Here is a 490,175-nt window from a genome sequence, read left to right on the forward strand (position 1 = left end):
TGTCTGCTGCTTTCTCACATACCGTCTCTCTCTCGCTGACTCAACCTCTCCTCTGCCTCTCTCTTCCATTTAATTTCTACCCATCTCTTTTTCTCAGCCTCTCCTGCTTTCTACCACACTCACTCTCTTGTCTGCCTCCTTGACTTTTCTCTCCTCTCTCTTTCTTCCTGCCTCGCTCTCATTCCTACAACTCTCCAGAACACTTACATTGCAATACGCTCACCATCTCCAAGGGGAGGTGTTCAACTGGTACATTATGTCTCTTGAGTATTTCTCAGACTAATGGAAAACACTCAAAATGCCTTGGCATTCCATCATTCCACTGGTAAAAGGGAAACTCTCAGTCCACATATTGCCTCCGTAAGGGAAAGTTTCTTGCAACAAGCTGCAGCAGTGAATAGTTTTTCAGGAGGGCTGTGAGTACTTTTCAAGTTTATTTTCTCTATCAGGTGTTTGTGCTGCTTGTCAAGAGAGTATGTGTCGTACATCAACACAAAGAAATAATTAATACACTGATTTTAAGACATCTGTTTTTATCGCTGTCTACAAGGTACTTTAAATACACTGACAATGCTTTAGGACCCAAAGGACATTATTTTACTTTTAATATGTAAATGTGGAGTCACACTGAAGCTAAATTTCACCCTGCTTATTCAGAACTGTTTAAAATGTATTTGTGATGAATAAACCCAGAATACAACCAGCCAGTGTTCTGAATGTACGGGCTTTAGCTGTAATTATTATCTAGCACGCAACATACGCAGTGATCCTGTGTGATTTGTGTGACAGGGACAGTTGGACTTCGATCTGACAACTACAAGGGTTACTCTGCACGTTTGAGCCAAAGGGCTTCCTTAGCCAGGTATGCTTTGCATAATGGGATGCGCATGAGTGAAATCAAAAGTTGCTAGCAGCTAGTCACAGAATTAATCCAGGACCTGGACTAGCAACGAGGTATGTTGAGTTCTTGAAATCTGGGTAGATAGGGTCTTTTTCCTGTGTCTGCTCTCTCACCTCCGTTGCCAACACATCTAACCAATGAGCAGAGTTGGTGTGCAGTCTTGGTTTGCAAGAATTTCTTTGTGTGTGAAAAGAAAAAGAACGACGGGGGAAACGCAGCAAGCTAACAGCTCATCCACTGATTCAGACAAAAAAAAAATTATGCAAACAAACTATGGGTCTGAAAACAAACTGAGGCGCTCTAAAATGGCCACCCTACGAATCTTTTCAGTCAGTAGTTTACGCTTTATTCATTCAGGAAGTCTCATTGAGATCCAGATCTCTTTTACAAAAGAGACCTGAGAACAAATTCCGCACATACAACATCACAACAAAACCCGAGGCAGAGTAATAATATATTTAGATTTTTAGAATGAGATCCGTTAATGTAGATTTAGCTATGTTTTTCATGTTTGGCCTAAAGGGTCAGGGTATCGGCTGAGATCGTTCCTCTCTGCTGTCACCCATGTTTAAGATGTAATGCACTTCGGGTTCTGCAGAAAACATCGCTGCAAACACCACCAAATGGCACATGTTATGTTGTCGTCTGACTTGGTGTATACATGGCTTTCACATTACTGTATGTCAATCCTACACATACAACAGGGGACAGCTGGGGTGGAAGCCACACAGTTCAATGAGTACAAACAAGACATACTACAAGTGATGGAAGATGCAAGTGCCCTATTAAACCACCAGAATACTGTATCCCCTGCTGCCACGATTTCTCATATTAATTATGCTGTAATGCAGAACCCACAGTTACTGTATATAGGCCACCATCTCGCTCCTTCCCTATGGGGATCATTACAGTAAGTTTACACACGTATTAGTAATTTATATATGGAAGATATTCAAAAAGAAGGGAGTGTTTGAGCAGTGATTTATTTCTTTAAATTAAACATACATGCAAAATAAGGTAAAAACAAAACAGTGTGTAAGATTTTGACATTTTTCATAAACTGTAATCTCCTCCTCGATGGATTTTAGTCGCACTAACACATGCCAAGTTGTGGTTTCTTCAGTGCAATCATCTAGATTCACACAGGACATTTTAAGGATGTTATTTTTAAAATACTTTTCCAATTCTTGTTAGATTTTACCTAGATTTCAAACCACTACTTGGATCAATGCTTTGTTTTTATGTGTGTGTGTGTGTGTTTTCTGTCTTTATTTTATCACCCGCAGGAGAAAGATCAAAAAGACGTGAGAAGTAATTTGGGGTGGATGCCATGTGACAAAGGTCCTGTTTCAGATTCAAACAAAGGACAGGACTGGATACGCAACTTGCATCTCAGCCAAGTGAGCCACAAGGATGCCTCAGTGCATCCCTTTGAAGATTACGTTTGACTTGGAGACCATTTCTACAGGGGAAAATGGAGGCTGTTCATCAGAAAGATAAAAGCGATGCAATGGTTGAGACGTGCTTTGATAAATTAAATATGCACGTCTAAATGTTATCCAGATCAGGCATGTTGACAGATGTCACTTTTTGTATTTAATCGGTGGAGACAAAATTAGTTTTTGTTTGCACAGTGATAAAGTGGAGGTGAGTGTGTTTTTAGAAACTGACACTGCCACCGTTAAGATTCCTGGCATATTAAACTTCTTATTCCACAATCACCTATTTATTCTTTATTTAATAAATCTATTTGTTATTTTATTTTTTGATTATACTGCAGCTTTACAGCTTCAATCATAAAAGGTTTCACAAATAAATGATTCTGAACGTCTGAACTGCATGAGTGGGCAAAGGCGACTGTAAAAGCAAAATACTATATGACAGAACCTTGGTTCAAAAGTGCAGCACATTAAAAACCTATTTTTTTTAGTATATATAAGCTATACTTTGTGTATACTGTGTGTGCAAATTCCCCTGTCTCTGTTCTGATAATGCGTCCCAGTGTACACAATACATATGCAGTGTGCTCTCATGGTGATTGTGCTTGCATAAGCTTTCAGTTTCACCTGGTGATTCCTCCAAAATATTAATACAGCTAAAGAAGCCGAGGATGGGCAGAGAATCAGGCCAGTGCACTTTACTGCTAATGATCACTCTCAGCAAAATCACACACACACTTATTACCAGCATACACATATGTAGGCATGAGCATTAAAACACCCACATAAGCGCTGGCCCATAGACAAATAGCATTTGCACACAGAAATACTCAAGCGTACGTGCAGACAAATGCACACATGCATATACTGCTGATTAAAAGTAGGTAATACTTCTTTGTCACCGCCACGAGTGCATTAACATATCCTCCTCTAGCAGGGAAGCAGCAGTGGTGTGGACTCAGTTTTAGCTGTGTGTTAATGAGGGAGGGACTGGGTCTATGATTCAGGCCCGACAGAGCTGGTTCATCACAGCTCACTTTAAGAAATTGAATGCTCGACTGTGACAGAGCTCATTTATAACGTCAGCCTGTCACAAAATGTTTTCACAGCGGTTTCCAGTGGACAAGACACAACAACAGATGGGGGACAAAAATTAGGGTTGGACAACATGTCAGTGTATTATTATGAGACATTCTGTTTTTTGCCCCATTCTGTATCAATTAAACTGTGAGGGCTACTTCTTTAATGTTGTTGGTTGTACTGTTGAAGACCACTGTATGCATTGCTGAAAATCCCCACAATGCTTCCTTATGTCAATATATGATTTTTTTTTCTAATTCACAAACATCATTATCAATTGTTCCTTCCTGACAACAAGGCAAGAGAAAGAAAGATGCTCCCTCCATAAATACTAACACTACAAACTATAAACTAACTATACTATACTATAATCTAACACTACACAGCAAACATGGTAAGAGTAAGAGTCTCAGAGAGTGTTTAACAGCAGTTTCACTTTTGTACTTTTTTTTTTTTTTTTTTACACATGCAAACTTGTTAATGAATGAATGAAACAATTTGTTCAAACAGCCAAAGATGCAATTTTCTTTTTCACACTGAGATAAACAAACACCAACAGTGTGTTATTAAAATCTCTTGGCTTCCATCAGTTTGATTTTTAGCCACATGGCTCTTCGGATGGTGATGTCAACGTGCTGGTCTCACTCCACCATTTAGATCCAAGCTGAAATAACCAGTGAATGGATTGCCACAGTATTTTGAGCATGGTAAGCATAAACCTCAGCATGACAGAACTGGAAGCATATTAGCACGACGATGTTAGCGTTTAGCTCAAAAGCGCTGACGTCCCTAAGTGCAACTTCACAGCTGTAGAAGTTCTGATGTGGCCCGATAAATATGTGATTAAAACTAAACCACTGAAAATTGAAACTCAGTGTTTTATGTGTATAAGGTGACACATGCTGATCCCTGACAGCCAGCAGTTATTGGAGAGGCTCCAACCAGGAAAGATGAAATAAAACAAAACAAATTGAACTGAGAACAAACTGCAGCCACAACTGATGAGCTAATATGAACACAAGGGAAGGAAAACAGGGTCCACCATGCTGCAGGGAGCGGAATGAAATTTGTTTCGACCACTCCGCCACCACTGCCATAATCTCCATATAAGTTTTGTTCAGAAGCTTGAGTTCACTTGTTCCCTGTTAAAGACAAAAATGCCAAGAAAGTGTACTTTTCTGCTACGTTTGGAAAATGAGCTGTAGGTGCGATCGAACCCGAAACAGCTAAGATCAATTTCAGGCAATAAGACAAGATGTGCCTCTAATTACCCTGACAAAACACGGCTTGAGTAGTTAATAAATGTGCAGCACAGAAAAGTTGGCAATCAGAGGGCGTACTTACAGGCTTTCATGAGACAACAGCTGTGATCAACAAATAAAATGAGCTCTATAGGCAAAAACAATCGCTGCAATCAGAGACCAAGTGCGTCAGCCAGTAATGATGCATCACGGCAAGCAGAACGTGCACACTGACATGAAAGCCGATATGACAGCCATGTGTAACAGCGTCTGGCTTCCCTCTCGCTGCCTTCATGTTATTAGCGTCCTGACTACCACACACGGAGAACTGAAAAACGGAGCTTCAACAACGGGTCTTAGCGTGTCTTTTAATATGACAAGAGCAAAGACTTCATAAGAGCCATAGCTCCAAATGGCTTTATTCTACCTCTGTGACATTATATATCATTTTCAGCTCTGTTTTTATAACACAACATTTAATCTAAATGAACTGCATCTGTCACTCAAACACCATATAAGTAATAATAAAAAAATAAAATATATATATTTAGGATGCATATTTACTGTTACCACAAATATGAGATTCAGAAGCAGCTTAAAACAGATATAAACGGCAAGAATAAACATCTATTTCTAAAAGTTACTCATTAGACACTAGTGAAAGTGTGTAACCGGGTTAGAAATAGATGTTATAAATAGTGAGCACATACCGCCTGAGCCTACAATAAACCAGACCTGATGAGTTTCAGTAGGCATGTGCTTGCACAGCAGGGAGGCAACAAAGTCCGCAAAAAAACTTCAGTCCTCTCAGACTGTTCCAGTTAAATGGTAAGAAGAGAAAAGCCATCCACAGTTGGTGAGCGATAAATAAGGAAACCTTAATTACATGTTTCATTTAAAGTGGCCTTCATCAGAGTTGTTAAAGTATGTGCGCATTCTCAAGTGCTGAAGCCATCGAACCCCCCATCATCTGTATATCACACACACATATACTCATATATAGGTATATATAAAAAACGATGTTTATTATTATATAATGCAAGTGGAATACAAGGTCTGCCTTCACCTGAGTACACACTCCCATTTTTCCTCTGCACTCTAAACTGAGCAGATTTCTAATCCTGAGGCCAGGTCAGAAGATTGCAACATCAACATTACAAAGGCCAGGTCAATATGTACTATATGAGCACTCTTTTCATCCCCTCTCAAACACACAAACACTTCCTCTATGTCTTTCTGCCTCTCTCTCTCTCAGCCCTCTCATCATCGCCAGCCTCAGGCGTCCTTCCTTCACCACTCTGCACAGACACCTCAGCAGCCATATGCCATTAGAGAAGAGCCCACAGCAGCAATACTCATAAATATTGACTTGGTTTCAACATATCCCTCAGGAAGTGTTCGAAACAGCAGGTACTGCATTAGCACACCAACAGCAAACACAACCCACGGTCAATACGAGCTGCTGTGGCTAGGCTAACTCTCTCGCCATTCATTCTTGCAGAAAGAACACGAGGCTCTGCAGCAGGCCTGCGGGATGTGAGGCGTTGTTACGGAAAATATTTAATTAGCAGCTGCAATAAACGTCTCCCCGGTGAATGATCACAGTCAACAGTTAAGCATCTTGCAGGGTTCGTGGATTTCTTTAGAGGAACGGTGTTTTTTTTTGTCTTTACACCCAAGCTGGAAAATGAGTTGCTAACTGTAACACCTGGAGAAACTGGGCTCACAGAATCAGCTGTGCTTCTCCTCAGCTGTAGTGTAATGCTATCAAATGAAACACAACTGTTCATCACACCAGCACCTGAACACATCCAATTCAGTGGATTGTATTTTCTTCTCCCCCTATAGGTACGATTAATTAAAGAGGGACTGTGTTTGCTCATTGAGGACAAGGAGAGATTATATGTGGCCCTCTTTTAATCTGTCAGGGACGTCTCCTGGTTTAGGCTTGTTAATCAATCTTATTTGGGCGTTAACTAATTACATTCTCCCATTCCAGAAGATCCAGGAACAGTGAATTATTGGAGGCAAAGCTGATTTCCTGGAGGTTGAGAGAGCACTCAGGTGGAAGAATTAAGTCATTTACTAATGAGAGAAAATGTGATTTGTTATTTCCACCCTGGTTCATCGGCTCCTGCCGAGCCGCGGTGGACAATCGACCTCAACATGGGAATACAGGGTTGTCTTAGTGTCCGTCAATGATACTTTTTTTTTTTTTTTTATTTGTGTGTGTGTGCACATTAAATTGCTTTGTGGTAATGACCCATCCAAATGTAAACATCTTTTATATTTATATCATTTGTTTAGCCAAATACATTTTGAAGGAAACTTTACTGCAGCACAGATTATGTTCAATCAGCATTTGGTCAAGGAAAAGCTCACCACACAGAAACCATCAGCAACCGGCCCCGAACCAAACAGATCCCAGCAACGGGTCGTGTTGTACTAAGTTGGGGCTGTTTGTTGCACAAAGCTTCAGGCTAAGATTGGATTACTTTCAAATGCAACTGCACAAAGTTCTGGTCTGGATTATAAGTGTTCGGACTCTTCACTTCATCTGGAAAAGATGTAAGTTTAACAGCAAGTTCATCTGGCTTTAAATAAAGATCACCTCCGTTAACGTCAGAAAAAAACTGATACTAATTTACACTGACATCAAACATGTTAAATCAATAGTGAACACAACTGCTGCACATCGGTTGAACTCAGCTCAACTTCAAGTGTCACTAAAGATGCTTTCTCAGAGGAACTCCAGACAACGTGCGGAGAACCAGGTTTGATCAGGTCTAGAAAATCAGGGGCAGTGTCTGGGTGATACCAACCCGGCCACTGGCTCACTGTGAATTCTCCGGACAAGTGACTGCCTCTATTCTCAAATCAGCTCAGTCAGGCATTACAGGGACTTGGTACCAGGGAGCCAACAGGGTAAAGTCCCTTTCACATCCGGTTCAACTGATTCAGACATTTGCATTCACACATACAGCTCCTCTAAGTTCAGTGTGAAAGCAGTATATATATATATATCACTGATATCTCTCCACCGGCTGCCTCTTCACACTCTGTCACTCCTTGTATCCCTGCACTCATGAAATAAATAAGTGCCTGTCGCTTTATCTCTTGTTGTCACTAATGTTCAAAGTTTAAGATTCAACTCCTGAGATTTGGGGTAGTAGGTGTATCAAAAATACAGGGGTGGAAAAATGTGAAGCAGTGTTCAGTTAGTGTAGTCAGCAAATTAAAAAAAAAAAAAAAAAAAAAAAAAAAGAGGACTGCTTGATATGTCATGAAAATACATTAAATAAAAAAACATCTTTACCTGTCTAGACTTTGTCGTGGTGTGGCTTTAGGGAACCAGATTTTGACGGGTTAATTAAACCCCTGCCACTGACCATTGCAAAAGTATTAAACATTGAGTCACATAATAAATTCAGTCCAGACTTCTTTTTTTGTTTTTTAAATCCTTGAGACATTGTGACAGAAACCAAAAAAGAAGTGTTGTTGCAAAGCAGCCAACAGGAATGGCATTAAACCGACAGTTTAGCTATTAGTGTTTGTTCCACCCAGATGATTTAGGTGATATGAAGCAGGCTGGGCATTCCTTTCCACTATTCACTGGCTTCAGAAAGTATTCAGACCCCTTTGCTGTGTTGTAGATACACACCTGAATGGGACATTTTTTGCCCATCGGTCTACACTCAGTAACCCATAATGACGAAGTGAAAAGATGTTTTCAGAAATTTTCAAAACTCAAAAACTGAAATTTCTAAAAGTATTCTGACCATTTGCTGCGGCTCTCTAAAGACTCAAAGTTCTAACTGCTGCCAAAGGCGCTTCTGGAAAGTGCTGAATTCAGGGTCTGGGTACTTTTGAAAATGACAGATTTCAGTTTTTGATATTTTTAATATGTTTGCAAATATTTCTAAAAACACGTTTTCACACTGTCATTATGAGAGCAGATACATTTACAAATCAATCTACAACACAGTGACATATGCAAAACACAAAGGGGGCCGACTACTTTCTGAGGGCACTGGAAGTGACAATCTATGTCTATAATCTATTACGTAGATGACAAATCAAAAAAACATTTTAAAACCCTCATTCAAGGAAGAACTCCCTTAAAAAGCAGCCTATTAGAATTGTATGAATCTCCCTCTTTAATTAACTAAACTGCATATTTAATGATATTTCTGAATGTATTGTGACAGCTGGACTGTACAACGGCAGGCAGGGACACCACACCGATGTAGGAATGAATGGAAATAACAGGGACCATCATTTATTATTTTATTTTTATTTTATTTATAATTTAGGAAAGGTGATTTTAGTGTGTTACTGGTCTTGCAACAACAGCAGGATTTGGGTATGTTGTACATTTCTTCATTAATAAGTGATCCAAAGAGTAGTTGAGTATTGCCTATTAAACACTTGCCTCCTCTCTGTAGTGATATTCTAAGCACACACCACATGGTGCGGAGAAGAGCTTAGGGCCTTCAAGGATTCCCACTCCTTCAGAAACCAGTAAATAATACATCTTATTGGATTTGAGGGAAGAGAATCACACTTTGCAGAGGAAAATATCATAATTCAAATATATGTGATGCAACAGGCCATTGCAGGGACACAAAGGGATGAAATAAATGCTAAAAAATGGTATCAGTGGAGCGTCACGTTGTCATTACCAGCTGAGATAACTGTGCCGTCCTCTCAAGCCTAATACATAATGTCGTTGTTCCTCCTCTTCCTCTCTTGAACAGTTTCAGCAGCTGCATAATTGAATGTGAAAACTGTGTATTATTCTGTCTGTAGGGACAAAATTGAAAAACATCAGAAAACTGGAAGACGGAATAACATTTAAAAAAAAAAAAAAAAAAAAAAAGTCTGACCACATCACTGAGCAATTGTAACCCGGAGATTCAGAGGGCTGACTGCTGAAGCATGACGCCGTCCTCCGCTGTCTCTCCTATCCCGAGAACTGTCCTGATTTATTGTCATTCTCGTGATACGAGGATTCAAAGATGGGTATACACTTTTCACCCTCGGGGTGGGAGGTGATGAGGGGGAGACAGTATTGTTTGTGTCTGTGACTCCAAATATGGCCAAGAATGATTGTTTGCATCGGCTCAGACGTTATTTCATTATTTGATTGATTTTAGGATTGAGGAGTGGGAGAATGAGGCGGCGATGGGGGAGGACGGGACTGGTGAGACAAACCCTAAACTCACTGAACTCGTATATTTTCATTGGACAGGCTGGTCTGGTTGTCTCGACCGCACTGGCTCCAGTCATTGTGTCTTTTGATTTAATATCAAAAGCAATCCATAACACTGGGATCCTGTGAACTTTCCATGTGTGTGAAAGGCCTGCATCATCAAGGACTGTACCGGTTTTACAGCAAGATGAGAGCTACTGAGTTAATATACTAGACAGTTCATTCAAAGTGGACAAAAGCCTAATAAACTACTTCTGCTCAGTATGTTTTCCATGTATTGTGTTTTTATTTTACTCAGTAAAAAAACAGTGGTCCTAAAATAGTTTTTCAAATGTCACAGAATAGATTAGATAGATTAGAACAGATCAGACAGACAGACTGCACAAGGACACGTACATCTGAGTATGTTTAGAGCTGAATTGTCAACACTGAAGTGTGTTTATAATGAGATTAGAAGGAGCTGTTGTAAATTCTTTATAAATTTTGCCGGCCTGGAAGAACCCTGTATGTCCATGGACCTCGGTTAGTCTGAGAGCCGCAGAGGACTGCAGAAGTCCTCCATTCTGCTCTGATGAAGGTCCCCAACCGCAACGCCAGTGATTAAAAATTTCTGAGCCAGATGGTCATGAATTTTTTACTCTTCTCCTGGCAAAGATTAGTTTTTGACTTGAGTTATTAACATGGGAAAACACACATTAGGTATTTATATACAACAGCAAGTAACCAAAGATTTAGAAATGAAAATAACTAAAACATATGTACTGTGTTCTCTTCTTTTTTCTTTTTTTTTTTGTTACTTTTTGCAGTTTAATTTAAATTTGAGATATCCTGCGTGGGAAAGGCTGATATGACAATGAACCTTGTTGGCTGCAAGCTGAAACTGTAGCTCGTACAAAGGTTAAGCACATTACTGAAGTTAATTATATCATTTGTTAACAACATTATTTGCTCAGGGAGTCATTTGTGTTTGCTGAATATTAATTTCATTTCGCAAAGCAATATTTTTTCAACAGACCAGAAGCTTTTGGGATGTAACGTGACAGCTGACACAACAGAAACAAGACAGTGAAATAGACATAATCATTTCATGTCCCTGCTTTTGTCGAAGTGTTTGTACGTGTTTAAGAACTTAAAGAGAACTTGACTTCAAATGGACGTATTTTTGATTTTATCTGGAATTGCTGTAAAAGTGCTGCTGACTTTAGTTTAAGTTACGTACAACACTTCTTGGAGGCAGCGTTATACTGATCTAATTGGCTGAATTGAATCTCAATCACCAAAGAAAGTTTTTGGAAGTTCAGAAACTGGTAGGAAAACAAACAGCACAAACATTAAAAACAGCAGTGACTAAAACAAGCTATTCAAGATTCTTGTTTTCAAGGTCTTTAAGTGTCTGTGTGCTAATAATCTGGCTCACAAAGACAGTTAAACACTAGCATGGCTGGTTTTAATTTGGAACATCAGCTACACTAACCAACTAACCTAGTCAACATTTGTGAGGCTGTATTTCTGCAGGAAAAAACACCTTTACAGAAACTCTGCAATCCTAAAGCTGTTTGTGGAACTGAAAGTCCAGTTACACACAAACATCGACAGCAGATACAATACGACTCTGTGTACATGGAATAAACTGAAAAGTGGTTCAAAAGTTTTAGAGGGTGAATGAAAGGCTACAACACAACTCTGCTTTTTGATCGACAGAGCCACATTCATTATTCACAGCCCGACTTCTGCTTTAAATTAAAACACATTATATATTATAATTGAATTATGAAATTGCTCTGGAAATACATTACTTTAGACTCAGCGGGGGTGGGAGGGAGCTTTGTCTGCTGCTTACTTTTCACACTTCTTTTGTCCATTAACACATCCATGATTCACTGATGAACGCGTGATTTTTTTTTTTCCCTAACAAAGAACACTGAAACGGCTTGAGTCAAAAAATAAATAATCAAATTAAAAAAAAAAAAAAAAATCAGACATGACTTCACCTCAATTATTTTCAACAAAACTGAATGTATTGAGCTCAGGTTCCATCTATATATTTGGAGCACCACTTTCTGTGTGGATTTTGTAGAAGTTCAGACAACAGGATGTGTAACTGCCACATCCTGTTCAATCATACTTTTTTCTCACGTAAGTCTTTACTCAACAGATTGCATGTAAACTCTTTAATACCTCTCTATGCTCTCTGTAGGGCCATTAAAAAAAAAACAGCCAGCCACAGCAGCACTAACAAGCTTTTAAAAGAACATTATGAATTATAATTTGAGAACATTATGTGCTAATTTCTCCAGGGGTAACTCCACTAGCCGGATTATGCCGTGCTCTGTGTGCGGCTTTTTTCCATGGCTTCCCCTCCCCACACACAAAGTCACAACACAGTGAAACAATCAGCTTTCTCACTGTGGTGCTGCAGCCTATATTTTCACACTGTGGTGAGTGGGAGCCCAGCGGACCACGCTGGCAAGTCAGAATCATTTGAGTCATTTTTAGTCTTAAGCATTATTCCGACAAGGAAGACACTTATTACCACAGTAAGGCCGTTTCCACTCAGTCAGACCCCCAGACACCTGCCTGCCCTACAGGACATTACACATGAATGTGGCATTGAAGCAGCACACGCTCACACACACAGACCCAGTATACACACAGCCCGTGAGGTACACATACATACATGAACACACATCCAAATGCACACACTCACTCACTCACTCAAAGACACACATAAGCTCATATACACACATAAACTGAGCACCGCTACTGCAAAGCAATCCCCACCACAGCACGTCTCTCACAGCTCACCACGGGAGGGTGACGTATATGTTTATTGCCTTTAGAATGGATCAGTCATGGAGAAAAGCTGCACCGAGCACAGAGGCAGTAAAGCTACATTACTTCAAACAGTGCCGCTTTCACACTGCTGACCGCTTCTTCAACCACAGATGCTCCACATTCACTTGACACTTTTTTCCGAGTAGATTTACAGACTTAAAGCTGCGTTAAGCTCTATTTGACAACTGGAGGGCAAAAAGTAAATTCCACATCAACTTCATTATTAATACTTTTTTTTGATATTTTCAAAAAAATAACTCCCCCCAAAAACGAACTGTATTTTTTTTAAAAGGATCAGGATGATTTTAAAATGGTTTTCATTTGGATTTTATTGACCCATGCAGAGTTCGTTCGCTGTAGGGCTGCAACGTGCGTTTATTTTCATTTTCAATGAATCTGCCGGTTATGTTCTTGATTAATGGGTCAAGCACCAAAAACACACACAATCCTACATTTCCCATTATGCAACTTTATTTTATTTTTCTTTCGTTCTCCCTCCTCATTCTCCCAAACCCCATACCTCCAGTCTGTAATGCAGGTTTTTGCTAAAAACAAAATTAAGCTAGCATCATAGAAAGCTCTCTTTAGAGCCACAAAAGCTTTGTGACAACTCCTCGTGACATAAAAGTAAACCTGAGCTTCACGTGTAAAATCACTGGAGAGCCCCTTGATTACATTACATGCAGCCAGCTTATTCAGTGTTAATTTAAAAATATGTGAGAGCACAGTTCACCACAGTAAGAGCAGTGAGGTTATCTCTGCTTAAGTGCCCTTGAGCAAAACATAACCGTTTGCCTGGTGCCTGTAAAGGCACTCAGATTCCGCTGAACACCTGAGGTTCATTTATATTTCCATTTAGATTTTACTTTGAGCTTTAATTAAATGAATTAACCAATAAAATTATCCCTGCCTCCGAGAACCATTCGGCTCATGTTCAAATGAGTATCAAAATATGGTCCACACTGTAAACTTATGTCCATGTACCTTTTCTTTACAACATGTATTGCCTTAAATTCAAAGTTTCAATGTTAAACAAAAGCTATTTTTCTCACGTTTAGTTCTAGATGTCCTTTATATGGATAAGACAACACATAAAAAGAGCATCTTCAGTATCAAATATGTTTCCTGAGGCTCCAGCTGCACTGCATTAGGGGTAAAAATGTCCTTCCATCTTCTGAAGCTTTCATGGCATTTACACTTCAGGGCCACCCAGATGGCTTTTATTCTAGCTGCAATCACAGCTGACCCCTATCAGTAACCACACTGAACACGGCCTTCCGATTAAATGGCAGCTACCTCAGTACAAAGAGCACAGGAATTTGGTACTGTACACAATCTTTTATTAACTGAGCAGCAGGTAAAACACTCACCTTAAAAACTCTAAGTCTCTTTAATTCACTGTGAACATGATAAAATGAGCACGGTGTTTAGCTACTGTAAATGTGATTTTAAAAAAAGAAAAGCTTCTTCCTGCTAAACTACTCTACATATTCAATTCTGTGAATGCGCTCCTTTATCACAACTGTCCCAACAGGTTTTAGCGTGCACTGAATCAAAGGCTCATAAAGAATCAGTGCAATTAATTTCCTGGAGAGCATCATCCTTTAAATCCACAGTTGCTGGAAGCATAAAGCACAGATAACAGCAGAAGTTTGGTGCAGCTTTTAAGTGTCCTGGTTCTGGTGGCAGATTAAGAACTTGCACACTTGCATAAAGGGGGCTCGGTGGTTCAAGGAACTTTTTTTTGTTGTTTGTTTTTAAAACAAAAGACATTATCTGTGCTGAAGTCCCGCAGACAGTGATGACGGGATAACTGAGGAGGGTCAGACTTTAAAAACTTCAAGTGTAGGAGAGCTGCTAAAGACGAGCTAACGTAAACGGCCGTTGCAAAGTAATGGACTGCTGTAATTACTGTATTTCTGTGCAAGTTTCAAACCAAAGTTTATAAAATGTGATTCTCAGAGGGTGGATATTGCATTTAAATTCATCAGGTGTAAGTGTAAGTAGGCAATTGTTTGCTTAAAAAAAACAAAAAAAAAAATAAAAAACGCACAGTAATATTTCAGGCTGTGTCAATTATCTTTTATTTATTCTTCTAATCACCAAATGGCCAAAAGACAAAGAGAAATAAAAAAATACAGATATTGCAGAAATGTTTCGGAGAATCTGTCGTTATTCAGCATCAACGTTCTGTTTGGTGAGTGGATTGAAAATATAAAAAGCTGGACTGAAGTGAACCATATAAAACCTGTTATATAATATTTGCCAAAAAAAACACATTAAAGCATTTCCAAGAGTCTGCTCACTGCATTTCCTTTCTTTAGTTCCCTAAGATAATATTGGACTATGATAACCAAAGTGTTTGCAATAACAGCTGTCAGTTCCAAATCAAACTTTAATATCCTTCAGCTCCTGCTGAGAGCTCTGATCTAAATGTCACTGATCTGGGAATTCAATGCTAGTCATTGTCTGCAACTATGAAAGTTTTTCCTTTTTCCAAGAAACAAAGATTTTTTTTTTTCTTTTCAAGTGAACAAGAGAAGCTGCACAGTTTGCAGCAACACATAATGCAGCCTAATGCACACGGCTTTGGACTGATGATTGCCTGTCTGTCAGTGGGTTATCTGATGGATTTTCAAACTGATTCCTGTCGGCAGCACAGGGATGCGCTAGTTTTGAAACATATATCCCATGATGTGCGTTATACGCTGAGCGATGTTTGGTTCATCCTTATGTTTTTTTGATATGTTATAGAGTTTATACAGAGCCCCGTCCTCTCTCTTTTGTCACTGACCACAGTGAATACATAAAAAAAAAAATTCGGCCTTGTTTTATTTGTAATCGCTTGCTGCTTCTCGTCAAACCCTTCACCAGGAATCAAACAAAAAACAAAAAAGTTTTGAATACCATTTTTCTCCCCTTTTTTGCCGTGTTAAATCATTTCCATATTAAGGCGTTTTTTTTTTTACAATGCCCATGGGTTCCATTTGAACAGAGCCACTGAAGTGTGAGTTGAGGATTAGAATATAATCTCCGACTTCTTGCAACTTCTGTGCGGTGCTATCATTTCCAGCTGCACAGGAGAGGGGTTTTTTTCTGTTGGTGGTGGGCCAAATCCATTGCGTTTCCATTTTTCAACCTCTCCTGCTGCCCTTATCCAATTCAGGGCTTATGATTGTAATACTAAAACAGAGCGAGTTGTCAAAGCAGAAACAGCAATGATGAATGCCCCGCTGCTATGTGTGCTTGTTTGTTTTGGGGTGGCGTGGGGAGCAGAATTGAAGTTTATGCTTACTTGTTGAGGTGCATTTTCTTGACCGCGGCTGCACTGCTGTACTCTCGCAGGCAGCATTGATTAAATGGAATGGCTCCGTTATCTGGATAAAAAGAGGAGGAACATGAGGACGATAGTGGGCAAGGGAAAATAATGAGTTCTTTCATCTTGGCAGTGAGGGCGTCTGCGTCTTTCAGACTTCCCAGGGAGATGTACACAGCTTAAGGAAACGTTTAATTAGAAAATGTCAACCTTGTGTCTGCATGCTATGTGTGTGGAATAATAACATTTTTGATGTGAATATGACAGCACATTTCCTTTCAGCTGCTTTCAGACCAACTCAAAGACATGCAATCAATTGATTCTGAAGAGGGAGAAAAAATAATTACCCCGCCTACGTTACTGCCACTGCTCTGAGGAAGACAAGGAGCTGTTAATGATTCTATGGCACTGGATGTTTGCCATATTTCATCTCTTTCATCAGACTAAGCGATAGCTCCGCGCTCGAATTCTCCCCCGTCCATACGCATGTGGGTGCGACAGGTACCTGGTGTGAAAGTCGGAGGACATAAACAAAACCGGTCAGAAGCCATTAGTCATAATGAATCATGGTGATGATTATTGAAGTGCTGTGGTCTGCAAACTGCATACGCTTCAGAAATACGTTATTAGCTGACGTTCGTCATCCCACTTGTATGAAATGTAATCGACTGCTGATCAAATCTGTGACACGTCGCAATCGTGAAACCAAAAACTTCCACTGAAAACTCTGATAGAAACTAAGAAATATGAGTAAAATATAAATTAATATATAAGAGTAGGCCCCCCAGCACTCCCCCTCATTAAGGCTCAAATGGTTCAGTCTGCACCTGCACTATGGTTTGATCATAACCTAACGTGGCTAATTGTGCTGACTGCTGGCAGGGTGGATGCCTTTTCCTCAACATCAAAGCTAAATCTGGAGTCCCAGAAAAAGACAAAATGAAAGGGAAGAAATAAAAATCAAGGAAAACAACTCATGGCATATTTGTGTCAGGAGAAAGTCGAGTTTGCTAATGTTTTAAGGCTGCTACAAACTAATGCAGCCATTTGTGTGGTACACAGTAGGTACTTGCTTATGTATCTTGCAGTCTGAGTGGCTTAGCTTGCAGATACTTCAATGTATTTACATAACTGTACAGCACAAGGAATAAATGCAAATTATCAGTCCGTCTATTAGGACAGAAGAGCAGAGAGGGCAGAAGCTGCATTTAGATAAGCACAGCAACAACACAAATATTTATTCATAAAGTCATAAAGTGACACAAGAGATGATGTGTCAATTTATCAGCAAGCTAATAATAATTGAACAGCTGTAGAGAGAGGGAAGCAGCAGGTTTACCCTACATCTGATCATATTAATGTTTAAAAAAAAAAAAAAAAAAGGTGAGATGTCTGCGTGAATCCCAACAGTTTTAAGCCAAAAGAGTCCAGAGGTTTGTGATATGTCTTTTAACATCAAAATACATAATACAACTACTTCTTATGAGACTGGAAATGATTTTTTTTTTCTCCTTTCTGACCCTCCAGTCAGTGTGGTAACTATATTTGCCTTTCAGATCCATGAGGGCTTTAAGGTGGTCACACAGGTAAATGCTGCTTCCTTCATCTGCCTTGTTAATCCTTGCTAAAACACACACAGATCACAATTAATGGGTGTAGCCTCTGCCTTCTCTGAATCCCTTTTTCATCCACTTAGCTGCGGTGACTCCATAAGGACCTGTCCCTGTCAGAAACACTGTTTAAGTTTGTTTTAGCTCAGCTTAATCTAGTCCTCTACCAAGTTAAAGGCCTTCAAGGAACCCTTAGGGGTTCTTTAGACGGAGACCACAGGGGAGCTCCAGAAAGTTCCTTAAAGAATTCCTTCATTAATGATTCAACATATCTGTGGGGTTTTCTACAAATCTCTGACATGTGGAGGGATTAGAAAGAAGCAGGGCTGGACTTTTTCTCAGGGCTGGACAGTCAAAAATCATATTTTTCAAAACATTTGGAAAATATTCTTTTCTAAAGTCTGATGAGAAAATCAATACAAGGGCAGATTTAACCTTGCTTAGCATTTGTACAGAAACTATTGATAAATAAATTAGCTGGCTAATTCAAAGGAGAAGTATTTCGTTTGGTTCCATATGTTTTTCATAAACTTTAAAAACCTGAAACAAAAAAAAAAACAATGCTGATTGGTTGAAAAGATTCACTAGCCTAGCAATATTTAGGCAACAAACACCCACAATTCATCACTCCTGTCACACGTACTCTTGTTATCCAAAAGAATATCTGATGTAAAGAACGCATAATCAACGCATACTCATGCTCAAATTTAAGATGACAACTACTACTCTATCTAATTTCAAGAAAAATACTAATATATTTTGGTCACTATGGCATCATTTCAGGGCAGCACAGAACTCTCACCATAGTTTTCTCTGTTCATTCAACTGAGGAGCCACACCTTATTCTTTCAATGATAGTGAAAACCCTGTCATCCTCAGCTCTCTGAGGATCTCTGATGACCCCCCAATGAACCCCGGTTTTGTAAAGTGTGATGTTTCCAGACACAGCCTGCTCCACTGGCCTCTAAAACCAAGTTAAACATGGAAACAGGGTGAGGTTATTTATTGCCTCCATAAAAGCTGGTGAGTGCAAAAGGGAAGGAGGGCAGAAGATGGAGGACAGGGAGAGAGACGGAGCAGCTGCAGGCTCGGCTGTCTGAGAGGCTGTAGTTTGTTATCAACAAAGCAGGAAGCTACACAGGAGGGATAAATTCACCGACACGCACATAAAAACACAAAAAACAGTCACATGAAGGTGGTCGCCGAAAAGATTCCACTTGCGGATAAGCACATGATTGCAGACACACACCTACAGACAAACATGATGCAGACCCACATACGCAGTCAGTATGTGATTCATACTGTAATAACAATTTCACACTTCCTCATTATGCCTCATCCACAAGCACTCACACACGAATGCATTCATACACAACGGCACAGTCAAACAAACAAGCATGGATAACCCCCATACAGCACACGCATGTACACACAGAAACACAACCACCCACACAACACAACACCCCCTCTCATACAATTTCCCACTTACCACCCTGCCTCAGCCAATTTCGTAGCAAAAAAAAAAAAAAAATTCCCTGTTCAGCAGCTGATAGTGAGAGCATCAAGGCTTCCAACAGCCTGAAGATGAGAAAGTTCAGCTGAGGTTATTGGATTAGTCCCCCTTCTCTTTGTAGCATCGTATCCTTAACTTATTGGGCACAGTGCTGCATGGATCAGACTCTCCATAAAGAGAAGACATGGCGGCAGGTTAGCTTCGACGTAGAGTTTAACTTGTTATAGCCTGAATGCCCCTGGTTCATCTGTAGCATTGGCAGTGGGACAAAGGTTTTGTCACTTCAGCATGAACAGGAGGGCAGCTGGCGTTACATGTTTGGAGCGCTTATTAAGGCTCCATTCAGAACAACATTCGCACTCTGAAATGAATGAGACGGCCGCCGTTGTTCACGATGAGAACACGGTGTTGGCACAGAGGGAGGCTCCAACACAGGAGGCTGCAGCCAAAAAAATGCAGGGCTGTCCAGCTGAAGCCGGCGCCATGCAATGCAAAGTCACCTGGCAATGCACTGTGGCTGGTGATCAAATATTCTAACAGTTTATTGAGTGTGCAGTTAGAGCTGACCCTGTCAACAGTCTCACCGAGGCCCTTTTTATGAAGGCGACTTTTTGGGCTGCAGGAGATTTTGTTGTTACTGTAACGCAGTTGGCAACTGGGGGCAAACTGGCAGCAGGCCTGATTGCCAGTGTCATATCCATCTCCCTTACAACACCCACGGTGCAACCACATGTGCAAGTATATGGAGAGAGAGGAGTAAATAATTATAACCGTGCACAGTGTCCAGGGTTTGTAAAATCGTCTCATAATATTATAAATTCCTGTGTGTTTTTGCATCTGATAATTCCTAAATGTTTCAGCTAAACTTACAAACATGCCAAAATCCAGAAGTGGTTACGGTTTTTTGGGCTCTTCATTTGAAGCTTACTGATGGCTTTACACTGCTGCCACGCTAAAATCGAATCGAACATACAGGGTTAGGTGGGCGATAACGTGATGCGCTTTTAGCAGCCACAGGCGCCTTTTACTAATTGATTCCAATGAAGTGTTTCACGTGCTGCTTATGTGATTTGGGGATGTGGTATGAAAAATCTTCCCATCACCACAAACGTTTTTTCTGCTATTGAGTTAAAAGAGTAGAGAGACTGGTGTTTCTCACTGAACAGTCACCAAAGGAGTTTACTCATTATGGGTTTTTTTTTTTTTTTTTTTTTTTTTTAATATATTCACACATATGGTGGAGAAAACCCCATGTGTGTATGTTCACGTACCAAAATCAACAGTGTAATCCCAGCAGCATCACACTTCATTAACTGGTTAATTTTCCACGTTTTCCAGTGGCTGATTCAAACGGAAGACAAACAACCTTCCTCGAAGACTTCGCTATACATGCTGTCGTCTCGACATCGTTCCAGTTACATTTTGCAGCTGGAAAGGATGAAAACCCAATTATACTTTACAGTGTCACTGGTATCACACTATTTCTTGACCACAGGCCATAAAATATATTTCGGCAGTCAGAGGGACAGACAGACCAACTTTGAACTCACACAACCTAATGGACACTGCTCGGTCTAACTTATTTAACATTTACAGTTCGTAAACTCACTGTTACTTATAATTAATTTAGGCTAATGAGGCTACCAGGTAGAATACACTAGTACACTCGATGACGTTGGTAAAGACAATTTGATGATCCCATTCAGAAACGTAAAATAAAGTCGCTTAGTGCCAAAAGTCCAGACTCACACTTCGCCTCTGACTTTTAACTCGACAATTTGTCACAGCTCTTAACAGTTTTCAGTGAAGAGCAACAGTTCAAAAACAAGCAAGAAGAGTACTGAGAGAAACGCTGTATTGATTGGTGTGCTAATGATGTGCCTTTTGTTTACCGCATGACAGCCCCACATTCAAGAGCACACAACTTGGACACACACACACACACACACACAGACAGACACACACACACACAATCCTTAGATATTCACACAGAGATCCCTCTGTCAAATATCTGCTTGTTTCATTTTTAATGCCATATGCGCCTGGCTCGAGTTTTAACACTGTGACAGCGCTCATGTCACTTTGCCACTCCTGACAGCCGCACTGTCAGCTCATAAACAGCATCCTGTCACAAGGAGAACACTCAAACCTCCCGTATCTAAAATACAGTAGAACAGAATTAAACAGACACAAAAGTGATTATTCATTCTCTATTCCCGATATAACAAGAACAAACGACAACAGTTAGACAGTAGTTTACTCTATAGTGAACAGTAAAGTGAGATTTTGCACCCTTCATTTTGCTTCATCAGAGACGGGATCATATAATGACATTTCACACTTAAATAAAATGACAGGCTGTAAATTATATAAATAAGCAGTGAAAGTGAAACGTATATGTTGTTTCAATCAAAGAGGACATAGAGTGCCTCTGCACCGTTACCGATCAACAAAATCAACAAATAAAAAAGTCAATTTGATTTAGAGGAGTACAGGTTTTTGAAGTACGTCAACACCAAAACCCTTTAATGTTTATAAACAATCATTTCTATGACCAACACCCAAAATGATTATAAAGGAGTCTGTGTTTTCTTAAATCATTTACTTGGAAGGAAGGAAATACACAGAATTAACACAATTTTTTTTTTTAATAAATCCTGAATTTGAAAAAAAAAATAAACACTAAAAGTACATGCAGTTTAAAGAACTTTAATAACCTCAGCATCCTGTTTAATTACACTTATTCGTCAGCAGATGTGCTCTCACTTTGATCAATACCACAGTTGTGAATTACTATCCTGTGCAATGTAATCATGCCAAACATTTTTAAAAAAGTTCTGTAATGTCAGAGAAAGCCCCTCTCAGTCCCTTAAAATACGCATGACAAGCCTAAGGCAGCTCTCAACGAGCTTTATCTGTGCCTTAAAGTCCAGTGTTGTAGTACAAGTATAACTGTTATTTGCTTCTTCTTTCTTTCTTTTTTTTTTTAAATCTATTTAATTATTTTGAATGTGAGTCATGGCCTCCCAGGCAGCTGTCACACTGTGAACGTCGCCTCACCCCCGGCTGTATCTCATTAGCATGGCAGACGTCTCCTTTTAGATACATGGAGCAAGCCAGCCTAAACCTCTTCGCAGAGAACCAATCTCTCGCTCCTGTTTCGCCACAGTAGCCCATCACCTGCTGCCAGGAACCCTTTCAGGGGGATTTTTCCTGCTCCACTGATGCACGGCGAGGAGAACTTCCCCACGGGTTTGCCTGCCCACTTTTCATGGTGGAGGACATCTCCTTTACAGAAGAGCCTTCCTGCAGAAAGTGCCCGTCTTAACAAGAATACGCTTGAAACAGGAGAGTTTGCTTCGTAACGCTACGCATCCATTTGCAGGAAAGTATGTCTATTTTGACTTAGAATACCTGACAAAAATCAGAAAATCGCTTTCACAGTTTGGTACTGCAGTCCTTTGTGAGTATTTGAAAGAAGTGTTCAAATCCTTCACTTAAAGGCTTTGAAAACCTATTTTCTCAATCAGCTTCTTATAATGAGAGATGGTGGTTCTGGATCAACATAATTTTCTGCTGAAGTTAGAGCAGTTGCGGTTATTTCACATGAAAGAAATCTCATGTCTGCTGTTTTGTCTGGTCTCCTCTCACTGGTTTATAGTGGACTGGACAAAATGTGCTGACAGTTGGTGGGTTATGAGCTTATAAGTGTCAGACCACTGCCCCATTAAATATGATCAAATTACACCCACACAGTCATGATAAGCAAATAGCTGAGTTTTTGATAACTCAAATCCCAGACTTTAACTTTGTATTATTTAAAGATTATATAGAAACACTCAGGACATGAAACCAGGTTTTCAGGGGCTAATGAAGCATTAACATGTAGAACTTGATTCATCAATTATGAAAATTTAGATTTTCATTAGATTCTATGGGCCTTTACAGGCAGAGGGAGACCCCAAGTTAAAACATCATGGTCTCATCACGGCAAACAGAGAATACTCAGTGGCTGTTCACGAGAGAGGAACTCGTGTTTGGATAGAAAGAAATCAATGCATGAAGTTTTACTTCTGCTCATACTGGGCCACATCACTTTAAAAAATGATTTGTAAATTAATTAAACTTAATAAAATGACTAATTGAATGCGTTAGGGCAAGGTGACCCTGGCCTGAAAATGAATGTGATTCTTTCCTATAATTGAAAGTTTCAGATTAATTCAGATTAAGTTCTCTGAGCCACACATCTGGGCTTCAGGGGCATTTTTATTCCCTGGAAAGTAGTGACCTCCCCCTCTGAGGCTGCTAACAGCGCTCACATGAGCTTTTGTGATAATGTCAAAAAGCTGACAGCATCCCATACGTTTCAGTGAGACCTGGACGACATGGTGCACAAGCCATTCTGAAAACTGAATGAACAATAAATTACAGGACACCAAGTACAATATCCAACACCAATACAGAAATGTGTCTTGTTGACAGTGTTATGTACTTTCTGAGTTACAGCTGATGGTGATGACTAACACAGCACATGACACACACATATGGGATTACAGGACTCGTAAAAAAAAAAAAGTAGACATTAGGGAATACGCACGTCCCTGCCCACCGGGATTTAGACAGACAGGTGTGGAAAGACACATTAGAAGGCAGAGAACTGGTGCATAGCAACACTCTAAGCTTCATACATATGTGTGCGTGTGCGAGAGTGTGTGTGTGTGTGTGCTGTGAGTATATCTGCAGGATCAGTGTAGAGTGTGCGTCAGTGCATGTTCATGTGTGACTCACTCAAAAACCGGGACATGATCAAAGCCGGGACAGACTGAGACGGACAGATAGCTGAGGACAGAATGAGCCAGAGATGGATCCAGTCCAGTCCTCACATTAGATGCCTGTGTGTCAAGCAGGCAAATTATTGGGGAACAGCTGATGAGATGCAAACTAAAGCAGGACTGAAGTGCATTTAAATGCAATGACAAAAACACCTGCTCAGCCATATTTGAAAAAAAGAGGGCATGCGTTTCCCTCCTTTGCAAGCCTTTGAATGCCACGTGGGTTTGTCTGCGCCCTGATCATGCAGGTATGTATTGTTGTCTAATGCAGCCAGCAGGTTGCCAAGAGGTAGAGAGGCCGAATAATAACCAAACCATGTTTATTTAATTCTCAGCGCCAGCAGGAGGCTTTACCCAAGCTGTAAGCTGGTGAGTATTATGCCTTTATGCGAGTAGGCATGTGGAACCAGGCTGACTGGGCAGGTGCCCCAGTGTCTGTGCAGGGACTGGTTTATACAGTTAAATACAGGGGCAACACAGAGACCTCCCACTGAGAAAATGCTGCTCTTCTCTGATAGAACGTTTTATATAAGTTAGTGAAATCAAAGTTATTTGCAGGTGACAGATCAATAAATGTTTGACTGTAAATAAAGTAAACCAATGGTATAGTAATGCACACAGTGTCTGTGCACTTGGCATCAGACGTGTGTGGATGAGTGAGTGTGTGTGTTGGCCGATGGATGAATCTCAGTACTGAGGAGCCTCCACAGTGTGCTGACCCACAGACCTCTTCTGTTCTTAATCTTTGTTCCCCTTTATGTTGCCTGACAGTAATACCACGGTGCCCTGCAGGGGGCGCTGCCCCGCAGTGCAGAGGTGAAGCAGACACATTCCATCCATTTTCTACTGGTCTCCATCCTTTAAACATGTTTGCATTTCATGTGCAAATCATCCCATATGGCAGAGTGGGGCAGAGAGTTAGACTGGTGACGTTTGGCTGAGGTTCAAATCTCAGCAGGCATGTTCCTCCATGGAATTAATATTTATTGCTATGTTTTACATACATGTGAATTATTCACGTCGTCCCGCAGTGACAGTATTTTCATGCGAATCATAAGTAGATTGACGTGACTGTTTGACTCTGGCATGAAATATTTTCCATTCACTTTGGAATCTTCCGAATAAGGAAAAGGTGTGTGTGAGAGAGACAAAGGGGGAAAGTGAATCGTTGGCACTCACTGGAATAATATCATGAGTAGGTGAAAGGAAGTTACATAAACAGAAATGTTGAACTAATTTCCTCACTCTAAATATAGCTGCGAAAAGTAGCCAGCAGCCACCTTCAGTAGAGCACTACAGCTACTACAGCATTTAGCTAAATTTAAAGTCAAGCTTCAGTTTCACTTCTCTCCTATCCATACACAGGTCACACTGTGTGTGTGTGTGTGTGTGTTATTAAATGTAATAACCGAGTTGATCCTAGAGCACCTGCTATTAACTCGATGATGTAGTGTGTGATGAAATGTTTTTTTGATAGAAAGTTGGACAGTTTCAACAGTTAAGTGCAGGGAAACAGACTGAATTGCTGCTCTTCAGTTTTGGTCTAACTGTGCTCGGGTGCTTTTCAGATCACGTTTCGCTTTTTGAGCATTAATTTATTTCTTGCTGCAGTTTTTCACAGGTCAGTTTCAGATCAGATCCGAGACCTTCCCCTTCTTGCCACTGGCTCGCAATAGAAACCGTGCACCCGCAAAGCACTGGAAGGCATTTAATGCAAAACAGCTACAGTAAACGTTAACACAGTCGCCAAGGATTGTGATCCATTTCTCACTTCTTCTTCAATAAATATTTGAGAAGCATTTCAAGCACATTCTGTGCATCTGAAGCAGTTAGACCAAGCATTGCAGGCCTCAGGCTCTTAATGCATTTCCCATGCACAGAAACACAGTGTCATGCCAACATTACAAGTTGCAGGTACAGTATCGAGCCAGACGGAAATATGCTGTACATTCAGGATTTTTGTTGCCTCTGACTGAGGCACAAACCTACTGTTAAAAACTGTGACTGTGCCCAGTCATGACCTGGGTGACTCATGCACACTGTGTGGCTTAATCCTATTTAAATGTCACTGATAGACTACCCCATTAACTCCTTCTGTGGCACTTTGCATTGTTTAATTTAAATGTGCTGTGCATATCTGTACTTCATTGTTTGCGATTACGTATGATGTTGTTTGTCTTGCCAGAAGCCCAATTACCCATCAGAGACACTAAAGGCTTGATCTCTTAACTTCACTGCAGAGAAAGTCTGGTAATCTGTTTGCTTATCTGCTTCAAAACACCTACTAATCTGCTTAAAAACACCTTAGGAGTTAGACTGTGCAGTAAACCTCTTTATTGTGCTCCTTTTTGGGCTTTTTAGCAGACTGAAAGCACGGCCACCGCTCTCGTTATCTGCCCTTCACTTTTCTGAAGCACTTTGAGAGAATTTGTGTACGTGTTTGTGCGCCTCGGCCTGTCTTCCTGTTGTTCGTGCCGGTGAACTGTAATCTGAATGAATAATTAATTTGGCTGTGAACCAGTTATAAATGAGAGGTTTGGTTTTCCTTTTGCTGAACTACAAATGCGCTTTGATGTTTCGCACCGAGCCTGACTAAGAGCAAAAGGAATAAAAATAGAAGAGAGCTCCGTTACAGCAGGTTCAATGACTGCGCTCCCTACAGAGGATTTTATAGAGGGAGAGGATTTGAAGCTAATCCCACCAACAGAGTACAGTATGAATGAGGGCAATGGAGTGATCCCTGCCGCATCTCAGAAAAGTTGCTCAATGACACTGCTGTCAAAAGCTCTTAACTGATCAAACTGGCAAATTGGTATTTAAGGCCAGCTGTATTTATAGGAGCTCTGTGCCTGGTACAGATTGACAGAAACAAGCCTGCATGACAATGGACAGTGATTTTTTGCAAATCTTACATTAGTAACAGATCCCCACAAAAGGAGACAATGGATTTGAATACTGCTTTTGTCAGCTGAAATCCATATAACTCTATAATTCTGTTTAGATTAAAAAAAAAAAAAAAGATGTTTATCTTTCGCTCCCAGACGTGTCCAAGGCGTCAAACTTCACTGCTCATGTGAAAACCTACAATTTAAATGACTTTCAGCTGTTCACTTCAGTTTAAATAGGCTGCCCATATTCCTATGGATTTAGAAAAACCTTTAAAAACTCCAACAACTCCACAATTTTTTTTTAGCTGCTCAAAAGCTTTCACTGAAACACCGTCACCCTGAGAGAAACTTTTTGGTTTCATTAACTGCATTAAATCATGCCACAGTGTTTGGGTTCAACAAAGCCTCCTTCAGACAGATGACTGTTTCTGTACCATATGGAATTTCTCATTTATACAACTCAGGACTGATCATTATTAGGTCCACAGGACAAACCGAAACAGACGCTGGAGGATAATGAGACATGCAGTAATTGGCGACCTCACTTGGCCTCCGCCCACCGTTCATCAACATCTGTTTATAACAAAAGTCCATCCTGGGGCTTAATTGCAAATTAAATAGCTGCTGATTAGTTTATGCCCAGGGTGTCATATGTGGCATTAAACCATGTGTAGAACTTTCTATGTTTAAGTATCAGGCAATATTCAAAGTACTTTTTCAACTCACCAAGACTAAAGACGTATAAAAAGTCACATTTGAAAATGAGAACTTCGACAAAATGCATCACATTTTTCGCCAATGAATAAAAACTGAAAGACAAGATGTGTCTCGCTCAGAAAATGATTTAGCTGCTTGTTCTGTTCCACTACTATTAATCACAAACATCTTATAAAGTTATGTGTAACATTATCTGATGTTAAAAGTTCTTGGAAGAAACAGATTTATGGAATAAATTCATCTTCACTCCACTGACAATTAGACAAGAGACGGGAACAAAACAGCTGAGAAACTACGAAAACATGCAGGCAGCATGCAGACATTTACAAAAAGGTGAGCTGGTGTCACTATCAAGTGCTGTGGACGTGGAGATAACTAACTTTTATTCGGCCGTGTTTAGTGTTGCTATCAGAAAGGAGGGAGTAAATTCCAGGATTAATGTCAGTGCTGCATTTAAATCATCCTCTAGATGTTTACTAAGTTGCTGTCATAAGCTTCTCCTCTCAAACTAAACTCACAAAGTGAACAGAATTTGAGGGAAAACGTGAGTGAATGCAGCTTCTGAATGCCTCACCGATCTGCAGTGAACGGCTGCAGTGACGCCAGGTTAGCAGGAGCAGCTAAACTGGATTAGATCAGAGAGAGAGAGCGGCTCTGTTCAAACAGAGAGCTCGGGAATGCAACTGGATTCACTGAGGCGAGTGAGTCTGTGCTGCGGCAAAGAAGAGTGACGCGGACACCTTGCAAGAGACACCTGTAGCCATGGTAACTATACACAAAGGCGGCGACACCTGCAGACTCAAAATGCACTTAAGACTCCTCCCCATCAGCTTAAAATTTGAGGTTTAAAGTTTATTCTTGCCCTCGGAAGCAGCAGTTGAACTAGTTTACATGGACCTGTGGTGAGACCAGTTTCTATCTGCATATCTGCAAGAGGAGCATAAAACTACGCTGGGGCAATATTATTTTGTAGCTGTTGTGCAATTATAAAACAATGAAGCAGGTGGCCCAGTTTTCAGAGAGCCTGTCCTGTTAACGGTAGGGCCCAGGTTAAATTCACTCTCTGTTACAGCGAGTTTTGCATCCATCAGCTGCTACGTGTCCTGTCAAAGTGTCCTTGGGCAAAACCCTAAACTCACAGCTTGTAGTTCACTCTGGATGAAAGTGTAAAATTCACGCTTTAATTGTAGTAGACACAAAGGAGTATTAAAAATGACACATTCTCTTTAATAGTGTATGGATTCCACAGCTAAGCGATGCCCAGCTGTAGAGAAAGGCCATGATGAGCCACAGGCAGACTCAGTTATGATGAGGATACCATTACTGCTCTGGTCTCACAGCTCCTTCCTCTCAATGCTGCTTTAGCCCTTGACACCCTTCACCTTGAGTTGCTATCAAAGCCTGACACTGATGATACGTTCCCTGGGCGGGGGATCCTGAGAATAGACCTTATCCATCAACCCGCTCTCCTCCAATAAAATCCTTTGCCGGAAAACACAACAACACGGGGCACTGGACAAAAGAGATTTAACACCTAAGATTCAAGGATAACTAGCTCTCAGTAACCGTGTATGGAGCTAGGGGCATGCTGAAGTCATTAAAGGCCGAAAATCCCACAAAAACAGCAAAGAGAAAAAACGCTCCAGTTACATTGTCAGTACTGATCCCTGCAGGGAAACTCTCCTCCTCGCTCACAGGGAGAAGAGAGGAAAGTGTTAACTACAGAACATGGAACTGCTTTCACTCCGCTCAATGTGGGCTGCTTTAATGAAACATGCAGATGAACCCACTGCGCAAGTCTAAAAGTTTTACTGTGTGCTCACTGAACTGCACTTTTGATTAATTCTCAGAAGGAACCTTTTGAATCTTTGGGAAAACTTTTGAGAACTTGTGAGAAGCCAAATTACAAAGATATGCAAATGTGAGATGTTAGTTTTGTTTGGACATGAGTACATTTTGCTTTGCTAAATAAAGTTATAAGAGGAAGTCTAATATTTATATATTGTTGCAACCTGAAACACAAAAGTGTTGGACAAATTTTAGCCAGTGATGGTTTTGAGGAAATTCGAGCAGAGGTAAGACCATGGGGTCACTGAAATCAAAAGCATTTAACCTCTGAAAAGCATAAGCACTCAGGAAATTTCATGGCAGTTGGTATATACCCCATCCACATCCACCCATTTTTCTCAGCTTATTCTAGTCACAGTAGCAGCAGGCTAAACAAGGTAGCCCAGACATCTTTTTCCCTAGCCACCCCCTCTAGCTCCTCCTGGAGAATCCCAAGCCCAGGCCAGATGGGATATATAACCCCTCCAGCATGTTTTGCAAGTCCAAGAACAGGCTTCAGTGGATGTGAAATATACAGCTGCTCTTGTCAGAGCTCCTTCCAGATGTCTGAGCTCTTCACCTTATGTCTAAAGCCAAAATTATACAATTTTCCACATTCCGGTGGCAGAGAGAGACGGCAAATGTAAATATACCCATGTCTGCCTGGACCAGCTGCCTGCAGCCCCAACTTTACACACTGACCGTACATGCTGAGAAATATAAGCTGAAATATAAGCCAAAACTGAAAGCTACTGTTAGACTGAAAGTCTAACCTTCATACTCCCCTTAGAGAAGGAAAGGAAATGTGCATATACAGATTATGACATATGCATAATGTGCATGACTAAAAAAAAAACTTGTGTCCATCAGTTTAAATTATAGTGCCACCCAGGGTTTAGTATATTGCTTCATTATTATTGCTATAATTTAATCCTTTGATGAAATTGATGAATATTCACAGTGAATTTCAGAGGATCTGCTCATTCGTTTGTTAGATTCCTTATCAGTGATCAAGAAGTTGATTTTAGACTGATTGTGGGTCAGGTAGTATCACAGTCATCAGGAATCGATGCCAATCAATGACTGGTATTTCTATATCAATACCAATTTTGATAACCAACAGTCTCACCAGTGGATTTCATTGGATCACATCATTAGAAGGACACGCCAAGTGCCCAATCAACTGAGCACAAACACACAAACTCAGAAAGTGCCAGTTTTCAGGACTCAATCTGCTGTATTGGATTCGACTTATAAACTTAATAAACTTAGTATTTGTGTTCTCACATCAGGCCAGTGAGAGAATGAGGCCCATCTAGGGTTAAAATGAAAATTAGATGCTTTCCTAACAGCAGATTGAGAGGTGTGCTGCAATGCATTAGGGGTACATTCTTCCATTAGAAGTCACAAAAGATGTTTGAAAAAATCTTTTAATAATGATAACTGTGCATAATTGAGGACGCTGGGAGACAATGGCTCAAGTGTTAACACAGCCGTCTGAGCTGCATTTAAATGATGTACATGAAATGAGTATTTGAATCCTCGAAGGCCAAAGCACTGAACACGCAGGCCATTTCATGTTGTTAATTCTTTATAGACACATTTTCAAAGGCCTAAACATTGCAGAGAGTGAGCAATGGTACGTTTATGTCTGGCTGTTTCATCACAGATGACCTGATGAATGGATCTACAATGCGCAGGCTCAGGTACCCAAGGGGATCAAGCCTCCGTTTAAAGTGACTATTAACACATCTTATCGGAAAGTCGACAAAACGACCACAAAGAGACGCAAAATGACCACGAAGAGACGCAAAACATCCACAAAGAGACGCAAAATGGCAACAAAGAAAAACAAAACAACTAGAAAAGAGACACAAAACAACCAAAAAGGCTCATAATAAATACAAAGATGCACAAAACTACTGGGCAGCTACCAAGGGTGGAGCTTATATAACCAATATTGCACTGAGCAGTTTCTTATTTTTCTGATATTTGAAGAAAAATGCTTTACGAGTGCGTCAGCTTAAGCTTATTTTCGATTAGACGCTGTGTTTACACACATCAAGTATCTGGTATTTCTTGGTACTGCCACAGGACAGTTTTCACCACAGTTTAAGTTTACAGCTCAGGTTGTGCTTCCAATAACAGAAAAGTAAGGTGTAAAAGAGGAGATTATGTAGAGGAGGTGCTGATTAAGCTGCAAATCAGCCAGGGTCCCTGAAAGTAATTAAAAATTAGCAGTCAACAAACTGTGACACAAATAGCATTTCTTCAATCCAATTTTCACCTGAATTTCTTTGTTACTGATTTTTTTCAGCAACATTTAATCAGTTTAATAAAAAAAAATTAAATAAACTAAATAATAACAATAATTAGAATAAATCAATGAGCTCCAAAGATTTTTTTAAAAATGTGGAAACAAATAACATTATCCTAAGGTGATAAAGGCAAAAATTTATAATTAACAATATTAGATTTTAAAATAAATATATAAAATCTATATATAAAATGTGTGTAGATACTGATGCCAGTTAAACTGGGTTGGGGGTTAAAAGGACCAGTGTGTTAGTGGATATAGTGGCATCAATCATTGAGGTTGCAAACTGCAACCAGCTGAATAGTAATAAAAGATGAGAATGACTCACATGATATTGCAGCACGCATGCAGAATGTAAAAAAAAAAAAAAAACAGCATAAGATAATATATGTATGAACTGAAATGGCATACCATTATATATATATGTGTGTGTGCAATATGAAAATAACAAGCAGACTGACAATACCTCATTCCTTCATCACCACAACAGCCCAGTTTGTACAACAGAGGGAGCAAAGTACAGAACACACCTGAGACACGCTGACTCGTGCACTAAATACCAGCCACTACCTGTGCTGCCTGGAAGCCACAGTACAAGGATGGATCAGGATCAAAAGCCTTACTGCAAAATAAGTAAAATGTGCCCATGTTTCATGTTTTCAGACAGGAGGGCATTTCATTTCAGATGGATTCACTGTTGTAAGCCGTAGGTTACAGGAGAAGCCAGAAGTGTAATGGTGTTCTGGGTCTGACGCAGTTTGGTTCACGTTGGGCTCAGGCGCATTCAGTCTCCAGGGCTGATTACTGAAAACGCCGGCTCATTACAGCGTCACAAATGTGAGGATTTGCTGCTATTCTGTTTTAAATCATTTGCCATTTTTCGATATTTGTTGACATCCTGTAGATAAAACGATTAATCAAATCCGATGACCTAAAATATATATCAATAGATCAATTTATGTTGCAGCGCTTAGCGACAAAAAAAGAAAAACAGATTAATCATTTTAGTCCTTTTTCAAGCAAAAGCTGGCAAATAATCCTCTGATTTCAGCTTTCAGCTCCGATTCACTACTTCCTGTGAGGGACATGTCCACATCAAACATCAGAGTTTCATTTGGGCAAAAAATCTGAACGGGCTCTCAAACGTTAATAAGAGCAGTGATGCCAGCCACAGACTCACCACTCTCCATCTTTGTGCTTTTCGAAAATAGAGTGTGTTGTGTCTGGGGACTGTGGCGGTGATGCCCACTTTAGTTTCAGCACAGATGCACAGAAAACAGAAAACATCTCGGCAGAAGCACCGTCTTCTACCCACGCTGCCGTTTGTTTGAGCTAAATGAGTGAGAGGTTTGATCTCGGTGGGTGAGTTCACTGCTCCACGGGCCCTCGCACTCTGCTCTGAATCACTGCTGCTTGATTTTTTTTTTGAGATTCCAATCCATCTCTCTTCAGAGATGTAACCCATGTCTGCTCACATATTAAATGACAGCAGGGGAAAAAAAAAAACAAAAAAAAAACGTGTTTGTATAGCTGCCTACCACTCACCTGTCCCGTTTCATTCAGAATATTTCAAACATACTTCAGGTACAGTTCTGCTGAGTCATATTAAACATGACTGATTCAAGCTGCTGCCAGTGCCGATATTATGGGAAGGTAGTCAGGTGATAACCCTGTTCTCAAGTTGTCATGCCAACACTGATTATTCCAGTTTGAGTGTTTATATCCATGTGGGTTGTACTGTGTCCTGTGATGAAGCGATAGTTCAACATTTTGGACAACAGGCTTATTTTCTGTCTTTCCGAGAGTGAGATAAGACGATAGATGATACGTGGAGTACAGAACTGGACCCAGAACATGGTTAGCTTAGCATAAAGACTGGAGGTAGAGGGAAACAGTTAGCCTGGCTCTGGACCAAGAAAATAAAATGCTGACTAACAAGTGTCTCTAGTTTTATTAACCTCTACATAATATGAAAATATTAGGTTTTAAGGGGAGCTGGTGCTGGACCAAAACTATATATGGCAACATGCACAAGCCTGATAACAACAATGAAATCATTTCATTTATTTCACCTGACAATCTGTTTATGCTGAGCAAATTCTTGCTCAGAAGTGGGGTTTTCGGTTGTTTAACCTCAGCAGTTAACCTGATGTGTCGGTCAGCTTCTAACAATCTGTACAGCTGCATCTCATCCACCACTGCCAGAGCCATTTTTCTGTTGCTGCTTTTCAGGGAGGTAACTAGGTAGCTACAGTACTGTATGTAGGAAGATGCCATCCATATTCTCATGTCAGCATACTACGCTGAATGAACTATTGCTTCTCCAGCCTGAGGAAACAGCTGTCAATGGGCACAACATCAGACCTATTTGAATCCCTGAACAAATCGGGGATGTGGGCAGCGATTCAGGTCTGGAACCAGGCTAAACCCACACTGTAGCCAGAGGTACTGCACAGACATACTGAGCAGATGGATTACTCATCACACTGAACTAAAACCAAACTGTCATTTTTGTATTTTTGTTTCTGTTTTTGTACGTTACACAAATAGCTGCCTCTCTGTGCAACCCGCCTCTGCGCTAAACATGTCGCAAATGCAGCACAAATCCAAGACTGATATTGATCTTTACCTTGAAAAGAAAATGAATGAGTGCATTTCCCAAACATGCTGAACTACTTTGCTCTTGAATGAAATGCATCACTCCATTCATACACTGAGGGAAAAGGTTTAAATTGGGACACATTTAGGTGTAGTGTAAATATTGTCTGGTTCTCGCTTAAAGTTACATGAGAAGGAGAGGAAACCAATGAAAAATGAAATAACCAGCCATGATGATGAAATCTGCAGTGATCAGCGATTTTTAATATACAAACACCTCCGTTCAAAGATACTCTCTCTCCCTCCTCTCACTGATGTAGATGTAGTAGGAGAGAGAGGGGTGTTTCTATATCGATTTATTGCTGATCGTGGCCGAATTTACAGTGAGTGAACTTAATTGTATAAGAATTCATTATCAAGCTCAGTGAGTCAGACGCTGTTGGGATAATGTGAAAGTGACAGTTGTTACTGGGACCTTACCTCAAAGCATTCATCTCAGTGGGACCTGCGCTGCCAGCGATGTGATGTAATACAGAAAAAAATACCTGGGTAACATGCTGGAAAAACTGTAATAAAATGTGACCGCTTTGGTGCTAAATCGCCTCAGTCTGGATTAGAAGATGGGATTTCTATCATGGCACACCCGTGCAAATCATACAAATCTCTCCTGACATTACTCCTATGTTAAATTAAGGCTTTGGGTTGGGAAAAAATGGGGCCACGTTAACCTGACAGTCAGAGACAGAGAGATTCAGAATGAAAACTGAGGATGCGTTCCTTGAGAAAATGTTGTTTCCCACATTGAACATACTGCTGCATATTCTCCTAGTTTTTGCACCGTACTTCGAAATACTGTATGTTTGCACTGCAAAGAAAAACTGTGCACACAACTACACTGAGTACTGTAGTTACAAACTGAACCAGGACTATGGTCTGTTAACTGTGATGGATGTTTACAGCTCAATAATTTTACAGTTTGACCCATTTTTCTCCTCCGAATAAGTTTGGCTAAGCTGGGTGTTTGTTTACAACCTGCACTACTGTCTATGTTTCTTACTCCATTTAAATTCTTTTTAACTGACGCCATGTTCCCAGATCGCAGCAATTAACTTTGTAAGTAAAAGGTTATTATACAAAAAAAGGGAAAACTACAAAAACAGGACCCAAACTGCAAGAAACTGAACACAGCTGTGACAGAAGTTGGTTCAAAATTTCATCTGTTAACTCATTTACCTTCTCTCTTTCGTCACAGATGCCAGACTGAAATATAACTGCCACATGCCACAAACACTTGAGTGGAACTCAAAGTGATGCAGTGGTAGTCGGTCTCACACAATTCCCAGAGGCGTGTGTTGAAGTGGCACATGTGCAGCCATTCTTTGAAGTTACTAGACCGTTGAGCCTCCACTTCTATAGTGTGCTGGTTGAAGTTAAAGAACACCCATCAACACATTCATCACTAAACTGTCAGCTGTGCAGACGCCAAAGACCATGTAGCGACGGTGCTGCTGCATACGTTATAGAAGTATTTTTAGCAGCTGCAGTTACAGTAGATCAGCTCACACTATATAGAAACTTCCATCATACTAACGCAAACAAAATCTGAGTATCACACCCCTCAGCTGTGATGAAACCTGACACTTGGGTGCATTAGAATACATTAGAGATAATGAATTTCCCTCTCCCGTTTTTTCCCCCCCATCAAGCAGGGCTGGCCAACGAGTGAGGTGGCGGAGTGACAAGGCTTGCAGCTCTCTCCATTCATATTTAACTTTTCATGTGGGGAGTGATGCTGTCACGCTTGTGCCTCGCTGACAAATGAAAAATATAACACTGGTGACTACTTTTTCATTTGTTTCTCCGTACTTCCTCCTGTGATTTAGAGATGTCTATCCGGGACCCCGTGTTTGCTACCTGCTCATTATTATTGCTTCCCACATTTCTGGAAGATTACAGGTTTCTCATGCAAACAAGACAACAACACAATACAGACAGACAGACAAGCTAAAAGGAAGCTTGATGCTGTCATAAGCGAGTTTACCATCTAATTTGTCCCTTTTCTCCCTCTCACACACACTGACAGTCAGTCACAGCAGGTAAGCCATGCAGCTTTTGCTCCCAGCTTTTGTCCCAGCTTCACCTCTGCAAATACTGAATCAAATACTTCACCATCTCCCCTCCTGTGGCCTTGACCACCACAAAAAAACAAACAAACAAACAAAAACCCCACACAACAGCCATGTTTTGCCTAAAGTGATTTTCTGAGTTTGTCCATGTGCGTGTATTTGTTTTCTTCTCTCCATATTGCCATACTCTGGCACAGTGTGACCATGTGCAGACTTCCATGTACGTGCGTGTGTGTATCTGAGACAAGGCCATCCATCTCAGACAGTCCCATCTGCAAGCAACAGCCTTGTTTACTTATCCCTCAACCAGAGAGCAGCAGCAGCCTGTCCACAGGTAAGCAAGCAGCTAGCACACAGGCCGAGCTGGGAGGAGCAGGAGGAGGAGAGGGGGGTGGGCTTCCGTCTTCATCCGGGGATAAATCATTCTTTACACCGACACCAAACTTCCACACCTTTCTCTCCGCTCGCGCCGTCTACTCATTGCTCCGAAGTCATCCTTTCTCCTCTCCATTTTCCCACATCCCTCGCCACCTTCTCACTCCGGTTTAATTTACTCATCTTTCCAAACCAATCCCTTTCACCTCCCCTCAGCCTTCCTCTCCTCATTCTCTCTCCAAACCCCCACCTTTTCTCTCTCTACCCTCCTACACCTTTTTCTTTCCTCTGTCGCTGTCTAGTTATCTTTCCAAAGCAATCCTTTGCCCTGCCACAGTCTTTCCCTCTTTCCCACTCTCCACTTTCTGACCATCCACGGTCCCAAGTTGTCCTCATCTAGTCAAAGCATCTTTCAAACCCAAGCCCTCTCCTACCCTCATTCTGCTTCACTTCCTCATCGGCCCTCAGCTCTATTCTGTCCTTTCTGTCTCTATCGGAGGACAGGGAACAGCCGGCATGTAGCTGATGGGGTGACATAGCGCCCTATGATGAATATTCATCTCATCTCGCCAGCCGCCGTCCCCAGTCGCCATGTCGTCGAGCCCTCCAGCCCACACATGCCACCGTCTATTTGTCACAGGCGAGACGGGACCCAAAGGAAGGTTTCTTGCGCCAAGGCTGAGGATGGAACAACTGAGAGAGCCCCACCCACTTAGTCTGAACCAAACTCATACGTCTGAGCCACGTCAAACAAGTGTTAAAGACAGAGACAGAATGACAAGACTGTCCTTGACTATTTTCCCCGCTGCCCATCACATATATTGGTGCAACTAAAGCAACAGAGGACCGACAAAACACTGGATAAATTCCTGGTTTAAAGAAAAACTTTTAGTTTTTTTTAACAGCCTGGTAAAGGAAAAGGAGTCAATGAACAGCCAGAGAAAGATCAAGGAGGCAACTCACATCTGCTGCTACAGACTATCTTTGAACAGAGACAGGGATTACCCTGTCTGTCCCACCCAATATATGACCACCTGTTATCATAGGGCTTAAGTTCCATAGGACAAAGAAAAGAGACCTAGTTCATAAGAAAACTGAGTTTTCCTTCAGCACTGGTGTGAATAGGAAACATTTAACTAAGAGATTCTACTTCAGATGATTTCCTCTGAAGGCTCTCTGGACAGCGCGGAGTAGAAATAGTGCTAATGGATAAAAAGAGAGCAGGGTCAGATGGGGGGAAAACGCAGACATGATTGAGGTTCCTGCCCAATTAACTGGAGATCACTTAAATGGTTGGTGAGCTGAAGAGGTCATTATCCAGAAGAGCTCTGAAGAAACCCATTAGGGCTTTCCAAAGCTGGACCCATGACTCCTACACTTTGGTTTTTTTTTTTCCCTCCAATAAAAAAGACATATTGCTGATTCTGGTCCGTCGAGGCTGCTGGACTATTTGTTAAATGTTTTGCCTTCACTGAATCTGAGGAACATGTGCAGTCATGCATGTACGCGTGTCTCCGCGCTCAGTCATCCATACACACCATCATACATTCACTGCCCTCTAAAGTGCAGCACATGGTATAAGTGATGGAGAAACTTTATCCTTTAACACTGAGTTAAGCCAACAAAAAAAAAAAAAAAAAAAAGCAACAACCCCACCGAAGAACAAATCAATGTTTTCCACAAACTGAGCACTGCACACAAAACAAATCCAAGAAATATCGACTTTCACATTAGCCCTGCAAAAGAGATGGTAAACGAAACAATGTACAAATGTTTCCCTGAACAGCCAGAGAAACATGAATTACAACATCAATATATACAGCTGTAAAGGGACTGGGTCTCTTTCAACCGCATTCCACATACACAGTGTGCGGGTATCATCCATTCCTGTTCAGCAGCTCTCTACATAATCACGCTTCTCTGACCGCGAACATCATAGCAGCGTCTCCTATATTAGTCATGCTGCCCCACCAGCACGTTGAGCACAGAGCAGTCTCTCTCTCAGCCTTCCCCCAAATTCCCGTCATCATCATCCCTTCACCAGCATCCGAGTCAAATCTAAATTAATTTGTAAGGGCTTTTTACAAAATAGAGCCATTTCAGAGTGGTTTGAAGAGCAATACGGGGCATAAAATCAAGACAAAATGAGAGATGCGCATTAAGTATCTCAAATTTGAGGCCAGTGTGTGTTAGTGAATATTAGAGAGCTACTAATTTGTCACTCCAGAGACCATGCAAAGCAAAATCACCTACACCCAGTTTACAGTAGTTGTGTTAACTTATCTGGGTTACACAAAAGCATCACAGTGAAAACCTAAAATCATACATGTTGCAGGGACGACACTGAAAGATAAAACCTGAGGCCTAAGGAATGTGGTGCACTGATAAGTAACACAACAAGTCAGCAGCGGTGAGACGTAACAAAGACCGTGTACCTGAGAACTGCACCAAAGCACAGATTTGAAGTACTGGAACTTTACTTGAGTATCTCCATTTTATGCTAATTTGTACTTCTACTTATCAACATTTATCATAATGATCATGCTAAATATGGTGCATTGTTACAAATTTAACAAATTAAACTACCTTACAGTGTATAAAGTAATTATAATTAGCTCCACCACATCAAACCTAAGCTTAAATGATTAGTTGATTAATTGATCGACAGAAAAATAATTTGTTGTGAAATGTGCAAATGTAGAGAAGAGCGAGAAGAGTAAAATTAACTGAAATCAACTGTTCATGAGAATTAAATGACAATATAATTAAAAAGAGAGAGGAGGACTTCACATTTACTCATGTGTGAGCCTGTTTGTGGAGCTCCAGTGGCTCTGGGCACCACAGAGCTGCTGAATTCACCTATGCCTCATGCCAGGTGTGTAGCAAGGCTCTGGGTAGTGTTCACTCTGTTGGTGATGAAAAAGGGTCCTTTACAAGAAGATATTACTACTAATGAACTGTTCATTTGTAATGGTGGTGCATAATGGTGATGAGCAACAGGAGTTCATAGTTTGCCCACCTTTTTATTCCTAACCACATCTCTCGCAGCAGAGCCCCGGTAGAGACATTGCCATATGACCTAATTATCTCTCATTAGTGGCCTCAGTAATTACAGGCCCTTTTACAGCTCCATCTCCACTGTCTCACATAGGAGGGGATTTCAATTAGGCTTGCCTTGCAGCACTGCCTGCCTCGCTTTCACAGCTAAGCCACACTGTCACCTGTGTAGCCAAGCATAGCCAAGCGACAGGCAGCCCAGCACACATGGAAAGCTCCCAGAGAGGATATAAGTGCTTCTGCAGCTCAGTTTTATTCATTCCATATCATGCACCCATCAATGGGACATGATAACAAGACAGCCTGACGACGTATCTTCTTTCACCATAGAGAAAAATAACCTTTTATGCCATCTCCTGCAAGCAGCACATCATGAAAAATACATAAGAAACAACATATTGCAGCGCATCTTCCTGTCATAGGTAAATAGCATGTGATATGCAAAGTCTCAGACAGACAGAAAATGCCTCCATCAAGACAGATTCGCCAAACATAACTAAGAGAGGGGGGAAAAAAAAAAAATAGATTGAATCAGCGGCCCTTACATTATTCAGCTAAAAGCACATTCGGACTCATAAGGGGAAGAAACAGAGGAGGAGAGAAAGAGAGAAAAAGCAACAGAGGCAGCTTGAAAATTACTCCACAGTCCCCTCCACTCACGCTTATCATTTATCTCTCACTCCAATCCGGGTGCCAAATCAGTCACCCTAATTAACAGGCCAGCGAGAAACACCAATCAATACTGCAAAGGGATAATTAACCCCTTGTGTTCTCAATCGTCTCTACAAAGGTGAAATTGAAATTGATTGAGATTACCTTTTGTTGGCTAATTGTGGCCCTCAGTCGGATGAAGGAGGGTCGACTAATGGCATGTGTGCCGTTATCAGGAATCAGTGGGATTGATGTTTGGTGGAGAGGTGCAGCAATGAGGTGTTCTGATGCCTGTGGAATATTTCAGCTGAGGAAAGCTTTTATTCTGAAGCTGTGCTGGAAAACTGGGTACAACGGCAGCTCCAGACAGCAACATGGTATAAGAAAAGGATGACTTTCAATACTTGAATGTGTAACTTAACTCTGACTTGGGAGTAAGACCAGCATTCACAACACTTCTATACAGCTATCTTGTTTAACTTTCTTGCAAGACCAGTTCCTATTTAACCCACATGCTTACTGGGGACCTAAGTTTCAGAGAAAACAGATAGAGGTGAAGGGCTGCAGAGAAATTTAAACTAGTGTGGCTTCTTGTCTGCAGTGCAGGAAGTGGCACGACCTATTATTAAAGTAACACTACATTAAAACGTGGCTTCTGCTTAGCAGCTGAAAAACCGATCAACTGGTCAGTTTTTGGTCAACTTGCATGCGTCTCTGCCGGCAGCATAAAAGTGCAAGGTTGATTTAAAATATTAACCTAAGAGTTTTTAAAAACATAATACATTTGTTCAGTGATTTCCTGGAGGTTTAGGTTTCACACTTTATGTGTTATTTAAGTTTATGTTGCATTTTTTACCATTTACTTTTTACTTTCACGCATTGTGTGTACAGCATATGCATTTTTAATGCATCTTGTATTATTGATTTATGTTCTCACTGCTGAAACTGCCTTGCTGTGAAAGGAATTCACTCTTGAAGGGCAATAAAGGTTTGAACTGAAGGTGAGCAGGAAGAATGTCTTGGAAAAACAAAATAATCATAACCTTTGTAACCCGACAAATATCATTAGTAATTTGATGAATTTTAATGTGTTGTCCTTTAGTAAAATACAACTCACAGGTCTCAATACTCTGAATAATTATATAGATTACCTTGCACCACAACTCACTCCGCTCTGACTCGCATTGTCATGGCTTTACATCAAATCTAACATAGAAGACGAAAGATTCAACATACTTTATGGATCCGGAAGTGCAGATTACTCCCCTCTTGTTTTGGCGCCAATCCCTTTGTTAGCAAGTCTCCAACAGCCATCCAAGTTTAATCCACAGACAACGGTCCCTCTGCGGTGCAGGAACCTCGGCCATAAAAGTCAGGTTTCTCTCCCAGCGTTCACGACTCCAGTCCGGAATCATAATCCATCATTCCATTCCTAATCCAAAGAAGCCGTCTGTTGGCAGCCGATGTCAGTCCCCCGGCCTTTCAAAAGCAGGTGTTCCAATTAATCCATATCCGGGACAGGTGCGTCCCTCCACCTCCAGAACAGCATTTATATTCAAAAATCACCGCCAGACGTCGAAGACAAACACACATAGTGAAGAAATTCCTTCCGATCGCACAACAAATACACTTATCTTTCGATATACGTCGCTTTGCGTCGCAAACCTGTTCACAATGCACCTGTGAGAGCGCCCGCCAGGTAGTCGTTGTGACGTCACAACGACTCCACCTGCTCGATGGCGCCGCGCCTGCGCAACTAAGGTGTATGGAAAAAAAAAATATTGGGGGCGGGGGAGGGCTGGTGGTGGTGGTGCTGGGGGAGTTTTACCGGCGTTTTGCCTCCTACAACTGTAATAGCGAAAATCCCAATTTTTATTCCTGAAGGTGCACAGGTGTAGAGAGCTAAAACATACACTGTTATATATGTTAATATAGACCCCCCCCCCCCCCCACACACACACACACACACACACACATACATACACACACGCTTCTGTATTTTTTCGATATTTTTTAATCTACAATTGCCCAGTGGGACGTTGTCGTACTCTTCTGATGAAATGGAACTTTGAAATGAAAATGTTTAAATGCATTCAAGTTGTAAGATGCCAGTGGTCTGGGTGAACCCAAAATTTGAAGAGAGCGACAACAAACGAAGAAGAACCAGCAATAGTAAGCCTGAAAAACACTTCTAAATGGGAATTTGCCCATTACAGTCAATAACTGGAGTCATTAATATCACTGAAAGTGCCAGTGAGCTGAAAAAGTTGGAACTGTCAGAAAATTATATTTAGTGTGGCGGTCACCTGACGACTTTTTGTCTTTGAGAGTGAGTCAGCAAACAAAAAGCTCTGGTTTTAAAAAACATCAGACTTCAGGCAGGTGCAGCTTTGAAACCTGCTATAATGAGCTGTGACAGTTGGAAAGCTGTGGACAGAAATTTCTCTCATTAGAACTGAGAGTAAAGAGCCATGAGCTATTAAATATTGCTGTCTACACACGCCAGGAAAAGGTAATTTGGAGTTGATGAATACCACCCCCATTGTTAGCCCAAATTATAGATCCATCCCCATTGTTAGGAACAAATCTGTAGTGATTTTCTCAACAAAATTCAGAAAATCAGTTTTACATATACCTTTTCAACAAATTAGAGCCAGATCATGGCAGGTGAGGGAGACGCGATGAGGAGGGACAGGAGCTCTGTAATGCCAGGAACAGGATCAGGAGTAAAAGGGACAGATCGGGACGTGATGGCATCAGAAGTCATGAAACTAAAAACGATGGGAGGAAATTAATTTGAACCGTGAAGAAGGTGAAGAAAATTTCACTTTTGACTCACCGTCCTCTCCCCACTTGCCCAAACTGATAGAAGGAGGACACCTCTAAAACCTGAGTAAACCTAATGGATCCGGACAAGATTCAAAGAACTGGGATGACTGGATGAATTAAATTGTGCCCAGACAGGAAGGGAAGAGCTTTTTACTCCTGTTTCACGACTCTCCTCAGACCCAAACTGAAAGAGGACACTTTAAAATCTGAAACAGGATCCGGAGTAAAAGTGATGGATCGGGACATGATAAGCTTAAAAGTCATCAAACTAGGAATGGATGGGAAAAAAATCATTCAGGCGAAGGAGGAGGGGAAAAGTTTGTAATTCTGTGTCATCCTCCAATCCCCACAGAACCAAACTGATAGAAGGAGGACCACAGTAAAACCTGAAACAGGATCCGGAGTAAAAGTGATGAATTAGGACAAGATGGGGGAAAAAGTCAGAAACTGGGGAGGGACGGGAAAAAATAAAATGGGACCCAGCAGGAGGGGGAAAATGTTTTAAATCTGTGTCACCCCCGACTCCCAACAGATCCACACTGATAGAAGAAGGATCTCTGAGGTCCCATTTGTGGTTATTAAAGGTTAAAAATTATAAATACTGTTAGTGGAAGTTTCAAAACTTGCTGCTGCTGTTGTTTTGCCTGAGACTAAAACTGAAACGAGCAGGAGGAAAATCTGGTAATGTTTTGGATAAACATCCTTGTATTCTCTTAAAGATGTGGCCAATGATTCCTCAGTAAATAACATGGAGAAATTTGAGTTTTGGAAGGCACATACACACACATTGTGCCCAGATGTTTCTTATTTGTTGAATAATGGCGCTGTAGAAATTAAAGGAATATGAAGGAGGCTCCAGAGATTCTCCCTGGCAGAAATGATGGGCTCCATAACTCCTAGATGCACCCCTGCATCCATTCACCTTGTTGATTTGGAATAAATTGTATACTGAATCATAAAGGCCTGGACTCTGGTCAGCGCCGAAAAACGACATCAGTCAAACGTGTAACCTGTGATGTGTTCAAATAAGGCTGCAGCCTTTTTCAAAGATATTTTCAAAGCACTTACTGTCACATTGGTGGCAAAAATGCAGTAGCTCACACACACAGGTAATTATTAAGCTGCCGTAATGAATGAATGGGGAATCTTCTGTGTATCCTCAAATAGCAAAACATCACATTCATTACATACATGGAATTTAAAAAAAAAAAAGCAGTTTTAATATTCCTCTACCTCTCAACCTCTATGCATAGCATTTCAAAATGCTGCTCTGATGAGAATTCCTATCACATGTAAAGCCTGGGCAGAGCTCTAATCTCCTTAAATGTTTGCAGTCACTGGGCGTCATAATACACGACAGCTGTCATCCAACATATTGAAGGCTCTCACTGTGAAAGGTAATGGCCAGTAAGGAGGAAATTGGACAGGCTTGCTTTTAGAGTGGATTCAACCTGCCCAAACTGACACGACTGACACTGGGGGCCGCTCCTGAGTGACTGCAGCTTAGTGAGAGATGACATGACAAGCACATAGTGCTTTCTGCTGCACATCCCTGGTGTCACAAGTGACCCACTTTCCCATCTCTAATTGCAATTCCCTCTTTAAAACTGTATTACTATGCACAAAGGAGGATTCAATATGCAACGACAGTCTGCAGTGGATCACACGCAGTGCAAGGGGAATTAGTCTTTGTTGTCAAAGACCTGGTGTGTGTTTACTATGTAAAATACAAAAACATACACATTTACAGCGCCATTCACCTTACACACCCGTTGTGCTCATATATTTACATTGAGTGATACTGTAGCCCTGTACAAATTTTGTGGGCAGATTCTCTGAATAAACTGGCCCGCGAGGGGCCCTGAAGTCAGACCTGCTCCTTCTCCCACAAATGGGACCGTCTGACTCCAGAGCACAAAACTAATGGTGCATTCATGCACGTCCTGTCAAGCTGTGTAATCAAAATTTTCACATTATCATCAAGACGCGTAAAAACCAGTGGTAATCTGAGACAAGTTCCATAATACCCCGGTCTACAGAATGAGCTGTGACATTTAACCAGTGGTTTACAAATTGGACAATGACTTGTTCTGACACAGTGGATAAAGACCCTGAAACTGACTGGAAAAAGAAAACAAAAGCATGTGGACACAGGAAAGACGTTATTATCAGGTATGAAGGGTATGCATCTAATTTGAAAAGGCCTCCTGGACATCCTGTAATTTATGTGAGTGAATGCCGCATGCTTTCTCTTGGGTCCCAACTGCAGAACTCGGTGTATCAACCAACTGCTAAGTGGCTCGCAGAGAAAGAAAACCTCACACACTTCCTGTTTTCCTGCTGGGCCTCACTCGCAGGGGGATTCTCCACAAATGAATAATACATCTTCTCCATTTAATTTGGAAAGCAGCAGTAATGAAGCACTTTTGCACAGTATTTCCCCACTCTGGGCTCTCACGCGCCGTAAGCGCTGCGTGGTTGAATCTGAAGCTGTTAATGGACTGTGGTAAACTGGGGTAAGGGCAAAAAGCTAGAGACACACATAATATTCATATGTTAAGGGGGTGCAAATTGACTGATTTATTTACACAAATTAACTCGGAGCGGCAGCAGCCTGAAGATCAGAAAAGTGGTCTTGTGACTTAAAGATTGCAGGCTTGGATCCAAGAAATGGCAGGAAAATGTTTTTGGGGAGAGACTCTTCCCAAATCAGTATTCAAAAGCTTTTGATACGTGGTGCCGTGGGGACAACTCAGTTGGCACTCAGACATTTCTGTTGATTTTCAGCCCAGTGCAAGATTTCAAACAGTTTTACTGTTCTGAAGTATCTACTCAACTTGTTATTCAATTATTCAGTTAATTACTATTCAGTTATCACTGAATCAAATCACGTATGTGTAATAAGGAAGATGTCAATCAAGGTGACAAACTCAGGGATTTATTTATGTCTCCTAAACTCATCTTAATTTAAATTGTCATTTATTTCTACGAATCCTATTTATTTGTTTTTAACAACATTTAATTTGTCTTATTTTCTTGTCATCTAATCATAATAACTACTGTCATGGTTGATTGATTGTTTTTTTTTTCTGTTATTTGCTCCAGTGTACTTTTCCTGTAGTTAAATCAAAATAAATTAGAAAGTTTTTTTAATGTCTTAGTTTCTTATATTTGTTTTACTTTTTTAAAAGGAATTTCTGTTGTTTGTACACTCAGGTTTTTAGCCTTTCCCTGTACATTGTGCATGTTTTGTATTTGTTATGTATTATGTATTTATCTAATTTGTACTTAATTGAAAATTATTTGTAAATAAATAGACTAAATCAAAAAACTGTGCCGTATTAGCGAAGCAACTGTGTTAAACTTTGGATTCTGTCTTACATGAGACCTTCATTCTCTACATCCTGATATGTTTGGTTTAAACCTGCCTCAGGCTATTACACAGTTATTAATGATGCAAATAGTAGTGTGAGGAGCAGGGAAAAGTATTAAAGGAGTGTTCGTGTGATAAAGGGGTATGACCCATTAAACCCTCCAGGTCTGGGTGAAATACAGTGACACAAAGTCTCACTGTAATTTAGCCATAAAAGAGTCAGCCATTCTCAGATGTAAATTTATTGAGGAGGTCGTAACACTTTACAGCTGGTACTCTGCAAAGGATACGATCACATTTGCTCAGAGCTGCTGAGATTATGATCCTGGATGACGTGTTTTACCACAGACAAGCCATAACCTCTCTACGATTATTTTAATTACTGTTAAAATTACAATTAATTACCAATTGCAAGCAATAAAGAAGCAGAAGGTTTCGTGCACGACAAAGATATGAATATGTTTTACTAATGGGCTTGTAGTTAGAAATGGAAGTGAGTTACAAATAGCCATTGACAGTATTTTTGAGGGGAAGAAGAGTATGAAAGTTTCTGTCTTTCATTTTAATAATAGTGAAAAATAATAAGACTGCCTTCCGTGCAGAGGCAGATGGCATCCTGTTTGCTATATAATCCCCTCTGAGTCGCTCTCAGAGCATCAGGAGCATGTGGCCTTTTTCAGTCTAGACTAGTTTATCACTTAGCTTATTTACAGATCAACAGATCAATTTGTGGGAAAAAACAAAAAAGAACCAAAGGAAAAAAAAAACAGAAAATCGAAGATATGAAAGTCCTTGTTTTCATTTCTTTCTGTGAAGTTGTTTAGTTGAATGTTTCCCCGCAGACAGCGCTGCCTTTTCATTGATAATGAGCAACAACAGCAAACCTACAGAGGAATCGCACTGCAGAAGGAGCTTAATTAACGAATAATTGACTTATATTTTCAATTAATTGAGTTGTTTGAAGTGGTGCGATAGTCTCACACTGACAAGCTATACCTTTAGACAGCAGGCTCCTCGTGTAGATTGGTTGAAATGTGAAAAAGACATTTTTCAGCGGCTGGGGAAAAAAACATGAAACAAATGGCTTGAAATTGGAAATCTAACGCGATTTGAGATGCTAAGAGAGAACATCTCTCTTCTGATGCTTGATAGACTGGATGAGCCTGGGAGGGAAAATGCATTTCCCTCTCTGTATGTGTGTATATATATGTGTGTGTGTGTTTGTGTAGGTGTATGTGTGTGCTTGAGCAAGAAAAGGGGTGTGTTTTTAAGATAATTCCAGGTATGATCTGTAGAATTATGGCAAAGAACCAACATGAAGAAATTATGATTATTACATCCGAGCCATTAATTCAAGCTTAGCATGTCAACGCCTACATACTGTGCTCCAAACATATAATCTCCCTCCTACACAGGCGGTGAAGAATGCAGAAATTTACAGATTTCACAGATCCGTTGTGACACCTAATATGAGTGGCGTTTAGCTGTTATCATTGTGCATTCCTCAGCCTCCACTCCAATAGAAACTCCACTTAGCTTTTGCCTGTGAGCGGAATATTTGAAATTCTAGGGGTGTATGGATGAAAGGGAATAGAAATGATGCCTAATGTATATGAATGGGAGCCGTAGCGTTCAGGTATTTCACGTCGCACGCCCTGACAGAGGGTAAAGTGAATAAGTTGTCAACTCACATTGAAATTCATATTGTATCCCTGGCTGGAGCTGAGCCCATTTTCTCCACTGTGCTCTCGCCATGAGCCATACAATAGTCAGGGAGACATCTAATGAGGCAGGAGAAAAAAAATATTAAGAGGAAAATCCTTACACTCAAGAGTTGACATATTCAATGGCCAGTGTCTAAATTCAATGAGAAAATCTTCAGTTGGGGCTTCAGGCTGGTGGGTGGGAGACAACAAAACGCGGGAAGAAGAAAAGATCGAGCGAGTGACTGAGATGGGCTGTGACAATGTCAGCTTTGGTCTGGTCAGCGTGCACAGATGATGAGTGACTATGAGGGCAGCTAGGAGAAGACAGGCAGGACGAGGGGAGGGCTGAGGCACACCATCAGAGCAGGAGGAGGCTGGAGAAGATGGTTTACGGCCCTGAAGGTTGCCGGTTCACATCTTGATCGGGAAAATCTGTGCAGGACAACCTCTGCGCTCCCATACAATTTAAGTACCAGGTGCTCTGCAAGACCTTCTCACTTGACTCAGTGAGTCAGCGGTGCACTGCAGCTCATGTACAAAGCAGCTACCCAGATTTTGCCTTTGATCTACTGGCACTGCTGCCTCATGGAGTTTGACCTTTGGGTCCCCTCGAGAAACTCACCCCACTCTCCATCTGGTTAATTTTTTTCAACGTTCGGCTGCTAAAAACCAATTTGCAAAGTTGGTGAATGGTACAAGATTGTTTTTGCTATGAGAATTTTATGTACTTCAGTTAATGGCCTTCAATTTATTCCCTCTGTAAGTGCTATTGAAGCCCGAGAGTGTTCAGGTTTTCATTTCAACCACACATAAAGCAGCTGATTTCACTGACGAGCTTGTGCCTTGTGCTAATCAGGGAGTAATCACCTGCACTGTTTGGCTGGAATAAAAACTCGCAGATTCTTGGGCCTCAGCAGCACTTAGCTGAGAACCTCTTCATAACCCTGATCCATTTAATCTTTAACTTTAACCCCAGAATGGCCTCTTTTCAAAGTGAAGACAGCTAAAAATGCTCATTTTGTAGCATCACTGCATTTTCCAGCCTTGTGATTTTCTTGTTCAATTACACTGAGCAACTTTTTCCACCCCTCCGACTTCCCCTCTGTTTATTTGTACACTGTGATGTGTAACATGTCGTTATTGATAAATCTGCCGATAGACCAAGCTGTGCTGTAATGAAATGTGGGTAGACGGCACACTCACAGGGGATAAAAGAGGAGCACACACAAAATCTTCAGCAGATACTGTAATTTTAATCTCCACTTGACATTAAATCACACATTTTATCAAACAGCTGTTTCCAGGCAAAGATCAACCTCCTGTGCCTGTGCATCGCTAATTAGATGTAATTACGAACTATTTTCATACACACATCTCAGCGCTATTTGTTTGATGTCTACCAGCTCATTTTAAATTGTTTCAAAGCAGCAGCAGCGTTTGTGATTTTGAAGCTGGGTGGATTTCTGCTCAGGTGTCACTATTTGTCTCTTCTTCTCAGCAGCACAGACCAAAGGCCTCATCAAGTCCGTCTACATACTGCCCCCTGGTGGGGCAAACATTGGCTTGTCTGTCCTTGTGTTAAAATTTGCTGTGAAAGTTTAATACAGTGATGTTAATGAAGCCCAGTAACTGGATGTGCTGAGCTGAAAGAGCCATCTTAATAAAACTCAATGTTGTGTTTCAAGATTGTAAACACACACATTTTTCCAGAGTTAAGTACTGGAGGCGTTTACACAAACCATTTAAAGTATTTGGAGTTGACACATTTAAAAAAAAAAAAAAAAAAACAACTCCCATGTTAAAAGGAGTTTTATTATTTTTATTTTTTCTAAGTGCAGAAGCAATAACACAAGAACAGACAAACAAAATGAAACAAACAAACAACAGAAAGTACACAAAAAAGGAAAGTGCGAGAAAACAAAGAAACCGACAAACGGCCAAAAAAGAACAAAACCAACTGTTAATTACACAAATATGGTGAGAATATTGTTTGTTAGAGGGCAAAATACAAAAATGGAGATTAGTTTAATGTAGTGCTGTGCTGACTCGGTCGGTTTGTTTAAGGGTGTATGTAATAAATATCACTAACCAAATAAATATCACTTACCAAGTAAAAATCTGGATTTTTCATTTAAAATCTGAACGAGGATGTTTCCAAATTCAAAGTCTATTCCCAGGGAATGTGCACTAAAAGTTTCAAGTTTCCACGTCACACTTGTGATGGATATAAGCTGCATACTGAACCACGACCACGAGATATGACGCCGCAAAATTATCTCATACGTACTCGTCTTAAACTGAGATTTGAGCTGAACACAAACAATGTATGAACAAGCAGCAGTGGCAGCAGAAGCAGCAGGAAGTGAGAGCTTAGCTTTCAGGTGAGTGATGTTACAGCAGGTGTGCTGGGAAAGTGTGAGCAGAGTGCTGACAGCTCACCTCCCTAATGAAATGGGTCCAGTGGATGTATCTCACAGAGGGGAGAGTACGCCATGTGAGTGCAGCAGTGGACCTGAGCTGACTGCCTGAACTCGCTCGGAGGCTTTATGTTATTCTTAAGGTCGGTCACTGATGTTGGGTGATAAGGTCTGGCTCACAGCCGGCGTTCCAGTTCAACCCCAGGGGGCCGGATGGGGTTGAGGTCAGGGCTGTGAGCGGACCAGTCACGTTATTCCATGCTGAATTAGGAAAACCGTTTCTTTGTGGACCTGGTTTTGTCAGGTTGAACCAGGAAAGGGCCTTCACCACACTGTTGGCTAAGAGATCACTGCGTGCTGCGCCATTAAGACTTCCCTTCATTAAATCATTAACTTATATTCTGCTCTTGTGTTCCTGGGTTCATTGACTCTTAGAATAAGTACTCCCTCCTAAACTGGACACCCTCTGTTTGGGAGCCCTCCCTTCAGAAAATGTAGTAAGGTCTTCACTAAAAATTAATAGCAAATATCGCCAACTGCTGATTCTTGCACATTACATCTGTTCATCTCTAATTTTTTAATGTGGATTCATTTCATTTGAATTTTTTTAGAGTTTATTATTTATTTAAACTTATTTTTCCAACTGATTCAAATAATGCATTTTACATTTTGTTTGCATTTTACAAACATCCCAAAACGGAAAAAAACACGGAAAAGCAAACACAAACACTCTAACTTAAAGTTAGTAGGTTGGTTTCCTCCATAGTGTCCTTCATTGCACACTGAGGCTCCCAGGAGTAAGTGCGCCCTCTGCTGGTCTCACAGTGGCTCTTACTGGTTACCTGATGCTGTTATGTTATTCAGCTCACAGGTGTTTTTATCCAGCTGATGTTGAGTTTGTGTTTTTTTTTCCCCCATGAGAGATGCACAACCTGTAAATCCTCCTCTTGTGTGTTTTGTCATTTTTAATGTTCAATCCCCTGTGCCTTGTTTTGGGAAAAACGTGTTGTGTGTCCTTGATTGCATGAATTTCAAAGAATATGCCTTGGGTGATACTAGAAATTAGTTTTATTTTTGAATACAGAAAAAAGGAGAAGATCAAAGCAACTGATGTTGGCAACCAGACAGGTTTTTTTTTTCTCCCTAGAGATCACCGCTTTAGTTTTGGATTTAGTTGCCAACACAAAATCTGGGGGTTCAGAGGCTTTTCTGAGTGCAGCCGGAGGAGCAGGAGAGTCTGGGTTCACAGGGAGACACAGTCAGAGGTACAACAGATGTCCACAAAGACATGGGAATGCAGTTGTTATTTGTTGTGTCTGAATGTTTCCAGTTTTGTTCGGTATTCTGGATGCCAACATCTGCCTTCATTCATTGTAGTTTTATAATATTTCATGCAATCTCCTGCCTGTTTCATTGTCCGCAGTGTCTCATGAATTCTGACATTTTTGGTTCAAAATGACATTAAACATGTTTGACTTTGATTTTTCTTTGCTCCATTTGTTTTTACAATGAGATGAATCATCACCTTGAACTGCATTTTTTTTTTTAAATCCTGTTCTGGTTTCCTCCTACTCTTCAGGAACAAAAGCTCTGTTAGAAGTCACGATAATGCAATAACACACTTCATGATTCATTTACACTCAAAAGTCAAAAAAACAAAACAGAAACCAGGTGAAGTCTGGTTGCTCAAGGTCACACTGTGACATTTCAAGTATGGGGAATTAGATAAATAGCAGTCTTTGATGCTGATAAGTAGGTTTTAACTGGCCTCTTCAGCTGCACTCTTTAATCTGCCACATTTTCCTTTCCACTCTTCAATTTGACAAACAGGATTTGAACTGAAGCCTCCCACACAGTGAACAGTCAACAGTGAGCTGCAAGTGGCTGAGGGAGATACCACTCTGTGTGTTTACCACCTCATGCAATCTGAAACAGCAGCTGCCAGTAGTCCGTTCTTCGTCTGCCGCCGCAGAAATGTCACCAAAGGTAAACAAGAGTCGACTTGTTTGTTTGAAAGCTAGCAGAGACAGACTAGAAGTAACAGAGCTCAGACTGGAAGTCAGACTGCAGCGAGGTGACAGAGGTGACCTCAAAATGGCCGCCGTATACGCTTCACTTGGCCATGTAGGCCGCTACCTCCTTCTCCAGACTCTGGGCGAAGCGGTGGTTGAGGAAGAGGAGCTGCCCGTGAGGAAGCAGGCGGCTGAGCAGAGCATCGATACGGTTGCTCCTCAGCAGGACCTGGGGGGAAGGTCGCTGTCGTTAGTGACGACGCCGTGCAGACTCTTTAATGATGGCAGTTACAGAGGGTAATAAAATCTGTACAGCTGCGACCTTCTTTCAATCCTGCCACCTTGAGTTTTCCGTAACATGTAATGAGTTGCTACTGTTGAGAATTTGTCTAGCAATGCTCAGCGGTGATATATCTGTAAACTGATTTCAGTCTAATGAGGCCTTTAGACACTGTGCTACAAATACTGCAGGTTTTCTTACAGAATCATTAAAGACACAGGAAAAAAAAACTGTTGTGTTAAAATACACACATTTTATCAGACGACACCACTTGGGTTTTGATCATTTGTAGATGGGTTCAATATCTAAATCTAGTTTTAAGACCTTAATTAGTTTAATTTGAGAAAACAATCACAACCCAAGGTCCACTTACTTACACTTTCAGCCTTTATGGCACAGTCTCTTCAGCTTTTTTGAAATGCAAACTTGTTCACTGTTATGATTTCATTCCTAAAGTTTGGTTGTGGGGTAGTAGGGGGCCTAACGGCAAATTCTTGCCCTAGGGTCCCGTAATAAATTAGTCTATCGCTGAGCATGATGGTGCGTGTGGGATTCACACCAAATAAACTATGCTGTGGGTGTTCATGGTAACGTGGAAACATGTCACCAGTGCACCAGTGAGTCTTCCTGAAGTGTTTTTAACAGTTAACACTGGAGCTCTGTGACACAGAGGAATATGATGCATCAGGCAGTACTTGTTAGAACAGTGTTGGTTTTGATCTTTTCATGGGATTTGCTGAATATCACCAGATTAATCCTTTAAGACCAAAATAAAAATAGTCTCCCAAACAGCAGCGGTAGAGCAAAACTCTCCAATTACAAATCTTTTCCTCCTCTAATCCCTGCCTCACGGACCGGCCAACAAATCGACACAGCCTGACCGCCAGCTAGTTAAATCACGAGTACACTGGCTACAAATGAGAGGAGTGACAGTAGGCTGACCCCGTTCTTCAGCCAATACAGCAAAGCCACAGAGAATTTTTTTTTGTCTTATGATGGACATTTTAAGTACCGGCTAATCAAATGGCCGCCTGAAGGTCTGTAAAGGTCTCTAATGTGCCGATTTTCTCCATTTAACTTAATTTAACTAAGACTGACTATACCGACTCTTTTTCGTCTGGTCAGTGTTTCTGGAGTTCTTTTCAAACTCAACTGGCCCAAAACAATTCTCTGCTGTCAGAGCACTTAAAGTTGTGAAAGAGGTACTAACCTTCACTGTAACAGCCCCTGCATTGTTTCAACCCCCCCGTTAGATCTGAGAAAGCTTTACTCCATTTGTTAAAAAAAAAAAACAGTGGGGGAAAAAAGAACGATTTCAAAACTTTTTCTTCATTGTTACTGTATCTGCTTTTCCTCCGTTCAGATCACATCATACCAGGTCTACATGAGTTCTGGAAATTAACCTGTTACCAGGCAGATTTCTATGCACAAGTTACAGAGGCACAAACATGGTATGAATACAAGTTTTTATGCCCAGTCTATTTTTTGGCATTAAAAAGGGAAAATAAGGCCTGTAGCAGTAACCCCTGAGTGGAAAATACTTTGAAGTCACAGTCAAGTCTGATCCAATTCTGTGCCAACAGCTATAGCAGTGATGTGGGGATCCTAAAATGCTTTAGACAGACAGAATCAGGAAACTTAGAGCTTTCAAACACTGTATACTTTGTAAATTTTGTGTGAGGATTGAGTCTGGAAAAGACCAAAACACACCTAAAGTAGCACTACCATGGTCACAGCCTCTCACGTGTAGGATGGTTTATTTTGAAAGGTAACATATTACATAATATAGATTATTTTTAGATTTTAAAAACCTCCTCCTGGCTCCTTTAACAGTTTGGCGTCAACTATAAAAAGGTTGGGGGTGTACTCACCTCGCTCCCCTGCCCCAGCATGTGCAGATGCTCCAGGCAGTGTCGGGTCAGGTTGTGGAGGGTTCCCTCGGCCAGCAGCAGGTTCTCGTGGGGCTCACACACCAGCGTGAAGCCCAGACTCTGGACTCCCAGCCACAGAGCGCTCATCTCCTCGGTGAAGGGGTCTCCAGCTCTCAGGCGTACCACTCCGCTGTTCGCCTCCTGCAGGGCCAGAGCCTCCTCGCCCGGCACCGCCTCCACCAGCAGCCGGCCTGAAGCCTCCCGGGACAGACACACGGCGCTCTTCACCTGCCTGAGTCACAGAGGATCAATGGTACATTTAGAAATAACGAATAATAACAACACCTGAAGTGTTCAAATAACCAGAGCCTCAAGTGGTTTCTTGGATATTTTTTGTGAAAAAGTCAAAATATTGCAAAGATTTAAATAAAAAAAAAAAAAGAAAACAGTCCTATATGTTAAACTATAACTAACCCTCTTGGTTTCTTCACTTGACGAGCTATTGATTAGTCTGATGTGAAAACAGTTTTCTGCTGACTAACTAATCAATCAAGTGTTTCAGCACTAAGTTACATAGAAAAGTTTTCGCCAGAGCAGCCACACAGTCAGATGATGAAAGCGTACTGCCATTTAGCACAGAACAAAGGTTCCCTGTTTTCAGCATTTTACCATTTAATTGATAACATTAGCACAACAAAGGCCTTTTGTTCAATAATACTGGAAAACGAGAGCAGTTGATGAATGACTGTTTTCTGTTCGTGCATGAAAAATATACAAATAAAGCATCAAACTGTTGTCATTACTTGACATGTGGCAGGAGAGCGGTGTTGTCATTCTCCTCCACTGCACAGAGACTGAGCATTTTCTTCTGATGGTGATAATCAGTAGCTACAGTTTGTCATGTGGGAGGACAGGAAGCGGCACAAACACACTGTGAAAGGATTCCTCTGTCACTGAAAACAAATGAGACGAATGCAGAGAAGACTGGCAGCCTGTGCCGGCCTATGTGATCCATTCTGCATTGTGTGCCATCAGAAAATCAGCAGGATGCAGAGAGATGAGCGGATGCATTGCATTATAGCAGAACGCAAGAAGAGGATGCTGTTATTCTTACACAAGCAGAGCAGATGTTTTCAGAGTTTCTAGATAAAGCAAGTTATCATCTGCAAAGCCAAAAATATATGAAATACACATTAAGGAGGAAGACATGAATCTTCAGCATCCCAGTGTCCTGATCAGTGCTGCTGATCTGAATAAATGCGACATGTTCCAGTGGAGCATTAGATGAAAATTAAGCCCATTCTTCCTGCTCTTATGACCTGTGTGAACATTTAATATCAGAAATACGTTCAGAGTTTGACAGTAATTCCATGTCTGTAATTCTAATTTGTGACAATCTGGACAAGCCACTACTGTAATATAAATAAATGCTTTTTGGTCATATAGGCTGAAGTTCTCTGACGAAGCTACCGAACACAACCACGGCACAATCTCTGACTTCTGGTCGTTAACGGTGTCGTTCTTTATTGATTATAACAGCCTGTGGAGGATGATCATCCTGACTCACTGTCAGTGGAACAGCATGGTGGATCAGCAGCAACCAAGTCATCAGAACACAGCCACAAGACCATATCTACTAATGAGCTGTTTATTATTATGGTTGTGAAGCAACACATGTGGAACATCTGGCTGCATAAGTGTAGTCATTATAAGCATCACAACATATTTCAAGGCTTCACTAACTGTCGCTAACGCAGCTTTTCCCACTTCAGTAATGTCTGAGTAAGAAGGAGAAAATGGAAAATGGTTTGCTGAATTCATAGGCTCACTCCAGTATTTTTCACTCAGTATATTTCATTTTGTTTATTTCAGCAAAGAAGTATTCCGCATTTGTCCTGAGCAGTGTGGAGTGCACTCTGAAAACAGCTGTATTCACAGTAAACACACACTGAGCTGGCAGTTTATTAAGTGCACCTGATCTATCAGTGAGTGTAGGTTAAATAACATTATCACCTTCATAAGGACTGTTGTATGAGACTGAATTACAGCAGGACTGTTGGACTGTATTGCATTAGTTTTAACTAAGTGTTCCTAATAAACTGCCAACTGAGCGTAATTCCTTACAGTGGAAATTCTTCCGCCAATAATCATGAACAAACAAAAAAAACAAAACAAACTAACTGCTGGTGCTTAAATAAACACGTTTCCAGCACAAAAAGCAGAGAAAGAGACCGACTCACCTCGCCACCACCGCTGCCTTCTCCTTCTGCAGAAGTCGCCTCTCCTCCGGGCTGAGTTCCCGGTGCTGGTCGGTCAGGATTCCCTCATCTGGACCGAAAACCCGGGAGTAAAGGACCCTGCTCTCCCCAGCAGACAGAGCACTGACCGGACACACGGTGTGGATCAGGAAACACCGAACCATGTTGGCGCGTATGGACAAAAAACACCAAACAGACACTTATTTTTCACGAACAGAAGTAACTTAGCGTTGTTACGCTCCTACTCATTTCTCTCTTCCGCGTTGGTCAGCTGACCCCTCTCGGCTACCGTTGCTGTGCGTCGTTTGAACCAGCAGATGGCGCTCGCTCCATTTCATATTAACGATTGTTCAATGAGGAAATACAAATATTTATATTGCGTGTGAAACTTTAAGGACGATGGAGCTAATGGTCATTTTCGTTATGGATTAATGTTCTGATTACTTTTTTGATTAACCGATTAATCTAGAAAATGTCAAAATAAAATAGTGAAAAACAGACATTATAGCTCAAGATGGCGAATTAAAACGGAAATAAATTAAACTATTACTATCATATAAAGTGACAAATACAGCATATGTTTGCAGTTTAGAAACTTCTCTTTCCCTTAAGTTTTCTTCCACACACTACTCATATCAACTGATTTTTTTTGGGTAACTGCATAATTTCATCAAGAGAACCCCACTTTAGTTGTATTGTGCATAATTTCCCCAAACTTCAGCCTGATTTCTTTGCAGACATGTAATTCCATTAGATTTCAAAATAGGAATGGGATTATTCACATTAACTCTTACTTCAAAGCTGTGGCTTATTGTTTTTGTATTATATTTACTACTACTTCTACTTTTATTTATTTATTCATTTTTTGATTAATTCATCTGTTTATTTGATTTTTAAACAGCAATTTGCATTTTCAGCCAAATCAGATCGAGCTCAGGTGAACTGGGAGGAGCTGAAATACCAAGAGCAACAAAGATTCGAGGTAGTGAGGAGTCGCTGATGTAGAAGTGGATGAAAACAGGACTGAGAGACAGAAGGCGAATGCAGAGAGGTTGAGATCAGAGTGTTTCTGGGTCTCAGCAGACAAACAGAGGCAGCTGTTAATCCAGCAGCTGCTGCTGGTCACGCTTCTTTACTCTGAGAGGCCCTGTGCGTGTGTGTGTGTGCGTGTGTGTGTGTGTGAGTGAAGAAACTGCAGAAAGCTTTCACTTTGCTTTGTTAACACTCGCTCCACCGTCCCGTTAGCCTCTTTGCCCTCTGCTCTCCACAGGCCTGTTGAGGCTGAAAGATCCGAGGATGTGATGATTCTAGTTGTTCATCTTTTTGATGAAAACCTTTGACATTCCTGTACACAGTACATAAACAAACAAACAACCAATCCCCCGAACAAATAACAAGAAGATGCTTAAATGAAGACATTTCCAACGCAAAAAGAAAGAGAGAAACTGACTCATCAGCCGACTCACCTTGCTGCCACTGCAGCTACTAAATAGAACTTGTGGTGCAGAACAGAACTTGAATCTAGAGATTAATGTTGTCTGTTTTTCCACAGACTATGTTAAAGACAACAAAACAGCATCACCCAGACTTAAAAGCCTTTATGTTGCTGAAAGAAAAGCCTGAACCTCCTTGTGTCTGAGGTATGATCACGTTTTTTTTTGTTACTACATTCATTAATGTGTTAACCTCCTCAAAAAATTGTTCTTTTGGTGACCTGTTCCAGTTCACTGAGGACTAGTATGGGTGGTTGAAATTTAGTCAAAGATTCTATCATCAAGTTCATCCAGATTCCAGATCAGGACTGACAGCCCTCAGTTAAGGTTGAGTCCTGTTCTGATTTATGTGAGAAACCTCCCTAAATGTTCAGCCTAGTTATGTGAAGCTTTTTCACTCTGCGTGTAATGATTAGCCCCGGCTGGTTTACAGACATCACTCTTCAGTAATAAAGGAGTGAATGTGAGGAATCACTGCAGGTAATAATTAGCCAAAAGCAGCGTGAAGCCAGATTTCACTCATTTTCCTACGGAGGTTCACTGCAACAGTTGCATGAGGATGATCAAATTTCCAATACGGAGCTCCAACTTTCGAAGTAAAGGCAGTGTGAGGGATGCGCAGCCGCTTGTGTCGTGTTCACCACAAGAAAAGTCTGAACAGGTTTCGGTATTATTGCACCACGAGTCACAGTTCCCTCTGATGAAACAAACCAGCTGAATAAGAACAACAACAGGATGTGGGTGAAGGGAAGGGCGATCAGCCAGCAACACGGGCCAATGGTGGCGGGGCCTGTGAGTTTGAAATAAAGGAAGCTACAAACAACATGCGACAGGCAACCAGAATATCTTTGCACTGTCTGCAGGGGGAAGTGAAAACATCCTCAGGGTACGGTGAGATCATCTCAGTCTGCAGTGAAGACGTGCAGCAGGCAAAAACATAAACAAGAGAGAAGAAAAATCTAAATCGTGAGTTTCTGATCCTCAAAAACATTCAAAAAGGAGCTTCACCTCAATAAACTGGCACCTCCACCCATCCTCTGAAACCACAGTGTTACGCTCCGTGTTTCACCGCCCTCGTCAGAACCTTTACTGCCTGGTTTGTCAGTTTACTGTCAGTGTCAACAGGTCACAGCAAACAGTGCTTTAAAGGTGACACCCAAACTGGAGCTTTGTGTGAAGGCACCTTTGATCAGCACAGGGGTGTCAAACAAGACAGGCTGGGGTGAAGAGGTGTATTCAGGTGGGGTAGTTTTCAGAGCCACTCTGCAGGGTGCTGGCACGGTTTTTATGGACCTGCCTCAAAACTGATGCTTGTTTTTGATTTGTTTTCCATGCAATAAGCAGGACTACTTTACGGTAATAAAGTTTATGGTAATAAAGTAGTCCTGCTTGTGTCCGACATCTTGTGTCTGAAATCTTGTATCCGACTGTGTTCAACACAGTATTAATTTTGTGTCTCCAGCTCCTAATTGGACGGGTCCGGTTGTAAAACCTGGCTCGGTTTTCTTTTTGGGGACCTGCCAAGGACTCATCTGCATTTTAAAACCGACTGTTGAAGTGGAAAAGGAAGCTTGCATTGAAAGGCTGTTGTAAGTGTTGCATTATGTATGCCTCATCTAAAAGTGCGAGGCCCCTCAAGCCACGGCAACTGGTCGATTCACCGTCTTGTTCAGACAAAGGTGGCAGCTCGGTTATGAATGGTGGAGACCCATTGACAAGTACATGTAAAGATCACTGAGACAAAATGTGGTTTTCTGATTTTTTTTTCTCCTTTCTTTCTCAACTACACTCGATCTTCACTATTCTGCCAACTCTCAGGGTTTTAGGAAAGAATTAAAACATCTTCAGTTGAGTCTGAGTTGCACAAATCGACCAACAGACACTCGCTTCATGTGGAAACTGTTGGCTGTAAATCGGTCTTCAGACCTCAGTTGGTGGAATGCAAACAAAGGCTTGCCCTTTCTTTCCCAAAGCCACATGGCCGCTGGGAAACTGCCTGATTTCAAACTTTGGTGAAGTGCCAGAAGGGAGGGAGTTGTGCTTTTATGACCTCCTCTCCATCAGACTGGTCACGTGTTTACAGCACATGGTGGCTCTGATTCCCCCCTCCACCCTCCTGCAGCAGAACTGTTGTCCTCACATGTCATGACATGTAAGGCACCCAGGAGCCGCCTCCACAGAGCCACTGCTCACATATACAGGAATGTGTGTGTGTGTGTGGGCACGTGCTGCAGCTGAGAGGCCACTCCCATGGTCGGCAGCAGAGGGAGAATTTGAAAAAACAGGAACTGCTCTGTGTGCAGGAAAAACCTGTGTCCCCGCCATGCAGAGCTGAAGACCAAACAACACGGCAGACATGCTGTTCTCAGAGCTCAAACAAGGAAAGTTTGCTTTGACTGAGTCCTGCACATCAGGGGCCAGTTACCGGGTTATCACAGTGATCTGGACAACTCTGAATAAAACCTGGAAGTGTAAAATGTGGACTAATGTATAATGATTATTGCCATTATTGACTTATCTGTGTTAGTTCCCAAATCCCGAGGAGATGAAATTGAATGCTTCAACCATCAAATTGCTTTGTTGAACCAAAACGGCAAATCCTCACAGAGCAGAACCTGGAACCAGAGGATGTTTGGCACTTTTCCCTAATTAATTAAACTAAGCTAATTAAACTTTAATTAAACTGAAGATTATTAAAACTGTTGGCAAACAACTGACTGATCGTTTGGGCTCTGATAAGAAGACAAGCTTCAGGTTTGTGTCTGAGTTCACGCCCTCGTTCTACACGCCCCATATAAACAATGCTTTACTAAGGTGAGCATGTTAATACCATCCCATTACCTTTCAAGTACCTGTACAGAAATCCCCCAGTCCTCCCCAAGAATCCATCCATTCACAGAAATTCTGACAGTTAAAGACATAAAGATGCTGCACATCCCATTTGAACGCACATCGGATCTTTATTTCAGCAGCTCCCTCATGAGCCTGTACCAAAATATTCAAACCACCCCATTCATTATAATCTGACATCAATGGCTCTGTACAGGGGAAGACATTTTATCTCCGAACATTAAGGGATTCAAAGCAAAACAAAAGGTGTTTTTCTTAGATTAAAAATCCTCTCACACTCGCTGACCTGCAGCATCAGAAAAAAATCTCACTGCAAAGTTAACAGGTAGTTTGTTTGCTTTGGTTTCTTCTGACCGAGGAACAAAAAAAAAAAAAAAAAAAGAAAAAAAAGTGTTATTGCAACTGATCAGGAAGAAAAAAAAACCTCTGCATGTAACTATCAAACTTACACTTTTACAAGTTGTTATTAAAATATCCAATTCTCATTTTGGGATGCCTAGAAAAAGGCATGCTCAAGAAATCAGTGTCTAAATGGGGATCAACAAAATTCATTAAAAATTCTATTAAAAAAAAAAAACAAAACAGTATAAAAAAAAAAGCACCTCACCATTTCAGGTTTTTAAATTAAGTGCTTAAATATGCTGGAACATAACAAATGCAAAATAAAATAAAGAAATATCCAGTGAGGAGACTGAAAGACAAACGTCAGACATGGCAGTGTGGTTTGTCTGTTGTGTAGAAACCTGGCAGTGATTTGTGTTTGCTTATGGCAGCACAATGAAAAAAAAGGTAAAACGGGCAGTAGGTCCAAGTGGTTTTAAAAAAAAAAAAAAAAAAAAAAAAAACAATCACACTGCTTCAGATCATCTTCATGAAATCTGTTCACTGCACCTCGACAGCTTGGACCCTTTAGGTCAAGGGTTCGTCATTTCACGTCTTCCCCTCTTTAAATTTGCATAAATAACTAACTTTGTTATAGTTAAATGAAACATTAGGGACTTCAGAACATCCCGGATCTGTTGGTGCAATCCCAAAAACGCATTTCCTTGTTGGTGGGGTGAGGCCTCAGGCTCAGAGGAACTTGCACTCTGCAGTCTGTTCAGGGGCAGGCAGTGTGTTTTAGAGGCAGTCTGGGAGGACGTGGAGGCGCTCACAGCTTCTTCAGGCGGCTGTACATGTCTCTTTTGCTGCGCTCCCCGGCCCAGGTGCGACTCTTGAGGCGAAACTTCCTGAGGTCCTCCTTGAAGTCCTCGTGGTGCATGGGCCGGTAGGACTGAGGTTCACATTGTGACTGCGCAGGAAGATAATGAGACAAGTTCAGTGCACGGAACAGCCAACAACCCAGTTTCCTGGCTTCTGTTAAAACTGGCAGACAAAGTACCAGCTTCAGTGAAATCTAAAGGGAAACCAACCTGAAAATGAGGGAAGAAGTCTTTGTATCCGCCCTTGAGGATGTAGAGTTCAGGGTAGTGGAGTGCGGGGTAGTCGTTCATGGCGCGGTCTCGCTCCCTGACAAAGCGGCACATTCGGGGGCCGCGCTCCGACGAAAACTCGCAGTGGAAGATGATGACGATTCGTTTCTCTGGGCAGGACGGAACGATGGGGGTCCTGAGGAGGAACTCCTCCACCTGCTCCTCCAGGTGCAGGTTCAGGGCTCCCTGAGGTGACAAAGACAAAAGCAAACGCTTGAACACACTCAAAAATCTAAAACGCCACATTGTTTGGATTCCCATAACATATTCTCTGTTATATTTCATAGAACAAAAAATGCGGCTCTATTTGATTCTTTATAAACCGTAAAAGGCTCAGACTCACCTTGATATGTCCTCCCTCAAATTCGTAGGGGTAGCGGCAGTCGATGACAATAACTCGCTCAACTACGTGGTTAAACTGGCCCTTGAGAGCTTCCATCATCTGGAGACAACAGAGAAAACGCTTTTAATGTTTTATTTTGAAAATAATGCACAATTACAGCAGTAAAACGCTGAGAATTTGTTTTCAGGCAAATGAGAAAACAACCAAGAGCATCTACTCACCATGTCTGAGGTAATGTACTTGAGGTCTTGATGTTTTCCTTCCACTGTGGGCAACGCAAAAGGCTAAAAGGCAGGAATGGAGCTGGGATTAGATTTGGTTCATTTCACAAAATGAAGTTACCAGAAACACAGCTGAGGGTTCCTCAGTCTTCCTCACCTTGGTGAAATCTCCTATTAGCTCATTCGAAGCGCCCTCACCGTCCAGCAGCTTCTCGATCTCTGCCTGACAGAAGGACTTGGACCTCTGGAGAAACGAGCAGCCCTGGAAGGAGAAGAGGGACGGATTTAAGGAGGCGGTCGAGGACAAAATGAGATGACAATAGCCAGTCCGCCTGAGCAGCTGTTTCAGAAGCCATTCCTCCACTTGCACTATGTGACCATGTGACTGGCTCAAGAAAAACCATTTCTGACTCATGTCTGCCTCAAACATTAGACCTCTGTTAGACAGGTCCTTTTACAGCAAGTAGCTAGTGACTTTTACCTGATCAATACTGGATATGAAGCTCCAGCTACTGACGTTTCTTGCAGCTAAGTTTTGTCAAAATTATGACCAGTGAGTCCACACAGTTCTGTTGCCATTTCAACCCTGGTTTCACTCATTAAACCACATATAACCGGGACTGACGGGTGTATCAGGCAGCGAGGACTCACCATCCGAGGGGATTCAGGGTTTTGTTCCAGGGTGGTGACTTGTGTTCCTGCCAGGCTACGACGTCTCTTCACCCTGACTGGCGTGTTCTCATCTCCGGGGCAGTCGGGGCGCTTCGCACAGGGACGGGAGACTGGACTGGGCATGGAGGGCGAGCGGAACAGGTTTCGTGGCCGGCAGCGAATCACAGGCTGAAGGAGACCAAAAAAAAAAAAAAAAGTCAAGTTCAGCCTCTAAATTAATGTTATATGAAATGCAGCAAAGCCAACATTTATTTGTCCACATTGACCTCTAAAAGACACTCAAGCTATAACTATACAGACTACTACTATACAGATGCTTCTCCCTACATCTGCACTGGACTGCTGATAAGACAATAAAACAGATGTTTAATGCTGCTGAAGTTTAACAGCCTTGCTTCCATAATTCTTGTTTGTTAACTTACAGAGTCTTCTCCTGCTCTGTCAGACACCAGCGGGGCAGTGAGCAAGCTGGCCATTCCCATTGGCATGCTCGAGTCGCTCTGTAGGTGACAGAGAGGTGTTGTCAGACAAATATTTAGAGACCGTGTATTGTGAACATAATAGTGCAGATAGTAACACTGAAATCATGAGGTGATCTTCTGAATTCTCCCAAGGAAAGGAGAGATTTCAGATAAGTTACAGGGCCTCACCTCCATGTTGTCGTCCAGCACTTCCAAAAAGCCGTCGTCATCGTCGTCGTTTAGAGACGAGGTGAGGGAGGAACGTCTCAGGAACATGGGGCTGGAATCATGAAAGTCCAGCTGCTGGACTGGAGGAGGTGAGGAGAACTGGATAAAAGGGAAAAAAGATAAGGGGGTAATTTGCATCTTTCCAGAGCCAGGTCTTAACCTTGTCCACAAAGATGGATACCGAATCTTCAGATGTTCACATACCATGAGGGCTGGTGCTGAGCTGGGGCGGCAGGCGAACGCGTCCTTCGACTGTCCGCTGTTGAAGGAGCGCACACGACCCCGTGACACCGGATTGGTTGGTTTCTTGAATTCAAAGCCCTCCTGAAAATTCATATTTAAAAGTTCAGCAATCCTCAACACCTTTCAGAAAGCATTACAAACAACTAGCTGTCTCAATTTTACAGATAAAACCCCCAAAAATTAAACACCTTCCCCACTCAGTGGCTACTAACTTGTTGCTGAGCTACACACAATAAATAATGTACTGAGGTGAATCTTCTTATAAACACCTGATATCAACACCAGTGTTATTCTAAAAATAACTTCAAGTGAAATAAAATCCAAAACTTAATCACATTTTAAGCCAAATGATGCAATGCCTTTGCCGTGACAACAAATCAACTTTGAGTTTTACTAAAAGTTCTATATTTGCTTCTGTATCTAACCAGGAAAAGGTCTATTTGACAGCGTAGGCTCTGTTGTAGGTTTTCTTTTCTAACACCTTCTCACTGACGTGTTCCACCAAAGACAAACAGCACCACTGACCTCCGGCATGTTCTCTTTGTTGTCGTGTTGAGAGGAGGAGGCATTTAGTTGGGAGGGTTGCTGGCTGAATATTCCGTAGCGGGGAGAATCTGTTTCCTGTCCCTTCAGTGATGGACTGAAACCCAGGAGCTGCAGCTGAGGAAGGGGGGGGGGGGAGAAGAAGGACCAGGTCAGCAAAGACTCAACTGTGAAAAAGCTGTTCTGTTGTGGGTTTACACTGGAAGATGTTTGGCACTAAATAAATTAAAGGCCATTTCTTGCCACCTGACTCAACTGCAAGTTTGATGCTGTTATCACTTTATTTTGAGGCTTTCCCTCTTGCATAGTCCTCCATTCTCTTGTCCCCTGTGTGCTTTATGATCCATTTTATTTTAAACTGTTCTAAAGGAAATTCTTCAGGTGAAATTTTTAGTTATTTGGATGCTTGACATCCTTACAGCATCCGACAGCTCTGAATAACAGCCAGAGATTAAACCAATTCAAATAAAGCACACTGTAAGCAACAAACAACACAAGTCTGCTTACTGGCAATGAGTTGATCCTTCGAATTGGTATCCTCCTATAATTGAAGGAAGGGAGAGGAAGCAGTCAATACAAATCAAATCAACAAGCTGTTTCAGTTTGTGCAGTAAAATATTCCCTGAAGAGCAATGTTGTTCAAATAAGGAGAAGAACAACAGCCAAACACCAGCAAACGACTTTTAGAATATTGATTGAAAAGCAACTTACTCGTTGACAACTTGGCTTGACCGTTGAATAGCCTTTTCAAATCTGTAACAGAAAAATTAAAACTATTCAGAATTGGTGGGCAATGACTAAAATATGCAACAAATTTCAAGACAGTTCTGTACATAAAAGAGAAATAACAATAAAACATGCGATGGAAAGAGGCTGGAAAGCCTTAATTATCAGCTGAGACACTGTGGCCAAGGGGAACGGTTGGACAAGAGGAAGTTGGGTGAATGCACAGCAGCAAGAGGTGGTCTTTGCACTGGAGTAATGCCCACCTGTATGCTAAATAAGTTGAGTGGAGAGCCCACTGTGTAGCTCTGGGTCGGGGGGAGGTAGGGCAGGAGAAGGGATGCAGAGATCAGCTAATCTACCATATGCCTGCTAGAGCCAATGCCGCCAAACCCTTTTCTGCAAGGGCCCTTTGTTTGTCGAGGGGGGAGCGTGTCCCATTCAATGCAGACCAGAAGAAGGGAGGGCAGTTGTTCTCTGGGGGTGCCCTCATTTCAATAGCCCTAACGCAAAAAAAACCCTGCACCCTTTTTCCTATTGAAATAACAGTGCATAAGAAGAGTGTGCCAAAACCCAGAGGGGGTGGGCTATCATTAAACCCAAGCGTGGGGCATGTCCTCCCCCAGCCTGGAAAACTCCTAGCAACCCAACAGCTGTAAAGGAGGTGAATGAGGTCTTGAGCACCAAATGCTGCTGTAAAGGAACTCGCACGTTAGACAGCGGCAGATGTCTGCAGAGGCTCACCCAACTAAGAATTAAGCAGTGGGCCACCCAAGATTAGATAGCTGAGGATATCCTGACAAACTGGTAAAGATAACAATGCTGAGCACAACTAATGAATTTCTTTTTGATCAGCTACACAAAATGGGATGTTTGTCCCTTCCACTGACAACATAACCTATTAAAACAGTCTGTAACAAACTAACATTCCAGGCCACATTTTCTTTTCACTTATTAACTTGAAAAACACAGAAAGCTAAGCTGACATGCCTAATCTGCTTAGAAAAAAAATGAGTGAAGCCGTCATCTTAAAGCCAACGGTAAAAACAATAATCCTACAGCTGAGAAACGGTGCTGGGTTCAGCTGAGCCCAAGCACAGGGTGAGGGCGTAGGGGGTGGTGGTGGGGGTGAGCAGAGGGGCACAGCTCTCAGGCTGATTGATTAGAACAGACATGAGGAGGACAGTGCAACGTACGTGTCTTCCACTTCGCCAGGGTCCATGGGGCTCGGGGGATCCATGCCGAGGCCTGAAGGGAGAGATTTGTGTCACAGATTGATATATACGCACCAGGCGGCACAGCACAAGTGACAATTATTTTCATTATCAGTTTATCAAAGAATATGATTAAGTCTACAAAATGTCAGAAAATGATAAATGCCCAGCAAAATTCCCTGACCTTGTGATTTGTGAAGTTAGGAACAAGATAACTTCTAGCCCCTTTAAAAGGACAGTTGCAAAATAATGTACTGTTGAAAAATAAGCCTCGCAAAAACGTAGCCCTGACAAACCAGCCAACACTCCTCATCTCATGACCACATCTAAAGTTAAGGTGCATGACTATGACATCAGATGCACATTAGACCCTCAGGCTTCAGTTGTGATGGCATCAATTAACACAGACAATAGGTTTTTAGAGTAGCTCACCAGCATCAGATGAGACGTCAGAGGCAAAGGAGGGAACCTTTTCAAGGGGTGCATGCTTTCTCCTTTTCGGGGTATCACAATGGCTGTGTGGGAGAGAGATGAACAAGAAAAAACAACGATGTGAACACTAAGTATACTAGCGAGAGCACTGGAATCAACAGATGTTTGTACATGGCTCGCAAAAACAAGTCACAGAAATAATACATTAAACTTTACTAATGATGATGAAGATGATATTAATAATAATACCTTCCGAGTCCAGCTAAATTGTTCATGTCCAGAGCCAAATTGGTGACAGGAGACAGCACAGTCGCGGGTCCAGGGGAGAACAGATTCCTGCAGTGCGCGTTCTGTGAGCTCAGCTCGGGCAGAGAGAGCGAGGAAAGCCCGGGGATCCCGTCGGGCCTTCCTTTCGAAACAGGATTAACAGGACTGGTGCTGCCAAAACCATGAGCCGACTCCATCTTTAGCTGTCCAATTTGTTTAAATCCCGCGGTCGTTATTGCTCGGTGGAAGATTTGGTTTGAATTTCGGGTCGGAGAGTGCCAATTAGTTAGCAAGACGTTCCACACTTCGAGCTAACCAGGGAGCTAACCAGTCAGTTAGCAACAATTTAAGAAAACATTTCCAAAATAGGATCCGAAACACCGGCTGCAAGTGACTCGGTGATCCCTTGTGGAGTAAGAATTTGATCCAGCCTTGCTAAATTAGTAAAACCACATAGTTGTTGTCTGTGGCAGAGAGCTGCAGCACGGCGTACTCCCTCTCTGACAGCCCCTGGTTTCTGAGAAAAAGACACTGAAGCTGCTCGTATTTATGTTCAAAATAGAACTTCAGGAGCGGCAATTTTTCAGCCAATCAGCGCTGTTGTGCCGTCCTGCCGACCAATCAGAGCGCGGAACAGCTCTCCGCCGTTGTCCTGTCGCCGGATAGGGGAGAGGAAGGAGGATGTGACACAATCCTTTAAAATTTTCATCTTTCTTCTCACATATCTTTTGTTCTCAGTCTTTCAGCTCTGAACTGAAACCCTCAGCAATCAGTGCACAAAACATTAAACTTTGCTGCCACTTTCCTTTGGTTTAAATCTGTAAAGTAAAATCACTTGGTTTCTCATATAGATATTTTTAAAGATTTGATAAAAATGAACAGAACTCTGCACACTTACAAAATGTCTGCGCTTGCAAACCTGTTTACAAATCTACAAAGACACTTAATTTAACTCAAACTAAAGTCTAACTGACTCACACAATCAAAGACTATTGCATTTAGAACGTTAGAATTATGGTTGACTTCTGTTTTTTAACATAATTTGTGCCTTTGTGGTTTTAGCCATTGTTGGCCAGCCATGAACATGCTTTCTAATGTCTGTATATTTAGTATTTCTGTATTTGGTTTATTTGTTTTATATGCGTGGAAATGAACTGTCTGTGTACTTTTGCTTACAAAATCCCCTCTAATTGCCCATCGAGGGATGAAAAACATATTTGGAATTGAACTGAACAGAAGTAATTCCAGTGATGGTAGAAATATTCAGACACATGGCGATTGTGGTGAAACCTTTCAGGTCCTTTACTTCAGTAAAAGTTATCACACTAAAAATACTCCATGACAAGTAGAACCCCTGCAAATGTTGCTTAGGTAAAAGTATAATCAGCAAAATTTACATTAAGAATCAATAGTTAAAGTATTCAATGCAGAAAAATGTCTCCTATGACTTTTATTTATTTTATTAGATCATTTTACTGATGAGGCTGAGTTCTTTTTTTAAAAATCTGTTTTAAACAGGACTTTTCATTAAGAATGACTTTGCTGATTATTTTCTGAATTCAACTGTTTGATTTGTAAAAAATTCAGAAAATAGTGAGAAATGCCTTTGACAATTTCAAATCTCTTGGCACAGGTTACTAAAATTTAAACAAAAGAAAAGCATTTCAGCTCTATTTGTATATACTATTAGGCAGTTTAATCTCTAACAAAGCATCATATTTTATAAGCTCTTCATGTCTTGCATACAAATCTTAATTGTTGAAGTAACTCCAATTGTAAGATAAATATAGTGAAGTAAAAAGTACAATATTTCTCTCTGAATGTTGTGGAATACCAAGTACAAGTACCTCAAATTTGTACTTAAATACAGTACTTGAGTAAATTCACTTAGTTACTTTCCACCACTTCAGATACTCTATTTATGTAAAAGTGACAATAGACTACAACAGTGTAAAAGTACTACTCCATTATAAGTAAAAGCAAAAGTACACAAGTATTATATGCAAAATTAACCTCAAGTATAAAAAGTTAAAGAACAACCAGTGATGGAGGAAGTATTCAGATCCTTTACCTAAGTAAAAGTCCTGTCAGCGTCTCTCATCTTTGCAACACTTTGGTAAAGCACATTGTGACTCGACCGTGTAATGGCTGCCAAGCTCATTCACCTCCCACACAGAGTGACTCAGACCAAAGAAATCATCTTCATTGATGTAATAAATACTTCCCTCTTGCTCATTCTCTCCCTCTCTGTCCCCTCTGCTCACACACTCTTCTCCTGTGCTTTCTGAAATCATTTTGAAGGGAGAAAACAGTCAAATCTCCTGAGAGGTGTGTTGTTTCTGACTGTGTGCAGATTGGTATATGTGTGATTTGAATTTGTGGGTTGATGTGGGAGTGTGCACTTTTTAAAGTGGTTTTAGTAATGTTTTCCATCATCAAACACCACTTCCTGTCTCATACTTGGGTAAAACTTCAACTATGAGTTTCCGGAACCAGTTGATATAGAATTAAAACAATCTCACGCTTGTGTTTTTATTTAAAATATGAACTGTTTCCTTTTGTGTCCACTAAATAAAAGCATTTAACTATGGTCCTGTGAGGAAGTGATATTATGAACTGCATGGATTTTAAATAGTTTACTTTCACTGTTTGTTGAAGATGTTTTTAAATTGGGTCTGGTCCCTGCTGGGTTTGACACCAATCATCTCTCTTTTGATTATTTTTGGATCATACATTCTGGAAAACTTGAATTGTAATCTTAATAGTTTCAAATAGAAGGTTTAGTGGGTGAAACCATTGTTTCTGGCTGTGAGTGTCACCTGCAGGTCTCTTTATCAGGACTCCATTTTTAAGCACTAACATACTCAACTAACAGTAAAGTCAGATACAACATTGCTAACCAGCAGACACACACCATCCACCTTTAACTAGTTCAACCAGACAGCTGAGGCAGTCCAACCGACAAAACCAGACAGATGTTACCAGTAGAAACATCTCAGTATTTAGCCTCAGGTTCATGGGATGTTTGTATTGGTTTGTGGTTCTGCAACTTCTCCCACGACAGGAAGTCCAGGTATCTCATACACACTACTCACTGAATTGATGGTGCTGAATGTACAGTTATGTGTAAATCAGAGTCTCGTAAATTTATCAGGCAGCTCCCATTTTAGCACAACAACAGTGTTTTTGTATTCGTAGACCTTTCAGTATCATTTTTAGCAAACCTGAGCTTGTAAGCAGGGCGGTGTACTGACCTTTGGCTTGTGGAACAACCACCGTTCACCACTGTTCAGTCTTTGTTCAGTTAAAGTATCTGCATGATTGGCATCACAAATGTAAATAAGGTTTAATGAACTTCCCTGGAGAGGTACGAGCACAGGCCCGTGACTCCTGGCTCCACACCCCACATCTGAAAAGAAGAGACAAAAGCGGGGGAGAGAAATAGTGACTCACCCCGAATAAAACCTCCCGACACCTTCTGTTCCCACCAAACCTGCACTGACTCCCCACTGACAACTGGTTTTTCACAGAAGCTCACACCAGCACACGTCATTTGTAGTGACAAGGGGACAAGATTCACAATGTGATGAGGAGAAGACACTGTCCAAGAATCCAAGAACTTCGAAAAAGCAAAAAATGAACATGACATGAATACAGAGCTGAAACTACGAAGGATAAATCTGAACAATTTATAAAGAAACCTGGCAGAGACTGCGCAGATTGTCCTTTGGTTTGATGTGCACACACAAAACACACTGTACGCAGATCTCAAGCAAGTTTCAAGAGTTCACAACTTATCTTACAGAATTTAATGGAAAGCAAAGGCTGCCCATAACCACAAAAATATAGAATATAAAAACTGTATGGAATACTGCTACAGTTCAAGTACTGTACACATGATGCCCTCAGAGCTTTGATACAACCTAAGCTAATATAATAAAATCAACCTTTTAAACTCTTATGGGTGAAGTTTAGTAGTACAGTGTATTAGGATCTTATCTTTATTTATCTCACATTGTGACTCATTTACAGTGTGAGTAAATCTGTGGGCAGATTGTGGTGCTTAACTGTGGTAACCTGTGATCAGCACGCTCATTAATGATTCTACCCCACTGATGGCTTCAGTACTCAGTGGCCTGCACTGTTTTCAAACCCTTCATTTACAGTTGTAGGTAGGGGGTGTAGCTACAAGGGGGGAAGGGTTTTACACACACAAACAAACAAGCACACTAGTTGCTCAGTAGATTTTTGTAGCTGTGAAGCTCTTTTCTGAAGGTGACCTTTGTAAAAGACAAATGAAATTTGCCAACAGAAGCTGTAGATTTTTAAAAATTGTCTCTGCCTTTGACAAATCACTCCCCAAAAGTGGCAAAGATCCAGTGTCACGCTCTGCACTGAAACCAAAACAAATGAAATTCCACTCAGATAAGTCGATGGTATGTTAAGATAGAGACTTACATAGGTGCAAAGAGAATAAGATTTCATTTTAAGTTTTCCAGATGGAGTTTCTACCCCTCTGGTCAGGGAAGTATTCAGAACCCTTACTTCAGTAAAAGTAGCAGTAACACTGCTCAGTTACTTAATTACAACTAAAGTCCTGCATTGGAGTCTAAATTCTAGACTAGCATGAAATAGAAATACTCAGGTAAACAAGTACGAGTACCTCAAAGTTGTACTTAAGTACAGTATTTGAATAAATGTACTTTCCACCACAGGGTTAGAGAAGGATCTTCTTACCAACACTGGACATTTGACAGACAACCTAAAAGTCAATGCACTGAACTAGCGGTCGACGGCCAGTTGATTGGACACTTGGTTGAGCATTTGCATTTGTCTTATCTGGAAATGTATTGTTGCAGCAGCATTAACATTGACACTAGTTCAAACAGGTCATTAGCACAGCGGCGGCTTCATTACAGAGCACCCAGACTGTCACATGGACCGAGGAGACACCGCAAACTGAGGACACCGAGCTGCGGGTAATTAACGTCACAGACTGCTCACAAGAAAACTGCCTCAGAACTTCAACCTGCAGCAGGAAGCATAAAAGTTGTATTAATTTAAGCCCTTTGACCCTTCTGGCTTCACACGACAGTCATATACGATGAGTAAAAAGATATTGATCGATGAAAAAACCTTTCAAGCAGAGATAAGTGTTTCATGATCCTAACTATACACAATAATAATGCCTCATTAGATGCTGTCAGTGCTTTGCAGGCATGGCCTGAATCACCCTTCTAGTTTAATATAAATACACAAAACACAAGGGCAACAGAGCTGCATCAGCTTAGCTTGCAAATGCTTATCTGCACAAAGCTCTTATCTGAAAAGTCTTCTGGCAGGAAACCAGAAATCCAGTGATAGGAAAGTGAAACACTGGGGCCTTAAATGATGTTAAGGTAGTTTTTCTTTGTAGTAAATAGTTAAACATTTTGGGAAATACGCCTCAATAGCCAGGATATGTTAATCATAACACTATAAGCTAGAAGTACTCGAACGTGTATTCTTTAACTTAGAACAGAGCCGGGAGATGTTGGTACAGTACGTGCATGTTTTTAGTCAGGCTAGTTGTTTCTCCCTGTTTCTTTCTTTGTACTACGCTAAGCTAACATGCTGCTGGCTGTAGCTTCATATTTACTGTGCAAACATGAGAATGGTCTCAATCATCTCATCCAACTTTAGGCGAGAAAGTAAATAACTGCCTTTCCCAAAATGTGTGCAGCACCTCCCGCAGTGTTTTGCTCTCTTTTTAGCAGAAGTTCCTTGTCACAGGATTTCTGTTTTCCCTCCTTCTCAGTTCTCAGATAAGAGGGGTTTCCAGATAAGCATTTGCAAATTGATCCAGTGCAGATATGTTGTCAAAACATTTTGTTTCTTGTGTGTATAGTAAACTAAAGGAGGATTTGGGCCACCACTTCAAAGTAATGACACCACTGTAGGATTATCACCGGTCTTTTAAAAATTCCTTAAATTTGAAAACACATAGATGGTGACCACACATGATCATCTTCTCTAAAGGAGACAAGTCCTGGATATTTTGCTGTGATGAAGCTGCATCATGATCCGAAGGTCCTCTCAGTCCTTCACTCCACAGAGGAATGACCGGTATGTATGCATGGAGACGGTCAGTCAGCCACTGCTTCCCCCCTCCACCTCCCGGGTGTTCATCCACACCATTGTTCCCTCTTATTGTTTCTACTAGTGTCAATTCAGACTCTCCCCTTGGTATAGGTCATCCCTCCACTGGTCAACAGCCACCACCCCCCCACACACCTCCAGGCTCAGGTCGTGGAAGGAAGGGGTGAACATCTGCTCATAGAGGAGGCCCCGCAGCCGGCAGATGGACGACAACACAGAGGTAGAGAGCTCGAGTCTCCAGCCAGGAATTCTGGAGGGAAAGGGAGACAAAAGATGAGGAGGGGACGAAGACGGGAGGCTGCAGAGCGTGTAAAGAAAAGAAGGAGGAGGAGGAGGTTGATAGAGTTTCTTGAGACACATCCTGACAGGGATCTGAGTGAGGACAGATTCAGATGCTTTTAAGCAACTGTTAACTATTGACTGTTGCTGATAACTGCTGCTGTAGATTTTTTATGCAAAAATGTTATTGTTTTTTAACTGAGTTGAATTTAATTTTTTATTTCATCTTTTTCTTTTTAGATGCTTTCAACGTTTAGCTCTTATTTGATTTGTGTAGTCTTTTCTTTTTGAATTTGAAAAGCATTTGGAGGTGTATTTTGTTAATGGAAGGCGCTTTAAATTAAGTCTGTTATTATCACTTTTATTATTATTATATTATTATTATTAAATTATTATTATCACTTTAAAACTTTTCATAGTACAGTAGTATGAACAGATAACTTGCTGGTGAACAAAAAACAAAACAACAGCATAAAAGTGACAAACAAATACAGAGCTGGATGTTATGGTCAAATTCATCACTCGCTCTGTATATTAACAGCAGAATATACTCAAGACAACTCTTACTGTGCTTTGAGACCCACACATTATTTCAGGGGCTGAGCTGTTGGTGAGTGTCACTGTTTTAAAGACTTGAACATCTCATCTCTGTTCAAATGTACACGTGTGGTAAAATCTCCGCCCGGCTCACTGTGCTGTAAATCTGCACATGTGAGGCAGAGGTTTGGTGCATCTGTGTGGAGCAGCTTGTTAAGTGTCTGTCTGTTGATTCCAAACTGAAAAAAACAGCCTCAGTGTGAGAATTTGTGTTTGAATGCACTCAGCTGTTTAAAGCCTTTAATTAGCTGATCTTTATCTGCTCAGCCTGTTGCTGGAGGCTCAGACTCTGATCACCATCATCAGCTGCTATGATCGGGAATTCCTCAAAAAGTTTAAGTCAGAGACAAGAGGGGAGAATGGACTGCCCTTCAATGATTATATGTTTCTACATTATATGTGGATTTTTTTGTTTGTTTTTTACTATGTTTTCATTTGAGTTTTCAACACAATCTTAGGCAAAAACTCCCTTATATTATAACCTGCCATTTAGCATTTAGTATCTTCTCCTAATCTTTTCTTTGTTAATGCTAAAAGTACAAAAGCAGCAATTTAGCACGGCATCAAAGGAACAATAAAAGCAGAACAAAACACATAGAGACGTCAGAAATGATTCAAACAGATGCAAATAAAAAAAAAAGACAAGACAAACAGGAAGATTATCCTTACAACTACACAAAACAAATGTTATTATATGCACAGATACATTTGAATAAATCATAACACACCATAATAATGTAATAATAACACACTGTAATGTGATTATATGCAGATACAGGGATATTTTTAGTGTTTATTTAAAGGATGTCTGGAAATAATAAATATCTATAAATTCCTGTGAGACTGTGACTAAAGTTTTACTGAGCTAAAAATTAGACAGATTTCATGCTCTGATTCGTGTTGGCTCCTCAGCTGTGCAGCCATTCTGTCATAAAACAACCAAATACTCAAATATTCACCAAAAAACAAACGAAAATCCAGCAAGAGCATGGACACCCAGAAGCACAAAATTAAAGCACAACAAAAAACATAACACAGGATAAAAACACTAAAAGCTAAAATAACTTCTGTCCACAGAGGTGCTGACTTTGACAGGCTCTCACTCTGTTATACCTGCCTGGTTTTGTTATGTAAATGATTTTTGTGTCTCCATCTTGCTAATGAACTCATAGAAAAGAGTAATATCCTGTCTATAAATAAGCTGCTGTGGCAGTGAGACGGCCCCTTTGTCTCACTGCTAATGTGAGTGATGGGCACACGCGTGCGTGTGTGTGTGTGTGTGTCTGTGCGTATGCATGTGTGTTACATTCATCTTGAATATTGTATGGAAAGCAGTTGGCAGCAGTTGGGGTCGCCCATCTGTCGGAGGCCGTGCTGGGGCCCCGTTTCTAAAGGATCAGACAGAGAGTTATTAATCATGGATGAGGTCAGGGATTAAAAGTTAATAAGTTCAACAAGTATCAAAGGTAACGTTATTAAATGTTAATAAACTCAACAATTAGCATCACTTTTCTATAATGTCCCCAATGATTGATTCTTTATTAAGGGTGGACTAACAGGTTTAAATGTCATTATTCTCTGCAGGGGTTAAACTTCCTGTTCAGGTGACATACAGCTATAAATTTATACTTTTAGAGCTGAATATTAAGACTACAGTTACTGAGACAAATAACATCCTGTAACAAATCAAATGTTTGGTGTCTTTTCAGCTCAAAGACTGTATGTATGCAGCCATTAAACATTAATGTTTTGCATTGTTTTATGTGTTTAAGCATCAATGTCAAAATTAATTAACTTAAAATCAAAATCCTCCTCAAATATTTCTGAAGTCCTAAAAGAACACAGCAATGAAATAAGCATCATTAGCACATGTTTTCTACACTGAGCGGTTTTTCTTTACAGTGATTTTTATACTTGTGAGGCTCATTTCATGGAAAATTCTTGTATACTCATTAATGCTGATAATAACAGTAATTGTTTAAAATGACACATCAGTTCACAAATTTCCAGATATTATGGGTAACAGCTTTTGGAAACTTGGAAACAAAAAAAAAAACGTGGCGAATTTGCCAAACATCTATATTCACACAACAGTATGTGACAGCTGCTGCAACAGACAGCCTTGCTTCATCATTCACTTATAGTATGATGCCACCTGTTGGTCGTTTGTGGGACTGTAAGATGGGTACAACCGAAACCAGGACTACAACAAATTCTGGACTACAAAAATGGTGGCAGCTCCACAACTGATTTTTCTTAAAGACATAAGAACCCAAATATGTATATGTGTGTGTGTGTGTGTGTGTGTGTGTATACACCATACAATATAGCTACAACAAGCATGAGTGTTTATTAATGTATTTGCTGCTATTTGCTATAATGAATGACAATATAATAAAACAGTTGCAATAATATAGAGTATGTTGTTGACAAATACTGTACATTAAGAAACACGTGATTATATCTGCTTATCGACATCATAGTGTGTTGTTTGCACTATATTACATATTTAAATACTCATTATACAGGATAAATAAGGGGACTTATAATAATAATAATAACGTGCAGTGTACTAAGAAATAGTGTCATTATCCAAACAGGAAATATGTGTCCAGCTGGTTTTCCTGTTTTATTTCCTGTTATATTGACAGCAATGAGCAAGGCTGGCTTGTTATAATAATGATAATGATAATGATAATGGTTATTATTTTTATTATTATTATCAAACGAAAAGCATCAGAGCATCTCTGAATTAAGACATAATATGAACTGTACCTGTTCTCTTGGAGCTGTCTCTGCCTCTTTTGTCCACCAGATGTCACCAGATGTTCAGCAGATGCAGACCCTACCTGGCAGCCTGTGTGTGGTCCTGATTGAAGTGTTCAGTCTGCTCTTGTAAAAACACTGAATTAGCTACTGTGTTCCTCATTCTTCGCACAAGTTAAAAGACAGGGAAGTGAGGTGTAATGTGCCTTTAGCTGGGCTGTCTGCACTAATTACTGTTCCCAACACTCAGCCTCCACTCAGAGTCCATCACAGGCAGCATATCTGTCTTTGTTTGGCATTTCTCCAAGGAGACGGCCGCTTTGATCTGCTGTTGCAGGCTTTGATTGTCTTCTGCTCAGCTCAAAGTAACATGGACACACACAATAGTCCACGACCAAGGTGGGACCAAGGTGGGACGACTGTAAACCTCATGCAGAGAGGAGTGAACACTGAGACCAGGCCTCTGTTCCAGAGCCAATAACATTTATGACACTCTGTTTAATCCCAGCAACAAGTTTGGAACATGTATGCATTAATTTACCTTTTTGACTTTCACTGTTGATGCCTGAATATTTTCTCTCCACCTGCAGCTGACACCAGCAGGTGCCTTAACAGTGAACTCACAGTGACACAGAGATGGCTGCAACACACCAAGTATATGATCACTTCAACAATTTTTTAGCTTTGTCAACACAATCTTTGTTTCAAAACACATAATAAAGAATACAGGAGAGTTACATTCAAAGAAACCAGACTGAGGCTGAGAACAACAGTCAGGCTGAATATGCAGGTTTGTCATCATTTTCCTATAAAAGGCCTGAGGAGGTGAGTGTGGGGGGTCGAGGAAGTGTGGCAGTAATATAAGCAAACAGAGAATGTGAAGGGAGGAAATGGCCTGTCCTAATAATCACAGCCCAGGAGCAGCAGTGCATTCAGCTCGCAGCGCCGGGGTGCTCGGACGCTTTCTCTGTCTCCTTTCAATGCAGCAGAGCCCTGCAAGCAGCGCTTTATGGACAAGCCCTGACACCCACAGGAAGTGTAAACAGAGGTCAAGTGTTAAAGTCCAACCCGCCAATTCTCACCTCCATTAAAGGGGGAGGTGGAGGGGTTATCTCCGCAGAGCCCTCAGAGCACCTGGGAAGTGGCTCCTTTAAAACACTGCAATGATTGGTTTCATAAAGCAGCAAAGGTGTAAAATTTATACATGACATTTACATTTTTGTTATTAATTTTAAAAATCCACAGCTGTAATACCTGAACACTGGTTAAAGAAGTAAAAGTTTAACTTTAAAATATCACTTATTGTGTGAGAAAATATAAACTTACCCAATTCCGGATTTATCAGCTGACCTTTGACTTATTCTCACAACATTTCAACAGTTTTGAGTTTGACATACAGGATCTGATGTACAGCTCTTCAGTAACTTGAAGTTCCAGCGATACACTCCATCATCTGAGAGACAACATCTCAAACCTGCCAAATAAAACAAACTTTGTTAGACAAATGAGGTTGTATCTGTCCACGCTCACAGTTCTGTGATACAGGAAAACGCTGGAGGTATTTTTTGGACTGACAGACTGACATTGCCATACCTAAAGCCACACCGCTAACGTGATTTAAAAAAGTTACCCTGTCCAATTATTAAACTGTTCTCAGACAACACAGGACATAAAATGGGAAAACCAGGTAGACACCAGCAACGGACACTTCCACTTTTGTGCACAAGGCCAAAAAAAACGAGCTCTAAATTTAACCGCCGCAGAAACAAGTCGGAAACAAGTCTTTGCCAACAGCTCTTGCAGTGATATATCCCAAAATGCTTTGCACAGATGCAATCAGGAGGGTGACAGTGTTCATGTCTTCAAATGTCTTGGGTTTATTTTGACCAAAATGCCAAATATCTCAAAATATTTTGCTTTCACTGACACATGACAAAGAAAAGCAGGTAATCAATCAAATCATCAGGTGAAGTTGGATGTTGCTCTATGATCAGGCCCGTGTGCAGAGTCAGACAGGTCCAATACACACACGCTCCGTTCCCAGGACAAGTCAGTGCTGTAGAGTCAACAGATACTGTTCAGAGGGAAAGTTAATCCCTCATTAAGTTGTTAATGACATGGACGGTCATTTCTGTGAGTGGATGGAGGACTTTCTGTGGCTGAGTGGCCACTCTGAGCCCAGAGGAGAGCAGCTCGTACAGTAGCACTTCACAGCACTGGTGTCGATGCTAATGGACGCGTTGCTGGAGCAGCAGTGGCTGGAGGTCCTCCCTCCTGCCTCACATGTAAATGAAAAACACACAGAATCTGCATAGTGACTTGCAAAAGATGCAGTTTTCAGTGCTGGAATTAGTTCATTTCTCATTTCAACCATTTAGCTGAGAGCGTTAATTTAAGATTCAGATTCTGAGTTCTGTCTCTGTTTTCTGCCACAGTTCATGACACTGCAGTCACATCAGCTGCTGCACATTAATGAGGTGTTCAGTATTAACTGGCAGCTGAAGACTTGAGGCTTGAGCTGTGTCACAGTTCCACACAAAACACTAACAGTATGTAACTGTACTGTGTGCTAATGTTTACAGTTTTATTTACCACTGTGTTATTGTATCGTTTGCGACAAATAGTTCACCTGTAGTTAGTATCACACGTAATGCGTCTAAACCTAATGAATCTGTGAATTTACCACTGATTTTAGACTTATTCCTTAATTACTGTGTTAATCTTTGATAAGTGAAGGATCTGATCTTAATCTACAGCAGTGGCTTCAAACCTTTTCAGATTGTGGCCCTTAAGAGCAAAGTAATGTCTGTGGTGTCTGTGTCTGAGAACCACTTAAGTCCTCAACATTCATCTATGTTGAGGACTTAAGTGGTTCTCTTTTTTTTAACAAATAACTGAAAGTTTCCTGTAAATTTATCTTTCTTATAAAATGTGATTTTATTTCTTTTTTTACACTGTATGGTCACTTTCATTCCCAGAACTGCTAATAAATTGTCAGAAAAAGCTGAATGTCAGTTTACTAATTATGCACGACAAACATTTTATTTGAAGTTTACACCTGATTTATCTCTATCTGAACCAATCCTGTGTCTTTCTGTCATGTTGCAACTGATTGTACAGATGTGAAAACCTCTAGAGAAACAATATTCTGCTATTCAGCTGTAGACTCTGACAACTGTACTTCTTTTAAAATTTCATATCAATAACATCAGTGCAGGCAGATAAGAAAAAATGGCAGAGAAAAAAGTAAGGGGGGAAACTTTTGCAAATTCTTGAACAATATTTCAGAGTAGCTGGTCATCACACAACGTTTCAGAGACTGTTCAGAGACTTCAACACTGAAGAAAAAGAAACCTGAGTGTTTCAGTTGTGACTGAAGCTGCTGAGTAAAGACACAACCACACGTTTGAGCCCACAGCAGAGCCTGGATGTGTATTGGAGCCAGACGGAGCGTACCTGCCCTTTTACTGGACTCCAATTCATAGTCAAGGTGAGGGCCAAGGCACAACAGGTCCCAGTAATGACCCCTCAGTCCCAGCAGCAAGGTGACAGAGGCAGGCCGTTCTGGATCGTTCTGTAAATGGCTTCATAAACTCATTAGCGATGGATGTGCGTGGACAGGAAAGGCCGAGATTACAGTGCCTGTTAAATGTGTCGGGCAGGTGAGAAAACGATCCCCTTTCACCTCAATAATAATAATGATGACGGTGTTTCTCCATGCTTTTGTTTCATTCAATCATGTGTGAACTGAGCTACAAGGCGAGGCAGGACAGTTTCTCCTCTTATTTCTGTAGCTTTCACCTCTCTGTCATGTGCTGTATCTCCTGACATACAGGAACCTTATAAAATATGATATATATCATGATAGAATATACTCAGCAGTACATGTGGTTAAAATGAGTCCAACCTAATCCATCAAAAACACAGGGAATGAAATTACATCTGTTAAAGCTATTTTTCTCTTTTTGAGCTGAACATATATTGGTTAAGAAAAATGTAGGGACCTTAAAGCTTAAGTAGCTGTTTTACACACTAACACATGGATTTCTATACAGATATTTCTGTGTTCTCTAATAAAACATGTTTTTTTTTTTGTTTACACATTACAGTGTACAAAAACATCACATGTCGAGTGTGTAAAGGATGGATAGGCAAACATCTGATGTGATAAATACAGTGATACAGTGTAGTTCTGTTAATTTTCAAACTGCAGTTAGGTTCATGCAGAAAGTGGCTTTGGGAAAATCTGAACTGTTTCAGTGAAGGTGAAATCATCAGATGATTCCCAGCAGTGAAATAAATACCAAGAGGTGGCAAAAAAAAAAAAAAAAAAAAAGTGAGCTGCCATCTTGGTCTGAACATGTAACCAACCTACAGATACTGAATGAATTAGTGCTGATGAGGACTTTCAGGGTTTTGGTGAGAGGCTCATTTGGGAAGGATGGCCCATAGAGCCATTAGAGAGCAGCTCTTTCTCCTCTCAGGCCATGACTATGAAAAGAGGACTCTCTGGGACAATGGTCCGTGTATTCCTTGTCTGGCTCCAATACACAAGGAGGACATGCTGCCCTCTCTGCAGCAGCACAGCAGCTCTGACATTAGAGGACAGAGAGGTGCAGTTTTTGTAGATTTCACCCCTGGAAATGTAAAAATAGTATTAAAAGAAAAGTTGAGGTGATCCCACTCTTTTTGATTACTTTCACTTGTTCCAACAATTTTCTGACTTTGTCTGACATGATGTGACTGTTTCACCAAATCACACTTTCATGATTGGACCCAGAAACCTCAGAGATTTTTATAAGTCTTAATAAATATTTCAAGATTAACGTGGATTAAATGACTTGTCAGGACAGAGGTTTTCTGCAGTGGACGCCAGTAAACACCGGTCCTGGGGTGGGTGGTCCGGTCGTGGAGGCATCAGAAGAAGCATCCTCATTGTTCAGGCCTAGTCGACAAAGTCTGTGTTTGCCCTCTTCATTAGACATTCTAGTGTCAGCGAACGAGAATAAATAAAACGCGCGGAGGTCAAAGGGACCGAGCGGGTCGCTTCGGCGTTTAAATGTGTTTTAACAGTTACTTAAGGCTCTGGAGACGCTCTCTGCCACTTCCAAATGATGGAAATGAGCCTGGAAAGTTTGCAGAGCTGGCAATAATCCAAGTTGAAAGAGAAACGTCTTTGTCCTCGGGTGGTGTAAGAAAGCAAATCACTTCCTTTAAAGAAGCCGCGCAGCGCTTCATCTTCAAACCTCTGAGGAATCGATAAAAGAAAACTGTTCTGGGAAATTATTTCCTGTCCAAAAGCTATTTCATAACAAGGCTCTCTTTTCCAAGTTCAGCTTCAGTGTACAGCAGACCGTGGGTCGCCTAATGGCACTGCCTTCCATTTAATCACGGCACATTTTGTATTTAAGCACAATAAATAAATCCACCCTCAGATTTAAGGCTTTAGATCAACTTAGACTGTTTTAGGAATCAAAAAGACAACAAGCCTTTCCCAGTCAGAGCAGGCGCTTTCAAAGGATGGGATGGATCAACCTGTGGATTAACACACTGAGTGAGATTAGTGGAGTTGCAGTTTGGTAAAAACCAGCAGCACCACTCTGTCACCACACCCGACCCGCTGGATTTGACGCCTCAGTTACACAGGGCCGTTATTCAATTTTAAGAGCGACACCGCTGCTGTTAAAAGACACACGTTGGGAATAGAGGGCATTCATTTTATACAGGAAAAAGATTATGGACTGTTTACATACGGGAGTGACTCTCGACTTACAACTGCTTGAGACAAATACAAATTAAAACCATGAATAGCCGATTACAAAACTGAAAAAACGAGCCAACGTGTCCCTTTGGAATAAAAAGGGGAGTAAATCAAAGTAATTAAATCAAAACAGTGGATTCTCTGTAAGTTGTACAACTTTAAGTCGGCGTCCAATTGTGAAGCGACTTGTTACGCTGCTTAAAGCATCTGTCGGGCAGCCAGGACTTAAAAGGCTCCAAATAAGATGATTTGGAAACATCAAGGCTTTCCCAGCGGTAATGATTACATTTGGACTCAAGATCCATGCAAGAATTTGTAGCCCAGTAAATCTCTTGACTCCCCTGCCCCCACCCCTCTTCAAAAGCCTTGTCATTCAAAGGGTTAGGATGTTTGACAATCCCAGCTTGTACTACTCCACCAATTAATTGGATACGTTGTCGGGATGTTCGTTTCTCTCATCTGCTTCTTAGAAAGACAAAGGATCGATGGGGGGCTGTTGACACCTCTGTGTCCGGGTGGAGTATAAATGAGGAGCCTCTGCAGAGGAGCAGCATTCACTCCCTCGCTGCACTTGGAGCAACAACTTGTTTTCTACAGAGACCTTCGAGATCTTCTTTTTCCACACTTTAAAAAAAAAAAAACATCTGACAGAATGCAGGTGCCGAACAGACCAGTCGGAGCTTATGGATACTCTGTGCGTAATTACGCACCAGCATCGCTGTACCCACAGTACCAGGGGAGCCAGTGCGCGTCGTCAACCAAGCCTCCCAGTGGAAAATCCTTCACTATCGATGCTCTGCTCGCTAAGCCCGAGGACACGACCACCGGCCGGACAAGTCCTACTCAAAGCGGAGTGAAATATCAGCCAACAACTCCAGTTCTGCCTCTCACCGGACACGTAGGCTTACCCATAGCACCAGCACCGTACGTCTACTCACCAAACATGCTGCACTCAGCTGTTCACGCACAGCCTGGATATTCGATCTACTGCTGCCCGCCTTTCACCTACCAGTCAACGTGTCGTGGAGCATTTTACGCACAAGGTAAACTGAGCTACTGTCCTTTCTTACTGGAACCAGCAAAGTAAAACAGATCTATGTGTCAGAAATCATTTTCACGTGACAGTGTGATTTAATGTGTCATCTCTGCTTCACAGCTTCAATGTCCAAAGTCAACGCAGGCCTGCACTCTTTCAAAACCAAAGGTGGGAAGTCGAAACGGATGCGCACCAGCTTCACCAGCGAGCAGCTGTCCCGACTGGAGAAGGAGTTTGCACGGCAGCAGTACATGGTCGGATCGGAGAGGTTCCTCCTGGCCTCCGCTCTGCAGCTCACAGAGGCTCAGGTATGAAAACATTTACTGCATTTTAGGCATTTCAAGTGGATCTTCGGAGACATTGGCGTCCGTTTCATAAATACACCACAGTGTTTCTAATGTCCATCTCTTTTTCTGTCTCCAGGTCAAAGTCTGGTTCCAGAACCGACGCATCAAGTGGCGCAAACAGAGTCTGGAGCAGCAGCAGGCCAAGCTGGCCAAACTGGGCCTGGCTGCTCCGCCGAAAAGCCCCGGATCTCAAGGACACGGAGATGAAGGCGATGAGGATGAGGAGTTCTCCGACTCAGACGTGGACATTGACGTGTCTGATGACTCCACTGATCACTGTTAACCTACAACCACTGGACTTTTCACAAAGACTTCTTGTACATACTGCCGAGAAAGGAGCCTCCTGCCTCCAACTATGGATATTTAATAGATGTATAGTTCTATATTTAATTTTCTACATTTATTGCTCTTTGATGAGTTCACTTCACCTGTTGAGTGTTTTTATATTTGAATGAAATATTCAGAAATATATTTTATGACACTAATGGCAACCGTGTCCTGTTCATTCCTTCTTATTTAGTCACTGGGAGTTAGAAATATTTCAAAAGGTAAATGTGACATTTTCTGTCACTGGATCATTAGAGCTCCGCTTTTATTATTTACACATTTAACATGAAACATTTTAAAGGGCTATTTTCTGTTCAGCTAAGAGACGCAAACACACATTACCACACACCACTGTTATTAGGTTGAAGAGTTTGTGTGTCTGATTGGTCTCAGTGGTTTAAAGTGGATGAGGTTCAGGTGGCAAATCAGATCAGGTAAAAACATCCAGTCCTACATTACAGATCTACACTTCACAGATTTCATAAATAACTTTCATAAATGAAATAAATTTCACTGAGGCCTCAGCAGTTTTATGAACAGCCGAACAAAGTACAATGAAACTGCTCACTTAACAACCGGGTGAGACTTTTTCAACCTTGGTTAAACGTATAATGACTGAATGTTTGCCTGTTTATTAACATGAGCGTTTGCTAATCTGCACATTAGTTCCAGAAACTGATTTAGAAACTCTCCCTCCTCTCTTCTGTATCCCAGTAAAGTCATCATCGTGCCCCTTTGACCTCCGTTTATTGCTCCTCAGTCTGTGCCCAGTTTAAAGACGATGGAGACATTTCCTCCCAGGTTTGATCTAACATTAAGTCTGGGACAGACTCGGGTTCCCCTCTGATTTAAGCTAAGCAAATAAATAACCAGCTCGGGGATTATCTGGGATATCTGTAACCCGGGGTGGTAGGGGTCAGTCTGTCTCTGGGCCAGAGAGCTGGGTCTCACTGTTAATCTGTTTAAACGGTCAATACGCCTGTTCTCACTGCTCCTCAAAGGACGGGTCTCTCACATGCCCACCCACTGCCAGCAAGTGTCCTGTCTCTGCTCTATTGAAACGTGACGTCTTTCCTCCCAGGCGGAAAGGGACTCATGCTGTCCGCTGAAGCCCGCCTGGCAGACATGAGGGATAAAACAGGAGAGAAGACAGCGTGTAGAAAGGATTGGGATGTAGCAAATGAGTCCATCAGAGCAGCTAATTGGGGTGGTCAACCTGAAAGTCCTGTCCTGTGGAAGACTCGCTCATGTTAAACAAAGACAGCTGATGGGAAAACAGAGCGGTGGCTTCCATCTCTTTAATCCTAAAATCTTTTTGCAGTAGGTTATTGCATTAAAATTTTGTGTTAGTAAATACAGTGTTTCCTACTATTAGCTTACATCAAACAACTTAATTAGAGCAGGATTTAACCGAAGATAATCAAGGGGTACATGAGGATGTAATGCTAACTTTCTGTTAGCACTTTACTATATCTAATAAAATGTTATCAACAGGGCAGAGTTTAGTGTGCTGATGCCTTACCTCAGTCTACTCCCCCTAACCTTTTGCTGCTCATTATTTCCTGTGCAAAATGTATTTCAGAATAAGGGTCTTTTTTCTGTATGTCCAATGGTTTCATGACCAACAGGACGCTCAGCTCCACCACTCCACTCCACCAAAATAGTTAAACGAAATCAGATGAGAAACTGAGGAGAACGATGAAATGCAAACCACAGAGGGCAAAGTTATTTTGATCAGATCATCACAACTTTGACTTTTCCATTGTTAACTAACTGTGTGAATTCACTGTCTTCTTTCATTGCAGCCAAATTTAACTCAACTAAGTGTAAAAAAACAAAAAAAACTTTCAAAGCAGGGGGCAGCAGAGGTGCTGTCAGAGGGAGAAGACGGCTGGTAACAGTATCAAAGAGAGAAGTTTAATAAACAGTAACTGAGTTGATCTCTTTCTCTGTCTCTTGTCCGCCACCCCCCGCCTGCTCTCTCCTGGTGTCCCTGCTCGGCCTGATTAGGGCTGAAGCGTCGCTGAAGGAGCAGAATTTGTGTAAAAACCCCGGAGAGCCGTTTCTGATGTGATCAGCCGGGAATCAGAGCTCCCCCTCCTCTCCTCTCTCCACAGCCCAACGTAATCCCATTGAGGGACAGAAAGAAGCAGCCAGAGGCCTGGGAAAACCTGGAGAGTCCTGGGGAGGGTGGAGGTGGGGGTCACCGGGCTCATCGTCCCAATTAGCACAGGGCACCTTAACGGCTGGAAACATGCCAGTGCTGGCTGGGTTTCTTAAGACTCTCTTCAGCCTCTGAAATGAAGCTTCTTATGAAAAGCTACTGTTACATCTTCATTTGTTTCCTGACTTGAGGCTCTTAATGAATCTCATTCCTTTAGCATTTTACACAGTTTTTCTTGGTGGCAGAGATCACAGGCACTTTGTTTATCCACATTATCCATATGTTCTAGAGCTGAAACTATTTTCCAATTAGCCAAAAATTAATCAACAACAATTGTGACAACTCAATAAATCATTCAAGTCATTTTTCAAGGAGAAAAAACAACAACAACAACAAAAGAAATCTGGTTTTAGCTTCTCTAATGTGAGAGCTTCCCGCTTTTCTTTGTCTCTGATGATAGTAAACTTAATAAGTTTGGGATTAGAAGTGTTGTAGAACCCAATCATTTTTCACAATTCAGCAGCTTTTTATAAACCAAAAGATAAATCTTTTCACGGACAAAGTATTTTGGTCAGGGCCTCTTGAAAAAGACATACCCTGACCTGAGGAGACAGTCTGGGTAGAACAAAGGTCAGCTGGGTATAAAGAAAAAATGATATAGAAAATGAAACTCACCAGCTGCTGATGAGTAGTTGCTCACAAAGTCCCAGAGATGGAAGGGGCAGAACCCTAAACAACCAAAACATGGATATTAGGCATTGATTTTTTCAGAATTACAAAATATGCAACTGACAAGCAGCAAAACTGAGATAAATGAGATGAGAAGTAAAACAATTTTTAAATCTACTGATATTTGTCATAGTCTGTGCGAAGGCTGCAGCTAACCATATCTTTCATCATTGTTCATTTTTCCTTGATTAATCAGTTAATCTTTAGTGTATAAAATGCCAGAAATCCGTGAAATATTATAATTTCCCAGAAGCTGAGGTGACACATGCAAGATGTTAGTTCAATTTTATTATAAGGAAACAGACTTGAAATGATACTACTGAGAAGTAGTCATCACTCCTTGGTGATGAATAAGCAGATGTACATCACTGGATGCTGATAACTCTCAAAAATTAGTCTTCATGTTATTGTTATTATCACAAGACGATTCTTCAGAGCGTCTGTGTTTTTCTGTTCGATATCTACAAACAAACTTACTCCCTGAGTCTAAATACCTGACTGAGCTCAGATGAGCTTTTATGCGCCTTCACCATCAGATTGTAATTCAGCTCTGAGAAGGTGTGAAAGTTCTCATGGAGAGCAATAACCTCCAGCTCCAATGGGGAGAGTGCACTTCATTTGACCAACGCGCGTTTTAGGGTAGGACACGGTGAAATAAAATCCTCCTTTGCATTTTATTTGCAGAGGCGAAAGGCCCCGCTACTCCATCTAATAGTCATTAGCTTTCATTACAAGCGTTTGAAGTAGAAGCCGGCCTTTGTCTCGCCGTGAAAGGACCGCGTTTGAGATGCACAATGACTTCTGACACGGGCACTGACAAGAGGAGCTGTCCTGAACTGAAGCGGTCATTCTGAAATTTGGAGAACAGAGTCTTTTTCTCCCAGGAAGTAGCAGTTCCTGTTCACATCGTATTCAGAGAAAGAAAGAAAGAAAGAAAGAAAGAAAGAAAGAAAGAAAGAAAGAGAGAGAGAGAGAGAGGGAACACCACGAAGGATTTAAAAGCCAAATATAACGCAGTTTGTGAGGAATGGAAATGATTCAGGAAAAAGCTGGTTCACAAATGACGCAAAAGTCTCATCCAACGTGCGTATTTTACGCACCACATCCCACATCCACTCATATGGTACATTGCTGATGTACAGGCTCAGGTTTACGCCATTAAAGTTGTTAGAAACTGAATCTGATCACGCAGAACAGCAGATAAAGATTATGATAAACACCTTTTTCTGAGTATGAGCTCTTATTTTTTCTCCTGGTCCTGTTAAATGTGGGATGTTTGTTTATGCTGAAGAGGGAGGCCGGTGGAGGAGCGGGGCCCGGACAGGTGGCTGAACGACCCCACTTCTCATGCAGGTGGCACAAACGCAGCGACGTGCTACTTTTCCCATCTCGTTATAATGGGGTGAAATTTTCCAAGTATTTAAGTGGAATAGATTAGCTGAACACACAACGCTAATGCGAAACAAAATGGCCAATTAGTTTATTAATGAACGCAGGAGGTGCGAGAGAAATTGAGCTTTCAGCTGAGCCCTGCAGTCTGCGAGTCTGATGGTTTTAATCAACATCACGGAAACAGATCAGGCAGAACTGTAGAGAACGAGGTGTATTTTAATATGTATTTTAGTAAATGAAAATTTGACAACAATGTAGTGGTATAATTAAATGAAGGTTCATTTGAATTTATAGATCTGTTGCATAAAAATATGCACAAACAGCTTGTCTGTCTGTTAAAACCTGCTGTAATGGCCATTTAATTTTTACCATCAATTATTTTATCATATCACATGTTCAACGTTTTACATTTTTGTACTAAACTCTAATCAGAGAAATACCAACAATTTATCTCCCATCGCAACACAACTGGAACACAACTGGAACCAGTGAGGTCAAAAGTTTTCATTGACCTCTGCAGGAAACTGAAAATCCTCTGAACCTGCTCTGCTGCAGTTCAGCCACTGGATGGCAGCATTGGCCTGAAAACAATGTCCCCCAGTGAACTGGTGAACTGTAAACTGGTGAGTGTTACTCACACTGAAGGGATTAGCAGCAGGCCCCTACTGTTAGAACAGTGCTCATGAGTTTTAAGGCCACTAAGAACATTTCTGGTTTTAATATTCTAAAGGGTTCGGGTCTGTCAAGTCTACGCCATGAAATAAGGAACTTTTATGAATAAAACTTTAATACAAAACCTCCTGATGTGTTATAGTGATGTAAAGATCCCAGCAGAACATTAAGTCCCACTAAGTTTGTTAGTTGTAATTGAGTTCTGCAGACACCATGGACACTCGAAGAGCCTGTGTAAATATTATAGTTATACTAATGTTTTTTTAGTCATTAACATGAGCATGTACTAAAAACACATTTCTCTTATTTAACAATCAGTCAAGGGATCTCAATATGAACGCCTTGTTTAGACAGGGTCCACTAGAGGGCAGCACTTATCTTAGATTGTGCCTTCTGTCCTCATAGTGGTCTCTCTTTTGGACCAGTTCCCTGAGCCCCCAAAATAAACACTGAGGACATTTAAAACTGACAGTTAATTAGTAGAATGCCTCATGTCCTCACATGCTTACAATTTTTTTTTCTTTTGACAAAGATGTAGTTGAGCAGTTTGATTAGGTTATCCCCTATCACTAAAAACTCTACACGATCACGCTCATTTCCAACACTTACTTTACATTTTCACAAATTATTAGATACAAAAATGAGCAGAAATCTAATCTTTCAACAGTCTGTACTGACTTTTAATGGTCCTGCTGGTTACTTTTATATGTGTTTCCCTGGACTCCCTGTTGGGCGAGTGAAGGCTGGTGAAATAAAGTAATTTCTATAAATTATAGTCTTTTTTTTTTTTTTTTTTTTACATATATGTGCAAATATCCACAATATATCTTTGGTGAACATCCGTCAGCAGGCATCAGCTGTAAGCTTTGACTGTGTAATCTGTGCCAGTGTTTTCAGTCCTGTTTGATGCATTAAATTATCAGATGATGATTATTTCTCTGCTAAAAACAGTCGGTTTAAGGCTGAACATGAATATTTTTCTCTCTTTGATTGGTCAGTACATATTTTTTGGTTTGGTTGGAGTGGTTATTTCTGACTTTCTCCCAGAATTATATGAAAATCAAACACTTTGGGTGAGTTAAGATAATTAAAAACTTAAAAAAAAAAAGTTCACACGGAAAGAGTTGTTCCCATGCAGCTGTAACTGAAAACTCAAAATAAAAAAAAGGAATGTTTCCGGTCAAATCCTTAACTAAGTCCTGCTCTTCATAATGTTGCGTGTCAACTATTCTCGCTTTGAGTTTAGTTAATTGGACAATGTGTAACCTGTGAACCCATTCTTCCTTACTGTGGCAATCCCATAATAAATCTATAATCTGATGACTTCCTATCTGTGATGTGCAGTGTAAAACATATAGAGCACGACGCTATTATACAATTAAACATCATCTATTTTGTTTCTGTTTTACAGGAAAGTTCAGGGATATTAAACAACATCAAGGTCACAAGTCACCACTAAAAGTCCCTCAGAATATCTCAGTAATATTAAACTAGAATCAAACACAGAAGAATTTAACAATAAAGATATTTCCACTGAAGACTAACGCACTGCTCAGTTTCTCAGATGAATATCTCTCCGGTCAGACTCTGTTCCGCTGCCTCAGGGCAAAACCAACAGCAGGTACGGAACAACGGTGGACCGCTCTGCTTTGTTTTTGTTAATGCACAGCGATTTGATCATCTATTAACCAGCAGCGATCAGGGTCAGTGCGTAAAGGCCCACAGGGTTTCATCATTAAACTCAACAGCGTTTTCAGCCGTTTCCTGCTGCTGCAATGTGAAGTTTAAAAATAAAAAAAAGTCGATATTTAAACAGAAAATCCTGCAACAAAGAATAATGTGACCGAGTCGTGAACACTCTTTATTTTTCCCACAAAGACCTTAAATTGTTATTGACTTGTTCTTTATAATTTCCTGCATTATTCTCCAGTACTGTGTCCTTCATAATTTCATAGGTCACTACGACGGATTTATAGTGTTCTTATTTTAAAAAATAAACTTAATTCAGACAGAACATTTAGTTCAAATGAAAGAGTTTGTGTCCTGAAGCACAATAATCCGCAGAGCTGCATTCAACAGTTCATTTTTAGAAATCCTTTCAATTCGGAAATAATAATCGATAAAAACAGACATATTTAAAAGGACTGAAACGATTCACTGGCCTGTTAAATTCAGCAGGGGCTCTTATGAATCACGCAACAGAGGAAAAATATTTCCAGGTAAACTGTTCAAAGGAATTCAGTGCTCAGAGTCACCCCGGAAATAAATGTAAATATGTGTGTGTCCATACAGTCACAGCGATGACTGAGCTGAAACAAATTAAACTGGAGGAGAAAAAAAACATTTAGAGCTTCATTCACAGAACCTACTGCCGTCTTTAGGAGCCTTTAGCTCTAAACGCCTAATCAACAACTTGTTTTACCTCATAATTTCCATCGGTAATGATTTTCTAATGCAACCTCTAAACAAACGAGCGCATTAAGAGGTAAATTATTAACCTGGTTAGTGCACCGTGGAAGCTGAGCGCCGAGGGATAAGTCAGCAACCGAGCTCCAATGACAAACACGGGCTGACTCTTAACTGCTGCCTCCCACACGCTGCTGAACTGTTCTCACAGAGGACAAACTGAGCCTCACTGTCACCATCAGACGTGAGAAGGACTCAAATCGTTTTCTTGATGCTAGAGAAAAAAAAAATCAGACTCATTTAGTTTGTTTTCCAATATGATGCATATTTAAATCCTGAAACAATTTAAACTTCTCTGGAAAAAAAAAGTGAAATTACCTCCCAGAATTAACTTATAGCTCCATCTGTGGGGACAGAAACTACATTTTCTTAGACAAAACAATGACTAAATAACAGATCAGCGTGGACACAGTCCTCCAGTAAAAGAATGAATAATTAACACGATTTTTTTTAATTTCATCAGATCCCTTGTCACATTTTCCCATGTTAAACAATTATTACTATTATTATCCTCATTACTATCATTCTTATTATTGCTATAGCTGAAACAAATCTCGAGTGAAAATGAATCCAGTGCTGTTGTTGTTTATTTCCTTTCCCTTTAAACAGAACATTTACTGCACCAAGTGAAAAACATATTAAATCCACGAAATAAGAATTTATAATTTCCAGGTGCTGAAATAAAAGCTGTTTATGCTGCGGCGAGAAAAAGATTCAAACAAATTCTGCTGCAGTTTTACCTTCGTAAAAAGGGGATTCAGCAAAAACAACGAATTTCTAAAATATTTTTAACAACATGATTTTTTTTCACAATAAAAACATACACGTTAACTGCGAAATAAGGGTTGAAATAATCGAGCGGAGGGAAAAATTATTTGATCTTTACGTCTATCAGTCTTAAACTTGTGTTCCTGTTTGGCATTTTAACGCATATCACAGGTCGGTAAACTACAGAGCCTGTATTCTTTGCTTTCAGTGAAAGGTTTGGGTGAAAAGGGGCCTAACTGTTATTAAACCGCTTTAAAAAAAAACATCAGGCAGCCAGTTCAGGGTGATAAATCCCACTTGTCTCCAGGAGTCATTTTCATGGACGGGGTTTAATTTCTTGACATACAGGCTTCAAGCACTGACACCACTAAAGGAAACGACTGAACCTGCACTGAAACAAGAGGAACTTTCTCACCCCCACCGGCAGATTGTTTTCCCCTAAGAAAAACGAGATATTAAGGCTGAATAGGACACACAATGACCCATTAATTGGAGCACACATGTTTTCTCAGCGTGTCCCTGTAACTAAGCTGCCCGGTCTTGTGTGATCTATGAAGCAGGTACTTGAGGAGACCTATTGGCAGGTGCTCTGGTCCAATCAGCTCTCTCCCTGCGCAGCGTCAAGCTACATGCAAGCTTGGAGGCGCTTTACTTGGTGCGCACTTGTGCACAGAAACCCTCCCAGTGCGCACTGACTCCATGGATCAGGGCAATTTGCAGCACTGTTGAGTTTGCAGGCAAAACCCTCCGCACACCCTCCATCTTTGATCATCATGCGTTTCTGAGAGGGGGGTTATCTTTTTCCAGCAAGAGGAAGGAAAACGACTGATCACTTTGCTTTGATACTGGTTTCCATTTCTTTCACGAGATGATGTTTCCCACTGCAGGAAAGCGCTGCTTCACGATAGAGTCTCTGGTCGCCAAAGAGAACCCTCTAACAACCGAGGATCCCATCCGTCCGACGGCGTTAAGTTACTCCAACCCGACGACAGATGCCTTAATGAACGGTTACCAGGCTCCACCGGCCAGGTCCCTCTACCAGAGCCCGGACCTGGTGTTCCCAGAGACGGTAAACCACCCCTCCCTCACGGTGGCTCCTCACCAGCTCGGAAGCTCTCACCTACAGCATCCGCACTTCTTCGGGACGCAACACCGAGACCCGCTCAACTTCTACCCCTGGGTCCTACGGAACAGATTTTTCGGACACCGGTTTCAAGGTAAGCGTAGTGAAGATATACCGGCCGCAAAAGATTTTTAACAACTTGATTTATTCTGAATGTTCAGCCTAAAAAAATACCAGGATGTTCTGCACATCAAATGTTTAGATTTACGTTTATAGGTTTACTGTCTGGTGTGTTTACATATAATTCAGAAAGTATTAACACAATTTCACAGAGACCAAGATGAAAGTTAGAGCTACATATTCAGATGTTATCGGACATGACATTTCGAACACGCTGTGGCTGTCAACATTGGAGAAATTTCTTGGCTGAACAATAAACTGCAGGCACTGATAGTACGAACGACAGGACCACCGAGTCTCTTGCAGGCTGTCGGGCTGCTCTCATATTTCCACTCTCATTCGCCCTGCAGCTCCTCTCAGAAAGACACAGCCATGAGAAGATAAGCACTGATGGTGATTTTTTTTTTCCCATTCAAGAAAACTCGCCCTAGGTTAGGCTACAGAGTCACTGCAACTATCACGCAACATCCAGGCCACAGAGGCAACACAGATAAAATCCAGTATAAAACATTCAGTATAAAATTAATAAAATCCAATGTAGGTATTATAACAGCGAAGGATTTGAACACAGCCGACAGTGATTTATTCAGCACCATTGTTGCACCAACTATTACCCAGTAAATGCAGCTCTACGGCCGATTGTTGCAAGTTTTCATACTGCAGTTTATTGCATTCCTAAGGTGGGCAGAAAATGTATTTCTTAAAAAAAAAAAAAAAAAAAAAAAAAAAAAAAAGACAGAATGGTGCAAATTCATCAAATTCCCCTAAATTATTACAATAAACTATCAGCCTATATTTTCACACTGGCAGTCTGATGTAACCAAATAAAGGCTGATTAATTAATATCCCACAATGAGCTCTGGTGGATTTTGTGGTAGACTTTCTTATTGACTACGAGAAAATGAAAAATAATTAATATATAAGAATATTAATATAACGAAAAATAATTAATATATAAGAATAATATGTGTATGTATGAAATATGTGTAATTATGTATGTTAAAAATAGCTGAAAACCCTATTTCCAAAATCACAGTCGCTTACTTCAGTGTTTGCAGAAATAACAGCCTTCAGGAATATTTGACCCTAAAATAAACTTGTCGTTTTCAGCTTCACTTCTTCACCTTCCAGACAAAATGTGGTGAAATAGATCAGAGTGAAAATTAATTCGTTGTCAGCTAATTAACCATTATTCATGGTAAAAAAAAAATTAATAAATTATAAACATAATAGCTCATGCAACACACACACTTTATCAAACACTATCTTAATTTATTTGCTATATTTTCAAATAGTAGAATTTGACTGTTTATCCGACTATATTGTGGAGAATATTAGAAGCAGTTTGTTTAATAAATATCTGATGCCCGCTTTCTCCAAAACTAAAGCCGAGCTCTGTCATTTATGTTGGCTTAATATATTTGTCTAAACTCTTTTGAATCAGATTAAAAGTAACCGGTCAACGTCCAATAGTCATAAAGAAAATAAATTAATGTTTGGCCTGACAAATGTTGTTATTAGGCTTCTGCACCGTTATATTACAAAGAAACTATTGGTAAAGGTAGTCCTTCTCCATAATGACATGTTCAAATGGGCCTAATACAATAAGCCTTAAAGACAGGCAATTAAAAGGCACGGCATGGTTTAGCAGTAGTGAAGAAAAGCAAAGCAGTAGAAAAGGGGTTTTTGATGGAAACACGCTGGTCGCTGTTAATACTGCCGGCAGGGTGCCAGCTCAGGTATTAAAAAAGAAAAGAAAATCTGCGTCTATTAGGCTGCCATTTATCATTCAGTTTCTGATAAATTAGATTATTATTTACTAATATATTAGTTAGTTTACCTGCTACAAGTTGGCATAATAATAATAATGATAATAATGATAATAATAATAATAATAATAATAATAGTTTAATTTCACTTGACCTTTGCTCTCCAGTCCAAACCAGGTGTTATAATAATCATGTTACCTGTGCCGGTCCAGACTGACGCCTCTCCCCGTTTCTTTGAATGTGGTGCCAGGTAATGATGTGTCCCAGGACAGCCTGCTCCTCCACGGTCCTTTTGCCAGGAAACCCAAACGCATCCGGACGGCCTTCTCTCCCTCGCAGCTCCTCCGTCTGGAAAGGGCCTTCGAGAAGAACCACTATGTGGTGGGAGCCGAGAGGAAGCAGCTGGCGAACAGCTTGAGCTTATCTGAAACACAGGCAAGTTAGGCTAACGCTATGCTAGCATCCACGCACACTGGTTTCATGTTGCTAACTTTTCTCTTTCAGGGCTAATTCTCACTTAATAACCGTTTCAAAAATAACAAGTTGACCCTTATGGCACGAAAATGGACGATATTATCGACAATTTCTGCTTTTAACTTTACTGAGAGCAGCGTTTCCATGGTAACAACATTATATGTTGTTATCCGTTTTCGCTAAATGTCGCGATAACTCCCCCCAAAATTATCTGTAGGTAGGAATACATAATAGGAATATTAGCATTAGCTAAATAGGTTAAAGTAAAACAGAATTACGCCCCAAACAGCTAAAATATCCCTTGAGGGGCCATGAAAATAATAATAATAATAATAATAATAATAATAACAATAACAATAACAATAATAATAACAATAACAATAATAATAATAATAACAATAACAATCATAATAACAACAATAATAATAATGGAAACTATCCTCATGAATTCAATTAAAAAAAGTTAACAAGCTTAATTTAAGACAATTATTGTTTTTTATTTTGCTGTATGTTTTCAACTATTATTAGTACTGATAATATCTGCAGGGTCTTTTTACATTTCTGACTTATGTTATATATAAACTACAGCAGTTTTGAATTATAAGTTAGGTGTTATTTAAAAATAACAGGAATCAACAGTTTTCAGAACTGTTGCTAATACATGCCACTGCAGCAATGACAGACTGTTGTATTGTGCACTTTTAAAGAAATAATAAAAAAAATATAATAAAAATTCAAGACATAAAAATCTGGGCAATCCAATTTAAAGAATTCTATTCCTCCATCCACACAAAACATGGCAGCAGCTCAGTGAGTTAAAGAGTCTCTTAAAGTTGTTTAATGTTTAGTGTAAATATTATTGATGCTGACATTTAATGAGTCCACATTATGTGGGTGTCAATGAGGCCTAATAGGCATTGTAAAGAGAGGTTTTCCGAGTCAGCAATATGGATAAATGCTGCTTTCAAGTTCAGGTTTTGTGTCAGGTAATAGGGGGCTCGCAATTAAGCACCAATCGCATTATGCAAATTATAACAGTCTAATGGATGTTAATTAACTCACACAAAGTTTATTTGGTCCTGATTTAAAGTATGTACTGTAATAACAACACAAAAGAAATGTGTAGTAAATGTCAGAGATGACAGCTAAAGTTATTTAAGAGATAATGAGAGTTGATACTAATTTAGGAAAATTACAAATCTCACAAATCTGATGCAACTATCTCTCTTGGATTTTCAGTCTCGTTAGAGTGAGAACTAACAGATCCATTAGAAATATTTGTACCAATAGAATTTTAAAGTCAACAGGGTTATGAAATCGTCACCATCATTATAAAATGTCACCCACAGCAGGTAAAGAAAAAGTCAAAATGTGAGAAAAAAAAAAAGGATATCAATGTGAAATGCTGCACTAAAATGCAGTGGCTGATAATTGCTGTGAAACTGCATTGAAATGGTCATCAAGGTGGTAATCAAATACTGCTAAACCTGTGCTCATAAATTAGCCCACTCTAGCACTATGACAAGTAACTAGGCATCACTTTAGTCTCCACAGTCTTTTCTTGAAGTCACTTGTGGTGCCTCCAATGAAGACAAAAGTACTAGCATGCACCTCCTGAAGAAAGCATATCAGGGCCCTTTTAGAGTAAAACCCTGTTTTTGGCCCCGTGAAATGAGCCTGAGGCCTCGAGAAAGGCAGGAGAGGGGAGGAAGCCGATATTATAAAGCCCAGTGCTCCTGTTGCTATTTAAAAAATGCATCCTAACCGCATATAAGTTACTCAGCCAGGCTCATATTCCAAGGTCATACTATGAATGCCAGCCAGTCAGGAAGCTATTTAGCTGGTTGACCTTTCCTGTGCATTAATGCAACTTTGAGGCGTGAATGTAAAGAGAAGGTGCCATTTTAGATTGAAATAGCAGTTTGAGAGCATTTTGCTGAGGGTATGCTGGGGTGACACACGATGCAGGGGAAGAAAATTCAAAAGGATAAAGCAGCAGTGGATCAGTTAGAGAGAGAGAGAAGAGTAGTTTTGTAGAAGTTAAAAAGAAAAGATAACCACTAAAGCCTGCACTGGTTTCCAGGGTTACATATAATGGAAATTTGGAAGCACATGAGAATGATATACATTCTTTTTATTTTTTCTTATAAACTGTGGCTTGTGGCTTTGGAGACATCACCCTGGACTTCAGGAAATTAAATTAATTGTGAAAACTTGGATTAATTAATCACGAAAATAGTTGTCAGCCTCAATCACAGGCATTATTAAAAACATTAGTAAGGGCTCCATTATATTTAGTTGGCTAGCATGCACAACACAGGGGCAACTGAACAAAAACAAGGTCTACTGAATATTACAAACGGCATATTTATTGTTTATTTAACTCACTGAGATGAATTTGACCTGTTTCTCTGAAGTGACGCGACAGTCTGCTTAACAATGTGCGTCAGCGTCTTTAACCTGTTTATTTTTCTGTCCAGGTGAAGGTCTGGTTCCAGAACAGGCGGACCAAGTACAAGCGACAGAAGCTGGAGGAGGAGGGACCAGACAGCCAGCAGAAGAAGAAAGGAAACCACCACATCAACAGATGGCGCATCGCTACCAAGCAGGCCAGCTCCGAGGACATTGATGTGACCTCGGAGGACTAAAACCTTGGTCCAGCCTCCGATCATGCTGCCCTAAACCCCGCGTCCCCTTCTGACGCTTCAGAGGACCAACACTATTTATTATGTAATATTATTAAGTATAATTAGACACATTAGAGGAAGACACACACGGACTAAACATGTGATCACCACACATCTCTTCGAGGTGCTATACTCAGTGACACTGGAAAAAAAACCCATCTTATTTAATGACATCCATCCTGAGTGAGACTGGATGAGGAGAGATCCTTCCATTGTTTTTGATCTTTGGTGTGTGACAACCAAAGATGAAGGGAAACAACGTCAACCTCTATCACAGTGTTTTCTTTTTTTTTTTTTTTTATTGTACATAGGCCACTTATAAAGGTTGTTTTTGAAAGAGGCTATTTGTTTCATTAAAGCTGTTTTTACCACCTGCTTAAGTCATTAACACCTCACTGCTCACCCCACCCACTCTGCCTCCTGTGCACCATGTTAATTTAAATTTCTCCTCAATGAGAAAGTGTTGTCGCACACTTTTAATCCACCCAGTGAGTCGGAGAAGAGGCTGGTGACTGGCCAGAGGAACAAAACAGGAAATGAACCACGTGTCAAAGAAAAGATCCAAATCTGTCAGTCTCTGCATGATTTCAACTTTTGTGACTTGAGAGCCATTCCAGCGCTCTGTTATGGTTCCTAATGAAGATTCTCCACAGAGAGGCGATTCATGGTCAGCTGTGCATGACTCTGGGACAGATGAGAAGCTGCAGAGACCCCTGGTGTTAGGGGCTAGTTGTGCCACATAATAAAAGCAAGTTCACAGCTATGTGCTTTGTCTGCCATGCCACATTTGTCACTGACGGATGACATCTCCATTTGTTGAATGTCTGCAGATTTCATTAAGCGCAGTGTGTCGTATAAAACATATATGAGAACATACTTTTCAAGCAGAACATGTAATTACAAAAAGATGTTTTAGAAATAAAAACAAAAGCTATTTCTCTGATGGGAAATTCAGGTACGTTTTTTTTTTTAACAGCATGTCAACCAGACTCAACAGCCTGCAGGTTTTCATTCCAACCAGCCATTACAGCTGCAGGTTCCACTCATTAGTTCCTCCTCTCCGGCTGAAGTTGCTTGTGCAAATCAGTGTGAAACATGCTGCTGCAGTGTTTGATTGGAATGAAAACCTGCAGACATTCAGGCCTCCGTGGCACATGAAGTGGTCAACAGTTCAACCCAAGAAGGATTTTCCATTTTCAGGTTGTTTTATGCTGTAAACTGGAGCTGAAAAATGTCCCTCAATCCAAAAAACAGGAAAATTTGAATAGTATAAATTTGTTTTAGGACACCCCAAAAGTATGTAAAAAAAGAAACCCTTAGGAGGGTTCTGCTAGGTGTTAGGAATGTTGTAGGACAGTTGCACAGGTGTCAGGTGTGTTACTTATCAGCCGGTATTTCCTCTGAATTCCAGTAGGAGGGGGACACAGAGATAATTCCCATCCAAAGGATCCAACTTCTGGAAAAAAAAGAGGGAAAGTAGTTACTATTGTGCAGCACCCCTTTCACCAACCGCCTCAATAATCACCTGTCAAGAGAAACGGAAGGAATCTCCTCCTGTGACCCCGAGTCTTTAGAGACAAGGCCTGACGTCTGACCCTGATGTTTTGTAAGTTAAGAGGGAGAGAGACAGCAAAGAAAAGACGGGAGGCAGACAAGTAAAATATGCTGCAGCAGTCTCACCTTCTTACAAAGGCGCACAATACGTCAGACATCTGCAGTTGCTAAAGGGGCCACATGCCTTGTTTTGAGTTTCCAGGACATCCTATACTCACCGCAGGTGCAAATACATGGTAAAAGAGATTCAGCATTCCTTATTGTCCAAATAAACATAATCAAAGGTGCATTTTAACCAATACAGCAGCACAGGTAAAGCTCAAAAACCATCTTCTCAACAAGCAGGTGTGGTTAAGGCCAATCACATCTTGGTTAGGTAAAAGGTCAGCACGATTAACGCGAGCTGTGCCCCTCACTTGTCTGCTAGGAAAACAATTAATTGGAAAATCACGCCCGTCTCCCTAAATGCTGCGTCTCATGTCGCCTGAGTCAGCAGAGAGAAGAGTTCAAGATGAGAGCAGGAATCTGCTGTGAAAAACAAGCATCTCTCTAGAGGAGCAGAGTGCTGCGAGGTGGGGGAAGGAGCTGACAGATCCCTGCTGCTGCAAAGGTGTTGGAAAACTGAAGCGAAACACGACGGCTGGTTTCATCATTATTCTTTGATTGCTTGTTTTCTGCAGGATGACTGAAGCCTTTTTTTTTTTCAACTAACACCATAAATTACCTGTGTTTTATTGTTGGTTATAAAATTGCATGTTGAGTGATAAATCATGCGGTGTAGTCACAGTTGTCACATTGCATCAGTTTCAGTCGAGCGGCAGTAAACACAGTGAATTACAAATAACACAACCCAATTATTGAAAGACTCATTTTAACAGTCTTTTTTGGGAAATGAAAGTTCTGCTCATTACTGAAATTATCTAATTTGAGAGATTTGCATACAATTCTTTATATATTAACAGTTGAAATTCAGTGCGCTACAGATAAGATTTATTTTACCAAAATACAAAGTTGGATAGAAATTTAAAATGTCTTGAGTGTCATGTGTCGTTTTATACAAAATAATGCACAAATCATCTTTACAAAACGGGTCTTTTTTGGTATTAAAACTGAATTCATGTGGACTATTATTTGATTATGTGCTAAATTGCTGAAACATGGTTCTGGTTAATGGAAACCAGATAACAATTCCCTGAAACTAAGAGGATTATAGAGTGAAATCCTTCAGACATAATTCAATGTGATGCTCATAACTGATTGTGCAAGAAACCATAAAAATAATAAAATAAATATGTTTTTATTTGTCTCACCTGAATTATGTGCCACAACTTGCACTCAGCACCTTCCACTGATCCTGCATGTGGCTTCTTGTCGAATTGCGCTGCATTGCAGCCTACCATGCTGCGTTCCCCCAGCAACCGGGCAAACATGCTAATCATACAGATCATGACAAAAGATAATACTTGGAGACAGAGAGTTTATATAAATCAAGGACAGATACATACACAAAGACACAGCAGTATTTTTAAAATTGTACTTTCTCTGAACATTTCTAGGACAAAAATATAGGTTAAGACTTAAAAATATTTGTGTATTTGAGGTATTCAAAGTACAAAAGTAATTTTAAAGAGTAAATGCACTTTATCTGAGTTGGAAGCAAAAGTAAAAGATCTCTCATTTAGTTTTAACGAATTAATTGTATGAATTCAAAGCATCTGATCTGTTGTAAAACTTAACTCAGTTCCTAAATTCAAAGTTTGCTCCATAAACTTTAAATTATGCAACATGATAGTAAAGTGATACTTCACTAACTTATCTGATATCTTGCTAAAAATATTTTACAAAAACATCTTGGGTAGAATTTCTATTTCAGAATTTCTAAATCAGATTCAGGATTCAGGACTTTTTTCTTACTTTTCTTTCAACTTTACTTCTTCCTTGTGTAATACTGAAGTTTTACCCCCAGGAAGCGATCTGAGAGGTGAAAATCACTTTGATTGAACAGCTTACATGTTACATACAGAATGCAACCTATGACAAGGAGACTGTGTATTGCCTCATGTTCTGGGGTCAAGAGCAAGAAAGGTTAGGAATGTCTGAAATCTATAAAATAAAAATGAAAAACAAAACTCAACATTCATAAAAATACATTTCAGTCAATGATCCTGATTTCATTCACAGTAATTACTACAACCATTCAGAGGTGTCCTGCTCCTGTTTTAATCCACTGATTTCCGTCATGCTTATTAAAATTAATGTCTAGTCTCTAAGTGATTGTTCACTGTGAAAAAGGAAGAGAAAGAAAAAATGCGACAAACCAGACAAGCTCGTGGGTTAGCTCAGCTAACCATCCTGACCAGGCTGCTAAGGGTTAGGGTTAACCCTAACCCTACTCCTAACCCTCCCCCTGCTGATAACATAGCACACTCTAGATTCTCAGATCTGAGTGCCTCAGTTATTTGACATTATTTCCTTGGTAAGTGTCCATGTTAAAACCATGATAATGCTTCCTGAGGTGTCACGACGTGCGCTATCACAATATGTCATCATGTGTTACTTCTTAATTAACAACCAGCGTCTTGGTGTAAACAACATGTATTCCCAACATGAACTAGTGTCCTCTGTAAACGTATGCTAAATCCTCTGTGGCTAATGCAGCCAAATTTACCATAATTCATGCTCTGGCAGGGTGAACCCTGCCGAGCAGCAGGTCCTGTCTTCGTGTGTCGGACTGTAGAGATCACTCACAGGCCTTTATTGTATGTCACAGTCTTACAATCTGTTGCCATGGCGATCTCCGGCTCTAACTGATTCACGCTGATCTGTGGGAATCAAAGCAGAACAAAAAGGTCAACAGTGCAAGTGGAAATATTTGGCACAAGCTATCGGATATAACAAGTTTACATTCCGAACAATATGTGAACGCTGAACATGCGTCCGTGGTCATCTACATGAACCTGTACTTACAGATTTAAAACGGTTTCATTTGTAACTAAATAATTCTTAAAGGATTTAAATGTTCTGTATTTACTGTTAATGTGCAAAAAGAGCCAATTTGGCAGATTAAAGTCTAATTTGAGGTTTGTATCTCCTAATATTTGAACCAGAGACAGATGGCTGTTAGAGCTGGAGGCAGAATCCTAATCAGACATCTTGGTAGGTGTGAAATGGGGAAGTGGGACGAATTGAGTAGGCGGGGGGTCCAGGAGAGCGGGGCATTCATGTTGCTTTTTGGGGAGTTCTTTTTTTTTTTTTTTTTTTCATCTGCTATCCTTGCGAAAGTGCAAAAAGGACTTGTGAGAGAAAAACAGGCCCCACTGTGGAACGGGAGGCAGCTTTTCACAGGACTGTTGGCGGCACATATGTCTGAAGTTTTTTGCCATATGGCTGTCTGAGCTATTTCCAGTGGTAATTAAATCCTAAACATTTTAAAGCCAGAGCTGGTTGGCTTGTGTCAGCGTGTCATTTGGCAGACAGAAGACAAAGAGAGAGATGTAGTGAAAAACAACATCATGCCTTAGCCATTTAATGAGTAGAACGACACATACTGAGCCAATAAAGCTAAAGTTAGATCTCAGCCTGCTAGCCTGGACGGCATCGGTGACTGAAGGGAGACTCTGGGCAGATCATAACAGAGCAGGTTATGTCTCAGAGGGCTACGCCTCATTAGGAGAGAGCCTCTGTTAAGCTCAATGGGAAACGTTAAAGAGGTCAGGAGACTCCGGTCATCAACATCAGTCACTGAAACTGAGTCATGGCAGATCTGCGCTGAGCAGATATTCAGTACAGTCGGAATCTAAAGAGGCAAAAACAAAAATGAACAAAAGGAGCTTTTGCTATCAGTAGATATGATGTTGACCCTGGTATTTGCTAAGTTAAATCAGTTTTTATCTGACTGATCTTTCTCTGAGCATCACCATTGTAAGCCACGTGGGGCTTTGAAAGCAATTCATTGTGGTAATCCAAGACATTTGATATCACGTCTTTGTGCTGCTCTTATTTTAAAGCAACAGCCGGTTGTTTGTATTGTATCAAAGAACAAACTCCACAGCTAGCATGAGTAGGTGCAGACAGTAGAGCAGGACAAAAGAAGAAAAAAAGTGACACACAAAAGTGAAACTACTCAGATGAAAAAAAAAAATCAGAAATAGAAAATGCTGACATTTGTTTTACTGACATTAGATTCTATTATTATAGAGCAGAAGCACTGTCTGAAGCAAAGATCACTTGAGACCAAAAATGGAGACAAAAAAAAAACAATCTCACAGAGTAACTTCAGTGTTAGAAAGCACTGTTAAATGACTGGATTTAAGAGGAAAGACCTATTCCTCAGCACAGAAGAAAGTTTTTGGGGTGAAGTACCTCGGACATCTGTGGGAAGAGACTGATGGCGAGAGGCAGAGCCAGGCCAAAGGCAGCGAGACACACCAGACTGTGGATGGGCAGGACAAGCCTCCTCTGTCTCTGCAGGAGAGGGAGCCTGATTGGACACAGAGAAGGAAGCACTGTCACTTTATCCACCTTACAGTAAATGTACTGGACTGACAGGTGGTATGGTGAAGACATGTATGTGAATGTAAACAGTAAATTTATTCAACACGTTAGAAAAACAATATGATCTCAGACACAAAATATGTGAACAAATAAACCATCCATTCAAAAATACCTGTGCTCATTCAAGAGGTGGAGGAATTATAGCATTTAATGTAATTTTCTAGAGCAATCATCAATTAAAATTAAAGCCTTCGGGAGCTAAAGTAAAAAAAAAAAAAAAAAGTTCAAACACAAAATAATTATAAAGAGAGAAACCTGACAATTCAAGCAAAGCCAGTTTTAGGTTTTGGAAAATAAGGTTCTTGCTCATGGTCTGAAGTTAGGTAGACGAGGTCTTAGTTACGTTGTGGGAGTGACACATTCCTCGGATCCACAAGTGAACAGCTCTACATGGCTACTACATGACAGACTCAGCTATCAATGAAACACACCATTACACTGTAAAACCAAACTATATCTCCTCTCCTAAATATCACAGAGTTAGTTCGGTGTGCAAGAAAGTTTTTTACTCAGCAACATTTCACCTGAATCTGTTGCCCAGGATTTGACAACCATCTAAAATCCCATATTTTCTCAAATTCAAAACCACAAAGTTTAGAGTTAAATGTTTGCTTGAAGAGATTATAAAAGCAGTTTTGTTTTTATTTCCATTTATTTAGAATTTTATATTGTCATTTGGTAAAATAACTGTTTTTCTGTATAATCCCTTACAAACTCCCTTCAGAAACACACCAATTGCAAAAGCTATGTATTCTCTATCTGAAGAGACAGATTTTTTAAGGGCTTTTACATAGCTCTATCTCCAGAAATATATTTTCTCGTCTCAGTCTGTATTTCTCCTCCCTTGCTGCCCTCCGTAGGATAATCCCCTTCTTCAGTGTGTGGGACAGCGAACTCAGCAGGAGCTTGAGAAAGAGCCGCTCCATCGCTCCTCCACCAGTGACGCCTCTCCCCCTAACGAGGAGAGCTACTGCCTAATGAGGGAGCTCATTAACACATATGGCTGCCATGGTTTAATTAGGCTACACACACATTCATATACACACAAATGTGCAGATACACATTTTAGGGAACTGGATTACAAAGAGAGAAGTCAAGTTGTGAGGTATGTGAGATGCGAGTTATGAGGGAGGGAAGGTTTGGACACAAGCGTAAGTTTGAGAACCTTCAAATCAAGTGAAAAACTTGATTTTATCTCAAATCAATGACGCATTCACGTGCTCTCAATAACCTGGCGAGTGGCCATGTTCTGGCTGAGGTCTTACTCAGGTCTGTTTACATGAACCTCTGACTGTGTCTCTCTGTCGCCACGAACAAACCAATCAATAGAATATTCATGGTGACTTGTGTTGTGTCAAAGATAGAAAAAAACATGTCGCTGAATAATTATGAAAAAAAAAAAACATCATCATAATCCAATCCAATCATAATAGTAGTTTTAGTTCAGTTCTGTAGGCATAAAAAAAAAACTGAAAACAAATCAGTGTTTTCAATACACTCATGGGTCTGTAACCTGGACAGTACCTGCTGTCACTGTGCTAAATCTGCTCTCAGCAGTGTAATCCATCATTGAGGGGCCGCCCAGCGACTCATCTCTGTCCCCTTGTTCTCGCTCCATTGAGAGCCAGTGAAGGCGAGCTGACAGAGAGGATAGCTGAGCACTACTCACCTGCAACCGCTGTCAACCTCACAGCCCCTTTGCTCTCTCACACACTCTCCCTCTCTCTCCTCTCGCTCAGTCATTCCGCTGCCAGGAATCCCAAACACACCTGGGCAGCTGGCTCCGCTGTCTGAGCCCGCCTGCTCGGAGCAGTCGGGACAAGTGCTGTCAGGGATTTACAAAGATGGCTGCATTCCTCGGCACACCGCAGGCGCAGTCAGGCCATCGAACGCAGAGCGTCCATAGAAACACATTGCATCATTAAGACATCATTACAGTCATATCACACAACACTGAATCTCCGTGGTGGAATAGGTTCAATGACTGTGGGCTTATCAAACAATAGCAGCTCTGAGGACAAAGGAATCTGTGAAGTTGAGATTTTCATTTTTTGACAAAAATTTTAGACAGTTCTATTATTAATTTCTTACATGTCACTTAACTGGGGGTCATTTCCAGTTGTGACTTGACTTGTTTTATAGGAGAACACCAAAAATGGTAAATGGGTAAATGGATAAAAAGGCTGCCACCTACAGAAACATTTAACAAACAAACATTGCTTTTTAAAAGTATTAAGACCATTAAGAATAGAACCATTTAACTCGTTATTGCCAGCTGACATATACATCAACATCACCAATATAATAAGCTAATATCATACGATTTATTGGTTGAATCCTAATATTGTTTTTTGGTAAAGTCTCATTCAGTTTGCAGAAAAATAACTGATTATTGCCTGATTAAAATTAAGTGATAAAGAGTTTCTTACTTTTCCAGTACAGCCATGATCATGGGAGGGAGCACCAGGATTGGCATGGGTAGAACCACTCTGGTCAGGGCTGTCTCCAGAAGTGCCTGTCGTTTGTTTTTATTTTTTTTTTTGAGGAAAAAACTCAATAATTTCAGCTATGCTCATACTTAAAACATTATAACTTACACTGGTTCATTTAAAACATTAAAGTGCTTTTGAGGAACAATAAGAAAACAGTGCATGTTACCAGGTAATGCATTTTCAGAGAAAATCAACATACATGCCTGGCAGCTACTTTGGATGTTCCCACCACGATCCCGTTGTTGTCGAGCACACTGATGCCCTCCGACAGCTCAGAGTGTCTCATGAGCACCACGTTACAGACGTTTGCACTCGCTGTGGAGAGGTGAAAACATTTTTAAAGATGAAAGTGAAGTTGACATTTTTTATTATTTCTCAAATGAGCATATTGTCTTTTCACCCCTTTTCACCGTTGGGTGCAGGATAAGGCAGCTTGTACAGCACCACTGGGCCAGAAGTTGTTGTGTTTCTTGCTCAGGGGTACTGTGGTAGGTATTAAAAGGATGAGGGGGGTGATCTTGAATGGCTTAAATTGTAGCATCATCAGACTGATTGAATTTGGATTTTATGGAAGGACTGAGGATGCATAGGTCTTTTTGTCCCAGAGAATAATTTCAGAATTTCATGATCTTAACATCACAAGTTTCCCGTGATCATGAAATAATTATTCAAACATCACGACAAGATGTTCTGGCAATATACTGAGTTGGCAAAATAATTATTCCGTAACCGTGAGAAAATGGGTTTGACAGCTTAATTGTCATGCTGAAATCACAAAGTAATGTTGGTCTGATGGTTGGATGAATGGTCCACCTCTTGGGTCCAGGCTGAACTGTCTATTAAATGGTTTCCCATAAAGTTTTAGACGTTTGTTGTCCCCAGAGGATCAAGTCCTCTAACTCTGATCCCCTGACTTGTACCACCATGAGTTAGTAAGTTAACATGATGACGGTGTAATGAAAATCTCGCAGAGCTGATACCTACGACTGCCACTGAGCTACTGCTGCTTGCTTTACTCACTGAAAACGTCAAAATGTAGTACGTCACTATTGTGTGTCATGATCCACAAAACTAAATGCCACGCCCTCTGTGTGTGTGAGTTTGACTCAAGCAACAGTCGAATCAGCGACAGACAACGTAACCAAGGTGACTGATAGGTCAACAAACAGCAGTGTTGTTCCCCCGAGATTTATTCACGAGAGGCAAAATGAACACAAATGTATGTTAATGTAGATGATCCTTTCTCCTTGACTCTAATAGGAATAAGAAAAACTCATTTTAGAGAGTTTAGTGGTGGTGCCGCGAGCCTTTTTAATTTAAGACAACAGCGTTCAGGTTTATCTTTACTAAGGGCTGCAGGGCAGGCGGGTCGCTTTGTGAGGGGAATTCAATTGATAGAACAAATAGCTCTTTTTACCTACAAGGGATTTTTTTTTTTTGCAGACCAATTAACAGAGGGACAGATAGAGAGGATTTTGGAAAGGAATAACAAATAAAACAAACAGATCAAAATTTCAAAAACCTGTGTGTAATTAAATGGATAAAGGCGTCGAAGTAATTATAAAATTGAATTGATTATTGCAAAGTCTGTACAGCTAAATGCTAAAATATGAGGCTGTAATTTGCAATTATTTGAAATAATTACATTTATGTACATTCTAATTATCATCTAATAACTACTGGTACACTCATGGAAATGCATCCAAGAACTTTTTGCATAATTACTTCCTAAATATCACAAATAATGACAAATATTTTTAAAAGACAATAAATTAATTGTCCCCATAAATTTCTGGCAGCACAGCTTTCCCTCCAGTTAAGGTCTTCATAATCTAATTGAATGACAGGCCGCTGCTTGATTAGGTTATTACAAATAAATCTAGCCTTAAGTAAGCAAACAAAATCAAGCGGGTGAAAATTCAAACAGCACTTTGCTTTCGCTCGCTTCAATTAGCCATTTTAATTACCTTTTATATGGGGCTTCCAAAACAACAACAGCAACAACAATGAACGAACAGAAATCAGGTAAATGAGGCCTTGACATAGACGCCACTTTAGGGGTAATTATCCAATTTGTTTGCGGCAGCAGAGTTCTAACGAGCAGCCAATTACCAGGCAAAGGCTGCGCTGTAGAAACCTGTTGATTTAATTAGAAGAACCACCATGGTAAGGAAGGGGGGCAGACAAACAATTTAATTATGAGCCAGCAGCCTGGGGCATTCTGGGACACGGGTCTATACCCCTGGGTGTGACTGTGTGTTTGCGAGTGAGAGGCATGAAAATCAGCTTTGTGGCTCCACACATCACTGACAAAGCGAGGTCACAAAACGTCTCTAAGCCTGCAGAGAGGAGAACGGACGGTGACGACCAGCATGAGAGAAACCGCTCAGCTGTGCAGAGCACCTTGGAGGTTTATCTTGAATCTGCAGTAAATCTCGTCACCATATTCTGCTCAGTTAGTTCAAGGCCAGACAAACTCTACCACTCAAATTTAAACTAACATAGTTCAAAGGACGTGTTTCACAGAGCTTTTTGAACTCACCCACTGCTGGGAAGGGGATGAACCTCTGCACCAAAAGCCTGGTGGTTGGGCTGAAGCGGCTTGCTTTCTGGATTAACACATTCAACCCAACCTAAAATCCACATGATACAGACAAATCAGGCTCTGTTTTTAAAATGGATTAAAATGTAAAAAGTACCCTGTATTAGCTACAATGACAAAAACAGAATATTTAGAATAACTATTTTAATAAACTGATGGTTTAGAGGGCTATAAAACTGGGTTTCAGCACAGAAAGCAATGAAATAAAAAGCGAGCAAACTTTTTAAGAAATGGGAGAAAATTCCTGGCTCCGTGAATAAATTATAAAATAAGGGACTTCACTGTATTTGAACACACTAGAGGGCTGTAATCGAGGGGGTTATGCGCTCTTTGATAACACACCACCATGCCACTCCAGCCTCCGGCTCTCCCCAGCACGGCGGGGGGTCGTCACCAAAGCGGACGTTTAATTGGAGAGCTCCTGGCCCCCTCCCAGCCTGTCATTCCGCCCTCCACACACCCCAGGATTTTTTTTTTTTTTTTTGAGGTTGTTGCCGTTGTCAGGCCTGAGAGCAGCAGCCGGATGAGCGCCCAGCGGGACCAGTAATTGGCTCGGTTTGAGCCCCATGTCCACACTAAGGGTTGTGTCAGGCAGGTGTGTGAATGTGTATTATACTCTTTTGACATTTGAGTCTTTGATTACATAAAGGTAAGAAAAAAAACACTTAACTGATAAGTGTATTTTGAAGGCTTGTATTCAAAGGTATATGCTAATATTTAACTTCTTTAAATTTCCCCATTTGTCTGTCAAAATAATTGAAAACATTTGGTTTTTCACTGAAAAACATTCTTGTCAGGGCAGAAAAGTGTCGGAAACAACCATTAAACCTTTAAACTTTGTGCTGAATCCCAGAACCTTTGGCATATATGCAGGACAACCACACAAACTGACTACCCAGACAGATAGACAGGTATATAGAGATATGATATATTGGTCTGCCCCTGCTTTGAAAGACGTAACGTTGACGTAATGGATTAATAAGCGACTCAGTTATTGCTGGGCGATGACATCAAATCAGTGGAGTCACAGGGAACTCACCGCAATGGAGACTGCACTAGTCACTGCTCCGAGGTATCCCTGGACGAATTTGGAAACTGGAGCTGGCTAAAGTGAAAGTGAAGAAGAAGTGAGAAAACAATATGACAACAGTTCACGTAGCTCAGCAACTGACAACTGTTTACACATATGGTCTCTGTCCAAATGGGACTTTGTCACTTTATTAGAGATGCTGTTACCTTGGAGGCGTTGCGGTTACAGTAGTTGACGCAGGCATTGTGACTCTGGTTTAACCACTGTAATTCAAAAGAAGATGAGCTTGTTAGTAAACATGCTGATGAACCTGTCAGTGATGCATTACTCTGTGTGATTACAGGTGTTATATTTAGCATTTTCAGCATTGTTATGTCTTTGTCTGATTAAAGGTGATCCCTCTGCATAATTACTTTAACCAGAGGTTTATTCTTGATCTTGGGAAAACACATCTGTAATAAAACAGTGGAATATAATAAAAAGAACTCAAGGTTCACTTACTAGCTTTTATCCCACAGCCTTCCTCAGTGAATTAAACTACTGAAAGCTCCAGAAAAAGCTTGTAATTAAGCCTTCAGTTCAGTTTGGTTTGATATTTGAATCATAAATATCTAGACAACGGCAGACTTTATCTCACAGCGGATGTATTTCTATTATTTTCTTCCAATTAAAACCAGATTTTCCATGAACCTGACTGCTTGACAACTGATGATGTCCAAATTTTATTTAGAGGAAACTGCTAATAAGCCAAATATATGAAATAAAACCGCATTTAGCTAATGTGTTAAACATAAGACATTGTCAAGTGGATGAAACGTGGATGTCATTATTATATCATTGCATCAATGTTAATGAATTGCTTCTGCTTGTGGCACTAACTCCAAAATGCTAATTTTGTTGCTATTGTTGTCACTTTGGCGTGTTACTGTCATATGTTTGTATTTCTCAACCTGTCACTTCACTGGTTTTAGAGCTTCTTGCCAGGAGCACGGTTGAAAATTGGCTGGCTGGTGAATACTGGAACATTTACAGAAATGTTGAATAATGTGTTTTGTCTTTATAAATAAATAAATGAAATGAAAGTGAAGACATGTCTTCTTTGTATTGTGACAGCGTGAGTTTAACTTGTCAAGATGGAGGTATTCACCTGCCAGAAGACAGTTGACGCCAGTGTTTGATTCGGGAGAAGGAGGCCAACAACCTGCACAAAGACGAAACACACATATTTATGTAAGTGTACAATATAAACTTCTTTTTTATAAACTTTGGACAAGTTACAATAAATATGATGACTATATACTTATATGTATGCACAAAAAGCCTTACCACTGGTGTGCCAAATGGGATAAAACCTATTAAAAGACAGAGTAGGTATGATCACTGTTACCATCTTACACTCATGATTATCTGCTGTCAAAATTTGACCTAAAATTTCTATTATCTCCTCTTTTAACTGTTATAATTCCCCATATTTCTGATCTTTGTTGTATGTTGGTCCTAACATGTTAATCACTGCCATCTACTCCTCCATTTCTCCTCCCTCATTCATGCTCTCTCTCCCACCATCTCTCTTAACACTTCAAAGCCGCCTTATGAGAAAGGTGAGACTTTGAGACTGGACCAAAATACTTGTGTTTGCTTCTTCAGAGGCCTTGAGAACTTCTCCATCACCATGGGAGAGAGATTTTAATCAGCGCCCAGCTGAGTTTAACCTTTTCCAGGCCTGAGACAACCTGAAGAGCCCTGTTGAGCTGTGACAGTTCCCAGGGTGAACGACGCCTCCATGTTGGACCACATAACAAGCCCCTAGATCCCACTTCACCCAAGGCTTCCACACCAAGCTACTGTACCTGACATCCGAAAGGGCATGAGGATCTTCTCCCCCGTGTCAGGGTGGATGATGGCCTGTAATGAGAGCATAATGATTTGAATCAGACGATAATGAGTACAGAATGATTTGGGTTAGTTGAGTTCAAATGAATTTAGAGGAGAGTTTTGTTTCGAGGCTAAGAACTGACCGAAAGTCTTATGTGTTCTTGGAAGCTGATTAATATCATTTATGTAAAGTGAAACCACTGAAAACAAGGTGTCAGACACAGAAACGTTTGATCAAAGAGCCTTTGGAAAGTTGTGTTTTTATTTGGGGCAGTGTTTGCTGTGCTGACATAAGAGTCAACTCACTGTTGAGGTTTCATAACTTTATACTAAAGGATATTCTGAAAGCATTAGTTAATCAGATCAGTTACGCATGTTAGTGTGTTTAAACAAGATGCAGGATAATGCTAATGACAGTATGCCAACACGCGGCTATTTGGTCATAAATGTAAACGCTGATTAACCGTTATTCTTTTTTAACACCAATAGTAGTATTTTAAATATATCATCAAACATTTATATAGATTTTTGTTTGTGTAATCAAATGTCCAGAATCAACAGTATAAGCACAGATGAGTCTGAGGGGCTGAAGCCTCTGACACCGATGCATAACCTCACTCTTGCATGATGAATTAAACCTTCATGAGCTTTTCATCTTTACTTTTTCAGACTTTATTTTTTTTTTTTTTGAACATGTTTTCTTTTTTTGTGTGTGGGCAAGCTTTTCAAAGTCTCAGCATTCTGTTGGTGCAGTATCCTCTCTGCCATGAGATAAGACAGATGGAAATCTCTTTTGCCTTCTGCTTCTGTGGTGATGAGATCTGCTGATTGGAGAGGAACGGAAGGCATCCTGCTTCCTCCTGATGCTCAGCAGAGAGCCAGGCTTAAAATTGTGAAGTATCACGTATGAGGGCACTATCGTGTCTGAATATGGAAAGTTGGCCCCGTAGGGCATGGATAGTCCTGTAAAATGGTCCATAACAGGGAAGATCCACTAACATGTTTAACATTTTTTCATTTAATACAACCTAGAAACAAAATTTTAGAAAAGGATGAGGGGAAACTCATTACATGAACATATGTAAACTGTTGATCATTTTAAGAAAAGCTTAAAAGTACACAACTCCATTTCATATTCATAATTCATTACAGTAATTATGTTTTTTGGACATGTCATACACTCTAGCATTATAACACTCAAAAATATAGCTGTTGCTGTGGTGTTTCCATATTACTGAATAAAAGTTTCTGTCACTGTGACCGACTGCACCTGCAGTTCAGTGAGAGTCTCTGGCTTCTTTCAAAGTTGGCACTTGGTGCTAATTGGCACTGGAGTTAAACCACTCGCCTGCTTCAGTGTGTTGTTGTTTTTATTTTTATTCTGGTCTTTTCACCATTAAGGCCTTTTTTTTAAATGTTGTGTCTCCATGCGTCTGTTCACTTTGTCACACGCTTGTTGTATAAACAGGTAAACCTTGAGATGAAGCACCAAGACTAGTGTCAGTTTTGTTTGCTATTTCACTGACACCCTGACACAACAACCAGAGCTGGTAAAGATAATGATGGTACTTTGTGTGTGTGTGTGTGTGTCTCTATGTTTGTGATTAAGAGGGTAAGTGAATGAAAGATAAACACATACCTGCTTTATTTTCTGAGCCTGCCAAAGCTGTAGAGATTAAAAAAAACAACTTTGTAAGTATTAAACAGTCTAGAAAGTATTTCTACAAGTCAGTTGATGACTGTCTTTCATAAGGAAATAACGTAAAAATGCATGTACACAGCTGCCCTTGCTTTTTTAAGAATTGTGAACGTTTCACTGAGACCTGCTTCTTCCTCTCTTCTCTTAGCCAATCAACATGCTTCCACCACAAAGACTCACTCACTTGCTCTTAAATGAGTTTGACAACTCAGCTCAGGTTTTTGAGTCTTTACCTGAGCATCTGTCACTCCTGGAGGCAGAGTCCCTTGTTTGAAACGGTTGAGCAGCTCAATGCACTCCTGGAGCTGTTTCTGATTTGGAAAAAAAAAAAAAAAAAAGAAAAGAAAAGAAAAGAAAAGAAAAGAAAAGAAAAGAAAGATAAAGTTAAGTTGAAAAGTTAAGTCAGGACAGTTTCTCCTAGAGATTTTTAATCAGCAAAGAGATGTTTTTTTCCTCTTCCACGATTTAAGCCACACGGCTCAATGTGCAGTAATTGTGTTTCACTAAAACTTTCATGCTGATTTTCAGTTGACAAATGAGTTTGCTAAAAGGTAATGAGCAGCTTTCTGTGGTGTGATCCTTGTCTTAATGCTGAGCAAAATACGAGGTCATGTGGCCCAATTTGCTCTAATGAGCCTGCCATCTGTGTGTGTGCGCGCAGGTTCTTTTCTCTGCAGTTGTGTGCCATGCTAAGTGTGCATTTTGCCTGTGTGCACGTGAGGTCGTGTGTGTGCGATTGTACGTAAAATCACGTCCGTCCCTGTTCCACTCTCGTCATTAGGGGCAAGTTCAGGCTACGCCTGGCCCAGTAGGGTGCAAGGTGTGTGCGTGTGTGAGCGTACAGCTGCCCCACTTGTCCACACCTCGTCACATCCCAGGAGCTACTGCTGCTATTACTGTCACCAAAGAGCCCGCTAACAGCTTCATTACCCAGAGCACCAGAGCACTGATGACTCCATGAGCAAAATTACCACAACACAACCACGACCTGGGGAAATGTTACGATGGGCAGAGCGGTCCAGCATTCAGAGAGAGAAGGTCACAGATGTGTCCCAACACAGAGGATCTCTGAGTATGTTAATAAATTTGTCATATTAAACTATTTTAAAAACAAAGTCGAGGACATTTTAAATGACCGAGTGCCAATTCATTTCAGTTCAGTTCAATTATGCTTTCTTTGTTTCCGCTCTGTTCCTCCTTCAGTAAATGCTGGCTCTACGATGTTTCATGTAACATTACTGAGAAGCCACTTCGGATTAGATTCTTGTTAAAGGCTGCTAAAAACATAAATACTGCTAATACAAATACAAGCTAAACACAGATTAAAAGATGGTTCAGTTCAGTTTCCAGCAGACCAATAATAATGTAATAATTAAGTTTGTGTACCTCTGTCACAAAGAGGGTGCTGGGGTCAATCACATCCAGGAAGTGTCTGAACCGGCCAAAAAATGTGCTCTAAAAGAAAAAGACAATACAGAAATATTATCCTAAATGCCACATTAAATGAAAATAAAACATTAATTTTGTCCACATGGCCATTTATATCATTATCTGTCATCTAAACATTGTTACCAGCAAGAGCAAGTGCTATGAGAAGCATTATGTGGTCTTTAAAAGTTTGGCTTTTCAGTATGTAATCACTGCAACACCTGAGCTGGGATGAAAAAAGTTCAGAAAAATCCAACTTTTCCGTTTCTACACAGGTAAAATAAGTCTATTTTCTGCTCAAACACAGGCAGCCAAACCAGACCCTGGACTGTTTCTTCAAGCAGAGCGAGTCAGAGAGATTCCAGCTGTCACGCAGTAAACAGTGATATTACAGCGTGCCAGCTGTTTTAACACACCAGGTGGAGCCTCCTCATTAATACCTCTGACAAACTGTTTCTTATCTGCATCTTTTAGGGACCCGAATCCAGTCACACCATTTGCAATTAATTTCTATAATGACTGTACCAGAAATACCTTTCCATCATTTATTCATTACTGAGCATAAGGAATAATTAATAATAATTCGGAAATACAGCAGCCTTGAAAGCCACCCATCCCCATCTCTCCCCAACTTGAGTTTAATTACACTAACTGCTAATTTGGATGAGAATCTGGTATCTGACTCACTGCTGCGCCTTGTGATTTCCTGAACATATGGATGGTTGGTATAAACATGGATGGGCGAATAGTTCTCTAAATCTGTTAATTTCTATTATTCACCAGTGCCATCCCAACTTGACCAGTTGGAACGGATACTGGTTTACTCCAAGGCTAACAGCTGCTTTACTGAAGGCCTGATCTGGACCTGACACATATTCTACATCTACATACATACTACATTTTAAAAGTGATATTGATCATAACTTCACTGTCTGTGGTTTAAGTGCTGAATTTTATTTGTCACGTGCATTAGTTTTGGTCTCGCCTTCATTACTGATCAGTCCGTCCTGAATGTGTTTATTGTTCTGAACATGTGTTGTTTGGTTTCCATGTCAGCACCGTGAGTACGTCTAAACACTGCAGTATTATTAAGCTGATAATTATTTTGGCTAAATGCCACATTCATAAGAGTAGATTTAACAAAGAAGGTTTCACTTTAAAAAAAAAAAAAAAGAAAGAAACTATGTTTTAATGTTGTTTATTATCTAGTGATTTATGTAATTTATTTACTGTTTCTCTGTTATATTTTCTATTGGTTTTTTTTATTATTAAAGAAGATTTAGTTTACTGTTGCGAACGCACTTGTCATTTTTTGTTAATTTACGAATAATTTTAGCTGCACTTGTACTTAAACAGAACTTTTCTTACATGAGCTGATGGGTCGCAGATTTCTGTGTAATGAAGCCGTTAGCATCGGCGGAATCGTTGTTTGAGCCGCTGGTTTAAAACTAACTAAAGACAGGTGACCGAGTTTACCTCGTGCTGCGTTCACGGTTCCACGTAGTATTTGGATGCCATGCCATTCATATCAAACCTAAAAAGCTTAAACAGAGAGAAAAGCTAATTCAAAGTTTTAAATTAGTGTGATTCTGGGCCGTTACTGTCATTGGTCGGAGTTGATTTAAAATAATTTTAAAGAGAGAAAACTCTTAGGATTTTAACTCGCGCTGCGTTCACGGTTTCACGTATTTGCATTTTAATCCCGTTCGCCACTTTCGCCACTGTACTACCCCATCACGTCCAAACTGCCTACAAACAAAGAAAGGGCAAGTTTCCAAAGTCACTGTGTTAGTTTCATTTTAACAGTGAATATATTGCTCTGTGTGAGGCATGAATTTAACAAATCGCCCGTCGCGGGACACCACCGGCAGCCAGAAACATTAATATTAACGCTAACATGTTGACATGCTGAGTGTGGGCTGTTTGCAAGGTGCAGCAGATGCCAAACGTCACACTAAAATATGTAAAGGCCTGTTTATGTACCGATTAAACAAACTGCTGCCTGAACATGTGGAGCAGCAGAGTTCCTGTTACAGTCGAGTTAAAAAAAAAAAAAAAAAAAAGAAGAAGTTGGCTACCTGATCGAAACGAGACTTGCCATACTGGAAGGTCGGATATTCAGACATGCTGCTGCACACGTACACAAATCTGCACCAGAGCTCTCTGTGTCCACGTTTATAAGAAGTTTTGCACCAACACTTCGTGAGACTGCAGTTGCATGTCTGGCGGTCAACAGTCAGCTGTTCACCGGTCACGTTGCATTAAGGGTAATGTAGTTATTTCAGGCCGTGTTGCCAGGACATGATGTGGGAAACAGGACTACATATCCCAGAAGAACTTGCTTTGTTGTTCATTGTTTAAAAGGGGGTGATACCGTGTAACGTGTTATGTATGAACTTAGAGTAAAGAAATGATGAAGATACGAGACTTTTTGAGTCATCGTGTTGTTTGTTGAAGGTGGTTGTGTGGTTTTTTTTTTTAAGAGGATAACATAGCCCCCTAGTGGCGGCTTCCAATTAAAGTCTGCAAAAGTAACTTGTGCAGGGGTTTGACAAAAAACACCTCACATTATATTTTAATACAACACAAGCTACAGACACACACAAAAAAAGTCCACCTCTCTCAACAAAAACAGAGAATTAAAAATGTAAAATGGTTGTCATTCACTGCAAAGGAGTAGTGTTAGGTATTATTGTACATGAAGTCCATACAGTAGGTGTCTGTGTTACTGGTTACTTACTAAAAATGTCTGTAATTAAAGGATGCAGTATTTGGAACAAGTTATCAGAAACCATCCCTAAATGCAAACATGGAAACTTACCACAGTCAGTCACGTAGCAAAACACACACAAACACACCCCAAAGAAAGTTTTACAACCAAACGTACAGTGAGCAAGAAACACAAAATATTCTTTATTAAATATACAAAATTTGTGAAACAGAATTGCATCACGAATTGTAAACTTTCCAATCTTACATCCTACCTTAAGCACATTCCACCGGCTACACAATCAAGGACAAAGTACAATCAGTTGAAACTTAAATAAAAACTTTTAAAAATGGAAGACATTGAGGAGGATGTTTATTCTTGCGCTTCGTAAGTGCTGAGTCACATTTAATATGTCTCTACAGTCATCTATGCACTTGATATTGCGATCGCACAGCAGAACTGAGATGACAAGACAGTTTGGGATGTTTTTGTATGCTTCAAGCTCACTGGCTAGTCATTGTTGTGGTGTCAAAGTAGGCCAAGTGCTGAAATCACAGAGCGATTAGAAAGTGCAGTACGGTGTAAAGTAGACCTAACTATACCGACATCAGACAGACAGGTACAGTAGAGTTATGTTCTGATGATAAAGTAGTGCAAGAACATCCACGAATGCTGTTAACAGTGGCATCATATCAGAATACTTTATGGTGTATCAATCTGCTCCATAGATTAAGTTTCAAGGCTTTTTTTTTCTTTTTGGCATTTCACAGGAAATCACTGTTACTGCTCATTTTCTACTGGTATGCATACAATTTGTTTTTGTGCAGTGATCTAAACAATATCATAACAAAGCATCAGAAGAAAAAAAAAAAAACAAAAACAAAAAAACTTTCAGTGAACAGATGGCTTTTCTCTTTCAAAACCTGCCCCAAGCCCCGACAAGTAAAATGAAGTGCAAGATTTTTAATGAATGTCAAAACAAAAAAAAAAATAAGGCAGCATTTGGCATTTCAATACGGCATATCTGCTGTAAAATGCGGTATATATCCCTTTATATAACCTGAAAGCAGTAGCGCTATGCGTGCTTGAGCAGAAGCAGATGTGACACACAGACACTGAGGGAGTGGGAGTCAAGTACCAGCATGTCGCAGGCTTTTTCTCAGTGTGGTGGAGCCGTGTCGACAACGCACACATGGGAAGGCAGAAGCATGAGATCAGAGAAGCTGTGATGGCTGATCTTGATGCTGTTCGGATACTGAGTGATACTGTCTTCACCTGATAACGCCGTGACCCATACAACAATCAGTTAGCTTATGTGGCTGAGCATTATGGGTAATTTCAAAACATGCCCATAGAACAGAAAGAAGAGGAGAAAAGAAGAGGAAAAAGAGGAAGGAACAAGCAAAAGATAAACTGCACTTTTCCGTGCGTAGAAAACAAAACCTTTCACTTGCTGGCTAAGAACACTTTTGAACATTCATAAGCTACGTTCGGTTCCCAGTAATGTGCACGTGACGAGGCTGAAGTCTCACACCGCTCATTTGGTTTGTAGTTTCAAAAACTAGTCAGAGCACTCGACATTTATCAGGGAACGTTTGTAGAGTGTCAGTCCAAAACAACATATGCACCATCCAGAGAAAGTGACGCCAATCACAGGGGTGTACATCATTCCAGTTATCCACTATAAGGAAGATACTGACGGTTTTGCATGTTTCACTCATGAAATATAAATACTGTATAAATAATTAGACTTGCTTTTCTCTGTTTTATCATCATAAATCAGGTATCTCTGGATTTTGAACTGTTGGTTTTTTGACATTTCATCGACTAAATGTTTTAATTTCCTTCCTTTTGTGCAGCCACTAGTTTGAGTTCATTTCAGTGCAGCATGAAAAACCACTTGCAGACACTTTACTTGCACTGAACATATTGTAACTGTATTGTATACTGTAATAAACAGGAAATTAAATGTTTTTATAATCTATTAATCATTTAAGCAATTTTTCAATTAACCATTAACCAACCAATAACTGCTCGATCAAACAGCCCCTGTTCTTAACTGCACTGCTGTTTACTGCCACAGATTCTCTTCTTGAGCATCAAGTCTCTGCAGCTTGATTTTCATGCTGAAACTGAAATAAACTGAAACAAATGGCTTCCTTTAAAAGTGGAAATCAATCTAAAAACAGATGGAAAAGGTCAGCAGTGACAAACATGCAAAACTACCAGAGTGGCCCTTCGAGCTAACAGCTTGAATTTACATTTTTGAAGTACTGAGTGAGGGGTTAGGTGGATATACACTGTTGTGGACTGAAGCCCTACGGTTTCTCTCTTTTGTGATAAGGTGATAGAAGTGACATGTGAGGTGAAAAGGAGGAATCAGTGTTTCTACAACCAGATCCCAAAAAGGAGGCATCTGGGTTTTATCCCCACTGGGCTCACTCCTCTGTGAGCTTAAAACCAACTGGCTGTGTGAACCTGAAAACAACCTGAGGACCCGCTACATTCAAAACCGCCCGAACCAAACCTTGCAACGAGAATGTGTTTCAGTACAGTAAAGCATGCCGACTGGAAAACATGGCCTCGACATCTCTCAGTGCCTAAATATTTGTATCAAAAAGGACAGCATAGCAGTGAAAAGACTAAAGAGCTGTTGTGGAGGTTAGAGTGAACAGATGAGGGCCGAACTGCAAACCCTTGCCCCCCCCTGCCCCCTCTCGTCACTTGAACTTGGAGCGCACTTGCAGGAGAGTGGGCTTCTGCTCCATGATGCGCACCAGCAGCGTGTCAATGTAGTCCTCCAGATCCCTGACCTGCGGCTTCAGCTTCTTCAGCTCCACCTCCCGCTTGGCCAGCAAAACTTTCTGACGCTCAAACTCTGTCTTCTGCCTCTGCAGCTCTGCGTCCCGCTGCACCAACAACGCGACCAGTTCGCTGTGGTTCAGGTGGTAGTACGAGCCCGCTCCCTCTGTCAGACACTGAAGGCAGAGAGAGAAGCAGATGGACAGGTATTAATGTTTTGTTCCTTATGGCACTAGCAGCTATACCTACTGTTTCAAACTGTTGCCAGTGGTGCAGGGAACGTTTTTATTTTCACAATTATTAAACAAAACTGTAAGTAATGAGAGACGCCATTATTGTTGTTGTGTCTTACCAAGTTATTATCATGTTATTATTGTGTTATTCACATTATTACAATAGAGCTATACTGCACCTTCTTCTTGTCTGTCTGCTCGCTGAGCTGGCTGCTCCTCCCTGGGTGGATGGTGGACTTGAGCTTCTCCAGGCCGGTGGCCAGCACAGACCGGCCCTCAGTCCGCTTCTCCTCAGCCAGTATGGCAGTGGTCAGGGGCTTCACTGGGTGGGGGCTGGAGAGGACAACGACAAGGAACACATAGAGTACATACTGTCAGGTATTCCACCTGATACAGCGGCAAGACCTCTGTGGCTGGTTTAAGATTTATACGGACGACTTTAACGTGATGTAAGGGACCAAGATCTGGTTGCCACACTGGAGGTCCACAGCTCTTGGACTTCTGTGGCTAAAAACAGCCAATTATCTTCCCCCATTGCACATCATGGCCATTTTTTTTCTGTGTATGAAATTAAACAGATGTAATGTGAGAGGGAACACATCCCTCTGTAGTTAAAACTACTGAGGCCGGAGTTAAAAGCAGACACTGCTTTATTTTACAGGGGGGAATCACAAGCTACAAAGGTTACAAATGAGCTTTTATTCTGAAAATTGCACACAACACAGCCCTAGTTGTGAGCCCTTGGTGTGAAGACACAAAAGTTTTTAGCAAATTAACTTTTGCGTTGGGTTTTTTCCTAACACATAAACATCTTACACGGGCTAAAAAAGATGCCCCTTTCTTGCTGTTTAATTAAATCAGTTTGCCTGCTGGTCATTTAGCTGCCGAACAACCAGAAACCAGTTGTGTGTTGAAGGATATTCTCAAACTACAGCTTTACAATAACACAGGAAGGAAAGTTTCCTGTGTCAGTGACCTACATTTACAAGGAAACTTATATTAAACCTCTCACTTATTTACTTGCTGCAGTGACTTGCATTCACACAAGCACAATCTTTGTCACATATGTATTTCTTTAGCTCAGTTATTACAGGTTTTCCCATTATTTTGGCACACCAGATTGTCCTGTGGACTTCCAGGATGACACCAGACACGGATGCTAAAGATCAACCTTTTAAAATCCCAGGAGCTCTTAATTTTAGTGATCAAGAGTAAAGGAGGTTAGACAGGCGTAAGACTCCTCATTAAAGGAAATGCTGGTGAAAATTGAAATTAAATGAGTTCAAAACTGGAAGACTTAATTGCATGCGTTGGGGCAACCAAACATGTAGAATTATGTTAAATGTGTTATTACCCCGAGGTGGAAAGGAAATGCTATCAGTGACACAACAACACCTTGTTTGCCTCATATAAAGGCTGGTTTCTGGTTGAGATTTTGGCAAATGAGTGTGGCTGCGTGAGAACACTGGCTGTGGGGAGGGGGGATGGAGTGTGTGTGTGTGTGTGTCGGGAGGGAGGGGGTGTATGCTAGGAATCAGGGCAAAATAATAACTGCTAATTGGCCTGAGGCTCTGTTTCCCCTCCTGTTACCACAGAGCCAGGACACACACAAGACACCTGCAGAGGAGTCCTGTTAACACCAGTATATGCGTGTGTGTGTGTGTGTGTGTGTGTGTGTGTCAGAGTGACAAAAAAGAGAAGGTCACACCACAAAAGGAGAAACCCCGTGAGAGTTGGCTGCACAGAAGAAAAGCAGGCGGAAGCAGAGCCGCAGAGGGAGACTGAAGAGACGACAGGATAGAAGATTTTGGAAAGCTGGATAAAGTGCTTCGCCTCCACCTTGTCACCGAGCACTGAGCATGTGCAACCTCACCTGTTCTGCTGATTGGCTGCCTGCTGCTGCTGCGTCTCCTCAGGCTTTGGCGCAGCGGCTCGTGCCATGCTGGGTGGTGAACTCGCCGAAGTGTTGGCAAGGAGAGGGAAGGAACAGAGATCTACAGGGGAGCTGCTACTTTCAGGAGTTAGAGAAGGAGCAAAGGAGGTCAGACAGGTGAGATCAGGGCATGGCTGAGCTGAGGAGGACTCCTGGATGGCACCGGGATCACTCCCAAATGACGGCAGGAGGAGTTTGTCGAAGGCAGGCGTCAGTGTGCCCTCAGACTGGGAGCGGTATAGCGTAGCAGACTGGGCCTGAGGGCATTTTGAGAACTCGTCATCTAAGATGATGCGCTGGCTTTTCACATCTCCTTCACTGAGCCTCTTTGGACCACAGCTTGCATTAGAGTCTTTTGGTGCTGCAGGGAGTACTTGTAGATCATCCTCTATCATGAAATTTGTCTCAAGAGTCGCGGTCTTGTCGTTGGCTACATAAGAGGACTTTTCTAATCTGTCGGTTTGATTGATTTCTCCGTCAGATGGCTTGGATGAACTGGTGGAAAGGCCAAAAGTGGCATCAGCAGTCGTCTGAATCTCACTCAGCTCACCGCAGAGCGTTGAGTTCGCAGAGTGTAGTGTCTCGTCTGGCTCTGAGAAGCTGGAGCACTTGGAAGAAGGGTGAGACTCACAGGTCAGGTAATCCTGTGAGTCGGTGCTGACATAAAGGCTTCGACAAAAGCTGCTGGAGCTCTGATCAGACACTAGAGTGTGCAGTAGTTCGTTGTCAGTGTCTTGGCCAGGACTGGTATTGAGGAAATTATCAAAAGACCGAAATGGCACTGGGTAACACTGGCTAGCATCCTGTCCTCCTAAACCCCTCCTCTCAAAGGGTGATCCCCACAAACTCTGCTTCACATCAGGAGAGGAGGTTGTGATGTGCAATGATGGGAGTGTGGAAGACTCATCACCTGGAGTAGCAAGAATCTCCACTTCTGTACATTTATTTACAGAGCTGTCATTGAACTCCTCACAAAAACCCGCTGAGCTGCTGAACTCATTTAAGCTTCTCTCTCTACTTTCATCATCAGACTGTGGAGAGACGCTGGACTCTGCCTGTACGTCAGACAGTTTTGGCAACAGGTCGGGGTACACGACATTAGAAACGTTTGGTGTCTGAGTATCTGCGCCTTCACTTTCAGTCTCTGTGGCAGAGATTATGAGCTGCTGATGTGTAAGCGCTGGGGACTGCGGTGCCAATGGCGTCTCTGAATTGTTTGAATCTACCCTTTCATCTCTATCCTGCTGCTGAATAACAGTTTCCTGGGCTGCATCAAGTAAAGTCAGATCATTTGACCTGTCAGTAAAGTCAGCTTCAGATTCTGAGGGCTTTGAGGCTTTAGCCACAGCGGACTCAGAGGCCTTCTCAAGGCCCAGGATGCTGCTTTCAAAGTTCTGTGCCTCAGCTTCCTCGGAGGAGGATGCAGACAGTTTGTCTGAATAAGATGAAAGACAGGAGAGGAAATCCTCCTCTGCTGAACTGCCGAGACCTGACGAGCCAGGATCTGGGGAGCTGCTGTTGAGCTGTGTAAATGACGCTGAATCATTTGTGTTAGTAGTGCTGTTAGCTTTGTTAGTTTCGGTGCAAGCATCAAGTTTTGGTGAGTCAGCGGAAGCATTTAAAGTTATGGTTTCAGTCTCAAAGCCTCTGTGTTCAGGGATTGTTTCAAGCACAAATGCATCGAGGTGATGAGTATTAGTGTTGGTCATGTGACTGGTGGACTTGTGAGCTTCAGATATTAATTTTCTGCACGGTTGATGATGTAGTGCGTCATTCACATTTATGCTCTGATCAGCTTCTGTTACGGGGAGTAATGTTCCTTCATTATTGCAGCGTTCCAGTGGACGGTCACCGGCAGTGTTTTTCCGTGTTTTAGAATCTGTGGTCGGGTCCTCGGGAGACTGAAGCCTGCCAGCTGCAAATGCTTCAAAGGATTCGTCCCACTCTGGATCTGGTTCCAGCTCCCCAGCAGACGTAAAAGGGTTGGACGACTTCCTGCTTAAAGGTTTCTTCCCTTCTGTGGGAGCAGGAGGAAAGGGTTGTTTCTCAGCTTTGGCCATCAGGTCGCTCTTTGCATCTGTGCCAAAGATGGAGTCCTCTGTGTTTGGGTTGATGTGGGTCAGAGTGGGGTTAGGGTTACTCGCCTGCGGAAAGAGCTGAGCTATGGGGGGCCGGGAACTGGAGAGATAGGGCAAAGGAGGCAATAAAGGTTTTAGGGGCTGAGTGGTTAGCATGTCCTCATAGAAAGGGTTGTGCTGGAGGAGAGAGAAGAAAGGGTTGCAGGGGGATATGGGAGGTGGTGTGGTCTGTGAGTGGCAGAAGGGGTTAGTGTGATGCAGCGTAGAAACCAGAGAGGAAGTAGGTACAGGGGGGCCTAAAGGGTGCTGACTAGAAGGGAGGGGTGGTGGGTGGGGATCAGTGCTGGGCTTTAGTTTAGGGGACACCACCAGGCTGTGAAAGGAAGGGAACACAGTCCTCTTGATTAGTGAGGATTGTTCACACAGCTGCACTTAAGGCTTCCAGCAGGCTTTCTGTCACATCTCAATCATATATTTTTTATTGTTAATATAAAAATCTTGACAAGTGCAGCTTTAAAGCCACCATGTAAAGCATTTAAAGATTTCAGACATTAGTGCCCTCCGGTGGTAGCCAAATCATAATCTACTCGTACTCATAGTGACTTTAACTGTAACTCTGCAAACAGTGACAGTTAAAACTGCATTAATGTTTTCATATCTTCAAAAACTGGCAACGATACACATCAAAAAAGATCAATTTCCGTGCCTCACCTGTGTTTCCATTGGCCCATGATGTAATATTTTACAAGAAAAGTTGATGCAGCTGGGTGTAGTGATTACTTAGTGCTGCCGGTGCCAACTTGGCACTTTCCCTCCCCAAGGATCTAAAAGCATGTGGGTGTGTAGGCTATGAAAATGTATAGTTACAGAGCTGGCAGAAAGGCATTGAGTGTACTATGGTCCAGAATAGCTGACCTCAGTTCAAACAGCAGGTGCTTGTGAGTCCAATATTTTGTTTACGCTCGGTGTATGAAAATATTATGAAACTGTGCCTGGGTTTTTTTTAAATAACTGTTTAAGGGTTTTTAGAGACCTGACTTAAAGATTAGTTTTAAATAAAACTCAACAATACAAAGTGCAGGAGCAATGCACTGACAACAGGGAGCAGTACAAGAGAAAGAACAGTACAGCAGGTGACAACTCCCAAATAAATTACCCACTTTAGAATGTGCTTGTGGTAGAAGTGGAAATAAAATGAGATGGGGTTTTCTTCCCTCCTTTCTCCCTGCCCACACACACACACACACACACACACACACACACACACACACACACACACACACACACACACACACACACACACACACAGTAGAAATGCACAGGCAGACCCCACGCCTACACACACAGACACGCACACACATATATTAAACAAAAGCTGTAAGAGATCAAGTATCGTTCCAGCTCACATCATCATCTTTCCAGTGAAATCGACATTATTACTGAACCATATTACAGCGTGCACAAGGCTTCAGCTTGATGGAGCTAATTTCACGAGAGCAGCTCCCCTCCTCCATCTGCATTGCAGATACCTGCTGTAACCAGAGACTGAGACCAGGAGCTGAGGAGGGATGTGTACAGAGATGGAAGCCAACATCTAGCAGCCGTGCTGGCACACAGGAAGTGAAAAGTAAACAAACCATTTTGATGACTGTTCAACATAATTCTGCTTCTCTGAATAAAGATTTTGGAAATTAACCCTCAGGTAACTGAGTACATTTAAAGCCTTTACTCCACAATGTAAGGTTCTGTATGTTCTATTAGAGAACTCTGGTACACAGCAGATATTAACACCTTGTTATTACATTAAAGTTGCAAGGTTTGCTGGTATTTGTGCCTGTGACAATTATGTGGGTTGTATGTAATTTGAAAAGTTGTTGTATTGATCCGATTTATATCTAAGTTATTTAGTGTTTTCCAAAGGTGTATTCAAATACAGATTTCTCTAACATTTTAGAAAACCCCTCAGAATTTCCAGTGAGCTACTTGGTTGGTTCATCACTAATTTAGTTTAGTTTCTTGGTTTAGTTTCAACTTCACTGCTAAAGTATCAGCCTACACATCAAAAACATTCTTTCATGCCCACATCTTTACCAGAACAAAGCCAGAGTACACAGATCACATGCAGTTAGACGCCTCCGTCTGTGACCAGCGATGCAGGGGAACCCAAGACAGTGTAGGTACAAACTATCAGCAGGCTCACGAGCATGTCGGCTGGCTTTCACCTTCTTCATTTGATTCGTATTCAAACTAAAAATTATAATTCATCACCTGTTTGATGCTGTAGCAAATGAACTTCTCTGTGATCACAGTGTGCATCTCACCTGGGTTTGCTGTGCGAGTCCTTTGATCCGAACCAACCCCTGTGTTTCTCCTCAGTGGCAGCGGGGGCCTGTTCAGACCCATCCTTAGACTGACTCAGCCCTTTCCCAGCAGACTCACTCCTCCCGTGGGAGAACAAGTTCCTCCTCTGCTTCTTCCCCTGGCTTTCTGTCTCCGTCATGGAGGCAGCTTTTGGGGGTTCAGCCTGTCCTAAACGTTCCGCTTCTTCGCCCTGCATGGGGCCGCTTTGCTCCAAAGCTGCTGCTATGGCAGCCTTTTCCTCCTCGCCGGGTTTGTCAAAAGACCAGCGGCGCCCGTCCCCCATGGGACCTTTGGGGAAGTCTGTGGAAGCCCGCGGGCTGAGGTTTTGTAGCGACATGGAGAGGGGCATAGACTTCTGCAACAGTCCCAGGCCTAAAGAATCTGCACGCTTTCCTGAGCCTGGGTCCAGGGGCTGGACGTTATAAGCATGGCTTCCGTTAACGCACACAGTGGGCTGAGGCACTGCTATGGTGATCTCACCGGCCTCATCACATTTCAGAGAGGACGACTTGGGTGATGTGTTTGCTGTGTGCTCTGCAAAAACAAGGCACGAAGAGGAGGAAATGAAAAGAAATAGAGAGAGGAAAACAGAAAGATAGGGGAAAATTGATGCAGGTAATGAATGACTTTTACTAAATTAAATCTGCAAACAGCTTAATTAGGTGATAAAACCTTGTAATGGCTTTGACTGACCATTCTTTTCACAGCAGGATGGGTCAGAATCTGTGGCTGACAAAGGTTCAGGAATGATGGATTCATTTACCTCTGTGTGATTACTGAATGAGTCCTAGTAGAATGGGAACTGTTGCTCTGTGCTTTATAGTGTAAACATCTCTCCAACTCCCCAATCAGGTGATTTATCTGTGTAGACGGCGCTCAGAGGAACACATGCCGCCATAAAATCTGCACAACTGTCAAACTATAGCGGCTCCACATGTGGGAATTTCACTTCAGTTTAATTAATTCTTTGCAGGCCTATTATCAGCTTGTTTCAGGACAGGGGGTGCACACATCTCCTGAATTTATGTTTCAACATTATTGAGTAAATACATTTCAAACTTTAGATAATCTGCTAACAAATAAACAAAAAGGGGATATGAAAACCTAACTTCATTAAGGTGATTAAAGGTAGAAAGCAGAGTGTTTGTAGCCTCTTCCTGTTTCACACTCACTTTTCCTGTAGTGTGTACATGCGTGAAAGTTTCAGTTTCACAGTTCATCCAGTCCACCTATTTTCTAAATAGCAGTCACACAAATGCAGCTTCCTTTTTAGAGTTAACAGCGTGAACATCTGTCCGTGAGCAAAGAAAGCTAACGAATACAGATGCCTCCACACCGGTGCACTGCATGGTACAATTAAGCGATTCACATCCAGCCATGCTCTGTGGCATGCACAAAAATGCTGAGCAGGACAAGTTTATTCTGATTTTGTACCAACATGACCAAAAGGAAAAGATCTAAGTGACTTTGAAAGAGGGTTCGTTGTTGGGGCACAGACGGCAGAACCTTCAGTCACAGACTGATAGGGGTTGGGTTGCAGTGCATAAACCCTTCAATACAAAGACGAATGCATGTTGAAAGTTGCTCTGAGTGATCAGTCATGGGTTGTTCCACAAGAGGTAAACCCGAACCTGCAAAGCGTGTCCACTATGAATAAAAGGATGGATGACTGAGAAACTGAAATCTACTGTTGGACTAAATGTGCAGTGGGTATAATATTAAAATATTCTTCAGTGCATGATAGCACTGTCTGCTGGTGATTCTTACCTGGGCTGTTGTCTGCCGTCAGGTTGCTGCTGTTACTGGGCGAGTTAGAGAGGTCAGAAACCACCACGCTGATGCCGGCTGTGGGACTGAGGCTCCCACCCCGCGACGACGACTCGCTACTCTCCGAGCCCAGTGATGTGCTGGAACGAGTGTCTGATGACTTCCTCAGTTTCCCTCTCAGGAAAAAGGTCCTCATCTTGCTCCGCCGGGCCTCGCCCCCCTCGTCATCCTCGTAATCCTCCTCCCCGCCTCCATCGCTCGGCAGCCGTTGACGCATCCGATACAAAGACCCGTATCCACCTGGCAGGACGGCCGACGAGGAGTCCTCGTCACTGGATCTCCTCTTCCCCCTCATGCGCTCTTTGAGCTTGCTGAAGGTGGAGGTGCCCTTGTCCTTCATGACGAGGTCGTACATGCTGGCCGTCAGGTTGTTTCGGGTGAACTGGATGTTGACTTGAATGTCTCCTCGTTCCTTCTCCTTCTTCCCCGTTTTGGAGTTGAGTCTGAACCACCTGCAACACAGAAACATCCATCACATGAGCTTAGTGGACACCAGTGTGTATCATTTATCAGTGAAATAATTAGTCACTTAGTCAATTAGTTGGTTGACAGAAAATTAATCGGCAATAGTTTGGATTAGTGATTCATTGTTGAAGTGTTTTATCAAGCAAAAACTACAGAACAACTGCTGATTCCAGTTTCTATGATAAGAGGATTTGCTGCTTTTCTGTTTTATATCATTGAGAATTTGATGACTTTGTCTTCTAAACCATTTTTTATAATTTTACAGCCTAACTGATAAATTAATTCATTAAAAAAAACAGCAACAGAACAACAGAAGTTAGTAGAAGCTTTTAATATCTGCACTGGCCTTCTGTACAAGCCCTAAATAGAGTATCCATTGATTTTTCCCATTGACAGCGTTACATGACTTTACAGTTGGAGCTCTTTCTATAGCTTGGATTGGCATGAGACCCTTGCAGCTGAATCATCGTTACAAAACGTAAACAACTGAATTAGAAAACATCTAATTCTTTGATAAAAAGTTAAAAGTTACAAACCCACGTCCATAAAAACCTTAAGGTGCATTTGAGCGAGAAACACTCAAACACTGAGCTTTAAATTGTGATACCGGAGACACTAACAGCTGCAGAAAACTAAAGACAATCTGCAGCTGAAATCAATTCAGTTTTAAACCCCCCGCCCCCCAAAACATTTCGCTTGAGTCATCAATTAGTTTTCGGCATTGAATGGGGTCATGAAGTACAGTGAATGACTGTATTATAATCATGAATGGAGCTAATCTGAATGGGAGCTGTGTGTGTGTGTGTGTGTGTGTGAGTGGTCTGTGTCCTACTAATACGCAAAGACGTGTGTGGCCAGACATCCCACAATACCTCGGGTGGCGGGGGGGAGGGCAAGAACAATGAAGTAAAACAACGCTCATTTCTGATTGAGCAGCGAAGTGCCCTACATAAGTATGACATACCATCACCCCAACTGTAAATCCCTTTACTGGACGGGCACCGAGAAGCAGTTCTTAGAAATGGTGTTTGCCGGTGGGTGGAACAGTGCCAACAAGTTCACCTCACCATGACTCATGGGAAAGTCTCATCTGCTGTGTTGTGACTGGTTTAAAAAACACGATATGACTGAGAAAAATTCCCCCAGTTAACATGTGTTTCTGACACTGGCGTTTGTGACACGGCGCAAGGAGGATGACAGAAAAATAGGCCTGAAACCAAGACTTGCTTTTATGTGTTCACTTCCTGTGCTGCTGGGCTATTTTCACCTCACACCTCAACCACAGTGCCTGTTTGTTCCTCTTCAATATAATCTGTATGAGGCCGAGTGACACCTCCGTATACTACAATTTTACTTTACGAGTTCCTTTTATGAATTATCTGATATAGAAAAGACAAAAGTGAAAAGTCATAACACAAACCTAAAACAGATCCCAATAAAAAGTGATAAATGTACAAATGCAGATATCTTTACCAAACACAAATCACCGATGAAAATATTAAAACATGAAAAAGTACAATGAAAAAGTACAATGAAGTACAATTACATGCAATTTTGTAATCGCAGTTTGTGGTTGTGAAACTCTGAGAGGAGTAACATGAATACAGCTTTATTGCGTGAATATAAAACAGGATGTCAGAGGGGTTGGAGGGAACGTAACAGAAATGCTGTTTCATGCATGAATACGATGTCCTGTTCCATGGAGTTGATAAGAAAATCTAAATGTCATGTTGTGGAACGTCAACCGCTCCACTTCAGAAAGTTACAAGAGCGGAGGTTTAAACATAAAAGGCGTGACATGAAAGCTCCGGCATGAAAGAAAAGTGAGGCTAGAACAAGCCCACTGACGTGCAAGAGGAACCCCACACTTTAACTGCACTGCTATCTCAGAAACCAGAGAGGTTTTTATTCCCGCCCTCCCCACCACCCATCGCAAGATCCCCTTCTTTTTTCTATAAACCGCAGTATGACTGCACAGAAACACAGCGAGGCAGAGAACTAACATAGGTTCAAACAAAATGCGATTTCAAAAGTTCATATCATGTATTTCTAATCTGCTTCATGCTAAAATAACCACACGTTTTCCATTTATCATTTAGCCATGGTTTTCTTATCAGAGTTGTAATGTTTGTGAGCATAGCATTTGGGCAATGATGGGAAACTAAAAACCTAACAAGGAAACCCAAACTGGTTTGCAGTTTGGTGAGTTAAAAAAAAACCTTGTTCACCAACTATTCAGTGGTGTAGAAATGAAAGACAATGTGCTTACTGTTAGCATGGTTACAACTGGATGTTCACATTTAGCAGTTTAGCACAGCAATTTTTTTATGTCCATATACTCTATATTACAATATACAAAATCCATATAAAATAAACTGACATTTAAATAAGTCAGATTTAATAGAAAATGCATAAAAAGCAGGTAAAAATAAAACTCCAGAGGGTTAATAAAAGTCCAACAGCCCTATAGTCATATACTGCCATTATTTCCAGGTCCCGTTCAGCTCTAACATCCAGCTGTTTGATTACACAGGAAAAGAGACAGAAAAAGTCTCTGCTCCAGCAAAATCACGGGCGTAATTGCAGGCTGCACTGAAGAAGCAACACAAGTCATATAATTCACAGCACAGGCTGTTATGTAATCATCATCATCCTGCCATCGACCTCAAGTTCAGCCCCGAAAACACGGCAACACCCGAGATGAATGCCAGTGAAAACAATTAGCGAACAAACTCCTTCCAGTGCAACTCTGAGAATCACATATAACAAGCAGGTGGAGCCCGGAGGACAGAAGAGAGAGGAATGCTTTTGCTTTTATAGCTCCACGGGAACACAAAACATTACATCTCAAATACACAACAATGGAAAGGTGCCACATGAGCAGACGTGGGAAACGTAAGGCGCTTTCATGAAGAACTCCAGATGTCGTTCACACGCATTAAACAAAAAGGAGATGGAGGAGGAGGAGTGTCAATCCCCTGACGCACGTACATATTTAAACTGCGGTAATATGTTTTTGTATTCGCATAAAGATAAACTTAACAGAGGCCGAGTTATTCTAATCCAGTACTGACATTTCATCAAATCAAATCCTGTTACCAGTCGATCAACTCATGTGTAAACAAAGTCAATTCCTCAGATTTAAACTTGTCTTTATTTGAAAGCGGCACAGATTTTCGTGCAGGCTTGTGCTCCTGTGACTAAAATTCTATATCAGTGCTTCTGCCTCAAATGCCTGTTAGGTGTGGGCTTGAGTTTCACATCGGTGCTCCAACAATAGTATCAGGACCTCCTCCTGACACGGCGGCCAACTCCCTGTAGCCAAGGTGGGGCTCACATTCCAAACACTGGACCAGGGAGCTACGTAAGGGTTTTCTTATGCAAACGTCAAGCTACTACTACCACTGTCATCATCGATCTCACCATCCACAGATTGTAATTTAGGACACTATTCTTAAAGAATGTCTTAGAAGTCTCCCTCCTAGCTTACGCTTTCTGTCTTTTGAGAAGGGAGTGGACTGAAAACTTGCAAATTTGTGATTTATTTACATTTGTGCTGTTGAATTTTGGTATTTAGGTGACTTGTGCACACAGAGGGAGAACAAAAACTGCTTCTGCTGACTAAAATAATTTCAGGAGCTGCTTCTGTGACACAAAAACCGTTTTCTGTTTTTGAAGACGATGCAAAAAAAAAAAAAAAAGTTACAGGCCTATTTATACATGTACACCTGGGCTTGTGGGCCATGTAATGCATGAACAAGCCTGACAACAACAAATGCGAACATGAGGCCTAAATACAGAAACTACAAGACATTAAAAACCAGCAGCACATTTTGAAGCCCACGTACTCAGGCAGAGCACAGTCTGTTACAGAAGAGGACCCAGTTTTCCAAAAGCATCGTCCCACGCAGACTCCTGTATACTTCAACAAGGCTGCTGACCTGATACTGAAAAGCATTTGGGGTTGTAGACGTGCACTGATAAGCCTATGAAGATCTCTGCACTACAACAATCCTCAAAACCAAATGTTCTAACTGCTTTTTTGGAATTTGTGGGAGTTGTTGTTGTTCATAGACAATCCCATTCCAGAGCTGCAGAGCATAACAGCATATCTGCTTCCCCATCTTGCAAAAACAGGAAATCACAACACTCCACCCCGTCCCAGCTTAACACCATCTTCTCATCTCGCACTGCTCCCTGATCCACTGAGAAGTAGATAGGGAAATCTTCTCTTCCAGCTGCCGTCTCAGGCTAGGCTACAGCCTGCAATGTATACACCTTCAGTGGAACAAGTAGATCCCTGGAAACCCCCCCCTTCAAGACAGGACAGGGCTGAAATTACAAGACAAGTAGGCTAGCAACCTATTTTATCCAGCTTATACTCAGTCTCTATGGGACTCTGTGGGCCCGGGTGGTATCAGAGCCAGACGGAAGAGACTCTCTGAAGTGAAATTGGTGCCAAGGGCACAGGATCTGTGTCAACTGTGGAAATTAGCGCTTTATTCAACAAATATATTGGTATTTAAGCTTACATTGCCTTGAGATACAATGCTCAAAGTAGTCTACAGTGGCTGAGAGTTTTTTTTTATAATGTTAAGAAAACACAAGCAAATGAGAAAAACATCTTTACCACTCTCACACATATGAAAGACTAATACAGCTCTGTGAGGCTGTACTCAGACAGTACACAGCAGTGCTTTGCGCTAATTGCTAACAACATCATGCTCACATGCTCACAATGTCAATGCTAACATGCTGAGTTTTAGCAGGTACAATGCTTCTCACGTGCACCATCGTCGCTTAGCATGCTAACATTTCCAAATTAGCAGTAAACACAAAGTACAGCTGAAACTGATGGGAATGTCGAGTGTTCTGCAGGTATTTAGTTATAGAAAAGTGCTGCACAAATTGAGTGGTTGACTGTTTTTCCAACCTGTTGAGACAATCGCCTTCATGCACAACACCAGATCTGTTTAAATCACTGAAGAAATCTGAGATGTGGGTGGCGATTCAGAAGCCCGGAACAAGAATAGCAAGTCATATTTTTGTCCAAAGGAAGGGGGACTCACAACTATTACATCTCTGGTAAACATAAATGTGCTGGTCTGCTAGGCTGAGGAGGCATTCACTGACTGCTTCTGCAGCTAATTAAACATCCTGATTTAACAGAAATGTTACCAGCAAGGTCCAGCTGAAGCCAACAGTGCTGGACATACTGCAAATCTACAGTCACTGACCCAATGACGGCCCTGCAGCAGCAGACTACTGGCTTGATGCATCAGGCCCCTTAGAAAAAACGCAAGGTAGGTATAATGGAATGGTGCCGCTTCATTTGAGTTGCCAAATGAACACTTCCTATTACATCTCTTTCAGTGAATGAGGCCAACAAACCCTCCAGGAGCACTGTGGGTAACGGTGGTACGGTGGCCTGGATTCCTGCCTCATCAGCAGAAGTAGCAGACAGGTCACGAGTCCCAGGCCGCATTCCACATCTGGATGCGATGAGCTCTAACCTCACCACCAGCTTCCCTTGTAAAACTTTCACACCCGAGTACTGTCTCTTAAAACCACACATCCTCAGGCACACATCAGGGATCGGTGATAGAAAACCTGGAAAGGGTTGCTTGTTGTGGAAAATGTAGTGTTATGGAAAAAAAGAAACAAAGGTAAAGTTCAAATACACCGAACCTTTAGCAGACGCCAAGGACAATAACAAACTAAAATGAAATGTGCTGCTACAAATGCAATAGTTATAGGACCCAGCCGTATACACTGTCCTTTAACATCAGCTTACCAAATTTTTTATAAAGATTTAAACATCAAGTCTATTCATCAAGTCTACAACATAGTTTATTTCAGTTTGCTGAACATTTCCTGAAAGCCATCTGAAATTACAGAAAACCACATGGTCGCTCATGGGTGATTTTTGTCAAGATAATCTTTACACTTCTGCTTCATTTAACAAGCTTGTTTTCTAAAGATCTTCTTCTTCTTCTTCTTCTTCTTCTTCTTCTTCCTCTTTCAGTCGTTTTTGATCAACAACCCTCCCATTTACAGTGTACTTGGTACTAGCACTACAAATGCACTGGCTTGTGCATCCACAGTGGCTGGGTTTGAGGAACTGGGGATCGAACCACCAACACACCACCTGGGCCGCTCAAGCTTGTTTTACTGAGATCACAAAACAATTGTGTCATGATGAGTGGAAGAAGAGCAAACTTTATGATCTTATAATGTGATCACAGGAACATGAGGATTGGTTTTCATATCACAGAAAAATATTCAATGATCACAGGAAAACTAAGCATCTGTGCTGAGATCATGTAACAAACTGTGGTCACAAGACAACAACACAAATTGTTCAAAACACCTGACTGAACACCTTTGAAGAAAAGATCTTATTTAATTATTGATATGCTGTGGAAAACCCACGGAAACAGGGCTGAGCATTTAAATGCATTACGTGGGTGTTGTTTACCCAAGAATTAAGCAACAGTAAAATGAGTCAGTGAGCAAAAGTAGATCACCACAAACAGAAGCAAGGGCTGCAGCTACAAAAGCCTCATGACAACAAGGCTGCAACAAATAATAAAGGTTATTCAACTTTCAAATTAGTTCTATTTTACATGGCTGTTATTATACAAGGCCACCTTACGTGAGGTTCAAGGCCGATTTCTGCCTTACAGGAGGCAGATTCCTGTGAACACTGTGTCCAAATGTCAGCAGAGTAGCAAAATCAAGCATCCATGACTGTAAACGCACTGTTGGTTCCTGTGTTCCAGCAAATTTTCTGTGAGATTTATCCAGTGCTAAATCTCTAAAATAATAACCAAAACATTAACTATCATTTTTGAAGTAAAATCAGCCAAAAACAGGTGAGAAAGAATGTTAAGTCTTTATCCACAAAAGAAAATGAGACAACAGTCCGACTACTGATATTCAAAACATTAGATGTTGGATTTCTAGCTGCATTTTCTTTATGTACAAGTTTGCCATTTCCACACAAATCAAGACAATTAATTCTAACACTGATACTGGGTGGAGACTGATCTGTTTATCACTGATACTTAGCTAGCAAGCTGACATTTTATAAAGAAAAAAATAATGTAAAAATAAAATTGAGCTATCCTCCTCCTCCATGAACAATAATCATTTTCAGGGGCTTTTTACATTTGATTTGCTCATTTGCTAAATTTAGTGGAAACTAATTTTGACTAGTGTTTATCATCTCTTAACACTTCTTGCTTTGCTATTATTAGCATGGTGGCTAGTTGGCTAGCTAAGAGTGCTCTGAGCACCAACAGGAACAGTTTAGGCTGCTGTACCACAGTAACCTAAATTTGGGAACAAGTCTACCTCTTCTGGCCGTTCTGGTCTGGTAACATGTCGTTTACCTGAACACCAACAACTGTTTTCATGTGTTTGCTTGTCTTTACTGCACTGTACCTCCAGTTTTTTACACAACAACACAACCTCAACATGACTCAGGAATATAAGCCAGTAACAAGTGAACAAAATGTAGACTGCTGTATATCCTAATGCCTCTATAATGTTCACTAAAGGTAACTTGATAAATCTCCACAGATAATGTTTTCGAATAGCCGATGTGCATTTATTTTATCAAGGATGACTTGTCAGGTCATTCAGTTATATAACCTAAAGTGTCCATTAGAGTATATGCTCTCTAGGCTGCGGCTACTGAAAATCTGTCAGCTCTTAGTAGAGGATTTTTCTGGATGTACATCACACACATAGACAGAAACACACACAAACACACTCACAGTCTTTCTGCCTCACTCAGCAGATGGAGGCTCAGTTCTCAGGCCTGCCTCTGTATCACTCAGCCCTGAATCAACATCAGAGGTTTGCCTCCTACAGACAGACAACATGACAGGGGATATGAGACTAAGACACCAATAGAACATAAAATTTTGACGTCTCAATCATAATATCAGCAATGCAAGAACTGCCTGCTCAATATGTGAAGAATCCCTGACCTGCAGCAAATAAAGAGGTGAATTGTGAAATTATCCTCTTGGGGCGAAACGTGATTATGAAGAAAACTGTATAACAACTTCAATACTGAGCAAAAAAAGCATAGCAAAATTAACATTTTGTTAATAACACATGGTTGCTTGCTATGTATGCTGAACTGGCTGTGTTTCTGTAGCTTCCTCCTGACAGACCCTTCAGGGGAATTCACCCAACGCCCACCTTTCCAGGAATCTGCTCTACTCTGCTAGTTTAACATGCAAATTCATCACGGCCACTGCATCCTCCCATACCACCCATTTGAGGTCAGCTGTTGTAACTTTATTTAAAGCCGAAATTGCTGATTAAGTTCAGACACACTGGGATATGTTTTAAATAAAGCACTCAGGTGGTTGTTTTGCTTTTCTGATTGCTAGTTTCTGAAGATAAACTGTGCCAAATAATTGTTTCAGTCATTTTCTTACCAAAAATGCCAAACATGCTGTTCCAAGCTTCTAAAGTGTGAGGATTTGATGCTTTTGTATGTCGAATGTGACAGTAAACTGAATATGTTGTGGACTGTTGGTCACACAAAATGAGACATCTGAAGAAGGTTAGATAGGAAAATATAACATATTTTGTCTTTCTGACGTTTTATAGACAAAACTGATTAATGGACAATGAAAATAATCATTAGTTTCAGTCTTACATTGCACTAAAGTCAAAGGAAATTAATGTTTTTTGGGGGGGCTTTTTTTTTTTTTTTTTTTTTTTAAATCACATCTAAATTCATTGGTCCACCACTGTTTTAGCCATCACTTTTTCTTCATAATCTAAGATGCAGAATAAACCTATCCACTACAATATCCACATTTAAACCTCATCTTTCATTTCCACTATGAGGGGAAAACGCTGATTCAGAAATACACTGTATGGAAACTGATTAATCCTGGAGAGAATAAAATAAGTCAGAGGTACAGAGGAAAAAGGCCAATTTTGCCTGCCATGTCTCCCTTTTGCTGAAATATACGACCCCAGGCACTATATCACTTCCTCCGCCTCCTCTACAGGGCTTTATAAATATTAGAAATTGTATGGTGAAAGAGTCCTGGCAGAGTTTTGGCCCACACACAGCTCAGGTCCTCCAACTGTGCAATAATAAAGGCAACACTGTTGTCACCGAAAACGCCTTCACTCCATCTCACCTGAACAGCTCATTGATTGCACTTATTTTTATTATGTGCATTTTTATTATCAGATTTTACTGCCACCATTCACCTCTTCTTCTAGGTTTTATAACCATGCAAATAAAGCTCACTTTAAACAAAACAACAACCCTGAAGAATCTGTTTTTGCTCAGCCACAAGATAACAGAAATCACACACCTTTATTTATATGAGTGTTGCTGAGAACAGCTCAAAACCACAAACCATCCTAAAGTGAAAACTCACTCACTAACACGCAAGTAAGGAAGGAAAAGCCATCATCCATTTCTACTCATGAATGGTACTTTTCTGACCTTTCTTTTCAACATGAATCACTACATGGCAAATGCACAGTGGTCTCAGACTGCTCAGAGCCCACTGTAAATATAAAATAATAAAATTCATGACAAAACAAACTCCACTCAAGGTAAACTTATTTGCTTTTTCTGGGGCTTTTAACCATATCACACAGCCTCCATCAGCAGATGAACATTGCTCGGCTGTAATGGAACTGTGAACATTCAAACTGCCCATGAGTCAAAGCACTTTAGATCTACTCAAAAGTGCAATGAAGAACCAGAAATTGGTATATAGGTTTGGTATTGGGACTAAAACTCACTTAAGTTTAGCATTAAGTGGGCTATCAGAGTAATGTTGGCAATATCGAAGCCATTCCACTTTTGTTTACAGCTTAAAAGCATGAATAACTATACTGCTGATTTCACTCTGAAACATTAAACTTTGACTTTTCAGTCTATCAAACTTTCCAGGTTTAAAAGTCTATTGAAAAATTAAACTGCAGAGTTGATTTTTGTCTTCTGTGTACAAACCAATGGGCAACATACAAAGAAGACAAGTTAGAAAGTACTGAGAAAATGCACTGTTGATTTTGGTCTTCTCGTGGGATTTGCTATGACTATAACAAAAATACATAATATCAAGCTTATCTTTTACTGTCCTATACTTTAGCGCAACATCAAGTCGCATGAAAACAACAGCTTCTCCTAAAATGTGGCTGGTGTTCTGCTGGATGTTCTCTGTCAAACCCAAACTGTTTAATGGTGGTGAGTGTTAACTGTGGAGTGTGTTGCTATTGACCAACCCAGTTTCACTGAATATCATGTGGAGACAGTGAATGGACCAAGGCACCAAACTGCTGACACATCACTGTCACAGGCTGACTCTAACCTTCAAGTGACCACCTCCAACAGGGCCGTCAGGAGGAGACTGGTTCCCCTTTCATCTCATATTCACAGGTCTATCTGAGAGAAAGTGCAGTCAGGTCAGACGGTTGTCACGTCTACCAAACTGCCATAAAAGGACACAAAAGCTAAAAGAGGGTGAGAGGAACATTTGTGTTCATCATGAAGCCAAAATTTTAAATCTGTGCTCAGTCAACAGGATGTCAGAATGAAGGAAGACGTTTGAGGTCAAGTACCAACTCTAATTATTACTGTCGTGATGTTATTCAAAGAACAAATCCACATGAAAACACAACAGTAATTAAAGAAATATGTCTACTGGTAATGTCCTCTGTGTTGTGAGGTAAAATTTTATGTTTGGTGCTATCACTGACCTCTTTAGCATTCACTGTCTGGTGAATGCAAACCAGAAATGAGGTCCTGGCTTTGGCAATGACATAGCTGAAAAGAGGATGACCACACACTAAGCTCCAGCCGGTCCTTTTCAAGTTAACACAAATATCAGAAGTTTAACACAAATATCAGAAGATCAGACGATGATACTCGTGTTTACCTTAAAATAAAGACTCTGTGGTCAAAAAAAAAAAAGTAAATTAGCTCTGGGAGAATGTAAACAAAGTGCCATCACATCTCATTATGGTTTGATGGTCTGATTGCAGGAAATGTTTTAGCTATCCAACGCATCAGCAGTAAATGGCAAAAACTTCCTTAATTTTCTCTTAATTCTGCATCAATAAACAATCATACAGGGACAAACCAATCATTTAACACGCAGAGAGTCCATTTTTTGCTACTGACCGTAACCTAAATTGACCATAATGCATTGCTGCCAGTAGAAATGTGTGAGTAAAGTGTGCAAATCCCACTTTTTTTTCCTGCCCATTTCTGTCCTATCTCTATCAAATCTAACAGAAAAGTGCAACAAGTTCAGACTTGTTCTCTGGGGGGAGTTGAAATGAATCTTGGGAAGTGTAGGAGATTACAGAAAAACACAGAATATACAAAAGCTGGTGCTCCAATGTGGTACAATGCTCCAAATCTCCTTTTGTCACATACTGATCACAAATAAAAGTTATCTAATGTAGGTGCAAATGTACTTCAAGATTTGTCAAATATTTAACAAGTGAAATGTATGCAACAACAAACTTCACATCATGTCCAAGCGTGTGTTCCAGTTGGTGGTCTTCTGTAAAACAACATGTTATTCTAAAAATACCTTGGAGCTTTTGGATCATGAAACTGTTAGATAATCCCTGGATCTGGGACAGGCATTAATCCCTCTACGTCATGCCCGGGCTATTGGTAAAAAACGTTTTAAGAGACCACAACAAAACAAACAAACCAGGCACCTAGTGTGGGGAGGAGGTGAGGATTGGGGTTTCTAGAAGGTCTGGTTTTGGGGAAGCTTTCGGCCTCTGTGTGATGTGTAGTGGTCAGAGTTTAGTTTGGTACATCAGTGGGAGGAGGGAGGGTGTGTCTGCAGGGCCCTGATGCAGCACCAGAGATTTGACAGCTGTGCTTATGTCTGAGAACAAACTGTGTAGCAACTATACAGGACAAAAACACTGGCTGCTAAAAGACAGAAACACCCTGATGAGTTCACTGAACATGGGAAAACAGATAAAGCAAAGACAGATGAGGCATTTGAACGCTGATTTGGTCACATACGTTTGCCTCATCTGCACGTTGGAATCACAAACACACACACACACACACACACAGCTATTACATATATACACAACATTAACTTACTCGTTTTTCAAGAATTTACTCTCGTTAAAGACCTTGTCCAGCTGGATCACAGCCTGTCCAAGGAACACGTCCAGCCCGATGAGCGCCCGGTGCATCACGGTGAGGACCAGCTCGTTGCTCCCGGCCGAGTAGCCGCTCCGCCCGCCGCTCTCCACCACGCCGGGCTGCAGCTCGAACGAGCACTCCTCCCTCCACTCCGGCTCGGTGGTGTTCTCCACCACGCAGGTCGAGTATTTCTCCTTCCCCAGCTGGATGATGGTGTACACATCGCTGGTGCCGTGCTTGCCCTTGCCCCGTAAGCCCTTGCCTCTCAGCACCGTCACTTGGACGTGTGTCGGTACCCATTTCTGGTCCTCCTCTACGCTTAGCGAGGACATGTCCCCCACCAGACAGACGGACCGACCTGCCGCGCACACCGAGACGAGGCGAGGCGAGGCGAGGCAACCGTGGAGAGGTGGTGGTACTGTCCGCCGCTTCCTCCCTGCTCCGTGTGTGCACAGTCACATCAGCTCCGGGGTCGGCGGGCGGTGCCGCATTATGGCTGTCTGTTGTCTCTGCAAAGTTGCCGTGGTTGCCGGTTGTTTTGTGCCCTTGTAGCTCCTGCGTCTCGCAGCAGTCTGCTCTGCGGCAGCGGCAGCGTTCGTCCCCGCACGGCGCGTCCCAGCCTGTCTCCTCCTGCCGTACGGGCCTCTCTGCGGGCAGCGACGTCACGCCTTTATCCTCCTTCTTCTTCTGCAGGACGAGGAAGTTCAGCACCGACACAGCCCATGGCTGCATGCACAGAGACCACGGTGCACGCCTGTGCTGGAATGTAGGGTGTAGTACAGCATTTGTGTTTGCTATGTTAATCAGCAAAATCACCTCCACTCCTCCCAGATAATGTAAAGTTGGCCTCTGTTTGCCTGTGATGACTGTCCTCAGTGCAGACACCCTGATGAAGGCCTCTGTATAACTCCCACATATTCACACAACTCTTCACATGTTGTTTATCAGCTGATATAAGGCTGCATTTCACAATAATTTTCATCATCTGTTTTCTCAGTGAATCATTTGATCAGAAATCTGTGAAAAATGCCTGAGTGAGGTTGGATAACCACCCAGTCAAAGCCGGCTACTGTCCAGGGGCCCCGGTTCCACAGTTTGTTCCAGATCGTAACTGATAAATCCCTATTCCTTTAATAACTGATTGATTGTTCAGTGCATAAAATGTCAGAAAACAAAGCCCAAGTTCATATGTTTAGGCTCATACCTTACAGAAAAAGTGAAATCAGAGAATGGCTCGAAAATTTGCAGTTTTGTTTGACAAAACTACCAACTCAAGTTCCCCTTACCATCTTTTCCCAGAACTACAAAAACTAATAGCATAAATAAACTACAAATCACCCCTGGCTCTGCAGTATGAATGTACGCTGATGCACATTTCCCTAAAGCTCTGTCACTGGGCCAAATGTTTTCAGACAGAGTAACTGGCAGCCATTTTTGGTCTCTATCTATATCTTGGCTGAGTTCACAGCCAAGCACCAATGTCGGTCACCATGTGTGGACTTGCCAAGAAGTCCACACACGGTGACTGACATTGTTTAAAGGCTCTGTGGCAAAGGCAGGAACATTGGGCGATAAAGTGAGAGGATCCTGCTCGTTCTGGTCAGTCCATGACTCCACACCGCTCGTTACCTGTAGTCTACCTGCTCACCTAGAATCAGTTTTGCCTGCAATAACAGATATCCTGAGATGAGGTGTCAGAATCGGCATCAGGAGAGGAAACGCTGGGTCGGTGCATCCACAAATATAAATACATACCATCCTGTTGAACCTGCAAGGCTGCTGTGATTGTTATAAGATATGAACAAAAATCAGGTGTTTTCTTGTGACATTTCCTGCCGCTGCTCACGTTTAATGCAACATCCACTGTCACCATTTCATGAGTCAGTGCTGCAGGAAGGATTTTCCAAATCGAAAGCATCAAAGGTCATGACACCAAGTCAAACATCTGAGATCTGCTTTGATGTGTGATATTTTTGGCACATCCTGTTAGTGTTTTCACATGGTGGTTTCACTTTATTAGATTTTCCAGAACATAACGGCAAATATCTTAACTGCATGTTGCAGGATTTAAAAAAAAAATTTCCCTTGAGTTCAGAGTAGAGTCAACTTTGCCATATTCATGTACAGGAACAGAAACGACTGTTTCTCTGAAAAATAAGTTCTCTGTCAGTGCTGCCTTCTGTTTGCTGCGTATTTTAATCGCTTGCTGTTGTGTCCTTGTGGCTGTTCATGTCATTTGTCAAGCTGTTTGCGATCTGCGTTCATGCCAGCTGAGTCGTCTTCTTGTCCTTCCTCCTTGTTTTGTTTTTGTCCCATCTTCACCATTGAGACGCAGTTTAGCTGTCATTGTGAAGAAGAATTTGTTCCCAGTTGTCTACTTGTCTGCTTCGGCCTGTCTGAACTTACTTGACCTGCTGCTGTGAGAAGCCTTTATATGACCTGGGGGCGTGTGAGGTTACGTCTGCCTGAGAGTGACTGATGGGAGGACTGGGGCCGTCGATGTTGCTGCGGGTGTTGGTGATGTAGTGCTGAACTGTGCACAGCTCACATGTGATAAAATCAATAAAAAGTGAAGAATTTGTCGCCGCTTGACCTGAGGAATGTGGGCGGTCTTCGCTGTATACCAATACAACATGTCCCAGTCTATTTACTCACAAACAGTTTACAGGGATAGTTAATTCCCTGGCTGGTCTACATACAGTGGATGTGAGTGCAAGTTTGGAAGCAAAGCAGCAGCTCTCAAGCTGTTTAAGGTTCACGGTCTTTGCCCAAGGGCACTTCAGCAGTGCTACCAGGCACCGAATAAGTTTAGGGGCCTCAAAATCTATATATTTCACAGACTGTAAAGATTAGTGCAGTCACTAAACCTTTTCAACATTATTTAAGCTGAGTGGTATTTTTATACTGTATAAAAGAAAAGATTAGAAACACCAGCAGAGTGATAGTGAACATATGCCCGGTAAGAAGAGCTCACGCCATGATGAAACAAAAAAAATGAGTTAGAAATATAATAAAACACCAATATTCGACATAAAAACAGCAATGATTTGAAAGTTTGTATGATACATTCAAGTATATGTCTTCAACAATTCAATAAAAATCCAGTATAAAAAATTAAAATAAAAGAGGTGTAACAAACACTTTGAGCAGAAAAGACATTTTAGAACTGGGAAAATAAAACTCAGGGAACATCAATAACAGCACCAACAGGTGGTTAGGTTAGGTTAGCTTAGCATAAAGAGTGGAAACAGGGAGAACAGCTAGCCTGGTCTGTCTAAAGAAACGAAACTTGCCAAATAAAAAGAGTAACTACAACTCCATCACACACTTTTAAAAGCTTCCTGTGAGACACAACAGGTTTTCTAAAGCAGGTGTGGAAAACGTGCCAGATTTCAGCAGCCACGCTTTCCTCTAACCTTTGGTTTACTGTCGCCCACACCCGAAATATTACTTAATGGGCCAATTTGCATTGACAGAAAGAAGCTTTTCATCCTCTGAGGGGATTTCTTGGTGGGTATTTTGACAGAGGCACTTGAGATTTTCCAGTCAGGTAAAGACAGAGTAAACAGACTGGCTCTGAAGTGGCAACCAACGGAGAGGGGAGGCAACGTGGGCCACTTAACAGATCTTTGCGTCCATGAAATCTGAAGTGCAAGGACAGATTTTAGACAGCGGTAAACCTTCAGTAGTGAAGATGAAACAGCAGATGTCATCAGAGCATTTCTCCTTCATGAAAGCGAGAATTTTTCCTCCCTATACTCGCTGCTTTTTACATCATCGAACCTCCCTCCACAGACACTGACTTCATCCTTTACTCCGTCATCTCGTTGGTTTATTTCCACTCACAACAAGTGTTTAATGTCTGCTGCAATTTTTCGAATATTAACATTCTGACCCCCCCACACCGTCAGGTTATCGCTTCCCTTACAAAAATCAATTTGTCCATTGTGGTCACATTATTTCAGATACCAGGAATCTGTCCGTGGTGTTTCATTGGAAGTTAATATTAGTGGAGGCAGTAATGAGGCTCGAGAATAAATTAGTTTTTGGAGCAGTGAGGAATGCAGGTTTCAAAACGAAGGTGATTTCTTTGAACTGAATAAAAAAAAAAACGTTTGACCTTTTTCACTTCAAAGAAATCAATTGTGGGGAGTGAATATGGAATGATAAATGGGTTTTATGGACTCTCTGTGAGCTGGGAGATGCTGCAGAAATATTTTTGCATTGCCAAGATGGAGCTTTGGCTGTAGAAAGACGTGATTTTGGCAGAGTTAAGACGCAGGTTTAGGTTGGTAGAAGTCCAGATATCTGTAACTGTATCCTCCATGCAGTGAGGGGCAGCAGGCAGGCGTCATGGTTGCCCAGACTTGCATCAAACAGCATTAGGAAATAAATCTTAATGTTGTGTTGTGTTGTGTTTTGACCTGCTTGGACTGCTGGGTAAAAAAAAGGCTCTGCTGCCAAGGATGATTAATTTTATAGAGTTTAAAATTAGTCTTTATCTGAAAAGACTCTGAATGTGGTAACTTAAAAAAAAACAACAACAGAAAACTAATATGTAAAATCATCTGACCTCAGAGCGACCTCGATCACACCACTGAAATCCTTCTGCTGTATCCATGCAAATCAAAACGCAGTGAATGTGCAGGAATGGCTGACACGCTTTGCATGAATCATGAGGGCCTGCTGAGGTTTTACCCTCACAGTCGTGACTCTGATGGACATTTGGAAATCTGATAAGACCCAGAAGTATTTTCTTATTTTCTCATCTTTTACTCTTTTTCATCAGTTGAATATTCCAGTGAGCACAGTACAGTTTGTAGTTTGTAGCTTTATTTACTGGTTGCTTTGCTTTTCAGATTTGATTAACAAAACATTTGATGAGCTTATAAAATATGATGGATTGTTATAGATTCAATCATCCAGCAATATCTAAAATAGATAAATAAACTGGTAAACAATCCAATAATAATCCAGTAAAATGGTGTGCATTAGTATAACTCCCACATGCAAGCTGAGGCCTATAGCTCCCTCTGTTGGGCACCACACAAAGTAGCAGTGGGTATGATTTGAGGAGAAACTATTTCTTCAGGGCTGCAAATAACCTCTATCAAAATGTCAGAAAATGCTAACAAAAAAAAAAAAAGTCCAGACCCCTAATTCATGTCCACAGATTCTGATTCTGTGTTGTCTGAAAATTACTGTTGACTCAAAAGATCTGCTGAGCCTGACAACACCACTGTTGCTGTTTTTGTCAGCTCATGTTTTTAACGTAATAATGTAGTAATGTAATAATTTTTAAGCCAACATGGACAATACGTTTTTAAAGTGGTCAGAAAAATAAGAAATTGAATTTGAGCAATTCCACGACAACATGACAAACTCTAATGAAACACAGACCAACATGAGGTTCTAAGGCTGCATAACAACACTTGACATCTTCTAATCACACAGGAGACAAAACCTATTTGAGAGCCATAGATGCATCTAACAGGCCCCAAATGAGGGTCTGAAACGTTTGGCAATATTTTTTTGACACACTTAATCTGTCTAATGAACATATCATCCCCGCCAATCAGGAAGACGACAGAGAGATTTCGACAGACAGCCCCGCGAAGAGATCTACTCTGAGCTTAGGGCCTCATCAAAGAGAGATTCCTCAGATAGTCCTCATCTATTCTGGTAGCCGAGCTGTCAATCATCCCCTCATCAGGCTCACAGATTCATATCGGATCCTGACACCGACAGGTGTTACATAACCACAGCTAATCCACGTGTAAGATGGAAGAGCTGTGATTGAACACACACAAAACACACACACATAAACACAAACTCTGAGTAGACAATAAGGCCCAGCAGCTGCCACACACAGACACACACATACACACTTTCTGTGGAGCCAAGAGAAACAGACAGACGAGGCCTGAGATGGATTCAGTTCAAGCACCAGAGTGCAAATGGCCTACTTAGAGTTTAAACTGGGTAATTAGAAACCTAATCAGGCCTCACTTTCTCACCCCTGACGAATGTAATGAAATGCTCGTGTCCTCGTAGGTGACTCTCACACCGACGCAGATTCACAGGGCCCAAAACAGCTGTGACTGCCAGTAAACGCACCTCATGTCAAAAACGCATTCACAGAAAATGATTCAGCAGCAACACATGAATTGACTGAAAGAGAGGAAATCCAGAAGACACATTAATAAGTATCAGCTGAAACCAGCACAGATACTACTTCTACTACTAAATAAAATTAAAACCAGATTAAATGGTGAGACTCTAAGTCCCTGTATTCAGGATTATAAGAAATATATAAAACTAAATGGTTTATAACACACTAATACAGTTGTAGGCAGATTTTCTGTGTGTTTATCAATGTAGTATTTGTCAGCAGCATAACCCCACCTATATATATAAAGAGATACTGAAAACATAGTAAAACACAATATAAAATACATCTACATGTAAGGAGACAAAGACTCTGCATTGATAAACACTTAAAATGTATTTATATCTGCTCACTCCTACATTATAGTCTGTTATAAACCATGTTTATACAATGATGATAAATCCTAAATACAGGAACTTGAAGTGTTGATTCACCTGTATGACCATTGCGGAGGAAGTAGTTGTGTTTTGCCTTACAGATTGTCTGTGTCTGTGTGTCTGTGATTGGTCCTCAAAATGCAGTGCACAAACTAATAGAAGTCCCTGTCAGTATAACGCCGTACGACTGTGTATCTTCCTACTTGTCATATCATGCTGCTGGTGAGCAGCAGCTGTTCATGGGCAGTGAATAACTGGTGATACTGGGATTTGTGTAAATCCAAATATTTAGACTGTGTGGAAGAGATCAGGTATCTGCTGGAGATGAAGTTCCATAATGAGTTTTTATCCAGACTGAACAAGCTCCTGAACAAGATGCATTTCAGTTCAAAAGCTGCTTGTACATCAGATTTTTGGGGGGCATATTTTTCATGTCTGCACTGTGATGTTATTATATATATACGCCATCTGCTCCATCTGTGGTAAATATAAGTGTATAAGGCTGCACAGATTAACACAGGCATTCCCACAGTTTTGATTACAACCGTGAGGCTGTTGTTCGAAGTGATGTCTGCAGAGAAGGTTTGTGGAATTTAAATCAGCCGTGTCTCTCTGTGTGAAGGTAGATGAGTGTGTTATCCTGACTAAACAGCACAGGAGATTAATTCAGTGCCAAAAGCCATGTAGCCCACACAGCAGCAGACTCCCCGCCTGCCCCACAGTCTGCTGCTGCTGCGTTCAGGTGCAGTCAGTCGCCACGCTAATCATCTCATGACCCTAGAGATTCATCTTGTGTCGCCTTCGGAGGGGGGCCGACCCCTAGGTTGAGAACGACTATATTAAGCTGTTTAACTAAGTGCTTTTACGCTGGATACTTTAAATACATCTTACTTTCTTACTTACATATTTTCAATGTAGTCTAAGTCTTATTGCACATGAGTACAAATACCCCACACTTATTATAAGGTGACACAATTTTGACTCATTTGATATTTTAGTGCCGTTGCAAAGCGGTGTGCTCAGTTTTGTTGTGTACTCTTAGCCACAGTGAAACATTTTTATAAAGTAACGTCAAAATCAGTGTACACATGATCAGCAAAAAACTTTTGTCTTGGGTCATTCATTTGTAACAACCTCAAGATTCCCATATTTCCGGCAGCGCCTGAATGCAGCGCGCCTCCCGCGGCCTGTGGACGTTTCGGCCGCGAACACACCACAACACTTGCGGTGAACAGCTGGCACGGAGAGCGGCGTGTTTTTCTTTGTGGGCTCAATAATACGGTGTTGGTTTACCAGCTCTGGGGATGTGGGCTCTCCCTTTGTAACGCTTAACCAGAGACTTAGTCGGTCTTTGTCCGATTTATATTTTAATTATCTGCTAAACTGCAGCTGAGGGCCATGTGGGAAAGAGCCGAGGACTGACCTCAACAGCTGTCAATCACCCAGCGAGGAGGAGGCCTAATGAGCAGACACAAAATATTCACGTGTTGTTTACCTGACACACATTACATTTCATTACACACAACACAATACAATAAGTACAATATTAAATCGTTTTTTACAGTATTATATGATTTATTTCCAGTGTAGGGGATGGAGTTGTGATCCACTAGTTTTTATTTCTAGAAAATGGTTTTCTGAGTTTAAAATATTTGAGGTTTCTCATGCAGATACTTTTCAGTTCAGTATCAAGTGATGATCTAACATAAAGAGAGAGAAAAAACGTGTTTAATCTAAATATCTTTGTATGTGACGCCATCTGTTGGTGGAGAAATCGTTCACTGAAACAGAGACTCTTATTAAAGAAATAATTTCCAATTTCCAGAAGTGTATATAGTATTTAAAGTATATATTGGTACTTTTTTTCTTTTTTCCCTTAATGTTTGACAGAGGAGTTCATTTTGCTCCAAATTTCATTTTCAAAACTTCCTCATTTCACTTTGATAATCTTTCGTAAAGTAGATCATAAAGTCTTAAAGCAGCATACAGCAGCTTCATTCTCATTTTAGACCTCCAACATTAAATCAAAAATACTGGCAGCCTGTGTAATGCAGTATGTGATAATGTTTGTACATTAGTTCTTCAGAGTCCGAGTTACGGGAGGATGTTGGTTCAGAAATCCTTCTGACTTCTGAGTTATAGATATTTAGAGACAAATCTCAAATCCAAACAAATCAGAAAGTGTCTTTTCTGTTGTTTTTGTTGATATGATCAAACCCTCCACATTTATTTTGAGGCACTGGAGAGTAATTAAAGCTCCTGTGTACGGTCAGGAGATTAAAGGGTAGTTTTTTTGGGCCAATATAAACAAAAGATGTCAACAAAAGACACTTAATACATTTCTGCCTCCAAAGACAAGCAACAATCATCTCAGTAGCAGCTAACAGAGATCAAAATGGATGAAAACAAAGAAGAGGAGAAATGGAAATCTCTGTCTCCAGCTCAGAGGAAGCCCTCTCCTGCTGTCTGCTTGTCTGTGGTGAATATTAAGTGACGGCCCGATGATTTGTCCTTGTGTTTGTCCTCCTCTGATACTTCCTCTCTGGGCGTCACATCCCCCATGAAGAGGCTAATCTGCTCCCAGCGGGGCTCCTCGCAATGAAGAGCTGAGAAAAAAACACTCAGACATACGAGCCATTGTCCCCCGAGTCAATACAAGCCAGTCGGTCTTTAACGTCAGCAGTGAGAAAGCCACAGTTCTCACAATCCGATATATTCATGAGTTCAAGATACGCAGGACTCAGACAGAGATGTAGAGAGAATTTCTTTGGTCCAGTATCTAAGATCACTGATAACCACAAACTAATCACAACCAAGTAACTTCTCCTAAACTTCTCTGAACTGTTTTCACAGAGAGTATGTTTTACCTTTATCCTTCTAAGGCCTGAAAATGTTATAGTCTGCAGCATCTACAGTTTAATTATATAGAAACGTAACTTCTGAGAGATTTTTTTTGTAGAAGAAAGACACTTAAATTAGATTTCTCTTAAAAAAAATGGAGCATGTGTGCTGACAAATGCAGAAGGGTGAGAAAATGTAAAATGCTAAATGTATGTAAAAATATGGACGTATACTCGCATCAACCGCACATAAAAAAGGCTTGGATCTGCAGCTATATTCTAGTTCTACATATGTTTCTCAACCCTCATGAGCAACTAGCCTGTGAGGCCTTGTTTCCCAGTAAACCAGATGCGTCTTTGGTCACTAATGTTCCCAAGAAGATGTCATTTTTTAAAACAGCTTAATAAACATAATGAGAAAGAAAGCTTGCGGAGACAGAACAGCCTCCCTGCAGTCTTTAAGGGATGGAGCTAATACAGTGGAACAAAAGAGAGAAGCAGATCTAAAGTGGAGCGAGCAGGGTGACTGTTTGATGTCCCCAGGGAACGCAGAAATCATGTAAGCCCCCTGTAATTTACTGTTTGGGGTTGCCCGGGTAGGGTTAATTCCCATGAGGACCTTCTCCCAGTGTTTTTATAAAGTCAGGATTTGTAAAGCTGCTCTCGTTGACCCCCTGCAGGTCATGAGGGCAGAAGAGCAGCGTGACCCTCCTCAGGACAGAGGATGAGTGTGCTTCTGAGATAAGTGTCTCAACAACTCACTGAAGTGTTTACAACATTTTATGCTGTAAACACTTAAACATTTAATGTGACATTTAATGTGTAATCGTTTCATGGCTCTGTGATCAGTGTAGCACAGGAGAAAGAGTAGAGACAGTCGCCCTGGGTAAACAGGCAAAGCATAAAGCGTCTCCTACAGAAACTTTAGGTTCATCAAGAGACGTCACAGTTCTGTCAGATGGACAGGTTTGATGGACGGGTGATGGGTGTAGGGCTAAAACACCACAACAAGCCACAGCTCTAAAACAGCACCAAATTCAAAATAAGAAAGATACGGAACATAAATGGCTTTAACTGACATTTTAACAACATACCTGCACAATGCTTTTACATTCAAGACACGACAAGAGCGGCCCAGAGAAGCTTCTGAAAACAAGCACATTTTCAGGTTAAAGCTTCACATTTCTGACATTTAAGGGAAAAATCTTTAAACTGTAATAATTTACTACAACAGAACTAAAGGAAGTTCACGGAGGAGAACTCAGATGGAAGTGTACAACAGTGTTTATCGAGGTTAGCAACAGAGAAAGACTTTGGCAATTACACCCCATCGATCAATCAGTGTATGTTCATTCAAAGATATGAGATGCAGCATAGATATTACAGATAGACAGATATAGGTCTCCATACATACAGTAAAATCTCTTGCCCTCAGCTTTTCATCTTCCCATGATCCTCCACGACAGGCCCGTCTGTCCTCTGTCCTGTCCCGCTCCCTCGACCTTGAGGCCATCCAAACGTGCCCGAGGAGTCACGGCGGTTCTTAACCGTCATGGTCAACTCCCGGCTGCTGCAGGAGAAAGAGAAGGTCAGGATTACGAAGGGCTGTTTGCTCTCTGAGGCCCCCTGTAACCTTCAACCTGCCCTCCAAACTGACACACTGACCGCTGCTATTGATGCAGCCGCGAAGCACAACAGCACCCACAGCAATGTCAGATCCTTCTTTATATTCATTGCGAGAGTGTTACGAGAACGAGAGAAGTTCATTTGTGACATTAGCATCAGCAAACAGCAGCATTTGGTCCAATTCAGCCTCATCTGTTGCACAGTGAAGACAGAACAGATGTAAAATTCATGACACACTGGTTGAATCTAATGATGTAGATACGTTTATATGTATTTCATGAATGTAACAACAAAAAGAATCATTAAAAAAAATCTTACATCTTCAAACTAACACAAAAAAGTTTTTTGACCACAACACGTTTTTGATTTTAAGCAGCAGCAGTTATGAAGTGCTTTCTCATTCTGTCAGGATCTACTGGTTTTTGATGTGAGATTAAATGATGTAAAATGTTTTAATATACTCTAAAACTCACTCTGCAAAGCATAATACTGCAACTTCTCTACTGACTGTGACGGAGCATAACTCTCAAAGTCTCAAGTTTGATTTTCCTGTACAACTTGGTGACGCTTCTCATTCTGACCGACTTAATGCGAATCTGATAAAATAGGACAGATAAACACAAGAGTGTCACCTTTCTGTTGGTTCATGAACTATATTAACAGCTGCACCTTTAACTTTTCATGTTTTTACTTAAATTACTACTAAATTTGGATGGATTTATTCTATAAAAGTGTCATTTTCTCCTCATTTGGCGTTTAATTTTCAAAGTGAGGTTGTTTTCCTCATGCCAGTGCAATTATGGCATTATGAGAACATATATAAATATATTGATGGTATATTTTTAAAAAAGGGAGATTTGTTGACAAAGTGAAAGCAACCTGTGAGCTTACAAGGACGTAATTGTCCGTGCAGGATCCAGTCGGGCTCTTAATGCTGCTGAAATGACAGCAGAAATGATGTGTGGCGACTGAGCAGACATAAACAGCACTAATCTGCTCATGAGATGGACTCTAATCTGAATTTCAGCGGTGGCCCAGTGTCAAAGCCAAAGGCGTTTGTCCGTGTGCATTCATTGCCAGGATCTCTGAGGTTATTTGTCAACACGACTCGTATAGCTTCGGTAATCTCCCCTCCTCGCCTATAGACTGATTGATAATTGATCCCTGTTCAAACAGGCTCTCTTTGGGCCACAGTTGCCTTTGAATGCCAAACGAGTCATCCTGCCTCGTCCTCTCACAGCAGCCTAATCCGATAAACGAATGGGAATGAGTGTCGTCCTCTGCTGATGTCAACCTTTCACTCTGCCATTTATCTCAGATTGTTTACTGATGAGGCCCCGACAATAAACAGGGTCGCTCACCGAGGCCTGCAGCCTTTATCAAAAGAATTAAAACTGGAAGTCTTAAAGAAAAACACAACAGCCTGAACAGTAACAGCTGCAGATAAGTATTTCACATGGAATATACAAACTGATCCATGAGCGACACACTCCTCTCTGCATGGATTCATGCATGTAGATGTTTTTATGGCAACATCTGTCAGTCCATCATTTCTGAAATATCTACTCATGATCTCCAGAGGATGAATCTAAATGACTTTTGTAATCCTCTGACTTAGAAATATTCCCATCAGCCATGGACCCTTTAGTGACCTCAGCTGTCCCCTAAAAATTAGACTAAAATTAAAATCAGCATCCACTCATAGTGACTGCAGCATTAACTTTTTTTTGTGGTTATGTTTAGAATCTCACAACATCTTGTTAAGGTCAGAGAAAGATTTCATGCTGACGTCAGACACAACATGTATTTACATTGAACCAAAACCACAATCTTCAGCTCCACAGTTGTTGATAAAAACTCTGAAGATGATCCATAATCAAGTGATTGTTTTATAAATGGGACTCGGTCATACTTTCTGTTTGGTTTTGGTTTTTGTGGCCAAAAACTTGCTCAGATGCTGGCAGATGTTTTCAGCAAAACGCCTCTGAAAACCCACCACACAACCTGCTCAGCAGCAAACAGCAGACACACACAGTTAAAGACCAGCTAGTGAACATTATGGAGCATTTAGCAGCTACAGAGCCGAAAAATGGTGGGGACCAAAACAGAGCTAAAAGGTAGCCAGAAACACACGGTCAAATAAAAGCTAACGTTGCTCCATTTCAATTTAAAATGTGATAATATGTCACTGTTGTGTTCACAGTTTGTTTTCATTGCCCTCCAATGGCCAAAAGAAAATCAATTAATGCAGCTTTAAAGGCAGAAAAATGTTGACAACCACCGAGCAGTAAGAGCTGCAGGAGAAATCAAAATGAGAAAACAGAAGAAAATGTTGTTATTAATCATATTACATATATATTTACGTGTTGCACAGGACTAATGTTAATGTTTTCTGGTCAGGTCAGACCTGCCTTCACCATCAGGCCAGTGTTAAACTTCTCCTCCACCTTCACAGTGAAGAGGATAGTTCAGTGAGTGATCAGTCAGGGCCCAGAGCAACACAATTTTATTTGGCGCGACACAGAGAATGACATTTAACTTGTTATTATTTCCCAGAGAAGATTAATGATAAATTGTCCATTATTTTTCCTTAAAAGTGAAAGATAAGAACACAGTCATTTGCCCTAAAGCCGGAGTGCCACCACTATGCAAAATGACAGCCAATTATCGGGGCCTAGTTTGGGATAATGACTTTACAATGAATCTTTTGATTGAAATGTAACTGGGTTGGCCTTGGGCAAAGTGCAAAAAAAAAAAAAAAAATGAATAGAAAAGTTACAGAAACAACGAGCACTATATAACTGTGTTCGTCTCTGTCTCTACGTCTCTCGCTCTCTCTCTCTCCACTCCTCTTTAGAAAATAGCTATAGGAGAAAGCCAGAGATATGCATATATTGATGAAAAAATTATTAAGTCGCAGAGCGCTTGCAGCAAACATAAATTAGCATATTCAGGGTAAATATGCAGACTATTTACGATAATAAGACCGGATTATTCAATTCAATGAATGTTAAATAGATGAGGAAATGGTATGTCTCTTATCTAGTCAAAGCTTCTATTCATTTTAATCGCTTCCCAATTGAACTCTTCATTTTATTCTCTCTGAGTTATTGTTCCCATTCCAGCCAGCGATGGCACCTATGGGTCCTGGGAGATTTCCGCCGGTCACGTGGCTTAAGTGGCATTCACCTTATTCTCGGCGGAAATGGAGAAAGTCGACGTCACCCCGAGGCCAGCATCATGATAAGCCCCTTTTCATTATGCACAGGGGCCGATGGAGAACAAGATTAGCGGGGCCTTGTGTGCATAAAGGCGAGAACATACAAGTCATCTAGATTAAATGAAAAAAACAAAAAACAGCTTTTTTTCTCCCCTCAGCATTGGTCCATAAACAAAACACATTTGGTTTCTCATTGTGTGCATTAAAACTTTTACTTTAATCAGTTTGACCGTGTGTGTGTTATTATAATATAGTCTTTCAGACGTATGTGTGCAGAGACACACAGACAGCTACTGCTTTTTCTCTCTTTAACCAATTTCATAATTTCAACATCACAAAAAGACATATTTGAACAAATTATTTTTATTATCTGCCTACATGTAGAATAAAATTAATACGAGTTTTCTGGCCTGAGTTTGAGCAGTTAGACAAAAGCCAGTTTGTACCAAAATTTAAATGTAATTTGGTTTTTAATTTCTTTTATTTCTATTATTAAAACTTCAATCAGGTCACAAATACATACTTTTATTTGTACTCATACACTTTTAATCAGGAGTAAATAATGTACTTGTTGAAGTATTTTCAGCTGCAGATTAACGTGTTTGGTGCTGTTTGGGGCAGCAGGATGGTCCAAGTGGAACTGACTCAAAATAAAGTTCAGTTTTCATGTTCGTACAGGCCTTTAAGACCATTTACAACAAATCCTGTAAACGTTACATAACTGCTGACTGTTTTTCAAAAACACACAGTTAGAGCCATTTAAATAAATATTTAAAATAATTCATTTTGATGTATTTGATTTGCTGACGATAAGCAGCTCTTTAGTTTAAATGTAGGCAGAGAAGAGAGAAGAAGTGTTCATTTTCAAGAAATAGAAAGAGTCTGTGCAAATACACATTACTTGTTTGCGGTGCTTTATTACATTAAACTTAGCTTTAATAAAATTTTAATTCATGTTGGTGGTTTCACGTCCTGCCAAACCAACTGTTTTGCCAACTCGTGTGTTAAAGTCTCCATCTAGAGGCCGAGAGGCTGCAATGCGCTTTGATTGTTTCTACTGATCATCATCTGCTGCCATCTACTGTTGACATCAGGGTACTGACAAGACGTCCACGTTTTCAATGTGGACCCTGAGGTGAGACTGATTTGTCAAACACTGTTTCTGAGGCCAAGAACGGACAATTGAAACACAACTTTTAAGCCAATATGATGAAAAGTCATTCGATGTGAAGGGAAAATGGAATTTTAAACATCTACAGCGACATGGCACCGACAATCCTCTCACACGGTCAAAAGCTATCAAACGGACGTTCAGGTGATATTGCTTTGTCAGCTGAAGAAATACAAGTTCCAAAAAATATAAAAAAATACTTCAAACATACGAATATGAAGGTTATTCACCAGCATATGATGCATTATTGTGTAAAACTGCTAAAAACAGTGACAGTGGCAGACAGTGCTGTGAAAAGGTTCTAGGCTGTAAAGTGAGGATACTTTCAAAAATAATGCCATGAGTAGTTTTTATTCACCAGTCATATAAAGTGAAGTAAAAGAAAAAAAAAAAACTAAATGTGATCAGTAGAGGCCTGTTGTGGTGAACATTTTGCTTTTCCTTCCTCTGTCACTTGGTGGCACTCTTCTATTAGTATTTCTATACATCACACCTATCCTGACTGCAGTGTCAGGACTCATAACCATAAAACGCCTCAATACTAAAACAAAGTCAGTTAAAAACACACTAAAAGTCTCTGATGCAAGGAAGCACCTTTTGTTTTGGAAATCAAATGTTACTTCCAGTAGTGTGTGCATTATTGTACCATATATTTTGTGCCATAAAGTAAAATGAATGTAATGCAGGATTGTGTGTCGGATTTAGGAGGATCTATGTGCAGAAATTATACATAGAATTCATAATCATGTTTTCATTAGTGTATAATCACCTAAAACTAAGAACTGCTGTGTTTTAGAACGAGCCCTTCATATATACACACACACGGGGGGCAGTTCCTCTTCTACGGAGCCCCCCATCTTATTCCGCCGTGTTTCTACAGTAGCCCAGAGCGGACAAACCAGACACTGGTACCTCAGATGGTCTCTTCCGTTTTTATGTTACCTGAAGGCCAAACTAGGTTCTCCTACTTCTTGAAGTATTCAGTTGGTTGCAATCTGCATCCTCACCACTAGATGCCACTAAATCCTCCACACTGATCCTTTAATTCTTGTTCTTACACATCTTCATTTATTCTCTTTTATCTTTGAGTTTTTATCATCTTCTTTTTCTTCACTGCTCATTGCCATTGTCTCCCTGCCTTTATCACACTGCGCACACACTGTTTGACCACGTTAAACATTTGAATCTTAAATCCTCTAATGTTGCAGCTGAGGGACATTTTACAGCTGTTTAATTGTTCTACATATTTTAGGTTATTTAAACGCACCACAGTTTATTAGTTAATCGTTGTCTGTAAAATCTTAAATGGTAAAAATAAATGTGTAGTGAAGTAAAAATGTAATCAAGTGTTCTGAAGCGATTTATCTTCACACCTCTTTTGTTGTTATTAAATTACTAAATACCCTAAATGTGAAATATAATGAGCTGTCAGTGTCCGAGCCAGGATCAGTCATGACAGCAGGCACCAGGAAGGCACAGCAGGCAGCAGCAAAGAGCTAACACCCATTTACATGAAAAAGAATAAAGCAATTAAACATTAAAAAGCAGGTAATGGGAATAATAATCACTAAACCCATAACCCACACAGAAACTACCACATTTCCAGGTAGTCATTGCATCTGTCTTCGCTTTTTGTTGTTGTTATGATGAAGGAAGAAAAAAAGAAAGAAAAGCCTACATCTTCATCCGCTCCCCCTCCCACACACCCTATAAAAAAAGGGTGACATTAATTATTTGCTATTTTGCAGGCGGGAGTCTGCCCTTTTGCTAAAGGGAGTCATTTATCCCTTTGCATGATGCCTGAATCAAATGAACAAAACAGTGATGAAGATAATGATGCTTCCCTGCAGCTCGTCGCAAATCGCATGGATTTATTCACACGAGCAGGGAAATTAAAACCGTTAAAAGGGGCGAAATTCATCTGCTGCCTGAGCCACGAAGGCAGGCAGTCACAGGCAGCACTGCGAGTCAAGTGGTTTCCATCCACAGGTTGTCGTGGCAACTGTCAGTCTTGTCACCTATACGAGCAACTTGATGTCAGCAGCCGTCACCTCTCCATTTTGAGCTCCGTTTGACCGGGGGGGGTGGGGGTGGGACGGGGGGAACTTGAAAGGAGTCAGTGTTCATGTAAAACACGGGGTCTCCACATCAACGGCAAATTGCTAATCACTTCTCCACCTCTGAGCAATAACATCAATAAGGAGAGGCTCCGATAACAACACGATTTATGTCTGCCGTTACACGGGGAGACCTTTTTTACCTTTGATCTCCCTGAATGGTGCTCATGACAAAAACCCGCATTTGTTTTCTTTGATACTGTAAAAGCTTTTCTGCATCAAGGGATCCGGGACGGAAATTTGTCTGCTTTTTAGGCCAGACCTCCCTGTGGTCGAAAAAGTACTTCTTCTTTGTTTCTGCTCTGGGAGATCTCCAAAGGGAACATTACTGGAGTTCATTTAGATTCTTACCAAGCTCTGGGTTTTTGTTCATGTACTCCACCTCCTCTCTATCATTTTTTTTCTTTTACTGTTATTCTGTGCGTCGCCGGCTCTGTAAAAGCCTTGGGCGGGGGGGATGTGAAGGATCCAACTCTCGCACAATACTGATTCAGTCTAGGCTGGAGTGGCTGGTGCATGCGGAGATGAAAAAAAAGGAGAAAGAACTCAGAGGCATTTGCTCTTGTGGCTCAGTTGGTCTGGGTAGTTTCCCGAGAAAAAAAAAAACAAAAAGCCCCACAGTTTCAGTCTGAGTGCCAGATACTCCACGTAGGCGCACACGCAGTTCAAAAAGAAATCTTTCATCCTCACAAGACCCCGCTGAGGAAGTGTTTAAATGAGACAGCTGCTGCTTAAAAACGGGCTCAGATGACACGCGGGACTAAATTACAGCACATTACTGCACCGTTTAAAGGATGATAGCATCATGACTGACAGAAGGAAAACACTTCAGGAGGACAAGGCCCTCTTCACCTAAGGAGGCAGTTCTTTTTATGTAATAAAAGATCTATGAATTCCTGTTGGTTCCAGTAAAGTTGCTGTCCTCATCCTTTCAGACACAAGTGCTGCACCGGACACAACTGATCATAGTATTTTATCACAGACATGGGATTCTGACTGACTGTGGAGTTCTTCACGGAAGCATCCCGGGCCCCGCTCTGTTTTGTGCGTCCTTTAGGATTAATTTCAAAGACCTTTCACTTGTTTATAAAGAAAACAAACACACATTCATTTACTGAATTTTAAGGCATGCTTATGGCTCCAGAGATGGAGAACTGACTTTTCATCACACACCATCATCAGGTGTTTCAGTTCCATCAGCCTCAGTTATACTTTGTTTTGTGCTGATTAGTTTTATTATTATTGCTTTTGCTATTTTATGATATTGTTTCTAAACATTTTTTGTTACATGCTTAATTCTCTTTTTAATCTTGCGTGGTGATGTTGCATCTCAGCATGAAAGGTGCTAAACAAATTTGCTCATCGTCTTTTGTGATATTGTTATTATTTTGTATATTATGAATCCAAGACACAAGGAAAATATGTTGCAGGTCTAGTCACGCACTGTGGAAAAGAAATGTAGATTTTAGTGTCATATTCTTGCTGCACTGACAGTCTTCCTCATGTGAAATCAGAGGGGGCTGCCTTTATTCTTAGCCTTGCACAGTCCATAACGTATCAATTATCCCTGATTACGGCACGACGCGAGGGCAGCAGCTCTGCTGGAGCTTTCATCCCTCTAAATACCACCGGAGCCCCTTTTCCCCTCAGCCATCACACCGTCGTAACTATTCATTCATTAGATCTAAAGCTCCAGAGTCACTTTAAAAACTCTCCATCCATCCATATCTCTCACTACCTCATGACGCCTCACATATTCCTAACCCCATACTGTGATGGTGGTGCCGGTCTCCTAGCAACCAGCCCTCTCAGAGGAGGTGACAGCATTTGAGTGGGCACCCTCACCTCTCCACATAACCCCCCACCACCACCACCTCCTCACCCTCCCTCCCCTTCACCATACGGATGCTCTTCAAGTGAAGTAAACACACCTCACTCTGTGGTGCACTCATGCATCAGGGTCACTGCATTAGCCTGATGATGGACATGAAACGAATTCCTCTTTCACTCAGTCACATTTGAATCAATGACTCACATGTAAATACCTCCAGTAAAACAGAAATTATTACGGTTCATTCATGTTCAGCCTGTTTGTGACCCTCTCTACTATTTTCAAAATAAAGAAAATGTCATAGAAACTTGTGACAGATCAGTTTACTTCATAAAAGAAATATTTTCTCTTTGGTGTTTCCCCTCTTTCTAAGCCCTTTATCAACAGTTTATTAGTTGCAACTAATGGCTTAATTAATGGCTAATTAATCCTTTACTAATACTTTACAGGTCAGCCATTCATAAGAACGTATGTAAGGTTTATCCTTTCTGTTAGGGAAGCACCAATCCTGTATGCTGCATCAGTATCAGCCCCAGTCCCAAGTGAATCAGGCATCAACCATAATGTTTCCACTTTCAGTCACACTCCTTCAGTCACTACGAGCTGCTGAGAGGGAAAAACTTTGTTTAGTACACAGATGTGGACCCATATTCTCTGCAGCTGTTTTCCAGAAGTGATCAAACAGTTCATTTCATTTCATTTCAGAGAAACTAAAAAAACAAAGCCAGAGTCAATTTCCACAACATGCAGTGAGAACCTGACCATGATGGATTTTTTCAACCAATACTGATATTGATGTTGTTTTTTCCCCATAAACATACAAAACAAACAAACCATTTCTGATATGGATCCATTCAGTTGGTTTATTGATTAATTATAACCAAGCTATCTACCAAGAGGGACATTTTACAGTTGAAATAATAACTTGTCATTTCCTTAAACGGCAGAAAACACCAACTTTGACCCTCAGCAGGCCAAAGCTTTACCCTAAATGTTGTGTATCCTTCTCTGTTTGTCCTAAAATGAATGATTAAGGAGATTAAAGTCTGGCCTGGACTGAACTTCAGATGTTTTAAAAGGACATTTCTGTCAGGTTGCAGATTTAGGGAAATGTGGGGCATTAATTCAGTAATTTCAGAACAAACTTCATATTTTTGATCGTGCGAATATGATGGGATTCAGGCATCTTAATGCTTAATATAAGGAAGGGACGTCTGTCAGCATGGAGCCCTTCAGTAAATACAGTTTCTGCAGCATAATGTGATTATTATTTAAACATTTCACATGGCTGCACCACGTGCCATTCATTCTGCCAATGCTTCCAGTAGAAGTCTCAGCTTTGTTTGTTTTTACATATTAAATTATATACATACGTATATTTATACATTAATCTAAAGAGGCCACAAAAAGATTCCCAGGAGAGTCGGCTCATTTTGTTCCCACTGACATGTTTCTGACACGCCACACCAGCCATGATCCCTCCGAGGCTTCGAATGTAAAACGCATCACGCTGCGCTCACATTTGGGCTGGATGCAGCCTGGAGCCACACTGATAACATGACGTGAGTGGTTGACGATGCTAAATGGCAGCACTTGAAATAGCCTACCTGCCAGCCTGCTCACCCACTTGCTGATACGATCACGACCCCATTAGCTGCGTCTCAGCACCGCGGCGCCCTGGACAGCTCCTCCGCCTCTTATGTCTCCAGGACGCTGAATCTGCGGACAAAAGTGGAACTTAAGAGACAAGACAGAGACATCATTTTATTTGTTTACTGCAATTTTTTCCCCCCACTTTAAGGAGTTGGAACTTTAAAGAGATGGATATTGATCGACCAGCAAATGTCTCCTTTTTTGATTTTGTTGGAGGAGTTCAACTTCTCCAGGGGGACGACACCAGAACGGCCATGCCAGTCATCCTGATCGGGATCTGTGTGTCCGGAGCCGTGGGGAATTTGCTCGTTTTGCTGATTTTCATCCGCGACTTCAGGAACGGAAAGGGCTCTGAGGTGAAAGCGCTCCTCGCCTCTCTGGCTTCCACGGACTTGGTGATCCTGTTGCTGTGCGCCCCAGTGCGCGCCGTCACCTACTACAAGCAGACCTGGACCCTGGGGAGTTTTGTTTGCAGCACCACGGACTGGTTCCAGCACTCGTGTGTGGTTGCGAAAACTTTAATCCTTGCAGTCACCACCAGAGCCAAGCACACTTTGGTTCCCAGCACCTCCACGGGGCCCCTCTACAGCCCGACGTGGATCCACGGAGCCCTGGCGTTTATCTGGATTGTGTCCATGATGTTTCCCATCCCGCAGATGCTTTTTGCCTCTATGCTGCCACACGGCCTCAACGCCATTTGCGTGTCCGAAATGCCGGTGTGCGCGTCTGACTTCATGGGTTTGTTCTACAAGATTTATCCCACTGCAACCTACGTGGCGCCGGTCATCTTCACGCTCGCCTACTACACCAAAGCGCTGCACACTGCGGTGAACCACGCACCCAGCCCGCAGCACCAGAGCAAGGTTACCCTGGTTTTACTTTGTCTGAGCGGCGCACTCGGGCTCATGCTGCTGCCAGAGTGGGGGACATTCACCTGGATCAGGCTCGGGTACAACAAGCCTCCTGTTGGATTGATCATCTTCGCGCAAGTCCTCCTTTACGCATGCAGCTCCCTCTCTCCGGTGATCCTAATGACCATGTACGACGACGTGCGCCAGGGACTGATCGCCATCTGGTTCATCGCCACCTGCAGAGGATCAAAGCACGTACCCAGCATCAAATGTCCCAAAACGGAGGGAAACGGAGCGGAGGTCGGCGCGAACGCCGTCGCCAACGCGGTGTCTCGGGAGAAGGAGAAGACCTTTCCAGATGTAGAGCACTTTTGGACGGGGCGCAGGAACACGGAGGTCCAGGAGGAGCAGGATCCGGTTCCGTGGGAGAGAGAGGAGAAAATGTTGTAGAGAATCAGATGTGAAAGTGTCTTTTCTTTTTTTTTTTTATACATAATTCAACTTCTCAGCTGCTTTCTAGTTCGTTGACCCACAGTGCAGACCCTCGTCGATAGGCCGTAGTGGCCTGTTTGCTGTAGTGACACTGATTAGATGTAAAATGAACTTGTACACTATCATGTTTTGATGTTACACATGTTTCTACTCTCTAATTTGAATATTTGTTCATGTCTGCAGTTCTGCTGCGCTGTCAGTTAGAAACACCTTTAGTAGAAGAGGTTTGTAAAAATATGAATCAAATGTAAATATCCAGGACACTGAAGCATCAAAGGCTTTGTTGTTATTGTGTACGTGTGATGCATAACATGGATATTAAAACATTCTCAAAGAAGGACTGCTGTTTTTTTTTAAACACCCATCCTACCTTAATCACGGATAAAATACAATTCGAACATCAAATCTCTCCATTTAATTTAATGCAGGAGGTTGTGAGACGACATGCACGGTATAAACACACATCATTTCTCCATATTAAATTCACAACTAATCCAGCTACATATTTTAGGTCAAGTCAGTAATCATATTTCAGTGCAGAGCAGCATTCAGGCAGTTTCAGCAAGCAGCCTGGTGGAGTCAAATCTGACTTTACTGTCCTCAGTTTGACGCTTGAGTTGTAGATTCATTGCTTCAGTAAGTGGATATAAAAGTGTACTGTGCAGTATTACTTTCCAAGTTCAAGATGCATCAAACAGTGGTGAAAAGGTGGAAGTAGCAACATCACAGAGTACAAAGTCAAACACAGTTGTGATTATATAAAGTACGTTCTCATGGGAGAAGCTGTAATACTCTATTTCCCCCTCTTTGGCAGTTAGAAGCAGCACATAAATAATAAATAAATGGTTTAATACAGACTATGATAAAGCTTTAAGCAGACAAGCGGGTTTATTAATGCACACTGTCAACAGCTCTAACTTCTCCTATAAAGACAGATTTTATGCAACTGTGTTTTATTATATAATTATTTATTGTGTGTTTATTTAGCAGCCTCCACTCATGGGTGCTGACTGGAGATGTAAAAGTTGTTTAAAAAAAGGAAAGCAGCACAATTTAGTAAAAGTTTCACCATTTAAAATGGTGAAAAATGACAAACAGGGCCTCGCTAGAATTTTAAAAATCATATTTCTTAATGCTTTTTTTTTAAGCTCAGTGTCTGATGTGGATGGTCCGAGACCCACCACCTCACATGACCTGCGTTTGCGGTCTAACCTTTCAGTGGTTGTGAAAAGAAACCTGCTTTTAGTCGTCTGTGTGTTTACCAGTAAAGCAGCGGCCGCCCGTGGCTCTGACGCCCCAGCAGATTTGACATTTTACTCTGCCTGAGTGAAAAGAAAGGTTACAGGTTGAAGAGGAGAAAAAAAAAACAAGCCTCCAAAGCTCTTCAGTATGATTGTGCTTCTACACATAATTTATTCATTGACAATGGACCATGTCTCCAAATGGCTGCCTTTGGGTCACTTGGTTTTTCACTCTATTATTCACTGTGTTTTTTTAGAGTTTTCCATTAAAGACGGGAGCTACACTGGATAACCGACTTTTCTGTTCAGCCAATCAAGCAGTCCATTTAATGAATCTGCAAAATTAATTCTGCCATATTTTGCCTTCCATTTTTTTCTCCTGCATTAATTAAAGATAGTGAAAGAGTCCAGCTGACAACAATGTGCCTTTTCAGAGAGTAACGTATAATCTAAGAAACAGTTCTAAAAACCAGTTTTAAAAATAATTCAGTTTGGCACCTGTTAGCACAGTGAAAATTTTAAACATTTGAAAATTTGAAAAGGTGTATTTCAAATGGACCATAAAATATCATTCATAAAGATAAAATATGTTCGAAAGTAACCCTGATCGCAGCTCTACCGACAAACACACACAAATACTCACATAAACAGGATGAAACCTAATCAAAGGCTTTAGAGAAAAGTTTTTTAGCCTGCTTTTAAAAAGAGGTTAGTGTTCAGGCACATCTTCCGTCATCTGGCGACTCCAGCAACTCAGAGGGTAAAAGCAGCTTCACCAGCTTTTGACTTAATCCTTGAAAGGACGGTGCCAAAAGGACCTGACAGACTCCAGCTTATAACCAGGCCATTTATAGCTTTGTAGACAAAAGTAAAGTTCACTGTTAAGCTCACTGGAAGCTCAGAAATCTAGGAAAAGGTCCAGCATGTCAATCAAGACCACAGCTACTCAACAGGTTTTTTTTTGCTGGGGGTTTTGTATGATCACCTGTGCTGTGGTTAACACACGCACCAACACACACACACACAAAAAGGTGATGAGACGAAGGGGCAAAGATTACGATTCTCAGGAGAACATCTCAGCTTTAAGATCCATCAAACAGACTCTAAAGTGTAGCAGCCGTTGTTGTTGCTGCTGCTGTGTGAAGTCTGATCTCTGGAAATTCAGTTGTTCACTATCACTGCATCATTCACAACTCTTTAGCTACCAGCTGACCAGTAACATCCAATCATATCCATGTAGGTGAGCACCACAGCCATTATAACTTCACATTTCTCTGTTAATTTGCCAATAAGCTCACAGCCACAGCTACTCCTCCTCCAGGCCACCCTCATCCCTCTGTGCTGTATTGTCGACTTAATTAAAATTTAATGTTTTGTGTTTATTAAGAGGGACAATCCTTGGATTCACTGAGAGCTCCCTCAGTTTGTTAACCAACTGTATAACTAACTGTATAACCCTCTGCAGGATGCGATAAATTCCTGGGTGCAAATGTCTATGACTGAAACTTATTTACTGTAACTTTTGATCACTGCTGTTTGTCTGCCGCAGCCTCTGTAGGTTAAAACCCCAATATAGATGCAATCTATAACCCTGATGGTGTTTGTGCACATTCTGAGCTACGCAGGACCAGAGATCATCAGCATTTAGGCTGAGACAGTTTCTCACAACCCAGAGCGATCTGTGACAAGTCAGCTGTCTCCTCTCTGAAAGACACAGCTGAGTTTGAATGACAAGAGGCTGAAGCCACCAAACATCCCCCACAACCTCATGAAAAACAGGCTTACATGTTTGAAGCAGTTTTATGAGTTATTAATGTTTTCAGAGGTGCAGTATGTGGACATATCCATGATACCAGTGTCTAAGAAGCAATAATGAAGCCTACTGTGTAATGTGCAACGCTGCCATAATGCTTTATACATTCTGCTTCACTTGGCCATATAAACATAATGCTGGAATAAAAGTAATCAAGCTGCCTTTGGGGGATAAAGTCCATTTCCACTTTACGTGTCTGCTCCACAGGAGGGGAAAAGCTCCCCTTAGCATGCACATAGTTAAATATATCAACAAAAGCCACCTCATTCATCATTCATACAGCCAGCGAGTGTCTTCATATCTCGGTTAAGGGTTAGCTGTCACCACTAAGGCATGAACTGATGAACTTTAACCAAGCTCTGAACTCTGACAGCTCACACTAAGCTTCAATGGAAAAAAAGAAACAGTCAATATCCATTAGCAGAAGGAAGAAGAGAGCAACAAGGTGTGACTTGATGGCTGACATGGCTTCACATAGTGTAAGAAATCACTTGTTCTGATCCCACAAGCTGCGGTTCATGTTAATGTACCCGTAGGATGTACAGAGTCAGATTTAGAGCCACAAAATGCTGCCAGCCGCACGAAACTGAATCACTACTGAAGCCTGAGCTGAAATATTTGTGTGGCTCCACATGAGAATCTTGCCTGACATATTTTTTCTTATCAGTGTGCTGTAGTTTTAAAGCTAACGGGCTCTGAAAAGAGTACAGTCCTGCTCTTTTATTGAGATGTACATGGTGTGTTTTTTCTCCCCACTCAACCGTGACAGATTGCTGATGCCGCCTCAGGCTCCCTCTCTGTGGCTTTGTTTGGTGGCTCTCTGTATCCTCCTTCCCGCTACAGAGAATTTTCCCAGTAAGATGTGAAGGGTTTGAGTCCAAAAGGACGTGCTAACAGTTTTTAGCATTTGTTCTGAGCTGCATGGAGAGTGACAGCAGTGGGATGTTACTGCAGTTTCATATTTATTGTCTCTTATGATTTTTGATTTAAAAGATTTGTTTTGCAGCTGATTGCATTGCTGCATGTAGCAAACCCTGCCCCATCTGTCTTGAAATACATGGTGAAATCGAGTCATTCAAGATTTTTTATTCAGGTCTAATTGGTGATTCAGTTGCATTTTCAGATGTTTTCAGTCACTAACAGACCAAATACAAGAAAGAAATGAACTTTCGTAGCCCTGATGATTAACTGTCCATGCTGATGTCTAGACTACAGGTCAAAGGTGAGCAGTGCTTTCAGCAAAGTTTTAAAAAGACGTGTTTTCTTTATAATAATAACCTGTCACATTTTCTACTGCAACACGCAACAGCTCACAAACACAAGAGCTGCTAAAGAACCAAACTTGCATCTATGACAAAGGCTATGCTGTGATTATGAAATGCCTCATAAATCTACGAGAGATGTGGTTTTACTTCAGGCAATACATTTAACACGAGCAAAGCAATCACATATTCAGTGTTTACGGACACATTTGCAGGATAAAGAGAAAGTAATGGAAAAGACATCTTTGCTTCCTGTTTAACAGAACTGCAATTTGATGAACCAGCATCTGGCCTGATGTCATTATCCTTCCCATAATCCTCCAGTAATTCAGATCACTGTGAACCTGTTCATGTGGTTAACTTACAGCTGGTTAACAAAGACGTGTATTAAATAAGACTACTGCCATGCAAAGACATCACCTCTAATACAGATCACTGGAGTCATGCTCATTTCATTCAGGAGAGTTAAAGCAAATGTTGATTTAAATCCATTCTGAATATTTCCACACAATCACATACAGCAGACACCTCCTGAATCAGTCTGTAAGTAAGTGGCGCCACCTTCTGGTTTAAAAGGAACATAGTTTCTGCTCTGGTGCTATAACACTGTGTCCTACCCATAATTTAGAGTCATGTGACTATTATGGTTTTATTATTGCACAGGCTGGCTAAATTCAAAGTATAGCACACCTCTTTGTTGACTCACCTATTGTTTTATCCTTTAATATTCTTTAATTTGCCTCATGGGATCATTAAGAAGTATCTTATCTTTCCATTGGAAAGTCTCCACTTAACAAGCTTAAGAAATATGACCGTAATAATGATATGGTGTAAAAATAACATGTCAACCACATGGATGGCTTTCAACAATAAGGCATTTCCACATTGAGAGCATAAAACAAACATTTATGAGGCAAAAGAAATGATAACATTGCAGATACCATAAAAACAACCAAAACAATTCAGAAGTTATATAGAAGTGGTGGACACAACAAGATGGACACCTGTTAAACACATAAGCCAGTGAATAGTGTTGAGCTTTCGCTGCTCAGTGAGAGGTGCAGATTCAAACCTACGTAACTTTTGAAACTTGTTTGTGGCGTTTTTATATTGAAGGTGCGTGTGTGATTTAACAGGCTGATAAACAGGCTGACTAAATCTCCATTTTGTCTTAAATTGCTGTGGAAATCTGAGATGCGGGCAGTGGATCAGATCGGTCTGGAACCAGGTCAGTAATTTAGCAGAAAACACCACACAATATAAAGCAGCAGGGCAACACCCCAAACAAAACTAGCGTTCAAGGACAGGAGTACCGGCTGGTTTCTGGGCCTCTGGACCACAGACTGTATAAAACATGGACGTAGCACCCGTGACATCACCGACTTTTTAAGCAGAAAAATTAGACAAAATAAAACTGTAGCCTAGTATTCCCACAATAAACGGACTCGGAGAGCACGGAACACACCGCAACAGCGTTCCTAACATTAGCTGCTCCGGTCCTCTATCTGTATCAGCAGCGACCATAAATCGGCTAAGCTAGCGGCAAATATGCTAATACATGCTAATTAGTGCAAACATCCAGGTAAAATAGGGAGAAATTTACTTACCGAAAAAACTGCGACACAGACTCCTTCGACGGTCGGTTAGTACAGTCTACACTACAACAAGCCCTATATCACAAAAACCTATCCGAACATTGGCAAACAAACACGGACACTTCAGCCGCTGTCAACAGCTGGAGGTAGCCGGAGGTAGCCGGAGGCCTCTGGATGTAGCCGCCTAGCTCAGCCGATGCTTCCGCAAAGAGCTAACTGCCAGTGCCTGTCTAAGGGGCTGTCACTCAACGTAACCACGCCCTAATTTACGTAAGAATTTTAAGCCTAAATAACACTAAAACGGTTGTGGTACAACCAGTGTTCACGGAGGTGGAAACTATCAATAGAGACCAAAAACAAAAAACGTACCAGGCTGTAAATATGGGTTTTTTTTGGGCTGTAAAGTTAGCTATTTTAACATGGGGGTCAATGGAGAATTGCTCACTTCTGGAGCCAGCCCCCAGCGGCAGCCGAGGAACTGCAGCTTTTTGAACGCGGAAGTGATCCTCTATATGCATTGTATTTTATAGGCACTTAAGTACTTTAAGGTGACTGAGAACATGGGTTTGTGGGAATTGTATTATGGAATTGTAGCTGCTTTTACTTAAGAAACGAATCTGGATACACTTCCTCCGCAGCTTTATTTTCATCATGAAAAAAATCACATTGTAGTGGTTATGTACTGGTGATATGGTTTTCAATTCTCAATGTCATGCGTAGACAACACAGCTGATCCCCTCCTCTCCCCCTCTCTGTCCATGCGAAAGGATTAGGATCAGGGATTAGAGACAGATGTAAACCAGAAATCCCGATCCAGTCTGCTGCCATCTATCACAGCAGAGGAAAGATCAAGAGTTAGGGTCAAGATTAAGAAAGCCCCACCTCTTCTGCGTCCAAGTCTCGTTTGTATTGGTCCACGATTTGATTGACGGCACCATTGTCCAATAGAAATAGAGAACAGGGTCGCCTCCGCGCAGATGTGTGTGTGAGGGAGACAGCGCAGAATTTAGTGAGCGCAGGAGTTTCAGTGGAGAGGGAGGCACGAACTGCTGAGTCTTCAAAACAGGAAAGGTGAGCTCTGATGTATTATGATATTACGATATATAACCTAGCCCTAATGGCTATTTACATAGGACTCACGTTTCATTGAATATTTTAGAGGGAAATATCCTGCGAAGTCAGGAAACAGCGGTGGTATTAGCTAGGTTGCGCCGTATTATTTATGGAAAGTAGCTTATAACATGTAATTCCTGTTAGTTGGCATGTTTCTGACATATTTCTGTCCGTTGCTTTGTTGCTTATGTACAGCCTTTTTTTTATTCTTCCCAGTCTTCGTCAATTGTTAGGCTTACATAGGCTTACAATGTATTTTGTTACAAAATGTTTACGCAATTTATAGACTAGGACCAGTTTCTACTGTCCTTGCTGTTTGTGTGCAGCCTTTTTTTAAAAACAGTTCCCTACTTTCTTGTTCAAAAAGTAAGCTTGAAAACTTTTCTCATTATTCAGCACTGATGCCTGAATGTCTTTACTTTCACTTCTGGGTAGGTCTGTCGTTTCTTGTGAGCTTTGTTTGACATATCAGAGTAAGATCTGAAGGAGTTGTTGTGAGATTTTATAGATCTGTTAGGCATGAAATGTGACCCAGACTCTTGGAAAGCCAAGGACACTGGCAGGAAAGGGACTGTCCTCACCCACCAGTTTAGAGGTCATTCATTTGGCTCAGCTCTGCATAATTTGCCCTTGTGACAAGGTGCTTTCCCCGCGTCTCACACCACCTCCCCTGTCTTGTTAATCTGCAGTCTCTCATCGCTTTACACTTAGATGCACCCTTGCAAATAATGCACACTCACACAGACCTGTTTGCATTCCTTTAAAGGCTTGTCTACCTGACAGGCTGTGTGTGTGCGTGTGTCAGGTAAACCATGGCCTCTGTGGGCTAATGATACCAGGAGAAAGACTTTGCTCTTTGGTCGCTGCCTCTGACATTTATTCCATTTTGAGACAAAGTCAAACTGCTGCTGTCCCACATGTACACTAAACTTTAACTGTTTGACGTGGTCAGTGGCGATATCCTGTGAACACGTTTCCCCTGACTGAACCTGACAACAGATTACTTTAGCTTACTGTTTAGGTACAAACAAAGCGGAGGTTTTAAGGTGTATTCAATACAAAAAAAAGTACGCCCAAGCTTTCTATTTCACCCTGAGAAGCCACTGTGATGGAAATCTTTGGCACTGTTTAATTCATGATGGAAGAAGTTTCTATATCTGTTTTAAGCATAAGTATTTATTGAATCTCGGCTGAGGAGACTAGAGATGAGCAGTACAAGTTAACGCTGTTGTAATGCCACACAACTCTGGAGGTTATCGTCCTTACAGGTCCTCCTACAAAATTTACCCCATGTCAGAATAAGGACATTCTTTATGGGACCAGAGCACCTGTCCTTACGTTTGTGAAGATTGTATTGGGTACCAAATTCTTAACATTTAATCACCTTCTCCTAACTCAGATTATCTATTCTCATGCAACTCTTTCCCAAGGGAAGACAGTCTGTCTCAGAGATGAAAGCTCTGTTCACTCCTACGACTGGAAGTTCAGATCATCGTATCTTTACGACCTTGGTTGTTATCACAGGCCACTGGTACTGGGCCAGCTTGAGTCTACCAGCGTCTTCCCAGCTGTCCTTGATACAGACAGTGAACTATTGCTTTTAGGGCCCACTTGTAAGTGACCTGTGGAAGCACTGCCTAATACTACCTAAAGACCTAAGTGAGGAAAAATTCCTACACAGCCATGGGAGTGTGTGGACACGTTTGGAGGAACACGTTTGAGACTTTCATGCTGCACATGAAGTTCAAATATTAATCTAGACATCGAGGTGATTAATCAGTGACTAGTTCGGGCCTGTTCGCCTTCTTCTTACTCCAAACAGCTGCAACCTTGAAAAGCAGGAATGTTTTTCTCCCCTTGATGGAGAGAAAGGTCAGATTCTGTGTTTTTGAAAAATGAAAATGAGACAGAAATTATTTTCCTTTCTTTACACCATGACTGGTCTTCACTTTCACTTTCAGTTTCATCCCCAACAGAATAAAAGTCCCCTTACTGTGTCGTTGATCATTACTGGCTACTAAGATCAGGTTACCTCACTGTGCTTTTAGGTACTTTCACATTTCATATGTGGTAAAAGAGAAACATAGAGATCAGGGAATGTGGCCAAGCTGCATTGCCAACTGATGCATTTCAATGCAGGAGAGTGTGCTATCTGTTTAAATACCCCTTTGCAAAATTACCCAGTAAAAACCTGGCATGGGTATCAGTCTTCACTATCTCTGCGTTTTTGTCCACACTCTGATTTCACAGATGTCGTTTGCCAGTGACAAACTCTACAATGGATATCTGCGGCGGAAAATGCCAACCATTGTAAGCAAGGTGAAAGTGAGAGAGATAATCATCCATCTGCCTTGTTTGACTACTCACGACAGGGTAGGTCTCATTAGGTATAATGTTTTTTTTTTTTTTACATTTTTATTACTGTCATAATGTAAATATATCCCAAACAGGCATTTAGAGAAACACTGATAATAAAAGGTGTAAGCAGTGTGCTATTTACCTGAGGCCAATATTGATATGAACATTTGAGATATAATAAACATAATAAACATTTTTTGGCAAGGATGCTCAACTTTGATTATTGTTTGACAGGATGTTGACAGTTGTATTCAGTTAAGTTTATTATCAGAGATGAAAGTAACAGTATATTTTGAATGACAAATTACAAGACTAATGTATGTTTCCTTTTGTTTTGTTTTTTTAATTAAATGTAATTTTAGGAAAATATAGAGGCAAAAAGAGAGACTTGTGGGAATTATGACGGCATGGTGCTACTTCTGGACTGTCTGAAGAGGAGAGAAAACTGGCCGGAGCAGTTCATCGAAGCGCTTGAAGCGTGTGAGCACTCAGCTATAGCAGATGAGATCAGAGCTGAATACAACGCTCTGAGAGGAGTTAACAGTAAGTCAGTTAATCTCCCTGGCACCGTATATTATACCGTAAGGATCTAATGTTGTTAAAAGTATATGCTGCTTAAAACTGCTGTTGTCTTTCAGTTTCTCTATCGGCTGTGTATTGTGTGAGGTATTCAAGAAGTTAAATGAATTAGGGTCCTATTGAGTCTGATTATGGATCCACTGAAGTTTGTTGGAAAACCACAGAGTTTAGGCTCAGCCTTCTCACAAACAGTAGAATAGAGCCTTCTAGTTAAATCTATAAAAACATAAAATGTCCACTGAATTTTTCTTAACAGGCTGTGCAGAATAATCCTCGTTCGTGACCAAACATTTTCAGTGGCTGAGAAAGTTGAGCACTGTTTGTTTTGCTTCTAGATTCCAACCCCAGCTCCCCTTCAGCAACTGTCATCAGGGCACACGTCCATCCAGCACCATCTGCCAGTCATCTGTCCGTTCCAGAGAGCGGAGGAAACACTCAGGCAGCTGTTGCTCACCCGGCTGAACCGTCAGCTCCTCCTGAGCCAGCTGTTCAGGCATCGCCCCCTCTGGAAACCCCTGTTCATCCACAAGCCCAGAGCTCAGCAGCCCATGTACCAGAGGCTGTTTCCCCACCCGAGCCTGTTCCTGATCCTCCACAGTCAACTCAGATTGAAGTGGCACCCCCTCCATCAACACCTCCTCCTTCTCCTGAGACCCCTCACACTCCAGCCAGCACCCCACCATCACCACCACAGAGGGAGTTTAAAACCCACCAGGAGCCAGAGGAAAACTCTGAATCAGAAATCCAGGATATCTCTGTTGAAAATGGTGTGACTCCTGATGAGGCGAGGGAAGGACAGAACAATGTTTCAGTCAACTCTGTGGCGACTCCTCCACGTTCCCGTCCTGTTGAGCATTGTGAAACAGACAGTTTGTCCCAACCAGATCTTCCCCAAACAATAACGACAACCACAGAGGTCAGACCACCACAGAGTCCCTCTCCAACTCAGGCCAGCTCAGATGTGACCGATGGATCCTCTTTGACCCCAGAGAGGCCTCCAGTCCAGGACACTGCCCCTCCTTTTGACAAAATACCTGTTGTTGTCCTGGAACCTGAGGAGACATCTGAACCTTCTACTACACAGGTAAATATCAAATTAGGATATTCTATTTGTTGATGTGATGCACCTGCCAATAAGACTTTATGGTGCACACAAACTTAGGTGTATTTGCTACCTAAATCTCATCATCATCAATTTCTCCTGCAGGCTGTTGAAAACAGGCCTCAGACAGAAACAGCAGCTTCAGCCTCCCTCCTGCCTGGTGCTGCTGGGTTGGACGCCTCTCTCTTAGATGACAACACTCTGTGTCTGAGCAAGCCTGGCCAACTCATCAGCATCCAGCCACAAAATCATGACAGTCCTACTATTCCCGCACACAACCTGCCTGAGGAGCCCTACTCAGGCAATAGTGAGCGTCTGGAAATAAGCGATGCTGAACCGGTCTCTTCTGGGCTGTCATGCCAGGAGAATGGCATTGCACATAACGAACCAGAGGAGAACCACTACGAATCTCCCTGTCAGAGTCTGGAAATGCAGGTGGTGCGGGTGAATGTGGTGCAAGTATCAGAGGAGCCGTCCATCCTTAACCTAGACGGCCAGATCTCAGCACCACAGGCTCAAATCATCAATGGTGAAGCAGCCAGAGAAATCACTCCCTCGAGTCTAATCACTCCCTCTGGTGAGAGCAAGCACCCCTCTGAGCCTGCACCAGGCCTGAAAACGCTGCCGGATTCAGAGGAGAAGACGACCTCTCGCACCCTGCCAGCAAATTCAAAGTACATTCTGACAGCTGCAGGAGTGGGCGCCTTTGCACTGCTCATGGCATGGAAGTTTAAGAATTAAAGGGATTTAATACCTTTAAAGAAAGAGAAGATTAGGCTTTAAGGCTTTTAAAAGAGGATCTTAAGGGTATTGTGCCTTATTGTAGTCACTGGACTGGGATTGCATGAGGCAGCTGTTTAATAATTATCTATTGTAATAGTAGCTGCTAGACCTTTGATCATGTCATTAATTGCAAGTCTGTTGTTAAGTTGGACTGTGCTCTATTATGTTAATGTTGATTGAAATTTTACCTAGTGAGCAAAAACCAAATTTACCCTTCTTATTCTAGTTAGGGAACGTCTTGGAGCTTTGTTGAGGTCTCAGGTTATTTATGCTGCACATATTTGGTTTGTAAAGACAGACTGAGGCTCTTTATTAATGATAGAAAGGTTTGTATGTTCACTTGTCTGATAAGCACTTTGAAGATAAGTCTGTTGGCTAGTGTATCAAGGACCTGAATTTTACTGAATTTTACTGAATGTGGATTGTGGAAGAAAGGGTACCAGCATCACACACATTCTCTTTTCCTGTTGATGGTGGGAAATGGGCTGTAAATGATGACTTATGCACTGTCTGTATTTATTTGTACATATATATAATATATCTATACTCTATATATGTATCTAATTATGTGTTTTAAGAATGGACTGATGTGTCAAAAACATTCCACAGCATTCACAATGTCTGAGATATTCAGCACTCAATGAATCAGCCAAACATGGTATTACGCATTTTGCAGTTTTATCTGGTTCATAGTCTAGACCAGTGGTTTTCAAACTTTTTTGAAACCATGGCAGTCCTTGGTAGCAACTTTTCTTTCATGGCTCTGTCCCCCAGTTTCTTTCTGAGACAGAACGTGTGTTAATACCGCATTATATTTAACTGTGATTTTAAACGTTTATTTTGATGATTTTTGGTATGTTTTGATATTTGAAAACATAAAAATGTAGTACATGTCAACATTGCCCAGATTTTTATTACAGGAAGACATTATTAAAAAGGTACTAAGAAAATGTAATCTTGCTGCATGCTTGGCAGTTCCTTTGACAACCACTGGTCTAGACACCATACTATGTTATCAACTGGTGTAAGTGTCAGAGATATTTCATTTTAATATAGGATTTCCTCTCCTTTTAAATAGAAACAAGATGACTGTGTCATGTTCTGTGAGGTAAGAGTGTTTATTGTAAATGGCATTGTTGGGGGGGGGGTAATTTAGAGGGTTTTGCACATTTTAAAAGTATTTTTGAGCTGCAGAGATGAAATGTTTTGTCAGTATGATTCACGTAAAGTGTGAATTATAATCTCATCTGAAGTTTTATCTAAATTTGTGTGCACTGTCTCTAGCTATGCACTCCACCAATTTCATCAATAAACCTGAAATTACAAAAAAGAAAAATTCCTTCATTGAATGTGCATTTTGAATTACATGTAGAGGAAACATGAGTTAATGTCAGATCCATAAAATTTCAATTTCTGCTTTTCCCCCCAACTTCCTTAGACTGTCACACAGAGCAAGGGCGATGACATTTTTTTAATCAGAGACTCATAGGCCCTTTACACTATATATATATATATATATATATATATACTATATATATATATATATATATATATATATATATATATATATATATATATATATATATATATACTGTGTCATGTCACAGTAACAACATCACTGGTGTAGATAATGTAATGTCACATTGTCATGGCGCTCTGGGACACATGGACAGAACAGTCAATGATAACCGTATTATCTCAAGAAATTTGTATTTTAATGGCAAAGATTTTGTCGACAACGTTTTTTGTTCAACAAAATCAAGACAATGTGACATCAGGCTCCTTTTAAATACTGTGGGCTGACCGATTCGCACTCTCATTGGTGCTGGCTCCTTTCAATCACTCGCTAACCCCGCCCCCTCAGTCTTGACAGCGTAGATAAATAAGCCATGTACCTCAGCCGCAACGATACACCCACTTAGTTGGCTAATTAGCTAGCTTATCTATCCCCGGATTTTATAATTCGCGCAAATCGCTGACTTTTAATGGTTTAATTTATCATAAACTACAGCATATATGTAGTTAACTAGTCCTTTAAATGGCGCTCAATGGCCACCAGCGCGACGATGATACTATCGACGAAGACGAAACGCCCACGAAGCAGCCGCGCTCCAACAAGGAGATGCCCGGCTATTTCAGAAATGATCCCAACAATGAGGCGGCTGCGACGGCCGGAAGAGCCACATCTGAGCGGCGGACCTCCAGCTCGACGACGAGGCATCGGACCGACTCGGTGAAGAAAACAAGGCCGCGTAGGTGTTAACGGTTCTACCCTGGGCTTAGTGTATTTACTGGGAAAGGCACCGTTGCGCGTACACATACACACAAAAAAAAAAAAAAATCAGAGGCGTTCCCCACGGAAGGCAGTCGGTAAAATTATAGATTTGAAAAGAAAATCGTGGAGTGGGCTGCATAAATTCCTCTAAATAAAAGTTAAAAAGCCCGTATAATGTGCTGGGATGATGCAAAAACGGACTAAATTAATTTGGCATTGGTATTACAATGTAATATCGGGAGCTGTAGTGGCAGTAAATAGTCAGGATCTATTTTGCAACAAGATGGCGTTCGCGGTACACGCTGTGCTGTTGCTCCTGTGGATGGAGCTGCTTGCCTTTATGTGGGCCATCATTGAGTCATCATCTCTGTTTGTCTCCACTGTCATTAAGCCGTTAGACACTGAAGATATATATTTTAGTATCATTCAACGTAATAGATGTTTTTGGTCAAAATGTTTGATTGGGAATCATTTTTATTGCATATATTATTTCACGTAATGCAGCATTTCCGTGGTTTGGGATGGACATTGGAGGCACTCTGGTGAAGCTGGTGTACTTCGAGCCCAAAGACATCACAGCAGAGGAGGAGCAGGAAGAGGTGGAGAACCTGAAGAGCATCCGGCGCTACCTCACCTCCAACACCGCCTATGGCAAAACGGGCATCAGGGATGTGCACCTGGAGCTGCAGGACCTTACGCTGTGCGGCAGGACGGGCAACCTGCACTTCATCCGCTTCCCCACGCATGACCTGCCGGCCTTCCTGCAGATGGGCCGCAACAAGCACTTCTCCAGCCTTCACACTACACTGTGCGCCACTGGAGGGGGGGCGTACAAGTTCGAGTCTGATTTCCGCACGGTGCGTCTGCAGTGTTATGCTTTTTGTTTGCTTTTACAGGCTGGACAATGAGGGTAGACCGGAAGGAAATGATAGAGAGAATTTTGAGGTGATAACATATTCGCACCTGAAATTACAGCTAAACATGTAGCAATACTAATAGTGGATATCAGGGAAAAAAGGACATTGTTTTAGATGTCTCATATTGAGCGAGAAACAAAGAAAATTCACTTCATATCACATTGTTAGCCTCAGTTTCTTTCTGCAGCACAGAGGGCAGTCGTAACTTATCTATTAGTTCTAAGTTACAAACTTGACAGCAGTGACAATAAGATAAATCCTGGTGGTTGCACCGTTTCACCTTGCATATAAAGGCTGATATGTGCTCTGTACAGAGGGATATACATAGAACATACCAGGAAAGAAAAAAAAGCAGTGGTAACTTGTAGGTTTTAGTCACAAGAGGAATCAAAAAGATGTGTAAAGAAGGTTCCTGTTTTTTGCCCCCTGCTTTCCCTCCTCCCCCAGTTTCCTGCCTCTGTGTTGTCCTGACCACATCCTCTCGGTGATGTTATCCATGTTCTCTTTTTCTGTCAACATAAAAAAAAAAGATGGCAGACCTGCAGCTTCACAAGCTGGATGAGCTGGACTGTTTAATTCGGGGGGTGTTGTACATCGACTCGGTGATGTCCAGTGGCCCCTCTGAGTGCTACTACTTTGAAAACCCCACAGACCCCGATCACTGCATCCAGAGGCCCTACACACTGGAGAACCCCTATCCTCTGCTGCTGGTCAACATAGGGTCCGGGGTCAGCATCCTAGCCGTCTACTCTGAGAACAACTACAAACGAGTCACTGGGACCAGGTAATTATCAGTGATGGAGATTTGCTGTGCACAGGTTATTAGTCATTTTACAGTTCATACAGGTTGTTAGGAAGGAAAACGTTCACTCTTTGATGGATAACTGATAAGGCTGGCTGTTGTATTTAGAGGCTCACAGTGATATGCTCCGTGAAAATGAGTTTTTACAGGGTTAGAATTTACTTATATATCGCTGAGTTGTTTACATTTTAGTATTTTGTGTTCCTGATGCCTTTGCAGCAGCTTAACTCTGAACATACTTCCTGTATATTAAAAACATTGCTCATTGAGATGATACCACAGAGAATTATCACCTGACTCAGAGCAAAGTTCTGTTTGTTTACAGTGTAATTGGCCAGTATTTCTTAAATAATGTACTGTAATGTGTTATTCTTAAAATATTCTTAAAATCCTCCGGCACAAGTTCAGATTTTAATAACACTGTTAACAGGGGACATCATCAGTGTCAAAGAATAAATCAGTGTCATGAATATCATACATACATATATGAAGAAATCAATTCCTGTAGAAAGAACTGAGGAAACTTCTGTGGAATATCTGTCTGTGTACAGCAATTTTACAAGGATTTGACACATAAAGCAAAGTCTAAAAATACCACACAAGATATTCTTGAGTTTTTAATTTACTTTGATGATGAGTGGAGCCTTCATCTGACGCCGATGACTGACTAAAGCAGTTGTATGGAGGTCAGATTATATTCTACAGTCTTAAGTAAATAAGTAAAAGAATGAGGAAAATAAACCAACAAAACTTTATTTGTCGAGTACAGCTTTACACATGTAGGATATTTTGGTTTGTGTTACTTGCTCCAGATGTCGGTGGAAAAACAGAACAAAGACCAAAAATCTAAAAGTGACCAGTCAAGCATACACAGGCTGATATGAGGTGAAAGTGATTCAGGGAGTCTGGTTTGGTGGGTGGCCTGGTGCCTTGGTGTGAAAAGCAGCAGTAGGTTTTTTTTTAGGTGTCAGTGACCAAACCACTTCCTGTAACAATTGTTTGCTTGTGAGCCAAAGCAAAATGGTCCTTTGTCAGTTTGATTTCGGTTCATTTTCAATTTTGAATTAAGTTATTTAAAGTGACAGTTTGGCTTTTGGTGTTTTAAGTAAGTTTTTCTTTTCTTCCTCCTACTCTCTCCACTGGTTTGTTTTCACGTGTGGTTTCTCTGTCTGGTGGCTTTGAACGGTAACCATGAGCTTTTTGCTTTTCCTCGACATAATGGCCTTCTGTCCTGTGTGCTGGGGAAGGAAAACTAGATTCAGAGTTCATTTGAATCGAGAGTCTGTAGAATCTGCATAATAAGTGTTTTATTTGACTTTATTTCCTAAATTCCACATTGTACTTAATTTTAAACTTCAAGTGAGAAGTTGTATTCCAGTTTGGTGTATTTTACATTGCTACAGTATTAATAGTTGATGCGTTATCTCTCTGTTAATCTGTGCTTTCACAGCCTCGGGGGTGGGACCTTCCTGGGCCTGTGTTGCCTTCTGACTGGCTGCTCTACTTTCGAGGAGGCCCTAGAAATGGCTTCTCAGGGGGAGAGTACCCGTGTGGACAAGCTGGTTCGGGACATTTATGGAGGAGACTATGAGAGGTTTGGACTGCCAGGCTGGGCTGTAGCCTCAAGGTGCGGTTTACAGCAGCATTTCTTTTCGTACTGTAGCTCACAAGCCTGTTTGTGGTGGATGCCAGCATAAACAGAATCACAGCCTTAATGAAGCTGAGATCCAGGACAGAGCTAAATTTACTCCGTCTCCTGTCCCAGGGTGAAAACAAGAAGCCTTGATTTCAGTTTGATGCATTCTGAGCGAGACCTTTTCATCCACAGTCTGATCCTTAAAACTGCTCATCTAATATGTTTCATGCTTTGATTTCATAGTTTTGGCAACATGATGTCCAAAGAGAAGAGAGAGTCGGTGTCCAAAGAAGACCTGGCCAGAGCAACGCTGGTCACCATCACTAACAACATCGGCTCCATCACCCGGATGTGTGCTCTCAATGAGGTTCGTGATGGGGGGTTAGAATTTTGGTACCAGTTCGACTTTGCATCAGCCAGTGGGTGGAAAAACCCTTTCCCCTCCAGTGTCCCTGTTGTCTGTTTCCTCTTTGCGTTCAGCCTCTTTACGGTGCTGCCTTGTGGCGTCTTGATCAAGCAGCATTGTACAGGGCTATGAAGGCGAAGGGGAGGTAAGCTGCTTTACCGACTGAATGAGATGTGTTTTGTAATTTAGCAAAGCAACAGGTTTCAAACACACAGTAATCTGTAGTCAAGTTGCTTTGTTCATGGGGCAGCCAGTTTCATTACGATCATAATGATATTAGCAACCTAGAGAATGGTCAAATTTCTTAGCTCGACTTTGGTGTTGTATTACTGCCTTAGCAGACTTTACAGAGGTGAAAATATCCACAGGTTGACACATGGGTGGTATTTGTCTGTTGTGTTTTTACTGTTTTGAGATCATCAGGTTGCCCGTTGCCCTAATTATTTTACGCCCCTTCTCTTTCTTTACTAAGAACATTGAGAGGGTGGTGTTTGTTGGGAACTTCCTAAGAGTGAACACCCTCTCTATGAAGCTGTTGGCCTACGCCATGGACTACTGGTCCAAAGGCCAGCTCAAAGCCCTCTTTCTACGGCACGAGGTAAGTAGCTCTACCATCCATTCAGCTCAGAGACCAGAAATGTACTTTCTTGCTTTGATGGGCTCTGATTTATAACTACTGTCTTGTGCTGCTTTTGTTGTTGTTTTTTTTTAGGGTTACTTTGGAGCAGTTGGAGCCCTGTTAGAGCTTCTGCATCCATCCTAATCCGTCCAAACTACATCCAAAGAAGTACTTGTCAATCTGCTGTCATTAGCACTTTATACTGTTCAGAATCAGACGTTTGTAAACTGGTGAGAGTGAATCCTAAATTTTGACACACCCTGCCACACACTCTGCCATGTGCTGTTGTGGTCAGTGGATGGAAGTCCTTTTCCTTGCCCTGACCAAGGCTGTATGCAGCAAAGTTGACGGAGTTACTGTGTGTAGGACTTTGGAGAAATGAGCCAGATTTGGTGGGAAACATCTCAAGGAAATTCACCACAGTTGCCTGAAATACTACTACATCATCAGGTAGTCCTGTCTTGTGGACTGCATGTACCCGTCAGTGGGTATCAGGTCCTGGGCCAAATATTTGCAAGTACTTATTAGGGTTTATTTTACCTTACTTAGGTACCAGATGGATGGGATTTGGACCACTGTAACTGGGTGATGCTGTATGAGTGTATGGGGGCTAGAATGCAAATGTACTCAAAGACTTCACACTAGAAATGCATGGGCGTGGGCTTAAGAATATATACATATATTTTACTGATTTGTTTGGTCTATAAAATGTCACAAGATTCCAGAGCCTAAGATGACTTCTACAATTCTAAACCCCAAAATATTTCTACTATTGTAAGACAACGACGAGCAGGAAATATTCATATCTGAGAAGCTGGAACCAGGAAATTAATTTTTTCCTTCAAAGAATAAACAGTTTAAAAATGACCATGCTGCCAGTTGATTTTCTGTCGACTTATTTCATCATATTGACATGAATGATTGTGATTGTGATTCTGCCATTCATTTAAGTTGCACTATAATGTGATCAGTGTTACATCACCGTGCTAATAGCGCTCCCATCCACCTGGTACCTCTGATAAGCTAAAACACTGCGAGTCATTTACGACCACGTATTGTTTGTGTTTTATCTGTGAGCATTTACTCGTTGTGACTATTCTGATTTGAAATGAGGATGTAATTTATAAGTGATTTTTTTTTTTAACAGTTGCTGCAAAAAAAAAAATCGAGCAAGTTTTCTTCACTGGATGTTGATTCACATTTAAACTTAAATTTCAGTCTCTCTCTTAACTGATACCATAATTGATAAAAATGCAAAATCCATCACAGTTGCATCAGACTTATTCTTTAATGGTGACATAACTGTTACTGTTGTAGAATTTATATCATTTGCAGATTGTTTCTGTCTTGATAAACGGTGAATATCGTTGCATTTCCTGATTGAGATCTCAGTGCTTGTAAAGTTAATGAACCCAGTTGTTTACTCTGAGCTGTTGTGTTGTTGCAACAGTGCTGGTATCAGGAAATTTGGACAGTGGGTGTCTCGGTTAGTGAGACTGTAATGAAGCGTGAGAAATTCAAAACTATTTCGGGCCCCAAACATCTGCCCTGCTGAAGTGCCCTTGAGTCCCTGCATCCTTCTACTTGTAGAGAGAAATCAGAGCAAATGCAAAGTTAGATATTGATAAATGTGCACCTCAAATGGAGGCGAAAACTCGGGCATTACATTGCTGAAATTTCCCCAGATTCAAGAGAGAAAGTTTTTTTTGTTTGTTTTTAATGCAGAGACTTGATGCATTCCTCCAAGACCTCATGACTCCAACCTACTTCTGTCTGGGTTTAGAATATTCAGTATGTACTTAAACATTGGTGTTTTAAATTCAATGTCAAAATCTTCCCAGTGTTATGACAAGCTTGAACTTGAGGATAATTTAACATTGTGTCTTCGAGGTGTGCTATTTGTCCAACCGTTTTATTTAATTATCTGTCCCACTTTATTGTCACCTGTTTTTTCAGTCATCAGTGCATTAATGGATTACAGGGACCATAATGAAACTACCTAATGAAGACATTTGACACATTAAACAGTTGGAAGTTCAGTGGACACACTTTTTCAGCTGTCAGTTAACTGAGGTTATGTATGTGCAGGTTGTAAACACAGGAAACTGATTATGAATGAAGTGCCTGTCATGGTTTTGTATAGAATACAATACGTGTTCAGCAATGTGATTTAAAAGGACACGGAGTGATTTGTAAATCTCAAGGTTTCCCTTTACTGTTTGCTTGTACTTTGCAACTTTGTATTTTCTTTTTACAGAGTTATTCCAAGTTTCTCTTTGAAGGTTCCTTATTAAATATGAACTTTCCATATCTTCGTGACTACTCGTGGTACTATTACCGCACTAACATACTGACTGACACGTAAAATTCATGCTTTAAAAATCTTACTGAAGAAAAAGTAAGAGTAATCAGGAAATTGTACTTAAAATGTCAAAAGGAACGTATTCAATGTATATACAGTTGGATATTTGAATCTATAACAAATCATTATTTATTTATTTATTTTAGGCTGCTGACCTGACAATATTTTGTCTACAGTTTTTAAGTTGTTGGTGTTAGTACAGTGTTAGTACACTAACATCACTCAGACTGTGTGACCCTGTTTAAATTAGGCCTGCCCACCAGCTTCATTATAAAGTTTCTGACAGTTATTAATTTGATCAATCGATTAAGATTTAAAAAAAATGGCTGTCAAAATGAAGTACGTGATGAAGTGTGATAAAGTTATTCTCAGAGCAGAAACTCCTGATCAGGCCTCCGGATCTGATGGGTCGCAGAATCTGTGCAGCACCAGCTGTAAATCTCCTGCGGGACACGTTGAGCGGCTCGGCAGACACGTAGGCTGCGTCTGGAAAACGTCAAATTCACGTTTTTCTTTTTTGGCCTTATGCAAGTGAGGACAGCCTCTTGAAACAGAACCATCCATGAAAGAGTTAGTGTCTTTCCAGGGAATAAATCCAGCCCACTTCAGCCCTGCTGCCTCCTCTTCCTCCTCCTCCTCCTCCTGCTGCTCAGCGAGTGCTGTACAGCTGGCAATTTACAGACAATAACGCTGAAAGGAGTAATTGGCTGCTAGGTGGACCACTACCCCGCAAATTAGACCCGTGTTTGGTCGAGGAGATGAATTAACAGGAGTACTTGGATATTTATGCGACTTTTATCTCTGGGGGTTCAGTTAATGAACGTGTGGATCACGAAAATCTAAGGCTCAGCTGCCCTCTCTCCACTGGAACCGTTATAACCTCCTCATACTGGCAATATAAGGTAAAGCAGATTATTTATTATTAATGTGTGTGCGTGTTTATTATAGTTATATATTATTATATATATATTATATAGTAAAAAGTTGGCGTCGTGAGTCAGTTTCAGGACTTTTGCACAGTGTGATTTCGCTGTAATTTAAAGCTTAAATCTCGTTAGTTTGCTTGAGGAAAGTAACAAGCTGCATTTAATACCGTGGATCAGCATCATCACACCCTGGGTTTTAAAAATAAGAATCATATATTGTGTTTCGTTATCTCTGTACCACTTTGAGGATGCACAAGATTAAAAAAATGTGAGGAATGTTGCAACAGGAAAGCCAAGCCTGGTGGTGTGCTGACCAGGGTCTGGATTAGGAGAACCACCTACTGAGATTTGTTGGATTTGTGCAGCTCTCTATTAAGGCACCCTTTATAAACGGAAATAAACTGTAAAATGTACTTATTAATGGATATTGTATCATTTATTACTGTTTTATAAAGCAGTGAGCTATTAATAAGAACAGCGTTTGGGTTGCAGCTTGTGAAAATCCCCTTTATGGTGTCAAGGGCTGCAACTAATGAATGTTGTTCTACCAATAATGTTGTTCTACCAATAATTTTAATAGTTTGTCTATAAAATGTCCAAAAAAAACCCCAAACGAACAAAAAACACGCTCATTGCAGCTTCCTAGTGTCCATGGTGAGGTCTGAAAATGTCTTGTTTGACCAGTTGTATCCCTCTGTTTTGGTCTGAGATGTGTAACTGAATCCTTGTTTTTAAAAAACAGAACGATTAGGTGAACCAGAAAGCCAACAAAACCCCAGTGGTGCTTTCTCAAAATTCATTCCACCACTGTCAGTTTTCATTTTGAGCCACTGCAGTTTTCCCTGAATCCTGATCTTACTGAAGTGTAACCTCTGAATCCTGACGATTCATCAGTCATCCATCCATCCATCATCCATCCATCTCCCTGTGATGTGGCTCATGGTCATGTCAGCTGGTTTAGGTATTGAGTTTCACAGAGTTCCTGTGGGGTCAACAACATGCTGCAGCAAGGAGGGAAAAATCTTTTCTGTAGCCCAGGGAGCTTTCGCTACCAGTCTATACAAAACCACGAGGTTCAGACCTCTGGTAGTGATTAGCAAACAGACAGAGTGTGTGTTTGTGTGTTTTGGTGGGCATGTGTACATGCAGTGTCTCAGGATGAGACTCTGTGATGACCAAAGTGTTGGAACTGTTCTGTATGTTAAGAGCTGGGTTGATCTGGGGAACTGCCGCCTGGCTGATTTGGGCTTTTCACATGACCTGATCCATGAGCACATTGGTATGGAGAGTTCCTGCTTCAGTGAGGGGCGAGAGAGGAAGAGAAACAGTTCTTTCCGTGAACAGTTGCAGTGGGTTAGTCTCCCTTACAGTATCGTTCCAGTTGATTCACCTCAGGTCTTGTTTTTGTAGCTTTGGCCATCATACTGCACCAGTTTAATTACTGAGATCTGGAAACATGGCAACTTTGCTGCTGTTAAGTCCAATGGGGCAAGACAGACAAGAGGTCAGCTGATCAGACGGGATGTAAACAGTTAAGCCAGGTGATGTAAAGTGATTTGTTTGGAGGTGTGATCTCTCACTGTTAGTGACACTATCAATATTCTAACAACCCCCAAAAAAGTCATCATTAAGGTTTAGGAAATAAAACCTTGGCACAAATATGTGGCTTCAGTTCAGACGTGGTGGTTCTGCCTTTAAAAAACCCTGCTGACTAAAGCTTAGTGTGAATGTGTGGGGCCTTCCATACACTGTGAAATTGGATTCAGACGGCACAGTCAGTCTCAGACATGTTTTGGAAAGGGTACCTTAAGTTTGTGGTAGCTGTACAAACACATCACACTACTGTATTTGTGTCTCTGGAGGTATAACACCCCACTCGCTAAAAGCTAAGAAGGAGTGTAGCTGTCAAGTTATCAATAGCAGGCCTATGCTAGGATTCATTACCTTCCAGAGCTGTACAGGAAGGTTTAAGAAAGCAGAGTTAACGTCTTGTAGGGAAAAGGTGGCTTGTTGAAATATGGATGAATAATAACCCAGAGGAAAAATATGCTGTCTGCTCAATAAAACTCAACATTAGCACCCATACGCCGAAATATAAAAGCTACAAAATGGGACGAACACACTGTAAAGTGCAGCTGTTATAATTCATATAAGCTTTGTGATCAGCCTGATTGTGTGGTCACTGAGGCCTGCCTACACATTTTTAAAGGTTCCCGGTTATTCTTCCCCAGCATCAGAGTCCAGTAAACACCAACCAGATGGTTTGAATCAAACTGCTGGAGCAGCTTTACACTCTTACATCAATCTCACTTCCATATGCTGCGCATATTTTCATTGCCTCTGTGTGAGCCCTCTTGGCTTTAGGTATTAGGGAATATTTTAGGTTGAAATATAGGAATCTTTTGTATATTGTGTATAATGTGCTTCAAACATTGTGTAATGCTGTGGCTGGTGAAAATCCACTTCCACAAGCGTTCTTCTATGGGAAAAAATAAATTCTTTTCCTTTTTTTTTTTTCATGTGCAGCTGAAGTAATGGAGAAGACGAGACGTGGGCAAAAGTTAGCATTCAGCCTCCTGTTTGGGTTGTGGTTGCCTTGCTGTTTAACCCAGACCACACCATCAAACGCAGCCACAACAACACCTACACCATCCCCATCCCCGTCCCCCCAGCCCCAGACGGAGCGGCTAAAGTTGAGACTGGCTGGGTACCCTCGGAAGCACAACGAGGGCCGGATAGAGATTTTCTACAAGGGAGAGTGGGGAACTATCTGTGACGATGACTTCTCGATAGCTAACGCCAACGTGCTCTGCCGCCAGCTGGGCTTCGTGTCAGCCACAGGATGGACACATAGTGCCAAATACGGCAAGGGCCAAGGTAAGAGTCTACGCAGCCACTTCCTGAGATTCAGTTTCTGGTTTAATACACTGTCTGCTCAGCTGTATCGTTATTTATGGCACTGTGCTCAAAATGACAGGCTTGAATATTCACACACATCAATGGTAATTAGATCACAGAAACTGTGATGTGTAAATACTTTGGTTTATGACCAGATACCAAAATTATACCTGCTAAATAGCACGTTCACAAGGTGACATTAGCATTTAGCTCCCCTTCACAGAGCTTCTAACGTTGCTGTAAACTCTTAGGACTGTTCGTTACAGATCTTAAAAAGAATATGAGTGAAGCTTCACAATATTTGACGTATTTAAACAGCATTTAATTTGAATCCCGGTCACTTGAAAAGGATCATACTAAAATTTTATAATACAGAAACCCTCATGTTTATTAGGAATAACTTTAAATCTTACTTTAGCTGAGTTTCTTATTCAGGCATTTTTTCCAAGACTAAATTCAACTGTGGATGAGCTTCCTTTGGTCCCCAGAGCACCAGTATAACAAGCAACCAAGTGTCCATTCCAGGCCCAGACTGATTACTTTCCACAGGCCTGGGAGTGTGCTGGAGCCACACTGACAGTTTGCTGCCTGTACAGGGAAAATCTGGCTGGACAATGTGCTGTGTAACGGAGGTGAGAAGAGCATTGAATTCTGCAAGTCTCGCGGCTGGGGCAACAGTGACTGCACTCACGACGAAGACGCCGGAGTTGTGTGCAAAGACGAGAGGATTCCCGGGTTTGTGGACCCCAATGTTATTGATGTGAGTTATCAAAATAGATTTAAAGTGATGTTGTAATTATGCTGTGGTAAAAGTGATGTTCAGAGTTCGTTAAGATGCAGTTAAAACCCCATAAACTTGGCTTCCTACTGCTCCACAGTCTATAGATTCCATAAGGCATTTAATGGGTCGGTTCAGCTCCACCTGTGGCTGCCACACATGGTGCTGATTAGCTCTGCTCTATACCATGTGTATGAACCTGTTAAAAGCAGTTGCCTCTCCAAGTGTATTGTCCTGAGGTGATGTAGTGAGTGAAGAGTTTTCTCAGTAAACCTGACAGTCCTGCCATAACAGAGTGCAGCGTCACGTCCATTGACTCACTGTTTGGGGCTTTCTGGACAGAAGCATGTTTATGACCAATAATAATACAATGCTTCAACAATACTGACCCAACAAAGCATTCTTCCAAGCATAAGTGTAAAGAGGAGTCATTTTCAGGCGGTGACGTTGATCCCTGACATCTGACAATTTTCCAATCACATCTGTATGCCACGCAAATCTGGGAGCCAGCAAGCTGTGATTGGTGTGGGTCCAATGTGTCGTCTGCCGCGTTCCTCCGCCAAGTCACGGCAAAAATTTATGAGCCTTTAATCTCCTAATCTGAAACAGTGAACATCTGAAAAGGCCAAAATATTGCATAGCATGATCCCAGCAGGAGTTTGTTTCTGATCTCATTTTTGTTAAAGTGTCATAGAATTGTTTTTGCTGTTGGCACCAGTTTGTTTTACAGAATTATAAAGGATAATCCACAAACCTGGTGAGAGTTCCTCCAGCACTATATTTAAAAATACAGAATTATTGTCTAGGCCCCGTTTGTGCCATTGAAGGTACTTGGAGGAGATACCTGACTTCCAGCAGTTAATTCAGACTGTGTTTGAATACGTGTTCTCCCAGGTGGGAATGATGGCTGAATGAATGTGAAGCAGGGTGTTTCTAAGTAAATCCTCCCTGGATAAATAAAGATTTAAAGCTGGGGGACATTTTAACACAGTTGGGTGAGATGCGGGCTGAGCTGTTTCCAGTTCTCAGATGTTCGTTTGTATAACTGACTGGTCCGAGGTGAACAAGGTTAGACTGGGGACTCGTCTCCACAGACCACTGGAATCAGCCCGAGTGAATGATTGGCTGAGGCGTCCCTGTTACATAGTAGGATCTTATGCAAAAAAGTTTCATAAGAGAAACTGGGCGGACTTTCATAACTACTCTCCCTCTGTCTGCCTGCTTGCTGCGATTCAGGCTCAGTGAGATGTGGCGTCCAGACTTCAGTCTGTGATCACAGCCAGTTTTTTTTTTTTTTTTCCCCTAAATAAACCACCACGGAAGTGACTCATTGCAATCAGACATAGTCACGTTTACCACTTATGAGCTGTTAGCGAGAGGATTAAACCTAAAATTACTCTCTGTAATGGCGGTGACTCACTGTGTAGTCTTTTCTTCTCATTCACATATCTTCAAGAGATGTGCACATGTGAGCCTTGGTCTGTGTGCATGGATGAGTCGGGATGAATATAATGATAACAACCCATATGATTTTCTGCAATCAGAAGCCTCCTTTTGTTTGCTGAAACAATGTTTGATTTTACTTATGTACACTGAAGTTGTGTGAAGAAGTGGTCTGAATAATGATGATAATGATAATGACAGGTATAAATGCAAAATTTCTGTCTCCCATCAGGCCCACGTGGACGAGAACAAAATAGAGGAGGTGCGACTCCGGCCTGTTGTTGCCATGGCCAAGAAGAAGCTGCCCATCACAGAGGGGGTAGTGGAGGTGAAATATAAAGACGGCTGGGCGCAGATCTGCGACGTGGGATGGACGATCAAAAACACCCGCGTGGTCTGCGGCATGCTGGGATTCCCACATGAGAGGAAAGTCAATAAGAACTTCTACAAGTAAGTGAATCGCTCGACTTCAGTACTTAAAACCTGATTTTAGTTGTGGGTTGATGAGGTTAAAGCTGCAGCTGGCAGCTTTTTACACAGTCGTTAAAGAGGGTGAGTGTGGGGTCTCGACACCCAGGATGGGAACCACAGCAGTCATGTGTTAAAGGAATAGTTCTGATATTTTGGTGAGTACACTTACTCGTTTCTTTGATTTTGAAAGTTGGAGTTAGATGAGAAGATCAATACCACTCGTGTGGCTAAGCTAAGTTAAGTTAAGCTAAGCTTAGCTGTATCTTCTTATCTAACTCTTATCAAAACAGCAAATACACATTTTTCCCAAAATGTCAAACGGTTTCTTTAAGCTGATAAAAATGAGCAACAAAGGGGCGGTTCCTAAACTTTAGGACATTCCACTTTAATGTGCAAGATCCTTTTCTTTCATGTTTGCAGGTTTTTAAGTTGAATAAGTTTGTTGTTGTTTTTTTTTTTTGTCCTGGACCAACAGTGGGAATTGGCCACTTAGCAAAGTGGCAGTAATTTTTTCGTTCACTCATGATGGGATGTTTGCTGCAGCCTGTTTGACATTCCCGTGGTTTCAGTCTGTAAAGCAAAGTGGCAACACTTTGACCAAACCACAAGCAGTGGTCTTAGCCTTTGTTTGGTAAAGAGTGGACATTATAGGAACTGCTGTTTATGGTGGATAATGATAGTGACTGTCAGTCTAGACTTTCTCTGCTGTGTGCCAGAGCTGCAGTTCTACAGCAAAGCACCCATGAAGTTGACATGTTTGGATGAGCCTCTCATTGTTATGGTCTGTGTCTTATTTCTTCCTTCCGAGAACGTTTTTGTTTTTGCTTGGACAGAAAAGCCATGTTTTTGTTTGCGTCTCGGGAGGTTCACGCATCTCATGTTCTCAGCCTCTGTTCATTACGACCAGCAGTCGAAAACCCAGAGAGATCAGAGCAAAGAGAAAAGCAGCAAATCCTCACATTTGAGAACCTGGAACAATGATTACCAATATAACTGCTGATTTATTCTCTGTCTGTCAACAAAACAATTAATTGACTAAATGTTTCAACCCTGGATGAAAATAATCTTTGATTCTAGCCCCAAAGTGCATGTGAGAGCAATGATTCCTTTAGTGGATGCTCTGGCCTCCAGTTTCTTTTCCCAGCTCCTTCCACTGTGACTGCACACATTCCTGGCTGCGCTCCAGTCGAAGGCGTTTTATTCCTCTCATGCAGATGGTTCACAGTAGTACGAAGGGAAATGTGTGTTTTCTCTCAGGCGTGTGTGAAGGCTGATACAGAGTCAGGAGAGGGAGGTCTGCTTGGTCACATGATAGACAAACTACAACGGCCGGTGTGAAGCCAACCTGCATACAGTCGCATTTTTCTATGTTGTCGGTCCCTCTGTCCTTTTATAGTCTTTTCCATTAAGTGTCTTACCCCCCAGAAAACCTCAGCACAGGTTTCATTTTTACATCACTACTTGAAAAGTACTATCGTAGGACACTTAAACCTTCCACTGAGTCCCAGACCGATGAAATCATTTGTGACCAGCTGTTATTCCTGGCACGAGGGTTGTATCACTGACAGGACAGTCAGTGAATGGACTTCCACAGGTTTAGCAGCCAATAACAGATAGATACTGTATGGATGAAGTGTTATACTGTGGCCGCTGAATGAGACTCAGATGGCCTCCACACTGCTGAATTCTGAATGGCTGGAATAGCTCTGTACTTGCGATCGTACAGTGGTGACATCAAGTCTGTAACACAATATACTGGAAACCTGTGGAATGTCAAAAATGTCATTCACCACTGACCCTCCAGTATTTTACCTTAAAGAAATATGTGTGTGCAGCCCAGAGACAGTGTGCGTGTGTGTGTCTGTGTCTGTGTATGCAGTGTGAGTGTGTGTTTGCATGTAGTTTCTCTCCTGTATGTGATGGAATTTGGCTGTCTCACTATTGCAGACATCTGAAAAAGCAAGCAGCTGAGAAGGTCTCCAGGCCAAAGGTTAATGTTTCAGCCGGTGGAAGGTACACGTTCACGGGAAAACCCACCGTCCACCTCCGTCTGCTCTCTGTTCACTGTAGTTCTGACAGTGGGTTTCCTGTTGGAGTAGACAATAACCATTTAGCTCATGTTTCTACATAGTTGACCACTTCTCTCTCTAATCTTATATAATTGCGATGTGCAGCATGTGAAAATTTTTATTTTGTGGTGCCATAACTGATGGTTGTCTCATGTAGAGGGTTAGTTTTCTGTTTATTTCTGGTTTTGTCTTTCTTTCACATTTCTACTGACATGGCACAGATTGAACAGGCAAACAATCAACACAGCATGATTTCTTAAAGACCTAAGCTTTCATATCTATTACACAAACATTCAAAATTAAAATAATTACCAAGTACAGTAGGATAATTATTTTTGGCAACTTCCTCTTTTCCTTCATAATAAATAAATTGAGTGTTTGTTATCCTTTTTGATGCAACAGATGTTGTCAGTCTGTGCTGTGTCAGTGACCGGGGCTCACTTTTTCCACGGATTAGTCCTTTTAATCTAATGCAACAGCTGAAAATCCCATTTCTCATTATGGCATGCTTTTTGAAGGTGGCCAGTAACTTTTCATTCAACTTTTTTTTTCAACTGAAACTCACAGGCCTCAGTCTCATGACATTAACAGACCTGTGCCTGGTAGAATCTGCAGATAATTTGCAGTGTTTGTTTTAGCCAGCTCAGCGTGCCAGACGGGTGGAGCTGTGCCAGACGGCTGTATCACCGGGCCCACAGGCACTTAGCATAAATAATGCAAGCCGAAAATTTTGACTAAACTCATTCAGCTTTCCCCAGTTTGCTATTGTACTGGAACCATAATGACTTTCGGCCTCTGATAGACTGTACAGTGTAACATCATGTTTAATTCATTACACCAGGCTCTGTAGTTTATTTACATCCCATCCAAACAAAAAGCAAAGCCATACATCAAACAAAATCAATGTGCTAACCTGAGGTTCACATTGGCACAATACAAAAACACAATCAGAATAGTATAGTTTCTACTAACTGGTTTGTTAATGATTGTTCTTAACATGTCATACACTATATGGCCAAAGGTATATGGACACCCTAACAATATACCCATTTGTTCCACTCCCAGTTCATTTTGGAGGATTTCTTTATGAACCTGACCTTGTGCACACAGGTTTTGTCATGTTGAAGTAGGAAAGTTGGAAGCACGCTACTGTTTAAAGCTATCATTATATCCTGTTGTATTAAGATTTCCCTTGATTGCCCAAACTACGACAAACAGCTCCAGACCAAAAGCATGTAGAAAAGTGTGTGTCCACATACTTCTGGCCATGTCGTGTATGTGAGCCTGTGCTGATGAAAGTTGTCATGTTTTAAACCATGTAATTCTTTGTCACGTTTATGTTTTTTTCCCTGTATTTAAAAAGGATGTGTCACTTTCACTTACTGGGAATGACGGTTTTTGTGTTTCTGACTGCATTTAGCATCACGTCGAAGGAGACACATCCTTTTGAACAGTGTAACTACAGTTTTTAACATGTGCATCGTGTAACCTTTGTTCTTCTGATTTTTCACTTTGTCATCTCATTGTTTTCTCCTAACTGTGCAGTCTAACCCCTGTTTACCTTGCAGGCAGACATCCAAAGCTAAAGCTAACTCTAAGTCTAAACAGAGCAGCCCTGGCAAAAGGTAATCTGAGGATAAACAATTCAGTGGGTAAATTCAAGCTGTCTGAAAAGACCCACACACATGCTGCTTCCACAAACCTCACAAAAAAATGACATTTAATCTGATAAGAAAATCAGGATTAGCAAAAAAAAATGTTGGATGTTCCAAAGAATGCAAAAAGCTGATTTTTCAAGCCACATCCATCCCTTCCAGTGTGAGCGCCTGTCCTGCACACGTGGCAGGTTGTGAGGAATATACATTATTTTCAGAACAAAATGCAGCTTTAAAAGCTAAACAGCTGCTGGCTACAGCTACAGTACTAACATCAGAGTGATATCAGTGTTTTCATTTAACTCTCAGCAAGAAAGCGAATAAGTGTATTCTCCCAAAACAACAACCTTTAATAAGTGGTTTTCTTATTACGTTTATAAAACTAATTTCATTTACTATCTGACTTTACTGGACACAGATTTACGTTTGGTCTCCAGGATAAAAACATGTTTTTTTCCAACATGTTTTTATAATTTACTGTCAGACATCATCTGTGATTGTTTGTGTGAACCTGAGTGACACTTAAAACTACTACATGAATCAGTGGGTGTGTGCATGTTTAACAACCTGAAAAAACACTGAATTTTTGGATTGAAGCCAGTCTGTTCAGTTTTCCTTTGCAGATCAGTAGGATTGCGTAGCTTTGTTTAAATTCATTCTTGTGTTCATTCATTTTATTGTGTTACTTGTAAGCAGACTGTCAGGTCTTTGACTGGACTGTGAATACAGCTAAAGCATTCATTCACAGTCCTGGTCCTTGCCCCTGTCTCTGCTCCCTCCAGGTTGTATTTGGAGCGTCAGAAGAACTACTACTACGTCCACTCGGTGGCGTGTACAGGCACAGAGGTCCACCTGGCGGCCTGCCCCCTGGAGTTCAGCAAGCCAAACGCCACATCGTCCTGCGAGGGTGGCATGGCAGCGGTCGTCAGCTGCATGCCGGGGCCACTGTTCATGCAAAACAGTGGCTTAAAAAAGAAACTCAAGACCTCGGTACAGTAAATTGTGTCCAGTTATGGTCTAATTTCTGTTTCCCAACATGAAATCTTAGTGAAATGTTGGTCGGTTTTTAGGAATGGAAGCAGTTTCCATCAAGGATAATAAATTTGATAATAAATGTTTTATGTGTCTGTTTGTTCTCTAGACCAACGTGAGGCTGAAGGGTGGTGCCAGGGTGGGCGAGGGCCGGGTGGAGGTGTTGAAAGACAACGAGTGGGGCACGGTGTGCGATGATCGCTGGAACCTACAGTCAGCCAGCGTCGTCTGCAGGGAGCTCGGCTTCGGCAGCGCCAAGGAGGCTCTTACAGGAGCCCGCATGGGACAAGGTCAGAAATAAAACCCTGCAATTGTAGATTTACGTCCCAGTCAGTTCTATGCTCTGAATTTCATCCCTCTAAACACATTGCCTGGGGCATCAGCTGTCTGTCTGAAGCCTGTCTTATCTCTCAGGTCATCTCTCCACTTCAGAGAACTGATAATCTGCTCTCAACAAGTCTGCGTTCCCACACAGATTCCTCATTTGGAGCTTATTTTAATAAGTTAAGGAATGCTGTGCATGAAGACAGAAAAAAACAAAGAAAGACACGAAAGACAGAGTTAATAAACAGATCCTAGTGTATCGTTTCCATCTCTGCTACGTATTTTTTGCTCCTCTAAATCCCTGACATTAAGTCTCTCAGACAGTTCTTTTTTAATTTTAATTGCTCTTTACTCAGAGTATTTCTGTTTCCCCAAGTGTCTATCAGGCATTTTTAGAACAGAAAACCATCTGTGTTATTCCAGTTAGGCTATGGACCATTTCATGTGAAAATGAGGCAGTCAATTTCACAAGTCCAGCTTGTGTCTGAGCCACCTGGCCTCCACATGAGTAGCGGTAAATCAGTTTTAAGACAACATGTGCACACTGTTCAGAAAATTTGTCTGAGTTTCCTCAGGCTGCAGAGAGAATAAGCACCAGTCCACCTGGCACAGGTGTGCTGAGTCAGTAATCAGAAGATGAGAGACCCTGGACACACTGTCACAGAGGGAGGCAAGGACTTGGACCGGACAGGCAGAATGAGTGAACTAAAAGTTTAATAAACCAAAATCACTGGAAGAGTCCAGGGCAAGGGAACAAAACTCAAACAACCAAAAATCATCCACATGGGAGAAAAACACTGAGGAACAAAACTAAACAAAAATACAAAAGTCGGTACTTTAAACAAAAGAAACTGAGGTCAGTCCATGAGGAGGAAAACACAAGACACAGGAACATGAACAAACACAGGGACTTGACATGGCGCAGAGTCAAGCATGGACACAGACATGGTAACAGACAACCAACAAGAACACCGGCAAACAACGAGACTTAAATACACAAGGCAATGGGCAACAGGTGAAACCAATTAGGGCGGGGCAGACAATCACAAATGGAGGGAAACAAGACAAAGACAGGAAGTAGAACAAGAAAATTCAATTCAATTAAATTTTATTTATATAGTGCCTTCCACAATCAAAATTGTCTTAAAGCGCATATACACAAGATTAGATTAGATTTCACTTTATTGCCATTACACATGTGCAGAGACAGGGTAACGAAATGCAGTTCAGCATCTAACCAGAAGTGCAAAAGCAGCAAGTGCAGGATATGGCAAAAAAAAACAACTGCAAGATTTACAGTATTCACAGGGCAATGACTTCAAACTGAAACAGGAACTATAAACAAAACTAAACGAGAGTTCAAAAGTCCACAAAAGAGTTCAAAACATAACAAAAGGGTTCGGAAAACAGCCCCCGAAAACAGGCTGGTCATGACACACACTCATCATTGTTCCTTTTATATTAGGACACCACACAGATGCATTTACAGAATGTTTTTATTGCGAGATCAGAGAAAGTTTGTACAGTTTACATTTTGTTTCATTAGCATTTCCCTATTTTTCCTTAAAGTGAGCTTACAACTACTCAAACAAACAGACAAACACGTAAATCTATTTCTGTATTGTCCTCTGAATATCTACACGAATTTGATTGAAAGTTTGCTCTTTAAAAGAAAGAGTTCAACATTTTGGGAAATATTCTTATTTTCTTTCAAATAGATGTCAGGATCAGTTGAGAAGATGAATGTTTTGGGGATTTTATTGTGTTTTATATGTGTTTTGTAAAATCTAAGACATTTGTTGTGGTTGTCTAATATTAAAGTAAAAATGAGTGTGTCCACATTGTCTCACCTGTTGAGTATTAGGAACCACACCTGTGCCAGATGATTTAGTTTGTAGTGGTGTGTCACTCACTCTCCCTGCAGAATAATTATTCTCTGACCAAACAAAATAAGTATTATAAGAATTTATCTTTGTGTGTGTTCCTCATTAGTGATCCCCCTCAAGAACATGGAGGTGTGTGTAGTACTCAGGTAAACTGTCCTGAGATTCCACCAGTGCAGAAACAAGCAGTCTTTTGAAGGGCAGCTCGGTGGGGTTGTCTGCTCTTGTGCACGTACATTATGATTTCCACCACAGCGGACGTTGGCTGAGGACACTCATCACAAAATCTCTTTGAGGCAGCAGCAAACCGGCTCTGTGTTCAGGTGGATGTGAGACCACCACCTGGCTGAGTTTGCCCAGGAAACATTCCTGAGCGTCACTGAAGTCGGAAACGAGCGCCGCTGAAGGAATTCCTTTCATAGAAATTGCATAATACAGTCGCCTCATGGTGCTATGTCTCTCAGTGATGGAGTGAGAGTTTACAGAGTGAATATAAAGCAGGGTGTTGCTGACAGAGAGCATGCACGCTCAGCAAACATACCTCAGGTTAAAGAGAAAGCGGGGTATTAGTTTCGAAAGTTAGTCAACAGAAAATGATCACTGTGCCGGGGAGAACGTCAGCAGCGGCTGTTTGAGGCTGAGAAAATGTGAGAAACTATAAATATACTGAAATCATGTAAAAAAGATTAGAGTACTCTGTCTAACCTCTGGGCTGCTGTTGTCTGTCTTCAATCCTGCCTGTCCAGGAATGGGTCCAATCTACATGAACGAGGTGAAGTGCCTCGGTCTGGAGAAGTCCATCTGGAACTGCCCCTTTAAAAACATCACTTCAGAGGATTGTCAACACATGGAGGACGCCGCCGTTCGCTGCAACATACCCTACATGGGCCTCGAGAACTCGGTCAGATCTGAACCTCCTTCACAACATGTTTCAGTCTGAAAACTCTGTTGTTGTTGAATTGTTTACACCTACACACTGTTATACAATTTATTTGATTATTGATTACATGAAATGATATAGATTCCTTTCTGGAAACTGGGCTGAATCAGTTAACTGCTTCAGATTTCTTTTTGCTTCCTTCTGCTTTGACAAATGTAGGACAGGAAAGAACTTGAATAATGGCTCATGTTATACAATTTTTATTGTGATGTCCAATAACTTAGTTCTTTGCTGATCTGCCTTTGTCTCTGTCTGTCCATCTAACTTGAGATTTGGAGCTTATACTCATAAAAATCTCACATTTTCACTCTGAACCAGTACTTCTTCACTGCTGTCACAAAAAACTGTAATGTCAATTTGTCTTGTTCTTAGTCTGAAGTACAATATCTGTATGTACTGATTTGCTTTAATTGCTTGAAACCAACTCAGACTGTTGGAAAAACAGGTCAGAGTTTGGTTATTCTTCTGAAAACAGCTCTTTTGCACATACTTTTTTTCTGACAACAGTGATTTCCCTTTAACATCTAGTATTTCTGGTTGTACAGTTAGTATTTTACCAGATTATACTCATCCATGTCTCCTGTAAATACACACAGAGGCTGGGCTAAGTGGGATAAAAATGAAAATGAACACAAATCAATCAAGTCACAGATGTTGACACCAACAGAAAAGAGTTTTCATCCCACCCAGCCCTTGTGTATCTACGCTTTGCTTTGTGGTTCCTAACTCCTCGGCCCTGCACAGATCCGAATCACAGGAGGACGGACCCGTTACGAGGGCCGTGTGGAGGTGCTGAGTTCAGACTCTAACGGGACGCAGAGCTGGGGTCTGATCTGCGGAGAGAACTGGACCACCAAGGAGGCCATGGTGGCCTGCAGGCAGCTGGGCTTGGGCTACGCTAACCAGGGCCTGCAAGTAGGTTGCTAACACCACGAGGGCAACTTTCTGCAGCAGAGCAGAGCTGCTTTGATCAGCAGGTTGTCTTTTAGCATATTTGACATATGCAAATCTGATATACTGTCATGAACACTCGGTGGCCAGTTTTTTTTTGTGTGTGTACACTGGAAACAACATGGCTTATACTTCCCTGCTTTAGGACAGGTGTTCTCAGCATTTTTAGCTTCTTGATATTAAACCATGTCCACTTATGACCCCTCATCATTGCCTTAGTGTGGAAATCAGTTATGAGCAGTTAAACCAAATTTTTTATAGTGTGGAAAATAAGAATGAAATGGGAAAAATTAGTTTTAGACAAAGGTGTTTGTTTTTCTTTAGCCTTCTAATTACCTTGTGACTCTGTCACCCTCTGGCCTGCAGCTTTGTAAATTCCAGGCACTGAGAATGAAATGGATTAAAAGTTTGTGGTGGACGTGGCAGCAGTGACAGGAAGTGAGTTTCCTGTCACGTAAACGTGTGTCGACTCAGCCAACCAGGGGAGTGAGCTGTATGAAAAAATAGGAAGGTGTGGCCACTGTGTGTTCAAATTCTGTGCATATATGTTCAAATATAATCAATTTTCAGTCATTTGTCACATATTTGTTAATATGTGAAGGCTGCACTAATTTTACTTACTTGTTGCCAGTCATTGGTAACACATTCAAATATGTTCCTTAAACACTGCTATCATCCTAAATTAGTGGAATACGTATTTTTGGAACATACTTTGAACATGCATGCACTAATGTATGACAGTATATTATAATTTCCATATGGAGTAGATGCTTCTTTTCTGACATGGAAGAACCAGATGTGGTTTTGGTCCAGTCCATGTGTTTTGGTCCAGTCCACAGCCACACATGAAGTTTCTAATCCAACTCAAAGCCACTCGCCACCAAAGCCAAGTGGTGACCTCATCTGCAAGTTTAGAGAGGTCTAACCAAACTGCTGCTTCAACGCCACGTTTTCCACTGCCTCAGGACTGTATACGAACACCGCTAGTTTTAGCCCAGACAGTTCAGAGACAGGACAGGAAGTGTGTCCCCTCACTGACTCCCAGCAGGACGTTTCTGCAGATCCGGATAGTGGGCGGCCGGAGCAATTATGAGGGCCGAGTGGAGGTTCAGGTTGGGTCCAAGTGGGGCACAGTGTGCAGCACAGGCTGGACCACAAAGGAAGCCATGGTGGTTTGCAGGCAGCTAGGGCTCGGCTACTCCATGCATGCCATCACTGTAAGTAGGACCAAAGAGTTCAATGAAGAGATTTGTTCCACAGTGACATGCTGAACAGATTCTTTGTCAAGATGGTTGTCGAAGATGTTGTGGATTTAATGTGTAATTATAGATCATGGAAATCAAACATTGAAACAATGCTTTTATACCTTTTTCTGTAGAGACTGAGCAAACAAAGGGGCTTATCAGGCTGTCTTAACATATAAATTGAGGTCCAAGGCTATAAAACCTGCTTCAAATAAACAGCTTAATTAAAATGAAGGCATTTAAAAATGAATGCAAACCAATTAAATCGATCAAAAATCAAAGAAGACTGTAGATTTGGGTGTTCTGATGTGCATTAAACACAATTATGGAGTGCATCTTTAAACATTAGCAATAAATATCAAGATCAAAGAAAATCCATAATTAAAAAGGCACAGAGAGCAATTTCTGAGCCCACTGAACAAAACATACCACAGTTACAGGGGCCAGAATTACTTTGTTATTCTGTGGCTTCTTCCAGACGTTAGAAATTATTGACTGAAGTGGAAATAAATTGGGTAGGCTGAGGGAAAGTGAGCACACAAAAATGTTCTAAATTGCAGCTTTTTGTGACAAAATTACGGCGATGTTTGATGGTGTGATGATGACTTTTTTTGTTTTACAGGATTGTAAAAGCTTATGAGATAGATCCTCATTTCTGAAGACTACTGAAGGACACAATATTTTCCAAAGAGGATATTTAGCATTTTTGGAAAAAAAAAACTCTTTAAATGTTTTAGGTTAAAGAAAAGTTGACATATTTAAAGAGAATTGCAAGGACCTGAAATTGTAATTTGCAGGCCAAATCAACAGGATATAAAATCCTTGTATGTAAGAATAAAGTGTCTTGTGGTTTAGCTGATATATTTAGAGTAAGTCTGTCATTATGTTTATTGTGGCTTGGAACTGAGAGGCCTTTCAGTCAGTAATATGATTGTTGAATCGCTGAGTATGTGCACAAAGTTATTGTCCTCCAGTGATCGTAAACTCAGCATTACACTGTGTCCACGGTGAGCAGCCAAAAGTGAGTCATGAACATCTGTTTTTCAGAGCAGCAACGTCACACTGAACTCTCTGCAGCTCCCTTTGTGAATGGTTATTTTCTGATCACTGCTCCATTTGTGTTTGTTTGCGTGTTTGTTTGCGACTGTCTCAACCCAATGTAAGGAAACCTGGTACTGGGACAGCAGTAATGTGACGGAGATGGTGATGAGCGGTGTGAAGTGCACAGGAAATGAGATGTCTCTGAGTCAGTGCCAGCATCACAAAACTGTCAACTGCCAGAAAGCGGCAGCAAAGTTTTCAGCTGGAGTCATCTGCTCTGAGAGTGAGTGAGACTTTTTTATCATTTTTATTTTCATTTTATTTTCCTTTATTTAACCAAATAAAAGTCTGATGTAGGCTAAAAACAAATAAATAAATACAAACTGCTGTTGATCCAGTGAAGTTCTCTAATTAAAACAAACCCCCAGACAAAAAGAAAACAATACATTTCAACATGACAGTTTTCATTTTGATAACAAGTTAATGAGAGATGTGCTTTTATAATCCTGCTGTTGGAAAAGTTTTTCTTTGTCTTCAGTGGGATCTTGGCCTTTGCACGGAGGGAATGTTATTAATGTGGGTCTGTAAAGGCCATGAAGACATTTTATGTGATATTAGGTTGTAAATAAACTTCATTTGATTTGACATATGAGGGAAAAAAGCTCATCTAAATTCTTCCAAAATGTTATAAAACCTGTCGGTCTATCAGATTGTTGGATAGTGAAAGGACATCACAGTATCACAAAAATATTTTTTTAATACCCGATCTGTAATAAAATGAGGAACATACTGTGTCTCAGTCCTTATCCTGCTTCTCCCTCTGTATCCAGCGGCCTCTGACCTCGTCCTGAACGCCCCTCTGGTCCAGCAGACCGTTTACATCGAAGATCGCCCTCTGCACATGCTCTACTGCGCTGCCGAGGAGGACTGCCTGTCAAAATCTGCAGCCAAGGCCAACTGGCCGTACGGACACCGACGCCTGCTCCGCTTCTCCTCCCAGATCCATAACATCGGCCGGGCTGACTTCAAGCCAAAGGCTGGACGGCACTCGTGGGTCTGGCACGCCTGCCATGGGTAGTTAAGAAATTTAACTGGTTCATTCTGATCATGCAAACATGTACATGGTATTACAATTATCCTTTGTGTGCCTGTGCTATCAGCTGTATAATAAATAAGAAGTTAAAGAATAATTTTCTAGATTCTCTAAAACAGATGGGGTCATTGCAACAGAAAAAAGAGACGTAAATTTTCAATTTTTACTCAATGAGTTGGCTGATAAAGGACTAATGGTGGTAAGACTTGGAAGTGTGTCCTCTTCTGTTATTCTGAAGCATCTCAGACAACATAATTATAATAGCAGAAGAGAAACTCTGTTTATATAACAACTTTCTTGGCTTGAAATAGAACTGACTGTTTACAGAATGTGTGAGATTCAAATGCAGTGGAAATGTGACCACTGTTAACAGCTCTGCTATAATTCAAGTGGTTCAGATCGTTTTTTTTTTGTACTTGCTGACATTTCCTCTGTATTTTACAGCCACTACCACAGCATGGATATTTTCACCCACTATGATCTGCTGAACTCCAATGGCACCAAAGTGGCAGAGGGACATAAAGCCAGTTTCTGTCTGGAGGACACAGACTGTCAAGAGGGTGAGTCTGATTCTTCAGTTTAGGTATCGGCATAAATTTAACTAATGGGTTTTTCAACCTACGTTCTTCATTTGTATTTTTATTTTCAAATAAATATGAATAGAGTGTGGCTTCATGTGTTTGTAAACCAGCCAGTACAACACAGAAAAACAGTCTCATCTTCACATCGAATGAGGATTTTTTAAAAACATAACATTTAATCTAAGAGAGTTCAATTAATCTTTTTATGTGTGACCCTCAGGCGTTTCTAAGAGGTACGAGTGTGCTAACTTTGGCGATCAGGGAATCACTGTGGGCTGCTGGGATTTGTACCGCCACGATATCGACTGCCAGTGGATCGACATCACAGACGTCAAACCTGGAAACTACATTATGCAGGTGAGCAGGATCACAGGGGATCTGCCAGCTGCAGAGAGTAACTGCAACGGAGTCATTTATTCAGACTCAAGTTAAAGTTCTGTGATCATCCATTGTGTTCTAAAATCGTTTGTTTACGTTTCTCACCTGCTCAGGTTGTGATCAATCCCAATCACGAAGTGGCTGAGAGCGACTTCACCAACAACGCCATGAAATGCAACTGCAAATACGATGGACATCGAATCTGGTTCCATAACTGCCACATTGGTAAACAGCCAACAGCAATAAGACTATGACATGTTAATGTTTGGCTTTTATTTAAACACTCACTCGTTCGTTGTTTTTAATCCCTACAGGTGATGCCTTCAGCGAGGAGGCAGAGAGAAGGTTTGAGAAATACCCCGGACAGCTGAACAACCAGATTTCTTAATCCACAATAATTTCACAACAATATGAGAACGAAAAGTGGGGGTCGAATAAATAAAGACACACCTCACTAGCTCAAAAAGAAAGACACAAACCCTTTGCCTTTAGGTACCAAAATGGACCCCCCCATCATGGAAGAAGCCAACAGTATTTTCCTCTGGTGAATGTGTCGTATGTCTGAGTTATTATACTTGAATATTCAAGTGCTAATTTTTTTCTGGATTTTCTTTTCTCAGTCTAATGTGAGCTAAGGCTATATTTTTATCACAAAATAGGATTTTATAAAGTCAGCTGTACAGTCTGTGTACGACAAATGTACAGCCTGCTATTGAATGTGTTTGCTCCGAGTCATGAATGAGTTGTTATTTTTTTATAACCAGATTTATGTGTTATCATTTCATAGCGCGTTTAAAAACCAAACAGGAACAGACGCAGCTCTGTGAAAGTCTTAAATGCAGCTTCATACTGGGTATTATGGGCAAAAGTGAAAGACTTTCCAAACTTGCAATGGAAGTCAAATCACATGAAGCCTGACTCCATAGTTTAAGTATTTTTTACGAATGTATTTATTGCCAATATCATGGTGCTCAAGAACAAAACCTGTTCTCTAGGATTCTTGTCAGTTTGCTTTGGAACCAGTGTGAAAACACCTGTAGCTTTAGCCTCTATGTATTTTAATAGTCTTTTAGAGCCAAGACAAAAAAATGACCCTGATGATTTGCTGTTTGTATGCTGATATAATCACACCCGCGGCACCAAATAAAAAGGACAGGAATGATAATTGTTCTGTATTTGAGAGACTTAATTGAATAGAAATTGTTCACTGTATTAGGAAAAGTCTACCACTTAAGACCAGTTTAAACCTTTTTGTTTTGTTTGATTCATTTTTAAAAGGCCTGAAGCTTCACAAGGAAAAAATTAAAATAAGAATGTATGATTTTGTGTAGCAGAAATAGGACAGTTTTTATGTAACTCTACCATGTTATTAAATTTACTAACCAAAGCTTGGGAACATATGGTCAAAAGTATTAACAGAACCAGAACAGCACATTTTTTCTTCACTAGAGTCACGAGTTGACTGCACATGTCCAAAAATATGGACCTTTTCATGGTCTATATTTGGTTCAGCAAATTGATGGTAGAGAAACAAAAGGATTTGCGGTCCTACTTCTGAAGTGCTGACCGTGACACCGACTGATCTGTGAGAACTGCTGCCAGTCGTGAGCCGCTGAGTTCATCTCAATCCACCGCTAATCTCAGTCTTCACTGCCACGGTTCAACAATCCCATTAACCTCTGTTAGCAATCACATTAACCGTGTGCACAGCATCACAGCCCGTGAACGGCAGCAGAGTTGACACGCACCTGATTTGTAAGAAATGTAGACAGTGATACTTGCAAAGAATGAAACTAATAATAATTCCTGTAATCCTGCATTAGCTTTTATAAAATGACTAATTTTATTATTCTTCATTCCCCTAAGTGCTCTAAGATTAGATTTACTTTCCAATCAAGGACTGCATCTGACATGATCTGCAGATTATTTTGTCAGTTAATTAACTGTTCTATAAAATGTGAAAAAAAAAAAATAGTGAAAAACACTCATTTTGTTTTAGTGATCTAAGAGAAAATGCTCTGATCTTTTTCTGTAAAAAAGCAGGTGTTCAAATTACCTTTTATAAACTACGACAGTTCACAAAGTCAGTTTTTAAAACAGCATTACCTGAGTGTAACTGCTGTGTTTATTCCTTCCCTCTTCTCACTAAAGCTGCTGCAGGTTGCCTGATTTTCTCTTGACGTCTTCACCTCTGATCACCATGATCCCATCAACCTGCACGCCTGGCCTGAGAGAAGGAGATTACACTGGTTCAGCAGCACCTTGTCCTACATTAGGTAGTTAGTAAACACAGCAACATGGACAGCTGCACAGGGCACCACCTAGAGGGCAGCTGCTTAAAGTGCAGGAATAAAGGATGTGAAAAATACTTTTTCCTGAGGAAATACTAGTTGAAGAGTGAATGAAAACGAGTTATAAGTTTCCCACTAACAGCTGTTAGCTTCTAGGAAATTAAACATTAAACCATAAGATCTCCTAAATACCCACTAAAGGGGCTCTACTGACACATTTCTCCCTTTTGTGAATTATTTTGTCATCTTAAAGCCCATAAATTACATTACACACAGCAAACTTTCCATATTCGCTTAATAATATCTTTCCTACAGCTTTTAGAAGCCTGTCAGAACTCCTGTACTGACAGGCTGTGTCAGTCTTCAGCGTGTGGTAATTTGATTGAACTGTATTTAGGAATATGTAGCATATAACCGCAGTAATCACAAACACAAATAACCACAAACCATTTGTCACCTCTGACACCTGAAAGTGGAGCCTTCACCTGAGGTTGAAGAAGAGGAAATCCTGCACTTACATATGTTATCATTTCCATGTTTTAATGTGAAAAGCTTGAGAACACATAGGATATTGTGGAACGTCTTCTGAGTCATCTTGTCTTGTTTTGCTTTGCTTTGCTTTCTCACAGTTTGATGCTATGTTGTAACTGTAAATGAAAAACTGTAAATTCAGGTAGCTCTTAAATCAATTTTAGAGCCTGAGTAAGTACAGAAAATCTAAATCTTGATAAGTTAGAAAAGAAGGTGATGCTTCACTGTTCAAAAGGATTGAGTGGAAACTCACAACAGACATTAATTTACCTTATATACATCACATCATGAGCAGACTAATGATAAAAAGAACGTGGTGACAGTGAAAATAAAGGCAGCACGGTTAAACTGCTCATCACTAACAGAAGTTTGGACACGTGGTCTCATTCTGTCAAAAGCCAAACTGACTCCACACGTGTACTTTTCTGATGACACGATGCCTTGTCTTCAAACTTCTCTGCACATGAGCCAAGTTTTCTGCTGATGAATGGTTTTTAAATTCTTAGTTTACAGGTTCGACAGCCTTCTCACCCTTAATGTTTCAGTGGTCATGTTGGAAGAAAATTCGCTCCCAGGGTCCAAACATGAGTCAGTCTTTGTTTTTCTCCTGAGACAGACACGTAGAGGCTGGTCTGCCGTTTCACTGCAGCACTGTCTGTTTCACAACTCTGCCTTCTTTGTCGATGGCAAAGTTGTAATTCTTTGGATTGTCCAGAGCTTCTTCAATACGCTGGTCCAGGTTCTCCAGGGTGATGAAGTTCTTTGCATCCTCCTGTCAGATGGCAAAAGAACAAAGTCAAAGTGAGGCTGAGATCAGTATTTAGGATTATCACAACGATCTATCTTTACACCATGTCATGCAGAATTTAAATTTTTCACTCTGACTTGCAGAAAAACATCTTGTGAAGACCACAGGAACCTGCCAAAGTCGCAGTTTGCAGTAAAACTGATCAAAAAAAAACCCAAAACAAATCTTAAAGACATTGTACCTGCAACTGCAAAATCTCCTTCTCTTTTTCTTTGATGAATTCTTGGTGCTGTTGTTCACGCTTAATGACAGCTTCTAACTGCTTGCGCTCAGCTTCCTCCTTCTCCTTCTGGACTCTCATCACTCTGAAAAACACAAAAGAGAAGCTGAATTATCAAAACAGTTTTTGGAACAAGGTAAATTACTTGCAGACCAAACAGCATTCACTCTTCACTCCATATGTTTAGCTGAGGTTTGCTTCATCACCGTCTTTCGACTCAGATTTCTTCTCACCTGATTTTGAGCAGGCGTAGGTTCTCCTCGTTGTTCCAGGCCATGAGCGCGCGATGCTCCTCCGCCTCCTGCCTCGCCCTCTCCTCTGCCTGAGAGCCAGTCTCCTCCTCATACTTCTTTCGCAGCACCTCCTCCTTAAACTCCAGACTGACAACAGAGGAAAGAGACAGTCAGCTTCAGTCATGTCAACCACAAGGCTAGGTGAATTTATGGATCACATTTTTGTCAGGCTGACATAACAGTAATTCCAATAACATTATATAACATTATGCATGGAGCCTCTGTTAAAATCCTTGTTTAAAAATCACATGGCTGCGTTAAAAGACTACAAACAAACAAAACTTGTGTAGCCTGGGATTTTTACTTGTTCATGTCCAGAGGACAGTGAAATATAAAATTTTAATCTCTTTTTTGGTTTGTCGGGTTTTGTATTATCTATCTATCTATCTATCTATCTATCTATTTACTTACTTATTTACTTATTTATTTATTTGAAAACAGAATCGTGTACCGTTTTGGCGTCTTTAAGACCTACAGATGCCCTGAATCAGGGCTTTTAACGTACCGGAGCGCCCTCATGATCAACTGGTACTCCGTGAATCTCTCCTTCAGCACCACCATCTCCACCGGATCGACGGGGGGAGGAACTTTTATTCGCCCCTCTTTGGACTTGGCCACAGGGTCGTTGCGGGACTTTCGGCCGCGGACGGCCTCCACGAGCACGGCGCTCCTGGGTGCGAGGAGTCGGGCCGTCTGGACGGTCCTGCCGCCGATAACCTGAAACATGACGGCGTCGAAATGTGCGAACAGACGCAGATTCTTTGACGGTAAATGTCACGGTTAATAAAAACGCACGCCGTTACAAAATTGCACCTTGTAACACTGAGACAGAAGAGTTATCGACATAAGGCGGCGGCCATTTTGTTGCCCTCTGACCGGAGGAAGTAATTAGCAAAAGGAGACGTTGTTGTGAAGCTAACGCCATCTGTAGGTTAGAAAATGCATTTTCAGAGCAGTCTGTGCCTCTCATTGATGATTTTTTTTTTTAAATAGTCCAGGACTTTTCAACACCAATGTAACTAACTTTAGTGGCAGCTAGATGGCTAAGTTGGTTTAATATCTGCTCAGTCAAACTCTAACATAGCCTAGCATTAGCCTCCTTTGCGAAACCACTCAGTTAAAAATACAAAAGTATTTTAAGTGTTTTTGAAGACTTCTCTGAGTGACCACTATACTGTACATCAGGGCCAGTAGAGCTTATTTCAAAGCAGACATTTTGGCTTGTGATGGCAAGAAAAGCACAGGTGGAATTAATAAATGGTAATCAGCTGTGTTTAAGCCATCATGCACAGAACACCACAAAACAAGCTGTTTTGGATTTTTTTGTAATGTGACATCAAAACATTTCAACACACCTTACAAATAAATCTCTCTCCAGTTGTGATCCTGTCTGGAGAGTACGCAAAAAGCCTTTAAATTGCACTGATGCTGTATTGAATGTGCAGAAAAGACTTGAGCGACTGTTCATACAAGACAATGACACAATGCAGCACTTAGTATTATATAGGCTGAATTGTTGCTTTGTGCTCACAATGTGCAGATTTTTGAAAACGACATGTTTTGTGCATTTCTGAGTGGAATGCGGGGTGTCAGCCTGATGACTGATGATCCTGCCGTGGCATCGTACCACCACATTACATCTGCAGCCCGGTTGCCAGGAACATGGACTGATGGGAAATGGCGCAGTGCCGCTGTGTGTCGTTCCTGTGACATTGGGAGCTGTAGGAGAAATTTACAGAAGATGTGGCCTAAATGAAAAATGTCTCCTTTACTCGTCTTCTTCTTCTTCTTCTTATTAGTCTTCATCTTTTAGTAATTATTCTAATAATTCCCATAATTTCAGTTACACATTTTTTACTTAAAGATACCTCTGACATTCAAAATAAGTTGTAATGTTGATTCAGTAATAAAAAATGATATTAATATGCCTAAAACTAGACAGTGCATGGCTAAATAATTATGTTCTACAGTAAACCTATTGTGGAGAATTAACACTGAAATGATGCTTTGTGCTTAGCAAGTGTGTTTGGGCCATTATATTAGGATTTCTGTAACGTGAACAAAATATCCTGTCAAATAAAAACTCAACATGTGAACCGGGTTGCAGGTCAGTTATATGTTTATTCAGCTTGTTGCCGACTGTTACAGGTACGCCAAGCATAATGGTGCTTGTATTAGTTTCACAGATGTAAAGCACCATCAGGTCTAAGATTAGCAGACAAACAACAAGGAGCTCCTGCAGTTATCTTTCAGTTTCATTGTTTAGCTTTGAATGAACTTACAGAACAAAAGGGAAAAAAAAATCTAATGCAGATAGGCTGAGAGACACACTGCATGATTTTAAGGAGAAACCAGTAACAATTCGTCTTCCAAAGCATTTACATGTCCAGAGGGTTTTAGAAGAAAACACAGCTTTATTAGGAATTAGAAGTTGAAATCACCAGCCAAATTAGAGGGCCCAAACCCACACTGATTTTCAGACTAACCAAAGCTTTCAGTATTTGTGTAGATGTAAATGCAGAGGAAGAATAACTAAAAAGGACAAACATGAGTATAGTGAAAATAACTTTTTAAGGTTACTGGTTCACTGACTACTACTACAGAACCAGGGGTGCAGGACAATGCGTAATTGATTGGTAGAGTTCCCGGTCAATAACGCTGCAGGTTTCTTGCATTAATTCAAACACAGATAAAGTCCAAGCATCAAGAGATAAAAGGAATTTTTTTGTCCTCCTTCACAAACAATTGGTCAAATGTTTGCAAAGTGAGGGATGAGAGGAGCCAAATGGTTAACTCTGCTGCTTGGAGCTTAACGTGTTGAACAGAAAGGAGCTCAGCCAAAACAATACTGCTGTCCAACGTAGCTATGTAACTAATGCAGTGCAGCCACTCTGCATTTTACAGTTTGCCGTCATCTTGATGTGTGGTGTCAGAACGTGTGTAGAAGAAGGGGGACTTCTGGTGGACCTCTTGTTTAGCACAAGGGCGCATCTGTCTTGAGAAGGATGAGCTTTGGTTTGCGATTTGGTTTTGGGGAGGAGTAGAGAAAGGTGTTTTTTGGGGGGAAAAAGATGACAGAGGGAAGATGGTAAAAGAAATGAGGGAGGGAGAAGGGTGATGTTTGGGTCAGGGCGGGAAAGAAGGGGTATGAAGAATTCAGGATTCAGGATTTAGGATCAGAATTTTATGCCAGGCTGGTGGCATTTAGGTTTTAGTTCAGGGCGGGAAGAGAAGGGTAAGCCAGACGAATCTCCTCCCCCTCCAGAAGTTTCCTGAAAAGGAAAGTAAAACAGATTTTCATTTATTTTCATGTTTAAATGCCTGAAGTTTGGAAGTCAACATCAAGATGATAAATGTCAGCAATATTAGTTGTACTATAGTGGTTACATGTAAATAAGGTTTTGTGTTGGTGGAGATCTGCGGCCAAAGCCCATGTCTTACCTGTACGCGGCTATTTCAATGTCAAGCGCCATCTTCACATTGAGAAGGTCTTGATAGTCCCTCAGGTAACGCGCCATCTCCTGCTTGGCCTCAGTGATATCACGCTCCAACTCACTTATCCTCATCTGTGAATGCAAAAAAAAAAAAAAAATACAGCCATTCATTGTCAAGTATCACAGACACTGATGCAACAGCACAAGAATATAAAACTACAACTCCACGAAAAGCATAATTGAGTTTTTTTCTTTGCTTTGATTTGCTTTAGAATTATTGGAAATTGGTCAGAAAGTGGTAAATAAATAAACTTGCATATTTTCACCTCTGCTTTGAACCTGCCATGGTTTCCTGCTGAGACCTACAGTGTTGGGAGGGTGTAGCTGCTGCAGAGAATATATTTACATGTCATCTGACAGCAAGATTTCCTGTGTCTGTTTTTCTGCTTTCTGTATATGGAGTGTTTTCCTGTATTCTGGGTGGTAATGATAAACATTAACACATCCCTTTGCTCCTGTTTGAAGCTCTAAAAAATAATTATAAGAAAAGGATTCCTTCTGATCTGAGAGCAGAATACTTCTCAGCATATTTTCCTGTTGTATGTTAATACAGACCAGCGTCCAAATGTCATTCACCTGGTACTTTGCCACCTCTTTGGCCTGTGTCTCCTCAAGATCCTCCAGCTGCTTATTGAGGGAGTCGATGACATTCCGGAGAGCCTCTATCTCCGAGGAGCGGGTCTGAAGCAGTCTCCGGTACTCCATGGTCTCCTCCCGGATGGCGTGCACAGCCTCGTTGTTTTTGCTGGCCATCTCCGCCACGCTTGCAAACTTGCTCTTGTACCAGTCCTCGGCGGCCTGCATGTTCTTGTTTGCCAGCCGCTCGTACTGCGCCCGGATGTCTCGCAGGGCGGTGGAGAGGTCGGGCCGGGACACCTCCACGTCCACGCTGATGTTAGCCATCTGCAGCTGGGCCTGCAGCTCTGCTTGCTCCTCTGCAAAGACTTTCTTCAGGAACACCATCTCATCACACAGAGAGACCACAGTGGCCTCTGTGTCATAGTTGAAGAGCACGGCCCTGCTCGCCTCATCTTTGGCCCTTTGCAGGGCCTCCTCAGCATCCATACGCCGCCTCGCCTCCTCCTCATAGCGCTCCTTCATCTGCTCATACACGTCACGCAGGTAGTCCCTCTCTGCTTCCATCCGCATCTTCTCCCCGTTCTCCGAGTCTATCATGGCCCTCAAACTCCGCGCTTCCCCCTCATAGAGCGCATGCAGGCGGGACGGGTCGTTCTGCCGCCTCCTCAGCGCCTCCAGCTCGGCCAGCAGGGCTCGGTTCTGCAGCTCCAGGTGCCTCACCTTCTCAATGTAGGTGGCGAAGCGGTCATTCAGGTCCACAAGCTGCTCCCTCTCCTGGGAACGCAGGCCCAGCAGCTCTGTGTTGAGTGAGCTGGCCTGAGCCAGGTTCATCCTCTCTGATCCATCTGGCAGGGATGAGGAGGCCAGCCTCACGATCCTCTTCCCGGACGGAGGAGCTCGAGAAGAGTAGGATTTGGTGGTGGTTCGGGAGCCTCTGTAGCTGTCCCAAGGGCGGCGGTAGGAGAAGTAGGAATCGTGACTCATGATGGATTTTTTGTTGTGGATTTTTTTTTTGTTAAAGAAAAGGATATGAATGTTTTTAGTTTAAGAAGGTTTCTTTTATGTCCCCCTTGTTCTGCACACCATCGGTGAGGATGAGCGAGCGTTTTTGCACTGCACCAGCTCAGTGATGCTGCAGATCCCAGGCTTTTATAGAGCGAGGCTGCCCCCCCTCCCCTCCGCCTCAGAGAAACATCAGTGCTGTCAGCATCCACCGGGCCAATAGCAGACTGCTGCAGTGAGGAGAAGAGAGGTTGGTTTTTAGACTCACTCTCAGCCATGGCAGGCAGAGGACATGTGGTAGAGCAGGTGCTCCTTTAATTTGGCCTGGAAATGGCAGTGCACTCAATTACTCTCATTACTCTGTGTGTTTCTGGATGGATTTTACTCTTATTTTCTGCCCTCAGTGCTGGCTCAGAAGCATCTCTCAAGCAATGAACACACCCACACCTTTAAAACGAGAAAAGAACTGGGGCAAACCATGTGAAAATGACTTGAAACAAAGTCTTTTCCACAACCCACATAGAGAGAATCAATACATAGTGCGTAAAGAGAGAGGGGCTGGGGGGGGGCAGATACCTGAACAGCCAAGCACTTAAAGGTTTTAATGCTCTAGAAAACTGAAAATTTATTACCATAGAGATTTTGGTACTTAAATAGACAGATGTGGTAGATCATGGCCACCACTTTATCTGAGTAATTAGAGAGATGATTGACTTTTTCAGATATTCTTAAAAACCTAGTATTTTCTTCTTTATGCACTTTCCATCTTCTCACTTCTCACACATGTATTAAATAGAGACCCCTTTGCAGTGCCCTACATGTTTCTATTGGTCCCACGGTGTCTTTAGAGGTATGTGTTTGATCTATTTAGATCGCAAATTGATGAGTCACTGATGTTCTTGAGTCGTCCTGACTCTGACAGTGTGTGTGGGAGGCACCAGTGAGGAAGAAAGTGCTATGTGCATCTGCTGACACAGAGAAACGCTCCCGCTGTTTAACATCCAGAGATGAGTCAGAGGCTACCTGTGCATCATCCTTAGTATTTGTTTGAAAAACAGAGGCATCGAGCTGATGTTCTCAACCAGGAATCAGAGCACATTCCTGCTCAAGGACACGTATTGGGTGACAGATTGGTGACAGTTGTGAGACACCGTCTTTAAAGCCAACATTTATATTCCTGGGGGGGTTTCAGGACTCATCATCCGGCTGCTCTGCAAGCTCTCACTGTTTGACCCCTGACACCCGCCTGTCTCTGCAGATATCAGCCCAGTCAGGCGGAATGTACTGAAAGATTTCAGTGACACTTTATAATACAGCCCGTGATCTACAGTGTAATTTCATTATATGAATCAGGTCTAATAAAATACGGACTGGTTCCTTCTGGTATTTAAATATAGGTTCAGTGGGAGAAAACAAGGCTAGGGACAAACAGCTGGGTGTTACAGTGTTTTTGTAAATACTAGGTATTTACTGGGTACAGGGAACATGTTTGGGAAACATGGTGTTAACAACCTTTTTCGTACTGTGTAATAAAAGAATGACACAGGCACAAACAGCCACACAATATATTACAGACCTCGTACCTCATCATTACTGTGCAATGTAAAATGCATGGTGCAGTTTTACTCATTAAGAAATGGTATTACAGTCTGGGAGAAAACAGAGTAAAAGAGGGGAGCTCAGTTACACCCATACCACATGGATTTATGACCATGTCTTCTACGTCATTGTTTGATTTGGAACAGGGGCGAGGCTAGAAATGGGCACAGCGTTCAGCTCATAACGGATAGTCTGGAGTAGAAAACAAACATACCTTTGGCAAGTCAAGGCTTCTACTAAAACATGTAGATATAGGTGGATCAAACAGAGCTAATCATTAATGGCTTATGAGGTACCTATTAATTGTTTTAATTCTTTTGAGAAGTATGAGTGTATATGTGTGTGTGTGTGTGTGTGTGTGTGTGTGTGTGTGTGTGTGTGTATGTATGTATGTATATATATATATATATGATAAAGGCAAGATAGGCTTAAAACATAAACCAACATGTTTAATTCATTTTGGGCATGTTGGAGGAGGGTCTTTGCTTCCTCTGGAGTCCCATGACTCTCTCACTTGAACATCACCTCTGGCTACTAAGACTGAAAAAGCAAATGATAAAGCAGAGTTATTATGCCAGTAGGTGACAGCATTCAGCCGGACAGTGTCCTGAGGTTTTTGTTCCCAGACAGACACTTGATATCTGCCAGACTGAAAGACGAGAGGTTTCTCTCTGTCTCTGATCTGATTACAGTATTTTCCTCCTTCACAGTGAAATGATGGGACATTATTTTGTCAGCTACATCCAAAGGCTTTGTTCTGTTTATAGTGCTGTGGTTGTTAATGGCTGCCAATAGAAATCAATTAACATTTAACTCTAATTAATTAATAATTTTTTTGTAGTTTAACCGGGACAATAATAATAATAATAATAATGTGGCTGGTGTAGTTTCAGTTTGACTGCTTGATTATAAAAGATGTAGGTCACTCATGCACAGACTGTCTCAGTGGTATCTGATCTGTGGTGAGAACAGTGCCCCTAAAAAGTGACTTTTAATAAACTCAGATGTGTCTTTTTGCAGATCTTGTACGGTTACTCACAGCAATACACAGATCCATTTGTATAGCACCTTTCCACAACAAGGCAATTTAAGGTGCTTTACAGAGAAGGCATTAAGAAAACCAAAATAACAATACACATTTCAATAGGATTTAAAAGAGCAGAATAAAATATCAGATTAAAATGAGCTACAGTGAAGTGAAACGGATAAAACAGGAGACTAAAAATTAGAGTGCAGTTAAATACATAGTTGGTTTAATAAAAGGCAGATGCAAACAGAAAAGTCTGAACAGAGAGCTGGAGCAGAGCTGAGTGTTAAAAAGATCTGTTGTGTCAGTTACATCCAAAGGCTTTTTACAGAGAGGGGTGAGGTCGGTTAATGTTCCTGCAGTTCTTAGTAGTTGCCAATAGAGGTCAATGAAACTCATCGATCTGTTAGCATTTAAAGGGACAGCTCAGCCAGAAACACAACAAATACGATGAGTGAACAGTTTTCATGCTCACAACAACAAAGAACAAGTGACTTACCAAAAAAAAAACAACTTATTCCAAATATGACATGGTTACTCACAGAAGTCCACAGATTTCATTTCAAAAGTTTTATCAGGAAACGGAAAGAAACTGTCCACACTAAGGTCTGTGAATGATTATATATGATATATAACATTTGAGATATAAAAGGGAGAAAGATTTTAATATAATTTTAGTGGACCAGTCCTCTATATGAGATAGTGATATACACAAACGTGATTTAAAAAGCAAACTAAGTCAAATCTAATAATTACAGACATGCAAAGAAGCAGCAAGATACAAGGCACCTGAGCTCTTTTTAACTGCTGTAAAGTTTTTCACAATGTGTCTGTCCCACATCTGTGGGGCTCAGCACATCTGGATGATTCAAATAGACTACTACTAAATGTTGTGCAGTAAAAAAGTTCAATATTTCCATCTTAAAAGTAGTGGAGTAGAAATAGAAAGTAGAAGAAAATAGAAACACAAAAGTAAAGTAGAAGTGCCTCATAATTGCACTTGAGTGAATGTACTTTCCACCACTGCATGTTGTCAGTGCTCGTCTGTGCTGTGAAGATTTTTTACATAGGTTCTGGTGAGACTACTGTCATTCAAAGCTTTGAGCACTAGGTGGCGTATTTGCATTGCCTGTCAGTGGTAACTGGAGACTGTTCTCAGATGAAACAGTTGAGTGAAAATGCTTTTTTTTTTAAACCTGTTTGACAAAATACTCTGAACTCAAAGTAACATACAGACATGTTATCGTGTATCCTGCTGCAGGCTCCAGTATCTACAGCCTCCAATTTTGAAATTGTCATTTCATGATTTCATTTCATTGAATATTAAAAATCAGTTGTGGTCCCATATCATTAAAGAAAAATGCAAATTACATGTTTATTCAGAGGTTATTTACAGTGAATATATTTCCCACTGATACATAAGGTAAAAATAAGTACATAAAACATTTTTATTGACAGATAAAGACTTTGGAATGTCAGGCTTTTCATTGCTAAAATTGTTTGCTCCTTTTTATACATTTACAAGAATTGCAGGTACACATTTCCACGTGGAAAAAATATCAATTGAGCATTTGTGTTCTTGAACTTATGACATATAATAGAGCTTGGAGCTACTTGAAGAGCATGTAGGTGAACTGTCAGATTTACCTTCGACTGTTTTACATTCAGTTAAAATCTGTAAAATACTATGCACATAAAATCACATAAAGAATAAAAGACATCCAACATATAAACATACAGAAATCACCTTTAGGCTAAATACAAAAGTGTATTCCTTTGGTAGAAAACATTTATCTTGAGAAAAAAGAAATGTGCTCGATATAGAAGAGTAGATCTTGCATCTTGCATGGCCTGCGAGACTCTTTACATCCACTGGCCAATGAACTATGGGACTAAACATTCATCTCATATCAGGAGTGCTGCATATGCATTTATGTTGGCATCTCATAAACCCAAACCAGCCCTCTGACATGCACAGGACTGTTTGCACTGGCACTGCGCTTCTCGAAACACAGCAACTTCTGATCACAGCATGAAGGTGGTCATTCACAGGTCGATCTGTACAGTACTTTGGTTCATTTTTGATCACCAAGTCCTTAGAGTGCTGGGGTGGGGGGGGGGGGGGGGGGTACTGCGCGCAGTGCGTCCAAGTGTAAACTACGTGCCCATAGAGATACAAGACAGACGAAAACATTACAAATGAAGCAGAGACACATACAAAAAAATCAATAAAAATCTTATTTTCTTAAAATCTCTCTCTCCAGACTTGTTTTGTGCATGAAATGGGGCAAAATTACTGCCATACAAACTAGTAATTTAAGACAGTGCAACTCAAACTTCATTCGTCTCCTCGCTTAGAAGATTTTCAGCCGTTTACCGATCGCTCTGCCTCCCCTCGCCACTCTCTGGCTCGGCTGGTCTTTAGAGAGTGGGCAGTACTTGATGGTGTGCGCATTGTCGCCGTTGGCACTGCAGAGGGGGCAGGTGTATGCCCGGAGGATGGGGCACAGGACTCTGCCGTCCGCCGTCTTCAGGATATGGGTGCCGTAAACCTCCTCCGGTGCGCCGTTATTCCGACAGAAGACGCACACCTTTGGCTCCGGCTTTCCCCTCTGAGCCTGTTTGCGCCTGCGGTCCATGGAGAGCAGGTCGAGGCCGGCGAAGCTTCCCCTGTAGGAGGGTGAATCTCTGTCTCCAAGCGCCGAATCACCAGCAAGGTGCTCGTACGGCCTGAGAAGAGAGACGCGCTCCTTGAGATCATAGATGGAGATCGGCGGGGAGCCCGGTGCAGCGCAGCAGCAGTCCAAGTGTCCGTCGCTGTCCCTGCCGTGCCCAATTACGCAGGGACAAACCGGGGAATCGTCCTCCAAACCCAGCGTCGCCTTAAGAGACTCAGTTATAGAGTTGGGGCTGCAGGACGGGCCGTTGATCTTGTTTTTGGCGACAAGTGTCGACAGGCCGAGGTAGTCGTTCCAAAAATTAAAAGTGTAATCATACGGAGACCGCGCGTCCAGGTAGCCGCCGTCTAAAAAATCCATCCTGTCAGAGCTGCAGAGTTTAATGTCCACAGAGGTGAATAGGTGTTTCTGGTGATGCGTTTGTCAGCATGGGTGGCCTGTGGAAGCGATCTACTCTCTTCTCTCGCTGGGTCTAGTATGCAGAGCACTCAACATGTAGGCGCTGATAAGTTCCCCAGAATAAAACTGGGGGGCGTGGCTTGGTTCAAGTTGATTATCTCTCTGGCCCCATAGGAGGGTCCACAGAGCAGAGCAGGGAGTTACTGAGCTGGGAAAATCATTTTCCCTCCCACAATGTGAGTATTATCAGTAAAAGAGGATATTTTTGTGTTAGAGGGGGATTGTTTATCCCGTTCGTGCAGTTTCTTTGGTTGTTTTGTCCTTGTTCTTTTGTTGCTTTTTGTCAGTTTTAAATTTAAGAGGAAGGCTTGAAGAGAAATGAGCTGAAACATTTATTCTGCTGCTTGATAGAAAACAACTGTTATTCAGTTTACAGCAAGGACATAAAAGGGTTATAATTTATAGTAGCTGTTTGCTTCCAAATGCGTTGTTTGTGTCCAGCAAAAACGGTTTATATGAAGGGGAACTCCTGTGATTCAGTATAAAGTTTCAAGTAGACATTTAAAAAAGAACAGTCAGCAGAGGCCAAGATACCTTGACTTTTTGTCCTTACTTTGGCTCATGCTCCAAAAACACTGGAGCTTATTTTTGGGGGATTTTAACCCTTTAAAGGCCAGTATGTTTACAAAACTCCAGAAATTCACAAAAACTCAAATAAAATACATATAATACAGCTCAAGGAGTATTTCATTATTATTATTATCAGGGCCTGAGATGGGTCAATGATTAGCAGCAACATTGATTTTGATGCATCATTATTTTTTCTGGAGTGGCAGATTAAAGTTAATAATCTTAGCCTATAATGATATGTGATGATTTTCACTAGACCTTCTCCTACTTCAAGTAAAAGTTCTTTTTTCCCACTAAATGCTTATTACTCTGTTGTGTTCTGAAAATAAATTAAAAATACAAGATCAGTTTGAATTAGAAAAACATTTATTTTTAGAAAGATGAACACTGAAAAATGAACACTGAAAGAGAAACATGGAGCATTTAGGTATGTTGTTGGGGATGGGGATAGGCTGAGATGGGAAGAGAGAGGGTGAGAGAGAGAGAGAGAGAGAGAGAGAGAGAGAGAGAGAGTGTGTGTGTGTGTGTGTGTGTGTGTGTGTGTGTGTGTGTGTGTGTGTGTGTGTGTGTGTGTGTGTGTGTGTGTGTGTGTCTGGGTGTGAGAGTCCAGCTCAGGTGTAACAGAGGCTGCAAAGGGACATACTGTGGCCCTTGCATATGAACTTCTGACATTTGCAGCAAGTGCCACCAACTCTTGTTTTTCTGTCCTTGCAAAAGTGGCACGGCCTCCTGGCACATTTACCGGTGACAGAAGGGCCTGCAGCAGGACCACCCTGCAGATTTTTGACTATCTCTGCAGCGGCCGATGAGTGGGGAAGGCGCCCTCTCCTCTTGATGTGTGGGGTCACCAGCGTTTCTCCCACCTCTTCAATGTAGAGCCTCCTCCTGTAGGCTTTCTTCTGGTGCCAGGATGGCTCGACTGATGTCCACAGGACAAAGGCGTTGTAAAGTGAAATGTCAATCACGTTGTGGAAGAGGGCCAGTGGCCACCGTTTTGTTCTCCTCCTGCAGGAGTAGGTGGCAACAACCTAAAAAAAAAAAGGGAAAAAAAAATAAAACAAGACTAAGAACACATGATCCAAGTATTATTCCTCGTAATACACATTTATTTTATATGAAAATGCTTATTTGAAACCCTACATATATTTTAGATAAGAACATAAGCCTATGAATAAATAAATGTGTGCGTAACAGATGCGTAATGGCACCAACCTTATCAAGGTTGTCCACACCTCCTTTGCATCTGTTGTAATCTTTGATTATGACGGGCTTTTTCTTCGGATCGTCGCTTATGTCTGGACTGCGGTGTTTCGTGCTTAGGAGCAGCACATTCTTGCCCCGTCGGGGGATGAATGAGACCAGTGTGTGGTTCCTCGTAAAGGCAAAGGTGGAGGAGAAGACCGCTCTCGCCTGGAGCAGATTAGGGGGAATCTCAGGCTTGTTCAGGCGAATTGTGCCAACCAGGGCCAGTTTCCTCCTGAGCAGCTCCTCTGTCAGTGCGAAGGAGGTGAAAAAATTGTCACAGGTAACGGTGTGTCCCTTGAGCCCCTCTGTCATCTCCAGGACCACCCTCATCCCCTGGTTGACTTCAGAAGGAGCGCCGGCAGCCTTGCCTGTGTACACCTGCAGTCTCCAGGCGTAGGACGTTTAGACATCACAGTTTGCCCAAATCTTTATTCCGTATTTGGCCGGCTTTTTTGGCATGTACTGCCTGGAGCTGCACTTGCCTCGGAATGGGACGAGCTGCTCATCCACGCAGATGTCCACGCCTGGGTTGAACAGCATCGGCAGGCGGTGCGTCCACATCTCCCACACTTGGCGAAAGGCAGCCATCTTGTCTTCACGGCGTCCGGGTCGGGACGACTTGTCGTCGAATTGCAGTGCTGCGGAGATGATGTGAAACCTCGAGAGGGCCATCGTAGCCCGGAAAATGCTCCGCCCTGACTTCGCACTCCAGAGGCTTTGGGTTGCTTCATTCTTTGACCTGTAAACACCGGCCAGAATGAGCAGCCCCACGTAAGCCTGCAGTTCCTCCGTGTCCACATCTCGCCAGTCTGTGACTGAGCTTCTCCCATGCACGTTTGTCATTTCCACTATATGCTGCAGGATTTCATCCGTCAGCAGCAGTGCAAAGCTGGACGTCGGGTCAGTGATTCGGGCGACGGCGTAGCGTGTAGGTCCCGCGATCAGACCCCTGGCTGCTGGGAAGTAGCGGAACGTCTCCGCTTCTGTGGGAGCCCAAGTTATTTTTCCGTTTTTTGAAGTCCACCCCGTCGCTGCTTTATCAATCTCCTTTACGCTCTCGTCGTCAGATGAGTCGGAGCTGGACTCCAGCTGGTCTGTTTCCACCGCCGAGGCCTCCTCGTTGTCAGCCTCAGAGACCTCGGAGGAGGGTGAGGAGTCGACACCGCACTCAGAGTGCTCGGACATTTTCAGAGTCTCCTGTGTGCTGTAATGTTTTACTACCTGCACAATGGCTGCTCCTGGTGTCGTAGTGGTGGGCGGCTCGACCCAAAGCATCAACAGTGTTGATACGGACGTTGATATTGGCCTTGATCGATACTTGTGTGATGAGATCGATACTTAAGATTCAGTTTCTCTTCTCTAATGGAAAACCCACTTTTTTTTTTGGTGGGAAACAAATGAACCAACATTCCCCTCTCTGAGCAAGCGTGCCAATAAACACCTGGAAGTAACTGCAACATCTGTACCTGCAGAAAGTTTTCTGTTACTGTCGTTCTCAGCATGGGGACAGGGCCCAAAAGGGGACCTCAGCCAAAGGTCGCGAATGAGAGCCAAGTGTAGTTTTTGCTTTTGTTTAGTTATTTGCACTTTTTAAATTTGTACTGTTGACTTTATTTTTCACAAACAATTGTGTGTAATGGAAGCACATTTTTTGTTAGATTTTTATATTGTTGATATTGTTAAATTTATATATTGTTATATTGTTTCTGAACAAAAAAACTTAACTGAAAAAGTAAAATTTCAGTTGTTAGTTAATAAAAAGTATTTTTTATTTGCCTAAAATCGTTGTCCTGTGTTTTATTGTGATCATAATCATGATCAACTAATTGAAAATTCAAAAATCACAAAATCATTCAAAGATCATGAAGATTAAAATTTTCAGTTTTCATTCAAATTTGCAATTCACTTCATAAATTATGACACATTGCTCGGCCCTACACAAAAGTAAATACGCTGCTTTTCTAAGTAAAAAAGTATTGATATCGTTATTGGCTATACTGGCCCTGTATTTACTTGGTATCAGATCCATACCAGAGTTTACAGTCTGGCACATCCCTAACTCCTGCACTACTGCTTATACTTACAGCCATGGCTGCAGTGCACCTGCAAAAAGTGTGAAATATTGCTGCATGCTTTGGGGAAAAAGTTGTCCCATCTGTTGGACAAGTATAAAAATTAAAAATTGAAAGCTAGTTGTCCAAAATAAAATCTTAATGTAAAGGAATGCATTTGTTTATGTTAATTAAATGTGGGATCAATAATGCCATTTTCAGTGGTTTTCAATTGGACGTTTTTTGTCGTTAGGAACAAATGTGTCGGTTTTTGTGTAGCTTATCCAATTTAAACATTATTTTTGAAGCCAATAAAGGTTGGGAAACATTTGCCCTTAACCATGGACTCTGAGGAGTCTCAGATTAGGAAAGAGTCATGGACAGTATGGAGAGGAAAAAGTGAAAACATCTACACATTGTCAGGTTCCAGCCTCTACAATGGCAGGATGTTCTTCTCATCTTTGTCATGTTTAATAGTAAACTGAATATCTCTGGGCTTAGAACGTTTAGTTAGAATAAACAAGACATTTTAACCTTGGTCACCTTGGTCTCTGCGAAGCTGTGTGCAGTAGCCTAACCATTACTGACAAGACAAAGAGCCCAATATACAGAAACTAAAAGTTAATTGACAATAAAATCTAGTCCTGTACAGGCGTCTGTGTTTGGTTGACAAGAGATTTCTGTGACACGAAGCGCCGTAACCCAATAACAACAACCTTTTGGGCACAAAAAATGAAGACAGAAAAATCTGCATTGTGTGTGTGACCACTCGAACAGATCCCTTCCTGCACTGATGAACCTACAGTGAGTCGTTCCACATGGAGCTGCCATGTCCCCCCTGCACCTGTTCTGCTTCCCCTGAGCCCCACGGCTTTGTGCTCACAACCAGCCCTGCTCTGCTCCATTGTCTCCTCTCTACAGCGGGCCGTTTAACTTCATTAATATGCATTAAAACAGAGTGTGCCACGTGTGTGTGTGTGTGTCAGTCAGTAAGACAGGCCCGCAAAAAAAGAGCTTGATAACTGACCTGACTGCCAGGACAATGACTATGTTACTATTTTTGTCTCTCTGTTGAGTGAAATATTAAGGACAAAAGTCATTTGCACGTCTTATATTTAAAAACCGGAGCTAAGATCCAGTTTTCTGCCACGATGGGGGTTTTCATTGATGAAATAAATCAATATCAGTCTGTCACAGACTTGGAGCCAGTCTCTGAAAATGATCATGAGATTCAGTGTATTCAGTGGAAATTTATATGAAAACCTAAATCCTTGGTTTCATCCTCTGGATTCAGGTTTTTTTACACACCAGTGTATCACAGCTCTCTGAGCAACTGTTTGTTTCTTGGTTTGTGTATATTGACAGTGACTATAAATGTAACTGAAAAAACAGACCTGTATTTGATGTCACAAAAGGTATGAATGTGACTTTAAATCAAGCTGAAGTCTTCTAGAATATGTGTGTGTCCAAACTTTGGCCCTATATATCCTGAACAGGATTCTTTGAAAAGAGAATATTGCTGCTGCTGCTGCTGCTGCTGCTGCTAATGCTATAAAAAGTTTGCAGCGAATATAGATGGCACAAAGCATGAAGAAAATCATGTTAGGGAGACAGTTTCTTCTATCTGAGAATAAATTATCATTAGAATACACCACATGGTCCATTTTCAAGGTCACCCCCGCTTCTGCATGCACAAAGGAAATCATGAGAGAGCATTTAAAAGATGAATGGATGCCACATCACAATAGATAAATTGCATGAGGGCCAGTATGACATGTGGTTCTGTTGCTTCAGGGTGCCTATATTATTCTCAATGCAAAATGTGTTTGGCAGCAACAAAGACTGTATTGATGATGAATATGAAATACATTCAGTTTTACATATGAGAAGTTTCATTCAGGGTCCCATCACTTTAAAAAAGATAGCAGCTGATCCTACACAATAATTTCTGGTGTGAAAGTAGGATTTGATGCAGCTTTAAAACACACGGGCCAATTCAAAAAGTGCTTTACGTGAGGCAAAATACATTTTAAAAACACAATAATATGAAAATAGACACAAATAACAGACAGCGAGAACAGCTTCAGTGTAGTTACAGCGCAGTAATAAATCACCACAAATGTAATAAAGAAAAATAAGCGCAGCAGAGAAAATTAATCGGTCAAAGAGCAATTAAATTTAAAACCAGACAGTTTTAAATTTAAATTGAAAAGAAGCCAATGTATATACAAGCTAATGCATCCTGAATGAATCCGTCCAAAATTTAGATTAGATTTTATTTTAATGTCAGATGTCTCTGAAATTAATCTTCCATCACAAGGTGAATACTGAATAACAGACATATACAAAACAAAACACAAACAACAAAACAATAACAAAGGTTCTTGCTATTTGCTTTAGTTCAGGCTTTGACACCGAATACATCCTACTTTAAACCTATCCTACCCATCCTACTTTCTAACCTTTAAAAAGTGGTTAACATAACCATGAAACATGGCACACGCTGGAGAGAGTGTGTTGACGCTATGTTTTTCTCAATGGATTATGCTGTTGCAGTACATGAGTGTAATTTGTAGGAGACAGGGTTGATATTTGAGGATATAACTGATAAATCAGTGTAAAAAAAAAAAAAAGACTTTTTTTCTCAAGTTGTGACACAAAGGAATGGAACCTTTAATTTACTTTTTAGCTATTTAGCTGATTAGCTGACTCTTAAAAGCATCCGCAATAAGCTTAAACTGATAATGGGCAGAGATAACAGTAAAGAGGCCAAGAGTTAGTTCCACTGTAGCCAGTCTGCCTTTGTTCGTGAAATGTGTGGCCATTGTTTCCCTCTGTTTACTTCTCAGTTCTGTCAGGCCTCCACACAGTCTGCTACAGAGTGGGAGCCACATCCAGTCGGGCTGTTTCAGCTTCATTAATTACAGTGACTCTGGCTTCCAAAGGGTTAAAAATCTTCATGTGTAAATACAGTTTCAGAGTGTAATGATGGCACCCAGAGGCCTCCCACGGCAGCTCTGTCTGCCGAGCAGACGAGGGTGAGATGGGCAGGCGCTGCTCCCCCATTCATCACTGTCAAGTTGAATAGAAAATTAACAAATCCCTTAATTAAAAGACCTTTCTAGACTCTGGTGTGTGTGTGTGTGTGTGTGTGTGTGTGTGTGTACCACGTGCCAGCTGCACTGCTACATTGTGCAAGCTACAACGGCCTGGCACAAGAGACACACACAACACTCACTTCCATGAAAACATACACACACACACACACACACAGACCCCTGCCATTCCTGCTGCTGAATTAATAGCATAAACTGCATAATGTGGCCAGCCTGAGCACAGGTTCATTCTGGATCTCTGCACCTCCCCAGACACAGAGCTGGGTGGGGAGTCAGTTGGGTCTTTGATCCCTGACCTCTGTCTCCTCTCTTGGGAATATAAGACTGCATCCCTAACGGTCCGTCCATCTGCACACACACACACACACACACACACACACACACACACACACACACACACACACACACACACACACACACACACACACACACACGCACATGCACATGCACACACACACACAAACACACCCTCTGCCGCCCCCCCAGACCCCAGCTCCTAGAGTCAGCCCAACCCCAGACACGTGTCAGTGTCACCAGCAGCAATGGAGAATGCTAAACAAGCCGAGGTCAACCTGAAATTAGGGGGTGACTTTCGGCCTGTCAAGTGCTTTGTCATGACCACCAGCTCTGTGAATGCGACCTGCTATTACTCACCCCAAAATTCCACCCCCTCTGCCCAGCAGTTAGGCATGCATGTATTCAAACACACATATACAATGTCCTCTTGACGTGGTGGAAGTGGTGGCACTGAAAGGAAGGTGGGTCAATGTTGATAGCGATAGAGACGCCGGAAAGCCTGTAATAAATGTGCTCTTGAATATGAATATTTTAATACATGTAATGTGGAATATTTTGATATTTTTAATACTTGATTTGGATCAGTTTCGTGTTAGACACCCTTAAATAAATCTTTCACTCCTTGCAAATTGTAGCCTAGACAATGAGTTGACTAATTGACTAATCAGTTGTCAGAAAATTAAACTGTTTTGATACTCTTAATTATTTCAATAATTTCTTTAACTTCTTTAACTTATTTTGTCCAAATGATATATTGATAAACTCAGAAAATAATCCACAGATTACTCAGTAATATAAATAATAATTAAATGCAGCACATTTCAGATCAACAAGCCTGTCAGTTTTGCAGTTTTGTTTCATTTCATATTAAAGTCCCAAGATCAGTTTTGAATGTGTAAACACATTTTTTTTAGAATAGAAATGAAAGTAAAGTAGGGCTGTAACTAATAATTACTGTCATTATCAATTAATCTGCCAAGGGGCTAAAAACTGTCTGCTGAGACCAGTTGCTGTAACTAAACTTGTCACCAGAGCAAGCAGAGCAGAGGAGGAGGGCGAGGGAAGTTGTGGGCCCACGGATCAGAAACTTGTTAACTCACCCAAATCTGCAGAGATTAGAGCGGGAAGTGGTCAAAGGGCTTAGAGTGTATCAGTACAATGGGGCCGAGAGGATTAAAAGTGGATTCGCTGAGCCCCTGTGATGCCCTTCATCTCTGGGGGTCCACAGCCGGAGCACCTTTGTTGGGTTAACTAACGGCACTTCCCATGAACGCAGAGAACAGACCAATCCCTTTTTAATGATGCAGGGAAAATTCCACTGGCCCTGATTGCCACAATGCTTTCGAGAGCCGCCATTGTCCCACACACCATGTCGAGCTTTTAAACTGTGCAGCCAGGCGAGTGGACTGCGAGGCTTTTGAAGTCTACTTGTAGTATTTTAGCCTGGTAGAAATAACCTTCGCTAAAACAATGCTGATACGTGCATCTGCTTAATGGTTGGAGCATAATGCTAACACTAGCACCGCCAGGACTTTTAACTGCCACTGTGTCCACCCATGTCTGAAATATATGGAGTAGTATGGAGCTTAATGGATTGTAACATAGCGCTATAAAGTGGTGAATGCGTATATGAAAGGTAAAAGGTTTGATAGTAACCATCCAAAGTGTCTCACATTGTCCTGGTCCTGTACATTTGGTTGGCTGCAGATTGAATAGCAAGTGAAACATCCTTCAGTTGCAGAGCTGACCTGCAGAGACACACTGGCTGATCAAAACCTCAACAGGCCGAGCCAAAGAATCACGGCTCAGCACCAAACCTCAATGAAAAACAAGTAACTGCTCAAAATATGAAAAACAAATGTCATCTTCAGTTTACAATCATTTATCTTTTTTAAAAGCTGTTCGCTCAGTTTCTTAGACATAACTGTATATTGGTAGAGCTACTTCCAGGAACAGCCCATTCCTGGCTCAGCCCGTCCACCACTTGGTTCAGAGTGAAAAGTCTCAACAACTATTGGATGGATTGCCATGGGATTTGATTCCGGCATTGTTAGCATAAATCACTGCTGTGTCTAATTACAGCCTAAACAATAGCAAATGTGGGCATGCTAACACCTGTGTGTGATGTGAATTTTGTGGTTATCCTGCGAGTGATGTCTTGTTTTGGCGATGGTATGGGTGATGTTGCTCCCGATATGAATGCAGCCTTATTGCAGCGTTTGAGTTGTGGTGATAGTACCAATAAAGCTGCTGTTCAAACTGAAAGCTGCTCGCCGCTGATGTTTTCTTACCTGTAAATTCCAGCTCTCCACAGTATTGTTTCACTGAACTGATTGACTGTGATGTATTGTTATTGCTCTCACAGATTACAGTCCCGCTTGTGGTCTGCTGCTAATATGCAGTAAACTGCATACCCTTCTATCACAGAGACCATTAGTTCTCGGAGACAGATGTGTCTTGTCTCATATTAGCTCATGCTCGGCTGTCTCTTGTGATCTCTCAGCTATGCAGCCGCTGTCATGTCCACAATCTCTCATCTCGCATTCAGTTTCCTGAAACTGAATTACAAAGAAACTGTACACTTTGGGGCAACAGATAAAACACATTTGGGTACATTGCCTGCACGGCTGAAAGGCAATCCCACTCTCATTTTGTACATGTTTTCTACAATATGTTCTCCATCAAAGTCCAGAACTGTATTTGTACTAGCTGTCTTTGTTTGGTGTCTGAGTTCTGAGAAAGAGGTTTGGGACCTCTGGATGGAGTTGACAGTGACAGGGTGGCTTACGTTTAGTTGACTTTTATTCATTGGATTTTTGTTAGTTAGGTTTTTTTTTTGTTGGTCGACAAAAACTAAAGATATTTTAGTCCAATTTTACTGAAATTCCACTCAAATTCAGTGAATACTTTTCCCTGCTGAAATCAATGCTGGCATGAAGACTGGAAACCTGGCTCAGTCCAAAGTAACAAAATCTGCCTACCAGCATCTCTAAAGCTCACTAATTAAAATGTTATGTCCCGTTTGTTTAATCTGTACATAAACAGAAGACATAGAATAACCGCATTTCCCGAAATGTAGATCTACACCTTTACCTGTTTAAGAACATGTTGCCTTTAATGCAATCAAAAGAGTGACTTTTACCAGTTTTACCAGCTGTGATTGTTGCATCAGAAAACTTACCTGACACAGTCTGACTGAAACATCTTGCTGCTATAAATCCCGCCCGTATGTTCACCTCAGGCAGGCTAAAACATTCACTGAGAGTGATTTGCTGCTATTAGTTGACCCACTATCCCATCTGCAGAACACACACAGACCAGTGGACCCATGTGCAGATTGGGACAGGCCTGGCAGTGTAATGGTCGATACCATACAGGACCACAGATGGGTCCCCTGCACAGTGGAGCCGGTGGCTGGCGCCGCAACCTGGGCGCTGGCCAGATGGGCCACCCTGAGAGAGGCTCAGCCTGTCAGGCCCAAACAGGCTGATCTTATTACTGTGAGCCAAGACTGGAGTCTGGTTCCACACATACACACACACACACATCATCATCAGGGGAATCCACATTATCATGCCTGACTGTCACAGGCTGGATTCACCCTGTTGTGTGTGTATATGTGTTTTCACCTGTGTGGTTTGTCAGATGTTTTCATTGCTGTTCACACCAGAAAAATCAGGTTCCATGTGGGTTCCCATGTTGAGATAACAAAGAAACTGAATTCCCGTCCCTGGAAAATGGTGTCTTCTCAGGTTTCTTAGGATGTGGGAATGCTGGATGTGCAACCAGCTACACAATAGTGTAGTTCACTTTTCCAGCGAGGTCTTCGAAGGCCAAAACAGAGATGTTTTTGTTCTGAGACGTGTGACAGGTGTGTGTGCTGCTGCGACTTGTTGGGTGTGGACCACTACTGGCCAAGATTTCATGTTTTATAAATATCATAATTTTATAAAGTTATATATCAGGAAACATACAGTCAGTATAACCCTTATTTCCTGTTCTCTAAATCTTTTCACGAAGATCCTAAAATGTTAATAAGCAAAGCTCTAAAAATAAATTTGCTCCTGGAGCTTCTCACATTTAGGTTTAAGTCTTGAGATTTTTAAATTTGGACGAGAGCTGGTGAATGTGAAGCAGCATTAGTGAGAACATGCTCAGTATGCACTGAGCATATTCCTGGGATAAATAAAAGTTTAAAAAGCTGATTTAAAAAAAAAATCAAAGGTATGATAGCAGTGTTAAATTCCTGCTAAAGTGGAGTATTGGGGGTAACAAGAACGCAGTTGTCCATATGGAGTCCTATCTGCTTTCAACTAATGGTTGAACTCTGTTTGCAGGTCATATGTAGTTATTTTCTGTTTTCTGTGTCATCTGTTGTAGGGTTTTTAACCACACTAGCAAGATAGTTCTACGGATTGCAATGTTGGTCAGTTAATCGGTCTGTCGGTTAGTCCAGATGGAAATATTTCACAATCTATCGGCTGGATTGCCGTGAAATTGTGTGCAGTCATTCATGGTTCCCAGAGAATGAATCCTACTGTTCTACTATTACTGTAAAATGTGGTGCATACATTCATGTTCCCCTCTGGATTAATAAACTTTACGTCATCGCCATCAGGTCAGAGTTTTAATTTGCTGTTAATAACCAAACACCCTTTCAAACTAATGACTTTCCCATCAACCTTGGCTGCACTTTGTGTATGCTAACATTAGACTAACTGCAGCTCCACCAGCAAGCTTTCAGACTCTTAGTCTTGTCATTTAAACAGTCATAAAAAGAAAGAATGTATAAAATAAACTGAACAAATAAGTGCAATAACTCAAAAGTGAAAATTAAAGAAAACAAAAGCCTTTTTTCTCTACATCTTTTCATTTGTCATCGGTAGAAAAACATTCAGTCACTTGGCTAGTATGACAGGATATATGTGTTTTAATCTATTAAATTAAGTGACAGTTGTGACTTGACTTGTAATTACAGTGTAAGGAAGCTTGACTGGCCAATTTATGGTGAAAAATGTGAGCAGCTGTAATCAATGTTACATTCTGCAAATGCCAAATCAGCTGCATTGAGTTGTCATTCACACTAACCCTTAATTTTCCAGCCCCATATTATGTTTGTACATTAATAATGATAGACTCATATGTGAGGAGCAGGGTTTAATGTTGCATGCTGCCAAAAAGAAATGGATTTCCACTGCCTTAGTGTCACCCGCGGTAATATAACCCGTCCTGGTTTTTGTCCTCAATCTGACAGCTCTGAAACAGGATGAATGAGGACCATCTCCCAAGGTCAAGGTCACGGTTTGGGCTGATTTAGGCTCCGAGGCCCTTCTTATTGTCAGAAAGCATCTTCATTTGAAATTCACACAACATAAAGTCAGGTTTGACTGGCAGCACGAGCGGCGCATGTGGGGGTTGTAATATTCACAGGAGCAGAGCAAGATGGATGGATAGGTTTTCTTACTGCACACTGATTCCCACATTTGGGTGATTAAGTTTATTATTTGGCCCGCTGCTACATTAGCATGTGATTATCCCCGGTATCCTACAGAGAGAAGCATATTTAACTTTTGAGAACAAAGGAGGATCCCGGTTGTCACCTGAGTCTCGTTTTGGATGCGGAAAGAAAAACAACATGGAAACATTTTGGCCTGGCTGCTTTGGCCTGGGACCGTGTTTAGCTCTGCAGCTCCTCTCAGTCTTCCTCCTCCTCCTCCTCTCTTTTTCTCTGGTTCCCCTTTTCTTTCCATCCCCTAGCAAACATTTCTCCCCGACTCTTTTGTTTGCCAAGATCCAGGTTACCATGGTTACCAACTGGCGCTTTATGAGCACCTCATCCCTCATCTAAATATTCCTAGTTATCTATGGTAATGAAATGCACACACCATTATCTGGCTTAATGAAATACACTCTATTGTCTATGATTAGAAGGAGAAAGCTTTATTTCTCCGTGCTCTTGTGTTGCAGTGTTCCCTAGCTGCGATAACAACTGCACCACCATTGGAGCTGTGGGTTCTTTCAGACTCTGTTCTGTTGTGAGCTTTGGACAATAAAGAAACAATGTCCAGTTGCTGTGAGCAGCCTTGCTATGCAGCTTATGTGCTACAGCGGCTGTTTGATTGCACTAATTGGCCTGTCTGCACTGTCTTTGCCTGGTGATGGACTCGCTGCTGCTGTGAATTCTGCCTCCAAACTAATGCGGCCTATTAAAACAGAAGAGAAAAAAAGAGAGATTATGACAATAAAATCTTTACGTATTCCTTGTTTTGACAAGGCTACAGCATAACAGGCTGCAGTGGAGCCACAAAGAGAAAAGCAAGCACAAGCAGAAATAGAACATCATTATCTAACGGTATCTGAATTCAAAATCTTTGCCTCTTTCATAGTTTGTGTGTGAGGAAGAAAAAGACACATCAACTCCCACCCATATAGCACTATTCATCTGTGCTGTAGTTTTCCATGGTCTCTGAAATCCTTTGAAATATCAGGAGCATCATAAAACAGATATACCGTTAAAAATGTGCATCTGATATCTCTTGTTCCCCCTCAGTGATAAAAAAGAAAAGTGAAAATAACAGAGAGTGTGTACTTTTGTAGGAGTGCATCTGTGTGAGTGAGCCGGCGTCTATTTCCAATTCAGGCTGGGGTAATATCTGCAGATTGGGTGGTTAAGTCACTCTGCATTTCATGAGCCAGCCCTGTCACTAACAGTTATCTCCTCACTGCCCTCTGAGGAGTTGTCTAGGTGAAATGATTCTCTGAAGCTCTGAATAATGCATGAAATTACGTAATGCAAATGGAGGCTTTATTTCCCCTGCCTCTCACAGACGCCGGGGCCACTGTATTAGAACAGCAAAGGAGAAACAGTGGGAGTCCCCAGAGTAAAGGAACTACAGCAGAGAGCGAAAAGGTCAACGATAAAATCCGGAGCCTCTCCTCACATGCAGCTTTATCAAGTATGAGCTGGAGTTATTGCACGCTGCACGGCAGAATTGCAGAGCAGAGCAGAGCGGGACGTTATTCACAGGGCTATCATGGGAGGCTTATTGTGTGAAGGCTGTGAAATATTCATCAAGCAGCAGCCTGGCTGGTTTCCACACTGCCTGCCTGTAAACAGAAGCCCAATCAAATATAAATAATAACAAGAGAGGAGAGAGACGCTGAATTTTATCAGATCAAGAAATGTCACTTGCCTAATATGCACCATATTAGGCTACACTAAACTGTTGTCAGGTCCCTGCTTCAACAAGTAGATGTGCCTCCCCACCATCTTCCCCCCCCCCCCCCTCTCTCTCTCTGTGTGTAGTGGGTAGACCTGAATGGCATTAATTGCCCCCTAAGATGACGGGCAGATGAAAGTGAGGTGGTGGTTTGCTGTGGGACATGGGGGCTGGTTACAAAGAGAGGCTGAAGACGGCTGGCAGGTCTCACCAACTTCAAAAGCAGATAAAGGGCCTTTTTATACAAAAGATCCTCTTTTTTTTTCTTTTTTTTTTTTTTGCTTAATCTTCAGATTCGGGGGTTTATTCGTGCCAGCCTCCTTGCCTTTGTCCACTTTGTGTCAGGTTTTAACGCCAGAGGATTAAATTGCTGTTGCGGAAATCATTGTTTGTGTTTTCTTCCAACCCGCTGCCTCCCATTGTCCTGTGACATAATCGACCGCTCTCTAACAATATGAGAGGTTCATCTCTTTCCTTTGGTGAGAAATGAACAGCGGATGGATCTGGTCACCTTGTTTGTCTGACGAAACAGTGGCACAATATGTTGTTTTGTTTAGGCAGAGTGCTCTTAACTCCTTAAGTAGCTTTTTTTAAAACGAGGACAGGGAGGTCTTACTTGGGGGAGCCCACAGAACAGCGAGAGAAAACACAGAGCTGCCGATGACTGTAACAAATATGAGGTTATTTTTCTTTTCTCTGCAAACAAAGGAGGCCTAACCGGAGAAAATCAGAGCAAGAACACATCGGTCCAGAGGATATATTAAATGTATTTCGGATGGGAAAATGGGCTCTTACACACACAAAGGAAATAACAACGAGTGGAGGAAATAAAAAGCAATGCAGCTTCCTTTCATTTATTCTTCCTCTGTCAGGTCCTCTAAAGTCTGCCTGGTCTGTCCACCCGGACCTTCACCTACAGCCCAGATTCCTGTCATTCTCCAGTGAAGGTATTGGTCTCCAGCCGCACAGCCAGCCCTCCATCTGCCCATGAATAGGACCAGTCACATTTCTGATAGCATTTAATGAAAAATCCACCCGGGCTTTGGAGAGGAGGGAGGAGAGTGGGGGGTGAAGGGTGGCTATGGGAGGGAGGGGTGGTGGTGGGGGGTTGACACAGGAGTGCTCAACAAAGAGTGCCTTTCACTGGAGTGGAAAGCATAGATTGCTCCCTCTCCTTTCCCACTCCCCCCTCACTCTCTCATTTTGTCTTTTTTGATTCAACATCAAAAATGTGCCAAATGACTGGGCAGAAAACCCCAGAGGTTTTCAATGGGCGTGTGTGCACTCTGTGTGTGTGTGTGTGTGTGTGTGTGTGTGTGTGTGTGTGTGTGTGTGTGTGTGTGTGTGTGTGTGTGTGTGTGTGTGTGTAGATGTGTGTGTGTGGACAGTGTCACACAAAGGGACAGGTGTCTTGCGGTCTAAGGTGGCAGCGTTGTTGAGGACACAAAGGTAAAAGCAAACAATCGGTGAGGCCCCACTGAGAAAGGTGTTCTCCTGAAATCAGAGGCAGAATCTGGAGCCTGTGTCTGCATTACATAACCATAATCATTGTAATGTTATACCCAAAGAGACGATTATTAAATATCCCTAAAACTTTCGAGGGCAAGGCTGTTGTTATTCTTTTTATCTTTCTTATTGTGAGCAAACCCCATGAAAAGACTCAAAACAACAATGCGTCAGTCGGTCTCTGCTTTCTCTTCCTTGTCTGTGGCTCTCAGCCACTGACCACTGGCTCTTAGTGAGAATAACACAGGTCACAAACACAATTACATTTTTTTTTAAAGTTAAATCATTTCTCAAAGCAGCTGGGAACTGTAGTATTTAGTAAACACTACTCAAAATGGAAAAAATTGTGTATTTGTGGAGGACTATTTTCATCACTGGATTAAGGCGCATTTGGTGCCACAGTGAGTATTTACAGCAGCAGGATGGCATTTGTGGAAGTGACTCAAAATAAACTTCTGTGTGTGTGTTCATGGTAATGAAGGAACATGTCACACAGTGCAATGCTGTGCCTCATAATTGTTTTTGGACAACAGCGGAACAAGATAGATACCAGGCTCTGGATACACAGACAGCAGTTCTTAGTTTTTGTACTTACATCGGGTTTGTTGACAGAAAATTGTGTTTTCCAAGGACTTGCAATACTGTTGAGAGTTCCTTTTATAATTCCCAATCTTTAATGGGAATTATAATGTTAATAATGGCTCTAGAGTGAGCGTTGTCTGTAGGTCTGTCAGTTTGGTCCTGGTTTCTCCTCTTAAAGCAAACTTAAAATGTTGGTGGAGTTTTGGTCTTTAAACCTGCATGACTGAAGTCGCCAGCCATGTTGGAAATCTGTCGGCTTGTGCTGTAGATGTCTGCAGAAAGCATGGCCAGCACTTTACAGCTGTAGACTCCACCAGTGGAGAACAGTCTTTGGGCACAGCCACAGCATTTGTGTACCTTTCCTTGTGGATATAAACACACAGTCCAAAGACCTCCTGGAATGACTGTAGAAGCATGGTTTACATTAGCAAAGAGGACAATGTTTCTCTCCCAGATTGGCTCTTCATCAGACACAGATGTGTTGAGGTATTGAGATTTGTCCGTACATGACGAGGAGCCAGTTTGGCCTCAGAACATAGTAGTTTTTGTGTGTTATGAAATAGAAAATTTAAAGGGAGAATTTGACAGCGTCGTGAGTCTTTGGCAGATATAAATCACAGTTTTTTGGACCCAAATGAAAGTAGATGTCACGTTATCCAAGAGACTGATGTCCAAACGAGACTGCTGGGTGACATGCACAGAAATATGGATGCTTCACTCTGGCTTCCAGCAGGTCTTTGTGGAGGAAAAAAAGGGAGCAGAAAAATCTGTACCTTTTTTGATTTTTCCTTTTCTGCGCATGCATGATTGTGTCTGCAACACTGGATGACGGTGCTGTCAGTACATCTTCCACCTTCTTCATTCTTTGTAAACAATACACAACCCTGAGAAAACCTCTCTTCCCTCCACTGACATCAGATAACAGGCTGCTGCCCTCACTAGTTTCTCATTTCTGACAGACGGGACCCAAATGTCTTCGGCGTACTTTGCCATTACTGCGATCTCTGGATTTTGGTTGTTTCTTTTTTTTTTTTTATCAAGCAGAGCAAACAACAGCATGGTCTTGTTTGAGTTTGCTTTTGTTCTCCTTGAAGGAGGTCAACCAACCTGAAACCCATCTCATTTGCCGCTGCAGCCTTTAAGCACCAGGTTTATCTTCATTCAAATTACAAACAACAAACCGCTAAGGGCACGTTTTGCTAATAGAACAGCGCTCATCGATTCTCTTCTTTGCTCATACCTAAAATGTTAATCAATACCCCGAGAGCTTGTGGCTGGTCTTAAAAAGGAATGTGCAACAGCGAGCCCATCGAGAGTCTTCACAGTTTCCCTAGATGCTGGTGTTTTTTTTAATCTGCTGAATGGATGACTAACTAACTTGATATTCTTTTGGGACACTGCACCGCTGAAGGGTTTTGTTGTAAAAACATTTCTAAAAAGTGACACCTACTGCTACAGAGGTGACTCATTACAGAAACGAAAATCAACATCAGAGGTTGTATTTTCAAGATGGGGTTTGCTTCAAAAGGAAAAAAAAATATGCCCTAAAGAAATCCACGATACGAGCAGTAAAATGCCCGAATGTGCAACAACATTTAACTGTCAGAATGAGAGTTGTGACCCATGACACACATTGTGGCACATTTCCTGCTACTGTGGGTGTACAAATCGGTTTCTATGCCTCCTCTACAAAGAACTTCTCCGTTTCTCTTGCTCTTAGTAAGTACGTTTCTTTCCACCTGTATGTGGAGTGTAACCTACCGAAAGGCAGGTAACTGCTAACTTTAGCAGAAGTCGGAGGATTAGTTTTAGTCAACTAAAATTACCACACCAAAAATGAAATTGAAGACATATAACTGGAGTATGGACTGAGTAAATCCTTTCTTTATGTCTTTTTTTTTTTGCAAATCATAAGATAAGAAATCATAAACTTAAAGTGGTACTTCATTATTTTCAGAATGGAAATGGTTTTTGACTCTCCCATGAAATTATATAATAATGCAGTTTGGGTCATTATTACACTTTCATCTACATCCACCAGCAACCAAGCTTGTATTGTTCTCCATTACTTAAGTGGAATTTGAGAATAAAAATAGGGACAATTAACAACTGTTTTCATTTATTAAAATGGTGTGGCCCATAAAACAACTGAAAATAGTCAAAACAATTTTCCAGTTGACTTATTTTAACAGCTTAATTTGTCAGAATGAGACTTGAAAACCTAAAGATATTAAGACTAGGATATGTAGACATTCACCTTTGAGAAGCTGGTAAATTTCTAGGTAGTGTTACTTAAAAAAAATAGGAGTCTACAGTCACAGCTCTGTGAGGCTGCACTGAGGTACTGCTCTGCATTGAGTTTGGTGCCTCAAAACCACAAATATTAACCACATGGTGGCACTAGAGGAAAAGTCAGAGGATCACCAGGCAGTGGGATTCATCATCAGAGGACCATGAATGTTTGTGCAAAATTTCATTGAAGTCCATCCAGTGGTTGTTGAGATGTTTGAGTCTGTTTGGTGAACTGAACAACAGCCCAACATTCCTATAGGCACAACGCTAGCGTGGATAAAAATGTCTTAAACAGTTGTCAGTTAATTCTTTGCTGATTAAATCTTATTCCTTCAGCTCTAAGTGTATATTTAGCTCCACTTGTTTTCATGGACAGCAGGAAGCCTGGATGATGAAGTTATCCATCTCTCTCTCTCTCTCTCTCTCTCTCTCTCTCTCTCTCTCTCTCTCTCTCTCTCTCTCTCTCTCTCTCTCTCTCTCTCTCTCTCTCTGCTCCTCTGCTGTGGGATGCCGAGATACAGATGGCCTCTTTCTGCTTGTTGCTCCTGAAAATCATCCTTCTTATAATCTGTCCATTAATCACAATCATAATCGGCAGGTGAACAGTAGGCTCCAGTAACTGTGCAACAGTGACAGCTGGATAGTGTAAATGTTTGGGGGGGGGCCCGGGGAGGCAGAGCTGGGATGTTTACTTGTTTGTGCATCGGAGGAGTCCGCTGCACAACTGGAGCCAAATCTTACTGGACACAATTACTGAAACTCTGGTGGTTTGGTTACAAAGATGTAAGAGGAAAAAAGAGAAAGAAATGAGGCGTCTTTGAAATGGTGCAACTGGGATGCAGAGGTACAGTTGGAGGGGGGTAAACAACAGTGTAAGGGGGTAGATTTGCCCCTGCGCAGAAACCACTGAGGAGCCCCGCAGTGCATGTGCACGTCTGAATGATGATTAACTGTAATTACCTAAGCAGTACCTGGCCTGCATGCCAGGAGGCAACCCGAGATTAATGGGGCTCTGCTGAAAACGGAACAAAAGCTCACATTTCCGAGGTAATGAATCGCTCTGGTACTAAGGCGTCTTCACATGGTGCGCCCGGGCCCCCAGGGAAGTTCATTACAACGGGAGGAATAGATGGATCATCTGCAGCATTTTCAAACAGGGAAAGCAAGCAGGCGAGCAGGAGGAAGTCTTAAATCGTCCCAGACATCCTGGTTGCTACACAGCCTCTATAACCAGAAGAGAGATAAACAGCCTCCTTAGTGCTTCTTAAATGGGTGGTAAACATTACACAGCAAACCGCCTTGTTTGCTCTGTCTCACTCATACACAAGGTGTTTAAACAATAAAGCTTGGAGTGGTGCAAACTGGTTAAGTAATGAAGATAAATTTGAGCTGACTGGTGCCTTTAAGGACTGAGTGACAAAAATCTGCAGTGAATCATTGTTCCGTACCCATTCATAAAAAACAGATCCTTTTTAATAGAAGACTTTAACGGAGCTGACACGCCACTCAGCATTATCTGTGTTAAAGGAAGCAGGTTTCACTCGTACAGGAAGCCTGGAGGGCCAAGTTTTATTACAAGTGTCTCCTGTTATAAATCACTGTCTGAGGAATAACCTGCAGATTAATGGTGACATTATTTTGTTCGGTGTTGTAGAGGTTAATCTACGGTTTTTGAAAAATGAATGGCACAAAACGGAAGAAAGCCGCTGGACAATGTGTGAAAGAGGCCCCTGTGTGGTTCGGCGTTAAGAGTTCTGCAGGAACGAGGGCCGGTGATGTATGGAAACGAGCATCAATTATTGGAAGTCAAACTCCTTGAGGCAACAATGAGAGGATTTACAGGCCGCGACATTTTTCATGCCCTTCAACATGTTACCTCCAGATATGTAGGTCGATAGTAGGATGAAATACAACCTGACTGGAGGTTTTAATGTTTACAGCGCACACAGGCCACAAATTTGTCCCCCCATTAAGCCACGTAGATGCTTTGAGGGAACGCATGTTGAGGCATGCCCAGCGTTGCATCACGTTGTGTGCTGTGGTGCCTCGAAAACCCAAAGGCCTTTTTTTGCTTACAAGCCTCTAATCATGTTAATGACACTGTGCTCCCATACAGGCCATTCCTCAATCGATCACCGTGACAAAGACCAAAATAAAGTGACAACGCTCAGAATTTGTGCCTGTGCACGTCTGAGGGAGATGAAAGGGATGCGAGATTCAACCTTTAAACTGCCATTTATCAGGGAAGACAACAAAGGGAGTCAATGCCATTATCCTCCCTGTCGCCCTGCAGTGTGTGTGTGTGTGTGTGGACATAAACCTGCACATATACACATAAAAACCTGGACACTTGAATAATGTATTCAAATAAAAATAAACACAGGGATGTACATTATGGATGCAGTCTGACAGTTTTATTGAACATACTCAAAGTGCAGAAACATGAAAACATGGGTGTGAACCACAGGAATGTTTTTTTTTATACGTTAACACATTAACATATGTTAAACGCTTTTTTTTCTTTCTTTTCAGGTAAAAAAAAACTAAACTTTTACAGGATAAGTCTGGTGATATTGTTTTTCTGACCATTACCTGCTGTACAAGCTATTACAAAGTTATCTAAGAGACCACGGCGACTGTAGGTTTGACAATGTTTTTTCAAGAGACAGTAACAAATACTTGGACTGTCCCCACCCTGATCCTTTAAGTTGAGGTTTTTACCATAGTGGAGAATGGAAGCAAAACAAAAAACCTTTGAATATGGCTGGAAATGAATATTACCCCTGCCGAATGGTTGCGAGTGAGCAAAAACATAAATACTTAGTTGCCCCTTTAACGATCCATCAAATCATCTCATTAACATAAAAACTTGTGTATTTGTACAGCAGTATGAAAGAGTGAGGACTTTTGCAGGTCAGATTATCAACGATGAGTTCGTCTTAGGTGGACAAAAGACTTTTCTCCTGCTCATTTCTTAGCAATAGATACTCTGCAAGCAGGAATGACAGTGTGGACAAAGGACTAGACATTAATTTATCTTCTCTATATGACCCTGATGCAAATGAGGAAAATGAAAGCAAGCAATCAATTCCCTAATTGGGTTTGCGCTATTTTAACTTGTTAAGGGGGCCTCTGTCTACAATAAAGGGAAGGTCAATTTCTCATTGTGACAATTACTGTATTCATTTCGCAGTGCAACAAAGGAATCCAGCCAGGGTTGGGAAGAGACTGCAGAGAACCAGATGCCTCCCCATTGTGTGAGCCTACCACCACAACATCTTGTTGATCTCAGTTATCACGCCCATTACGATGCGCAGGCACAATAGTTTGGTCCAACATTATTTATCTGCGTTTTGACCAAAGAACATTGTGGGTCACTTTTTAAATTATCGGTTGTGTTGGCTTTTTCATGAGACATTTCTGGCAGAATTTCTGACAGCGACAAACTAAAGCCTTGATATTTTTAAAATTATATTCTTGTAGAAAAAGTGAGGATAGCTCTGATGGGGGGGGGGGGGCAAAAGTGTCTTTTTTATTTATTTAAAAGCCTCAGATTACTTTGGTGTACACACAGACTCTAAGCTAAGTCTAGGTAATATAAACAAGTCTTTAATCCCCTGAAAACTTGGTTCAAAACATCTCAAGTAGGTATCAGTAAATAAATTCAAGTTTTTGGAAAAAAAACTAAACAAAAAACAAAACCCTTACGTCTTCAGATTGGAACATTTAAAAAAAAAACAGCTAATCTTCTTCAGGAGTGTGTGGGCGTGTTGGGATCACATTTGACTGACAGCATTAGGTAACAACTCTACAGCTGTCATCAGATTTTTCTCCTATGGAATAACCAAACTAACTGTGGCTGAAAATTGTACTGGATCACATCAGTCATAAAAAAAAATAAACCTTCACAGCCTTTAAACTGCAAAGACAATGTCCATGCAAGAATTTATGGGTAAATAAAACGTGGGGGGAAAAAAAACCAAACAAACTTCCGCTGCTCAAAAATCCACACACGGAAATGTTTTAAGTGTGACTCCTTTAAAGAGGACAAGCAAACCCTGCTGGGAAGGTTATGGGGTTCGAGCAGAGGCCTGTAAGCTGAGCAGCTGCAAAGCTGCAGTGGAGCTTTTATTTTGGCTTCCTGAGAAGCACATTAGACTGTTGATGTACAGCATGACTCAGCTACTCCCTCTTGTCACATCAATAGTTTACTTACCAGCGGAGAGAAACCACAGAATTAGAATAAAAATTAGATTATGTATTCCTGCGCTAACAGAAACGCATTCAATTACTCCGACTGAAAACTTCCCGAGGGGGAGCGAGGAGGGTTTTTGCTGCATAGCCATTTATCACAAAGCAAAGAGTGGGAGAGCAACATGTCATGTCTGCTGGTTAATTTCTGTTAATATGTGTTTTCTCATTTCCTTTTCCTCCTCTTGGTTGGGAGAGGGAAAAAAAAAAGAGAAATCTGTTAAAAGCTCTACAAACTGGGCAGCCTTTTATAAAGATGCACTTAATCGTCCCGGTGTTTGCTTTTGTTAAGTAAGGGATTGGCTTCGTCCGGGCCTGGAGTGGCGGGATGTTGATTCCAGCCAGTTTGTGAACCCTAAGCTCTTATCAGTGTTTTATCTGCATTTGAACAGGTTTCCAGTGGGGCAAAGCCAAGCGGACCAGTAAGATTAAACGTAGACCCATTTTGCAAGTTGGTAATACATCAACCACATGTCACAGCGCTGCCTATGGGTTCAAGCAGAGTTCATGTTATTAGTATTACAGAACTTTCATGCTCAGATCTCACACAGATCAAAAGGGCTTTGTGAGGTATGCCACCCTCGGCCAATTAATGCCCACGAGCACAGCTGCTCTGCCTGTAAGGTTGAGACTAAGCGCTTTTCACAGCTAAACGCCTCGACGTTTTTCCTCTGCTCCAAAACCTCGTTTTTAAGTAATTATTCAGCTCCTCTGGAAGGTTTTGTAATTCACACCCCAAACACTGCGTAACAGGAGTCACAAAAGTGACCTTGGGCTGTTTGAGTCAAATAACAAACCTGCTGGGCTTTAGCAGAGAGGGACCTACACAAATCCCACCCACATCAACGGCGAGGAGACACAGCCAGGGACACTTACATGAGACATTTCAAGAACCTCGCTTTAGATAAAATCTCAGGGACAGTACTTTACTTTTCAGGCGTTTAACCAGCTTTCTAAAACTCAGGCTGAACTATGACGACTGTGTGGAGGGATTCTCACTCAAGGACACTGCAACAGGATACACAGCTGCTGCCTGATTCATCTGCTGATGTTCTAGTGGTGGGGAGGCAAAAAAAAAAAAAAACCACACACAGTCTCCCTCATTCTCAAGTCATGGCTTCCTCTCACCTCACCTCATATCCCAAATTACACTGAGTTGCACGCTGAGGCTTGAATAATCCCGCTCACGAATCGTGCTTCAGCACCAAGACTTTATTATTCTCTGTAGTGAGTCATATCCAGGCCTATCTATATTGTTCCACCTACACCAAGTCTTTGGTCTTGCACTGTATATCTTTATGTGTACGGGTGCGACGTTAACACACTCGGAGCTGAGGCTTTAATTCCCTCTGGGCTGACCCATGATAAAACCACAGCTATAGTGCTACTAAAAGGCACTTACTGTATGACAGTTTGCATCCAAACATCACGTAAACAGATCCTCCAACAGGCTGACCATTTCAAAATTTACACATAATGCACAGGACTACTGAACTGAACCATTAGCCACCTCACACACACACAAAAGGAACCCAGTGCCCCAGCAATCTGATTACAAAGCACAGATTCAAAAGTGAACTCGGCCCATTAAATGTGCCTGTATCATAACTACTCATCCATCACAGCCTCTAAAGTTATGGGATAAAAGTAATGCTGCCACCTAGTGGTGACTGAAAGTTAACAGAAAAATCTGTTTTAAAACATCATGCAACAAAGTTAAAAAAAAAATAAAAATAAAAATAAAATGTTTTAGCACAATCTTTAAACAGATTAGATCCCAAACAATCAAAACTTCAAAGGAATGCTCATAGCTTGATGCAAACATTAAATGTATCTATAAAAGGCACATGAATTATTACCAGTATACAGCAGTATAATGAAGTTTGGTGTGTCCATTGTACTCATACAGGATTGGTGGGCCATCACAGCAGTTTTCTCATCATATTTTATTTCCCTACACGTTAAAATGTCCCAGTCTACTGGTGAATTTGTCCTTGTCGATGCTCTTGTGCTCTGGGACATGTTTGTACGTGCAGTCCTGCCTCGTGCAGCCTGTGGTCCTCCAGAAAAAGCACTCTTTCTTGTATGAGCTACAACAACAGGGGAAAAAAAAAAAGTCAAAATTAAGATTATAGAGATGTATGTCAGTGTTTAAGGGGTTTGACGAGCATGTTCTTACCCTGCGTGTCCAAGGTGGCCTTTACTGGGATATCGCACAGACAGTGGTGCCCCCTCTACCACCATTCCCTGAAGAGGAAACAGGCAGTTACACATCTGCAGAACTTCATGGTCAGTTTCTGTCAATTTATTCACAACTAGGGCTGAAACTAATGGTTAATTTTTATTTTTTACTGATTCTGATTATTTTCTAGATTTTGTCTATAAAATATTAGAACATTTTGAATGTGATGTCTTCAAAATCCACAAATGTAAGACACTGAAACCAGAACATTAAGCATTTTAGCTTTAAAAAGTGATTAAATTGATGATTTGTTTATCAAAATAGCTGCTGATTAATTCTCTGTCACTCAACTATTAAATTAATCGACTACTTACTGCAGCTCTCATAGCAACTATGCATATTTATTATTAAGTGTTTTATCTAGGGCTGCAGTAAAATTATTTTCACTATTCATTAATTTGGACATAACCACATGGTCTATAAAATGTTACGTTTCCCAGAACCCAAGAATACAGCCGGTGAATTTCTGACATTTTTTTTGTTTGAAAAATTATTTCAATCAGTTCCCATAATAGCTGCTTCAATTTCTGTTTGCTAATCAACTAATTGATTATCCATGGTGGCATGGCAACTATTATTATGGTGCTAATTTACACAGCAGTGCACAAAAGAAGTCAGTCACAGCTGGAGTGACTGTTCCATTCCCCACCTCCCCTTGTAATGTTAACCCATCTGAACTGGGCTTCCGTAAGTAAACGGACACATACATTAAAACACTGGATGGCTCTGTCGCAGTCTTCCTGTCTTGTGTAGTTCACAAAGGCACATTGATGTTCCAGCAGCATCTTGATGCCGTAGACTGCCCCGACTCTGAGAGAGAGAGAGAGAGAGGGAGAGAGAGAGAGAGAGAGAGAAGGCAGAGAGCAAACTGGAGTAAATCTTTCATATCCCTGCAGGGCAGCAATGAATAACATGTTCAGAGTAAACACACTGCAGCCATTCTGGTGGTCAAATACCAGCAACGTGCTCAGAGGAGTGAAGAAGCTCAGACTGTGGTACTTCACCTGCTGAACAGCTCGTGAAGTATTGCGTAGGTGACAGAAGGAGCCAAGGATCCAACCCAAATCGAGAAAAGCTCCCTTTGTGCAAAAACAGAAGAGATAAAACAGCAAATTAAAATTTGATTTCACTCTGGGTACGATGAGCAAATCAACCTTTACAGTCTACACTCAGAAATGACAAAGGCAAAGTAAACTTGCTGCTAGCATGCAGGAAGGTTCAGCTTATCACAGAGTTTAAATGTTATCTGAAAACCAGTGGGTAGAAATGGCTGGAATAAAACCCTCTAAATAAATATACGCACAAATAACAACCAGGGAACTTACGGTTTCACAGAATTCCTTGAACGAGGAGTTGGCGACTGAGACTTCGATCTGCTTTGCACCAGAGCATCAGACTCTTTGACCTGCTGCATTCTGGGACGGCTCGTCTGTAGCACAATCCACTCTCCCTCATCGTCATTTTCTTCCTGCACCACCAGCTGGTCCGTATTGTCCGTACTGGCGGCGGCGTCTGAAGAGAGCGCACGGTGAAAGAGTTCACGCACCAGGACGCCGTCGAAGTGACTCATCGACACAGCTTTCATTTTTGAGGAAGATTTTGTGACACTCACCTCCGGGACCCTGGTTACTGTCACCAGAGAACAGAGCCTCAACTGCTTCCTCTAATGTGGCGTGAGTTTTCAAGGCCTCAGTGCTCTGTGCCCAGGTGAAACCCATTTCCTAAAACAGAAGCACAAAGACCATCTCTTCAGCTGACGTGACGCCAGAATGCAGACATTAAGCCACAAATGACTGATGCACTAATTTATTAGCATCTAAAACTATTAGAAAATAAGTATCATAACTGTGAATTTTTCCCCTTTTTTCTGAAGAACACACATTTTCCTTGTAAACTGCTGTACGTGGGTTTTCCTACCATGAGGTGCAGCGTCTGTGCTCGTTTCAGCTCCTGCATGGCTTCAGCGCTCGAACCTTCGAGCTCCAGCACCTCCCTATAGATCAGCGAGGCCTCATAGTATTTCTGCAGAAGAAGTGAAAAAGTGAGGTTTTCACATTCTTAGACCAAGAAATCAAGCACCTCACACTAATCCACGGTACTCTTAGCCCTAAGAAACCTTGTGCGAATTCTGTTGCTGTTCCTTCATAGAACCGACGTAAGGGAAAGTTGGTGCTTTGTTACTAGGGCTGAACGATTATAGGAAAAGATCTAATTACGATTTTTCTGGCAGATATTGCGATTTTGATTTGATACATGATTTTCTTCAGATCAAGCTTTAGTGCAATATTCACAATGTACGGTAACATTTACAAACACGACAGAAAATTACATCATACCATTAAAACATTAAACGCCATTAGTCTAATGCAAGAATTAAAACTAAAGAAGTGATTTCAAATGTATTTAAGAAACATGCATGTACATTCTATAAAGTCCTTGACCAATGGCAGTTATTTCTCTATTTTCGTGAGACTTTTCATTGGACTTTTTCCTCCAGCTGAAGCCATTTCAGTAATTAAGGAGCAGGTGGAGCAGGTTATACTGATTGCGTTCGCGTGACCTGTCCACGACCTGCCGCTTCTCATCAGTGAGCTTAGCAGGTAGGGAGCAGGTAGGGAGACTGTGTTAAACAGTTGACACAGCAGATCCTGGGTCAGTCAGGAGCAGCTTTGGCGACCACAGGATCGCATTGTCTGAAGTCGCAATTTCGATCAGAAAACGATAACTCGTTCAGCCCTACTTGTTACAGTTGTGTTCTTCTAAGAAATTTTGACAGATGGGAGGATTTATCGGTTTAAAGTGTTACCACACCCTTTGTTTTCCAAGAATCTCCAAGAAAAGAAGAAGACACCTGTTGTTCAATGCCAATTTTCACAGACACCACTTCAGTATAAAAAAATAACCAGAAGTTGTGCCCATAACTGATGAGAGCTATCACGGGGCTGGGAGTAAGGACATACTTTATACACTGCAAGTCAACTTTTATCTACACTGTAGATTTTCTAAGCGTCTTTGTGAAAATGTGGAGCCAGCTGCAACATTTAGAGAAACTATAAATGAAAAGAAAACATTACAAGTATTTTAAGTCTCTGGAAGCACAGATAATAGAAACAGTAGCTGTACAGTATGAGCAGTGTTAACTGGGTACACCTTACCTTCATCCCACACAGAGCTTTCCCTTTCCTAAATAAACCTTTTATCCAGTTTGGCTCCATGGAGAGCGCTAGATCAGCATCCCTGAGCGCGTTTTCATACTGCTGCATTCTTTCGTAACAGAGGGACCGATTTCCAAACAACCTGAAACACAGTTCATTAACAGTCACTGCGCTTCTGGGTGTTTTAATAAAGGCTGGAGAAAATTTAAGTCTGTGTTCTTACCTGAATTCCTTTGGGTTGAATTTAATGGCGTCAGTAAAGCACTTCACTGCCATCTCATACTGTCCAGAGGCCGCCAAACGATTTCCTGTAGCTGGAAGTAAGAGGAAGGACAGTTGTGCCTGTTGAGCCAGTACTTTCACATGTTTGTTTAATGTCAAAGCCTCAATAAAAATATGAATGGAAAATATAACTCACCAGCCAGCTCTCTGCTTCTTTTTGCATACTCCTCTGCAGTTGGATCCACCGTTTCCTGTTAAAATTATTGTTAGTATGTTAGTTGGTGAAACATGTTGAGCACTACAACAAACAATTTCCATGTAGCTTTCTGTCAAATGTCAGCCTATTTCACTCCTGTTTTTCTTCCCGAGTTATTTCAGCCCTGTACTTGGATAAAGTTATGAAGTAAAGAAATACAAACACGATAGAAATACTAATAGTTTTCTGTGTTCCCACCTCTTTATGTGGTTCGTGTTTATTTTCCTTTTCCTTTTGAACTTCAGGTTTTTCCACAACTTTCGGCTTCTCCTCCTCGAGCGGCTGATCTTCCACTAATTTACTTTTTGCCTTTTTTCTTTCTTTTGCAGGCTTCTGGCTACAGGACTTCTCAGGCACCGATTCAGCATTAGAAGCATATGAATTATTGAAATCCAAATCCTGTGGACGATAAAACAAGAGGGTTGTTTTAGGATAATCCTCAGCAAAGTACTCTCATGAAAACGTCAAGTTACTCCTAAGATCATGATTAAGAACAGACAGCACTACCTTGCCTGGTGTATTAAAGCTGCCTAATCCTGCACAAAGCTTCACTTCAGCTCTAACCACATACACATTTGTCGTTTTAAGGTGGACATGCAACCTTGCCACCTTCTATTTGGACACAAACCACTAAATAACTGCTGAGATCTCACATCTTGCCTAAACATAATTCCAGACTTTTTCCTTTTAAGTTCACAAGCACATTAAAAAAAACACTGACACACAGTAATTTTGTTCCGCAATGTGACAAAAAGAAATGTAAATTCTCCACAAACCTTTTGCTCCTCCTCCTCCTCTTCTTCTTTCTTATTCATCATCACAAGATTTTCTTCTTTTTTGCTATCACCGCTGCTTTCATCACATCCTGCAGCCTCAGCTGCATTTTGAGTTTTACCACATTCAGGAGATTCGTTTGCTTCTGCATTACTTTCAATAATAGGATTTTCTTCCAGATTTTCTGAGGAGTCAGACTTGCCTTGTTCTTCCTCCTGAAATAACAACAGAAAATCATTATAAGTAGTCAGAGTGGCCTTCAAAAGGATTTTATTTCCAGACTATAACGCTTGTAATTCACAGCACGAGTGAGTAAATCAAGACTTACAGGTAAATTGTCTTTAACTGCGTTCTCCTTTTCTAACCGTTTCTTTTCTTTTTTACGCTACAACAGAAAGAAGAAAATCTGTTGTGAGGCGCAGTCAAAAGAAAAACAGGAGCACTCATTTAAAATAAGAACTGTGTCAACACTCACCATTTTTTTACGCTTGTTCCTCTCAGTTTTCTCCTTACGACGCTCATTTTCTGCTATTAGTGCTTTTGTATGTTTTTCAGCCTCCTGAAAAAAAAAAATGTGTTGAGCCAATGTTCAAGAAATTCACCAAATTAATTTAAGAAAAAAAAATCCACACTCAGAATATTCACGTTAATTTGCTAAATATAACATTTCTGTTATGAGGATAAATATACCATCGTTTAAAGTTCTTTAATCACTATAGTTCTTTAATTTATGAACTGAACTTTTTTTGTTTTACTTAAAACAAAACAAAAAAAAACAGAAACAGATGTGCAATACCTCATCAGTGAGCTGTCTTATTTGTGGATGTGGTTCTAAAGGCCTGTGAGTGGCACTGCGTGGATAAAAACGATCATCATCATCATCATCATCATCGTCGTCGTCATCATCGTCTGTATATACGAGGTCATCTTGGAGGTCAAATAACCTAAAATCTAAACCTCCTACATGGGACAAACAAAAACATTATTCTACTGTTCCCATTGCAAGTTAACATACACATCATCTGAACTCAAAGAAATTTCAATCAGAATATTGAAAAGAACAGGATGAAAAATCTGTTTTATCTCTGTCTTCTTGAGGGATTTTCAAAAAGTCTAATCTTGATGAGGCATGACACTAAAACATCTCTCTGTTAACTTCACTGACTGTTCTCAGTCTCAGTACACATCATGAAAACTGCCTGACAGATGGCCCGATAGCTTTGGAAACTCCCTCCACCCACTACTTCCAATTACTGTAACTGTCCGAAACCATCAATCTGATGTTGGCACACAGTGGCCAGGTGTGTGGAGGTGAAAAAGGAGCCAGAATTTGAACTTTGTTTTTTTTTTTTCTTCCTCATTTGTAACTCAGTGTGAACAACCAAGTCCGACACTGTGAATTCTTTCCAGGGGAGAGTCTCTTCTCTCCTTTGATTGTGGCCGTTCTGAACAACTAGAAACACTTTTGTCTTCCAGTGAGGTCTCATCACCTCTCCTCTTTCTTAATCTGTGTTCCTCTTTGTTCTTGTGACACATCACCACTCACAGCCAAAGTACTGTTTCAGTTCAAAGTCCTCACACAGGCAAGTACAGGCCAAATATCTGGAAGAGTTTTTTGCTCCACGTGTTTTATTGAGGATACTTTAGGAGCTGATTCTTTAGACTTTACTATAATGTGTGTTTCTCCAAGACCGGCCTGTCATCTCAGCAGCTAGCAACCTGACTCCAGAGATGAGCAGCTATCTCAACTATTTTCAGTTTAACTTGGTAAGCCCTTATATTTAATTCCTCAAGTTTATAGATAAAGTTTAGCCTCAAAGATGAAATATATAATATATGAAATATATAATTAGATGTTGCTACATTACACATACACATTGTCTGAAGGCAAAGTTAAGCTTTAGGTTTTTATTGACCAGTTTAATGATGGCACTGCCTCTGTGGACTCTGGGCACCTTACTCACAGCTAACTCCCAGGAATACAAGTCTGAACTTGGCATACGCTATATTGACAAATGCCAACTGATAATCCAATGCAATTAGCATCAAAGTCTACCCATAATCCCTGAAGAACTGCTGGTGAAGAAAAGAGGAACAGTGGAAAACAGGAAGGTGTCATTAACACGATGCAATCTGTGGTTCAGCACCATCCCTGCAGCTCTAAACCAACGCTGGCCCAATAAGAAGAGACGGGTTAACAGGGACAGTTGGGATGAAGCCTAATCACTAACCAGCATTTGCATCTTATGTTCCCTCAACGTCCTTTTAGATCTGTAATTAGCCATTTGGTGGAAGCCTTACGCTACAACAGAGATCACAAAAATAAGCCGACACACCCTGACCTCCTTTGAACAACAAGACCAGCAGATTCCTCCACAATCCACACCACATGGCCTGTCTACTTGCTGGGTAACCTGATGGGCTTGAGGGGCAGAAAGTAACTAAAGGCTATGGGTCTATGGGCAACACCTTTTCTCCTTGCTGCTGCAGATATAACAACTTTATTCACAGAAATGCGGATTCATAGGCAGTAAATTAACACCAGGAAAACAGTCCGTTTTGTTTCAGTGGTTTTAGTTCCAAGGAGAACGGGGAGTGTTTAAAATCTAAAATTTTCTCTTCCACCGTCACAGAAAGCCTTACCAAATAAACCAGAGGCAAAGAAATGGAGGAAAGAGTCTGCATGATGGCGTCCATTTAAATAATCTATCATGGATTCCTGAAACAGAGAAAGATCAGAGAGTTAAAAAAAAAAAAAAAAAAAAAACCATCACCACCAGCACGGAACTGAAACAATCAGTTGATTACTTGATTGACAGAAAATTTAATAAGAAGCTTGTCTGTTAATCAGATAAACATTAAATCATTTTTTAAGCAACACTGCCAAAAATTCACCAGTTCAAGCTTCTCAAATTTTATTTTTTGCTGATTTCCTTCCTCTTAGTCAACTCAGTATTTTCTCCAGCTCCTTTTAGGAGAGAGAGGATGAGTAATGTTGAGACTTGATGTCCCCTGGGACTTTGATTATTGTTATATCATAACTTTGAGTTGATATAATTAGTCGAATGTCAGGAAACTCATCTACAAACCATCAAGCAAAAATGTTACTGCTGATCTCCTTTTTTATGTCTTTGTAAATTGACTATATTTGAACTTTGGACTTGAGTCAACATAAAATTAACTGCCAACTAGTTTGATAATCAATTTCCAACATTTCTTTGAACAAGATATGCTGAACATTTACTGGCTCCAGCTTCTATACCACATACATTTAGTATTTTAATTCTTACGAAATGCCAATTTTAAATGACCGCTGTTAAAACAAGATGCCGTACCTGGCAATTACGGTGCCTCACATTCAAATTCACATTACTAATTGTGTTAGCAAAGGTAGACCTGCTGGCAGGTTGGCAGCAACACACTCACAACCTGAAAAACCTGTTTTGTCACGACATTAAAAATATATATATACACACAACACACACTATATTTTTTAAGATAACTGAACCATACTCACGTGTGTGTTCATAAGTCTAGAGTTCTCTCGGATTCTGGGAAGAGACGAGCCACCTTACAGGTAGAGACAGAGGTGTTGTTAAAATACATAACAGGCTTTATTATTCCTAAGACTCTAACTGTAACGTTACAACGCTACGGGTGACACAGCTACGTTATGACTAATTTGGTGCCAGAAGGTTAGCTAGCTTGCCGGAAAGCTAACTAGCGACACATTTGCTGAAACAGGAGTTCCCAGTAAATGAAACTCAGCGATGAATCAGCGACCAAACTAATTAACCACATCCACTGCTTTATTCTTACCTCTAACAAGTTCCCTCCTTCTTGACATGGTGTTAACTTATTCCTCGTCTGTGTTAAACGGTAAAATGTGAATGTCTTGCTGGCAAATGTTGAGATACTGCGACGACTGTTTCCTTTCTTTTCCGCGTTTGGTGTGTTGCTTTGCGGCGCTGTCGTTGCCGTCGGTTTAACTTCACAGGCTGTTACCCGCCCCCCCAAGAAGAGCCACCAATGATTGGACACTGTTCTGGTTCGAGGCTCTGACTTGATGTCGCGCCTGTCAATCATGGTAAAGTAGGCGGTATTTGAATGCACCTTGCTGCCTGAGTCCAATACCGAGGGCAGGGAAAGCTTCACCGTCATAACATTAAAACATATATACATACGTACATATAAACATATATGTGTATGTTTATATAGGGTATACAACTACTGAAACTGCATCAAAGAAAAACAACAGAGAAAGGTATAAATGTGCAAGTGAGAAAGTAACGTCGGTACATAGGGATCGGACTATACCGGCAAGATGACTCGTGGTAGGAATACGAATTTATCAGCTTGATCCTACGGCTTTTAAAAAATACACCAAAAAAAAAGCAAATAAAACATTTTGTTTTTTCTTAGAGGTTACCGTTTGTGCCGAAATACACTCTCTTCCGCGTGAAAACTCATCTGTGCCGTCTGAATAGGCAGCGGCGGAGCCAGACAATTTTCATAGTGGTGTCCAGACTGAGACCATTGCTTACACAGGGGTGGCTGATTTAATGGTGTTTCTTAGTCACTGTTAACAGCCTCAATTAGCAAACTTTGACATATCTGTTTCAACCCCAGCATAGCCAAATTATTCATAGCCTACATTAAGACAATAAACATTTCAAACATAGTAAATCGAACTTACCTCCGACTTCTGGGAACAGGGAAAAGTCCACTCTTCTTCACTGGTAATGCAGGTAAACCTTGCATGGATAATGAGAGGGGAACCCCAGGTGAACTTCAATAATTACTTCTTCTCCTGCAATTGTGTTGGTAGTTGACATTCAGGTTAAGTGTATTACTGCCACCATCTGTTCTGGTGGAGAACTACTCGTTAGAGGTGCACTGTTGAATTGCGTCCCTGAACACCGACGTACAGAGATGGTTCCGCCAAAAAACTTGCCGGCAAATCGGTGGTCGGGGGGGGTGGCCGAAGATCAATCTATGGTGGCCGTAGCCGACCGTCCGTCGGTCTAAAAACCGTCTGAGACTCCGACGTGTTAAGCGTCAAAATCAGTGGCGGTTTTTGGCACGGGCGAATCGGACAGCCGCACGGGGCGACATCACGTGGGTGGCGGCACAACCACATGAAAAAAAATCATCTGCGTCGCTAAGCTGTTTTCTATTATCTATCATATTACTGTGTGGGAAATTGGCCAAATCGCGCTGTCCTCGTCTCCCTGCATGCACCACCAGTATATGCATGTAGAAACGGCACCCTGACTGAAGGTGGTAGTTAGGTTGGAAGAGTGTGGGAGTCGTCTCTACTGACGGTCCTCTAACACTCGAGGCTCCGACACATTGCATTGGTTCGGTTTGTCATGTGAACCACGTGGTGGAATCGAGTGTTTTCAGAGATAGAATAGCTCTGAGTTGGTTGGGCTGGGGAAATAGTTTGTAAAAGAAGAAACCGATTGAGTCCAAAAACTGTAGAAAAACTGTTGTTTCTTAATAAAAACTCAGTTACAAGTAAACAGTTACACAAGCACAGTCACTGCCCTGTTCTTCAAGCACACTCTCTTTACCCACGTACACATAAACCTCTTTACCAATTAAGCCCAAAACATACCATGATATAATCTGCATTTGCACCAGTACCATGTGAAAATGACATCAGTCTGTATTTGTAGAGCACATCTCATGAATGTACCCGCACCATTTCAATGTTTCACAACACAAAATCTAGGTGAAGATTATGTAGGGTTACAATCAGCCAAGCAAAATAACAAACATGGTCTTCTATTATTATTATTATTATTATTATTATTATTATTATTATTATTATTATTATTATTCCACTTTACCATCTGGTGCAGTCAAACAGAAAAGTACTATTTATCTAGCTCCATGACAGTCAGACTCCCCATCTCCCAGCATATGCATGTATAGACGGCACCATGACTCAGGATGGTGTCTGGCTTTATGGAGAATGTGGGAGCCATTCCCATCTACCAGCATACCCCAGTAGCATATGCATGTATAAATGGCACCCTGACTGACATGAGAGTGCACAGGCTCTCGCGCCTGTTCGAGGGACATTGCACAGCCCGAGAGAGGAGCATGAGAGTGCCTGGAGGCTATGTGTTGTCAGCCAGAGTACTCATTGTTGCATCACCTATTAACCTGTCCGTAATTGTTGGCTGTGTGCATTGTTTTGTTTGAGTGTCAGCCACCATGGGGAAGTTGTTTAAGTCCCCTGAGTAAAGCTGCAGCTCATCAACAGATCTATGAAGCATGCTGTCCTCCTCAGAAATTCCAACGGTTGAGAATAAATGCAGTTAAATCACAGAAACTATCAGGATATCAATGATTTGTTTTGGGTTTTTTTTTTGAAAGCAAACTTACTTTTCTTGTTATCTGTGAAAGGAATCTGCTGGCCAATGGGATGATCCTCATATGACTCCTCCTTGACAAAGATGAGATCAGGTTCCCTCCCCATCACGTCTATTTGGTCATCTCTGTTCACTAAAGAAGTTATTGCACTGAAGATGAAAACCAAAACCAGTTGGTAAATGATCCACTGACCTGTACTCCCATGCTTGTCATAGCAGCAGGCTCCACTGTGTCTTTACTGTGAGAGAGGTGTTTCTCTTCTCTCCAAAAGTCCATACATGCAGAAAATGGGTTGATTTGGTGATTTCCAACCGTGACCCAGGGGGCATGGTGCCCTATTGGACATTACTGTCCAGAGAGGCCCCGTGACCCAGGGGGCATGGTGCCCTATTGGACATTACTGTCCAGAGAGGCCCCGTGACCCAGGGGGCATGGTGCCCTATTGGACATTACTGTCCAGAGAGGCCCCGTGACCCAGGGGGCATGGTGCCCTATTGGACATTACTGTCCAGAGAGGCCCCGTGACCCAGGGGGCATGGTGCCCTATTGGACATTACTGTCCAGAGAGGCCCCGTGACCCAGGGGGCATGGTGCCCTATTGGACATTACTGTCCAGAGAGGCCCCGTGACCCAGGGGGCATGGTGCCCTATTGGACATTACTGTCCAGAGAGGCCCCGTGACCCAGGGGGCATGGTGCCCTATTGGACATTACTGTCCAGAGAGGCCCCGTGACCCAGGGGGCATGGTGCCCTATTGGACATTACTGTCCAGAGAGGCCCCGTGACCCAGGGGGCATGGTGCCCTATTGGACATTACTGTCCAGAGAGGCCCCGTGACCCAGGGGGCATGGTGCCCTATTGGACATTACTGTCCAGAGAGGCCCCGTGACCCAGGGGGCATGGTGCCCTATTGGACATTACTGTCCAGAGAGGCCCCGTGACCCAGGGGGCATGGTGCCCTATTGGACATTACTGTCCAGAGAGGCCCCGTGACCCAGGGGGCATGGTGCCCTATTGGACATTACTGTCCAGAGAGGCCCCGTGACCCAGGGGGCATGGTGCCCTATTGGACATTACTGTCCAGAGAGGCCCCGTGACCCAGGGGGCATGGTGCCCTATTGGACATTACTGTCCAGAGAGGCCCCGTGACCCAGGGGGCATGGTGCCCTATTGGACATTACTGTCCAGAGAGGCCCCGTGACCCAGGGGGCATGGTGCCCTATTGGACATTACTGTCCAGAGAGGCCCCGTGACCCAGGGGGCATGGTGCCCTATTGGACATTACTGTCCAGAGAGGCCCCGTGACCCAGGGGGCATGGTGCCCTATTGGACATTACTGTCCAGAGAGGCCCCGTGACCCAGGGGGCATGGTGCCCTATTGGACATTACTGTCCAGAGAGGCCCCGTGACCCAGGGGGCATGGTGCCCTGGTAGCCTGCCGGCGGGCTGGGCAGTCCATTGCCAACCGGTGGTTGGAAAATTTTTTTTTTTTATCCCATAAAATGCAACATCAGCGTACCACAGCAGCATGTCCTCGCAGCTGCAGGTGGCACAGAGTGGAACATAACGTTAGACTGGGATGACCTACTCTGCACAGAAAAATTCAAATGACCGTACAGTAATGTCCAAGAGGCCACCATGCCCCCTTATTATTATTATTATTATAAATATATAATAATTATAATAATAATAATCATCATCATCATCATAATAATAATAATAGAAGACCATGTTTGTTACTTTGCTTGGCTGATTGTGACCCTACATCATCTTCACTTAGATTTTGTGTTGTGAAACATTGAAATGGTGCGGGTACATTCATGAGATGTGCTCTACAAATACAGACTGATGTCATTTTCACATGGTACTGGTGCAAATACAGATTATATCATGGTATGTTTTGGGCTTCCTTGGTAAAGAGGTTTATGTGTACGTGGGTAAAGAGGGTGTGCTTGAAGAACAGGGCAGTGACTGTGCTTGTGTAACTGTTTATTTGTAACCTAGTTTTTATTAAGAAACAACAGTTTTTCTACAGTTTTTGGACTCAATCAGTTTCTTCTTTTACAAACTATTTCCCCAGCCTTGGAAAAACCTGTTCAGACGGCACAGAAGAGGCTGGGGTGTGTGTGTCTGTATTTATATGCAATGATTCTATATGTCTTATCTATATCTAATGTTTTTAGGATTATATATATATATATTCCTATCTATATACCTATCTATGTAACTCTATATCTAATTTATATATTATTGTATTGTAGGGTAATAGATATATATCTATTGCTCTATATACACTGATTCTCCAAAAATACACTATCAACACAACTAACTCTCAAAACACGCAACAAACGCAACAAACCGACATACTTTGCAAAGACAAACTCAAATGACCGCAACTATACAGAGCTATTCTATCTCTAAAAACACTCGATCCCGCCACGTGACTCACATGACAAACCGAACCAATCAGGTGATTTGTATGACGTCTGAAGCACTCACCTGCTTCAAACGTCACTCAAGTGCTTCAAATGTCAGTGACCAAACCACACGTTGGTACAGTGGTTCAACACAACTGCCTCATGCATTGCCGCGCATGTGTCGGAGCCTCGAGTGTTAGAGGACGATCAGTGGGGACGACTCCCACACTCTTCCAACCTAACCACCACCTTCAGTCAGGGTGCCGTTTCTACACGCATATGCTGGTGGTGCATGCAGGGAGATGAGGACAGCGCGATTTGGCCAATTTCCCACACAGTAATATGATAGATAATAGAAAACAGCTTAGCGGCGCAGATGATTTTCTTTTCAAGTGGTTGTGCCACCCCCCATGTGATGCCGCCCTCGCTCATTTGAAGCGCTCATTTGAAGTTTTCTTTGCACAGTATGTCGATTTGTTGCGTTTGTTAGGTGTTTTGAGAGTTAGTTGTTTTGATAGTGTATTTTTGGAGAATCAGTGTATATAGAGCAATAGATATATATCTATTGCCCTACAATACAATAATATATAAATTAGATATAAAGAGTTATATAGATAGGCATATAGATAGGTATATAGATAGGTAAATAGATATATAATCCTAAAAACATTAGATATAGATAAGACATATAGATTCATTGCATATAAATACACACACATGCACACACCCCCCAGCCTCTTCTGTGCCGTCTGAACAGGTTTTTCCAAGGCTGGGGAAATAGTTTGTAAAAGAAGAAACCGATTGAGTCCAAAAACTAGAAAAACTGTTGTTTCTTAATAAAAACTCAGTTACAAGTAAACAGTTACACAAGCACAGTCACTGTCCTGTTCTTCAAGCACACCCTCTTTACCCACGTACACATAAACCTCTTTACCAAGGAAGCCCAAAACATACCATGATATAATCTGTATTTGCACCAGTACCATGTGAAAATGACATCAGTCTGTATTTGTAGAGCACATCTCATGAATGTACCAGCACCATTTCAATGTTTCACAACACAAAATCTAAGTGAAGATTATTTAGGGTTACAATCAGCAGAGCAAAATAGCAAACATGGTCTTCTATTATTATTATTATTATTATTATTAATCCATGTGAAACCACATTTTCATCTGGTGCAGTCAAACAGAAAACTATTTATCTAGCTCCATGACAGTCAGACTCCCCATCTCCCAGCATATGCATGTATAGACAGCACCCTAACTCAGGCTGGTGACTGGCTTTATGGAGAGTGTGGGAGCCATCCCCATCTCCCAGCATGCCCCAGCAGCATATTCATGTATAGACGGCACCCTGACTGAGATGAGAGTGCACAGGCTCTCGGGCCTGCTCGGGGGGCCTTGCACAGCCTCAGAGAGGAGCATGAGAGTGCCCGGAGGATATGTGTTGTCAACCAGAGTTCTCACTGTTGCATCACCCATTAACCTGTCCATAATTGTTCTGTTTCAGTGTCAACCACCAAGGGGAAGTTGTTTGAGACAAACCGAACCAATCAGGTGATTCTTATGACGTCCGAAGCACTTAAGTGCCTCAAACGTCATTGACCAAACCACGTCGACACAGTGGTTCAATACAACTGCCTCATGAGCTACCGCGCATGTGTCGGAGCCTGGAGTGTTAGAGTACCAGCACTAGGGACCTAACCTAACCACCACTTTGAGTCAGGGTGCCGTTTCTACATGCATATGCTGGTGGTGCATGCTGGGAGATGAGGACGGCGCGAATTGGCCAATTTCCCACACAGTAATATGATAGATAATAGAAAACAGCTTAGCGGCGCAGATGATTTTCTTTTCACGTGGTGATAAATCAGGGGTCATAAATCACCTTTTTGGCATAAGGGTGTACCCTTATTCTCTCTTGTTTTGTTTTAGTGTATTCTATTTTTATTGATTGACTATCCTTTCATATGTTCATTCTTTGACTGTATGCCTGGTATGAATGGTTTTGTTTGTACATAATATTTCAGGCACATACTTTAAACAAAGGGGGGAAAGTGCTATGACGACAATTTAATTTAGCCCTTTAGCTAAGTTTGAAATAATTTAAACGATAAATGTGACTATAAAAAGAGACAGAAGTGATAAACATTTTCACATTTCCACCTACTGCATTAATTTTCAACCTCACGGGATAAAACCAGCTAGGCTTGATTACCAATAAGGCAAAGCAGTGGTTTATAGTGATCTGGTTTATTGCAAATTACACTCAGTGGCCTTTTTGTTAGGAACTCCTGCATAGTCTATTGCAAATCAGTACAACTGCTGTGCCATGAATTCTACCCTTACAAAGTTGATAATGCTGAGGTGTTAGTGACACCCTGACAAGGATTGTATTAATTCATCAAAGTCATAGTTAAAGGTGGTGTTGTAATGTTGTATCTACATTATTGGGAGACGTTTCAAATGTTTAATGTCCTGAACAAACACACAGGAGCAATATCTGTAGCCTCCTTTCTTCTGGGTTGCAGTTTCTCTTTATCTGCAAGGCATACAAAGCATTTCCCGAGAAACGAATATTTGCCAGGTTGTGGTGATAATGCGCTATGTTGCATCATATGTAAAGGTTTTTTTTTTTTTTTTTTTTTTTTTTAAATCGACGTTCATATCAAACGACACCACAAACCACTCCCTCCAAAATTACAACAGAGAATCAACACACAGTTTCCATATAAACTAAATAACTTCCGTGGTGGCAAGATGTAGTACTGAGCCATTGTGTTGAATTGCATTAGATTATACAGGACTTTCTATTTTTGCTGGTCAGTCCGGCTGTTGAACCATCGGCCAATGCACTGCCTGGGAAATACTTTTTTAAAATGTTTTTATGGCTTCAGTTTAAGACAGAAATAAATTATATTATACACTCACAAAATACAAATATAAACAGTATATTGATGGACTTGTGGAACATTGCAAAAACTTTTTTTTTCAATTCTGAGAAGGGCATAAAACAAAGAGCTTCAACTCTGTTTTATTTCTGAGATATGATAGGAACATTGGATCTGGTTGTCTGCAGTTCAACCACGGATGCATTACCGAACAGAACCCCTGACAGGTGAGTGATCCATCTGTTTAACACACGATCTTTGATGTTCTTCAGTTCAAACCCCTTCTCGCGCGAATACATTTCTTAGCAACGGTCCTTGGATACGAGCTGGAGGAAGGAAACGCGCTCACAGTGGCGGTCTGACAACAGCAACAACAATAACAACAACATGGAGCCTCCAGAGGTACTTTGTGTATCTTTAGCTTTATTTCTGGTGCGAAAAAATTACCTTATGCAGCATTTTTGTGTCGTCCTTCGGTACGCTTTCACTGAAGTCTGGCCAGACTTTACCTAGCGCTGGCGGTTGTCAGCGGCTAGCTAGCTGCTAACGCTTTGCTAGGCTGTTGGCTAATCAGTCAGCGTACAAACAAACGGTTAAACTCTCAACTGTAATGTCATTGTCGGCCAAAGTATTGCGCTTCCATTGTTGGTTATAATGGTAGAATGACTGGCGGATACTCTCCATAATCGTTGCAAGTTAACGCTAACAGTGCGTATGGAGTTTGTGCAAAGCGTAGTCATGTGTTTATCACCAAGCTAGCTTGACGGCAACCTGTTGCTTCCTATTGACTTTTTTTGCTATGCTTGTCAGCGGATCCGTGATTTATAAATAAAACTTAAATTCTTGGAAAAATCTTGGTACATATTAGGCAGCACTCTCTTCCAGCACAGAGCCGAGTCGTTATGCAAAATGACAGCAGCTGGCAGGAATGACAGAGCACAGAGTAGCTGAATATGTTTCTTGTTGAATGTGCTCTGTTGTCTGACCAGCAGGTTGTGGAGGGAGTGCAAGACATTTTCCAGGGTGGATAACAGAATGCACAGCACGCTCTTCCCCACTACCAACTCCAGCAGTTGTTGTTTTAAGCATCCAAAGAAATTGTTCAGTGTTGAATGGCAGAGGAAGGCAGTAACAGTGAGTTACTTTGTTTGGTGATTTGGTTCATAGCGGGCGGAGGTGGCTCCTCAGCTGCCAGCAGATAAAGATGTGAGCCGGTCTTTTGGACAGTCATCCATTCACCAAGCGGGACCTCAAAGTCAGGACCAGATGCAGCCCAAGCTGACAACAGATGACTGGGATCTTCAACAGCCGGGGGGACACTCTTTGGAGCTAGGTATGTACACTGAATTTCAGCCTCTCTTCTGCTTATTTCCGTCCGATATATGTATTGAATTGAATTAGGTGATGTACGTACATTTTGAATATTTCACCGAAGCTTGATTTGAATAAAATCGTTAATCAAATCGAAATTGTAATTAGATCTTTTCCTAAAATCGTTCAGCCCTAGTTTTGACTCAAACAATGAAATCTACTTTGCATCATCAGATTTTCAGGACAGTAACTTATCTCCAGCCCTGTCGCTGTTGCCAGTAATCTCTGGAGTGGAACACAACTTCACTGAATATTCTTTATTCCAACAAAGTGACATTGAATTTGCCCCTTTAAGGTAAGTAAATAAAGAATAGAATAAAATAAATAAAAGTCAATTATTTGCTCCGTGGACATAGTTCATAATAGAAAAATAATAAGTTTAGAATTTTTACTTCTTTGTTTACTCCTTCAAGGGCATACCCCGACATTTCCATGGCATCGGACAGGTTTTACTTTCCACCCCAAGATCGCACCACTCAGGCCTCTGAGCGTGGCTCACTGTCCCAGCACCCTTTGGCCCAGGCAACCATCCTTTCGGAAGAGGGAGCAAGCAGCTGCTGCTCTCCGTCCCAGCAGAGCTTGTCACCAGGGGACGGAAGCAGACGAGAGGAAGTGGTTGATCCCCAACTGACTGCCTCCACTGACAGACAGGAAGTGTCATTCAGAAATGATGCAGGTAGCAGAGAGAAGGATTCAGAGACACTCAGAAACCCTCTGGACAAGCTAGTAGAAGGTGCTGTGGAAGATGAGACCTTATTTCTGAGTAAGGATATTCCTGCCCAGCACCTTCTGGAGCTCCTCCAGAAAGATGTTGGCATGCCAAGCAGCAGTAGTAGTGCTGTTTCCTCTGCCTCTGAGACATCTCTGAAGAGCACTACATCTTTTGCTGAGGGGTCTAAACGCACTGAAGTCTGCAAACCAGGCACTGACCAAAGCATGGTTAGAAGAAAAGGTCCTCCAGGTGAAGCTTCTCTTCCTCAGCAGCAGACACAACAGCCTGACACAGTTTCAGAACCCGACCGATCACGAGCTTTGCCATCTGAGGTCTGCAACATCACCATGGGTTCCCGCAGCACTCGGCCTGATAACAGTAGTCAAGCGTTACACAGAGAGCTGCTGTCTGAGGTAGAGAGGCGCAGCAGCCGTGAAGCTGAATCTAAAAACCAGCAGCGGACAAGTCCTTCCCCACCTGTTCAGTGTCTCACTCCATATCCCACAGAGACATCTGAAGGCAAGCCAGTTGTGACCCAAACAAATCTGGCTGGGATACCGTGGACTGGGCCGTTTTCTGCAGGTGTTGAACGGATTCACAGGGAGCAGGATCTCTGGTCTTCAGGGAACCAAACAGGGATTGATGGATCCTACCTGGGTTTCCTTCCACAGTCTCAGTCCACACCAGGGGTCTTTAAGGCCCCATCCAAATCCACTGTCAAGGCTACATTAGGGCAACTTTCTGCCATAGAGTCCAGTAAAGAGAACTCATATCAATCGAGCACCGGGATCTCCACACAGCCAGCTGTTCCTGAGTCTGATGTCCATTGCCCGGACACAGCAAATCAGTGCCAAGAGGAACACACCTCTGCAAAGGTCCAGTCTCTTCCGAGTCTTAACTATATGCAGAAAGTAGACGCTTGGAGGGCAAATCAGAGTTCTGGCAAAACATCACTGTTTGATAGCCTGGCTTTGCAGGGATTTTCTGGGATCTCTCCGAAAAAGAAAGCTTACGATGCAGTATCTGACACCCTGAATCGCATCCTGAGTCAGCAGGCAAGGAGTTTACAACTGCTTCCTGTTTCAAGTGCCACCAACCAGAATGTCGCACAGAGCTCCTCTGCTGCTCCTTCTGGCTCTTCTTCTCCAAGAAGAGGGGAGGCCGTGGGCAGTGCACCCAGCGACAAAGATAACACTGGGTCTGCAGCAAGAGCCTCTGCTTCACCCTTTGGCAGGTCACAGTCCCACTCTTCTCTCAGCACAGTTGTCATGTCGGTCCAGAAAGATCAGCAGACACTGAGACCTGCAGAAGAAGAGAAGAGTCAGGCTCAGGCCGACGCCCATCATCAGCCGAGTGCCACGGCTCAGCCCTCACCTCTCAAGAGCCTCGGGCAGTTCAGTGATGTGTCTGTTGATAGAGATTTGACACTTTCAAGTTCCCAAGATAGTTACAACAGTGGAATTAAATTAGGCACTTCCGTTGGAGCTTCTTCTGTCACCAGCCTCGAGGTTGATAATTATGCCCCATACTGGACTTCAAAACTGTCAACATCGCCGCCTCTGCCCAGGTCTCGAGAGTTCAACATTGAGGAGCGAATCCCGGTAATTAAAAAATTGGAAATCATATGTAAACAGTTATAAGATTTATGTAAAATATTTTAGCAGTTGATTCTGATATCGTGCTCATTTGTTTTTCTTGCAGTTGTATCTCCATAACCTGGGTATTGACCAGTCTCCCTCAACAATCTTAAATCCATTTGCACCCAGAGGGCCAATCAGAGAACCTGAATTCTCTCCCACTGATCTCTGTACAATTAAAGGTTCTATTGGAACACCAGCTAAGAGCACCCAAGCTTCTGAAGGTACCTAACCCTAGAACTAACATTCAAAACAAGAAAAATAACTAATAACCTCAACAGAATTTTTACTGGGCCGTAAAAATGTGGTATGAACCCATTTCAACCAACATATGATAGTTGTGCTGAGAATCAAACATCTCGGACAATATCTAAAGGCTAAATGTCATCACCTGTACTTAATCATACACTATGTACAGTATTTTTGTATTAAAAAATTTCCATTATAAGTTTAATATTTTCCAATTGTCAAATGTACCTTTTTATATTCCCCATACTGAACCAATAAGGGTAATTAAAAAAATACTCTCATATTGTATTTTCAGGTGGCAGTCCCCATAAAGGAGAGTTTTCCAGGTCTAGTATTCTGTCAGTGGACTCCAGTATATCCATACCATTTAGCCTGGACAGTCTTGGTCCAGCTGTATCCATCCCAGAGCGGACGAGACGGCCTTCTCCTTCATCAGATACAGAAGCTATCCAAAGGAAACACAGACCGGCACCCTCCGCCCAGCCTGATGAAGACTCCTGCTCCTCCATACTGCAACCCATCCAGCAGCAACATGAGGACAGCGGTTTAACCAGCGGCCACAATGTCGTCCAGCTGGGAGAGAAGTTTGACTCCGACCCCTCGTTAGCTACTAAAGCCACGTGCATGGAAAGAGACTTAGAGTCACCCTTGCCAACGAGCCGTAGTTTGGATCAAAGTGCAGAAGATTCTTTTGTTAGCTCCAAGGCTTTGTGGGAGATCCGTAAGCTACTGTCTCAGGTGGACAAGGTGGTGACTACTGGGTCCTCTGCAGCCTCCTCAGCCTCCCCCGCAGCGCGGCGTTTACTGTCTGATGATGATATTTTCCTCTCATTGAGGAAGAAAACCAGCGGACTCCAGGACTCCTCATTCTCCTCTTTCTCTGCAACTGGAGACCCCAGAACTCATTCCTCCTCACTGTGGGCCAGGTCTTCGTCTGATTCCATCCTAACCTCAGAGAAACCAAGGCAAAGCTCTGTAGGTCGAGACAGTATGACTTCATCATGGCAACCTGATGTTCCATCCACACAAACTATAATTTCTCCACCCACTGCAGGTGCATACAAAAGACCAGAAGAAAGTAATGTTAGTAGAGATGCAGGGTCATCCCTGGTCCTCTCCAAATCAGCCCGGCGGGCAGAGCCTGAGGGCTGCAGCGCTGCACCTCCTGACAACAAAGTCCCAACACAGCCACCAGTCATCAAGCCTCTGCCAGCTGTGAGTACACAACAGCTCACCTCTGTGCCTGCAGAGACAGAGGGCCTCTCAGAGGAGGAAGAAAAAACGGCACTTGGAGGTCCTGTACAGAGCAGCTCCTCGTCGTTCACCCCCGAGGACACAGATCAGGGAGCGACGAGTGATGGGAGCAGTGAGAGCTCACTGGCAGTCAGAGTGGCCAAGTTACTTCAGAGCGAATCTCCAGCCACTATGGTTTCCAGTACACCCAGCATCACTGACCAGGAGGAGAGCAAGGCCAGAGGTATGACGGTTTGCTTCTGTTGTATTTTTACAGAAATATAGCGAACTACACACCTTCCGTCTTATTCCTCATACACAACCATGTCACTTCACAAAAGACGAGTAACCTGCTGACTACTTTGAAATGCTCTACATGGGGTTAAAAGTACATGTTGCTGTTGCAGAGTGGATTAAGCTGAAGATATCAGGACAGCAGTGTGAGCCTCTGGAGTTGGATAAAGAAGATAGAAAGCGGATTGAGGAGATCAAGAAGGAGCTGCTGTTAAAAAACCCTATGAAGGTAAATTACTGATGAAAAGATAAAGAAGCTTTATTTATAGCACATTTTTTAAAAACTGCCTGAAAAACAAAGTACTGTAAATTAAGACTAAAGCACCAACAATTCATGTTTATGTCACATATTTTCTTTTGAAGTCATGTCATTTGTTTATGGTTATATATTTTTTTAATTTCCTTTTTTGTCATTTTGATATTTCACCCTCAATATCTGGACAGTACAGTTCTCACTCTTAAGGTAACTGATGTGTGTGACTGAGTGTTTTTTACAGAATCAGAAAAACTTTATTAATCCCCGTAGGGAAATTCTTTTGTTACGTACAAACTCCCAGTTGAAAAATGAAGAACAGCTTGCTGTTAGGGTTAAAACATAAACTTTGAGGTTTGGAGTTGGTTGCAGTGCTGAAACATTTTGATGTGAATCTTTATGGTGAATTACTTAATTAATAAAGTAAACCAGGACATTTCCTGGTCTCACAGATTATTGCTTTTTTTGTTTCTGTTTTCAGAGCCAGTTGAGCACAGATACAGAGAGCAGTGCAGCGTCCAGTGTTAGAGTCCCAAGGGGACAGGATCCACCTCAGCCTGCAGAGACATTCACTGCCCCCAGTGATGCTAACAAGCAGCTGCCCCCTCCGCTCCAAGACCTCAGCACGCACCTCCCTAACTCCAGCGTGCAGCTCCAAAACTCTCTTCGTCCAGGTCTAGAGGCCCAAGTATTGGAGATTGCCGCCAGAGAAGGAGTAATCTTCCCTAGAACAAACCCTCGGGCCGTCACATCCATCACCATCGCCACCCGCAGACGCTCCGCCTCCACCTCTCCCTCCACATCGTCTGCATCTCCCATCAGCCCAGCCCCAGAGCCACTCCACCTGGCCGAGCTCTCCACAGGAGCAATCGAACATCTTAAAGCTAATAGGCCCCCTACTCAGAATGAAGAAGGTGAGGCAAGCAGAGAGCCAGCATCAGTGTTTGAGCCAAGCCGTAGCCTCTACACCAGAAAACAAGCTGTAAATTTCTGTCAGGAAGGAACAAAGTTTCTGTCAGGAAGTCAGAAGAGGCAAGATGCTGTGGGAGGCCGGTTTAAAGAACCTCCTCCACCTTCACAGGGTTTAAACAGAGAGGATGTGAATATCAAAGATGACAACTCACAGTCTTTTCTGCGAGATGACGAGTTATCCATCCAGGACAGCTCTGGTTCTAGTGCTCATGGTGCTGAACAAACCATGGGCTCACGCACCTCTGCATCCCCCACCAGGACAGGCCACGTCTCACATGTCCATCTCACTCTGTCCCCCAAAGCCACTGATCACAGTTTGGCCACTGCTGTGCACCCCAGTCGTGCTGATGCTGTTGCGGGGCTGCCACGTGGAGAATTTGTTCCCCTCAGACACGCTTCATCTGCTGCCAGCAGTCTGGACGAAGGTGTTGGCTTATCCAGTCCACCAGAGTGGTACGACACCAGAGAGCCAAAGAGACAGCGGGTCCGTGAAAGAGCGGACACCTCCACCCTGTTTAAAGCCGTTGTGCCTACGGGAAGAACCACCTCCACATCCAAACAATCACCAGGTAGGCTTGTTATGAAAAGAATGAATTGTTTTTCATTATCAATTAATCTGTAGATCATTTTTAGTTAATAATTCAGTATAATAATAGAGTACCCAGAGCTCTAGCTTACGTCTTATATATGCTCGTTTTACCAGACCAACAGTCCAAAACCCAAAGATACACAATTTATGCTGATTATAAAACTAACCATTTCAGTGGTGCAGTAGTAAATAGTGTAATACATCAGTATAGAGGAAAAAAAAACGAGTTTAGGATTCATATTCTAATGTGCTGTGTTCTAAAGATTAGATCATAAATGCATTGACATTAAATTCATTTTTATTCTAAGTATCTGTGACAGTTAAAGATGGATTCTTCTGTCCCCTCTCACGCCTCCTCATACAGCAGTGCCTGTCCTGTTGCCTTATAAACCCCGCGGCAGCGAGGAGCTCTTCTACGTCCCTCAGACAGAAGCTGATGTCTCCTCTACAGGCCCCTCTGACACCACCATGGAGAGCACACACACAGGTGCAGCAAATTTTTATTGAGCTGCTTTGTTCACATATTAACTGATGTGCTGGAGTTTCATGAGCTAACGCTCAAACCACAACACAACCTCCCACTCTCTTGTTCAGCATCTGCCACAATTGGTCTTAGAAAATAACTGGACAGCTTCTGCAGCTTAAAACAGTTTTAAACTCAGCAAATAGACAGAAAAAGGACAAATTAGAAACAAAGGAATTTATGAGTCCAGAGAATCGAATTGACGGTTGAATCTGTGATGAACGAGGAGGCTCTCCTCTCATTTCCCCTGTGTGGGTAGCAGCTGGTCCATTGTAACCTACACCAGGCAGCACATTAATTATTCATGTTCAGGGGTTTGGTGAGACAAAGGCAGAGCTGCGGCCCCAGCAGAAAGACACGGGGAGTGGGGGCTGTGGACTCCATGTCTTTGAACATCCTCTGTTTATCTCTGGCTGAAAATTAAGGGTTTGGGTCACTTTTCTTGTACTGTTATTTATCTGTCGTCTCAGAAAAAGACAGTGTTGGTTTAACCTTAGTGAATCGTCCTTGTCACGAGGTAACAAACCACTGTCGAATTCTGAGCAGGCTCAGACGACGCCGTGCCCCCACGCTTCAGCAGCGAGGTCCTCGGGCACCAGGACCCGGGGCTGGACCGTGGAGTCACCATCAGACACACAGAGGGCATCTACAGCAAGAGGTTGAAAACAGCCACCTTCAAAATGCAGGAACCTGGACACAGAGGTATGCTGACCATACAAACTGACAGTGTGTCTGTGACACCAAGTGTTGGGCATTAAGGTGCATTGTGTTAAATATATGCGTGAAACCAGCAGCACTTGTAGGAAAACAGTAATAGTCTGTCATTGGTTGATATGAACATGTCAGCGTGGTTAAATTATGCACTGAATGTTCTGAGGTGTTTCACAGAAAGAGGAAACAGGATAGGACCATGTGTTAGAATAAATATATATTATAATTAAAGCTCCTAAAACTTGCTGAATGTTTTGTCTGAGCTCTTGTGACAATGATCATGTGACTTCTGTCTCTCTCATCATAGATGCCTCTGTGACTGCAGATAAAAGCTCACAAACAAGTGGGAGCCAAACTCCAAAGCCGTCTTCCCAGGTATCCGTTGCCTTTACCAGAGTGCCTTTATCGAGCAGCCAAGGAGCCTCTAAGAGAGACCAGGGCACCAGCCCCGTGCAGTTTCTTCATTATGATCGACCAGAGCCAAGCCGTGAGAGATTTCAGCCTGTTCACGTGGAAATAAACTATGACAAGGCGAGCCGTCACCTGGACCGAAGCTCTGTCCCTCAGGACGAAGACCAGCAGAGGAGGGACCCTGATGTCGCCCACCCCGCCTCCCAGCAGACCATCAGCAGTCTGGACCAGCTGTGGCTGAGGTTCTGTGATCGCTGGACCATCGAGGAGTCGCAGCCGACCCGTGACAGAGAGGCATCGCTACTGGAGCGGCTCGAGCGCTTGTCTCGTCTCATTCAAAGCACGAGGGGTACTAACATGTCAGAATCACAGGAAATCACAGAAGCACAGAAATATCGTGACACCGCAAAACAGAAGCTTGGCACGAGGAAAGAAGATGCTGCAAGGGAAGAAAAAATGCAGGACATGAGAGAGGGTAAAGGTTTAGATGGTGAGGCCAGAGAAACAGGGTGGAAAGGAAGTAGGAAGTTTGATGATAAACCTCCGATCCCTCGTCAGGCCTGGACGCCGAGGCTGCAGGCACAACGAACATCTCAACCTTCAGACGAGGACAGTCGTGCCTCCTCCTTCACCTCCAGCTCCTCCCAGAGTCTGCACCTCTGTCCGGCGGACAAAGACGAGTCCGAGACCTTGTCCTCCGTGTCCGGCTCCATGTCCACCGTCGACACGGACCGGCTGATCCGAGCCTTCGGCGCACACAGAGTCCAGCACCTGAAAACCAGCTCCAGCCTCAGTAAACTTTACCACACCATCAACAAGCAGAAAGAAGGGAGGGAACAGAGGAGAGGGAGAAACAAAGACTCTCCACACATCATCACACCGTCAGAGACCACCGGCACTGATGAGTCCACAGTATGTACTGTATATCTGCAGATTAGTGTTTTACCCGGGTTGAAACCTGATTTAATTACAGATGTGTACTCCAAGTGAAGTGAACTGGTCTTTACAGCCCTTTGAAATATGTGGTTTTGTGAAGCTAGAATAAGTTTTGAAAACTGAAACTACAGGTATTGAACAGCTCTAAACATTTGATGTGATTGCGTCGCTCCTCAGGTTACTGCTGGTTCTGCATCATCAACCAGCACGTACACCCTGCCATCACGCCGTGGACCCTCCAAGACTCTGGCAGCAAAGAAGGCTGTTAAACTGGTCAGCAAAGGCATCCAGACAGGTCCGTCCAACAAAGGAGGTTACGCTGATTGATGAGTACTGTTTTTGTTTTTTTGTTGTTTTTTTTTTCACTGTTGTTTTCTTTTTCTTCAGGTGACCTGGAGATCGTTAGTAACGGGACTCGACGCCACACCAGAGACGTTGGAACCACGTTCCCCTCGCCTTGTGAAACCACCACTTCGAGGCAGATTTCATCTTCCTTAACCGGTGTAGAGGGAAGAAGAGGAAGAGGAGGGCGGAGGAGCCCCTCTAAAAGTCAGCCCTTACAAAAGCAGAGAAAGAGCAAGCAGAGCCCATCAAAGCTCTACCCTGAAGGCATGTCAGCTTCTCTGTCCTAATGGAAACGTTAACTTTCAGTGTTTGTTTTTTTTTATAAATCTTGTCAAATTCCTTTTGTCTCCATTGTCTTTCATTTTCTTTTTATTGCTGCTGCCAAAATAAAACCAGACGGTGTGAATTTTCCTGGTCTTTTCCAGGCGTTGCTTGGTTCATCTCTGCTGACGACCTGAGAGCAGAGGCGAGGAAGGAGAACCAGCAGCAGGAGGAGGAGGAGACGCCGTGGAGGCCGAGCACCGCCTGGTTTGAACCGTACAGCCGAACACATCCGTGGAGAGAGCCACTCAGACAGAGACAAGTCCATGAGGACAGGAACAAACAGCCCAGCCTCAAACATCACACTGTACCCGATCTAGATCCTAGAACCAAGGCAGTGTCCTCTGGTCTGACACGTGTCTCTCTTCAGGTTAGTTTGTCTCATGGTGTCCTTTTAAAACTTCTCATTATTGTCCTTTTACTGCAGTTAGGAAAAAGTAGCTAGTTCTCCTCTTCAATCCTGCAGGAGGCTCTGGAGATGCGACGTCCAGATTTCATCTCTCGGTCCACACAGAGGGTGGAGCGTCTCGCTCTGCAGGTGGAGGAGAGGAAGCTACAGGCCGTCTTCACCAGGGAGAGAGACGAGCTCTTCCACCGGCCCGGGGGACCGGGGAGGCTGCCGAAGCCTGCAGGTACTAAACAACACGCCAGAGGGGGAAGTGCTGCTCATTAACGTTTAACTGTTAGGAGTCAACTAACAATGTGTTTTTAATGAACAGAGGTATTTAAATATATTATTTAATATATTATTTAATAATTGGACTAATTGGTCTGTTACCTTTTACATTAAGGCACTGCTCTGCTCAGGAGGGCTGTTCCCAGGAAGGAGATGATCCAGAGGTCCAAACAGTAAGTTTGTTTTGTTTTTTCCTTTTTAGCTCTGGATTTAATATTTAATTAAAAAAGGAAATAATTAGAAAGGATTTGTTAGATTAACGTCATTATAACAATAGTTAACAATAGTTAGAATAGACGATCTAGACCCAGCATTAGTTTTGGCATAAAAAATGATCTCATTGTCTCCATAATCAGTTTTACCTCATTAATATGCAAATGTATGCACAACAGTGCTTTAAAATCAAATCAGATCATCTAATCCACGGAGTTCCTGTGGTGTAAATATGAAGTTTCTGCTGTGAGTTTCTTGAGTTATTGAGTTTGCAAGAAAAATCAGTTTCCTCCTGATTAAGCAAATGAGCTCATTAATCAGCAGAGTTTCTCACACCAACACGTTTCTTTGCATGCTACATATCTGGCATCAGTTTGAACTTGTTATAGCAATTTGTGGGAAAATCAGTTTTCCCTCATTAATATGTTAATTTATGCAGAAATCTTCTCAGATCATCTAAGACTTATGGGCTACCTGTGGTTTAAGTGTGAAGTTTCTTGAGTGACAATGTGCCGGACGACATAAATTGAACAGAGCGTGGTGCTGTTTTAGTTTTTATGAAATGCCCTTTAAGTTTTCTTCTATGGACTCGATTCAGCAGCAGTGATGTTCTGGTGCTACAACTGCTGCAGTTTGCAGAAAAACCTCAGATCTCATAAAAATGTTTCTCCTCCAGGATCTACGAGAACCTGCCGGAGGTGCAGAGGAGGAGAGAGGAGGAACGAAGGAGAGCAGAGTACAGATCTTACCGGCTGAACGCACAACTCTACAACAAGGTAGAACACAAAGAACACTCCTCATCCAAAACTTGAATCTGACAGTGTAGGAAGACATTTTAAATTAAATCAAAGTGTGGAAGTAAAGCTCAAATTAAAAGTTTTAATTAAAGTTTTAGTCCTGCTCGGTTCTTAAACATGACTCTCGTGAATGTTTTTATTAAAGCAGAGCAAAAGAAGAACTGCTTCATACAGACTGTGACCAAAAGTGACAAACGTACTTTTGTTATTTTAATTTTTCAGAGAATCACCAGCTGTGTCCTGGGCAGACGAACAGCGTGGCAATGATCAAACTGAGCAGTGAAACGTTTTACTGTAAATTAAAATCTGTGACGTGAAAAAACATTTCGACATTTTTTTACAACTTTAAAAACAAAACTACCTAATTTAACTAAAAATGTGCTTTTATTTATTAGTGACCAATTTTTTTTTCTTGTTTGTATTTTAAAGATTATGTTGAAAAGTAGAATTCTTGACGTCTGACTTAGTGACCACTTACTGTTTCAGTCGGTTTAACTGAAGAATGTGTTTTTAATGTGAAAATAAACCAAGTTTCTGCAGATTCTTTAACATTTTTTGCTAAATTCGTTATTTCCATTCAGGACAGAAGGCCGACTGACTTTAATGTTTTTATTGATCAGTTGTGCAAGAGCAGGAAGCCACAGGAGGAAAATGTAAGACAAGTTAGCTGCAGGTTCAGTACATCAGCTGCCCACTGGGAGCACAGAGAAACAACATAATGAATGAATAAATAAGAAATGTCTGCATTTTTTTCCCCCTTAGTCTACAGTGTTGTAGATGCACTACGCCCATTAATTACTACAAAATAAAATTTCAAGTTACGACAGTACTGTGCAAACAAACAGACTAACAAATCATTAAGTTAAACAGTTAGTATGGATTAATGAACTTAAAAACCTTTTAAAATCAGCCATGGCAAACGTGGTGAAGAGAAACAAAAATTCTTTGGCAAAGATGTAGTTTTGCTTTAAATGAGGTTTGGTTGATGAAAAATAAGGCAGGTGACCGCTCTTTACCACAAGGCTCTCTGCAGGTTTAAGGCTCGGACAAAGTTAAAGTCTGAAACAGCTAATACAGTCGTCTGGGTTTTTGTAATTCAGTACCTTTACCAATACAACCGGCGTGTCGTTTGTACCAAGCATGTAAAAAGTAAACAGTAACAACTTACGCCACATGTAAATAAATACTAAATAATTTAAACCATATAATGCTCCATCTCACTAAAGTGCAGTCAAGCTGTTTTTAAATATGATAAATCTGCAAAAGAATTTCAGTCACATTTTACACAGTAAATTCCCTCGACATTGATCTGCTTTTCTTGTCCTGTGCAGCTCACAGGGTTTTTAATGAAACCACAGAGGAGAGTAAACGATCCTGAACACACTGGTGTTTGCTTGCATGTAGCTTCATCCCTAAAACGTTTCAGTCGTCAGTGAATAATAAAGGACTAAAAGTTACATCCAAGTAAAGCTAAGTTTCCTCTGTCGCTCAAAACGTGTTAAATATGCAGAAAGTCTCTTTGATCAAACCACAGTAAAATGCCCACGACTTTAAATGGACAAATCTAGTTTTTCTTAATAATTTAAATTAAATTTAAATTTAATTTAATTTTTTTTTTTAATTATAATTTTCTTTCCCTTTAAACAGTTGAGTTATAAAAATGGAGTACACAACAGCAACACCTGATTCAAATTTACAACACACAGTCATGATCCTTGGTTTCTTGTGTAGCATTAACAGTTTAACACAGTAACATGGAGCAACATCCAGTGTTTCAGTTCCATATAAACCACACGGTGCAGGTTCCACTGCCAGGGCCAAAGAGGAGGCTGAGAAATACTCAACAGCAACGAGAGCGTTTTCAGTGGATCTGGGCAGCATGCAGCAGTGCAGGCTAAGTACCTCTGATTCTATCTGTGGCCGTAAAACGGCGTTCAGGGTCATGATATCCTCAGTATGCAGGGCTGTAGTCAGAAGCACAGCAGTCTAACACGTCACCACAGCAACCAAGCTGAGCCAAATTTGATTTTGATTTGAGATCAATAGGCAAATAAATAGTGTTTTTCTGTCTTAAAGGAGTTTGACTTTAAAAATTTCAGAAATTAACAACTGTAGTCAAACAGTTATTGTTTTCACTGAGAATCTCCTGATTCTCTCCATCAACTGTTTTGGTGATAAAATGTTAGAAGATTAAAAAAAAAAAAAAATTCCAATAGAATTTCAAATTTCTTCTTTCATTCATTAAAATATTCAAGAAATAATTGAATAAAACATCAAAATTATTTAATAATTCAATAACATATTGTTAATATATTTTCTGTAAATTGACTTATCAATTAATCAGTATATCAATTAATTGTAGTTCTCACCAAAGTGGGTGAGACAGAGACAAAGCAGTCAAAACAGGCTCAAGACTGAAATGTCCTGCATGATGCAGAGTGACCCTGAGACTCAACTGGTCTCAGACTACAGCCCCGACTGTCTGTCATCAACGTGCATTTCAAAAAAGAGGAAGGTCATTTCCTGCAGGTAAAAAGCTCACCACTGGTGACTGAATTCCTCCTGGTTTGACTTGTTTTGGCCGTGGAGTGGAGACGAAGCTGATGATGGGGGAGGTGGTGGGGGTGGGGGAGGTGGTGGGGGTGTGTTGGTGCAGCAGGCAGGATCGCAGGACAGGGGAGGTTTAAGTCCGCAGCAGACTGTGAACTCTCTGCAGCTGACACTGTGACAGGACGAGGCGGTGGACCTGCTCCTGACCGCGGGGACACGGCACCGTGACCCGACCCACCAGCACCATGTCGCCCTGCTTCTCCTCCTTCGCCTAAACACAGAAAAAGCAAAAACACAGGTAAAGTAACGACCTAATTATCTGATGTCTGAACAGATTAAAATCAAAATCTCAAATTCAAATAGTTTTTTCTTTTTATTAAAACTACATACTGACTACAAGTGTTTAGACAACTGAGATCAGATTTTTAATTCTAACATTTTAAATGAATGTGTTCTTTTATGCAAAGCTAGAAGAAATGAAAGCACTGAAAATATTTAGAAACATGTTGGAGGCTGAAGACTGGACTTGAAAAGTAATTTTTTTTAAACTAGCATATTTAATGTAAGATTAACATTTTATAAATTTAAATTTTTATATTTGTAGAGCTTTAATCAAATCCAGTTCTCAGCAGAATGAGATCCTGATGCATTAAAATTTTCTGAACCAACAAAAATTGAACTGAATGTTGGATTACATCTGTCAAAACTTTAAGAGTTTACCTGTGTTACTATAAATCAAACACCAACAATCTGGACACAATATTTGTTTTTACTACTAACATGAAAAAAATGGATTTTTTTTTTTTACCATCTGTAAAAACTAATTTTCAGTTACCAGTTCAATGTTCAAACTTGCCACTAACTGCACAGTGGGTATAAGATAACGTTTCCTCTGAACTGCCTCAGACTGCGACACCCTCGCCGATGAAAGCTATGAGTGACAGCTCGTCTGCAGCGGTGTTTCTGCTGTACCTTTACAAACGATGCCGAAGGGAACGTGGCGAAGTCGGATGACACTCGAGCTCCGGGCTGCTGGTTGACGACGTGCTCTGCTACTTCGTCCTGATGGAAGAAATGTGAAAAAGGAAATTTCAACTGTTACACAAGGTGAGTTCTTCAGGACACAGCAGACTCTGCTGCTGCAGCATCGTGACATTTGTACTGTTTGATTTTAGAAAAAACAAAGTTGATTTATTTTTGTCAATTCATAGTTTTCTCCAGTTTATATTAAAGCTTTGTTCCATTTGGGTGATGCACAGGTTTTGTGTCTGACCTTCAGTCTGTCCAGAGTGTCACTCAGAGACTGTAGTCGAGCTGTTTGTTCCAGGAGCTGAGCACTAGGTGTCACTGCAGGACAGAAAATAACCTGCAGTTAATATGTGTTAAATAGCAAAGGGGGTTGACTCATAAGGGATTAAAAATATAGGAAATATAAAGGAGATCCACAACTTCACATAACAGCACAACTATAAAGGTGAGTTATACCTGGAGATTTCCCGGTGATGTCCACCACCTTGACATTTGCGCTCATCTGCAGCAGAGTCTCCAGGAGCTGGTCAGTCTTGCGGTAGAGGGCGCTAGAGAGCACTTCAGGACGTCCTCCGTCTCTGGAGGGAAGTTTGGTGACATGGAGAGGAGGCAGAGAGGCGAGCTGAGCGCGCATCTTCTCAGCCTGAGAGGGAAGAACTATTTGCAGATTACTGGGAAACAAGTGTCTCTGTCCACTTACTGTAACTAACTACATCCATGTGTCTCTGAGGACGAATACTCATCACATCAAGGACTCGTCACGTGTTTATCTAATGCGTCAGATGCTGAAAGATGCTTCGTACCTTCAGCCTGTTGTTCTCGTTCTTCAGGTGTTTGATGCAGAGTCTCTGAGCTTCAATCTGCTGAGTCAGCAGCGGAGAGTCGATCACCTGGACACCTGAACCCGAGCCGACGCCGGACATCATGTTCGCTGTGGACGAGAGCAGGTACAAGTCACTGACACCTGACTGGGCCCAAACCTTCATTCAGTGGTACATTCTGAGTTTACATGAAAAACAAACACTCAGCTCCTCATGTCCAAACACACACAAACGATTTGTTTACAACTGTCAGATTAAAAATTTGAACTGTTTAGCATCCGTACATGCAGTGGTGGATAAATTCATGTGACTAGAACTATTTTAATTTTGTAGTATTTTACATCTCTGTTCCACTAACACATTTTGCATTGATGTGTGTGTGTGTGTGTGTCTAAGCTTGTAGCACTAAGCAGAGATGTTTACATATTAAAACCATGCGAGGCGAAAATGTGCCAAAAAAAAGCTGATTCATGAGGTGATTTTCACGTTAATAGATATTAAACACAAAACCTTCTGAGTCTTGAATAACAGGGTTTCTGCAGGATTCATTAAGTTAAATACGAAAGTGTGAAACCTGTCCTACTGATGACCTGCAGACGCTCTGAATAAAACATGCACACAGTGTTTAACTGCTGTCGATCCATGCACTGTTGAAACATTTGATTGTCAATGTTAGTGCTCTACGGAATAAAAATTAGCATGCAGGACCAAAGACAGATGTCAGTACAGACAGGTACCTTTTTGTTCTTCTGCAGGAGGTAAAGTAAGAGGTTAAAACAAAAAAAGACAAAGAGGAGGTCACTGGTTGTTAAAACAGCAGTTTGAGTTAAAGCGATAATGATTACCAATACTGATTGGTTTTTAGCCTGGTTAAGCTCCAGGTGGGTGAATTTAAGAATTACTGCAAATACTAGTTGAACCACCTGAAAACAGCAGAGATGTGAAGCAGGTTTGCTTGAATAGTGAAACTATTACTAAATTATTAAAATAACTGCAGGTTCATTTCATTTCATTTCTATCAGTTAACCAACAAACTGTCGCTGCTCTGTTTCCGTACAGTCCCGTAACTCTCCCTCTACTCACCTCCTGACATTCCTGTGACGATGGAAGCGATTCCTGACGGGCCGGTTCCTCTCAGCCCGTCGATGGTCATCTTCGACTGGCTGTTGATTCGCTGCTTCAGCTCGGCCTTCTCTGACTCCAGCTGGTCGATGTCGGCCTGCAGCGCGTCCATCGTCTCCTCAAACTCCCTGCAGAGAGGAGATCATCATCACACAGCTGGAGACCAATGTTTCAGTGCATGACTTCATCTGTGAATCTGCGGCGTGAGGCCGTCGCTCTTACTTCTCCTTCTTCTTCAGCAGAGTCTGGGCCTCGTCCAGGCGAGTCTGGATCTTCTCAACACGTTCGTCCGCATCTTTGGACGAACTGTCGAGTTTCTTCTCCAGCAGACTGAGACGGACGTTCGCCTCGCTCAGCTCCTCTCCCTTAAAAAAAAAAAAAAAAAAAAAATGACTTGGACAATGAATCAATTATCAAAATAAAGTAGCTGCAGACAGAGAGACAGATTTTGTCCCTCATTATGAAGAGATGTTTCACTGATCTGAATTAAGAGGAATAAAAACTGTTCCAGTGTTAAAGACAGACATGAAAAATCATAAACTTGTCCTTTCATGTGTTTTTGTTCCCTCTGACTTTCTCTACCTTGATCTTCAGAGACTTCTTCAGCTCTTTGATAACAGTTTCTCTGTCCTCCAGCTTCAGGCCGAGACCTTCTGCGTCTGTGATTTCTGCTCGAAGAGCCGCCGCTCGCACGTCGACTGGTGGAGGATTCTGGGAAATGACAGACTGTCAGCGTGATAACAAAATCCTAATCCTGCCTAAATAAAACCTGCACCAGCACAGTACCCACACAGTTACCTTGTTCTGAGGCCTCTCTGAGTCATACTCTCCCTCCTGCATAGCGGTGGCCATCTTATTCATGGTTGCTATGACGATGCCACAGGACTGTCGCAGGTACTCGTAGGGGTTGGCCCCCTGAGAGCCATAGATCTGAAGATGAGGGAGTGGGTGTAAACAACCAGAGATGTCAGATAATGTTCATCTATAGTTTATTTTTATGTTACTGGTTCATGAAACTCAACTCATCTGTGATGCAACGTGAGTTTTTATCCAAAGTGTTTTCACTGTCTCATCACATGATGATAATATTCAGCAAATAAAAGTACGTACCTGTTCTCCTGCCTTGAACGCCACATCCTCCATTTTGATGGCGGACAGCCCCTCCTGTTCACCGAGGGGCGACATCATCTGAGCTCCGGCTGCCGCCACTTCCTGCAGCACCGCCACCACCCAGGTCAGGTGCTTCCTGCAGTCTGAGAGTGTGTCGGACACCTGCGGGGCGAAGGTCAGAAATCAGAGTGAAATCCTGAGGAGCAGTGATTTAAGCTTTGACTTGATTGAACTGAAACCTGCACAAAATTAACCAAAAGGTGAGATGACAGTCAAGAGGTTTGGTTGCCGTGGTTACCTGCTGCCCAAAGCTGAGCGCGGTTGGGATGCCCGGTGCGTCGGTTCCCGGCATCCTGCGGCGGATCTTCTTGCAGAACTGTCGGATGTCGCTGCAGGACGTCTCCAGGTCTTTGAGCAGCACAGCGAGGTCGGCCTTCTCCTGACCCGCATGCAGGAAGGCCCGCAGACGGCCGACCTCCACAGCCATGCAGTCCAAGGCACTCTGGGTAAACTGCAAATGAACACAACAACATATCAAAAAGTATAAGATGGTTTCAGAGTGGACTGGATGAGGAGGGATGTGCTTTTTCTTGTATCCTCACACCTGCTGGATACGTCTGTACTCACTCTGATGTGATCAGCAAGCTGCATGGTGCAGTCCTCGTTCTGATCTGCCAGGTGGATGCTGTACAGGTGCTGGAAAAGGACAAACATCGTCAAACAAGCAGTAACTGTAGGAGTCGTTTTCTAGGTAACTATTAATTCACATGTTATGGTTTGTGTCCATGGTTCCTGCATTTAATACGACTGGATAATAAACAGTACTGGTTAAAAGCTGTAGGCACTTTAGATATTTAGGTTTTAATCCATGTTTGGAACAACTGACCTGTAACTTGAAAACAGATTGAACTGAAATAATCCATTACAGCAGTGTCTATACTGTCTGTGTCTGTGTCTGTGTCTGTGTCTGTGTCTGTGTCTGTGTCTGTGTGTGTGTGTGTGTCTGTGTGTGTGTCTGTGTGTGTGTCTGTGTGTGTGTCTGTGTGTGTGTCTGTGTGTGTGTCTGTGTGTGTGTCTGTGTGTGTGTGTGTGTCTGTGTACCTGATAGTATTTAATGGCCTTGGTGAGCGGTTCCACGTTGACGGTCTCGTCGAGCTGGTCTTTGTGCAGCAGGTCGATGAGGAAATCCAGCGATCGCTCATGGACGCTCATCTCTGGGTACAGAGAGCCGATCTTTTTATAGATGTCCACACTGCACTGAGCCAGAGCCCTGACACACAGAAAGACACACACAAACACACCAGGGAGGCTTGTTTGGGTTTATCTGTACTATTGGATACGGTGAGTGCAAAAATAGATGTTTTGTCAAGTTTTAACTTTAATAAAAAAAAAATAAAAAAATAAAAAAAAAATTAAAAATTTAAAATTTAAAAATTAAAATTTTTTTTTTTAAAAATTTAAAAAAAATTTTAAAAATTAAAAATTACAAATTACAAAAAAAAAAAATTAAAAAATTAAAAATTAAAAATTAAAAAAAAAATTGAAAAAATTTAAAATAAAAAAAAATAATTAATTAATTAAAAAAAAAAGGAAAAAAAAAAAAAGTGAATCCTCTTAAAATACAAGTGGTCATCTCTCTGCACAGAGACTCACTCTCCTGCTGTGTATCTTTAAATGTAGGGTTTGTGGGGAAACATACTGCTCGTATTTGTGGAGCGTGGCCTGCAGCAGACTGAGCGAGTAAACCAAACCGGCGGCGAAGCTCAGCTGCTCCCCGACGGCTCCTTTCAGTCCCGCTCGCTCCACACAGTTCTCGTTCAGGTCAAACTTCTCCTGGGCCTGTTTGCTGATCAGCTCAGCCTAAAGACAAACCCAGGTGCAAACAGTTAGACCTCACACTAAGGACTGAGCACTGACAACAAGCTTCACTTCTCTCCCATTCCTCCTCCTCAGCACCAGATGTGATGTAATAAATCAGAGGTGTGGTGTTTACCTTGCAGATGAGCCTGGGGATGAGCAGCAGCACCAGGATGCAGTCGTGGTCTCCTCCGTGACGAAGGAAGGACTCGGGCATGAAGGAGGTCAGAAGAGAAACGTGTCTGTTGGCCTGACCCACCTCCATCTTCCTCAGCTCCATCTCGATGGCCTGGACACAGAGAAGAAGAAAAAAACACAACTTACAGTTCATGCAAATTTTACCTATGAACCCACTGAGCCCAAACAGCCCATTCTGACAGCTACTTATTATTCAGCCCAGAGAGCTGTGACTGTTTCTGACCTTGGCGTAGGCCTTCGTCTCTGCAAACTTAATCTTGAAGTCAAACATCTCTGCTGGCGGCTGCTGCTGCAGCTCTGCTGAAGCTTCCTGCTGGCTGGTGAGTTCTCTGTTCACCTCCTGCAGCAAAAAAAAACAAAAAAAAACCAGGAAGAATAAGGAGAGAGCACCCAATAAAAACATGTATGATCAAACAATGTGATATGTCCTAAGAAAAAAAACAAACCCGTGTTGACTGTACCTGTAGGTGAGCGGTGAGCTCGCGGTACTTCTTGATGGTCTGCTGGTAATCAGCTACGGTCTCCTGAGCAGCTTCAACTCGCTTTTCGGACTCTCTGACTTTCGCTGCTCCCAGATCCAACATCTCCCTCAGCTCCAGCTCCGTCTCTCTGGCGTTTTCCTGCAGCTCGTCGTTCATCTCATTGATGGCTTCCTGCGGAGTGGAGACCACCAAACAGGGTCAGTGCCTCACTGAAAGCCTTTCATGTCCTTCACTTAGATTAAGGTCAGAGTTTAGAAAACCAACGTTTAGACTGTTTTAGACCAGTTAGCAAAAATATACCAGGTCTGATATAAATCTGTTGCAAATCACACTGATGTGGGTGAAAAATTATTTCTCTTACCTTTGTTTATAATTTAAAGGTACAACATGTACAATTTTAAAATACTTTTATTACTGTAAGTGATTATTTTTGCTTGAAACAGTGACAGATCAGTTCTATTGGTTTCTATTGCGACTCATTTGTTCCGATCGAGGTCAGTGGATTGAAACGCACTCAAACACCAGAGGGCAGCACATGCATGTTAATGAACCTGGTCACAGTAATGAAATGAGTCAGCAAACCGTGGCACTGTGTCTGACTTCAGTCCTATAATTACACACAGAAGGGGGGTCAGAGCAGGAAAAGGATGAAGTGGGACAAACAGTCTCCTACTCAAAGATTTTGATTGATCTTTTACTTTTTAAATCAGATGAACTGCAGGAATTTTGTGTTTTCATTGACCTGCTGTGATTCACGCTGTGTTTGCATTCATGTATTTGTACCTGCCGCCAACAGACGTGAATCTTTAGAGTGAGACTGAAGTTTCTTCACTCACCAGGTCAGCGACCGTCTCTCTCAGCTCCCTGACTTTCTCCTCCAGGTCCAGGTTTCTTTCCGTCAGAGTCTCCACCATCTCTTCTGCCCCCAAGGCTGCATCCACCTGAAGCAGAGAGCACAACGTCAGAAAGAGCACTGCTGTTGGTGCAAATTTAAAAAACAAAACAAAAGACTCAGCTCCTGCTCAGGAAAGAGACTGAGTCTGGCAGCCTGCAGGCTGATTTATGTCACTGCAGAGCTGCAGCACCTCAGACAGTCAGAGGCACCACGTTAAACAGCCCGTGTGATAAAACACTGAGACGCCGACCTGCTCTTTCAGCTCGTCAATGGTCTTTTCTGCCGCCGTCATCTCCTCCTGCAGCTTTTCTTTCTGGCTCCTCAGAGCATCCAGCTCCATGTTCTTCTTCTCCATCTGCTTCTGCAACTTCACATGTTCCTGCTTCTCTGACGCAGACAGGTCTCGCATCCTGGATCACAGGAAAAACACACCATTAAGGACACGGATGGAAAGCTGGAGGATAAGCGGTGCAGAGCACACGACATGGGGGCTGTGATGTCCTGGGTTAAAGTCTAGTTCAGGAATTCAGCTGAACTTCAGTCCTCACTACTAATAATTAGAGGTGTTTGTGGCTTTTCCTGCAGGGTGAAGTGACTGTTTGAGGGAACGTCCACAAACCCACCTGACCAGTGCTTCTTTCAGTCGGCCATTCTGCTCCTCCAGCTGTTTCACGTGATAACTGGACGCAGCACCATCCGAACCTGAGACAGACCAAACTCTGATGTTGATATTATCAGAGGTGACTGATGTATCAACATATAATAAATGTATTTGGATAAACACAGCTACCACAATAATGAAGGTTTACTCCAGCAGTACCTTTCTCCTCAATCTCATGCTTGAGGATCTCCAGGTCCATGGTGAGCTCGTCCACTTTCTCTTTGAGGGAGTCAACCTCCAGCTGCAGAGACTCAGCTCTCTCCTCAGCCATCTCCTTATCCAGCGTAGCCATCTCGATGGCATCCGCAGTGTCCGACATCTCCTCCATGTACCGCTCCTTCGCCTCCTGGGCCTCTTTAGCCTCCTACACACACACACACACACGTTAGTTTTGCACAGTTTGTGTTGAACAGCGCTGAGAAAACGTGTCACAGAAACATGAAAAATAAGGGATGAGAGACAACAAAAAGAAATTCATTTTATCATCTTGATTTTCCCTGACTGGTTTGTGAAGCCATTTCCAATCATCTACCCACCCATTCATCACACTGCCTCTCCAACCTCTCCCTGTCCATCCGCTCATCCACTCATCCATCTGCTGCTTCTCACCCTCTTGGCCTCTTTGAGCTGTTTCTGCAGCTCAGCCTGCTGCTCCTGCATCTTGGTCTTCCACTCCTGCAGCTGCTCCAGCTGGATCTTGTGCTTCTCCAGCTCCTTCAGCTTGGCTTTGTCCTCCGTCCGCTTCATCTTCAGCGTCTCCAGCTTCTCCTCCAGGTCCTTCACCTGAGCCCGGAGAGCCTCCTCCTCCTGTACGAAGGAGGAGCAGATGGAGAACAACAGGGTAACGAAAGGAAATGGAAACAAAGATATTTGAAAAAGGAGGATTGGTGTGGAAAAGACTTAATACATTTTTAACATACTGCTGGTGCAGGTGGCTGAAATAATCACATTAAAAAAGTGAAAGTGCTCTGACAAAAAAAAAAAAAAAAAAAAAAAAAAAAGGGAAGCTTAAACCCTGCTCCATTAGTTATTTTAACATCCCTTTAATCGTTTCACTTTGACGATTCCTCAGGTTTTTACTCTGTGAATAATGAAAGTGACAGATCAAGTGTGCAGCTTTCTCTCTGTGGTGGCACAACTTTCATTTTTTTTCATGTGCTACAAGGCTTTAATTTCACTCGCCGTGCAAATATTCACCTGTAGAGATGAGAAATTCAGCGTCAACACACACACATTCCCGGAAGGACGCTTTTACACTACATATATATACACACACGCACACAATTCAACACACACATATGCACACAGCAGTTAACAGCAGGGGGTCTTAATTCAATCCTGCAACAAACGAGCATTTTAATTGTTGTGCGAGTGAGGTGTGTTCTGCCTGTGAACCGGGACACAGCAGCTTCACACAGCAATTAAAGCCCAGAAGTCACACCATTTACAGCTTGTTAAAATGTTAGTGAGAGAAAAACAACACTTCAGTAAAGTGCAAAAACATCACACCACATCACTGCACCTGTGTTTCCATAGTGACATCCTCCTGGGGGGATAAAATACGAATCAGACCGATTATGTCGCCTTATAATTACACGCCAGATGGCAGCTGACTTTTACAAAATGTTAATGTGATAATCCCTGGCATTTAAATACAAATTAATGTACATGTTGCGTCACTGTCTCCAGCTCAGATAACACACAAGAGATTCAACCTGTGCCCAGTTCGTGATTAACGAACAGCTCAACAGACAATTAAGCAAATCAACTAACGTTTGGACATGGACAGGGTCTTAATCATGCTTTATTGAGCCGTACTCCAGAGCTAATCACTTCATCTATTAATGTTAGGTCTCGTTTTGGAGAGATGCCAAACTGGTACAGTTCACCAGCTGAACCACAGATGCTCTCTTTATGTCCAGATAATTACTTTTTTTTTTCTCCAGCACTGAATTTATCAATTTTCAAATTTTTTAAGCAGTAAGAGCAGCAGCAGCCATTAAAAACATTAAATCTACCTGAGTACTGATAATTGTCAAAACACAAAATTTATATAATTAAACATCAGTTACTTATATTAATATATACTTAGAAATCAAATAGAACGCAGAATAAAACGGAACCCTGTCTCTTCAACTGATTTCAGAACAATTAAGATGAAAACTGTGTAAAGCACAGGCGTCCAAACTGTTCCACAAAGGGCCGTGTGGCTGCAGGTTTCTGTCCCAGCCAAGCAGCAGCACACCAGACTCCACTCATTTAATCAACTGATCTCAGTCTTCAGACAGTTGACTGGTCAAACTGCGGGCTCTTCACTGGTGCAATGTACGGTAACATTTACAAACACGACAGGAAATTAAAACATTAAATGCCGTTAGTCTAATGCAAGAGTGAAAACTAAAGTTAGGAATTGATTTCAAATGTATTTAAGAAACATGCATGTACATTCTATAAAGTCCTTGACCGGTGGCAGTTATTTTTCTATTTTCGCGATATTTTTCTTTTCATCGGAATTTTTTCGTCATGCAAATGCCTGTGGTGATTTTTCAGGTGCCGGTATAAACTGGTTGTGTTTCCGCTGGATGTTGCAGCTTCAGCGCGACAGGTTTTTGCACAGTACCTGTTTCTGATGCACGTCTGCAGCCTCAAACCCGAAACGCTCCCAAATGACCGACGTGCTGCTTTTCTTGGTGATTAAACCCTGTAGCTCCGCTTCTGCTCCAGCTGAAGCCATTTCAGTAATTAAGGAGCAGGTGGAGCAGGTTATACTGATTGCGCTAGCGTGACCTGTCCACGACCTGCCGCGGTGAGCTCGGCAGGTAGGGAGACTGCAGATCCTGGGTCAGTCAGGAGCACTGCAAAAAAAACCGCAGCTTTGGCGACCACAGGATCGCGTTGTCTGAAACTGCAGTTTCGATCAGAAAACGATAACTCGTTCTAATAACTTTACGTTACATTAATCACAAAAGGGATCAATCGAGAATCATCTGCAGATTATAATGAAAATAATGATTAGTTTCAGCTCTAATTTCACCTCCGGTGCGTGCTTGGACACACATCAGCCCCCTGTGAGCCTGCAGAGGATAAGCTGTTAAACGCTGGTGCTTCATTATGAATTAAACCAAACATTCAGTGTTGTCCCTTCTGTTACAGAGGCGTTTCTGTTCGGGTAAATTATGTTTTCTCATGTATTCTGAGAATACAGAGCCGAGGCCTCCGGCTCATTTCTGATTCGACGACTCTTGTGAAGGACGTTAACGCAAACTGACAGTTGTGTTTAAAAAAAACACGTATTCAGAGCTTTTATAACAAAAAGGTGTCACATCTGATTTTACTCCAGCGTCTCTGCTAATGTGGCTCATACACTGAATCCACTACATCTTCTTTGATCTTGTTGGCACATGAAGCACTGCACATGAAACCTTATAAAACCAAAATATCACATATGATAAACATACATCTGCATGCATGTGATTATTTTAAGCAGCTCTTAGTCGCCTGTTTCAGGATTCTGGTGGTAGATGCAATTTACTTTTAATTCAGTGGCAAGTTGCCTTTCCCTCCTCTCACTGGAGGTAAAGCATCAGATCTGTGTTGTGACGCCATTCAGCTGCAGTGTGAACACAACCTTTGACGTTGTGTGGCGGTGTTGCGCTGCGTTGAGCTCATACTGACCTTACTGGGGATGGGGGACGGAGGTTTTCCAGGCGAGTGGAGAGTGGGGATGACCGGAGCGGCCAGGGGTGTCTGGGCCGGGGTGCTGGGCTCGCTGCTGCTCATCTCTCCAGCCGAGGCCGAGGCCGAGCCGGACGCAGCCCCCTTCCCACCGGTGCCTGCAGGCCGGCTGGGCTGCTGAAAAAACAGAGGAATAAATAATGAGAAAAAAACACAACTTATCAACAAAAAAGAAACAGAGACACAAAGAATCTGAATAAAACTTTGATGAAAAGATCAGAGTGGGTATAAACGGCTGTCGGATGACGGATTGGTGGCCATAATGGAGGTCCTCTCCTCCTCTGTAACAGCTGCTGTCAAAAGCTGATTATGTTTAATTGCTGTACTTTTCTTTGGAGCTAGAAATCTTCTCATCTCCCTCACTTTTCCTGTCAGCCTTTGATTTCACTGAGGATGTTTACATGCACATAATATCCATTTTTGAGTCTGATCCTGGTTTTGATCTTATTCAGGAAATGATATTTACATGAAACATAAATAAACCTGGTTGTTTCTCTGCATCATGATTTTAAAAGTTTGTCAGTTTCCTGTAAAAACTATGTGCTGCATATTCACTGAAATGTCAACTTTTCATGAACGACTGGAGCCACTGCTCAAGCTACAACTGGAACACTTAAGAGTTAGGTGTTAAATCAAAAGTCAAATGATTAATTTTTTAGATACAAACTGCTGCTTTTCCAATGGACCTCCATGATGGCTACAGACCTAATTTACTGCAAAAATTCTCCAAACTAAATAATACAGAAAACCAAAATTAGCAAGCAAACAAAGCTGAAACTTTGCTGATGCAAATTAAAAAAAAAAAAAAGCGACGACTGAACAAAAGCAACAGTGGCAACTTAACAGCACTTCAAAGCCAAAAAGACAAAAGAGATTTTCAAGTAAAGAAACCCACATGTTGAATATGTGAATGCTAGCATTTGACATGAAGACAGGACACATTACCGGAGCTGTAAATACAAATGTGAAGAAGATGGACCAGGAGAAAATAAAATAAATAAATAAATAAATGTGTGAGGATGCAGTATACTGTGTATGAAATTACTGATGCCAGTAATATGGGTTTGCAGTGATGTCTGGTGATGTACTGTCACTACTGTCTTGGCAACACTCAAACAAACACACACACACACACACACACACACAATTGCTGCATTAAGTAATCGCACGTATAAATAATGCAGACTGATAGAAATGGGAAGCCCTGACGATGTTGAAGACTGGGCTCACCTTGGGCCTTCTGACCGTGGTCTGAGGAAGAGAGGGAGGAAAGGACACAGGAGGAGGCAGCAGAGGAGGAGAGAGGGAGAGGAGGAGGACAGGGAAGGAAACAGCCAGGGTTAGTGAGTCAAGGCAAAGTTCATATTAAATGGGAAATCACAGACACAAGGACGAAATGGGTTGATGAGACTGATATGACTCTGATCTGTCCTGGGTTTCTGATACTTTACAGACAATAAAAACCTTCTTCTGTGAATCCATTACCATGCAACGTCCCTGCTGATCTTTCTTTCTGATCTCTCTTGTCCCTGCTGGTCTCCAGGGCCTCATTTCTACCACCCATGTGACCAAAAACCCTCAGCAGCAGCGTGGACACAGTGACTGGTACTGCCGCTGTGACCTAAATGAATGCATTGTGTCTCTGGGGACGCAGCAGATCCGGTTCATCTGAGCCCAATTCTGTGGTACTGCGCTTACGCAGTAGACAGCGCAGGGATAATAGCTTGTTAGCCTGCTATGTCGTGTGTTTCAGACATGCCACGCAGCAGGCTGGACGAGAGGCTTTTCAATCCAGTGTGCAGGGAAACGTCTACAATTTGTTCTCATCTAAATTTTACAGAGTCTGTACAGCAGACCTGGATTACATGATTTGAATCAAAATGAGACAAGATAATATGGTTTCTTTACAAGATGAGAAAAGTCCAAATTCAAACTGTATTAACCTCAACATCTGTGGTTGTAGGGTCTGACAATAATTCCACAAAACAATCTATGATTTGTCCACTTTCTAATCATTCTGTGGCAAAAGTCTGTACGAATGTATCCGTCAGACACAAAATCTAGCTCTAGGTAAAAGTAGGGAAAAAATATTTTGGTAAACTTATTAAATTTGAAGAAACATGATGAAGTTTTATTTGAATTTGTGTCTCAAAGTTCATTCTTGACCTCGGCTGAACAGAAGTTCACAGAACAATTCCATCTCCTGATCCATTAAGTAGCTGTTCTGGAGCTTTTGATCATATTAGGGCTGTAGCAAAAAAAAAAACAAAACAAAAAAAAGCTGCAGTAAACAACATGAAAACCCATCCCAGTTTACTGGAGCCCAGGGTAACTGGATCAAATGTCTTGTTTTGTGTAAACAACAGTCCAAAGCACAGAGATTCAATTTACTCTGCATTAAAACAGAGAAAAGCAGCGAATCCTAAAGTCTGAGAAGCTGGAACCAACAAACGTTTGGTTTCTGATTGAAAAATGACTGAAAATATGAACTAATCTTTAAAATGTTGCTTATTAATATTCTTTCAGTCAGATTCAGTCAGTCAGGTTTGCTCTGTTATCACAAATTTGTACTGCTGATGTTGATATTATCACAATTTTGTGTGATTATTAACACATGTTGAATTATACAGCTCCTGTAAATTGCACTTTTTTTTTAAATGATCAGTAAAAGATTCTAGATTATTCTATCTTAGCATAATTAACCATGGTTAATATAATGGAAATGTACCAATTTAACACTGTCTCTATTTCACCTTTGATTGGTGCCAAATTATTTTTCTCTTTCCAGGAAAGATACTAGAACATTATCAGAAAGCTGTGAGGAATTTATGGACCCAAAGAATTAAGTGTCGCCTGTATTTAGCTAAATAATTAATTAAATATTAATCTTGAGGGAAACCATCTGCTGCAGCTAAATGGACCACATGAGGTTGTTTTGTTTCCTAAATAAACAACATTATATCTTTATATTAAGGCAAATCTATGAGGATTAGTGCTTCACTTTCACTTCCACCTTTAACTTCCCACCTCCTGTCCCCTGCCCTGCACACTGACTCTCTCTGCCTCGGCTCGGGCACTGCTTTGGCTAGTTGTCGTTCTTTATTGGATTAGAGCCGGACCATTCAGCAGAAATTAGCCCGAGCTAACAGCTGTACCAAATAAGAGTTGACAGGCCTCTTGAGCCATAGTGTTGTGCTGTAGATTCTAGATGAGGCTATAGTGAAATCACTTCAGCCCGTTCACTGCATCTGCAACCATGAGTGAAATTATTTGATTCTATCCTGATGATCCTGATTCTGTAAGCTGAGGCCAAATAAAAGATAAAAGCTTATAGACAGAGAAATAAAAAAAAAATCTACTGCAGACGGATGTATAGGTACTGTGAATTAGCAAAAAATCAAAACTGAGGGAAAAATAAACTGACAAAAAGATTTTTAAAAAAAGAAAAGCTGCAGGTGCACTCCTGCTTCCACACTGGGAATTACCAAAAATTACCTGAGAGGGGAAAAAAAAGAAAAGGGGGGCAACTGCGACCAAAATACGAAATGACGAATAACTGAAACTTCCAAGCACCAAGCATGACCTTTACAGCAGCTCTGCCAACAAATCAAATGGAAGATGACAACAACAGCAACATCCCAACAGATAAGGACGATCATATAGAGTTCTGTACCTTCCGGGGTGCAGGAGTCTGTCTCATCATATTTGCAAGAGAAGAAGACACACACACAGAGTCACAGAGAAACACACACACACACACACAGAGTCACAGAGAAACACACACACACACACACACAGGTGATAAAACAGGAAAAGATGCTCGATCCTCGGAGACCGGGTTCAGGACAGAAAGACAGACAGCTGAAGCCGAACAGTCAGTCAGACAGGCAGCCGCTCAGGCCGGGAAGCTGCAGTGGTGCAAATGGCCGCGGTGATTTTTTTTTCCCAGGCTCCCCCTCCCTGCCCCTGTCCGTCCCTCCCTCCTGATATCGTCCTCCTTTATGTCCTCTATCTCAGCTTCTCTCATAATCCATTTGCCGGAGCCCTCAGTCGGTGCCTCCCTTTTCCTTTCTGCTCCGATTATGGCTCTGACATCTTGCTGCCGCGAGCCCCCGACCTGCTACTGTTCGCAGGAGACGCCTCGCCTTCCCTAACCGTCCTCTCCTCCCTCCTCCTCCCCACTGTCTCACCCCCACCCTCACTTTGCTTATTGTGATTTGTCAGCCCAGCCAATGCCCTGCTCCTGCATTACATCACTATGCACCCTCCTCCTCTCCCGCCCTCCCTCTCTCTCCCTCTCTCCTTCCCCATGCTCGCTGCTGCTCACCCACTCATCACCACCTTTTCCACAGACAGACAGGGAAGGGTGGGTGAGACCGTGTGTGTGTGAAGCAGTGACTGGGGACAGACAGAAGAGGAAAGAGGACGTGAGACAGAGGAGGGTGGGGCTGTAAACAGAGGTAAGAGGGGAAAACGAGCAGCAATAACTGATGCAAGCCTTTCCCGTCTCCTAGCAACGCTCGCTGATCCCTCCTATGGGCTCATTAAAATGAAGCAGACAAAAACAAAGAGGACCTGCACCTGATCTGAATTTAAGATGGAAAAGGCCTTTCTTAAAAATTATATTTATACATAATATATTATATTCTTTTTTTTTTTTTAATTAATTTAAACTTATTTAAAAGATAGGGCTGGTGTTACTCTGTAGTAGTAAAAAGACCCAAACCAACAATGCATTAGTCTCTCCACACTTTCCGATGGCCCTACGCCGTCTGTGGCTCTCAGCCCTAAAATGTCAGTATACCTGTTACATGGCCTGGAACCCACTCCCCATCCCCTGCCCACACTCTCCAGACAGAAATAACTGTGCACCACTGTCCCATATTTACACAGAGAGCACCTCATCCTTCTCTATGACAGCAGACTTTTCACGACGACTTCAAATCTGGCTGCAGTCAAACATGTCTGCCCGCGGTTTGCTTTGTGCGCCCACCCTCCAGCCTAATAGAACCAGAGATATTAAAATGACAGCTAGCATTGTAACACTGATTGTAGCAAGAGGATTTTAGTGTAATACAGTGATTTAATAGGTCAATTCACTCCTAAACAGCCAAGAGCCATTGGAGTAGCTATCGTAGTATCTTCCTCAGCTCCACTAATCTCCCTCTCTGCACCCACAGCTCAGCAGGAAGAGAGAGGGATGTAAGAGGATTAATTCACTCTGATTAGCTGTGAGCTTTAAACCTGGACTACTTTTACATCATAGGCCTGAAAATGGGAAGAAGTCATTTGAGACTGCGGTGATGAAACGTGCTAAGGCTATAGTAAACACAGGCGGAGTACAGTTCCTGTGTGAGAGGATATGAAGCTGAGTATTAAGAAACTGATCACAGTAAAAAAAAAAAAAAAAAAAAAAGTTCTCATTTATTACGAGGGGAATAAAAGCAACAGGATCTCAGAGTCTAGGCTGCTGAGCCAGAAAGAAACACAGTTTATGTGTATCCATTACACAGCAGCTGAGGGAAATCTGTCCTGTTAAAATATTAAACATCATTCTCTGTAATCTCCTCACTTTCTCTCCCCCACACAGACTAAGTGCTGCTCTGAGAGGGGTGAGAGAGATAGGCAGGGAGGGAGAGAGAGAGAGAGAGACAGGCAGACAGAGAGGATGATGGGATGGGTGAAGATGTATCAAGTTGCTGCTTTCCCAGCAGATACAGAGAGGATCAGTGCCCCCAAGGTCACTGCTCTGCAGCCACCAACAGGACAAAAAGGGATAAAATTACTGCTCAGGAAGCATGAACACAGCATAACCCAACACGCTCAGGTTGTTTTGGCTGGGCGAAAAAGTTTGATGTTATTTCACGTACTTCAGTTTGTTGCAGTTAACAGCACAACGGGTGCAAAAAAAGTTTTTCTGCTTTTCTGCGTTTTTTGTCAGCACCAAAGAAAAGTATACAGTGCCATCAAGCCTAGCTAACCAGCTATACCAGCTATAACGAAGTCTGAATGTATCAGCCTCACATGTCTATGGATACATGCAAATCAAAACAGACCCAAGTCTGCGCGAAGCATCATCTATTTTCAAATTTCAAAAGATCTGGACTCCATGGCTGAATATTCAAGCCTCCTGGTTCAGACTCAGCTGAGCTCTTAGTGCTGAAAGTCGGCTGAGGAGGAGAGGCAGAACAGGAGACGATAAAGTAGAACCAAGCTGACAGGAAATCCATGCTCTGCAGGTCTGTTCTCCGCAGGAGGGAGGGAGGCTGATTTCATCTCGGTCACAACCTGACATTTTCTACAGTGCAGCAGAGGAACGTCTATGTGTATGAGTCAGCAGAGGATGATTGGTAAAGAGCACTGGGCTGTCAGCGTGGATGTTGTGATGAATCCCCAGGTGGCTCAACATAAAATGTTCAAGCCACAAGGAAATTATATTTTCAGGGTGTCTGGCCCAATGTATGTTCAGCAGAAACGAGACATAATGGCCGGACATGATGTCCTTGTGGCGGCAGAGCCAAAACCGAGGTAGGTACACGGACAAAGAAGAAAAATGATTAAAAAAAAACTAAAAACTGCCTCATATTCTGGACACACAGGCTGTCAAAATAGTCTGGAAACAAAATAAACCTAACCTATTTCAGGGGTAAACACCCAAAAACCCACTGCAGCACAATTCCATGTGGGATAAACTGAATTTCATTATTTTTATCCACCCAAATATTTTTTCAAATCGAAATTTCAGCCATCAAAAACCCAAAGATTAAATTTACAATGCAGAAAAGCAGAAAATCCTCAATCCTCATTTTAAGAGGCAGTGAATGCTTTCACAGACACTATGTCTGTTATCTCGAGTCTACAGCTGAATAATACGGGAAGAACTGATCAGAACTGTCTCTCAAAACTTTATTATCAGATGAACTTGTGTTACTACTTATACATCCAAAAAAAAACAAAACATTGAAACTACCATCTACCTAGACGTATAAAACTTTGGCAACTATCTGTGTAATGATTATTAAACTCGTGCCTGTATGACAACCAAGATGAGAAAGTCATTTAATTTCACTGTGACTTCAACATGCTTTACAACGCACAGAAAGCAGACAGACGATCAGATGAGACAAACACACCATGAGCACTAGAGCCGGACCAGTGCAAACAGACCAGAGCAGAGAGCATGGCGAGGTGACAGAGGTCAGGTGGTTGTGGCACTATGGACGACACAGGCATCATCTCTCTCTCTAACAGCGTCCATTCACTCTCACAACACAGCGGCTCGGTAACAAGACCAGCGATGGGAGTGTGGTGAGCTGCGAGGAATCATGGGTAAATGACGGGTGAGGCCTTGTTGCCATGCAGCAGCGAGGCCATTCAGAGAGCCAACGGTTACCATGGTTACTACGGTCATCATCATAACATTACCACTGTACCGAGGTTAGAGAAACATGCACCACCTTTTTGGGCTTCACTCCTCGCTGCGTGGTTGAACGAAAAAAAAGGGAAGGAAAGAAGGGAGGGAGGAGGAGGAGGAGGGAGGGTGAAGGTTAAAGGTCAGTTTGTCAGTGACATGCTGGAGGTGACGGGGAGTGTAGTGAGTCAGTGCTCTCCGCTGGCGGGCCACATTTCTCAGTCAAATATACAGGACAGTATATTTTCAAAACCACATCTATGTCTCGCTCGCACACATTTTCATTCTCATTCCTCTCAAACTACACATGAAAAAAAAAGTTTAAAATGTAATCAGATCTGCTGACTGCCGCCATCAACATAAATATAACACATTCTAATGCATTTATTGCATAGACTCATTTTTCCTCCAAACAATACTCTACACTGTCAGTTTTCTTGTAAATACAGAAATAGCAACACACATTCTAATATTTTTAAACATGGCCTTGTCCTTTTGACCAAGTTTCTTTCCCCATTTTTCTCTTGACGAGTATCAATGAGACTTTTACCCTGTTAAACAAAGGAAAATGAAAGAGCACAATGCTGCAGGTCACTACTTCAGGGTGAACTGATGGTTCTGTGAAGCATCCAGTAAATGTCAGCGGCTACAATATGAACACGCTGACATTTAAGCACAAATCCAGTAAGACCTGAATGGATGTGACAAACTTCAGAATGGCAGAATTTCTCCTTTTCACTGAGATCTGCGTCTGAACTACGCTGCAAATTATCAACTGCTCAATGCATTAAAGATCCCAAAAATCTGTTCACCTCTGAGGTCAAGGAGAATTTAAAATAATTAGTTATAAAACCAAATACAATATAATTTTCACACCCATGAAACACTGGTGAAAAAAAATAAATTGAGACTAAACAAAAAGAATCATCTTTATCTCACCTGATCCCTCTATACACCTGAGAATATTGTGCCTCACTCTTTCACTACTGACTACATGTGTTAAACTAATTGCCAATTTCAAAATGACAGATATAGTGGAATCAGCTAAATCCCTGGAATAGGAAATATAACATCTCATACTTTGACTGTATCTAAACAAAATTCTTGGCATAATTTATTTGAAATTTCTGTCCAAAAACAAGAAAGAATCTATTGTGGTTATAAAATCTTAGAGCAATATCAGAGAGAGCTCCAGCAAATGACCTGTATTTACAATCTCAGGAGGCTTTTCTATCTGTTTCACTTAATGAACAATCAGTTGAGGTAACGCAATACACAGCTAGAAGTGTATTTATAAGTAAACATTGCCCTCTGCTGGTCAGACAAGAAAACAGAACATTGAGCTCTTTTGTTGACTGGGAAACTCAATATTCCAGGGATAATAATAAATATATTTATTTTTATAGTTGGAAGTTTATAATTCAATAGTCTGCATTCAACAGACAGCATGTAACTGAAAAGAAGTAAAATATATTTGATTTAATAGAAGTAAACAACTATTGCAAAGTTCCCACAGACTACTGTACACCTTTTAGACTGATCAAAATAAATGTATTTAATCATAAAAAACATCAAAAAATAAAAGCCAACATGCTTATTTTGCAGTCCGTTATCAATGGATGAACTCTCAGTGTTAAATCAGGCTAAAACAGCAGAACAGGTGTGGCTCTGTGCAAGTTATGTTCTCCACCAACAGTCAACAGGAACACACAGTGTTTACCTTAGATATGACAGAGTTTGTCAGTGTGTCTATGTGTGTGCAGGTATATGAGTTTGTACAGATACATGTGTGAGTGTGTGTCCGTGTGCGTGTAATAGTCCAGGTGTGTGCTGCCATATCTGCTCCTGGTGTCCCACAGGGGAACTCTGAGTCACAGCGCAGCGTTATCTGACTCACCAGTTTGGTGGACTTGGGCGTCTCCAGGATCTCTGAAGAAGGAAAAAGAGAGAAAAAAAAAGTGAGAGACAAATTCTTGTATCACAATCTGTGTTTATTATCCTTTACAAGGTATAAAGTCCCACAAAGATCCTGGTGCAAACAGATTAAAGTCAACATGATATATTATCTTTTCACCAGATGTTCCACACTGGTCTGACAGATGATGGCCATCTCAATATGCTGCCTGTTAGAAAACAGTGTTCATCCTTGCTATTTTGCTATTTTATCTTTCTCTCTCTTGCCCATCTTGGGCTCTAGGTGCCAAACATCGTGCCATAAATTCAGAAAGAAAATTTCATGACCTTGGAATTATAAGGTTCTGTCTGCATTCTGAGTTTTTAGATACAGAGCTAAGTGTTAATTTCTATTTCAGACCGTTTCTCAGAATCATCTTTCGATCTTTCCACAGTCTTTCAAGGCTTTTTCTCTGTGTTGTTGCTTTAATCTGGCCAGGAAACATCTGAATTAGCAACCGAGTCTCTTTTCTGTTGCCTGTTCCAGTTGTCCATCAGCGTTGCCCCAAAAAAAGCTTGTGACCACTTTAACTCCTCTCTGTGCCAGGAAGTGGACGTTACTCAACTTAACACAATGCACCAACCACCTCCCCCCTATCTGATGTAGCAGCACTGAGGCGTAACCATGGAAACAGAGTCCCGCTCCATCCTCGAGGATAAAAAAATAAAATATTGGTGACCAGATGTGGAACGGCAGGCGACTTGTCTCATGTTGAAAACAGAGTGAGGACAGTAATTTAATGTTACCATTTATCTATTTCCACATTGATGATAAATCAATCTAAAATTAATAATAAGGCAAAAAAAATTGTGGATTTTATACAATGTAAGAATCACCACACATGAAGAAGCATGGAAATTAGTCATTACAAACTTTACTTCACTTTCACACAGCAGCTGTCAAAACAATCTCACAACAAGGTCCATTTAGTAGCCGTTCGGGAGCTTTCAGCCATATCACACAATATTGCTCAGAACAGCCATTACTGGCCCTGCTGGTGAGACTTCAGTCCCACTGCTGCTGCTGCTGCTGAACCAAAGTGCCCTGACTGTCACTTCATCGGCTGATACTGTTTAGATTTTGTTTAAAGAGAAAAAAGAAATCACAAAAGCTGAATTCCATCCCTGTCTTTTAATATTTAGATTTCATCTTTGCTTTCAAATACCACTGCATGTTTAATTTTCTGAGAATTTATGTCCCCAAAGCAACTTCTATTTCTGAAAGGTCAGGATTGACAAGAGTTTTAGCAGCATTTCACTGTTTGAACACCTGCAGAACACTGAAAACTACTGCTGAGTAATGACCAAGGACAAAACCACAAGACCATCTAAACGCGTGTGTGTGTGTGTGTCTGTGTGCGCACATATATGTCCTAACCTCGTTTGGGAACCTTGCCAGTGCCGGGCTCAGGTGTCTCTGGGGATGTGGTGTCTGCTCCATCATCAACAAGCTGGATCTGAGACAGAAACACAGACAGTCAGAGACATTTAGTCCCGTCTTCCAAAACATCTCAGGCTTTCACTGCCAACATTTTTACAGCACCAGCAGAGCTGGCAGAGAGGACGCGACAGATGTTAAAAGGGGAGCTACAGACACAAAATTGGCTTGCTTATTGATGTTCATACAAATATAGCACTCCCCGAGTGAGTCGTAATTTTTTCCTGTCTCCATAGCAACCTTTACAAGTGCACAGCAGGGACAGTCAGGGTCAAACAGTCTTTTAAGCCAAGAGGGAGCCACAATGAAGAGGATCAGTAATACAACACCTAATCGATACTGAAGCTGACCCACGCCGCCTGTGTGTGTGTGCATGTCTGCACCTGTATATGTGGGTCACAGGAAGCATTAACACAGTTTTGTTGTTGTTGAAGTATCTACTCTTTACTCAAAGTGGGCTTCCTGCAAGAGCCACTCCGACAGATAGATTCATTCTTCAACATCAAATACGAGTAATTTAGATTTCTGTCTTTTCTTCACAGTGGGAAAAACACTTGTTTGGTTTAAGAATTATGCCTAAATCTGAACGAATTTGGAGTTTGAAAATTAAAAACTGACAAATCTTAATATAAAACTTATTTTATAACAACTTCTTTTATATTTTATTGGGTCCTCTAATATGACAACTGACATGCTAAACTTGCTGTTGCTTTTTATCTGCTCATTTCTGACAGCAGGACTTGAAGCCTTCTTTTCTCTTCAGGGACAAATTGAGAGGAACAGGTGGCCTGATGTAGCAGTTCAATTTGGGGTGTATATTACATTATAATCAAATCATTCAGAAACAGATGGTTTTCATCACGATGAAACAAGCAATTTATGACAAGTTTGTGCAGTTAAAAGAGTTTCATAAATATGACTTTGAACAGTTGTACAAAATAAAACTCCTGCAAAAAAGTAAGACAGGTTTAGGGTAAGAATGAAAAAAAAAAAATATATTGCCATACACCCTGTGTGCCTGTATCTGCTATTTCTACAATTAAAACTTACCACAGTGACGGAGTAACAGAAGTTCTGAGATATAAATTAGTCTTAAAGTCCATTAAATGCCCATAAAATTGAAATGAGTGGAGTGAAATGACAAAATATATTACACTGTCACAACAGGTGACCTCTGGGATTCTGTAAAAGGCAGCAATGCTTTGCAGTGTATTTTGGGAGAGACAAATGGAGTGGTTTTTGATCAAAACACAGCCAAGTACCAAAAAGCCTGAAGCGGTTGAAAATGCTGGCACCATGCAGACAACAGGAAGGAAAATATCAACCCCCACACAGCCCACTGCGTCAAATAAAAAAAAAACATCTCAAATATCTTACAGAATAAGAAACTAAACAATAGAGAAATGGGGGTGGACCTGAGGGGACAGAGGGTGGAGACAATAACACAATCCAATGCTTTAAGTTGCTTGCACTAGAAAAAGAGGAACGTCAACAGGACGTCAAGTATTTAGGAAAGTTTCTCTCTATTTGCTAAGTATCTCTGCAGTTACCTGTGACTGTCTCACAAAAATCCCATGATTCTCCTCGCAGGTGAAGTAGCGCTTGCCCTGCACCGTGCCGTCGTTCTTGCCCTTGGCCTCGTCGAGGATGACTCCCACCCATTTCCCAGAGGCGAAGAGCGTGGTGCCGATGTATGCCACCGTGCCGCGCTGCCCCTTCCCGATCACCTCCACCAGGGAGCCCACTTTGACGGGCCGCCCGCCCCCGTCCGAGCTCATCCTGCTGCTGCCGCTGCTAGTGGTCTGAAAGAAAAAAAACACACAGAGCTCCACTGTCAAAACAGGTGTCCAGGTTCAAATCAACACAACATTTAGAACAACCATACCCATGATTTTCCATGTCTTATCCCATTCACTAGGAATCATATAAACTTTGTGTTTAAACTATTTTGCCTGTTGTGTTCTAGTTTTTTCAATATATTCTTCCTTAGGTTCCAGGCAAACTTGATGTTTAGTGTGATGGATTATGCATTTGTGTTTCAAGTGTTTTTAATCTTCACTCCATATGTAAAAGAATGGAAACCAATGGCTGTCTGGAAGGCTGAAAAATGCATTTAAAATCGGATTAAATATGGCCTCCAGAAAATGTTTTAAAGTGGTTAAGAAACAAACAACAAGAACCTTCACCAGCTCATAAAACAGTTTGCACAGTGACCGGCTGCTGCAAGAAAACATGGGACAAAAAGTAGTTTTAGTGTCATTCAGACTCAATGAGCTGCGCAGGACCAGACAAAAAGCAAAAGCAAGGCCTTGTCCTTATCCTGCACTCTCTAAATGTCAACGCATGGTGAAACAGCGCTGCTGCTTTGTGGCCGAGGAGCTAAAATTTTGTGTGTAATTCCATGGCAACAATCGGCTGAGACTACATAAGTGTATTCTGATGTGTGCAGAACAGATCGCGCAGTGAAACGTTTGAACAGGAGCAAGTTTACTCGAGCTGCAATATTTTGCGATCAAATAATCCTGCATAACCCAATTTACAGTGTGGTGTCCTAGAACTGATGGTGACTCAGCAGAACGGCACAGCGAGGAGCAGATATTATTACTCAGAGAGAGAGAATCCAAACAACCTAAATCATATCTTTTACATTTCTCCTATTACTTTATACCAATATACTTCAATAAGGTCAATAAGCTAACATCAGTTGATATATTGGCTCATCACAGTTAAACTGCACCTTTGATAGGGCTGAACATTAGAGGAAAAGATCTAATTAAGATTTTTCTGGCAGATATTGCGATTTTGATTTGATGATTTGATTTCTTCAAATCAAGCTTTAGTGCAATATTCACAATGTACGGTAACATTTACAAACACGACAGAAAATTACATCATACCATTAAAACATTAAATGCCGTTACTCTAATGCAAGAAAACTAAAGTTAAGAATTGATTTCAAATATATTTAAGAAACACGCATGTACATTCTATAAAGTCCTTGACCAATGGCAGTTATTTTTCTATTTTCGCGAGACTTTTCATCACCTGTGGTGATTTTTCAGGCGCCGGTATAAACTGGTTGTGTTTCCGCTGGATGTTGCAGCTTCAGCGCGACAGGTTTTTGCACAGTACCTGTTTCTGGTGCACGTCTGCAGCCTCAAACCCGAAACGCTCCCAAATAACCGACGTGCTGCTTTTCTTGGGGATTAAACCGTAACTCGTAACAATTCTGCTCCAGCTAAAGCCATTTCAGTAATTAAGGAGCAGGTGGAGCAGGTTATACTGATTGCGTTAGAGCGTGACCTGTCCACGACCTGCCGCTTCTGATCGGTGAGCTCGGCAGGTAGGGAGACTGCAGATCCTGGGTCAGTCAGGAGCACTGCAAAAAAACAGCAGCTTTGGCGACCACAGGATCGCGTTGTCTGAAATCGCAAACAATAGATAATTATCACCTGCCTTACACAGGTGTAACACACTTGCAGAGGTACATCCTTCGCACTCTGGGGGAAGCCAGTGAAGGATCATATCTTTGTCCTCCTTGACATGCATGGAGGTACAGGTGGGATCTCAGGTGTGAGGGAGAGCTGCAGAGAAGGCAACTCGCTGGTGCAGCAGGTGTATCACAGGAGAAACATGGCTCTCCAGAGGGAAAAATATCACAATGTGATGTCCAGTTAAAACTACATACCTGCAGGCCTTTAACAGTTACCATACAGCCATCCATGCAGCCCAAAGTAAGGGTATTAAATCTAAGCCAAGTATACATTGGAATGTGATAATATAAAGGGTGTTTTGTTTCAGTGCTCTCCCTCATGCCACTGTGGCCCCTGTAAAATCACTTAAAGAATTTTAATGATTTGGTTCTTTTGCTAAGTCTTAAAGCTAGGATATGACTTTGGCTCTCTAATAAATATTTTAAATATATGCAAACATTCCTTGGCAACAGCAGCCATTCATCTCCACTTCCCCATGTGCTTACATTTAAAGGCAGAAGAAGGAATCTTTGGTTTACAGTGTTTCAAGGAGACTACATGGGTCAAATGCACCTGTCAGCAATCTGCAATCAAGCATCCGCTGTGTTTCATACACTGTGCCTACTTTAAATCACAAAATAATTAAAACTAAAGTGTTTTTAATGGGTTACCTTGCTCGAGCTAACAGCCTGTAATGAAGCATTCATCGCTGTGCAGTTATTGCTCCGACCTGTTCGCCATGTGCTGGAGGCAGAGAGGACCCGAAGGGGGCGTGCTGAATTATTTAGTGCCACTCTACTCTTACAACACACGCAAGCTCGCACTGACTACGACACTAAAATAAGATAAGAAAAAGAAACACAGTGACACAGCCTCATTTGATGAACTATAACACCCAGGACGCTCTGATCAAGGAGCTGGTGAAACTCGGCCGCCTGATGATGGCCTTTGTTTTCTCAAAAAAGTAAGCTAACACTGAAATGCTGTCATGCTCGTGGTTTTAACAGACTGTCACCATGGTATTCAGGCTGAATCACACTGTGTACAATCTAAGGACTATTTTTGATAAGAAAGGTTTTCTGTGATGTGAAGCAAAGAAATGAGTAGCTGAAGACGCACTATTTGGTGCTAAAATCTAAGAGGAATCACTGATGTCATTCCTCCCTGTGACTGGGAAGCTGCCTGACTCAGAGACAAATGACAAACAGGAAGTCTTCTGTGGCTTATGGATCATATATCCAGATAACAAAAAGCCTTATGAGCCCATCACCTGCCTGTCATGTACCAGCTCCTAGTTTACAGGGCCACACAGTCGAGTCATCACAGACGTATGAACCCAAACATCACAGCAGCAACGCTGAACCCGGAGGGGCATGTGAGCCGAACAAAGAGGCGACAATTCAGACAGAGGAATGCAGCGCTGAAATGGATTAGAAACCCTTCTATTGAAAGTAGAAATCGACAGGGAGGAGATGACAGAGTGAAACAAATTGGACAGACGTAACAGAAACAATGGCGCACCGATCGGGACTAACTTAAACACCACAGTCTGTATCATTCATTCACCTAAGTGGGATGTTTAAACACCTTGTACACACTCACCCGGGTGTATGTGCTCCTCCTAGTCTGTGACATGTTTCCTCCAAACTGCCTGTCTTGACTGAAGGAGCGTGTTATTGGGGAAAGCCAGACAGAGGAGGGGGGTCGAGGAGAGGTTTGGAGGGGGTTCGGTGATGCTGCTGGAGCGTCTCCCTCTTCCTCTCTCTTTCTGTCTTTAGAAAATCACACCATCCCTCTCCTGATCCTCACAGAACAGCCCGAGTGCTCTAAAAATTCCCCGTCCCTCCTCTCTGCTGCTCACAGGGGAAAGCCGGCAGGAGCTTTTGCCTCTGTCAGGAAGTTTCTGAGGGGCGGACAGTGCTGATCCACCCCTCCGATGAATGGACCAGAGGAAAACAGGAGAGCAAAGGGGAAAAAAAAACAAAAAACAGCCAGGCTGGGTCTGCTGTGAGTGCATCAGCTGAGTGGCAGCACTGCTCTGCGCTAGTGTCTGCCCTGGCTTCTGCAGGAGGGAGGGAGGTTTAGGCCCAGACAGAGGTGCTGGGTCCTAAAGCCTGCAAATACGCAGCTCAAAAGCATCTCAATATAAACTTGACAGTCATTATTCTGATGCATGTTGTCCTAACTTGGCACGATGCAGAGGTTTGCAGTTGTTTTGGGTTCATTCAGGACTGCTCTGTGGCTGATCGAAGAGCACTTTAAGTCCTGATAAGACAAATCATTAAAGTACGAAATCCTAAGCTAAGAATTATCAGTCAACAAAAAAACAACCTCCTTTAAGGTCATCAATAGAGCAAAGAAATAAGAGAGCGCAGAGGTAGAACCCTGCTCCACCTGCACTATACTCTGTCAGGTTACTGTCAAATTTCTTTAAAAAGCCATTTCATTTCTTTCCTCTGCTAAAAGCATGATCGAAGGAGAAAAAAAAACATATATAGAAAGAGAGAGAGCCTAGAAATTAAAAATTGAAAAATAAAACAGCTGGTGAGCATTTTTCAACCGGGGGAGGTGAACCAGTTCAACTCAGTCTGATGCTGTTTCATTGTGGCTGAACACAAAAGGCCCAGGTGATGCTCTGTTATGCAGCACACTGTAAGCAAAAGCCAGCAGATTGCATTAGAGCCCAGCCTGATGCTGTAGCTCATCACAGAGCGAGGATTAACTCTCTTTTATCAGCTAACTGCATGGCTGGGGCTTTTTTTTAACTCTCACTCTTCTCTATTTCTGTGCTGTCATCTTTTTGCAATGGAAGCAAAGGCTGCAGGGTTAGTGTGGAAAAGCTTTCAGCTTATAGGCTGATGAAAGATGTTGGAAGAGTGTGCATTTCAGCATCAGCACAACAAAAGAAACCCAGCTTTCTGTCCACAGGCTCAGTATTATCCTACACATACAGCAGGGATATAGTAATCGAATCTGTATTGTGATAAAACTCCTAAAATTGAATATAAAGTGTGTAAAAGAACTTAAATATACAGACAGATGTGAGAGTTATACACAACTGGAGATATTTTGGGAAACAAAAAAAAACCTCTGCAGTCTCTTTGCACCCTTTTATGCAAATGACGAAGGCAGAACCAAAAGAGGGGGTGTTGGGGATTTGTGTGAGGAAAGGAGGACGGGGAGCCCTTATCTCTCACAGAAGATATAATAAAGAGGCAACTAGCAGAGAGACAAAATCACAGGAACTGCCTCTTTACAGAGGATGAGGACAACGGCAGATAAGAGGCGTCACCAGCTCAGCCAAACATCATCGTCTGCTGCTGCTGCTGCGAGCCTGTTCAGACCGGTGAACAGGAAGGTTGCAGGAACAGAGGTGACACTCAGGGATTTTAAGGAGGAACATTGCGACCACACTGCACCTCAGTCGGTCTGCAGGTCCAGGAGGAGCAAAACGATGTCACTATTCAAGGTAAAGATGGCCCTGACTACGCCCAGAAATTTGACATAAATTAAGACAACGCAGGAGAAATATGAATGAAAGAGTGAAAGAGATTGTGCTGAATGAAGAGCTAAAATGCAAACTGCTGCGTCAGGAGTGATCAAGATATCATCATCACGTCATCAAGGTGAAGAATTCCTGGCTAAGTAAAAGAAAAAAAGTTCCATTTAGGGCTGTAAATAAATAAATAACAATTCATTTTATGGCCTAAAAATCAGTTTGAGTGATTCATATTTTTGTTCATTTTATATTAAAATAAATAATGATAAATGCTCAATGTGAGATCCTTAAATTTGTTTCTTATTCTGACTGAGCCAAAAAAATTGAATTATTCATTGTATAAATATATTAAACTGAGAAAATTAACTAAATCTTTGTCAGTATAAGGTGATAGGTTTGTGTTTTTTTCTGATAAATGGTTTTAAGTATTGATTACTAAAATTGGAATTAACTGCTTTCCAGTTGTTTGAGTTACTGATTAAGTGGAAAGTGAATGAACTTTACCTTATTATATGTTGGGCTTCCTTTATACTACATGCATGCTAATGACATTCAGGCCTGGCCTCATCACTATGCCATTCTGGATGAAGGAAAAATAGGTCATCCATAGAAAACAGGGCCAGAGTCTGTTCACTCCAGTGCCTCATTCCAAGAGGCATTAAATTAGAATTTAAAATATGTTCACAAAATACAAACAAAACAATCTTTTAGTATAAATTAAAAATGTCTATGGCTCTAAATGAGTCATAGAGATGTTAAATCTGTAATTTGGTGCCATCTAGTGTGTTCAAAGCCGCAGAGACCGCTGTTCACATCCCACTGCCTCACTGACCAGAATAATGTCATTTAAATAATTTAATTAACATAAAGAGCAAACGTAGATATATTCTCTGTTTTTGTTTTTGTTTTTTTACACAGTTGCCATTTTACGTCTGGTGGAAATCATAATAAATCACAGCATGGGTGTGGCTGCAGCCTGACATGACAGTTTCTCCCGACAAATTAAACAAATGGGATGAGAAATTAGCAAAAACAATCCGGATTTGAGAATAATTCATTTAAACGAGAATGGAGCTTAATCGCCCTATTAGGGCTGAACATGCGGATCCACGCTGGCTTCTTAACCACCAGCCAAAGCTCATTAAATATTTGTAACGGTATTGGGGGCGATAATTAGTAGTTTCAACGTGTAAACGTTGTCTTTTAGCAGCTCTAACTGGTATTAAAACCATCGCTTTAAACACTGATGTTTGGTCCTGTCAGTGGGACACTCCCTGACCAACAGCTAGCAACAGTAGCCGTTAGCTTCGGTTGTCAATTAAAAAAAACCCTCTTGTCGGGTTAATTTTAAAAAGACACACACGCATATATTTCACGACAGGTGTTTACATGTATTTCGACTTTATCCCAAATCGTTGCAAAGACAATCGAGAGCTAAATCTTACCTGTTGTGCTTCCTAAAATCCGGCTAACCGATCAGCTTCGTCCCTGACAAGCTACATCCATCCATAGAGGTTCTGACCGGACACATCCGTCTTGAGGTGCCCGAGCTGCTGCCTGACACGGCCCGCCCGACAGCCACCGAGGAGCCCGGTGAAATATGTAATACTACAATCCGACTTTTGTAGTCACCATTAAACAGAAAACCGCTGACAATGTCTAAATACAGACAGGTGATTTCCTATAAGACATGAGGACTGAGTATTAAATTTGACTTTTTTGCAAAAATAATTTTCATTATTCAAATTCAAGGGTAAGAAAACAGGGAATCTAGGAAGAAAATGTATTACTTAAAATGGCAAAAAGGAAAAGTAAAAAAAAAAAAAAAAAAAAAAAGACAATAGAAAACATGATCAGCTGTTTGTAATTGGAGGCAATCAAGGTAAATGGAGTCAGCCGTTTTTGTTTTGTGTGTTTTTTGGGGCCGGGGGTTGAGCAATATAGTGTATACATTTTTATCATGTTTTACTTTAAAGTCTGAGTGTTTTCTGTTTCACCTCTTCACAAATGTATCCTTGAGGACAATAAAGTTGAAAGCTGACAGTGGAAACTTGACGTTTCTTGTATCCTGATTTAAATCACAAATTTGACATGAAATATTTATTAGATCTGCAGTAAACAAAAAAATGAACAACCTGATGACCTCAGATTTTGAGCATCCATCTGGAAGACATATTTATGTACTGCATGAAAAGACAAACCCACAGTGGCACCTCAGCTTAGCACCAAAGGCCTTAAATATCAGCTTCAGCTTCAGCTTCAAGTAGAACCTTTCACAACAGGACATTTATCAGACTTCATACAGCTCCCTCTGAGGCCACAAAAGACTTTATTCTACATGTGTAGCAGTATTTCTTAAGACCTGTAAATAGACTTTGATGTGTAAAATTTAGTTTTTAAACTAAATTAAGTTTCCCTTTAATAAGTTCAGTCTGGGCAGGTAATCAGGTCAGTGCATTATTAATTGTAAATAAAATAATTGTTACAAAATTGCAGGAGAAACTTAACATTCATGATTTTATTCTGAGTCTCACATAGAAATGAATTAATTCATTTACAAAATTACATAATGAAAGAACTTAAAAGAAGCTCAATCAACAGAAACGCTTTAATAGCCTGACCATGGACATAGCAGTGCTACGATTACATATTTCTCAGCTAAAGATTTGCTGAGAAAACAAAAATAAATGATTGATCTGTCCTGTGTACATGGAACAAGAGAAAACAAACCAGACCTTGTAGTTCAACTGTGTTGAGCAAACACTTCCTCATGTGGGTACTGTGCCTGGCTGTGATGCATGCTGAAAAAAACATAAGCACAGAAACTGGATAAACGGATGGTAGAGTTGCCCAGAAATCTCTTCAAAGTCTTCATTTCAGTTTCAGTCACTTTTCTTTTCCCTCTGTAAATCCAGTCTGTACTCAAACAGAGTGAAGTTCACGATTTTGGCAATGAGCTCAGGAGCAACAAACTCTCTTATCTTCTCGTAGCCCATTCTCTCATACAGCTTCTGAGCATCTATCTGCACCACAGAGGTGTACAGGACAACTGCTGCACAACCCCTGTCACGTGTAAAATCAGCCACTGTCCGACACAGGGCCTTTGCGATGCCCCTCCCTCGGTGACTGCGGCTTACAGACATGCGCTTCAGCTCCAAGCACCCAGGCACATTCTCAGCAGGGAGGCAAGCCACTGTGCCGACCACCCGACCATCACTTTCAGCCACCCAAAAACACGAGTCCTTCTGCTTCAGATAGGTCTCATTGATGCTCTTGAGGTCCTTCCTGAAGGAGGTGTCGATGTATTTGTTAAACATGTAGACGACTAACTGCCGAGCTCCGGCCAGGAACAGGGTGATGGCCAGGATGGGTAGCAGAAAGGATTTTGAGCTAGTCATGAGAGCGCAGAAGATGCACATGAGCGCCATCTGGGTCGGTGGCTGTTTCAGAATGTGCATGAAGGTCGAAGGCACATGCTCGCTCATCCCCAAGGCGAAGACCTCTTTCACAGCCTCGGCATCAGTGTCCTCATATTTCCGGATTTGAATGTTGGCCATGGCTCGGCTCCGCTTTAAAGTTAAACAGGAGGACAAAATATGAGACGTTAGATACAACAAAGTCTTTAATAATCTAAAGGTGGAAAGGTTGTAGGAAACCCATAACTTACAGTAAACCAGAGGTGAAAAGCAACTGAGAGAATTTACTCTCAGTTGCACTCAACTGAGCATTCACTTTTTACCCCAGTATGTTTATTTAACAGCTTTAGTTAATAGTTACTTCTCAGATTAAATTTTAAATTGAAGCATATGATGAAAGAGATACTTCCTCTCTAAACCTCTCACATGGTCTCTTCAATAATAGGTCAAGCTGTCCAATCACCCTCCTCCCCCCAAAAGCAAAAGATCGTCAGATCTGTGTCTCATAACTTTATTTCTTCTTCTTTTCTCTCTCATTATTTATCTCATGACTCCTCAGATTTATCTTAGGAGGGGCCACAACTATACTAAACCTGAAGCAGCTACAACAGTACAATCTGCATTAATAATATAGTATATACTTTACTATATAGTAATTAAAAAGCCACCATGTATTATCACTGCTGCAGGAAGAGGGTAGATTATTATGAACCAGTTTTACCTCTGACCACAATGACCCTCTGACTGACAGTCAGGTCAGTGCATGTCACGGGATAGTAAGTTTTAACGGTAAACTAGGCAACGTTAACAATCCCTGCTTTGTTAGCCATTTGACCAACTTTTGCATGTAAACATCAACACTAAGCAAACGAATATTCAGACCGTAAGAGACCTATCTCCTGTAAGAAAATCTTCCCGGACAAGACTTTAATTCCCCTGATTAGGCTAATAGCCGCTAGCATCAATGCTAGCATAACAAAGCTGCCGATTTGAGTCCAAAGTCGCTCTGAGATTGCTGTAGGAGTGAAACAGTAAATGAGCACGACTTGCCTGTTTTATCACAACGCTTGAAAGTACAGTCTGAAGGTACTGGGCGCAGAAAGTGACCAGAAACTCAATGTCGCCTCATTTCATTTGTCTGCGACTTCCCCAAGTAATACGGAAATGCTGCATTCAGGTACAGTCGGTACAATGGGAAAATGTGGAATGGGATTTCAAGTCGGTTCAGCGTGAGGACTTTGCATGTATCTGCTGTTATGTTTGTATTCTTTCACTAAGCGTGTGCCAGATATTCTCGATATAACTCGCCCAACTTTAGAACAGGGAATCAAAAGTGTTTTTACAGTGAACGCCACTTCCTATTTCATTTTGATTGGCTGACCAGTGATGTTATTTTTATTAAAGGTAAATATTAAATATTATACTATTAAATATTACTTAGTGATTAGATATGTATGTGATGATTTTTTTATATGTATATATTGTATTTCATGTGTATGATTATTTTACATTTTTAATGTATTGTTAAAGCCTTTTGGATGGGGGTTTCATACAGCAGGCATATTGCATAGTATATGGGGTTTTTACCAAGGGGGGGGAGTTGTAGGTTTCAGCAGCGAGGATCACTTTCGCGTTCAAAAAGCTGCAGTTCCATGTGTGCTTGTGTATGTTAGGATACTTCTTTTGTATATAACTTGGAAAAGTGAATAAAGACAGTTATAGTTTATACATACTGGATAATTATAGTTATACATACTGCAGCAAAAACAATGAGATGCATTAGTGCTACAGGTGCCATTGAAATCTTAACAGATTTCAGTTGCTCTTTTCTCACCACTCTGTGCATTCTGTTAAACATATGGATGATAAACACCAGCTATACAACCTTGAAAATGAGCCAGTGAAGGTCAGGGAGGTCACAAAACACAGAGGTCAAACTCTGCTGCCATAACAGCCAAAACTGTTGTCACTATTACACAGCATAAGTCTTTACAATGCTGCACCACTGAGGTACAATAAATGTAAGACATGTCACAGTATGTGAAGACTGAAAAAATAATTTATTGTCTCCTTAAAACAAATTTGTCTAGATTTCATACATCAAATGATTGTAAAGATTTTCCCTTTTTATGGAGTAAACATTTCTCTAAATTGATAGTCAAGATAAAAAAAGCATTATTTTTTCCTTTAAACATTTAGTTTTGTTTGTACAAAACATTCACTTTACATTCACTTTCCTGCCCAGCTGAGTGAGCTGTGAGCAGAAATGGAAGCAGCTCATAACTGTTTTTATTTCCAGTTTGTGTCTTCCTCTCTTCTAGCCGAGGTTGATCTCCCCTGCAAACATAGTGATCAGTAGTATGATGGTGAACCCGGTCAGCAGCCCTGCATTCTGGATCAGGAAGAAGACGATCTTGGTGGAGGTTCGTTGCTGTTCCCGGGCTATGCTGTCCATCTCTGGAAACTGTGATACAGAAGCACAATCAGATATCTGTCTCATACACAATCCTTTATCACGCTATATACAATGGTCTGATTGTTCAACAGGCAACATATGGGAAATAATAATATCCAAACAGTAAGTGTGAATGGGTTAGTTTGTGTGGCTTATGTTGTTCCCCTACAGTGTAACTGGAGACCACAAGACAGACTGTCAGTGTCTGACTACAGAAGTCAACATAACTGGAAGTCTTTTGCATGATTTAAAAAAAAAAAAAAAAAAAAAAATATATATATATATATATATTTTTTTTTAACTGTCAACAAATCTCATAAAAATGCCAGAATCCTCATACAGTGTAATCTAACTCACCATGTCTGCCAGTGCAATATACAGGAACATTCCTCCAGCAATGGCAAAGATTGCATTGGGGGCAAAGTTGCTCCCCAGCAGAATGCCAAACACGAGGCCGATGTAACACGAAAGTGCTGACAGCAGGTTGAAGAAAATGGCTTGTGGGATGCTCATACCAGCGTTCAAGAGGATGACAAAGTCACCTGCAGAGAGAAGAAAACTCAGCTCAGTTTGGACATGACACTGAAAGCGTTATGTTTGTGTTTTTCTTCTCTTGTGCTTGGTCACTGATGACATTTTGCAATGTAATTGTAAGTTAACAGATTTTGATTTGACAAAGATACTGCAATTATTTTTACCAAAAACTACTTTTCCTACCTGAAAAGCAGCTTTAAAAAGAAGTGAAAAGTAATTTAATATACTGTAGTTTTTTTTTCTAAAGTTTAAGTTTGAGGTTAAAGGTTAAAGAGTAAGACTTTTCTGCCCTAAAGTAAAAAAAAAAAAAATCACTGAGGGTTTGATAGGACTGTCAGGAATTACTCCCCCAGACTCAGAATCTTTATTCAGTTTTGTAAAAAACAAACATAAAAGTACCAATTGAAGTTTAATGAAGCTCTTAGCAACACCCCTTCACTCTCACAGTATTACAATTCCATGGTTTGTGTGACAACATACCTTTATCATTTATCCTCCTTTTCTAGATACACATTTTTGGTGCAATTCTGCAGTTTGCCAGTAGAGGCAGATAAAGATTATTGATTCTTCCTGGATCTTTTTAGTTTGAGTTAAAAGATATAACCTTCCTTTAACCCTTTAGCCCAGTTCTCCCCTTTAATTTCCCTTTAAGTATCGTTAGGGATGGAAAATCATTCCACCCTGATATATATATATATATTCTGGCTCTTCACTGAAGCTACCTGATGGTTGGCATTTTAATATACTTGTAACACTTTGTCCAAAGCATAAAAACCCAAGACATGATGTATTTATGGTTGCACCATGCCATCACACAGAAATAATCTAAATGACTTCTGTCATTTTATACACATTTCTAAAAATTTAACCTCATATATCTGGTATATTTTGTAATTTTTGGATCTCCACATGAGAACATAACAGAACGTTCTGTGGGTTTACACAATGTTTGGCTGCACAGAGTGAGTTTGCAATGACTCACGAGGGGGTGAAGAGGTTACATTGCTTTACATTGCTTATCACTCACCCAGCTCATGGGGAAACTCCTCACACACAATTGCAGTGGACGTACTGAACCCAGCCAGTATGGACACAGTGAACGAAGCACCAATGGCCAGACCATCAATGAAGTTGTGCAGTGCGTCGCTCAGCGTTATCATCCACGCCACCGTCTTGATGCTGGTGATGCGTTGCCCACGCAGCCAGTGGCACATCACACCAGACACCTGGACATCCTGGAGAGGGACAAGCACATGGCTGCTCTTAGTGTTTGACTTGACCGAAGACACACTGCGATATCTGTATGTTTAAAACCCAAAGTTCAAATCATCCTAAAAATAAAGGAGAAAGTTGAACATTTTGCTTTTGGCAGTCTGATAAATACATTTTACAAACTAGAGATCAACAAACATTTTGGTTTTAAATTAAAATTGGACCTGACCGATTAGTTACACCTACATGTTTAATAGGAGTTTCAGTGGCAAACTTGTCCATCTTGGGTCCATAAAATGTAAAAGTAGTACAGGAAATATTTTCCCTAAATGGATGTGTACCATTTGCAACAGAACTCTTCAATTACAAATATAATGGCATAAGTGTTGTTAAAGGGAAACCGGAGAACAGGCGGACGTAAACAGAGCCTTTGCGATTTGGCTGAAGATACTCTGCAGTGACAAAATGCCCCTTCTATTAGCCACAGCCAGACAAGGAGTCTTTGTGCTCAGCTCAGACAATTCCAGCTTTTACCAGGACAGGAAGGATCTGAGGCCGTCAGCCTGGTTTCACTACTTGAGCCCTCTGTGTCCCTGGCACGTCTGTTTGTTTAGTATTTAGATCCCTTCAAAGCCAGACTGCTCCATATGACACAAGAGATTTCACCATTAAACATTAACAGCAGCTCTAATCACCCTGTGCCATTGATAACAGACCAATAAATCACCACACATTTACTTCATCTTCTACGGGAATATTTTTAACAATATACTGTCACATTTATACAATTACAGCTTTTGCATATGGCACACTAACTCACACCCTATTGACTGATAAAGAGTTTAGATTAGACTCATATTTATAGTCCATGATGTCTCCTGTCAGGTGTGTCTGTGATAGGGGACTGTGGTGGACAGCAAATCTCTATCAAGCACACAGTCACTCCAGATAAGATTTCAGGGAAGACTCACTGTTTTCACAAGCTTATCTCAAGACTGAGCTACTCATTTGATAAAAGATCATTGAGTACAAGGTTGCACTGCTGTGTAGGTTAATGTGACATGCTTACAGAGAGCTGATCAATCCCAGGAGCCTTAAGTATCATTTCCCAACACGTACCGTCCTATTCAAATTCTATCACAGATAATTGCGTTACAGATAACATGAGTGTATGTGTGTGTGTGTGTGTGTGTGTGTGTGTGTGTGTGTGTGTGTGTGTGTGGGGGGGGGGGGGGGGGGGGGGGAGAGGGGGGTACCTGAGAAGGTGTCACGTTTTCTGGGTTTGGGCTGCTCCTGTCTGTGGCAATGGTGCTGATGCTAGTCAAAATGATGGAGTCCTTTTTCTCCATTATGTCTCCGTTGTGAAGGGAGTTTTCTTGAGGCAGCTCTGCAGGAGTGAAGTGGCTGTGGCCATGCTGAGGAGACGACACACACAGGAATCAGATGAGAACACACAAACCCCGGTTTGGAGACAGGTCGTGTGCAGAAAAAGAAAAAATGTTATTTAGATTTGAGGAGTTGACAGACTGAGTAAAAAATTATTGTCAATTTCCGGAATTTTAATTATAAACCAAATCACTGGGCAAATTGAAATTTCAGTGACAGGAAAAACAGGTTTACTCTCCAAAGAATAGCTCATTCAGATTTTTGGAAATTTGCTTTCTTGCTGTCATGAAAGCAAATGAGTGCGTTTCCCAAAATGTGAACTACCACTTTGAAAAGTTAACATTCATAGCTGTCGCTTCGTTCTGCTGCGTTGACTTTTATCAAAATGTTTTTCAAACTTAAAAATGTTGTTTCCTACACTGTTGACTGATTTTTATTACCTTTATCACCAGTCACATATATTTTATTAAACTTAGTGACGGTCACACCTGACACTAGTCACCCTGACCCTGATGTAAGAAGACTTATAATAGAAACAAATAACATGCGTGACATCAGTGAAGTGTAACTGGCTCATAGTCAGCAATCAGAAGCTAAATTAGCCAATAAAACAGGGCTATTGACTGGCAGATTTACAGCTGAAATACATAATAAATTACACCTGTCATGAAGAAAAGTGCTTTGCACCTAATAAAGTCCCTTCCTGTTCCGTTAATTTACCTCATGGTCTATTCCCAGAGCCATTTTCAGAATCTTCTCCACAAAGAACAGGAGATAAAACCCTCCAAAAATTCCAACTGCATTCGCCACATAGTTGTCTGCTTTGGGATCAAAACCCAGGGCCTGTGGATCAACAGAAAAATGTTATTGCTGTCTAGATTTCATTCATTCTTGTACTGAAGTCCTTTTTTTTTTTTTTTTTTTTTTTTTTAATAAAACATTGAAACAGCTTCAAAATAGGGCTGAACGATTATAGGTAACATTTACAAACATGCCGTTAGTCTAATGCAAGAGTGAAAACTAAAGTTAAGAATTGATTTCAAATGTATTTAAGAAACGTGCATGTACATTCTATAAAGTCCTTGGCCAATGGCAGTTATTTTTCTATTTTCGCGAGACTTTTCATCACCTGTGGTCATTTTTCAGGCGCCGGTATAAATTGGTTGTGTTTCCGCTGGATGTTGCAGCTTCAGCGCGACAGGTTTTTGCACAGTACCTGTTTCTGATGCACGTCTGCAGCCTCAAACCCGAAACGCTCCCAAATGACCGACGTGCTGCTTTTCTTGGCGATTAAACCGTAACTCGTAACAATTCTGTTCCAGCTGAAGCTATTTCAGTAATTAAGGAGCAGGTGGAGCAGGTTATACTGATTGCGTTAGCGTGACCTGTCCACGACCTGCCGCTTCTGATCGGTGAGCTCGGCAGGTAGGGAGCAGGTAGGGAGACTGCATGTATGTGTTAAACAGTTGACACAGCAGATCCTGGGTCAGTTAGGAACGCCTTGTCTGAGATCGCAATCCCGATCAGAAAACAATAACTCGTCCAGCCCTACTTCAAAACATTCTACACACGTGAATCTCTCGACCTGGTGATTGGCGTCTCTTACACACCTCTGGTATGAGCTGAAGTACAGCGTTGGAGAAGAGCGTCCCAATGGCCAGACCAATGAAGTAGGTCAGCACTTTGGGGAAATAGGGTTTTTTGGTGAAGGGTATCAGAAGGAGACCGAGCAGAGACGCGAGGTTGATCACAGTGACGGCCAGAAACCCGTAACCCCACACTGTCAGGAAAGAAAGAACAAACAGCGGTTATTCTTGTTTTTTATGATTCAGGTGACTTCTTCTGTTCTTTGAGATCATTGTTAGGACATTTCTGTCCATGGGAAGTGACATCATCTTCCTTGGATTTCCTGTTTTTGTGGTTTATCACCTTAACTACTAATACTTCATTATTACAAACAATCTGCTCTAAAACTGTAAAAAGCACATCACTGCACCAGAGTCATTTATTTTCTGAGGAATGTGTTTGAAACAACAAATCTAGAAGCTTTTGTTAACTGAGTACATGATGAATCACTGCAGTGGATTTAAGGTCATGCAGGACATTCACTGGTGGCCATTTCAAAGATTCACAGACATTTTGTGGCCTGAGCTGAGTCTCTCAGACAGGACTTCCTCTTGGGTAACATTAAAAATCCCATGAACCTCACAAAAGAGGAGCTAGTAGCTGGTGCACAAGCTAAGGGCAACTGTAGCCTGAGAGGCTCAACTCAGGGCAAGAAACACCCAATGACCCAGTTCTCAGACAGTTAATGGGTGTAAACAGAAGAAAGGTACTGAACAATGTGTTCAGTTACCTGTTGAACACAAAGCTGTGGCTAATAAACATTAAATGATAGTTGAATTTGCCGCCAGTTTACTAATGTTTCCTCTGTTGCAGGAAGTAAAATTTGGAAAATACTGCACCTCTTTAAAATACAATATCACTAAATTTATCTACACCCACATGACACCATAATAAGTCATGACATTTGTTGTCCATTATTTGAGCAGAGTCATGGTGCCAGACATTTTTGCTGGATGATTTGTCCCCACAGCTTGAAACTTGGAGATTCTTTTGTTATATTTCTTCCGACAGAGTAAACAAGCAGACGTGCAACTCAACAAAAGACACAACACTATTTATTTTCAGAAGAGAAATAATGTTCACGAGGCCAGTGAAGGAAACAGCAGGCACCACGAACATCAGACTGAACAACAGTCACAGTTGGCTGTAACTGTGTCAACAACAGCACTGAGGAGTGTGTGACGGTGAATGAGAGGTCAGTGGCTCGGTGTGTCAGTCCAGGACAGCATGGAGCATAATGGCTCCACCACAGGAGATGACTGAGCCTTTATTAGAATTAGATACTGACTAAGGTCATAAACTGTGTTTCTATAGGCCTAATTTTGTACTGAACTGAAGGTAAACAAGTTGAACCAGCAGCAGACTGAAGTACGATTAATCGATTAGTCCATTAGCAGAAAACTGTCAACTATTTTGATAATTTCATTATTATTTTAGTCGTTTAATATGAATGTTGTCTGAATTCCCTGACTGTTGTGTGTATTGAAGTGCATGCGGGTGGTGGTGTGATCGCTTAGCCTGCAGTTACTGATATTAATTGGGTGGAGAAAATAATATAAAACTCCAGTCAGTCAGACAATGATTGAGTTTAGGCAGTTTAGGCATAGCTAGAGTTCAAAGTGAGGTCCTGTCGTCTTTGTGTTGTATTTTATCAGCATGTACTCCATGTTGTCCATCTGTGTTTTAAGAGTTAATCAACGGTGTTACTCAGGATATGTAAGATGCCAAGTTGGGAAAAAACGGGGAATGTGTCGGCATAAACAAACATGAGATAAAACAGGTTTTTTTTTAATACTTTTTCAAACCTCTTGTGAAATTTGGCTTGTTTATTGATTTTATGTAGTAACACTTACAGTGGTTCTCAGTGTGGGTGTCATGATCACAAAAAAAACTTTCAGGGGATTTTTAAAATCTGGAATATAATGCAATAATAAAACGAAGAGGCAGAGAGAAGGGAAGATCTCTGAGGCCAGATTCTGAACCCATGACTTCAGACCTGAATGAAATTCAACTTCAGCCAATCAGTGTCTAGAATGCCCCACATCCTCTTGTTTTTTTTTTAAGGGTCCACAAGCCAAAAAAATAAAAATAAAGTGTTGTTCATTCACACAATTGTCTAGAAATCTTTAGCATTTCTGTCCCTGTGGATGAAAGAACCGTCAGACCTAATTCAAGGAAACCAACCCCCATGAACCGTGAATTATTTGAGTTGCAGGGGTCTTGACAAATAAACCGGGAGGCATGCAGCAGTTGTGATGGAGCAACTCACCAGTGTAGTCAAGAGGCGGCAGAGTTCTGGGGGTGGTGTAGGGGCAGGAGGGCAGCAGCACCTGGGTCAACACAGCGGGACAGATCTTCCCCAGATGTCCCACAGTCAGCTGACTAACATTACTGAACCCAAAGTGGGACAAAATCTGCTCTGCTGAGGGACACTGAAGGACAGAAAAGACATTAATAAACATCTTTGTATTTTTCTTTTCTGCCTCTTAAACCTTTTTCTGCCTTTTTCATCTAACAAGTCAGTCAGATACTATATGAGAAACTGTTAAAATATTTACTACTATACAATGTCAAAAAAAAGTTTATAAGGAACTATTTAATAAGTGGTAAGAGGAAAAAACAAGTTCATTTACGCAGCTGAAACTTTTCATACACCGGGTGTGACAACATGTTACACACTAAAAGAAATCAATTCTGAGTCAGTTCAGTTTCTGTAAATTATCATTAAGTTTAAATAGTAAAAACAGTCATAAATGTAAGTAGTTTATATGCTCACCTCTCGGCTTGCCAGTGGATTTCCTTCGATTATTGACTCAGACCTTCTGGCTGAGATTAACAGCAGTAAATCTTCCAGATTCTCGGTTGAAATCGATTTATTTTCACCATAATAGTGTAAAATATATTCCAGAAACGCCTGTCCATCCCGGTCAATCACGTCTATACTGTGGGATGTTGTGAAAAAAACCAAAACGCACGTAACAAAGCATCTCAAGTCGAACATCTCTGGTTTTAAAGTGTTAAAAGTTTCCTCCTGTGAATAAACCTGCTATTTCTGCTCTTGTGGAATCATTGTACAGAAAACTCAGGATTTCCGTGCAGTTTGTTGGCTGAGCAGAAACAGATCCATGGCAGAAATCGACTTTTCTTCGAGAAGCTGTGCAGTTTTTTTCCCCCCACCTTTATTTCGGGAGCAGCGCTTCGTCCTGATGTGGTCTGAGCGATTCACCGGGACTATCTGAGGCGAACCGGGTTCAAAGAGCAGATCGCAGAGCCGTGGAGGGAAAAACGGAGGTGACCGACCGCGTGCACTCACTGTCTCAATGCTTTCTTTTGTGACTGACTTTTTCACTTGCTATACAACGTGCTCGCACACTCACACACACACACACACACACACACACACACACACACACAAATTCCTACGTGTGTGTTTCATCTTGTGTGTGCAAAGGGAAACAGTGTTAGGAGGAAAAATCATGCAGGATGTATAACGCAGAGGGTGTGTGAGGCGTCTCCCTTAGTTCAATTGTGAAACAGCTGGATGTGGAAATAAATAAATAAACAAACAAACATTTGTACATGTGAGCTGTCGGTGTGTCCCTTTCGTCCCCTGGTGGCAGCTGCTGGTCAATGCAGGATAAACGAGCGGCCCAAACCAAAGAGGTTGCAAAACACCAAACAGTGGATATGATGCAATAACATACTGTGTAAAACACTGAGCAAGTCTCTTGTTTCTAGAGGAAATAAACAAACAAACAAACAAACAAACAAAAAAAACATTCAGGAAAAAAAGCTCAACAACAGATAATAAAAATTAAAAGTACTCATTATATCCTTTGGGTCTGGTCAGTGTTATGTTATTGGGTGATAATTATTACTGCATGTGAGTCTCCTAATAAATTAAAGAGCTATAAAAATAAGCTACATCGCTCTGGCAGAAGATTTTACACAACCTGGCAACACAAAAGTTGTTCTTATTCAGCCTATGGCTAACTGATCTACAAAGCATTGGTGAATAATTAACCATTAATAAAGTCATTAAGTTGAAATTTAATTTTAACTGCCTAATATACAGCTATTGGAAGGTACTGTAAAAAATATATGCATGGCTTACTGTTTTCAGTGTTTATTACTTATTTCTAAAATCATTAATTTACAGTGTCTGTAAAAAGTGTTCGGCTCCACACTTCACGTAATGAGCACTGATTCATGTAACACTGATTAGCAGAAAAACACGTTTAAAGCAACAATATTTACAAACCGATCGAAACCGAAAACAAATACGAAACAATAGAATTTTTTTGGAGAGTGCTGTGTGTGATACAACACATCCATAATGTCAAGTGTTAGAGTCTCTGCTCTGTTAAAGATCTGAATAATGTGCAAAACACACTGAAAACACAATAGTTTTCAGTGCACAATTTACAGTCATCTGTCCAGATTACGTTTACTGATGTGCAGGAAGACATCTTTGGTTTGGATCAATGTCTGGAATTTTATTAAATATCTGATGTTGGTCTAGACTGATAATAAGACCATTTCATTTCAATTGATTTATAATTCACCCATTTAAATCACAGAAGAAGTCTGAGATGTGGGTGATTTAGAGGTGTGGAACCAGGTGGTATTGGCCAGTTCATCCTGTTCACCTTTATTAAAACTGGATTGGTATTGGTCATTCCTTTGAATGAATGAAAGCAGAATGTAAAAACCTAAAGTGTCCCAGAGTTTCCCTGCTTCTTCCTGCTTTGTTTGGAAAGAAAACAAGTTTTGACATTGGCACCAGACTGCAGACCTTAAAAACTGCACAAGAATCAAGCCTCAGGCACAATATCTCTTTTAAAAGACACTTAAATGGCCATTTAGCTCCAGAGTCTGTGCCTGTTCAGACAGAGGATGCCACCACTTTCCCATCTACTGCCTTCATACTAGCAAGCTGGTCTCAGGTCAGTATACGTCAGTTAAAGATGTGATGGTGAGGGATCTGGAGAGCTCTGCGACGCTGGTTGGACGCCACGCTTTAAAACTGACCGTTATGTTTCTGGAAACCATCAGGAAGCCGTTGGAGCTGAAGCGCCCGGGGACGTTTCCCACGTCGAGCCACACAAAAGGAGCCACAGAGGCAGTGTGAAGGGTGACGGTGAGGCCGTACTCGTCCTCCTGCACTTTGGCCTGCAGGGACAGACACACAGCGCTGGTCACGAGGTAATATTGATTTTTTTTTTGACAAATTCATGAGTGACATCTGGTTCTTTATGCTCTGTAAAGTCCTTTGGAAACATGTTTTACAAGTCTATTACACAAACAAGTCATTTTGTTTTGACCTTTTTTAATTAAATATTCCAAAATTATATTTCAGATTTCATGTGCTCTTCATGTAAATTTGTCTGTTTCTCTGTAAGTTTTTATAAATCCATGTGGCCACTGGATCTCACTCTGCCACTGTCTCATTATTCTATAGATTATTTAAAAATCTGTGTATGTCTAAATAAATACATAAATAAAAATCAGTCCAGGAGGAGACTTACAGTGATGCTCGGTCTCCGGAGTCCCTGGGCGTCTTTGGGTGAGCAGAGGAAGTGGTGGTTGGTGGGACCCTGCTGGCCGCTGCTGTCCTCCAGGTGGAAGGTGAGCAGGCAGGTGAGCCGGGTGCAGCGTCCACACCCCGCCAGCAGGGCGGGGACTGGCTGTTTGAAAATGGCCACAGCGCTGCCACCGGGGACCAGGACCAGGTCCGACTTCCGTGTGCACACAGGATCTTGATCAGTCCAGGAGTACACGGTCACCTGATCGACAAACCAGTGGCCGCACGTTTAAATAAAAATTAAACATTAGCCAGCTGATGTTGCACATTACTAATATAATGGCTTGAATGCATTTATTGTGAGTCTTGTGGACAGAAGTGTCTGTAAAATGAATGTAATGTAAAGACACAGTTTACTATTTAAAACCTACCACAGCCGTGAGCTTCAGGTCGTGACTCAGGTCTGAGACGGCGTAGATGAACAGCGTGTCTGCATCCTCAAACCCAACAGGAAGGACGGCCGCAAAGAAGTTCTGTGCAAAATAATGCAGCATTTTCCACTTCCCACCAAACTCTGCATGCAGAAGGAGGAGGAGGAGAAAGATCAGAGTTCAATATGAAAATGTGTCTCCCTGCTGAGACGCTGTTCACTCACCGATTGATGACCAGGAAGGCGCCTGCCAAATATCATTGAGCTGCCAGTAGAGGGCGCCCATAGTGTGACCTTTGCCCTCGATAATCTCGGTCTGACTCCGCCGATAAAACTCTGTCTGAGTCTTCACACACTGAGCCTGCATGACCTGGGTGACAAACTTCATCATTACTACATGTACACAGCAGTAATCAGTATATTGCTGTTGGGGCCATGATAGGGCGTCATGTGGAAAATTACAGCGCATACTGTACTGCACCTGTTGTAGATTTACATTTTTATCCCAATATTAATTACTTTCTAAGCTGCTGGGTAGCTTGCAAATTTCCCCCCAGGGATCAATAAAGTTGTATCCTATCTAAACCCATAATAATCTGTCATAATTTATTATATTTTGTATCATTAACCTGAATCTGAAAAGTAAATTGTTGCTAACATTATCAAATGAATGTAGTGTGGGAATAAAGAGCAGTATTTCAGTAATATGTGTCTCTGAACTGCAGTGGAGTAAAAATACCTGAGTGATGTAGAGGGTGTCTGTAAATCTCTTCAGTGGATCTGTGGAGTTCGGCAGGTGGAAGTGTAAAGCAGCCTGCAGTAACATCTCCTGGTTCCCGGCCTGATGGTGCTGACGATGAGAAGTGAAATTGCTGTCGTAGTTCCAATCCTCTTTTACGGAAACCTGAAACATCACAAAAGCAAATGAGTAAAAAAAAAACTTTATACCACCACAACAAAAAGTTAAGAGCCTTTATTGAGCCCTGAGGGGTCGATGGACAAAGTCAGCATCCATCTACTAACTCCTATTTAGAACAACATTTTAAAGATAGCCTTTTTTGCAATTATTTCACTCATTTTAAAGTTAATTTTATAACTGTATAAGAATTATATGTACAGTTTCATCAAACCAAAAGTTTTATTTTTTCATTTCTAAATCCTCACACCTCAAACTCAGTAAAATCATCAAGAAAAACAAAATACTGCTGGAAGATTTATTCAGTTACCGGCTGCAGAGTGGAGAAGGAAGGCCAGGACTGGAAGCCGTACTCAGAGGCGAAACGTGTGCGAGGGAAAGTCCGCCAGTCCCAGCAGTCAAGGAAGTAGCTGTAGAAATGAGTGTCCCCGTAGTGATTATCGTAGGGGTTCTTTGCCACCCATCCCTCCTGCTCTGATTCAGCCCCATTGGTCGGACTGGAGACGAGAAACGGGCGGCTCTGGTCCTCCTGAAGGAGAAATCAGATGACGTCATGTTTTAATCTTTTGTTTCTACGGGCTTTTAATCAGAAAATTAAAGGAACAACACTGGAAATAAATGATTACACTTCTAGTGATCAGTAATCTGGAACATTTTCAGCACAAATCCGGACAGCCTTTTTTAAATGTGGCGTGGTCGGTCACTCACTTCTTGCACAATCTTCCTTATGTTGTTCACATACAGCGTCACATAGTCTTTAGTGTATACAGGCCTCTGGGAAGCTGGGATACTGAACCAGTCTGTTGCCAGAGCAGCCTCATTTTCATTGTTTCCACTCCAAATTATTATAGATGGGTGAGACTTGAGGCGCTGAACCTGATGGGTGAAATTAAGACAAAACTCAATACATTTAATACAATACTTTGTTTTGGTGAATTTGCAATCTATCGATGTATTTTATATAGAACACTGCCTGAAACGTTCTTTTCCACATGGTTCTAAATAATATCCAGATATGAAAAGCAGTAAAATAAATAAATAAATAAATTCATTAGTACACCACTCACCTGTTGGGTGACCTCTTCTCTTACTGTCTGAATGAAGTCATCCTCAGTGGGATACATAGCGCAGGCAAACATGAAGTCCTGCCAAATCTGAAGACATATAAAGTAAATGTGGCTAAATGATTTTAGGTTTAATTTTTGTTAAACTACAAAAATGTGCCTCCTACAGAGATCTGGATATTTACAATATTGTTATTTTAATTTTTACATATGTGAAAGTAATATATCAGAAAGTAGTTACCATAATTCCCAGCTCATCACAGATACTGTAGAAAAGATCCTGTTCGTACACTCCTCCTCCCCAGACCCTGAGAGTGTTCATGTTAGCATCCGCTGCTGACTGCAACAAGTTCCTTAAACTGCAGGACAAACAAAAGGAAGACAGCTTCAGCATTCATGTATTCATAACTGAAACATATTCAGAAAAATGTTCTGCACAAAGACACAGAGGAGACCAAAGAGGAAAACAGATGGAAAAGTTTTACTAGTAATATGATCATAAAGACTGATTAATATTCTCCTCACTAGGCAGGAATCAAGAGCAAACTCTTAGAAAAGCAGCTTTTCAAACTAAACTCACACAGCAGGTGAGATCTGGTCCTGGAAGGAGTGGGCTGGGATCCAGTTGGAGCCTTTGAGGAAAACTGGTTTCCCATTGATGCGGAAATAAAAGCTCAGGCCTGGAGACCCAACAATTGGCTCCTGGACGAGTTCCACTGTGCGAAAATACACCTGCAGGAGGGATTGTCATCAGCACTTAAAGTCCACTGTAACGTTTGAAAAAGGTCACTGAAACTTAATGTTTCTGACAAAAAGATGTTATGATTTTATGACGGTTTATACAGAAAGAATAAAAGTGTTGATAGGCAGTAAACTCTGACCTTGGACTTTGTATTCAGGATTAAAAATCCATCCTGAAAACCCCTGACAGTCAGCTGGTAAAAAGGTTGGCCACCGTGTCTGTTGGGCCACCACAGCTTCACCTGGCTGCTCTGAAAGTAGAAGAAAAAGTTTTCAAAACTTCTACACAAGCGACAAGGTAAACAACCAAAAATAACCAACATTTGGATTTGGCAATCTTTTCAAAACTTGTATTCACTGTGCTACTTCTCTGCAAAGCACTTTACTGACAAAAGTGAAAATTTCTGCCTAACTTCAAACTAAAAATCTCAGAAGTTTGACTGGACACATCAAATACCGTATTTATGTATAAGATGAAGGTGTTCTTGGTCTTTCCAGAGGGAAACTGTGTCTGGAAGGTCTGCTCCGTGTCCAGCTCAGGTATGGAGAGAGTGACTTGGCCATCTGTTGTCTGAACTGCATCAACAAGAAGCTCAACCTGGACTCTCCACTGAGCCAGGCTGAGATCTACACAGACAAACAGAACATGCACTTAATTATTCCACACATGAAAACGAGACAGGCCACTACTAACCGAAAGATGTAATGACATTTTAATATTCTGGAAAACAGACTTGCGCATGTTTATTTTTGAGTTATGTAAGCGGGAGGAAATATTTGCATCTGTAAAATTGTACACAGGATTAGGAAGTAAAGTCTAATATAAAAAAAAAATCTAATATCAAGGCAACCCTCACTTCTACAAATAAAACTGTCTTTCTTTATTGAGCTACTTCAGCCTGCACAACTGCTCTTATGCAACAGATGAATAATGAAAGAGTTTTTAATATTTTATATAATTCCTATCACATAGAGTCACTCTTGCTTTTAAATTATCCTTCATGCATCAGCAGTATTTCTTCTTTTTGTTTTCTTTAATCGATAAGAAAATGCTGTTGGTGATAATGGACGTACTGTATAGAGGGACAGAGGAGACCTGGATGAGCTGCAGGACATCAAATGCTTCCAGTCGAACTCCTTTCCACAGTCCCATGGTGGGAAACGAAGGCCCCCAGTCCCAACTGAAAGAGCTTTGCTCCTGCAACACAACAGTAATGAATATTTAGATGTAGAATAACATAAATACTGTCCAAATATAGCTGCTGTCAGCAGGGTGTGAAATGGAAAGATACAAGCTGGGTGGGATGAGATGACTGTGACAGTTTTGCCTTCAGATTTCTAAAAGTAGAGGAAAACCGTTGTTGGACGTACTTACTTTCCTGATGAAATTGACGTGACACTCCCCCTTCTGAACATCTGGAGGACACTCGGGAGGAACTCTGTAGGCAGAATGAGCTTTCCTCCGTTCAGACGCATAAAGAACTGGAGACAGGAATCTCACTGTGAGGACATTGTCCCCGTCCTTCAGCAAGTCTCTGACCGAGAAGTCCTACACTCCAAAAACAGGTGGTACTTTTTAAGAAGCAGACAAATGATGCATGATTTGGAAGAAAATGTTTAACGGCTCGTTTTACACTTAACATACATATCTACGAAACATGTTGTCCGTGTTGCCCAAAATGTCTCCATTGAGCCAAATAGATGCAACAGTGTCCACACCGTCAAAGGCAAGTAGCACCTTCTGTTTGGTCCTGTTGATGCAGAGAAGACACAGGTGAGTCAGGATCAGGATACTGAAATGCTTTTAATATTCATATACATCTATAAACTGACCTCACTTGGGCAGAAACCTTAAATGTGGTTGTGTATGTCCAGTTGTCAAAAGCGATCCACCGATATGATAAGTCGTTGAACCTAAAATACGGGTCCTGAAAGAAAAGTGGAAAACGGTTTTAGCCGGCAGGAGCCACTTTTTAAATTTTAATTTAATAATCAATAACATCGATATCATATGCTCATATCTGTGTATTCATCAGTCGTACCTGGATGTATCCCTGCTGCTGCAGAGCTGAATGAACACATCCAGGCACCTCTGCGGGCAGTAACAGTGAGCCATTGGAGTTTGATAGACTCCATTTCCCGTCCAGACTCTGGGTTTGTTGTTGTTGCTTCGTTACTGAAGAAAATCCGGATAAAACTCCGACAAACAAACACAACAAAACACCCAGAGCACAGATAAAAATGTTTCCGCGCAGAGTCATCGTTTGTGGATTGTTGTCGCCATGGCAAGTAAACGAACTACTCCTCAAAAGGTCTATCTAAGGTTCAGACTGAACGGGCGCTTCCGTGTTTATCATGTGACCCACGTGGAAGTCAGGTGATCAGAGTAACGCGCACGATGGACGCGTTTCCGCGTGAAAGCGTTTAACTTTTTGTTTTGTTAGAGTCAATATTTACCACAAAAAAATCTGTTTTACTTATATTAATAAATGCGTTTACATACAACTGTAAAAATACTTATTTAGCCAGATTTTTAAATGGATTCCACTTTCTGATTAATACACCATTTATAAAGGGTTTGAGCGGTAACTGGTGGCTCTATTAATGTTTCATAAATCAATTTCTACTGCTAAGTTAAAAAAAAAAAAGAGTTTATATATGTGTATATACAGCCACAACATAAAAACCAGTTCATATTGTGGCTGGCTGGTGTACAGAAAGAGGTTGTAATTATTCTATTTGCTTTCAACTGATAAACTGAGCCCTATCCAATACCCAGAGGTGTCTTTGGCCTATTTTGCCTTTGTATTTTTTAACCTTAACACTTCTTTACAATACTTCATAAATGAATGAGAGTTACAGTGATACATTTAATCATTTTTGCATGGAAAAATTAAAATTGTATTTGTGAAAAATTTCTGTTCTTATTGGCAGTGTCCTAAACATAAACATCAACTAAATAAGAAAATGACACAATGCGCATCACATTTTTCCTGATCATCAAAATCAAACAGTCAAAATCCCCAAGATATTCAGTTTTCTGCCACTTGACTGATTTGTTGTTGGAGCTCGACCCAAACGTTTTGAGATGTTAGTTTCACAGACAACAGATTTATCAAGGCATAAAACCACCCATATTCATTTTATGGTTTAAGTAACTTTATTGAAGGGAAAACTAAAAAGAAACAGAGCCACAAGTTGATTATCAACCATTAGCTTTGCATCATTATTTTAGGGCTACAAGAAGACAGTGTTCGAGTGGGCATAAAACTAACTGCTCATCTACTGGCTTCTAAATAACAAAAAAAAGAAACAGGAAGCCTCTGAGGGGAACCAAATTTTTCCAACTGTTCAGCCTTACAATCCACTTAATTTGCAGAAACATATCAGATATAATAGCCTACCTTTATTAACATGCATAAAATACAACATTGAAGTTCTTATATTTTGTTTCCATAACATTGATATATACTGCTGTGCTTCTCTGTACACACACTTTGATAGTGGAATAAGATACACTTCTTTCCTCAGGTAATAAATTCCTATACTAATGATCAGAAGAACATACTGACGCCACACCAGTCCAGGAGCAACTCACCAGTTTCCCAAATCTCTCAGAGGAAAAAAAACAGCATTTCAGATTTTACTGCTTTCAAATAAAATGCAGACAGAATTTTGCCAATCTGACACTTTAAAATTCAGAATTTATGGGTATGACAAAGATGGGCTTCTCTAGAAATGCTCTGAGAAAAAAAACTGCCTAAAGTAAAGTAAATATCAACCCCACAGGATCCTGCCAGTTGACCAGCTGGATCATTATGGGGTTGATATGTTCAGCATCAGGAGACCAGTCGCATCAGATTCTACTAAGTGTGTGCAGAGTAAATGACTAACATCACCAATTTTGGGTTGAGAAACTCTTACTGGTGCATGCTCAAGTCGAGTGTTCATGTTCCATGGTGATTTTTTTTTTTTTTTTTTTTTTTAACTCCATACAAAACAGGAGTCGAAACCTCACAGAAACTGGCACGTGTCCTAGAGAGAAAACACTATCTTCTTATGAGCGCGCAGGTGGAGAAAGAAGGGAGGGGGTAAAATGCTCTGATTAACAAAAAAAAAAAAAAAAAAAATTAAGTGAAAAAGAAAAACAGAATCCTGGAATTTTAAGTTTGAACCAATGACAACATTTTCCACCAGCTTTCCAAACGGTGCCATCACATCGCGTACTTTTGTGTCCATTCTTTTGCCATTTTGGTGTATCTGCAAAGAGAGAAAAATAAGGAAAAATTAACTTCAAGCACTGTCGAGCCTACACGTCACTGTCTGAACACATCATTTTTTAGCATTTAAATTCCTAATCAACTCATTATTTGCCTTTTTGCCTTTAGCACATGCACTTGAGCACACTGCTTTTCAAACAACCGGGCCAGACACAGTTAGTATCCCAACAGAAGGAGTCAGCATATGCACAAAAATACTTTGACAGGTCAGGCATCATCTTAACACCAATACCTTGAGTGAGGCAAGTTTCCGCGAGAACGAACCTCTTCATGCTGGAGTTAGTGGTTACGTTTACATGCAAACACAAAACTGCTTCTACCCTCGTTACTCAGTTTGATTTTGGGTTGGTCCACCACCGCAAAAAGTGTTTCAATAAGTTAAGAGTTATGCTCGTATCCAGATTATATGAACCCAATTAAATGTGGGTATTTTTCACTGTTTTCTGATATTTCATAGACTAAATGATAAGTGCAACAATGATTATCATTGTCAGTTGAAGCCCATAATGCTGGGTATAATTACAGGTATGAGAATTTCTGCCCGTTTACATTTCAATCACGGCTGAGAACCTCCTGTGAATTTGACAAATTTTCCATTTAAATTTTATTACCGAGTTCATCTCCTGCTTTTGTTATTCACTTATAATTTCTTGCTCCATGTTGTAGTAGAATGTGTGGTCCTGTGGCCCTGAAACAATGTACCTACCTACTTTCAAGTGTCAACCTTTTAACTTAAAGGCAAAAAAAAAAAAAAAAAAAAAAAATTATGTTCTTCTGGCTGTGTTTTCTATTTTTGTTTCAACTGATTTCCCTCTAGGCAGCCACAGGTGTCTCTTTATTGTCAGCACACTATAAAAATTAACTCATAAACACTTGTAAATCATTGATGATAATAAAAAAAAAAGTTACAGTAAATGATTGGCTTCCTTGTCTTCGCCTGGTGATGCTGCTGCCAACACACTGTTTTAAAACCCTATAGTGAAGAACAGTGACACTGAGGGTTCATAGTCTGCTCCAAAACAGCAGCCTCTTCATACAAGAAACCCAGCTCACATTATCCTTACTGTTTGTCTGCGAGGCTACAGTTTCAGACATCACAGCTCATGAATGCAGTTCTTTTTGGCAGCCAAGTGTTGGCGTGTCCTCGAATGCACCACCAAGACCATTTTTCACAATGGTCTCTGCTGACAACTACTTCACCATGTAACAATAACAACTGAGAAATGTAAAGGCAGCCCACTAACTGTGATGATCACCCATCTCAGGTCCCTGCACGCTGACTTTCCAATCACATATATTCTTTTACACTTGTGTTTAAGTATATTTCTTTTCTATGCTACATTTTGTACATAGTAGATATTCATAATGTAAAGTTAATTATCAATACATCTGCTCTTATTCTTTGCTGTGGTAACTGTCAATGGAGCATTTTATCTGTGGTTTGGCAGAAATACCATGTTAACTTGTTTGCAGCAACCAACCAGAGATTAGTATAATCACAGCCGTAGACTTCATAACAGAGATCCAAGCCTCCAGTGACCCCAGAGCCATCACAACACAACTAACCACTCCCATTTCACTAGCCAAGATGCAGCACGGCCTCTTGGCCTTACCCTAAAGCATGGCATACTTCGTTGTCCACTCCTGAGCTAGTTTATTGTACCTGACAGAGTGAAACTAGGTTACATACTAGAATCATGATTCTTGTACGAATGTAGCTTGTGGTTCTTATACAAATGAATCTTCAATTATATGTCTATGAAAGTTGTATTTATTGTTGATAATGCTGCATAAAATAAGAGATACACTGGTGCTCTTCCTTTCGGGAGACAGAACTGGTTATTTCACATGAGAGTAGTTTATCACATATACAGAAATATAAACTTACTTCTGACTATCTGTTTTGTAGATTCGTGCGATCTCTGGCACTAGTGGGTCATCGGGGTTTGGGTCACATAGGAGTGAGCAAATGGAGAGAAGAACTACAAGAAACAGAAAACATCCATTAAACCATTTCTTTCTCTACATCTCATAAGTTGGCAAGTACAAACAATTTTGTTGTTACTGTTTTCCACATTTTCACACTGCACAAGTTAATCAAGTTAAATTATTTGAAGTATCCAAAATAAATATTAGAACACATGCAACACCCATACAATACTAAGAACATAAAATACTCCATCTACTGATTATTGATAAGGTTGTTGAGCTTATGGTGTCCTGTCATGATTATCCATACCTTTAGAAATAGTAAGTGCAGGAGACCACTGTGATCTGAGAATATCCAGACAGATACTGCCGTTACTGTTAATATTTGGGTGGTAAATTCTTGTTGTAAATGCAACCTGAAAAGGAAAAAACAAAAAAACAAAACACTTACAAGTGGGGACACGTAAGATAGGGCTGAGTTATACAGCATGTGTTATGTAATTTCGCGGCAGTGACGTTTGACACTCATGACTATCATGTTCTGGAATGACAGGTACTGCTTCATGAGGTTTGACAAGCTGACAAAACGTATTCATTGTGCCAAAGTTCTGGACTCAAGTTAATTTGCTAGAAATGCTTGTTGTTTCTTTGAAGCATTTACAAAAACACTGTCACCTTCAGCCACTGTATATATTGGCTTTTAAATCCGTTTTGCAAACAAGACTTGTCTGCTTCATGGCAGACACTGCAGGAAGCTAGCTTGATAGATAAATTACAATTTACCTTAAATTACTAAAATATATCGAGAAGAGAAAAAGGAAAACTCTGTTTCAGGTGTGATCAACCACATTTTCTTACCTTGGGTGGTTTGAAGGGGTAGTCTGTTGGAAAATGAATTGTCAAGAAGAAAACACCTCCTTGATATGGACTGTCACTCTGCAAAAACAGAAAAAGAAAGATATTTTCATATTTCAGAAAGAATGATCTAAACCTACCATCCACTGCTTCAAGTCAAATTTTAACCTTTATCTCATGAATACATTTAAAGCAGCACGGAGCGGAACCTCAGTGACAAATTTGAACATTATATTGCTTTAAATTAGAAAGACAGCAACAGTTATGTGTATTTACTTACAGGTCCCATGATTGTGGCTTGCCAGTGAAACACTGCAGAGAAGAGAAAGTGAAAGAAAGAAAGTTATGATTTATGATAAAGGTCACAGGTATGTGATCCAACAGGAACAAGATTTCTAAGCTGTCCTCTCAGCTTCCCTGCAGCGACATTTCCCTCTGCAAATTTCTAAAAATATTGTTTTAAAACCATGATGCCTGTGAATTAGTTTTACTCTACTATTTATCATTAGTTCTCAGTGATAGATAATATAACCATCTGTGCTTTTAGAGTTTATTTAAACACATAATTAAATTTCTTTGAAATCCAAATCGATGAATAATGCAATGACAGTAAACTAAATATCTCTGGGTTTAGACTTTTGGTCAGGCAATGAGACAACAGGCAACTTTTAACCAATCATTGCATTTTATAGACAAAACAATTAAAAATAATCAGCAAATTAGATTGTGTGTTAGCTGTAGCTCTAAAAACTTTTGACCAGCTCTGGGACACTTACTGTCATCACCCACTGGGCCGGCTGAGCACTGTGCTGGAGGGTCACGGGCCAGATCGTTAAGCTCCTGTAATGAAAAGAGGTTTAGAACAATAACCTATTAGACCACAGTAATCTTAAGATACAAAACAATGAGGAGACACGATCTGAAATCGATGAGTAGCACTTAACATCTTGGGTATAAATGTCAACATGGCTGGAACTGGGGAAAAGAGATATAACATGACAGGTTGTGTGCTTGACTTATTTCACAACACCCTCCCCTGCTGTTATCTCCTGCCACTTTCCTCCAAGTTCAACTCTGCACCAGCTCAGGGGCAAGAGGAGGGGTGGGGGGGCGCCTTGTTATCGTCTCCACAGTTAACAGCAAGACGAGACCTATGCATATATACACACACCACGGCCTCTACAGTTATTTATAGGTCTACAGCTATTTTAGAGAGTGAGGTGGAGTCCACTGCCCCACCCTGGCCTTCTGACATACACCATTTCCCAAGTTAGTTTATGGATTTTCTTGGAAGAAGATTCTAGTCAACAACAGAGTGAAGAAATGCAGCCACGGTGTGAACACTTGCGGCGTTGCTGTGCTCTACTCTACTTTTGCCGGTTTCCTCCATGTAACTGTCAGAACACACACACCCTGTGATGTGCACAGGCTTGGAGCAAATACGACCACATACCAAGGAAATGTATCATGAACACAGCTCAGACTGCTAACACAGATTCAGTGAGCGATATGAGTCATGGGTTCTGGTAACGCCGAGCATCGCCGCTTTTCTAAAAAATGTTCAGACGGCTGTCGAAGACACGGGACATCGCTGAGAGGCTCCGGCAAAGATTTAGCGCGATAACAAGACCGCATTCAAACATACGCGTGTTTATGTAAAAGGCATAAAGTGTTGGGCAATTCGTGCGGCCTCTTTCTGTCGTCAGTCCACCTCGACGAACACACCGAACCTGTAACTGAAACTGCTAATGTTAGCTAAGCTGACTGAACGGTGCCGGAGCCGGTGCCAGCAGTAAAAAAATATATATATTTAGAAAACAATTCTATTGGCCCGTAATCACACAGAATGATCACACAGCGTCAGAAGCACAAACTTAAACACTTCCCCGAACAGGTTTCACCGCCATGTTTCACAGGATACAGCATCAAGAACAGCGCTAGCTACATTGTGGGAGGCTAGCGCGGCGAGCTAACACTAACGACGTTATCTTACCTTGTGGATCCTTTTCAGAGCCATCCTCTCTCGGTATTCTGTTCTTTAATTTGACGGGTTTCCGATCCAAGCAGTGAAGGGCAACCTTGATATGCCAGGATGATCCTCTACCTGTTAAATAACCGACGCTAGGTCAACTCGGCGGCCTTTCTTCTCGAGTTAGCGTAGTTAGCTGGCTGGCGAGCTAAAACTACGTATGCGTGGAGTTGGAACAAAGCTAGCTCGCGGTCTGATCCACCGAGCGTCAACGTTACACTGTCCGTCGATAAACTTCGTCTCCCCCGTAGTCTGAACGTCTTATTTTTGGATTATCTGTACCCCCGGCTTGAGGCTGAATAAGTGCGTGTGCCAGGTGAAGTAACCCGGGCGACAAAAGCTCCTGTTCCGTAGGTTTCGGTCGATGTCGTTAGCCAACTAGCGGCTGTCTACATATATGTGAGGCTTTATGGTGAAGGCGGTGCAGTGACGGGGCGGATGTGATGGCAGATTGGTTACAAGCCTGTTAAAAAAAAAAAAAAAAAAAAAAAGACACGCGTGACTGACCAGCTAGGACTTGTCAGCCTTTAGTTGTTGACGGCATTAAATTAGGCCGAGGGGCATTTTAACATTTTTATCAGTTTGACACCGAGTATTTTTTCCATTTTGTCATATTGAAAGACTTAAAATAAAACCCTCTGAGCACATTTGCTTCGGATAACAACTCCTGTTTTATCATTTATTTATTATTTATTTTCAGCGTCTTAGTTTCTACTATATTTTAGTTAGATACAATAACATGGCACCACACTATAGAGACAACAAACTTAAGAATGTCATTGCTTTGATAACTTGTTTATTTCTGCACTGAAGCCAATGAAGCCTTTGAATTTGAATGTTGTACCTTGTTTTGTTTGTCAAATTGTGTTCCTATTAAAAGCATTTTTATTACATGACAAGGCTGGATTACCGACTGGTACAGGCACCATGGCACCAGACTCCCAGGTCCCACAAAAAGGCTGTTGTCCATTAAACACTGAAGTCTCATAAACATTAATGTTTCTTAATCATTAAACAACATGTTATAATTTAAAGGATAGGGTATGTAGAGAGTTTATGTTTTATAAAATGCTGAGTAATTTCTTCAAACAGCTGGGCACTGTGGTTTTAAGAGAACTGAAACAGAAGCATAATCATTTGCTGGGTAGAATGAGTATGATATAAAATAGAGTCAAAACAAAATACAATGGCCGCATTCATCATGATGAAGGAGCATGACGCCTGTGGCTCACTGATGTGTTTTTAATAGGTTGTGAACATCAACTGAGCTCTATGGCACAGAACAATAAGATATATCGCACTTTGTACGATCTATTCATGGGTGGTTTTGATCTTTCCATTGGATTTCCTGATAAAAAGAAAAACATAGATTATGACCAGAATTATCCTTTAAACCCAAATGTAAACAGCCTTTAAAGAGGAATCAGCCATCTAGTCATGAAAGATATGGTGCTTGTGGTTTTAAGAGACTTTCTCTGCATCCTACTAAAGTGTTCCAGCCACGTCAACTTTTTCCAATACTTAAACTTCAACTGACACTTTAATCCCTTACAGCCCTTCAACTTAAACTCTTTTGAAATATTACACATGCAACAAAATCACACTTTAACTGTTTACACGTTTACAGCTGCAATTTTCAAAGTAAGTGAACACGCTTAGATTTTTTGGATGGGGAAGTGTAGCCGTTTCTACTTTAAGATCACTATTTCAGCATAATGATGTATGTTGCTAAATTAGTTTGTTTCAGTTTATTTAAATTGCTACAGAGCAAACCTGGAGCCACATAACATTGCAGCATAGTAAAACTACACGATGAACAGAGAAACACGGGTCACATTATTTGGAAATATTTAAGTTTCAGTCTTGTGTTTTGCAAAGAGTTGTTTTGAGAAAATGGCTTACAACAACTGTAACAAATACTACTTATAGCATTTGTGTTTATGATATCTTACTGTAGGTGATTATGAAATTATACAATATTATAGAAAATTCAGCCAAAATCATAATGTCAGCCTCGCTGTCCACCAGTCATGATTTTATTAATATGGAGACTCCAGTTAAAAAAAACAAAAGTACACGTTCACAGCTGTAATTTAATACTGGGAGACAGATAACCTTTGCAGTACAAAAGGCAGATTCTGCTGTTGAACAGCTGAAGCTGTTCCTTTTCTGACACTGCACAGAAATGCTGTATATAAGAACTACCAGGAAAAATGAAAAAAATAAATCAAATAGCATTCAGTTTCTCTAAGTAAACATTTTCACTTGTAACCTGCTAGAATTTGGTAAATATTAATGCAAAATAATTGCTTTATAGTTACATGATTTCTTTTAATTATAACTTTTTCTTTTTTTTACAATTTCTTTACAGTTGTACAATAAAGAGGATCCTTTTAACCCAAGACATTTTAGTCTCTGTTCTCAATCCAGATGCATGTTACTGGCTAAACTGAAGCACATTCATTACACTGTCTGGTCAAAGATACAATTTTTTTTCCTACGGATTCAGAGAGAGAAGGCAAATGTGTTTAATTCCCCACTATGGAGGGTCACCCTTTTTCACCCTTCAAGGCACTGATGCAGGGCAGTCAGTCACTGTTGTCTGTGCTTGTGCAAGAGAAGGTGGCGTCCGATGAGGACAGCCGGGGGATCTGTGGGACAGGTTCAGCCTCTCTGAACCTGCCCAGGTCCAAGTCTGAATATGTACCATTACCCTCATGACTCTGAGGATCGTCAGTGCCATCTACGACGTCTGAGTTTTCATTACATGATCTGACAAATGTTTGATTATCGACAAAGCTTGTGCCATGTGAGACAGCTTCTTGGCTTTCATCAGCGTTGTTTGATTGTGGTGAATCAAGGCTGTTCCACGGTTCAGGCATCCCATCACAGCTGTCATGGGTACCATTGCTGTTTTGTGGCACTCTAAGACGGAACAGAGCACCGTCTTCAGATCCTGCTCCTTTAGAGTCACACTGGCCCTCTGTTGGATTCTCGTTCAGTGGTGAATCCTCGCCATTCTCCTCACCTGATTTGTGCATGTTAGGAGGAGAAGTTTTACCCAGCAGCACATTGGAACTAGAAAATCCCCCTGAAGAGCAGCTTGACACTGGGTTACCAAATCCAACAAAGTCTCCACTGGAGCTGAAACGAAGACCTTGAGCAGCCTTTCTATGAGGTTCAGCTGGCTGGTCTTTATCTCCTGTTCCACAAACTCCATCCTCAGAGCTTTCCCTCTCCTCCTGCGGCTCAGTGGGATCAGGAGTTATACTGTCACTCTGCATCTCTTGCGATGCGTTGTTGTCGGGGTTTTGATTTCCCTCTTGTGCAGTAGGATCTGGTCCTGTCTCTCTCTCTGCTGGAGTGTCACCTGAAGCCTCACTCTGACCCCCTGGGCTGGGTCTGACCGTTTGGTGGCACATGGGGCAGGTCTCTTGCACATACAGCCACTTGCGGAGGCAGTTGCCATGGAAGAAATGTCTACAGTATGTGATCACAGCGGAGCTCATTTCCTGTCACAAGAGACATATTTTACTTGACAACAATGCCTGCAGACTAGTATTTGGCTTAATGCTGCACACAGTAATACACACTTTACAACAGTACATCTGCACCTTGTCCCCATTATATATTAATATATATTAATATAGGAATATTTATACATAGTAGCAGTAGAAATAGTAGTGTAAGAAGTATTAACATATCTATAATCAGGGTTTCTGTAGAGTTTAAACTTGAATTTTTTTTAAGACCTTAGTTTCATAAGGTCACATTTTCCTTAATCTTTCATTTTCAAGGACAGGAAAAGAAAATATTAGCTGGCTTTAACAAAAACCATGGCTGATGGCCTAAACTGTGTGCCTGACCCGTACCAGAGGAGGTGGAGCTAAAGTGGAAAAACTGGAACAGCATGCTTTAAAGGTACACACAATGTTATGTGTTATATAGAAGTAGTGTTAGTCATGTGTCTTCCATGTGCCTGCAGAGCTGGGCAATATCATGTATCACTATATTTTTAGATCTATCCCTCACTGCTGATTTTGTCATAATATTTTGGGTATGATTAGTGGTGTTTTCACAGTGATTAATATTTAGATCTGTGGTTCCCAGTATTTTTGACTTGTAACCCATAAAAAAAGACACTTATTCTTTGAATAATTTTTAAAGCCTAGGACTTCTTGACTTCTATTTTCACATCTGTTTTACATCATTAGAGTGACTTACTGCCATTGTGTAGGATATGTAAAACAAAAATGCACACGTGAGAAGCCAGGTCCTTTGCACTATAATTACAGCAAGGTTTTATATTTTATTTTATAAACTATTCCCAGCTTCAGATTTACCCCACGAGCACTCCAATGACCTGGCCATGTCAGTGTGACTTACCTGGAAGCAGATGGAGCAGACGTCGTTGTGTTGCTGCAGCTGCTGAGCTGTGGCCCTGGGGAGGGAGTTGATCTTCTTAGCTGCTTCCTGTCTGAGCAGGAAGCTCCTCCAGCCAGACTGACCTCTGAGCCAGACGTTGAAGTAAGAGTGGATGATGATGACAGAGGCGCCCATCCAGCTCCACTCTCCAAACAGCGACTCCCAGGTGCCATAAGCCACCACGCAGAGCGCCACCACAAACTCCAGCACCCTGCTGACGGCGTTCACCCAGTAGATCACTTCGTCCAGGCTCTCAATCGGGCTGGTGCGAAATAGCTCCACCATGAAGAGGGAGTAGATCAGCATAGTGCCTGTAACCTGGAAAATACAAAAGGCATCTTGTGGGGTGCACTGCATCAGCCTCAGTGTGCTTTTTCATGTGACCACTGGGAGGCACTAAAGTCAGAAATATTCCAATTCTACATAAAGTAGCTTTGAGTTCAGCCTTCAGGTGAAGTACAGTTTTACAGCAGCATGACTGCACACATTTCCAGTAAGAATTCTTCTTCACATGACAGATACACAAGGTCACTCCTCCTACCTGAAGGGATGTCAGCATGCAGCTGGACACCAGTATTAGGAGCCAGAAGTCCATGTGGAAGAACTGGGAGATTTTATACGCCATAAACACGGGGAAAATCAGCAGAAGCAGACACATGCTGAGGCCACGGAAGTGTTTCCACAGACTCCTAGACACAGAGAAGAAAGAGAAAAGAATGAAAAACACACTGAGGAGAATAATGCAAAGTCTTCAGAGAACATTACGGCTCAGGATGCTTTACTTCCACCTCATAAAACAAAATTAAATTCCCTCTTTGCTGCTGTTACCTGTTGCGGGATGCACCCAAAGCGAGAATGATTGGATCTGTAATTTCAATCATTGACTGCAGGGTTGAAGTCACCACGATAAAGAGGATGATGCTGAGGAGGAAGGTGCGCTGCAGCGCCTGCATATCTAACAGGCCCGTCTGGAGAGCGAGCAGGAGCAGAGTGACGCCCTCAGTCACTCCTCTGAGGACCAGAAGATAAAGTCATAACGCAGCATAAGTAACAGGCAGGGTCACAGCACCTTCATTTGACATTGCTTTGATTTCTTCTACACCTGTATCCTGTGGAAAGTAGACCAAAAAGAATTAACTGGCAATAGTGTAAAACTGAAAACATCTCACCTGTGCATGACGTTCTCATTCTGAACAGCTGCAAAACCTCCCAGGTAGAACTTGCATAGGTTGAGCAGTCCGAGAGCCAGATAGGACACCACGAATGTCAGACCCAGAAGAGAATACGGTGTGGCACAGCATTCAGACACGCTGCAAATACATCAGTTAGTGGAAATCATGACGAGTGTAATGTACAAACATACACAAAGGAATAATATGTACTGTATAATCCACATAATCACATCACACCTTGTGAGCAGGAAGAACATGATTCCCTGATGGGCTGCTGAGGCAGCGTTGCCAGACATGATGTCTGAGCACAGCTGGACAATGAACAGAACAAACCAGAAGACACTGAAGAGCACTGGAACGGCAAACTGGTTCCACAGAGAGATTCCCACAGCCAGAAGTCTGTACAGTTCAATCACCTGAAGGACAGGAAAACACAGCCCACAAACACCATTACTGACAACCAGAGATAAGAGGTCAGTAAGACACAAGCATCTACAACTTCAGGCAGACAGCTCTGTGGAAATGTTTTAGTATAAAAAGAGTAAGAGTACCTCCACTTGAAGCAGCTCTGAATAGGCAGCCCTTGCAAGGCGATATGGCACAAACAGATTTGAGAGGAGGAACATAGCGATTCCCAGTCCGGTCAGTCCCATGGAGAATGTGTTGACAGTTAGTAGCGTGGCGTGAGGAGCAGAGCAGAGTCTGGCCAGCAGGGGGAGCACGTGAGCAGAGAACAACCACACCTTTCTGGTCTTCATCAGAAAGGCACACAGCGTGCTGAGAATAATTTGACCTGAGCAAAAAGACAGACAGATGACAGACAGATGGTACGATTATCAACTGATATCAACCACGGCTATATAACATACAGCTAACCAGCTTATTTGGATTCTTAAAGCCAATCCTAGGAAAAGACCAAAACGACAATGAATGTATCCTACTCACAAGTGTTGTCTATATACCCTAAACCTGATTTCCCTTATTCGTCTGTGCCACAGGACTCCATGGTAAAGGCATATCAGTGAACCACATCTTTACACAGGGTGACATGTTTCTTCCTTACAAAAAGTTTGTGCACTGTAGTTTACTTAGAAACAGCTGCACAGACTGATAATGGTAATCACATTTACAGTCTCTGAAGAGTAGTTCCTGTAAGGCCTTACATGGACCTACAGTGTTCTGGCAGCCATGTGGCTCACTGATGTGTTTGAAATGCAGACTTTTTAGGGCTTTTTACAAATATGTTAAAAAAAAATATTTTATGACTATAAATGAGCCTGAATGCCATGTATTTAAGTAAGTGTGGTTTTGAGACTCACTAGTCATTGCAGAGACAAATCTGTTGAAGGCCAGAGAATCAAGGTACACAGCTCCTTCATAACCATACTGCAGTTCTTCACGGACATAATCCCTGTAAAACCAACAGAAAAAAACATTTTTTTTAAATACATACATAAATACACAAACAACATATTTAATGAAATTAATAAATAAATTAATAAATAAATTTAATGCTTCACTAATTTGAGAAATGAAGAAATTCATTTATTGTGTAATTAATGAAGCTGCACAAACATTTGAGAGGAAAATATCATCTTTGCATTGGTAATAAGTTTGTATATTTATTAAAGAGTTTATTGATTAATGTATTCATGCAAAAAAAAAAAGTCAGGTTTGGTCTTTTTTATAGTATTAAGCCTGAAGCCTTCTCACACCTTTTTCTCACATTATGAGACAAATTTACAATGAAGTGTAAACAACAGTGGTCTCAACAAACAGGTCTGTCCCCTAAAATTAAATATCAGGTGGAAGACTATTATATACACAGGCAGAGAACCACTGTGATTGCAGTCAGGGAAGAAAAAATATCCTGATATAATAAAAACAGGAGGTGTAGTGGGATTAGTAGTAGCAGGACATCTCACTTGGAAATCTGATGTCCCATGTATAGCAGCAGGGCAGCGAGGATATGGAGGTAGAGCGTCACAATATGTCTCAATGGCAGAACCAACACCACCACGTTTATCAGATGACCTGAAAGGTAAAGGATAACACTCATGTTACTTATATTTCAATGTGTTCTCTTCTTACTGTTCTTGTACCTAAAGATATGCTTAAATCAATTTTAATTTTATGGGTTGTTCATCTCATTTTTCTAACTTTTTGTACCTATGGCTGCTTAAAGTTTTATCTTACCAAGGTAGTACATGTTCCAGATGACATATTTGTATTTAAAGAGCATGTCTTCGTTTTTGGCCTTGAGATGCTCTGTCAAACCTTCAATGTCACATTTGTACAGCAGGTCCAGCACCAGGACGCTTGGCACCCTGAGCGCAACGTTGGCCAACTCTTCCAGGCGAGGCATCTCGATTAAAACCAACTTTATGGCGAGCAGAGAGCTTCTGGGTCACATGCTGTTGGCTAATTTTACAGGACACAGGTTTCCAGCAGCCGCGCTACTATTTTGCTCGTCTTCTTGTCATCTGAAAACACACAAACACAATTTAGACTTTCCACACTGCACCACCGGTCTCCTGTATGATAAACCAGGCCGTTATTTAGCTGTGAAGTCCCGCTTCAGTGCCACATTTTAGCCATTAATTAAAGCTGGAGAAGTCCAGGAGGTAGATTGTATATTATGGAACTACAAACACAAAGATTTTCAAGTAGATACTGTGTATAAAGTCACACAGTTTAACTTACTTCGCACAGTGACAGACATCACGGCCGAATAGCCATTTGCTAGCTAGTTGCTGCTGCTGGTGGTTAGCTTCTACAGCGACCAGCAACATGTTTTCATCACACTACACGCTAAATATTTCACTTTCTCTCTAACTCCCACTTGTCAAAGATATTTTGAAACTGTCGCCATGGAAAAAGCGAAATTAAACAGCTAAAATTAAATAGTACGAGGATGAGTAAAGAGACTTCCAGTGTAATGTTATGATTCCGCTCGCCTGCGTGGCCATTTCCCGTGTACACGTCAAATCCAAATGAGCCAATCAGGTTCAGGTATTGTCGATTTCAAAATAAAAGTAATGCAACGCCCATAGTACTAAAATGCTTTTTTATACTGCATTTGTTAGCATCATGGTACAACTTAAACTTTCTTTTCTGTCATCATTGCATACATAATAAAGAAATGTCGATTACAATTAGAAATAAAATACCACAAAAGAGCACTGCATATGTTTTCCCTGTTGGAGATAGCACATCTTATTGTTCATCTGCAGTGGTTGGAATCCAAAGATCAGTCTTAAGGGTAACAAGATGACTAAAGGTGAGAAAAGAAAATTACGTTACAAAAAAAATCTGTTTATTTTTTGTGATCTCTCTAGGTGTCTAGTTTTTGGTCAGAATAATGTGTTTTTATTTTCAGTGTTTCCCCACCTGGATGCTGGGATCCCAAGATAAACCTGAGGGATCACAAGATGATGAAAGGTATAAAATAGAAGCTTTTTCATTTGAAATATTGGACTCTGGCTTGTTTTAATGGATCACAAGCAAAAATATATTAGAACCCCTAGTCCAATATAGTTGTGGAGAGTGTATTTACAACAGTTCTTGTATTTTTTGTGATTTGATTCTGAATGGCTGAAGAGGAGGGAATAATGAAGCAAATCAAAATGTTGCATCCTTTCAGATCATTCAACAGATAAAGTGGTATACTGTACTGTACTTGAACCTCATGAAGCATGACTATGTGCACTGGTGGTAGGCAAAAGAAAACAAGAACATTTAACAGAAAAAGCTTTCAGAAGACATATCTGGATTTTTGTTGTACCTGCATGTGCATTCATGTTTCATGCCACCATCCATCTGTTGTCACTCGCTTTCAACCCCCAAAGCTCTGCATAGCCATTGTCTCCGCACAAGCTCACTCAAACAGAAAGTCATCCTGTCTGTCCAAACTAAGAAAAAAATTCAGAGAAAAAGCAGCAGAAATCACAAGGTCCTCTCATGACAGACTTCTGTTTCATCACAGTTTCTCAGAGAAAGAGGTGACTAATATGAAGAAAATACATTTCCTGATTGTGTGGGTGGGAGGTCGCCTGTCTCTCTTTTCATCTGCACATAGGAAGGAAGCCGCTACTCACACCATGTAGTCTATATGAAGACACTGTTTGTAGATTTATATATTTGAAGGCATCATTACCAAAAGCTTATGCATTAAACTTCAGATGTAAAACAGAAAGTTTTTAATTTACTTCACATGGTGGATCAAGATTGTTTTTGAATTGGCATTTGCAGAAAATTCTTTATTTTTAAAAAATATAATCTTGCAGAACAGGCATACATTTCCTCCCACAAGGCCTGACAGATACTGTACTTGCAGATGATTTATTTGGCAAAGATCTGTGCAAGAGATGTAATCTCAGACATTACAAAACTAAAGAAGTGTATTGCTATGTTTACACTCTGTTTAATGTAGTCATGTGTTACAGATATTGAATATATGCAGGTGTCCAGGATCTGTACTGTGTTTATGTCTTTCATGTTAATACTTTAGTGCCACATCCTGACATTGCATTGCCTCAGCCTGTCATGCTATTTATGAAATGACTTAAATTTGAAATTCTTCCCTTTTTCTGTTATTTTATGGATAAAATAACTGACATTAAATCAGTCAGGAGCAGTGTTTGGAGCATGTCCACTAAGTTACATGGCAGTGGCTGAACTGAGTTGTACAAGAGATTCTGTGCTGAAGAGAAAGCTCATTAAAATGCTCTCAGAGAGACTGACAGCCAAACCTGAAAACACAAACAAATGCAGCCTCACTGTACAGACATGTACATTTATACAGGCCATATGGGAACAAGTTACATACAGCTGAGAGTGGGACTTCTTGTTTTTCTTAATGCTGTCTTGCATTGCAAAAACATGTGGTTTGGATGCAAGTCAGCAACGGAGGGATGTTGTGTTCTCTCTAAGTGTTTGTCACATTTGCTGTATTCTCCTTAACACGACCATCTTCTGTGTGAGCGTCACACGTATGCTGCTTTAATAAATCCTCTGCTTGTCCATCCAGTCCCATAAATATACAACACTTAAGACAAGATGGAGGACAGGACAAACACGATACAGGTGCACCAACAATATCTGAGGACACACTGGCTGTCTGGTTTTTATATTGTTATTTAGTCAGTTAACATTGTCTCAGCTGTTCTGTATTAGATGTTTTTTTCAGGAAATGAGACAGCGGTTCTTCTGATGAAATCGCGGTGATACCAGCAGGAGCTGGAGGTCGTGATTTGGAAACTCAACAGGCTGGAGACGATGTTGGCAGAGTTACAGGAGAGAAAAAGAACATTTCTCAGAGGGTCAGAGCAGCAGGGGGAGGCAGAGGAAACATGAATCATGAAAAATAAAAATATTATCTCCGAATGCAAATGTATTGAAAATACAAAAGGCGAGCAGATGTTCCTCTGAAACATATTCGCTGAAAAGAGAATTTTAAAAAGCCTGAAGAAACTAATGCTACACAGTTTGCATCAGTGGTACACATTGGCAGCTTAAGCTTTTAGAAAAAAAAAAAAAAATTCAGGATTCAAACAACCAGTGCCTGAAATCAACAGGACAGAAGACAGACAAACTAGAACTAATAATAAACTCCACACAGATTATAAAGATAAAAACTTGTGTAAAACTATGAGCAATTAATACGAAACTGCCTGAAATTCAAGAGCGAAACTGTGCAGTCAATAAAACAGGGTGAGTCTGGGAAAACTCTACTGTAGCCACCAACTTCCTAAGTGGGTTGATCTCAGATGAAACTGGCGTGGAAACTGATAAAGACACAGCATGTGACACATTTTGTGACAGTGACAGTTTACTCTAACATCAGTGACAGGATGCAGCTGCCAGACAGAGTTTTTATTGTCAGGCTAAATTAAAGTTTGAATAATGTCATACAGATATGTTGCAGTACAGATAATATAAAGTGTCTTAACAGGCAGAGCAGCTTTAACGTGCTATTGCCATACTCATCAAACCATACGGTGAGCCCCTCTCAGCCTGTGTGGAGGCATCTGCATTTGCTATGTTTCTCCATTCATTAATTCAGGTTTGTTTGTGTCACCTCCCACAGTTTCAGAGAGGGATGCTGAGGTCACACCTGCTGATATCACACCTGCTGATTTCACTGGGACAAGGATGTTGTGACGGTTGTCTCTGTGTTACATCAGTGAAATTTAGACTTGTCCAGTATTAACGAATGAAACAGCGATTTCTTTTCACGTGGACTGAATTAACCGACTGAACCTTTGCTCGTTTGCTAAACCATGAAGATCACTGTCGTTGCTTCAATTATTGCACACTGAATGAACCACTAGTGTACTATAAAAGTAAGAGTCACAGAGCAGTCAGGAACTCAGGGGAAAGGACCCGAGCGCAGACACAGGAAGACTGAGACTGTTTCGACAGGAAGTAACCAGGCTCACAGGTAGGAACCAGGCGGGCAAGAAAACTAACAGAGGAAAACACACAGGAGACAAAGGGAACAGGTGAAACCAATTGGGGGCGACGGGTGAAACCAATTGGGGGCGACAGGTGAAACCAATTGGGGCGACAGGTGAAACTAATTGGGATAAAACGCATTCTTTAAATTGTGAACTTTACGTACAGTGGACTACTCATATATTTTGCCCTGGCTGACACATAATAACCCACATTATGGAAACTGGAATCATGCACAAGTCGTTTTTTTTGTTTTTTGTTTTGTTTTTTTTTTTGAATCGCAAATTTTCGCGGGAGTTTTTCTGGAATTTGTGGGAGGGAGGGTGATGGAGGGGAGGTGGGATTGAGGAGGAGGGATGTGGATGGAGGTCTGGCTCTGTCATCTCGATCATACACATATAAACTGGCTGGAGATTTTTTTTCCCTCCCCAACACTCTGCAGCAGCAAACAAAGAGCAAGATGGAAAAGTCATTGTGCTTGTTGGCTGCAGTGATTTTACTGGGAGTTTTTTTAGCCGGAGCTGGAACCGGAGCAGGAGCGCTGATCAACGAGGCAACGACCGAGAGTTATTCATTATTCAACGACACAGCCACAACGACGACTGTGAGCTGGACTGAGTCTGTCACTGTGGAGGATCAGGGCAGAGACCGACCGACTCCAGCTACAGCACAGACGGAGTTATTCACCACCACAGACAGAGAGAAACACCTGGAGACCAAAAACACCAATCAAGACCGCGAAGAAGTCAACAGCAACAACAACAAAGAAGAAGAGGAAGAAACAGATGACAGGAAGACAGAAGATGAGAAAACTGAACTGGGTAGGAAAACTTCTGCCAAGTAGACCACTTACTTTTTTACGTGAAGCTGTGAGGAGCCAAAGAGAACAAGTATAAAACCCAATTATCAATGTTAATTAAAGAAGCAGTTAGATGTAATTAATAAATGATACCCTAAACCCTAACCACATTTACGTGCTCAGCTCAGCCTGTGCAAACCTGTGCAACACAGATCAACTAACATCACACTGTTTATGTAAACACAGAGGGTTTATTAACAAAAAGGGAATTTGTAGACTTAGTAAATGTTAGTTTACATAATTTTATTATAGTAAATCTTATCACATTTATTAAAACTCACTGAATTAGTTTTGTTTAACAAGGAACAGATTGAATATCTGCAGGTCTGAGCCAGAATTTCCTTCATTCATGTGAATAACATATGTAGGATCGTAACTACAGATGAGTTTTTATAGTTGTTTTCCCAATGGATTACTTTTTTAGTCTTTAAAACAGTCTTCAAAAAGTAGTAAAAACAAAGAGCTCCAGGCGATGTGTTCAAAATGGTTCATTTTGTCACACAAACAATCCAAAACTCTGACTGGAAGTCCTTACAGTCGTTTCAGTGAGGAGAAGGCCAGAAAGCTGCATGTAAATCAGAGCCAAAGCTTCTTTACAAGCTTTTCCGTTGGTTATAAATTATTCTCTTTCTTCGATTCAGTCGATTCATTGTTTCGTCTTTAAAATGCCAGGAAACAGGCCAAACCCAAAAGATATTCAATTTACTGTGGCAGGAGAAAACCAACAAAAATTCAAATTCAATTTAAGAAGCTGGAATGAGTGAATGCATTTTGTAAGAACTGGGGTCATCAGAATTGTTTCAGATTAATTCTCCGACACATTTGTAAGAGCTCACTCCCTGAATTCCCAAAAATATGTGATTTATGTTTAATTTTAGGAAGGAACAGGCTGTACAACTGCAGGGAAATAAGAGCCAGACCTTCTTAACAAATGCTTTTATCCTTCATGTGGAAAACATATTCATGGCTGCAACTAAGGATTATTGTTGTTAGCCAATGGTGAAAAATGTCCATCGCAATTTCCCATAGCCAAACAACCAAGAAAATATTCACATTTGAGAAGCTGGAAATAGTAAATCCTTGTGCAACAATGACTCTGGATCAAGTGATTGATTAATCAACCACAATGTGTATTAAAGGGATTTACCCTCAAGTATTAATGCAAACCTGTCTTAAACCAGATAACTTTGAAGATGTTGCTGTGAAAACATCCCTTGACCTGAAGAGAATGGACAAAGCTGTTTTGAGCTTTCAGGTCGAGCAGTGTTTGTGACTGATGGGAATGTTATTGCTTGTTCCCAAAGCCATAAAAAACCCTGCAGCTGTAGTTCTCGTCTTCCTGCTCTGCTAAAGGTTTGACTTTGCGCTCTTGGGCCTCAACTTTGTCTCAAATTACATTCAGACCCTCCACAGATTCACTTATCTGCAGCTTTTTGCAGACAAGCAGGGGAAGAGAAGGAGGAGGAGGAGAGGGCCTCCAAACTTCCACTGAACTGACCCAGGATGGTGAGGGATATTCCACATAACAACCGCTGGGACCTCATGTTACATCAGTCATGTGTTTGCTTACTCAGAAGAATCAGAAGGAGAGTGTTTAACCCTTCAGCAGCTGCTCCTGCAGAGGATCAGCATTTCCACACGAGCACAGACACAAACCCAAAGAAGATTTTATCTCATGGTCTTTTTGTTTTCCTTCCAGACTGTCCTCCACTCGGCCTGGAATCCCTGCGGGTTGATGACAGCCAGATCCAAGCTTCCTCCTACCAACGGATGGGCCTGGGTCCTCACAGGGGCAGGCTGAATATCCAGGTCTGTCTAGGTCTGGAACAAAGTCAAGCTTCAAATATTAAGTACAGAGAACTGATTCTGTGACCCCAAAAGATTAGTTTGCCTTATTCATTTGCTGTAACAAGATTAAAGACATTAAGTCACATACATCTACAACAAAATCCAAGCTTTATTTCCAATGTGGTCCTTGTGGTAGCTGGGTTGAACCTATTTTCTTTCTGTCCATAATTTCCACTAATTTCTGAAACCAATGGACAATAAAGTAAAGAAGGTTTCCCACAATCTCCATCTCTTTGTTCTCCTCTGCTTTTATTGGCATGTAAAATTACCACTATAAACTTTGCTGTAGGAAGTGGTGTTGCTGAGCATTTTTACATAGTTTTTCATTGAAAACAGTCGCTTAGCTGCTCAGTAACATAGTCAGCAAAATGTGAGCAGTGTTAGTCATTATCCCAGCCATCCCCCTCTTGTCCTGCAGTCTGAAAGCAATTATTTTACAATCAGGTCAACACCAAAATCTTATGCAATGCTTCACATCGAGGCAGTTTAATGGCTTCTGCAGTCAACGAAAAAATTCTGTCTAACGTGTTTTTTTTTTTTTTTAAGTCTGGCATTGAGGACGGGGACCAGTACGACGGAGCCTGGTGTGCAGAGTACAAAGACCGGCACCAGTGGCTTGAGGTGGACGCCATCCACCTCACCCTGTTCACCGGAGTCATCCTGCAAGGGCGAAACTCCATCTGGAGGTCAGGTAGTGTCAGAATCAAAATCTGAACAGTTTTCGTTCTAAAATGAAACATCAACCAAAAAAAAAAAAAAGATTCATAACACAACAAAATTCAATGTTCTGTGCAACAAAAGTCTTAAAAATGTATTTCTTGTCCTTCTCTGTGTTCACTATAGTTGGGACTGGGTCCAAACCTACAAAGTGCAGCTGAGTAATGACTCTGTGAACTGGGAAACCTGCATGAACGGGACACGGGAAGCGGTAAGAACTACTTATTGTATTTACTGATTTAAGGAATGTACCAGCCATGAGCGGTGGACCTCATAGAGATGGAAAACAGATTTTGAAGAGTTTCTGCCAGAGTGAAATATGCACTGTGACCAAAAAGTTAAATAAATGACTTCAAATGAAAACAAAAGAAAATGTTGCCAGAAACTCAGATTTGTGGTTGGCAACAGTTTAACTGGTATGTAACACCATATATAACAGTATACAACAGTATAGCTCTTTAGTAGAATTACTTTTTCCACATGTCAGTTGCCAAATGGTGCCTCTACTACAAAAAAGTCAAAATGTGTATTCAAACTAAAATACACCTTTATGAACGCTGTAAATTGAGGTGGAAATACAAATAAATGTAAGATTTAAGCTTTAAACCTGCACCTCAACCTAAAGAGTTTTAGTTTAACTCCACATGTTGGACAGTTTTTAGAAAAGTCTGAACTCTGTCCAAGGACCTGGAGGGGAAACAAAAAAATGATTTGCTCTGTTTTTCATTTAAAGATCATCACTTCTCCCAAGTAGGTTATGTTTTTGTCCTGTGTCTCTGTAAGTTTGTCTGTTAGTGTCTCACGGGCCAATAAAAAGAGATTCCTTTTGATGCAGATCCAATGCAGCTGCAGTTGCATGCAATGCCAATAACCTATGTGATGCCACATTGAATTGTACAGATATTTGAAGGGAACCAGAATCCAGAGACTCCGGTGCTCGGACTCCTCCCTGTTCCCACAGTCGCCCGTTTCATCCGCATCAACCCGCAAACCTGGTACTCCAACGGCACCATCTGCCTCAGGGCTGAGATCCTTGGCTGTCGTGTTAACGGTAGGTAAAAATACTCCGCTGTAGACCTGCTGAGTCTGAGTAATACTGATTCATTTTAAGGGTTTTTCTTTCAGCGGGAGATGTTCACAGTGACTAATATGTCAAAATATATTAAAATGTTGGCACATTTTAAAGGATGATTGAAATTCTCTCTGTTAACAAAAGGAAACCAAGCTGCTGAAACCTCATGTGCTGTTCCCTCGTAGATCCAACTGACATCTACGCCTCAGAGCGAGAACCAGGATCGAAGGACACTCTGGACTTCAGACACCACAACTACAAAGAGATGAGGAAGGTTAGAGGGTGATGAAGGGCTGAGAGGCCACATATGCACGATGAGTAACTTGGGTTCCCCTAAAGCTAATGCCAAGGATTTTACTCACAGTCTTAACAGTTTGCAGATTTTCCTCAGAATTCACATTTAACCCTTTGAAGGTTTTTAGTCCAACTTGTCTTCTTAACCCTGAAGCTCATGAAGTCTGTGACAGAGGAGTGCCCGGACATCACCCGCGTCTACACCATCGGGAAGAGCTACATGGGCCTCAAACTCTACGTCATGGAGATCTCAGATAACCCCGGCAAACATGAACTTGGTAAGAATAATTAAACCTTTGTCCTTAAATTCAGAAGTTCGTGGACCAGAATCTATCATGTTTCTGGAGTTACCCCGGGTTTAGCTGCTCAGGGGCCCAGTTCAACATCCTCCAGTGTTTATTCAGCCTGGATTTTGTGCAGCAGCACCACACAGGGAGGCCGGAGAGTCTCATAGAGGAGGCCACTCTTGTATAAACAAACTGATAACGGTTTGAAATTGGAGGCTGCACATTCACCACCAAACAAGATAGATTTCTTTGAAATATTGTCTTCAGAGGCGGGGAACTGTGGCCACTCTACATCTGCCAAGAAGTTAAAATAAATGAAGCAGAGTACAGCTGGTCTTTCTTTCATCTTGGAGAAATGGCATAAACACATTTCAAAACTGCTTCACTCCCCTTTTTTTTAAGTGACAACATCTGATTTAAATGTCACTGCTTTCATGGTTTGATTTGCTGTCAAATCCAAGAAGAAGAGGGGCAGGGATGCCCGTCATTGTTTTTTTTTAATTACAAGAAATGCTGCTGTATCGAGTGCAGATCTTGTGTCTTTGGAGTCTTTATAAAATTCAGGAATGTCTGCCATCAAGTCTGGCCAATCCATGTGTGATTACTGGCAAAGTGCTGTGGACCAGGTCCACACTGTTGCTTAACACAATACAAAAGTGTTGAATGTGTTCCTGATGTGCCTCTGGGTTTTGACCTACAGAGTAAAAGCAAACTCAGGTGTTCAGATTCCGCTTTTATGACGACCTCTTACTCTAAGTTTGCGTTTATGTTTTTGGACTCCACGTTTATTGCTTGGCAGGTAAAATGACTCTCTAACTTTTTTTTCTTTTTTAAAAAAACTCTTGGCAGGTGAGCCAGAGTTTCGCTATGTGGCGGGGATGCACGGGAACGAGGTTCTTGGTCGAGAGCTGGTCCTCAACCTCATGCAGTACTTGTGCAGAGAATACAAGAAGGGCAACCAGCGTATCGTGCGACTGGTCACTGAGACACGAATCCACCTCCTGCCCTCCATGAACCCTGATGGATATGAAGTAGCTTATGAGAAGGTGGGTAAGGCTTTAAGTGACATAGTGTAGAATTAATGGGCTTATGTCTTATGTTTTTTTTCCAAGATGTTTAAAGGAAAGAAGGCAAATTGCTTCCTTTGATAGTTTTCTTTCCCCAGTAGATGAAGCTAAACACAACAAACTTAGGTTGATGTTTTATTACAGGATTGGTGCATTTTTCTGACACTTTCTGATGAACACACAGTTTGGCAGACACACTGGGATAAGTTTGCAAAATACATCCCCTGGCCTGATGAGGGCACGATATTTAGCTGTCAAAATAAACTCTGGCTGAAGGCAGCACCTCAGGCAGGACTTGTCTGATCTTGACATACATGGGTGAATGGAGGGCTGTGTTTTGGGTTATATAATTCCTCTGAATTTTTATCTTTTCTCCTTAAGTGTGATGTATTACCAGATGAAACTGGATGTAGGGGCGGTGACGTTCATTCTTCATCTTCAAAAAGAGAAAGGGAGGTACTGATCCTTCCATTGTGCTTACTGATTCTGCTTCTGACTGACGGATCTGCTGCAGGGCTCAGAGCTGGCCGGCTGGGCTGAAGGACGATACAGCTTTGAAGGAATCGACCTGAACCACAACTTTCCAGACCTGAACAACATCATGTGGGATGCCCAAGAGAAAGCAACAGATGCATCCAAAGTCCCCAACCACTACATCCCCATCCCAGAGTACTACACCAAAGAAGATGCTACTGTAAGGAAATGTAGTTTTATTTGTGCGTGTAAGAGTAACAGTCAAAAGACAGTGCTGAGAAAGTTAAGGAGTTACTTTGGCGCCACCTGGTTGTATTACTAGGAATGAAAGTCGGTAAAATTCAGATACTAGTGCATGCCATTACAAAAACTGGAGTTACATTAAAAAAAAAACAGTTGCCTCTCCTGTATAAAACCAAGAAAGGGGGACTTTGAAAACAGACGTCATTGTCTGATAAAAGAGTAACACCCTAATGGAGCAAATGTTAGCAATTAATATACTGTATAAATTTCAGAGAAAAGAGTTTGGTGAGATACAAACTACTGAACCGAAAACACCATTACCAAAGGACCATGCTCTGCTATTTAATAAATGGCGACATGTAATAATTCTTATGTTTTCAGTTTATTAGTGCATAAATGTAGGTCACACAGAAAAGCAGTTTTTCCGTGAGGGTGAGGTTTCCACTTTAGTGGCAGTGCAGGCCCCAGATCAGGAAATAATTTCAGAGCCAAGAAAACTGTGGTTTTCCTGGAATCCTGAGCATTGTCACTCAGTGTTTGGTTTCCTTGTTAAAGATGAACACAAGTTTTTACATTAACTGCTCTAAACAGCCAGTGTCTGGGAGGTTTTTCTTGGGGAAAATCTTGAGGTGATGTCTTAAATTCCCAGCTTGTGGATGGAAATTCTCAGGGGAAGTACTTAATTCTGAGGTATTTGATTTGAGCATCTATTTACCCACTCCACTGCATTCAGTACTTTTTATCTGACAGCTGCATAAAAACATATAACCTTATAAATTACTACAAGTTGTACTTTTACTTTAAGTACCTTTTTGTGATAAAACTTAAGTATTTTTACTTAAGTGACATTTACTTGTATCAGAGAATTTTACATTAATATATTTGGACTTTTACTTGCAATGAATCTGAGTCCTCCTTCCGCCACTGTCCAGGTCGCACCAGAGACCCGTGCCGTCATCAGCTGGATGCAGGATATCCCCTTCGTGCTCAGTGCGAACCTCCACGGCGGAGAACTGGTGGTTACGTATCCCTTCGACTGCACCCGTGACTGGGCCCCCCAGGAAAACACCCCCACGGCAGACGACGCTTTCTTCCGCTGGCTGGCCTCCGTCTACGCCTCCACTCACCTGGTGATGGCCAACCCCGACCGCCGCATCTGCCACTACGAGGACTTCCAGGCACACAACAACATCATCAACGGCGGCGCCTGGCACACCGTCCCCGGCAGTGAGTCACTGGGATTCCTGTAATCTCTAAATTGATTTCATTTTTCTTTACTTTCCTATCAAGTTTTTTAAAAAAAAGCTAAATGAGTGGTCAAGAAGATTAAAGAGATTAACTACGTTTTTATGCACATGCACATTGTGTGTTTTCTGCAGGCATGAATGACTTCAGTTACCTGCACACCAACTGCTTTGAGGTGACGGTGGAGCTGTCCTGTGATAAATTCCCTCATGTTAGCGAGCTTCCCATCGAGTGGGAGAACAACAAGGAGTCTCTGCTGGTTTACATGGAGCAGGTCAGCATTTATAGAATCCATCCACCTGTTAAGAAGAAAAAAAAGATAAACAAGTCAAATAATCCATTTTCTAACATTTCTGCCTTTAATCTTCTCTAATCTCTTCGAGTCCTGACGATGTAATGCTTTGTCTTCACTCAGGTTCACAGGGGGATTAAAGGTGTGGTCAGGGACAAGCTGACCAAACAAGGAATTGCAGATGCTGCCATCAAGGTGGAGGACCACGACCATGACATCCGATCAGGTCAGTTTTCTTTTTCTTTTATACTTCCCTTTTGTTTTTGTTGCCTCTTGTTGAGAGCATTGTAAACTGAGAGAGAGTCACAGGATTCAGCAAAGGCAGAGCAGCGGGTCAGAGACTAGTTTCAATTTCTGCACCAGTAGCATTTAGCTGTGTTATTCACATATGCTTCCGCAGGTGTTATCAGCATGATTTTACACCAATAAATGATTAGAAAAGAAATCTTTCATTTTGTCTCCACCTTTGTAAATGATCACATTTATCTCCTGTAGCTGCTGACGGAGACTACTGGCGTCTTCTGAACCCGGGCGAGTACAAGGTGATGGTTTGGGCGGAGGGTTACTTCCCGTCCATTCGTCGGTGCCAAGTGGGAATGGAGCCTCACCCCACCATCTGTGACTTCACCCTCACCAAGACGCCCATTCAGAGGCTGAAGGAGATCCGGGCCAAAGGAGGGAAGATCCCCCAGGACCTTCAGCTGCGTCTCCGAGCTCTGAGGCTCCGTAAGCTTCGCGCCAGCACCAAGGCCATCAACCGCCGCCGGCAGAGCCAGCAGCTGCAGCAGGAGCAGCTGCTGCAGACGAGGAGAGCTCGGTCTTCTGGAGCCCGGAGAGTATGAGAGGAGAGGGGACGGCGGGCTGAAGAAGCCTCAGAGATTAGCTGGATAATGGGTTAAAGAGGTTCAGTCCAAGATGAGAAAAATGCCATCTGGGAAAAGGGACATCGGTCTACACCCCCCAGTGACAGTCACACAAACACTTCCAAAAGTTGACAAGATACTTAAAAAGCAGGGTTTTTATACAAAAACAAAAAATATCGGATAAAATATAAGATCAAAAATAACTTTTAAAAAGCTGCACAGAAAAGTTAGGAAACTTTTTAAAGACTAAAGGACATCTACACATTTATGGACAGGCATACATGATGGTGTTCAGACTCACTTAACTAGTCTTTTGTCAATAAACTGTTTAGTGATGCTGTAGTGTTTGTCACTTATCTGTAAAGAGACTGAGTTGAGGATTTACGTGTCAGCTGGTCTGATCTGTGTCGTGTTTTTTTTTTTTCTAACATCTGTTTTTGTTTGACTGAAGTCCATCAGGACCATAAACACTCAAATAAATATTCCTTATTTGTGTCAACTATGCTCCTGTGTCTAAATCTTAAGGTAGAGAAAAGTGATTGAACAGATCTGAACACAAAGAGATTTTGAGTTTTGCAACATACAGTACTTTACATGTGGATGGGAATCGAGCTATGACTTTGGAAAGTTACTGACAAACTTCCTAAGATCTAATACTTATTTTTCTTTTTTGTTTTGCAACATTATTTGGAGCTGTTTCTCCACTATCCAGGATTTATTTGAATTTTTTCCAGCTGCGGCATGAGCCCAAGGTTGGGAACCACAGGTTTGGAACAGATTCTTTGCTGGCTTTGACTGCCATCTAGTGGTTAATTCTTAGATCTACAGTGTTAAATTTTAACATTGGAATCCAAAAAATATGGAAAAATCAAAAATACTGGATCCAATCACCAAATAGTCAGCAGTGCAAAAGAAGCTAACTTTTTATTTCAGTGATAATAAGTACCATTTTAGTATCTTTGTCAGGATTACTTGCTGTGTATAGCCATGTAGGAAACAACAGTGCGAGCACTAAAACATGTTTTTGTCTCTTGTCCACCCCTTCCCGAGTTGTGAGGTGACGGTGCACAGGTAACAATGGAACTACAGAGAACATTCAATTAACCCACAACAGAATACAGGTTAAAACCCAGAACAGGACTGACAACAAAACAAAAGAACAAATTCATAAATATGAACCCCGTTTGTTTTTTTTGTTTTTTTTGTTGCTATACCTGAAGTGAAAATGGCAGATAAGACACTTCTCTCCGAAGAGCTTGTAAATAGAAGTGAAATAAAAGCAGCAGTGAATATACAGCATGGCTGGTCATTTAACCTTCAGCTCAGTCAATTAAAAAAAAAAAAAAAAAATCACTGTGAATGTGACGGTCTATTCATGAAATAACTACTGAGTATTTCCTAATGCCTGTGACAGAGATTGGTTCCTCCAGGCGAGTAACCACTGATGTGACTGGACTGAAAGTGAAATGGACTCCGTTTGTAACACACTGAACAACACACATTTTGAGCAGTTGACTGAGGTACAGCGTGTTAAAAGCATCCTCCCTCTTACATACAGGACCATGTTGTGACTATTATTCATTTATTAAGTCACATCCGTGTTTAGACAACTTCATTTCTCAATAACTTAATTTTTTTTTCAATCATTTTGGAAAATATGCCTATTACACTTTTCTCGCAGAGGAACACTTGGGAACACTTATGTCTATAAAGCTGCGCTGACGTCATATCTTTTAAAACCACAGCAGCCAAGCCTCTGACTTTAAGTGGCCCCCTGTGACCACACTTTCTGAGATCAGAGGTCAGAGCGGTATCAATCTTCCCTCCTAACTCTCCACAATGAAGCGAACAAACATATTCCCCAAAATGTCAAACAATCCTTTTGAACTTTCTGCTTTTGCCACTTGTTAAAATTTTTTTTTTTTAATTCATAAGAGCAGATTTAAGTTCTCAGCTAACTGTTCACTACAGAGGAGAAGCACTGCTTTGTCCACACAAAAACACATTTTGGCATCTGACAGCTCCACACAGAGCATCACCCTCGCATAAATAAGAAAGGAGAATCTTCATAAAGGCTGGTATGCATAGTAGTATAAGCTTATGTCTATCTATTGTTTACGCAACAGCACGTTATTATCTATTCTGCAGTCAGTCCGTATGCACTGTAACCAGTTTACATTAAGGTATAACATCCACACGTGTGCTTGGCTCTTACAGCAGCTATACTACACTGGTTTCAAACACATTGCATCAACAGTCAAAGCAATCCGTTCGCTACTTAGAAAAGAAATGAAAAAAAAAAAAAAGCCTGGTCACCTTTATGACAACACTGTAAAAGATCGAAATTGGATGAGAGGAGGGGAAAACAATCAAATACTGATGTGAATCAACACACACTTCAAAACCCAACAAAACCAGGTCGGACAAGGAGTCAAATGTTTCTTGGCAACAATTAAAGATTAAACCGATAATTCTGTCAAAAATTGTTGGCCAAAAAGTGAACAAGCCACTGAGGATGAGGCTGGCAATTATTCTATATTCCTCCAACAATGAACTGATTCTGCTAACTAGCATTGTTTGTGTGGCCCAATTGTCATAAGAATTTACTGAGCCTTTAGAAAAAACAGAAACTACATATGTGAGCTGTTTTTAAAGACTGGTGTCTTCAGAGGGAAGGAGTGAGCATGGACTGAGTGTAACAAACAGAAAGTATACAACGTGTAAAGCAAAAAAAACAGAATAACACCAGCCTTATCTTTCAGGGAAAAGATATTGAACTATGACTGCTGCTGTCCTTGAAACTCTAGCAATATTGGTTTCTAAAGAAAGAAGGTCTGGAAAATGTCAGAGTGGAAAACTAAGACAGTGACAGCAGCTGGACTTAGGGTTAGGGTCCAGAGAGCAAGAAGATTAAAACACACAAACTGTGGAGAGAAATGAGAAGTGATCCCAATGTAAAAGTCCTACACAATGGCAAAGAAAATGTGGTAGTGGAGTCAAATGAATCAAACGCCATGGTGAACGTAGTGCCGACACTAATACAACAATAAAACCACCAGACATGTTTAAAGACAATGAAGGTGAAAACATGGTGGAGATGGGGAAAAGAAAGCACAGGTAGGTAAGAAGTGGAGAAGCCACGGTCCATGAGCGAAGGAGAAAGGCGTTGATGATGAGGTCCTTAAAGTCAGGGGTCAAAGTTCAGATTGTATGAGCAGAGAAGCAGCACCTGTAGAAAAAGGCATGAGCAGAGCGGAGTAACTGAGAGCGACGCGATCCGCAGCGGAGGACGCCGAGTCAAGACGATCAACGACAGCGCAGACGACAGACACAAGCGCCTGTGTTTTGTTTGTCTCGTTAGAATTAATGGATTAATATGTCTGTTTGCATCCTTAGTGTTTTTGTCCCGAGACAGCAGCATCTGGATGTGTGGAGTGTTGAAACAGGTCAAAGTTTTCTACTGCTATAGAGACCAAAATTAATCTTTAGTATGAAAAAGATCCATAGACGACCTGCAGAGTTTGTTTTTGACTGATGACATGTTCAATCGCTTGATTTAATGATCAAGAGCCTCAAGGGCTTCAAACCCTCTCCTCAGTCTGGATGGAAGTCTAGATTGCAAAGCCCAGCTGCCCTTTTTTTGTTTTGCTGTCTCAAAGTCTTTTTTTTGTGTTTAGGGTCAGACAGGCTGAATGTTTCCATCCAAGTCTTCTCCTTCTTTAATTTTTCTTTTTCCCACACGAGCTCAGCCTGCATCACAGCTGCAGACCTGGGTCTAGAAGTGCTGAAACTTTTGTTTTTTGGGGTTTACTTTACCCCTATTAGGTGCCAGATGGGTGCGGTTTTCATTACGTTACAGTCTGGCTGAGGGTTCAGAAAATTAACAGTACTGAAGTAAATATGTGTCACAATATCTGAAATATCTGTATGTATAATTTCACCTGGTCCATTAAGTACATTAAAACACATGCTAAGAAATGTTAGTCATGTTCCTACTTTTTACGATTTTTTCAAAAATTTCCACTGATGGTCTTGGTATAATTTAGAACGGTCTAAAATCATTGAAAATATTTGGTTGTACAAACAATACATTGGGGCAGTGCAATATTTTTACTGATTCTGTGTGATTTTGTGTTTTTTTCCAGACTGTCCAGGTCCATGCAGGAATCCTGATCAGTACTTCTCTACCCAGGTCTGCAGTGCATCGTTCTTTGACAGGACTGGATGCTAAAACTTGGGCTGATATAGGGCCACGCGTCCACTGAGGCAGCCTGAGGCCAGCTGGCAGTGTGTCGGGGAGAACTTGGTGGTGAGCACCACGTCGCTGTGCGAGTAGATGGAGCGGATCTCCCTGAGGCAGCTGGTCTGGACGGGCAGGCAGTCGGCCAGCTCGCCGCAGCGCTCATCGAAGGCCAGCAGGCGGACTCCGTAGCCATACGGTGAGCAGATGAGCCGTCCGTCCGGGCTGAAACACAGCTCCTTAATGTAGCCCCGTCCCACATTGGCCTCCTCGATGTAGTGGGTGAGGCGGAGGGAGCAGCGTGGGGAGACGAGCGGGCGAGTGGGTGCTCCTTCCTGGAACTCATACACACACGTCCACTGGAGAGAGAGAAAGGAAAGAAGATGGAGGAGCATGTAGGTGATGTAGTCTGTGTCACACCAGGTTCTGAAAGCATTAATCATGATGGCGTCATGGCTGGAAAGATGTGATGTTCAGGAACCACAGAAACACCAACTAGCCACCAGCAGACTTTTGATTGTGATGAAAACACCAAGTCACTTATTCACCCAAAAGTAAATAAGAAGTATTTAAAATGGTTTAATTTATTTTATGAACTAAGACACGCTCCACAAACAACAGTGTCAGTGAGGTTCAATCCAATCGAGTGCAAAACTTTCACAGGAAACTGACATTTTGACAGAATAGAAACCCTGATAAAGACGCTTTGTCTCGTAGAACAAAAGCTTAAATAATTTCCGCATCTGATGTTTGAGTGAGCAGGACATGAAAAGAGTCCTTAGCCCAAGTATTGAAAACTGTCAAACACTGAAAGCTAGAACCAAATGTACACACACATATAGTACACCAACAGAGGACAAGAGGGGTCATAAACAAGATATCATATCTAGATGCATTAAAGGTATCTTTCGGATCTGGAGACATGCAGCGAGGAGATTTCATAAACAAAACTGAGGATCATATCATTAAAACAGCTTTGAGATAACAGATGAATGTTTCTCACCTCCTGGTCGTCCATGTTGCTGGAGCAGCGGATGAGTGTGGCCCAGCCTTTTGGATGGAGCTGCAGGGAGGTGATGCAGTTCCCTCGGTCCCTCTCTCCGGGGATCTCTGGAGTCAAAACTTCCAGACTGTTCCGGGGAGAAAGACCTGCGAGAGAAAAAAAAGTTTTTTGAAAATTTTTATAGTCAAGAAACCTCATTAGTTATTCAGTTTATTACCATGATTATCTGACCTTCTCTGTGAGGGTGGATCTTGCTGGAGTCATTTCCCTGGCGAGGAGTTCCAGCTGACCTGGATGCTGATGTTCCTCCATCTACAGAATCACATAAGGGTCAAAAGTCATTTTCTTTCAACTGGAAACGTTGCAGATTATTATTATTATTATTTTTTAAAATGCAAACAAAGCCTGTGATCTGACCTGAGCTGAGCGGAGTCCGTCGCGCTCGCAGCATGCGGTAGCTGCCCACCTCGAGGGACTGGGTGAGGTCCAGGTCGTGGAGGATGAGCAGGTACCCTGAGGAAGTAGAGATGAGCATCTTGGAACAGTCGGGCGTCAGACGCATCCTCATTAGGTAGCGGGTGTGGAAGAACTTTTTGTGCGGGCAGCCATCTTCTGTAAACCTGCAGAGGAAAAACAATTACACAAAGTTAAACAGGCAGGTCTGATGTAATTTTGGTTGGACATACCGGTGGGAGTCACTATTCAAAGGCAAGCAGGTTTGTACCAAGACAAATGATCCACTGTGAAATGATTTGTCTCGATTTGCCACAAATCACAGAAACTTTCGAATCATCAGCTTCGGGTAGTTTTTCAGCAGAGACAATTAAGTTTCCAGGGTTGAACTTTAGCCAGAAATCCCATTTATCCATCTCTAAAGCTGTAAAGTTACAGTTTTTATTTAATGGAGAGACGAGGAAAGTCAGTGATGTATTAGTCGGAGTTTTATGTACAGATGATGGTGCAGCATGACATCACCACTACAACAGGCCATTTCTAGGTGGTAAAACATATGTGATTTTTTTCCTGCATTTACTGACTAGTTGATTGACAGAAAATTCTTTGAAGGTGCTCATGATAAACAATCATCTCATGATAATCAATCAGTGAATGTTTCCTTATATCAGAAAATCAACATGCAAACATTTCAAAGCATTTGCTCACTCATCTCAAAAAAGGTGCAAAGAACACAACGAACACAATCACCACATTCGCCTTTAAATACTCACACTCACTTTGAAATGCACAGTGCACACACTGGGAATGAAAACCATGACCGACCTGTTAGTGTCCCATGTAATGACGTTGCCGTCGAAGCCAGACGTGACGAGGAGACGAGTGTTGGTGTCGTATTCAATGTTTTTCACCCAGCTGGCGTGGCCGTGCAAGGAGCAAACCTTTGAATTCAGCTTACGGAGATCCCATAATGCAATTGTGGTGTCGTCAGAGCAGGTGGCAAACAAGCGATTGTCCAAAAACCTGTAGGGCACAGACAGTCAAAGGAATATTTTTATTTTAGACTCTCATCAGACACGAATCTGGACCCTCAGATCCCTTCATTAGCTTTTTTAAAATGTCCTCTGCACATGATTTAACAGAAATGCACCTTATGTTGTTGACACAGTCCTCGTGAGCCTCCGTCAGGGTTTTGATGTGTCTGGAGGAGATGGGATCAAACAGCAGGACTTCAGTCTGCTCACAGGCCACCGTCAGCACAGACCTACGCAGAGCAGACACAAAAACTGAACACACTCATGAACATACAAGAGGAGGAAAGAATTTATCTTTTTGGACAGTGTCTTCAATCAGTGGACAGATTGGACACCATTCTAGGATTTATGACTCCACAGTCATAAAATTAGTTAAAGACGACAGGATAAGGAACTGATCAGCAGAAAAAAAATCCAATTTCTCAGCCACACGTCCGGTCTGCTGGTAAAAACATTTAAGTGAATCTCCTGGATTTCACTCACACTAACACACCACTGCACCCCCGACTGTGGTGAAAAAGCAACAATGACAATAAGATTATTTAAACGGTGCCATAAGATAACATCAGTGTTCTCTTTTAAACTCAAAGATGACTTTTTAATCTCCTCCAAAAGTGCAATGTCCAGGAAAGACTTCACTGTTTGTGGAGGACGTGTGTTTTGTCCCGCTGTTACATGAGCCCACAAACAGCATTTGATCCAGACTGGACGCAGCTTGACCTGGTTTGGTGGCAGGATTTATTTCCTACATCTGCTGTCTGCTCACAGAGGCTTGTGTGCTCATTAGTCGTGTTTACTGTGCGAGGCTTTTCCAAGGCCTTTGGGGTTTTGTTTAGAGAAACTAAAGAACTTCAAATGATCACGTTTTGGTTTTTCAGTCTGTTAGAACTGTTTGACAGTTTTAATAAGTCAAGACGTTTAAGTTTAGTTTTCAAACTCCTGTTATTTCAACATAAATAACAAGCAGTGGGTTTTCCTGGGTGTACATGTGCGGTGATCCTTGGATATAAAGTCCAGACAGATGAAGCAGTATGAGAATGAATTTGATGTAGAAATTCAAGCACTTTCCAGGCTGTTTCTCTTATCAAAGGTTTCCCTGTGAAGTGGGGACCCTGTGAGCATGAACTCCGGGGGAAAGGCCTTGAATGTAGACGCCAAAGTGTTTTGTCTTACCCGTCCGGAGAGTACTCCAGGTTGAACACCGCACCGTGGGTCTGAGTGCTCAGGTTGACAGACTCTGCAGCCGGATTCATTGAGCAGTACAAACTGGTCATTGTCCTGAAGTTATCCCTAGCCGGGTCTACAAACACCCCTCGCCTAATAGTCCTGCTCTGCAGCCAGGAAAACAGGCTGTTCCCCCTGCCGCTGTCGCTGCCGCTGCCGGAACCCCCGCCGCTCCCTGTCTGCGGCGCGGCGGTCTGCTGGTCACGGGGCTCCCGTTTCATTGACGCCGGAGAGCTTGCGTCGCGCTCCGGCCGGTCTCCGCTGCTCCCGGGCAGTGAAGGTGTAACCCCCCGAGCCATGTCATCGTCGTCCCCCGAGTTGTCGATGTCAGGGTCTTCCTCTTTGTCGGAGATGCCGCCGCCGTTGGGCCTGTCCTGCGACTCGTCGGCGTCCTCGCTGGCGCTCTGGTGCTCCGAGCTCATTGTAGCAGCGTCCACACAGCCGTTTGTGTTTCGGGGCGCAGCGTCTCGGCTCAACGGCGAGAAGCAGACTGACTCCGGTCACCTACCGAGCATGAAACCGTGCCTTCCTCCAATTCTTCAGGGCGCCATGGCAGTGAATTTAGGCTGCACAGGTTACGTTAAACAAATTATATTTTGTTGCCAGACTTGGCAGCGCCTAATCGCCGCGCGTCAAGGTAAACACAGTTAGCTTAACTCTAACCGGAAAAACACAGATTTAGCTTTCAAAATAAAGGGCAACATTTGTTTTTCAAACAAATAGTACGTGTGGGTGATAAATAAAAACAAAGCACATTAAAACAGCTACACAATTAAGCTCAATCGTATTTTTATTTATCTGTTGTGAGTTGAATCAAGCACCAACAACTCAATTTTTCTCAATAAATATTTTAAGCTGAAGTTTGTAGACGGAAGTTTCATTGTTATTTATTCCAACTAACTTGATTATTTTCTATTCACCAAAACAAATGCGAAATAAAAGAAATGACGGAGTTCCGCTTCCTCGTCCACTTTCAGAGCCATTCGTAGGGCCGTTGTTGCCCCCTGCTGGATAAGTACTGTAAGTTCATTTTTGTATTTCCTTCTTTACATTCACGGTGAATTTACTGCTGGTAACGTAAACAAACTGGTTCTGATGTAATGTTTTATCTTCTATCATAAGAAGTACATTATTATTATGGATATTCATTTCAACTACATTCATACTTATTAATTGATAAAGTTACTGTTTCATGGATTAGACTGTTTATTTATTTTGACTTAAATTGTATTTTATTTTCTAGCATCTTTCGGCTCGTGGGTTACAGTTTTTTTTAAGTAACCCTGTGCTGCATTTCTTATGGACTAATTTACACACACCCAGTATTCAAGTGTGGTATAAAATGTATGCATATAAATTTGCTGAAGATAAAGATTCTTTCAAGCCAGGTTTATTTTTTTCTCGGTACCGGTACAAATTGATGACAGTTTTTCAACATGCCAGGGCAGTGGATCTAAGGGACGACCTACAGCTGCTGCCAGGTCTCTGCACAAACAGCACGCTGCCTGGAGGCGCTTCTACATGACTGTGAGACAAAATTACAGTTTGTGTTGTTTTAGCCTATTGATGTTTACATGCCTCGACAGTGAGCCGCGTTTGTGTGTGCGGGATGAATTTGCATATTGCTCTGTCAACTTCGCTGCGGCTCAGAAAACCGCTGCACGGGGTGCAGAACAAATCCCATAAATTTAAACATTACGAAACTTTTGTTTTAATTGGTACTAATTTACCTGATGAGAGACAGCACTGGCGACAAGGTGCGTCTTCACCTGGCTGGTTTCAGGTGACGAGGCTTGGAAGCTGGAATGAGGCAGGCACTGACTGCGGGATGGCAGCTCCATACTTTTGCGCACGCGTAACACATGCATTCACGTGCACGCGTATACAGTAACAGTCTGGCTCATACTTAAAGGAGAGCAAACAGCTGAATGCTTTCTGAGGCAGACGGCAAAAATGACAAGTACGCGGGATGCTGCGCTCCATCCAAGCGGAGCCAGCTCCGTGGCTTTACGCACGGCTGCAGGACCGAGCTCACCCAAAAAGACCCCGAGCCTTCCAGGCTTTATCGTGATCATGTCAGTGATGTTGCTCGTCCCGGTTCAGCCAGCATCAGCTCATCCTCAGTGCCTGGACTTCGAGCCACCGTTCAAACCTCTTTGGCACCTGGAGTTTTGCACGCAGTACGAGCAGTTTGGCTGCTGTGATCAGAAAACGGACAACTTGATCGCGGAGAGATACTGGGACATTATTGAGCAGTTGGAAGTGGCGGGTCATGAGCTCTGTGCAGACATGTTGAAGGAAATCATGTGTCAGGTAAATATGTATGTTTCCTTCTGTCTCTTCACCTCTGCAGAAGCCTTATCATATACAATAGACCTATGTTTGTAACTGAACATCCTGAAGCACAGTCTAAACTGTCTATTTGGATATCATGGTCTATAACTCTCAACTTTCTGATTGAATTCAGTTTTATCTAATTAAAGCCATCATCAGCTGAAATGCCCTTTTTTGAAAACCAGATTTTGTGTCCTTATCGGACAGTTCCATGGCGAAGTGTCCCCTTAATTTTCATCTTCTGCCCCACCAGTGCCCAAAAATGTCTCGTTCAGTAAACTGTAGTGTTTTGTGTTTACACATCCAGGAGTGCTCTCCCTATGCTGCCCACCTATATGATGCGGAAGACTCATACACACCTGTCAGAGAGCTACCTGGCCTTTGCTTCAGCTACTGTTCCGAGTTTCATGGCAAATGTCACCATGTGGTTAAATATTTAACTGAGAACAAGGTGCTGCTGGACACCTCTGAGCGGGACGTGTCCACGTTCTGCAGCATGGTCGACCTGTCTGACCAGGACTACTGCTACCCCAACGTTCTGAAGAGCTCTGACCTCAACAGCAACCTGGGGCAGGTGGTGGAAGACCCCAGAGGGTGTCTCCAGCTGTGCCTGACTGAGGTGGCCAACAATCTCAGGAACCCTGTCTTGATGTTGCACAGCAGTGACGACACACACCGGATGTTCATCGCAGAACAGGTGGGCTTTGTGTGGGTTTACCTGCGTGACGGCAGCCGGCTGGAGCAGCCTTTCCTGGACATGAGCGGGGAGGTAATGACCACGCCATGGCTGGGGGATGAGAGGGGTTTCCTGGGCATGGCGTTCCACCCCAAGTACCGGGACAATGGACGCTTCTTCATCTACTACTCGATCCAGGTCAACAGCGAGGTGGAGAAAATCAGAATCAGTGAGATGAAAGTTTCTGCTTATGATATGAACATGGCTGATCCTTACTCAGAGAGGTACGCAGACACCTGGTTTCCGTTTGCTTTTTTTGTAGTGAGTGAAGTAAACGTTTGGTCTATTTATAGTTTCCAACAGGTCTGCAACAACTGCACATACCTCTGAAAGACACATAGGATATTATTATATACGTATATTATGTACGCCTCAGGCTATAATTTTAACATGTTCTGACTTCATTACAGGAAATGATACTTTAGAATCAACCCAAGCTTTTCTGGGGCCCTGATTTAAATTTTCTTTTCTTTTTCAGTTAAGGGTTACACTCAACTGTGCAATGTGCAACAATTAAAATCAGTTAGTGGAAAAAAAGGAGAAAGCACATGTAACAGCACATAACACAATCCTCATACCAACACGTCTAAAGCTCACAAATTTTATATCTCTGTTTCATTTATACAAAGCAGACGTACAAAAAAGGACATTTTGGACAAATATTCGACTCTCGGTGCCTCAGTCCTGCTCTGTTATCACGTCTTTCTGTAAGACAAATAATTACAGTATAAGGAATGAGTGACAGGCACCAAAGCATCAGTGCTGAAGATGTAAAGAATGGATCAAAGCTGGCCTGAGGGCATACTTAGGAAGCATGGCAACCACATATTTATGCCTGAAAAACAAGAAGTTCACCTAGAGTAGATGTTACTGTACTAAACTGCATCCTTTTTCCATTCAGGGTCATTTTAGAGATCGAGGAACCAGCTGCAAACCACAACGGAGGCCAGCTACTGTTTGGTTTTGATGGGTATTTGTACATTTTTACTGGGGATGGTGGAAAAGCTGGAGATCCATTTGGGAAGTATGGCAACGCACAAAACAAGTAAGGTTCTTCATACTTCTTCACATGTGAGGAAGAGTGAGAACTGAAGCAGAAAAATGTTCCAACTACAACAGTGGTCGTCTTTTCATTGACACCACCTGTCCAAATGTGCTCATTTATAATATTTCATTTACAACGTGTAATGGTCGTGTTCAGATGTTACAGCTGACTCCGTTTGCATGTTTTCCATCAAATTGTTATTTCTAATTGTTGTTGTTTTTTTCTGTTTGTTGAGCTTCTCTGAAACCTTTGCACATTCCTCTGACAACTGTAAAAGTAACCTCTGAGGGATAAGAGCACCTGATTGGTACACAATCACTGCGCAAGTAGCCTCCATCAACTGTTGCTAAATCCTTGTTTTTCCTACCCAGGAGTGCTCTGCTGGGAAAAGTACTTCGCATTGATGTGGATGGAAGTGACTCCAGTGGGAGGCACTACAGGATCCCCCCAGGTAACCCATTCGTCGGTGACCCGGATGCTCGGCCAGAGGTGTACGCATACGGGGTCAGAAACATGTGGCGATGCTCTGTGGACCGCGGAGACCCCGTCAGCCGCTATGGCAGGGGCAGGATATTCTGCGGAGATGTTGGTCAAAACCGATACGAGGAAATTGACATTATTGTGAAGGGAGGAAACTATGGATGGAGGGCCAAAGAGGGTTTTGAGTGCTACGATATGAAGCTGTGCCAAAACTCCTCCTTGAGTGAGTATTTTCTCTTCATGTGAAATTTCCCCGAAGATGAAAAGTATTTTCTTGCTCAGTGATACTTTCACCACCTGTTGTTTCTGCCATAATGTGCCTTTTTCAGTCTATTTTTGATGCTCCAGATTTGAGTTAAAACAGTGCATCTTTCTCTGTCACAACAGATGACATCCTGCCTATATTTGCATATAGCCATCATGTTGGGAAGTCTGTGACAGGGGGCTATGTGTACAGAGGATGTGAATCACCCAATCTGAACGGCCTGTACATTTTTGGAGACTTTATGAGTGGGTAAGATTGTGCCGATCTGAGCCAAGTAGTTTACTCCAACTGTCGGGTTTAAAAAAAAAAATAGATTCTCTGTCAGCTTTTCAGCACTGAAGGAAAAACAAACTTGTTATCTAGGCTTGTTTTGTCAGCTGTTGTACATTTTTGAATTTATTGAAAAAGCTGTGCATTTTTTTTTTAAATGAACTCAATGTTATTTATGTATCATTTGACTTGACAGTGGTGTTGATCCTCTTATCTAACTCTTGGCAAGAAAACAAATACATATATTTCCCAAAATGCTGAACTATTCCTTTTATATTTGAAGCGTGGCAGATTCCTCTTTGGCAAGAGCTGTACTTCATTCAAAGGCAGTAATTAATTCAATAGTTTTCCCTGCTACTAAATAGTAAAAGTACTGGTTTCTTAGTCTTGGTTTTAAAGATATTAATTAGTATTAATTCCTGCCTTAAATGTGATAAACCTGCATTGGTATGTTATAACAATATAAGTGATTCCTCTCAATTTTGCAGTCGAATAATGGCGTTAGAGGAAGATAAGACAACAGGAAACTGGAAAGAAAGGAGTGTGTGTATGGGTGATACAAAAACCTGCTCTTTCCCTGGACTCATCAATCATTATCACAAGTTCATCATCTCGTTTGCTGAAGATGAAGCAGGTAATGTTTCTTCAGTCTCTCACAGCCTTTATTGGTTTTCACCAATGTGACTCTACTGACAAGTTCTTTTCTGTTTTTTTTTTTTTTTTTAAAGGGGAACTGTATTTCCTGGCCACTGCCTATCCCAGTGCCATGTCTCCATTTGGAACTGTTTTCAAATTTATGGATCCCTCCAGGTAGAGTATCAGCTAATCATAAATCATGTTGTGCTTTTAATCATCTTCAAAGATTCGTACAATATCACCACTTTCACCTCCACCACCTGGAAAAAAAAACATATATCATCTGTCATGTGATAAGAAGGACAAATGTGGATTTTCTTTTCTGTAGGCTCATGTTGGGACGTCGTTAATACTTCAACATCTGAGTAAAGGGCTGAGCACTCCTATTAGAGATGTTAATCTAAGCTGACTTTACTTTCTGCAATACATATATTACAAAACGTGCATCATCTGAATTAATTTGCAGCCTGTAAAATGAAAATTTGCCATTCAACTGATGTGAACTCTCAGGTGGACTTGACTTTGTGTCCTTATGTCAACCTGTCGGAGGACACTTCATTAGATAGTCACCACATTCGTAACAGCTGTGCTTTTTCAGGAAAGTGTGTTAATTTCTTTCAGTCACATCTGTGTTTTTGGAATTAAACAATTAAACAACATTCTGTTTCTGCGAAACATTTTAGGATCCCCGTATCACTGCAACAGCTGTTTGTCATTTCGCAGCAGGTTTGCACAGAACAGAAAAGCTGTATCTCACCTTTTCAGTCGTGATGCAAGACACATATTCAAGTTTTCACCACAAGATTCCAGAGAACAAAATGCATCCAAGCTTTAGTCCAATAAACCTGCTGTCAAGGAGAAAGAGTCCAACAACTTGAGTAGTTTTGTTTGCAATTGCTTGATTGAGACCAGGGTTATGACTGTAATCAAAAGGGCTGAAGATCGGTAACCTCTGTAAATGGGGGTGACTGGTTAGAGGTTAGAACTCTTCTTTTCTTCTGCAGGAGAGCTCCTCCAGGGAAATGTAAGCAGAAGCCTCTGCCTGTCAAAGTGAGGGGAAAAAAGCTTCCATTTGTGCCCAGGGAATGTAAGTCGCCTCAGTTTACCTTTGAATTTTTCACACCTTCTCCTTATAGCTTAATGTGTCATTTTTACGGTCTGCACATACCAGACATGTTGAAGAAGCCATTAAGTCTTTGACTGAGCTTGTCTGTAAATTGTACCTCATAATGAAATATGGCCACGGTGTTTTTCATTTTTTAGAGAGAAAATCGTTTTGGTTCAATCAAGGTGCATTAAATATAGGCAACATACACACAACACATTACCAAGTCAGTTAAACCGATGTTAGAGGTTAGTTCAAGAGTTATGCAGAAAACATTTAAGAAAATATCTGTTCTGGCACAACAAGCTGCCTGCATTCACTCTTTACCCTTTAGTTTTCTTGTCCTAAGGAGAACCTGCTTTTTTCTTCTCTGTTCCACGTCTATATGCTGCCAAATTGTATAATCGCATCGAGGCCACGCATAAAACTATAAAAAGCAGTCTCCCATTTTACATCAAACATACTTAAAATAGAGACAAAGGAGAAAAGCATTTCAAACATTCAGCCCTGTTTTCAGAGGCAAATATTCAATCCAGCTTTATAAAACGCAGCATGTTGTATGTGGCTGCAGAACGAGTAAAACAGTGAAAATGGGTACTTACCGACATCTGTGCCATTTCAGTGACCGTGCTGGACACAAATGAAAAACCTACAAGACCACCACCGAGAAAAATCAAACTCGCCACCAAACCACCAGCCACGAGGAGCCAGGTCAAACCTACGACGACTGCAGCCACCGTGACGACGACGGGCGCCGCTGTGCTGAAGTGGAAATCAACTGATAAGAAAGCAAAGAAGAAAAATCAACTGAAACCTTGGAAGAAAAACAAACAGGAAGCTAACACACAAATGAAGAAGAATGCTTTGCGACAGAAATCCAGAGAACATTCAGTGAAACCCACTGTGATAAAGCCTGTCAGCAACAAAGGCCAAGTAAAACCAAAAACCAATCAAACTGCCACAGATTATTCAAAAAGCAACGCGACAAAAGCCTCCAACGGCCTGAACGACAACACAATCCGCACAAAGAAGAAGGTTCCCCAGAGGAAAGGTGCACAGAAGCAAATCAGACTTGAGAAAAACAGCATAAAGATGAAAGAATCGGCAGCAGAACATCAGGCTTTCATGAACAAAACCAAGACAAACCTTAATGTCAAAAGCAACAGAACCATGAGAAGCCAACTTCAGGTAAAAAGCAAGCAAGCGAGAAACGCCAAAGCACTTTAAATCATTACTCTTTTTACTATGACTGAGTCAATATTTTATATATTTTTGTGTGTAGAACAATCAGTGTTGACTGTCACAGTTTCTGTTCGTCCAACACGTAAAAAACAACACGGACACGGACATGAGAGAGGTCGTCTCATTCACCTCTCAGGAAAGGGAGCAAATAAGTACATCTCAAAAAAAAAAAAGTTTTATTACTATTCCTTTAAAGACACAACTGTTGCATGCAATTATGCATGTAATGACACTGTTTCCTTTACATTTTATTTTTGACAGTCATAAAATGATTGGCCTACGTTAATCACTGGCCTGTCTGTATTTAGAACATATCAAACAGGTTTGAAATGGAAATAAGGAACAAACACACACACACACACACAAAAAACCTTCCAACTATACCAAACCCCAGTGTTGTTAAATTGCTCTAATTTTACAACACATGCAAGTGTTAAAAATAAACATTGGAAAGTGTCTGTATGTGTGTATCTGAGAAGCTCTCTGTAATTAAACTCCACACCACTGATCATAACTGAAACCACTGTGACCGTGGCTTGTTTAGTGACTGCTGAGTCGTCCTGACGGCAGCATGCAGTTTGGCCCTCTGAGGTTACATGAATGTCGCAATTCAGAATTTCTCTGCTGCTGATCTTGATGCCCACATTATGGATTTTCCTGATAAAAGCCTGAAATGGCTTTTTTTTTTTTTTTTTGTAACTTTGTTGTTTTGGTTATGATGAAGGAAAGGTCACCCAAGGGTATATACGCCCGCCACTCAACTGCTACCACAGCTGCTTTCGTAACACAAAATAACATAACATGACAAAGCATATATATCATAGTATGACATGACACAAACACACCATGCTATAACCATGATGCCATATAATAAGGTACTACATAACTTTTGTCATGATAATAACTGTCTGTGTCTTTGTCTTATACTTGCACATGTCAACGTGTCATGTTGACATGTTGACATGTCATAACACAAGATGATATAAAACAGGGTTCATGTATGTAGGACTACATGTTTCCATCTCCGTAAACGGCTCTGAACGTGGAAGCGGTCGGATGCGGTCACGTTTTCCTGACAACCTTTTAGTTAGACATTTTGAAGACCTGTTTCAAACGGAAGCACTATGAAATAAAAGTATTTTATTTTAGGTTTAGGGTTCCACATGCTCATTTCCACCCACATCACGGTAGCTCTACTCTGCGTCCCCTGTATGTTGCAGTATATGTTGATGTTCATGAAACCACAGGACCCTCACAAATTACAGACCTTCATAACTACGCATTTGAGCTTAAATGTCACCGGTTAAAATGAACTGGTGGTGCCACACAACCCCCACCCCCCCGAATATTTCTCTTAAAGTACCCATTTTGTGACAGAGAGGAGGCCGGAGCAAGGAGTGGAAGCGGCTCTTTCCTGTTGTGCAACAGCTCTGATCACCTCTGTTTGTCATTACCTGCGGCTGTTTCGCTGGAGGGCCGACCCTTTGAAGTTAAGAACCATGGCACTTTTCAACTAACAAGTCGGTTTGCTGACACGTGAGGTGACACACAACATAATGGCTGTCTACCCTTTTAAAGAGGATGTTTGCTGGTTTCAGTGTTTTATTATTTTTGTTGAATTCCTTGCATTAAAGCTGACATGTAACGAGCTGCTCAGCTCTGAAATAAGAGACTGAATTTGATTCTTAGACGTTTTTAGACAGAGATGCTCTCTTGCTTCAAGTATTTTCTTTAACATTTTCTTTCCTAGAGTAAATACAGTAATGTGAAAATCTGCATTAAAAATATTTTACTCCAGCCATCCTCTATTACTCATGCAGAGCAGGCACAGTGAGTGTCTGACCCAGATAAAAACATCCACTTTAAGATAGAGACTGTGTTTTTTGTTTTTGTTTTTGTTTTTTTTAGCTTTAACACTGGTGAAGACCTCTCTCTCAGCTTCGTGAGAAATGTAGCACCATTCCACAACTTACTCTCAGTGGAGAAATGATGACCTGGGACTGACCGCACGACAAGTCTGTAGTGGTCTATTCTGATACAGAAGAAAAACTATGTAAGGAATTCCTGGATAAAGATGAATTCAGAGCTGGAATCATTAAAAATAAACACAGGCTGTAAAATTCGAATTGCTGATTGAAGCCACTTCTGAAAAAAAAAACATCAAACCAATCGAGCTCCACCATCAATCACCACCCAACACACGTTTTTATCAGGAGTACAGTACTGTTTTTGAACAAGATGGTCAGCATGCTAATTTATAACCCCTGCAAAGAGGATTTCTTTCTTTCTTTCTTTGTTGTCTTATCAACAAACTTGAAATTAGCTGAGATCTGACCACTGCTGAAACAGAAGCATTAGAGAGAACAGTTTAAGACCTCAAACTAAATTAAATCAATCTAAACACTTCCTCCCGTTACTCTCTCCAATATATAAAACTATATAGAAAATTTTGATTATTTAACCTCTGAACTGGTGACTTTGCGCACTTAAGGTAAATCGTTTGTAGCTGATCTTTTACATCTGAGGTACTTTTTAAAAATTGTATGTTTTAAAATGTTCTTTTATCATTACTATGTTTACTGTCCTGTGGCACTATGAGTTCACCAAAGGAAATTCCTGATAACGAAATGTCAAACCAAATCTGTAAAGATATATCCAGACACATCTTCCTTCAATCAGCGGTAGACTGGTGAGGCTGAAGACCTGGTTGGGGCATCTCTCTGTGAGCTCCAGGGCTGAGCTGATGGACTTCCATCCCCTTTCCCCTGCCGCAGGTAGTTCACTAGAGTCTGCAAACATCTGTTTGGTACCTGTCATCGGACCGGATGCCCCGTTTGGACCACGCCGTCCCCGCTCCACTCGACCACGTCAGCGGGGAGTAAACCCCCAGAACCTGCGGCCTCTTTGCCGGGCTCCGCGGGCTTCCCGTATGCCTCAGTCAGCCAGAGATGACGCGCACCCGCTCCGTTTTGCGTTGCTGAACGCTCGTTCCATTGCGAACAAGACTTTTATTCTAAACGACATTTTTAGCAATGAGCGCTTGGACTTCATGTGCCTGACTGAAACCTGGCAGCGCGAATTGGATTATACTCTTCTGAACGAACTGTGCCCCCAGGACTGCTCCGTGTTCGGCACTGCTCGTACTTCCGGCCGCCGAGGAGGAGGACTCGCTCTCGTCCATCGGGATCGTTTCCCCTGTAGACTAACGAGCCAAGACTCTTTCAGCTCGTTTGAGCTCCAGATGACAAAGGTTGGAACGAGTCACCCTTTTTATTGTATCCTAATTTACAGACCTCCTGGTCCTGCTCGTGTGTTTTTAGACGAATTTGCTGAATTTTTATCTTCTATTATCAAACTGGAGTCAGTGCTAATAGTTGGTGATTTTAACATTCATATTGACAATCCCTCATGTAATATTGCCTCAGAATTAATAACCCTAACTGATTCTTTAAACTTGACACAACATGTTTCTGGTCCCACTCATGAGAAAGGCCACACTCTTGACTTGGTTTTCTCCTTAGGCCTGAGTATTGACCAGATTTATGTTAAGGACAGCCTTGTGAGTGATCACTGCTGTATATTATTTAACGTACTTTTTCCACTTTTACCACTGTCAAGTACTATTGTTTCTCAAAGACGCATCATAAATCAGTCTGTCATTGAGAGGTTTTCAGAGTCATTTGATCCTGACTCATTCGTGAATGAGTGCAATGATGTTGAATCATTCGTTCTGTCTTTTAATAATCACTGTCTGTCACTTTTAAACAAGGTAGCCCCTGTTAAACAGAGTATTATCTCTCCAGAAAAATCATGCCCGTGGATACAGGAGGACATTTGCTCTTTTAGAAGAACTTGCCGTAAAGCAGAGCGTTTATGGAAATCTACTAAGCTGGAAGTACACAGACTGCATCTTAAGGACTTGGTTTCCTCATTGAACGAAATGATAAAACAAGCCAGATCTGCTTATTTCCGACGGTTAGTCCTATCTAACAAAAATAACCCAAAATTTCTTTTTGAGACAATTAATAATATTGTCTCACCTCAAGCATCTCAAATTCAAGTGGACTCAGCATCGGACTGCAACAAACTCCTTTTTTATTTTGTGAACAAGGTTCAAGATTTAAGGGCCAACATCTGCCCATCTGAGGATGTCCAGCCCAGAATTTCTTTGCTTCCATTACATACTTGGTCCACTTTCTCACCTGTTACGCTTGAGGATATTCAGTCATTGATAAAAAAGATCAAACCTTCTTCATGTCCTCTAGATTTTATCCCCACATCTCTGTTTTTAAAAGTGTTTGATCAAATTGGCCCTTGCTTGGTGGAGATCATTAACCTTTCTTTACAAACTGGCTCTGTTCCCAGCTTTTAAACAGGCAGTTGTAAACCCCATTTTAAAAAAACCAAATCTAGATCAATCTGACCCAAAAAATCTTAGGCCCATTTCCAAACTACCTTTTATGTCCAAAATTTTGGAAAAAGTCGTGGCTGAGCAACTTACCTCCTTTCTGGAGGACCATGACTTGTTTGATGATTTTCAGTCCGGCTTTCGTAAAATTCACTCCACTGAGACTGCACTTCTAAAAGTTTCAAATGATGTACTGATGGCCGCAGACTCTGGCCAGTACACAGTCTTAGTGCTGCTGGACTTGACAGCTGCGTTTGATACTGTTGATCATACTGTGTTTTTAAATCGCTTACATGATGATTTTGGGCTCTCTGGGTCAGTACTAGATTGGTTTGCTTCTTATTTCACTGGCAGAACTTTTAGAGTTGCAGTAAACAACTTTATGTCTGAGCCAAATGACCTGCCATGTGGGGTACCTCAGGGTTCAGTGCTAGGTCCCATTCTATTTATGTTATATATATTCCCTCTTGGAAGGTGCATAAGTCTCTTCAAAAATGTGTCCTATCACTTTTATGCGGATGATATTCAGTTGTATTGTTCTTTTTCTGAATCTGAGATAGGTAGGTTATCAAACCTGTTAGATTGTTTGTCAGCCATCAGAAAATGGTTAACAAACAACTACCTTCAGCTTAACCCTAAAAAAACTGAGACACTGATTATCGCACCGGATGAGAAAATCCCTCATATTAAGCAACACCTTGGTTCACTGAGCTCCACAGTCCAGTCGAGCATCAGAAACCTTGGGGTGTTGTTTGACAAATCAATGTCCCTGGAAAAGCATTCAGGGACGTTGGTGAAAAGCTGCTTCTTTCATTTGAGGAACATTGCGAAACTTAAAAACATTGTATCAAAGCCTGACCTGGAGTTGATTATTCATGCCTTTGTTTCGTCTCGTTTAGATTATTGTAATTCTCTTTTTATGTGTTTTAACAAGGGCTCTTTAAACCGGCTCCAAATTGTTCAAAATGCTGCAGCCAGGCTTTTAATGGGAGTTCGCAAGCGGGACCACATTACCCCAATTTTAATCGGTTTACACTGGCTACCAGTTAAATCTCGTATTGATTTTAAGATTTTAGTTCTGACTTTTAGAGCAATACATGGACAAGCCCCTAAATATATTTGTGATCTTTTAACCCCATACTCCGCGGGTCGTTCACTCAGGTCCTCAAATCAAAACCTTCTGTCGGTGCCAAAGACGCATTTCAAAACCAGAGGTGACCTAGCGTTCCAGTCTGTCGCTCCCCGTCTATGGAACTCTTTACCGTTAACCCTGCGCCTGACTGAATCTGTTGACTCTTTTAAAAAACAGCTAAAAACACTTTTATTTAGACAAGCTTTTAGTTGATTGGGTGGCTGTCCTATATATGTTTGTATGTGTATGTATGTATGTATGTATGTATATATATATATATACATATAATTGATTGGTTTGTTTTTATGCTATTTTTAGTGGTTTGGTTTTACATTACATTATTTTATTAAGTTGTATTTATGTAGTGTTATTTTAATTGTCCTATTTTAATTTTTATCTTATGGCACTTTGCACTTTTATTGTAAAGCACTTTGTGATCTTTTATCTGTGAAAAGTGCTATATAAATAAAGTTTACTTACTTACTTACTTACTTCAATCTGCAGGCTCTTTCTGAGGTTAAGTAAAGACATATTGCTCCCTACTGGCCATTGTGTGTAACTAATGTTGAGTAATCACAGCTGCCACCTGTGCGATGACTATTCACACTCATGGTAGTGTAAGAAAATTTGGATGAAAAAGACCTACATCTGTTAGCTCATGAATCTGGGAAGTCAGGAATCGTGCCTCACACTCTTCAACCTCTTTAAAAAAAAACGGACAGGGGTGCACAGGTTTCCCATTAACTGAAAGGTCACAAGTTTGATCTTTAGTTTCCCTCAGTCGATTCAGCATGTTTGTCCTGTCCAAGCCTCACTGACCCACTGACCCGCTGCTGGCAAAACTTTGTACGTTTTTCTAAATTAAAAATAAGTGTCAGGCACATGAGAACAGGACAGCTGGAAAATATTTACCAGGACAGGTGTTACAGAACCAGTTCAGTTCTGTTAAATTAAAAAAAAATTATATAATCCGTTGTTGTCATTTTGTGCTACCAGTCCATTCAAAATCAGGCTTGTTCTTTTTTTTTTTTTTTTAAATTACAAACACATGCTTTAAAATAGGAAGACGTGGAAATGTTAAGAGCAGGGGTGGTGCTTATTTATTTTTTTTAATAAAATGAATAAATGAAGAATTTATCAGCATTCAAACAAATAAAATGCCAAATGTTCTGCTATTTTTTGATGCCTGAGGTTGTTCTTGCCCGGTTGTGTTTCTCTGTCCTGTTTATTTGAGGAATAATTACACACGTTAAGTATTTTATTGCAAAGATTTGGGGCATTTTCATTTCTCCTTTTAATTGAATCGTGTAGTTTCAGGATTTAACAACCAGTGAACTCAATGTGCAGTTGTTAGAAATGTGTTTAATTCAACACAACAGCCCATCTGACGGAGAAGCAGCTGAGTGGAATGATAAGTAACACAATCCAGTATAAAACAAAAAAAATGACTTGATTATTGGTGTATTTAGAACTTTGCTGGTCTCTCTGTGAATCTCATCATTTCAAAAACTCTGATAGTCTTTGTTACAAATTATTTATACTACAGTGCATCTATTTCACTGCTTTCTTCAGTGGATTAACTCTGTGATTTTACAGTGGCGGTGCTAAGATTTCTCCTTCCCTTAGAAAAGCGGCTGAACACTTTGACGCCACGCTTTCCCGTTTCTCACTCTGACCCCTGTCAACGGCTGATCTTGTACACCACGTCGCCGACCTGTATGATCCCCGTCTTCTTCACAGTGTGCAGCTGTCCAAACAACGGAGCCGATTTGTAGATGTGCTTCTCAGACGGCTGGCACAGACGATAGCTGTGAAAGAATCGTCATTGGGATGAGTTCAAAGGCGTAGGTTAGTGTGACAGGAAAAACGTCCACTACGAAGTTGCATGCAACATATGTGGAAATATCTTATTGCTTTACCTTTTCAGTGTCTCCAGAGGCTCTTTCCTGTTGATTATACCTGTTTCAGGGTCAACTGTGGTGAAAATACATCTGGAAACAACAGAAACACAACGACAGCAGATTGTATTCATCCTATTAACCCTAAATTTTCACAGTTAGAAAGACAACTTCACAGTGACATTCAGAGACAGGTCAATTGATAATCATTGATAGATTTAATTCGTATCCAGGGAATCAAATCCCTGTGGTGACAGCTCTGCAGCTCTGGATCCAAATGAAGAGATTCTGTCTCTGATTAAAATCTGTGTGAAGCATCAACCATGTTACCTTCCACATGACATTACACGCTGAAGTCGCACGCTGCCAATCTGGATCTCTTCCCATGAATCCTGAAAAAGCAAAGCAGTTGGAGTTGGAGATAATTTTAGTCCACGCTGCTTACACTGAAAAGGGCGAGGTATTAGTCAGAAGGAAAGAACCAAATGATCATTTTTCAGACAGGAGGGAAAAATAAAGCAGAACCTCATGGGCTGTGGTGCAGAGACACACAGGATCTGTTCTTTTTGAGATGTTTTCTGGTTCTAATCTGACCCTTACATGTTTCTCTGATATGGTTTTTTTCTTTGTTCATGTAACCAGGACCTCTAAACAGAGGAATCAACGCACCTCATCGAATGCCTCACAGTCACTTATCACGATGTTCGGGCGGAAGCGGTCCACAGTGACTTCCTTCTCTAACTTGCTGCTGAGATCCTTAACAGATGCCTCAGACAGCAGCATCACACCTCCGATATCTGCATACACCGATTTCTGGATGAATGGGAAGACGAGTACAATCAGTCACAACAATGTTGATGGGATTTCCGTTCACAGAGAATTAAAGCAAACAAAAAGCAGGAGAACAGCACTGGCCCTTGAAAGATGCACAAAACTGGAGCATTAAAACCTGGGCACAAGAAAACAACGGCACACACTGCAGCACTAAGTCACTACCTCATGTTGTGAGAAAAGAGGCGCGCACTCCACCGGCCTCCTGGCCCTCATCTGAGGTTCAAAGTGCACCAAGCGAAAGGTTTTCTCTGCCCCAAGATAACGAGTGAGCCAGTGAGACGCTTCGTCGCCACAATCCCGGCCCTGAATGTCAGCGCCAAACACCCTGCAGCACAAAAACAACAAGGAGCATTACACAACACAAACAAGACACCTGAGGTGGTGCCAAAATTAAACCCTAATGTTTGACCTGCAGTCGATGACGGGATTGTCGGGCTGTTTGATAGGGAAACTCAGCTCCTCCATATTTGGCCCGTTCAAACGGCCTTGACCTCCCTCGCAGGTCAGAGACACCAACACCAGACGAGGCTGCTGTCTGCCCGTCACCATGTGACCGTCCTCCGTCACCACCAGCCAGTGTCTGCAAACAAAACAAACGCAACAGTGGATTTCCCCCATTTGCACCATTTGGAATCCCTGGCTGAACTACAATGTCCAGGCACTAAACCTGCACTCCGAGCTCCCACAGACTCGAGACAAGGTTAAAAAGGTTAAAAATAAATAAACAACTACATGACTGCGCTGATAAACGGTGCTGCTGAGTCATGCAGAGATCCCAGATTTACATCACATTATGTTTAACCCACCAGGTGGAAATTGATCTGGGAGTCATACGTAAAAACATGCCTCCCTGAAGATTTAAACTAACTCTTGAGTCTTGTGGAAGAGCAGTATAAGCACTCACAGATTTTCTCATTAACTCCTACGATTATTGTATTTTTCTTGCATTTTACCCGACATGTTTGATGTTTCTCTGTTCGGCAACTGAATTAAATTTTGGCAATTTTCTCTGAAGAACCTTTAGGGTTTCAGACCTGTTTGAACTCTTTATGAAAACCTCCACAAAAGTTCAGAAATAATCTTAATATTGAGACACAGCTACCTTCCAAAACCAAATTAAACAGTCTGTGAGTGTAATTTATGCAAATGCAGTTTTAAGTTGCCTCCATTTGTGTCATTTTGTGTCCCTGAGTGAATTAAACTAGAAGGAGAGAAGCAGAAATTTATCTGTTTTCCAACTAGCAGGGATGTACAATCTGTGATAAAAAATATAAACGCTTGTGGTAAGTGAATCTAAGTCAGTATTATGTTATGATGAGCAAACATTCTGATGGAGGTGGGCTTCCATAAAGGTGGTGAAGTAAATAAGCTGTCTTAACCGCTGGTAAAGGTTCTGCATTTAAAAAGTTTCCTAGAGTAAAAGCGCGTAAGTACTTTCAGTAAAAAAATCTTGAGGTACTAAAGGTAAAAAAGCAGAATAGTTACTTTCAGAGTGTTGAATTATGGAGCCAAAAGATGATATATTTAAAATCTTGTGCTCAAAAGTTATTTTACGTGTGCGTGCATTACACACTTTTGGGACTTTTGGGGCTCCATTTAAATGCATTATTGGATTATTATGGCTGAGTTGACCCATATCCTCTCAGGTCAGTACAATCACAGTACCTACAGCTGTTAAATAACTGTAGTACTAAAGTAATTCCGACCGTTTTTAATGGTACAGATTTCGTGTGTTTGTCTGCACAGGTCAGTGAACACACCTCAGGTGATCCAGCCGCAACTCTGAACGTTACAAACTTGAATCCTTTGTGCGCAACACTCACCGATCCTGCATTTCTCCAAACTTCAAACCGATTTTCTGGCATTCTGCGAGAGCCACAGACACCGCTTTGCCAGACTTGAGAGGGTGAATAAGGAGCTGCGACACTACGCCTACACCAACAACTTTTTCTGGCTCTCGCAGGTATTTATATCCAAGCCCAAGTCCCAGAACTGCAACGCCAGCTCCGCCGATCAGAAGAGCGGCTTTCTTATTCTGGGCCAACGCGTTCACAACCAGATCCATAGTGGAGGCTCGGAGACTTTCTTGGATATTGAACTTCGCTTAATGAGACAGCAGCCTCCATGTGTGACGTTCACTGACCCTCTGTAAACGGAAAGCTGTAGTTACTGGACGTAAGCCCAGTTGGTTGGTTAACCCCTTCGAGGGCTCGGCAGCCTGGACTTCTAAAGACCAGCATCTGACAGGGCGAGAGAGGAATAACAAAACAGGAGCCTAGGTAGTCCCACACGGTCCTGAGAAGACCACCTTAAGGGTCCTGAGGACACACACATCTACCACACTGAACCAGTGTGCTATGGCCTCATAGCTCCTGTGGACTGTGGCTGTCAGCTCCACTGCGCCTCTGTCCTCGCTGACAGACACACAGGAGGGCCCTCTCCTCGGCAGGAGCGCAGTCTTAATTAACACCAGCTCCAGGCCCCTGTGGTCCAGCAGCTCCAAAGACAGGTCTGTGAGACCATCTAACATGGTCTAACAAGGTGCCGGCAGTCCTCATTGCCTCTGGGTCATTGTGTTTTTGCTACTTAAAGTATATACAGCAACAATACTGCTGTAGGCAGCATTTATATTCAGTGCTAAGTAAAAATAAATTTGATAATATTTGGCTCCATATTTTTATTAAGTCCTTTCTACTGGGTGCTGTCATTTTTTTTCACATCACATTCATTGTGCAGACACTTTTGTGCAAAGCAACTTGCAGTAAGTCCATTCAAACTTGTTAGATGTCATCAGAACTGGAAGTGCATCCTTTTCAAACAAAAAGCTAAAGGCATGGTCAGTGCTACAGGACAAGTGCTTAGTTTTTGGAGGTTTTTTTTTATTTTTTATTATCAGTTCCTGAGGCCTACTCTGCCCAAGCCTGATCATAAACCCTCTGAAACACATATATTTGATGTGTGGAGTTCTTGTCTTCAAACCTTTAAGGAATAAATTTGCCTTGCCACAATAAATCATGCTCGCTTCTGTAAAATGAGTTAGAATAAAATGGTGGAAAAGATCTTTGGAACATACAGATAAAAACACAAGTGCACTTTAATACTGAGTCCAAATTGGCATTGATATGTGACAGACACCTTCAGTTTTAATGTCCCCAGAATTTTTCCAGAAACAGAGAAGAAACTGAGTGACGTAATGTCATATCTGACCTTCTCAGTGGAACTATTTTTGTCTTTGACATAGATACTCAGGTCTATGGCCAAAGTAGAAAACAGCAGATGCTCCAGCCATGGGGGGTCAATACAGGGATTTGTCGAATGGATACTCCTTCTGTTGCTTTTCTGCGCACATCTAATGGCTGAAGGCAGATTCACCGGCACAGAGCCAAGTCTTACAAGCTGGTTTAATGTTGTAGTGGCAAGAGAATTTTGATAACGAGATTCAGTCCTAATTGCTCTATTCTCAGCAACTGACACTTTGATGTTATAATTCTGCTCTTAATGAACACAACTATTTAATTTGTCATTTCACACATTTCTAGCTCATCGTTCGCTTTATTGATGCTATTTACCGCATCACTGCGGCACTACTTAACCATACGACCAAACCGAGGAGTGGTTCCCAACCTGGGACATACGTACCCCACAACATGTCTCGAGATAAATCTGAGGGATCGCAGGGGATTAACAGGATAGGAAAGCAGAAAAAAATGCTACTAAGTCGTGGACTTTTTCAGAGCTTCCTCTAATCTTTGCTTTCTTTTCTTAATTGAAATGAATTAAATGGAAGTGCACCAATCACCACTTCTCTATAATTAGAGCCAAATTACATCATTCTTTCCAGGAAAAACATATCAGAAAATTATTTGATAGCATTACTCAACAGCTAAACTGAATCAACACCTCTGGCAGTCTTAAAATTAAAAAAAAAAAAGATGGCTGTTCTTTCAGACTGTTTCCACAGCAGTTTTGCTGCTTGAAGTCAGGTGTTTCTGATCGCTGTACCACATGATGATGACTTGGAGATAATAACATATACATCCTGCCACAAACCATGACATAACGATACACCGTCATTCTTTTGCTCGTGACTAACCTGCTGTAGGTTGTCCGGAACTGGACTTCAGTCAGAATTCCCAGGGGGAAACCATCTGGACCAAACGGTCATTTCTATACATTCAGCACGCTTTTCTCACACAGCACATGTTGATAAACAGCACGGAGGTGGTAGAATCACATGACTTCATGTTCTGTATAAATTATATTTCAGTCAAGGTGGTGAAAGGCCTCAATAAAACTCAAAAACAGTTTTTGGAAACATCCATGGTTTTAATGATTTTTCTGTGGATTCTCTTTTCTATACTTGGGCAAAATAGTACAACGGTATTTAAAGTAGATGTGATGTGCGTGATTATTTTTGCCGAAGCCAACTGCACACACATCCCTTTGCAAGTTAGGATAATAAAAAAATGTTCTTACAATTATTTTTCAAGTTCTCTCTGAGAGTTCAAGTACTACTTTGCCTCCTGACATGTTTAAAAATGTTGTCTTTTCCAAGCACGAAACAGAGAGGCCTGTTTATGCTAGTGCAACAAGGTGTAGTCCTACTTTAAAACTAATACAGTACTTGCATAAAATATACAGTTGTTGTTTTCTGGGTCACTTATTGTTAAAAGCAGAAAGAAGCATAATCATCACGTTTCTTCCATTATCATGTCCAACGTATGTATTTCAGAAAGATACAGGTCCATTTTCATAAAACAGAGGAGATCAGCATCTCAACAGACACCAGACCTGGATCAAACAGCATTTGCAAGTAATTTGTGACACTTGATTTTGTGTTTCGTGATGTGTCACAGGTGGGATTTCACCCCACAAGGCAAAAACAATAAATGGCAGAAAGTCAGAAGGAAAAAAAAATCCACCTTCAGATATTCAGAATATGACAAGATCACATATTCCTGTGGCCACATTCCCACCATTCTGACTCGATGCATTGTTTCTTCACAGAGGTGAAATATAACTAAGTACATTAACTCAACTACACTACTTAAGTACAGTTTTGAGGTGCTTGTACTTTACTTGAGTATTATTTCCAGTTTATGCTATTTTATATTTCTAGTCCACTACATTTCAGAGGGAAATATTCTCCTTTTCCTAATAAACAATATTTCTGCACCTTTACTTAAGTAAGATTTTGAATGCAGGACTTTTAATTCTAATTTTTTCATTGTTGTACCGACACCTTTACTGTAGTAAAGGATCTAAGTGATTCTTATACCAGTGGGTAGTGATTTCCTCCATTTCCCAGAATGCCGTTCAGCAACCTAAATAGAAAAGGAAAGAACTTCCTGCTTTTGTCTGTTGGTTGATGGAGAAAGCGAAAACACAGTAGACGATTTTCTACTCAGGAAAACGTGAGAGTTGTGAACTAGTTGATTGACAGAAAATCAAATAATTCATCAGCTATTTTGATTTGATTATTATTTGATTTTATATTCGCTAGTTCCAGTTTTTCAAATGGAAAACAATCTGATGCTTTTCTTTGCCATGTATGACAGGAAACAGAACATGCTGTCAGAGATTACAACAACAAATATTCCTCAATTTCTGAAATTTTATGGACAAAAAAAATCTGTTAATCAGAAAAACATTTTGCAGATTAATCAATAATGAATCGTTAGTCGAAGCTTTAGTTGTGTGCTCTGTAACACAGACATTTTGTGGCTGAACTACTTTCTAGTCAATCGAGGCAACTGTTTGTGTAACATTTCCTCCTCCACGATGGATTTCTCTCCGTAAAATTGCTGCAAACTGTTGTTGTCAAATCAAATCCCTGTAAATCAAAGAGCAAAATCCCTTCCTCTCTGATCTGACGCAGAAACCGGCCATTTTCTGTGAGAGTTTTAAATAAATCAGGCGTCTTTGGGGATTAAAACTCTGCCGTAGCTGCCAGAAATAAAGTTAACGTGACATCACATCACGTCGCCTACTGTAAAAATTCTCCACGAAACACTGAAGTAGGCCCAGAAATACAAGAGATAGTATCTGAGGGTGGATTTTTACTTTTCCATCAATCACACAGACTCAGTCTATTGTGGCATAATTGTCTGTGACTGACAACCAGCTCATTATCCATTGTCCAAGCACAGAAAACCCCCTCCCTCCTGCCACTGCAGACTGCTGCTAAAAATAGTTTGCATCTACTGTTTGATCCAGATGTGACTTGGACAGCTCTGCACGCTTCATATCTGATGTCTTTTCTTTCATAGTCAATGAGTTCTGTGGATCCTCACGGTCCTTCAGGTCAAAACGAGCAGAGTGGAAAGAAATACAGAAGAAGAGTCCCACCCCAATCACATTCTTTGATAGACATATGACATCTGGTTTTTTTTTCAGAAAAAAAAATGGAGTTGTTCTGTGTTTTCTGCTGCTGTTGACAAGGAACAAAATGTTAGAGGCGTCAGTCAGAGGGATTGACAGTTTGGCTTTTGAAAAATATTTCTACAATTTGGTTAATACGCTGATTTGTGGTTGGTTTTTTTTTTTTTTTTTTGCGAAACAGTTGGATGAGAAGATCAATTCCACTGTCATGTTTGAAGGTATCGATCTTCTCATCTAACTCACCACAAGAAAGCAAACCAGCATATTTCCCAAAATATCTGAACTGGTCGTTCAATAGTGTGATAACTCTACCTCACATCTGCTCTGGTACCTGGAGGACTCCACGAAGCAGACCAGTACATGCTCCGGACTGACCTCCGGACCCAGCAGAGACGAATGTAACCAGCCAGCAGCTGCGACGCTGCAGTAGCCCTGCAGTAAGTACCAGGCTGGTGTAGCTCATCATGTTCAATTTTTGTTGAGACTGTCAGAGCTGTTGATTTAGCCTGATGGTCATTTTTAAATCAGTGCTTTGTAGTGTTGTCAAACAGATCCAGTTAAGTGTGTTTCAGTCAGTGCTGGTGAGTGTCTACTTGTGATCGCTGTACTTGGTTGCTAATGCAGTTTTACCGTGTTTGGGATACGTCATCGTGGTTTTTTGAACTCTTCCACTTGTGACGTTACGTAATTCAGCCGTGGTTTTGACTGATGCACCAGCAATTTGGGCAGAGAGCACTGAAAATCACAATAACAGAGGCAACTACACGTGTGAGTCATATGAAGTTATCAGTATGCGTCAGCTTTAATAAAGTTCTGACAATAAGTTCTGACAATCACGATTCGTTTAAATATTTTTTTTTAGGGCCACATAAGGCAGTTTATATGAGGCCAGAAAGCTGCCTGAATTGGTGTTGCATCAGTCACAAACACTGTGATGAGAAACGTCTGAAAATCGTCAGGATATGGGCCTAACGGAGGCAAACAACTGACAACACTAAAAATGACAACTTTAGGAAATAAACCCTCAGTCGAATCAACATCTCTGACGTTACTAACAGAAACATAAAACTGGTGCTCACTGCAGGGCTGTGCAAGATGTTTCTGTGAATGTGTTTTGTCATTTTATTGTGCCACTGCTCAATCTACTCGACCTGAAGCGCCTCCTACGGCACCTGTTCTGCATTCTCTTACAAACTGTGCACGCGTCACATTGGATGCACTGCAACGTGTTCGTGTGTTCACGTGCAGTGACCCAGATGACGTCCTACATGCCTAAATGACTCTGCAAAGCACACAGAACGCCCCTGAATAAGACCTCAAGTCAAAACACTGGGTGCTTTGCTGTCTCAAATAGATATTTGAGTAAGATTTTGCTGTTTACAGTACTGTATGTGCTTTTCCCTTTTGCGTCTCCTACTGTTGGTTTACTGGGATTATAGCACCACAAACATCTACTTGCAGTCATGTCTTTGCTGTGAGGACTGCCAAGAATCTGTTGTCCACTTGGCAGTATAGACGTATTGTGCTGTACTGAAATCTGCTGTATTGAAAGGCTAGACGGAGCTGCGTCTCTTAAACACCCTGAACGGAGAGAGAATGTGTAGGCCTGTTGTTATGGAGCTTATGCTCGCGCACTGACGTGGACTGCAAACGCAGCCTGTTGATCCAGGCTCCATGTAGTGAGGGCAGTTACTGTTCTGCTGCAAGTAGGCATCGGAGAACGTCAGCTCCTGAGGGATCATAGTGGGTATGGAGCCCTGCAGCTTCTCCTTGCTCCTGTACCACAAGCAGGAGCATATAGTCTGGAAGTGAAGCACCTCAGTGTAGACACCTTTTAAATCTTTAGCCTTCGTAGTGTCATCTGCTACAGGTGTGGAGGACGTTGAGGCTGAGACAGGTATTAGATGAGCCACCTCTGCTCTGGACTTACTGACGGACATTAAGGCCTTCTGTTTGGCGTCCCTCCGCTCGTCCTCGGTGTTCATGGTCAGGAAGCGAAGCACCACCAGGTTCAGGAACGCTCCAATCACCGTGAGACCCATCAGGATGTAAACAAAGCAGAAAGCCACATACCGTGGGTCGTTCTGCAGCGCGTCGTCCTTCTGCAGAGCCACGTAGTCCCCGAACCCGATAGTTGTGAGCGTGATGAAGCAGTAGTAGAACGCGTGGAGGAAGCTCCATCCCTCACAGTGGGAGAACGCCACGGCCCCCACACACAGAGTGCTCATGCAAGAGAAGAAGCCCACCGTCACCATGTTCGCCATGGAGACCTCGGTCTGACGCATTCCCAGGCACTTCTTGGCTTGGTGCAGCAGGTACCTGACGAACGTGTTGATCCGCTCACCCAGGCTCTGGAACATGACCAGGGTGAGAGGGATCCCCAGGAGGGCATAGAACATGCAGAACACTTTCCCTGAGTCGGTGCTGGGCGCGGCATGGCCATAACCTGAATGAGAGCACATCACATTTTTATACCTTAGACACTGTGGGCATGATATTATATGGTGTCTAAGAAGATGCAGTGTGGCTTTTGTCGTGGTGTTTGGCTGTTTGACATCAACATGTAAGGATTCAGAACTGAATCCTTAAATCCACAGGAAACCAACACCCGCTGTCACTAAATCCTCCCATTAATGGAAAACCCAGTCACACTATTCAGTTTGACTTTAATATTGTGAATTAACAGCTCTTTATTTATACCTCCCACGCTGTTGTCAGCTGGGATGTTGTAAATACTGGAAATAAACCAGAAAGGCGTCACTTTCTCTGCCTAAATTAGCCTTGAGTGGCCTTACTGTAACGACCGACACTGAGCCAGAGCTGTGTCCGTGTAGTTTCAGTAATTTGGGGGATTTATCGACTAGAAAAGGTGTTTCAAGTTTTCTGTTCCATTTCCATACAGTTACATCCAAATTACACCTGGTGTTTTTTTTTTTTTTTTTTTAGGCTGAATACTTTTTTTTTTTACTCATTATTTTTAGATTTTACAGTTTTAATCCAAAAAAATAAGAGGGGCAGAAAATGAAATGAAGAACTTTAGTTTTTGATATGGCACTTCATTGATGAATTAATTCTACCCTTCAATTAACCAGGAAAGCCTCACTGAGATAAAATGACTCTAAAATAATTAATAATATTGTTTTTTTCAGGGGTGGCCTGGCAAAGAAAGGTTGCAAAAGCAATGATTACAAACAACAAAATACAGATATACAAAAAAAAAAAAAAAAAAAGAAATATATGGAAATACAATTACAAAAAAAGTCTATAATTTCTAATACAATCTAACATAAGATTTCATCCTAGAAACAACTCAAATAGCACCTTACAATGAGCAGCTGTTTAAACCCATAAAAATAACTCAGATCAATACTAAACAACACTTAATGACACTGAATGGGTGGAGCACTGAGAATAAGTCCATTAGATTTTAATGTAAGCCGAAAAATCTGACAGAAAATAAGTTTTAACATTTAAATAGAAATGCTTTCAACAATGTGTGCTATGAAATGCAAGATGGCAAACTTAAGGCCGTGAGCAAAGACCAATAATAATTAGAGTAAGAGTATGTATGGGCGTAAGTAGCATGCTTATTGAGCAGGCATGTGAGTGGACTGTGCAATATGCAGAAATATAAAATGTACACACGTTTTGCTGACCACATGTTTTGGTTGTGAATAAGTATTTGTGGGGGATCCGTGTGGATTCGTGACCTCGGTATCTCTGAATACTCTGGCTACAGCTCTGCACTGTGCACATTTTATCTGAAATGCAGGCGGTGTGAGACTCATCCAGAGGACAGTTTCGTTATTAAGCGTAGGAAAAAGTGACTGCTGCTCACCGATTGTCGTAATCACAGTGATGGCGAAGTAAAAGGACCCGGAAAATTTCCACTGGACCCCTGCTTTGTGAGGTTTGAGCTGCAAAACGACGTGCTCCAGCTCCTCGAAGTTCTCTTTGGTCAAGTTATATTTGCGCATGAGTTCGTACTTTCTGGCGTCGAGCTTCCTCTTGTGACTCTTCTCCTGTTTCGACTCCAGGGTCTCGAAGACGGCCGCTCCGACCACCAGGTAGGTGAGGATGCTGATGATGAGGGCGAGAGTCCTGGCGTTTTGTCTCTTCATGATAGTAAAACAGGGAGGGAGAAATGATTCAAGTGCAGGTGGGAGCTGAGACTCTCTGCGACCTTCTCCTGACGGACTCCGGATCCAACAGAGGGGACTTTGGAGACGGAGCCGTTCTCTCAGCACCACCCCCACATCACAGTTGGGTTGCTACTGTATTTGGACCATTTGTCACCGACTTATATTTAGATTCTGCAGAAAAGAAACACAGGGCAATCCCACAGACCGTCAGCTTCTTGGAGTAGCAGCTCAAATCAAGAACTCACCTTTCCGGAGTTTTTTTGGGTTTTTTTTTTTTTTTACGCACGCACATGCATGCGCGCGCACACGCACACACACCTTTCCTCCCTGAGGCCAAAATACACAGTTTGTCTTCTCTCAGATGGGAACACACTCTTCAGCAGCAGCAGCAGAGGCGTGTTGGTTCAGCCTCCAACAAGTAGTAACATCGTCAAATATGACTTGGTGCATGATTCATGTGTTCATTCACAGATAAAATATTTACCTAGTACCTATTTAAACAGACTTGCTCTACTGGCTTCACAAGTTGTCTAGCAACCTAATGATAACCATCGTCTCGGTGAGTAAACATTAAAAGGCACATCCTTTTCACGCTGAGCAGGCTGCAGGATTCTCCACCTCAAACACAACCTGGGTCACAGCAGCCGACACCGTCACACAGAAAATTAAGGAGCGTTATTATAAAAAAGGACGATAATATATAGGTTTTTTTTTTTATTTTAAGGCACTGAAGAGGACAATACTTACGAGACATCGCACATAAACTCTAATATTAGAGGGTTATCCCTGTCTTTGTTAAAGCCGGTTTAAAGGAGCAGTCCACAAACTTCTTTGGTTTTTTATGAAGTCCAGTTAATTATGAGGGGCACCACTCAGCCAGGCTACAATTTTTGAAGTGAAAACCTGAATTACAAAGAGCTTTTAGGAGACAGGGTGAAAGACGCTACCGAGTTGCATTATGGGAAATGTAGGATACAGTGTTTTTAGCTTGGAACCAGGGAATCAGTGACACTTCAGCTACATAAACTACATTATCTAGATATTACCTGAAATAATTATACCACATAAACAGGACAACAATGTCCTCTAAAGTCAAACTGGTAATATTAAAAGCAGAAGGTAATATGAACAATACCAGTGTCCAAAAACATATTCAATGTTCCTGCAAAAGCAAAACTCCAGAGATCATAAGCATATTAATAATAGTTAAATAAACTGCATCGTTATTAGGACAAATACCAAAACAGGTGTACTAGGAAGAAGAGCTAAAACTAATGTGTTAATTTATTGGCAGAAAATTAATCATCAGCATTTTTGACTTGATAAATCATTTAAAACAGTCGATTTAAGTCATTTATCAGTCAAAAATGCCAAAATGTCTCTGGTTACTGCCTTTCAAATGTGAGGATCTGCTGTTTGTTCCTGTTTTATATTATTAAAAATTCATCCTGTTTAGATTCAGGCAACACATGAGCTCAGGCTTTGGGAACTTATTCTGGGCATTTTTTTTAAACACTTTTCTGACATTTTGTAGACAAAACAGTTGATCAAAAAAATAGTCAATAGATTGATAGATAATGAATATAATGATTAGTTGCTCTGTAAGGCAGTGGTTGCAATGTGGGGCATTTATCACACAAAACTTAATTTAACCACTTAAGGCTGATATAATAACAACACTGCAGAGCCAAACTGCAATAACCTTTTTGATCATTTATCATAACATATAATTTCTATAGTGCACCTCACATACCAGCTTTGTTCTTACAGTATATCCAGAAAACACTAGCTTTAAGCAATGGTTTTCAAAGTGATATACACATGGTCATCTAGCATTATCTTTTAATTAGACTAAACAGCACTTTGGAGAAGTTTGAGGGCTACAAAGGAAAAAACAAAACAAAACAAAACAAAACAAAAAAACACAAGTAAAAGTTAAAGCGATAAATCCCAGAAAAAGCCCCATGTTTTTTTCTGGGCCTTTAAGATCAGGTGTGGCTGCAATCACATCACACTTTAAATTAAAAGATGCTGAAATGGGAGGGAGAGATGAGGTATTTGGGACAGAGCTTCAGGTCTCTGAGGTTTCTACAAGGCCTCGAACTCATCAATCCTCTGCTTGGTGTTGCCCTGACGGATCTGACGCAGGGTCTTGTACTTGTCACGGCCTGCTCGGACGTTCTCAGCGTGGAGCAGGTCGTTCTGGGTCTTCCTGTTCTCATCACGGGCCTGTTCCAGCTCTGAGCTCAGGGCCTGCAGGAGGAACATATTTCAGTTATTTAAGCACAACAATGCGGTTTTTATAGACTTGTGATACATTCTGGTCTAGTAAAGCAGCTGTTGGGTGAGACTTTGAATCAAACACATTTTAGCTTGTTTCATGTAGTTGGATCCTGGGAGCCTGGTCTCACCATGAGTTGTTTCTGCAGCCGTTCGTTCTTCTCTGCCTCGGTGAGCCTCTCCTCCTCATGGCGGTGGTCGTTGATGCCCTGCGTCTGCAGCTCGGCGCTGTAGGTGCTGTTCTCCTCGCTGTGCTCGTGGTCGCTCTCGCTGTCCGAGGAGGAGGAGGAGGAGGAGGAAGCAGGAGGTGCAGCTGCGGGAGCCGAGTTAGCGGAGGTCATCACGCTGTTCAGCTCCTCCTTGGTCTTCATCAGATTCTCCTCCACTTCTCTGGCCTGGGATGAAGTTTGACAGGGACAGTGCTCATTGATCAACAGAACAGAAAACTGTAAATGAACCAGAGTCAGCCTAAAAAGCAAATTTACATGTTGTCCCTGGCCTGATGTTAAAAAATTGAATAACAGGTTATGATGGTTATCAGGGTCATTCACTGTGCTGTGCTTTCATTTGAACATGTAGCATGCAATATTGACTTTTCCTCCGTATCAATATGACTGTCACAGGTTTAAGGACAAATGAAACAAGCACGTGAGGTGGACTCTGATCTCAGGTTGTAATTTCGCCTTTGGAAAATAGCTTTATGATGACTTGGATCTGTCTTTGTCTTCTCTGCTATTGGATAATAGCTTGATTTATTCCCGGAAACAATTCGGATCAAGGATTCAGAGGTTTATTTGTCACACACACGCAGATAATATATGTAATGAACTGCGACATGCTCCTTTGACATGCTTGTGTGACAGGTTGTGCTAAAATACAGATGTGAAAAATTAGGACTGTAAATTAGGATTATAAATATGTGGACTCCAGCTCAGTCTTTAAATTTGGTTGTTTGTCTACAACAGAATTTACTAAATACGTCCACAAGTGTCAGATACCATAAGGCTTCTGTGAGGATATCCAAAACAGTGCAGTATTTTATATCGAATGCTTGTATATTGTTTGATTGCGTGTTGAAAACTCACCTTGTTGTGCCATGACTCAGCCTCTTCCTCCTTCACTCTCTTGGCCTCCTCCAGCAGAGTGATCTTGGCGCTGTACTCAGCCAGGTCTGCAGCCTGAGGCAGGAGGCACAAACAATGTCGTCAACAACAAACAAAGGGTAGATATCTGCTTACCTCTCATTTCATTTTATGAATGAACAGACCAAAAAAAAAAAAAGGACTTCACCATTTACTTAATGATAATGATGGATGTGGAGGGAATAAATAAATGAAGTACTTTTAATTCTAGTACATTTACCTCAAAGCTGCAGTTCCTACTTAATTTACATTAAACTGCCAGTGTAAGCTCATATAATCTCATAAAAACATAAACATGTTTTGTTTTAGCTCAATGACACAATACATTTTTCACATTTTCTAAAGAGTCTTTGTGTGAGAAAGATGCTTATATCATTTTCTCATGATGAATTTAATCCCACTAAAGCAGGAAAATCACCCAAACTGAAGGATGTTTCAGTTCAAACTGCAGTTAAAACTCTTAATATGTGTTTATCCTGAATGTAGGAGCTTTATTTGTAATGAGTGTTTTTCTATCACGAGATTTTCTCACGTGCAGGACTTGAGTGCTTCATGCGGTACACTCACCAGCTGCTCCTGGCTCTTTATCTGGTCCTCAGCTTGCCTGGCCAGCTCCTCCTTGGCTATTATGGCCTCCATCCTCTCAGCCTCCAGCCGGGCTGCCTCCTGCTCCACCCTCCTCCTCTCCTCCTCCAGCCTCATGGCCCGGTCCAGCTGCTCCTGAAGCTCTGCGGGACAAAGTCAGTGAAACACGAGACAAGATCTGTCAAGTATTGTAAGGTGTTATCATACAGGGAGATGTATGCATTTCTCTGCTTTTCTGGGACAATTTCACACCTGTGAAATAACACATTTGCTTTACTTAAGGTAGTCGTTCCTGACTTTCCACCTAAAATGAACCAGTGTCTATTTGTGAGCTCTTATGTCTGCTCTTCAGGTAAAAAGCATTCGATTTTATCTGCCCAGAAATTGTATACAGTGATCCTCGGCAACAAAAAAAAAAATACATAAATACATTTTAATGGCCATTAAAATGGAGATTTGAGGAACTTTCAGAGGCTTGAACCTAGTGTTTATTTCTTACCACGACAAGTATTGCAATGATGAGCTCAGGCTCCTTTTTCCACTTAGTGTTTTCACCTGCTTCATATTGCAAGTCTGGTTGAGTGGATGTTGTTTTTATCTGAAGTATAAAAAAAACATCCACTCAACCAATTTAACTTTTTCTGTGTATGTATGTAAATAAACAGCAGAGGGCAGTAAAGCCATGCAGCTCTTGTAGGACTCGATTATGTTGTCTGAGGTCTGTAAAGAGGAGTGTAAGACGCCCTGTCTCACCTCTCTCTGCTCTCTTCGTCGTCTCTTCAAACTGGTAGAGCTTCATCATCAGGTCCTGCTTTTCTCTCTCCATCTGCTCCTTCTCTTTCTCAATGGCCTCCCTCTTCTTCTTCTCACTCTCCAGCTGATCCCTGTAGAACGCAAATTAAAGACCGATCAGACATCTTAATCACTCCCCAATCAGTCAAAATCCCAGTTCTCAGTCTGTGAGAGCAGAGTGGTGTCCCCATTTAACTTAATAACCCTTCACCCACCTCTCCATCTTCTTCTGCAGCCGCTCCTCTTTGGCCTGAGCCTTCATCTGCTGAACCTCGATGCTGTCGGCCTTGCGGCGGCGCATGTACAGCTCATGGTTGCCCATGCACAGTTGAAGTATGCGCTTGTTGACTCGTAGCCGGGGAGCATAGAATATAAAATCCTTCAAAAGAGAAAAAAAAAAGAGTCTGAAATGAGAGGATTTACTTCCAGCAGTGACTAAAGTTTCATTAATATTGATTGATAACTGAAACCAAAATTTCCTCCAAATTTATAATACGTGGAAAGCCTTAAGTAGATTTGTTTCATTCCATTTTAACTAAAATATTTGTCGCCTATCTGCATTTTTACTGACATCTGTGCAACTTGAATAACATTAACCTGCACATAAATGCTGCTAGACACCTAACTACACACTTACACACACAGGAAATGCTGTCATTGCTGAGGATTGTTAGACTCTGAAATACTTACAGGGGATTTCTTGTCTATGGGCTTGATGACGAATTTCTTATCATTGAAAGAAATGTTTCTAATTTCACTCCAGGGGAATCCAATCTTTGGAGTCAGCCTGGAGGATGGAAAGAAAGAGGTGATGCAGCATGTTTAACAGCACGTTTAAAAGATTTCAGGTTTTGTTTTTAAAGAATATTTACAGGCAAAAAACAGTTTGCTCGCCACTTTGGGAAATAAGGGAAATAAGTCGATGGCCATGGGGTCAAATGTTCTATTTAAAACCTGACCAGCTGAAAGGGAAGGCAGCAAGGGTCAATGACTGAGGTGTGACTGCTCGTGTGTCGCCCTCCTGTCTACAACTGTTTGTCATCAAGTCAATGCCCACTAGAGATGCCATGTTTGGAGAGATGTTGATAGTGAAGGATGCATGTTTATTGTCCTACCTGTCCTCCTTCTCGTAGATGTTGAGTCCCAGAGCGTCGACTCCCAACCACAGGTCTGTGCCTTTCTTATTCTTGATCTCAAAGTAGTTGACACCGTACATCTCCAGGTCCTGTGCGATCTTCAGATACTCAATCATGGCATCTTCCCTGTTCAGGTTAGAAAAAAACATGGAAAAATATTTCCAGTTAGGTGAATAAATTTGGAGTCTGTAAAATGATACTGAACCCCGGCACTGTGCAAAACTGTGGAGGTAACAGCAGCCTCTGTGACAGTGGCAGTTACAGGATAATGGCACACTGACTTGTGTTTACTTTTTGTTTTATGTTTGATATTGAAACCAATTCACTTTTTATCTATGTCAAACTAAGCTGTAGCACAAGTGAAAGAACTCATAAAGTCAGCAAACCAACACAGTAATGCAAGGTTCATAGCTTTGCTTTAAAAATAAAACTTTAAAATGAAGATAAAAACGTTTTTTTTTTTTTTTATCACCCTTCACTCACTTCAGCATCGATCTGTGCTCCTCGTGCCAAACCTGGATTCTCTCTTCCCACTGCTCCTTGGACAGCTTGTGTTGTTCCAGCACTCTGAGGGGAGAGGCGAGCTATCAGCAACCCACACTGGTGAAAATGTAAACAGTCTGTGTATACATGCAGAGCTAAATCAAACACATGCTGCATTGTCATATGTACGTATTTCCTGTCCTGTTATATCTGTTATATTGTGTGAATTGTAATAGTGCATCAGTTAACTATTAAGTCATTCGGGAAGTTATTTAACTCCAGTAGAAAAGGATTCTCTTTATGGTTAAAAAAAATAGGAAAGAAGAAAAAAATGTTTGTGATCTCTGGGACGTGCAGTGCACAAAGTGAAACACGGCAGCAGTGATCACCAGCAACAACAGAGCTCATGCCTTCCCTCACAGGTTCACACTCACCTTTTGGGAAGCAGGCGCTCAGAGTACAGGTAACCCGGAGGGTGCACCACCCTGTTGTACTCTCCATACTTCGCCTGGACGGCGTAGGAGGCCAGCAGCACAGCAGACTCCGGAGGGCAGTAGATCTCCTCTCCCAGAACGTCCTCCTTCACCTGCAGGAAGAAGAGCCTCCTGGTGACGTCCTGGATCAGCTCCTCGGCCACGTCCTCCGGGTAAAACTTGGCCCTCAGCTTGAACTGCAGGGGAGTCTCCTTCTTCACATCCTGGGCCATCACCTGAGCAGAGCATGGACAAAGTATGACTATGAAAACTGAATGTCTTTTCTCATCACACTCACTCAGTGAAACCACAAACACACCTTCTTCTCAAAGTTCAGCCATGTGATGAATCCCTTGGCGTCGACAAACTGCAGCCCGAAGTACCAAACCTCACGCAGTCCGATGGTCCTGGCAACCTTAAACACGCACAGAGGGAAGGACAGAGACCTGGTAAAAACATGATCGCTGCTCCCTCCTCTTCACTTCTCTTGTAGTTTAAATCAAGAGAGACCATGGATACTGTTACATACACACCTGATCAAAGAGCTGCTTCCCTGTGGTGTTGGGGTGGAAGGAGAACTCCAGCTCTGCGTCCATCGAGGTGACGCGCACGTTGACCTGCAACAAAAAGGTCTTTGAGTCCATTCGGTCCAAGGATTTAATTTTTATAAAAATCTGAATTTCTCAGAGTTGTGTTTTGAGTGAGTGTTTGCTTAAACTGTGCAGGAAAATTATAACTTATAATATAACTTTTGGTGATGAAAAAACCCCATAAATAATGCAGTGTGAAGGATGCCTTTAATGTGGAGCTGTGAAGTGGATTGTTCATAAACCATAATTGCTCACTATCTCATTAGACTTTGGACTACCCTTGCGAGGTGCTACAAGGTTGCACATAAGCAGATTAAAATATCAAAATACTTGCTGCTTGCCAAGCTGCCTTTAGACTTTACCACTGTTAGTGAAGATCAACCACTTTTGCAACAATAGCAATTAAACTGGCGCGTAAACCTGACTTTTGCATGTCTCCAGAGTGAATTTCGCCGAAGACAAAAGGCGTTATTCTCAATACTTTTCCAAAATAATGACGAACACAGGGCAACTGCATGACCCTGGCTTGCAGGCCAGATTGGGCTCGTAGCAGTTACACAATCATTTTATGAAGCTACACTAGAGCACACCCCGGGTGTCATAAAGATAAACCCACTGAAACTTGGGCAACAAAAACTGGAACATTAGTTTATAAAGAAACTCCACAGAGTTTCTCAACTGTTTCCACCTTCCAGGATCACATGTGTAAGGTAACTTCATAACTCCCTGCAGTCCTGCAGAGGCTTCTGTCACTGCTAGCTGCCACAGCCTGATCTCTTCTCAAATCACTAATGTGACCGTTATGGAAGCAGTAACCTATTACAATCAATCAATATGTTGTTCTGTTAAATTTTGGAGGGGGTTTTCTACTTGGATTGTTCTTTTTTTGGAATATAAAAACATCTTACTTTCCTGAAATTTATGCCAAAATTAAACCTTTAAGTCGTGTTTTCAGAGTTTTCCAGAATAACGCAGGCAAGACCTGCTACCATGACTCATAAACGTGATTTCAAGTTTAACGTCAGTCAAAGGGAAGCAGACGTCAGCATGACCTCTTGAGAGAGGCTTTCTCCTTGGAGTGTCAATATGAGCATAAGAGTTTCAGTCGTAATGCACAGGCGGGCCTTTCTTATCAGTCCTTCTCTAAGTGCACAGACTGATGCTGTACACTTAAGTAACTCTTACTGAGGGCATTCAGGACTTACAGCAAATAAGTGCATGAGGGTTTCTTTAATAATGGATGGAAAATTGATTGCTGTGTTCTTAGAAAATCAAAGGGGCAGAATAAAGCAGTTAAACCATACAGTCATGAGTTGATGGGGAAAGTCACTCAACACAGTTACAAGTCATTCCACTGTCACCAAAGGTAATTACCATGATAATTGTCAGATGTGCATGACCACACAAAAAGCACTCGGCCCAGTTGTATCCACAAAGTTGCATTTTTTCAGCCAGGAATGTGTGCAGCATGGGTCAAACTCTACATTTGGTTAATGAGTAAATGCCAAGAAGGATTGGTGCCTCTTGGAAATAACTCAGTTGAAAAAAAAAAGAAAAAGATATTCCACAAGAGACTAAATCTATCAAAATACACAGGTCAGCTCAGTGGTTTCTATACAAAACTGTTTCAGCATAAATAATTCAGCAAACCTTACTTCATAAAACCACCACCCCTGTTTCAAACGTGGACCAGAGACATTTCAGACACATTTAATGATCTCGTCAATAAAAGTATTAAATTCTCACCGTTTTTGGCATCTTGGCTCCGGTTGGTGGGCGAGCTCCAGCAGAAGAAAGTGTTTCCCAGGCTGAGCGAGGCTGCAGTGGCCGAGTCCCAGCAGAACCTCCACCTGATAAAGAACGCTGCACCACTCTCGCGGTCAGACTCAAGGGCAGGGCTTGCGTCCTTTGAACTCGGCTGTAGATCGCTCACAGTAACGTGGGAGGTTCGACTTGGTTACTATCACACAAAACTGACAGCTTTACCCCCAGTGTGACCACATGGCAGAGCAAGACGCTCCACCCAAAGACAATCACCTATCTCAGCACCTGAACTGCTGTGACCTTTGATCAGAGCACCCAAGGCTATATAGGCCCGGACGTACCATTTATGTTGCCTGTTTGGAGATGACACGAGTGAGTCATAAAGAGATCATGTTGAGATAACATACCAAGAGCAGCATGTTTCTGTGGAAGATCCAGGAGAGACAAACTCTTAAGTAATTTGAGATTTATAGACTTTAATGATAATTGTACAAAAACAAAAATCCAGGTAGAAAACCAGTGGACTGATTCTGATCATGTAAACACTCACTGAGCAGCAGATTCACAGCTTTTAAATCACAAAAATATTCTGTAATATTCTACAACGTATTTAGTGACAACATTTAATCAATGTGGTTCAAGAGAAAAATAATCTGCAACACTTCTGATTGTTCCTGGTGTCATTAATCAAACAATAAATCTGTTTTCCATAGCTGTATGTTTTTTATAATATCGTGAACTGAACGATTAAGTGATTAATCACTATCACTAATTAAAATGATTGTTAGTAGTAGCCCTGCTAAAATAAAATTCAAGGAAATATTAGCACTGATATTCAGTAAGTTTATTGCATCCAGTGTGTCAGCCCCTCCCCCCTTCTCTGAGTAGACATAAGGTGTTTCATTCATTTGAGTTTCACTTCTGTTGTGTCTCTCTACGATTTAAATCAAATAGTTTGTGTTTGTTTTAACTTAATTTGTTCTTATTGCTCTGACAAATGTAGAGCAGTAACATTGCTATTAAATAAAATTCACTGCTGTGATACAAAGGCTCAAGGTGAAATTTCCCACAGTTCAATAGAAGAGAACAATTATTTTCATATTTAAAAATTATGTATTGAAATCGTTTCTTAGGGTCATTGTACATTAAAGCTCTGACAGCTGATAAATAACCATGTAAACCTTCAGTTCAAGTAAATATGAATAGAAAGTGTTCATCATTTGTATGTGGTTCTCCTCTTGAACATGTACGACACTTTGCATATTTGATTCTGATTCTACTCAAGTGAAGAGGACATTTATCAAAAAGCTAACAAAATAAAAGCTCGATTACAAGACGATCTGAAACAACTATATTTTGCAAACAGGGGAATGAGCTTAGAACTCATCTTTGATCTGGAAATGAGGCTGGTCCTCTGGTTTGAAGTCTTCGTTGGGACTTCCGTCGTCGTTGAGGATGCGTGACGCTGTGTAACCCACAATGGGATACTTTGCTTTGTACGTGCCTTCAAATATGCTATCGAGAGACTTCAGCTGCTCGTCAGTGAGGCCTGCCTGTGGATGTAAAGGCAAAAAACAGGACCTTTTATTACTATTTCTTACTTCTTACTGTTCTTCGCATTTTAGATTTAGGTCAAAGAAGAAAAATACAAGAGGAGGCATCTGTGTGCGTGTTATTTCCTTCTTTTTAAAAAGTCTACAGTATGTCAAACTGTAGGTGGAAGAGCTGAAGGAATGAAAGGCCTGCAGGAATGGCATATTTATCTGAGACTGTACAGTTTCAACTGCAGCTTGTGAATGCAGTGATGTTTTGCAACCGACTCTCGGGTATCAGATGTCGGTGCTCCCCACCCACAGGAGTCAGCCACAACAAACACATTCACAGTTAAGCCTCTGGATGTTAAGACTAAACTCACAGTATCTGATGTCAGGTCTGCTGGATCCAGGGACATCTTAGCCACAGCTCGAGTGGAGTCCTTACCGACCAGCGTGTTGTATGGAGCATCTTTACCATAAAACTCTACAATGGGTGAAAACAGTGCAGGAAATGTAACTTGATGAAAGGACCAATACAACAATGTAAAAATACTCAGTTATGAATAAAAGGCCTTTTTTTCTTTGGACTTTTCTGAGATTTGATCTCTCTCGTGAAATGTTGGATCATTTTACCTTTCTGTTCCTCAAACAGTTATTTAAATGAAACCACATGAGAAGTTTAAAGGTGGTAAAACTGATAACAACTCACAGACGTGAAATATGACAAAGAGCCACAAACAGACACTGTTTTTCCAATAAGGGGTGGAAAGCCAAAAAGGCTGGAAACTAGTGATTTAATATTTAATAACATACTGTATTTTACAAGTTGTAAAAATATGTTGTTGTTTTTTTTAACTGAAAGTTAAATACAGTAATTCTCCAGTCACCAGATGGTGTGGAGTAAAATAAAATATTTCCATCTGAGTAACATAAAATCTGAGTGCTAATGCTTCAAAAATAAAGTAAAGCCCTTTGCCTGAGCTACAACATGACTGTGTAGATTCACAGTTTAATTTGAATGAATTCAAAGCAGAAAAGTTCTTTGAAAACAGGTTTCGTCTTGAAAATAACATCTCTTTGTTAGGTGATGGGTTTTATTTACCTTTTCCCTTGGTGACATCAAACACCACTCCTTTTACTGCCATGTAAATAGGTTGTGCCTCCTATAACAGGGAGGGAAAACAACGGAAAACAGACATAAATCGTTAACACACACATGCATATTCAGATGCACAAAAACACACCCTGGATTATGGTTTTACAGATAACTCACGTCGCTGCCGTCGTACCTCCTCAGCTCCTCCTCAGTGAATAACCGGACAGGTTTGGTGGCTGGTTTATACTTTAATTTAACGTCTTCTGCTAAAGTTACAGAAAAGAGAATAAAGAGGACACAGATTTGCGCTGTTGCCATGGCAGGACGGTTGTTTGGCGACTTTAATGCGGAAACTACTCTTTAATACCCTTCCCCGTGTCTGCTCCTCTAATGATGCATTTAAAGCCATCGGGAATTCCGGATACAACGGGTTGCCCGTTGTAAGGCAAGGGCCGCATACCATTTCTTATGCCTGTTAGTGGCCACGTGCCGTGCGTGCAAGAATTACAAATTATGACATGTAGGATTGTGGGGAGCACAACCACAGTGGTTAGGAGAGTTAGGAAAGCTGTAGAAGGCAAACTCAAACTGTGTACAGATATCACGAAAGGTGATTTATTAAGAAAAAAAAAGTGGCACCATGCTACACACATGACCAAAATATGTTCAAACAAACAAAAAATCAATCAAACAAACCGCTGAACAGATAACATAACACAACGCAACTCTAAGCTCCATCCACCTGGCAGCAAAAGCAACGGCTTTAATAGTCCCTTCCATCAGCAGGAGCCAATCTGGGCTGTACCACGATGGCTCACCGCACCTCTCCTGAAAACAGGTCGGTGATAAAGTTTTTCATTTTCTCTAACCTTCAAGTGGAAACATTACAGTTTACCCTATATACGGTCACATTTGTGACCATGCAATAGCAAATCACAGTCTACATATGGTGACTAACACTCACTTATCATTATCCCCATATACTTGGTCCATCCCAGTGACATCATGTATAAGGACAGGAAGTGTTTGGCCACTTCCTCCTTTTGTCCCTGGAACACCAGGAGGGTATGGTGAGTAAGAAAGGGAGAAAATGATTAACTTATAAAACACATGAATCGAACCAATAAACAGTAACTGGACTTAACAATACTTGTCTGTGTTTTACTTTAACCAGTAATGATCAATGCCACGGATCAATGAAGGAGCTACGGCTAAAACAAACATTTTAATCAAGCATGTTCAAATTATTAACTTCATATGCAATGCAGCAATGCCAGGGTGAGAAAGGAGACAGATCATTTACAGGACAAAACTTAAGTAAAAGGTATCGCGCATGAAAGTTCGTTCTTGGTCTTTTTACTGCACCACAACATTTTCAAAGTTCACATGAAAAATCTGGAAAAAGTTAGCAAGTTGACCTTGAGTTGGCGTTTACTGGCTTTTCTTCTTTTCAAGAGAAATGAAAAAGAAACAGATACAAAGCATAACAGTGCCAGCACGGTACTGGGTCATGACGGCATCACCAAGTGACCCACAAGCAAATATATCCATGTATAATATAGTTTTTTTTTTTAAATTTAAGTAAAACTACTTATATATGACCCCAATGGCACTGTCATTAGTCTTCAATGTAAGAGGCCACAGGAGAGTCTGCAACAGTTAGGGATTTTGTCTGATGTGTCATTGACAGATCTGACAAAATCTGATTTTTATCCAGCTTTATTGTTTTGTCTTGATTTTATTTTGCTGTCCTGTTGTAGCACTCTGTAACTGGAGTTTTGAAACGTGCTCTATTATTTATTTCCCCTGTTCATTTCACCTTGATTGTAATATAAAAGTGAATACAGTCAGGTGAAATAAATCCATGGTTCAGCCGGTTTGCCTGCAGACAAAGCTACAGAAATAACAATTCATGGCTCAGCTGAACTTGGAGGAAGAATCTTCCTGGAAGCACCTGAAGGCAGCATTAGGTAACAAACAAGGGGAAGGAGGAAGGAAACAAGGAAACCGCGCCAAGGACACAATGTTTTCTAGTGTATCGCGGCCTGTAGGTGCCTCATTATCATGGGATGGGCTTTATCGTCGTCGCCAAACCCCCACTGGGCGTATGGTGCGTCTCCCTGTAGACTGGAAAACGGGGACCTCAGCGCGGGCCAGGGCGAAACGTGGCTTTCCTTAGTAAACATGAACCGGTTGTTTATTAAAACTACTTTTCAGGCTTCATCTTCTTCTTCTTCTTCTTCTTAAAGAGCTGAGATCGTTTTTGTCATTGAGACAAGTGCAGAGGAATGCGCAGGAAGGCAAACTCCCGGTCATACCAAGAGGTAGGAGAAGGTTAACTTCCTTTCTGTGCACAGTCAGTCCGTGTTGTTGTCTCAATAACGCGAAGGCGACAGTTTGTTAAGTGTCGCTTCTCCACTAAGTGAAACCTGCAGAGACTGACCAGCTCCCCCTGCGTCATGTGACCGTGCGGCTGACGGCTGCAGGAAAAAAGAGGCTTCCTAACATGAAATTAGCTGACTTCATGTTTTCTCTGAGTCTGGAAGGAAAACTGAGCTGTACCTGCATCCTGCTTTAGTTAAAGTACAAAAGTACTGACAGATAAATGTACGTGAAAGTATCAAAGTAAAGGTTCTGCAGAGAAATGCCTGCTGTGAGTAATATACTGTTAAATATCATGTTATCAGGTCTTTATTGTTGATGCATCAGTGTGTATAATGTGCGCAGTTTCCCTGTTATAATTGGTTGAGGTAGAGCTAATTTAAATATTAGTATTGTTGTTTTTTAAGATATAAAACGTATATAAACAAGCAAACAAACAAAGCAAAATAGTTCTAAGTCACCAGAAATGAGGAATAAATCAACTACAATTACTTCAGAGTTACTTTGCAGAATAGGTTGTAAAGCAGAAACTATGTGTTCTTACAGTTTAAACTGAGCAACATCACAGGAAACTGCAAAGTTAAACCTTATACCACATCATATAACAGGTGCTTCAAGAACTTTATTTGTATTGCGACTACAAATTTGTACACAGGTATAATTTTTCTCCATCATAGTAACAGCATTTTTAAAGTATTCGTTTTCCATTGATGCATTTCCACAATGGGCCAAACGTAAATTTGGTTTCTCTGTTACACCCCCGGTACAACACGTCCTTTCACAGTTCAACGATGATGACGATGATGAAGGTAACGTGCAGTCCCCAGACTTTTTTGACGATGCCACAGAAGACCTGGAGCCAGAGGAGCCCAACGGCAGCATCTCACAAGGTGAAACCAGAGCAGTGGTAGAAATGTGCCTGTGCCGTCTCACAGTGTCAGGAGTTCATACACTGAGCTGAACTCAAGGAAAAGTTTTAAAGTCCAATGATGAGCTTGTCTCCCCTACAAAGAGTAAAGACATGGGGTTAACAGTGTATTTTCTATTTTTACATGTGATGAAAACTACAGATATCTTATATTTAATAAACTGATCCCTAACAGAAGCATGAAACTAATCTTTTTTGCCTTCTTGAGTTGGTCTGAACTTGTCATATGCATTATTAACATTTTCCTCCTCCTCCCTCTTGTTCCTCTGCAGAGGATGACATCAGGGAAAACAGTCCATCGATGAGATTTAGTAAAACCTGCCTGAAGAACGTCTTCACGGTGGTGCTCATCTTCATCTACCTGCTGCTGACTGCGGTGGCAGCGTTCCTGGCCTACCAGACCATCTCTGACTTTTTGGACAAACTCAACCACCCTGTCATGTCTGTCACCTACAAAGAGGTGGACTCGTTCTCTCCCCCTGGTTTGTATAAATAAAATATTGGGCAGGGCGTTCAAAGTTTAACTTTGCAGGTGTCACGCTGCTGCTCATTGACCTCCGCTGGCCACACATGGCCGCTCAAATCAAACTCAAGTCACTAATCATTGCCTAGAAGAGAGACTTCTGGGTCTTATGGTATATACAGACTTATGTTCATTCGTGGCCTCTGTTCCTCCAAAGAACGTAATCTGGCACTGTCATCCCTACACAAAAGGCAGTCTCAGTCCAGACTGTTCTCGTTTCTGGTTACCTCTTCTATGTGATTTAACTTAATTTAAGTTTTCTGGACTTCACTGTTCTTCTTCTTTATTCATTATTAATTGTGTTTTCCCATTTTTTTGAGCAGGTATTGCTCTGTATCCTGGCAAAGCTCAGCTGCTGAGCTGCAGACATCACTTCCATGACTACATCCCACCTTTAGTGGACCCAGGCAAGCCTCAGGAAGGGGACTGTACGATTAAGGACGTCACTTACTTTGGGCCCTTTACAAATCAAACAGAGGTCAGCCATAAATACCTTTAGCTGGTGGTTTCGCAGACAGAAATCACAGGTCTCAGCAATATAAAAAGAAATATCTAGAATGTAACTACAGTTCACATTTTAGATATTTCGGTAGTAGTAGTCAGTTTGATGTGATTTATTTGTTTTAAAGACAGATTATACTAACTATGTACTTCTGAATCTCAGAAAAGAGCTCTGGTGGTCCGTGGGCCTTCTGATGTCAGAAACAAAGAGTTGATCTTCATGCAGTTCAGTCATAATGAAACAGAAGAGGACTTCAGTGCCATCACTTACATGCTTTTTGCCAAGTTTAGTGACTTTACTAACAGGTAACTGTAAACAAGTATTGATCCTGTGATGTCTGACTGGTGTGACAGCTGAAGTTGGTCATGTTTTCAAGCATGTTTTGTTTTGCTTACACTCTGGTGTGGAAGAGGCTCTCGACACAGATAATGGACTGACCGATAGCTTACATAACCACAAGAAATTATTTATGTAATCTAAAATCAAGTAAGTAAACGGCTGTGTGACAGACTTATCTGAGGTATCACTGTCATCCTGCTGCTTCACGTCTTATGAAACAAAAGTAAACAAAAGCGATTTGACCTAGTCTGAGACCCAGACGTGTAGTAGACCATGTACACGTGTTTAGACTTACTGTAAATGTTACCTGTGTTTTCTGACTCTGTAGTGCAAATAAATCAGAGTTCATGAGGGACTGTGAGAGGAATTACTCCATGTGGACCTTCTCTGGAGGATTCAGGACCTGGGTAAAGATGTCTTTAGTGAGGACATCTGGGAAAAGCAGTGAATCTGTCGAATTTCGACAAGAGGTATATATGTCTAATGAATATGTACATGCTTACATGCAAGGTGAAAATAGATATTCATTTCAGCATTTATTGTGTTGGCTCTTCTAGTCGACTGTGGTGAAATTCAATGATAAAAGACCTGAAGCAGAGCAAAGCAACCAGCTCTTCTTTGCTGTTTTTGAGTGGCGGGATCCTTTTATGCAGGAAATCAGTCTGGTAAGTTCTCCCACACATTTTGACCTCATTCGAATTTTATCTGTCCATATCAGTGTGTCAGTCTGTAACACAACTGTGCTGCTACTATCTGCTTCCAAACAGATAGTGACTGCAAATCCCTGGAACTCTGTGGCCATCCTCTGTGGGGTCTTCATGGCTCTATTCAAGGCTGCTAATTTTGCCAAGCTCACTATTCAGTGGATAATCAAGATGCGTAAGAGGCATCTGAGGAATAAAGCACGAGAACTGAACCAGATCAGCTGAAACACTGATGAGACAATCTGTCGAGATCAAGATTATCCAAGAGACTGATCTGAGTTTTGTTTTAAAACTTCCTCGCAGTTGTGTTTTTTGATGTCAGTACTTGCCCCATGTTGTAATTGCTGTTCAGGATAATTGACACTAATGGATGTTTGCTCACAAAAATTGTTTGTTAGATAGTGTTGCGTCCATTGTGACTGTTAAGCAGAGGGCGAATATTACTGCTAGATGGAGCATTTCCTAAAAAAAGGGACAGTTTGCAAATCCAAAGAATTGTTGCATTTCAGAAGAAGAGGTATTTCAGAAATATTTTCTAAAACATTTCTGCAGTTTTATGCGCACAAAAGTAAATGTTGCAAAAGTTTGAGAGTGTGGGTGTCTAAGCTCTGCAACAAAAAAATGTGAACGTTGGTCAAAATGTTTTTTGTTTTTTTTTTCAAGTTGATAATAGAATTTTAAAGGGAATTTTGTTGTCTCTTACTGGTTTGTCTGACTTTTTAAAGCAATGCTGAGTAATATCCAGTTTAAACAGAGTTTATACTTACATTGTTCACTTTACTATAGCAGAGTGATATGCTGTTCATTTTTTAGTGCCAGATCCAAACTGTTGTTTTTATTTGATTTTAACATGTATTGTAAAAAGTATCACTGTGTTCATTGTTTTTATAAAATTTACTTGAATTATTGTCTGAATTTCATCGTTGTTCACTATTTTATCTCACACATTATGTTTTTGGAGATTTTGGAAAATAAAAATATATTTTTATGCCTGAATTTTACAGTTAGTGCTGAAAACGTGATTTATCTACATCCTGCCTGATGCTGTTCAGTTTGACAAGATCAAGATAAATAATGTGAGATGAACTTTCATAATTATAGAAGTTAGCTTTAATAACCGAATCCTTTCCCAAACAAAAACAAAAACTGCACAGTTAGATTTCGCCTTTCGGCCAAGGCTCAATGCGGTATCCGGTTTTTCCTGCAGAACGGTGTCCGTGAACGCATCCTGGGCTGTAGTTCAGTTTGGGGTCGAGGTGGGTGAGGTCGCTGAAGTTCGCTTCCAGTTCGTCAGTTAAGGGGAACATTAAAGTAAAGTTTAAAACCAACGTTGATGTGTGTTAGATTTCTCCCATTTTGCGTTCAATCGTAAATTAAGTTTTCAAAAATTCAAAAGTGGGGTTCAAAGAATGTTAAGGCTTCGACTAAGATGCCTAAAACCCTTTCACCGGCGAGAGAGAGGAGCAAAATTATGTAAATTAAGTATCCCTTAACTTCCCCCTTAACCGGCGAATCAGAAACTGACTTTAGCGTCGTAGGAGGATGTTGTTGTTAGCTTTAGCGCTTTATACGAAAATGCAGCAGTCCCACACACACCTCTCCTGGATGTTATAAAGGTAGCCAAAAGTCACGTCTCAGTACTTACAACGTATAAAAAAACATCCCGTCTTAGCTACGCTCCCTGTCGCTTTTGCAATTAGTACAAATTTAGCTACATTTGTTTGTGTTTCGTGGGTGTCGCTGGCTAGCATGTTTTTGCTAGCTTGCTATCCTACTCGTTAAATCTTGTACTTAACTCGAGTTAACGCTGACTCTGTCAGGAGTTATAGTTCGTATTAACAGTTTATGATTCGTGTAGCGGGATACTCTGCTGACCCTTATGTTTGCTCTTAGATCTAACGAGGAGACATAAACGTTTATGCTAACCAAGCAGCTAGGCTAACAATGACCACAGCCAAGTAAATCTTAAGCTAGCTTTAAACTGTAAGGTCGAGGTTTGCTTGCTTAATAACGTTAGTTTTAATTGTAATCAAAACCCCAGATGTTGAAATGTGATGCGACTTGTGATGATCAACTTCTGCACCAAATAGCTAACTGTTCGCTGCTAACTTAGTGTTAAAATGACTTGGAGAGACGGGCTCTTATTGTCTCTCTCTGACTCCGCAGCAGTCGGTGCAAGATAGCTTTGAACCTTGAGTTACACTGTGTGGTGATCTTTTCAAGTTTATTTATTCTCAAAGAAAGAAATCCAACATCAAACCTTCATTTACCTGACTTATTTATCGTCTGATCAACAGCTAACATCACTGTTGACGATTGAATTGGGTATTTCACAGTGTCCAGCCTTCTGCCCCCTAGAGATTCAGTGTCAGAGAGGGGATATGATCCAGGGATCCTACTAATATCATACTGTAAATAGCTTTCCTTTGGTGCTTTGGGAGTGAAGGGAAAAAGGGATGGAGGTCTCCATAATGTCATGAAAAGAATATAGGCCTAACTAATGAGGCGATGGGATCTTCTGACCTTAACCGTGGTCATTATTAGACTTATTCTATATTAAACTTTGCTGCTTGACCACTTGATCACTTAATGTGGTAAAAGTAGGAAAGTTGTTCTCTGACAGTTGGAAACAAGGTTTTTCAGTTTTCAGTATGCACAATGCTCTTTTATTTAGTAAAGGTCGTCTTAGCTGAAATGTCGATATTTTAACCAAGAGATTTTTCAAACAGTACAAGTGTTGTAAGCCTTTTTTTAGCCACTTACTGTCTCCATCAGAGCCTTGTTGGATGTTGGCTGTAGAATGGTCAGTGTGTCAGGTTTTCCACTTTTGATAAGGAGTCTGTTTGTCTGATGCCTGCCAGATTTGAGTCAGGAAAAGTTGCTTTCGCATAAAGTAATGATGCTGTGTTCTTTAACTGCTTGTTAGATTGATTTATCACAGGGGTCTGTGTCACCAAAACATTGCATAGATTAATAAATCACGTACTTGAGCTCTAGTACCTGAACCAAGATGTTATAGTTCACTTCTTAAAGCTTCAATAATAGAGGTGGGAAGGACGTTTCACTTTTATTTTTGTGTTCTGATTTTGTATTACACAGTACCAGAGGCATTACAAAGATGGCAGATGTTCTTTCAAAGTTTTATTTAAGCTTTTTAATCATCCTCACATTCATTGACCATAAACATTTTAGATCAGAACAAGGGTCAGTTGTATCTTGAGAAGGTGGCCACAGGCGTTGGGTTCTCACCACGCTTGTGAACGTTAAACAAGTCCAGACATAGACCTGATGCTACCATGGCTCTGCTGCCTCCTGGCCACAGAGTTGCTCTATCAGCAGACTGGAATTAGACCAGTGTCCAGGTTGAACTCTGTGCTGGTATTTGGGCTGTGGCACCGAGGCATGTTGTTGAATAGCTAGGTGTGGTTGTTTTGAGAAAATGAGCGGTGAACTTCTTCCACTATGTTGGTTTGGTTTGTCTGACTTGTTGCTAAGAGCTCAACTGCAAACATACACTACATGCACTGTCCATAATTATCCAGCCAAGGCTGAACCACAGTGTTTGTGATTCAGGGTCGTATCGCAGAACATGGTGCTTTGTCCATTGTAAACTGTTGATGAGTCCTTTTACTTTAATAAATTCTCTCTGTTGACAGTAATGGGCTGAGATCCACCCCTATCCAAAATGACGAAAGACAGAAAGTGCATCCTCTGTGAGACAGTCCACATCTCCAAGCAGGTAATTCACCCTCAAACATGGTTGACATAATAAGCACATAAATACAGTAGGATTATATTTGATATGTGCAAGAGCTCTGGCTACACTGACAGTTGAGCTGCATGAGTTGTGTACAAAACAATTACGAAGGATTTTACAAATAACCAATGCAGAATTATCATATGACGGATATGTTCTGTTGTGATGTTGTTGCATACTTACCTTGATTATCTGATATACATGGTTTTGTGTTTCTGTTCTTTTATAGAGATTTATTATGCTTATTTCTAACTTGTTTTTACACTCATCGGTATTCTTCAGAATTTTTCTGAATCACCTTGAGAATGTGATTTAGTGATCCAAGCCCTGTCTGTCTCTAATTCCCTCTCTTTGGGGTCAATAAAGTCTTTTCTATCACCTTACTAAACTTTTAAGCTTTTATTTTCAATGTGTATCTGCAGGAGATGGATGAGCACATGAGAAGCATGCTGCACCACCGTGAGCTGGAGAAGCTCAAAGGCCGGTGAGTTTTTGTTGTGTTTGTTCAAAAATATACAAAATGCACAGATACCATGGAATTGCACACGGTATAATGACTCTAAAAATTACATCAGTGTTTTCCAGAAATGAGTAATGTAACTTATTCAATACGCTATTTTTAAATGAACATTGAATGATAAAACGAAAGCTTTGACTTTGGTTCAAGAGTTTTGTCCAAATCTATTTGGGTCACGAGGCACGTGTGCACACGGGCACGTGCTGGACAAGTAGATATAAGGGCAGCTGTCTCAACTGTGGTACATATATTTAGACACAATCTGTCCGGAACAACAGGCATGACCGATAGAAGGCAACTGGCTATCTTGTGACTCCCATGTAGATTACTAAAAGTATGTGGCCCTGTCGCTGACTTGGAAAAATCTTGAGTAGTGCAAATACTGATTCAGGTCCTGAGTTGTATCTGTGTTACAGAGATTTCACAGAAACATTGATATGCAACAACAGTGTCTTTTTAAACCTGATGGGAAAAACTAGCCATCGCTTGATTTTGATTTTTGTGAGCTCTGTGCTGACTTATAAATTGCAATCCAGCACAAGAGCTCTTCATTACTAATTTCAGGTTTCAGTTCCCTTACCACTACACCTGAGAAGAAATGCGTGAAACAGGAGAAGTGATGCTGTTATTGATAAAAAGTTTGGCAACTGCACAAGGGGTCAGAAAATGGCAGCATGCCATGACACAGATTTGAAAAAGAAATTGAGAAGGAGCCAGTAAAGTCACTGCCCCTATCAGAGTCACAGAATGACATACTTGGGAGAGGTTTTGAAGTGGAGGCTGTGAGCAGCTGCATAAGGCTCCAGTTACAGAGGCTTTGCTTAGGATTGGTCGGCAGGATGCTTAGGCCTGTTCTAATAACACATGCTGGCCTGGAGGGAGTGGGGGTGGGTCCTGGCTCTCAGAGAGGAGCGTGAGGTCAAATACAGACATTGCCTTCTGTAGAGTCTCAGAGCGCAGCGGACACCATCATGAAAGCGCACTAGGCTGAGGGCGCCGTGCCTCTCTCCGCTCCGTGCGTCCCAGAGCTGTGCTGCGTGGCTGGACATAAACAGCTAGACTAGCATGCTGCCTGGGTCCAGCCTGGCTGCTCCTGCCCTCACCCTGCCACCTATGGCCTGCTGAAGAAAGGAAGAACAAGATCAGGATGATAAAGATTTTAACTTTTTTTTTTTTAAACAAGTGAAAATTCTAAGTTAGCTACCTCCTGATCTGTGACAGATAGAGAATTCGGACAAGTAATTTTTTAAGGATTGTTGAGTATTCTCCTCTCCTGACTTTTATTTTGACTTTGAAATAACAGAAAGCAGAGCCAGAGTACGTTGTTACAGGCTCTGCAGGCAGGAAAACCAAACCGGACAAGATCAGAACGATGCCTGAAGGAACGATTGAACGTCCTCTCTCGGCTTCTGTCCCCAGGGACTGCGGACATGAGTGCAGAGTGTGCAAGGTAACGGTGGTGAGCCTGACTGATTATGCCAGCCACATTTCCAGTCCCACGCACAAGCAGAATGTGGAGGCTGCAGAACAAAAGCATGCTGGGAACAACCGTGAGGAGGGCTACTTCGACCAGGCACTGGTGGACCTGATCGAAAAGAGAAAAGAACAGATCAGGTAAGACAGTCTTGCTATTAAACACATATTTTTTTGATGTTGTAAGGTTTGTAGTTGGAGGAATAATAGTCTGTACTGTTGCTTAAAAACAAAAATTTAAAAACAGGTTTTAACAGGCGGGAGGAAAACAGGTGTGTTACAAAATATATTTAAAAATCTTTTCAGTGCTCATAATAAAATGTTTTTGTGACACTTATTGTTGTTTTTTGGATCACTAACTTAATCACAGTCTGTATTTACAGTGATTTTAAGATTAAACCACAAACATAAGGATAGGTTGCAGCTTGCAAGCCTTTGTGTGTGTACATGCTGTGAGCCATGTATAGTCACATTCTGCTCACAAGACTCTTTTAGCTGCTGCTTCACGCTGAGCAGTGTCTGGAGTCGTATGTCAGTGCTGCAGCCTAAAAAAGAAGCATGACTGCACACATAAAGTTCAGACACAACATTTCAAGTCTCCTGCCCTGTAGAAACAGAAAGATCAGCAATCAACAATCAAAACCTTCACTCCAAACATGTGACGCTTTTCTGTGATCAGTATTTTTTTTCATGTTGTAAAAATTTGACCTGCAAGATCTTAAGTGTTCTTTTTTTCTGAAAACACACACTGTTGTTCTCACTGTCTCCCTGGAAAAACGTCTGACTGGAGCAACAGGGAAAGTGTGATATGTGTGCAGATTGTTGAAGGCAGAAGCTGGCACTCAGCTGTCAGCCTGTCACATGCCAGATATTTTCCCTCTGCAGGTCAGAGCTCTAGGTCGCACTGTGCATTTTATATCCCCATTTTATAGTTTTATCAGAATACATTAAGTTGCACAGGTGTACCTAATGAAGTGGCCACTGAGTGCACATATGTATCTGTCTCTTCTTTTGTAGAAAAGAGAAGGAGGCTGCTGCTGCAAAGCAAGCAAAAGAAGAGGAGGATCGCAGGAGAGAGGAGGAGTTTCAGCAGAGGTTAAAGCAAGCGAAGGAGCGTTACCGGCTGGACTGTGGCTGGCAGCAGCCATCACAGGGGTTCGGTGGATCCAGTCAGCGTGGCTCTTGGTACAGGAGCAACCGATTTAATGTCCGATCAGGGCAGCCACAACCCTGGCACAACAATAAACAGGGGAAGAGCGCCACCTGGCACGCTCAGGAGCCTCCCAACTTTCAGAAATGGGCATCTGAAGAGTTTGGTGGTGGGCGCTTCCATAACCAAGAAGGGTGGAACAAGAAGCAGTGGGGTCAGGGTGGATTGTCTGGCAATCAACAACATCGACTGCCTTGGGTCAGCAATGGGGGCAGTAGTAACGGTGTCTATGGCCAAAACAATATTTCCCAGTACCCACAAAGGGGCCGGCCGCTCAGCTTCTTGGGGCCTCCTCCTATGTATCCACCTCCCCCCAGTTTTTTCGCTCAGGCTCTTAACCAGTTTCAAAATGCATCCACTGACCAGGGAGGTCGTCCGGGTGATGGGCTTCAGAATGAGGGGGGGCAAACAGCAGAATCTGACCACAACAGTAATAAAAGCTCTAAGGCCTTTGGTAGCAATCAAAAGCTGGACAAAGCCTGTCGCTGGTCACCCTATCCAGTCACAAAGGGTTTTGAATCTGTGCCCCATAAGGACGCCAACGCAAACTCATCAGAGAAGCACCCCAAAGTTCCCAATCCCCAGAAGCAAGACAGAGCTCCAGAAAGCAGTGCCTTTAACAGCCTGTCCCGACCTGAAAAAAGACCAGGGCAGTTGACCTCTAATGGACAAAGTGTGGAAGAGAAAGGGAAGCATAAGCCAAATCCCCAAACCAAGCCCAGAGACAGGAGTAGCGACAGGAGTAGCAGCAGCAGTAGAAGCAGCAGTGCTCAGAGAGAAGGCCAACAGAACCCCACATCCGGTCCTTCCAGTCAGAAGGCAAATAATAAACCATTGCTGCATACAGATAGGAAGATGCCATCACTTCCTGTTCTCAGCACTGGAGCTCAAATCAGCAAGGCCTCCAGTCAAGCACATGCACAATCAAAGCCAACTGCGAAGCAGAGTGGATTCAGTTCTAAGGTTTCTCCTGCTGGGCCCCTGAAATCAAGGCAAGAACGGCAGCTCCCAGAGCCTTGGAAAGTAAGACAGAGTGTGTTAGAAAAGAGAGGCTCTTTGGATAGCTCCAGTAACAGCAGGGTGGAAACGGCACGGCACATTGTGGAGGGGCAGCAGCAGGATCGTGCTCAGAGTCAGATAGGAGTGAACAAAGAAAACAGCTGTAGGCAGAATGCAGATAAATCAAATTTACCTGACTCAGTCAGGCCAGAAAAGCCCACATTGCAGTCTTCAGACAGCAGCCAGTTTCTCCAGTCACTACAAGTTAGCACCTCTACCATGGAGAGCCCAGAACCTGCAGCGTCAGGCAGGGAAGATGATGAGCACAGGAAGAAAGTGGCCTGCTCGGTGGCCCCAGATGAAGCCATGCAGGCTGTTGAGGCAGGGCAGAGCTCAGAGAGTGACACCTCCAGAAGCAGTGAAGCGCAGACAGCCTCAGGCTCAAACACAAGTCTGTCCAAACTCGACCTGCCGCCTGTCTTAAAACGTGACCTCACCAAACACATCAGCTGCAAGAGCAAAACAGGAGGCCACGAGCCCAACCTGAACATTGCCCGACGGGTGAGAAACCTGAGTGAGTCACGGAGAAGCGACACAGAAAAGGACTCAGGACTCAAACCGACTGTCCGGCAGCTCATCAGCTCCTCCGGGTCTCGACGTAACGTGAACTGGGAGCAGGTGTATCAGGAGGTCAGGAAGAAGCAAGACAAAGGGAAAGGCATGCCAAGGTGAAAGTTTGATCTTAAATTTAGATTTATGCAGTGATACATTCCTTCACAGTTATATTTGCTTTCAGCTGCTTCAGGCTCATGTTATTTTCTTTGTCATTCTCCAGGTTTGGGATTGAGATGGTGCCAAACGAGCTGGAGGACCAGAGCCAGGAGGAGGATGACATTCCCCTGCTGGAGGGTTCGCACTGGGAGTCGTTGATGGACTTCTCTGCTCCAGGCACCTCCAGAAAACGCTCCTTATCAGAGAGCAGCCTCGCTCCCGCATCCACTCCCTCCCTGTTTACATCCCTCGTGTCTAAGGAAACGGCGCAAAGAGAAAACCTCGCCTCAGAGAAACAGGGAACGTCTGTTCCTCCCACATTCGCTCAAGGGAACAAAGACGACCACGGTCAACAAGTGGAGCAGATGCTTGGTCAGTTTGAGGCTAAAGCTCAGAAGCAGCCTGACAAACTAACATCAGCGACGGTGGAGGTCCTCCAGCGATCTGATTCAGTGCTTGGGGACAGCAGTTCAGGGACGGAGCAGATTGATGGTCAGGGAACAGGGAAGAGGCGAAGAGCAGCAGGGGTAAGTAAATGGAACAGAGTTGAAGGGGAACTCGGCAAATGTATAAAGAAGCTGAGTCTGTGTCAATAAATCTGTGGGTAATGTAGACATTAGGTTTTTTGGTAGAGTACATTTGTTAAAAGATTTCTATGTGATCGGTCACTTTTCTTTTTGTCTCCTTTATTTCAAAGAGGCAGATTGTAACTAGTTCTTTGTCGCTTGTAGGACGTTCCAAGTGCAGAGACGTCCTCCATGGAACACAATAACAAAAGACGGAAGGTCAAATCCAAAAAAGGTTAGTATCTTTGACTAAAACTAACATCGGTGATGAATTCGTGTGTACAGTAGATACAATTTAGTATTTACTGTATACTAAATTATACTAAATTAATTTTAAGGTAACAAAGGCTGAATGAAATTCAGAGTTGAGTTAAGCTACTCATGGTTCTTAAGAATCCTTTGGGCTCTGTGCAGAACGTTCCCAGATCGACCAGCTGCTGGCTGTGTCTCTGCGGGAGGAAGAGCTGAGTCGGTCCCTGCAGACTGTGGACACCAGCCTGATCCAGGCCCGGGCTGCACTGGAGGCTGCCTACATGGAGGTGCAGCGTCTCATGGTGGTTAAACAGCAGGTAAAAAAATCTTCATCATTGCCTGTTTACGTACTCCCTATGTCCAGGGTCTGTGATAGTGTTTTCATATGATGAATAAGTATATCCATATTTAGGCACTTTCTAAATATGGATTCTGAGGTAATTATCACCTCAGCATTTCTCAGTATCACACACTTCTGATGGTTCTTGTACGGCTTTGTCTTTCTCAGGTGACTATAGAGATGAGCACACTGAGAAACAAACGCATAGAGTTACTAAAAGGGATGCAAGGTAAGAACATGTGTCTGTGCGAAATACATGAAATTATTTTGTAATAAATGCATCAAATGTTTATTTTCACTGCTAATAACTACATGTGATGTCAACTGTTTGACCCTAATACTGGTTGTAATCACTGTAGCAGTCATTGAATTCATGCAGTACATTAAATTTAGGCTCTTTTCCAAAGTGAGAGCGTTTGCTAAGTGCGCAACATAAGTGGAATAAAGTTTTTGTTATGTCATTTTTGTTCAACAGGTAGCATGGAGGAAGCACCTCGGGTCAAACCCAAAGAAGAAAAGATGGATTCCATAGATATCGACCCACAGAGCCCCTCCACTGTTACACTTTCCTCTGCTAAGGACATTGCTGCTGCCCCCAGCCCTGCTCAGCGTGCCTCCCCTCCGTCCCCCAGCCTTCCCTTCGTGCCTGTAGTTATCAAGCAGGAGCCCCAGTCTCCTGTTCATGTCAGCTCAGATCTGGACCCTGTGGACAATATAACCCACTGTGCTCACAGCACCACTCCGGAGCTGCCTGTCGCTCCAGCTTCTCCACCAGGTACTGTCATTTCATGCACAGTTTGAGAATATCCATGCTTTAAAAACATGTTTACCTGGCTGATACAGGCACATTTAGTTTTGTGTTCATGTCTATTTAATGTGCAGTATACTAATCCATGTGCCTCTGAAACTCTGTGCAGATCCCGCCCATAACTTCCAGCCATCTCCTGAGAGAAAGCTTGAGCTGCACCAAACTAATGCAGAACTTATTTGGGAGAACTTTAGAGATCCTGCAGACTGCAAAGAGAGCTTGTCAGGACTGGTTGAGACAATGGAAAAGGCCATTCAGGCAACAAGGAACTGTCTCAACCCTATGTCTGACTCCAAAACCTCCATAAAGCTTCTCTCGCCTAGCAGGAAGGACGCTGAGGTGGGGAACGTTGTTGATTGTGCAGCCACAAAGACCTTTGTGTCCCCCTCTGGGCCTTCAGTCCTCAATCTGCCTGCTTCTCCATCTGAACTGAGCAGTGGAAAGCGTGTGAGGAAGCTCAAGAAGAGGAAGGTGTTGAGGAAGGCTCAAGGGACAGAGCTGCCTGAGAGCAGCGACACCGAGATAGATGGAGAGCCCTCAAAGCCCAGGTGGCTCCGACCACGCAGGAGACCCAGTGGAGGCTCTCAGGTCAGCACCTCCACTCAGCCCTCAGAAGATAGAGTGGGTGACATGAACTTTGAGAGCACAGAGGAGGCGCTTAGGCCGGTGTGTCAGGCCATCAAACTTGAGAAAGTGGACCACAGTTCCTCCAAACATATGGTGGAGCTTCCCCAGGTGGCCCCCGCTGAACTAACAGTGAAGTTAGATTCAGAGGAAAGCATGGAGGTCACCGCAGCCCGTCAGCAGCCCCACCTGGATGCCCAGGTTCAAACTCCCGCTCGAGTCCAGGTCCCGGACTCCTCCAGACCTGAGCCACAAAGCCTGGCCTGCAACGAGGTCACGTCCACAAGTGACATGGATGTATGTAAATCCTCTGAGAGGTGAGACTTTTTCAAAACTATAATTGTTGCAGCTTTAACTCAACTGAGATTATTTTGCCAATTTAGATTTTGCTTTTCAAAGCAATGCATTCATCATTTCCACCTTTTCTCCCCACAGCGATATGCCGTTTCCCGTCACATTGCCCAAGATAACGAAGATCTCATCAGGTGTGTTCATGTTGTGAGGGTCGGGTTCTGCTCGAGCGGAACTGGTTTTCATTTTTTTTATTTAGCATTTTACAGTAGTGATAACTCACCTTCACTATATCAACAGAGAGAAACTGGACCCCGCTGGTTGTCTTTAAGTTCAACCACATAACCAAACATAAAATCCTATCATGTTCTGAGCAGCCAGGATTAGAAATGTCAAACTCCCCGACCAAGTTAAAATAGACTCTGGTGTGCCCAAATTACTTCTTATGGGCAAGATATTCATAGAGCTGGTAGCTGACTTACAGTGACACTGTACGACACGATAGGTGCAGTGATGAATGGGCACGACTTTCTGAGAATGTGTATTTATGTTTTTACCAAGAAAATTGAGGAGAAATTAATTTCTTTATATGCTGAAAATAAATCCCAACCTGGAGAGAGTTTAGAGACATAGAATCCAGCACCGGTTTGTTGGTGGGGACCAACAACATGGAAATATTGTCGTCATTAAACTATGAAAACAACAAAAATATTTTTAAATTGTATTTACTCAAAAAAAAACCAAATGCACATATTTACATTAATTTTTTTCTGCTTTGTTGTTGTTTTTATTTGCTCATGTATGTATTTTTCTTGTGCGTTCGTGTTTCCCAGATGCGTCCTCTGACCACGGTGAGGATGATATGCCCACCGAGGGGTTGTTCGAGGGCCACCAGGAGGCAGTGAACGCCATGCAGATCCACAACGGGCTGCTGTACACGTGCTCAGGGGACCGGACTGTCAGAGCCTTCGACCTGGTGGTGGGTGCTGATTAAACTCTGCTGCAGTTTGTCAGGATGTCAGTGAACGCCACAATAGAACCGTGTTGTATTTTTTTTTTTTTTATGTTGCAGAGTCGTAAATGCGTGGGTGTGTTTGAGGGCCACAGCTCCAAAGTGAGCTGTCTGTTGGTGTCTGCGGCTCCCTCCCTGCACCATCGCCTTTATTCTGGTTCCAGTGATCAGACCATCCGCTGCTACAGTCTCAAGGTATAAACACACATCCTTCTCTTTCTTGTATATAATGTGCTACAATATGTAAATAAAGATCGGATTTGGTTTGTGTTACGGTCTCTGAAACTCTGTGACATTTCCTTCATGCCCACAGACACAAGAGTTCGAGCAGCAGTTTTCTCTGTCGGACCGAGTCCTCTGCCTTCACAGCCGCTGGAGGACTTTGTACGCAGGCCTGGCCAACGGCACAGTGGTGACCTTTAACCTCAAGGTAACAAATGCGATCAGAGGTTGCACCAAATACTAGGTTTTATACTCTGACATTTGGGGGGAAAAAACAAACACTGTTTATCTTTGTCATCTGAAAGTGACATTCTCCATTCAGTGGCTTTTAGCTTTATTTTTTCAATTATTTTATTGTTCAGACAAACAAGCAGATGGATGTGTTCGAGTGCCACGGGCGGCGGGCCGTGAGCTGTCTGGCCTCATCGCAGGAGGGAGCCCGGAGGATCCTGCTGGTCGGCTCCTACGACAGCACCATCAGTGTGAGAGACGCCAAGAATGGACTCCTGCTGCGCACGCTGGAGGGACACACCAAGACTGTCCTCTGCATGAAGGTAGGTCCACTCCGAGACCTGAACGTCAGCAGTGAGTTCTTGTTACTGTTGGAGTAAATTTCACTGAACACGTTCAAGTGAGAAAACAAAAAAGCGAGTGAGAAATGAGAAGCAACAAGCACAGGAATTAACAAATGAATGTACGTTTTTTATTTTGATGCTTTGTGTAAAGTTTTTTCAGAACGTTTTCACCTGTCACAGTAGGAAAGTGGATTCTCTCATGTTACATGTCTCTTCTCCGCTCTCTCAGGTGGTCAATGACCTGGTGTTTAGCGGCTCCAGTGATCAGTGTGTCTACGCACACAACATCCACGTGAGTCATCCTGTTTATCTCTTTATACACCTACGATGTGGCTTATTTTTATAATACTAGTCCTTTTCTTCAACGCTGAAAAAAAGAGAAGCCATATTCTGATGGTAGTCGAATCATAAGTGTTGTAATGTATGAAGATCAAACTGTATTTACTCGTGTCTCTGTACAGACAGGAGAGCTGGTGCGGGTCTATAAAGGCCACAGTCATGCTGTTACTGTGGTGGCCGTCTTGGGGAAGGTGATGGTGACCGCCTGCCTGGACAAACTGGTCCGTGTCTACGATCTACAGGTCTGCATCCTTAAACCACCTGTCTTTACAGATTAATTACACTCAGCTCACGTCAGCTCAAGTTTTATTTTTTTATTAATTTGACAATATTTTCATGACATTTTAACAAAATCTGAATTAACTTTTACCTCCACAGTCTCATGACCAGCTGCAGGTCTATGGTGGACACAAGGACATGGTGATGTGCATGGCTGTCCACAAGAACATGGTGAGAAGACTTGTGTTCCACCCAGTGAACATGGACGTCACTTTTCACATTGGAGACATTTGTTGCCGCTGCAGAGATCTAGATACTAATCCGTCATTTGTGTGCACATCGTGTTTCAGATCTACACGGGCTGCTACGATGGCAGCGTGCAGGCCGTCAAACTCAACCTGATGCAGAACTACCGCTGCTGGGTAAGATAAGGGGAAGGGTGTAGAACTGAGAGGAGACTGGGTAAGTTGGGGATAAAGAACAACTCAACCCACGTTATTTCTTGTCCCTCCTGCTTTCTGCGACACCACATGAGTAAATCTCTCCAGGTGAAATCCGTCCTGGCTGCACCTTGAGCCTCTTAGATCTGCCGACTTCCTGAGTGTGTCCCTGGTTACAGGTGGTTAATGGTGTCCTCTGTTGACAGTGGCACGGCTGTTCGCTGGTCTTTGGGCTGACGGAGCATCTGCAGCAGCACCTGATCAACAACCACACCAGTGCCAACTTGCAGATGCTCAAGTGCCGATGGAAAAACTGTGAAGAGTTTTTCTGTGCTCGCAACAGCTCCAAGCAGGTAAAACCAACCAACCAACCAACCAACCAACCAACCAACCAAACAAACAAACAAACAAACAAACAAACAAACAAACAAAAAGAAAAAAACTGTGTTTACCCCATGGATTTCAACACTGCTGTCATTCTTTGTCTTCTGAATTGAACACACACATATCACAGATAAGACAGTTTTAATAATCATTTATTATTTTTTTTAGATTGAGACTGTTGATCAGACAAAACAGCACATTTGATGACATTGCCTGAGGCTCTGGGAAACTGCGATGTGGCGTATTAAACTGTTTTCTGATGCTAAGTTGACTGAAGAGAAAATAACCGGCAATTTAATCGATTATGAAAATAATCACTAGCTGTAGCCCTTAATTCTTTAACTGAACTTGACTACAGAGCTTTGGTAAGTGCGTATTAAGTTTTGTATCTGTTGTGTTCCTCTCTTGCAGGGGATGCTGGTGCACATGCGGAAACATGCTGAGGAGGAGAGTGAACTGGAGCCTTAAGGGCCTTTTGGTGGGAACATTATTTCCTCCTGAGCCCTCTTCTCTTTCCCTCTATCTTTACCCCCCCCACCTCTGTTAACCTCCCATATTGGGGGGGATGTTCTTGGGACCCACTTAAGTTAGCAGCGCTCCTGTCGAGCCTGATGAGTGGCGTCTGACGACTCCATCCTTTATGTTCGGTGTTGGAATCCAACCATAATACAATCATGAAAGGAGGGTTGGTTGTGCTGTTGTTCTATTGTTTTTTCTACATTCTACAAAACATGCCTTCCTCTCTTTCTATCTGACCACTGCAGTTCCTCTTTTCACTGACCAAAGTAAGACAAAGACACACGTGACTTGTTTATTGAAGAAACTTCAGCGTTGCCGGTATCAGAGGGATCTGTTATGCTTTCATTTTTGAAACTGCAACAGAAGACAATAATCCTCCTTCCAGATTGGATGGCTACAATATGGCATGGGTTAAGAGATGTTTTTATTGTTGTTGTGCAGTTGTGATGTGTCATGTTGAGCAACCTATAGTTTTTTTTCTTTTCTTTTTTTTTGTTTTATTAAGTAGCCATTATTCACTCAAACTGACCCTTTTTGATTTGAAGTTTCCAGAAATTTACGGCGTAGTCTCCCAGGTTAGCAGTTACACAGTGTGAGTCGTTGTTTTGAAGGAGTTTCATTGACGTGGCAGAATTTATTTTCGGTTTGGTTTTTCTTTTATTTTCCGAAGAATCCGGTTTCTACCAGTCTTTTTCTTTTTGTCAGAGGTTTATGATTACATTTATTTATTTATCGTTGCTCGTTCGGGTGATTTAAAGATGTTGAGGGACTTTGGTGCAGTGTTGTGTTGCCATTTTAGAATTTGCATTTGCAGTGAAAACAGAATCAAGACATGGGCATGGTGGCGTGTGTGTTCCTACATGTGTTTATCTGTGTGGCCTTATTCCTCGTATTTGTCGACAAGAGTGGTTTAAGGAACCCTGTTTTCCATGAGTGAGTGTGAAGTACTGATTTTATGACACAATTTCCTCCTTGGGAAATGTTGTTTGTTTGGATTTTTTTTTTTTTTTTTTTGGAGCATCGAGCAGAAGGCACCGGAGCTGTATTTTCCACAGTGAAGTTTTTCTAATGAAGTGAGGAGGTGAAGGACGTTTAGAGGAGGTGTTCGATGGAAGAGCTTGAAGGGAAGATTTAGGATTCATCTCCCATGCCATACCTCACCCCTTTGAAAACAGTCAAGTTGGTAACACAAAACCACTTTTTTAAAGGCTTATTCAACCAGTTTTAAGTGTGTGAAAGCCCAGTCGATGCTCTCTTTGGCAGACTCTGTGGTTACGGCGCTCCTGTTACCCTGACGTTCTCACATCTTCCAAACTTCTCACCCACTTGTTATTGATGACTGAGGAAAGCATGCAGTCCACCTCTTACCTGGCATTCCTGAGTTTCTTCAAGTTTTTCAGTTCTTATCAAAGTTGTGACAAGTGTTTTTTATGAAAGTGCAATCTAAGAAATTGTTAATAATAAAAAAATAATAACATTGCAAGATTATATAACAATGTTGTCTTTTTTATGGTGTTTTTTAATTATATACTGATTTTAAATGAATCGTGCGTCTTAATTCTGCAAAATGAATCTGATTAATCTTAGTCATAGTTTTAAAGTCAAAAATACCACAGTTTGATATCAAAACTACTGGTCACTCAGTCAAAACCAATAACTACACATTTATTTATTCATTTGATTAAAATGGTTAAAAATGCAGTACACTCATTAGACCAAAGCCTTCATAGGAAAATCACAAAAAGCTGCAGTCCACCCCCTCAGCCATGTTCTTTCAAATCCATATTTGAACCTTGAACATCGGTGTTAAGAAAAAAACTCGTCGGCTCCACAGTTTTGTTCTTGAATCTCATCCATCCACATGCAGAGCTGAACGGCTGGCAGACTGGACAGTTTTGCAGTTGGGAGGTGTTAAATTCACACTGGCTGGAGGCTGAGATGAACAGAAGAAGCCTGAGTTTGTCCACCAGGGGGCGCTATCCATAGGCCTGGAGCACACTGGATGGCTCAGACCCAAAACTGTCACTTGATGGGGTGAAACATACTAATGTTCTACTCTAAGCCAACAATAAATCCAGGATTATTATTTTATTGACAAAAATAAGTGAATGAAAAACAGGGTCAGGGCAGAGTGATATTTGTTTAGGAGGCCCCAGAAATCTTATCTTACAGAAATTGTTGGTTGTGCTGTCAGAAATGTAACAGGTGTAGGAGTGATTCACAGGTTTATTCATTGTCCACCAGAGAGAGCTCAGTTCACTGGAATGGATACAGGAAAAATGCCCCTGCTGCTCAGTTTGATAAGACGGGGGTGATGGTTAAAGGAGCAGATATTAGTCAAGAGAGATGAACAGTAAACTAGCACAGAAATGGGTTACTGGGAGAGGCTCTGTGAGGTATTGTGACAGAAAAAAAGGAGGTTGTGTGTGTTTGATGCCTGAGAAAAATACGGTACAAGGTAAGGGTGTGTTTTAAAAAAAAAAAAATTAAAAACAAAGCTGATGACTGAAAAGGAGACTGATATTTTGATGATAATTGGAGGACAAATGCAAAAGGCCTGAGACCTACTGTAGAAAGAGAGAAATGGAGAAGATAAAATGGAAGAAGCATGCTGAACATTTTGGAGTAGAAAGCAGAGCTGTTGGGACTGAGGGAGGGAAGGCTGGAGGTGAGGTGGATGAGAGCTAACGGCGGTCGGGCACACTGAAGATTGAGGTAAAGGCTGGCAGGTCTGGTCCTCGTGTGGAGTGGAGCTCACCTGGGAGAAGATGGGCCTTTCTAGGCGTACATGGTCAACTGGAGCCACTGCACATGGAGAGGAGGAGAAGGTTTGTTAAATCAGGTTTATACTTCACTACTACTTTTGAGTACTGAGATGCACAGTTGTATAACTATCATATGACAGGTTACCACACTTGCTCTGGAGAGTGTGTCCCATGTCTTCTCCTAAAACTACTCTGAGATGTTATTCAGAGCTAAGTGTGTCCTAAAATTCACCACAGTCGACTGCACAACACCTGTCCAGTTGTCAGCAGTAGTACTGGAAAAGTAAAACTAAACGTTATTATATAAGGAATAATTGAGATTAGAAAAAAAAAGAAACAAAAACAAAACTTTAATTCAAGACCTTGCAAAATAAAAACCCAGAGAACAATGTTCAGATGTGCCGTAGCTGTGCAGGTCATTTAGAACAATTTGACTTGTGCTGGTTTTACTGGGAGATTTCAGTTTCACACTAATTCATGTGTGTCTGTGTGTGGAGTGAGTACCGTTCGCCACTTACCTCCAGGACACTGAGTCTGATTGTACCATCTCCGTCCTGGTCAAAGGCCTGGAACGCCCCTGGAGAGAAAAATATCACACTGCAACTGCGATTCGACACAAGTGTGGTTCACCTCATCCGAGAATACAAAAACCCCCAAACTGAGCTTGGTATCAAACACCAGGAAATTTCGAAAAAAAAAAAAAAAAACATTGTCTGGAGGCTGAAAATGAACACAGCTGTGTTTACTAATCCACTCAGCCTGTGACTCATTACACAAAGGGCCATGAGGCTGCAAGTTTTTGTTCTAACCAATCAAGAGCACACAGTTTGACCAATCAGCTGTCTGAAGACTGAGATCAGTTGATTAAATGAGTCGAGTCTGGTGTGCTGCTGCTTTGTTGGAACAAAAACCTACAGCCACACGGCTCTTTGTGGAACAGTTTGGACACCTCTGCATTACACAAAAGAGTCGTAGAAGTTTGTTTCTTCTCCAAAACTGAAACAAACACAGGCATTAGCATTATGTTTTCACTTAGAGAGCCCACTGTGAGCTGCTGTACAAACACATTTACCAGAGGCAAAGTTTCACAAACAAAAGAACAGGATGAAAGGTTTATTACTCAAGTTCCCTATTCCCCTGCCATCACAGGAAAAACACAGCTGCTGGAAGAGATGAAAGGAAAAAGTTCTTTTCATGGACGTATTTGTGACTGAATGTCCCCCTCGAGTTTCCATGTTTGACTTATTTTGGGAACACAGGTGTGTGTTGTGTCTGACAGCTGAATTTAATGCAATTTAATTTAAGGCAGGAAAAATCATGTTATTCCACACTGACAGTATCACGTTCAGTATATGTTCTAATCCGACTGCGGTTAAGCTTTTCCTTGATGCTGTATAATGTTTATCTCCCATAGGTGAATGTGTAACTGATAATATGTTAATGGTGTTAATGTGTGGAGTTCCTCCTCCTGTTAAAGTTATATTAACCAACTGATTATTTTAAGTTACTGCTTTTTGTGTCTTAAGACCTGACTCTGACTCATGAGGCCCTGTTGGACAGAGCTGCCATTTTTGTTCCACTCCTTACTCTCCTGTTTTTTTCTGTTGACAGTGATTTAGGTTTAAAATTGTTAAACTTCCAAAATCCATGTTTTCATGGCTTTGCTATCAAACCCAGTGGGAATCTTTTATAGCTTTTATGCACATTTCCCCCAAAATTTAGCCTGAAAAATTTGGCATTTTGGAAAATTCGGGATCACCACTGACACTGAAAACAAACTTTGCAGTGACAGCTCAAAAATGCATAGTTCTTTTATCAAACACATGCTCTGATTCTATAACTATGACCTGACACACTCAGACTCTTCAACTCAAACAGTGTTCACGAGGCACTGACTTACTGAACATGGCTTCGAGCCGAACCAGACAGCTGATGAAGCTGTCAAAGTCGATGTTCATGTTCTCGTTTGCGTAGCGCATGGTGATGATGTCGTACAGCTGGTTGTTGAGACGGAAGCCTGAGCGGGACATAAGACACATGACTGTACAGTGACAAGAACATTTAGAGGGTGAGTTCAAGCTGTAAGTTCATCGGCAGCACAGACTGACTCATTGCTACTGTCTACAAACAGCACATTTACACCATCACCCAGAAATCATTAAACATCCGATCAGAGCAACATGAAACAAATCATTTTCTAAAGGGTATTAACGAACTCAGGTCTATGACTGAAGAACCTCCACTTCTTTAAAAGACTATAGTTATAGTTTGCCAAACAAAAATATTGAAGAACGTTGGTTTCAAAAATCTTCTTTTCTGCAGCTTTAATCAGATTTTTGAAAACAATCTGCATCAGCTTTCAGAAACCCACTGACAGTAGCTTCCATATTTTTAAAATCTGTACATCATAAACGATTTCAAAGGATCAGTTCACCCCAAACAGAAAACATATTGCCTCCCTTATCCTTAGTGTTTTCTTGTCTGAAGTCTTACATTAGTCTGTGGTTGCTCCTCAATGCTTTGAGCACCACAAATTAAATGTCATTCACTGTCATTGTTTGGGAGGTGGAAGAAATTTGAGCTGCAGAAATCAGGGCAAATAAAACCAGAAGTCACCAGGACTAAGATAAAAAATAAAAAATAAAAAAATCTTTTTGTGATTTGGATGAACTGAGATTTTTCTTCATGTGTTATTACCTGCATCATTGACAGCATTCCTCATCTCGTAACTGTTGATGCTGCCAGACTGGTCAGCGTTATAGTGTTTAAAGATTCCCTGAAAGAGAGCATATGTGAATTTGATGTAGAACATTCTGCTGAGAAAAAAAACTGCACATAATTTAAAGATCTTAAAGTTTAACTGTGAGTAAATACAGTGAGTCTCATTGGAAATAAATGTTTACTTGTGTCTCTTTCTCCCATCAATGATGACATTAAACATAAGAAGACAAGAGAGAAAGATGGAAGCTTTCATGAACGCTTTCATGAAAAATGAAGAAATTGGAATCTGCATTCCCACCTGCCATTGTTTGATCTTATTCCACAGATGTCTGAACTCCTGAAGGTTGAGTCTGCCTGTCCCGTCCATCTGAACAGAAGCAGTTAAGACCAAAGTCCTGTAACATATTAGTCGGTGTCCACTCAGAAAACAACTGGCTTCATGTTCCAGTGTCGTTCTATGAACCTAAAACGGACATTTTAGACCAGAGGTGTCAAACCTGTTCCACAAAGGGCCGGTGTGGCTGCAGGTTTTTGTTCCAACCAAGCAGCAGCACACCAGACTTGACTCATTTAATCAACTGATCTCAGTCTTCAGACAGTTGATTGGTCAAACTGTGTGCTCTTGATTGGTTGGAACAAAAACCTGCAGCCACACGGCCCTTTGTGGAACAGGTTTGACACCTATGTTTAGACTAACATACTGTATCAGCTAAGTGGATTACGAAAAAATAAAAACAAACAATTTAGTGTGTTCTCCATGGTGTCATTCTTTTCTTTAAGTGAAATATCGCTGCGTTTGTGGGGTGAAATGGAGCCTCGGCCCTGTGAGCGTCCATCACAGACCCTGCCATGGGTCTCGGCAGGTTGTGCCTCTCACAGACAACACAGCCAGCCCGATGCACTCGATACAAAGGATACGTCCATCAGAGCAATCATGCTCCTGCAGCTCTCCAGACTGAAGCCCTCTGTGTTCAGGTCCTTATCTGCAGGGAATACAGAGAGAGAGAGAGAGAGCTGTTAAATAAAGACACAATGACTGGGTTGCTAATCACAGAGTGAGATTTCAGGCATTCAAAACTCACTTTAAAGGCTATAAAAATTTTTTAAATAAAAATCTGTTCTGGATTTTCCAGGTCCAACTACTGATGAAAATCACTAAATGTTATAGATTGCTTTGAGTGATTTATGACTTTCTGGCACTTCTGTTTTGATTCTCAGTTAAGAGGTTAAGAACTGGACTCACGTTTGGTGATCACTCTGTTGAGAACATTTTTCAGTTCGTTGGCTGTGATTTCCATGTCCTGAGAGAGAAACCAGGGAGGAGACATGAATGTTAACGGATCATCACATCTCTCACAGACATGAACAGCCCCAGACTAGTAATAGTTGATTAGTAATTTGGGTTTTGTTCTTTTCATTTTCAGATGCTTTGATCCAAAAGAACTCAGGTTATTAGAAACCAAACTTAAATGTAAGTGGTGGAAAAAAAATATTATTTCCTGTCAACTCTCAATGAAAGGCAAGACATCTCTAACATTATAATCACTTGCACCATGACAGTACTAAAGCACTTCAGTGGCTCACACTGAGAAGAAGCTCAGTCCTTCCTGTACTCACATCTCCAGCTATCTCCTGAAAAATAGTCCGGAACTGCTGATCCTCCTCGCTCTCTTCCCCCGCCGAGGCCGGCGCCGGCTGAGGCATCATGGAGCCGAAAAGTAGAGAGAGAGATAAATGAGGCAAGAGGGAGAAGAAGTGAAGGGAAAAAAGTTTGTGCAAAGCTTGTCTTTTCTCTTTCACCTCATCCGTTCTCATTTTGCATGCTGAAGGAACAGTTTTATGCTTTAATTTGACGTTTCTTGGTTTGAATTAAATGCAAACAGAAAAAGTAATAATACAATTCTAAAAGATTCAAGTATACTTAAAAGAAAACCCAGAGACCTTCATATCTTAACTCTGCAAACTCTGGAGATAAAAAAATAAGGAAAGACTCTTACCACTGGGTGGTCGGCCTCGATCCTGTTCTCTATCTCCCTGGATGAAGACGAACAAACAGCAGTCACGATGGTGACAACAACATTTCATCTGAACCATAAGTCTGTACTATATTTACTACAGCAAATCATCTTATTCTTATTGGATAGTAAAGAAACAGTCAAGTAAGTTTAAAATTCTGATCTAAGAGTTGGGATGACAGGAGTCAAACAGTCATAAATTAAGTATTTAACCATTTCTCACACTTCAAATGACAAAAATAGTTCCACAAACACTTAAAGAAGCTGTGAATGAAATGTGTTAGTTTGGTACCACCTGTTGCTTCATCCAGTGACAGTACTTGTTCTTGATTTTTCTTATTTTTTGTAATCTTGCTCGTAGAAGACGTGGTCTCCTGGCTTTTACAATAATAATAAACCTGCAGCCGAACCATAACTGGGCCAAAATTAACTTGCAAATAATTGAATAATTTTTACCTACATGAAGGCAGATGGGACACTTAAAGCACAAGTAAGATGTCAATTAATAAATTATTTTGAAAGCCATGCTGATCTATTACTAAAGGAGGTTAAATCTAATGGTACTAATATTATTTTATTTGCCAAAAAATGACCCGTGTATTTTGTAAGTGAGAGCCCATCACAGGGATCTGTTTGCTGTGAACATCCATCCCACAGCCAGGTCTCGGTCCATCAGTGCAGGCCGGCTCTGCATGCTGTCTGGTCCTCCAGGGCTTGAGTATGCAGAATTGAACATTTTGAAAGTTTACCGGATCATGCCCAAATCTGAAGTCGCTTGTCCTAAAAAAGATTCCATAACAGCTTCGAACTGGGGCCGATTTCTTCGAGCTCTACAAATCAAATTGTCGTTAAAATTGTTTGTTCTCGGTGGTTTGTGTCCCACCCACCAAGCACCCCGATTAAACTCCCCCTCCCCATTAACAGAAACACAAACCTGCACTGTCAAATGCACATAGAGGGCAGATAGATCATATTAAATATAAAAAAGCAGGGCTGGGTATTGCTGGAAATTTATCGGTAGTAGATTTTGCTTGGGCTCTATCATTTTACTTCCAGTGTCAAACAAAATGTACATTTCATTATCTGCTAAAATTACATTTGAGTTGATTTTCTAGTGTGCAAAACACTCACACACAGGATTTGCTGCTTTTTGTTATCTTACAATAATGATAAGTCAATAATGAAATAATCGTTAGCTGCAGCCCTGGTTGTGGCTCCTACTATGTGTAGTATTTCAATACCCAGCCCTACTAAGAGACACGGGATCAACATCAATGGAATTAAATAAGCATCTACTAACAAACATATCTAACTGCAACTGGATTATTGTCACAGGGGGAAACTGTACTCATTCCCTCCTCATGCAGCCCAGCTCGCCCCCTGCAGGCCTCCCTGGTCGCCCTCACCCACTCACTCTGAGGTGTTCTTCTTTTCAGAGAAGACTCGCAGGATGAACTCTCCCTCCTGGTGCGGCTCGTACGTGGAGGGAACGATGACGTACTCTCCGGGGCTCAGGCGGAAACGCTGGGTCACCTCGCGCAGGTTGATGTAGGACTTGCAGCGAGCCTTGGAGGAGTTGAACAGGAAGAAGTCCTTCTGCATGTGCTGCTTGTTCCCATGCATCTGGAACAGAGGAGTCACAATGGGAAGATGGCACAGAAGAATTCCCCCATAGTCCAGGACTATTGTATAAAAACTGGAAACAGGGACATGAGAACAAACAGTGTAGGCTGTAATTAACTCGCAAACTGCTGCTCCACTGTGGCAGTTTCGTTTATATCTTCCTTACCTCCTTTGGCACCTGTAAAGAGACAGAGAGAACATCAGTGTTTGTGTCTTTACAGGATGCAAATGAAAACCAAAAACTTACTGTTCTTGGTGTTAAAATGATTATTGCTGTTAAAAAATGGCAAACAGTCCAAATAAATATCCAAAAGGAGCAATTTGGTATATTCATATTTCTTGCCAGCAACAAATAGTCATTTTGAAAAAGTTAGACTGATACTTAAACTGTCCCGAACAATAAAAAACACACTTGAGTGTATTAAACAAATGTGTGAATAGTAAATGAACCGAACCTCATAAATAGCGAATCCGATGGTGAAGAGGTTGGCTCCCATCTTGCGCTCTTTCCGCCTGTTCTTCTGCATCAGAGCCACCACGAAGGTGCAGCCCACCTCGTTGTCCTCGGGATCATCATCCTCCTCCAGCAAACGAAGGCGGTACTGAGGGTTGGTCCAGAAAGTGTCTGCAGGACATTAAGAAAGTGTCTTCACAGGCATAATATTACGACTTGATAGTATACAGTATACTTTAAACCTCTGTGAAAGAAATAATTCATCTTTTTAAATTAATTGTTAATTTTTTTTTTACAGCAATATACCTGGGTAGTTCCTGCAGCCTCCGGCGGAGCAGCCTCTCACCCAGCGGCCCTCGTTCACAGAAACTGTCCACTTGTGGATCTTATCGTCCTCCAGGGCATCAGGGGTGAGGTTACAGATCTCAATCTTGGTGTAGTTCTTCTTGAAATCCTCGAATGACATCCTGTTTGGGAGGCAAAGAGATCAGAAAAGGATGGATATGTGACTAAATCATTAAAATATTAACAATACACAAAAGCTGGTGGCAATCAACAGCAGCTGATTTAAAGCTAGTTTTTTAAAAAAAACGAATGAAAACTTTTCTCTCTCAAAGTAAGAAATACTTTTTTAGTTTCCTGTTCACTGGATTTACTCTTAAATGAAAAAGACCAACATCCTCATCACTCGGTGGAGAAACACGTTGCTGAAATTCACAATTCACGACTGGACTGAAAAGGTAAAAATAAGCCTCTCACCAGAACTCTCCGTCCTCAGCACTCTGATGCTGTAGCTTCTCTTTTTCAGCCTTAGAGAGTGTGGCCCACTCCTTAGAGCTGTCACAGAGGACAAACACAGAACCAGTTGAGACATAATTTCACCAAAAACTGAGCTAACTGTGGTAATGAATTAAAAAAGTCTGTAAGATACCTGGACAGTACCATCGTCAAAATCCGGCTCTGGTGTAACAGAAAAGTAAGGCTGAAAATAACGGACTTATGGGTAAAGATGGCTAAAACCTCCTTACTTGTCACTCCAGGGACCGTTCCACTCCACCTGACCCCACGGGTTCCTGAGACGCACCAGACGAACTTTAGAGTCCTTGTGCTGAGACGGTTTACACTGTAGGAAAACAGATTTTCACATTTAAACGCATATGTACTCGTACTGTCTTCGCTTGTCTTAAAGTTTTGGCCACATTAATGCAGGAAACCATGACTCCAAACACAGACCTTGTTACCGCACTGTCCTGTTCACCTACTTAGAGTTAGAACCATCCCAGTACATCACACACATTATTGTTTTCTTGTTCAGCAGCTTGTTTTACCTCCTCCACTGCCGTCACAGAGTAGGCGTGACCCTTCACAAGTCCCGTCACAGTACGAGTCTCAAAGCGAGCGGGAACCAGGGACTGTAGATACACAAAAGATGTCACATAGCACTAAGGACAGAAATACTGTAAACACATCCAGAGTCATAAAATAACCATAAAAAACAATAACATTAAAAGTTGCTGAAGATTTATTTAATAGTTTAATATAAGCCTGATAGATCTGAAAATGCAATGCTGATAAATGAAAATGCAATGTTAATTTACATATAAGAGCAAATTTACACAAGCTGATTTTTTGGTTTTAGAAATTAAGCAGATAACCTCTGATGATGGCAAAAGAAAGCAGATGAACCAGACTTTCACAGACACTGATTGAGGTCCTGACCCTAAGTATCACTGTGAGATAAAAATGTCTGACTCACATCAATGGAGCAGCCCATAAGCGAGCCTCTCTCCAGAGCTTTCTTCATTATCTTGTAGAGCTCTTTGGGAGCTTCCTTCATCTCATAGAACTCCGTGACTCCGCCGGTGAAATCCTCCATGGCCTCTGTGGTGTTTCCACCCTTCAGGGCCTCGTAGGAGCCGTGCAGCCTGGACAGGGAGGAGCGCAGATGTTACGTTTACACTTAGATTTTCAGCTCTTTCATTTAGACAAATCCATTCCTGGTTAAATAAAGGTACTTTCTGATTATTATTACCTAGCCCTAAACTGAGTAATGCGGTGTTAGTACAAGATGTATTATATGATTATATAAAAGCCCTCTGCTGCTATACTGTGTTGCTACAAAAACAGTTGAGCTCTGACCCACAACTTCACAATCCATTAAAACAAAAAAAGTGCAGTGTACTGAGTGTAACTGTCTTTAAGTTCTTCCATGTAAATGTGCAGGAAAAGGTAAATGTTCAGAAAATTCTGTACCAGAACACACAGGTCAAAAGCTCCTCTATCCTTCACTACAGGAAAAAGTACACTCACTTGGCATAGGCCTTCTCCAGCAGGGCGCTCCAGAACTCGTTCCTCTCGGCGGACTTAGTGAAGACCAGCTGGTTGTTGAAGGTTGGGATGCGGTCGTCAATGACGACATCGACCCAGTCGCCATAACGCCAGAACTGAAGGACCGCAGGAGGTGAAGAGGGGAGAAGAAACAATACTGAGGATCAAATAGTAAAAGGATGAGAAGCCACTGAGTTTCATACAACTTTCACAGACTTTAAGTTTCTTTTTTTCTGACCTGGAAGTGGAAGATGCCGGCATAACCCTCTGAGAAGCTTTGCTCCTGGGGAACAACACGGTAGAGAAGCTTCTCATTCAGGGTGAGACAGGCAATGGCAGCCAGCAGCCAGCAGTCACCTGAGCACAGAGACTTATTTCATTTAATTCACCTGAACACAACTTTAATGTGTTTTATTACAGCATAGCAATGAACTGGAGTTCAAAGTGCGAAATGAATTCAGCAGATCAAGGTGGGAACTGCTTGAGCTGATTCACAGCTGGCGCGATTTCTAAAATCCTGTCTTTTCTCGCTTTGTTCTGCCTGGACTTAGATGGAAATTTATCCCATGTCCCTCATTCAACAAGAAAATAGCTGCCACTGTAAAGAACATGCACCTTTGCAACTGTGATTTCACTCAAAACAAAGACTTCTCTGATGGCTATATTTTGTTTTGCTGGAGGTAAAGATCCCCACTGAGTGCTGACATTTGCGTTTTCTGATTGTCCAGGTGTGTGACAGGGTGTTAGCTGCCGGGCTGGGAACAATGTAAGTTTTTCAACAGGGAATGGTTAACAGTGTCTGCCAGCACCTTTGTCCCTTTGGTCCCCCTTTATTTGCAGTCTGAACTGGACAACAATGAGAAGTGCTGCTGGTTGGATTCCCTTCCAAAAGAGTAAGCACAATATGGGGAGGCCGCTGCAGTCAGAGAGGCCGTGTGCGGGGGATCGATGGGATATTTGCTACCCTGTTATCCCCCTGAATACAGACTGGCTGAATGTTAAATACACGGAAAGCTATTCCATACAGTACGTACAGCTCACCGTCTGTCCATGTATAGTTCTGTCACAGTGTATGTCAAATCCGAACAGGTCTCTCGAACAACAGACAACAAACAGTCAGTCCTGTGCTCATTCATTATATCCCGTTTTTCCCAGCTTTCCTTAAATGCTTCTGCGTAAGTCTGTGATTAAACTGAAAAAATAACATGCTAACAAGAGATGCTTGATCCAGACCTGGAAAAGGGCGATGCTGGCACTTTAAGAATTTTAAGGTAGGATGGTAGTAAGGTGCTAGTGTTTCTGGTGCTTTGGTTGAGGTTAGTTCAAATGCAAAGTGAATTTCAATCAGCACTGAAAATTTAAAACCTCTTTGTTTGTCTTAAAATCTCTGATCCATAGTCAAACTTCACAAAATGAAGAAAGTAAACGTCAGTTGACACTGCGATGCTTTAATGTTAATACTGTGATAAAAGAAACATCATTTACCAAGATCTCCCTGGCAGATGTCTGTCCTACTGGCTCCTCCAACAATGAACTGAGGATTCTCACAGATTTCCTGCAGACAATAATAAACACAAAGAGGATCAATCTCATATTAGCTTTCTATTTAATTAACTTAGTCTACAGATTGAGGGTGCTGCATGCAGACACAGACTGTAAAGCTCTCTGAGAGAAAATATTATTTTGGGCAAAAGCACAGTCACCTTTAAATAGATAAGCAATAAAACATCCATTTTATTAAAGCCATTATTCCAAAAAAACAGGAAACACAGAGACTTTAAGTTTGCCTGGAAATAGTCACTTCATTCCAATCCGTCCATGTAGGAATGGTGGGGAGTATTTTGTATCACATCTGCGCCTCCAGTTAAAGTCCCACAGTAGCAGCAGTTAGTTTTCACCATAAAATAATCCCTTATGAGGATGGGGAAAAAAACCTGGTTACTTCCACGCAGGTTTGATGTTGCTGTGTATCAAAAATAACGTCCCACCTCCCACATGTGTGATCCATCCCCTCTTTATTTAACTTTGCCATCAACGTGCCTCTCCATGTGCCAACCCGGCCTAACCCCCCTCCTACCTTGGGCCTCTTCCAGACGATGTTCTTGACCTTGTTGGACTTGTGTCCGAGCTCCTTGAAGCCCAGAGACTCCACGGTGGCCGGGAAAGAGTCATCCTCAAACAGGTTCTTCCTCTGAAGGTACTCCTGTCTCAGGATGTTGAAGTCCTGGCCGTTGAAGCGGAGGGGCTTGTTCAGAGACCCTTCCCCGTCTCTCCTCTCTCGTTCCCGGATCAACCGGTCGCAGAAAAAGCCAGACGGTGTATAGGGCATCTCGTCTCAGCTGACTTTTTTTTTTTTTTTAAACTGGCTTTTGCCACTTCTACTAAAGTCTTAGAAGCCTAAAAACCCTGGCATAAATCCAAACAGCTAATGTCTGATTGGCTCTTTCTTTGTGTGACGTCCCCCTTCCCTTCGTCACAGAGTAGATGCAAAAGCTTGGTGTGAAAGAGACATTCACTCCACATGCATTCACCTTTGCATTACCATGCACATACACACACACATATGCACAGAAACTCACACATCACATAAATGTCTGTTTGTTGCATTCCCATTGGCCATACTGAACAATGATCTCTCCCTGGCTGTGGTGCTGCGGTGCCATCATTGTTGGGTGACACAAAGGCCAGCGGGCCGCGCCAGAGGGCATGTAAAGAGTGGTCGGTAGATGCCTTGCCTCAGCAGAAGGCATTCAACCCCTTTAAACCTATTCTCAATGGAGCTCAGCATTGAGCAGTCTCAGCATAACTAGAGCAGGCGAATGCTATGAAGAGGAGTATCATCCATTTTTAGCACTGGTCGGAAAAGACCAACTCCAATCCAGTGTTTTGGCTTTTGTTAAACAGCACAGATGATCACAACTAGATTGTCAATGTATATGAATACCACTTATCACCATGTCTTAAAGAGCTGTTAACATGGTATAGCAGCCTCTGAAGCAGCGTATACACATGATGGTCTGTGTGCTGCTTCAGAGATTGGCTTTCCTTTCAGAGATGGAGAAAAATCAGGCAGAAAAACACAGAATACGTGAATATTTCTGATGATGAAAGCAGAAAAAATACTGAACATTTGATTGTTTTAGTCCTGTTACTGCTGTTGCTCCTCGCCTCAGGAACAACCTCCCCCATAGATTCAAAAAAATCCAACCCAGTGCACGTATTTAAAAAGCCTCTTAAATCCCATTTGCTTTTCTTGCTTTTTGTTTTTTTACCTTTGTGGGTTAAACACTTATTTCTCCTTGTATATTGTCTTCTCTGTCTCCAGGTTTCTCTTATCTTGTTCTTCTAATACAGTTGCTATAAAAAGTGCTGCACTACTAAAGTTTTCTTGCTTGTTTTCTAGTTGAATACAATATTAAAGTAGTAGGATGCCTTAGCATTTAGGTTATAAAACTAAACCAAACATCAAATATTCTCTTTTATATTGACTTTTATTAATAACTCTTGTAGCACTTCTCTAACAAACAAACATCAGGGTGTTTTTGCTCTGATTATTCTCTGTAGTTTCCTTGTAACGTCTCATACAAGAATCCAGCTTATTCCAGCATTTCCTATTGTACTATTTTGTGTCACTCTTAAGTGAGCAAACATCGGTTTTGGGAAGAGGTCAGGACACACAACACAGTATTGTTGAACCATGACGACATGCTAAAACATAAAAGAGAGTCTGTTACAGCGAGAAACACTTGCAGCTGCGCATCAGTGCTTCATTTATTCATTTCACTCCATGGCTTTAAAATCAGATGCACTTCAGAATTCATGATCATTATTTAGCACGAGCAGTTTCATGATCATTCAAGGCAAAACACATTAAAAGAAGCACCTCTTGTTCTCATTTGTCACGACTGAGGAAAAAAACTACAGAACTTGATGAAACAGATGTAAATGGAGGGATTTGCCAATTCGTCAGTCTTAGGTTCTTCTTCAAAATGCTCAAAAAGAAAATGGGAAAAACTGAATGAGTGGACATAAAATCAGTCACTGACACATTCACAGTTAGTCTATCTGTATCTCCCAGTCCGTCGCCACTCTGAGGCTCAGGCCGCTCACTGTCACTGAGCAGCAGGTGTCCACAAATTCAAAAGCAGCAGAAGTGTCTTTAGCACCTGGTGATAAAAGGACAAAGTTTGAAGGATTTGTGTGTGATCTGCGTGACATTATTATCCCTGTGAACGTCTATACAATGTGCCAGCTGTGAATATATGTAAAGTAAAATGCCAGAGATCCTAACCTGACACATGCACAATCACTGTGGACGGTTTGCTCTTCACCCCCAGGACGGTGACTGATTGTACGACAGTATCACAGTCAAATGATGCTCCTTCTTCACTGGCAGGACTGAGACAAGCAGCATCAACAAGTCAGTTATTTGAAAAAAAAAAAAAAAGATTTTTTTTTTAACATTTTGTCCTTTTACATGTTGTTTAGAGCTGAATCCTTCTTTAGGAGGTGTGACTGTGACTCACCGGCAGAGCAGCCGGCCTGACAGCATGCTGAACCTGCGCAGACAGAAGGACTTTCTGTCACGGTAGTCGAATGAGTGGCCGTCGTCCAGGTATAAGTCACCATCAGCAGCACCCTGCAGAGAGGAGGGACTGAAGTCTGAACTTTGCTGATGGAATGATAAACATCACAAGTTTCACTTTCTTACCTGAGAGTTCAGAGCCACAGTGATGCAGAGGGGCAGCTGCTGGAGTTCGGCTGTACAGGAGCCACTTCCTACTGACCTGCAGACCACTGAGCCGCCACGCTGGAACACAGGGACCTGCACAAAGGAAACACCTTCCTTCAATAACCATGATTCATGTTAAATAATTTAACGTATATTTCCCTCAGAAAACCAGATAGCTTCCCATTAATTCATCTGAATTAAAAATTCATTTGAAAACTACTGTCAGTCCAGTGTATGTTACAGCCCCACCACCCCCTCTGCTGTGTGGATCATGGTAAACACTCACTGTGTCCAGGGTCACCGGGAGACTCAGTGTCTTGCCTCCTTTGTGCGCCTTTGCAGACTGAACATCATACCAAATCTAAAACAGAAACAAACTTTAATATAACATCCACACTGAGGTGTAACATTAACATATTAGAGCATACAAACATGTTACCTGGTGGTTGATTTACCTCACCAGATCCAGGAAGCAACACTTTGATTTCCTGAAGACCTGGTTCAGTGACAGGGCAGGCCAGCAGGGCTCCTCCTGCATGAAGCCAAAGACATTTAAACTCTGAAGAACCCAAATGCAGTGATTACAGTGATGTGATGCTTAATAACTTATTCATCACCAATCATGTACTGGTTGTCCACAGCGAAGGTGCTCTGATCTCTTGAGAACTCCACCCACAGGGGCCTGTTTTAAATAAAATGACTGTTTCCATAACTTTATCCAGACATTACATCAACAAAACATGAGAAACACTGAAAAACCCACAGGACCAACACCGATGTTTGTGATTGCAGTTTGTCTGCTGAACAGCAGGCGGCAGCAACACTAACCTGAGTGGAGGCAGACCAGAGGTGTGAGCCTGGTGGAACAGAGTGTACCAATAGGGCAGCAGGCAATACCTGAGTACAGGAGACATGGGTCACTCAGTTGAAGCGTGGTCTCCTAGTACCCCCATAAGGATTATTAAGGTATTATTTTGTCTTCTCACATGCCTTAGAAGATTTATCTTTGTGTTGAGTTTTACATATTGACTTTGGCATTAAATGTGGTAATGAGGTGAAACAGCTGTCCTTATCCCTGCTGCACATTTCTCCCTGGCTGAATCTCACGTGGCTGTCACCTCTCTGACAGTACCTCTGTTGGATTACAGTGCGGATTGCAGCGGTAACCTTCTCTCCAAACAGCCAGGGCTCCCGACGCTTGGTCACCTTTGCAGAGTGACCGCGGAAAAACGGCTGCAGGGCGGCGGCCTGGTACCAGCGCACCAGCAGCTCTGGATCCGGATCCTGAACAAACCCACCAACATCGGCTAAAACACAAAGGATATAAGAGATCGAAACTTAAACTCAAAACAGTCACTGACAGAGATGTTAAATGAATCCAGTGTGCACAGTGCTGCACTCACCTCCACAAAATACTATGCCTACCACACTAAGAGACAAAAGCATTGGGATGGAGATCTTCAGATACTGCCAACTGGCGACGTTGTCACCTGTCCACACTGCTCCTGTTTGCCAAACAAAGTCAATGACAACAAAGGATATAGGATGTAATCACAAATACATGAAAACCTCTTTAACATCTTTCCATTCAAATAACTCACCGAATCTCTGCGACCCAGCAAAGAAGGAGCGTGACAGAACAAAAGGTCTCTCTGAGCCACCTGAGCGAGTTATCAGACCCTCTGCTGTGGCCATGTGCTTAGAGAAAACATAAGTCATTCAGTAAAGTTTAGCATTATCTGAAATTCAGGGAACCAAATTTTCTTACATAGACAATGTTAATATCAAATATTGTATGTCAGCAGCTTTAATATTGGGGTTTGACCTGTATAAAAATAAGCTAAATGAGCTCACTCACCTGGTAAAAGCCATACAGGTTGTGCAATTCCCGGTGTTCCCACCCCCCATAATGCACTACGTCCTTTGGCATCGTCTGCTCCGGCCCGTCGAACACGGACGGTTCGTTCATATCATTCCACACAAATAACGATGGTGTTGATCCCTGAATCACACATGTACACTTTAATAACAACATTACTGTTTGCTGTGAGTGTACGTGAGAATATTTTAACTTGCCAGAGAGTCAAAGCATTTGTTTGCCTGAAGTGCTTCTCTTTTGAACAACATAATCAGTCCTGATGCACATCCTGGGCTGCATACAGTATGACTGATTTGTGGATTATGTCACACACTTACTTTGTACTTATCCAGGGCGAAGCATCTGGAGTACCATGCTCGAGTGGCTGGGCGGCTGAAATCAAGGTAACAGGACACACCTGTGAGAAAAGTTTATATCATTTTTTTATAAAAAAGCAAGTATAGAGACAATAATTTGCATTTATTTGTGTATAATGTGTGTGACCAGCTTCCAAAATGCCATAAAGTCTTCTTAAAATAAGTAAAACATAATCTAATAATGGAAAATATGTAGAATTTAGGTTTAACTGTAAGTCAGTGAAGGTGTATTGTGGAGAAGTCATTGTTCCATTTTGTGTCTTTATTGTTAGAAAAACATTACCGGGCCAGCATGAGCCCTGGTAAAGCTGTCCCTCTCTGTCCTTGACAAAATGTCCACCATCTCTGGCCTCACAGTACAGGGACCAATTCGGATCAGCTTTGATGTGGGGATCATTAATAATGACCAGCTAAAAGATAAAATATATATATATATTTACAATAAATAACATAAACTTATAAAAGCAGAAAAAGCATACACATAAAAACAGAAAAAGGTTCTGTGTACTGTGCAACATGAAACTGACCTTCCTTTTCTTCTTCTCTAGGTGGCGCTGCAGACCAACTGGTTCAGGAAAAAGAACAGGGTCCCAGGTGAAATAACGCTTTCCGTCCGTGTGCTCAATGTCCAGCCAGATAACATCATATGGGATGTTGTGGCGATCAAATCCAGCATCTACAGCCTTCACATCAGCTTCGTCATTGTAGTTCCAGCGGCACTGATGGTACCCGAGGGCAAACAGAGGGGGTAAGGCTTGATACCCTGACAAAGGGGGAAAGAAACAGAAACACAGTTTTGAGAGACAGTGATGGATAATTCAAGGGCACATCTTCAACATTATACAGGATTTACCAATTAAAAGCAATCAACAAAACTAAATTGAAATTATATAAATTTTTATTTTCAATTTTGCAATTGCTGATTAAAACATAAAAAACAACTTTGACATCGCTTTGATTTTCATTTAGTTCATTAAATGCTGCAAACACACCTGTCAGCTGAGCATACTGGCTGAAGAGCTGCTGTGGACTGGGCCCGAGCAGAACCACGCAATCAATCACACCACTCTCTGACAGCCAGTGGACGTCAGTCTGAGGCTGCACCCGCCTCCTCTTTACTGGGGGTGTTTGGTCATCCTGGGTGAAGTAGGAGGTTGTTATGTGGTTATGAATGTACATTTTTGCATCTCCTCTAAAATAATTTCACCTTGGAAACTGTTTCTTTGGCTATGCTGATTTATTATTTAGAACAATCCTGCTTTTAATAAATGTAAACAAACTTTTATTTTCGTCTGTTTCCAACCAGGAGGGCTTTGCAAAAGCAACAAGAGAAGGATCTGACATTATTATGCTCATTGTGAGTAAGCAGCTCCTGAAAAACTAAGCTTTGATAAAAGGGTAGACGGATACTGGATGAGAACAAGGGTTAACAGGGGTTACCTGATGGTCAGTGGGACTGTGATGTACGTTCACAAAAGTCTCAGATGCATTCAGCCAAAATACACCCAAAGTCCTGTCGAGCTTGTGGGCCACCAGCAGTGGTACAGACCCGTACAGGCCGAGGCGATTGTACAACTCATAGCCAAAGACATCCAAGTTGTACAGCCGATAAGGTTTACCATCTCTGTGAAACGAAATAAGTCTATATAAAAACAACTCTCTGAAAACTGAAAAATGCAAACCAATGACATGAACGCACAAATCACATGTTTACAAAGATGTGTTGCTTTTTGCTTTTATACATGTGTGTACCCAGTGTCTCCGAGCTGCAGACTGTCAGCATGTTCTGGGAGACCGTACACATGACTGAACCCATGAAGGCAGAAGTCTGCTCCAATGCTGCTGGGACCTGCAAACGCACAACAAATATTTCTGTTTGTCTTATCAGCTAGTATGGAGGCAAATCACATTCATTTATTACTGAAAAGTTTACCCTACATATTTACTTGATTTACTATTTATTTATTTTTCAGCACGTAAAAACTGATCATTTTGCCAGGAAAGCAGAATAAAACCCACAATTTTCAAATGTCCTTCCACTCAGGGTCATTGTATTGGGGTGGGGGAAGAAGTGAAGGAGTAGGAGTGGATTTTTAACATTTGGTTGTAACAGAATTACTTTGTCCTTTTAAAATATTTAACAGCAGGCACAAACCATTAGCTTTGATATCCACAAATTGCTTGAAAGTCTCTTGCCATAATAAACTCGAGGGGCCCTCTTGAAGCTGTCAGTGGAACAAAGCGAAAAAGAAGAAAAGTATTTATAGAGCGGATTACGCTTCAGGTAGGAGTAATATTACACTGCAGTTTGAACAGAGCTGATATTCTCTTACCTCACTGCCATGAGATGTGGCCATGAGGACAAAAGAAAAGAGATTAAATTGATGGTTTGGTGTGTTGATTAGTTTGTTTTCAAATACACAACCCTTCCAGTCCTCACCTGGGTCTCTCCTGCAGTGTCTCAAACCACAGTTTGCCTTTAGAATTGAATGTAACCATCACTTCGTCGTCACACAGGATCTCCACTCGGAAAGGAAAATGCCACACATGAACCTGATGACGCCCCGATGACCAAGAAAGGGTAACAGAGTCCGTGGTCTGTCTCTCCACTCTCAACCTGACCAGACGATCAGGGTAAAGGTTAAATACTGTGCAAGTACTGTAGCAATTACTTTCACATGTTTTAACTTAAAATAACTGAAGAGGTCTATTTTAAAGACTCAGGTTCCAAGATGCAAAATCACGAAAGCAAAGAAAATGCATCTCAACTAAGAATATTTTGTGACAGAACAGAAACAGAAAGAAACTCAACTAGATTCTAACTTATCAAACAACAATTTCTGCTCTGAGAGAAGCTCCTAACCAGACTAAATTGATTCTAGCTATAAATAATTTCTCAGTCCTGTTCACAGGCCAACTGATATTAAATGAGAATCATGGATGTGCAACACAACACATGCACAAAGCTTTTAGTGTATCAGAGAAAGGCTTTAGAAAGAAGGAGTGGATATTTTTAGTACATTGATTGTGTAACTAGATCTTATAAGAGAGGGATGATGCTGATGCAGCTCTCACTGTTCACACTGTGGCTCCCCAATTATCACATCTGGAACTCGGTAGCGTGCTTTGATGGGCAGGAGTTCATCTACCAGGATCTTTACAGTGTCATTTTTGCAAGGTAACACAGAAAGAACCAGTCTGGTCTGTGAAAAGAGCAAATAAGAGTTTTTATATGTAGAATTTAAATGTGTTCACAACTTTTTTTTTTTTTTTTTTTTTTACAATAGATCATTTTAACACTGCAGTCATGCACAAACACAGCAGCAGCTTTTTGTTCTTTATGACTCAAAGACCAAAAGATTGGAGATTATTATTTGTAGGACTTTCAGCCTAAATCGTGTCATACATGTGAATAAATTGATCGTCCTTAAATAGATCACCCTTGATTTTGATTTTCAGTAATACTTGTTCAGACCTGTGTGTCGGGCTCCAACAGTTCAAAGCGTGCCCCTTTCTCTGTGAGCACCATGGTGTCCAAAAGGGCTCGGTACTGCAAGTTTGGCCCCTGCATCTGTCGCCTTAAAAGGAAATCAACATTATGATGCAGCCTACGTTTTACACACAAATGTAATGTTCTGCAAAACACACTTAATGCTGGGTGACTGTGGATTTATTTGCGAATACAAATTGAATGTAATACTGTACCAGTCAATGCCTAACATACCTGTAAAAAGCAACACAGTCACTTTTCTTGAACTTCCCCTCGTTATCATCATCAGGGACAACACTGAGGAACAAGCAGAGAAAACTTAAAGATGTAAGTCGTGTAAAAACAACACAGTAACAAACCCAACAGTGGGTTACCAGCCAAAGCGCATGTTTGAGTAGACAAACTAAAAATCCACTGAGAAATTTACCCACAAAATGCAGATGACACACTACTATTCGTTATGAACAGACTGTATATCATTTTGCACCACAGGGGACACAAGCGCTCATGTGGCTCTCTTTACAGACTCAATGTGAAAAGTCAAAGGTCAACAATCAAACGGGCCACTGCTGCAGAGCTGGAAACAACGTGTTGTTTATACCTAACAGCGGGCTGACTCTCTTCCGCCATTTCGAGCTGACAGATAAAAATAACAACAAACAATACAGTCGGTTGACAGTCGGTTGTGGTCTCCTGGTTTGAGCTTTGACTACATTATTCTTCTGTGTAGACTTTTTAGCTTTTCCAGACGCTTGACAGGACAAGCAGAGATAACGGAAGCGACCGCACAGATGTGACTGTACCACCAGCACACCCGAACACACCACCAACCACACATCCGGTTTGAACTTTCAAAGCAAAATCCCGACTGACGCACATAATAACACTGCCTTTTGTAGTTTTACAAACAATGAGGGAAAAAAAAAACTTTTCCTTTCGAACAAGGTTGCAAAAAATTCTGTTTTTGCTTTTATTATTTTTTGGTATGTTGAGTGTAGATTGATGAAGGGGGGGAAATGAATTTAATCGATTTTAGCAGAGGGCTTTGAAAAGAGTGCAGCTGTCTGAATACTTTCTGAATGCACTGTATAGTGTATTTATATGGAAATATTTAAACATAGATGTATGCATGTGTGTTCTGTCTCCTAGCGATGACCGTGTGAACTACACCTGGAACACCGCCCCCCCCCCCCCCTACCCCCCTCCACACCGGCCGGAACTGGAGGCGGATACAGGTCTGACCTGTAGTAGATGCACAAATGAAGATGCCAGATGCACATCGGTCATGTTTGCTGCTTTTTGCCTTAGTTTTCCGCCTCGGGACAGCGGCAGAGGTCTCCGTGTGGAACGTGATCAACTCGGTCAGTGTTACACCTTCAACATATGCGTTTTTATGCATATTATTACGCTGCCTGTCAAGCTAAATCTAGCACAGCAGCAGCTGTTAGCCGGGGAAGCTAACTAGCCCCATCAGCAGCCCTTCATTCCGCCGTGCGCTGCCTGTCTTACGTGAAAATGCTTTGACAGTTGTGTTTTCACTAGTCTGACAAGATGAGCCTCTCGGTCGTTCGGTGCACTGATCTTAACTCTGAACGTGAATTATGGATTATTCTCCTTCTCGACAGCACTGCTATTCTAATATGCTACCAGTGGAATTGCATGTGAGTTACAGAGGAAAAGGGATCGAGTCTTTACACGCAGATGTGAGCTTTAAGGAAGGGTTAACTAATCTGTCAGCGTTATGCTGTGGTTAAGATAATGCCTCGGTGCATTAGAGAAGAAGCTACCGTTAAAATTGCTGTAGTTAGTCTTGACAGAAAGGGGACAGTTAATCAAAATCAGCTACAGACCATTGTGTGTGATGTGGGTTTAAAAAGTGCAGCTCAACCTATCTAGCATGTCATTTGGGCCAGGGTAATATATCCTTTCAGGAAACTGACCTCAAGTGTTTGCACATGTCCTACCCTCCCTTTGTGCTCAGACTCTTCTTCAGATCGTACAGTCAGTCTGCATTTATGTGGTAGTAGCAGGGTAATTAACCCTCTCTGCTGGTAATTGTTGTAAGAATGAACTACAGATGCAGCTTAACACAGGATAGCCAGGTCCTTCAGAATGCACTGATACTGACCTCGAGTAGACGTTTGTTCTTCTGACATTCAGGTTGTTGCACTGCACCTAAAAAAGATGTTTAAAAGATGCTTTTGTTTATAGCAGATCATCTATTTAGAAGTTTCAAATTTACCAGTAAACATGTGCATTGTTCATTGATTGCTATATGCACAATGTCTTTATAGCAGCAAAGGACTAGGTGGCTAAAAAAAGCTGTGTTGATATTGTAACATGTCAACATGTCTCTGTGAGATGGAGATGTTCGATAGATAAGAGGACAAACAGCAGCTGACTGATTTGTCTCTTTGTATTTTCAGACACAAGATACTGTGTTTCGGAAGACGCTGTACGCCAACACCACCATCTTCATGAAGTGTGAGTAGTCTGACCTCTCCATCATGCATTGTTTTTTTCCCACTCCCTAAAACAGGATTGGGGCTTTGCATAATTTATGCTACCAGTTAGGGTACCATTTCCCCAGGCACATCCTTGAAAGTCCCATCAGGTACCTAAGAATGATTTGGCTTCACATCCCTTAGTCTTGACCCAGTTACAATACACCTCAAATTGTATTTAGTTAAAAAAAAAACAGTAACTCCACCATCAAATGAATTCTTTCTTTCCCAGTTTGTTAAGGTTGAGAACGCCAGTTGTAATTATCTTGCTCAGGAATTACCACAGATGCACCAAGACTGTTGGGTCTAGCATTTAAATGGCAGCTGGACTGACATTGTTTTGCTGAAATGTTTGTGCTACTGTGTGTTTATGGCTCTCACTGGCTAAAGTCCAAGTATAACAGATAAGCCCGGTGTCCCATCACCTGACCTATACCTGACCCTTCAATTTCTGGAGACAAAAGTAGTTTTTATTCTTGCTGATGAGTCATTAGACATGGCCTAGATTATCATATTTTCAGCACAGCTGCAGTGAAGTTTGGAAGGAGAGAACACAGTCTAAACATTTAATGGTAAATGTCAGGTTTTGATTTCAGTTCTTCAGAATCAAAGACTCCTTGTTCTCTCTGAGGCTTACAGTTTGCATCAGCATTTAACAGCTGTAAGTGTGAAATCTATAATACTACAAAGGAGTGAGAGAGACTGATTTCTCTCTCAAAGTAGCAGAAAAAAGATGCAATGCAGCAGCATGATGTTGGGAAATGAGAAGTTGACGAGGGGAAAATTTATCTGCAAAAAAGTAAACTCCAGTACATGGCCTAATTCCTGGTATGCTTTTGCAAACTTGACATGTGATGGTGAGTAACAGGCAGTGCGACCTAAGGCCGTATTACTGTCTAATAATCCAGCGCCTCGCCCTCTGAGTAACTGTTTTCTCTCTCTGCAGTCCAGGGTGACACATCGTCATGTGATAAAAACCTGGCGTTCAACATCAGTTGGTACCTGCGCTCATCTGTTTGCTACAATGAGGTCTTTAACACACCAGTGAGTATTGTATTCACCGTCCAGTGAAGTCCAGTTCCTATTGGTTTGGTGCTTTCTCAGGTTTCTCAGGGATTAATGCATTATAGTGGCTCATCAGGGTGAGCGAGAGTGAAAACCTTCCTCCAGTGTCTCTAATCACTCCTAGAAATTTGTCAGTGTCTGAGGAAGAACTACTGCATTGATGTAGGGATGCCCCTCGTTATGCCCCTCGCTATTAATTCCTGCTTAGGGGAGACATGTCTTTGTTATAACTAAGTTAAAAATCCTCATAGGCAAGCGACATGGTAACCGTACATACATAAAGTTGAGCTGCGTATTTGCTTCATGGATTTTCTGCAAGGTCAACAAGTTTATCTCCATCTTCAAGCTTTCAAGCACTTTTTGCTACTTTTTACTCTCAAAAACTTCACTTTATTGAGTTTTAATCAGATTTGGCTTCGCATTCAGCATCAACAGTCTGTCAGTCAGAGCAGCTGCTTTGTCCTTCCCAAACTGTTTTCATGGCCTTGGGCTTCACTTCCCTCTTTGTGCCAATGCTGGCTCTTTGTCCAGAAGTGTCTCAAACTCAGCTGCTGCTTTGGCTTTGATGTACTGCACCTTGTCGCTGTCGGTCTTGAAGCGGAGGGTCACAAAGCCAGGACATGTTGAGGTCACCTGTAGCCAGATCAGGACTTTTTCACTCAGATGTGTTTTGAAATGTCAGTGTCAACTCCTTTCAGCCTCCAAACACTCTTCTAAAGCAGGTAAAACAGCACGATGAGAGCAGCTGACATCGTTTTCTTCTTTGCTCTTCACTTTCTGGCAGATGACAGGAAAGCAGTGAGGAAGCCCTGAACCCAACCTCCAATAGAGAAAAGACATAGCAACACAGTTTGCAAAATCTTAATTAAAGCCAAGCATTTCCCTTAATCTCCAACACTCGAACATCTGCTCATTCATTTCCAGTTGTCATCATTAAACTGCACTGATATCCTTATGTGTGGCTCAGATGTGCAGCTTCAGCATATTACACCACGTGTGTGATTGGGATTTTTGTGACTCTTCTTACATATTTATTTTATTGTATCCAAGGCTGTTATGTTGAGGTGTTATCAGACCTGATTTTTTCCTTCTCTTTTCAAACAGGAATCGATAAAATATAGATTAAATGGTGTCTAATTTTTGCTGTGGTTTATATGGACTTCCATGAGTCTACCAGTGTAGTGTTGTGGGTTGAATTGAAAGTGTTTGGAAGGTTAGGTATCTGATGAAATGACACTTTTTTTATCATCAAACACTGCTGGATCATAAATGTATTATTCTACCTGTTAAGGCTACTGTCAATGCCACATCAAAAATTTGTTACGCTTTGCATAATTGTTATAACTTTGGAAATTAACTGATGCGTAGTTTAAGTAATTTTGCCTCATTTTTTTCTGTAGGACAGCAAAGCGAAGAACATGTTTGGTATGGACCACATGCTGAAAGATGGCTGGAGTGGCTACTACAGTCAGGGATACATGTACTTTGACAACTGCTCCTCCCTCTTCTTACCAAGGGTTTGTTACAAAGACAAAGTCACTATGTACAGTAACCTCTGTGTTTATTAGTGCAGCAGTTATGTAATGTCTGGGTATTTCAGGTACCTCCATAAACATATTTGTCTCACTCTTTTCTCATGTATTTCATAAATCATTCAAGCGTTTCAGTTATTTTGTTATTTACATACAATATATATACAGATAAATGAGTATTTCTCTGCTCCTCTCACTTAGGTGTATTATACTGATTTCAACCCGTATCAGCCTCTCACTAGCCCAAAGGTGAGTCACGGATCAAGCTGATGTACAGAACTTATGAAAGGGACTGACTGTATTGACCATAATATATAAGAACCTTAGATATTTTGTTCAACATAGTGCTTGTGTGAATCTAATTTGACTTTATTTTCACCAAACAAAAGCTTTTTTGATTCGTTTGTGTCGTCTATTCCTCTTTAAACTCTGTTCTCTTTGTTCCTTTTAGAGTGACCCATCAAATCAGAGCCTCATTTGGCCTGACAAGCCAGTAAGGCATGCTTTTATTGTTTTTAACATCAATGTCCTTAAATCTGTGTTTTTTTCCGGAGGATGTGTCAAAGCATGCTCCTGGAAACTTGTGATTCTGCCTGATATTTTTCCAATATTGAGGTCACTGCAGAAACTGTTGGTTTTTGCATGTCTGGAGCTGAGTAGAGGCTGAACACATCCCCTCTGATTCTCAGCTCACAAACATTATTTTTTTTTTTGCAGGACATCAGTGCAGTGGCCAAAGCTTGGGAGGACAGTCCCTATCTGTTCATAGTAAAAGTGCAGCCTTTGCTTCGTGGAGTTGAAGATGAAGACACTGGGGCAGAGCAGCTCAACTTTGCTTTCACAAGTGAGAAATAACATAATTTATTTCACTTCAAGAGATTCACAATCTTTCATGTTTACTCAGTAGGGAAACTGGTAAAAAATAAATAAATAAATAGAAGATCTAACCTCTGAGAATTTTAAGAAGTGACACTTTTGTGTCGGCAGAAGCGACTTATTTTATTTTCTTTCCCTAGTGAAAGTTGAGATGAAGGGACCACATGACTACTCTTCTCCAGCAGACTGGCCTCACATGATGGTATGTCTGCTAAACTATACTAACACTAATGTCTCAAACACAAATTATACAGACACAAGTAAATCTGAAACAGAAACAAACAGCAAACAGACATTTTGGCCATTATAATAGTTTTCAAACTGAAACAACCTAAGTTCATTTCAGCCACATCTTGTGGACTTCTTCAGCAGTTGGAGTTTCACAGTGTGGAGGGCAGGTGATTGAAAGCTTCAGAAACAACAAGCAAGTTAAACTTTGGGTTTTGAGATTCTTTTTTTGTCAAACTTCTGTTTCCAAGCTCGAGACTGAATGTTGAAGGTCAATACTGAATAAAACTTCAAAGACTGCAGCCTTAAGGGGAGAATATTGGAATTATTCTTCAGGAATGAGAGCTCAGCCTCAGCGTGGGGCTCATGTAAGATGAAACTGAACTCTTCTCTTTCATCTCATCCATCCCAGTTCTTCATGGTGATGTGCATTGTGTATGTGCTGTTCGGGGCTCTCTGGCTCTTCTGGTGCGCCTGCTATTGGAGGGACCTGCTGCGGATTCAGTTCTGGATCGGCGCTGTCATCATCCTCGGCATGCTAGAGAAAGCTGTATTTTACTCAGAGTACCAGAGCATCCGTTACAAAGGAGACTACGGTTGGTCTTTTTGATACATTTCTCTTTGTTTTTGTTTTTTTTTTTAGTCTGTTATGATCATTATTTTGTGTGTTTTTCTCTTCACAGTTCAGGGGGCTGTGATTTTTGCTGAGCTGCTCTCTGCACTCAAAAGATCTTTAGCCCGAATCCTGGTCCTCATTGTCAGTCTTGGCTATGGCATAGTCAGGTAGGTTCAGTCTCAGTGAATTGATTTTAGCATTTTTTTTTTTTTATGCTGCTAATGTTCTAATTTCAGTCGTTTTTTAGTAAAACTGAACTGATTTTTTCCTCCCTGCTTGTGTAGGCCCAGGTTGGGTACCACAGTGCACCGGCTGGTAGCTGTTGGGCTTCTCTACCTGCTTTTCTCCTCTGTGGAGGGTGTGCTGAGAGTGACGGGTGTAAGTGTCGACTGTTAATAAACCGCACAGCTTCTCCCATCGTCACAACCAAATATTTACCATCCCCAGTATTTGTTTTAACCAGCTTTGAGTAACAGGTGCCGCGTTGGACCCAGTGACAGCCAATCAATTCATACAATACATAAAACCTACTTAACTATTTACTATCTCACATTCCGCAAGTGCGGTCTGATACTACAGCAAACACATCTTGAGCAGCTGCATTGTCAGAAATGCAGCAGAGGAGCAGCTGGTGTATCTGTTTGCGGAGCAGCCAAGGAAACACACATTGTTTTAATGAAGAAGTCGGTCACTAATTGTTCTTTTGCCATGATCTGATTTCATGCTGTACATGGTGCACGTGGTTTTCCACACAACAGCAGGGCACAGTAATGGAGTTTGTTACCTTGTTGAGGAGTTGGAGGCGTATAGCCCGTCACAGCTTACTGTGACCACACCTTCTTGTTCCATTGCTCTGGGTTATACTTGAAACTGGAGCTGTATTAATCTCTGGGACAGACACATCTCATTTTTTGAGACCGCGCAATAAAATCCACCCCGTGTCTTGCTAGTTGAATGCTTTTATTGTGAAACAGCAGCAGCAGGAAATAATTGGTTTGCATTAGGAGGAACTGAAGCGTGAACAGTAAATACTGAGGCTGATTTCAGTGAGATAAAATTAAAAACAGTCACGCCGCATTAACATGCTCTTTGAACTCCTCGTGTGTTTGTGGTGGGAGTTTGAATCGAATTTAGGAATGTCATTTTCCGCCATTCACAAAAAAAAAAACTACCATATCGAGAAGTTATTACGAAATGTAAATACAGTGCATGAGAGAGGAGAAATGTTTAGCACTAAGTCTAGATTTTTTTAGACTTTTCTAGACAATCTCTCGCTGCTTTTTAGGAGACTTTACTTCTAAGCCGTACATATTCATTTCCTATGGCCGCTGATAAATTTCATTCAGGCAAACATAATGAACCCACTGCATTTCAACTAGTGCAGATGGAACATTATCTGCTGCAGCCTCCACAGGCTGATTGAAGCTGATAGTGATGGTGTATTTTTACATAAAAATGTTGCCTAGTGCAGTTGGGCACTCTGTATAAATAAATTTGATTTGAGTGGAGGAGACGATAGAGAGAGAGAGAGAAGGTTATGCAGGGATTCGGTGTCCAGGAGGCAGACAAGTGACTATAATAGAGAATGACAAATTTGATCTAAGTGTGATTTTCAAACGCAGCCAAAGACACTGCAGCAAGTTCAAAGAGTCATGAAAACACAAAGTTATATAAGCAAACATAAGGTAAGAGAGAGAGTTAAAAAGACTGGAGAGAGCTGATGTAGTTTGGTGAGCAGATGTGTTTTGTCAGGAGGCAGCTCTGAAGGCCAGAGACTTAAATCTCCTGCAGATCTTAACACAAGCTTATCTTATGTTTAAAAAAAAAAAAAGCAGTGACTTCACTCATGATTAAGTAATTCTTTTCTCTCGTAGTCACATTCACTCACACTCTCTGGTTTCTGCTGCCTGTGCTGCTGTCCTTTTGCTTTGTATAGTCTCATGTGTAAAATTTGACTCTTGTCTTCTTTCTCCAGGGTTTCTATGGTACCGTCGCCCTGGTGGCTAATCTCAGCCTCTCCCTCATCGACTCCTGTGTCATGTGGTGGATATCCTTTACTCAAGCAGGGCTAACCAGGATTTGCATTCTCAGAGGCATTGCAGATATAAGCCCTTAAATAATTATGCCTTTTTGATTGTATATACAACCAAGTTTTCCTTAATTTGCATCTACATTTTCATCAGTCTGTCTCAAACCATTCGTCTGTTGAAGCTCCGCAGAAATGTGGTGAAGCTGTCTTTGTATCAGCACTTCACCAACACTCTCATCTTTTCTGTTGTTGGTGAGTTACAGCCATATACTGTATATGATTACAGCTGCTCGAGGGTGAAAGTGGAGCTGATTGTTCAGAAACAGCTGCTACATTATGATCTGTTTACAAAGTCAGCATTTGAAAATGAAAGACTTTTTTTTTTCAGTTTGAAAATACTGTATGAATACTGCAGTTGCAGCAGAAAAAGTTGCTGCTCACCTGGGAAATACATGCATTTGTTTACTTGTGGAGAGTTAGATTTAAAAAATGCAGCTGGAGTTAGACGACGGTCAGTTTAGCTTAGCATAAAGACTGGAATCAGGCTTTTATTTCCCAGAATGTCGAACTGTTCCTTTAACTTATCTGCCCAAATTGTTTTAATGCGCACGTCGTGTATTAAAAGTATGTAAATGCATTTATATCTTTGTGAACCCTCTGGGTGGGATAACCTTTTGTTCGATTTCTAATTCTGGTTTCACTGGTGGGAGGCTTCGTGTGCTCTTTCTAATCATTTGCATATTGTTTACAGACATAAAAATGAGACCAGTGTTTACTTTGTGTCCACAGCTTCAATAATATTCATCATCTGGACCACCAAAGTCTTCAAGCTGGTGGACTGCCAGACGGTCAGTTTGTTTTCTGTTATTGATTGATTGCTGTATTGTGTTGTTGTTCTCTTCATGAGGTTTCCTGTTTATACAGAGATGAAAGGTGATCTTCCCTTCCAACTTGATAGAGTCCATTCCTGTATTCACTATCCTTCCCACAGGGTTGGAGGGACTTGTGGGTAGACGATGCCTTCTGGCGTCTCCTGTTCTCCACCATTCTGCTGGTCATCATGGTGCTGCTGCGGCCGTCGGCTAACAGCCAGAGGTCAGAGTCAGTGTGGAGCACTGGAGTCCAAAAGCTTCTGTTCAGATACACGGTTAACATGATTCTTAGTAGCTGGTTCTTAGCCCTTGTTCTCTGTCCTCGTAGATTCTCCCATTCCCCTCTGATTGACGAAGATGATGAAGAGGAGGACGCCAAGGAGCCCATGCTGAATGAAGCTTTTGGTAAGACATATAAGTCCTGCTTTCTACTGCAAGACCAGCAAAGGGTTGGTCGGGAGTTTGTTATTATTGAGGACACCTGTGTCAGACAATGTTTGGAATACAAATAGATGAGACAGCCTGTTACTTTAGTACAGTTCAGATTTCCTGACAACCAGAGAAACGTTGTATATATTGACTTTTAGATGTATTCTGCCAATTTCTAAATCTTATGCTATAGCAACCCAGTGTACCAGCTGACACCCTCCTTGGTAGCCATATTATAATTTGTAATTTTATAATTTATGATGTGCTTGCTGGCTGTAATACTTGGAAATGCATAAAGATTACAACTTGAACTCTGAATTTCACTGAAGGCCAGAATTAAGGTTTTGTTTCTGGTGAACTGACTTGATGTTATTAGATCTTATTTAATAGAGATTTAATAGTTCAGTGTAGGTTCCAGGACCATAAGGGCTGATAAGGGCTGCAGAGATAAATATAAGACAGTTTTGTCTGTGTCATTGTTCATCTTATAATCATATAATTGGTTAAATGGAAAATTGAGTAACTTAGTTATAATCATGTCATTGGGCAGGGTGCTTTTGTTCAATCTCTCTTTTTTTTTCCAGAGGGAATGAAGATGAGAGGTTCCAAACCTGACACTAATGGCTCCCAGAAGCTGTTGAGTAAAGAGGTGTGTTGACTGCCATCATGTCTCTTCTTTTATCCATTTGTTGTTTTTACCACTCATCATTTAATCATTTTGTATTTCTAAACTATGTTTTTGCCAGGATGAAGACCTAAAATGGGTTGAGGAGAACATTCCTACAACTGTTGCTGATGTGTAAGTAGTAAATTATAAATCTGTACATTGAGCAGACACTCTCAGGGAAAGTCTCTGTAAGGTCAAGGCTGCTTTGAAAATATCCCATAATGGTACAGCATTTTGCTAAAAACACACAGAGTTAGACCACCTAGAATTTATGAGAGTAAGGTATTGGCTTAAAACTGTGATTCTTTTAAATCCATATCATCTCAACTTTTAATATAGCTTACAGAACCTCATCAGGGACATTTAAAAGTAGAAAAATACAGTTAATACTCAAATAGCAACACTTTAGAAACACAAACAATCCATAGTGTCTTAAAATGCTTGACCCAGGTCTGAACTGTGTTAATGCATTCACTGCCTCCCTCTCTAATCTCTCACTGCTTGTTTCTCTCTATACAGAGCTCTGCCTGTAATGCTAGATGAAGAAGAGGTAAAGGCTCCTTTTTACTTTCCCCTGCTGGTCCCATGATTTCAGTCACATTTTTGTCTATTTAGAATTCTCCTCTGAGCTTTATTGTGCTATCATTCTACACAATAACATTACTGTACAGTTATTAATCTGTGTTCCCTTTTTTACAGGAGATCCTGAAAACCAAGATGGAGAGATCCAAAATGGAGTAGAAGTACTTGAGAACGTGATGTGAGAACGAAAAGAAGGCAGGTTCACTGAGGCAGCAATGAATGCATTCTGAGTGATCTGATTACCAAAAAATGTGGGCAAAGCCAATTGTTCTCTCCAGACACTTTAACTTTTTAATGTTATTTCACAGGTATTGTGTAATACTTTAATACGCTCAAAGAAGCATTAATAGTGTGTTATAGTAAGGTGATACTGTGCAACCCTGACTCGTATGGGCTGGCTGTTGTTGTTGCTGTCTAGACCGACATTCTGGGACTTTTCTACACTGTCACAAATTTGGCCAAAATCAAGCAGAAAGTGGACATTTTGCACAATGCCATGTGGTTTTAGAATAATACAATATTTTATGGGCTGTGTGGTTGCTCACAAACTTGGGTGAGGATGAAAACATCTGAGATACGTTTTCCCACTTCAAACTAGAAAAGTGGCTCCAGCTCCCAATGGGTCAAATGTATTGGAATGTTAGGACTGATTTGGTGGAAATCATGAATCTTAGCAGTCATCACAGCCAAGACATCAGATATCGGTATAAATGGAGGGCAAAAACACATACTGAAGACACTAAGTTATTGTGCATAATGAGAGATTATATTTATGCCAACACTGCATCTCACACCTGCTGTTTTCAGCATGTGTTTTATTGTGTTACATGTTTAATAGGTCACATGATGACATTCATTTAATATTTAAATGAGCAGGAAACTTTATAGTATGATCAAACATTTAGCCAGAAACTAACAGAGTGTCATGTTTTATTGCTTTTACGCAGCCATTGAACATTCCCTGAGCTCATTTCTTGTAGCTGAACCAATAAATGAGAAATGTGTGTCTAACATAAACACTTTGTTTTCTGGCTAACTGAGTAATCTTGAATATATAAATTTCGTATATTTGCCATTGTTACTGTATGTGAACACGGCTGCATCTGTGAATATTGATACTTGAAGCATATCACAGTTGTCTGGGGAAAACGTGCTACTTCTGTGTTTTGGGGGATTCTTGTGTTAAGTGGAACACATGGTGTTTTGGGGTGGGAGAATGTAATGACCCTGTCGGACATGAATCTCTTTCAAAGCCAAGTATATGCTATCATAAACGTCAGAAGCGTCTACTTTGTGGACACAGTCACTACACCGGATCACTCCTCTGAGATGTCTTTACACCAAACAGTTCAAGCCAGTGAAAAATGTGACTCTAGAATTGGTTATTGTAAAGCTTTTATTGACAACTGAAAAGCTGCATGGTCCTCAGTGGGGAAAAATGAATGACCCTTTATAAATTTTTTTCCAGACCCATTTACAAGTATAAGTAGTAATGAGTATAAAAGTAACTGTTTATTTTCATCTCCATAAAAGTACAATTTTGTAGCGTTACACATAACAGCAGTGATTTAGGTCCACTTCATGTCACTGAAGTGAAAACATTTTTTAGTTATTGAATCACAGAATCCATTGATGATCCTTATGAATGTGGTATGGGTCTAAATTCAAGTATAACTGACTATATGTATGTAATCCTTTCTCACTTACCTTCCACTGACTGGGCCAGAGTTCTTCACTCGAATTCAGTAGCACAGGGTAGTTTTTAAGAAATACTGTATGTGATAAATTCATATTTTTCATTTCACTACAAGTACAGATTCCTTTGAGCCTATCCCATTCACACTACAAAATAATGTTCTGCCTTATCTGGCAGAAAAATATCCCCGTCCTTGTGCAATCTACTGCAGTATGTGTGGATATTCTAAATTCCTTAATTTATGTTTTTTTAATATTCGTCCAAGTCTTGTTGAGGATATTTCATTTTAGAGAGGTAACAAAGCCCAATTTCTGGATGTGAGTCTGCACTGTAATGTGAAGCTGACGATATTGTATGGCTTTTTGCGTTTGTCTTGCAAATAAAATTTATATTGAAACATGGTGAAAATGTGAAATGTTTTTGTGTGCATCTAAGATGATTCTTTTTGTGTGTAGCCATGTGTAGTTGCCTTCTTAAGCATATTTTCTTTGAGACTGTAGCATTAATTTTCATAACTGTTTACTGTACAACAGTTTATGGCAATAGAGTATAAAAAATTATCCGCAAACGATATAACCTTTAAAAAGCCGAGCTGCAACATTAAATTGGTCAAAAATGCAACATGGCAGGACTCAAAAACAAAACAGCGAAAATATTAATAATGAAACAACAGCAATAATATACTTCTACTCAGGGAGCAAAGCAAGTAATTGTTATTGTCCTATGAGTAAAATCTCGCGAGAATTGCACAGCATCGTTTGTCTACGGCGACAAATTTAGCCCCTACACCTTTAACACGTTCCTCGTGAGTGGACTGACTTCAGTCACGTGCCTGTCAAACCCCCAGTCCCTCGCGCAGCCGTCGTCAACACAAGTGAGGAAGTGGCAAGACGGTAACCTGCTAACGAAAACTAAGTGCTACGGCCAATACGTTGTTTATTACCAGTCGTATTCCGTTAACTACTGTTACGTTAGTTATTATCGACAAAGTAACTTTGCCTTTGCTTGGTTTTCAGTTGACATAGAGTGAGAGGGTACAATGTTTTGGAGCAGTAGCTGTAGCTTGCTAACGTCTGAGCTAGCAGGCTAACGATCAGCTGTTGTTTTGGTCGGAGAGATAGCTGACTAACACGCCAAACTGCATTTCGTTACAGTAGTCAGCGACGCCAGGGTTTACCGGACTATATTTCCTTGTTGTCTGTCGAAACATTGAACTGCTCCGTCGGTTAATGGCGACATATACAGGCGTACCACCCTAACAGATTCATCAGCGGTCCGTCAGTCAGCTGTTGGCCGACAGGCGTCAAATCCGTGTGGGATTGATCCATCAGAGCCGTCTGTAATTGAATCTGCAATATCCCCTCAAGATGCATGATGCGTATGAACCAGTGCCTATTTTGGAAAAGCTTCCTCTTCAGATTGACTGCCTTGCGGCCTGGGGTGAGTTGTTAACACTTTGTGTATCCCACAGCTTCTCTTTTATTCTTTGACATTGAACTGGTCTCTCTGGGCGTTGATTGAACTGCAGTCTCATGTGTCCCACTTGTCAGCGATGAGTTGTTTCACCACCGACATGAGTGATCTTCCTGCAGGCTCTGACTGAAAAAGTTTGTGTTTGATAACGTAATAAATCTGAAATGACTGACAGCATCTTTTGAACTGACTCCGAGGTTATCTTCCCACAGAGGACTGGCTGCTTGTGGGAACAAAACCAGGGCATCTCCTTCTCTACCGAATAAAGAAAGATGCAGGTAAAAAGAAAGTCAAGTGGATTTGGGATGCAGTTCTTTTCTTGTGTACTGGCAGACCTTCTCAACTTACTGTTTTCTGTTTCAAATAAAGGTCTGACTCATTTTGAGAAGCAAAGTAAGCTTTACCGGCCAAGTATGTGTACACATACAAAGAATCTGACTCTGTGTTTGTAGTTCCTCTCAACCTACTTACACACAATTCCAAAAACAATTTTCAGGAAGATAGATGGTAAATGAAAACGTATAATAACATACATCAAAGTAGGCTGAAAAATTAACAATAAGCTGTTCTAATCAACCCTGTACCCTGTGCAAAAGTACAATGATGCAGAGAGCAAATAGTGGCAGAATAAATATTGAATGTGTAATGTAATAGGTTACTTTATATACATGAAGTGGACCGATATATACATTATACACAAGTAAGCATGTCTGTACACAGTGTATACAGCGTCCTTGTCCTTTATGTTTGACAGTGATGAGGATGATTCATAATGAACATGTCTCTTTTCTCTTTAGGCACCAACCGGTTCGAGGTGACACTGGAAAAATCCAATAAGAACTTCTCAAAGAAGATTCAGCAGGTCGATAAGATATGAAATTTAGGAAAACCACAGATTTTAGTTCTGCATAAATCAAAAATCATGTGATGTGTGATGTACTGTCAATATACACACAGATGATCTTGGATTCGTTTGATTTGAATCTCCTTTAACTGTGTTTCTTACTCTTTTTACAGCTTTATGTTGTCTCACAGTACAAAATTCTTGTCAGTCTTCTGGGTAAGTTTTTCTCCCAAACACATTTTTATGTTTTAGCATGTGATTTTACTGTAAGAGGTAATTCTTGAACAGTTTTTCACAACTTTTTTCGGACCTTGAGTTAAAAGATCATGCACCTGTTCACTGTAAAATCTTTGCTGCTTTGGACATGAAATTAGTTTCTGTATTGACACACACAATATGGTAATTATTTACATTATCATCACAAATGTAGATAAACTCTCTTTGATTCTGTCCTGCAGAGAACAACATCCATGTCCATGACCTCCTGACCTTCCAGCAGATCACTGTGGTGTCCAAAGCCAAAGGAGCCACACTCTTTGCATGTGACCTACAGGTCAGTTACAGTGGATTTTGGGCAACATGTCATCAGTATTGTTACTGTACAGTATTGCAATGATAGTCATTTATTCATATTTCTTTCCATTCTAAATCTTCTTGGTGAGAATCATTTTCACTTGTACAGTATGTACAACACTACATAGACCAATACCTTAGTGGATGAATAAGAGAAAAGACAGTTGAGTAAGTGTCTTATTGGTAAGCTAATTTAAGACCAGGGAGCTATAAGTGAATTGGTTTGATCAAATGAGTCTTTGAGTGGATCACAACCAGTGTTTTTGATTTTCTAGACAGCTCCTATTACTACTGACTGTTCCCTCCATCTCACTATAGACTTTCAGCCTTTTGAAAATTTTTCTGTGTTCCTGGCAACCTCTGTTTTCCAAATTTCAGTACAGTTTTAAAAAACTCAAATATGGGGCTCAAGACATAGTGGTTACAGTCCTATATGTAGCTTTGACAGATCCCCAAATCTAACATGCTGTTGCTTCCCACCAGCACATTCACACACTCTATACATTTTTTTTTTATAATCATTACCTCATGACAGCTTCCTCAGTAAAAATAAAAAGCAACATGATGTCCATTAATATGAAGCTCATGCAAATGTCACTCTGTTTGCTGTGCACAGAGGTTGCCTTAAAGACAGGAAAGTACTTTTTGGACATCTATTAAACAGTTTGTTTTAAAATGTACTGTAATTTGCGGTCAATTGACTAAAACATGTCTGTGTTGTACTCAAATTTTCCCTGATTTCAAGTCATGAATTGTATATTTTGTCTCTTTTTTTTTCTCAGCAAACTGTCTCCGGAGAGGAACGGTTGAGAATGTGTGTCGCAGTCAAGAAGAAACTCCAGCTGTATTACTGGAAGGATAGAGAGTTCCACGAGCTGCAGGTAAAATAAAGTATATTTGAGAAGTGAGTCACTGCAACGTGATCCAGATTTGACATATTTAGTCATCCTGATGTTTTCTTTTTGTCTGTTAGGGGGACTTTGCTGCACCAGATATTCCAAAGTCCATGGCTTGGTGTGAAAACTCCATATGTGTTGGTTTCAAACGAGACTATTACCTTATTCGGGTATGTGCTGCAGGAAAGGAAACGTTTTCACACTTTATTTATCTGTCGCTATCTGCAACATGAAGTGATCCTCCAGCTGTAATATATCTTTTGCATTTGAAACATTCATCCCTTACAGACTTGCAAGAAGGCTGTAAAAAGTTTGTAGTGTGTTCCTTAATGGAGAAGAAAGGCTGTAGCCCTGATTCATGGTAGTTAAAATGCATTACCATGGTGCCACGTTTCCAGGGAAATATCAAAACAGTCATAGCACCCACTGCAGCCTAATTCACTTCTCCACTGTTCATCTGTGTGTTGAGTTTGTTCTAAACTCTTTCTCAAAGGCTGCTAAAAAACAAAGTGAGAGTCTTCAGTGTTCAGTGGTTCATGGGCACCGCTGTCAAGCTCGTCTGTCGTGACTCTTGTGTGAACTGGCTTGAATCCTTTGTTCATTATTCTGCGCCTTTCAAATCTGCAGGAAGTGTTTCACTGACAGATCGTGACAGGTGTATCACTTCGAAATGATCTTTTTATACTACTTCTGAACACGCACTTTAGAAGCAGGCTGTTATATAACTTGCTCTTGTCAGTTTTGTTGTCCCTAAATTTGTGTATTTATTTTAGAAATTTTCCCTTGTATTTTTTGTCTTATCAACTAATGCTTGGTACAGTCATTCAATCGACATCCCCCTAATATTGTTTTGCTGTCTGTATAAAGCTCTTTGTAACTGACCTTACAGATAAAGTTTATGTCACAAAGGCATTATTAATGATTCACCTATCTGCTATCATTCCTCTCAAACAGATGGATGGCCGTGGCTCCATCAAGGAGCTCTTCCCCACTGGGAAACAGTTAGAGCCTCTTGTTGCCCCACTGGCTGATGGGAAGGTGGCTGTTGGGCAGGATGACCTAACTGTGGTCCTAAATGAAGAGGGTGTTTGCACCCAGAAGTGTGCCCTGAACTGGACAGACATCCCTATAGCAATGGGTAAGAAAGAAATGCGACAACAAACTTTGAACTCTTTGTTTGGTTCTACACCGTTATATTTTAGATATATGGCTACTCTCAATCATAGCCCATGAAAATTTCAGTTGCTCATGCTGTTATACTTCCCTGCATAAGAAAATCAAGGCACTTCATACCTAACCTGTCTCTATCCTTTAATGACTCGTGTTGTCTTTGCAAGAGTTAACTTATATTCGGTATCAGTAGAAACTGACAGCAAAGTCAAAAGGAGACTCAGATCCCACCCCCCTCCCAGCTCTCTGTAGTGTGCAGTTAGTCTTCCAGATAACGCAGAAGATGTTTTCCCAAAGTGTGTCACTCCTGGCAGTCCATTTCACCTTCATAAACAATAAAACCTGCAAACATCAAAGCTCTGCAAACAGAATGTAGCCATCTTAGTCACATTTCAACAAACACACACTATACTTTATTAGAGTTTATTGTATCTTGAGGAAAAGCATCTATTGATTTCGCTGAGGACATTGTCTGCTATAAATTTGACCACTTAACATTAACAAGCTTGCCCATAATAAAACCCTTCTGCACTGGGACGAGAAAAATAAACACAGTCGACCAAACAAGGGAGCATCACAAGGAGTTTTCAGTGCTTTGGCACATGAGGACAGAAAACAAGCTGCCGTGGGGACAACAATTATGACTTTTAGTTTTTGTTAATGGTATAAAATTGACCTAATTTGAGTGCAGATTTTTGTTTGGCACAGAAATCAGAAAACATACTCGGTGTCTAAAATGTCATAATTGGAAGTATTTCAGCGCGACTGTGAGCATAATCTCCTCTCTCCTTGGTGACGTTAAGATAGAACTTTCAGTTCCTGTCTGCTCATATTGAGCTGTTGAGTTGTGCTGAAGTGTTCAGTATGGTGCCATTTGATTTCACTGACTGTTTTAGAATTGTTATGTGAGCACATTATGCCTGTGCCTGTAACAGGAGAGTCTGCTCACTTTTTTTTTCCACACTGAGCAAGCAGGTCTGTTCACATAGTAACTGGATATTAAAACAAGCACCTGATAAAGCATTTGGCCTAAATACTGTCATTGTTCTGTCAGCTGTTGTCATCTAGCTGCTGTCTGCCTTTTCTTTTCTCTTCTTTAATCTTTGCTTTCCTTGTTCAGAGTCTTTCTTTCCATTCTGTCTGAGCTTCTGCTGTTTTCCACATGTCAGGAGAGGAAAGACAGTTTTAGATCGGCTTTTTTAGCTCGTGACTAACACACCCCAGGTCTGGGTTACTAATGAACTTTGCGACAGAAGTGATGCAGATGAGCTCTCACATTGTTTTAAAGGCCCTTCTGTCTGTGCTCATTGGAATGCAGAGAGGAACAATATGAAGGGGAAATGAAGCCTTCGAGCAGTGGTTTCATACACTTTGCAATTTCCTTGTTTTGATGCAGTCAACATTGAGGCTCTGGCGTGCATCAGCAGAGGATGAGTGCTGGTCAGTTTAAAATACTTTTAACTGACCGTCCCGACTGGTCGTGGCTGGAGCAGAGGGCCTGGGCTTTTTTTTTTTTTTTTGACTGTGAGCGTAGTCTGTCTGTCCCGAGGCCTGTCTAGATAGCTGTCTCCGGCTGGATTTCCTGCGCCATTAGCCTTAAGCTCCTCACTTCACAATCACAAATGAGGCACCTGGTCTCAAGAAAGAGATTTATGTTGCATGGACAGCAAAACTCCCAAAGGGCAAATTGATTATAAAGAGATGAAAGTCAAAGCTGATGCCCCCTTGTTTTCTCAGTGTCTGATTAAACTAGAAAAGAATTAAGAGTGGGTGACACCGTCACTGATTTCTCTGTATTCCTCCACACCACCAGCATCTTGAAGGGCACCAATTTGTCATGATGCACCACTGTCCCGTTTCCTAGTATCAGAATATGTAGAAAAACTGTTTTATTACAGTCACGCCGGGATCGTCACATTATGGCTTCTGTAGTTGGACGACTGCTTCTGTCTGTATGTGCTACAGGAGTCAACTGACATGGAGTGGCCAGTGTGTTACCATTAAGGAAAAAATAAAATCATCTTGTAGGCACAATACAGTATATATTACTCATTTTATGAAAGTGTTTTTATATCCAAAAACTTTACTTATCTTCTTTCCCTCAGAAAATTGAGCCATTTGTTTAGATTTAGTCTTATTCATTTTTTAAGACCCATGTTTTAACACAGTTATTTAATGATTTGGAGCAGATATGCAATATTTTTATATCACTGGCCCACTTATGATAATTTGGTTGTGATTGACTTGCAAATAAATGTGACACTGTTGCCTCGCATCTAATGTTCTCAGAGCATCAGCCTCCATACATCATTGCTGTCCTCCCTCGGTACGTGGAGATCCGGACCTTTGAGCCCAGGCTGCTGGTCCAGAGTGTGGAGCTGCAGAGACCTCGCTTCATCACCTCAGCAGGGTGAGGCAGGCAGCCCTCTGTGGGGCTTTGTTTTTCATTTTCTGGCAGTTATGTACACATATAATTCAGAATTCTCATCAAGCTTCGGCACAAACAGATTTTACAGATGCCTGCTTACTTCTTTGTAGAAGTAAGCAGCAAGCGACCTTTTACCTTTTAACAGTGATAGTAAATTGAAAGATTTATGACTAGTTCTTGTTTTAACAACATAACATTTTTACCAACTTACAATGTTTTAACGAGAAACATTTCTTGTTTTAATGAGATACAGATTGTTAAAATGGGAAAGCTTCAAGATATAACAAAATAAAACGATGTGATATTATAACAGGAAAAGGTTCATATATAATGTAATAATTTGCTCTGTAGTAATAACAAGAAAATCTGTGATAATAACATGGAAAATATAGTCTTATATTGTTAAAAGAATTTTGTTAAAATGAGAAATCTTTCATGATATGATGAGAAACTATGGAGTGTGTGTGTGTGTGTGTCCTTTTTTGTCATGTGGCAGCACTATCCATTCAGTACAATAGTATTTTTGGTAAAAAGGCTGCAGTGGCTATTGGAGCACTGTTGGGGTATAGTTGCAGGTTTGATAATGAATGGTGGCCTTTTTTTTTTTATGCTCTCACTCTGTTTACAACGTGTAACATCCCTAAAAGAGTATCATGTATCATTTGCTGCTTTCATCAGGTCTCCTTTTCTCCATGTCTCATGATAATGATACTGATAATGGAAGTTCCTCCTGCAAAGAAAAACACTTTCGTTCCAACCTTTTCTCTCTGATCTTGTTTTCTCGTCTTATCTTTCACAGGCAAAATATTGTGTATGTTGCCAGCAACCACTTTGTGTGGCGCCTGGTGCCTGTGTCAATAGCCAGCCAGATCCGGCAGCTTCTTCAGGACAAGCAGTTTGAGCTGGCCCTTCAGCTGGCGGTGAGTAACAAAACCACTCGCTTTACTATTAAACGTTGTTATTAAATTCCCGAGGATTCAATTTGTGCTTTAGCTCAGGGGACAGAACATAAAAATCACATATCTTGATTAGAAGCAGTACGTTCAAACAGTAAAATGCTCAGCTTATCTAGCAATCTAGCTTTCCAGTGGCATTTCCGAGAACAAAAAAGGCCATTCATGTGGTTGTCACATTCCTGGAAGATTGCATTCTGATAAATAAACTGGAGAAATTTTGCTGTAGCGTGATTATTTTTTTTTTTGCTTTTCCTTTCCTTTTTTTTCTGCCAGAAGATGAAGGATGATTCAGACGGTGATAAGAAGCAGCAGATACATCACATCCAGAATCTATATGCCTTCAACCTGTTTTGCCAGAAGAGATTTGATGACTCCATGCAGGTGTTTGCCAAACTCGGCACAGGTAGAGCTCTTACCTGAATTCTGTCTGTTCAGGCCTGACTTGTAAAACAGAACGTGATCTGGATCAAACTGTATGTGAACATAATGCCATATTTATCCGTTTTAACCTGTAATGATGATGATGATGAATCACTACATACTATAGGACTACACATTAATATGTTCTGCTATTTTGGTGAGGTGAGCTGATTTTTTTTTTAACCAGTGTGGTAAATATCGCCCGTTTCATCCAAATGATGGGAGCCTAATGCAGGTGAATCTGGTTATAAGTCGATCTCGTTTATTCTGTCAGCTTTTCTTGAACTCCTCAGACATCTGTTCCTTATTGTAAAAACTGACGGAAATGTTTATGTTCACAAAACGACTTTCACTTGTAGCGACGTTGCGTCTTGTTTCTGTGTGAGAGTTTATTCCATAGTGATGACAGAGTTTCCTTGCTCTAATGAGCGCTTGATTTCAGGTCTGCTTACACCGAATGCGTTTTGGTAATATTTTGTGTTTGTAACATAATCTCTGTCTTCAAAACATATTTTCCTTTAATCAAGCACTGCTAAACAAATTCACTTATCATACATAAAATAAAATTGCTCCTCCTGTGTTCTGCAGATCCCACCCACGTGATTGGACTGTACCCAGACCTGCTCCCGTCAGACTACCGCAAACAGCTCCACTATCCCAACCCTCTGCCTACACTGTCCGGGGCAGAGCTGGAGAAGGCTCATCTCGCTCTCATTGATTACCTCACCCAGGTCTGTGTATATGATGTCCTTCATCATGGTAGTGGAACAGGAGGCTCTACATAAACTAACAAAAGCTCAAAGGCCGTGATATTATAATAAAAACATGCTAAGGGTGCGGATCAAGGCATTGGGGGAAATCAAAGTAAGTTCAATATTACTCATCTACATTTTCTTTCTTTTTAATGTCCTCACAGAAACGCAGCCACCTGGTGAAACAGCTGAATGACTCTGACCCTTCCACAACATCTCCACTAATGGAGGGCACGCCGACTATTAAAAGCCGCAAAAAACTCCTGCAGATCATTGATACCACCCTGCTGAAATGTTACCTGCATGTAAGGCCAGGAGCTTCCTGTTTTTCATACTTTAGCTTGTGTTAGGTTGCTTACTGTCCTCGACAAATTACCTTTGTTTTTATAATATGTTGTCATTTTTTTATACAAACACAACCAACCTGTAATTGTTAGCGAACCCAGTCCAAATGTTTATATTGCATGCTAAAAGTTATATCGGCTCTTACAAACTTGGCAGTCATCACCCTCCACTTACAGCAAAATGAAATGATTTCATAAGTCAGTAATTCTTAACACACAGAGAAGCTGGCAGAGAGACTGGGCAGTTAGCTGTACCTCTCTTGTAGCCCGATGGGTCTTGTGTTAAGCGGCTCATTGGCAGATTTACTTTGAAGTAACAAAAACTGAGCCACAGTTAAATGTAGTGTGAGCGTGACTGTCATTCAGGTGTAGTAGCTGCAGTAACTGGTTTCTGGTGTTGAGGGAAGTAGACACCAGGGCAACAAAGCAAAACCTTTTGTTTATGAGGCAATCTGTGTGCCAAACCTCATCAGTGGTTAAAAAAAGGTGCGTCGAATGAGATCACAGATAGAAGCATCCAAATTAAGATTCTCCACAGAATGGTTTGGCTCTGTGTGAGGAGCAAAACAGTCTCGATGCGCCTCAAAGTCTTTGTTCTGTTCCTCCACGTTGAAATGTGGCAGATTTGATTTGTGCATTCAGGGAAAATGCCGCCAGGAGCTTCCTTTTAGAAGTACAATAAGCCCTATTTAAGCAGTGGAACTCCAAAAGCAGATCCAGATCACGCTGGATGGATAACCAAGGAGTGCCTGGAGATCCTCTAAGATAGTACATGTTTTGGAGTGCCAAGCATCTGCACCAGATTATTTAAATGATAAAGAAATTGTGAAGCAGAGAGGATCAGCTAATCAGTTGAGTCGCTTCTTGAAAATGGTTGGATGCATTAATGTTTGGACATGTTTGGTGTTCATGTTATGTGATCCGCTCTTGTCCTATCCCCCTTCAGACCAATGTGGCCCTGGTGTCCCCCCTCCTTCGTCTGGAGAACAACCACTGCCACATCGAGGAGAGCGAGTACGTCCTCAAAAAGGCTCACAAGTACAGCGAGCTCATTATTCTTTATGAGAAGAAGGGACTGCACCAGAAAGGTAAGAGTCTGACCACTGCTCACTGCTCAACCACCTGAAAACTAACAGTATTTTACTTTTATGCATTTATTAGCTTTTTTCTGATTTGGGCTGTGATAATTCATTTGAAACGGTGGGGATTTATACACCTCTTTCAGCTGTTGTTTGCTCCCATGCAACTCTATTTTTTTCAGTATAGCCAATGTTACATAAGCAAGAAGAAGAGACAACATACATAAAAAAAAAAAGACAATAAAAAAGCACAAACATAGATTAAACAGAAGAGGAGTTTCTTTCTGTTTACTCTCCCTCTGTGTCTCTGTTCCATTTGGATGCATTAACTGAAATCTCTGATTATTCTAAAGAATCTGTACTGACCTTAATGCAGCACAGGGCCAAGCTGTTTTTTAGACAGCAGGGATTTTGGATTGCGAGACAAATATTGTTGATGATGGCTCAGTTCCATTAAGTGTCCCAGTGAGCCTGCATGCACAACACCAGCACCCTGGACCTGACTCACCTAAATGAAGTGCCCTCATTATTAATGCTATTAATTACTCATATGCTTCCCTTATCTAATCAAGAATCTAGAAAAGCGTTTTATTTAGCTTTTCAAAGGAAAACAGAATTCGGAGAAATACTTTGCATTGACATTTCCTCTGAGATGATTGTTTGTTTGAAGAGGGAAATTAATCATCAGGCAGCGCACAACAGAGAAGTCAATCACTGGATAATGACTGGTATCAGAGTTCAACTTTATTTGTGTGGGGCACGGTTTGTCTGCTTCAGCGTGACAACTGAACACATCACATTAAAACACAATGAAACATCTGTTCCCAATTTCTCCTTCAAATGGGTTTCCCAATGCAGGGCTTAGTATTTAAATGAGGGATCACTTGATGCCAGACCTACGTGGGTCTTTGTCAGCGTTCTCCTCATTACCCCCTCGTTCAAATACAAGGGCCATTGTTCCATTATGTTTAAATTCAATGGGCACCAGTTATGCGCTTGTAACAAAACTGTATACTGGGCGTAGGGTGGATCGGCTCTGTCAGGCTACAGAGTTTATCTCAGAGGAGGTTTCCTGCATGTGGTCGACTCGTCATCCTCACAGATCAGAGCCGTCCTAATGTTATTTGGTTTCTGGCAGTATCCTGGGCAGTTCTCTCTGTGAGGGCGGCTGGTTTTAATTGGCCTGCTGCAGTTTGTGCTCATGATGTCATGCTGCTGAAGTCTGTTTCTTTCTCCCTCTGCCAATTCAAAGCAGCTGTTCCCAGCCACCAATTAACACTGTCCATGTGCTTCGTCCCGTTTCGGTTGACAGAGGAGTTATGTAATACAGTGCACAGCAGAGTGGATGACATCTTGCTACTTTCCATCACTCAGACTAATCTCACATTTGCGCTTGCTCCCCCTTCTCTTGCCTCCCTTTGCTTCTCTTCACCCCGTTTGCCCTCTCGCAGCTCTGCAGGTGCTGCTGGACCAATCCACCAAGGCCAACTCTCCGCTGAAGGGCCACGAGCGAACCGTGGAGTACCTCCAAAGACTGGGTAGGGATCAGCTGCCGACTCAAATCTGCTTTAGCTTAGGGTGTCAAAATTGTCATCTCTGCTAGATGTATTAAAGTTGTTGGCGTGATTTGGGGAAAGCCTCTGAGAAAACTTTCACTCTGATTGATTGTGCATGTTGGATGAAATGTATGGTCTGCATCTGTTGCATCTCATGGTCTGCAGCCCTTTGTTGGTCTGGCACTGACTAAATGTGAGGTTTTTGCATACACGTGTGCCAGTATTGGCCGTGCAACTCTGTGAATAGTTGTTATCTGCAGAACAGCGATGCCAAGATAAATCCTGTACTCTCTGGGAACAGTTAAAGGTGCTGTGTATGTTATTGTTAAACTTATCGGTGTCAGATTATTTGTGACACTGGTATAATGACTTGGTAACAACACCGACAGTTATATTCTTAGTGCCCATGATTTGTTATAGTTTAAACCACTTCAAGTTCAAGGTTTTCACTGAGCTGTGGAAAAAAGAAACCTGCTGGGATTTATTTGGTTTTTGTTTGTTTCCATCACATTTTCACCTGTTTTATAACCTCTGATTGAACTGAAGAGGATTTCCACTCAGATTAGTTGTGGGAAATGTTCCTGAAATGTTTCTGAATCCTTGAATGCTTTGTCCAGCATTTTACAATGATTTAAAACAGCAGTCCTCCCTTTGGAGAGGCGGGAATTAGGGAATGTTGGTCATTTTCCCTGGAAAAAAATTTACTTCAGTCATTAATATAATATCATCGAAATAGTTGCGCTTTCTGACGGTTATAAAGTTAAACTTGCGTATTTTCTGTAATCCTACAACACAGGAGCCGAGAATCTGGGCATAATCTTTGAGTTTTCTCCCTGGGTGCTGAAGATCTGTCCTGAGGATGGCCTGAAGGTGGGACACAGAAAATTTACTTTACATTTTTGTATCTATAGCTTGGTCTGGTTTTAAATACAAGCCCATTCTGTTAACTGTTCCTTTTAATTCACACAAACCTCTAGATACCACACTGACAGTCAGAACTAAGAACATAAAAATGGCAATAGACCTCTCTTTATAAACTCTGGATTTATTTCATGCCCATTTCCCTAAGGAAATCTCTGAGGTAGCTTTAAAATCTCTCTTCCTGTCCAGATATTCACTGAGGACCTGACAGAGGTGGAGACTCTGCCCCGAGACAAGGTGCTGAATTTCCTGAAGGAGGGCTTTACGGAGCTCGCCATCCCATATTTGGAGCACATCATCTACGTGTGGGACGACAAAGGGCCGGAGTTTCACAATGTGCTGATCCAGCTCTACCTGGAGAGGGTTCAGGTCCTCATGAAAGAGTACCTCAGCTCGCTGCCAGAAGGTACAAGCAAGAGAAAACTTGAAAGTTAATTTAAGGACACACTATCTCTGGGAACTTGAAAAATCGTAAAAAAAAGTTTTACAGTAGATTATTTTACTGCTTTAAAAGCTATGAAAATGATTAATGTTTTTAGACATTTCAGCCCGAGATTAGGAACGTACTTCTCATTTTTATCCTGATACAGAAACTTAAAATTCAGTGATGTCTACCTGAAGCAAGGCTAGAAAATAAAGGGAATGCTTTAAATAGAAGTGTTTTATTGTAGTGTCAGAGCTGCAAAGGCAGTGTGACCCTAGAGGTTTAATATCTTTTTCACAAAAGCCCCCCAGCATTTTTGAAAATCAACTTAAGACCAACAGAATAATTTATTTTTCTAATTTATCATAGGATTTTCATGTGATTACATCACTGCATATGGGTTCAGTCTGCCTTAGCGTCCTCATCCAGAGAGTTGTCTCCAATTGCTTTGCAAATAAAGCCTTTGTCAGGGCTAATAATGAAGGCTATTTATCTCTCTCTGTTTGTGCCTTTTAATGCTCATCCGGGGACCCAGGGACCCCGCATTTGAAATGGACCTCTCCGCCAACAGGGCAACATTTGCAGAGCTGCTTATTAATATGCACTCTGTCTGCGAAATAAACTAATAAAAACAACTAATGGAAGAAATAAATCTGTCCTTGCGGCAGGTTATTGCTTCACGTTGTGTTATGAAGCATATTGCAGCACACGGACCATGAAATTAACATATAGTTTTTTTTTGTCAGATTATTGTGATTTTCAACAATGGGATGGGACTTTGTGTGTCCAGACATATTTAAGTAAATATTTAAACCTGTTTCAGCACCAACTGTACAGTTTCCAGTTTCCTTTATATTAATAATGATTTCTGTTATTTCTGTTATTGTTAAAGCCAATGTTTAGAACAATTAAAAATCTTTATTTTTTATATCCATGTTTGCTCTTCTAGCAGTCGTCTTGTCACTGCCTGTCTGTTCACTGTCTGTGGCATGTTACCACCACTAATGCACAATGCACAGTACAAGCAAAACAGGACGGTCCAAAATTCAAAGAAATTCAATTTACTGCTTAATTTTGATTTATAATCTAATTTTGCTGCTATGATTCAGACTTGGGGCTATCATAGTGTGGATGTGGCTAAATAAATCATAGAGCACTTTTAAAATTTTTTCTGTTAAGATTAGTTGAAGAACCATTTCGGCTCTAGATACTAAAATAAAAACCTGTGTGCTGTTGTAGGGGTTCCAGCTGTTGCTGCAGGGAAGGAGGAAGGCAAACTGGGAGAGTTCAGGAACAAGTTGCTGTCTTTCCTGGACATTTCCACCAGCTACGAACCAGGCAGACTCATCAGCAACTTTCCCTTTGACGGTAAGAACTGAAGTCACACTTAGATATGTGGACAGTTTGAAGTTTTTGAAGAATGTATGTGTAAAGATAATGTGAATAGCTTTTTCTCATACAAATAAAGTAAAGTAAAGAAAAAAAATGCATCTGCTGTTTTACCATTACCTCATGTTTTCAGTTACAGAGGAAAGCTTTACCAAAGTTCTATATGTTTAAACTGAAGGGTGTAACCTGCACCTTTTGACCTTGTTTTCCGTCTCTAAGGTCTGCTGGAGGAACGGGCTCTTCTTCTGGGCCGGATGGGTAAACATGAGCAGGCGCTCTTCATCTACGTGCACATCCTGAAGGACACCCACATGGCCGAAGAGTGAGTACTTCTACAGCTTAAGCACCACATACTCCTGCATAGCTGGGTGGTAAAATAACGCCAATCAATGGCCAGATATTACCTGCTCAGTTTGAGGACAGTTTCGAGGCTAATCTAGTTTTACTGACCTATCAGCAGTTACTTTATGACTGTAAAAGAGCATAAAACACTAACATATTAGAAGGTAGCAGAAAGTTGTTTTTGCCCTGAAGCCATTTTATTTTATGATTTATTTAATCATGAGCTTGTTCTGCCAGGCAGGTAAATGATTTTGAGCCACCCTGATTACCACGTTACAGCACTGCGAGCATTAGTCAGCATCATGAAAATAAGCAGAACTGTCACGATTTATATTTGTTATGTTTTTCTCTGTGTGCTCTGCAGATACTGTCACCGGCACTACAACAGTTTACTTGAGGGGAATAAAGACGTAAGTGGCTTTTAGTGTGATTTAATTTTGATTTGTTGTTCTTTTGTTCATTTTAGATTCTTTGCCTTTTCTACTTGGATTTTGTTGTTTGTTGCATCCTCCTGGATTTTATTATAGTTCTGATGTTTATTTCTTTTTTTATTTTTTATGACCTCTTTTATCATTTTTTGTACACCCGGCTGCCTTCTGTAAAGTGCCTTAGTGTTTCCAGAAAGTGTAATACAAATAAAATGGATTATTTATGGAACATTCACATTGCCAGTTCTACAGAAAAACCTAGTGTCTCCAGTGTTCTTCTCTACCTAACCAAAAATGACTGCTGCCATTGCCTGTTCTGTTTTTTCTTTTTTCTTTAACTTTTTTATACTTAATCATTGAATCACAAACTCACAATGAAATAAGATCACTGCTTGAACACATCTCGTTTTGTGGTGCCGTTGCCTTTGCTGTACTTTATGTTTTGGCATTGACGCTCTGTTTTTCTTACCGACTTTTTTATTTAACGCTAAATAAAAAAAGATTCTGATTCTGGTAGAACTTGGACCAGGATTAGTATTAATGATCGTATTCCTGCTTTGCAGGTTTATCTGTCTTTGCTTCGAATGTACCTGTCACCCCCTGACGCCCACTGCCTGGGGCCCATTAAGATGGAGCTGTCAGGCCCTCAGGCCAACCTCCAGGCAGCCCTGCAGGTCCTGGAGCTGCACCACAGCAAGCTCAACACCACCAAGGTAAACAACAGCAGAGCAGTACTCCATTCCTCACCGGGGTGACTTGAGAACAAACCCCAGTCTGGTAATACTCACAAATAACTCAACTTTTATCTCCTTGGAGTACAAGATGTGTTTACTGCATCGGAGCAGATCAGGCTGATGTGTCAGTCACAGAAATGTACTCCACTCGAAATGTATTTTGACTTTTATGAGATTGTCAAAGTCTTCTGACAGGGATTTCTTGTACTTTAAGTCAACTCTGTTATGCAGCAAACTCCGTCAGGTTCTTCAACCTCTCATCAAAAAAGAAAGAAAGAATTTGTGTCTAATTCAGCCGAAGGCTTTATTGTTATTAGTTTGCTCTTTGCAGTTGCTCAGATTTAGTAATCATTCCTCATTCAGACGAGATGCGGCAGTGAAAGTGAAGCTGATGAGTCGGTTTGTTTAGACTCGATTAAAATGAGATAAAATAACATGATTAACGGTGACACACAATCGCACAAAATTAGTCATTTGTCAATTGGTGTGGAATTAAAGCAACAAAAGATTTGATTTTATTTAGTTTTAAGTGCGAGATAAGACGTGCGGCTGCTGCCTTTGTGATAGAAAAGATCCAGCGAGCCAAAAAAAGATTTCCACCGGGGTGCTGATCTCCCTGAAGTGTCTGTGATGTAATGTGTGTGATCTCTGATGAAATTCCTTTCATATATCCGTTTTGAATATCGGCAACCAAAACCAAAATAGCAAAGAGTTAATTGAATAAAAGTGGTTTTGTTCAAGACTAGCTCATGACCTATTTTTCTTGTCAAACACAAAGTCACAATCCACTGAATTCTGTCTAGTAAAGAAGATATCCCAGGGGAGATGCTTTATACAGCTGTGTGATTCTGTGTCTTTCAATACAACCCAGCTGCCGACTGCAGAAACTCTGTCCACACAGCCCACGTCAGCACACTGTGTATCCTCTCTTTCCATATCTTATCACAAAGGAACAGAGGCACGGTCTTTGAAACGCCTCCACTGTGTCACTGTTAACATTTTAATACCAAAGTTTAGCTGTTCTGAGTTATATTCTGCTCGTAAAATGCTCCGTAACAAACTGTGATTTAAAGCGAGTTTGATTGATTTGTGTGAGAGGCACCGCTGATCTGTGTCCGACCACAGAAATGTCAAATTAAGAGTCTGTGATGGAGAACACTGCAGGTTTATGAGCACGTTTAGGTTTAGATCCCACAGACTGGAGCTCTCCATCTTGTCTTTCTGTGCCTCTCCGCCTTTTTGCTCTCCTTCATTGACTTTAATGGCACCCTGCTTTCATTTCCCCTGGCCTCGCTCCCAGACTCTGCCGCGCCAAGAGAGAATAAGGGAGACAAGACAAGACTGTACAAAACTTCAGGCAAAATGTCTCATATAAAAAAATGTATCAGGTTTTTTTCAGCTCTTTTTTCACTCGTTCTAAAAGTTGACTTCTTAGAGTTCTAAAAGTTGTTGACTGAAAGTTTCTTGTAGACCTTGACAAGGACAAGACAACACAACAAGTCCTTAAAAATGCTAGTAAAATGTCGAAATTTTATCATGAACAGCGACTGGACTGTGCGGTGAGATTGTTTTGTCAGCTACTGTTTCCAAGGTCAAGACTGAACCTGAAATCCCGGCTTAGTTTACTCCTGCTAGCTGCTAAGTATCTCTGTATAACCAGCTGGGGCCAGGCTCCTGCTCAAGGACACTTCAGCACAGCAGTTGTTGAGAGAGCAAAACATTTTAATTCACATTCCCCGGATAAATCTGCAGCCTTACATTTACAAACCTGCTTCTTGCTCCTCAAGGCCACTGTCAAATCCTGCTCGTTGAGTGCCAAACTTCTCCTTATGTGGCTGAAAGCTTATAGACTCTGAAAATCTCCCTAACTTTATGATTATAAACATTTTCTTCCTGATGTGCTAAAGACACCGTTGGTCCTCTAACACAGGATAGGTAACTGTGACTAATCGGTGGGAGCAGGGTGGCCTGATTGTCAGAGAGACTGTGACACATTAAAAATTAAAAGCTAATAATGTCTGATCTCCAGTGTTTAACAAGCCGACTATTTGGTTTCCAGGCCATCAACCTGCTCCCAGCAAACACTCAGATCCGAGAGATCCGGGTTTTCCTGGAGAGCGTCCTGGAGGAGAAGGCCCAGAGGAAACGCTGTAACCAGGTGCTGAAGAGTCTGCTGCAGGCCGAGTTCCTCAGGGTGAGTCCTGCAAAAAAAATGTTCTTTCTTTTATATGAAGATAAACTAAATATCTCTGGGTTTTCGACTTTTGGGCAAAACAAACTATTTGAAACTCATTTTCACCTTTTTTTTTTATTTTGTTGGACCAAATGATTTATTGAAAAAAGAATCACAGAACAATCATTTATTCATTTGTGGTTTATTACTGTGTTGTTTATGTGCCTCTGCTCACCAGACGTGTGTTTTCAGGTGCAGGAGGAGAGAATCTTCCACCAGCAGGTTAAATGTGTCATTACAGAGGAAAAGACCTGCAGAGTTTGCAAAAAGAAAATAGGAAACAGGTAAGTTTGTCTCTCAGTGCAGAGATTTATTTATTTATTTCCTCAGAAAGCTTTTTTTTTTTTTGTCATATGTATAAAAACATGCACATCCTTTTGCATATACCACCCTTTAATTTCACTGCACATTGAAAATAGTGGGACAAAGAAACTTTGAATGTTATGTCTTGAAAAAGCTGATTTTTAAACGCTTTTCTTCATTAATGTGAGGATTATTACACTGTCCATGTATTGTAAGCATCCCATTTTATATCTTTCATCTCTTTTTTTTATCAGATTGTTTTATGTCTGCAGTTTCAGTTTTATTATCTTGAATGCGACGTTATGCCATGTGCTGCTGTTAATTTCATACCCTGTTCATTTTTAGTTTTCTCCTCTAAATTTTAATTAAAGGCTTGTTTATCTGCTGTGATGCGCTAAGTAATAATCCGAACCAACGGTAAAGCATTCTCTGTTTATCTTTCTCTCTCAGCGCATTTGCCAGGTATCCCAACGGTGTGGTGGTTCATTACTTCTGCTGCAAGGACCGCAACGTGTGTCCCACTGAGCAGTAACAGCTTCTCACTAAGACTGTTTACTAATAAATAATTCCCCCTTTGTCCTTGTGGACTTCAGTGCTTGGACATCCTTGAACTAGAGATACATTTGAAGGTTGGAAGTGCTTGGAACCGGACGTTTGTATCCAAAGTTATGAGTGCGGACATTTTTTTACCTGAGTTAACCTTGGGCACTATTGCTGTCACGCTCGGCTCACTGAGCAGAGCCGGAGCTCCTTCTGAAAGCAAAGGCTGTGGCTTTCTGTCTCTCTGTGCATGAAGTAACAGGAGGAATGTCCGGGGTCGCTCTGCAGGACGGGAGAAACAAAGAGAAAGAGGGAGGTAGACTCTGACATTTGAAAAGCATGTGTCACTGTAACGCTAGAAGGGATTTGTTGCCCTACACGTCGCCTCGGAACAAAACGGGCGCTATTGACAGACGCCCAGAGGAAGAGGAGCTGCAACAACAGAAGTTAGTTCTCCCTCTCAGCAGGAGATGATTACAAGCCTTGGTCAGTGGCTGTCTTCTTTTTTTTTTCTGCCCTTGCCTCTTACCGTCTCTCTCCCCTCCTGTAACACTGTGTAGGCCTCAAACACTGCTTGATATGCCATATAGACTCTGCAGGAGTACTGTTCAATGCCTTCTGTGACTGAAGATTGTACTTACCACAAGGTTAGACGTCTGTCATGAGATCTTTTTGTTAGCATGTGCTGGCACCGATTAAGCAAAACGGCATTCGTCTTATAGTGTGTTCGACTTTTTTGTGTTTTATTTAAACATTTGAGGCGACTTCTCCAACTAACATTATTCACAGCTGTGTTTTTTTTTAATTGCAGTTTGTGAATGATTTCTACCAGGCATCGACTCTTTTAATGCATTTTTTGAAGTTCTCATCTCTTTGTTTTCATTTTTTTTCTCAGCCTTATGTTACTGTTACAGTGGTAAAACAGTGTTGCAGTAGCACAAGTGGATATGAGTCATAAAGTCAGCAAACTGACTCAATAATGTCACTGACACAGCAACAACCGTCTAAATTTAGTTAATATTCTCTAACATTAGCCACCATAAGCTGCTGGTGTGTACTGAGCTTTATTATGAATCCAGCTTTTTGTTTGCAAGGGGAAGACGAAGTTACATTTTCTCGCTTTAAGATCACAAAAGCGGATGGATGTCTGTTTATTTATTATCAAATCACATACCTGTGTGATAAGAACTGGAAGTAATGCGAATGACTTGAGAGGTTTGATTGATCTGTGCATTTTAATGGCAATATAGTTATAAACTGTGTCTGTTTACCGTCCTCCTGGGAGGTAATCCCAGAAGCAGGACTCGGTTTATTGAAAATGAAGTGCGAGCCAATGAATGTAATGTTTTTAGAATGAGTTGTGGTCCAGAGTGTGATTGCTCAGTGTCGCTCTGGACCGCAGACTAACATCACTCAGACATATCTGTTTTAACCACAAAGCCCACGTCTGAATAGTTGGAGGATTCATTTTTAATTTAACGTTCCCACAAGTTGTAGCATTTTCTGCGTCTCCTGCCCCTTTAAATACCCTTCTCCTCCTCCTTCTCCTCCTCCTCCTCCTTTGCTCTTAGAGGTTTGCACACATTCTCTGCTAAGACTGTTTCAGATTTTTTTTTTGTTTTTGAGTGGGAACATTTGTACCACCATGTGCATACTGTATAAAGACTGACAGTGTTAATGACAAATGTCTCACTGAAGTGATTTGATTCTGAGGGGGGAACCCAGCAGGTACCATCTGTGTGTCTGGCGTTAATCAGTAATAAATAAGTATTTCCACTCCTCGTCTTTTTGTCTGTGTGATACCACGCTGTCTGGCAGCTGTTCACACTAACATCTTATTCTTGCTTACATTTAGATTTAGGAGATGCAAGAGCTGGTCCTCTGTAAGCTGAACATGTACAAGAATCTCGGATGTTGTTCCTGGGATCTGCTGGAGCCACTCTCCCAGTTTGGGGGTCACAGCCCTGAGAGTTCAGAGTACCACGGGGGACCACTGTTGCCTTCACCTTCCACACCTTTTCTAGCTCTTCTTTCAGCCCTTGGTATTTCTCGCGTGTCTCGTGTTTCTTCTCCCTGATGTTGCTATCACTTGTGATTGCTACATCCATCGCTACGGGCTTCTTGTTCTGTTTGTCCACCACTTCTGTGTCTGGTTGGTTAACCATTACCAGTTTGTCGGTCTGTATCTGGAAGTCCCACAGGATCTTAGCTCGGTCATTCTCCACCACCTTCGGAGGTGCATCCCATTTTGACCTTGGGACATCCAGCCCATATTCTGCACAGATGTTTCTGTACGTTATGCCAGCCTTTTGGTTATGGAGTTCCATGTACGCCCCTGTTCTGGATTCTTCTGGATTGTCTCAGGGGCATCTTTGCACAGCGTGCACCTGGAGTAGACCCCGGCCTCTTTTACTCTTGTACTCAGTCAAAATTATGATTCTTTGTAATGTAAAATAGATGTTTGTTTTTGATGATCTCAGTACTTGTTTCATCACTGATTACAGATATTAACATGAATACATGTGATATTTTAGATAAAGAGCACTTCCTCTTCTTGTTCCCATGAATAGCAGAGAGCAGCTCCGCTCCTATCATCTATTCACGGACAGTCCAGCATCCCCATCTCATCTGGAAGACTTTTCCCAGATAGGCTCATTATCCTCGGGGCCGAGGCACCGGAGAATACCCACACTTGTTACTTGTCCCGCTAATGGACTTCCTACTCTGAGCCGAGCCAGCTGGAGTAACAGAATCACAACAGCCCGACTGCTCAGCAACGCACTTAGTCACACACACTCGCGGTGAAGTCTGCCAACTGCTCACTACATCAGGGCCTCAGATGGATACCGATGACTCCCTCGTCTGGGCAGGGAGTCAGGATCAAGCCTGAGAACTCGGCCCCAACCACTAGAATATGTTCGGCTGATCGACGCACCGCTAGAACATATGGAGAGCTCCAGCGTGATCGTATGGAGGGTCCCCTGTGACTTTGAAAAAGCAGTGTCCATGAGGCAGAGAGAAACACTGAATAATTCATCATGTTCCGAAATACTGTAGCTCCCTTTCTGAGCGTGTGTGTGTGTGTGTGTTTTCATGGGGATGCTGTCATGTCTTGGAATGGTGCGCCAATGTACAAATGGAAAAGATGTTCCAGCAAGAGTTTGCCCAGTTTCACCCAGCCCACCTCAACTTTAAGTTCTGCAACGCTGGCAAGGAGAAAATACCTCCTTAGTTTTTATGGACGACTTCTTTTTGTAAATATTGAGCGAAATTGATGATGATGTAATGAGTGATTTTAAGACTCTGAAGCTTCCATCTGTTTTTTGTTGTTTTTTTGTTTGTTTTTGTTTAGTTTAGTTTTGTTTTGTCCCGACTCTGTGAATGGCAGTGTTGGTCAGTCCACCACTTTGATCCGAACTGAAATCCGAAAAACAACTTTGGGATGGATTGCCATGAAATTTGATTCAGGTGTTCATGGTCCTCAGAGGGTGAATCCTATTCACTTTTCGCGATCCCCAATCTTCCTCTGTCGCCGCTGTGAGGTTAAGATACTCGATTTACATGTTTGTTTTTGTGAGGAATATCTCAACCACTATTGGACGGATTTCAATTAAATGTGGCACAGAAAACTGTTGGTCCCCAGAGGATTAGCCCTAATGACTTTTCCTCAAGCACCACCATGAGTTGGAGCTTTGCACTTTTGAGTTGAAACATCTCAACATATCAACATGCTAAACTAAGAAGGTGAACATGATGAACGTTGCACCTGCTTAGCATCAGCGTGTTAGCGCTGTAATTGTGAGCATTTTGGCATCCTGATGTTAGCATTCAGCTCAGAGCACCGCTGTGCCGAGGTGCAGCCTCACAGAGCTGCTGGCTTGCCTGCAGACCATAGTCTTGTTTTCTGTTCCCTGTGGAACCCCAAACTCTGACAGCCTGAAGCCTCAACACCGATTTTTACAGTTTAAAGATGGCAGAAAAGCTTTTTTTTCCTGGAGTTATTCTTTGCTGACTGCGGCGTATACAGTCACAGACTTAAAGTAACACACACACACATTGACAGCTGGCTGCGTGCTAAGCCACAGCAGGGGCAGAAGTGAGGTATTAATACCCATTTCTTAGAAAGTAAGAGCTCTGGATCACAGCAAAATACATTTCCTTGGGAATCTGTTCCTCATCAGACAATTAAAAGTGTCTCTGCAAGAATCTGTTTTTCTTATCTCACCTACACATGATAATCCTCCATGTGGGTTATTATGTTTGAGATGTGTGCTTTGGAGGTGTGTGTTAACGCTGTGGCTGCCTCTTTTCTTTGTTCCTAATTCCACGTCCCTTGTTATGACACGGCCTCAGGTGGTTCCCAGTCGGCTGCCTCCAGCAGTCCGCCAGCTGAACAAATGCATTGTCCGCTTTTGCCGACCTGGTGTGTGGACACAGAACCCGTCAAGTGTGTGTTTATCTGCCCAAACAAACGGTTTTGTTCATTTTCAAATATTTGTTCGTGGTTTGAGGTGGTTCAGGTGATTGACGGGTGGGGTGTGAAACACAGGACACAAAAGTGAGCAGCACCTTTTGACAACATGTGCATATCAGGTCAGTGTACTTTCCTGCTCATAAGTTTCTGCATCCTGCAGCTCCACCCGTCTGCTATGAATCGCTTAAAACAAACCACAAATGATGTTTTGTTCCATCAGACGTCACTGTTTGGAAAAAAGCTGTATCTACTTTTCCCAAATGACTGATTAAGAAAGCAGTTGCACTTATGGCTGGTACAGTAACACACTGAGACAATCCATCTTAGCAGTTGTGATGTGGCTGGTGAAGTTTTTCGAGCTATTTCGTGTTCGGTGTGATCTTTTACTTTTCTTGTCGGTAAATTGCCAAAAGTGGAGGATGATAGACGACAGATGTAACGCCATGCTGAGTTATTTCCTGTGCGGCTACACTGGACATTGATATCAGAGATCTATGATATGCAGTGTAAATGTTGTGTTTTGCCTTTTGCAGTCATGTTGAACAATCATCTAGGAATCAAACTATCTTTCTCTCTCAACCCACCTGGTTGAGGCAGGCGGGCGTCCATCACAAGCCAGGTTCTGTTCAAGGTTTCTACCTGTTAAAAGGAAGTTTCTCTTCATCACTGCTGCCAAATGCTCGCCCATGGGGGAATGTTGGGTCTCTATAAATATTATAAAGAGTACAGTCCAGCTCTGCTCTTATATGAAAAGTGCCCAGAGATAATGTCTGTTATGATTTGGTGCTAGATTTTTTTTATAGCACATAAAAATAAAATAAAATAAAATAGAATAAAAATAAAATTGATTGATTGCAAATAAAATTCACTAGACTTGAGTTGACATGAGGCAAAGAAGCCAGGTTTTCCATCCTCAGTAGCCTCAGTTATACAGCCCCAGTAGATCTGTGTCATGTGAAACAGTTTAACTGGGCGTAGCGCTTCTACTTTCAACAAAAGAAGCATCACATAAACCCTTTATAAACTCCATGACAACTGAGCAAACTCCATCCATTGATGAAGGAAAAAGCCAGTGAGCAGACATGGAGTTAGGATCATTTTGTCATCATATCCTCCTCTCCTGTAAGAGTCTGCAGCTGATGTCAGAAATGCTCTGTCCTCTGTCATCAATCTGAAACAAGGCTGTTTTCATGGCAACCTGAAAATATAACTTGTGGTGGTTTATAAACTTGTTGACATCTTTATTGATATAACACCTTTCAATAACAAAGCAGTTCAAAGAGCTTTACAGAAGATGTACATGTATTTATTAATTTAATTTTCTTGCCTCTGGACAGAGCCAGGCTAGCTGTTTCCCCGTTTCCAGTCCTTATTCCAAGCTAAACTAACCGTCTCCTGGCTCTAGCTCCTTGTTTAACAGGTAAGAGAGTGGCATCAATCTTCTTGTCCAAGTCTCGGCAAGAAAGCAAGTAAGCACGTCCACTTCCCGTGAGAACTGAGAGCAAAAATCTTCAGGCAATGTTTTGAGCTGGTAAAATCGTAGGAACAATAAAAAACAAACAAGACAGCACCAAGCTGCAGCACTGTGAATATTTAATTGTTAGACCTTGAAGGGAATTTGGCCTCAGCTTTTTAAAAATGAACGAACCTAAAGTTCTGTTGGTACTGTGCAGTTTTATCGGTCAGCACTCAGGGACGTTAAAGGCCTGCATCTTATCTTGCCATTTTCTTATGAAGACACAAGTGGTTTGAGAAGTTTTGCGGGTCTAATTTTTTTTTTTTTCCCTGCTGTGAAAACTTGTCATCATTAAAAACCACTGTGAATCTACTGCACTCTGTCAGTGATGGAAGCATAAAGTTTTACAGCCCCCCTCTGAAGCCTGCGGGGAGTGCTTCGTCCTCAGATTTTGGGTGGAGTACGACTCTGAATCTGGAACATGGCCTAATGTAAAAAGACTTAAGTTAGCCCGGGGTGGATTCAGCAAAGCTGCTCATTGTTTACAGTCGCCTCTGGTCTGCAGTGAAGCAGCATGGGAAACCTGTGTGAGTCGACCTCCACTCTGTTCCCTCCACACCGGGTAGAGAAGCCCAGATAAATGTCTGCTCGCTGTGTGTCTGCCCTCTGACACTCTGTGTTTGCATAACACACGGAGACACACACGCAACACACACACAAGACTGAGCTTGTACATCACAGAGTGCGATGATCACCGGTTACAGCCGAGAGCCGATTGGCTGAGCTTCCACTATTATCACGGTGGAATTCCATCGAGGCTTACAGGACTGTGTGTGTGTGTGTGTGTGTGTGTGTGTGTGTGTGTGTGTGAATGTGTATGTATGTGCAGTTACACCAAGACTTTTGTGTTTTCGTCTTATCTTTCTGGAAGATGAATGTGCGCACATGCACACTGAGACCAATGCGTCTGTGTGACTTCTAAGAATTTTGAATTTTAAGTTCAAGTTCACTTCAAGTTCAGCACCCACAGTGAAGACTCAAAGGTTCTGATCACTTTATTAGGAACACTTGCACACCTGCTTATTTGAGCCGTTATTACAGTCAGTCGGTCAGTCACATGGCAGCAGTGCAACGTTTAAACATCATGTGGATCCAGGTCAGGAGCTTCGGTTAATGTTTATATCAAACATCAGATCAAGGGAAAAAAAAAGTGATCTCAGCGAAAAGCATCTGCAACAGCAGAAGATCACCTCAGGTTCCACTGCTCAGCCAAGAACAGAGATCTGAGGCGGCGGGGAGGCACAATGCAGGGCCGAGGCAGGTCCAAACCTGATTTGTTGGGCAGCAGAGCTCTGGAGGCTGCACCACATAAAGTATAATTCCACAGATGCATGTACCAACAAATATGCAAAACCCCCTGATCCTGTCTCTCTGGAGATGTGGAAGGGCAACACCTATGGAGGTGCCCTCTCTGGTTGATGTGGTCTGACAGTCCACTGTTGGTAAAGTAGGAATGTTTTTGTGTGTGTGTGTGTGTGTGTGTGTGTGTGTGTGTGTGTGTGTGTGTTGGGATTTCTGTGCATGTCTTTGTTTGCCTTTCTGGATTCACCACTTTGGCACAGTCGTCTGAAATGCCAGAAGTGATTCTCGGCGGAACTAAAAGTCTGGTGATGGTCTATGGGAGTGTCTGCAGAACACACACACACACACACACACACACACACACACACACAAGAAGACACAAGGCTTCATCTATTATCTTAAAATTGTGATTTTAATGATCATAAAACATGTTTTTAAAATCCTTGTAGGGAAACAATCTTTTCTTTTGACCTCCTCAAAGACAAAAGGATCAGAGGATCAGAAAAAAACAACCCTTGAGCTGGTGGATATTCGTGGTCCGCAAACACTGAATCCTAATGACTTTTCCTTTAGTTCCATCATAATATTCACATTTGTGGTTTTAAATAAAATTCCTGTTTAACATCAGCATGTTGAGTATGAATTTAGCTTAAAGTCCTGCCTCACAGAAACATGCCCAGCATGGGCATTAGATGTGTTTAAATCAGGAACATAGTGGTGAACGTACGTGCTGATAACGTATCATTAAGCGGCTCCATTTTTTCAGCTCCTTCGTGTTTAACACATCAGTTTCAAGAAAAATAAAACAGTAACATTATTCTGTTTTTCAGCTTGATGTGATTAGTGTGCTGATTTCTGATGCATCACGACTTATCGCCGGCCAACTTTCAAGTCCGAGTCCCCACCCAGTAAATTTAACTTTGGAAAGTCTCCCATTTTTTCCCCTTTTTTCACTGCTGACATGGGAATGTGGAGCTTTGTCTTTCCGTGAGTCTCAGGGGAGAGAGAGAGAGACTGTTGACTTGGGCGGCAGACTGACCTTGCTGGAAACTCCGCATTCAGCCATCGTTTCCTCTCTGTACCCAGTAATCTTGACATTACCAAGCCAGTTAAGTGCTGGGTTGCCAGGTCCAGAGGTTGAAAAAATGCAAAGGGACTTCAGAGTGTGCAGTGTTCCCAACAAAGCTGCCAGTACCAACACCTCGCCATGACTGCTGTGTGCATTTACCCTTTTACTTGTCTGAATACGTAGAGACTTTTCCCTCCCTGCTTTGGGACATCACTGTCTTTCCTAAAGATAACAGTGACAGTAGCGCCGCGAGAGGCGCAGCCCTGTCTGTGCGAATGAAGACAAGTATCTCCCAGCCTTGAGCCAGATGTGGCTCTGACCCCTGTGACCTTCCCTTTCCATACACACAATCTGGATGCGGGGCAGATCTCACTGGTTGACGGGTCTCTCCGTGATGGGATGGAGGAGAGGGAATAGACGGCTTACATGTATAATGAGATTAAACTCCAAGTACAAAGCTTCAGAGAGACAGCAGACACAGTGGAGAGATCTCTGCCCTGCAGCTTGTTAGACTTTTTTATTTTTTACATACATCGTGGTAATTAGATTAAGTGAAGAGGAAAAGAAGCTGTTTTCATGCAAATGACTGATTTGTTTGATAGAAAAATCCAACCTGCAAGACGTTAACACGGTTGCTGGTCATGCGCTTTTCATTTCTGGGTCTATTTCACCGCTGTCTGTTGCATTATTCCTATTCCTGAAGACAACTGGTGAAATACAGGCAAAAAAAAATGACACATCATGTTTTCAGAAGCTAGGGGGTTTGACATAAACTGAATTTTTCAGCAATCTGCTGTGAAACAGCAACAGTAAATGTCAGTTTTTGAACTGAGGCGTGCATGTATCACCTCCATATCACTGAGGACATGTATAAGCTATTATTTATATTTTGTTCTGTGTTCTCATGTCCCAGCTTGCTCCTTATTTCATGTCCATTGTCCATGAACCCAGTAACATCTTTTCAAAAGTCAAATCCTAAATGGCAACATTCTCCTGATGTTTTTAATGGCTTCATCAGTGATTAATAGATTATTTACTAAACTAATATTGGCCTGGTATCTTATCATCTTGATTTTTGACTCAGTAAGTCACTTAGTATTTCAGTTTTCAATTACCATCAGTGTTTTTACTTCCATTGTGTAATGGCACACCCAAAATATGGTTCAAGTAAACTGGACTTTAAGAGACACTGTGTCTTAAAAATCCTCTGGAAAAACAATAGTCAGTCATGATGCCATTGATTTTACTTGTAGAAATTCCAGAGGAAAAACTGTTTTTGAAAGTAAAAAGTAAAACTTAACGGGAACCACTTACTGATACCTCATTCTTTATAAAGAGTTTAGAAGCTGCTACCTATGGCTTTATTAACAGTTAATGGACTATTTACTATTAGTCTATAGATCAAACATAAATAAGAACAAATTTTGGGTTGCCAGATTGTGGATATTCTCTTGGGTTGGTGTTTACCCTTTTTATTTAGTAATAGTGCAGTTATACATGTTGGTAAACCAGTAATAAACACTTAATCGTTTGTTTATTACACAGAATTATTGCTTGAATGCATCACAGGTTCGTGATATAACAGATTACAGCTGCACATTGATTTTTTTCTTCAGCTATTGATTTGATTTTACTCCGTGTTGCCTGTCCCCCGCTGTCTCTGGATCAGGTTTCTTTGTGC

The 490,175-nt window shown here is 41.5% G+C and overlaps 34 protein-coding genes, 2 long non-coding RNA genes and 1 pseudogene across 52 annotated transcripts; 14 read left to right on the forward strand and 23 right to left on the reverse strand.

Annotated features, from left to right (window-relative positions):
- Positions 1-51,910: 51,910 nt before the first annotated feature.
- Positions 51,911-57,553, reverse strand: ap5s1 (adaptor related protein complex 5 subunit sigma 1). The gene is made up of 3 exons (XM_041060410.1): positions 57,264-57,553; positions 55,024-55,315; positions 51,911-53,101 (listed from the first exon to the last, which is right to left on the reverse strand). Exons 1-3 carry the CDS (start codon positions 57,443-57,445, stop codon positions 52,973-52,975), a joined length of 603 nt encoding a protein of 200 aa, XP_040916344.1. The 5' UTR covers positions 57,446-57,553; the 3' UTR covers positions 51,911-52,972.
- Positions 57,554-61,720: 4,167 nt separating this feature from the next.
- cdc25b (cell division cycle 25B) lies at positions 61,721-70,749 on the reverse strand. 2 transcript variants are annotated; one of them, XM_041060408.1, is made up of 16 exons: positions 70,515-70,749; positions 68,426-69,095; positions 68,177-68,259; positions 67,727-67,778; positions 66,519-66,560; positions 66,315-66,348; positions 65,790-65,924; positions 65,226-65,345; positions 64,983-65,120; positions 64,755-64,832; positions 64,312-64,500; positions 63,818-63,922; positions 63,661-63,723; positions 63,440-63,538; positions 63,037-63,282; positions 61,721-62,915 (listed from the first exon to the last, which is right to left on the reverse strand). In XM_041060408.1, the coding sequence occupies exons 2-16, from the start codon at positions 68,638-68,640 to the stop codon at positions 62,775-62,777; spliced, it is 1,740 nt and encodes a 579-aa protein (XP_040916342.1). In that variant the 5' UTR covers positions 68,641-69,095; positions 70,515-70,749; the 3' UTR covers positions 61,721-62,774. The 2 variants fall into 2 exon arrangements, with proteins under 2 accessions (XP_040916342.1, XP_040916341.1); XM_041060407.1 differs by having other exon boundaries at positions 68,426-70,749.
- A 13,887-nt stretch (positions 70,750-84,636) lies between these two features.
- noto (notochord homeobox) lies at positions 84,637-85,650 on the forward strand. Its single transcript, XM_041061216.1, has 3 exons — positions 84,637-85,027; positions 85,141-85,328; positions 85,444-85,650. The coding sequence occupies exons 1-3, from the start codon at positions 84,637-84,639 to the stop codon at positions 85,648-85,650; spliced, it is 786 nt and encodes a 261-aa protein (XP_040917150.1).
- Positions 85,651-94,753: 9,103 nt separating this feature from the next.
- On the forward strand, positions 94,754-100,554 carry emx1 (empty spiracles homeobox 1). Its single transcript, XM_041060903.1, has 3 exons — positions 94,754-95,102; positions 97,148-97,332; positions 99,852-100,554. The coding sequence occupies exons 1-3, from the start codon at positions 94,754-94,756 to the stop codon at positions 100,017-100,019; spliced, it is 702 nt and encodes a 233-aa protein (XP_040916837.1). The 3' UTR covers positions 100,020-100,554.
- A 2,526-nt stretch (positions 100,555-103,080) lies between these two features.
- Positions 103,081-119,527, reverse strand: sfxn5a (sideroflexin 5a). Of its 3 annotated transcripts, none has more exons than XM_041061396.1 (14): positions 119,371-119,527; positions 117,251-117,319; positions 116,098-116,175; positions 115,805-115,831; positions 114,141-114,195; positions 113,617-113,642; positions 113,438-113,491; positions 112,497-112,553; positions 112,300-112,365; positions 111,201-111,291; positions 108,858-108,973; positions 108,596-108,681; positions 105,975-106,092; positions 103,081-104,434 (listed from the first exon to the last, which is right to left on the reverse strand). In XM_041061396.1, the coding sequence occupies exons 1-14, from the start codon at positions 119,416-119,418 to the stop codon at positions 104,357-104,359; spliced, it is 969 nt and encodes a 322-aa protein (XP_040917330.1). In that variant the 5' UTR covers positions 119,419-119,527; the 3' UTR covers positions 103,081-104,356. The 3 variants fall into 3 exon arrangements, 1 of the variants encoding a protein (XP_040917330.1); XR_005896259.1 differs by having other exon boundaries at positions 104,414-104,434; positions 107,936-108,681; XR_005896260.1 differs by having other exon boundaries at positions 104,414-104,434; positions 107,836-108,681.
- A 649-nt stretch (positions 119,528-120,176) lies between these two features.
- rab11fip5a (RAB11 family interacting protein 5a (class I)) lies at positions 120,177-144,531 on the reverse strand. 2 transcript variants are annotated; one of them, XM_041060337.1, is made up of 7 exons: positions 143,832-143,966; positions 139,483-139,573; positions 131,177-131,688; positions 129,370-129,943; positions 124,911-127,421; positions 123,217-123,370; positions 120,177-122,980 (listed from the first exon to the last, which is right to left on the reverse strand). In XM_041060337.1, exons 3-7 carry the CDS (start codon positions 131,589-131,591, stop codon positions 122,723-122,725), a joined length of 3,912 nt encoding a protein of 1,303 aa, XP_040916271.1. In that variant the 5' UTR covers positions 131,592-131,688; positions 139,483-139,573; positions 143,832-143,966; the 3' UTR covers positions 120,177-122,722. The 2 variants fall into 2 exon arrangements, with proteins under 2 accessions (XP_040916271.1, XP_040916270.1); XM_041060336.1 differs by lacking the exon at positions 139,483-139,573 and having other exon boundaries at positions 143,832-144,531.
- A 9,906-nt stretch (positions 144,532-154,437) lies between these two features.
- LOC121197453 lies at positions 154,438-172,205 on the reverse strand. Its single transcript, XR_005896248.1, has 3 exons — positions 172,147-172,205; positions 164,835-164,946; positions 154,438-154,832 (listed from the first exon to the last, which is right to left on the reverse strand). It is a non-coding gene; the product is annotated as an uncharacterized LOC121197453 (long non-coding RNA).
- On the forward strand, positions 165,048-166,181 carry LOC121197452 (G-protein coupled receptor 151). The gene has a single exon (XM_041061063.1). The coding sequence runs from the start codon at positions 165,048-165,050 to the stop codon at positions 166,179-166,181; it is 1,134 nt and encodes a 377-aa protein (XP_040916997.1).
- A 917-nt stretch (positions 172,206-173,122) lies between the features above and the next one.
- Positions 173,123-179,389, forward strand: mavs (mitochondrial antiviral signaling protein). The gene is made up of 5 exons (XM_041061322.1): positions 173,123-173,205; positions 175,498-175,620; positions 175,968-176,148; positions 176,520-177,268; positions 177,392-179,389. Exons 2-5 carry the CDS (start codon positions 175,498-175,500, stop codon positions 178,025-178,027), a joined length of 1,689 nt encoding a protein of 562 aa, XP_040917256.1. The 5' UTR covers positions 173,123-173,205; the 3' UTR covers positions 178,028-179,389.
- A 545-nt stretch (positions 179,390-179,934) lies between these two features.
- pank2 (pantothenate kinase 2) lies at positions 179,935-187,034 on the forward strand. Of its 2 annotated transcripts, none has more exons than XM_041060043.1 (7): positions 179,935-180,321; positions 180,849-181,201; positions 181,792-182,045; positions 183,514-183,690; positions 183,943-184,066; positions 184,578-184,703; positions 184,818-187,034. In XM_041060043.1, exons 1-7 carry the CDS (start codon positions 180,108-180,110, stop codon positions 184,866-184,868), a joined length of 1,299 nt encoding a protein of 432 aa, XP_040915977.1. In that variant the 5' UTR covers positions 179,935-180,107; the 3' UTR covers positions 184,869-187,034. The 2 variants fall into 2 exon arrangements, with proteins under 2 accessions (XP_040915977.1, XP_040915978.1); XM_041060044.1 differs by having other exon boundaries at positions 183,514-183,657.
- A 693-nt stretch (positions 187,035-187,727) lies between these two features.
- On the forward strand, positions 187,728-207,958 carry loxl3b (lysyl oxidase-like 3b). 2 transcript variants are annotated; one of them, XM_041060042.1, is made up of 16 exons: positions 187,728-187,988; positions 190,539-190,889; positions 191,507-191,670; positions 193,364-193,581; positions 195,550-195,615; positions 197,240-197,296; positions 198,109-198,316; positions 198,468-198,648; positions 201,312-201,466; positions 202,250-202,420; positions 204,865-205,024; positions 205,572-205,815; positions 206,279-206,394; positions 206,636-206,772; positions 206,907-207,018; positions 207,108-207,958. In XM_041060042.1, the coding sequence occupies exons 2-16, from the start codon at positions 190,547-190,549 to the stop codon at positions 207,179-207,181; spliced, it is 2,406 nt and encodes an 801-aa protein (XP_040915976.1). In that variant the 5' UTR covers positions 187,728-187,988; positions 190,539-190,546; the 3' UTR covers positions 207,182-207,958. The 2 variants fall into 2 exon arrangements, with proteins under 2 accessions (XP_040915976.1, XP_040915975.1); XM_041060041.1 differs by lacking the exons at positions 195,550-195,615; positions 197,240-197,296.
- Positions 207,959-209,609: 1,651 nt separating this feature from the next.
- mrps26 (mitochondrial ribosomal protein S26) lies at positions 209,610-211,802 on the reverse strand. The gene is made up of 4 exons (XM_041061315.1): positions 211,442-211,802; positions 210,877-211,023; positions 210,605-210,728; positions 209,610-210,387 (listed from the first exon to the last, which is right to left on the reverse strand). Exons 1-4 carry the CDS (start codon positions 211,660-211,662, stop codon positions 210,256-210,258), a joined length of 624 nt encoding a protein of 207 aa, XP_040917249.1. The 5' UTR covers positions 211,663-211,802; the 3' UTR covers positions 209,610-210,255.
- Positions 211,803-213,047: 1,245 nt separating this feature from the next.
- Positions 213,048-216,114, reverse strand: si:dkey-33c12.3 (uncharacterized protein LOC335380 homolog). Its single transcript, XM_041061313.1, has 3 exons — positions 215,007-216,114; positions 214,378-214,502; positions 213,048-214,208 (listed from the first exon to the last, which is right to left on the reverse strand). Exons 1-3 carry the CDS (start codon positions 215,991-215,993, stop codon positions 214,148-214,150), a joined length of 1,173 nt encoding a protein of 390 aa, XP_040917247.1. The 5' UTR covers positions 215,994-216,114; the 3' UTR covers positions 213,048-214,147.
- A 3,870-nt stretch (positions 216,115-219,984) lies between these two features.
- Positions 219,985-221,770, reverse strand: LOC121197330 (nanos homolog 1-like). The gene has a single exon (XM_041060895.1). It carries the CDS (start codon positions 221,673-221,675, stop codon positions 220,992-220,994), a length of 684 nt encoding a protein of 227 aa, XP_040916829.1. The 5' UTR covers positions 221,676-221,770; the 3' UTR covers positions 219,985-220,991.
- Positions 221,771-222,760: 990 nt separating this feature from the next.
- On the reverse strand, positions 222,761-224,877 carry LOC121197337 (annotated as a pseudogene).
- Positions 224,878-246,079: 21,202 nt separating this feature from the next.
- On the reverse strand, positions 246,080-255,540 carry si:dkey-33c12.4 (uncharacterized protein LOC560112 homolog). Its single transcript, XM_041061120.1, has 18 exons — positions 255,373-255,540; positions 255,071-255,123; positions 254,197-254,272; positions 252,350-252,513; positions 252,029-252,112; positions 251,882-251,938; positions 251,556-251,768; positions 250,978-251,178; positions 250,720-250,774; positions 250,525-250,615; positions 250,302-250,443; positions 249,064-249,168; positions 248,759-248,867; positions 248,472-248,658; positions 248,151-248,225; positions 247,854-247,956; positions 247,084-247,151; positions 246,080-246,994 (listed from the first exon to the last, which is right to left on the reverse strand). The coding sequence occupies exons 1-18, from the start codon at positions 255,398-255,400 to the stop codon at positions 246,859-246,861; spliced, it is 1,947 nt and encodes a 648-aa protein (XP_040917054.1). The 5' UTR covers positions 255,401-255,540; the 3' UTR covers positions 246,080-246,858.
- Positions 255,541-263,578: 8,038 nt separating this feature from the next.
- On the forward strand, positions 263,579-276,023 carry alms1 (ALMS1 centrosome and basal body associated protein). Its single transcript, XM_041061130.1, has 18 exons — positions 263,579-263,649; positions 264,415-264,580; positions 264,793-264,913; positions 265,032-266,931; positions 267,032-267,191; positions 267,512-268,693; positions 268,857-268,972; positions 269,478-270,537; positions 270,922-271,044; positions 271,627-271,782; positions 272,099-273,114; positions 273,316-273,433; positions 273,526-273,747; positions 273,909-274,174; positions 274,271-274,436; positions 274,596-274,653; positions 275,370-275,469; positions 275,713-276,023. The coding sequence occupies exons 1-18, from the start codon at positions 263,635-263,637 to the stop codon at positions 275,755-275,757; spliced, it is 6,990 nt and encodes a 2,329-aa protein (XP_040917064.1). The 5' UTR covers positions 263,579-263,634; the 3' UTR covers positions 275,758-276,023.
- A 78-nt stretch (positions 276,024-276,101) lies between these two features.
- dctn1b (dynactin 1b) lies at positions 276,102-309,282 on the reverse strand. 3 transcript variants are annotated; one of them, XM_041061082.1, is made up of 30 exons: positions 309,170-309,282; positions 302,303-302,554; positions 300,693-300,771; positions 299,259-299,290; positions 291,181-291,201; positions 289,891-290,067; positions 287,738-287,761; positions 286,825-287,022; positions 286,375-286,579; positions 286,178-286,256; positions 285,805-285,964; positions 285,496-285,600; positions 284,639-284,830; positions 284,401-284,517; positions 284,116-284,268; positions 283,822-283,982; positions 283,224-283,392; positions 282,750-282,818; positions 282,421-282,633; positions 282,123-282,284; positions 281,811-281,942; positions 281,595-281,723; positions 281,235-281,377; positions 280,974-281,140; positions 280,628-280,639; positions 279,873-280,000; positions 279,526-279,712; positions 279,314-279,387; positions 279,013-279,102; positions 276,102-278,311 (listed from the first exon to the last, which is right to left on the reverse strand). In XM_041061082.1, exons 2-30 carry the CDS (start codon positions 302,528-302,530, stop codon positions 278,174-278,176), a joined length of 3,744 nt encoding a protein of 1,247 aa, XP_040917016.1. In that variant the 5' UTR covers positions 302,531-302,554; positions 309,170-309,282; the 3' UTR covers positions 276,102-278,173. The 3 variants fall into 3 exon arrangements, with proteins under 3 accessions (XP_040917016.1, XP_040917015.1, XP_040917017.1); XM_041061081.1 differs by lacking the exon at positions 309,170-309,282 and adding an exon at positions 305,828-305,867; XM_041061083.1 differs by lacking the exons at positions 299,259-299,290; positions 300,693-300,771; positions 302,303-302,554; positions 309,170-309,282 and adding an exon at positions 293,624-293,751.
- A 945-nt stretch (positions 309,283-310,227) lies between these two features.
- Positions 310,228-312,322, reverse strand: LOC121196801 (probable N-acetyltransferase CML1). Its single transcript, XM_041059933.1, has 2 exons — positions 312,191-312,322; positions 310,228-311,293 (listed from the first exon to the last, which is right to left on the reverse strand). Exon 2 carries the CDS (start codon positions 311,279-311,281, stop codon positions 310,607-310,609), a length of 675 nt encoding a protein of 224 aa, XP_040915867.1. The 5' UTR covers positions 311,282-311,293; positions 312,191-312,322; the 3' UTR covers positions 310,228-310,606.
- Positions 312,323-313,216: 894 nt separating this feature from the next.
- slc39a8 (solute carrier family 39 member 8) lies at positions 313,217-322,048 on the reverse strand. Its single transcript, XM_041061057.1, has 8 exons — positions 321,130-322,048; positions 320,623-320,785; positions 318,338-318,507; positions 317,448-317,570; positions 316,598-316,756; positions 315,157-315,364; positions 313,953-314,137; positions 313,217-313,604 (listed from the first exon to the last, which is right to left on the reverse strand). The coding sequence occupies exons 1-8, from the start codon at positions 321,352-321,354 to the stop codon at positions 313,458-313,460; spliced, it is 1,380 nt and encodes a 459-aa protein (XP_040916991.1). The 5' UTR covers positions 321,355-322,048; the 3' UTR covers positions 313,217-313,457.
- A 150-nt stretch (positions 322,049-322,198) lies between these two features.
- Positions 322,199-329,375, reverse strand: manba (mannosidase, beta A, lysosomal). The gene is made up of 17 exons (XM_041061056.1): positions 329,071-329,375; positions 328,862-328,956; positions 328,674-328,779; positions 328,404-328,577; positions 328,103-328,226; positions 327,486-327,655; positions 327,169-327,279; positions 326,868-327,019; positions 326,529-326,646; positions 326,291-326,377; positions 325,932-326,099; positions 325,534-325,752; positions 325,047-325,211; positions 324,533-324,677; positions 324,309-324,451; positions 323,882-324,139; positions 322,199-323,525 (listed from the first exon to the last, which is right to left on the reverse strand). The coding sequence occupies exons 1-17, from the start codon at positions 329,287-329,289 to the stop codon at positions 323,301-323,303; spliced, it is 2,679 nt and encodes an 892-aa protein (XP_040916990.1). The 5' UTR covers positions 329,290-329,375; the 3' UTR covers positions 322,199-323,300.
- A 790-nt stretch (positions 329,376-330,165) lies between these two features.
- LOC121197567 (ubiquitin-conjugating enzyme E2 D2-like) lies at positions 330,166-336,534 on the reverse strand. Of its 2 annotated transcripts, XM_041061240.1 has the most exons (8): positions 336,086-336,534; positions 334,869-334,932; positions 334,373-334,404; positions 334,096-334,173; positions 333,548-333,653; positions 333,197-333,290; positions 332,922-332,971; positions 330,166-331,288 (listed from the first exon to the last, which is right to left on the reverse strand). In XM_041061240.1, exons 1-7 carry the CDS (start codon positions 336,107-336,109, stop codon positions 332,923-332,925), a joined length of 447 nt encoding a protein of 148 aa, XP_040917174.1. In that variant the 5' UTR covers positions 336,110-336,534; the 3' UTR covers positions 330,166-331,288; position 332,922. The 2 variants fall into 2 exon arrangements, with proteins under 2 accessions (XP_040917174.1, XP_040917175.1); XM_041061241.1 differs by lacking the exon at positions 332,922-332,971 and having other exon boundaries at positions 336,086-336,531.
- A 410-nt stretch (positions 336,535-336,944) lies between these two features.
- On the reverse strand, positions 336,945-345,703 carry zmp:0000000662 (RING finger protein 145). 3 transcript variants are annotated; one of them, XM_041061237.1, is made up of 12 exons: positions 344,422-344,687; positions 343,915-344,201; positions 343,644-343,752; positions 343,038-343,129; positions 342,270-342,511; positions 341,956-342,134; positions 341,716-341,856; positions 341,375-341,557; positions 341,088-341,235; positions 340,508-340,864; positions 339,059-339,633; positions 336,945-337,421 (listed from the first exon to the last, which is right to left on the reverse strand). In XM_041061237.1, exons 2-12 carry the CDS (start codon positions 344,081-344,083, stop codon positions 337,364-337,366), a joined length of 2,253 nt encoding a protein of 750 aa, XP_040917171.1. In that variant the 5' UTR covers positions 344,084-344,201; positions 344,422-344,687; the 3' UTR covers positions 336,945-337,363. The 3 variants fall into 3 exon arrangements, with proteins under 3 accessions (XP_040917171.1, XP_040917169.1, XP_040917168.1); XM_041061235.1 differs by lacking the exons at positions 336,945-337,421; positions 344,422-344,687 and adding an exon at positions 345,503-345,703 and having other exon boundaries at positions 338,130-339,633; XM_041061234.1 differs by lacking the exon at positions 336,945-337,421 and having other exon boundaries at positions 338,130-339,633.
- Positions 345,704-348,533: 2,830 nt separating this feature from the next.
- On the forward strand, positions 348,534-357,934 carry LOC121197566 (probable carboxypeptidase X1). Of its 2 annotated transcripts, XM_041061238.1 has the most exons (13): positions 348,534-348,995; positions 350,733-350,842; positions 351,428-351,567; positions 351,725-351,809; positions 352,499-352,649; positions 352,856-352,944; positions 353,119-353,242; positions 354,101-354,297; positions 354,833-355,012; positions 355,968-356,262; positions 356,415-356,554; positions 356,696-356,798; positions 357,068-357,934. In XM_041061238.1, the coding sequence occupies exons 1-13, from the start codon at positions 348,635-348,637 to the stop codon at positions 357,412-357,414; spliced, it is 2,322 nt and encodes a 773-aa protein (XP_040917172.1). In that variant the 5' UTR covers positions 348,534-348,634; the 3' UTR covers positions 357,415-357,934. The 2 variants fall into 2 exon arrangements, with proteins under 2 accessions (XP_040917172.1, XP_040917173.1); XM_041061239.1 differs by lacking the exons at positions 348,534-348,995; positions 350,733-350,842 and having other exon boundaries at positions 351,440-351,572.
- Positions 357,935-358,338: 404 nt separating this feature from the next.
- On the reverse strand, positions 358,339-366,026 carry wdr32 (WD repeat domain 32). Its single transcript, XM_041061359.1, has 7 exons — positions 365,339-366,026; positions 364,282-364,395; positions 363,957-364,154; positions 363,096-363,298; positions 362,910-362,990; positions 362,679-362,824; positions 358,339-362,034 (listed from the first exon to the last, which is right to left on the reverse strand). The coding sequence occupies exons 1-7, from the start codon at positions 365,809-365,811 to the stop codon at positions 361,663-361,665; spliced, it is 1,587 nt and encodes a 528-aa protein (XP_040917293.1). The 5' UTR covers positions 365,812-366,026; the 3' UTR covers positions 358,339-361,662.
- A 1,137-nt stretch (positions 366,027-367,163) lies between these two features.
- hhipl2 (HHIP-like 2) lies at positions 367,164-373,846 on the forward strand. Its single transcript, XM_041060940.1, has 9 exons — positions 367,164-367,702; positions 368,031-368,683; positions 369,361-369,504; positions 369,876-370,207; positions 370,372-370,498; positions 371,008-371,153; positions 371,248-371,329; positions 372,160-372,242; positions 372,883-373,846. Exons 1-9 carry the CDS (start codon positions 367,343-367,345, stop codon positions 373,485-373,487), a joined length of 2,532 nt encoding a protein of 843 aa, XP_040916874.1. The 5' UTR covers positions 367,164-367,342; the 3' UTR covers positions 373,488-373,846.
- Positions 373,847-380,384: 6,538 nt separating this feature from the next.
- On the reverse strand, positions 380,385-383,910 carry marc1 (mitochondrial amidoxime reducing component 1). Its single transcript, XM_041059936.1, has 7 exons — positions 383,598-383,910; positions 382,184-382,354; positions 381,937-382,099; positions 381,610-381,753; positions 381,271-381,332; positions 380,962-381,033; positions 380,385-380,850 (listed from the first exon to the last, which is right to left on the reverse strand). Exons 1-7 carry the CDS (start codon positions 383,837-383,839, stop codon positions 380,724-380,726), a joined length of 981 nt encoding a protein of 326 aa, XP_040915870.1. The 5' UTR covers positions 383,840-383,910; the 3' UTR covers positions 380,385-380,723.
- Positions 383,911-388,476: 4,566 nt separating this feature from the next.
- kcnk3b (potassium channel, subfamily K, member 3b) lies at positions 388,477-392,507 on the reverse strand. Its single transcript, XM_041060661.1, has 2 exons — positions 391,994-392,507; positions 388,477-390,601 (listed from the first exon to the last, which is right to left on the reverse strand). The coding sequence occupies exons 1-2, from the start codon at positions 392,274-392,276 to the stop codon at positions 389,709-389,711; spliced, it is 1,176 nt and encodes a 391-aa protein (XP_040916595.1). The 5' UTR covers positions 392,277-392,507; the 3' UTR covers positions 388,477-389,708.
- Positions 392,088-398,543, forward strand: LOC121197201. Its single transcript, XR_005896230.1, has 3 exons — positions 392,088-392,222; positions 395,717-395,799; positions 396,319-398,543. It is a non-coding gene; the product is annotated as an uncharacterized LOC121197201 (long non-coding RNA).
- Positions 393,421-401,649, reverse strand: ezra (ezrin a). Its single transcript, XM_041060660.1, has 13 exons — positions 401,525-401,649; positions 399,722-399,805; positions 399,508-399,603; positions 399,150-399,424; positions 398,716-398,799; positions 398,212-398,358; positions 397,787-397,883; positions 397,312-397,475; positions 397,058-397,188; positions 396,287-396,447; positions 395,663-395,755; positions 394,709-394,972; positions 393,421-394,550 (listed from the first exon to the last, which is right to left on the reverse strand). Exons 1-13 carry the CDS (start codon positions 401,534-401,536, stop codon positions 394,386-394,388), a joined length of 1,773 nt encoding a protein of 590 aa, XP_040916594.1. The 5' UTR covers positions 401,537-401,649; the 3' UTR covers positions 393,421-394,385.
- Positions 401,650-402,004: 355 nt separating this feature from the next.
- On the reverse strand, positions 402,005-404,549 carry nenf (neudesin neurotrophic factor). Its single transcript, XM_041060945.1, has 4 exons — positions 404,351-404,549; positions 404,180-404,240; positions 403,458-403,561; positions 402,005-403,095 (listed from the first exon to the last, which is right to left on the reverse strand). The coding sequence occupies exons 1-4, from the start codon at positions 404,489-404,491 to the stop codon at positions 402,919-402,921; spliced, it is 483 nt and encodes a 160-aa protein (XP_040916879.1). The 5' UTR covers positions 404,492-404,549; the 3' UTR covers positions 402,005-402,918.
- A 1,738-nt stretch (positions 404,550-406,287) lies between these two features.
- pacc1 (proton activated chloride channel 1) lies at positions 406,288-410,552 on the forward strand. Its single transcript, XM_041059948.1, has 8 exons — positions 406,288-406,497; positions 407,340-407,445; positions 407,756-407,965; positions 408,330-408,484; positions 408,671-408,813; positions 409,176-409,317; positions 409,405-409,512; positions 409,615-410,552. Exons 1-8 carry the CDS (start codon positions 406,462-406,464, stop codon positions 409,774-409,776), a joined length of 1,062 nt encoding a protein of 353 aa, XP_040915882.1. The 5' UTR covers positions 406,288-406,461; the 3' UTR covers positions 409,777-410,552.
- Positions 410,553-411,103: 551 nt separating this feature from the next.
- Positions 411,104-426,353, forward strand: znf106a (zinc finger protein 106a). The gene is made up of 22 exons (XM_041060390.1): positions 411,104-411,167; positions 413,208-413,290; positions 413,731-413,792; positions 415,245-415,439; positions 416,316-418,235; positions 418,343-418,805; positions 419,010-419,079; positions 419,259-419,413; positions 419,605-419,665; positions 419,912-420,211; positions 420,354-421,185; positions 421,304-421,353; positions 421,993-422,138; positions 422,232-422,366; positions 422,485-422,601; positions 422,756-422,947; positions 423,198-423,260; positions 423,430-423,549; positions 423,686-423,757; positions 423,877-423,948; positions 424,173-424,319; positions 424,762-426,353. Exons 2-22 carry the CDS (start codon positions 413,237-413,239, stop codon positions 424,816-424,818), a joined length of 5,283 nt encoding a protein of 1,760 aa, XP_040916324.1. The 5' UTR covers positions 411,104-411,167; positions 413,208-413,236; the 3' UTR covers positions 424,819-426,353.
- A 258-nt stretch (positions 426,354-426,611) lies between these two features.
- capn3a (calpain 3a, (p94)) lies at positions 426,612-439,104 on the reverse strand. 3 transcript variants are annotated; one of them, XM_041060263.1, is made up of 21 exons: positions 438,853-439,104; positions 438,261-438,330; positions 437,014-437,132; positions 436,758-436,891; positions 436,204-436,372; positions 435,776-435,859; positions 435,476-435,570; positions 435,207-435,284; positions 434,754-434,914; positions 434,449-434,618; positions 434,160-434,171; positions 433,785-433,993; positions 432,353-432,389; positions 431,973-432,050; positions 431,599-431,656; positions 431,274-431,338; positions 430,654-430,722; positions 430,332-430,410; positions 429,535-429,651; positions 428,153-428,211; positions 426,612-427,674 (listed from the first exon to the last, which is right to left on the reverse strand). In XM_041060263.1, the coding sequence occupies exons 1-21, from the start codon at positions 439,102-439,104 to the stop codon at positions 427,648-427,650; spliced, it is 2,142 nt and encodes a 713-aa protein (XP_040916197.1). In that variant the 3' UTR covers positions 426,612-427,647. The 3 variants fall into 3 exon arrangements, with proteins under 3 accessions (XP_040916197.1, XP_040916196.1, XP_040916195.1); XM_041060262.1 differs by having other exon boundaries at positions 431,940-432,050; XM_041060261.1 differs by having other exon boundaries at positions 431,973-432,155; positions 432,347-432,389.
- Positions 439,105-440,303: 1,199 nt separating this feature from the next.
- On the reverse strand, positions 440,304-448,128 carry ganc (glucosidase, alpha; neutral C). Of its 2 annotated transcripts, XM_041061436.1 has the most exons (25): positions 447,834-448,125; positions 447,467-447,529; positions 447,218-447,320; positions 446,818-446,945; positions 446,183-446,359; positions 446,076-446,079; positions 445,898-445,967; positions 445,495-445,591; positions 445,183-445,366; positions 444,735-444,879; positions 444,270-444,505; positions 444,026-444,152; positions 443,704-443,783; positions 443,366-443,509; positions 443,109-443,205; positions 442,911-443,012; positions 442,640-442,814; positions 442,336-442,404; positions 442,125-442,189; positions 441,963-442,039; positions 441,794-441,868; positions 441,487-441,600; positions 441,302-441,414; positions 441,067-441,173; positions 440,304-440,941 (listed from the first exon to the last, which is right to left on the reverse strand). In XM_041061436.1, the coding sequence occupies exons 1-25, from the start codon at positions 447,860-447,862 to the stop codon at positions 440,832-440,834; spliced, it is 2,691 nt and encodes an 896-aa protein (XP_040917370.1). In that variant the 5' UTR covers positions 447,863-448,125; the 3' UTR covers positions 440,304-440,831. The 2 variants fall into 2 exon arrangements, 1 of the variants encoding a protein (XP_040917370.1); XR_005896265.1 differs by lacking the exons at positions 440,304-440,941; positions 441,067-441,173; positions 441,302-441,414 and having other exon boundaries at positions 441,531-441,600; positions 441,947-442,039; positions 447,834-448,128.
- A 336-nt stretch (positions 448,129-448,464) lies between these two features.
- On the forward strand, positions 448,465-460,723 carry LOC121197649 (transmembrane protein 87A-like). Its single transcript, XM_041061338.1, has 20 exons — positions 448,465-448,593; positions 449,659-449,716; positions 450,683-450,780; positions 452,202-452,318; positions 452,535-452,582; positions 452,785-452,826; positions 453,051-453,177; positions 453,350-453,411; positions 453,850-454,033; positions 454,121-454,220; positions 454,338-454,431; positions 456,029-456,100; positions 456,226-456,334; positions 456,872-456,930; positions 457,074-457,177; positions 457,283-457,359; positions 457,968-458,032; positions 458,130-458,182; positions 458,570-458,600; positions 458,750-460,723. Exons 1-20 carry the CDS (start codon positions 448,492-448,494, stop codon positions 458,789-458,791), a joined length of 1,644 nt encoding a protein of 547 aa, XP_040917272.1. The 5' UTR covers positions 448,465-448,491; the 3' UTR covers positions 458,792-460,723.
- Positions 460,724-461,194: 471 nt separating this feature from the next.
- Positions 461,195-481,903, forward strand: vps39 (VPS39 subunit of HOPS complex). 2 transcript variants are annotated; one of them, XM_041061180.1, is made up of 24 exons: positions 461,195-461,768; positions 462,014-462,079; positions 462,599-462,663; positions 462,819-462,861; positions 463,104-463,198; positions 464,001-464,099; positions 464,192-464,284; positions 465,069-465,252; positions 467,574-467,694; positions 468,512-468,632; positions 468,942-469,071; positions 469,677-469,819; positions 470,005-470,145; positions 471,131-471,272; positions 472,715-472,801; positions 473,616-473,689; positions 473,930-474,146; positions 475,404-475,532; positions 475,773-475,875; positions 476,260-476,305; positions 476,887-477,036; positions 479,117-479,251; positions 479,483-479,574; positions 480,044-481,903. In XM_041061180.1, the coding sequence occupies exons 1-24, from the start codon at positions 461,696-461,698 to the stop codon at positions 480,123-480,125; spliced, it is 2,631 nt and encodes an 876-aa protein (XP_040917114.1). In that variant the 5' UTR covers positions 461,195-461,695; the 3' UTR covers positions 480,126-481,903. The 2 variants fall into 2 exon arrangements, with proteins under 2 accessions (XP_040917114.1, XP_040917115.1); XM_041061181.1 differs by having other exon boundaries at positions 468,945-469,071.
- Positions 481,904-490,175: the final 8,272 nt, after the last annotated feature.

This window comes from Toxotes jaculatrix, chromosome 17 (genome assembly GCF_017976425.1).
Source record: "Toxotes jaculatrix isolate fToxJac2 chromosome 17, fToxJac2.pri, whole genome shotgun sequence".
In the NCBI taxonomy this organism is placed as follows: Eukaryota; Metazoa; Chordata; class Actinopteri; family Toxotidae; genus Toxotes; species Toxotes jaculatrix.

Coding starts and splice junctions, on each gene's coding strand:
- ap5s1 (XM_041060410.1), bottom strand. CDS start 57,445: ATGGTTCGGTGTTTCCTGATCCACACCGTGTGTCCGGTCAGTGCTCTG. Junction 55,316..57,263: donor AAGGCAGCGGTGGTGGCGAG/GTGAGTCGGTCT, acceptor TCTGTGACTCAG/GCAGGTGAAGAGCGCCGTGT. Junction 53,102..55,023: donor TGCTGGGGCAGGGGAGCGAG/GTGAGTACACCC, acceptor CCTTCCCCCCAG/GTCCTGCTGAGGAGCAACCG.
- cdc25b (XM_041060408.1), bottom strand. CDS start 68,640: ATGGAGTCGGCTCATGGTTTTGGCAGCACCAGTCCTGTTAATCCTGTT. Junction 68,260..68,425: donor AATTTAGCTGGACTCGGAAG/GTATTATTATTA, acceptor TCTCCCACACAG/CCATTGTGATACCCCGAAAA. Junction 63,724..63,817: donor TAATAGGAGATTTCACCAAG/GTGAGGAAGACT, acceptor CCTGCCTTTTAG/CCTTTTGCGTTGCCCACAGT.
- noto (XM_041061216.1), top strand. CDS start 84,637: ATGCAGGTGCCGAACAGACCAGTCGGAGCTTATGGATACTCTGTGCGT. Junction 85,028..85,140: donor TGGAGCATTTTACGCACAAG/GTAAACTGAGCT, acceptor TCTGCTTCACAG/CTTCAATGTCCAAAGTCAAC. Junction 85,329..85,443: donor TGCAGCTCACAGAGGCTCAG/GTATGAAAACAT, acceptor TTCTGTCTCCAG/GTCAAAGTCTGGTTCCAGAA.
- emx1 (XM_041060903.1), top strand. CDS start 94,754: ATGATGTTTCCCACTGCAGGAAAGCGCTGCTTCACGATAGAGTCTCTG. Junction 95,103..97,147: donor TTTCGGACACCGGTTTCAAG/GTAAGCGTAGTG, acceptor ATGTGGTGCCAG/GTAATGATGTGTCCCAGGAC. Junction 97,333..99,851: donor TGAGCTTATCTGAAACACAG/GCAAGTTAGGCT, acceptor TTTTCTGTCCAG/GTGAAGGTCTGGTTCCAGAA.
- sfxn5a (XM_041061396.1), bottom strand. CDS start 119,418: ATGTCTGAATATCCGACCTTCCAGTATGGCAAGTCTCGTTTCGATCAG. Junction 114,196..115,804: donor AGGCTCAGAAAATAAAGCAG/GTATGTGTTTAT, acceptor CTCTCATTACAG/GCCATCATCCACCCTGACAC. Junction 104,435..105,974: donor TCTTCCCACAGATGTCCGAG/GTACTTCACCCC, acceptor TGATTCCCACAG/ATCAGCGTGAATCAGTTAGA.
- rab11fip5a (XM_041060336.1), bottom strand. CDS start 144,208: ATGTCCTCGCTAAGCGTAGAGGAGGACCAGAAATGGGTACCGACACAC. Junction 129,944..131,176: donor GACGGCAGACAACAGCCCAG/GTAAGAATCACC, acceptor TTGTTTTTGCAG/AGCACACAGCAAACACATCA. Junction 123,371..124,910: donor GCAGCCAATCAGCAGAACAG/GTGAGGTTGCAC, acceptor TGTCCTCTCCAG/CCCCCACCCAGTGAAGCCCC.
- LOC121197452 (XM_041061063.1), top strand. CDS start 165,048: ATGGATATTGATCGACCAGCAAATGTCTCCTTTTTTGATTTTGTTGGA.
- mavs (XM_041061322.1), top strand. CDS start 175,498: ATGTCGTTTGCCAGTGACAAACTCTACAATGGATATCTGCGGCGGAAA. Junction 175,621..175,967: donor GTTTGACTACTCACGACAGG/GTAGGTCTCATT, acceptor ATGTAATTTTAG/GAAAATATAGAGGCAAAAAG. Junction 176,149..176,519: donor CGCTCTGAGAGGAGTTAACA/GTAAGTCAGTTA, acceptor TTTTGCTTCTAG/ATTCCAACCCCAGCTCCCCT.
- pank2 (XM_041060043.1), top strand. CDS start 180,108: ATGGCGCTCAATGGCCACCAGCGCGACGATGATACTATCGACGAAGAC. Junction 181,202..181,791: donor TCGAGTCTGATTTCCGCACG/GTGCGTCTGCAG, acceptor TAAAAAAAAAAG/ATGGCAGACCTGCAGCTTCA. Junction 182,046..183,513: donor AAACGAGTCACTGGGACCAG/GTAATTATCAGT, acceptor GTGCTTTCACAG/CCTCGGGGGTGGGACCTTCC.
- loxl3b (XM_041060042.1), top strand. CDS start 190,547: ATGGAGAAGACGAGACGTGGGCAAAAGTTAGCATTCAGCCTCCTGTTT. Junction 197,297..198,108: donor CAGAGCAGCCCTGGCAAAAG/GTAATCTGAGGA, acceptor TGCTCCCTCCAG/GTTGTATTTGGAGCGTCAGA. Junction 198,649..201,311: donor AGGAGCCCGCATGGGACAAG/GTCAGAAATAAA, acceptor CTGCCTGTCCAG/GAATGGGTCCAATCTACATG.
- mrps26 (XM_041061315.1), bottom strand. CDS start 211,662: ATGTTTCAGGTTATCGGCGGCAGGACCGTCCAGACGGCCCGACTCCTC. Junction 211,024..211,441: donor TTGATCATGAGGGCGCTCCG/GTACGTTAAAAG, acceptor CTCTGTTGTCAG/TCTGGAGTTTAAGGAGGAGG. Junction 210,729..210,876: donor CTACGCCTGCTCAAAATCAG/GTGAGAAGAAAT, acceptor TGTGTTTTTCAG/AGTGATGAGAGTCCAGAAGG.
- si:dkey-33c12.3 (XM_041061313.1), bottom strand. CDS start 215,993: ATGAGTCACGATTCCTACTTCTCCTACCGCCGCCCTTGGGACAGCTAC. Junction 214,503..215,006: donor AAGAGGTGGCAAAGTACCAG/GTGAATGACATT, acceptor TTGCATTCACAG/ATGAGGATAAGTGAGTTGGA. Junction 214,209..214,377: donor ATTGAAATAGCCGCGTACAG/GTAAGACATGGG, acceptor TTTCCTTTTCAG/GAAACTTCTGGAGGGGGAGG.
- LOC121197330 (XM_041060895.1), bottom strand. CDS start 221,675: ATGGATTTTTTAGACGGCGGCTACCTGGACGCGCGGTCTCCGTATGAT.
- si:dkey-33c12.4 (XM_041061120.1), bottom strand. CDS start 255,400: ATGTCAAGAAGGAGGGAACTTGTTAGAG. Junction 252,514..254,196: donor CTTTGCCTCTGGTTTATTTG/GTAAGGCTTTCT, acceptor TGTCCCATGTAG/GAGGTTTAGATTTTAGGTTA. Junction 248,659..248,758: donor CAGTAACCAGGGTCCCGGAG/GTGAGTGTCACA, acceptor CGCTCTCTTCAG/ACGCCGCCGCCAGTACGGAC.
- alms1 (XM_041061130.1), top strand. Junction 273,434..273,525: donor CAGCAAAGGCATCCAGACAG/GTCCGTCCAACA, acceptor CTTTTTCTTCAG/GTGACCTGGAGATCGTTAGT. Junction 274,175..274,270: donor TGACACGTGTCTCTCTTCAG/GTTAGTTTGTCT, acceptor TCAATCCTGCAG/GAGGCTCTGGAGATGCGACG.
- dctn1b (XM_041061081.1), bottom strand. CDS start 305,860: ATGTCACAGACTAGGAGGAGCACATACACCCGG. Junction 300,772..302,302: donor TTTTTGTGAGACAGTCACAG/GTAACTGCAGAG, acceptor TTTCTGTCTCAG/ATCCAGCTTGTTGATGATGG. Junction 283,983..284,115: donor TCCCCAGGCTCATCTGCAAG/GTAAACACCACA, acceptor GTTTGTCTTTAG/GCTGAGCTGATCAGCAAACA.
- LOC121196801 (XM_041059933.1), bottom strand. CDS start 311,281: ATGGCCAACATTCAAATCCGGAAATATGAGGACACTGATGCCGAGGCT.
- slc39a8 (XM_041061057.1), bottom strand. CDS start 321,354: ATGTTCGACTTGAGATGCTTTGTTACGTGCGTTTTGGTTTTTTTCACA. Junction 317,571..318,337: donor TACTTCAGCTCATACCAGAG/GTGTGTAAGAGA, acceptor GTTGATCCACAG/GCCCTGGGTTTTGATCCCAA. Junction 313,605..313,952: donor ATATTGCACTGGCAGACATG/GTGAGTTAGATT, acceptor TCTGTATCACAG/TTTCCAGAGATGGACAGCAT.
- manba (XM_041061056.1), bottom strand. CDS start 329,289: ATGACTCTGCGCGGAAACATTTTTATCTGTGCTCTGGGTGTTTTGTTG. Junction 327,020..327,168: donor TCCTGAATACAAAGTCCAAG/GTCAGAGTTTAC, acceptor TCCCTCCTGCAG/GTGTATTTTCGCACAGTGGA. Junction 324,452..324,532: donor GCCTTCCTGGTCATCAATCG/GTGAGTGAACAG, acceptor TTCTGCATGCAG/AGTTTGGTGGGAAGTGGAAA.
- LOC121197567 (XM_041061240.1), bottom strand. CDS start 336,109: ATGGCTCTGAAAAGGATCCACAAG. Junction 334,933..336,085: donor CTCTGAAAAGGATCCACAAG/GTAAGATAACGT, acceptor TTTTCATTACAG/GAGCTTAACGATCTGGCCCG. Junction 334,174..334,372: donor AAGCCACAATCATGGGACCT/GTAAGTAAATAC, acceptor CTGTTTTTGCAG/AGTGACAGTCCATATCAAGG.
- zmp:0000000662 (XM_041061235.1), bottom strand. CDS start 344,083: ATGCCTCGCCTGGAAGAGTTGGCCAACGTTGCGCTCAGGGTGCCAAGC. Junction 343,753..343,914: donor CTGGAACATGTACTACCTTG/GTAAGATAAAAC, acceptor TTTACCTTTCAG/GTCATCTGATAAACGTGGTG. Junction 339,634..340,507: donor TCTGCTCCATCTGCTTCCAG/GTAAGTCACACT, acceptor CTCTTGTGACAG/GAAATGAGCTCCGCTGTGAT.
- LOC121197566 (XM_041061238.1), top strand. CDS start 348,635: ATGGAAAAGTCATTGTGCTTGTTGGCTGCAGTGATTTTACTGGGAGTT. Junction 351,810..352,498: donor TGAACGGGACACGGGAAGCG/GTAAGAACTACT, acceptor TGAATTGTACAG/ATATTTGAAGGGAACCAGAA. Junction 356,555..356,695: donor TGCTGGTTTACATGGAGCAG/GTCAGCATTTAT, acceptor GTCTTCACTCAG/GTTCACAGGGGGATTAAAGG.
- wdr32 (XM_041061359.1), bottom strand. CDS start 365,811: ATGAGCTCGGAGCACCAGAGCGCCAGCGAGGACGCCGACGAGTCGCAG. Junction 363,299..363,956: donor ATTACATGGGACACTAACAG/GTCGGTCATGGT, acceptor TTTCCTCTGCAG/GTTTACAGAAGATGGCTGCC. Junction 362,035..362,678: donor GCAACATGGACGACCAGGAG/GTGAGAAACATT, acceptor CTCTCTCTCCAG/TGGACGTGTGTGTATGAGTT.
- hhipl2 (XM_041060940.1), top strand. CDS start 367,343: ATGACAAGTACGCGGGATGCTGCGCTCCATCCAAGCGGAGCCAGCTCC. Junction 370,208..370,371: donor GTGCCAAAACTCCTCCTTGA/GTGAGTATTTTC, acceptor CTGTCACAACAG/ATGACATCCTGCCTATATTT. Junction 371,154..371,247: donor GTTTGCTGAAGATGAAGCAG/GTAATGTTTCTT, acceptor TTTTTTTTAAAG/GGGAACTGTATTTCCTGGCC.
- marc1 (XM_041059936.1), bottom strand. CDS start 383,839: ATGGATCTGGTTGTGAACGCGTTGGCCCAGAATAAGAAAGCCGCTCTT. Junction 382,100..382,183: donor AATCCCGTCATCGACTGCAG/GTCAAACATTAG, acceptor TTTGTGCTGCAG/GGTGTTTGGCGCTGACATTC. Junction 381,034..381,270: donor CGTGTAATGTCATGTGGAAG/GTAACATGGTTG, acceptor TGTTGTTTCCAG/ATGTATTTTCACCACAGTTG.
- kcnk3b (XM_041060661.1), bottom strand. CDS start 392,276: ATGAAGAGACAAAACGCCAGGACTCTCGCCCTCATCATCAGCATCCTC. Junction 390,602..391,993: donor CACTGTGATTACGACAATCG/GTGAGCAGCAGT, acceptor GCTCTCATTCAG/GTTATGGCCATGCCGCGCCC.
- ezra (XM_041060660.1), bottom strand. Junction 395,756..396,286: donor TAAAGAGCCAGGAGCAGCTG/GTGAGTGTACCG, acceptor CTCCTGCCTCAG/GCTGCAGACCTGGCTGAGTA. Junction 394,973..395,662: donor CTGAGTCATGGCACAACAAG/GTGAGTTTTCAA, acceptor ACTTCATCCCAG/GCCAGAGAAGTGGAGGAGAA.
- nenf (XM_041060945.1), bottom strand. CDS start 404,491: ATGGCAACAGCGCAAATCTGTGTCCTCTTTATTCTCTTTTCTGTAACT. Junction 404,241..404,350: donor GGAGGTACGACGGCAGCGAC/GTGAGTTATCTG, acceptor TCCCTGTTATAG/GAGGCACAACCTATTTACAT. Junction 403,562..404,179: donor TGATGTCACCAAGGGAAAAG/GTAAATAAAACC, acceptor CACCCATTGTAG/AGTTTTATGGTAAAGATGCT.
- pacc1 (XM_041059948.1), top strand. CDS start 406,462: ATGCGCAGGAAGGCAAACTCCCGGTCATACCAAGAG. Junction 407,966..408,329: donor GGACTCGTTCTCTCCCCCTG/GTTTGTATAAAT, acceptor TTTTTTGAGCAG/GTATTGCTCTGTATCCTGGC. Junction 409,318..409,404: donor CTGTCGAATTTCGACAAGAG/GTATATATGTCT, acceptor TGGCTCTTCTAG/TCGACTGTGGTGAAATTCAA.
- znf106a (XM_041060390.1), top strand. CDS start 413,237: ATGACGAAAGACAGAAAGTGCATCCTCTGTGAGACAGTCCACATCTCC. Junction 418,806..419,009: donor AGAGGCGAAGAGCAGCAGGG/GTAAGTAAATGG, acceptor TGTCGCTTGTAG/GACGTTCCAAGTGCAGAGAC. Junction 422,948..423,197: donor AGACTGTCCTCTGCATGAAG/GTAGGTCCACTC, acceptor CCGCTCTCTCAG/GTGGTCAATGACCTGGTGTT.
- capn3a (XM_041060261.1), bottom strand. CDS start 439,104: ATGCCCTATACACCGTCTGGCTTTTTCTGCGACCGGTTGATCCGGGAA. Junction 437,133..438,260: donor CATCTGCCAGGGAGATCTTG/GTAAATGATGTT, acceptor CTCTGTGCTCAG/GTGACTGCTGGCTGCTGGCT. Junction 432,390..433,784: donor GAAAAGAAGAACACCTCAGA/GTGAGTGGGTGA, acceptor GTCTTCATCCAG/GGAGATAGAGAACAGGATCG.
- ganc (XM_041061436.1), bottom strand. CDS start 447,862: ATGGCGGAAGAGAGTCAGCCCGCTGTTAG. Junction 446,360..446,817: donor GGGGAGCCACAGTGTGAACA/GTGAGAGCTGCA, acceptor TCGTCTGGTCAG/GTTGAGAGTGGAGAGACAGA. Junction 443,206..443,365: donor ACCTGTATGGCTTTTACCAG/GTGAGTGAGCTC, acceptor GTTTTCTCTAAG/CACATGGCCACAGCAGAGGG.
- LOC121197649 (XM_041061338.1), top strand. CDS start 448,492: ATGAAGATGCCAGATGCACATCGGTCATGTTTGCTGCTTTTTGCCTTA. Junction 452,583..452,784: donor AGCCTCTCACTAGCCCAAAG/GTGAGTCACGGA, acceptor TGTTCCTTTTAG/AGTGACCCATCAAATCAGAG. Junction 454,034..454,120: donor CCGTTACAAAGGAGACTACG/GTTGGTCTTTTT, acceptor TTCTCTTCACAG/TTCAGGGGGCTGTGATTTTT.
- vps39 (XM_041061180.1), top strand. CDS start 461,696: ATGCATGATGCGTATGAACCAGTGCCTATTTTGGAAAAGCTTCCTCTT. Junction 464,285..465,068: donor GAGACTATTACCTTATTCGG/GTATGTGCTGCA, acceptor CCTCTCAAACAG/ATGGATGGCCGTGGCTCCAT. Junction 474,147..475,403: donor CCTCAGCTCGCTGCCAGAAG/GTACAAGCAAGA, acceptor GTGCTGTTGTAG/GGGTTCCAGCTGTTGCTGCA.